Source organism: Mesoplodon bidens (genome assembly GCF_964165515.1).
Source record: "Mesoplodon bidens genome assembly, chromosome: 19".
Taxonomy (NCBI): Eukaryota; Metazoa; Chordata; class Mammalia; order Artiodactyla; family Ziphiidae; genus Mesoplodon; species Mesoplodon bidens.
This window is the reverse complement of record NC_138179.1, coordinates 16,153,459-16,669,616: the sequence shown is the minus strand read 5'-3', so window position 1 is coordinate 16,669,616 and position 516,158 is coordinate 16,153,459. Positions and strand designations below refer to the sequence as shown.

Here is a 516,158-nt window from a genome sequence, read left to right as displayed (position 1 = left end):
TTAAAAACACCAGCTTGGGCAAAACTATCTGTAAACCTTGTTTTGGAGCTGATTATACCATTCCCAGAGATGGGAAAGTAGTAACTAATGGTTTAAAATTACTAGCTGCCCTGTGCAGAGGTAAACTTTTGTATTGCTTGATAAAAGGCCAAAGTGGTGCAGTAAATGGTTTTAGGATGAATAAAATATTAAAGACTGCAACAAAGGAAAAATGACAGGCAATGAGAGAAATAAAAGGAGGCTGATATCATGAAGCTAAAATGTCCCAGGTAGATAAACAGCACTCAGTTCTCTCATGCATAGCTGTACATTTAAGAGAAAAAATTGGGGGTATGTTACAACATAAGATAAACAAAGAAGAATCTGGCATGTGTTTAGTACTTACATAAACCACTTATTTTACTATAACAAACTTAGAAGGCCACATCAGGGACTTCCCTGGCAGTCCAGTGGTTAAGACTCCACCTTGCAATGCAGGGGGTGCATTTCGATCCCCGGTCAGGGAACTAAGATCCAACATGCTGTGCAGCGCAGCCAAAAAAAAAGAAAGGCCACATCACAACAGCCTAATACACTGGGAGAAGTATAGTTTCTTTTCAGGAGAACAGTATTACCAGAGATAAACATCAAGAATTAATAATCTAATTATTAATTAATTAGAAAATCTGAGAATTAACAAATCATAGTCTAAAGAAGACAGAGGCATTTACTTGATTATTCAAAATTCATATAATAATTTCCCCATGCATAGAAAAAAATAGTGAACCAACTGTCGACAGGAGGAACATAGCTTGATTTGCTTTGAAACTCACAATCGCTTCCCTAAGATAGAGAATTTAAGTGGAATGAAAAGTACTGTGGAGCTGGGAAATAATTTCTTCCTCTCAGTGAAGGTAAGATAGCCCTATCAGAAGGTGAGCTGAAACTCACTCTGAAATTTCCATACCCTACCCTGCAAGCAAGGGAGAACAGCAGTGGCTATGATTTACAAGTAATTTCATGTACATTGTACAGGAACTGGTATCTTCTGAGTCAATCCTTTCCAATCTCATCAGTTTCTTCCCTATAGTGTGAACCTGGCAACCACTTTAATGAGTCTTACAGGTTGGTTGTAACAGCTTGATTTCAGAAGCATAATTTCAAAAAACATTTCATAATAACTATGCCCAACTTAATTCTATTTCCAGTGATTAAAATTGATTTGTTCTGCAGAATCAAATAGAAAACAAGAAAATATTTTTTAAAAAGTTTTTCATGCTGAGGAAATCATCTAATCCATCATTAAGAAATCTAACGTGGTCTCTTCTTACGAGGATTAAAAGAAAAAAATATATATAGAGAGAGAGAGGGAGAGAGAGAAACTAGCACAAAGCCAGGCGTGTAGCAACATAACACGTAGATCCTTTTGTCTGTTTTCTCTGGCTACTCAAAAATTTAAAGCAAAGAATGTGGGAACGTTAACCAAGTCTTTTGGTTCAAGGCACAAAATTTCTTTAAAAGTTTTTATCGGTCAAGGCCTGCCAGAGTAAGACATTAGAACAGCATACTGTCACCAGGTACTGGAAGTACTCCTGCTGTAAGCAATTGATTTGGGTTTATTTGTTCTCATTAAATCTACATACTTATCAAAATTCCCTCCATTCCCAACCAAAGGTCCTGTTCAATACAGCTGTCCCAGGCTGCAGAAGAATTTATTACTAATCTAATACAGTTACACAAAAAATGTACCCTTCCAGGGATGGCACAGATGATAGCAAGAGTTCTCCTCTAAATGGACTGATGATAGGATTTTCTCTCTAAAATATATCAGAGCTCTCAAAGATAAAAATACACAAATCTTCACCACCCAGCCTCTCTGCCTATACAGGAAACCAAGTTGTGAGAACATCTGTCACATAATGCACACATCAGACCTCACAGGTGTTCAACAGGAATCACTAATGCTTGTTCCATGTGATGTCTTCGGTTAACCTGAAGCCTTTGGTTTATTTTGTGCAGCAAACCATTCATCACTTTTATCTTTTGCCATTGCCTATAAAAACAGAATTGGAATATTTATTTATTCGCAGTCCATAAAATAAAACACATAGTCTACTTCATACCTCACTGCACTGCCCACAATCAAGAAATTAACAATTAAAAGATGTTCAGGGACTTCTATGGTGGCACAGTGGTTAAGAATCTGCCTGCTACCGCAGGGAACATGGGTTCGAGCCCTGGCCCGGGAAGATCCCACATGCCGTGGAGCAAATAAGCCCATGCACTACAACTACTGAGCCTGCCCTCTAGAGCCTACGTGCCACAACTACTGAAGCCTGCGTGCCTAGAGTCTGTGCTCTGCAACAAGAGAAGCCACTGCAATGAGAAGCCCATGCACTGCAACGAAGAGTAGCCCCCGCTCAATGCAACTAGAGAAAGCCCGTGCACAGCAACGAAGACTCAACGCAGCCAAAAAATAAATTAATTAATTAACTAAAAAAAGAAAAAGGGCTTCCCTGGTAGCGCAGTGGTTGAGAGTCCGCCTGCCGATGCAGGGGACACGGGTTCGTGCCCCGGTTCGGGAGGATCCCACATGCTGTGGAGCGGCTGGGCCCGTGAGCCATGGCCGCTGAGCCTGGCGTCCGGAGCCTGTGCTCCACAAGGGGAGAGGCCACAACAGTGAGAGGCCCACATACAGCCAAAAAAAAAAAAAAAAAAAAAAAAAAAAGAAAAAGAAATGTTCACTCAGTATAGAGTCTTGTGTTTACTTTGACAGAAGATGCTGATGGGTATCGAGCAATCGCTTGTTAGTTCTCATTTTGCAGAGTAAAGGGCAGAGCCTGCAGCCGGAAAGTGTGGCTGACGCTGCCTGGAGAGCAGGCCAAGCACACCCGGCTGTGGGCTCTTTGAAACAGAAAGTGCTGTCATTCTCAGAGTCTGGGTGGGCTCTCAAGAATCTTTAGTGCTCAGGAGACTCAGTCTAATGATGAGACCAAATGTGAAAAGCTATTTTGACGTCTTAGCAATGAGCCAGGAATGATTTCCTTTTTCCACGCCTCCTCCCACACCATTCCACTGATGTTGGTACTGTTTGGTTTGGAACCTCTTAATTAAAAAAGAAGCCTTGTTAATAACAATATGTTTTGGTTCCACCAGAGTCCTTTTATCCTATCATTCCATGAGGTTGAGGTCATAGAAAGGGGCTTGTGGGCAGGGAGGGCGGGGGAGCCCAGCTTAACAATGAATTCTCTTTTTAAAAATTTTTATTTATTTATTTACTTATTTAGGCTGCTCTGGGTCTTCATTGCTGCGCAGGGGCTTTCTCTAGTTGTGGTGAGCGGGGGCTACTCTTCGTGGCGGTGCGCAGCCTTCTCATTGCGGTAGCTTCTCTTGTTGCGGAGCATGAGCTCTAGGCGCACGGGCTTCAGTAGTTGTGGCTTCAGTAGTTGTGGCGCACGGGCTTAGTTGCTCCGCGGCATGTGGGATCTTCCCGGACCAGGGCTCAAACCCGTGTCCCCTGCACTGGCAGGTGGATTCTTAACCACTGAGCCACAAGGGAAACCCCTAAACTGTTTTTTAAATTACTGGATTGATGCTTTAGAGAACTAGTGCTGGCAACAGGAATTGACTGGAAGGTGGGAGGAGGCTTTTGCAGTATTGCAGGTGAAAATGAGAGCCTTTTCAAAAGGGAAGTAGATGGACAAAAGATTTCAGAGGTAGAACTCACAGTTCTTGGTGACAAATTGCTAATAGAATGTAGGGGTGAGGAGAAACAATATTCAAAAATGGCTCTGTTTGTAAATCTAAAACTATTCTAAAATAAAAAGCATATTAAATGTTAAAAGAAAAACTGGCTCTGAGGATTCTAGCTTAAACAACTGTGATAACAGATATATAGTGCTATTCAGGGGCAGGAGCAGAGTACAGAAGAGGAAAAAAGAACTGGCTTTGAAACCTGAAAGACCTCAGTTTGAGCCCTTGCCTGCCACTTACTGAATGTATAATATTGAGTGACTTACTCTTTTGAGCCTCAGTTTCTTCATCTGAAAAGGGAATGCTATCCACCTTGTAGATTATGGTAAGAGTTGCAGAATATACATAAGTCACTTAAGAACATGTCAATATAGGAGATGCTTAATAAATAGTAATTTTTCTTTTTCTATTATTCTAATGAAGACTGGATTTGAAGTAAGATAAATTAAGTTATAGGCATGTGGAGTTGAAATGTCCATGGTCTATCCAGGTAAAAAGTTTCTCTGGCTATAACACTAGTCTGACAAAAAAAGCATTAAGCATAAAAAGAAAAAGTTGATAAACTGGACTTAGAGAAATGTCTGTTCTTCAAAAGCCTATATTAAGAAAATAAATAGTCAAGTCATTGAATGGGGAAAGTACTTGCATTTGCAGATTATCTAACAAATGACTTGTATCCAGAACTCCAACACAACAACAAGAAAGAGAAAAACAGTCAAAAAATTTTAAAACAGGAATTTAAATGGGCCTTGAAAAATAAGCAAATATTCAAATGAGAGAAGGGACATTCTAGGAGAATAAAATAATGTGAGCAAAGACACAGAGAGTGAAAATAAATTTATATTTAGAGGTTAGAGAATGGCTAAAATGTGAAATAGATCACTGGTGTGTCTTCCAATTAGTTTGTCATGAAACTCAATGGATCAGATAAATTATTCTGTATTGATATAGTCCAATTATATTAAAGCTAAATAAAAAACACATAGGGCAGTAAAGAAACAAAAAAAAATACACAGGGCAAACCAACTGTATAAAACCATTTTTTAGGTGGTCAGGGAAATTTTAATAAGAACTGGATTTTAGGTGACATTAAGGATATACTGTTGGGAGTTCCCTGGTGGTGCAGTGGTTAAGAATCCACCTGCTAACAAAAAGAATAAAATACCTAGGAATAGATCTACCTAAGGAGACAAAAGACCTGTATGCAGAAAACTATAATACACTGATGAAAGAAATTAAAGATGATAACAAACAGATGGAGATATACCATGTTCTTGGATTGGAAGAATCAACATTGTGAAAATAGACTATGCTACTCAAAGCAAACTACAGATTCAATGCAATCCCTATCAAACTACCAATGGCATTTTGCACAGAGGTAGAACAAAAAATTTCACAATTTCTATGGAAACACAAAAGACCCTGAATAGCCAAAGCAATCTTGAGAAAGAAAAACAGAGCTGGAGGAATCAGGCTCCCTGACTTCAGACTATACTACAAAGCTACAGTAATCAAGACAGTATGGTACTCGCACAAAAACAGAAATACAGATCAATGGAACAGGACAGAAAGCCCAGAGATAAACCCATGCACATATGGTCACCTTATCTTTGATAAAGGAGGCAAGAATATACAATGGAGAAAAGACAGCCTCTTCAATTAGTGATGCTGGGAAAACTGGACAGCTACATGTAAAAGAATGAAATTAGAATACTCCCTAACACCATACACAAAAATAAACTCAAAATGGATTAAAGGCCTAAATGTAAGGCCAGACACTATAAAACTCTTAGAAGAAAACACAGGCAGGACACTCTATGACATAAATCACAGCAAGATCCTTTTTGACCCACCTCCTAGAGAAATGGAAATAAAAACAAAAATAAACAAACGGGACCTAATGAAATTTAAAAGGTTTTGCAAGGCAAAGGAAACCATAAACAAGATGAAAAGACAACCCTCAGAATGGGAGAAAATATTTGCAAACTAAGCAAGGGACAAAGTATTAATCTCCAAAATATACAAGCAACTCATGCAGCTCAATATCAAAAAAACAAACAACCCAATCCAAAAATGGGCAGAAGACCTAAATAGACATTTCTCCAAAGAAGATATACAGATTGCAACAAACACATGAAGGGATGCTCAACATCACTAATCATTAGAGAAATGCAAATCAAAACTACAATGAGGTATCACCTCACACCAGTCAGAATGGTCATCATCAAAAAAATCTACAAACAATAAATGCTGGAGAGGGTGTGGAGAAAAGGGAACCCTCTTGCACTGTTGGTGGGAATATAAATTGATACAGCCACTAGGGAGAACAGTATGGAGTTTTCTCAAAAAACTAAAAATAGAACTACTATACAACCCAGTAATCCCACTACTGGGCATATACCCTGAGAAAACCATAATTCAAAAAGAGTCATGTACCACAAAGTTCACTGTAGCTCTATTTACAATAGCCAGGACATGGAAGCAACCTAAGTGTCCATCGACAGATGAATGGATAAAGAAGATGTGGCACATATATACAATGGAATATTACTCAGCCATAAAAAGAAACGAAATTGAGTTATCTGTAGTGAGGTGGATGGACCTAGAGACTGTCATACAGAGTGAAGTAAGTCAGAAAGAGAAAAACAAATACTGTATGCTAACACATATATATGGATTCTAAAAAAAAGGGTTCTGAAGAACCTAGGGGCAGGACAGGAATAAAGATGCAGACATAGAGAATTGACTTGAGGACATGGGGAGGGGGAAGGGTAAGCTGGGACAAAGTGAGAGAGTGGCATGGCATATATACACTACCAAATGTAAAATAGATAGCTAGTGGGAAGCAGCCACATAGCACAGGAAGATCAGCTTGGTGCTTTGTGTCCACCTAGAGGGGTGGGAGGGAGACACAAGAGGGAGGAGATATGGGGATATATGTAAAGCAATTATACTCCAATAAAGATGTTAAAAAAAAAAAAAAAAAAAGAATCCACCTGCCAATGCAGGGGACACAGGTTGGATCCCTGGTCTGGGAAGATCCCACATGCCGTGGAGCAATTAAACCCGTGCACCACAACTACTGAGCCTGCACTCTAGAGCCTGTGAGCCACAACTACTGAGCCCATGTGACTAGAGCCCGTGCTCCGCAGCAAGAGAAGCCACGGCAATGAGAAGCCTAAGCAGAGCCCACGAGCCACAACTACTGAGCCCGCGCGCCTAGAGCCCATGCTCCGCAATAAGAGAAGCCACTGTGATGAGAAGCCCACGCACCACAATAAAGACCCAACGCAGATAGATAGATAGATAGATAGATAAATAAATAAATAAATAAGAGGTTGATATAAGGAGGCAATATAACGTTGTGTTAGCTGTAAAAAAAAAAAAGGATACATTGTTGATTTTTAAGTGTGATTATGTCAATATTGTATATATGAAAATTCCTTAATTTTTGCTTTTTTAAAAAATTTATTTTTATTGCAGTATAGTTCCTTTACAATGTTGTAATTTTTACTTTTTTTTTGTTTTTTTTGCTGTACGCGGGCCTCTCACTGCCGCAGCCCCTCCCATCACGGAGCACAGGCTCCGGACGCACAGGCCCAGCGGCCATGGCTCACGGGCCCAGCCGCTCCGCAGCATGTGGGATCCTCCCAGACCGGGGCACGAACCCACGTCCCCTGCATCGGCAGGCGGACTCCCAACCACTGCGCCACCAGGGAAGCCCTAATTTTTACTTTTTAAATCATCTTAAAATGTGTAAAATACTTAAGTATTTAGGGTTGAAATGACATGGTGTCTGAAATTTGCCTTAAAATTCTCCAACAAATATCCCCACTGCCAAAAAAACAAGTGGGGTGGAAAGGAATGATGAAAAATTATGGCAGAGTTGACTGGTGATAGTCACATAGGGATTCTGTCCTCTTTTGTGTATATATGGAATTTTTAATCATGAAATATTAAAAATAAAATCTGTTACAGAAAGAAACGGACAAAAGACAACACACAGGGCCTCCCTGGTGGCGCAGTGGTTGAGAGTCCGCCTGCTGATGCAGGGGATACGGGTTCGTGCCCCGGTCTGGGAGGATCCCATATGCCGCGGAGCGGCTGGGCCCGTGAGCCATGGCCGCTGGGCCTGCGCGTCCGGAGCCTGTGCTCCGCGACGGGAGAGGCCACAGCAGTGAGAGGCCTGCGTACCGCAAAAAGAAAAAAAAAAAAAAAAAGACAACACACAAATGTTGGTGAGGACGCAGAGCAGCCGGAACTCTTCTACACATACATGGCCAATAGTGTAAAGCAGTTCAATCACTTTGGACAACTGTTTGGCAGTTTCTTAGAAAGTAAAAGCAATTTCTCTCCCAAGTATTTACCCAAGAGAAATGAAACACACGTCCACAAGAAGAGTTACATGAGAATGTTCAGAGCAGTCTTCCTTATAATAGATAAAAATCTGGAAAAAACTCCAATGTCCACCATTGGAAGAATGGATAAGCAAATTGTTATAGTCATAAAATTGAATACCACTCAGCAAAGAAAAAAGAATTCTGATATGTACAATTACATTGAGGAATCTCAAAAATATTACGTTGACTGAAAGAAGCCATACCATTTATATGAGGTCCAAGGACAGACAAAATTCATATGACAGAATTCAGAACAGTAGTTGCTGCTGGGAGGAGGGGTTGGGAACTAGAAATGGGCACAACAGAACTTTCTATAACAATGAAAATACTCTATATTTTGAGTAGTGGTTATACGAGTATATGTAACTGTCAAAACTCATCAAACTGGACACTAAAATTTCTGTACACTTAAATTCCATGTATATTTTACCTCAGTAACAACAATGAAAAATGCTCATTTAGAGCTTAGTGGAGAGTGGGAACTAGAAGTTAGGAAGTTGAGAATGGATGATGGCTGAAGCTCTGCGCAGAGATGACCAGAGTAACAGGTAACTTCTACTCAGAGAAGAGAAAGAATGTATAATGAGAGAGTAAAAGACAGCCAAAGTGGGACCGTGGGCAAAATCATTTCAGGATCAGTCACAGAAAAAGATGTCTGTGGCTGAGGGGAAGCTGTCAGAGAGATAGGAAGATGGCAGGATCCCCAACATCAAGGGAGAAGAGAGCTCAAAAGAGGAGGAAGTTGGGGACTTCCCTGGTGACGCAGTGGGTAAGACTCCGCGCTCCCAATGCAGGGGGCCCAGGTTTGATTCCTGGTCAGGGAACTAGATCCCACACGCGTGCCACAACTAAGGAGCCCGCGTACTGCAACTAAGTAGCCCACAGGCCACAACGCAACTAAAGAGCCTGCGAGCCACAACTAAGGATACTGCCTGCTGCAACCAAGACCCGCACAACCAAATAAATAAGTAAGTAAGTAAATAAATAAATATTAAAAAAAAAAAGAGGAGGAAGTTGGTCAGTGACATGAAAGAGCAAGAAGAACAATCTAGCCAATTTGTCAACTAAGAGGTTGCCTGAGATTCTATTTTCCTTTATGGTAAAATTTGTAAACGCTATATTTTTTGTACATTTCCAGCTTTAATGAACAATTGAGTGTCCGTTATTATGTCAGCAGTTTGCCAAGCTCTATAAACACCACAACAATCCTATGAGGTGGATAATCTTATTTCCTCAAATTTTTGGATAAAAAACTGCAGTTTACAGACTTGAATTTCTTAAGGTCAGTCACATAGATCCTAAGCGACAGAAACAGGACAGATCGATTCATTCCTTTCAGCAGCAGCAGCAGAGTGTTCACTGAGTTCCAGCTACATACGAGGTATGTGCTAGAAGCCGGGGTACAACACTGCAGCTGCTGAAAGATCGTGTTTGATGAGGACAAAAAAACAGTCACTGGACTTGGCAAGAGGAGGTCACCGATGACGTCAATGCGAGCGTCTCACTGCGTGACAGGAGCTAACGCGGAACAGAGTGAAGTGTGAATGGGAGGTAAGAAGTAGAAACGGTGTGTAGGGAGATTTTTAAAACAAATCTGCAGAAGGGATATGGGGTAAATAAAAGATTTTTAGAAGATACTAGAGTTAGTTTGTATGCTTATGAGAACAATTTGCTAGGAAGGAAGAGAACGATGCTGTGGAATGGAGAAGAGATGACCAAGGGGCTAAGGCAGTGAGAGGGGGTGGCGTCAGGGCACTTCCGATCACCGAGCAGAGAACAGTGATGTATTTAGCGGCAGTGGTTCTCCAAGGCAGCCCGAGGTGGAGGGAAGGCACACATACTGCACCCAGATAAGAGTCACATAGGTGGCAATGAAGTTGACACAAGCCTCTGGCTCAAAAGTCACCTCAAAAGGACACGGTTCTGGAAGTAAGAACTGGCCCCTGATGCTTGGGTCCTTCTTCATACACACTTAACAGCACCCCCTTGAGCTGAAGGTGAGATAAATTTAGAAATGAGACTCACGTCATCCAATAATTTGCTTCCCTCTGGATCCATCTTAGAGAGTTCTCGAAATGCTTCATCCCCCACAAAGCAAATTTCATGTCCATCCTACATCAAAAGAGAGAAAAGAAATTTGGCAAAAAGACACCTCAGAAGAAAGCCCTGGCGCAGCCTGTCCTGTTCCTGGGTAATACTTACAGGGTCAGCCAAAATGATAACTTGCACTGTTGCTTTCCCTGGAGTGTCCAGACTCACCAGGGGAGTCAGAATCTTCTGGTTCTCCCTTTTCATCAAATCTTCTAAGTCTGACAACTTAAGGAAAGCAAAAAAGCAAAGTGAGCAAGGGGTCCCACACCACTCTTGGGCTGTGGTCCTCGAAAGCCCCAGAGGCATCTCAGATCAACCAGAAAACTCTGGCGCCACTTGTTTGATTTTATATCTCAGCTGCTCTTGAGACAACTGTTGAACTTGATACCAAAGCCACAATCAACATGAACCTAGAGAAGGGAGGGTCAAGTTTCCTAGCTGTTTGAACTAGCTAGTCACAGAGTTTAAACAAAAGACCTGGTACCAAACATTACCTCTTTCTGGGGGCAAGAAAAGGCAATTCGTCCAAAAGCTGTTGCATGATCAACTGCCCCTTGGATGCCCTGTAGCTCCAGCTTACACTGAAAAGACATGAGAAAGCGGGTTTATTTTTCGGAACAGGTTACGTGGTAAAAGAAAAAAATTCAAACAGGGCTAAAGGAATAAAGTAAATTCTAAGTCTCCCTCTTACTCTCATCCCAGAGCCAACCAGTCAGCAGGCATCCACAGGCATATATCCTTTTTTCTTTTTTACACAAATGGTAGCATAATTTATGCACTATTCTGTCCCTTGTTTTTCCCCAGTTAATGTTACCATCTCAGCACATAGAGACTCGCCTCGTTCTTTTTGATGGCTGCTTACTAATCCATTCTATGGAGGAACCATAAATGGTTGAACTATTGCTTGAATCCACAGGGCATTCAGGTTATTTCTTACATTTTGCTATTACAAACAATGCCACAGCAGATAACCTTGTACATACTTCTTTGTGCACGTGTAGGATAAGTACGTTTGTAAAATAAATTCCTAGGAGTAGACCTTCTGGCTCAAAGCAAAAGGACTAAATCATGCTCAAAAGCTAAGTTATTAAGAGAAAAAAAAATTATCATTACAGCATGAAATCTTGCCTCTTCTGACTCAGCAAATCCACTCCTGAAAGGACATATTCCCCAAATATAAACAAAGGTAATATCTGGGTGGTGAGCTTACCGGCACTTTTAATTTTCTTCTTTCTGTTCTAAATATTGAATTACTATGAAGAAACTATGAGAATAACCTTCATGTTAACCTCATTTATAAGCCAAACTCATAGTAACAGATTATTTCTCTCCAAGATTGCTCACCTGGTTGTCAGCATAGCCCAGCAAAGCCCTCTGCTTCTTTTCATCTTTTTCATAAATTTTCATTCCCAGTAGATTAGACCAGTAGTTCAAGGACTTCTGAAGATCAGACACTGCTAGAGTCACTTTTAATACAGGACCTGTAGGGTAACGAAACAGCAGGAATGAACAGGGCAGTGCAAAGGAATGGAACAGAAGGACCCAAACAGGCTCAAGTATATATAAGAATTTAGTTTATAAGAAAGGGATTTTAAGTCAGTGTGAAAGGGCAGATTATTCAATGAAGATAAATGGCATTAAGATAACTGTCTTCCACGGAGCAACTAAGCCCGTGCACCACAACTACTGAGCCTACGTGCCACAACTACTGAAGCCTGCATGCCTAAAGCCCGTGCCCCGCAACAAGAGAAGCCACCGCAATGAGAAGCCCGCGCACCGCAATGAAGAGTAGCCCCCGCTCGCCGCAACTAGAGAGAGCCCGCACACAGCAACAAAGACCCAACGCAGACAAAAATAATAAAAAAAAAGATAACTGGCTTCTTATTTGGTGGGAAGAAGCTACACCTTTAAACTAAATGGCAAAATATAATCCTGATGAGTTAAAGGATTAAGTTTAAAGACTGAAACCATGAAAATACTAGAAATGGGTGATTATTTATTTAAACAATTTTGGGGTGGAGAAAGACTTTTTTTTTAATAAATAAGATTTTTTAAATATTTATTTTATTTATCATTAATTTATTTTGGCTGCGTTGGGTGTTCGTTGCTGCGTGCAGGCTTTCTCTAGCTGTGGTGAGCGGGGGCTACTCTTTGTTGTGGTGCACGGGCTTCTCACTGTGGTTGTTTCTCCTGTTGTGGAGCACGGGGCCCCAAGTGTGAGGGCTTCAGTAGTTGTGGCGCACAGGCTCAGTAGCTGTGGCTCGCGGGCTCTAGAGTGCAGGCTCAGTAGTTGTGGCGCACGGGCTTAGTTGCTCCGCGGCATGTGGGATCTTCCCGGACCAGGACTCGAACCCGTGTCCCCTGCATTGGCAGGTGGATTCTTAACCACTGTGCCACCAGGGAAGCCCAGAAAGATCGTTTTTAATCTGACACTAAAGATAGAAAAACCATGAAGAAAAAAATGTGCTAGGTTAATTACACGAAATGGAAAACCCCTAGAAAACAATCAAAAAAAGAATTACTATCAAAATTAAAGAATAAACTACAAAGTAGGAAACATTTTTTTAACAACAGATATGACAAAAAGTCCTTAATATTTAAATCACCTATAAACATCATCGGAAAAAGATGCATGTCCTAGAAAAATAAGCAAAAGGAACGAAGCGGTAATCCACAAAAGGAGGAACTGGAACAGTCAATGAACAAATGAAAGCATGTTTGACCTCACAAAGAAATTAGAATTCAAATAAGGGGCTTCCCTGGTGGCGCAGTGGTTGAGAATCTGCCTGCCAATGCAGGGAACACGGGTTCGAGCTCTGGTCTGGGAAGACCCCACATGCCACGGAGCAACTAGGCCCGTGAGCCACAACTACTGAGCCTGAGCGTGTGGGGCCTGTGCTCTGCAATAAGAGAGGCCACGACAGTAAGAGGCCCGCGCACCGCGATGAAGAGTGGCCCCCACTCGCTGCAACTAGAGAAAGCCCTCACACAGAAACGAAGACCCAACACAGCCATAAATAAATAAATAAATAGAATTCAAATAAAACATTTTGTTATCATTAGCAAAATAAATAAATAAATAGAATTCAAATAAAACATTTTGTTATCTAATTAACGAATAATTTTAAAAGTTCACAGTGTTAACTGTTATAGTACAGGGGGAAAACCCACAATCATGTAATAATGGCAGAGTGTAAATTAGTACGTTTCTGAGCAACAATTTGACAAAATGTATCTAAAAACCATCCACTGCTTTTGAAAGAGGAATCCCATTTTCAGCAATTAAAGAAGTGACTGTGGATGTATGAAGGCCTTTCGTCACAAAGACATTCATCACAGTGTTGCTCATAACAATGAAACACCAGAGACAACATGAATATCTAACAACAGACAACTGTTTCTCTTCCTACAATGTCACACAATGGAATCCCACATATATTTAATTATATATTGTTAAAGGTTGGAAAGATATACTCTAAAATGTTAACAGGGACTACCCTGATGGTGCAGTGAATAAGACTCCATGCTCCCAATGCAGGGGGCCCGGGTTCGATCCCTGGTCAGGGAACTAGATCCCACATGCATGCTGCAACTAAGACCCAGTGTAACCAAATAAATAAAATAAGTAAAATGTTAACAGTGGTTATCTGTTTTCTTTTTCCTTATTTTTGCATATCTGTGTGCCTAGGGGAAAAAAATATATTTTTTTGTAAAAAGAATAAGTTATATTAAAACACTTATCATTATTGGAAACTTTTATATTGTAAAGTGACTTTTTTAAAATTTACATATTAATTCATTTAAAAATAATAAGAATATTACAACTTTTTTTGTGAAAAATAACTGTTTTCCAAAACAAGCAATGACAAGAACAGCATCGTTTTACATTTTTGTGAATCTCTTTTAAGGTCTGGATTAGTGGAAGATAGCTGGATTCTTACATCTGCTTCTGTATCCAGTCTGTTGCAAATATTGTTTAGTTGAAGCATATGAAGAAACTCCAGCTTCGGAGACATAAGTTGTTTGAAGAGTATCTTAAAAGTCTTTTTGGATAGTCTTTTTAGACATTATACTAAAATTTTTCTTTAAGGAGTTTGTAAAGTGACTTTTTGAAGAGCTGTTCCAAGTCTGTATCTGACTAGGATAAATTCAATGCATTTTTCTTCAGTTTTCACTGCGTTAGTCCCGTTTGCTAGACAAGCAATATCATGGCTAAAGCAAGGTGTTTCTCACAGGTGCCTCTACCTGGCAGACTGTTTTAGTTTTCCCTATTCACTGAGAAATCAACAAATTCCAGCTGATTCAGACCCTGAAGGGAGGTAGGGGCAGGAACAGTCATAGTGGGTGAAACTACACAGGAGTGATTCATTCAAAGAAGTATGGACACCAGCTAGACTGACAGATTTGACTATATCACCAACCAGAAATTAATGCCCCAAAGGTATTATCATTCCAAAGAACAAAAACATCTTATGATGAATCTAGAGACTGTCATACAGAGTGAAGTAAGTCAGAAAGAGAAAAACAAATATCGTTTATTAACGCATATATGTGGAACCTAGAAAAATGGTACCGGTTTGCAGGGCAGAAATTGAGACACAGATGTAGAGAACAAACGTATGGACTCCAAGGGGGTAAAGTGGCGGGAGGTGGTGGTGGTGTCATGAATTGGGAGATTGGGATTGACATATATACACTAATATGTATAAAATGGATAACTAAAAAGAACCTGCTGTATAAAAAATAAAATAAAATTCAAAAAAAAGAATAGTGACCAGGGCTTCCCTGGTGGTGCAGTGGTTGATAGTCCGCCTGCCGATGCAGGGGACGTGGGTTCGTGCCCCGGTCCGGGAAGATCCCAGATGCCGCGGAGCAGCTGGGCCCGTGAGCCATGGCCGCTGAGCCTGCGCGTCCGGAGCCTGTGCTCCACAGCGGGAGAGGCCACAACAGTGAGAGGCCCGCGTACAACCAAAAAAAAAAAAACAAAAAAACAAAAAAGATTCTGTGGAAAACTTTTCAAGTTACTTGGAGGTAATCAAGATGATGTCATTAGAAAATATTTGAATTTTAATGTCAATACCCTAAATTGATATCTTTGGAATATAAAAACCAAATCTAGAAAGCAAAGAAAAAAAATCTTATGATTGTGAGGCCCTCCATTATTGTATGTACTGAAACATCATTAAGACTAGGGAAAAAATGTATAATGGAATGAGTGGCAGGAGTTAAGTTTCAAAGTTAGTATATAAAACACCTATCACCTATCAATAAAAATACTCGTAGAAATCCCTTACATTACCAGTGAAGTTCAGAAATACCATCTCTCAGTAAGTCCCACAGTACCAGCCTAACCTCCCACACTGGAACATCGCTCTTTCTTTTGCTGAGCTCCAGATGAAAAGCAAGTAGCAGTAGGGACTTCCCTACTGCCTTCCAATGCAGGGGATGAGTGTTCGACCCCTGGTCAAGGAACTAAGATCTCACTTGCTGCGGGGCAACTACAGAGCCCGTCGCGCCCTACAGCCCACGTGCCACAACTAGAGAGAAGCCTGCATGCCGCAACTAAGACCCAATGCAGCCAAATAAATAATAAATAAATAAACATTAAAAAAAAAAGAAAAGCAAGTAGCAGTAAACACAACAGTCAGGCTCAGTATGAGGGGCCTTGGGGACTTGAGGCAGACCAGCAGGGAAAGAGAATGTCTTCACCTCAGGTCCACTTAGGGGCCTGTGTTCACTGACTGAATGGCAGGCAGAAGTGCCCTTGCTATTCACCAGTATTTTTTTTCCCCTTTTCTTGCTTTTGTTTTTCTCTTGGCAGAGCAGGTAGCAGAATTTGCAGGAATTAAGTACATGTGTGACGAGGATGCCTTGTACGTGAAACGTCATGCAGTTTCTCTCCCACTCGCTGTGGCGGTCAGGGCAGTGGGCTCCTCACTTCATTCACCCACAATGACCAAGAGCCGGCACTGTAGTCTGGGAAACTGACCTTAGCTGGAGGATACGACTAACTGGTCTAAGGATAATCCTCTTTCTCTTGCCTGCCAGCGATTGGTTCAGGAGCAGGCATGGGAATCAATTCTGACCAGGAAGTTGCTGGAAGATTCTAGGAAAGTTTCGCTGTGCTCTTAAAAAAGAGCCACAGGAAGTCAGTTTCTCTTCCTCCTACCAGATGAGAATGTGGAGGCAGGTAGCCCCAACGGCTACTGGCAGCCACATTACAACCCTGAGGGGGAGAAGCAGATCCTTGAGGACAAGAGGATGCAGAGAGATAAGATTTGGGTTCTTGATGCCATTGCTGAGCTGCTGAAACAACTAACCCTGAAGGCTTTCCCACCCAGAGAATGCCTGCTCTGTGAACTAAAACATTTTCTTACGGTTCAAGCTACAGTTGGGTACCTAATATCTGCAGCTGAAAGTATCCTAAACAGATACATTACCAGTAGAATAGATAGAACCAGTCCAGAACTCCTACAGTGATGCACTCAAATTCTGATATGAGAATATAATTTCTTAGAGGACAAATAACAACACTGGCTTGGGAAAGATGTGTCAAGTCAATATAGAAAGACTCCACAGGAGATAGAAATCAAGCCACCTCTCTCCTTCCATCAGAAGCCTTTAGACAGAGGGCTCTTGTCAGTGTGGGGATAATTACCTGACTGAGGTGGACTGCGGTTCTGCAAATAGAACTTATATCCTCCTGGGGCTTTGGTTTCAAAAACACCTTCTGCCACTTCACTGAGTGGCCACTCCAGCTTCCTGGCGTTGCTGACAGCCTGGCTAGAGGCGAGCGTGATACCCTATGGCAGACAACAGTATCACCCAAGTGCGTAATCACAACAGATCTTTTATAGAAGATAATGAAGCAAAACCCCACTGCCTTTACATCAAATCACCTAAGATTTAATTGGCATTCAAATTTTTCTGCTAGTAATTTTGAAGTAGGTTTTGGAAATTTTTCTCCCACAAAGATTCCAAACTTTGTGAATTGTAGGACAGAAACACAAATGCCAGAGAAAGTTGATTCATTTAATACCAAAGATAATCTCTCCTCACTTTCAAGATCTGGTCAGAGAAATCTTGATCTTACCCTTGGCTCGCCAGCTACTTATTTAAAATGTTCTCTTTTTAATTTTGCTTTTTAAACCAAAAAACATAAACCAACTATCGAGGCATTCTTTATTTAAATTAATCAAAATGCCTAAGAATGCGCACTACGCCTTCCGACGTGCCTGGCCTCGTTTCTAGCCTGGACTGCAGATCAGCCTCTCTCTGCCTCCAGTCCTGTCAATCCATCATCCACTCTGCAGCCGGAGTAAACTTTCTGAAACCCACCCTACAGTCTATTCTCAAGATGGCAACCCCATGCTGTTGTTCCTCTGCTTAAAACCCTTGATGGCTCTTCATTTCATTCAGGGATGGCTTACGATGGCCTGAAAGGGCCAAGACAATCCGACCCATGTCATTTCTGAGCCCCTCCCCTCCCCCTCTCCCCTGGCTCTATTCCAGCCATGCTGGCCTCCTCACGTTTTCTAAAACGTGCCAGGCGTTGTCTGAGGGCTTTTGCACTGGCTGTTTCCTAGCTGAAATGCTCTTCCCCGAGATATCCACACGGCTAACTCCCTTATCTCCTTCGAGACTTTGCTCAGATGTCACCTCCTCATGGAAACCTGCTCTCAACGCCTCACTTAAAATTAAAACTGGTCATTTGTCCCATACTCCCAACCCCACTTACCCTGCTCTGTTCTTCCCCCATTACAATAAACACCTTTAAAATATTCAATAACATATATTACATTACATTATATTATATTATTTATTTATTTATTCATTCGTTCATTGAAATTTATTATTTGTTGTCTGTCGGGCCCTGGGCCCCCTCCCCTACCAGGCACAGATTTCTGTCTGTTTTGTTCACCGCTTATCCGAAGTTCATGGAACAGTGCCTGGCACATAGCAGGTACTCAATAATAAATAATTTAATACATAGGTCATTTCGCATATTTGTTAACATATACGTAAACTAAACTCCTAGAAGTGAAACTGCAAGGTCAAAGGGTAAAGGCACTAATTATTTTGACACTGCCCAACTTGAGGCTGCACCACTTCACACTCTTATTAGTAATGCATGAGTGTGGCAGTTTTCCCACACCCTTCCTCACAGTGTGTTATCACACCTTTTGATTTTTGCCAGTCTGATAGGTGACGAATGGCAGCTCGGAAGTTGAACATCTTTTTCACTGTTTAAGAGACTTCCTCTTCTTTTCACTATACAGGGGTTCTTTATACATATGGGAGTTCTATTTAACCTGTTTTTCTTTGTGTCCCATGAACTGAGGAGCAGCACAGAAGGCACCTTTCATCAGGGCTCTCTTACTACCAAAGTCTCCTGGGAAGACCCACAGGGGAGCCACCAAGCTGTTCTCCACCTACATGGCTTCTAGTACCCGCAGGCCCACTGATCAACATTTGACCTCAGCCGATTAAATGTTTATGGCACCAAGATGGTTTTGCTGTTTTTTTTTCTCCCTGATTTAAATTTGGAGAGTAAAGAAAAGAAAGATAAGGAGAAACAGAGAGACCCTCATAGACACTCAATCACCAAATCCTATGAACTCTACCTCTGACATCTCTCAAGTCCATCCTCTCTCTCCCTCCCCCACTACTGCCGCGTTTGTTAGTTACGGAGCTGCAGGTCGCTGTGGATCCTCTGTGCTGGTGGCCTCACTTCCAGTCCTGCTCCCTGCCAACCCAACCTCCCTGCTCTAGCCAGGGATTCTTGTACGTGGCAAATACTGTGTCATTCCCCTGCTTAAAAGCGGCTCCACTCTGCTTTCACAATAAAGTCTGAATGTCCTGATACGATGTGGCCCCTGCTCACTCCTCCAGCCTCAACTCTACCCGCTCCCTTCTTCACACACTAAGCTCCAGCCAGAGTGAGTCACTCACAGTTCTCTGAGCGCCATGCTCCCTCTCACCTCCAGGCCTGTGCACATGCTGAGGACAGCCATCTCACCCTCCCACCCTGCCCCCTCACCTTGCTCAGACGTCACTTCTGGGAAGCCTCCCCTGAACTCTCATCTGTCTGAGCATAGGCTGGAAATTCCTCCTGTGTGTTCCCACATTCCCCTGTTCTTATCCCTATCTTAGCAGTTATCACACGGTATTCTTGTTGTCTCTTTACCTGTTTCCCCCATCAGACAGGAAACTGCTTAGGCCAGGGAACATGCTCTAAATGGTATCCCCAGGACCTAACAAGGTACATGGCATACAGCAAGTCACAATAAATATCTGTTAAATGAATAAATTAGTGAGAGGCATGGAGAGTGAGAAAGAGAAATTTCTTAATATGTTATATCTGAGCAGTCCTTTCCATTTACAAAACACTTTTATATATATCTGGTCCTACAAACTTCCATCTAGGTACCATTATTTTAACATGAGTTAACAGGAATAGCAAGATCAAATGAGCAAAATAACATCTAGCATGAGGTAGAGTTGCTCAGTAGATTCTGGGTGAGAATCAGTTACTCCTCTCTTGCTATGTATTTGGGCCCCGTGACATTCCCTCTCGCACACAGTAACCGCTCAGCAAATGACAGATACTATTACTATAACAGGTGCACAATAACTTGAATTCTTGAATGCATTAATGAATGCAGTGCATGCAATGACACCTTCTTTCTATCCTTAAAACCTTCTCAGATTTTTCTCTGACTAGGATTGACTGCAATCGCTCACCCCAATCACAACTGTCCACTAGAGAGAAAATATTTCTCTGGATGGTGATGAGGACCTGACGAACCACTGACTCTGGCCCTTCCACCTCCCGAGATTCAGTCATTCCCCCAGGGGGTCTCCTTCAAACCTGTCTCTAAGTCTTGAGCTTGATTCCTAAATGGTGGGAGAACACATTTCATCCTGAGCCAGCTTGGAGACAGGGGCCCAAGCAGGTTTCTTGGTTTTGTTCTTTTTTAAATAGAAAATATCAAAAAACTAATCACTAAACTGCACCCCAAAGCCATCAATCAGTAGTCATCGTTATCTACAGCCGTATCAGTGGCCTCTCTAAAAGGTACAGCCAAAAATCTGCTAGAACAAAATGATATTTACCATGAAGTCATTGCCAAGCTTGTAGTTGCCAATGCCGTAATTGTAAGTCAGTTCTGCAACAAAATGATCATCCTCAGGTCCAAATCCCACCATTGTTTTACTCCATTTTCCATCATAAGGCCTAGAAAAATGAAAAAAAAAAATGAACCCAGTGACCACAGACAAAATCTGCTTCAGGCTGCCCCCAAAGAGCTATTGGGACAAAGAGGTGGGCAGTCCCTTCTGGTCCTCCAAGTACCCATAAGGATGAGATGACCTCAGACGGTGCTAAGAGCAGCTGTGCACAGCGCTCATGGGCCCCATCACCAAAGGCTCAAAAGACCATTTGTCTGGCACTTACTTGAGGGAAAGATTCATTTACCTTTTCTTTAAAGTAGGGACCTGAATCCTATAGGGACAGTTGTCCCACCTGACCTTAACTCATTTTTTCCCTACTCGTCAAGCATGCAATTCCCCTGAGGCCTTGGAATTTCTCAGCTTGCCATGGTTACTAAGCTTAAGAGATATTCCATAAGACATTGCTTCATCCACAGCATATACTTATTTGTGACCCTGAAGCTGCCTCCCTAATTTATTGCCTCCTTAATTTATTCTGCTTTCTACTCGCTTTGAGAAACTGCCTTCTGTTCTTCATGGGTATTCAGAGACTAAAGAAGATTTTAAGAAACAAGGGGTCATACCCATTACAGGCAGCTCTGCAGCCTTCCTCAAATTCCTCATGCCGAAGAATCTGGTAAGGGAATGAGAATAAATGCCAAAGTTGTCCTAGTAGTACACACAGCATATTTACCACAAACTAAAATGTCAAAACACAGACATTATTATTTGTAAGCTTTCCGTGTAAAACAAACAAAAGATAATGAGCTGGCTGGAAGTAGTAGAGGTAAGAAAGATCGGCTTGATACCAAGGGTCAGGCAACCAACCAAAGTTGTAAAATCTATTATATTTAGATCGGGAAGCAGTACTGTGTAGTGAAAAAAGTGTGGCCTTCACTTAGTAGCTGTGTAACTCTGAGAACGACATATTAGGATCTGAGTCTCCTAATATGTTATGAAAATAGATAATTTATTAAAGCATTTGACACAACCTACTACACAGTAGGCTCTCAGTGTGTCACACCCTTTTCTCCCCTCCCTCGGCCATGTGGAGCTCAGCCTCCCGCGACTCCCTCGCGCGCCAACCCCTCTCCGCCCCGTCTCCACCTTCATTCCCAGGACATCACGATAGAAACACGTCGTCTGGAAGCGGTTTCCCACTTTGAACACGAAGTGCAGAGCCCGACGAGTCGCCATGACCAACCGTCACTCGTACAGCGCCGCACCGCCCACAGAGGACGCCGGCGCGGTAGTGACGTCACTGATCGCCGCCGGCGCGCCTTCGTGACGCAGCCCACGGCGCAGGGGAACATGGCGGTGCTGGGGGAGTGTGTGTGTTGGGCCACGCGACCGTTGCTGCCGGTGGTGCGGACTTGGGAACTCGACGCGCGGCGCTGGGTCCGGGCGCTGCGGCGCAGCCCCGTGAAAGTGGTGTTTCCATCAGATCAGGTCGTGGAACGGAAGCCCGGTCCCGGGAAGCAGCCTCGGAAGGCGGCGGCAGAGGCCAGTCCCCGCGAGCAGCGACTGAAGCAGTCGCGTCAGGTGCCCCCATCCCAGACCCCCAGCACCTGGGAAGAGTCGGGGCTTCGCTATGATAAGGCTTTCCCTGGAGACAAAAGGCTGAGGTGATGTGTTCCTGAGGCTTGTGGAGTTTTCTCGTTTCTCTTTCCTCCTCACAACGAGACCTTGACCTCTTTCCTCCCGTTGGAGGACTTCTTGCAGCACAACTCGCTGGTTTTTATTATGCACGGAGGGCAGGATAAGTGTCTAACAGTTTGTTTTTTTCTCTGCGAAGCTCTTCATGTCTGTTAGAACTAGATGTGTCTCCGTAACGAGGATGTTGGTAATTACCCGTCTTTTTGTTTCCACCCACAGCAGTGTGATGACAGTAGTTAAGTCCAGGCCATTTCGGGAAAAGCAAGGGAAGATCCTGTTGGAAGGTCGTAGGCTGATTGCAGATGCTCTCAAGGCTGGTGCTGTGCCCAAAGTTTTCTTCTTTAGCCGTCTGGAATACATAAAGGAGCTGCCCATTGAGAAGCTGAAAGGTGTTAGCCTCATTAAGGTGAAATTTGAGGATATCAAGGATTGGTCCGACCTAGTAACACCACAAGGAATAATGGGTCAGTGGTTATCCAGTGTGTCTCTAGAAGTAGAGACTTGGGATTATTTGTTCATATTTGTCTCAGGGCAACAAATTTTATTTAAACCAAATTCAGAATATTACTGTGCCTAACCTTTTCTTAAGACACCCAGAAAAATACAGTTCTCAAATCTGTGCATCTTGTATTTTCAGTGGAGACTCAAGCCATTTTTTTGTCATTTGTATTGTGGGTTTTTTATAGTCTCTAGGGAATAATCAGTCTTCCTCAGACCTTATTTTTTGGGGGTCACTTCTTCAACCTTAAGTGTTCAATTAAAAATTAAGAAAATGTTGGGAATTCCCTGGTGGTCCAGTTGTTAGGACTCGGTGCTTTCACTGCTGCGGGCCCAGGTTCGATGCCTGGTCGAGGAATTAAGATCCCGAAAGCCACGAGGCACGGCCAAAAACAAAAAAATTAAAATGTTTACCAAAAGATTTACCCTCCATTTCCACAAAACCTCTGCCAGTGTGGTAATACCTATATATTGTTGACCCCCTTATTCTAGATGCAGGTCTGAGCAGTAAGCTGCAATTTATCGCACTGTTTAGCCTGTTGAACAGGAAACCTTGTCTTCATTTGATTGAATCCAACTCAAGATTCTAATAGACTGTCTGTTAGCACTTAGAAAGTCTTTTTTCTAAATATGGAAAGACTAAACTCTTTATACTTTTTTGACATTCAAGATACGAGAATCAAATGTGTGAGTGTAGAGATTTCTCTTGGATAGTAAGGGATAGTAAGGGATAGTTGGGACAGGGAAGGCGTTTTCTTCAAGATTCTAATGTTTAGGCCAGGGCCTCTCACACCAGTTGTGCGTGCATATTCCCTGTAGTGGGCTCACTGTACAGCTATTAATTGGGAGCCGAAATTCTGGGGACCGTCTCTTGTTTCTGAAACCCAGCAAATCCTAGGAATCTGTGCCCCCGTGCCCAGAACTCTCCCATAGGGTGGGGACTTGGACTACTTAAGTCCTCCACTCAGTCTAAGTAACTGTGCTCTTATTAGCTGTAGTTGTCCTTGGTAAGGATCCGGGTTTGATCTCTGGTCGGGGAACTAAGATACCACAAGCCATGCAGTGAGGCCCAAAAAGTAAAAAAGAATAACTAGGTTACAGGATAATTTCATAGAGTGTGATTTTTTTTTTTTTTTAGGTAAAAGAAAAAGCACTTATATATGGGTAGATGGACATACATGTAGGGAGATGCATGGAACAAGTTCTGAAAGGATACACTCCAAGGTTGAAAGCAGTTATGAGGGAGAGGAGGGCACTGAATTTCTCGATCAGAATGTCTCCACCTAGTGTGTAATTAAGAATACACAAAGAATGATAAATAAAAGTCAAATTACTCCCCATGCCCACATCAGACAAACGAACCACCTTTTTTGTTTCTTTAGGGATTTTTGCCAAACCTGACCACGTTAAGATGACATACCCAGAGACTCAACTTCTCCACACACTGCCCATATTGTTGATTTGTGACAATCTCCGTGACCCTGGGAACCTGGGGACAATTCTGCGATCTGCTGCTGGCGTAGGCTGCAGCAAAGTGTTACTCACCAAAGGTAAGAGCACCTGTTACTAGGTGGATTAGGTGGCCGTTTGGACGTGGGCTGGCTCTGTGGGCAGACGTGTATGTATTTGAATCTTGGATCTGTCCCTTGGTAGCTATGTGTAAGTAAGCAGTATTCTGAATGTCAGTTTCCTCATCTGTAAAGTGGGCATAACAATCTACCTGGTAAGGTTGTTCTAAGGATTAAGTGAGATGATGAATATCAAGTACTTAGCACTGTGCCTGGCACACTCATTCATGTTGATTATCTTTAAAGTTATTTTGACACCTGCTACGTTATTAAAGAACTTATAATTAATCAGGGAAGAAACAGATGCTGGTTTGAACACTTGGTTGTCTCCTCTCGTCAGAAACGGGAATTAGTAGCCTTGGTTCCAAACAGACTTGCCTAACAGTTGGGACATGCCTGAAAGGGCTATTACAACCCGGGGGGTTGCGGGGAGGGAGAAGATCATTCATCAGAAACAGTCAAGCTACCATTTGGTGTAAACCGAAGTGGTCCCATTGCTGAGACTCGCCTGAATTGCTCCTGCCAGCTCCTCCTCCCAGTCACGCCTCGCTGGGATGCATCTCTCCGCTGGGATGAGTGAGGTGCGGGGTTCCATCATCAGTACCCCACTCACCTGCCTCCCTGTTGAGACCTCTGAGAGCAGGTGTGGTCTGGGAATGCACCTGTATAATCCAGGCAGTGTGGTTTCCACATCGATGCTGGCGGATGGTGTGTGAGAGGTAGGGAAAGAGTAGGAACACTTGGTGTGGTGGCCAGTGCTGAGGACAGCAGGATGAGGGGGAGTCTCATCTTGTCCCTTGCTCCCACCGGTGGAGGGGTCAGACTAGATGGCGCCCCTCCAGTCTGGGCCCCTCTTCTGCCCACCCCTCCTGCCACCTCTTGGCACACAGCCCACTTCCCATGCCTTGTCCCTGTGGTTGGGGATCCACGTGAACAGTGTACATTCTGCATGTCTTTTTTTCCCTTTTTAAACTTAGTTTGCCTACTTAACCTATCCTGAAGTTTGACAGGCTAACTTCTAAGATAACTTATAATGAGGAGACTCGTGCTAACAAGTCGGGGAGGATAGCGGATATGTGGTGCCCTGGTCCTGCTGTCTTCCGACCTGTGGGAAAGGCCAAGTGTCTGCTGATGCATAGAGGTGGTTGGGTTTAGCATGACTGCACGGAAGGGAGAAGTGTGTATGGAAGAAAGGGCTGTGGCCTTGGTTCTCCCTGGATTACTGTAATTGCCTCCGATCTAATTTCCCCATTTCTAGCATCTTCCTTGCTCCAATCCAGATTCAACATGGAAGCCAAATGGGTCTTTCTAAAACATAAACCAGATTTTGTCACTACTTTGCTTAAAATCCTTCAGGGTTATTATATTGTCTTCTGGATAAAATCCTAAACTCCTCAGCCTGGCATACACAGCCTCCTTTAAATTGGTCCTTTCCTGCCTCCAGTCTCATCTCCCACCTCACCGCCATCCCACCCCCACTCAGTCATTGGCCCAATTACCTTAGTTTTTCTTCCCACTTCTGTAACTTTGTCCTCTGACCCGGTCATTCTCTGACAAAACCCTCCTAACCTTCAAGATCCCGCTCAGTGTTGTGTTCTCGGGTGGTTTTTCCTGATAGCCCTGCTTTGTACGAGGGTTTTCTATTACCTTGTTCATGCTTCTTTTACATCAGTTATTACTGGTAGTGTAGTCACCTGCTGAAATGTCATCCCGACGCCATTGCCCACTCCATCATGAGCTCCTTGAGTTTGGGGACTTCAAGGCTCTCGCATCTCCCGTCCAATGTCTGGCACGTGGTGGTAAATGTTTCTTTTGTTTCTTTTGTTTTTTGTTTTTGACCTCACCACATGGCTCGTGGGATCTTAGTTCCCCGACCAGGGGTGGAAGCACTGAGTCCTAACCACTGGTCCACCAGGGAATTCCCTGTGTGTGGTAAATGTTGAAGGGATGAATAAAATCTGTTTCAGCACTAGCAGGAATGAATCCTCCAGTCCCTTGGCTGGACAGCACCATAGCTGGGGAGGCAGAGGTCCCAGCCACCAAGAAGGCCGGCCACGCTAGGACATTTTTTGTTTTATCTCCTGATCCAGAATTAATCTGATTTACTTCGAAGTCCCCATGTCTGGGAAGGTTTGTAATGTTAATTGGCTCCTTTTATTTTCTAGGTTGTGTGGATGCCTGGGAACCCAAAGTGCTGCGGGCAGGTATGGGCGCACATTTCCAAGTGCCCATCATCAACAACCTGGACTGGGAAGCAGTGCCCAACTACCTGCCCACCGACACCCGCGTCTACGTGGCTGACAACTGTGGCCTTTACACGCAGGCCCAGGCCCAGATGTCTAATAAGGCCAGTGACTACGGCTGGGTATGTGACCAACGACCCCTAAAGTTTCACAAGTATGAGGAGGAGGAAGAGAATCTAGAAAGTGCAGCCAGTAAAGGCTGGCTCCCTGAACTTGAGGTCCAGAGTTACGACTCAGACTGGACAGAGGCACCTGCAGCTGTGGTGATAGGTGGGGAGACCAGCGGCGTGAGCCTGGAGTCCCTGCAGTTGGCTGAGAGCACGGGGGGCGGGAGGCTGCTGATCCCCATCGTGCCTGGTGTGGACAGCCTGAACTCCGCCATGGCTGCGAGCATCCTGCTCTTTGAAGGGAAAAGACAACTGCGGGTGAGGGCGGAACACTTGAGCAGGGACGGGAGTTACCACTGAGAGGGGACGTGGAAGCCAGTCCTCAGTTCTGGGTTGTCTCTGTAGTTATTGGAAAAATAAGAACTTCCCTGACTTTCTGCTTAGCCTCAAAAATAACAAAGGTCAAAATTCCTCCTGAGATCTCCGTCTTCCCACCGACTTTTATATATGTGTGTGTATGTACATGTGTGTGTGGGTAAGAGAGAGACAACATAAGTAAATGCTCCTCGTGGCTGTATGTTTTTAAAAATTGTCCACCAGGGAGCATCCTTGTGCCCAGAAAGTTGCTGAGGGCATCACCTTGGGTAGGGAGGACCCCTCCCTCCACAGCTCTGCAGTCGTGGGGCGCTGGTTAGAGGCCGGCCTTGGTCGCTCACTCCTGTGATCATTGGTCAATGGAAATTAAACCCCTGTGAAGTGTAGACCAGCAGATTACATTAAAAAGTTTTATTTCAGTGTGGTCAGTGGGTCTCAGTGCCTGTCTTTTCATCTTTGGCCTAGTGATGAGGACATTGCTAAGACACTAATGACCCGGGAAGCTGCGGGCTGCAGGTGATGGCATTCAGTAACCGGCTCTTCTTCGGGCTTGGCTGTGTAATCTCTGTGATTGTTAATTCAGGCCAGGACTTAAACACTGTTTATGTATGACACAATTTTTTCCCCCCATTTCTGGTGAAAGAGCTGAATTCATCAGGTGGTATTACACCTTCTTAGCACCTCTGCAGATATCTTTTTGAGAACTTGGTTCAGAAAAGGAGGAAACAGTTCTTAAATCGTCAGCTTAATCCTGCATCTGTCAGCAAAGCTGTACCCTTTTTACTAGCTTCCTGTTGTTAGTCCTACTTTGTATAACACTTTTGGTTAAATGTAATGACTTGTTTACATTAACCCCCCCATCCTGCATAAACAGAACTGTTAGGAAAATGCCACTGTTCCTGGAGACTGTGTAAACAGAGGCTTCTGTGAGGGGAGAGGCTGCGGTTCTGAGGATGAGAGCTTGGGGCCCTTGAGCCCACAACTCTGCAGCAAGACCCTGCTGTTCTTCTCTCTCTCAAACCCCCAGGGGACCAGGGCAAGCTGGACCTTTACTTACCAAGTGCCAGCGGGATGTAGCCAGGGACACGAGGGCAAAGGCAGATGGTAATCGCTGTGTGTGTAAGTCACTGTGCGTGGGTAAGGTGGGATGGCGGGGACTAGAGGAGGGGACCTAGTTCAAGCAGTGCTTTTACCACCACAGCGAATATGGTTGGAGTTGAGGACAAAGATACTAGCAGTGTAGTGTCACCACGTCCCTTCCATACAGTGGCCCCTGTCATGGTTGGGGTTCCTTGGGAGCCCTTCAGCTGCTCATCACAGGGAGGTCCAGTGAGTTGCAGCATGCCCAAGATGAACCGTGGACCCCTCCCTCCTCCCTTGGCTCGCCCAGCTCCCTGGTAAGACCAAAAGGTCACGCATGACCGTGCCCCAGGTGGTGCCCCAGGGGGATTGCTTTGTTATGTTTGAGGGGAGGGGTTTTTAAAGGAACAATCTCTTCGGTTGGCTGTGCTCTCTCAGGCTGACTGGCCAGAAGCTGCTCTGGTGTCCCACTCTGGTCTGGGGCTGCCCAGGGCCCCAACAGATGTTGGGTGACAGGGGCCCCCAGAATGTTCTTGAGACTCTCCATCCCCCATCAGCTTTTAAAAAGTAGAAAAGCCCACAGCCTTTATGCTGTGTTGAGCCCACAAAGGCTGGAGCCCTCTGCCAGCTTCACAGCTATAATGCCCGTCACACCAGCAGGCGAAATTGGGGGCGGTGGACACCGGAGAACGATACCACTCTGTTGACAGTCTCCCAACACCTTGGAAAAGTGCTAAAGAAACACGTCACTAAAAAGAGGCTCGCAGAAACTAACAAACACACCATTGTAAAGCAATTATACTCCAATAAAGATTTAAAAAAATAAAAAGAGGCTCATGCCTTTTCAGCATGAAACCAGTCTCCTGCAACTTTTGTCCCTGGGTTATTGTTCCTGCTGACTTGTATTGCAAAATAAAAACCAATGAAAGAACAACAAACCCTATACCTTGTCTTTGTTCAGGAAAACAAAGCACCGCAGAAGAGCACACCTAGCAAGTCATTCTGTCATCCTGGGTGTAAGAAGGAAAAGACATTTACATCCCATTCACTTTATAGTCCATGACTTGTATACCATGCCTTGTGAGTTCTTTTTGTATATTTGTGGGTATAACTTAGCAGAGGGGAGGGCAAATTTTCCTTTCTTTAAAATGATTACAGGGGAAGCAAATGGTGGTGAAGTTGTTTGCCTAGTGATGGAAATTAGCCATCTGGAATTCTTCCCAGTTTTGAGGCCAATATTTATGTCACCATTTCCCCAGGAGACAGGAATGAAAACTGAGCAGTATATGACAAGTAAAACACATTGCTTGGCTGAAAGAGAAGCCTTCAGAAGGTTGGCCAAGCTGCCCCTTGCTTTTGTGTTGCATGTGGCTGTAATGGTGATTTCTGCCACAAGGGGGCAGTCACGCCTCAATCACTCCCAACCCTGAAGGGAAGGGTGGGGATTTTTCCTGGTTACAACTTGTGAAAGAGGACAGAGTCAAGTCTCCCTCCACCACAGTGGGCCTTTTGCAAGCTGTTTGTGCGCTGTTTGTGCTCAGAGGTGCTAAAGTTGAAGACCCACCCACACTGTCATTCATTCTCGGCAGAATCTGAAGTATAGAACATGGAACCAAAAACTAGGGAGGAAATGGACAGAAATGGGAAGTAGCTGCCTCAGAAGAAACGAGCACATCTTTTCCCCTTGAGTGGAGCCTCTGGGAAAGCAGCTCTGGACTAATGCTGATGTCCCCAGGTGCCTGGAACTCACACTGAGAACCCACTGCCTCGCCCCGCTTAGAGTTTCAGGGCAGGGGAGGCAGAGAGGTCCTTTTCCCTCCCCCAGCCGTGGCTACTAGCTCATGTTAGAATCTCAGTCATTAAGGCCCAGAGGATAAACAGACCTGGGGGACTGGTTTCCACTGGGGCCTTCTACCACCTGCCCCAGGGTTATCAGCAACACCCGGTGTCACCAAAAGCTGAACTGCTCCACTTCTGTTGTTCCACCACACGAAGACCAGGATCAGCACCTCGCCCAGGGTTCCCCGACTGGTGCTGAAAACCACGGCTGTGCTGTGGGCCCCTCTTGGCCAAGCCGCCTCCACCCGCTGTGGGAGCAGAACTGACTGGCCCACCTGAAAAACGTGTTTTAAAGGACACACTCATGTAGACACCTTTAAACTCCAAGATCTCACGTCCTCTTCATCAGTGAACACTCAAAAGAAAGAAGCTAGAAGCCAGATGTGCTGCTGTGGGTGACTGACAGTCCCTGAACCAGGGTCCCGCGTTACCTTGCAGCAGCTGCAGGCGCTCATAGCCTCAGGAAGCCAGGCCGCTGCTCAAAGGCCAGGTACTGAAAATGGCCATACATCACGCATGGTAGCAGCTCTGTTCTTCACATCTGTCTTGTAGGGAGGAGCAAGTTTTTTCAACTAAAGCCTCATAGTTGGAGAAGACCATCACCAAAGCTGATCCTTCCTCAAAATGCAAGAAGAGAACTAAGGTTGGGAGAGACGTGGCTGTAGCCTCCCAGTCTGGCCTCCCAGCCGCCCTTGCACCTCTGTGACCCCAGGCCGGCAGAGTGGCTTGACTGGCTGGGGACTTCATATCCCCTGATACCAAGGAGATCTGTTTTGGGGGACTGGGTCCTAATCATGCCTCCTCCCATATCCCACTTCTAGCCCGTGTGGGTGACTTACTTGTGTGAGGCAAGAGCGCCCAGGAGTCAGACCTGAGACCGGCTGCCTTCCTGGGGCTGCACACTGGCCTACAGGCCTGGGGACAGAGGCTTTCATGAGGTGGCACATTATCGCATGGAAACCCTACAGCCCCTCAGAACAAGTCCTACCCAAACCTAGTCACACGTTTCCTGACTCGGGAAGTATTCCAGAAGGCCAAGATGGTGAGAGATACTTAGGCTGAAAAATGCAGCAGAGTTACTTCTCTTCGTGCTTTCACACTCAGGCATACCTAGAATGTCCTGATTTCAGATCTACCCTCGTAGAAGGAGAAATCCCGGCCGTAGAGTAGAGCCAATATAAGATTTTCCTACATCCGAGCTTTTTGTTTCCTGGAAAATATTCTACCCTTCACACATGCACCACTTGCTAATAATGAACAATCAATAATGAGGCGAGGGGCTTCCCTGGTGGCGCAGTGGTTGAGAGTCCGCCTGCCGATGCAGGGGACACGGGTTCGTGCCCCGGTCCGGGAAGATCCCACATGCCACGGAGCGGCTGGGCCCGTGAGCCATGGCCACTGAGCCTGCGCGTCTGGAGCCTGTGCTCCGCAATGGGAGAGGCCACAACAGTCAGAGGCCCGTGTACCGCAAAAAAATGATGATGATAATAATAATAATAATAATAATAATAATAATAATAATAATAATAATAATAATAATGAGGCGAATAGACAACAGCCGTTTGTCCCCAAAGCATTTTCCCTTGAGCAGCCTGCTTGGAGGAAAGCAGTGGGCGCTCTTGTCCCAGTTGGTGTCAGCAAAGAGGGACTTAGGTTTGAGTGCTCACTGAACACAGCTGCTTCAGGGTAAATGGAAGATCCTGAGCTCCGGGTTGTCCTCCGTTCATGCCGCAGCACCGGAGAGAAGCTGCAGGGGCACTGCCGGACCTCCCACGATCCACACGGCTCGCCGCCGCCGCGCTCAGCTCCTGCTCCCAGCGGGCAAGCGGGCCTGGCTGAGGGGCAGGCGACAGTGAACAGAATGCTTGCGTGACTGGAGGGGCTGGACCAGCTCCTCGCTCGGGCCCCTCCCAGGGCTGCCACTCCAAGCCCGCAGGCCTCTCCACGTGTACACGCACACGCGTGTGTAGTTCTCCTTCTCCGATGACCTCATTGGGTCCAGCTGCTCCGTTCCTGGACCACATTCTACTATGTCTATCACTGCAGAATTCCGTTTGCTGCCCTGGAACAAGGCCGCAGGAGGAGAGAACAGCTTTTCAGTGGCTTTAATTAGGCAACAGGAAAAAACACAGTCTGGCTGAAAATTACCACTTGAAGCTTGGCTGATGCCAGAAAAGCAGAACAGGCTCCCTGCGCTTGGATGAGCAAGAGTCATTGATTGCGAGGACACACTTCGGGCGGGGGTAGCAGGCAGCCCCCTCACTTCTGGAAAAGAAGCTGATTCTCAGTCACCCTGTGGCCTTTACACCTGCCCGCTGTACATGCCAACCCCACACACATACTTTTTTTCTTAAGCAGATCTTTATTGTTGGGGACAGGTAAAAAAAAAAAAAAAAAATCTCAACTCTGTTGTGAAAATGGGTAGAATCGGATCTGGAAGTCATTGTGGTGAACACAGATCTGGAACCCCAGGGCGGCATTTTTACAGCCACCATCCTGCCTCAACCTGCAGGGCATGGTTTCCCTTGCTGCTGGCGGAAGACCTTGAGTATGTCTCAGCTGGTGTTTTAACCTGCTTCCGATTAGCGACAAGAATTTTAAGATATTTTGGAGCTGCTTAGTGGGAATTAAGATGCTACCCACTTCGTCTGCATCAATAACCTTTAAGATCTCTCGCACTATAGAGAATGGGATTTTTCACTGGTGAGGTGATCCTCCCCCAGCATTTTTCCCCCAAAGTCGGCCCCGTATAACCAAAAGCACCTTATGGTAAACCTTCCCATTGATCTTAACCTCCACACCCGCCTCGAGAAGGGGAATTCTGGTGTCAAGGGTCCAGTTGACATTAGTGGCAAGTAGTTTAGTCGGCCCTGTATGGACCGTAGAAGGATCAAAAATGACCTAATTTTTCTGCTGCAGTGACTTGCGAGGACTCCTCAACTGGACTTTGTTTCTTTTGCCCCAGAAGGTTAAGTAGTTGCTAAGAGAGACCACCTTTGCTCCAAGGCCATCACGGTACAGGGCACAGACAGAAATCCCGACCATCCTCCAAGTGAGGGTGACCTCACCTCGTCTCCACACCCCCCGCCCCCCAGGGAGACACTGGCAGGGCTCCCAGAGCAGCCCCTAGCCCTAGGACAGAGCTAGGTTTGAGAGTCTCCAACTACTGCCCCGCTCTTCACAGGGGAACCCGTGCTCGACTCCTTGTGTTTCTCCAACTGGCCTTCTCGGGCTTCTGAGCACGTGTTCCCGTGAAGGGGGGGGAATGAACACGTGTCCACAAGGATGTCTGTAATCTGAGACTCCACCCCCTGCAATAGCAAGTCAAACCCGGAGAGGTGGCGGCCAGAGCTCCAGCGGGGGATCTGCCTCTGGCGCTCTAATCCAAACGAGCATCCCGGCTTCCAGAGGATTCGACAGATGACCACGTTAGGGCTTGGTTCTCAAAAATTCTGAAACATAGCTGCCAAATATCCGGTGAAAGACAAGAGGATCTTGTGTGTCCCCCCCGCCCACTGCCCACCCCATGGAGCACAGCACAAGCCAGAAGATTTTTGTTATGAAGGACAGGAATGGCCAGGTGGTTGATAACGTCCAGAGATGCCTGTTTTATTTCTTACTAGGTGACTGCATTTCAGGCTGGTAACAGTAACAGTCTAATTACCAACTAAATTTGTACCTCTGAACTACAAATCAACAATCCCACTCAGCAAGGAGCGACATGTCAACAGCTAATTGGAGGGGGCTGGGTTTTCCAAAGAAATGGTCTTGATTGGCTGTGAGTGGAGCCAGGGGTGAGGCCTGAGATTATTTTAAAGGCCCTGACTTCTGACTGAGATAGGCGGAAACCCTGTGAGGCCCTAGGCAAAGCCTTCCATCCCAAATCCTAAGAGCACAGCTGTTAGCTTCCTTTCTGTGGTCAGTTCAGCCCAAACAAGGAGCTGAGCTGGGCCCGGCAGAGCGGACCCAGGGCCTACTCTTAGCTGACCTGTCTTTGGCCTGCACTCCCACCTCAGGGCACAGCCCTTTCTGCAGGTTCTTAGGAAAAAGCTAGGCTTCTGGTAATTTTTTTGTCTCTTTTAAGTTCTGCTTTGAGAAGAAAAGGGAATGCAGGGGTAACCAAGGGTGGGCAAGGGCACCTCAGCAGAGCTCCAGCGGCCCCAGGCCCAGAGCCGGGCTGAGTCAGGTCTGCGCTGGTGAGCGGTGCTCCTCCGGGAACACAGGACCACCGCGTCTTCTTGGGAAGATGTCCAAGGGGGAGGACTTAGCAACAACATTCCAAGATTTAGGGGCTGTTCATCTGAGAAGGTAGAAGCTGGGAGAAGGTCAAGATCAAGGAAGAAAGAGCTAGAAGGAAGGAATGAGCAGCCCCTTCTTATCACATGGCAGGCGCTCCATCAAAGTAAGCAATTAGTACGTGAATCATTACGGTAGCTACTCTCTTCCTCACCAGAAAAGAACACAAACTTCCTTTGAGGGCTGGAGAGCCCCTGCCCAAGAACCGGCTGACAGGCTGGTGTTTTTCCCTCAGACCAAGACAGACCAAGTCACTTAGGAAAGGACGTCCTCGCCAGCAGCTCTGCACGGGGCCTCCGCGGCCGCCGCCCTCGCCCTGCTCCACCCGCCGCGCATGCGCCTCGGAACCCTCGGGCTCTGCACGTACGCGCTGGCACCTAAGGCAGAGCCAGAGCACCGATGCTCTGTCCCTTGGCACCCACCTGACAGAAGAACACCCTGGCAAATACCTCACCAAGAGCTAGGGACCAAGAGAACGCTGCAGTCCCACTTCGGGCCGGGTTATGCCAGCCCTGCGAATCCCAAGCAGAGTCTCCAAACACGGAGGTTCTTCTGCTGCTGGAGAGGATGCGCACCCTAGGGTGCTAGCTGAGGAGTTAATGCAGAAAACAAGGCACCACAGAGAGGTTGGACACTTGGGTTGTGTGATTCGGGACACCCTGGAAAAGTCCAAGGGTGGAAGGAAGGGTGGGGGAGGGGGAGGAGAAGAATGCGTTTTAAATAACATCCCGGGAAACGGGAGCCCGACTAGATGGGCTCCGGTTTGAGCTTTTCTGCTAGGAAGTCATTCACAAAGGCCTCCACAATGGCAGGGGTGATCTCCTCCACGTCCATCACGTACTTGGCCCGGGCTGACATGTCCAGAATGGTGAGCAAAGGGGCAGCCTCGGGCAGGTTGGTGTAATCTCGCAGGGAATCGGTCATGTCATCCTGGAAGTCACCGGAGGGAAAGAAAACCAGTAAGTTTCCAAGAAAGAGGGTAGAGGGTCCCCTGGGCCCGGACTCCCCAGACAGCCTAGGGATGGAACCACCACGTCATCCTGGAGCGCGGCCGGCCTCCAGGAAAGACGGGCTCTCAGAACGGGGAGCAGGGCGCCCTGCCCTGCCAGGTGGAGGGGGAGCCTGGTTCATAAAATTCTCTCTCTGCACCACCCCAAACCCCAGGCAAGTCATCTTTTCTTATTAGCACAAAAGCAGCTCTAACTTGTGAAAATGGGATGCCGTTTGATTACTTACTTTTGCAACCAACTCTCAATTATCTGCAGCCCCACTGTGGGCCCAGGCCCATCTGGACTTCAACTGCAGAATGTTTTTAAGAAAACAGCCCACTGCCCCCAGCCCCACAGCTGCAGCGGGGGCAGGAGTTACACCGCCAGTTCAGAAGCCGGGGCCCCTGAAGTGCTACTGAAGTTTACACGGGTTGCTGTATTTATCATTTATAAATGATAAATGATAAGTTTATCATTTACAAATGATAAATTTATCATTTATCATACGTTCCCAGTGACTGCCCTGAGGAATTTCCCTAGCATCAGATGTAGCTTTATTAAGTATAAAGGCAAAGAGAAATCCAAAGACAAGGAGAAAGATTTGTAAGGGAGCAACCATCTGAGATTACCTTTCACGCTGCTGATACAGGAAATGGACTCTCTATACCCATCCCCAGGTTGTCTTACCATAAAGTGTGCAAAACTCTCCACTGAATGAAAAGACCTGAGTCGCCCTGCCAAAAAAGGGCTCGGAGTATTCCTGGCCTTAAATGCTGGTGAGCAGGAGGCTCACCGGTTTCTGAGACAAAAACCATTTCTTTCTGAAAGGGCAGTTCTTTAGGAAAGATGATTAGTTATTGTCTTTCTTGCCCCCACCCTATAAAGAGCACGCACTTCCCAGCAATGCCGGGTGATTCAGCATCTCTGGCAGCGTTCACCCAACTCACAGCCTCCATCTGGGTTAATAAACAATCTTCACGATAAACAGAGGGGAGACACCTGGACAAATACCATACATCCAATTCCCGTTAGGAGGCCAGGCCAGAGCCCGCTGCCTCCCCTCCACTTTCCCTGGAGCAAACACGGGGAGATGAATTTTAACGGCTGTTAAGGCTTCAGAAGGGGCAACTTCTGCCTGCGGGAGAGGACAGGATCAAGACAAAGCCGCAGCCCGCTCAGCCTTGGGGGAATGTGAAGGGCCTAAGTCTAGGGCTCAGAAGCCCCCAGTTGGTGCCTGACGTTCCAGCGCCCTGTGCTTGCTGGCTGCCTTGCTTCCGAGGTCAGAGAACTGGACCAAGAGAGCTGCCAAGGCCAGGAGCCCAGGTGCAGAGCAGGGGAAGGCCTGGCGGTGGGTGGGAGAGCTGGAGCAGCGGATGCCCCCGGGCCTCTGCCCAACCTCCTGGTCCAGGCTGGGCGGCCCGTCTGCCAGACCCGCTCGGACAGAGGGAGGGAGAGCACTGCTTCTGGAGTCACTCCTCATCTCACGTTCACTCCTCTCTGCCACCCACTCAATGCAGGCCTTTGGCAAGAAACTTCTCGGAGCCCAGGTCTCCTAAAACCTGTGAAACGGATTCAATAATGGCTCACGTGGGGTTCCGCGAGCATGAGAGCCAGCCCGCACGCACAGCCCGCCCGGGCCGGACTCGGAGCGGTCTCACCCTCTCTCAGCCGCACCCTCCTCATCTGTGGGACGGTAAGGAGGGTGTTCCCTGCCCACGAGGTGAGGCACCTCGCTCGGGGCCTGGCCTATGGGAAACCTGCCATTGCTCCTTTTCAGCCACGTTTGTAACGCGGCCACCGGAGCCCTCCAGCCCTGCCCCCGCGCTGGCTCCGCCCTTTTCTCCTCTGCGCCCATCTTTTCTCTCCGAGAACCGTTCGAAAGGGCTTAGAGTTTAATACATTCAGAGCGGCTCCCATTTGTGCTTTGTGTGGAACGGGCTGGGGACCCCCAAGGCAGGGCCCTGTGAACCTGCTTTGTTCCCTCCACCCCACGGCTGGGCAGGGTGACTTCAGCTGCCTTCCAGGGGCCCGCGGAGCAGGGGCGGCTACTGAGGTGATGAATGGGTGGTTCCCGGTGTCGCGCCGCCGCGGCCTCCCCTGGGATCCAAACACAGCGTGAAATGAGCAGGGGCTCGGACCAATTGGAGGTACAGATGGGAGCAGGGAGGGCAGGGGGGCTTCAAAACGTGTATCTGTCAGGAACTGGCTTAGGCCGGTGCCCGGGTTGGGGGAGGCAGCGGCGCCTGTGCGGGAGGTGGCTCCGGGGTGGGGACCGGGGGGACGCGGCTGCGGCCATCTTGCAGATTCCACGTGTGCGGGACCCAGGCTCCCAGACCTCCGGGGAGGCGGCCCAGCTTAAGGGCCCGCCCTTCGTCCCTCCCCCTCCCCCTCCCCCGGTGGAGGGCCTTCTGCTAGGTCCAGCCCAGCTGAAGGCCCTCCAGGGACAGGCCTGGGGTGGGAGAGACAGGGATGCCAGGAACGTCAGCACTCTCCCTGGGCTGGAGGGGTAATTGCAGGTCGGAGTGGTGGTCGGATCCCCGCCGGCATCGCGTGATGGGAAAAGGCCCCCTTGCGGGCCGGGGGAGGGGACTAACCAAGAAGACACTCTGTAAAGCATCAAGAGCTTGGTTTGGACCCAGCCCAGAGGAAATAAATGTTGATCGCGATCTTTGTGGCTCCCCAGCAAACGGGGTGGGCGTAGCCTGGGTGCAAGGTGGGGCGGCTCTGTCGTGGGTGGGCCTCCTGCGGCCCTGAGGCTGTGTGTAAGAGATGGCAAGGAGGCGGCAGGGGCCAGAATTGGTTTTCCTTGACATCTTTTTATGCTACGTTTGTTTGTGGAGTCTTCTGGAAGCACAGTCACCCCAGACCCCCTTCAGACATCCCCAAGGGCTGTTATCACTGGTGTTCTAAAAGCGGGCCAGCTGAGCCAGCCCCGGGGGCCAGGCCACAGCAGCACTCACCTCCCCCGCCACAAAGAACAGAAGCGGCGCCTCCTCCTCTTTGGCTTTGTATTTGGCGATGATCTTCTCAGCTATGGGCTGGATCAGCTGCTTGGCCGCCTCGGACTCCCCGTCATCCTCAGAATCTGTGACAGGAGAAAGACACAAAGACGCACTGGTTTGTCAATCAAGATGGAGTGGTGCCTGGGTCCAGGGCCTGACTTGCCCATCTGAGCAGCCCCTGAAGGGAAGAGAAGCCTCCTCTGGGACACCGGCCTCGCCTCCTGGGTGCTGAAGCGTGTGTCCCCAGGCATAGGCCAGCTTGCTCGCTGCTCTCACACACAGGCTGTCCTGAACCACGCCCCCAGGAAGAACTCGCTTCACCAAGTAGCGCTAATGCCCAGGCAAATGCAATCCTGTTCACTGAGCTCTTCACAAACCCACCTTGGAAGCTGAGCCTCCCCTAAGCCAGGACCTGAGGTCCCGGCAGTTTTTCTCACAATCACAGAATGAGATGCCGTGACCGCGGAGCTCTGATTTCCTAATGGAAATGGCAGAACTGGCGGTGGTGGGTCAGGACTGTGGTCTGATCAGCAGCTTTGGTGGCGGTTGGCAGGCACCAGGGCACTGGCAGCTTCACAGCTGGCAGCGGGACTTGGCTGGGAAGGGACAGGCTGACTGCAGAGGAGAACGCGCAGCCGGGTTCCCAGAGCCCCCTCTGGGCATCTCTTGCCTCCAGGGAAACAGCAGCATGGGAGCAGCTCACTCCTGCTGAATCCTGAAACCGAGAGCAGGCGCAGACCGGGGGTGGGTGGAAACAGGTGCCCACACAGGACCTTCACGCATTAGTGCCACACCACCCGGGAGGCCCAGTGCGCAGGCTCGGCACCACACACTCTAGATCCACAGTTAATTAGCTCCGTGATGCTGGGAACTCGCTTTGCCTCCCTGGGACCCTATTTCCACATCTGCAAATGGCCAGTGAGGTTCCCTACGGTCCCTCAGTTCAGAATTGCTTCCCAGGCCCCAGGATGTGGGCGTGTGAGCCTGCCTAGGAAAGCCCCAAGGTGAATGGTCCCCCAAGGCCATCCCCTTCCAGGGCCTCTATCCCCCAAGCACAGGGCCAGCCTGCAAGTCAGTTTGCTTCAGGATTCCCTCAAGTCCGCATGTTGGGTCCCCGCCTGGGGGCCCCCAAACCAGACTTCCAGAGAATGGGGGTCGGATGCTGCCTGCATTCTCCAGCCCCCTCACTGTGGTGCATATGGCAGCAGCTCGGCCATGATTCCGGTGCCCATATTTACTTTAAGTTGGAACCAAGCAACGAGTCCCAAGGCAGAGGGCAAGGTGGCCCTTGGCCAGCAGTGGCTCTGTTTGCAGAAGGAACCAGGGTCACCCCATGGGCCTGCAGGGAGCCTGGAGTGGGTGTTCTGTGTCCTCCTGCTGTCACCCAGTGAAAGAGTGGGAGAGGCGGGGAGACTGAGGGGCTCTCAGCCCCGGAGATGCCGCCCGAGGCCGGGCCCTGCTCCAGCCACCCTGGGGCAGCTCCTCAGAGCACAGGCGAGCGGCAGCGGCAGCAGCAGCTGGGGATGAGCCTTGGCCTATGGGGCCCAGCCCCCTACAGCTGCTGTGCTGCAGCCCGGCCCCCAACAATGGGTCTGTTCATCACAGGGCCGAGGGCTTCCTCCCGGGCTGACCTCTTCTTCCCAGCTGGCAGCCGGGAGCAGCTAGGAAGGAAAGCGCAGCAGCAGCTCCCAGAACACCACCACCCACAGGGGAGAACCACGAATAAATCACTGGGGTCAGAAGCGCGGCAACCGCGGAGACAAAGGCCCAGGCCCTGCGTTGCTGGCGACAGAAAGAAGGTGCGGGGACAGACTTCCCCGCCCCCCTCCCAGTGAGCTCTGCCCATCCCGGCCCACCCTGGGGCTCCCGCTGAGCTTCATACCTACAAAAAGGACGAGGCAGGGGCCCTCGTTGAGCTGCACGGCGTTGGAGTCGGAGAGCTCCAGCACGGGCTTGGGGTGCCACGGGAAGCCCCTGCAGTCCTCGTCGTTCAGCACCTCCACCCGCCCCTGCCGCGTGATCACCTCCCCCTGTGGGTCCAGCACAATGAGGGTGGGGATGCCTGCAAGAGAGGGCGCGAGATTGGCCACGGACCCACAGTCCACGGGACGGCCCCCTAGGACACGATTCATCCCCTGGGATGGAAGCTGGGCTCAGCCTCTCAAGAGCCAGGGAGCCCCCCTGGGTTGGCAGGTAACATCTCCACGGGAGCCTAAGCAAGTCACTCCCCCGCCCCCCGGCGAATGCACTGCAGCTCCCACCTTATCCTACCGCCACGTAAAGATCAACGAGGCTGTGCATTTCAGAACTCAGCACGGGGGCTTGGCACATAGAAGCAGAGAAGTCCTAGAGAGATCCCCAAGAAGCAGGAGCTGCTCCCATACCTGCAGGGAGCCTAAACCTCATGAGGTGGTGTGAACACCCACTCCCCTGCAATGCAGACCAGCACAGGTCAAGGGCAGGAGGGCCCCCACCCGTGCGAGCACAGGGGGCCTGTTGGGGGGAGGAGCCTGGGACAGGGGCTGCCAGGAGCAGAAGGACAGGAGGAGGACAGCTGGCCACCATCTCCAGCCCTGCTGCTTGGGGAGGTTCCAGTCCCTGGAGGGAACATGCTGACGGCAGTGCTGTCGCCCTCATGTTAGAATCCTGGGCTGGGGTAAGAAATGCAACACAAAGCGCCCCGCAAACCACAGCCCGCTTCTAACCATAAAGCCTCCAGTGGAAAGTCAGAGGAGATCCCTCCCGGGTTTTCCACCTCCCTGTTCTTTGTACCCCATTCCCCGCTGCTTCTCCTCCAGCCACCACCCACAGAGGCAGACTCGGCCCTGCCCTTTGGGGACACTTGTCTCTCCACTGGCAGCTGGTCCCCTCCCCCCTTGCACTAACCGGCTGCCTCCCCTCTGGAGCTGACTGGAGCTTTAATTTTATATGGGCCAGGGAAAGCCAGAGCAATTTAATATTTATAGATTCCACAGCATTCAGTCGGTAATTTGCTCCACTGACATTTTACTTCGCCACGGGGGGCGATGCTGAGATACCAGAAATACAGCCCTGGTGTTAGGACCTGCATGGTGGCTGGGGCAGCGGGCATGCAGTGGTGAGCCTATCTGCAAAAGGAAAAACGAGTCTATTATGTTCACACCTATTAGAAGGAGTGGCTTGGCATGTTGGGGAACAGGACTAGAGAGAAACAGGCTCTGGAGACTGCCTTTCCCAAAACACACATCACATACAAACACACGTGGCCGCAGCCGGCACACTCGGGCTTTCAGGATGCGCCCAGAGCTGTCCGGGCCTCCTGAGTTGTGTGTCAGAGTACAAGGGACTCGGGACATTTCCAGCCTCATCCTCACAATGGCATGTCATCCCCCGGAGGCCTGGGGCTCACATCAGGTGTGTCCCCAACCTGGATCAGGCTGGGCTTGAGTCAGAAGCCTGAAGGGAGCCTGGGGCTGGGGCCCACGACACGACAGGCTGGCCAGCTGCAGACAGATGCCTCCCCGGCACCACGCCTCATCTCAAAAATGCCTTGGCAAAGTTCTTTCACCAGTTTCTGAAACTGGGCAATTTCAAGTGTTGGGTTAAACCAGGGCCTGCCCACTGCTATGATTAGACACTGCAGCAGGCCTGTCTGTAGCCCAGACGTGGGATGCTGAGTTGGTCTGTGGAGGGCAAGCAGGCACAGAGGACGGACAGAGAAGGCAGGAGAAGTAAAATCCAAGGGCAAAGAAGCTCACTTCCTGGTTTGGTGCCTCGGTTTCTCCAAGTGGCTACTCTAAGGGGCTTCTTTGTTACCACGGCTGCAGCCTCTCTCCAGTCATGGCTGGTGGGGACCAGGACGGCAGGGCAGGGACACAGGCCCCCAGCTGGCTGCTGTGGAGTCCTCGCCAAGTCAACAGAGGAACAGCTCCCCTGGGCCCCCGGGTCTCCCCACTCCTCCCCCACGGCTACGTGAAAGCGAAGTCCCCCTTGTATTTGGTGCTTTGAGCCCAAGATGATGAGGTGCGTGTGCCTGTGGAGTGTAAACAGAAAGTGACTCGGTACAATGACCACAGACTTCAACCAAGAGAAGCCCGTTTCCGGCACACGGACAGAGAAAAAGAATCAACAAGCATTGGGCCAGGCCGCCTTCCCATCCCCGGATCTTGGGTTAGCTTGGCCCCGGAGCCCTAAGTGTGTATGTTCCTCCAGAGATGAACCAGCGGGTGAGAAAAGGAAGCTTGCTCTCAGGGCGTCTGCTCTGCGCTCCGCACAGGGCGTGGGACCTCGCTCACTCCTGGAAGTACGATTATCCTCCTTCTGCAGATGTTCAAGCCGCCTACCCAAGGTCGTCTGGCCGGTAAGTGGCCACTGTGGGACAGGAAGCCTGGTCTGCCTGCTGGAAAAGCTGCTGCTCTTTCTACCAGGCCGGCCACTGGCGGGAGCTCTCACAGCCCCGGGCTGGGGACTCTCATCCCCAAGGAGGAGCTGGGCAGGGCAGGCCCTGCAGCCACACTTTCTGCACCACCCACCTCCCTCTTCTCTGAGGCTTTGGGGAAGGAGGCTGAGATACCATCACCTCTCCCCTTTCTCCCCCGGCCCCCGCCCCATCAGGCCTTTCCTGCTCCCCGCTCCCTTGAAGCAGGTTCCCTGAAGCAGAGACTTCTAAGGAGAAAATAGGGAAACTTAAAGGGAATGGAAAATTTCTAATCAATGCCTTTGTACAAAATAACTGCCACCCCAGCAAGGGGCTTCACTGAAGGGAATGAAAAGGGAGGAGTTCCGTCTCTGCTTCTCTTGAACTTGTCGTTTCCCAGCTGGGATGGCTGGAACGGTTGGAGGAAGAGTACAGTATGAATTCTAAGGAAGATCCAGGAAAGTCACTTAACTGCTCAGAGCCTCATTTCCACACCGTCAAATGGGGGTAGTGATAGTTTCCTGTCTTACTTGGGGGCTGGAAGTAAAATGACAAGTAGAAAATGCTTTCGAGCAGACCATCTGGCACACAGTAAGTACTCCGTAAATATTAGCTCTTATTATAAATAAGTTCATCATTATTTTTTTTAATCATCCCTAAGTTGATCCTTTGGCTCGCGAGAAGGGACAGAAAACTGGTGCCTTGCTCTCGTGAGATAAACAGAAACCTCCACGCTGGCCGGAGGGAGTTCGCTAAAGAAACAGAACACCGAGGCGACGTCAACACCACAGGGAGGGGTCCAGGGACGGTATAGTGCTGCCACGCGTACGGTTGGTGTTCTCTCGCTTGCACCACCCCAAACTTAACCTCTGCGAGTAGAACACACACTCTATTGCTCCTAGAGAGGGCTCCAGCCCCAGGCCCCCGCCCAGGGGAGCTTGGGTGGACCACAGCAGTGTCTTAGAATCCCCTTCAGCATCTCCCCGAAAACCTAGAGAAAAAGGAACAAGGCCTAAGAAGCCGGCTCCATACTGTTTCCTCCTGGGAGGAGCCGATTTGTGAGTATTTAAAACCATCTCAAAGCCACGTGCAGGATTTCCCTGGTGGCGCAGTGCTTAAGTATCCACCTGCCAACAAAGGGGACACGGGTTTGAGCCCTGGTCCGGGAAGATCCCACATGCCGCGGACCAACTAAGCCCATGTGCCACAACTACTGAGCCTGCGCTCTAGAGCTCGCGGGCCACAACTACTGAGCCCATGAGCCACAACTACTGAAGCCCACATGCCTAGAGCCCGTGCTCTGCAACAAGAGAAGCCACCGCAATGAGAAGCCCGCGCACAGAGTAGCCCCCGCTCGCCGCAACTAGAGAAAGCCTGCACACAGCAACGAAGACCCAATGCGGCCGGAAAAAAAAAAAAAAAAGCCACGTGCACAGAGACTGTCCCACAGTTGCGTTTGGTTGCTCTCCTATCGCCAAGGAAAGAGGGAGTTTCAAAGGAGGTGGTGGGTCTGGGGCAGCACCTGGGGGTGGGAGAGGACCTGGTCAGGGCCGTAACCCAACTTTGTTTCTCTGCTTCTAGATGGCAGTGTGATCGCAAAGATTGCTGGCAGTGGAGAAGAGAAAGGGGAGGAAAAGCAGACCCCAAGACAGGAAGAGTGGGTTAGGGCACGTGGCAGGGCAAGTGGTTACGTGATCACGGAAATAAATGGTCATCATGAATGCTGTAGCAGTATGGAAATGTTTGTAATACATGGATGAGTTGAAAATGCAGAATACACAGTGCTATGTGTACAATTACAACTCTGTAGAAATATGCTTGAAGACAGAGACCAAAAGGACTCAGAAAAGTGAAAACAGTTGTGCTAGGAAGGCAGGAATGTGGGTGAAATAGATACATATTTGAGTTTTGTTAAATGGTATTATGATGGATGCACTAACATTAAATAAAAATCAAGCAGGAACCATAGGGCAGCAGGGGTGGGATGACAAATACAGACCACGCCTTGGCAACATCAACCCCAGTTCCGTTCATCACATCCCTCTTTTCCTCCCCCTCCAACTCCCCCAAACCTTACCCTACTGGGTGAGTTAAGGAAAGGAAGAAGGCAGCTGGTGTGAGTGGTGAAGCTCAGGGAAACCCAAAGAAAGTCAAAGGGATGAGTCTGGGCTCACTTGAACTCGGCCAGAAGGCCCGCGTCAGGAGGCACAAAGAAGACTTTTTTTTTTTGGACCATGCCACGTGGCACGCGGGAATCTTAGTTCCCGGACCAGGGATTGAACCCGCGCTCCCTGCAGTGGCAGCTCAGAGTCTGAACCACTGGACCGCCAGGAAGTCCCAAAGAAGACATTTAAAATGGCAGCGTTCTTGTAATACAGAAAAGCCGGAAATGACCAAGTATCCACTGACGGTGGAACTGATAAACAGGCTGTGGTACAACAAAGCACTTCACGGCACTGAAATAAACCAGATGTAAATATCAACAGGGATAAATCTCAAAAACATAATGTTTAGTGAGAAAAGCAAGCTGCATTATGATATTACAGCATGTCAGCACTTAAGTACACTTCTAAAAACACACCCATCACGACTATACATTACTCATGGATTCAGAGACGCAGTGAGCATCTGAAAACAGATGAGGAATATTCACAATGAATGGATGATAGTGTCACTGCTCTCCCCCACTGGGGAGAAAGAAGGGGCCATGCTCCACGGAGGAGTAAAGGGAACCCCACTTGGTCTGTGTTTAATGCTCCCATTCGCTGATAAATACCTCAGGCAAAGATGTCAGTTCTAGGTGGTGACCACATGGGTGTTTGTTCCATTGTTCTTTGTCCCTTCCTGTTTTTCCTTTTTTTATGTTTTCAGAATGAAACAAGACGAGCAGAGAAGACCACTGAGGCTGCTCTGTAGGCCCCAAGACAGCCCCCAGCCGCCCTCCCCGGGCCCAGGGGGCCAGCTCCACAGAGCCTGCGCCAGCCCTTTAAATACTGAGATCTGCCTACAAAAAACCAGCAGCGTGGGCCCCTCGCCCTCTACTCACTGAAAAACACAATGGCTGAATGTTTCGTTTCTACAGAAAATAAAGAGACTCCGCCTCAAGTCCATTTTGTGAAAGGGGCAGGGAAGAGGGCAAAGGAAGGGAAAGAGAGGAGGAGGGCGGGAAATGGATGAGAAAGGCAGGGAAAAAGGAAAAGGAGAAGAAAAAGCCAGAGGGTAAGGCTAAGGAATAAGAGGGCAACAGAGAAACAGAAGATAAATAGATCCCGGGAGAGCGACGGGCCTCACACAACTGCCTCCCGGTGTTCCCTGCTGTGTTCCTGGTGGCAGGGCCTCCACCCACCCCGGGCCCTGTCTGCTGGCCCCAAGGGCGGGGGCGGGGGTGGGGGGGAGAGGAACAAAGCCAGCGGGGGCCTCTAACCCAGGAGAGAAGGGGCTCGGAGCCTCCCTGCACAGAACATGGTATTCTCCAACAGCCAGCATTAGAGAATTGCTAATGGGATCTGCCTTTTGCCAAGTGCGTCTAAACCCTTTCCTTAGAAAGGCATTTGTCAGCAGCTTACAGGGCTACAAATTCCCCAGTCTGCACAAAGCGCTGGGAGGAGGGAGGCCAACCCAGCTACTCCCCAAGGCAAAGGAAGTGGATGGAGGCCACATGCCAGGCTTTGGTGAACTCAAGCGGCCCCATGAAGACTGCTAGCTAACACGGCCCGGCCTCCGGCCAGAGCACCCGAGGGACCGGCAACCAGCCTGGGAGCAGATGCCTCCTCAAGGCCTGCAGCAGGTCCTGCCATCTCTGAAAGGGGTGACTGGAGGGCACAGCCTCAAGACCTGGACTCTCCCACCACCACCTGGATGGACACCTGAACAAAGTGGCAGCATCCTATGCACGGCCTCCTCGGGACGCTGGAAGATACTCAGAACCCGGGGGCGCTCTGAGCCCAGCTCCCAAGATGCTCAGAGGATTCCAGGTTCTTCTGCATTGCCCATTTTCACCCAAGCCTGTCCAGGTGACACAGAGGGGCTCTGCCCTCGTGGGCCTCAATATGGTCTGATGAAGTCATTTGCGCGCTCTAAGGCCCAAAGACAGGCCAGGTGGTGGTGGCTCAGCTTGGGTGTGGGAAGGGGAAGGAAGGTACCTCATACTGCTCTGTGAAAGCACCCTCATCAAAACGTTCAGGAGGAGACAGAAAGTGGGGTGAGAGACCGGGACACAGAGTCTAGCAGGGAGCATGAGCTCTCCCAGATAGAGCCCTGCGGGATCTGCAGAAGACCAGACAGTCGGTGGAGCCCTCCACCGACTCTGCCTATGTATGGAGTGTATGTACGTGCACGTCGTGATACTGTAACATAATGAGGCGTATATATTTGGCCTTCATCCCCAGCTCCTGGCACAGAGCTCCTAAAACCCCTATAATTTCCTGAATGATTGGGGTGATAGGAACATCTTTTGTTATAATATTTGGTCTTAGTCCCAGATCCTAACACAAGAGCTTCCAAGACTGTTGGAATGGAAGTGGTAAGAGTGAGTGTCTTTTTGGATGCTCACGAGATGACGGGTCTAGGTCGCCAGAGAGACGCAGTTAGAAGGTTGGAACATTCAGCTCCACACCCTTGACCTCAAGAGCTGGGGAAGGGACAAGGGCTGGAGGTTGAGTTAATCACCAATGGCCAGTGACTTAACCACTCATGCCTACATAGTGATACCTCCATAAAGGCCCCAAAATGATGGGGTTCAGAGAGCTTCCAGGTTGGTGAACATGTGGAGGTGCTGGGAGGGCGGTGCACCTGGAGAGGACATGGGAGCTCTATTTGAGTAAGAAAGAAGAAAGGGGATGGGGAGACACACAGACATTCTGAGTTACGGACGTGATGCTGTAAAAGATGCTTCATGGTGGAGAGGAGGGAGACCGAGGGAATTCAGGAGAGCCGGCCATACCGCCACTAAAGCAGGTCTGCTGAGGAGAGAGACACTCACCCAGGGGAGGAGTCTGGGCCATGGGAGATGCCGACAGGGAGGAAAGTGATGGCCCCGGGACCTCGGGTCCCCAGCCAGCCCCTGTTCCACATCCCCATCACTCTGCTCCCGGTCCGGCCTGTGCAAGGCTGCAAAGGCGTCTTCTCAGCAACCCTGCCCCCTAGAACAGGCTGTGGATTTTCTCTACCTTATATTTTGGTAGTCAAACGCAGTGGCATGCTGACTGGTAAAATCAATGGAAAATGCTGCCTAAGAACTTTCCAACAACTAATGCACCGGGGACCCCAAAAAATGCCATGAAGCTGAAGTACCCTGTGAGGCTGGAAGGAGGCAGAGGCCGCCTGGGCCACCTGCCCTAGAGCCCAAGGGAGCAGCCTCTCTCTCCCCACAGGTAGGTCTGTTGTGAGCCACAGCCTGAGGTCTGGCTACAGTGGGAGCTCAGTGAGTCCATCAGAGATATCAGAGGATAACATGCCTCTGGGATTTCTCTTCCAGTCTAGCTTACATGTCACTACTGCACTGATCTTCCCTTTATCAAATTTTTCAAAAAGCTCCAAAGCCCAAAGCGCCAAGTTCAAGGACCACAGCCTGGTGCTCAAGGCCTTCTGTGATGTGGCATCACCAGCCTTATTACCCAGCCTGCCCTATAGTACACCATGGACATCCTACTCTGGCCTTTGCCCTGGAATGTCTCAAACCCTCTACCTAAATCCCATCCATTCTGTAAGGCCCTGCTCTAGAGTCACCTCCTCCAGGAAGCCTTCTGGGCTCAAGAGCTCCAAGCCAGAGTCTCGTGTGAATTCAGACTATTCCATTGTGTGCCCTTCATTAAATGCTGCCTTGAAAAGGATCCTGTGTGGCTCTTCCACACTCTCGTTTCACCGTGCTTTAGTGCATCTCTGGCTTCACAGGGCCAGAGGTGGACAGACAGATCAGGGTCAGCCGGCAATGTCTGACAGGCTGCTTGCAGGAATGACTCCTAAGGCTTAGCCAAAGAGGTCAGTGATCAAGTGAGCAGCTGGCAGAAAACACTGTGCCAGGGAGAGAACCCAAGAGTGAGGAAGCAGGAGGCAGAGAGCTGGATAAGCAGGGTGGTCCAAGCTGAGGAGGGGCTAGTACAGAGGGCAGGGAGTGTACACCGTGGAGCCAGCAGACAAGGAGCAGCGGGACAGGCCAGGTGCAGGGATGGGCTGCAGAGGACACTTGCTGGCCAGAGCTGGGTTCTTTTGTGTGGCTGCCCAGCCGCTGCTTGCCTGGGCACAGGGCCTCTCCAGATCAGCTTTCTGATTCTCAGCTGAGGGCTCCTTGAAGTCTGGGAACCACATATGTACTCATCCTCACACTGCCAGGCCTTAAGAGACTGAGCCAAATGAATGCATCTCTGAAAACTCTTCATTCTCTTCCTGCTCATTTGTGGTCACCCGCATCCTGGCTGTCTGGGCCACACCTAGCAACCAGGGCTCCTACTGCTGTAATATTTACATGTTGATAGCTGGAGAATCCAAAAGGAGAGTTCCCTTCTCCGCTCTCTGAAGGCAGACAGAAAACCATCAGTTTAATTTTTTTTCCTTTTTTGTTTTTTTGGCCACACCATACGGCATGCGGGATCTTAAGTTCCCCGACCAGGGATCGAACCCACACCGCCTAAAGTGGAAGCGCAGAGTCTTAACCACTGGACCGCCAGGGAAGTCCCACGATCAATTTAATTTTTTCGTGCCCTGCCAATGTCTGACAGAAGGGTACCTTCTAGCCTCAGCTGTGTGTCCAAAACTTGTGTGGAATCTTGCAGGGTTTGTGATTTCTCCTTAGGAGATTGCTATTCTGTGCCTACCCCGCCAACAAGGGCCCCAAGAAGCATCTCACAGAGCACAGGGAGGGTAGAAACCCCCACCCTCAAACTGGCTACGCATGATATAGACAGTCCTTTGGTAATGTATTACTTTCAGGTGACCTCAGGGCCTTAGCATCGACCACTAGAATATGACCTGCACCTCACTGGCCTCCACCTCCAAGAAAGGGCAACTCCCTTCCTCAGAGAGGAAAAGGCTGTGCTTCACTGAGGACGTGTGTTTGGAAAGAAGATGCCTCCATATAGAGAGGCTGCCTGACTGAGCAGAGTGGCCGAGTGAAGGCCAGCACCTGCTCTGCTCTCTGGGACAAGTTCAGTCTTCTGAGCCCTTGTACAAAGTGACACCTCTTTGACCAACACTTTTTAGTTCTTCAAAAGATATCATCCTACTGTAGTTATTTCCCAATGTAAATCCCATCTTGCCCACTCAAGGGCAGCACCGGGACACCCTTCTGGTTTCTTATTCCCCACCAAGCTCAGTGTACAGTATTGGTGGTTAGTTGGAGCCCAAGAAATAGAATCCTATGCATTTAAATCTACTCCAGCTTTTTTCCAAAAAGGATTTGAGGCTGCTTAAAAAAGTGCATGATATAATCCAATAAAAAATTGATGAAAACATCCCACTGAAAGGAAAACAAGGAAGGAAGAGAAAACCAAGCTAGGGGTCAAGGGCACGCAGAGAAATGGTCAGCTTTGTAAAACTGCTAAAGGTGGCTACAAATTCAGCTCTGAGTTTTCTAGGGGCTAAAGCAAGGAAAGAACTGTGGTCTGTGATGAAATCCAAAGCATAGGAAAGATGAAAGAAAAAACAAAAAACAAAAATGCACCTCCAACTGCACAACAAGTTCAGTTTTTGCTGGGTGCTAGAGGGTAATTTCCTGAACATAAATTCCTACAAATGGAATTCTGAAATTAAAGGTTTTATAGATTTTTAAGGCCTCTGGGGTACGTTGCCAACTTCTCTCCCTGAAACGTTGCCCTGATTTAGATTCCTACTAGCAGCCTGCTCTCTTTCCTATACTGGGGATTATCTTTTTTTGGAAAGTAGAGTTCTTTTCAAATGTGATAGACACAAATTCAGTGTTTTCATCTGTAAATCATGAATGAAAATTATTCTGAATATTCTTCTTATCCATTCTGACAATATGCATCAGGTGAATTGCCCACCTCATATCTTGTACATATTTTCAACTAAATTGTTTGTCTATCTCTCTTTTTGGACTGGTATCTGGAAAGAGCTCTTTTTCTATGAAGGATACAGATTCTTTGCCACATGTGTTATTAATACTGTTAGTTGCCTTTCTGTTAGTAAGCTTTTTGACATCTAAAAGTTTATCTTTTTTAGGTTGTAAAATCAAATATTTCCCTTTTTTCCCCTAAGCCAGTCAGTTAAATATTAAGTGCCTACTCTGTATCCAACAGTGAAACTGCCCAATTTTACTGAAAAATGTTAGGTTAAGTAACTTGCTCAAGGTCAGTCAGCAGTAGGGGGGTAAACCCTCAGTAAATACTTGTTGAATGAATGAATAAGTGAATTGAGAGACATGAAGTTTTACTTATCCCCACCAAGTTGCAATTCAACCCTCTGTTTAGTATGACTGGCCTAGGATCATCACTTTTCTCAAGCAATACTGCTCCTACCCCAAGGCACACATGTTTTAAGGCTCTCTGCAAGCAGAGTGCTGGAAGGAAATACTCCTGGGCCATCTCCTTTAAATTAACCAACTTGGTACCCGTCCTTCTGGACCAGTAAACCATGTCATGTCTCTCCACTTCTGCTTGGAAAGAAAACTGCTTTCATCTTTTTTATTAGTAGGAGGCGTAAGGCTCCAAAATTCTCAAAGGATTAATAGACCTAGACTTAATGCCCAAAGTGTGGTCCCTGGACAAGCAGCACTGGCATCGCCTGGGGGCTTGCTAGAAATGCAGGATCTCAGCCACACCCCAGAACCACTGAATCCGAATCTGCATTTTCGCAAGATCCCCAGGGAATTCCTATGCACATTTGAAATTGAGAATCACCAATTTTAAATGAAATATTAATTTTTTGAAACTAGCTCCTAACAAAGCCAAATGCTTATTCTAAATGGTGAAGAGGCTTCCCTGGTGGCGCAGTGGTTGAGAGTCCGCTTGCCGATGCAGGGGACACGGGTTCGTGCCCTGGTCCGGGAAGATCCCACATGCCGCGGAGCGGCTGGGCCCGTGAGCCATGGCCGCTGAGCCTGCGCGTCCGGGGCCTGTGCTCCGCAATGGGAGAGGCCACAACAATGAGAGGCCACCGTACCGCAAAAAAAAAACAAAAAAAACCCCCACAAATAAATGGTGAAGAAAAAAGGTTAAAGAACCTGATGTGTTCCCCCACAAGCTGTGGAGTTGGTGGGTAGATCTTGATTTGTCTTTTTTTTCCCACTTCCTATAAACCGAGACACTGAGAACTCAAATATTAGCTGTTATCTGTCTAGGGTAGACCAGGATCTGGTACCACTGATACAAAGAGAATGAATTTAACTCTTAATAGGCCACCAGGAAAAAACCTGGCTGGGTGACGTCTAGGAAGGAGGTATTCACATAATAAAGAATAAAAACACAGATTGTCTCACTAGTAATCATTATTTCTGAAAAACACCATGATTAGTACTTCAAGTCCAAGTTTTCAACACTCTCAGGAAATCAATTTTCTTGCCTAAAAGGCAATACCCCCTCAGCCGTCACTATGACACTTCAGGAACGTGCGAAGTATGGGATTTGCATTATCCTATTAACGCTCCCAGCAACTCTTTGTGGCAAATTTATCATCCACATTTTACAGATGAGGAAACCGAGGCTCAAGGAGCCTGAGTAACAGAACCAAAGGTCACCCTCAGGTCTGTTTGACAGAAAGAACCTCGGGATAGGGTTTTGGCCGAGTCATTGGGCAGGTGTTCTCCATAGCCCAACCACATTAGAACCCACTAGGCCTGGTGGTGAGAAGTAGCTGTCTCACCGGGACAAGCACTTAAAAAAAAAAAAAAAAGGCATTAATGAGGGATAATCTACATACCTTAAAATCCACCGCATACTTTTAAGATGCTAAAGAATGTGAACATTCATGGAAATAAAGATGTTCTTTTCCCTCTAGAAGGAAAGCCAAAGAGGTGGTGAGCCCAGACAAGCAGTATTCCAAGGAGCCTGCGCGTCGGGCACGCCTACCTTGGATTCCATACAGCCGGTTGAGGCGCGACCGCCGGGCCTCGTCGGTGTAGGGGACTGCGAGCCACGGCATCTCACTGAAGTACTGTTTGAATGAGTCCTCTGACCTACAGAGACACACACACGGACACAAGGCCCTATTACCCCCCAAGGCACCACCACTGGGTCCTCCCCAACCTTCCACCAAGTCGTGCCCAGGGCCCTACAGATGCCGGGGCTTCCAATCATCGTGCTCCTCGGACACCAGGCCGTTGGAGGACACTGTCCTGCTCATTCCAGTGCACACCCCAAAGCAAAGCTCCACACGACAGGTGGACGCCAAACTGAAATGCCAGGCCACGTCAACATCCCACTCCTCTGCATCCTACACATTCAGCTCAGCTTAACGTCTCCTTTTCCAACACTGACAGGTCTTACTTTTATGAGGAGCCTAGATGTTCAGATACCACATGCCCCGCAATGTTTTTAATCTGTGCACATAACAGTGATGCGTACAGGACACTTAACCAAGCATATACCTACGACTCCATGTCTAAGAAACTCTAGGAGTGATAAGTCTAATCAAGTGATAGAAAGCAGATCCGGGGATCCGTGGGGCTGGGATTTGGGGGTGAGGATTAACTGAGAAGAGGCACGAGGGATTCTTTTAATTGATGGGAATGTTCTATGCCTTCACACTGTGATGGTGACACAGGTACATACATTAGTGAAAATACATTGAACTGTACACCCAGAATGTATGAATTTCATTGTATGTAAATTGTACTTCAATAAAGTTGACGTTTTTATTATTTATTTATTTATTTTGGCTTCGCCACGGGGCTTGCAGGATCTTGGTTCCCTGACCAGGGATCAAACCCACACCCTCAGTAGTGAAAGCGCGGAGTCCTAACCACTGGACCGCCAGGAAATTCCCAAGTTGATGTTTTTTTTTTTTTTTTTTTTTTTTTGTGGTACGCGGGCCTCTCACTGCTGTGGCCTCCCCCGTTGCAGAGCACAGGCTCCGGAAGCGCAGGCCCAGCAGCCATGGCTCACGGGCCCAGCCGCTCCGCGGCATGCGGGATCCTCCCAGACCGGGGCACGAACCCGTGTCCCCTGCATCGGCAGGCGGACTCTCAACCACTGCGCCACCAGGGAAGCCCAAGTTGATGTTTTTTAAAGCTTTAACAAAGTGACTCCTCCCTGTGGCATGCCTTCAGGTTTGCCCCACTCCATGGGGTGGGGGGGGCCCCCCCGCAGCATAGTGGGGCGGGGCCCAAGGGCCAATAAACTGAGGACAGCGTCATGCAGACATCCAGGGTACGACAGTGGACACAAGGCCCTCCGTGTGTTGCCATCTCAGAGACCCTTCTGTGAACAGAACACCTGGTGGCTCGGTCTGAACTGGGGCTGGAGCTTTGAGATGAAGGAAGGTCACTGATGAGTAAAGCCGGCAAGAGGGCAAGAAACAGAGGAGACTGAGGCTAAAAGGCCCTGACGTACTCCAGGAAGAATGTCTGTTCTTGTTTTGAGGAGAGCCCCTAGAAAAAGCACGTGGCCAGAGCTAAGAGAAATGACTGCAGAGCCCGCTAGGATAGGTGCCACATTCCATTAGTCTCCGGCTCTTTTCTTTCCATCCTCCCCCCTCCACATCCTTTCACCACCATCCACAAAGCTGAACTAATCAGAAAAAAAATGCATGCTAATCTCAAATGCCCCAGGCCAGAACTGGGATGTCCCTTAATATTGACAGCAAGGATGGGTTTTTCTTGGCTCCCCTTCAGACAATTACGTGAGTAAATATGAAATGTATCTGTCCCTCCGACAATCATCCCAGATATGTCTCCCCTGATCCCCATCCCCCAAGCTCTAAGCTAAAGAGGCGAGATGTGTACGGCAAGAGACATCCACCTAGAGAAAAGGGGAGATGCACCGCCACGCTCCCCAGCACGCGTTACCTGTCTGCACTGACAAAGATGATCTCGAATTTCTGGCCTGCCTCCTTGATCTTCCGGTAGGATTCCACCAGGACCCGGGTGAGGCTTCGGCAGGGCGGACACTGGAAGACATGAGTGGGAACCTGCAGCCGCACGTCGTGCCTTCTCCTTCCCAATTCCCAGCCACCTGCCCGTAGAGGCCAGGTCAGCAACACCCAAGCAGGATTCGGATCGCGTTTCCAGTTTACGGAAGAGGCAGAAACAAATGTGCCTCTCGTGATGGCGCGTATCCAGCACAGGCCCTGCCCCATCCACTTGGGTGCCAGCAGGCAGCAGTTAAAACGAGCTCCCGCGGGGCCCATGAGGAGCCTCGTCAGAATGGGTTAGGAGGACTCCTCTTTTTATTTATTTATTTTTTAGGGGGAAGGACTACCCTTTTAGGCCAGTCCAAAGAAGTCGTTTGCTTGCTGCTAATGTCATTCATCACAATAAGCACTTGCAGCATGACAGCCATGCTTCGGGCACGGGAGAAGGCAAGAATGCAGGGAAATGACACCTGAGCAGTCACACCTCCAGAAGCCAACCCCAGCTGGTCTTGGTGGTGACATCACTGCTCCCTTCTGTCTGGACTAAAGAGGGACCAAACACTCACCCAGTGTGCAGAGAAATAGACTCCCACGTGAGACCCCTCCAGGCTGCTGCTCTCCAGGGACTGCCCATTATTTCTAAGCAAGGGCCCTGCAATGACTTCCCTGAAGGGTTTAGGCCCCCAAGGGAACTCCAAACCTGAAACAGGCAACAGACAGCAAGAATGTTAAGACTCTTCCTCGTGGCCTCTGACCCAAAAGGCCTCAGGGCCGCAGAGCATGACAACTTTATCACCAAACAGTATTTTTTAACATATCCATAGAATCCACAGCTAAACCAGGAATAAAAGCAGGACTCGTCCACGGCAGAGCCCTACCTACCTTCAAGGCAATGGTTCCTGAACCTGGATGACCACAGGACCCATCTCCTGGGGGACTTTTGAAAAGTACAGAAGCCCAGGTCACCCCCCACCCCCAGTCTCAGGATTCAGGGGCAAGGCTGAAGATGCATGTCCAAAACAAAGCAAAACGACTCCCCGAGTAATTGTGATGATGGGACAGTTGGGAAATCACTGCCTCGGGTATTAACTGTGAGTTTCTTCAATTCCAACCCTGGACTCTCAGTGGCTCTCAACTCTGCATTTTAGAATCAGCTGGGGAATTGTAAAATTCCCCACCCCCAGAGATTCTGATTCAGCGGGTCTGGGTTGGGGCCCAGGGAACGCAGCGAGATGAGAATTTCAGTCTACTGAAAGGAAAGCGTAAAACCACTCAACCCAGATGGTCGACATTCTGGTGACACGTAAGCCCCAGGCAGGAAGAGCAAATGATATGCTCCCCCACTCAACAGAACAGTATTTTCTCACAGGGTGGTCCAGGGACCACTGCCTCAAAATCGCCTGGGGTGGGTGGAGGATGGGAGGGAGAAAGAAGCACAGCCTGGCTGAAAAAGCAGGTGGCCGAGCCCACCCTGAAACAAATGGATCCAAAAATCTCTGGGGGTGGAGGCGGGGAAGCTGGGTTTTTAACAAGCTTCAGAGTGGGGGGTGTGTGTGCGTGTGTGTTTACATTTCAGAAGGTAAAGACTTGGTTCTACCTGCCCTGGCTTTTACTGAGGACAATTCTTTGAAGCAGGTGAAATTTTTACTGGGAAAATTTGTGACCCGGGTTGAATCCTCCAGTTGGATCAGTAAGTGAGGGAAAGAAGATCTTGTAATACTTTTATGACGTTTATGACTCCAGTGCACAGGGTTGGGGGGCGGGGGTTGAGAGAAGGAGAGAAACAGGCCCTGGACAGCCTCTGAGCAGGGTGATGAGAGCCACCCAGGCACAGCCAGCTACCCGGCCAGTCAGCAAGACCAAGGCTTAGGACTTGAGCAGCCCCAGGAACTGAGGGGCCCTCACCGCCAGGCCAGCAGAGCAATGCAGAGATTGCGACTTTGCTACGGTAAAATTTTAATGAGAAAAAACCCCCGAAACCACACAGCCTGCCTCTGATTGTGAAGGTGAGAGCTGCCGTTGAAACAGCACTAGGAGTCGGAATCTGGGCTCAAGCCGCTTCTCAATGGCCTCCTCAGCCCTCAAAGCTAAACTTCCTTTTTCAGATTCCATCTCCGCTGGCCCATGAACTAAAGCCCCCACGAGGGACATTCTGATCTCCGTAAAAATCTTAACCATGACCTGGAGAATACTGTAATTTCATCAAGACAATATTCTCTAGCCAAGTAAACCCACACTCATGTATTTCCTTTATACCCTCTGTACCAACAGGGGAGGGCAGGGCAGGGGGCAGAGCAGGGGGTACGGGTGGACAAAGCAAGGCCTTACCCTCTGGGTCATCACGGATCACCAGCAGCCCATTCCTGCACACGACCTTCCCGCTGCTGGCGTCTAAGAATATTAGTGATGGAATGTTGGAAATTCGATATTTGTTCCAAAGTTTAAGCTATAAGAAGAAAAGTACAAGAAGGTGGTTAAATCCAAACCAGATTAATTGCAGAGTTCTTCGGAGCCTCCTGGGCCTCAGGGGTAGACAGGCTGGAAAACACGAAAGTACAGATTAAATGAATTACTGATTGAAAGCAGGGCTGGCTGGGCAAAAGGGATAAGAGAAGCTACAATCCCACTTGTCCCTGTGGCCTGAGACAGTGGAGCGGACCCCAAGTCAGAGCCACACCCAGGCTCAAGTCGCAGCAGAGGCCGACGGAGAACCACACTCGCCCTGGGTGAGCTTTTCTCTCCTACCTCTCCCGTGGGCACTGTCTCTAAGAAGCACGAACGTGAAGATGGATCAGGCATCTTTCAAATACAGTCAGACCTCCACCAGGTGGTTAAGGCAGGAAGGGAGGTTTTTTATTGGTGCCTCTCCACCCTATCATCAGGCAGGTGTTCGGCTGTGTCCCCTTGGCCCCAAGGGAGAAGGAACAAGGGCATTCAACAGATGACCAAGAGTTAAAACCAGCCCCTCTCCCCACTTCACCAGGTCCATGCACCGAAATATCAGTAGTCGCTCTAAGTGTGTGCCACTCAGCCTGCAAACACTTGGGAAGCACGAGCCTCAGCCAGCCCCAACCCTCATTTCCCTGTGCCACTTAAAACAATCCCCAGTCCTTGGCAGGTTCCTGCAGTCAGCTGCGCCAGCTGTCAGAGGGCCAGGGTCTGAGAGCCGAGGCTGAGAAAGTGTGAAGGCGACGGCCCAGGGCTAGGAGCCGAGTGTGTGCTGGCTCCTTTGTAAGCTCCTGGCCGTCTGGGTGGTGCTGCTCAGGTGGGCCGCTGAGAGCTCTGGAACTGAACTGCCAAGGCCAGAAAGTGACGTAAAGAAATGAAATGTTGAATTACCGATGCACCTCCAGAAAAGAAAGAAACAAGGGGAGATTGCAGGATGGCCCACTGGTGATTCAGCTGTGAGCCTCCCTTCAGGGGGCCTGGGGCCCAGACAGGAGGGGCTGGCTGGCCCTGTGGGCACTGGCACAATAGGGTATGGAGGTGTCGAGGGAAACAGGCATCAGAAATCCAGCTGCATAAAGCAGAGGAAAAGGCATGGGTGGCTGTGATCATTGTTTTTAACTCAGTCCCAAGCAGCCAGGGAGTTGGGCAGGGTATCTGCCAAGAAATGTGAGGCCTACCCAGCCTATGGAGACCCGGGTCTTGGCAGGAAGGGTTGTGGGACCCCATCTCTAACTGGGTTGGGCCCCCCTTAGTGCTGCATGTTTTTCCCAGCCTCCCGGTTCCACTGGGCTCTCCAGACCGGCCAGGACCTCAGATCAAGGGTGACTCTGCCCATAAAGTTTCCAGTGACCGATTTTGCACTATTGCCGAGAAACCCGATACAGGATTCAGATTAAACATTCTTAAGAGGTTCAACAACACAACAAGACCATCCTACCAGTGGGATTAGCTTTACAAGTTTGCTGGTACCAGGATCCAGCCAGGTATTAAAAAAAAAAAAAAAAAGGTGGTGGGGGTGGGGGATTAAGGTTATCAGATTTTTCTGATTTGAAAAGTAACTACTGGGGGGAAAAGTAACTATTGGGAAAAATGGGAAACATAGCAAACCACAAAAACTGAGATAAAAATAAGCCATGACTCATCACTTGTGAAAGCTTAGACAATTTTATATTCCACCAATGGCAAATGAGAGCACCCGTTTCCTGGTACTCTCACCAACATTATCACTACCATTAGTTTTCCCAGTTTGATAGGAAAAAATGATGCTCATTTTCGTTGCTTATCTTTCTTTTCCTTACTGATGTTTAGGAGATACACATCTATCTCACTGTTATAAATACACTGTTTTTCCCCAAGATGTTTTTTTACAAGTGGTAAGTGCTGCAATTCATTCAACAGATATTAACTGAGCACCTACTATGTGCCAGCCCAAGGGACAAGAAAGAACAAGGCAGATGACGTGGCTGCCTTTGCAGAGCTTCTATTCTAGTGGGAGAGACAGACAATATAAGCAAGAATATATAGAAAAAAATAATTTCAGGCACTTGTAAGCAATAAAAAGAAGCCAGAGCAGGGTAAGAGCGAAGGCCCACTGGGGGAGTGGTGCACGTTTTAGCGAGTGCTCTGGAAGGCATCTTTGAAGAAATGGCATTTGAGCACAGATAATGACATGAAACACGTCACGTGCACATGGGGGGAGGCTGAATGGGGAAGGTGAGAGTGGACGCGGCCAGACAGTCAGGGAGGGGAGCCACGATGAGGTCAGAAGGGCAGTCGTGGACCAGATCTTCAAGGCCCTGTAGACGTGTAAAAATAACAGAACTTTATTCTAAGCATATAGTCAGACCTCCATATCCACAGGTCCCGCATCTGCAGATTCAACCAAGAGCAGATCAAAAATATTCGGGGGAAAATAAAATCAAGAAAGTTCTAAAAAGCAAAGCTTGAATTTGCCAAGCACAGGCAACTATTTACATAGCGTTTACATTGTAGGTATAACTATTTACGTTATAGGTACACTGTATTAGGTATTGTAAGCAATCTAGAGAAGATCTGAAGTGTACAGGAGGATGTGTATAGGTTATATGCAAATACCATGCGATTTTATATAAGGGACTTGAGCATCCGCAGATTTGGGTATCTGCGAGGATCCTAGAGCCTTGGATGAGACCAGGTGAGGTCATCCAAGGAGAAGACACGGCTACAGAGGAAAAGGGACCCCAGGGGAGAGCCGGGTACCACCTACAGCAGGCTGAGGAGTGAAGAGTGACACAGGAAAACAGGGAGACTCCAGTGTCCCAATAGGCAGGTGAGCAAAGTGTTTTGGAGAGGAGAGTGTAGGCCACTGTGTCAAATGCCCTGAGATGTTGAATAAGATGAGGACAGAGGACTGACCGGTGGATGTGGCACCAATGGTCACATGTGACCTTGCTGGGGTCGGGGAGGAGTCAGTGCAGGGGTGAAGCTGACAGACACACTGGAATGAAGAGGGAAGGACGGGGCACAGCTCTGTCCAGCACACATGCCTACAATGGGCCTGGGACCCAGACAAGTCCGAGTCGTCCCGACAACACGTGAAACATCAAGAGGAGAATAACAGAAAGAAGAAAGGTTATAAAAAGAGGAGAAAATAGCAGATAAGGGGCTGAGGTAGTGACTACAGGCAACTCTCTTTAAGAGTGTTGCTGTAAAGGAAGCAAAGAAATGGGATTGTAGCTGGAAAAATACATGATGAGGTCAGAGGGAGGATATTTTAAAGATGGGAGATACTGTAATATATGCAACGGGGAATAATACAGAAAAGAAAGAAGAAAACTGATGAAAAGGAAAAGTGTAGAAGCAAAGTCCTTGAATAGGCAAAAAGGTGGGATCCAGGTCACAAATGGAAAGATGGAATTGTAAAAACAGCTAATTTTTAAATATACAGTCATTCCTCGGTATCCACAGGGGACTGGTTCCAAGACCTGCCGCAGATACCAAAATCCTGGAATGCTCAAGGTGGCCCGCCATATTCTCGGTTCCACATCTGCAGATTCAACCATCCACAGATAGCGCAGTACTATAGTATTTACTATGGGAAAAAAACACCAAAACTGTGTATAAGTGACCCACACAGTTAAAACCCATGTTGTTCAAGGGTCAACTATACACATTTCAAAGTACTTTTTTAGTCTGAATAAAAAATCATGCCATTTGCAAATAAAAACAACTTCATCTTCTTTTTTCAATATTTGTATTACTTCTTTTCTTTTCTTTTCTTTTCTTTTTTTTTTTGCAGTACGCGGGCCTCTCACTGTTGTGGCCTCTCCCATTGCGGAGCACAGGCTCCGGGCGCGCAGGCTCAGCGGCCATGGCTCACGGGCCCAGCCTCTCCACGGCATGTGGGATCCTCCCGGACCGGGGCACGAACCCGTGTCCCCTGCATCGGCAGGCAGACTCTCAACCACTGCGCCACCAGGGAAGCCCTTATTTCCTTTTCTTGTAGAACCATTCTGGCTGGAATTTCCAGAACAATATTAAGTAGCCAGCATCCTTATCTTCTACCTGACTGTAATGGATATATCTTTAATATTTTACTATCTTATGTAATATTAGCCATTGCGTTGAGACAGATATCCTTTAACATGTTAAACAAAACAGTCTTGAATGTTATCCAGCCTGAAAAAGGAAGGGTATGCTACAATAAGGATGAACATTGTGGACATATGCTAAGTGAAATAAGCCGGTCACTGAAAGACAAATACTGGATGATTCCACTTAAATGAGGTACTTAGAGTAGTCAAAATCATAAAGACAGAAATTGTAATGGTAGTTGTCAGGGGTAGGGGGGATGGGAGAAAGAGTTACTATTAAATGGGTGTAGAGCTTCAGTTTTACAAAGATGAAAAAGGTTATGGGGATAGATGGTGGTGATGGTTGCACAACAACATGCATGAATATATTTAATACCACTGCAATGTACACTTAAAAATAGTTAAGATGGTGAATTTTATGTTATGTCTATTTTACCATAATTTAAAAAAAATAGCCTTCCTTAACTCTTTGAACAAAAGTTTTATCAGGAAAAGGGCTTTCCCGGTGGCACAGCGGTTGGGAGTCTGCCTGTCAATGCGAGGGTCCCGGGTTCGAGTCCTGGTCCAGGAGGATCCCGCATGCCACAGAGCAACCAGGCCTGTGCGCCACGGCTGCTGAGCCTGCGCTCTGGAGCCTGCGAGCCACAACGACTGAGCCCGCGTGCCACAGCTACTGAGGCCCGTGCGCCTGGAGCCCGTGCTCCGCAACAAGAGTGGCCCCCGCTCACTGCGACTGGAGAGGGCCTGCGCACAGCAGCGAAGACCCAGCGCAGACAATGGTAAATAAATAAATAAAACAATGGATCTATTAAAAAAAATAAAAGTTTTATCAGGAATGGATGGTTACTTTAAGGTTACTCCTTTGACTTGCTGTGGTAGATTTCATTAGTAACCACTCTACAGTTAAACCATCCTTGCCTTCATAGAAGAAATCTTCCCTGGTCACATGTGTTGTTAAGGGATCACTATAATCATATCTCCCCAGGGACTTGGGACTCCCACAAGCAAATGGCATCTTGTAACAACAAGCTTTTTGGTAGCTAGTCTTTTTCCTAAAGGAAACTGCAGCCTGTGAGCTTTAAATATAAAGATGGCAGATGTAATGGGATTGTAATACAGCGGTTTAAATGTAGGCACCCATATTATACTTGAAACATAAGCATGTGATTGGCTCTTGGTTAGATATTTTTCGAGGAATGGTGGCTTATGGTACCTGGGCAACATAGCCCCTAAATGCTGGGCCACTCAGTGCGAGTCAGGACCATTCCCCCAGCTGATGTCATAAAAGGAGGACCTGAGGATGAGGCCTGCTTAGTGTAGTACCTTTTAAGACTCTAAAAATAGAGGTGTTGTCCCCTCCCCCATAACAGATAAGGAAGAATTCAATTTTTTCTGGGTCCCTCATGTAGGCAGAAGGACTATAACACCCTCCCCTTGTCCTACCTCAGATCATCACAGATATTTCTTTTCTCCCAATATCCTCCTTAGAGAGGGAAGAAACTGTAACCCCTATGACCTTTATCTTCCTCCCTCCCTAGAGAGCCTCCCCTTTCTTTCCCACTGGATCTCAAGGAAGACAGGAGGTCATGGCTGCGTTTTGTCCATTGTTGTTTCCAAGTAAAGGCCCACTGGGTTAATGGGAAAAAATTATGTTTCTAGACTCACATCTGACGCTGAAAAGTTGATCCTTTCGTAGACTAACATATCATGGCCTAATTTTATATGATAGTGATTTATTTAGGAACTTATGTCATTCATCAGTGATTTATAGGTTTGCTTGGGACTATCTGTCTCAGGTTTTAGCATCCCGATTACTCTGCTCTGAAACTGTGCAGAAGGCATAAGAATGATCATTCCAACCATGTCAATTTATGTTAGAAAAGTCACACAGGTCCGCTTTGATGATTCTTTTATGCCAACTGGAAATGAGCTTCAAGAAATGATCACCAAGATTCACCTCTGTGCCTTTAAGTGTGGCTGACATCTCAAGTCCACTAAAGGTTTTCAAAAAGGCCTCTTAAAACATTGGTTTCATAACCATTTTGGGGTCACAGACACTTTTGATGATAAAAGCTACATATAGATCCTTTCCCCAGAGGAAAATACACATGCACAAAAAAGTCTGTGTGTAATTTCATAGAGTTCGTGATTTCTTTGAAGCCAGATTATTGAACCTGTCTGATTCCAAGAGGTCTATAGACCCCAGAAAAAGACCCCCTTCTTTTAAGAGTTCACTTTAGTACATGGCTTAACCCTGATTCAACTGGGAGAACTAGGATATTGCCCCATCTTTACTCTTGTCATGAAAATTTCCTCTAATAAAAATCAGCATTTACCTAAACTCGAAGATGACGCAATGGTGAAGAGTGGGAGGTTAAAATCTCACTATATGCAGCTGCCATCTTCCCAAACTTATTCAGAGCTGGGTGCCGCCAGTGGTCTCCAATTCATCCCTTTGCCTTCGGGATGGTGAAGATCAGAACCACCTGGGACAGAGCCCTAATGTTGCTTATTTTTTAAGGATCCCTAGGAAATGAGCTCATAGTCTTTCCTGGTATGATATTAGAGCATTTAAGCAGAGTCAGGAGCATAAGTGCTTCTACATTATCTCAAAGCTCTTCTTGGGAGGAAATAACGGTGGTGGAGGAACCAAATGGGCTTGGGAGGGCCTGGGTTTCCATCCTGGCCCTGACATCTCAGTAGATGTCAGTAGGTGACACGGTACCAGACCTTGGGCAGGTCACACCTGCTGGCCTAGCACGGTCATACCCACATCGCAGGATGAATACGGAACTTAAACAACGTAACGTGTGTGGAGACACTCTGAAAACTAAAGCATTACACACATGAGACACATTATTAATATCTGAATCAAATTTATGCTTATTTCCCCCTTGTCTTGTCAGCATCCTTTTCAAAAAATGTTTTCCTGTCAACTCTATTTTAAAGTTAATCAATCAACTGCCTAGGCTGCATATAAAACTCAGAAAACAGGGATTTCCTTCTGTAGCAAGTGGTCTCTTTGCCATAAGCACCTTCTGCAAAACACGTACATATTTGGGGCCCAGTTTAATGTGGTCCGTTTGCCTTCCTCCCTCCCTTTCTTCCTCCCACCTCCCATTTTGGCTTTCCAGGTTTTAAAGGGGCAACTGGATTTTTTTTCTTAAACTGACCCTGGATTTTGCCTTTCTCTCTTTTTAAGAGAACTCTGACCTCACGTCTGATTCTGCCTTGGAAGTGTGAAATACCATACAGTCTGCTACCAAGGAGCGTAGGAGGGAGAGGAGCCATGCCAGGCGGTTCCCATCCCAGCACCTGAAACTGGGAGGTGGACTGAGGGCAGGAGCCCCTTCCAGGTCACCAGGACAAAGAAGGCCAATGGCTACTGAACAGGTTCATTAGAAGGGCCACGCTGACCGGCACTGCTGCAGGTGAGAGAGACCCAGTGACTTTCACATCCAATGCCTGCTCTCGCTCCAGTGACCGTCCTGGCACAACATCCACCCAGAGTTCATTTTGATGCCACATCCCACCTCCTTTCATAACTACCCAGAGGCCAGGCAACTCCGAGAGAATGCGTCCCAGCAAACGCCCAAAGCCTAGAATACAGAAGGCAAGGCAGCAAAGATGAAATAGACAAAAAGAAAGAGGAGACGATATTAGCTAGACTTGGCCAAAAGCAAAAAGGATGACAAACCAGGCTATCAGGTTACTTAAAAGTTCCCATTCCTCAGCCTGGTGGCAGGTTCTCGTTAGCGATCCCAAGGCTGCGGTAGGAGCTATCATCCCAGGAGTGCGGACCAGAAATGCTTTTACAGTGACCGAACAGTGAAGCAAATATCAAAAGGGATGGGATTGGGGACTGGTAAACTGTAAAAATGCAGACTCTAAAGCTGAGCTAATCGGAAACCCTGGTGGGATTAGTCAGCACCCACACATGCCACAGGGAAATTCAACCTGGTAATTTCTGAGAAGCCCCAGCTCCTGAGGGTGACACAGAATCTGCCTCTCATTCTGAGGACTGGGTCTTGCACTTGACTGGGGGTCTAAGTTTTTAATTTCTCAACAGCTGCTGAAAATCTGTGGGATCAAGCCAAAGCTAACATAGATGTAGGATTAATCAGCCAGCTCCTTGGCAAGGTCAGCTGGAACCTTCTCAGGCAGACCTTACCCCAGCCCTTCCACCAAAGGCTGACCATGGTCAACACCATCCTTTCTGGAAGCAGCATGTGAAAACAGATCTTCAAACAGAAGAAAACAGATCTTCAAACAGAAGAAAACAGATCTTCCTACCCTTTCTAACCAAACATGACCAAAGCCCATTATATATGCAGTGTGAGAGGGAAATCCCCCCTGTCCCACTGTCCAATGTCAAGGCGGTATATACATACACTAGAGGTTACTCAGCACAGGTTCTGGAGCCCAGGTCTAACTCTGCTCCGACCACTTGTTAGTTGGTGACCTCAGGCAAGCTACCTAACTCCTCTCTTAGTTTTCTCACTTGCAAAACAGAGATAACAGTACCTACACCTCACTGGGCTGTTGTAAAGATTAGATGTGTCATATAATGTGCTTAGAATAGGGCCTGACCCAGGTTAGGTCCTATATAAGTGTTAGCTGCTATTATTATTGTTGTTGTTGTTATCCCAGAACCATTCTAAATGCTCCAGCAGGGCCTTGTCCTCATATCCCCAGAGTTAAGACCAAGCCTTGCTTCTGAGGCAGGATTCCCAGTGTGTGATTTGGCCTGAGACTCCAATTTCCCAGCCTGGTACAGCGGTTGGCCAAGTACAGTGCTTTTGGCACGTTATGCGTTCAGTAAATGACGGTGAGCAAATGGAGGAATGACAATGGAAGGAAGGAAGGGAGAGAGGAAACACTGTCGACGGGTCAGCCAGACTAGATGCCCAGCTACACAATCAAGTTCAGCCATTTAAAGGGCTTCTTTTTTTTTTTTTTTTTTGCAGTACGCAGGCCTCTCACTGTTGTGGCCTCTCCCATTGTGGAGCACAGACTCCGGATGCGCAGGCTCAGCGGCCATGGCTCATGGGCCCAGCTGCTCCGCAGCATGTGGGATCCTCCTGGACCAGGGCACGAACCCACGTCCCCTGCATCGGCAGGTGGACTCTCAACCACTGTGCCACCAGGGAAGCCCTAAAGGGCTTCTTGATGACCAAGACTCTTCCTTGTTCCTTGGGAGACTTGGGGGCCCAGAAAGCTCTTTAAACTGCAGAATAAATTACCCAAAACAAGTGCTGGTGGAATTAAAGCTCTTATCCCTTTATCTAACAGTGTCTCTGATCCCTTCCCTTCCCCAGTTCCCCTCTGTCTGGAGGCAACACAGAGAATGGACCAGTGAGATCAAGGAAGAGGTGCAGGTGGACTGGGCCGGGCTGATCGGAACCTGCACCAGCTTATGAGAAATCAAAGCCCTCCCAGGGGACGCAGCTCTGAAACTAGATTAACAATCAATTTCCCCTTCACTACAGCTGGTTTAGAAAGAGGACCTGTGCCCTAAGGGTCGCAGAGCATGAGGTTTACAAAATAACATGTCCTCGCTGCTTCCTGCAGACAAAGGCACCAGGCCTGAAGTACACCACACGCTCTCCTTCTGGGTCCATCTCTGCTACTCCAGGCTGCAGTAAAAGAAAAAGACAAGACTAGGTAGGAGGGACGTTATAAATTTACTCTTCATTTCCCCAAATCTCAGAATAGTAAGTTTTCTAGCTGATTTACAGCTGACCTAGCTGGGCTGTGCAATCCAGCAGAGATTCACCCGGTGTGATTCACTTACAACGATAATCAAAGTGCCACAGGGGACATGAAGGGTGTGAGACACCAGGCCTGCCTTCAGGATCCTTGCGGTTTAGAAGTGGAAAATGGTAAAAATGGTCAATGTTATATCTATTTTACCACACGCACAAAAGTGGAGCTATAACTACTTCTCTGCAGGCATAACACGCAGTAACTGCCAGGAAAAGTGAGCAAAAAGGGCCAGAAGGAAGCCTGGCTCCATCTTAGTTTAATGAACGTGCCAGGAATGGCTCGGTGTGTTCAATCAAACACGCTTACTGTTTCAAACATCCTCCATAAAACCACTGTGATTCCATGCAGGGGTAGCCCCAAGAAGCAACAGCTCAGGGCTGAGTTTGGTCCTTGTTGGTCACTCAAATCTTTAGTCAGTAGTTCTATCAGAAGGCAGTATGGTGTAGGTAAAATGGTTACGAACATGGTTCTGGAGCAGACTGCCTGGGTTCAAATCCCAACTCTGCTACATCCCTGCTGGGTGACCTGGGGCAAGTTACTTCACCTCTCTGAGCCTCTATTTCCTCATGAGTAAAGTGAGGATAATAGCAATACCTGCTCCATATTGTTGTTGTTAGAATGAACTGGATTAATGTATGTATAAGGCTTAGAACACTGCCTGGTACACAGTAAGTGTTCGATAAATGCCAGAAATGATGATGAGGCCTAAAGAGGACACTGCCATTTCTCCTTGACCCTAAGTGGAAAAATGTGCTGACCCCTCTAACCCCCATCAAGCCTCCATGTCAGCTGTAGGTTACATTCTGGCAGAGGCGGGGATGTGGGAAATGACTTCTTAGGCCTTGTGCAACGTGGGACACCTGCAGACACAGGAACCAGGCCAGGAGACAACCCTACAGAGTAAGAGCTGGGTACTCCCAGCCTGGTGCTGTGGGGACTTGTTAAGTTCCTAAGAGCCTCATTTTGCTCTGCAAGATATTCTTTTACAACAGGAACCACTCTGCCGCTAGTATGAGGTGGAGGATCTGATACGCTGCTTCTTCCTTTTGTCTCTTTATCCAAGAGACGTCTGTCCTTGTCAGCAGCCAGCCTTCCACCACACACCTCACTGGCTGACAGCAAGCTCTGCTTCTGTCTTAACTGGTGGCTCCAAAGTGCCGTCAAAGCCCTGCCGGTTCCCAGCATGAGGGGCGCCTACTGTGCTTCTATTAGGTCCAACACAGAACCACCACTGCCCCTTCATCCTTCCTCCAAGCAGACTGCTGTGCTCTGGGGGCCTCCAAACCCTCACTGCATGAACACGGGAGGGAAGCACACGCAGCAGCTGAGAGCACAGGCTCTGGGGGCAGATGGCCTGGAATCCTGGCTCTGCCCCTCAGGCAAATGACACAGCAGCCCCCCAGCCTCACTTTCGTCAATGGCAAAATGGTCCCACGGTACCTACTGGGTTGGCCAAGAAGTTCGGGTTTTTCCATAAGATGTTACGGAAAAAGCCGAATGAACTTTTTGGCCAGGCCAATACTTCCTAAGGTTACCATGAGGATAAATAAGACATATGATGTGCTTAGTAAACACTCACATGAGAACGCTTCTAACATGTGTCCTTCCAGAGTCTATTGGTAGAGAATATGATGAAATCTTTCTGATGAAAGCCCATCTAGGGCAGTGGGCCCTGTACATAATCAAACTGCAAGGGCACTTACTAAGCAGTGTTTGAAAAATGGTGATCAGGACCTCACAGGGCCACTGGCCCCTGCCAGGGCTGGGACCCAGAATAATCCACACAAATAAATACAGAATAGATTACAAGAGGCCTCCTGCCAGAAGGTAAGCAGATGGGCTCTGACGAAGGAAGGGAGAGCAGGGGAGGATCTGCTTCCCCAGCAGCGGCTCTGGGAGGGGCAAAAGCTCCACTTCTTTGTGGAAATGCAGGTACTTTCCAGACCGGCATTCAGTCCATGGATGCTCCTTCCTGCTAACAGGGGTGCGGCAGAACAACTAAGAAATGGCCACTAATTCTAACTATGACCACCTGAGACGAAAGGGACTGATGGTGTCCATGCTAGTGGACATGAGAAGCTTAAACATTTAAATAGTGGTGTTTCATGTGGCTAGGAGGCCTGGGCCTGGCTGCCAGCACTGGCAGTGGGCTGCAGCTTTGTGACTTTGGTGGCGAAGCCAAAGTGGGTTCCTATGAGTGAAGCTGCATCCCGTCTGCAACCAGCAGTCCAGAAGGAGCCGACACGTTCTAAGACACGGAGGCCACAGCCTCCGTCCGCTTTCCCTCCTGCCTTCCTGGGAGTCACTCACCAGGCAACTTTGCTACTAAAGGTCCTTTCAGAAAACTGCACCTTCGGACTGGCTTCAATCAACAACAAGAAAAAATTCATGAGATAAGAAATGATGGGGCTTCCCTGGTGGCGCGGTGGTTGAGAGTCCGCCTGCCGATGCGGGGCACGCGGGTTCGTGCCCCGGTCCAGGAGGATCCCGCGTGCCGCGGAGCGGCTGGGCCCGTGAGCCGTGGCCGTTGGGCCTGTGCGTCTGGAGCCTGTGCTCCGCAACGGGGGAGGCCACGACAGTGAGAGGCCCACATACCGCAAAAAAAAAAAAAAAGAAAGAAATGATGCCCACAAATATAAAGACAAAAAACGTAAATGTTTTCTTCTTACCCTTTCAAAAGTGCTAAAATGCCAAATATTTCTTAATCCCTCACCTCGGGCTTGGAGAGTCCTGTTCTCGAACATTTGGAACCTGGTCCCATTTGCAACTCCCATTAAAGAGGTTCATTGACTGTGCCACACAACTTTCTGTCCTAATGAGTCAACAGGCCAGGAGATGAGCAGTTGCTGGGATCACAAAGGGACATATGGCTGCCAAGTTCTTTCTGGCCGTCACCAAAGACGGAGGACAGGCTGCTCTGTTTCCCTGTGCTGCAGTTTTCACAAGCTGACAGAGGGATTTCCTAGAGCCCCATCTGGTATAAAAGCCTCTACTGGGCAAAGTGGTTTGGAACAGTAAGGGGGTGGCTAGTAATAACATATGCCATCAAGAAAGAAGAACTAAAGATGGGGTTGGGAGTTTTCAGAGGAGAGAGGACAAGGAGCCAGAACCACTCTGGAATTGCAGAGACCAGGTCGCGGCTCCCAAGGCACTCACTCCTGGGGGGGACAGGGTTTCTGTGGCTTGTGCCATTGTGGATCCCTCTGCTGATATTATCGGGAAAGTTTGCCCACATTCACCCTGAGCAGTGTGTTTTTACTGGAACACTGGGATCTTGGGTCTGCCACCTCCTTTGTGAGACGTGTCACCATACAAGTTCAACCCAGAATGTTTAAGTTCATACCAAAGAGAAATAAATTCTGAGGGTCTGCACACCAGGTTTCTATAGGGCCCATAAGGTTAAAACAAAACAAAAAGGGAAGACAGGAACCCAAGGAATAAGGACTGTGGGGAAGGAAGACTGCCGTTCCTTGCAGAGTCGGGGATTCTGCTGGAGGAAGTTGCTTGTCAAAGTAGTGGTATCTCCCACGTTCCCCCCTCCCGAGCCAGAAAATGGTGGATGCCATCAATTCATACCCACTCCCCCGCTGCCCGCCCCTGCCCCGGCCCCAACCAATCCATCCCTCACAGTTCAATACAAAATGTAAGGCCATCAAATTTGGGAACTGGCTATAGCTGATAAAGGGACTTCTGCAAAAAAAAAAAAAAAAAAAAAAAGTGCCAGCAAGGTTTTGTTTTCATTTAAATTTTTAAAAATAAAAACCCAGGGACTTCCCTGGCGGTCCAGTGGTTAGGACTCTGAGCTTCCACTGCAAGGGGCAAGGGTTCGATCCCTGGTCGGGGAACTAAGACACTGCAAACCGCGCATGGTGTGGCTAAATAAAATACAATCAAAATCCATACTAAGAAAACTTCTTCATCTGAAAACAGACCTTCCCAGGGGAGACGGTGTTAGTGTAGGCTCCTGAGGGAGGACAATAGAGCTCCCCCAGCCTCCTCAGTTCTCCATGACCTTGGAGCTCCAAGCTCTGATTTTCCACTAACTCTCAGACTCAGCACTTGAATGACATGTCCAGCATGGACTTACTGCACACGATAGAACCCCTAGGGCCAGAAACCACAGTGAAAAGATCCAAAGAGAAAGAGAGGGAGATTTCACAAACTATGGGAACAAGGGAATTTAAGGATGTGACGTGATCCAGAAAGTGAATAGCAAAAGAGAATTCCACCCTTCTAGAATCCTACTGTGTTCATCCTTCCAGGGCTCAAAACCATCTTGTGTTTCCTCCATCTGACGAGTCCCTCCAGGTGACTAAATCTTAAGCTGCTTTTGCATCTTCAGCGCTGTGCACCTGGTAGGTATTCAATACGTCATGATGACATGATGATGACAATGACGACCATGGTGATGTTCAGGCCGAGAAAGTATGTTTACTAGCTTCTCACATTTGACTCTACAGATGCGGCATGAAAAATAAGCAAGCTGGTATTTCGTTCTCACACATTCATCATGGTTCCTAAACAGCTACTAAATAAGTTCTTATCCAAAAAACAAATCAGGCAAATAGGCTCAAAACTTTCCGCAGCTTCCAGTAGATTAGGAATGCAATTGCGTAACACCTCCTAACCCAAATGCTGTAAATTACAAGTCAGCGGGGTGAGCATTTCCATGTCCTCTCTCCAAATGAAAATAGGGGCCGGAAGTATGGTTTGTGAGAATTTCAGCTATGTTTATCATTTCAGCACCATCCATACCTGCTCCACCGAGAAGCCATCAGCAGAGTACTTCTTTCAATTTCCTACTTGATTGTTATTTCATCAGGGGTTTTTTTTCTTTCTTTCTTTCTTTCTTTTTTTTTTTTTTTTTTCCCTGGCTGCACAGAAAGCTCTGTTTCTTGGCAGAAGTTTCTGAGTACCCAGTTAAACCCCTTGTTACCACTTTCCTGCTTCAGGAAGTCCCCACGGAGCCCCAGCCAAATGACAAGGGGAGGAAAGGAAACATTTACAATGATGTGAGAAATTCTCAGTCTGGAAAAAAAGATCAAAGAGGATAGTCATAAGGGCCCTTTCTGCACGGAGCCGGGCACATGAAGGTCAGCCATAAATTGGACTGGATTGGTCCATGATGGGAACAACATTACCTCACTGGGAACCCAGCAAGCCAGGCTCCTCCAGGGCTCTGAAACCAGGGTCAGCCGCGCTGCTATGTGCTCTGGACCAGCAGTGTCCCCAGCAAAAGGAATCGTATCCTATACGAAGAAGCTATGCCCGCCATGCTCCAAGATGCCTTTATATAGAAATGGATTGTGTGGCCTGCATTGTTCCCCTCCGCCAGCTCTTGAAAATCCACGGCACAATGAAATAAATAACAGCAGGGAGAGAGAAAGAGGGAGGTAAATTGTTTGGAAAGTAGAAGACGGGGTGGAAAAGATGAAATTCAAGACAGATGTGTGAGAGTTGCAAGCATATGTCCTTGAATTTATGCATCCAAGTGATTCATGTAGAATAAGTAAGAAAGAGCTACATACTCAATATAGAAATAAATATGGGAGTCAATACAGAACAAAGTATTACATCCCCCCATTCTTACAAAGAAAGATCCGTTTACATCTCTCTTTCTGCTAAATAAAGCTGTTATAAAACAGAGCAAGTGAAGGAACTGAGATGAAATTATTAATTAAGCCAAGGGTCTCTGTCACTCTCAGCAGGATGTCAACCGCTACCAATTTATTTCCAATGACTGAATGTTGATTTCTTACCCCCGAAAGGTACTGCTGCTGCTTGCTTTAACATCAGCAGCATTTTAAAAAACAGCAGTATTTGCTAAGTTAATGTCTGACCATTAAGAAAAAAAATCAAGCAGGAAATTTAGATGGGTGTTTCCACAGAAACACAGAAGTCCAAGACATTGGCCGGAAAGACATTTTTACAATGCAGTATTAGTGTGTGTTGTTTAACTTCTAAACAGCTAACTCTAAGGGGCCACCACACAATTGGTTCCAAATGCCTCATTCTGAGAAAAAACACAGGCGGCCTGCCCCGTTGGTTAAAGGCTCTCGGTTTGAGACTTCAGAGGGTAACAAGAAAGAGGAAAACGGCATGAAGGCCCCGGTTGGTTGCGAGATGTCCTGGAGAAATGGGGGCGAAGCAGCGTCACACGATGTGACACAGGGGGTGGGGAGGTGGCTGAGTTTCCAGAGATGTCAAGTGTCACGCTCGGCAGAACATTAGGCCTCCACCCCTCACGGGCCTAGGCACTCATTCAACAATAGACATTAATTGAGCGCCCAAAACCTACCAAGTATTTGTGCCAGATGTTGTGGGACCATAGAGATTGAGGACAAAGGTCCCCACCTTCAAGGGAGGACAGGAGCTTGCTTGCTAAGCACCTGAGCCTGCCCGCTATTTGGATGCTCCACCTGGGAGGCCAGTCCCTGCCCCCCACACACCCCCATCGTCGCCATCGTGAGGACCCTGAGGACATGTCTGTTCCCCGGGTGCCGGCCTCAGGCCACAGGTGACTGCAGCAAGCGTGGACGCTTGATCTGAGACCAATTCTACTCTCTCCTGGGAATTTAGAAATTGAATAATTCATGTAGAATTACTGAACTGAACAGTTCAGTAAGGGCAGAGCTCCCCAACCAGTGATCTATAAAGAGGTTAGAGGAGGGTGCCATACTGATCCTCTCAGCCTTTGGGGCAGCTGGGTCTCCACCCCCCACCCCCCAAGTCCTAGGCCTCTGGTGACAACCTGCCCTGTCCCTTTATCCCAGAAGACACACAACGATCATTTTCTAAGTGTGGCAGGGATGTGAAAAAGGTGAAGTACTGATTAGGCGACAGTGGAGGTGGGGACGAAATCTCATGTAAAATGGAGACAGGAGTAGCCTTGCTGGACCAGGGACAAGAAGGAAATGACACAGTCCTACAGCCCCCTATCCTCCCAAACAAACAGATGGGACAGCGAGGAAGACAGACGCTAGAGAGTCAGGGACCGAGAAGCAAATGAGAGAAACTGCACAGCAGGGAGAGACAGCCGTTTCTGAAATCCCATTCTGGTCCCACCGCATCCCAGCTGAACCCTATTTCCTGAGTCTGGATGCCCGTGTGATTAACAACTGTATTCTGAGAGCCTGCCCCGATCTACTGATGCCAGCTTGAGCAAATTTCTGTTCTTTGTAAACAATTCCTAACTAAGACGGATGTGGGGATATGCGTGCTCAGAGGGCCCCTGTGCACCACGGAGTCCTCACTGCTCCAAACCCCCGAGAAAGAAAAGCAAAATTACATTATGCCCTTAACCCTTTCCAATCTCTTTTTCATCTAAACTTCTTCTGTTGCCCCCACAGGATCCTGGGACCCTGGGGAGGAAACTCCTCCCTGTGCTAGGGATGCAGAGATGGGAGCAAGATGACTCACCTACGGTGACACAGCAAACCAGTACCAGGGCCTCTGCTCTCTGCCAGCCACCACCTTAAAATACAGTACTCCTTACACAGGGGCCTAAAATACTACATGCAGATGGGGGAGAAACTGGCCTGCCTCTCTGACGTGTGGGTCTAAGGGAAGGTGGCCGTGGTGGTCAAACTGTCACAAACTTGCAGAGAAGAGGCCTTTTTTGTTTTTTTTTTAAATATCTTTGCAGATCTCTTTATTTTTATCTTTAAAAATTTTATTTTATTATTTTTAATTGAAGTATATAATATATATTTATTTTTCCTTTGGGAAAAGCAACAAGTTACATACAATGAAGTATGTTTTTAATTGAAAATATTTATTTATTTATTTATTTATATTTTTTTAGTTCTCAAGGAGAGGGTGGCTCTCCCGCCAGGAAGGGTCTTCATTCTCTTTGGCTCCAGGAGACACTGCCCTGAGATAAGTCAGGAGGTTGAAGGAAGCCTGAGGGTTTCCTCTACAGATAAGATGAGTGGCTACTTTTAAAAAACCCCGTGTCTTCTACATTCCGCAGGTATAACAGCACGTGTGGCATTCAGGAGCAGACACAGCAAGTCTTTACCAAATTTCATTCTCCAAATCCAGCTCAGTGAGGGGCGGCCCTCTGTGGACACTCCCAGGCCGAGTACCTTCTTGTGGGCCAATTCCAGAAGCCACCGGTGCCGCAGAACCAAAATGGACAGAGTGTGTTAAGTTTCTGAGGTTGTGACTGGACGGACTTTCTCCTCCAGGACGTAAATGTCCCAGTGAATCAGACCTTGAATATGCCACTAATCACTTGCTTAGGAAACGTAAACTGCTGAGGCCTTCTGAACAGAAACCACACACAAATTGATTCCCCAGGAGTGCGGACTTTCTGGGACATGCAGACCACTTTCAAGAGCACAATAATCCTGTCAACCTTTAGCAGAACCGAACTGTTAAATGTCAACAAGTTTCAGACGGGGCTCCAGACCACCCAGAGAATTGTCTGCGTCCAAGAGCAGGCAAATTCAGTCAAGAGACCGGGTTCCCGTGCCCCCGAGCTCCGTTCTTTGCTAGCAACAGTGAAGACCCCATGCTCCCCGGGCTGAAGCGAAGGAGGCCAGGACAAAGGGTGAGGTCCAGCTCCTCTGAGAGCAGCTCTGGCTACAGACAGCAGGAAAAGGCCCAGAGAGCAGGGGACGGCGCAAGCGGGGGAGCTGAGGGTCACAGAAGAGTGTGTAGCTCCCCGTGTCCCCCAGTCACCACGAAGGGCAGGCTGAGAGAGCAGAGGGAAGTCGGCCAGGCCGGCCAGGTTAGCTCACTTCTCTGACTCTTCCTGCCTCACAGGGCTGCTATGAGGATTAAACGAGATGGAAAATCCAGATGGCTCCTTCCAGGCCCCTACTTCCCCAATTCAGTTGTTCACATATATCATTTACAGTCTGTATCCCTAACTCTCTTATTTACTTATTTTGCTTTAAATAAGCCTTTTATGTAAGAAAAAAAATTTTTTTTTATTTTGAAAGGAAATTCGATATTGCTGCTGTAAACAGAAAACCAGTACCGCTACCATAAATACAGGGTAAGCGTCAAAATAAAAAGAACAAAGCCCGAACGATTATTAAATTGGATCTAGCCCCTGTTGCCTGCAAGAGGCTCTGAGGTCTGCTTTCTCTGTTGAAAAGGAGACGTGCAATTGTTCCAGAGCTTTAAAGAAGGGGTGCCCGTCAAGACTTCCTCCTGATATAACCAGAGACTTGAAACAGAGAATGGAAAAAACATGATATAGTTTAACCAACAGCTCCGATCCCGGTAAGAGCCTTGCCACCTCAAATGCCTCAGGTCCAGTGCCAGCGGAGGTAGCAGCGAGAAGGAGGATGAGAATCCGGTGGGCTCGGCGTACCCCTGCATGCCAGCCGAGGCCCCAGAGTCTCCAGAAAGCTCTTCGTCAGGAGAAAACCCTGCTGGCTCGGTTTGAGGTTTCCTGCCATCTGGGAGCATCACGATGACTTCTCCCCACAGGCCCTAGCAGGCAGAACCCGCCTCGGCCATGGCCAGTGACGTCTCCGTCAAGGAGCCTCATAAAACTCACCCTGACCGGGAAGCTGGCAAGGTTCCCCTGAACACTTGGGGTTACACTCATGCCAAACCTAAGTGCATCCGCCCTTATGAAGGAGGGCTGGAGTTCAGCAAACATTGCACATCGGAGGGAAAGAGCGTCCTCCAACGTTTAATACGGTATTTCCCCAGATGACCTGCATCAGAATCCCCTGGGGTGATATAGGTTTGGGGGCCCCACCTCTGAACCACTGCGTCTGACTCTCTGGGGATGAGATGCAAACATGTAACTTTTTTTTTTTAATATTTTAATATTAACTTTCATTTAGTATTTAAATTTCAAATTTACTATTACATTTTTTAAATTAGTTTCTGCTTTATAACAAAGTGAATCAGTCATACATATACATCTGTTCCCACATCCCTTCCCTCATGCATCTCCCTCCCTCCCACCCTCCCCATCCCACCCCTCCAGGCAGTCACAAAGCACCGAGCTGATCTCCCTGTGCTCTGCGGCTGCTTCCCACTATCTATCTACCCCACCAAACATGTAACTTTTAAGGACGCTCCCAGGTAACACTTATGCCCACTGAAGTTTGAGTCCCTCTGCCTGTACTGCCCTCCAACTTCCCCGGTTATTTCTTATTCATCCTGGAGACCTTGGATCAAACATCACTTCCTCAGGGGAGCCCAGTGCCCCCTCTCTCCCCGCCCCAAGTCTAGACCAGGTTCCCCATGATACGTCCAAGCCCTGGTGCACTTCCTTCATAGTCCCGATTTTCATTATCTATTCTGTGTCACTTGTCAAATCATGTCTGTCTTCCCCGCTGGCCTGCAGAGCTCTGTGAGGGCAGGGTTGACCATGGAGCCCCCAGGGTCCAGCACGGTGCCTGGCACAGAGTAGGCACACGCTAAAAATATTTGTTGATTAAATGAACGAATCTGGAATCCCTGTTTCCAATTCTCACTTCCCACCCTACCTCACTCTTCTCACTAAGGCTTTTCAGATCCTTGAAAGTCATAGCAGGTCCTGGGAAGTGGGGGGGGACCTGTTGCTGAGATCTTTTAAATGATTCCATCTGCTCGCCCGAGTAGAGTTTTAAAAGTTAAAAAATTTTCATACACTGACATATAGTAATAGGAGCGGCTGAAAGCCTTCACAGTGGCCCCTGCTCTTCTCAGCCCTTGCATCTACTGGGTCCTACCATGTCCTAACAAGACAGCTATGCCCAAGGTTACAGGCAGAGGAAGGGTATCGCTTTCTACGCAATCCAAAATACCTTCCCTGAGGCTAACAAAAAATTGACTGCTCCCCTAGAATCAATTTATCCCGTAAGTTCTATTCATGAATAAGTTTGCTGAAAAGTTTTGTTTGAATTAGCACAACTCGCTCTGAAAATATGCCCCAGAAGGAAGCAACCCTCTCATTCTTCAACAAGTATAGACACGGCCCCATCGGATCCACCTCCAGTTCTGGCAGCCAAATACCCACACGTGTTTAGTTCTGCCATGGGATATACAGAATAAATTAAGTTTAGGGGGGAGAAACCATAAAACAAGCCTCTAAGTCTAAAGACGCTGTGTACCTTGGCAAGGGGAATGAATGTGCTACAACAAATCCTATCCACTGTGCCAGAGAACTCAATCAAAACCAGCAGAAAACGATTCCTGTCTTATGAGACAGACAACTAGACAGCAGTCCCTGAGGGGAGATGGAGATAAGGGGGTCCAATCTAGCCTTGCATCTGCCAAAACTCTTTTCCATGATGGCTGAAGAAAGAAAAGGCCTAAAACCCTAAATAAGACCAGGCAGACATTTTAAAGTCAAGGCATTTGTAAGCACAAAACAAACACGAAACCCCTCAGGAAAGCTTTCTCATCACTGTGGTCTTCACCTCTGGGATTCTAACTGGATGTGCTCCAGTAAGAGAAGAATCTTAAGTCGTTGTGGAGTGTGCTCTAGGCTGGGATCCTACTAGGCCTTAAAGTATGGCTTCACCGGTAGTGCTAAGCACTTGTCTTTCACTAGAAACTCCAATTTCCATGGCTGAGCTTGTCCTGCCATCTGGATGGCCAAGTTCACCTGGACCAAGGTAAACCTGAGCTAATTAGTCTAGAAGGCCCAGCCATATCATCCACAGTAAAGTGAGACTGACTCATCCCTGGCAAACAAGAGCACAGAGAGTACCGATTAGTTTACTCTGCTTAATAAGTCAGGGTTTCTCAGGCCGATATTTTATACGAGGGGCAGGCTACCTCACACCCCTGTTATACCTTTTACCATTCTGTGGAGAAATCTACCAGAAACATCAGATTATCTGTGGCTTTGAGGGGTCTCTGCTTCTTCAGACAGGAAAAAGGTCATAGGCCAAGGGCATGAACTCAACTCTGGGCTATGGAGGCTCATTTAGAACCTGTACTGTAATAGTTCAAGAGTCACTATCAGAAATGTTTCCTGGGGGAGCAGTTTCAACAGATTAGAAGAGGTTTCCATTCATTCTGGCTTCTTTCTCTTCTTTGCAACTTGTTCTTTTTTGGCCGCACCACAGCTTGCGGGATCTTAGTTCCCTGACCAGGGATGGAACCCACGCTTTAGGCAGTGAAAGCTCAGAGTCGTAACCACTGGACCATCAGAGAATTCCCTGCAATTTGTTCTTAATGATCTAATAAGTGATAGCACTTTTGGATGAGCCGGGTACATGCCATCTCCAGAACAAAAACCACAGAAGCCTTCTTTTACCATCTGTAATGCCAGTTCCTCATGTCCAATGGACAAATGACTTTGCTAATTCACTGTTGCCAGAACTATTGAAAAGTTAAAGTTGTTATTTTTGAAGACACTTGCCAGCTTTTAGTTGATTTGTAAATAAAGTAATAGTCCCACGTGACAAGCAGCTTCCTTTGGGTACCATCACCAAGACTTCACCAGGAACCAGGATCAAAGCTAGGTCGTCTGTGAGGTATCCGTGGAGAGTTTTCCTTCTTGGCCAAGGTGATTGAATGGTTTTACACATTTTAAACTTTGTTCAGTCTCAAAACACCATATTGGGTGGAACGTGGGAATTCAATCACTCCCCCCACCCCACCGTCTATCTGGGTCCTAGAGCAGATTCACATGAATTTCCAAGAGGAGTTCTTTCCCTACCCCACCCTCACCAGTCATCTTCCCTCGGTGAAGCCCAGTGTGGGATGGCCTTCCAGCCTGTTCTTACTGGGCTCCTTGGCTTTCTCAAGAGGGCACCAACCTAACCTCAGCTCACCCATGGTCCAGGCTTGTCCGGGAAGTACAATATTAAACTCATCGCCATTTTCCTGAGTTCATTCTCTCCACATTCAGGGAAGAATGCTTGCAGAATACACTTGCAGATGACCTAAAGTATGTGTCTACTTCACAGCAAAGTGGCAGGGAGCTGAACTTCATACTGACTGCTCTCAGAAGCAGTTTTACTAAACTTCTCTTGGTAGAAGACACTATCTTCTTCATTTCTTTGGCCATCAGAGTCTATCTATCAACAGTTATCTTATGAAAACTATACACTTATAATAAGATATCGTTGAAGGCAAAAGACCACACAAATTCCTCTCTATGAGGTTCCTAGAAGAAATGCTCATGTTTTTCTTAAGCAGTTGGTTTTATTTTTATCTTACAGATATCGGGGATTGTGGAATAGACATAATTTCCCTTTCCTCACTGGCCATTAGGAAGTTCATGCAAAATTTTATGTTTCTATGTGGCAGGTGTACAGGTCACCATGATATGAATTTTTAGTCTTACTGCTAATTCTATTTTGTCCTCTACTTCCTTCTTTCTCCTATTTTATTTCTACCTTATTTCCACGTTTATCTTATTTTGCTTCAACTTTATTTTATCCTGCCACAGTTTATGCTTCCTTATAAGTCAACTTTTTTGGAACATGCATGTATTCTGTTTCTAGAGGAAACCTCAGTGCCTTGATCTGAAATAAGGGTTTTTTGTTTGTTTGTCTTTTTAAGACATATGCCAAACTACTGTGAGACACTTAGTTTTAAAGGACATTTTTAAACGTTGAGCATAGAAGCTATCTGTATCAATGGTTGCCACCTTCCCAAATACAACCAGAGCAGTCAAAATATGGCATTGGGCAATGTGAAATTCCTTACCTATACCTAATGGAGATCTTTTCTTAGGTGACACAAGTATTCCCCAATAAATAATACTGAATCAAAATGTTATTCCTTTTTTCAATTTTCTTTCAGTACTGGCAATTACTTTAGGGGAAAGTCTTAGTTTGATGTCAATAAGTGATTAACATTTTTCCAGCACTGGCTCATCTCCCTTTTTAATAATGATATAAATCTAAAATTTTAAAGTGAGTATACTTAAAGAAAAATATGAAGCAAATGGTAATACAACTGGTATCCTGACATGACAAAACCACAGTGGTGGTGCTGGAATGACTGAGATTTGGAGAATATCAGTGAAAACCTCATACTCCCCTTTCTATCCCACTCTAGCCAAGAACAGGCACTGGTCACTTTTCAGAGTTTATTTACTGTACTCTGAGCACCCTGACATGATCAAAATGGGCTTCATCATCCAAGGGAGAACTGACAAAAAACGATTTAATATTGGAAGGATCTGGTTCAAAGGCCATCCCACCTCCACCGTCTCAGACAGTTTCTTTACCAAGAACATTCACCGTTTGAGAAAAGGACCGAATCATTCCAGGAAATGCTTTCAGATCCAGTTTCCTGTCCAGCTCTAGTTTTCAGATTAACTCTTCTAAGTCTGCTCCCCAAACCATGTTTAACGGAATCTATTAGAAGTGTTTATCCACGTTTACCCATAGTTCACAGTTGTCATGTGGAAGTGGGACAAAGAATCACTCCCTAAACTTACTGAGGAGCTAAGACCAGATATACTGGAAGAGATTCCTACTGAGGTTATTTGGAGTTTAGGGGAATTTTTGGTTTGGGTTTTCTCCTAGTTTTAATTGCTTATAAAAGCTCCTTAATGTCAAGTAAGGAACAACAACAACAAATGTGAAAAGTTAACTTCCCCAAAATGTTTATTCTAAAGAAAAAATTTGTTCCCAGCAACTATTATGCAGGAGGGGATTAAAACTAGATAATATTATATGAAAAGGAAAGGGAAGCCCAAATTACTCAAGTGAAAAAACAACAGCTGCACTAAAAGGCCCGCCAGAGAAGCAACTTTATCTGCTTAGTCAGAATCTGTTTCACGGATCCCAGATCTGCTCCGGGGATACAGAGTCAGTTCCACCCCTGTCAAAGGCGATTAAACTGACCATCAAAACCAAACTCAGACATCTTCATTCTACTTGAAAGGCTTGCACCTCAGGGCCTCCCAGTCACCCGTTAATTATCCTCCCACGGAGAGCTTTGCCTTTTGCACAGATTACCAAGCAATAGACAAAACTAAGCAAATTAACAGAGCGATGTAAGATAGGGAATGCCACACTTCACTGTTTCTAACTTGTTTTCTCTGGTTATGGCTGGCCCTGAGAACCAGCACCTCAGACCATTCCTGTGTGTGTATAAAGAACAGGTCCTAATACAGACAGGTGTTGGTTGCTTTCACAATAAGGAAAACAGAAACTAATGAAAATGGTTACTTCTGGAGGTAGAAATGAGACTTTTCTTAGTATATTGTTTTATACGTTTTGGCTTTTGCACCATCAAATATTTTACGTACTAAAACAATAAAATTTAAAAAATGTATGAGGGAAAAAGCAAATCCTAAAGTTGAATATGAACAGAAATATATGTGCCTAACTGTTATGATAATTATATTATCTGCACAAAAAAGTGAAGTCATGCAAGTGACTTTTAGATACAGTTTTCTGCCTGTTCACCCTTATTTGGATGTAGCCAAAGGACAAAAAGAACTGAAAAGATCTACATCAGCAGCTGAATTCATTTAATAAATGGTGCTAAACTTAAAAAGAAAAAGAGGGACTTCCCTGGCAGTCCAGTGGTTAAGACTCCACGATTCCAATGCAGGGGGCGCAGGTTCAATCCCTGGTCAGGGAATTAACCCACATGCCATGTGGTGTGGGCAAACAAAAAAAGAAAAAGAAATCCTGAACTTTACTTAATAGGTTTATTGTTGGCCATGATATCAGTGTTGTCAATCTGTAAACAAGGATCTCACTGTGTGACAAGAGGGATGTAAATATGCAATGGGGACAGTAAGGAAGTACCCTGTGATACTGGTTCTAAATTGAACATATCACTATGAGCTCAAGATGAAAAAAAAAAAATTAAATTTCTTAATTCTTTCTACTGAAAGTATCTGGAAGCAATGACAACCCTAGCAATAAGCACAATTTATGCCCAGAGTTTGGTTTCTAAATACCATTTCTGCACTACATGGAAACAGGGCTTCTTAGAGAAACAGCTGATTCCCAGACTGGGCCAAGGAAAGGACAATTTGAGCTTGAGCACTTTGCTGTGTCAAAAAGCAAGCAGATACTCATAGAACGTTGGGGGCATGTTAAAAGGACCCAAGAGCCATCTTGAAAAGGATCTCATTTACCGAGTTTGGCATAATTAGAGTACTAAAAACAATTATGCAGTTAATGAACTACAGCATTTTTGAAAAATCCATGAGTCTAAAGTGATACTAAAAGGGGGCGTGGCCACAAAGGTCTCTTCTTTATAAAAGAATGAGGGGGGGGTAGGACTTCCCTGGTGGCGCAGTGGTTGAGAATCTGCCTGCCAATGCAGGGGACATGGGTTCGATCCCTGGTCCGGGAAGATCCCACATGCCACGGAGCAACTAAGCCCGTGCACCACAACTCCTGAGCCTGTGCTCTAGAGCCCATGAGCCACAACTACTGAGCCCATGTGCCACAACTACTGAAGCCCGTGTGCCTAGAGCCCGTGCTCTGCAACAAGAGAAGCCATGACAATAAGCCCGTGCACCGCAACGAAGAGTAAGTAGCTCCTGCTCGCGGCAACTAGAGAAAGCCCGCGTGCAGCAACAAAGACCCAGTGCAGCCAAAAATACAATAAAGAAAGAAAGAAAGAAAGAAAGAAAGAAATTTATTAAAAAAATAAAGAATGAGGGGTAGATGATGGGCATTCATTGTACTATTGGGAATGGAGAGAATAAGTCTTAACCCATTTCCTCGTCAGGGAATCTAAACTACGGTTCTTCAGATTGTTGGTTTTTGAATGTGCAAAAGCGCTGGGGAGTGTGCTAAATTAGATAGAGCCGTGTTATTGTTCCAAGGTGACAACGTACACATACTCTGGCCTAGCAATCCCAATTCTACAAGTTTATCCTACAGATACACACACGAGTGTGCAAAAATGTATGTGTAAGAATGTTTATCATAGTGTTATTTGAAATATCAAAAGACTAGGGGAGAGGAGAAACATTCTTTATAGAGGCCTGGGCAAGTAAATCATGCTATATTCATTCAATGGAATACAATGCTAGGATTTCAAAGATTGAAGCAAGTCAGCATGTGCTGAAAGGAAAAGATTGTCAAGATACAGAATTAAGTTTTTTACAAATCAAGGTTTTTTCTGTAAATAAGATAGACATTATGCATACATATATGTGTGTTTAGAAAAGCATTGAGAAGGATGTATTATACATATATATTCATATTTTAGGGGGATGTGTGGTTATCAAATTATACCTCTGTTTTATCCTTCAGTACAGCTTAGAAGGTTTAATCATGTGCATACAGAAGTTTTACTTCTATAATTTAAGAAAAAGGGAGGGGTTTCCCTGGTGGCGCAGTGGTTAAGAATCTGCCTGCCAACGCTGGGGACACGGGTTCGAGCCCTGGTCTGGGAAGATCCCACATGCCGCAGAGCAACTAACCCCATGCGCCACAACTACTGAGCCTGCACTCTACAGCCCGCGAGCCACAACTACTGAGCCCACGTGCCACAACTACTGAAGCCCACGCACCGAGAGTCTGTGCTCTCAACAGAAGTCACCGCAATGAGAAGCCTGTGCACCACAATGAAGAGTAGCCCCTGCTCGCCGCAACTAGAGGAAGCCCGTGCACAGCAACAAAGACCCAAAACAGACAAAAATAAATAAATTAATTAATTTTTTTTAAGAAAAAGGGAGAAGGCCTCTTCTTTTAGAAAAGTCCTGGCAGCCTCAGAGGTTACTCTATCTCAGGCCAGGCCCCATCAAGTAAAGACTTTTTAACTGAATCAGCAATTAAACTGCTGGATATGAGCTAATCTAGTTTACTATCTCAAAATACATACTCTTGGTGAGACAAATGATTTGAACACGGGTCAGGGTAAGGCCAACATTCAAATACTTCTTTGCTGCAAACACTCAGCTGGTGCCAGCCTCAGGCTGGAGTCAGAACACTTGAGTGGAAACATTTTACAGGGAAGAAAAATGATGCCAGCTTGGTCAGCAAGTTCCCTGGCTTCTCCAGGGGATTCTTTCCAGTCCCTTAAACTGTGCTCAGGGTAGGGCATGCACAGCTTCAAAAATATACCCTCCCTTTGTTGAAAGAAAAATTCAATAAAACTACGTAGCTAAGACACTAATGGCTTTTTCTCAAAGCCTGGGAGAACAGCAGTTTGGTCCTCTTGATAAACCCAAATTCGTGATTAAGAGAAAAATAGCTGGGACTTCCCTGGTGGTCCAGTGGTAAAGAATCTGCCTTCCAATGCAGGGGATGCAGGTTCAATCCGCAGTCGGGGAAGTAAGATCCCACATGCCGCAGGGCAACTAAGCCCATGCGCCACAACTACTGAGCTCACACGCCTCAACTAGAGAGCCGGCGTACCCTGGAGCCTGTGCACCACAACTACAGAGCCCATGCGCCCTGGAGCCTGCACGCCACAACTAGAGAAGAGAAAACCTGCACGCCACAACTAGAGAAGAGAAAACCTGCACGCCACAACTAGAGAGAAGCCCGCGCACCACAGCCAAAGATCCTGCATGCCTCAACAAAGATCTCGCGTGCCAGCAACTAAGCCCGACGCAGCCAAAAAATAAATAAAATAAATAAATAAATCTTTTTAAAAAAGAGAGAGAAAAATAGCTTAATGCGGGAGATTCAAGTTTAAACAGATGTATTAGCAGTCAATTAACTTGCAAAGGATACGCAGAATATGTCAAAATGTTAGGTGAACATCCTGGATGAGGATTCTGCCTAGTTTTGAAAGACCCTCAGAGTTCCAGGAGCCGGAGCTATTTTGAGGGGCGCCGTGGGAGACGTGCGTTTTGTCCTGAGCCAGACTGTGGGGCTTGCTGTGTACCGTTTCCTGGCTGAGCCTCTGCAGTAGCCCCAAGTCTCTGCCTCCATCTTGAGAACCCTTACCTCCATCTCCTACACTGCGGCCACCTGCAGCCTGTGTCACCTTACTAAAACACCTGTTTAAAACCATTTTGTATTGAAAACCCTTCTGACACCTTCAAGATGAAGTCTGCACTCTTTGCCATGTAGGACTTTTGCTCCCATCGCTCTTTCCAGCCGTCTACTTGGACCCGATACGTCAATACTTGCAACTGTACCTCGGACTTCCCTGAACTCACCCCACCCTCTGTCCTCTGCATATGCCGTTCCCTCTATCTGAATTGCCCTTCCCTGTCCCGTTTATCTGACTGCTATTCGTTCATCAGACTTGATAAAAATCTCTGAAATCGCCCTGACCTCATCTCTCTCACACTCACGTCCAGCCAGCAGAGGGAGGAGGACTGAGCGCACCCTCGCTCTCACCCTTGTACTCCGTGCCACCGCATCACACGTACAATTCTCTCCTGTCCCCACTGACACCGAGACTCCCCCAGGAGCAGACACCGTGGTAGCCCCAGTGCCACACAGGCCCTGTGCCGGGTTCACCATCCAGCACGTGTTTGTGGAAGGAGTAAGTGAGCAGAGAGGAAGATCCAGGAAGGACGGAGAGGACAGATACTTCCCTTTCATCTCAGAAATCACTGCACGAGTGAAAGGTGCAGAGTACGCAGAAGCCAGGCCGTTCGGCTCTTCGTGGGGTTGGTCGGTCTTTGCAAGGCTGTCCAATCCTTCCAGAAGTGAGCAGGCAGCCAGATGGCACGCCACCCGCACGCGGGGGCCCTTATCAGGTCTGGCCCTTCTCACAGATGAACCTCAAGACTTGGATGAACCCTGTCCACCAAGCAGTCCCGTTTCTCACATCTCTTTTTCCGTTTCATTATTGGTTAATTTCCCATCTCCAATCTGTTCCTCTTTGAAGTGCAAAAGCAGTCATAACACACACGGGGCTACATCAAAGGCCAGAGTGCCTTGAGGAGGCATCCAGAAGAGACAGGGGTCCTGCAGCTCCTGACACTGACTCAGGAGCGTCCCAGCTTCTGACTCACCAGGCACCTGCTCAGCCTCTCTGATCAGGAGGCTCTGGGCAGGCGACTTTAGGTTCCAGGGGGCAGCCTGTCACGTCTCTATTATGATCCAACAAGGGTTTCAGATCTACACAGGTTACAAAGTGGAGGAAGGTTTCTAAAGCACCAGAAATGGCCCTGAGCTGTAAACGGGATCATCTTCTCAAAGCATTTTGGCAAAAGTTCCTATCCCTGTTCACTTACGCATATTTTATACTCTGAGTAATATTTCTGCAGCATTTAAACTTAATACGTTAGAAAGAGCCTGTAAGAATAATTGTTGTACGTAAGTTTCAATTGAAACACAGCTCTCAAGCTCTACCCACTAGGAAAAGACTTCTCATTTCAAATACCTGGGTCTGTAAATTACCTGGAGAAATAAGTGAAAAGGAAAGAGAAAGTGTGAAATAGGTAAAATCTTGATGGTTTTTATTTCCTCTACTCTTTTGTATTCTGTGGACAAAATTAAGTGCTAAGTTCTGCCGATTCTCCCACCAAGTGTCTCTGGGAACTAGTGACCTCGGTGAAGCATTGCCCCAGTGTCAAAGGTGGCGTGTCGGATGCCTCTGGGAAGGCCAGCTGTCCAGGAAGAGGGGGATGGTACCAGGCAGAGTGCTTGCTTTAAGCCAGTCGTTCTCAACCAAGGGTGATTTCATTTTGGTTGTCACAGCTGGGGAGAAAGGTTGCTACTAGCATGTAGTGGGCAGAAGGCAGGGATACTGTTATATATTCTACAATGCACAGGACACACACACACAAAATTATCTGGCTCAAAACGTCAGTAGTGCCAGGGTTGAGAAGCCCTGCTCTAAGCCTCTGCTGGAATTCCTCTGGCTTCCATCTGCTCCTGAATCACTTCCTAACTCCAATTCTCCAACACGGGTATACAGGTAACAGATTAGAGAAAGAAAGGGAAAGTTAACTCAGCAAGTGTCTGGCTCTGCCATGTGTTAGCAATATGGAAAGCACCTTGAATTTATTGTGTAATTTGGGAGACTCACAGGCAAGCCTTAACAGTCTCATTTTTATAATCTGGTAAGAGATAGGTGGCCTAAAGGAACATCATGGAATAGGAAGGGCCAGGTTGAATGGGGAATCCTAGCCCCATAGTCCTTCCTTCTGAGCAAAGAGCTTGGAATCACCCACACTTCCGGAGCTTTGATATAGGCTTTGATTTTAAGCACAGTGATCTTCACGGCTCTAATTCTGGAGCCAGGTTTGCAACCAGCATTAATCAAAAGAATATACACCTCTCAGGCCACTTCCCTCAGCAACAGTGCTGAAGACTAGTCTGGTATCATCGCCTCAGTGATGAGATAAACAACAAAATCTATTACTGCTGCCAGCCCAAGGCAAGGTTCTAAATCATATCTTTTTCAAATGTAAATCATAGCACATGCATTTTTTTTTTTTAAGTTTTGTTTTGTTTTGTTTTGGCCACACAGTGTGGCATGTGGGATCTTAGTTGCCAGACCAGGGATCGAACCTGCGTCCCCTGCACTGGAAGCGTGAAGCCTTAACCACTGGACCACCAGGGAAGTCCCATGCATGTTTTTGATAAGCTTCCTCGAGCAGAAAAACTTCAAGTACCCTAGCTAACTGGGAATTACATGTTTTAGCCATGCCCAATCTAGCCATGCTACATTACTGATGAATTCTTAAGAGTTACTCCCAAGCTTGTAAAATGCTTTTGTGAACAACATGTCACAAGGCATCTGTGGTGCTATTTGCTTTATTTCTTGGGAAACCTGAGGGTGGGAGTATGGGGGAGGAATTGTCAAAATTCGGACATGCCCATGGAAGTATGTTATGCATGGAATTTCATACACCATGTGTGCTGCAGCCAAACAGTAAAGAAAAAAGTTGAGGGGCTGTGGTTCTAATACAGAACAAAGGAGGCCTGAAATAATACCAGCTGTAAATGGAAGAGCCTGGGACGGCACGGAGAGTTCCAGTATCAAGTCCTGATCTCTCAGCTAAGCTGCCAAACACTCAAGGCCAGGACACAGAACCACATCATTAAAAGACAGAAAGACAGACAGAGAGGCAAGCCAGCCAGCATGTGTGAGCACTGCACCTATGATGGTACATTTTCTGTATCAACTGGACCAGGCTACAGGGTACCCAGATACTTGGTGAAACATTATTCTGGGTGTGTCTGTGTTTCTGGATGAGATTAACATTTGAATCAGCAGACTGAGTAAGCAGATTGCCCTCCCCAATGTGGGTGGGCCTCATCCAACCCACTGAAGGCCTGAATTGAACAAAAGGCTGCGTAAGGGAGAGTTCACTCTCTGTCTGCCTTCCAGCTGGGATATAGGTCTTGTCCTGCTTTTGCACTTGGACTCAGACTAGAACTTTACATCACTGGCTCTCCTCGGTCTCCAGCTTGCCAGGTGCAGATCTTGAGACCTCTCAGCCTCCAGAACTCCATGAGCCAATTCCTCATAATAAATCTCTTCATTTAGAAACATATATGCATATTTTTATATATCCTAAATATTTTAAATATATTAAATATATAGAGATAGATCCTATTGGTTCTGTTTCTCTGGAGAACCCAGAGTAACAGAAAGCCCAAATCAATGACGTTTGCAGACCACAGAGAGAGTCTGTCACCTTCAAAATTATACACCAGACAACATCATACTCTTATTGGAAACTTCTTCCAGCTTCTGCTTATCTGAGACCTCCTGAGCCCTTGTGCTCGACAGTCTGGGGGAAGTGAAGTTATACAAGCTTTGCTCACGTTAATAATGACAATGATAATATCCAAATGAGTTTGTGAAATTGCCTCCCTCCATCAAAGAAAAAGCAAATCCTCCCACAGTTGATTAAGGAAAAATGTTTAAACCTGCACTTAAACCATTTCCCTGGGGAAAAACAGGAGGCGGTCATTTATTACATAAGACAATGAAAGGGCAGGGGTGGGGGGAGACAATGGGGGTCTCATGAGAATGAACACTTCTCAGTTTCTTTTAATTCTCCAACACTCACTCCTAACACAGAATCATATTCTTCTGCATAAGTTCTCTCCTCTCAAGCACAAGCCCTTTTTCACAGACAAAGGCAACCTGTCATCACTGCAGAGACAGTCCTGCATGAGAACCAGAATCTGCTCTAGATGAATAAATAAATAAATTAGCTGGGACAAACGACAAAGATGACAAGAGGAAAGCATAATTCTGAAGAAACACATTAACAATGCAATTAACATAATGCAATGTATTGTTAAAAAGCTAAATAACATTAGTTATCATTGGTTGAGCACTTTGTGTCAAGAACCATGTGCTTATTTAGAACAGTGTCTGGGGCTCAGAGTTAGTGCCATGTAAGTATTAGCTATTTTTATTATTTAATCTTGTTACAAGTTAGAGCAAGTGAACGGGAAAGAAGAGACATTTGAGCTGCTTTTTGAAGAATGAACTGGATTTTATTAGGCAGGTTGTGAGAAGGATGGGGTAAAGCATCCAAGACAGAGGAGAGGCAGGGTAAATCTTAGCACGTTCTGGGGGAACTGCAAGTTTTTAGGACTGTGGAATACAAACTTTTGGAGGCTAGTAAGGAGGGTGGAGAGCAGTGGGAGACTGAGTCATATGGGCTGACGAGTGTGACTCTAATTGACGTCATCACTGAAACAAACTACTGGAAATGAGGCCAGACCTAGAAAACCTGGGCTGCACTCTGGGGACATAGTCTGAAGGGGGAGATAGAGAAGAACTAACTAGAACATGGATGACGGATGCCATAACAGAGATCTGTAGAGCCAAGTGATAAACACAGTGGAGGGAAGGTTTCTTAAGAGTCAGTGACAGCTGAAGGGACAATGGATACAGCTTACTTTGAGCACAACTTCACCAGACAGAGAACAAGGGAAAGGCATCCCTGGTGGAGGAATCAGCATGCACAAAGGTGCAAAGGTGTAACAGTAGGTGGTGGTTTGAGGATCTTGGGTGCAGATCAGTGTGGTAGAGGGGAGTGGCAAGGTGAGAGGGCAAGGAAGCAAGGTGGGGCTTGGTGGTAGGAGGCATTGGAGTCCATGCCAAGTTCTGGACTTAGTCCATCAACAATGAAGGTTTGTATGTAGGGCAGTGACATGAACAACTGATGTTGTAGAAAGGTCATCCTGGGAGTTGTGTAGAGGGGGTGAGACTGGAGGTCAGTGGACTAGTTAAGGGATTACTGAAACAATGGCACTGGGATCTAATTAGATTCAGAGAATGGGGGGAGTTGAGAAATGCCAAGGTTTGTAGCTTGGGTAAATGGTCAATATAACCTTGTTATCAGAGTTAACTAGAGCCTTAAAAAGCAGGTAGAGGGCTTCCCTGGTGGCGGAGTGGTTGAGAGTCTGCCTGCCGATGCAGGGGACGCGGGTTCGTGCCCGCCCCCACCCCGGTCAGGGAAGATCCCACATGCCGCGGAGCAGCTGGGCCCGTGAGCCATGGCCGCTGAGCCTGCGCATCCGGAGCCTGTGCCCCGCAACGGGAGAGGCCACAGCAGTGAGAGGCCCGCGTACCGCAAAAAAAACCAAAACAAAAAAAACAGCAGGTAGAGCCAAGTTAAAGCTCAACTATTTGTTGAATGAATGAGTGAAAGAATGGGTGGGTAGAGAGAGAAGGAGAGAACAAAGTGGAGGAAAAACTGGTGGAGGCTGGGGAATGAGCTTGGTTTTGGACCAGGGAACCGGAGGCCTGTCCAGCAACCAGGTAAGGACACCAGTGGCTGAGTGATGAGTGGGAGATGTCGCCCTTCCCCATCCTGGGAGGCTACGTCTTACATGCAGAGGAGCTAGAGGGGAAGGGCCTCTCGCAACTGCCTCTTTTGGGCCTCCAGTGAGGGGGGTCAGCAAAAAGGATGATTCAGAAGAAAGAACTTGGCTAGGTATGTGCCTTTCAAGCCAAAGGGCTCTAGAAGCTTCTCTCACAGGTATGGAATTCAACCACAGTGCCCACTGTGGGAAGCACTGTTTTGGTCCAAGAAGACAAGGACGAACAAAATGACATTAAGACCAATCAATCCATCTTTCAAATAGAATCTCTGAGCTGTATTTTGTTTGGTTAAGAATGGAAATTCCACTTTTATTCCAAGCAAATCTTCTGACGCACCAAACTCAAGGATGAGGTTTCATTCAAGAAAAAAAATTTTTTTTAATTTATTTTATTTATTTATTTTTGGCTGCATTGGGTCTTTGTTGCTGCGCGTGGGCTTTCTCTAGTTGTGGCGAGTGGGGGCTACTCTTCGTTGTGGCGCACGGGCTTCTCACTGCGGTGGCTTCTCTTGTTGCGGAGCACGGGTTCTAGGTGCACGGGCTTCAGTAGTTGTGGCTCGTGGGCTCTAGAGTGTAGGCTCAGTAGTTGTGGCACACAGGCTTAGCTGCTCCACAGCATGTGGGATCTTCCCAACCAGGACTTGAACCCGTGTCCCCTACATTGGCAGGCGGATTCTTAACCATTGCGCCACCAGGGAAGCACTAAGAAATTTTTTAAACAATGAGATCACAGTGATTTTTAAAAAATCATTATTGGGGGGGATGGTCTTATCATTCAGGGCATAATTCCTAATCCTGGTCTCTGAAGACAACACACAGCCTTGAGCGAATCATTCTCTCTTTTTTTTGTGGGGGGGGGGCAGGGAGGTGTTTATTTCCTCATACGTAAAATTAAAGAATTTAATTAAATAACTTTGGATTAACTACCAGGGCTGAGGTTTATGATAAGATTGTGATTAGGGGCACATAAAAGGAGAAAAATTTCTTAATATCTGCTTCTTTATTGCCTGTTGGAGCCTTTCTCAGTAAACTAATAAATTGCACTTTTCCTGGAGAGAAAAATCTTGGAAATGACCCATTTCCCCAATAGGAGATCATTTCCTGTAATTCACATGTGGTAGAGTTAAAAAGGATCATTTGAACTTAGCTCAGATAGGTCAGGGAGAAAATTCAAAATAAGTGTTTATTTTTCTGATTAAAACCAAACAATCAGACTCAAAATAGGGAGCCCATAGAAAAGCCACAGAATCTTCCAAGCGGCTGTGAGCTGCACACACAAAGACCTCTACTAATGGCAAGAAGAAGCAGGGAAAAGAGGGAAAGGTGCTTCCCCTGCTCCCCCAAGGGGGCAGAGCTGGGGTCTGTTGGTCAAATTCCTTTACACATACTAAGAAGCAGAGCATCCTTTTGGCCAAAAGAGTAAGTTGACTGTGAAAGACAGATACTTCCAACTGGAAACTAACTAGGGCATTTGGTCTGAAACTAGGATAAGGCTATCTGAAATGTGGCCCTTCTCCAATGAGGCTGATCAGACCCGGGTCCACTGGCTCAAACACGTGGAAATTTCTCCCTCCCTTTCTGCTCCCTCTATGCCAGGTGGCATGAGCCCCACCTCTGCTCACACTCAAAACAATCAGAAAGTGTTAGGTATTGGAGTGAGGGACAGAACAAAGGACAGAACATCAGCTGGAGTCTGAATGGTTGTGGAATGTCTTCCTGGGAAAAGTGAGATTGAAAATAGGTCTGAAAGTGAAAAAGAGTCCTAAACGTGAAAGGCAGAACAATGAAGCTTGTCCAAAATAACAGGAGGTGAAAGAAAACACTTAGGATGAAAGCCTCAGGGTGCTGAAAGATTTCTTATGACACAAAAGCACCCATCCTTAATGAGAAGTCTGACAAATACGACTTCATTTTAAGATTAATACCTAATTCTATTTATATAAAGCTCCCAAACAGCCAAAACTAAACCACAGTGTTTAGGAAAGCACACTTAGGTTGAGAATTCTGGACAGAGGCAAGGAAATGACTGCCATTCAGGGGGATGGCTCCCTTTGAAAGCGAGGAAGGCCTTGTGCCAGGAGAGGGGCACATGGGAGGCTTTGAGGGTCTGACAAAGGTCTATTTCTTGATTTAGATGCAGTCATATGGGAGTTCACTTCATAGTAACGCATTAACTCACTCATTTATGTCTTTTGCACTTTTCTGTATGCGTGTTATACTGGACATAAAGGTTTTAAGAAAAAAAAAAAAAAGTGAAGGGGAATCAGACAGCTGAACTACAGAACATATGACCCCAAAGAGCCTCTACACAAGTTCAAGTACAGCCAGTAAGCACAAATGAACCTATCTACAAAACAGAAACAGACTCACAGACATAGAGAACAGACTTGCGGTTGCCAAGGGGGAGGGGAGAGGGGGAGGGATGGAGTGGGAGTTTGGGGTTAGTAGGTGCAAACTATTACATATAGGATGGATAAACAACAAGGTCCTACTGTATAGCACAGGGAACTATATCCAGTCTCCTGGGATAAACCATAATGGAAAAGAATACCAAAAAACAATGTATATATATGTATAACTGAGTCACTTTGCTGTATAGCAGAAATTAGCACAACACTGTAAATCAACAATACTTCAATTAAAAAAATTTTTTTTGAAAAAAAAAAGAAAAGAAAAAGAGCCAGTAAGGATAAAAGGGAGCTAGCTTGTCTTCTGTCAGTGATGATCAAAATTCAGACAAAGGTCATTCAAACAAACCATAAGAAAAGTATTACTATGGAATTATTAATTTTTAAGGTGTGATAATGATATTTTGGTTGTGTGTGTGTGTGTTTTGAAGAAGTCCTTATCTTTTAGAAATAGCAAAACGTTCATGATGGAAATGATAGGACGTCTGGGATTTGCTTTAAAATAAGCTGGGGAGGAGGTGTTAGTGCAGGTGAATATGGAACAAACAGTACTGGCTGTGAACAGCTGAGGCTGGGTGATGAGGGTTCCTTATAATATCCTCTCCACTGTGAAAACGTGAAGTTTGGAACTTAACATCGTTTTTTAAAAAAGAAGGCAAGGGAATACTATCTTGGAAAGATTCTAATACTGGTTGTTCAATAACTGGGAAGAACTCTCCCTGGTACCACAAATAAACATATTTCTTAACATACAGAGGGGGTCATGTGCCTACGTGGGCACCACTCAGCTCCAATCCCTGCCTAGAACAAGAGTCAGCAACAGTGCCTCTCACACACATAGTCGTATTTAATCCTCAAAATAGCCTGGAAAGGTGGGCATCATCATCATCCCCATGTTTATATATAAGAAAACTGAGGTTAAGAGAGGCTAAGTGACATTTTTTATGGAGCCAGAGCCACTGATAAAGCTAGAACAGAAAGCAAAACCTCCATTCTGTTGTTATTTCGACAGCAGAAATAAGTGATTATAATAACTAAAGCCTGTTACATCTTATAACTTCCTGACAAGAATCTGAAAATGCCTCTAACGCTTAGTGCCTCCAGATGGGTAGAACCAAGTGCTATTAAAACCAAAAACTTATGCAAATGTGTATTTGACAAAGGATTCCTACCCGGACTACATAAAGAACTCTTACAAGTCAACAATAAAAAGATGAACAGCCCAATAAAAAACGGGCAACAGATTTGAACAGACACTTCAAAAAAGAAATAGGTGGATGGCCAAAATAAGCATATGGAAAGGTGTTCCACATCTTTAGCCATCAGGGAAATGAAAATTAAACCCACTTCACACACACAAGAATAGCATAAGTAAAGACCGGCAACACCAAAGACTGGTGAGGAGTGGGAACAAAGGGAACTCTCACACACTGCTGGTGGGAGTAAAGATGGTACAACCACTTCGGAGAATTGTCATAAACGTAAATATACTATATATAAATATAGAGTAAATATACATTTACTCTATAACCCTACAATACTACTCACAGGTATTCACCCAGAGAAAATGAAACATATATCCATAAAGAGAATTATACAAGAATGTTTATAGCAGCCCTCCCCCACCCCAAACTGGAAACCATTCACACCTCCATCCACAGAAGAATGGAGCAATTGTGACATGAGTGTTCATTCAATGGGATACTTCTCAGCAATAACAAAGAGCACACTATTGATACACGCAACAACATGGACTATCCTTATGAACATTAAATGCATATGTATGATTCCATTTATGACAGTCTAGAACAGGAAAAACTAAATTATAGTGACAAAAGACCAAAAGTGATGGGGGGTGGGGAGGACCAGTTGACTGGAAAGGAGCATAAGAGAACTTTCTAGAGAGACAGAAATGTTCTATGTCTTGTTTTGAATGATATTTACATAACAGTTATCCAAACACATTGAACTAAATACTTAAGATCTGTGCATTTTATTGTATTAAATTACACCAAAACAAAACAAAGCAAAAAGACACATGCCAAAAAGAAAAAGAAAAACCAAACATTTGCCCCTCCATCGAAGGGTAAGTAATTGAGAACTCCAGAGTAAACACGTAGGGCCTGCCAGCTGGGCGTGTTCGCTTTCCCATGTGCGAACACCTCCCCTCCCTATCTTTCTCTGTGATTATTCCCTGTCTCGGTGAATGGCACCAACTACCCTCCACCCAGTTTCGCAAGCCAGAAGACTGGGAGTCCAGCCATACTCATCCCTCTTCTTCACTTCTACTCAGTCACATCCGCGCCTGAATCCAACCGCCCCTAACTACTGCCTGCCCTCCATCCCAGCTGCCTCCTGACAATTTCCAGGCTGGCTTTCCAATCTGTCCTCATCCCCAAACAAAATCCTCTACCTAACATCCTTTTGTTGCTCCTGGTCACCCTGAGGATAAGGACCAAACTCCTCAGCAAGATAAGCAAAGGCAGTCAGTACCCTTCGTGCATCAAACAACTCTTTGCTTCAGATGTTACAGCTGCCTGGAGCACCGTCCTGCCCCTTAATGCTCCCCTCCCTCCCCTATCTTCACACCTGTCCACCTGGTGAGTCCCTGTTCTTCCTTAAGACTTAGATCAAGCAACACCTATTCCCACAAGCCCCTCTCCTAAGCACCCCTCCTCGGCCCTCTGCCTCAGACATCCTCTTACACTGGCGCGTGGCTTATATGCTTACAAAACGGCTTGCATGACGGGGCCAGGCACCGGGTGTGAGCACATTACATATGTTAGCTCATTTAATAGCAATTATCACTCTGCACAGTGATGATTGGTTTTCTTTTGTCTAAACGGACTCAACTGTAAATAGGGGTTATCCTGTTCAACTAGGACCTTTTCAAGCACTAAGAAAATATAGGTACTACCTTAACTCTTTGCTGAATAAATGAAGGTGACACAGTGAAGGCCTGAAACAGTTTGCGTGTCATTTTACTTCGACAAGCAAAGTGAACACAGAGGACATCTAGGCAAGACGCCAAGGCTGCTACCTGGCTTGCTGGGGCAAAACCCAAGTGTACCCGAACGATTTTTTAGGCATAAGTCACTCGCCACACCTAACCGTCTGGTGTCTCTAGGGCTCTACCAACCAAGCTCCTACAACCACCTTGTACAAAGTACCTACTGTATACCTTGCACTGTCCTGGTCTCTCACGTAATTTAACCCCTGCCACAGCTGGAAAGGTGGGCATCACCATCATCCCCATGTTTATGTACAAGAAAACTGAGGTTCAGAGAGGTTAAGTAACTTCGTTTAAGGGATCAGAGCCACAGAATGGTAAAGCCTAGAACAAAAAGCAGTTCTAAGGCCAAAAACCTACCTTGCTCCCACTCACCACTCTGCTTCCCAGGAAGACAAATATGGGAAACCTTGAGAAATGGTTTCTCAATGGCTGCCTTGAGACAATGTTTTTTTGAGTCACTGTTATATGGATGTATATCCACTTTTTGTAGAATGGGAAACCAAAACTCACTGTGACTCTGTGACCTTGCTGAGGCCACTCAAAGAGCAACGACAGGAGCGAGGCAGGAGTGGGGTCTGTTCTGCACCGCCAGGCAGCTGCCATTTCTTACCTGCTCAAACCCACCCTATAGCTGCGAGTTACAGTGACCAACTGGGCTTGGGCTTAAGGTATAGAATTTCTAGAGAACTAGGGATATGATCACAATATGTTTATAGTCTCCAGTGGCTCTGGATTAAAATAGCAAAAATCTTTAAAGCCAAAAGCCTAGTAGGTAAAGACCGCAGAACTAAGCAGAGAATGTTTTGCATGAGTATTGCCTTAAGGGACAGGGGATGTGCTGGAGGTCATTCTGGGAGGAGAAGCTTCAAGGCTTTGAGGATCCAGAAGACACCTGTGGGAAGCTGTCTGTTTAAGGCAAGGCTGACTCTATTGGCCACGGAGGATGTGAGGAGGCCATCAGTTCGCACCCTCCCAAGAGGTGATAGGAAGCGGAGAGCTGGGCTGTTGGAACTGTGATCCCATGCAGCATGGAGCCTGCAGAACCCAGAGCATGTGGGGAAAGTGAGCTGGACTCTGCTTCGCCATGAGTAACCATGAGATGCAAGCCAGCGCAGGCCCCCAGAGCCAGGCCCTGGAGCACCAGGAGGAAGCTGGCGGGTAGGTGGTCCCCCTCTCTCCCGAGGAAGGGCGGGTGGGTGAGAGAAAGATCTCTAAGAAATCGATCCAGCCTCTTCCTCCTCCATTGTGTCTTGGACATCAATTCATAGAATACGAAATTCCCTTTTTTTTTTTTTTGTTTGTTTTTTTGCGGTACGCGGGCCTCTCACTGTTGTGGCCTCTCCCGTTGCGGAGCACAGGCTCCGGACGCGCAGGCTCAGCGGCCATGGCTCACGGGCCCAGCCGCTCTGCGGCACATGGGATCCTCTTGGACCGGGGCACGAACCCACGTCCCCTGCATTGGCAGGTGGACTCTCAACCACTGTGCCACCAGGGAAGCCCCAAAATTCCCGTTTTTAAATGAAAAAAAAAAAAAAGGACTATTTGCTAACCTTTCCTTCCCATTCCTTCGTCCTTCATACCAACGTGTGCAGGAACTGGGCCAATGAGGACAGGAAGGTAAAGCCTGGGAGTGAGAAGAGAGCTGATCTGGATAAAGGAGCCTGACCCTCTGTTACTGAATCTTAGTTTCTCAGATGTAGAAACACCCCGTTCACAGCTGAGGCCTCTCCTTCTCTCCCTTTTTCTCCACTTTTTTCCCTGAGCTCCCTGGGCAGAAGTTGCTCCCTGGCTGTTGTAAAAGTAGTCTTTGTTTTTGGAGTTCAACCAGCATGGGCCTTGAATTTCCATTACATCCACAGCTCCAAACTCCTCCTACAGCACCTTCCCGACCTCAGGCTAAAGAAAGAAAAAAGCCGGCCAAAAACAACCTGGGCTAAGACACTAAAACCTCCTCTCCAGAGAGATCACCTATGAGGAGACCCTCCGGAATCCTCTCCCAAAAGTAGGCACCACCCTGGGAGAACCAGAAATTCCCGTACAGACAAGCATGGAAGAAAGTTCACTTAGTAAAGAGTTCGGGGGTGACTGAACCCCAGAGGTTAGGGTACAAAAATGGGGTCAGCAAGGCCACAGGACCTCGGCCTGGTGAGTGGGATGAGTACATCTAAAGAAAGACTCGGGGCACCGTGGGTGGTGGTGTAGGGGTGTGGTCAGCAAAGAGCGGAGAAAATCAGGGTTCACAAAAGCAAGTTCTGGAAGTATGCCTGGCACTGCCTGGGGGACAGAAATTCAGTGGTCACAGGAGCTGGGGACAGGTCGGGGGAAATGTCCCTCCACCTCTCCATCCACCTGCCTAAAAATCCCCCTGGTTCCTAATTTGGTTTCTAGTCCCCTAGATAACGGGGAAATGCATGGTCCTGGGTGGGGATATAGATGTTCAGATACCAGAAAAGGGATGGATGGCCCCTCGTGAATCAATAAACTAGCCTGAGCTGATGTCTCATCACCTCTGTTTCTCATCACCTCTGGAGGTCCTGCTAAAACATGTTTCTAGAATGTGAACAAATAGTTCTCAAGCAGCTGTATCCCAAACACCAATCTAGAACCTAGGGAACCAGAGATCAAAAACATGGTTTCCATAGTCTCATATCTGATTAATCTACCCCAAGTCACCCAGTGAATTAATGATCCCAGTAGAGAGCTGGCTGACCTCAGCTTGCTAACAGCCATACACTGCTTGCCCGGGCTGCCCACTGTCCTGTACACAATGAAAATGAAGTATTAAAACCTGTTATTTATTATTATTATTAACTTGTGGGGTTTTCCCCTCAGATGTATAGCTGAGGACAAGGAAGAAAGACTGAGGTATGTATGAAAGAGGAGTCTGGCAAGTGCCATCTCAGTTAGGGGTGAGAGAGACAGCTAAGATGAAGCAGTCTGCGTGAGATGAGCTGGTATAAGGGAGAATCCCAAGGAAAGGGTCTTGTCACAATGACGGGTCCCATACAGATCAGGTGAGGCTTGGATGGTGACTGTATGTGCAGGTCTGAGCAGGAGGCAGACACTAAGAAGGGTTAAGGATTCCAGTCTTCCATTTCTCGGCCATGAATAGTCTCTGGAATTAAATGACTTTTTCCTTTTCTTTTTGCAGCTGCTCCATTCTGAAGACAGGCTCTATGCCCACCTGGGGACTACGATGCATGCTTTTCATGCCCCTTAGGAAATCCTAAACAAAAGCTAAAACACAGCTCAAAACCCTGGCTGGGAACCACACAAAAGACGGAAAGAGGCTGACACGAGGTGGGGTCCATCAGAAGTTAAAGGCTCTGCATTCAGATCCTTCACATTCTGATTGCAGTGCAGGATTTCTCAACCAAAGCTTTCGGGTCCCAAGCGTAAGGCAGACTGGACTGCTGCCAGGAAACTATGCAAGGCTATGTTCTTGTACAGAATCTTTCCAGCATTATTCTTGGCTCTGCTAACATTGCTTTGGCTTTAAAAAATCAATAAATAAAGCAAGCAGAAGGTCCCCTCACAACCACGCTGGACCAAAGATACTCCTTTCCAAGCCAAAGGAGTATCTAGTCCAAGGAGATATAGTCTGCTGGATACCTGATACCTTCACATGATTTTTCCTTGGGAGGGCCAGCAGTACCCAGGTGACTTTGCTACATGAGATCAGTGTTGCTAGGCTACCAGAAATCACTGTGGTAAGGGAACAGCCAAGGATTCCAGGGCCAGGGGGTGGGGGGATCGGCAGGAGAAAGGGATGCGAGGACAGGAAATAAAGTCCCAATGACACAATGACTTTTAAGGCTCTGAAGGGAAATTGCTGGACCCTGAAAGTTTCAGTTCTAGAAAGTGGATCAAAATCCTTTCCAGTGATCTTGAAAGATACGACATAAAGAAAGTGTACAAATAACAGCTCTTACTCCTCTGGATGCTTTGAATCCTGACCTAAATCAAAAGGAAGAATGCCTTGATCTCATTCTAGTATTTATTCTAACATTTTTGCTTGACAGTCTGGGTACAACAAACAAACTTTTATCTAGTAGGAGCTCAATAAATACTGGTTAGTGGACTGGCCAGGACCCTCACAGGGAAGAGACCACAGCAGTAAAGGATCAACAGGAGAAAGAGAGGATGTGTGCAAGTTCTGCAGCAACAGGGCAGTGTGTGATTCGTGGGTGTGATGCAGGAAGCTCTTGTCACCAAGTCAACAAGGATACCTTCTCCTCCTGCACCACGTATTTGGAGATTTTCCAACTCCCAGGCATTTTCAGTCCTTTACTCCTTCCACTAACATCCCACAGCTTACTTCTGAGTGACGAGGCCAAGAGAAGAATCTACTTTGTCAGAACCAGACATAGGTAAACCAATACAAAGAAAGTGTGTGCTAGCCAATTATATAAACAGAAATGCAGGCTCGTGGCAGCTACGTGACCCAGTGTTTCCATCCACTTGATGTAGGTGAACCTCCATTACTGAGATGCCTTCTGGCTTCTGGCGAGGGTGAAAAGAAGAAGGTTTTCCATGTGTTTCTATGAGCCTTCTCTACCTCCTTTTTCCTAAGGAAAAGCAAAATGCCATTAAACCCAATTCACATTCAGCGGGAAGAAGTACAGTCAAGTAGAAAGAACTTAGGCTGCTGTCATAGAGGCCTGGGTCTGAACCCTTGTTCTGTTATACCCCACTGGCCATGAGGTCCAGAGCTAGTATACTGAACCCCTCCAAGCTTCAGTTCCCTTGTTCCTAAGACAGAGATGTCTACAGCTATCACACAGGTTGCTGAGACAACTAGGGCAGATAATCCACATTCAGAAAGCACCCAGGACATAGCATGTGCTCGGTAAGTGTTCCTTTCCCTTCAGCTTGGGTTTATACCACACCTAAGGGATGTGGTGCAGATATCATCGTAGGTGTAGAAAAGGGCAGAAGACTAGGCTTAAGGAGCTTCTAAGGCAAAAGAAAGAGAGCGTGGGAGAGAGAATGCACATCTTAGAACAAGGCTGGAGAAAGTTCAGCAGAGAGAAAAAAAAATAGAGTGCTCCAAGGTCTTCAGACAATTGCTATTATCAATCAAAATGAAAAAATACAGATGGGATATCAGAGGACTTTCTGATACATTGGAACATACCCAAACTTTGACTGATCCACTCAAAATTCCAGACTCAAGAAAACAAGAGGGGGCTCCCCTGGTGGCGCAGTGGTTAAGAATCCGCCTGCCAGTGCAGGGGACACGGGTTCGAGCCCTGGTCCAGGAAGATCCCACATGCCACGGAGCAACTAAGCCCATGCGCCACAACTACTGAGCCTGCGCTCTAGAGCCCACAAGCCACAACTACTGAAGCCCACGCGCCTAGAGCCCGTGCTCTGCAATGAGAAGACACTGCAATGAGGAGCCTGCACACTGCAATGAACAGTAGCCCCTGCTCGCCGCAACTAGAGAAAGCTCACGTGCAGCAACGAACACCCAATGCAGCCAAAAATTTTTTTAAAATGATCAATTAAAAAAAAAAAAACAAGAACCAGAAGTGGGGAGTTTTTCTAAGTCTTAGAGCAGTGGTCCTCAACCTTTTTTGGCACCGGGGACAGGTTTTGTGGAAGGCAATTTTTCCATGGACAGGGTGGGGGTGGGGTGGGGAGAGAAGTGGTTCAGGCAGTAACGCGAGCGACCAGGAGCGGCAGATGAAGCTGCGCTCCTGCTCTGCAGCCCGGTTCCTAACAGGCCTTGGACCGTCACCGGTCCACGGCCCGAGGGCTGGGGACCCCTGTCATAGAGCACAGAGAGAAAGCATGACAGCCTTCTGGCTAAAGGCTTGATTCTGGTCAGGAAACAGGTTCAAATCTCAGCTCCTCCACCCATCAGCTGTATGACCCTTGGCTTCTTGGAGAATCCAGTAATAAGGCAGAGCATTAAGCCCAGTCCCTGCATATGTTAAATGCTTAAGAGGTGGTGAAGATACTGTTCTTGCAACACACTGAAAAGCTCTGAGCCCTGATACCTGGAGTGGTTCTGCAATTCAAGTCGAAGAGCAGACTGTGGGAAGGTAGGGATAAATGAGAAATGCAGACAGGTTAATCCTTCGGGGCTGCAGGATGCAAAATAAGGGTGGAGCTCAGGGTTTCAAGTTTAGGGCCAGGGATACTTCTTGTACTTCAGAGTGAGGGACAAAGCACCGGAATGTTTTGTCCTTGCTCCCCCGGACTTGCCACACAAAATGTACCCTCACCCCCTCCCCACAAAGAGGGTGCACAAGCATGGCCAGTTCATGAGCCCTTATCATTAGTCTAAAGAAAAATGCCCCAAACCCAAGGTCCAAACTTGCCAAGACATTACATTTGAAACAACCGAAGTCGAAACCTCATGTGCGAAGGATCTTAATTAAACCATATCAAAATTACAAACACGAACTCAGTGTCTGGACCTACTTATTATGAAATAAACTTGATTAAGAGCAAATCCCTTTTAAGAAGAGGAAAGAGCCCAGCAACTCTCATGCACATCAAATGCTGTTCTCAGTTAGCCCTTTTCCTCTGAACTTCACAAGGTACCAGCAGGTGGGAGATAATTAACATTTTAATAAGACTCGTTTTACATGCCTCAGTTGAACCTTTTTGTTCTGCAAAGTTTTTCCCTCTCCAGCCCAAAGACACACCCACAAAGGAGGATTTTTTTTTTCAAAAGATCATTTTTCTGGTTACATTTGGGGTTTTATGACTTCAGGAAGATGAGGGTGGAGGAGGTAATGTATGAAAAGGACTATTTCTCTTTATCCATATTTACATTCTCTAAGGGAGTGAGTTTGGTTTTTGGATTCTCCTCCCAGCCCTATCAGGGGAATAAAGTCCTTGCTCCCACTTGACAAGACTTAAGGGGCCATGAGAGGTCTGCGGGACCAATGCAAGCCACACCACCCAATTCTTGAGCACAAGCCCTCCCTCCATTTGCAAGAATTGCTGACTTTTACAAAGCTTGCATTTTTCCCTTATAAATCTCGTCTTGAAAAGCAGTCATCTTACAGCTTACCACCCTTGCCCGCAAACCTCAGCATCCACGTAAGCCCTTTCCAGTCTAAAAATGCTACTTCGTGGGCAGTTTCTAATTAATTAGGTCTTCAACAGTATTATTCCCTGCTGCCCATAACACAACGCAGGCATCACAAAAGCTAACGGTAGTGCATGGCAGAGAGTAACTCATGAAGTCGAGACAAGGAAGACAACTGTTTTCCTTAGAAAAGGAAACCGAGGCAGCGAGAAAACACTGACGTTGCTTAAATACAGGGAATCTGAACCCGAGACTTAGCATTTTAGTTCTGGATGGCTCCGACTGCATTTAATTTGAGAGTAACCTAAGCTAACCCCACCATGCACAATCCAGTAATTATAATTTGGGGCATTTTAATCGGACTCAGACCTCAGGGTTTGAATTTAAGAGGGTGAGAGTTAAAGCAATATGTGTAGGAATTACGGCTGAAATGCTGCCTGCAACTTACAGCTCATTTACTCCTCAGGCCTTTACAAATCTTCCCGGGTGCCTCTTTGCTGCCCATGCACAGCCAGGCCTCCCACCATCCAAATGCCAGGTTCCTCTGCAGCCCTGGAGCCTCACGACCACCCCCCATCCCCCCCATGCACACAACCACAGCTGCGTGAGAGTGTACAGCAGGGTTTCACAATCTTGGCACTACTGACTTTTCATTAGGGCATTGACTTCCGCACTGCAGAATATCTGGCAGCATCCCTGGCCTCTACCCACTGGATGCCAGCAACACCTGCCCAGTTGCGACAATCAAAAATGTCTCCAGAAGACACAGGAGACTTGAGAACAGTGAAACTATTCTGTGTGACACTGTGATGGTGGATACATGTCATCACGCATCGGTCAAAACCCACAGAATGGGGCTTCCCTGGTGGTGCAGTGGTTGAGAGTCCGCCTGCCGATGCAGGGGACACGGGTTCGTGCCCCGGTCCGGGAAGATCCCACATGCCGCGGAGTGGCTGGGCCCGTGAGCCATGGCCGCTGGGCCTGCGTGTCCGGAGCCTGTGCTCTGCAGCGGGAGAGGCCACAACAGTTAGAGGCCCGCTTACCGCCAAAAAAAAAAAAAAAAAACAACAACCCACACAATGTACAACACAAAGAGTGAACTTTAGTAAGCCATGGACTTTAGTTAATAAGGTATCAGTATCGGCTCATCAGTTGTAACAAATATACCACATAAATGCAAGATGTTAGTAATAGGAGACACTGGGGTAAAAGAAGGTGTATATGGGAACTCTCTGTACTTCTGCTCAATTTTTCTATAAACCTAAAACTGCTCTAAATAAATAAAGTTTACTGTTTTAAAAAGTCTCCAGACATTGCCGTATGTCCCTACAGGGCAAAAATGTCTGGTTGAGAACCCTGCTGCAGAGGGCAGGCCGAGCCCTTCTCACTGCTTTACTGAGTGCATCAGCCCAGTTGTATCAGGTCACACTTCCAGAGGGAGGGTGGAAAAGGTGAGTTTTCTGAGTGTACCTGGATTGTGGAGACTCCTCTAGAGGATAATCTTATTAGGGGAGAAAGTGAGGAAATCTCTTAGGAAAATCCAGGCAGAGGCTGGACGGAGGGCCTCAATCCTCCATCCTGGCCTCAGAGACAGTACCTCGACCACTGTATTCAGTCTGTGGTAAGAACGCCCTCCTTGGTGTTCACTTTGTCAAGAATTCTCCCTACAGCCCAGTAGCCTGAGACAAGGAATGAAAGCATTAGGCTTCCAGGAGGCCAAACGAAATATCTGCCCCTCCCTGACCCAGGGTCCTCCTGGTGGTGGCTTTCTTGGCTCTGGCAGAGATGATGGAGAGAGGGGAACATGTCCACTCTCCCCTGCTTTGTATGACCTGTGCTAACATGCTCCCTCCTGGCAGGGTGCGTAACTGGGATTGACAAATGTGAAGGTTAAATCCACCTGGCAGAGAGCGACACCACACCTGAAATGTGGGCAAACACAGGTCCTCCTGCAACCCATTCCGCCAGTCACTCCAGAGCTTTCCCAGGAGTCCCAGCTCTTCTTCTTTTCTTTTTTTTTAAATTTTTATTGGGGTATAGTTCATTTACAATGTTGTGTTAGTTTTAGGTGTACAGCAAAGTGAATCAGTTATACATATACATATATACACTCTTTTTTAGATTCTTTTCCCGTATAGGTCATTACAGAGTATTGAGTAGAGTTCCCTGTGATATGCAGTAGGTCCTTATTAGTTGTCTATTTTATGACCTGGGAAACTGGGATTGACTATACACTACTAAATAAAAACAGATAATTAATGAGGACCAGCTCTCCCTTTTCACCTCTGTCCTGATTTCCCTTTTCTCTCCTACTTTCCTTTCACTCCTTCCCTTTATAGTTCATCTTCTTTAAAAGAAAAAGGAAAAAGGGACTTCCTTGGTGGTGCAGTGGTTAGGACTCTGCGCTCCCAATTCCGGGGGCCTGGGTTCGATCCCTGGGCAGGGAACTAAACCCCACATGTGTGCCACAACTAAAAGTCCACATGCCACAACTAAGGAGCCCACAAGCTGCAACTAAGGAGCCCGCATGCCACAACTAAGACCCAGCACAACCAAATAAATAAAATAAATATTTTTTAAAAAAGAAAGAAAAAGGAAGAAAAGAGGCTCCCCAAAGAAGTGCAAGAGTGAAAGAAGATAACACACAAACCAGGAGAAGGGGTCTGGGGTGCACTGCCGTGACAAAGCTCGGTGTGGGGACAAAATGGAATTAAATACCACTCGAAAGCTGATATAATAATACTTCCCAGCTCAACGAGACCTCATCTTTCCCAACATCATTCATTTTTCTCTACATGGTTGATATCTTCCAAGGTTAAATCTTTTGGTAAAATGGGCCTCATGAATTGTTCCTACACCTTCCAGGGTTGGTGGGGAAGGATTAAGTGTGTCTCTACTACTGAACACAGTGCCTGGTACGGTGGCCATGCTCACTAGATGGTTTCACCTATTCTCTTTATTTTTACTTCAACTTCATTTTTTTTTTTTGGTTTTTTTTTTTGTGTGTGTGTTTTTTGCGGTACGTGGGCCTCTCACTGCTGTGGCCTCTCCCGTTGCGGAGCACAGGCTCCGGACGCGCAGGCTCAGCAGCCATGACTCACGGGCCCAGCCGCTCCGCAGCATGTGGGATCTTCCCCGGACTGGGGCACGAACCCGTGTCCCCTGCATCGGCAGGCAGACTCTCAACCACTGCGCCACCAGGGAAGCCCCAACTTCATTTTTAACTGAATCTAAACATTTATTAATGAGACTTCCCTGGTGGTCCAGTGGTTAAGAATCTGCCTGCCAATGCAGGGGACACGGGTTCGAGCCCTGGTCCGGGAGGATCCCACATGCCACGGAGCAACTAAGCCCATGCACCACAAGTACTGAGCCTGCGCTCTAGAGCCTGCGAGCCACAACTACTGAGCCCACGTGCCACAACTACTGAAGCCCGTGTGCCTAGAGCCCGTGCTCCGCAACAAGAGAAGCCATTGCAATGAGAAGCCTGCACACCACAATGAAAAGTAGCCCTTGCTCACCACAACTAGAGAAAGCCCTGCGCAGCAACGATGACCCAATGCAGCCAAAAATAAATAAATAAATAAAATAAAAATAAATTTAAAAAAACAAAAAATAAACATTTATTAAACCCAGTCCCCCCACATCTCATCTCATCCACCGTAGCCCAGGGGAGTTTCTCTGGAACTGACATTTGTTTTTATAGGAAGAGCTGTTCCTGGCAATAGGACTTTCTCATCTAGGTCAAAACTCCTAAAGGATCAAGCTGCCTCAGCCACTGAAACTGACCCAGGCTCAACCACTTGCATGTGGCCACTCGATAACAACTCACCCACTTCTCAGTTGCCAGATATCAGAGACTATTCTCTCTTTTTTCAAATCGGTCCCTTCTTATGCCTTACTGTTTAAATTATGCCTCTCAGAGAAAAATCCCTGCAGCAGATAAACACAGGACCTGGAACGGAAACTCCAGCATGCCCAACAATAGTGCCACTGTCACACACACGTGAGCTTTCGTGAAACCAAGGTATTGGCAACCCAGGGCTGCCGTGCCCAGGAAAATTATTTCCTGTGGGAGAAAGAAAACAACCTTCAGCTCCTGGCAGGTCCCGGGCAAGCCCAAGCCAGGCTCACTGGAGAACTTGAATGCTCTGTCTTTGGGAAGGGAGGCTGGAGGTAAGGGCCATTCCCACCCTCACTTGCCGTGGTCGAAAAGGCAGCAGTTGGGTGAGCATCAAGGCTGCAGCAACGACGCCTGGCTTTTCCTAGGAAAGTGGAAACAAAGCCACCATGGGCTGCTCAACACTGCTTAGGGGACAATCAATTAGCAAGATGGGTCATGTGGTCCAGAGAGAAGAAAGAAACTCCATTCCTGTTTGAAAGCACCTTCCAGGGTCGGATGCCTTTTTCTCCCATCAGTCAGATGCAGAAAGGCAATCACTTCAATTTAATAAGAGAAGGAAAATGCTGAGCTGCCTTATTGACATCCTGCATGTTCCGCTATTATTGAAAGGAAATAAAGAAATTACAGGCTGCATAAGCTATTAGCTTCATAATGCCCTGTCCCAGGGTAATTAGCAAAGACTTCTTCAATACAGGGTACTCTGCAACTCGGTGGTAAACGAATCCTTGCTTCAGGATTGTTTAAGGATGACTGGACATTGTGCATCTAGAAGTTCTCCACGTACTGAGCCGCCACACAAAATTCAATTCTCAAATAACTACCCGCCCGTGGCTGCCCCTTTCTTTCCTCCTGCTGTTCATCTTTGTTCCCACCTCAGCACCTGCCCCTCCTCGCTGGGCCGTTCCTCCTCTAACTCAGTGTTTCTCAACCTGGGCTCTAGGGGGCCAGATAGTTTCTCTGTGGTGGGGGCCGTCCAGTGCACTGCAGGACGCTCTCCCAGTCATGTCAAATTTCCCTGAGGGCAATAATCTCCGCCCCCCAACCCCGGCCGCCCCTGCCCCGTTGAGAACCATTGTCCTAATCGCTTACTTTGCACTCTTTGGGGGTAAAACTTACCACTGCCTGGAATACTTTTGGTTCCGTTTTGCTGTCAAGAACCAGTTTGGACATCACCTCCTCTGGAAAACTACTCTAACGCCCCTCCCCTAAAAAAGGAGCAGGGCTGGGACTCCTCCCCTGTGTGCCCTCCCCGCCCTGTACATGTTTTTCTGATAGCACCTATGTTACAGGATAATTGTCTCCTTGCTTCATTTAATAATTCATCCATCCATTCATTAATTCAACCAATACTGAAGTGCTGGGTATAGGAAACAGGACCACAAATAAGACACTGGGTTCCTGCTCTCATGGGCTTATATTCTAGTGATGGAAGACAGGTAATAAACAAGAACAAGAAAATGGCAGATATTAATAGGAGCTACAAAAAAAATATAGCGGGTGTCTCCCCCCAAGGGAGGCTTAGCTCCTTAAGAGCAAAAACCGTGTTATTCATTATTTTATCTACAGGAATTAGCAGTGAGCCTTAAAAAACAACAACAACAACAGCAACAAAAAACCTAGCCTTTTCCTCCTTTCTCTCAGGCATATGTCATTTTCTGCTCTCTGTTATAGGGATCTGGGAGGGGTTCTCTCCTGGGGGACAGTAAACTTCTTGAAGGGAGGAACTGCCCAATCTATAAATTTTACAGAGAGAAAATCACAGGGTTTTTGTTCAATTAAATGATTTTCCTCAAGCTATAGTTCAAATTTTACTAAAGATGTAGCTAAAAAGCTTAAGAGGAGAGACACGCATTTAATAGATGGGGAAACAGAAGCAGCAACTTGCCCAAGGTCACACAGCCAGTAAACTGGATGAGGCATCTGCCTCAAAAACCAAGCTTTCTTCCCCACCACCTATCACTGCATCTTGTAGAAACAGACAGGCACAGATTAGGTAAAAATGTCAGGAGAAAATCTCTTTCCTGACAGAAGGCTGTTGGCAAACCGTGGCTAGCATCGGGGATCCTCCCTGGGTGGGAACGGGGAGGTGGTGAGTTTATTTACAGGCAAAAGGGAGCTGCCAGTTCAAGGAGAAGAAAAATGAATGACGTTAATTTTTCAGATTCTTACCACTGGGACTGAGCCTCTACTTCAGCACTTTACTAGCAGGGCCAAAAATCACTCCAAAACTGACGCCTACAAAGAAGAGGGCCAAAAATGTTTGCCTTTTTTCTTTTCAAGGAAAGAAAGGTTTGTAATATATAAAAGCCGGGATCGTTCTGCACAGATGTTAAAAATGACCCAATCTGTTGGGTTGGAAGCATCTTCTGAGAGGCAGGATGGCTCTGAGGGACGGACGAGCATGGACTTTAGGAAGACAGGTCTGTATTCTAATCTGCATCACTTTAGCCTCTCCAAATTCAGGGGTTTGGAGGGAGGGGGTATGATATCTAAGTTAAGGGGGATAACAGTACCTGGCACAGAAGTGGACACTGACCTCTCCTGCAGTTTACACCAGGTAAGAACCTTGGCCTGGGAAACAAGAGACCTGGTTTCACCTCGCAGCTCTGCCCTGACTCAGTGTGACTCAAATACTTCAAATGCCCTGACCTCAGTTTCCTTTCTGGTCCCTACTTCAGATCATGGTCACAGGATCAAATGACACTTCATCAGTTAAAACCAGAACAATGCCTGGCAAACTGTAGGCACCCAATAAATGTTAGCTAAATCTGACATCAACTGGATTTTGTCCTATAAATGCTCACCATGCAAGTTTCCCTCGACTTGCTGTTTACACATGGTTCCATCTGTCTGACAGCAATACCAGTCAGCCCTCCATGGTCATCTCCCAAAAATACCCCTGCAGTGTTTGCTCCAGCTGATGAGTCAAGAATGAACCTGAAACCAAGGGCAAGTGTTATTGCTAACCACCTACGTCTCACCAATGTTATTTATTATTCACTGCTTCCATACATTCAAAGAACAAATATCTATAATCCATCCCAGACATAAGTCAACATTAGCTCTATCATGCTTAGAAACTATAAAGGGAATAGAAAAAAAATTTTTTTTAATTTTGAGGATCAACATCTGATATCCACGACCTTCAGGCAGAAGGTATCAGAAAGTCTTTCTGAACCCTGAAAATCATGGTGAAGGTCTTAAGCATTCCTCCATAGAGACTGGCGCAGATTGATTAGGGGGACAACAGTGATGACAAAACACACACAAAAACATGCTGCCTCACTGGACTCTTACCCTGCCCTGCCCCCCGCAAAAGGGTGAGCAGAGAAGGCTATTCAAAGTCAACAGTCATTGGGTGGCAATGCCACAGGCTTTCCAGGACTTGTTTTCTTTCCCCTAAAACCTGTTTACAAAGAAGTGAAGAAAGGAGAGCATAGCCTACATTGGTGCCTGTCTCCACTTAGCATTTTAATTTAATTTTTTCTGGGGGGGGCGCCGCGCTGCACGGCTTGCAGGATCTTAGTTCCCCAACCAGGGATCGAACCCACGCCCCCTACAGTGGAAGCACAGAGTTTTAACCACTGGACCGCCAGGAAAGTCCCACCACTTAGCATTTTAACGCTGCCCCCAGAACAGCTCACCACAATGAATGAGGAGGAACACCACAGCAACAAAAGCGCTAACAGCTATCAGGTGCTTACCTCTTCCATTCCGCCATGAGCTTTATGTGCATTAGCTCACTTAGTATCCAGACAAATCTCTAGGTGTTATCATCCCCATTTTCCAGATGGAACACTAAGGTTCAGAGAGGCTAAGGAACCGGCCCGAAACCACACTACCCATAAGTGGCTTGGCCGGATGTGAACCCAGGTTGTCTAACTCCACAGCCTGAGGACCAAACACCTGCCTTAATTCGAAGATCAGAATAACTCCCTTCAGAGCCCTCCCCCACCCTTCCAGGTTCTTAAGAAAATTCATGTGCTTTGTTGGTGGGGAAAAAAGTCACTAGGCCTGTGGACAAGGAGGAGTTAAGGCCACACTTGTGGACTTAGAACTCGGAGTAGTTTTCTCAGTTTTGTGGGCTGGAGCCAGACTTGTAGCATTAATTTTAATGTAAATTTTTTTGGAGGTGATTCATACAGAACTCCTGCCAAGAATTTTAATAATTAGACTGAGTTAGACCAAACTCTGTCTGTACATGCCTAACAATATCTGCTGATTTAACAGTTATCCTGGAAGCCCCACAGAGCCTGGGGAAGGCCTGGCCACGCAGGCTGCAAACGGGGATGGTCAGTGGAGAAAGACACCTGTGAGCCCCCCAACTTTGGCCCCCCATCCTACGAACAACTGGCTCCACTTCCCTAATATCCCATTACCACCAGGGACCAGAGGAAGGGATGAAACCAATCAGAAAATGCTCATAAAAGAAAACCTTTCCCAACGGTCCTTTCTACCACGAGCTGAGGGCTATAAAGTGTTCCTCTCTAATGTGCTGATTTTCAGCCTTTTTCCCTGCTGTGGCTCAGTGCATTCCCATTGGCAACGGGGACTCATCCGCAGGGTGGGATTTCTTTAAGGAGAGGGGGAGCCAGGGGGAGAATCCAAATCTTTACTCCCCACCCGCCTCACCTTGTTCCTTTTCCTCCAGCCTTCTGACTCTTTTAAGAGTTTTCCCAAATTATGTGTGAATTTGAGTGGTTAGAAACAATCAATATTTTAAGATTGAGAAGAGAGCTGCTGTCTAAATATTTCTTGATGGTTGAACAAAGGACCTTCTAGATGCCCCTCCCCACCCCAATCTGTTATGATAATGGAGGCAGTAACGCAAGCCCTGAGGAGAGATGAAATGAATAAGTGAGTAGTACGTAACTATTTTATTTTATTTTTTTTTTAATTTTTGCGGTACGTGGGCCTCTCACTGTTGTGGCCTCTCCCGTTGCGGAGCACAGGCTCCGGACGCGCAGGCTCAGCGGCCATGGCTCACGGGCCCAGCCACTCCGCGGCATGTGGGATCCTCCCGGACCGGGGCACGAACCCGTGTCCCCTGCATCGGCAGGCGGACTCTCAACCACTGCGCCACCAGGGAAGCCCAGTACGTAACTATTTTATGAAGAGTGACTTATACAAAGAGAAACCAGAGAAAGCTTTCGTCTTTGAGAATTCGCTGAAGGCAGAGAACAAATTCTTGTTCCCAAAGGCCATCTGAGGCACCTGGCATTAGCACCCTTCCCTGCAGACACAGACCCCTAACCCAGGAGACAGACGTGAAGACCACGAGGGACAGCATCCTCACTGTACAGCTCAGCCATACTCAGAGCTCCTGAGGTTCGTAAAGTCCAGATTACAACTACGGTCAGCCTTTCCCAAAATGTGCTCTGCACAATGTTTCCAGGCATTTCGCATTTGGGGCTGGGTGGGTGGACAAGCAGGAGTTCCATGGCCAAATGAGTTTTGGGAAATCCTGGACCACACGAAATTCAGCAGTTATTCTACCGCTCAGAGCCTTTAACATGACAGTGTCCTGCCGGAGAGAGGGATCTGGCCATGCACTGGACCTTTCTTCAGACGTCAGATCTGCAGCCTCCTCAAGTTGACATGATCACGTCTTCAGACACTTCCGCTTTCATAGATGGTTACAGAATATACTGGGTGGCAGAAAAAAAAGAAACGTCCTCTCCTGAAACCAGCTGAATCTCTGTTTTGTTGTTTTCACATTTGTAGAACTAACTGCACCTCAAAGCTGACCCTCAGAAGCGCCAAACTCAGCACCCACTGATATAACAACAGTAGCTTCACTCACCTACTTGTGATTTCTCTGTTCTACCTCCCAGGCTACCCCCAGGCCTCCCTCCCTATAGACACCTGCGGCCCCTAATCAAAGGCATTCCTGCTTTTGCACCTATAGGTATTGACATAAAAGGTGTAAACATCCTGATATAAAAGGTATAAACATCCTGGAACAAAATATAATCATAATAACTTTTACTGTCTTAACCTCGTGTTCCACAGAGCTTGCTCAGAGTAGGAACAACAAAGAAACATTTCAGTTCTGACCTCTGACTTTTCTCCTCTAGACTCAATTGGGCTGTTTCAAAAACCACGTTCTGGGCTTCCTTGGTGGCGCAGTGGTTGAGAGTCCGCCTGCCGATGCAGGGGGCCACAGGTTCGTGCCCCGGTCCGGGAAGATCCCACATGCTGCGGAGCGGCTGGGCCCGTGAGCCATGGCCGCTGAGCCTGCGCGTCCGGAGCCTGTGCCCCGCAATGGGAGAGGCCACAACAGAGAGAGGCCCACATACCGCAAAAAAACAAAACAAAACTAAGCAAAAAAACCTGGAAGCCAAAACTAGCGCTTTTAATAAATACACCCCTTGCCAGTAATCTATCCTATTAGCAAGAGAATAACACAACTCAATATCTTCTTTCAAGTTACAGATTAATTAAATGATTTAAAAAACTCTTTGATTTTGTTTCTCAGTTTTAATCTCATAAGACATGGCAAAATTTGAAATGACAAATGTTCATAAACCCAAACATCACTCAACTGTCCTCCTTGAAATTCTACAATTTTCTATTCTTCGGCAAGGAACAGATTAGATTGTGTTTATTTTTCAGTGACACCAAATAGAGGGTGTGTCTTTAGAATAAAGCCTCAATGTAACATTTTGACAAGACCTGCACTAATTAGAAAAACAATATAGCCACCAAAACCATGATGACCTCTGACGATTCACAAAAGACAGCATTTCTTTATTTCTGGGGAGTTTCTCAAGCAATGAAAAATGGAGGTATATAAACTTGTGTTCCAAAGGAAACGAAAGTTAAAGAACTACTGTGAGTGATGCTTATAAACTAGACTAATGGGAAATGGCATACAACAGATAACATATCTTAAGAAATGTTAGCAAGTAAGATCTCCTTTAATATCTATTTCTATCCCCTATGGACATTATAGAATCATCATGAAATACTCTCAACACAAAGGCAAGTTATTTGCCAGGAGAAAAATCTTAAAAGCCATTTCTCCTATTCACAGTGAAGATTTCATGAAGACCTACAAAAGCAATCATTTTTCTACTAAAAGTTCTATCCAGTTCTCAGTTGGAGCAACATGTCACATCTTCTATATCAATCTGTGGCTTAAATTCTAATCCTTATAACTGGCATAGAGAGATAATAAAATGTTTTCCAAATGCTGTGGGAATTTTTTAAAGCTCCCAATGCATAATAGTGTGGGGTTTTTTTTTTTAAGAATTTATCATCAGTTCCAAGTTAGAGTTCAGTTGCAACAAATACTCAGAACTGATGACTTAAAAAAAAAACCCATATTTTCTCTATACAGCATTATTGCTTCGATGAATTAATGCCAACAAATGTGGTCAGTATTGTTTCCAGATTCTTCAAGCAATTGTACTCCTTGTATGGTCGACCCAATCCCGTCTGTACTTGATTACTTAATTTTCAGTCATTTGCAAACTCAAAAGTGAAAATGTAGAGGCATTTGCGCCACTTTACTCATCAGTAGAACGCGAAATGTGGGCACAGTTCATAGACTTTCTCACATAGGTCTTCTCAACACAAAATATACTGTAGAAAGAACTCCTTCCCTACATTGAAAAGCCTTTGGGAGGGCAGTTTCCATTTTTTGAGAGAATATGGACTTTAAGAAAGATTCCTTCTTGTTATAGCTTATCATTTGTTAGCTTTTTTTTAAGTATCCTTTGCTGATTAACTCCATTCTGTCTATTCTCTCAAAGGACTCCAAGTTCCCACAATACATATGTATTCAATTTTATTGCTTTGCACTTGATATATTGCATTGTAACTGCTCAAGGCATTTTTTGTGAACAATGTTTCTGTCTCCCAAACTATACTCTAAGCTTCTTAACAATAAAAACCATGCCCTGCCTCCACCTTGGGAATTTTTTTCTTTACCATGACTGCATTTAACCTATAAATTTATTCTGATTAAATGACATCTTTACAATATTTTGTATTTCCAGCTAGTCTCTTTCTCCATTTATGCGAGTTTCTTTTCCTTTAATGTCTAACCAAAGTTTTGTCATTTTCTCTACAAAAACAAAACATGCACATGGTAAAAAAAAAAAAAAAAAAAAAACTTCCAGTGAGTCTCTCTCTCCCCCCAGATTCCACTCTCACCCTGAGAGGTAACCCCCTCATGAAGCTTCCAGAACGTGTTCACGCATATGCATATTTATATAAGCATAAATATCTTTTCCCCACCCCTTGTTTTTTATAAAGCTGGGCCAGTTATCAATATACTACACCTCTCAGCTGGCAAAGAAAAATTATTTAAAAGGATCAGAACCATCTTCATAGATTAGGCAAGAAGAGTGAATTTGGAGCCAAGAGACAATAAACTGATACTGGGCACAGAAACTAAATATAAGCACACTCCATGTGACACCAAGTACAAATCTTTTCTTTTTTTTAAAATAAATTTATTTATTTATATATTTATTTTTGGCTGCATTGGGTCTTCGTTGCCGCACCTGGGCTTTCTCTAGTTATGGCAAGCGGGGGCTACTCTTCATTGTGGCGCACAGGCTTCTTACTGCAGTAGCTTCTCTTGTTGTGGACCACGGGTTCTAGGTACATGGGCTTCAGTAGTTGCAGCACATGGGGCTCAGCAGTTGTGGCTTGCGGGCTCTAGAGCACAGGCTCAGTAGTTGCGGCACATGGGCTTAGTTGCTCCATGGCATGTGGGATCTTCCCGGACCAGGGATCAAACCTGTGTCCCCTGCATTGGCAGGCGGATTCTTAACCACTTCACCACCAGGGAAGTCCCTACAAATCTTTTCAATGGCTGAACAGTATTACATTGTAGAGATACATCATGATTTACTTAACCAGTCTTTTATTCACAGGCACTTACACTGTTTCACATTTTAGCTAATATTGCTACAATGAAGACATCTTTGTTTATATTTGTAAATTCTATTGGATAAATTCCTAGAAATTGAATTGGGAGGTCAAAGGTTACATACATTTTGAGTGACAGTGCCAAAGAAACTGCATCAGTTTACACGTGTGCCTGCTTCTCCACGACTTTCCAACACCCTGTCATCAAATGTTCTTTTTGCCAATCTAATAGCGACGTATCGCATTCTATCAGTTGCACTTCTTGCATTGTAAGTGGAACCGGGCATCTTTTCATATTTACAAACATGTTTATATTTCTTTCTCTGTTTAAACTCTTAACTCAAATTGATTTTAAGAGCTCATTATGCGTTAAGGGAAAAAATGGCCCTTTTCTCAGTTGTATGTGTTGGAAATACTCTTTCTCAATCTATGGTTTGTCATTTGATCTCGTTTCTGGTATTTTGAATCAAACAGAAGTTTTACATGAGATTCATCTCTTTTATACTCACCAACAAAATCTAGCTTAATTTTCTGAACACAAGTATATGTTAACTTCCTTCCAAGAGATGAGAAGTCAGACAGAAAAATTAACAGTCACAAAAAATCCTTCCCCTGAATTTGTGAGAATTTGGAGGAGCAAATAGCTGTTAACTAAACCACTGCCAGCACCCAATGACGTAATTCATGGAAAGGGGATCTGAAGATCCCTGGAGAGGCACATTTTCTCCTTTTGTTTGCAAAGTCCATATGCTTGTCAGCTTCCCAGAGGCCAGCAACCCGCTTTGCCTCCAGTAAAAGATGCCTTGGCTTAGCCATTTCAGAACAGAAGTGGTTACAGATGGAAGATTTTGGCCCTTGCCCTGCCCCAGCAGAGACTCTTCCACGCAACACCCAGGTCGATAAGCAAAGAAAGGAGATTTGGTCAATTTCTCAGAGAGACTATGGCCCAACACAAGACCAAAGGAAAAAAATGATAATGAGTCAGGTTCTTCAACTACCCACGAAGTCCTCAGGCAATGAACAGATGACAGATGTGCTCAGATAGCTATTTCTCTCCTGGCACTTTCTTCTTCTTCTTCTTTCCAGTAAAAGAACAGAGGAAAATGAAGTAGAAAAAAATACTAAAAATGATTTCTCTCTTCACCTACACTGCCTCAAAGTCACTTACGTTACGGCAAGGACATTAACCCTAATAAGAATGGTGTGTCCCCCCGAATTCAGGGAAGGTTTTAACTTCATTCAATTTGTTCTTGGTATTTGAATATGATGGTACCACAATAATGTCCATACAAGTGGGACAGTTCAAAAATAACCAATGATTATTGATGATAAGTTCATGACATCAAGAGTAGAGATAGAGGAAAGAAAGAAAACAGGATGAGTACCAATACCAAAGGGGGATGAGGTGGCAGAAAGGAACTTGTATTGGAAAAATGGGATTTTATAGTTGAGAATAAATAAGTGGGATTATGATTAGAACCTTCGGAGTATAAAAAAGTGAAATTCTGATGACCTCTAGGAATTGTTTCTAAGAAAGGAATAAAAGTGAGAATTAATTAGTACACAGTATAATGCTCATCAGCTTTGGTACAGGAACAAAGAAAGTACCTGACCAACAAGGATACGGTGGTGCTGGAAACTTGGCAGGGTGGCAGACCCAACAAAGCAAGGGCGACAGTTCTCAGAGACTATGACACACAATACTAAAATGGGCAACCATATACAGGGGGCAGAACTGGAACTTTCAGGGTTTCCCCCCTAGGTCTCTTCCCCTCCCTAGAGTTTTGGTCTCCAAGCAATCAGTCCTATGCTTTTGTTTCTATGCTCAGTTTTAAACCACATTTTGAAAAGGTACTTCTTGAAAGGCAAAGATTGGGAGAAAAATAATGAAGCTCCTAAGAGCTCCTGTCTAGCTGCCAAAGCATTGTTTTAGTCAAATGTCAAATGAAAAGGGAGAAACAATGATGATTTTATTTGAATTGCTTCCAAGGAAAAGTAACCTCCAGCAAAACACTGGGCCCACTTTGCTAGAGATCCTGGCATGTCGACAACAGAGATGGAAGAAGGAAACTGCATCTTCCAGAAAGCACGGTATCAAACAGGAAAAACCACAAGGAGTGACGTGCTTTCAGGTTCCTGTGGCTCAGGGTCCCTTTTATTCTTTTCTATTTCTTTCTGCTATAAATAAAATTATTTTTAATTTTCCCTAGAAGGGGGCTTTAAAAATGCTTAAAGGTCAAATCTCTTGTTTTAAGTAAAATTAATATATTCCAAATTTACTGACCTAAATAAGGAGAGAGTGAAAGTCAATATATATATATTCCAAATCTTTAAAATCAAGATTTCAGAACATGGTTAAACGATGGTCCCTCCTGGTAGAATGTGAAAATACATCCCACTAGATGAGCTACTGTAAATATCTGAGGAATCAAGGTTCTTAAGTGTTCATGGATTCTAGGGATCCCTGTGGTCCAGAAGTGAATGTTACGAGCAAATGAGGGAAGGAAAAGAAGAAAAGATGGGGCAGTGATCTTGGAGAGGTGAAACTATTGCAAAGTACCTAGAGCCTTTATATATTACACTCAGTTCATTTGTAAGTTACAGCAGCCAACAGGCCTTTAGGTTAATCACCATCTTAACCTCTTCCTTAGAAATGTCCTTTCTTCTTTTTTTTTTTTTTTTTTTGGTGTTTCACTGTTCTTTTCTTTCTCCAACTTCACTGAGGTATAACTGACAAATTAAAGCTGTATATATTTAAGGTATATAATGTAACGATTTTATACACATATATATTGTGAACTGATTACCACAATCAAGCTAATTAACACATCCATCACCCCACACAGTTACCACTTTTTATGCATGTATGGTGAGAATACTTAATATCTACTCTCTTACTAAATTTCAAGCAAGCAGCCCACTATTATTAACTATAGTCATCAGGCTGTATATTAGATCCCCTCCTTAGAAATTTTCCAAGGAAGGCAGAGATTTTCTGGAGGTCTTTATTTTCATTCATTACTCAAATTTATTTGACACTGTGTCCTGCTCCATTACACATACTGGAGATACAAATCAAATAGACTTGGCCTCCGGTGAGATGGCTTATTCTTACACGAACAAAAGAATGAAGTGTTCTGGGTCTGTGACTCTCTTACTCATGAAACGAAAGCCAAGCCACAGGTGCCACCTTGTCATCTGTGGCAACTGTCCCAGATCCTCCTTGTTCTTTCTCAACCTGCTCCCACTCTCTGGTCATGCTGCCACCTCCTTCCTGACCCTTGTCTTCATGCCCCATTTTTTAACTTCTCGCCTACTCCTTGAACTTAGCGCCAGCACCTTTGGGCGCCTTGGCTTGGCAGTCAGGACTCCCTCAAGGACATGGCTCAGACCCACTTCACCATCTCAGCCCAGTTCCGACTACCCACCCCGACATTCCTACCTGGTTCAATCTCCTGGAGGTAAACCCTGGCTCCCAGCTTGACAGGAGGCAGGTACAAAGTACATCATGGGAGCAATGGGAAGGCGCAGCTAACTCTTTCCAGCAAAGCTTTGCAGAGGAGGTGACGGCTAAACGGAGTCTTAGAGGACGAGCAGAGTGGAAAAGGGTGGGAAGCGCATCCCAAACAAAGCGGAGAGCATGTTAGTGAAGAAAAATAAAGTGTTTTGCAGTCAGTTTTGTGGACAAGAACCCCTAACGGATAATAAAATGTTTACTGATCTCCTACATTATGGAAGGCACATGGCCCAGGACAGGGCACAAAACAGAAACTCATTAAGTATATGGACTAAATGAAATAACAGTTTCATTTAAAAAGTAATCTCATGCGTCTAAGTCAGAAAATAACCTATAACATTATCTGACTAGGAGTACCCAAAACAAAAACAACCCAGAAAATTCAATATCACCTCTCCCAAGACAACAGAGCCTTTTTTCCTTCTGTAATCAAGCACACGGTGACAAATGAGGCTGTACAAGGCCTGTCCTTTGTGTCAGAAACAGAGCCACAGAACCCTGGGCCCAAAGGGGTCTGGCCTTGATTAAGGTTAGTTTCCTTTGTAACATTCATATTGCAGAGGAAAGGAAGGAGGATCGAAAAGGAAACTGGAGGAGCCCAAGATGCATCAGCGAGTTTCATCACAGCATTTTATTTCCTCTGTGAACTGACTCAGGGAGCTCATAATGCCCATCTTCATTTGGCTACTGAGTCAATAATTCACTTCAGTTCTAACAGCCGACGGTCTTAGTTTCTTGCCTTTAAAAGGGTCTGGTTGAACCCTTGGTGAATTTAAGGACTCAGATAACAAAATAAATTAAATCGAGTTTGCACAGCCCCTTACGAAAAATGTTTCTGGGGTAATTATTCCAACTAAGCAGCCTTTGTTACAGGGTCTGTCAATGGAGTGTGATTAACTCCTTAAGTCCATGATGCTGTCAAATGGGACCACTGTTGTAACAACAGTGAGAAACCTCTACAATCTCAGCATGACTGGAAGTTAAGTTACTGCCGCCAGTTTTGTGAAGACTGAGTCAAATCCCTTTCCATACACCTACTCTTACTGGGGGTTACGGAATCTATATCCCCCAGGCTTCACTCACTGAACCCCCTGCATTCATCTCATTTAGTCCTCCGATGGGAGAGAGAACAGCACCAACCAACATTTATCAGGTAGTGAGTGCATAGCTCTGGAGGCAAGCAACAACTGGGAAAATAATGTTGAAAAAGAATTCAGAAAATCCAACTAGATGCAAATGGTCTTCAGAGGAAACAGCGGGACATACCTGCCCTTCGATCTTAGCAGACTACAGTGGCGTGCGAGCTCACCTGTCTCTACCTCCCTCTGCTCACCCTACAAACTGATATTCACTGACCTCCAGGCTTCAACTCCCATGGGCATCCTGTGTTTCTCCATCACCCATCTAGACTGCCACCCAGTTCCATCACGTCCTCCATGCTAAGGACATTCACGTCCACTCACTTTAGGATAGCAACATCCTGAATTTTTAACACCCAAATACTCCCAAATCCAAAATTGCAAACTTAGAAATCCTGCTTCCCATTCTTTCATCTCTCCCAGGGAGCTACCTCTTTGGACTCGGGGAATCTGACAACGTCTTCCGATTGTTCAGATTCAGCCTCGTGTGCCAACATGCCCAGGCGGCTGCCCTCTCACTCAGGGGCAGCTGAGGACACCTAGGCCCCACTGGAGTTTGACTTCACAACCCAGCGGTGTGCCTGCACAGATCCCTTGGCCTTGCTGCACACCAGGCCTGCCCGGGCTTGGCACAGTCTCTTACCCCATTCTTCCAATATTCTCAGCCCCAGGGTCCAGCTCCCCACACCTCTGCCCACGAGTGACCGGCCCTCACCAGCTCCCTCCGGAACTGCAGTGCTCTCCCAGGCTCTCCACCCTTACCCAGATTGACTAGCCTATTCCCCGGGGTCAGTCTCATCAATCCCATTCTCATTGGCAGCATCTACTACATCCTCGACTAGCTCTTCATTTACACCACATTGCTAATCCATCCTCCAGTTCCTCCTCTTCCACGGTATCAGGAGGATTCTACATCCCAGAAGTGCTTTCAGTGATTCTCCTCCAGCTCCTTTCCTGGGGCCCACAGCAGCTGTTCAAAGGTTTACCAGGTCTTCTGCTCTCAACAATCTTGTCTCGTCTTCACCATGAAAGCAGAGGGCGTCCAGTAAAGACTCTTCCAGCCTCTCCTCAGCTCCCTCCCCCAGTCTCGGACGATGGTACCCCACTTCCCACAGCCAGCTCTCCCACCCGTGCTCTTGTTCTGTTATCCCAAGCCTGCCACTCTAATGCTATGTGACCTTTAAAAGTTACCTCACCTCTTTGTGACTCAGTTTTCCCATCTGTAAGACACAGAGAAGAGCACCCATCACAGACGTGTACTGAAGACTGAGCAGGACACACGTGTAAAGCACTGAGAACACCGACTGGCTCGTACACGGGAGTCATTTCCTTTACTGCTCCCTCTTCTTCTCCTCAACCCACCAATAGAGTCGGGGCTTTGTCACCCAAAAGACTAGCTGTTCATGGGGTTTCCCTGGTAGCGCAGTGGTTGAGAGTCCGCCTGCCGATGCAGGGGATACAGGTTCGTGCCCGGTCCGGGAAGATCCCACATGTCGCGGAGCGGCTGGGCCCGTGAGCCACGGTCGCTGAGCCTGCGCGTCCGGAGCCTGTGCTCCGCAACGGGAGAGGCCACAACAGTGAGAGGCCCGCGTACCGCAAAAAAAAAAAAAAAAAAAAAAAAAAAAAACTAGCTGTTTATCCTCAAGCAACCGCTCTCCTTCTCTTGCTCAGCACCAAGCTTCCTGACTCACCACTGCCTCTTTCTCACCCCGGCTCACTCCTTGGCTCCTTGTAGGTGCCCTGGGAACTCTACAGGATCGGCTCTCAGGGAGGTCACTGATGACTTCTAATGGCAAATGCATTGTCAACTTTTCAGTCCACTCTGCCATCTGAAACCACTGCTCTCCAACTCTTCCTTGAAACGCTTCACTTGCCTCTCGTAGCCGTTTTGACGGTTTGTCTTTCTTGGTCTCCTACACCAGCCCCTCTGCCTGCCCCTAAATGCCAGGGCTGTTGTTTCCACCCTTGGCTTTCTCCTACCCTTGCGTCCCCGCCCCCGCCTGCCCCAAAGATGAGCTCATCTGCTCGCACAAGCTGGACCATGCCTGGAGTGCCAATGACTGCTCATTCATTCCTCACCCGGCCTCCCTTCGGGTTCTACCTGCCTGCCGTCTCCATCTGGTTATCCCAAGTGAGCCTCAAACTCAACAGGTCTAAACTGAGGTCACTGCTTTCCCCAAACCTGCTTCTTCCTCTGTATTTTTTTTTAAATAAATTTATTTATTTATTTTTGGCTGCGTTGGGCCTTCATTGCTGTGCGCGGTCTTTCTCTAGTTGCAAGCGAGGGCTACTCTTCATTGTAGCGTGCAGGCTTCTCATTGCGGTGGCTTCTCTTGTTGCGGAGCATGGGCTCTAGGCGTGAGGGCTTCAGTAGTTGAGGCTCACGGGCTCTAGAGAGCAGGCTCAGTAGTTGTGGCACATGGGCTTAGTTGCTCAGCGGCATGTGGGATCTTCCCGGACCAGGGCTCGAACCGGTGCCCCCTGCATTGGCAGGCGGATTCTTAACTGCTGGCCACCAGGGAAGCCCTCCTCTATATTTCTCTCTCTTTTTTTTTTTTTTTTGCGGTACGCGGGCCTCTCACTGTTGTGGCCTCTCCCGTTGCGGAGCACAGGCTCCGGACGCACAGGCTCAGCGGCCATGGCTCACGGGCCTAGCCGCTCCACAGCATGTGGGATCTTCCCGGACCGGGGCACGAACCCGTGTCCCGTGCATCGGCAGGCGGACTCTCAACCACTGTGCCACCAGGGAAGCCCCTCTCTGTATTTCTTATATCAGCTGATGACATCATTATCAACCCAGCTCCTGCTTCAAACCTTTGGTAGTGTGCTGGGCAAAGGACTTAATTCTCATAAACCCACTTTAACGGGTCCCTGTGACCATGCTGGTAAAGAGAAACGGGTTAACCCTGTATTCATGGATGTAGATTCCAAGTGTAAGAATCATTAGTCAGAAATGGAATAGGGCAACAAATAAAATCAAAGGGGTACATTCCCAAAGCAAGAGCTTAACATAAGACCTAGTTAGCTCAAGGGATGGGGAGGGGGTTAATTTGGGGGCTAAGAGCAAGAGAGATGGAAGAAGTCTCAGCTCTTACAAGGTGCTGTGTGTGACCTCCCACGGCCTGAGCTATGCTCACCTCCTCTCTACTCCTCTCTGCAACTGTGATACCAGGGACTTCCCTGGCAGTCTACTGGTTAGGACTCCATACTCTCACTGCCAAGGGCCTGGGTTCGATCCCTGGTCGGGGAACGAAAAATCCCACAAGCTGTGCGGCGTGGCCAAAGAAACAAACAAAAACCCTGATCTCCACTCTGTTCCCAAATTCCTCCAGATTTCTCCTGTTTTACCTTCCTTACCACAACTATCCCACCAGCTCAGCTCTTCTCTGTTTCTCACCTTACAAACCACGACCACCTACTAAGGTGGTCCAAGAGACCACCTGGGTCCGAGAGAGAGACCCAGCCTCGAGTCTCTCTCTTGTGGTCAATCTTTCTAAGCCATGACTGTGGTCATACCATTTCTCTGCTTGAAAACTCTCCATGGCTCCCAGTTGCTACTGGGAACAAGCACAAGCTCTTTGGCCTTCACAATCCAGCCCTGACCTGCCTTTCCTGCTCCCATGTGGCATCACTATAGCTGCCACCAATGGCGTGCCCTGTGCCGCCATGGAACACACCACGCTGAGCCCTTCACCCACCACTCAGGCACTTCATGCCCCTCCTACAGCCACCTGCTGGCGCTTCTGTTTAGCCTGCAGTTAGCTGCAAACGTCTCATCAGCACTGAGGTTTCCTCCTCAGGCAGAGAGCTGCTCCTTTCTCCATCTGCCAGTCTTCCCTACACACAATGGGCCCCTCAAGGGCAGAGCCCTAGTCTTATTCAGCCAGGTGATATCCCCCGAGGTGCTTTTACAGTGTCTGAGAAGGAGCCATTAGTAAGCGCTAACCCTTTTACAGGCACCATCTCATTTAATCCTCACAAGAACTAGGTAAGCACTAATTATCATCATTTCCGGGTGAGTGAGGGAGGCTGGCCAGCAGCTCAATAATGTTCCTGAAGGACCAACTGACTTTACCTGGTGAATGGTTACAGCTATTCAGCCTTAAAGAGACCCTCAATCAGGCCAGGGTCATTAAGGAGACAAAGCTCCGGGCCATTCCTGCACACAACAGAAAATTTTCAAACGCTGTCTGGCAACTCCTTCCAAGAGATTCTCAGGTTCCTGTACAGAGTATGCTTAATACCTACTGCCCCTCCCCCAGAAATGGGGTTTCTTCATCACTGGAGGCCTTTGTTTTACCTGATGACTGCAATCCTAGTTATTTCTTCCCAGATTGGTATCGGTGAGAACTTTGCTTACAGAATATCCCCTCAGGGCTTCCCTGGTGGCGCAGTGGTTGAGAGTCCGCCTGCCGATGCAGGGAACACGGGTTCGTGCCCCGGTCCGGGAAGATCCCACATGCCGCGGAGCGGCTAGGCCCCTGAGCCATGGCCGCTGAGCCTGCGCGTCCGGAGCCTGTGCTCCGCAACGGGAGAGGCCACAACAGTGAGAGGCCCGCATACAGCAAAAAAAAAAAAAAAAAAAAGGATATCTCCGCAGAGGACTTCCCTGGTGGTCCGGTGGGTAAGACTCCGTGCTCCCAGCGCAAGGGGCCCGGGTTCGATCCCTAGTCAGGGAACTAGATCCCACATGTATGCCATAATTAAGAAGCCCGCATACCCAACTAAACATGCGGCAGTGAAGAGCCCGCATGCCACAACAAAGACAGGCACGCCAAAATAAATAAATAAATAAATATTTAAAAACAAACAAACAAAATATCTCCTCAGAATTCCACCAATTAATAGCTCATTTGGGGAGATTGGGACTGACATATATACATTAATATGTATCAAATGGATAACTAATAAGAACCTGCCATATAAAAAAATAGTAAATAAAATTCAAACATTCAATTTTTTTTAAATGAGAACTTACATCTATACTCTGGATATAGAGCTATTAGTTTTTGAAAAAATTTTTTGAATTTTTAGTTATTTTTTTATACGGCAGATTCTTATTAGTTATCCATTTGATACATATTAGTGTATATATGTCAGTCCCAATCTCCCAATTCATCACACCAAAAAAAAGCTCATTTGGATGAAATACTCTGGGAGGAAAACATAAAAGACCAAAACTCACTGAAGAAGTAAAAAACTTGAATATAGTAATAATCACAGAATATCTACATACTCTTGTCAAATTACCACCTGGCCAAAAAGGCACTGGGCTCAGACAGGTTCACAGGCAATTCCAAACCTGTTAGGAATAGACAATGATCATTGCTACTTAAACAATTCCAGAGCCCAGAAAAAGGACTGTGGTGAGCTTTATTTTTTTTCTATTCTTTTCTATGTTTTCTGAAACTCCACACAGAGCATATATTACTATATTAGAAAGAAACACTTAACCTATTCAAATTATAGGAATTTTTCATAAGGAAATAATTATGGATTTGTTCAAAGTTTTATCTGTAAGTGAAGGAATTATGCTTTTATGTATAATCCATGAGCAAAAATCAGAAAATGAAAAGTCCAACAATGTATTCACTTTTAGTTTGCAGACCTACTACCAGCCAGGCACTGGGGATAAAACGGTCAGTTGAATAAGAGTTTATACTCTTGTAAGGAGACAGACATCAAATAATCTCCAAAACATATATTATAAACTCTGAAAAGTGATACAAAGTAAATACCTAGGTTACAGTGAGAGTGCATACTGTTAGGGAACCGGTGACCGAAATCGCCCACCTTGGCTGGGCACTTGCACGGGTTATCTTGCAACAAGAGGTCCCAATAAGGAACACGGTGCTGCCACCGAAAACTAAATTCGGGAGGAAAATCCTGGAGGGGCCAAAAGGAGGGAGGAGACGCCAGCCTATGATATGCCCTACCAACCTCCCAGAACCCTCCTCACTGGAATCCAAGTTGGCTGAGAGATGCGCGCGCCACCAGGAAGGATGCTGAGTCAGACCAGATATGGGCCAAGCAAGATGAGTGGCCAGAGACAACCTGGAAACTAATCCCATCGCCATAAAACCTGAGACTGCGAGCCACATGGCAGAGCAGTTCTCCTGGGTTCCCTGACCCTACTGCTCTCTGCCCAGGTGCCCCTTCCCAACAAGAGTTTTGCTTTGTCAGCATGTGTGTCTCCTCAAACAATTCATTTCCAAATGTTAGACAAGAGCCCACTCTCAGGCTCTGGAAGGGGTCCCCCTTCCCGCAACAATATGATACTGGGAAGGGGGCCTTATCTGAGGATCAGGAATGATGGAATATCAAGAAACTGTTCAAACTAATGATATGTTGATGAATATTTGATGACAGCATATTCATGACATAGTAAGTGAAAACTACAAAGCAATATGTACAGTTTAGTTTCACTCTTGTATAAAAATTATATTTACACAGAAAAAAGGTTGGAAAGATATACAAATCCAGTAAAAGGCAAAAATGTTAGCCATAGAGAGATTTATGGTTCCTGTTTTCTTGTGTTTCTCTGTATTTTCCAAATTTTCTTAAAGATCTCCTATTACTTACATAACAGTCTTTGTGAAAGCCTCATTTGATTTTTCAAATTCTTTTTTTTTTATCCTGGTAAGGTATACATACCATCAAATTCACCATTTTACCGTGTACAATTCTGTGGCATTAAGTACATTCACATTGCTCTGCAACCGTCACCACCATCCATCTCCAGAACTTTTTCACCTTCCCAAACTGAAACTCTGTGCCCATTAAACACCAGCACACCCATCCCACCATACCCAGACCGCCCCCCAGCCCCGCTCCCCCAGCAACCACCTCCCAGCAACCATAAAGCATCATTTAATTTTAAAATTCAAACATTTAGAGACCAAGCCTCATTCAACCTTTAAATGTCAATTACCTTCATCTGCTAAACTCCCATCACTAGAAAAGACAGCCCATGAAGGCAGGAGCTAGAGTTTTACAGAGCTGGGAGACAGGTCTAGGTGGCAATTTGGGACAATCAGAGGATGGGAGGTGAGGGGTGTGGTAGTGGGAGGAGATTCTAAAGCGAGGTGGGAAGGCAAAGGAACTGCAGGCTTTGAAGTTTGCTCCAGGGCCCTGGGAGCAGCCAGCGTATTCAGGTGCAAGGACTAACCAACCATAAACCTGTTTCTTTCAGTTTTCAGCTCAACACTGATTGCCTCTGGCTGCTAAGACACACACACACACACACGCACGCACGCACGCACACACACGCGCGCGCGCGCGCGCGCGCAGAAAGATGGAGAAGAAAAGAGACAGAAACTTAAACGTCAAAGAATCAAGCCATCCAGGAACCAAATGCAGGAATTTCCTTCACAATACCCTTGACAGCTGGCCTTGTAGCACCTGCCGGAACACATCCAAGGAGAGGGGTCCAACAGAGCCCTGACATTCCAGAGAACATCCAGACAGCTTCATAAATCCCCAAACCCATAAATACAGAAAAGGTTGTAGAGGCTTCTGGCTTTTCCTTGCTTTTTTTTTTTTTTCCTTCCGAATGTCTCACCTCCCACTGCAAGTTAACCCCCTTTTCAACCTTCACCAAAACGATCTCACCAGAAAAAATGTTGTCTTGGCTCAGGCCCCTGCGAAAATGTTCCTTATTTCCCTATGAAGTACAGTAGGCGGTGGACCTAGTCCCCGTACAGCAAAATTTATCATTCTACTTTTCATTTATCCAAAACTCCTTTTTTTTCCTGGCTAAGACCTATCCCTTCTTTGGACATCTTCGCTTTTTCTTTCCTAACATCATCCATATGAGCAGCTGATATTCTTTTCAAAAGAGCCATTTTTCACAAAGTTCTAATTAGTTAAGAGTTACAACTGAGTTGCAATTCAAATCTGTATCTCAGCAAAATTACAAATTACTACCTGTCAGGAACCTTTGGGATTGCTTAAAGCTCTCGAAAAATCAGGGCACTGCTAGATCTGCAAATTCTAAATCTATACTGAACAGTACTGTCTGTGTGGTCACCCCACCCCACCTTCCTCTCTTTATTAACAGCAGCATCCCACATTTCTCGGGATTTGTAGAACATGGTTCTAGGTAACAAAAGCATCTGCTGTTAAATACATTTATCCGTCTTCCCACGCAGTGCAGCCAGGAAAACTGTTTATAATAACCTCACCCCGCCTCCACTGTCCTGCCGAAGATGAATGGCTGATATGATGGAGAGCTAGAAGAGGTACAGGAACAGGACGTAAAAGTAACAAAGGTAGCCGGAGAGTTTGGGCTGATCTGGCGGAAGGGCAGGGGCAGGGCTACTTATATGGGAAGCTTTGCTCCCAGTCAGAGGGCACTGGGCTCCTGGGGGCAGAGAACAGAGGGAGGTACTTTTTGGAGACAGGCTGGAAGTTAGAGGGGTGAAGCTAATTTCAAAATATCGCCTAGAGATAGCCCTGCCCACCTCCTCATCAGCTGTCCTTCGATTCCTCAAGTCTGCACTTAATGTTCCTTCTACCTAGAATCTCACCAGCTGGAGAGGCTTGTGTTAACAAAGGCAACTCCTCTGAGAAGCTGAGCTGGTGGTAATTAAAAAAGAGAGGAGAGGATACTCAGAGATAAAGGAAAACCACAGCCTGTAAGCTTGAAGCAGACCGTGGCCAAAAATCTGGATGCTTTATTTATTTCACAGGATTGTTGTAAGGAGCTAACGAGGATGCAGATGAAGATGTCCTGCAAATACAGTGCTATCCAAAGGCACAGAGTGCAGAAGTGGGGATCTTAATGGCTCAGCTTTAAAAAGGGACATCTAACTTCCTATTTTACTTCAAAAGTAAAAGTGGCGGGCTTCCCTGGTGGCGCAGTGGTTGAGAGTCCACCTGCCGATGCAGGGAACACGGGTTCTTGCCCTGGTCCGGGAAGATCCCACATGCTGCTCCGGGCCCGTGAGCCATGGCTGCTGAGCCTGTGCGTCCGGAGCCTGTGCTCCGTGGCGGGAGAGGCCACAGCAGTGAGAGGCCCGCATACCGCAAAAAAAAAAAAAAAAAAAAAAAAGTAAATGTGGCAATATGGGAAAAGGTGGGCATGCCTGGCATATCTGACTTCATAAGGAAAGCATTCGATGAGATTTTCTCCATGGAATTCTGTGGACAAGACAGAGACCTGAAGGCTGGATGAGGTGAACTGGTAACTGGCCAAACCAAGACGCCCCCAAAGTGCAGATTATTAGATGACTATTAACCTAGAGGGAAGTTTCTCACTGGGTTCTAAACGACTCCCTCCTGACCATGTCCAGCTCTACATTATTCTTTTTAATTTTATTTATTTTATTTTTGGCTATGTTGGGTCTTCGCTGCTGTTGCAGGGGCTTTCTCTAGTTGCGGTGAGCGGGGGCTGCTCTTCATTGCCATGCGTGGGCTTCTCATTGCATGGCTTCTCTTGCTTGCAGAGCACGGGCTCTAGGTGCACAGGCTTCAGTAGTTGTGGCTCGTGGGCTCTAGAGTACAGGCTCAGTAGTTGTGGCGCACGGGCTTAGTTACTCCGCGGCATGTGGGATCTTCCTGGACCAGGGCTCGAACCCATGTCCCCTGCATTGGCAGACAGATTCTTAACCACTATGCCACCAGGGAAGCCCTCTACATTATTCTTAATTCCCTTGAAAAAAGGCGTCGGGGAATATTGTAAACTCATACAGATATCACGAAACTAGCAGAAGACAAACACTATAATCAGCTGTCTAAATGCGGTATTCCAAATATTTTTTATGCCTGCAATTTACATTTAATCCCCATGCAGTAAAGCAGAGGCCTTAAATTGATGAACTGCATATGTGCTTTGTTTAGCTTGCCCAATGTTAAGAAAAAATCTAAACTGGCTAATAGCATGTAAAACTTAGCTGGTTTCACGTAAAAATCCAGACTTTAAGCTTGGAAAAACAATAGACCTCATTCCTGCAGGGCAGCATCAGCTGGAGGTGTTGCCATCTGAACCCTTGGATGAGCTGTGCCCCATCCATTCTGGGTACCTAACATGGCCCAATTCATCCCATTTCACCTGCCAGGCCCCTACTGGCATTTGACTTGGTGACTCTTGCAGAAAACACTGGTTCATATTAAATGTATCCAATTTGATTGTGCATTAAACTCTAATTCAATCTTCTCCCACTTTCAGCCTTTGCAGGGTTTCGCTCCTGCACCAAGATCCAACATCTGATCACAACTTCATGGTGAAAACCTGTGCACACAGAACATCCCAGTTTTCTGGTGTGCCTTCCTATTCTTTGGTGTATTTAACCTCCCCAGTATTCCAGGAAGTCTGAGCTTATTGTCTATGTTATGAGGGAGATCAACTAGCTAACAGGGGCCAAAGGCAAGATTTCAGCTGAGGGCTTGGGTCAAATCTTAATCTACTATCTCCCACCATACCATGTACCCCTCAATCCCTGGAGACAGCCCTGATTCCAGGCTGACCCAACCAGAGGAGATTTAAGTCCAGATTGCAAAACTGCCGGGCTGCTCTGAAAGGGGCCAGTATGTGGAATCCTTGCTTTACTTCCGTTTTTAATCTTCTTTTAAAAAAAACTGTAGTGTTTAATCCAAAGACAGCTGATTCTCATTTACACTTAACCTGTGTTGAACTCACATACTAAATTTTAAAGCTCTGCTCTCAAAAATGCTTTTTTCTCTTTAAGATCTCCTTGGTAACACTCATAATTGGTATCTGGGCTACAGAGAAAAAAAGAAGCTTGGACCCAATCAGTGACTGGGGTTAAAATAAAATCCAACTGGAAATCCAACTAAGTAAAGTTCCAGAATGACAGCTGTACAGCAGACTCAGAGAATAACCTGTCCAAATTGGAGGAGGACTGCAAAGTCCCAGGAAAGGGGGACTCTCCGAGATAAAAGGGGAAATTCAAGGGAATTCCCTGACGGTCCAGTGGTTAGGACTCACCGCTTTCACTGCCGACGGCCCGGGTTCAATTCCTGGTTGGGGAACTAAGAGTAGGACAATACCAACATTCTCAAATCATAAAAAGTTAATTTAGAGCTATGGATATAATTACCAGAATTTAAAAAAAGAAAAAAGCCACAACACTTAAAAGTGGTAACTCTTGGGAAGAAACAGAGAAAGAACGCTTTTTATTATAAGCCTATGTATACTGTTTGATTTATTTTGGACCATAAGCATATAGTGTATAAGTCTAAAAATATTTTTACCTATTTAGAAACCCAGGAAAAAAAAGGTCAGGCAAAGATCATCTAAAAAGTCTGCCTCGGGACTTCCCTGGTGGTCCAGTGGTTAAGAATCTGCCTTCCAATGCAGGTGGACGCCAGTTCAATCCCTGGTCGGGGAACTAAGATCCCACATGCCGCGGGGCTACTGAGCCCGCACGCCCCAACTGATGAGCCTGAGCGCTCTGGAGCCCCTGTGCCACAACTAGAGAGAAGTCCACGTACCACAACGAAGAGCCCGCATGCCACAACTAAGACCAGACGCCGCCAAAAATAAATAAACAATTAATTAATTTAAAAAAAAATGTCTGCCTCCCTATCTAGCTACCGGTGTTGCCAAGTTTTACCTTGAGTAGCGGTTCTTAAAGTGTGATCCCTGGGCCAGCAGCATCGGCAGTATCACCTGAGAACTATTAAGCAATGCAGATTGGGGGGCCCTACCCTAGACCTAACTAGTCAGAAACTCTGGGATCGGGCCCAGCAATCTGTAGTTTAACAAGCCCTCCAGGTGATTCTGATGCAGGCTCCGGTTTGAAAATCATAGGCCTTGAGCAAAACAAAACTCTATGGCAGTTTTTGGTGCTAAAAGCTCCTCAGCTGAAGTGTTAACTATCCAGTCAGGCCACCTCAGGTCAAGGCCTGAGCCCCTTCTAAGAAAATATGCATTTTAAAGGAATCTCTAGAGTTAGTTTCCCCAGGGCCAGGGCCACAAAGAGGTGACCTCTGCCCTCTGTGAGTTCTGGTGGGAGCCGGCAGCAAGGACCCATCTAGGAAGAGCCTTCTGAGAGGTCCCCATTTGCCACACCATCACTGGGCAATACGTGGGCTGGGTGACCCCCCCGCTGAGCAGCTGAGTGAGCTGGGAGTGCTCTGTGGCTGGCTTTGCATAAGTCCCCTGCTATTATAAGGAAGCAAGCGGCACTTCACTTCTGACTCCTGACATTCTGAACAGAGCTCTCGGATATCCTCTGGCTATTTCTGACTTAAAACAGACCAAAGTGGGAGGGGGAAGCAAGATCTTGCATCCTATATACACTCTGATGATGGGCTCCAGGGTATACATGTTTTGCCAGCTCCTTTCTTCTGCTTCTATTTCGAAGGAGTCAGAGTTCCGGGAAGGTAGAGAGCATTTCATGACTCTGCAGAGCCCTTGACAGACACAGCAATCAGACAAAGCCTCAGAATCCTTCTTAACACTCAGTTCACAAAGCTACAACTAATCAGTGTTGGCAGGCAAGATGCAATTTATCATATACCCGGTTCAGTACACCCAAGAATTCTATCATTAAAGAAGCCCCAAAGAGGGCTTACCTGGGCGCAGTGGTTGAGAGTCCGCCTGCCGATGCAGGGGACGCGGGTTCGTGCCCCGGTCTGGGAAGATCCCACGTGCCGCGGAGCGGCTGGGCCCGTGAGCCATGGCCACTAAGCCTGCCCGTCCGGAGCCTGTGCTCCGCAATGGGAGAGGCCACAGCAGTGAGAGGTCCGCGTACAGCAAAAAAAAAAAAAAAAAAAAAAAAAAAAAAGAAGCCCCAAAGAATTACAGTTACCCTAGCATCTCTTAGTAGAAACAGGTGAGTGTCATTAATGATTTATAATTTTCCACATATTTTCCTTCTTAGGGTAATGAATTTCATGAGTTTATTACCGGCTACATGAAATGGGACTCATTCTCCTTTTCCCTAAACAGCTTTGCTAGAACTTAGGTCTGGGGGTTGATGGGCTGATCTGTGGGCCTACCTATCCTCAATAAGGGAAATTGAAAGTTCCAGAAACCAATTTAGAACTGGTTGGAGTCCCACCTGACCATAAACAGACCGATCTACATTTTCAGTCCTGTTTCCTTCCTTCAAAGTGCTTCTAGTACAGTTTGGAAAGCAAAACGCAAATTACAAATCAACAAAGTAAGTGCCCAATTGCTGATGAGAAAATAACACCAAGCTTCCAAGAAGGGAATATCCGAGAGTGGGAGCAGGCTTTGTGGAGGGCATAACTGGGTTTGGACAGGCAGAGTGTAGAAGGGAAGACATTCCAGGCAGGAGGAACAACCAGCGCAAAGAGAGGGGAGTGGGAATGAGCAGGGGGGTGGGGTCTGTGAGGAGACAGGCTTGCTTGCGGGGGATGCTCTGGGTCTTAGTGAAGATTAAAACTGAACTGAGCAGGGGAGGAGCAGCGCCTGGCACTAAGGGATGGGCCCAGTAGGCAATTGGGAACTACTGCTCAAGTGAGTCACTGAGTGAAAGTGGCATTTGAGAAAGATTAGTGCCTCAGCATAAGGGATGAACTGAAGCTTGGGAAGGTACAACAGAAGATACGGATCTATGGTCTACTTTCTTAGGTCTCTTCTGGGTACCACACTGAGTGGTCTGTTGTCTCTCCCTGCCTGCCATCCATCCATAAGACAAGGAATTCAGAACAACCTCCTGCCACGTCCTCCCACTGCCATGGAAGAGGCCCCAAAGCTCCTGGAAGTTACCTGAGGGCTGGTAAATCTCTCCGGGGGCCTTATGGACACAGTCATAATGAATGAATTACAGTGGCAGCAGGGTATAATGGTGAAGAGCTTGGGTTTGGAGTCAGCCTGTCTGAGCCTGTTTGGATTTGAATCCCAGCTGCAATTTGTGATCTTTTTTTTTTTTTAATTTTTGGCCAGGCCGCGCGGCTTGTGGGATCTTAGTTGCCCAAACAGGGATTGAACCCAGGCCCTCTGCAGTGAAAGCGCCTAGTCCTAACCACTGGACCACCAGGGAATTCCCACCAGTTTGTGAGCTTATGAAAGTTACCTAACTCCCTGCACCTCAGTTTCTGCATCAATAAAATGGGTCTAATAATAGCACTTCCCTCATATGGTTGTTAGGTAAATTAAATAAATAAATACATGTAAAAATTAAACCAATGTCTTGCACATAGTAAGTGTTCCTTAAATGTGGCTATTATCAGTAGTAGTAGTAATATCCAACACATTAACTATACTTGTTCTAAGATTCTTTTTATGGATTATTTATTTCGAGTCAACCAGTACACTGGTTTTTCTTAGGAAGTCTACACATCCCTCAACGGCATCTGAATCCACATAATCACTTGATATTCACATACAATTTTAGAACTGGAGAGAACTTAGAATTATTCAGTCCAACTAACTCCCTCTTTCAAGCATGAGGAAACTAAGACACAGAAATGCTGCGTCAGTGCTCAGTAAAAATATTCTTTCCATTGAGTTTAATTGTCCACGATCACAAAGGAAATTAGAGGTGAAGCAGCCAAGCCCCCTCTTTAAACTGCTCTGTCTCAGTCTTCACGACCCTTTGTAATGGCCCCTTCCCACCAACTTCAATATTTGCAACTTGACTCTCCCAGGAGGACTTAAAATTCACTCATTTCCAAATCCTCAAACGTTCCAAAAGGCAAGATAACTTAGTATCTCATTCCGGGTGCTGCTGGGCCCAAGACACAATGTAGTCACAATCGCGTAAAAGGTATTCAGTTTTCCTGTTATGATTTTGTCCTCCAGATTGAGGTTCCTACTGATGGAAGCCAACATCTGCATCTAAAACACAGAACGAGGAATTCCCTGGTGGTGCAGTGGTTAGGACTCTGCGCTCTCACTGCTGAGGGGCCCGGGTTCAATCCCTGGTCAGGGAACTAAGATCCTGCAAGCTGCACAGCGTGGCCCAAAAAAACAAAACAGAACCATTCTAACTGGCGAGTGTGCATCACAAGACCAAGGCAAGGCCTTTGGTTGAAGAGCTTGGCCAAGGGAGAAAATCTGATTAACAAAAAGATAAGCAGGGCTTCCCTGGTGGCGCAGTGGTTGAGAGTTCGCCTGCCAATGCAGGGGACACGGGTTCGTGCCCCGGTCCCGGAAGATCCCACATGCCGTGGAGCGGCTGGGCCCGTGAGCCATGGCCACTGAGCCTGCGCATCCAGAGCCTGTGCTCTGCAATGGGGGAGGCCACAGCAGTGAGAGGCCCGCGTACCACAAAAAATAATAATAATAATAAGCAGCCAAAAAATAAATTAAATGACTGCTTACAGAGAAGGCACAAGAGAAAGGAGGTGTGGAGACGTGGTGCACACAAAGAGGGACAGAAGAGCTTGATGGATAGGGATGGGGGAAGGGTAAGAACGGATTTTCTAATATTAGACTCACCACATGCTTAATTCCCAAATCTGAGCCAAAACGGGGTCCCCTGTCCTGCCGATGAGTTCCAGGCAGCTTTCTGTTCTGGGATACTGTCTGCAGCAGGACTGGGCATGAATGCCAAAGCAAATCCCCTCCATCTCAACCCCTCACTGCAACATAAAATTACTCACAGGGCTTATCTTGAAATGTCCTTTCATCTTTGCCTCCCCCGACTTAAAACAATGCCTGTAAAAAATACTCAAGACCCCTACAGTAAATCCATATCCCTATTATGCACTTACTATAAAGCTGTTTATCCTGAACAATACGTGGTCAGTTTGAGAAATATGCCTTCATTTAAGCTGCTTTTTATAAAGTAAATAAATAAAAGTCTTCAGGAATACCAGAACACTATCAATTTGGACTAAATTCACAGATTCCAGTGCAAGCAGCCAAGGTCCTCGAGCCTCGAGCACAAACAGTCCTAACCCTGCATTAATTGAAAAATAAAGAGATGGGGGAAGACGTGGGTACGTGCCATGTTATGTGACTCAACAAATGACGTGATGTTCTCGCTTCCATCTAAGTGGCATTTTATTTTTAACTTTATGATTATAAAAGTAATAAATGCTGACTGCAGGAAACTCAGGCAGTACAATAAGAAGAAAACCAGCAGATCACTTCTGAAAACGTTCTTGCATTGATAACTGATGTTCAATAAAATCCCAAGTCTGGCCAAATTCCAACCCAAGGAAGAACACTGTCCTAACCCGTTTCCAAGCTGACTTCCTAGCTGGGCAGAGTATTCATTTGCTGCCACTCGCGATTGCATCATTTTGCTGTGCTCTTTAAAGGAACCGCAGGTCTCCACCCCAGTTGCTAAGTTTCATCTCTGGCAAGAAGTCACCACCTCTCCTATATCATGTGGTCTATCTGACAGCCAAAAACCCCCTCGGCTTAACAACAGTGAGAAGTGGGGGGCTACCACGGGATGAGGGTGCCAGCAAGACAAGGAGAAACCAGAGGCAATCTTGTGGGTAGCCGAGCAGGCAATGAGATTTGGGAAAGGGCAATTCTTGGGAACTGAGAGCTGTGAAATCGATCGGGGTGAAAGCCCGGAAAGCCCTTGAACCTTCTGGTCAAGGCAGAATAAGGAGGAGCCTAGGTGATAATGTTTGGAGAAGATCTGGTAAGGTCGTGTGAAAGGAACCAGACACCAGCTTTGGGGTCCACGGAGGGCTGCAGTAAACAAACATTCTGATCAATGAGCTATGTGCACGTACATTCAGTGTGTATATACTGAGCACCTGTATAAGGCCCTGAGCTGTGCAGAACATGACCAGGAATAACAGAAGGCGCTGACTCTGACAGATAGAGCCCTGGGAGAGAAGGCTATCAATGTGGGTGTTGACGGTTGTGGTCCTTCAGAGAACACACCTTTCCTACCACTCCAACCACACGAGGGTCTGCTTAGCATCCTTCAAACATCCCCCAATAAAATCTGCATCTCTGCTGCCACGAGGTTACGCTGTCCTCAGACCCCCCCGCCCTTACATTAGTTGTCCTCCCAAAGATGGACGCGCTCACATAATCAGGCTTCAACACAGAGAGCTTGGCTAAAGCACTCTTCTCTCATTAGACCAAAAATATTCTCGTGACAAAGACTTCCGGTTCTGTTTTACCTTTTTCCTCCCACTAGAGTGGGAGAGATGCCCTTTAAGCACGGCAGCGGTGCATGCTCAGGGTGGCGGTGGGGCAGGTGCAGCCCTCACTCTGCTGGCTGCTGTGCGCCGTGCGAGGCCACGGCCAGCAGTCGCCCCAGGAAAGCCCTTTCTGTGAATGAACACACTCAGCCAGTGAGTCCTTCCTTCTGTGCCTTCCAGTCCCCCAAGGCGACCTGAAGACTGGACGCTGCTGTGGAACAGAACAGACCTGGATGGAAAGCGCTAAGCTGGAGAGAAGCAGGGAGAGAACAGCAAGGTGTGTTGGCTTGCCTCCTTTCTGGGATGCCAAATCCTGGCCTCACGTGCAACCAGTGAGGAAAGATGGATGCTGCTGACACCCGACTTAAGAGGTGTAGGCAATGTCGGTCAGGTGTCAGAGCTGTCAGTTGAACCAATTTTCAGAATATGTGGCCTTATGATAATAGAGTTTCTTCCTAACTTCCAGGTACGTATGGAATATTTTATAACGGCATTACAGTTCACACTTACACATAGAAACTCACTTTTTCTGAAAAAGTTAAAATGATATAAAACTGGGAGCGTCCCAGAAAATGCAGGACATGTGTATCACCTACTGACGTAAAAGAAACAGATAATCACCCTCTCCCTCTGGTCCATATAAGCTAATCTTTAGGGTTATATGAGAATTAGAGAGCTAATATGCATAAGCGCTTAGAAGAGTGTTAGGTACAGTGAGTGCTATGCAAGTCTGTTAAATAACAAAAAAGGAATGACATTTTTAAATACTATAGTTTGGTACTAAAATCTGAAGTGACCCCAGAGACTCAAAGTTTATGAGGCAACTGTCTATACCCTCCAGGAGCTCCAAGACCAAAGGGGAGAAAAAGCCCAGGGCTCCAGCCACAGGGCCTGTCTGGCTAGGAAGGTCTGAAGCACGGGGCCACCCCCCTTCTGGTTAAGTGCCTGGCCACACATCCCAGATGAAGTGCCTTTCACTGAATTTCCCTTGCTAGCTTGGGGTGGGAGGGAGTTTAACTGGAGCACCTTAGGCTTTGGCTGGGTAAACACTTAAGTGAAAGAAAACTTGAGACTGAATCAAGATATACATGTAATTTTAAAAGGTGACATATATCAATATATGATATTTTGATATATGAAATATTTGAACCCTGATTAGATACGTGATGTTATTTAGGAATTATTAATTTGGATGGTACAGTCATAGTATTGGTTATTTTTCAAACCCTTACCTTCTAGCGGTCACATTTCAATATTTATGGCTGGAATGATACAATGCCTGAGATTTTTCCTCAAAATAATAGGGTGAGAAAGGGTAGAGATGAAACAAGATTAGCTATGAATTGATTATTGCTGCCGCTGGATGATGGGTGTATGGGGTTCATGAGATTATTCTAATTCTGTATAATTTTAAATTCTCTGTAAGAAGAAATAATTTCTGGTTGTGCTTTTTTTTTAAGGAAAAAAAAAAAAAGGGAGAGGCATGTCTAAAAAGAAGATCCCAGGCCTTGGCCAGAGGAGAGAGAGACTGCTTTAGAGAATTCGGGAAACAACAAATACCGCAAGAAAACCACCAGGCGATGGATGATTATTGCACCATGAATACCGAAGTAGAGGTTGAAGGGAAAACTTGGGGCTGGGGTGGTGAAAAGGAAAGAAAAACTGAATATTCTCCATAATCGAGAAGAACATATGTTCTTCCAGGGTTATTGCCAGTTAAACCTCATTTCCTTCCGAACACGTACACGAAGTTGCTGGGGCTTCTCCCTACCTCCCCGCTCAACACACTCGGACTAGACAATTTCACTCTTTTCTGCCCAGATTCCAGGGAGGTATCCTGGAGACAGACATCAAAGGAATTAGAGCTGGCAGCCCAGAACAGGTCATGCTGTCAGAGGGAGGCTAGGAACCACATGAAAAGCAAGAGAATTCACAGGGCGTTTTATTATTATTATTATTTTTTAAAGGGCTCAGAAATGTCTTTCGTTTGAGTTTTAGTTTAAGGACAGCTACCTCTGGGGGGATGGCTTTGAAGTCATATAGCCCAGAGCAGCACTCAGCAGCAGGCCAGCAACGGAAGGAAAATGCTGTACCCAGCGGAAAAAAAAGAGGGATCCACGCCGGCTGAGGGGTTAGTCTCGCTTCCCTAAATAATAACCTGGAAGATTTATGCTTGGTATAAGGACAGGAAGGGAGGGAGGGAGGGAGGAAAAGGAATCACTGCTAGATAGAAACACTGTAGCTGGGACCAGATTTGAAAAGGCAACCAAGGCTAGACTTGCAATCGCCCTTCTAAGCATCAGCAGCAGGTTATAGAGATTAAGTGAAAGAGACCCTGGTGAAACCCAACTGAATACAGGGGCCAGCACTGGAGGATCAGAGTGGCCTGAGAGCTAGAATACAGCTCTTGAAACAGTCACTTGGACTGTTTCAAGGCTCTAGAAAGCAGTATCTGAAAAGCACGAGATAGGAGTCCAAGGGCAGAGGTGTGGTATCTACATCAGGGCAGCAAGAGCTTACCTGGATGTGACAAACCGGTGGGCTGGCCACAGTCAGAACTTAAAACTGTGGGGAAGAAAAAAGAAAAAAGCCCCGAGCATAAAGTTGACCCCATCTCAGCAGCTCCAACAAACACAGAAGAAAGAGAAAAGAGAGGTTCCCTACTAGCACTGCCCATGGGTATCACATCTTCACCACACCCATTGGGTGACTGGAGAGCCAAAAGAGAGAGATAAATTTATACTAACAAACTCAAGATCCGAAAAGAGGTTCTGTCGGCAACAAAGCAGTCAGAGGGGAGCCAAGTTGAAATGACATGCCCTGTCTGTGGGGGACTACAGTACCCGACAAAACTTTCTTCATTCCAGGACAGGCAAACAAACAATACAAACTGTGAAGCTTCCAGAAATATTCTGTAACACAACAGCAATATGTAAAATGTTGCATTGAAGATACAAAGAGTAGACCAGTGGAAACAGAAGAAAAATGTGGAAAATGTATGCTTGTTTTCAGACCAAAATGTTTTTTTTTTAAAAGCTGAATAAAATGAGAAAATACTGTAAGGAAACCCAAAATGCAATGGCATTTTTAAAATTTCCATTTAAAGACAACTTTAAAAACCCAACAGAACCAATCCTACAGAATTGAGAAGAAGAATTTTAAAAAAAGCAGGGAAAGAGAACAGGAAAAGAAATTAAATTAATGAAAAAAAGAGACGAAATTGAGGCTAGAACAAATGAAAGGGAAATAATCACTAAAATATAACAGAATCTTTGACCCAGTTAATCTTCTTAGGCATTTATCCTACGCAAACGACCAAAGACATGCACAAAGATGTATATAAAAGCAAGTTTAGGGACTTCCCTGGTGGTCCAGCAGTTAAGACTCTGTGCTCCCAGTGCAGGGGGCCTAGTTCGATTCCTGGTCAGGGAACTAGATCCTGCATGCCACAACTAAGAGCCTGCAGGCCGCAACTAAGACCCAGCACAGCCAAATAAATATTTTTTAAGAAAAAAAAAAAAAAGCAAGTTTATAACAGCACTGATGATTACAGCAAAATTTGGAACTGGCCTAAGTTTGCCATAACTGGAAATTGTTAAATGTTAAATTATAAATTGTTATTTATAAATTATAAATGGTTCATTTATATAGTGGAATATCATGTAGCTGTCAGAGATCCCCTTTTAGAAGAATTTATTCTGGACTTCCCTGGTGGTGCAGTGGTTAAGATTCCGCCTGCCAATGCAAGGGACACGGGTTCGATCCCTGGTCCAGGAAGATGCCACAGAGCAACTAAGCCCACGAGCCACAACTACTGAGCCCGCGTGCCACAACTACTGAAGCCCACGCGCCTAGAGCCCGTGCTTGGCAACAAGAGAAGCCACCTCAATGAGAAGCCCACGCACCGCAACGAAGAGTAGCCCCTGCTTGCCCGCGCGTAGCAATGAAGACCCGACGGGACCAAAAATAAATCAATCAACAAATAAATTAAAAAAAAAAAGAATTTATTCTTACATGGAAATATGCACACATAGAAAAAGATAAGGCTAACCTGTGACACAAGAACATCAGTTACTTCTGGTAGGAGGCCTATAGGTGATTTTTCCCTCTACACACTTTTCTGTATTTTCCAATTTTCTACAATGATCCTGTATTACTTCTCAAAGAGTAAAAATTCCCAATAGATGTTTTGGTAAAAGAAGAAAAAAAAGCCTTGAGCAACTTTAAAATGCAACAATACGGCTACCACAAATCAGTTCCTCTGAGGTCAAAGGCAGCTCCCCTCATGAAGCTATCGCCTGGACAAGTCTCCCCACGAGTACTCAGGATTGGCACCTCACCACCTGCCTTATTTTACAACAAAAACCCAGTGAGCTTTCCAGAACACTTAAAAACAGGATTCCACTGCACAGCCATAAATTCACTACATGTGTTTGCCTCCTTGAATTTACTACGGGGTAGGCAGGCACTAGACTCCATCCTCCCTTCCCTGTGCCAACATACTTCACTGTTTTTAAATAAGCTGTCAATTGCTAAAGGTAAATATTAGGGTTAGCTCCTTCCCAGGCGTCATAATTCTCTCTCAACTCAAATGTTTGTGAATTTTAAATCTCTCAGCGGAGGAGGTACTTGTCCTGCACGAGGTTACCCTGTGAGCTACGCTCCATATTAATTGTTCCAGTGCACGGACCTCCAGAGAAAAGTCACAGGCAGGGAAATGGAAGCTCCAAGGAGATCTACTGACAGAAGGGTTCTGAGATCACAATGGAAAGGCAGAGATTCCCTGGCCAGGTCCCCCGCTCTCACCCCCAGGTGGATCTACTCTCTACAACTTATATACTTTGACCACGTCACTTCTCCCAGCCTTCAGTTGTTGAACATAAGTAACACCTTGTCATTAAATCATATATTTTTCTTTTTTTTTAAATATTATTTTATTTATTTATTTATTTGGTTGTGCTGGGTCTTCGTTGTGGCAGGCGGGCTCCTTAGTTGCAGCTCCAGGGCTCCTTAGTTGCGGCACGTGGGCTCCTTAGTTGTGGCATGTGAACTCTTAGTTGCGGTATGCATGTGGGATCTAGTTCCCTGACCAGGGATCGAACCCGGGCCCCCTGCGTTGGGAGCACAGAGTGTTATCCACTGCGCTGCCATGGAAGTCCCCACATATCCTTCTTTAAAAGAACATTACTAACAAATTTGAAATTAATCCTCTCCCAAAGACTCCATAATTGCCAGTCCTGTTTTACGAACAGGAAAAAAAAATGAGGTTACAAAAGGAAAATCAGAGATTCATAAAATCAGAACACTGGAAAACACCTTAAAATTTAGTTCAATGACTCCTGACAGATGAATGGATAAGCGAAATATGGTAAAAACAAAGGAAATCCGACACAGGCTACAAGATGGATGAACGTGACTGATAATGCTAAGTGAAATTAGCCAGACACAAAAGGACAAATACCGCACGGCTCCACTTAGATGAGGCTAAGAGACAGAAAGTAGTCAAATTCAGAGACAGGAAGTAGAATGCTGATTCTTAGGGTCTGGAAGGAGAGGCCATGAGGAGTTATTGTTTAACAGGTATAGAGTTTTAGGTACAGAGTTTCAGTTGGGGAAGATGAGAAAGTTCTGGAGATGGACAGTGGTAATGGTTGCACAGCAATGTGAAAGTACCTAATGCCACTGCACGACACACTTAAAAATATCTAAAATGGGGCCTCCCTGGTGGCGCAGTGGTTGAGAGTCCGCCTGCCGATGCAGGGGACATGGGTTCGTGCCCCGGTCCGGGAAGATCCCACATGCCGCGGAGCGGCTGGGCCCGTGAGCCATGGCCGCTGAGCCTGTGCGTCCGGAGCCTGTGCTCCGCAACGGGAGAGGCCACAACAGTGAGAGGCCCGCGTACCGCAAAAAAAAAAAAAAAATCTAAAATGGTAAATTGTTATGTACATTCTACCACAATAGGAAATATAACCTTTTTTTAAAAAGTCATTTAGCTCAACAGCTCTTCCACTAAAAAAATTACCTGCTGGACTTCCCTGGTGACGCAGTGGTTAAGAATCCGCCTGCTAATGCAGGGGACACGGGTTCGAGCCCTGGTCCGGGAAGATCCCACATGCCGCGGAGCAACTAAGCCCGTGCGCCACACCTACTGGGCCTGCGCTCTAGAGCCCGCGAGCCACAACTACTGAAGCCCGCATGCGTAGAGCCCGTGCTCCGCAACAAGAGAAGCCACCGCAATGAGAAGCCCGCGCACCGCAACAAAGACCCAACGCAGCCAAAATTAAATAAATAAATAATAAATAAAAGATATAATGAAATAAAATGTTAAAAAAAAATTACCTGCTACATAACTTGCTTGGAATCTAGGTGACTGTTGTTCCAATCTTGCCCATATTAGACCCAAACTCCAAGGAGATCAAATATACTTCTGACTTTGAAGTTTAATGTTTATACCGACCCTCCCTATAAAAGGACTGCCTCCTAAAGAAGTGATTTTTCTGGGAATTCCCTGGTGGTCCAGTGGTTAGAACTCGGCGCTTTCACTGCCAAGGGCCCAGGTTCAAGCGTAAGTAAGTAAATAAGTAAATAAATAAGTAAGTAAATAAAGGAGTGATTTTCCCATCAGCTGCAAAGGCCATGCTTTGTGCTCCTGTGAGGTGAGGTGCCTTCTCTAACCTGTTCACTTCGCTTCAGCCAGCAGTTACGCTGTGAACTGTGGGAGGGCTTTTCCAGTTAAACAGATGGCAAAGGGCCAAGTTTGGTGGATCTTTGTGTATTTATTTGTTTCAAGTAGCTAAAAGAGACCAGTGCTTTCTTCTTTTATCTAAAGAGTTGCCCTGCAAGTCTGCCAGTTGTTGGGGTGAAGGTGGTGAGAGATGTAGAGAGAGAAGGAAACCCTCTCCCTCGTTCCCACCTCGAAAACATCACCCTTTGTTTTGGGCTTCCCAGCGAGTTTGTATTCCTCCCTCTTAGAAACTAAACAAATAGAAAAACCAGAAATGCTTGGGCAGAGGTCAAAACGTTTTAAATTGTGGCCGGCGGGGTCAGTGTTTTCTTCCAGGCGAGGGCCGCACAGGGGAAACTTTAAAAACCTATGATAACAAACCTCCTACCAACTGTGAAACACAGTAAGAAGAGAAAATTGGGTGCAAAATAGAAATGGATTTTTCTAAAATGAAGGCAGATGCCCCCAGGGCTCACCAGAAAGCTCTAGGAATGGTTGCCTCAGTAATCAACAACATACTATTTTGTAACAGCATTTCTCTCTAAAGTACTCGTGGAATTGCCAAAAGTAGCTGAAAACCATTTTCTCCAGGCTTTGGGCCTGTCCCTGTGACAAGCCACGCTCTCTGTCACCACCTTGGCCTGCGTCCTCTCGTTAGCCTCCCAGGCCAGTGTTTCCCCTCTAGTTCCTCCAGCAAAACTGTACCATAATAATTCTGCTCACACACCACAATCATCTCATGCCTCTGCTCAAAACCCTTTAATAGCTGCTTAAGTCATTATATATTCAGTGTAAACTTTCTGCTTCTCCAGCCCCACCCCCAGTGCAGACTTCTTCACCTCTATTCCCAACAAGCACTTCCGTCCCAGGCCCTCTGTGGCCCTGGGTTCGAGTCCCCAGTCTGACTTTTCCAGCTGCGTGGTCCAGAACTCTTATGTGACAGAAGGAGGCTGGGTCTGGGGGACAGGTCTGAGCTTCAATCCCCCCCTCTGTCACTTGCTACTTTGCATGGCTTGGGTAATTCACTTTACTTCTCTGAGCCTCAACTTCCTCACTTGAAGAAAGGGGAGTCACAGCACCTACCTCACAGGGTTGTTTGGTGGATAACATGGAAAAGAGCAGGCAAAGCATTGGCACGGTGCTCAGTCCCTGGCACGTTTTTCCTCAGTCTCTACAAATGTGAGTTCTGCCAACTCCCAGTACTGTTGTCAGGAATACATACCGGGGAAAGCGCTTTGAAAACAGTCCAGTGCTATTCACAATAGCCAAGACATGGAAGGAACCTAAATGTTCATCGACAGATGAATGGATAAAGAAGATATTATATATATAAAATATTATATATATAATACATTTATTACTCAGCCATTGAAAAGAATGAAATAATGCCATTTGCGGCAACATGGATGGACCTAGAGATTATCATACTAAGTGAAGTAAGTCAGAAGGAGAAAGACAAATACCATATGATATCACTTATATGTGGAATCTAAAATACGACACAAATGAACATACCTACGAAACAGAAACAGACGCACAGACATAGAGAACAGACTTGTGGTTGCGAAGGTCGGGGTGTTGACGGAGAGGGATGGATTGGGAGTTTGGGACTAGGAGACGCAAACTATTATGTATAGAATGGATAAACGACAAGGTCCTACTGTACAGCACAGGGAACTATACTCAATATCCTGCGATAAACCATAATGGAAAAGAATATATATATGTGTGTGTATAACTGAATCACTCTGCTGTACAGAAGAAATTAACACAACATTGTAAATCAACTGTGCTTCAATAAAATTTTTTTAAAAGTCAAGTGCTATGTGGAGAGTATGTGTTACGACCACTTTTGAGCCACACTGGGAAATCTCCCTAAATATTCCTTCTCCCTGCCCTTCCAGGCCAAGGCAAGTCCTGCCCTTCTTGGGGGAGCTTCTCTGACCAGTCCAAGGGGTCCCGGGCTTGCCTTCTGACTCCTATACTGTTCTACACGGCTGAACGCCGTCTTCTCTTGTTTACTGCTTCTCTGACCCAAGTAGGGCTTTTTCACTGTAAGAAGGCTATAAACTCCCTGGAAACCATGCATCCATACTCCTGAGTGCTCCTGGGGCCTCCCTGTGCAAAACTCCCCGCAGGTGCCCCACAGATTGCCATGTACATACGGAGCACAGTGTTGGGAGTTGCTGCCCCAGTGGTAACCCCTAAAGCCAAAATCACCAAGAGGCCACCAAGGGCCAAACCGAGCCTTTAGATGTGTTGTTTGACACACACACAATGTTTTAAATTTTAATTAGTTAACAATACTTAGAAATCAGAAGAGTCCACAGTTTGTAAACATTTTGCTGGATGTGACCATCCACGTCTGCGTTCCAGCAAGGCTGCTCCTTTGAGACGAGGATGCTCTCCCCCATCTGCCCCAGGCTTGCCACTCTCCCTATCACCTCCTGACCCACACTTAACCAGTTTACGCGGGATGGAGCTGAGACAAAAGGAAATTACTTTTCCCTCCTAAGTCTCTATCAAAGGTTAGAAAATAGAAGATACACTAAAAAGGTTCTACGTTTCCAGAAAAACAGGCAAGAAGCATATTTCTTTGTAGAAAAGAAAATTATTGCTATATGTTTCCTGCGCACAGAAAGTCTATGTGGAAATTCCCCACGTGCAATCAGGTGGCAGTTAGTATCTGAGCTTGCTGCCCAATGGCATGTCCTAGAATGCCAAGTGGGTCTTCAAGGAACCTCGGGGAATAGATGAGCATTTTCCAGATTATAGAGTTAGAAGATAGACCCTGAAAAGTCAGTGGCTACTAAAATCGCAGAGTTTGAAGTTAGATACTGAAATGTCAGTGGCTACTAAGGGTTTGGATGTTTCTCCCAAGATAACGAATAGAGGGGTCCAGTGAAAGTACCTAAAAGCAGATCACAGGGGCCATGGGGCACACAAGTGACCCAACACCACTTCCCACTTTCAGGGTGTCTGGGGCAGCCCTCTCCCATGTGCTATTTGCTTGCTTATCTCTTGGATTATTTTTTACCTTCTCTCTCTAGAATGTTGTCAATTCTGCCCTTGCACAGAAATGCTAATCTTTCAGAAATGACCAACCAATCAGGAGGTCCTTTGGGTTAGGTCAGCAAACCACAGGCTGGAAATGTCCCTGGGGTCCTGGGACCTTGGCTGTTCTCACCCTGTTGGCTACTCAAAGGGCTCTTTCTTTGCTGCCACAGACATTCTTCCCTAGGGTAGGAGAGACTCTGTGTGTGTGTGTGTGTGTGTGTGTGTTGAGGGAGCTGGGTTAGCTAAAAAAAAGACAAAAGGTTGAAGGATTCTACATGCTTAAAAACCTCAGAAGGCCATCTCTGAGAAATGAAGGTTTGCTATCACTCTCCTGAATTCTCTCTTTTACAATTCTCTGTGTTTGGGGTGCTCAAGACCTTAGCCTGCCTTATCTCCAGCAACACCTTGGCTGAGAAATTCCTGTCAAAAGACAGAGGCCATATTTGCTTCCCAAATGTGCTGTACACCATGTTCCCCATAAGACACAGTAGGGCACAGAGAAAAAGAATAGGCTTTGGAGGGAAAGCCAACTGACCAGGTGATTTTGCCACTTACTAGCTCGGTGGGCACATCTCGTATCTCTCTGGGCCTCAGTTTCCTCATCTATACAATGGGAGTAATGATGCCTACCTCACAGAGTTCTTGTGAAAATTAAATAAGGCAGCATATGGGAAGTCCTTTCCAACTCTATGCTTGACACCTGGAAGACACCTCCTTAAGTGACAGCCTGGGCCTGTTATTAGGCAGTTCAGCACATCTCCAGGGGCAGGTGGTAGAGGCAGAGTTCAGATACTGGCTCCACCACCATTATGAAAACTACTCGGTCCAGTAGTGCCTCACTCAAAGGGTCATGTGAGGATTAAATAAATAATACAAAGCATTTAGGGACTTCCCTGGCAGTCCAGTGGTTAAGACTCTGCACTTCCAAGGCAGGGGGTGAGGGTTCGATCCCTGGTCAGGGAACTAAGATCTCACATGTGGCACGGTGTGTCCAAAAAAATAAAAATAAAAATAAAAATAAATAAATAAACAGCCTTCTCAAAAAATAATAATAATACAAAGCATTTAGATAGGGCCTGGCAAAGTCGGCACACCCAATATGTAAATGAAAGCTGTAATTTTTATTCTTGTTATGATTGTTTATTCCCTCTTTATGTGTCTCATCCCAGATCATGAAGCACTAGATACCTGAGTAGAGTACTAACCTAAAAGCACATTAACCCTAATAATCATCGGGACATTATCTGAGATGGACCAGAGCTGCATGACTGCTAGGGAGTTGATATAGGAAGGAAGGACACATCTTCCAGCTGACCCTTGACTCTGTGCGTATGGATGACGGGCTGAGAGGCGGTACCTACTCACTTTCCTAGACATCATGGGCAGACAGAATGGGTTTCCCATGCATGTAACTCATTTTACATAGTGCACATCCTATGTACCAGGCATGTGCTCTATGTTGCGGGACATAACAGTGAACAAGCCCTGGGAATCTGTATTTTTTCTGGCCGCACCATGCGGTTTGTGGGATCTTAGTTCCCCAACCAGGGATTGAACCCTCACCCTCAGCAATGAAAGCGTGGAGTCTTAACCACTGGACTGCCGGGGAATTCCCGGAAATCTGTACTTTTAAAAGCTCCCCAGGTGACTCTGAATTACCAGCCAGGGTTGAAAATCACCACCTGATGTTTCACTTGGAACAAGCACTTGAAGGAAACCTAACAGAACTGGGATCCCAACACCATTCCCTGTCTCTCCCCGCTGCACATTGAGATTGAGACCTGTATTCCCTACAATAATGTGGAATCCACACATCAGAACAGGAAGAGCAGAGACGGAGCCTCCTCTTCCCTCCATTGGCCTCCTTTGCTATAGCCCCACCTCCCTTCTGGAAAGAGCAGCAAAGTGAGGTCCCTCTATCCCCCGGGAGCCTCAGGACTCATCCTGAGCTCCAGCCTGGGAGAAGCAGCTGGGGCTGGTGCAGGCAGACATTATCCATTCTTCGGCCCTGTTTGTAGGTCCGACACCCTGTGATAACAGCCATTTGGTCAGAAGCTTCTGGGAGGGTAATGATGAGGCCAAACAACTCTACAGCCAGAAGTAATTTGCCCCAAGTACTGGTCCTGCCTGGAGGCAAAACAATTAGTGGGTTGATGACAGCCTGGTGCTTGAGAAACCATTTTTTTAAACAGAAGGGGGAGGAAAACGTTGCTAAAGAAGCCCTTTAACTCAGAAGGCAGTCCCATCCACCTTACAAATTCAATGCCCTCTGAATACACATCCATCAGTCACAGCAGGGAATCTTTCAACTCGAAAAAGAGCAAGAGAAGGAATTCAGATAAACATCACGGACTGTAGCCTGTAGCAATAAAGCGGGTGTCGATTCACCCCTTCCCCTCAAGGCAGGAGAGAATCAAGGAAGAATTTCAAAATCTTTTTATACAATTAAAGAAAGGGATCCAGTGGGGGAAGGGAGTGAGGACAGAGATCAAGAAGCTTAACGTTTGCTATTTTAAGCTCAAAATAAATCATAAGAAAGAACTGGAAGGTTTTTTTTTTATTTTTAAGATCTTATCTAAGGCCGGAACAGCATCTAGTGTTTGGCCGGAGGGTGGGGTGAGCAAGCCGTCAGGCCAGGATCAGTCTTTTCACTCCCTCGTCTAGTCCCCCAAAACAAAAGCAGAGTCTGTCACGTGCTTCCAGAATTTTACAATCTTGAATTACAGCTTTCAAATAATTCAGATTCCACTATAACGAATCTCAGAAAGGGGAGGCAGACTACAAAGGAAGTCCAGCAAAATATACCCAAAGAACTGTACCCAAAATGGGAGCAGGGCAAAGAACCAGATGATATGGTAAATTTGGCCACCAGAGGACCAGCAAATAACACGACAAACCAGTAAAGACAGCTCCGTAAGAAATGCACATTCATTATTTCCCCAAACTACTTTAGGATCCACTGTCGTCAACCATTACTTTCTAGAAGTCTAACTTTTACGTGGTCCAATCTTTGATCATTTACAAAACAAAAGCAAACCATCCAGGACCCTAGCATCATGCGTATAAAAAGCATTTCCTTTAAGAGAACCAAAGTTCTTTAAAATTGATAGATATAGGGCTTCCCTGGTAGCGCAGTGGTTGAGAGTCTGCCTGCCGATGCAGGGGACACCGGTTCGTGCCCCGGTCCGGGAAGATCCCACATGCCGCGGAGCGGCTGAGCCCGTGAGCCATGGCCGCGGAGCCTGCGCGTCCGGAGCCTGTGCTCCGCAACGGGAGAGGCCACAACAGCGAGAGGCCCGCGTACCGCAAAAAAAAAAAAAAAAAAAATGATAGATATCAGTTGGCTGCTTGGCCATGTCAAGGTCTACACCTGTTAGGATCGACAGCTCAGGTTTGGGTTGTTTTTGCCACTTCGTTCCATCAGAGCACTACTCCGTTTTGGTTTGGTCCCCTCAGATTTTCTTTCCTTTTCCTCAAATCGGTGAGAAAAGTGTATGTACGCTCATATGTTAACAAATACACACATATCTATGTTTATAAAATGGATCTCTTCTCCCCCACTCCAAAAGCTTCTTTACCTATTTGAAGATTTAAAAGCTTATCACTCCCATCCTTAGAATGTTCTAACCATCACAGGGTTGGAGATAAGTGTTGTAACCACAGCACTCTGGAACTAGGCTGCAATTTCTACTGCTTATTCTCTCTGTGGAGATGCCCAAGTTCTCTTTTGGCAGACACGTGTGGTTAAATCCAGGGTCTTTTTCAATAAATACATTTTTTACATGTGAGCCAGGGGGCTGTCAGCTGTGAAGAAGCAAACCTCCTGCTACGGGCGTGCTCCCAGCAGAGGCTGGCAACCCCGCTTCCATGTATGGAAGTGAACGAAAGCAGTAAAACCTCAGGCATGAGTCTGGGCAGGGCTGGGGGTGGGGGCAGCATTCCTCACCATGAAGCAAATCCTGGCGCAGAGGGATGGACTCTGCCCGGGGCCTGGGGTCCCGTGGATTCTTCAGTGGATTCTTTAGTGGAACAGCCATAGCGCAGAAATGATGGGAAGCAGGAAAGCAACGGGGCACCCGTTGAGTGGAGGATCGTCCGCTCAGAGAGCGTGGACAGAAGGGCCCAGGCTGTCCCGGGAGCAAAGCCCGAGCCCTGGAAATCAGTGCCACCGGGAGCCCACATGTGCTGACCTCAGCACACTGGAATGCAGAATTCTCCCCCACTCGCCGACCACAGCCATCGTCCCCACAAGGCCAGCACCAAAGGAAGGGGAAAGCTTATGTGTGGCCTAAGAGACTCATGACTGAGGCAGAAGGCACGGTTGGTTACCCACTTCTTGGGCGGGCAAGTCTGGGAGTTGCAGAACAGTTTAGGTGGCATTGTGGGGGAAGAGTCAGATCAAGGCTGGAGCCCTGCAGGCACCGTTGACCATATATGCCTCTGTGCCTCAGTATCTCCATCTGTACAATGGAGATAATAACTTAGGTGCCCCACAGGGCTGTGGTATGAAGCCTGCAGTGCTTTGTGCTGTGCCTGGCACAAAGTAAATGCTGTCAAATGTGAAGTATTGTCACTAACAATAATAAAGAATAGAAATGACTTAATGAAGACTTATGGTACCCTTCCTAAATTGATAAATCCAAGCGGTACTTTTCAAACTTTTCTGACATTTCAAGTTCCCACCGTTGCTCACGCTCTCTGATACACCTTCCTTCGGCCTCTGTGGCCGCCCCTCCGATTTGTGTCCCTCTACCTGTTCCTTTGTTGTCCTGTCCCCAGGTCTCAGCTGTGTCTCCCCAGCACCTCCTCTCAGGCCACCTCCTTCTCTCCCCACACGCTCTCTGGGACTCTCAATTCTTCTCACAGCTCTCTATTTGTTGCTGACTCACAGATCTTTCCCAGGCAGAGACCTACCTCTCCACAGAGCTGGAATCAAGCAGTCAGACAGTTGAACATCTCTACTGCTTTTACTCGCCCAGCCTCCACTTTCCCTAGCTCAGCTGGTGACATTAACTCCTTCCTGTCTCACCCCCTGTCTTAGCTCAGGCTGCTGTAACAAAACCAAGAGACTGGGCAGCTTAGATAACAGACATTCATTTCTCACAGTTTGGGAGGCTAGAAGTTCAAAATCAAGGGGCTGGCAGATTCAGTGTCTGATGAGGGCTCTCTTTCTGGTTTGCAGACAGATGCCTTCTTGCTGTGTCCTCACGTTGGGGGGTTAGGGAGCAAGCTCTGAACCCCTCCTCTTTTTTTTTTTTTTTTTTTTTTTTTTTTTTTTTTTTTTTTTTTTTTTTTTTTGCGATACGCGGGCCTCTCACTGCTGTGGCCTCTCCCGTTGCGGAGCACAGGCTCCGGACGCGCAGGCTCAGCGGCCATAGCTCAGGGGCCCAGCCGCTCCGCGGCATGTGGGATCCTCCCGGACCGGGGCACGAACCCGCGTCCCCTGCATCGGCAGGCGGACTCTCAACCACTGCGCCACCAGGGAAGCCCTGAACCCCTCCTCTTATCAGGGCACTAATTCCATGATGGGGGCTCCATCCTCATGACCCCATCTAAACCTAATTACCTCTCAAAGGTCCCACCCCCCCCCCCCCCTTGGGGGCCTCCCTGGTGGCGCAGTGGTTGAGAGTCCGCCTGCCGATGCAGGGGATACGGGTTCGTGCCCCGGTCTGGGAGGATCCCATATGCCGCGGAGCGGCTGGGCCCGTGAGCCATGGCCGCTGAGCCTGCGCATCCGGAGCCTGTGCCCCGCAACGGGAGAGGCCACAACAGTGAGAGGCCCGCGTACCGCAAAAAAAGAAAAAAAAAAAAAAGAAAAAAAAAAAAAAAAAAAAAAAAAAAAAAAGGTCCCACCCCCAAATACCATCCCTTTGGGGGTTAGGGCTTCAACACATGAAATTGGGAGAGACATAAATACTCAGTCCATAGCATCCTCCAAAGGCAAGACACAACCATCGATTATATTTCCTAATGCTTCTCAAACCCACTCCCTCCTTCCCACCTACGTCACCATGACCCCAGGGCTAGGCCCTCATCATCTTTCCCCCTCCAGTCCAGTGCTGTCCAATACAAATAAACACAATTTTAAAAATTTTAGTAGCCACGTTAAAAAGTAGGAAAAAAAAGTGAAATTAGGGAATTGCCTAGCAGTCCAGAGGTTAGGACTCAGCGCTTTCACTGCCGAGGGCCTGGGTTCACGCCCTGGTTGGGGAACTAAGATCCCGCAAGCTGCGTGGTATGGCCAAAAAAAAAAAAAGAACCAAGTGAAATTAGTTTGTTCTTTTTTAAAACTAATTATTTATTTTATTTTTGGCTGCATTGGGTCTTCATTACTGCACGTGGGCTTTCCCTAGTTGCAGCAAGTGGGGGCTACTCTTCATTGTGGTGCGTGGGCTTCTCATTGCGGTGGCTTCTCTTGTTGCAGAGCATGGGCTCTAGGCGCGCGGGCTTCAGTATTTGTGGCATGCAGCCTCAGTAGTTGTGGCTCGCAGGCTCTAGAGAGCAGGCTCAGTAGTTGTGGCGCACGGGCTCAGTTGCTCCGCGGCATGTGGGATCTTACTGGACCAGGGCTCGAACCCATGTCCCCTGCATTGCAAGCGGATTCTTAATGACTGCCCCACCAGGGAAGTCCCTGAAATTAGTTTTAATTGTATAATTTATTTAACCCAATATATCCAAAAGATGATCATTTCAACATGTCATTGGCATAAAAAATTATTGAGATATTTTACATTCTTCTTTTCTGGTACCACATTTTTTATATCCAGTGTATATTTAACACAGCCCATCTCAACTAGCCCACCCACATTCAAAGTGCTAACAGCCACACATGGCTAGTAGCTACCATACCGGACAGCATGGCTCTCGCTTCTGTCCCTCAAGTCTACTGTCTACACAGCTACCATGGTTATATATCTCATCTGTTTATGAAATGTCCCTGCTTAGAACCCATCAGTGGTCCCCATCAGAACACAGTCCACACCCTGATGACCCTTCATTTCCTGCCCCACTTTACCCATCTAGCTTTGTCCCTCACCCTCCACTCTGCCTCTCATTTTAGACCTTTTTAAAAATATTTATTTATTTATTTGGTTGCACTGTGTCTTAGTTGTGGCAGATGGGCTCCTTAGTTGCAGCTCAACGGCTCCTTAGTTGCAGCATGCATGTGGAATCTAGTTCCCTGACTAGGGATTGAACCCGGGCCCCCTGCATTGGGAGCACATAGTCTTAACCACTGCGCCACCAGGGAAGTCCCTGCCTCTCATTTTAGACTACAGCAACGAGGAACTGTAAAATGCAGATTATATAACAATAAGCATTGTTTGATACTAACTTTGTTTTTCTTTTTTTTTTTATTAGTTTCTGCTTTATAACAAAGTGAATCAGTTATACATATACATCCCTTCCCTCTTGCATCTCCCTCCCTCCACTAACTTTGTTTTAACCACACACATTTATGTTGTGTGTATGTGTATATATATATATATATATATATACACACACACACACACACACACACACACACGCATAAATATATATATATTGGGTTGGCCAAAAAATTCGTTTGTATTTTTCCATAAGATGTTAAATGAGTGAGAGTACAGATGATGGGTAAATAGTTGCAAAGAAAAAAATGCTGGAAAGACATGCACTAAAATGTAAATAATGGTGATCTCTGGTTGGTGGAATTTAGATGATGTTAAGTATTTTTCCTTTTGCAAGTTTGTATTTTCTAATTTTTTAAAATAACAAAAAATTTAAAAGGTGGGAGGGATAAAGTAACTTGCTGGAGGAGTGAACCCTAAAGCCAAGCAGTATTAAATAGAAGCCATTCTGCACGTTTAGCATAATATTTGGGAAAAATGGGTACATTCAATCCTCATGATTCATGAATTCCATATTTGTGAATTTGCCCATTTGCTAAAATCTCTTTGTAACCCCCAAATCAGTCTGGTGACACCTTCGTGGTCATTCTCAGACGTGCACAGGGTGGTGAAAAATCAGAGTCACCCACCACATGAGTTCCCAGCTGAGGTCAAGGAAAGCCATGCTCTGCTTCTTGAGCTTCTTGAACTCATACTATATAAACAAGTGTCCTTTTCGCAGTCTGTTCAGTGCTACATTTTTTGCATTTTTGTGCTTCTTTTGGCGATTTCACTGTTTGAAATGGCCCCTAAGCATCGTGCTAAAGTGCTGTCTAATGCTCCCAAGCACAAGAAGGCTATGATGTGTCTTAAGGGGAAAATGTGTGTTAGATAAGCTTCATTCTGACAAGAGCCATAGGGCGGTAAGTTCAGCATTACTGAACCAACAACATATATTGAATAAGATGTCTTCAAACAGAGACACACATAAAACCAGCTCTGCACACAGTCACTGTGGAGGGCGTGACCACGTGCACAGGTACACCACAGCCCCAATGCCTCATTTCCTCCCTGTACATAGCACACTGCAAACCACAGCTTCAAGGGAACCTGTCCTGGGTTTCCAACAGTATTTTAACATTTTTTTTTCTTTTTGGCCATGCCACGCAACATGCAGGATCTTGTTCTCCAACCAGAGATCGAACCCACACCCCCTTCACTGGAAGCGCAGAGTCTTTAACCACTGGACTGCCAGGGAAGTCCCTCTGACAGTATTTTAAAGCACACCAAGATGAAGCATCAGTAAGAATTGACTTGGGCTTCCCTGGTGGCACAGTGGTTAAGAACCCACCTGCCAATGCAGGGGACACGGGTTCGAGCCCTAGTCAGGGAAGATCTCACATGCCGCGGAGCAACTAAGTCCGTGCGCCACAACTACTGAGCCTGCGCTCTACAGTCCGCGAGCCACAACTACAGAGCCCGTGTGCTGCAACTACTGAAGCCCGCACGCCTAGAGCCCATGCTCTGCAACAAGAGAAGCCACCGCAATAAGTAGCCCACACACCGCAACGAAGAGTAGCCCCGGCGCACTGCAACTAGAGAAAGCCCGTGCACAGCAACAAAGACCCAATGCAACCAAAAATAATTAATTGATTGATTGATTGATTAATTTAAAAAAAGAACTGACTTGAGAAACAACTCCCACTCCTAATTTTCTGAACATCTCCCTCTAGGAAAACAGTCAAATACCTGGTCTGACCCAGCAGCCTCCTTTCCAATCGCTCAAGGCCGAAGCCAAGTATGTGTCCAGGGCTGTGCCTGTCTCCACTGTGGCTTCCATCTTCCTGCTCAGGTTGGAATGACCTCCTGGGAGCACATGGTGAATTCCCGTGACCCGGGCCCCAGGCCGGGTGCCAAGGGTTCAGATCCCGGCTATCCCTCAACACGGGAAGGGCCCTAACTGCCTGGACAGGCCCCAGGGAACTGCCTCCCCTCCCTTCCCTACTGGCCCAGCAGGAACAAATACTGTGGCGGCCAAGTCATCCGAATGGAATTTCTCTTTAACACTTTTGAGCCTCATCAGCCCAGACACAGGACTTGAAGCACCTGGCTCTTTTTAAATCCTTTCTTTACATTTTACATTTCAGCCCTGGTAATCCCCTCGTTAAGTGCTGTTGTTCAGTGGGGTAACATGCTTGTTTTTTCAGCCACTTGAGGCTTTCCACAAAGGAGGTCTGGCCGGCACCCCGGGCCTGACCCCAGCCCTCCCACAGGAAAACAGCTCTGCTCTCAGGAACAAGCTCTTGGGACCCGGAAAATCATCCTGTGTCCTAGAGGCCAAGATACACAAAATTACTCAGGAAAAATAGGACTGTGGCATTTCCCTCTTTTCAGGATGCTTACCTCTCTGTTCTCTGAGCAAAGTTTGGCAACGGCTTACAGGCACGGGTTGGCCTTTTTTTTTAGGGCCACCAGGAAGAATGCCAAGGAACACCACTGACCCAGCAACGAGGACCCTAGAGGCTGGAGCCTAAGAGGCTGGTCAGCCACGTGGCTGCCTCCTTTCTGGGCCTCAGTTTCCTCATCTGTAAAGGAAGGGGGTTGCTACCCAATCCCCAGCATCATTTCCTGTTTAACATTCAATGATCACATTGGCCAATGTTATGTAACAAGAGCTTTTGTTTCATTGCGATTGCAGTACAAATATATGAAGGAATGTATGCCTTTAACTTTGAGACTCACCTTTATGCTTGGAATTTCATTCCTCTTTCTACTGGAATTCTGCCAACCGTTCATTCATTCATTCTTTCAATAAATGTTTGTGCCAAATATGTATTAATCAGATCTATCAAATGTACTAAGTATGAACGACACAGTGATGAAGAGCACAAGAAACTGCCCTCAGAAACGTTCTGGTCTGGCAGAACAGAACAGTCACCCCCTCCTGACCGATGACCGTGTGCCTCGCGCTAGGCTGAGGGCTTTTTACTGCGTGGGCCAACAGGTTCATTCAGTTTGTTCCGTAAGATGACTCTAGTAGCACTTAGTTGTCTTTAACTTCATGCGAAACAATTTTGTTAGATTGTATGTGACAGCTGTTATATCGGTGTGCATTTTTTTTTTAAGTTATCAAAAGTGGTGAATTTCTGGACTTCCCTGGTGGCGCAGTGGTTAAGAATCCGCCCGCCAATGCAGGGGATACGGGTTCGAGCCCTGGTCCCGGATACGGGTTCAAGCTCTGGTCCCGAAAGATCCCACATGCCACGGAGCAACTAAGCCCGTGTGCCACAACTACTGAGCCCGCGCTCTAGAGCCTGCGAGCCACAACTACTGAGCCCATGTGCCACAACTGCTGAAGCCCGTGCGCCTAGAGCCCGTGCTCTGCAACAAGAGAAGCCACCGCAATAAGAAGACTGTGCACCGCAGTGAAGAGTGGCCCTCGCTCACCGCCACTAGAGAAAGCCTGCACGCGGCAGACAGGACCCAACACATCCAAAAATAAATAAATTATTTTTAAAAAAGGCACCTGGAACAGTTCTTTGCTCAAAAAGACAAAAAGTTTTGGGAAGACGGAATTATGAAGTTGTGTGAAAAATGGCACAAGGTAGTGGAACGAAAGGGTGAATACGTTGTTCAATAAAGTTCTTGGTGAAAATGAAAAATGTGTCTCTTATTTTTACTTAAAAAACCGAAGGCACTTTTTGGCCTGCCCAATACGAGTTATCTCAAACCTCCAGGGCAACCCTACAAGTAGGTACTACTATCATTCCCATTTTACATATGGGGAAACTGAGGCACGGAAAGAGTAAAGGAACATGCCCGAGGCCTCAAAGGTAGAGAGCAAGGAGAGATGAATCTGAACCAGGTCATCCACAAGAGGGGTCAGTCTCTCTGGCTGCTGTCTGATCAGGTCGTGGGATTTTCCGTTCGCAAAGCTCCTGCTGGCAACCCCAGCCCTATTAGAACCAACCCACCAGACATCATTCTATAGGCTCTAAATTTGTACATATCATATATATCATTCACATACATATATGTATGTCTCATATATTATGTGGTATCTCCCCAGCTAAACCATAAATGCCTTTGAGAGCAGGAACTTTGTCATTAACTTCTCAGCATCCTGAGTACACTGCCTGAGGCAAATGAGATAGTCAAAATACATGACGTGGAATTCCCTGGTGGTTCAGTGGTTAAAACTCAGCGCTTTCTCTGCCGTGGGCCTGGGTTCAATCCCTAGTCGGGGAACTAAGATCCTACAAGCCACGTGGTGTGGCCAAAAAAATAATAATAAAAATTAATATTTAAAGAAAAACATGTGACTGGCCGAGACTGTGCAGTGTCAATACAAAGCAAAGAAAAGTGCAAACTTGATTTCTGTAATATAAGCACATACGAAGAGGGAAATCCAGTTTGGGAACGTCTAGTCCCTGTCATCGCTCCCTGTCTCAACACTGTACAGGAGTGGAAAATCACCAGAGGACTTTCCTTCCTGTTATTTAACAAACAGAAGCCCTTAACCCAGAGTTTCTTCTTTATGATCTAAGGAAGCGTATAGAAAATGCATTTCTGCAACCTGGCCCAGGATGACGTTCTTTAGTTCGACGTTGGCCTCTTTGGTACAAAAAGCATCTGTTTCTTACTATATGGCACGTCTGGAATCCAGACCTTCTTTCTCATCCCAAGCCCAAGCCCCTGAGAGAGGACACCATCACCTTGCAAACAGGCCACTGCAGGCGGCTTCCCAGAGTCTTCACACACAAAATTGCAACTCCAAATCAGCATCACCTGTGGTGTATTTTCCTGACCATCTGCCGATGGAACTTTTGTTTTCCTTAGAAAAGGTTCAACTGTTCCCCACTGAGCATGGCAAGCCTCTGTCACTCACCAGTTTTCCAACATGCATCATCTCTCTCCATCCCGTACTCACTTCCGAGCTGGATCAAATGAACTTTCTCCTTCTCAGCTTTCCCCCTTCATTCCCACATGGTTATTTATATCCAGAATATCTTTCTTTCTTAATCCACTGGACTATCCTCCCCCTCATTAGAAAAGGTCACTTTCAAGTTATTCTTTCCAGAAAGCTTTCTTGAAGTAGGTGGCTGCAAGCTGATTCTTCCCCGCCCACCCCACGTTTCTTTGCTAGATAAGAAACGATGAGCAAGTTGCCCATCCTTCTGAAGATGCCTCTAACTGCTAACTAGATCCAAAGGAGGGGAAGAAAAACCCTGCACTAAAACGAAGCATTCAAAAACTGGATGCACGCTCTTTCAGGCAAGAGTCCCATTATTTTCTTCACATATACTTAAGTTTTCATTACAGAAGTGATTACATCACTTGGAAATCAGTGACCCACCACCCATAGGCGTCACCATCCCAACATAACAATAAGCAACTTGGGGTATTTATTTCGATCTTTCTTCTTATATAACTGTTTAAGCAGTGTTGCAGTCATGGTATCTGTGTAATTTGGGATCTTGCTTTTTTGAATACAATATCTGAAGTATAGCTCTGTGTGCCAGCAAAGGCATTAAATCATGTTCAACAAGATTCTGAGCACTGTAATTTACTTCACCACCCTGTGATGAACATTTAGGACATTTCCAAAGTCTTACTATGTTATATACAGCTTTAAAGAATACCTTCATGAAGGTAAGTAAGATGAGGCAAGATCATTGGTTTTGTTGACACATTTAGTCTGCATTTACGACGAACTGTTCAGAAAATATTCTAAATTGACACTAATTCCCTTTCCATTCTTAAATCAAGCCCCCTTTAAAGGTTCACCAGATCTTTGTAAAGTTTGCTTTTCATAATTTCTATTATCTATCTAATAAATCTATTTAATTCCCATAGCAACCCTTCGATTTTCCATAAGCAGCCTGCCTACATGAATCTACCATCGGATGAGTAATAAGTATTCTCAGCTGCCTCATACAGAAAAGAATAAGGAATATTCAGGGGAAAGGGAAAGTGTGTGCGTGATCTGGGTAATCACAGACTTTTGGTGTAATATTTGTATGTTTTTCTCAAAGCAACAGACGCATTCCTATGGTGCTGTAGGAGAGTTTTTCTAAGTGGCGGAAATCACATTTCAAACACCTCTTAGGAGCTCACAATCTAAAACAATCCGGCCTAATAAAATGGAGATCCTTCCATAATGAAAATAGTAGTCACAGCCCCTTACTTTTCCTATTTCATAACTTTGGATTCTGGAAGTGATGGATTTTCTGAAAGTGCAGCATGTTTTAGTAAACAAAAACTTACACTAAATACAAGTTGCCTAACACTAGTCACTACAAAAGGCACAGCATAATACAAATGGCTGGCCCGGGGAAGCCTTTTGTCCCCATATAAATCTGAATACTCTTAGAAGGGGAGACTGACAGCCTCAGAGAACAACCTCTTAATTTATCCAAATGGCAGGGCACAGAAGTGGGAATTTCACAGACGCTGTCTTCTCATTGCTTTATGTCAGTCCTAGAGGAGGCCCCTCTCAGAGGACAGAGAAAATGCTTTCAAGGTCTCCTTAGCCCACCATACTCTGAGTGTGTCAGGCTAAGTCACTTTTCTTCTGGGGACAGCAGTAGTTTGGGGGGATCCTGTTTCTTGTCTCCATCTTTGTTGGGCTCATTACCAAGGGAAGCATGATACCAAGTTATCATAGGGCTATGAAACTACATTTCTATCTAGTCTTTGCCCACCTGAGACAGAAACACTAGCACCTGTCAGGGAGCCAATGAGCAAGATATGCAAAAGGCTTGGTTAAAAAAAAAAAAAAAAAAAGTCTGTCAGGGCCACACACACACATACATGCTTATACACATACAAAATACCTTTGTTTTCTTTCACTGAAGTATAGCTGCTGTATAATATTATATAAGTTATAGGTATATAACAGTGATTCACAATTTTTAAAGGTTATACTCCATTTATAGTTATTATAAAATATTGGCTATATTCCCCATGTTGTGCAATATACCCTTGTAGCTTATTTTATACCTAATAGTTTGTACCTCTTAATCCCCTGCACCTAAATTGCCCCTCCCCCTCCCCTTTCTCCACTGGTAACCACTAGTTTGTTCTCTGTATCTGTGAGTCTGCTTCTTCTGTTATATTTACTAGTTTGTTGTATTTTTTTAGATTCCACATATAAATGTGGAATCTAAATGTATGTATAAATATCATACAGTATTTGTCTTTCTCTGTCTGACTTATTTCACTTAGCAGAATGCGCTCCAAGTCTATCCATGTTGCTGCAAATGGCAAAATTTCGTTCTTCTTTATGGCTGAGTAGTATTTTGTTGTGTGTGGGGGTGTGGGGGTGTGTGTGGGGGTGTGTGTATCATACCTTCTCTATCCATTTATTTGTTGATGGAAGCTTAGGATGCTTCCATATCTTGGCTATTGTGAACAATGCTGCTATGAACCCTGGGGTGCATGTATCTTTTTGAATTAGTGTTTTTGTTTTTTGCGGATATATACCCAGGAGAGAATTGCTGGGTCATAAGGTAGTTCCATTTTTAGCTTCTTGAGCAACCTCAATACTGTTTTCCCAAAATACCTCTGAAGAGACACACAAGAAACTGAAAATGGTGGCTGCTAAGGGAAAGGCAAACTATGGCCCACAATGGAAGTGACACTTACTTTTCCCTGCATGCCTTTTGTTTTCTTTGAAATTTCTTCTAACATGTGAAGGCACTATCTTTTCAGAAAATAGAAATTAATTTCAAATACTAAAATTTGTTTGTGTAAAACAATATTTAAGCATCGACGTTTATATATACAGTATATACTTATTTTTTTTTGGAAGAATATACAAGACACTATTAACAGTGGTTATCTTTGGAAAGAGAATTATTTTTACAACTAACCAGTGAAACGCTGGCTTTCTCTTGGAAATGGGAAAAGTTAATAAGTGGAAAAACAGTGCTTAAGTGTATGCTGAATGAAGGAATACAAATGGCTTTTTAATGTAAATAGCAGTAAAGCCATAATCTGTGCTGTGTACGCACACAGACAGACAAATCCCATTCTCCTCGTGAAGGAGCACCATGTCTTGTTCCAAGGACCCGGATGTACCCCGTAACTGCTGCCTCTGTGGCCCTATCAACTGAAGAACAGACTCAGATGATCTCAGGGAAAATGTCATTACTTGAGCCTTCACAGGAAAGCAGTGCTTCAAAAAGTGCTTCAAATCTAGAGTGTTCCACACCACAGCCCCTGCAAATGAATACTTTCCACAAATCCAAATGAAAGAGAATACGTTCAAGTGGTATTAAGTAGTATTTTACTCTTAAGAACATTTGTAAAAGCTTAAAACAATGCATCCAAGGGCTGAAGCCAGCGACCTTCTGCAAATTTAGGCAAGTGATTTCCACCAGGAAAGTGTTTTAGGCATTTAATTCCAATTCATCTTCGTGCCTAACATTTGAAATGTCAGAATTCTTAGGTGCCAAGTTGTAAAGCACATTACAGATTCATGTGTAATCGTAAATGGGCAAATACACTCGGGCAAGAAAGCAAATGCATTTTAAAACAAGGTAAATTGTTCAAAATAAATGGGTTAATTCATCCTAAAAAGCCAAATATTAAGAAAAATCTATCCGCACAAGTACGCTGGGTTGCTTTGTTGCTAGTTACTGTCTCTTGCTCATTTTGAAACAAAATACCACACTTAATTAATTAGCCAGCCGAGTCTCATCCTGCCTGCGCCTGATGGGGAGAAGTGGCATTACAGAAAAGACTCCCTCAGGCTCTGTTAGTGCCCTAATGAGACGGTGGGGGGTGAAGGGTGTTGGGATGGGGACAAGGCAGCCACTATTGCCAGGCAGCCTTCAGAAAGCGCAGGATCTGGGCCTCCTGGACAAATCAAGAGCTCTCAACTACACACCAGCTGTTGGAGGTGTCTGGCCACGGCTATTCCTACAGGATCTACCACAGGAAACAAATGTACCATCGCTCCACGGGTACTCAGATGATCTAGCAACTCTTCCTATAAGGTATGAATTACATCAGAGGGGGAGAAAATGTGCGCATTATATCAGCTAACTGCAACCAACAGATGGAATATGCATTTTCAAAAGGGCAGAAAGAGGTAGATTCTGCAAACTACAGGTTGGTGAAGTTCACATCGGCCCTGAAGTAAAACCTTGCAGGTTATCACAGTTACTAAACACTTCAGAAAAGAAGTGATCAATTTAGAAGCAAGCATGGGCTCACCAAACACAAAGCATTGCAGACTATCTTCCCTCGAAAGGGAAACAACAAATATCTAAGTTATAGCAAGCTACCTGTTAAGGTCTCCTAGGATAAACATGTTAACCAGATGAGAAACATGGGCTGGAATAATGATACAATTAGGCAGATTTAGACCTGGCTGGATTTGAAGTTAGTTGAACAGCTAACCAACAGACCACTATTAGCCCAGAGGAAGCCCCTAGCCATGTGTCCTGGGACTCCATCACCAGACATAGACAAGGTCTGGAAGGGATCACATAGTTCAAGGTCCAGAAGGGGCTATGATCATAGTGGATGAGCACACAGGCATAAAAAATATTTCAACAGACTGCAAAAACTCATCAAATCTCAATAAACTGATTCTTAAAGGTGACAGACAATATTTGGGACTCTGTTCTCATTTGTTCAGGTATTAAGATTGGTGAAAAAGACTTTGGAGTTTTGTTGACCAAAAGGTCTGTGAATCAACACCGTGCAATGTGACTGTCAGCCTCAGAGCCACCTGTGCCCACAAGGGCCCCCCACCCCGGACTTCTCAGATACAGGAGGCTAGGACCCTTTTGAATCTAGAACTCAATATTCCACAGACCTAGATAAAGAGGGAAATACAGCTAAGAAAAGGTTGGGAATGTGGCAAGTAGACAGACCCAGAGACAAAGACAATTTAAATGAAAGGGAACAACAAATAAACGGTCAGGAGAGGGGGGAAAGATTTGGGATATAGGTACCAAATGCAAAGTGGAGGGCTTATTTGGATTCAAACAAACGAACTGTAACAAAAAAAAAAAATCATGAGACAATCAAGGAAACTGAAATACTGGCTGGATATATGCTGATATGAAGGAATTATTAGACTTTTAAGGTATGATATGATGTTGTGGTTATTTTTTTTAAAAGAGTTACTTAGTGAAATGTTTAAGAAGGAAGTGATATGATGTCTGGGAGTGACTTCAAAGTAATCCAGTGAGGGGTGGGGGCAGTGGGTGTCCCTGAGTTGATGTTGTATCTGGGCGCTGGGTGCATGGGGGTTCCCTATATTATTTTCCCCACCTGTGTGGTGTTTGAAGTTTTCCATAATAAAAAGGTAAAAAAAAAAAAAAATGGCGGAGGAATAGGCACAGACCAGTATCTCTCCCCTCTCCTCTCCCAGCTCAAAAGTGAAAATAGAAGCCACTTAGTAAAAGTGAGCATTCAATTAGTCAAAGAGATAGTCTAGAATCATACCCACATTCAAAGACATGGATATGTCATCACGTCAACAACTGACAAAGAATGATTATAGTCCTAGTAGGAAACTGAAGAGACACCAGATTACATGATAGGCCATTAGAAGCAAAGAGTCAGGTGTTGAAGGTAAAGGGGATACACAGGAAGAAAAAACCTGAGAATTCTTCTCTCCTATAATCTGAATAACCATTTAAAAAAATGGAATGGGGACTTCCCTGGTGGTCCAGCAGTTAAGATTCCACGCTGACAATGCAGCGGAGACCCCGTGTTCCATCCCTGGTCAGGGAACTAGATCCTGTATGCCGCAACTAAAGATCCCACACACAGCAACGAAGATCCCACGGGCCACAACTAAAACCCGGTGCAGCCAAATAAATTCAATAAAATAAATCTTTTTTTTTTTTTAATGGAAGGACTTCCCTAGTGGCACAGTGGATAAGAATCCGCCTGCCAATGCAGGGGACACAGGTTTGATCTCTGGGCCAGGAAGATCCCACATGCCACATAGCAACTAAGCCTGTGCACCACAACTACTGAAGCCCATGTGCCTAGAGCCCGTGCTCCGAAACAAGGGAAGCCACCGCAATGAGAAGCCCGCGCACTGCAACAACTAGCCCCCACTCGCCGCAACTAGAGAAAGCCCACGCGCAGCAACGAAGACCCAATGCAGCCAAAAATAAATAAAAATTAAAGCTTTAAAAAAAATGGAGGGCTTCCCTGGTGGCGCAGTGGTTGGGAGTCCGCCTGCCGATGCAGGGGATACGGGTTCGTGCCCCGGTCTGGGAAGATCCCACATGCCGCGGAGCGGCTGGGCCCGTGAGCCATGGCCGCTGGGCCTGTGCGTCCGGAGCCTGTGCTCCGCAACGGGAGAGGCCACAACAGTGAGAGGCCCACATACCACAAAAAAAAAAAAAAAAAAAAAAAAAAAAAAAAAAAATGGAATGGCACAACCAAGCACCTGGGTACACATTCCAGTGACACTATGTACCAGGCACTGTTCTAAACAATTTTCAAATATTAACTCATTTAATCCTTAACAATACAACCCTATGAGATAGATACTATTATCTCCATTTTACTGACCAGAAACTTAGAGACACACAAGTTAGGTAATTTGCGTCACTGTCACATTGCTAGAGAGTGACAGAGACAGAATTCAAATCCAGGAAACTTGATCCAGAGTCCATACTCTTATGCACTGTGCAACAGGTTTTAAATACCACTTATAATGGGGCATTTTTGAAGGTCTGTGGGTTTAAACACTTTTCTAAGTTGCAGTCAAGCATGTGCCCAAAGGTGAAAAAAGGCTGCTCTCAGACGCACATCCACTGCCATTCAGAGCTCAGAGGGCAACACTGTGATTTTGCCTATTGCACCTTGTTCTGCCCAGTCTTTATATTTCACATCAAACCCTAAAAATGAGTAACAGATGAGGCAGCTGTGCTGTGAGCCACCACGATCAAAAGAAAACTGTCTTGACCTGATCACGTACAAGGGGGAAGAAAGGCAGCATCTTCTGATTTTAAGCACACTCAATCCATTCAGATTTTCATCCCAGGGATATTGACCAAAAAAGACAAACAAAAAACTGTAAAAAACCGATTCATGTGGATAAAATTCCCCTAGGAAAACAAAGAGGGAAATTCTATCCCTAGAACAGCAAAACTTACCACACCCTATTTTATGACTACTCAACAATGATCCAAGATAAAAAGCATTATTAACTGTAGAAATATTACTTGAATTTACCTGTAACTGGGGTCTCAAAATAATCTGAAGGGGAGTGGGTGATAGATGTACTAGAAAGGAATGCTGAACTTTAAGCTTAAATTGTTTTTTAAAAAGGGTTTTCTGAGGTGTAGTTCATACAAAAATCCATTGTATATCTGGTCCAAGAGTTATATGACCAGCAAGCAGCAGAAAATTTATGTTTGCATTTAATCACAGATGCCACAGAACAAAAGTTTCCATTACAGGCTTTCACTACAGAATAACAGCACTCAAGCAACTTTCAATTACTATACTTCTTACTTGTCATAAAGCAGAAAGCACATGTTTGAGATTTCACTGGAAGTTAGAACAGCAGTTTCTGAAAACCTCATAAAAGGGAGGACTGATTTAGTCCTAGGATCTCGGCAGGATACCTGAAGTTCAATTTTGTCTCTGAACAAAAGCACGAAAGCAGCCCCAAGGCTTTGCATAGGATGAAGGGGAGCTGGGGACACTTCACCGGCTGATCTAAAAAAAGGCAAATGATTAAAAGGCCCTTAGAAACCACCACCACGGAAAGGCAGCAACAGAAGACGTTCTGGCTCTCCTGTCTTCCCAGCAACAGCAAATCTTTTAAGCGGTTAAACTACCTCTGTCTTATTTCAGTCTATCTAGAGTGAATCCACTCAGAAAGTGATTTGTTGAAAAGAGAAGTTTCGGCTCCCTCCTCTTCCCTGGAGAAGGTTTGATGTGCACTTTTTTTTTTTTTTTTTTTTTTTTTTTTTTTGCGGTACGCGGGCCTCTCACTGTTGTGGCCTCTCCCGTTGCGGAGCACAGGCTCCAGACGCGCAGGCTCAGCGGCCATGGCTCACGGGCCCAGCCGCTCCGCGGCACGTGGGATCTTCCCGGACCGCGGCAAGAACCCGTGTCCCCTGCATCGGCAGGCGGACTCTCAACCACTGCGCCACCAGGGAAGCCCTGGGGTGCACATTTTTTAAGATCCAATTTCTTTAACAGAAAGGACCGAGCTGAATTTAAGAGAGTTTAGCTGAGCCCTTTCTTCCAACACCGAGACCCTGATCTAATAATTGGTTCTCTTTGAATCAATTCTCCAACTCAAATATACTTTGAAAAACTAAAATGCTTAATAGCTACTGCTGACTAGTTGCTGGAAGACATAATATGCATGCAGTTTGAGTTCCTTGGAAGAAAGATGCTAGAGAAACACAAACTATTTAGGAAATATAAAAGCATGGAATGATAGGCCTGCAGCTTTTAACTGACCAAGATTTTTGACGTTTCAAAAATGGAGAGGCGAGTCTTTTTCTATTTTTGAGCACAGAATTACAGGGCAACGGAGTTACACATTCACTTGCTCATGGAAGTACTCTTGAAAGCACTCATTAAGAAACAAAAACAGCCACATACTGTGGGTATATACAGTTATACAATTCAATTAGGGCCCAACTCTAATATTAAATGTTAAAATCGAGCTAAGTACCAGTGAAAGTGCACATTCCAACTCACACGATGTGGAAACTACCGTGCTTTCAAGTTACCAATCTAAAAGTCACACGCCTGCTTTCTGTGACCACATTATCCGATTGTCAGCACCAAAACACTGATCATCTTCCCCTCCCTTTGGCTGGTTTCTGTCCTCAAGGAGCTTAAAGTCAAATGAAAAATACAAAAAAAAAAATCACACAAGGCTAAGTGCTAAGGCATCTATGTACTCCATCTATGGACGTTCACAAAAGCATCCCACCTAGAGAGGAAAGAGGAAAGCTTCTTAGAGCAGGGAAACCAGGACTGATTTTAGAAAGATCCAAACTAGCCAGGTAGGAGGAGAGAGGACACTGCCCAGGTGGGAGAAGAGGCAGGAGAATAGTCGGGGACCACGCTTTAGAGTTTGGACTTGACCCCAGAGGCTATGAAGAAGTACTGAAAAATTCTTAAGCAGGAGAATGACAAGATCAAAGTTGTGTTTTTGAACTTGTCATTCCATTCCGGAAACAGTCCAGAGCAGTACTGCTCAAGGTGGGTCTGTAGCCCAGTAGTTATCCATCAGTTCTTTGTTACTGGTCCATGACAGGGCAGGTACAGAAATGGAGAGTGAGCACCTAGAATTGCTTACAGCAGCTCAACATTCCAGCAACATCCAAGCTTGTGACCAATGGTCTCATCTTGTTGAACAGGACAGAGACCAGTCTGTGTGTTGTCAACCCAGTGGGGAGTTGTATGTGGTTCAATCTGTACAGTAGTCCTGTATAATAGGGCCACTTATGGGTGTGTGACTGATTGGAAATTAACACAACAAAAGCAAATTGATCCTTGATTATAGACAGTTTGAGAAGCTCTAGTCTTGAGAATCAGGGGTCAGCATTGGAAGCAAAGAGCCCATGGAGGAGGCTGCTGTGGTCCAGATGAAATATGAACTCAAGCAGTGATGGTAGGAATGGAGAGAAGGGGTCAGAGTTGAGAACTGTTAAGGAGATCAACAGGGCTCAGTGCCTTTTATTTTTCTATTTTTTAATTTAGTTTATTTATTTATTTATTTATTTTTTGCTGCGTTGGGTCTTCATTGCTGCACACGGGCTTTCTCTAGTTGGGGCGAGTGGGGGCTACTCTTCGTTGTGGTGCGCGGGCTTCTCATTGCAGTGGCTTCTCTTGTTGCGGAGCACAGGCTCTAGGCGCACGGGCTTCAGGAGTTGTGGCTCGTGGGCTCCAGAGCGCAGGCTCAGTAGTTGTGGCCCACGGGCTTAGTTGCTCCGCGGCGTGTGGGATCTTCCTGGACCGGGGCACGAACCCGTGTCCCCTGCATTGGCAGGCGGATTCTTAACCACTGCGCCACCAGGGAAGTCCCTCAGTGCCTTTTAGATGTGAGGGGTGGGAGAGAATCAAGGGTGACTCCTGAGACTCAAGAACTCTTAGTCACTTTTTAAATAACGGCAAGATGTAAAGCAACAGTATGCAAGAGCTTCGTAAAAGTCAGGATCAGCAAAAAGATTCTAAATTCATAGTCATTTTCTTTGAGTGCCTTTGAATAAGTATAATGATAAATTAATGAAATACAGAAACCTAAGCACCCCGGTGGTTAACACTGAGCACCACTGGGGATTCAAAACATGAAAAAAGAACACATCCTATGCCAAGCTTACACTCTCCCCCTGAAACAAAATTGTGCAGTAAGGAGCCCAGACTAGTTCAGAATGGGGCAAGCTGGAACCCTGGGGTCCCAGGTCCTAACAGTAAATAAAGAAGAACCCCCGCCCCGGGCCATCCCCCCAACTGAGGGACTTGTTCACCCCCCACCCCAGCTGTATACAACACAAAGCCTTCTTTCTCCAATTTGCGCAGATATTAAAACAAGGCCTCAAACCACAAGGAACAGTGATAAAAAGGGGGTAGGGGCGGAGGAAACGGGTAAATGAAATCAATGACCCTAACCTCAAAACCCACTGCTTTCCTCTGTGCTCTGGTTCATATCCCAACCCATATCAGGAGACAAATGGATCAGCAAAAGCTGTGGACAGCTGGTCCGTCAGGCCTGAGCCGCTAACTAGAAGACAAGTATTAAATCTGCAAATGGCAACAGGTCTGAACAAACCTATCCTACAACATTCCAGAGCTGGGAAGGGAGGCGGCTCCGTCTTAGGGGGGTGAGGCTTCTAACAGCTCCAGAGACCAGAGCAGGCACCAGAGCAGGCACCGTCCATTTCCCAGGCGAAAGAGCAGCCATCCTGCAACCCCCAAGCTGCCCAGATTTGAGCAGCTAGGATCAGCAGAAGACATGCCTAATGGCTTTGGCAAACCACAAAAACGATCACCCAAGTACGTAATTAACCTCTCTCAAGAAGAGTACCCCATCATCTGAAAGCTGTTCTCCTTTATCATGCCTGGCTTCCCCGACTTGCTGTCTCAAGTTTCACTGGCAAATATAAGTACGAAGCTCGGTAAATATCAGTACTATCAGTACTTCAAGGAATGATGTTTGTTATATTCATTTGCTTTTGTTTCAGTTTTCTAGATCTTTCTCCTCGATTGTAAGCTCTTCTAGGGCAATTCTTTCAACTCCTTGCTCAAATCCCCTTGTATGCTTATAAAAGTCATTTGTTCGAAAAGTTAAAAATATGCCTCATTGGGCTTCCCTGGTGGCGCAGTGGTTGAGAATCTGCCTGACAATGCAGGGGATACGGGTTCGAGCCCTGGTCTGGGAAGATCCCACATGCCGCGGAGCAACTAGGCCCGTGAGCCACAACTACTGAGCCTGTGCGTCTGGAGCCTGTGCTCCACAACAAGAGAGGCCGCGACAGTGAGAGGCCCGCGCACCGCGATGAAGAGTAGCCCCCGCTCGCCACAACTAGAGAAAGCCCTGGCACAGAAACAAAGACCCGACAAACCCAAAAATAAATAAATAAATTAAAAAATATATATATATATGCCTCATAACAGTTTTGCAATTCTGTAATGTGATAGATTCCAAAGGCTCACACTGTAAAACGAATTACTGAAGTTCATGGTCATTTATGAACTAGCACGTACTGAACATGTACTCTATGCCAGGCACGTGTATATTAACTTGTGTAGCCTTTACAACAATGCTGTAAGGCAGGTGCTGTTGTCATCTCCATTTTAGAGGTTAGGGACCTGAGACACAGAGAGGCAGGATAACTTGCACAAGGTCACACAGCTAATAAACGGCAGAGCTAGGATCTAAAGGACAAGAGTCTGTATTTTCAGCCACTACACCAGACAGCTTCATTATGCAGAGAAGAAAAATGAGATTAAAAAATATAGTACAAATAATGGAATGAGAAAAAAGCCTCTCAAGGAAAATGGCTCTTATTACTTTAATCAGACTGTTGTCTTTTCTTAGATGGATCCAAGTCCTGGAAACACAGTCAACAGAGGGAGCCTGTCCTGGCTGGTCCAGCCTCCTTATGTGGAAGGCAGAAAACGTCAATATTCAAAGCGGTGCCTTTCTGCCATCTTTTACCACCTTGAAAGTCATTTGTCGGTGTTGTAGAAATCATTCTCTTAGTGGCTAGGGTATTTGGACTGAGGGAGAAAGCAATGGGAGAGATAGAGCTGTAAGACTGTCAGGGTTGGTACCAAATCTCACACCATCCAAAGAGCCAAAGTGATTCAGGTGAATTCTAGGCCAAACCTCTGATTTAGTCTGAACCAGAATCACCGAGAGCAAACAACCCTGGCGGGGAACAGGAAGATACCACTTCCCCTGGCCGAAGCAGGTGGACCAGAGATGCTAGACCAGAGCCCCTAACTCTGCTGCTCTCCTGCTCTGACTTTCTCTTCCCCTTTCTATGGGGCAGGAAGTTCTGGGACCAAGCCAGAGCCCACCAAATCTGTCCAGATCAACACCAGCAATACTGGACTTCCCTGGTGGCACAGTGGTTAAGAATCCACCTGCCAGTGCAGGGGACACGGGTTCGAGCCCTGGTCCAGGAAGATCCCACATGTCGCAGAGCAACTAAGCCCGTGAGCCACAACTACTGAGCCTGTGCTCTAGAGCCCGCGAGCCACAACTACTGAAGCCCTCACGCCTAGAACCCGTGCTCTGCAACGAGAAGCCACTGCAATGAGAAGCCCTAGCACCGCAATGAAGAGTAGCCTCCGCTCACCACAACTAGAGAAAGCCCACATGTAGCAACGAAGACCCAACACAGCCAAAAATAAATAAATAAATAAATAAATAAATATATATATATATATATATATAAAGACCAGTGGTACTGTGTCCTTTGATGTCAGGGCACGCACACTGACCAAATGTTTTCCGTCAGGCATCCAGCCCAGGCAAAGCTGAGCCCTGTGTCTCTAAGACCAAAACCAGTGCTTTCCTCTGTGATGCTGAAGCAGATCCCAAAGATCAACTCTCCAGTTTTGACAACTAAGTAACCCATATTAGTCTAAAGGGATAAATCAAATCCCAAAAGTTCGAATCTTCACCACTTTCCAACTATTCATCACATTTTCTCTCCAGAACTCTGAAAAATGTCTATCAACAAAACAAAAAACAAACCTTCTTATTAAAGCAAATCTAACTGCCTTAACTTCAGGATTATATGTTTCCTGACAACACGGCTCTTATAAAAGCACTCAAAGTTCTGTTATCATCTAATTACAATTTCTATACAGCTCTTTATGTGTGTGTGCTTAGAAGCCAAAAAGTGAAGCTTCAATTACTTTTGCACCAACCACTAAAGCAAGTAGAAACTGGACAACCTTCCACAAAGAATTTTTTTTTTAAAAGATACTGGAATCCTGTTATTTGGTGTTCTCTCACAGTTCCAAGCAAGGTTAGAGGAGCCATGCAAAACACAGTTTTAAAGTCTCGGCCATCCCGAGACTTTCTTACTATATAAAGGGGAAATTAATAAAGGAAGAAAAAGAGAAATAACACACTGAATTTTCTTTCCCTACCATAATTTTTCAATTTTCTTTAGAGAAATGCCAGCCAATAACTAATTAGAACCATATCCTTTGTTATCCCAGTGGGAAGTATACCAATGGATTTAAGAACAAATGTTAATGAGAACTTAAAAAAATTAGTAATCTGGAACTTTGGTTTCCCTTCAGTGTAAAAACAAAATTCTCTCCTTCAATGCTATTTTTATAGTTGGTGAAACAACATGGACAGAATCCATCAACAAGAAGCTAAGTTGTCTAGCCAGTGAGCACCCTGAACCACGGGTGCCCTGGGTTTTTCACTGTTGTTATCACAGAATTGGCATCCCAAGATCACAGATTTCTAAGCACCCCAATTTCAAATAAGAGAGACAAAAACTCAAAGTTACAGAAAAGGAATTTGTTTCACATCTCTTTGGTTTCAAGGGGGAAAATAATTTCTTCCAAAGTTGTAATTTCTAAGAGTATATTTTCCATAAGAAACACAGCTGGAGTCCTTTTATCTGGTATATCACCACAAATAAGAATATTTCTAGACCAAATCTTGAATTGCCTATTCATGAACATCAAGGAGCAGAAACTACCGCCTCGAAAACTGGACTTGTTTTAGTTTTTTAATAAACTTATTTATTTTATTTATTTATTTTTGGCTGCACTGGGTCTTCCTTGCTGCGTGTGGGCTTTCTCTAGTTGTGGTGGGTGAGCAGGAGCTACTCTTCTTTGAGGTACGCGGGCTTCTCACTGCAGTGGCTTTTCTTGTTGCAGAGCACGGACCCTAAGCGTGCAGGCTTCAGTAGTTGTGGCTCCAGGGCTCTAGAGCACAGGCTCAGTAGTTGTGGTGCACGGACTCCTCGGCATGTGGGATCTTCCCCCACCAGGGCTCAAACCCGTGTTCCCTGAATTGGCAGGCGGATTCTTAACCACTGCGCTACCAGGGACGCCCTGGACTTGTTTTAGACAACAAAATGAACTATAGAATGTGAGTCAGAAAAGCTCTGAGCAAAAATAAATTTTTAAGATGCTAACGCACCATGGTTTGGGCACGGACCAGCGATGTGAACTGTATTTTCAAATGAGGTTCTGTCCTGTGTCATCCAGACTCTCATCCTGGTGGAATTAGCAAGTCCAGGCTGGAGCCACAGACCACTTTTTTTTCATGTAAAAGGACTGGCCAGAGCACAATGAACTAGGCACGGCCTATGTCATATCAGATATTCTCCTTTTTGGAAAAAAAAGCTTTAAGCATTTGCAAAACATCTCAATATTTTTTTTTAAAACATCTCAATTTGCCCCATATTTTTACTATCCAGCAAATTTATTTCCCCCACTTGTGGAGAAAAGCACAACAATAGGCCTCAGGTCTGTAACATTTTACCATCACTGTGTATTTGCAAAAGCTAGAATTCATTTGTATTGCCCAATAAGGACATTATTTTACATGGACTTTGGTCTACAACAGAAAATGGACATAACAATGAAAATATTTCTTGATAAATCACTTTCTGGACATTACTCCTCCCCAAAACGATCATAAAAACCACCACCAAGGAAAACAAAGGATTCCCACGTTTTAAAGCAAAAAAGGACTGGCTATTCATATTCGGGCACCATATAAATCAAATATGGGCAAGATCACCTAAAAAGTGTTTAAAACGCCAAGTTTTGCCTCTGTGTGGTTAGTGAGCCCATGTTTCTCCAATGTTAAATTTACAAACTGTATTTGTTAAACTGTATTTCATACTTGAAATACCAAGCCTGTACCTTACACTGCTTCCATGGATGATTTACTCGAGACATATGGGGTCACAGTCTAAGCCTTTTACTCTACTAAGTTTAAATCATGCTCCTCAACAAGATTCTGTACACATTAAAGCAGCACATGGCGGCCCTGAACGCCCCCAGAAGAGCCCTTCTCCTGTCCACTCCATAAAATGAGAGTTTCCTCCGGAAAGGAAGGGGCTGGATTCACACGTTGCATCAGGCATACTAATTAAGCAAAAGCGCTCCAAAACTTTTTCTGTTTCGATTCACGGCAAAATTTCCTGAATTCGTTTTATTAAAACAGACATCTTCATCCAACAGACATACTCAAAAATCCAAGCTAATTTCAGCAGCAAACGGGGTGGGGGGGCGGGAGATGATAAGTTGACAGCAAGGTATAAATTTCCCCCAATCCTCGTTCTTCCGGTCAATCTGCACCTATGGGATCAGTTCAGCATTTAATTCTATGTCAAGGCAACACTGGCCCACCAACCAAGCAACTAAGAGCTGCACGGACGGGTCTGGTCCGGTGCCCGAGAGGCATCTGGTGAGGATGGCTGGACAGCCAGACAATGAAAGGCTCCCCCGGGGGCCACTAGTTCAGCCCGGAGTAGGGGTGGGGGGCGGAGGGAAGGCGAAGGCAGACGAGCGAGCTCCTTCTCGCCCGAAGCCACGGTCAGCGGCCGACCCCCCCCTTCAAGGGCGCCTGGCGGCCTAGCCTCGGCCTCCGGGTCCCCGGCCACAGCCGGAGGGAGCCCCAGGAAAGCCGATTTCTCTCGGAAAGAGAGGAAACTTCCTGGTTTAGGCATTATGGGTAGGGGGCTAGCGCCCTCCCCCACCACCACAGGTATCCGCGGGGAGTCTAGTGCTGAGGGAAGGAAGCGGCCCCTCCCCGCGCCTCTGCCTGGGGGTGGGGGTCACCGAGTCACGAACCCCGAGCGCAGCCACCCCCTACTCGAAGCTTCCCACCATGGGGGAACCGGGTTCTCGACTCCCCAGGACGCGAGTGGGGGTCCCGGGGGTTTCAAACTTCCCCAGCGGGCGCGGCCTGGCACCGGCACAGAGGAGTTGCCGCGGGAGCCTCTAGCCGGCGAGGTCCCGGGACGGGGAGGCGGGCAGAGGCAGGGGACGCTGAGGGGCAGGAGGGGAAGCTCGTGCACGACGGAGGAGGGGGCGGAGGAGACGGAGGAGTGGGCGGAGGGGGCGCCCGGGGTGGGGTGTGTGACGGCGAGGACCCGGCTCCCGGGAACTCGCTGGCTGCGCACCCAGGCCGGGGACGCGGACGAGGCCGGCGCCGCTCACCTTCCTGTGCTTCTCCTTGTAGGGCAGCGCCAACCACGGCATGTCCCGCACGAAGTCCTGCCACTGCCGCTGGTCCTGGTCCGAGGACACGAAAACGATTTCCAGGCGGCGCCGCGACTCGGGTTCCGCCGCCGCCCCGGCCCCCGGCCCCGGGCCGGCCCCAGCCCCTGGCCCGGCCGCCGCGTCCCCCCGCAGGCGGCCGTAGAAGGCGGCCAGGCTGGCGCTGAGCTGCGCGCAGGGGGCGCTCAGGCTACAGCCGAAGTAGAGCCCGAGCAGCGAGATGCCGCGGGCAGCCAGCGAGTGCACGTCCACCTCCTCGCCGCCGCCCGTCACCAGTTTCTCGCCCAGCAGCTCCTCCAGGAAACCCGACATCCTGGCCCACCGCTGCCCGGGCACGCGAGCACCCGGGCAGGCAGGCGGCGGCGACCGCGCTCCCTCGGTCCGCGCGGCGGGCAGAGGCGGCAGCAGCGGCGGCGGCGGCGGCGGCGGCTGCGGCGGCGGGCACTGGGGAAAAGAAAGCCCCGCCCTTGGGGCCCGCCCACGCCACGCCCCCTTTGTAGCAGTGCTAGCCGCCTAGGCACTGGCTGCTGCAGAGGGCGTAGTGGGCGCGGGCTCCCGCCGCGTGGCCTAAGTGCTCGGGAGACAACCCTGGCGGAGGACTTCCCATCTTCACACAATGTTACCTTCATCAAGGCTAGGTCTTGCTCGGCACTTACTTCTCTGTGTGTATGTTTCGTGTTCTCTACTATAAGAGGACTGGAGAACGCCACCTCTTATTTCTTGTGTAGCTTCTGATCTAGTGCTAGGCACATGGGAGGGAATCCATAAGTACTTGTGGGTTGATCGCAGGTCTCACTGTGGGATTTCAGTCCCCAGGTCGCCGCGGCCATTCCTCACCAGCGATTGGCTCTCTTCCATCTCCACAAATATAGGGACCAGATGCCACAGCATCTCTAAATCGAAGCTGGCTGCTTTCCTGAACCGGTTCCGTGGCTTCTATTAAGTCTGTTGGTAGTTGAGAAAAATTCTAGGGATTTTTCCCCCCAGCTGGCAAGACGCTACCCTACGGTTAGAGAGAACCTGGATTAAACAGGTGGTCTGTGGCAAGTCTTCCGGTCTCCCCACCCCGACACACACACAGTCGAAAAAATAAAATGTACACAATGCCCACCCGCAACAGAGGAACAACAGTGTGTCAGCTCAGCTACCAACAGCCCAGTGAAAGGATGGGATGCCCCTCTCACAGCTCTCCACCAGCCCTTTGCAAGTTATTTCTTGGACATCTACCGCCATCTAGTGGAAAGGGTGAAAAAGAAAACGAGATACTGGCAGCCAAGCAGAATGTCTATATTTTATAGCGGCTTTCCACACACGCAAACACACACACACAAATCATAGCCTGCTTTACAAGAGTTCATTTAAACCTCAGAATATAACTGCAAGCTTTTGGCACAAACATAAGTCTTCACGCTTAAGGTTCCCAATTTTCTGGGATAGAACATGGAATTGTACTAGTTTTCAGTTCAGTGAAATGTTACCACATAAAGCGGTGAAAGAGGTGGAGGTGGAGGCGGGCGCCACGAGTGGACTGGCAATCTCTTGAAACGATGTCCACTTTCTCAGCATCCACCTAACACTGCTGCTCATTTCACAAGTAGGATCTTTGGACTGAGGATTGCCTTTAGGCAGGCAAGAAACCTATGATAAAGGCGAATTCCAAGCTCATTTTTAGTGTCATGCCAAAATTCTGTGCGACTGCAGGGACAGTGTTATTATCCAACACATGGAAAGCATCGCTTTTTAGTGAAAACATGTAAAAGCTATTAACATAGCAGACATTAAGTTGTTAGATATCTTTTAAAATACTGAAAGTGGGTTAAAGTGTTTTATTTTCTCATCCAAATCATATTTGAAACACCCGTGGGTGGGTTACATCAGGCCCCATCCAAAGCATGTGAGACAGATAGATTCCTACACCCTGACGTTTTCAAGTGAACACTGAAGATATGGACGAGGACCATAAGCATCCTATGGAAGACGAGGGACAAAGTATTTGGTGTGGAGGTAGGTGAGGAGGGAATTAGGGGGGATTGCAAATTGGGGAAAATAGTGAAGTCATTATTAGACTACTTAACTTTGGTATACTATATGCAAGTCTGTATAAAGAGGTGGTATGTTCAGCATTTTCCTTTTATTATTTGAGAGGAAAGCACTTTCTACTGGAGTGTGTCCAAACCAGCATCTGGCACCTGGGAAAGTGAGAGTTTGAACATACTGCACATGAAATATAAATAAAATTTAGAGAATTGTTGGTGCAGCAGGCCTTGGTTAGATGCCAAATACTGCAGCTGCCTTTTAAAGGGGTGTGGAAAGAGGGGATTTGCAATGGAAATGATTCCAAAATCATAGTTCTAGTGGGTGTTTGTTACAAGAAGAAGCCTGAGGAGACTCACTGGGCTTCCTGTAAAGAATAGCCAACATCCTTTGGCTTATGGAAAGCACTCTCTCTGAGTATACAGTTCAAGAGACCCACTTAAAGAAAATGTCCCAACTGGTATTTAGCTAGTTACGTTACATGAATTGACCCGCTATTCTGCAAATTATTATTGTCTTAAAATATGTGTTAAGGAGCCACAACATACCTGACATTTATAACACTTACACATTACAGTTTTTCTTTGGGGAAACTGCATTCTAAGGCACATGATGTCATACAAAACATGCACAGAACAAATACGTATCTGTCACCTTTAAGTTTCATAAATCACATTCCTTGGTCTTCAGTTATAGTAGCATAAGTGCACAAAGATGTATGTGTACAGATAGTTATTGATACACTGGTGAAATCAGAAAGAGACTGGAAAGCTGGAAAGAGCCTAACTATGTATCAATGAGGAGGGTTAAAGGATGGCGCATTCATCATTTGGGATACAATCTAGTCATTGAAAAGAATTAAGGAGGTTTCTATGTACACTGTATCAGTCTGTGCTCTCCAGAGAAAGAGAACCAATAGAGAGAGAGATTTGCTCTAAGGAATTGGTTCACATGATTATGGAGGCTGAGAAGTCCCAACGTCTGCAGTCAGCAAGCTGGAGACTCAGAAGAACTGATGGTATAGTTAGTTCCAGTCTGAGTCCAAAGACCGGAAAATCAGGGGAGCTGATGGTGTAAGTTCTAGTCTGTATTGAGTCCAAAGGCAGGGGAAGACCCATGTCCCAGCTCTAAGACAGGCAGAGAGAGTGAATTCTCCCTTACTTTTTATTCTATCCAGGCCTTCAACTGATTGGATGAGGCCCACCCACACTGGGAAGGCAACCTGCTTTACTCAGTCTACTGTTTTACATGTTAATCTCATCCAGAAACACCCTCACAGACACACCCAGAATAATGTTTAACCAAATATCTGGGTACTCGGGACTTCCCTGGTGGCACAGTGGTTAAGACTCCGTGTTCCCAATGCAGGGGGCCTGGGTTCGATCCCTGGTCAGGGAACGAGATCCCGCCTGCATGCCATAACTAAGAGTTCACGTGCCACAACTAAGAGTTCGCATGCCACAACTAAGGAGCCTGTGTGCCGCAACTAAGGAGCCAGGTGAGCCACAACTAAGGAGTCTGCAAGCCACAACTAAGGAGCCTGCCTGCCGCAACTAAGAGCTGGCACAACCAAATAAATAAATAAATATTTTAAAAAATATCTGGGTACTCCGCGCCCCAGTCAATTTGACACACAAAATTAAACATCACATGTCTACCCCTTGTCAACTTGGCACCCATATGCATCTCCTTAAACCATACTTAGTCTCCAAATAAAGACAATAACAAGATCATAATCCTGCCTAAAATGATACAAGTATCATGTATACAAGCAAAAATGCACTGACTCCATCCCCATAAGAGATGGTAAAGTCGTTGAGGATGTTTACTCACCTTGATATCCCGTAACTTAAGTATGATGATGTAAAATTAACAATACTTGAATACTATAATATAAAGTCAATACATTTTATGTTACATTATAAGGAAATAAGAGATAAAAGGAACAAAGATGTTTGCCAAATACAAACACACACACATATATTCATAACAAGGAAGAAATACTCATGACAATATAGCCCTCATTTCTACAACTGATCATGTGATCATAGCTGGTATTTATAACCACCTTCTTCTACTACCTTTTTTTTTATGCCTTTTGACTTCAGCAAGCACCTCAGCTGGTCGTGGTTCTTTACCTGGTGGAGTGACTCAAACCCTCATTCCTGAAGGATCTAGGCCATTAGTAGTCCTGCCAGGACTAGGTTATTGTAGTTTTCCTTTGACCTTAATCACAGGGTATGATAACTAAGAGATGCCCTAAGGGGTCTCCCATATTGCAGATACGCTCTTCCTTACCTCCACTGTTGACTAGTGGTCCAATTTCCCCTTGGTGGTCAGGATCAATCATTCCACCCAAAAGAGTAACTCCTTTCTTTGCCTGTTAACTCAGAGGCATGAGATGCCCAAAGTGGCCAGGTGGCAGTCTTAACTTCCTGTGCAATGGAATCACTGTTGTTTCTCCTGGTGGAGGCACTCCTCCCTTTGGAACTAAGACCTGTAGGCCAGCAGAGTATGACTCTGTGGGAACAAGAAGCAAAAATTTTGCTAGTGGGTCACTAGGGGTAATAGTGATCGGGGCCCCTCCCATCTCCACCTCTCGATTCCTGGCCCCGTGACTCCTGGCTATGGGAGAAATAGCACCTCGTACTGAATGCTAATTCAGAGCACACGCAGTCTTCTGGAGAACCTTGCCCTGGCCCTGCAAAGTGCTACCACCTAACTAGTGCTGTAAACTGAATGTTCAAAAGGCCATTCTACTGTTCCACCAAACCAGCTACTTCAGAATGGTGAGGAACATGGTAACCAGTGAATTCCATGAGCATGTAACTTACTTGTGCCTTCAGGGCCTGCTTGGGCCCAATCGCATATATTCCACATCCATCTGATGATGAAGTGTCCCTGTGTACACCCGACCTTATGGCTTGGTGGGGCAGATAACACCCAGTTCATGATGGACGGCTCAGGTAGCATGGTAACTGATGCATGGTGGCCCGAGTGTTCAGCCTCTATGAAGATCCAGTAGCAGGCCACGTACTGTTTCTCCAAAGGAGAGTAGTTACCACAGAGAATGGCAGGCCTCACCTATAGGAGCTGCCAAAGTCTCCAAATAGCATCCCTATCTGCCAGTGACCTACCTCAAGCACCATCGGATCTGATGGGTCATATGGCCCAAGGGACAGGGCAGCTTGTACAGCAGCCTGGACCTTCTGCAGAGTCTTCCCGTGTTCGGGGACCCCCTCAAAACCAGCAACTTTTGTGGTCACTCAGTAAACAGGCCAGAGTAACACATCCAAATGAGGAATATACTGCCTCCAAATACCTGGGCACACTGTGGCCTAGTCAAGTTGACACATAAAATTAACCATCTCTTGCACTGATATGAAATATCTCTAAGATGTAGCACAAGAGAAAGTAAGGTGCAGAATAGGTAGGAAAGACTAAGCTACCACTTGTAAATTTTTTTTTTTTTTTTTCCAGTACGCGGGCCTCTCACTGTTGTGGCCTCTCCCGTTGCGGAGCACAGGCTCTGGACATGCAGGCTCAGCGGCCATGGCTCACAGGCCCAGCCGCTCCGCGGCATGTGGGATCTTCCCGGACCGGGGCACGAACCTATGTCCCCTGCATTGGCAGGCAGACTCTCAACCCCTGTGCTACCAGGGAAGCCCCCATTTGTAAATTTTTAAGTGGAGAAAAAAACATATATATGTATACACAAATATAATGCTCATGTATGGAGGAAATATATCTGGAAAGACATTTAAGAAATAGTAACAGGGGACTTCCCTGGCGGTCCGGTGGTTAAGACTCTGCGCTTCCAATGCCGGGGTGCGGGTTTGATCCCTGATAGGGGAACTAAGATCCCACATGCCACACGGTGCGGCCAAAAAAAAAAGGAAAAAGAAAAAGAAATAGTAACAGGTTGCTTAGGCAAGGGAATTGAAGAACTGGGAATAAATGTGAGAAAAATATGGAAGGTATTATCTAGTCCAAAAAGAAAGTACTTTTTGCATTTTCAAATAAGAACTTATTCAAGGATAAGATGCTATAAATGGAGAAAGAAATATTTAAAGTATATCAGGACATCTCAGACTAAAAGAGACAGAATGTCTCACACACACAAATTCAAATGCCATTAAAACAAAGCTGTTAGCACAAAATGAACACTTTGATTATAAAAGTTTTCCAAGTCCACTTAGTTCAAGAAATAATTGAGTCAACAAAATGTGAATCAAAATTGATTCAAACAAAAAATGTATTCCATTTAATTGGGAGTTCCCTGTAAAAAGATTTTACCTGTAGATTAACGCCCTAGTACAGTTTTTGCATCTGTTTTATCGTTTCCTTTTTTAAAAGCTGGGCTTTGGTGGCAGATCCACTGATAAGGGAAAGTGCTTGATAGAGAGGTAAGTGAAACAAAATATGGAGTGAGATTTGACAAAGATCAAGATGAGGGAAGGGCAAGAGGGACATGGTCCTCACTGGTTACAGCAGAAGTGTGCTGCTTCTCTTTCTGGCACCAACTTGATATGTGACCTTGGGAATTCACCATCATAGTTCTTTCTATATTTCATTTTATCCCTCAGCAAAGCAGGGGTCCGGTCTCTAGTTTTTGAAGCCTCTTAACTCTTTTCTGAGTCAGAAGTGTGAGGTGCTAGAAAGACATTATGCATATTCCTATTTGCCTCCAATACTTTTCAGAGTAAATCTCAGGATCACAACTTGTCATCAATATGACCCTAATGCAGATATAGCCAGAGTGTATGATTCATTACCTGAGTCTAAAATAGGTCCTAAACATCCACCAGACTGCCAGACTATAGGCCAAATCTCCAATATAGCTTTTCATAAGCAAAGTCAAAGCAACAGCAGAAGAGATAGTAAGCAAATCTGGATTGTTGGGTCCGGGTGAGTAAATAAAACCTCCAAACAATTAAGCTGTGGAAGAAATCTGCTCTGGAACATTAAGACCACCCATCAGAATCAGAGTCTAAGGATCTGTCACTGGAAACAGTACAGGATACCTCTCTTGTCACCATGGCTATCATAGGTTAAAGGCAAAAAGAATTAAGAAATAATAATAATAAATATTTTGTAACAATTTACACTTGACTGAGGACAAGGTACAAATCAAAGAAATGACACTGAGTCCAAAAGTCCAAACTCACCTCTGAAACACTAAAGACCACACATTATTGCGAATGATTCTGAGCCACCACTTTCAGATCCAAAAGAGATTATCAAAAGCAGAGAACTGGGCTTCCCTGGTGGCGCAGTGGTTGAGAGTTCCGCCTGCCGATGCAGGGGACACGGGTTCGTGCCCCGGTCTGGGAAGATCCCACGTGCCGCAGAGCGGCTGGGCCCGTGAGCCATGGCCGCTGAACCTGTGCGTCCGGAGCCTGTGCTCCGCAACGGGAGAGGCCACAACAGTGAGAGGCCCGCGTACCGCAAAAAGAAAAAAAAAAAAAAAGCAGAGAACTGAGAGACTTCGCTGGTGGTCCAGTGGTTAAGACTCCGTGTTTCCACTGCAGGGGGCATGGGTTCGATCACTGGTTGGGGAAATAAGATCCCGCTTGCCGCATGGCATGGCCAAAAATTTTTTTTAAAGAAAAAAAAATTTTAATGGTTAAAATAGCAAATTAAAAAAAAAAAGCAGACAACTAGGAATGGAAATATTCGAGGAAGCACTAAACTTGGGCAGAAGCATATGTGTCTTCCTGGGCACAAGTTGTAGAAGCAACACACCAAGTTTAGGCTTTATCCTGGCACAGAGAAGAATTCTGAGCAGGGCACATGATCACGCTTCAGTGCTGAAAGACCATTCTGTGGATGGTTTGAAGAAGAGCAAGATAGGAGGCATGCAGACCAATTAAGAGTCTATTAAGTGAGTGCTCCCCCAGTGGTGCAGTGGTTTAGAATCCACCTGCCAATGCAGGGGACACAGGTTCAAGCCCTGGTCCGGGAAGATCCCACATGCCGGGGAGCAACTAAGCCCGTGTGCCACAACTACTGAGCCTGTGAGCCACAACTACTGAAGCCCACGTGCCACAACTACTGAAGCCCGTGTGCCTAGAGCCTGTGCTCTGCAACAGGAGAAGCCACCACAATGAGAAGCCCGCTCATCACAACTAGAGAAAGCCCGTGCACAGCAACAAAGACCCGACACAGCCAAAAATAAATAAAATAAGTAAATTTTTTTTAAAAAGCTTTAATACAAAGTCACTTGTCCAGTACCCACCACACATGGTGACTCAGTTGGCTACTCAGAGTACCTATGTGGCCAGACCTCCTGCCAACGACGGGACTATTCAGACTACTCACTGTTACCAAATTCACAGCCAACTCAAATCCACATAGGACACACTGCACTTCTCAACTTGGACCTCCTCATTCCATCCCACTCCTGCTATTTCTTTTACTTCTGCACTCCTGACATGCTGAGAGAAATAGAGGCCAGCCAGGCTCTCCCGGACACCTGGGGCGAGAGACGATCAGGCTCTCCTCCAGTTCAGCACCTCCCCATCTGTGCCCTGACCTGGAGTCCTTCAAGTGATGGGTCATCAACTCAGAGTATTCTGACTTCCTACGACCCTGCCTGTGAATCTCATTCATCCTGAAGTGTCTCCTATTCTTTCTGACCCACTGAGATATCACCCCACCTCTGTAACCTTGCGGCCAGAACAGACAACCTGTAACATGAGAGCAGCTGGACTTTTAGTGAAGCTGTGGTCAGATAAAGTCCCTAGGGTGCTGGCAAAGATTCAGGCCAGGGAAACAGACATGGGAAACCACTTCTCACTTTCGGAATATGCTTGAAGAGGTTCAAGTTTTCCATCAGGTGAAACGCATTCCGCCTATGGAAGGAGATGGGTGGGGGAAGAGAGATACCAGATCAGTGTATCTGTGTCTCCATCTGTGATTCGGGCCATTATGTTCCATAAAAGTCTCCCTCCCTCCCTCACCATGGTTACAGTGGATCTCGTCACATGCTGACTTGGCTCGTACCTGAAATCTGGGGCAGACCCTTCATTTAGGGATTAATTATTGCTCTCTAACTAGTCCCAGGGATTAATTGTTTAGATCGTTCCTTGCTTTCCAAGGCCACCTTGCCTGGGACTTGCCTAGGGCCCTGTCCCAACTTCTCTCAGATCCAGCTTCGGCTCTTAAGACCTCAGCATGAATCAGAGCCCTGGGCCCCTCACTCATCTGGAAGGAATGGGTGGTTGGCAGGGTGTGTTGAGTTAGAGGTGCCTACAGGAAATGACTGGTTCTTGTGTTGATGAGAAGGGTCGAAGCTGGAGATGAAGATTTGGGAGTCATTCCTGCATTAGAGGTGGTAGTAGAAGCTACGAGTGCGGGTGAGTTGCTCAGGTAGAGTGAGCTGCGTGAGAAAATAAAGGATGAAGCCCTGAGAGGACCAACAGGAAAAGGTCAGGCAGCGGTGCCTGCACCGAAGACGGAGAAACCGGAGAGGCTGTAGCATAGCGAGGGGAGAGGGGCTTTGAAGTTTCTTCACAGAAGGAGGAGGAGTCAACAGCGTGAAATGCAGCTGAGCAGTAAAGTGAAATGAGGTCTGAATTAGACTCAACAGCTGGGGAGTCACCAGGGACCTTAGGACACGCTGGTTCAGTGGTCTGGTGGGAGCAGAAGCAGAGTGAACCACAGGCTCTGCTCTGCGGCACAGAGAACTCTGGCTACCAAAGAGGTATCTCTGTCTCTGTTGACTGGCTACCTCACCACCTTCTGTTTCCACTGATGTTTCTCTTAGCTGATACACCCAGATACACTGCTAGTCTGGATCAATACAACAGCTGGGGATCTATTTTAGTACCACAGAAACTACTGCAGAAGGTTTTCTGGGTTCATACACGGTGCCGTCTCACAGTTAACCTTCAGGTCCTCAGTTTGCAAGCTAGTAAGCACTTTAATTGATTCAGCATAATATAAATTCGGCTTTTCATGGCAATGCTCGTCCCACATCATTAATTCCATTGACAACAGCTGGCTGGCGTGAGTAGCAGCCTCAGCTTCCCTTGCTCTCCGTCCGGCCATAGCCACCTCCACTTCCTATCATTGTCTCATATTAAGCTTGGTTAGCATCCCTATTTTTGTTTGTTTGTTTGTTTTTTGGCCACACTGCGAGGCTTGCGGAGGCTTAGTTTCTCAACCAGGGATCGAACCAGGGCCCTCAGCAGTGAAAGTGTGGAGTCCTAACCACGGGACGGCCAGGGAATTTTTTTTTTTTTTTTAATAGCTTCACTCATTTTTTGGCTCCTTCTCTCTCCCCTCAACGGTTTAATTATTGAATAAAACATTTATTCCATACCTTTATACCACGCTTTTACGTTGATTTACAAAGCACCTTCCCCTATGGACATCTCACAACACACACTAGGAATTATTAGGCTGGAAGGGCCGTGGCGGGGCGCGCGCACTCCCTGCTGGCGTCCCGGCGCGCTGCAGCCTCCCTTTCCTCCCGCCCGTCAGGAGCTCGAGAGAAGGCGGAGACGCTAGTGCCCGCGCAAGGCTTCCTGGGAAATGTCTGGGGTGTACGTGTTAAACTACAAATCCCGACACCCACCGCGCTGCAGCCCCGAAGAAGGGGCTTTCTGGTGACTCTGAATCTTTGTCAGTGTCGTTGGGACTGCTGCACAAGCCTGATTCAGTATTCACAGGAGGTTTTGGGAGAACATGATAGCTCTTCCGCCAGGTGTGCACTAACGGACTTGGCTTCCGCTGCTTCCTCAGGCTCGCTCGGTGTGGAGAATCTGCCGTTGCGACACGGTGGCTGGGAGCGCAAGGCCCCACGGGAAGTTTGTGGAATCTGCTGTGGGAAGAAGGAAGCCAGGTTTCTTGGGCAGCCACAGTCATGGCGGAGGCGTCCCATGGTGCCGGGGACTCCGCGCCTGGGGCGGCGGCTTCCGCCGAAGCCCCGCTGCAGTACAGCCTTCTTCTGCAGTACCTGGTGGGTGACAAGCGTCAGCCCCGGCTCCTGGAGCCTGGGAGCCTGGGCGGGATCCCGAGTCCGGCCAAGAGTGAGGAGCAGAAGATGATCGAGAGGGCGATGGAAAGCTGCGCCTTCAAGGCGGCGCTGGCCTGCTTGGGAGGTGAGGCGAGGAGGGGGACCTTTGGGAGGCTTAGGGCTTGGGCGGCATAGGGGTCCCCTGCCAAGAAGACCACGCGCCTGGGAGGCGAGGAGTCCATGGGCTTCGACCTTGACCCACTCCCGCCTGGTTCAGTGAGCTCGAGCAGCGCCTCCCTAGACCCCGAGGTTGGCTTTCGCCTCTGGAAATTGGATCAGAGAATCGATCCTGGGTCGGGACCTGGGGGTTCTAAGATGGTTGATTTCATTCATTCATTCGCTTTTAAATAATCATTTTTCAACAACTTGTTACTTTGCAACTATCACGTGTCAGGCGGTGGAAAGACAGGGTGAGAACAAGATCCTTGTTCTAATGAAGCTAACATTTTAATATACATAGAAAATGGTTGAGAAGGAGCCTGGAGGAGAGCTCTGCAGACGTAGGGCCCAGCACCTGCAAAGGTCTGGCTGGAAGTGGCTTGAGGTTAGAAAAAGAGAAAGGCCAGTGAGGCCAGTGTGACTAGACAACAGGGAAAGGGGGAAAGAAGTCTGGACTGGCGCCTTTTTTTTTTTTTTTTAACGTTTTGAGGATTTGAGAATGTAGGTGTCCATCCTGTATGCAGAGTAAAGAGGGTGGCCACATTTGCAGGTGATTTGAACTCTCATTGAGAATGAAAGGCAATTAAAGGAGTGTAGTGAGAGTGCACATGTGAAGTAGAGCAGAGAGAAAAATAGATCCTTTTTGGTTGGGGGAAGGCGACAGGAGGTGAGACTAGAGCGTGTCTTGGAGGATTGAGAGAATGGGGTTAGACAAAGAGGAGGAGAAACGGCATTTCAAGTTGGGGGTGGGGTGGGGGATTTGGGCTTTTTGCCTGCAGGCATTAGGGCAGTCATTGATGGTTTTTTAATTATTTTTTTAATGTTTATGTATGTATGTATTTATTTTGGCTGCGCTGGGTCTTAGTTGCGGCATGCGGGATCTTTAGTTGCAGCATGCGAACTCTTAGTTGCAGCATGCATGTGGGATCTAGTTCCCCGACCAGAAATCGAACCCAGCCCCCTGCATTGGGAGCGTGGAGTCTTACCCACTGGACCACCAGGGAAGTCCCCACTAATGGTTTTTTAGAGGGTAACAAGTGGTAATGAGCATGATGACTCAAGGTGGAGTGTGATGAAGGAAAGGAAAGTCTGTAGATAGGGAGACCATATAGGGAATTTGCTAGACTGAAGCTCCATGAGACATGGGCTGGGTCTTTGTTCACCATTGTGCCTGACCCTAATAAATACATATCTGTTGAAATGATGAATGAGTCTTTGTAGTGCTCCAGGGGCGAAGTGATAAAGGCCTTAGACTAGGATGATAATTGTGGATATAGGGTTACAGGGGGAAGCAAAGAAACAGTCAGAAATGCCCCTGAAGTTTGGAGCAGGAGTGACTGGAAAGAAGGAGCCATAAGCAGGGAAGTCTGGAGGGGAGGTGCCCATGGTTTCATTGAACGTATACCGACCTTGAGGTGGCAAGAGGACATCCATGTTGAAATGTCCAGCAGGCTCAGGAAGGTCAGCTGTGGACAGCAGTGTGGGGTTTGCCATTTGGTAGCTTCGTGACCTTAGGGAAATTAGTTAACCTCTCTGAGCCTCAGTTTCTTCAGCTACAGAAAGGAGAGGATAATAATATCTATCTCACAGGACTATTGTGAAGAATAAATGAGGCTCTGACTATAAAGCGTCAGAGTAATTGGCACATGGTATTTACCAAATGACTATTATGGATGTCACCATCGTCAAGGGAGTGACTTGCAAAGTTGATACCTGAACTTGAGGGTGACTGGTTTACATGTGAGAGTGTAGAGAGAGAAAGGGGGTTAAAGACTGAATTTTGAAAATGTTAGAAAATGAAAGGAAAAAAGGAAGAAATCCAAGAAGAGTCAGAGAAGAAGCTGCCAACAAGATAGATCCTGGAGTTTGTAATGTGGAAACCAGACAAGTAGAGAGTGTTCCAGGCAAGAGGGGGCGTCCTCTTCGCTGGTGGCCATCCAAAAGGTGCTATTTGAGTATGACCCCATTACAGTAATCCAGAAAACATACCAAAGAAATCTTCATCTCTGTGTTTGTTTTTAGGATTTGTCTTGGGAGGTGCATTTGGGGTGTTCACTGCCGGCATTGATACCAATGTGGGCTTTGACCCTAAGGATCCTTACCGCACACCTACAGCAAAAGAAGTTCTTAAAGACATGGGGCAGAGAGGAATGTCCTATGCCAAAAATTTTGCCATCGTGGGCGCCATGTTTTCTTGCACTGAGTGTTTGGTAGAATCTGTAAGTGTCCCTGCCTTCTGAGAAAGCCTTGCCTGTTTCCATCTTAGGACCTCTCAAGAGAAATACTCTTAATGCTACTAGAAAGCAGGTCAGAAATGTCCAATACTTGCTAGATTAAATTTCCATTAAATAGTCCCTAATGTAAACTTTTTGTGCGTTTATGATTTGGGCTTGCATTATTTTTTACTTGTTTTTGTAGGCTAGAAGTTGGTTAATGAGTTTATTTTATGTATTTATTTTTTGGCTGCACCACGCTACTTGCAGGATCTTGGTTCCCCAACCAGGGATTGAACCTGGGCACCCTGCAGTGGAAGCACGGAGTCCTCACCACTGGACTGCCAGGGAATTCCCAGTTAATGATTTTAAACAGAATACTTACTGGGGAACTGAGAAGAGATTTTGATTACTTCCCAAATGTTACACTTGGCTTCAGCGCTCTGGTACCACCTGCAGGAAGCATTTATGAACACATTCAAATTTTAGGAACTATACTTTTGAAAGAGAAAAAGATAGGTTTCCTTTGGGGAGGGACTCAATTAGCCAGCCAGAAACCCTGTCTTTTTTTTCCTCAATCATCTTGTCTGGCTTGTTTCTTTGGCTCTGAACTGCTCTTCTCCCCCCACAGTACCGGGGAAAATCAGATTGGAAGAACAGTGTCATTAGTGGCTGCATCACTGGAGGAGCCATTGGCTTCAGAGGTTAGTAAACAGTTCTCAGATGGTTTTCTTTGTGGCCTTGGACAGCGTGCTGAAGTCGACATTTCTAAACATATGAGCATTCCAAGGACAGCCCAAGGTATAGGTGGACACTTGATATTCTTCCCTTCTGACAAGTAAATCACGTTTGCTTCTGTGTTAACTCAGTTTTGGAAACTTCTAGTATCTAGATCAGGGTTTCCGATCTTTGGCATTGTTGACATTTTAGACCAGATAAATGTTTGCTAGGGGGAGGGGGGCGCTGTCCTGTGCATGGTAGGATGTATAGCAGCATCCCTGGCCTCCACCCCCTAGATGCTAGTAGCATCCTCTAGTGGTGACAAGTAAAAGTGTGTCCAGACATTGCCAAATGTCCCCTGGGGAACAGAGTCACCCCCCCCCCCCAGGCGAGAACCACAGAGAGATCTAGATCTATCTTAGAAAAAAGAACTGCCCCCATCTTGAACATACGGGAAGAACTTCCTTATAATCTGCAGGTGTGTGTTGCTATGCAGGAAAGTACAGAAGCATAGCTGGGCCCCATTTGTCCAAATAGCAGGTTCTGCTGAAATTTCAGTTCCATGCATTGCAAACAGTCAGACATCTTTCTTCATACTATACAACTGTCATTTTAATTTTGTGAATAAGTTATCACGGTAATGTCTTTCTGCACCTTAGGGTTCTTAGATTTCTACCCCTTGAAAGCCAAATATAGGCATTCTAGAAATGTTGGGTTATCATCTATAAACAACAAAGAAAAAAACCGGTTCCCTGCCACTTCTCCCTGTTGGTGTGTCCATCAAGAGGGTGGTGCAGGGTGTCGGTGACAGGGTGTTCTTAACAGTGTACATTGCTGGGCTGCTCTCCATCTGCTGTGCCCAGACTTATCCAAAGGAAAAAGCCTTTTTTCTCATTTTCTGAGAGGCAGGATGATTTGCTATCATTAAAACCTGATTTTCCTCCTCAAACAGCCATTTGTGATTTATGGAGTAACTTCCCCTTTGGTCTTCCCATGTCTCAGCTTTGTCAGGGCCTTTGAGAGGCTCAGCTCCCTCTAGGATTGCTTTGATCACCTTCCCAGGAATTTATTCCATAAACAAATCAGGGTAACAGGCCATATGCTTTCACTTGATTCCAAGGGCTGGTTCTCTTAACCAGTTTCCTGCCTGTGAGGGGCTATTTTCATGAGGCTGGAAATAGTAATTCTTTAGGACGAGAAAAGTTAAATGAACGTACAGTTAGATAAAAGCACACTGGATCAGATCGTGTGCACAGCTTCGCTGAAGTCTTCCAGCTCTCTGCTAGGTTGAATGATTTAGAACATGTACACGCCAGTTTCTTTGCATCTGCGGGTACCCAGACTTTTCCTGAGTGCAGCCTGACCTAGCATCTGTCACCACAGGTAATGCCATTTGTGTTTGCTTTACAGCTGGCTTAAAGGCTGGGGTCATTGGTTGTGGAGGTTTTGCTGCTTTCTCTGCTGCGATCGATTATTACCTACGGTGAGAGCAGTTGCCTCCGGGGAAGGATGATGCCAGCCCAGGATCAGAGCTGTTCTGTGTAGGGCAGTTTCTGCACCATTCCGGGGCACTTGCTTCAGAGACTGAAGACATTTGTTTTCCCTCACATAGTTGGTGTCGTGAGGGAGGCGCCTGGCTGCAATCTGCCACCTCTGAGCAGCCACGCTCTCTGCTCCTGGACTCCAGCCAGGCTGTGGGGGGCTGTGCCACGCCAGCCTCTCTCTTTCGGGCAGATCAGGAGTCAGCGTGTTGACCTGTAGGAATTGAGTTCCGCAGAGGTTCGGTCCTGATCACAGTTGGCCCTCTGGTTGTTTGGTGCCGTGGGAACGAAGGGGACTTTACATATACCCAGGAAGCTGTTCTACCTTGGACCTCCATGCCGTCATCCATCTCACATTGGGGCAGGGCAAAGTGAATTTATGCCATCCGACCAATTATGTCATTTTGTTTAGTGTTCTGCTATCCTTGTTAAAAAACATATATATATATATATATATATATATGTATTTATATTACAGTTTAAAAGGTTGGCTTATTTTTGTTTTCAAATTCCACAATTCCCAAAAATGGTTCCAGGTGCCCAGAGATTGAAGATGCATAGGGAGAGCGTGAGCGAACTCCTGAAAGTTTGGGGATGTTAGGTTCCCAGGGTCCGCAGGGTAGTGTTATCCTCACTGAGACTGTCGCACTGGCCAGGGCCTTCCCCTACAGAAGCCCGGCCTAGCCATGTCCTAGGATGCGTTGCAATTCCACGCATAACCCCTGCTGGCCTCTTCTAAAAAACCCTCCCATGGGCTGGCCAGTGGGAACGCCTGCGGTCTAAACCGCACACTGGTGTTCTGCTCTGACCACCAGACCAGGCCCGGCTCAAGGACACAGTGTGTGAAGGGTCCTGCTCTGGTCATCCTGGTGACTAAGTCGCAGCAGCCACTGGTCATGATCGGACCGTGTTGAGGAGCTGTTCACCACCGTTTTTCTCTGGTGTCAGTTTCTTTTTCTTCCTTAAACATATTAGTGTTTTTGACTTGACCTGGTAGCCTTTTTTCTGACAGTAGCAGCTCAGCCTAATTCTGTGCCATATGCAAAGAAACAGCCTTTTACAATTGGGATCTGCCACAGATGCTGCTTTACTCGGGTGCTTTGGTGGGTGGGGGGAGATGAACTCAGGACAGGCAGGTAGCTTGGTGGGGGCCATGTAATTCCAGCCACCTTAAGCCAGTGGTAACGTCTCCTTTATTCAACCTTTGCCTTTGACTTTTTTTGGCTTTCTGCCCCCCTTGTCTGCTGTCTTCCAGCTCACCCACCCTTAACCAGAATTCAGACTCAGCTGAACCATCCAGACATCCTGAGTGAGTGTGTGTGTGAGATAATGTCAAACCCAGCTGGTAACACCTTCCTCTGGCCATGTCTGCTGTTGCCTTTGTAATGAGTGAGCTAGTACATAAGACTCATGTCCTTCTATGGGGAATTCTATAGAATGCCTGTCCCAGTCTCAGTCACGAGGCTTCACTGCTGCTAGGCTGGCTGGAGTATCCTCACAGGTCAGAGAACAAATAAATGTAGGAGTGTTTCCTCTACCGTCCGTAAATAAGTCACCCATAAGCACTTAGAGCAAGAGTAGATACTCCTACCCTGGCACCTGTTACAGTGCTAGAAGCCCAGCATCTTCTACCATCCAGTCTAGTGCGTGGGGTCAAATACATTGACTGAGTACAGGAAACTGCCCTCACGACTGCCTTGAAAAAGATGAGCCCCGGGCTGTCAGTAGCCATCAGTTCAATAAGCCAAGCATTGTCCACGTTGACTATTCAATCAAGAGAGGAGATGAATAGTTTCCTGTTTTAGATGGCTAAGGAGGCGGTATGAGCTCATAAACCAAACACCAATTTTCAGAGACATCTGTTCCTGATCTCCAGAATAAACACAGTGTCCAATGGCTTAGGCTGGTGGGAGCCTACATTAACCCCACTAGCTCTCTTACAGGGAGGATGGGCCCTCTAGGGGATCCAGCCTCTCCAACAAGCAGATGAGGACAAAAGGCTGCCCCAAAGACCTGCTACTTCCAAGGAAAATGTAGAGAAAAGTTTACATAAGCCTCCACTTGAATGGACAACTTCCTGCCATCTCTCTGAGGCATACTGATGGCCACGTCCCTGGTGGGGCAGTTGTATTTCATGAAAAGAACCGGCTGGTGACTGAGCTGGAGGCGTTGGTGAAAGAGCAAGGAGGGGCATGGGCTCACCGCCCCCCAAAACTGCCACAGTCCCCACAGGCCGAAGGGAAGCTCAAGGGGGAGTTCACTAGGTAAACAGATTCTTGGAAGCACATCTGGATGCAGCCGGAAGAGTTAAATATTTAGATTGGTGGTCTTCCCTGGACTCCTGAGAACACAAACGTCCACACCACAGGGCTGAGTTGTGTGCAAATGTTGGGGCTTTGCATTTTTTTTATTAACATTTTCCTCTCACGTGGTTTACATCAATTTATAATCTACGTAAGTTGAAACAGAACATAGACCAAAGAAAAATATATCCTTACCAACTTATTAAAGTCAAATATTAATGAAGTGTCCCATCCTACCTGTATCAGCAAACACTGGCAGCCCACAGCCGTTGCCAGCGAGGACAGGCATGCAGGATTCCTGTAGCCTGTCTGATGGGCCTCTGTTGGCACAGCCTGCCCTGCTGGGCACAGTAGCTGGGGCTTCTGGGCTGCACAGTCCCTGTCTCGTAGGAGAACCCATGGGCTATTTCCTTGGTGCAGCTCAGTCCAGGTCTGGTACCCGCCCCTCCCCACTCTTGGGGGTGGAATTTATAAATATTCTGAGCCTTTTGCATTTCTCAGCCCTTCCGGCCTTCCTCCCATTCTCATTGCCTAAGTAAGGTTGGGGGCCTGCAGTAGCTACCTGATGCTGAGAAGCAAACCTCCCTTGTTTTGGGGAGGTGGGAGGCACCCATTTGGGGCCGTAAATAGCTCTAGCTGGGCCTCCAGTTCATTCCAGTCAATGGCTGTGGAAGCAAGAGCCTTCCATGCCACATACCAGCTCCTGAGTGCCGAGCAGACTCCAGGAACGATCAGACACTGGGGATCTTTAGACCCAAGCGGCCTTCTTTCTCTACGCCGTCTCAGGGAGCAGGGCTCCTTGCTAAGCTGCTAGCAGGCAGCTAGGGGGTCAGTATTTCCCTCCTCTTAGGCATCTCTTTCCTCCGAGGTGCACAGGATGTGTACCGTTCTGCCCATGATTGGGCAACAGGTGTAAACAAGGTGAGAAAGGGCCCTTCCTCTCACTGAGCAAGTGCTACGGCTTTAGGGCCCTAAACCCTTCTTTAAAACAGCTCTGAGCTCAAGCTAGGGGAGCTCTTCTCTCCAATCCTGAGGGCCTAGAATCTAGCCTATGCCACACAGGAGAGCCAGGGAGCTGTGTACTGCAGCTCCAATCTGCAGCCCTGGAGTGTCTGCCCTCCCAGGCTAACTGCCAGAGGCTGGCGGCCGCTGCTCAGGTGGGAAGAAATTGCACTTTGGGGGTACTTCTCACTCCTTTCCAGTGCCGAGCAGCGGGCCTCGGTGTTGGGATCGGAACCTGCTGATCCCCTACCCTGGAGCACAGCGTCCACAGCGAGGGTCCCCTGCAAAACCCAGTCCCGAGAGAGGCAGGTACCTGTGACTCATTTTTCCCCAGCTCCTGGAGTTTCCCCGCGTTCACCCGCAAGGCTGCGTCTAGAAGCCGGGGGTGGAAGGCAGCACCATGACGGCTGGCTAGCTGGACCGTGCCTGCCTTTCCCAGGGCCTGGAGCACACGTGGCCATGGGGGCTGCCCCTGGCAGTGCTTGGCTGTGGAGAAAGTGTAAACCCTAAGGCAAAGGTGCCACGAGGTACGGGAGGCACCGGGAAGGACTAGCCCTCCTGGACAGAACCTGCCTGTTTCTGGACACCTGCTTCAGCCGTAGTAGCTGCCCTCCCAGAAGCCCAGCTCCACGAGAAAAGCCACCACAACTGCTTGCTGCCGAGAGCCTCTTTCCCCCCAGCCCAGGACACCCAGCGCTCCCTGGCGCTCCTCTCAACGTCCCACCTGTCCTTTTTCCTCGGCGGCCTGACCCTCCCACCTCCCCCAATTCTTTCCTGACCTTCTGGCTACCTTGATAGCAGGTCACTTGTGAGTCTTTATACTCAAAGGAAATAGAACACCAAGGGAAAAGGAACTGAAAAGCAGAAGAAACAGTCAAAGATGCCTCACTGGTACTGGAGACAGAACAGATAAACCCAGAAATGGAGATTCTCAGGTGGAAAAATCCCAGAAATCCGCTCTCCAGCCTGTGCTAAGCTGAGGATTAGTGTGAGTCTGTCTCCTTGTCCAACATTTGCACAGGCGGCAAGGCAAGCAGGTGCGCTTCCGCAGGCAGAGGGCAAGGAGAGGCCGGGGGCAGCAGGCGGCAGCACGGCACGGGCCACCACTGCCACCGCCGCCGAGGGCCTCCTCAGAGCTTTCGAGGCGCTGGATCAAAAACCAAGGCTGCACATGCATGCAGGCAGGCTGGGAGGGAGGAGAGGGCGGAGGAAGACCGAGGGGAGGCTGCCAGGAGACTGCAATCTGGGGGCGGGGCCAAGAGAGGAGAAGCTGGCAGCAGCCACAGAGCGCAAAATAAAAGCCCTTGGACTGGACTCAGGAGGAAAGAAAGTGTTGGAGGAAATGAAAGAACAAAGCAGGCTGTCTGTGTGCCCGCACCGGGTCGGTCACTACCTTTCCTGCATGACAAGTAGACGTAAAACAATTCCCAAACAGCACGGAGCATTAGACACAACTAGAGGAACAGAGGGCAGAGCCCGGGGTGCGCAGCAAGGCTGGGGCCGGGTCAGCTGGCTTTGTACAAGGTGGCACAAAAGATGCACGTCTTCCAGTTCTTGGAAATCTGTGTCCCTTGGAGTCTGGAGCGCTGGGTTTGGGAGTTCTCTATTGTAGTCCTTCAAGTCTGGGTTGGGTCCCCGGCTGGAGAGGTTGGCTCGGGCCACCCGCCCCCAGACGCTCCCACCTCGGGCTACACATCGGTGGAGAAGTACAGTGTGTTCCGCTTCAGTTCTGCGAAGGAAATGGGGGGGTGCTGCAGGTAGTAGAGGAGGACCTGGACCTGCGGGAAGACAGGGGGGACTGAGGCTGGGGTCCTCGCCCTGGAGGCCCTCCTCCGACCCGCTGAGAAGACGTGGTCTCCAGGCTGGGCCCCTGTGGCTGGCTCCCCGCTTCGCCTTCCTCGGAAGCCCAGGTGTGGCTGCCCATTTGCAGCAGTAGAGGGCGCTGCAGGGCAGAGGGTGGGGAGCCTGGGACCACTTGCCCAACCTCAGTCATAAACTTCCAACATGCTCCAGAGCTTGGTTTTGGCTCGGCAGCCCTGCTTCAGACCAGACCCTGCCCTGGGTCTTGTAGGGCTCCCAGGGGAGCTTCCTGACCCCGGAAGCGATGCTAGAGCTTCCATGCATGGGGACAAGGCCCACGCCTTGTCCTTTTTTTTTTTTTCTGATACCCCTAGGCTTGCTTCCTGAGGCCCAGGCACTCCCAGGATTGCAGCCAGCACTTGAGACAGACAACCTCTGGGCCCCTGGTCTAGGTTCCTACTTTTCAGCAGGACTCTCCAGAGCCCTGCCTCCTGGTGACATCCTACAGACCATCATCCCCGCTGTCAGGAGGGGAGGGGGTCAGGAGTCCTAGCTGTTCTCTCTCCACCCCTCAGGGAGGCTTGTCCCTCCCCTCCAGCAGCCGCAGGCCTGGGCAGTGCGTAGGTACCTGTGCCATGACATCGTGGGACCAGATGTCGGCAGCCGACGTGAGGTGTGCTTTGCTCTCCACTTCTGAGGGTCTCAGTAACGTGGGGCCAAACACAGTAGCCAGGTTGTGAAGGGACATCTTGTTGACGGGCTCCTTCTCAGCAACCCTGGGAGGGAGGGGAGGGGAGGGGAGAAAAAAGTCATTCCTGGCAGCCGCATGGGGCTCCAGACCCTTGGCTGTTAGCACTCCTGGAAGGATTCCCACAGGTGGTCACTAGCCTCCCTCTCCTGAGGGTAGAGACTGCTTGGCAGGGAGGGGACTCGGCCAAGGGACCAAGTTCCGAGCTATGTTCCAGTACGTTCCAATAACATATTCCCAGCTCCTGGGCCACCCCTTGAACTGATGGTAAACCGTCAGAGCCAGAAGGACCCACTCCAACCCCCTTGCCTTAGAGATACTATTACTGGTTCAAGAACTTTCCCTATAATAATTCATGCTCATCACAAACCTTTGGGTAGGTAATATTATCATCTCCACTGTACAGATAAAGAAACCAGAGTACAGAGAGGGTAAGTGACTTGCCCGAGGTTACACAGCTAGCAAGTGGCAGAGCTGGGATCTGAACCCAGGCCGTCTGCCTCCAGAGCCCACGCTCTTGCCCACCGTGCGTGTTCCCCACAATCAGCCCAGCCATGGAGGGGGGCCCTGAGGAAGAGTCGGAGCAGGCGGGGCTGGGCAGGGGGCAAAGGCCTGAGGTCTGCCTGCTGCACTGTGGCAGGAACAACCCTCATCCCAGATGGAGCCCAGGGGCTGTTCTACCAAGCTTCTCCAGAAGGGTCTGCCTCATGGGGCTCCAGAGCTGCCTCCCTTTGGATCTTCCTCTGCTTCTCTTGCATAATAAGCCAGATGCTCTGTAGATATTTCCCGAGTGACAGCAGGGGCTGCCATCTGTGGCTGGTGTCCAGCAGGCTCAGTACCAGCCAACTCCTCAGAGAGGCCCTGTGCCTCCCCCAGTCCCAAGCAATGTTTCTGGGGCTGAGACCCAGCCACCCTGAACAGCGCCCCTCGCCCCACTCCCACTACACCGTCACTCCACCCTCCAGGCCGGAGCCATGGATGCGCCTGCTGACTGCTTTGGAAACAGGCAGAAAAACACTGCCATGCCAGGAGGCAGCTGTGCAGCTGGCCCAGCCCCTCATCCCCCCGCCCCCAACACACACACACCCCGGCCAGCGCCCAGATGTGGGAACAGAGTGTGCCCGGTTCCGAGGGTGGAAAACCTAATGAATTTTCCTTCCCATTCCTCCTCTGTGTCCTCCCCACAGTGCTCGCCAAACTATTTGGGAATTGGTTGGGACTTCGGTCCTGGCCAAACCAGAGGGAAAATGTCTCATAATGGGAAAAACAAGACAGCAGCCCAGGCGTTCCCAGGTCTCTGGCCCTCCAGAGCCTGGCCTGGCCTGGTGGCCGAGCCGCCACTGGGAGCCTGGGCCTGAGGGCTCACGGCCCCTTACCAGGGGCTCCCGGGTCCCGGGTGGCAAATGGACTTAAGGGACGCCTGGGGACTTTTCCTCCCCACTCACACCTGGGACCGGTCCTGGACTCAAAAGTGAGTGACAAGGTCACCGTCAGGGCTAGCTTCCAGTATGAACTTTGCTGCAGGCGTAACTTGAGCAGCTGTTGGTTTGACCTGACTGTGGCGGGGGCAGAGGAGAAGGTCGGAAGGACTGTAGTTGAGGATCTGGGAGATGTGGCTTCTAAGGGCAGAGCTGCTGCTGACCCCAGGCAAGTCCCTGCTCAGATTCCCTATCTGTTCGATGAGCTGTGGGTCAAGACCAGCGGGCTTCAGATTTTTTTGACTGTGACCCACAAACACACACACACACACACACACACACACACAGTTTGACCCGATCATCCAGCACATGCAACGTGCGTAACTGAACAGAACAATAGGCACACTTGCTGCTCGCACTGCACCCCGAGGCTGTCTGCTAAGTGGACCGAATGACCTACTGACTGTAAAATCCACCTACAGTCCTTGGCTCTAGCCCTGCCTTTCTAAGCATTCTGTGGCCAGTATTTGAGGTCGCCATTAGAACCCAAATATTTCTCCAAAGAGAAGAATGTGAACACAAGAATTTGAAGAGCAAACTCTCACCCTGCTATGGTGTCCCAGCAGACGCCAGCACCCACTTGGAGGCACGGAGGATGTGGGTTCCCCAGTGGATGTGTCCTCCCCGCAGCTGAAGCCTGTCCTGGCTCCCTGCCCCCTCCCCTGGACTGGGCCCCTCCCCATTACCTTTTCAAGTGTTCCAGCAGGAAGAGGAAGGTGATGAGGTTGGGGTCTGGCAGGGAGCGGAGCAGGTGCATCATGCAGTTTTCCTTGGCAGCAGGGTCTGACAGGGCTGTGGGGAGAGAAGGGGCTGGGGCGGGGCTTGGCTCTGGGCGGGGAGGCCTTAGCCAGTGCCCTGTGGTCAGGAGGCTACAGGATGCTGCGGGAAAGCCCAGGCTGCAGGGGGTCAGGGGAGCAGACCCTGCAGGGAAGGGCCTGGTATTTCCCCAACGGTGGGCTATTGGAGGTTCCTACAGGAGGCCCCACCACAACCTGTAACTCAGCCAGGCGGCAGGCTGGTGGGCAGCAGACACCGTTCTTCCCCTCCCTGCAGAGGCCTTTGGGGCTGGAGCCATTCCCCATACCTGGACTGTAAGGCTGAGTTTAAGACAGTGATGTCATGGCATGAATGTTCTCTCTTTTTTTGGCCATACCACACGGCTTGTGGAATCTTAGTTCCCTGACCAGGGATTGAAACCAGTCCCTCTGCAGTGAGAGCACGGAGTCCTAACCACTGGACCACCAGGGAATTCCCTGAATGTTCTTCAAGCACCTCCGCTGCAGGAGCCCAGCAGTGAGCTGCCTTCCATGGGCTCCTCACTCCTGTGATCCAACCCAGGAGAAGACAAGGCAGGAGGGATGCGCCCAGGCCAGGATTTGGCCCAGGTGGGTAGAGGCCGGAGCCCTGCCAGCCAGGGCTCCCAGCTTCCTCCCCACCCTGGGCATAGGTCCGAGATGAGACAGTGCTCCTTCTGGAAGGCTCAGTACAGGCCACGTCAAGTGTACGCCAGCTCACTTCTTCTTGGCCCCAGGGCACCAGCCCGACCACCCACCTCAGGGCAGATTTCCCTGGATGCCTGGGTTTCTAGGCAAGGAGGTCAGTGTCCAAAGAGGAAGCACAGAGGGCAGCCCAGAGGGATGAGACGGGAGAGAGGGTCCAGCCTCCAGATGAGGCCCCAGCAGGCCACACCTTGCCTTCCAGGCCACTCAGCCACACGGCCCTATGCAGTGGGCAGATCAACAAGCAAGGGAAGCCACAGATCTCCTCTCTCACTCTTCACTGGTCAGGGAGGCCTGGCTCAGCTCAGCCCTCAGGCCCCCACTGGAGGCTCACCGATGCCCTCCATGAAGGCTGGGTAAAGTCGGTCTGTGAGGAGGGGCTCGGGCAGCTCCCGGAAGTATAGCTTGAGGGTGCCAGCGATGGCGTTGATGTCCATGTCACTCAGCATGAGCAGGATGTCCTTGTTATCTGTAGGGGAGACGGGAGGTCAGGGGCTGTGCTGGCTGAGCCACCTCCGTCCCCCACGCAGCCCTCAGCTGGGCAGGTAGCCCTGTTCCGTCCCTCTATCCATCCTGAGACAGCTTGCCTAGGACACCCCCCACACTGTCTCCGGTCTGCTCTCCCCAGGAATGGCAGGATGTAGGTAGTGCCTACAGGTGGCCTGTGACTCAGCTCCGTGGGAGGAGGGGAGCATAGATCATCATCCAGAGTCCTGGAGTCACACTCACACCACGTGTCACATGCCCTCCTTCCAACTGGAATCTCCCCACTGCTAAGCCCCTCTCTGGAAAGCGCTGCACATTTTTTATACCTAAAATCATGTTCCAACAAAGCCTCAGCTTCCAGGTGGCACAGAGGAGCCGTGTGCCAGCACGTCCCCAGCTCCCCACCCCAGGCTCCCCGAACACGTCTGCCGGGCAGCTGCCCAGGGACACCCACCGGGCCCCCTCTCAGCTCCCATGAATCAGCACTGCCCGGCCGTTCAGGTGTCCTGACTACTGGGTGTGCTGTTGCTGCAGCCTGAACGAGATAGGGGAAAGAACCAGAAAGGTCAGGCGCCACCACCAAGGAGCCTACAGCCAAAGCGAGAGGCAGCAATGCCCCTCCCAGAGGGCACTGGGGGCCCGGGAGAAGGTGGAGGTGCCCGTGCCAGCCAACCCAGGCTCAAAGCCCTTTAGTTTCCCTGCAGCCCACCGGGCACCAGGGAGCCAGCAAGAAAGCCAGGAACACAGACTCTGGAACCCGAAAGATCTGAGTTTAAATCAGGCTCAAAGCCTATATACGGAGTAATCCTGGGCAAGTGACTTGGCCTCTCTGAGGCTCAGCTTCCTAATCTGTAGCAATGGAGAAGAGACTGGAGGGCAGGGGATCACCCCATGCCTTGCTGGGCTGTAGTTCACAGACTGAGGCTCCTCTGCCATCGGCTCGTCGAGGCCTCTCCGTGGAGAAGCCTCCCGCTTCCGCTGCACTCTCCTCCCAGCCCCACGAGCCTGCGGGAGCGCCCCCTCCCCGCTGCTGCCCAGCTGGGCCTCCCCGACTCACTGGCATCAAAGACGGCCTTCAGCGCCTGGATGTCCGTGGCCACGCCTGATATCCGGTAGATGCCAACCTCCTCGATGCCCCTCTTCTCCACCTCCTCCACGCACTGCCGGACGATGTAGGGCACCTTGGAGCGCTCCCGCCTGGGGGGGAGGGGATGTGAGGGGAGGGAGGGTGGAGGGAGGCCCCCCAGTGATAGCTATATGTACCCCTTCTCTGCAAGCCTTGGCCTTGGAGAGCTCTGGCTTCTGGGATCAGGAGGTGGGGGGCAAGGAGAGGGCTGAGAAAGAGGCCACGCCACCCCACCCCCCAACAGCCTGCCTGCACGCTGGGGTCAGCAGGGGACAAAGGTGGGAGGGAGGAAGTTTTAGGAGATCAACCCAAAGACTAAAGGAAGAGTGTTCCTCAGAACACAGGGCTCAGATTCAAATGCTATGGGGGCCCCCAGCAGGTCACCTACAGAGGGGGGTGGGCCAGGTCCTGGAGACAAGGGGAGGGCAGGGGGGCTGAAGGGTGCCCTCTCCCAAGGAGCAGCCACTCCTGGATTCCAGCCTGCCACCGTCACACCAAGACCCGGGCCTACAGTTGTCACATCTTCCCACCTATTACAAGAAGCTGACCATCTGGGAACTTCATGTGCAGTCTCCCAGTGCTTAAGTGCTGGCTCATTTATTTCTAAAGCATCATGTGAGGCAGAGAACACACCTCTGCAGGCCACTTTTGCCCTCCAAACTGGCCGTTGTGACTGTTGAACTGGAAAGTGATTGTTGAGGGGCCAGATGAGGGTGGGGGGCCTGGAGGGCAGGGCTGGCAGGGACCCTGGGCGCAGCACCTACTTGGTCACCACGCTGATCTTCACACCGAAGACGCCGGTCTGCTTTTTGGACGGGGTCCTCTTCAGGCTCATGTCTCGGCTGGTGAATTTCATGGAGAATTCCACTTTGATCTGGTTGGGGGCAAGGCAGGCACAATCCCCCAGGGCATGAGTGCCCAAGGAGTGCCCCCCAGGACTGCAAACAAGGGCTACCTCTCCCACCCAGGGCTCCCTGAAACACCTACAGGGTGGGAGCGAGAGGGGTGGAGGCAGAGGAGAGGGGGGAGGGGCTGGGCTAAGGAGGCAGGGGTCCGACAGCCCCCCCGGGGCACCAGCAGAGGCCAGGCTGCCCACCCACTGTGCAGACACTTCCTATCTCTCTGGGCTCACCCCATTCATCTCAATCACATCTGTGTGCCAGTTCTTCGTTTCTACAGTTTGTGGATCCAGCTGCAGAGAAAGAAAGAAAGAGAACGTGAGAGAGAGAGAGAGATGACAGCTGAGACCAAGCCAGAGCTCCCCCTGCTGTTCAGCCACAGCTCAGAAGTTGGCTAAAAGGTCAGGAAGATGGAACTGGGGGCTGATGCTTATCTCGACATCAGTCCTTCAGGGGCTCCAGCCCCCAGGCCCCTCCTGCCCTGGCTAGTGCAGGAGTGCCCCCACTCTGGGAAGGAGGTGGGGTGCGCTCTTAGGCACATTCACCCATCACCTCTCATTCACTCCTGACCCCACCCTGTGAGATGGGTATTATCACCCCATTTCACAGATGCAGAAACCGAGGCTCACAAACCATCAGCAACTTGCTCAACTTCCTGAACTGGAGTTGACAGCAGGGGATGTAGCCCGTGTACCTGGAGGTGGTGAACGGGAGGCGGTGCCACACAGAGGTGAAGAGCCCTGGGTCTGAATCCCAGCTCTGCCACTGCCGACTGTGTGACCTTGCAAAGTGTTCACCTTGCTAAACCTCATTTGTTTCATCTGTTCACTGCAGCCAGTAAAGAACCTGCCTTGCTGGACTGTCCTGAAGACTCAGTAAGATAACGGGTAAATGGCTGGTCTCCCAGAAAGCAAACACTCTGTAGAGGAGGCCCCCAAACTGGGCAGGAGCCCCAGGGAAGTGGAGATGGCAGGGGGAAGCGCAGAGACATCCCTCACAGGTGACCAAATGGGACTCCGTTTCTCTGGCTCAGTGGCCTTCAAACTGTTTTTCCCTGTGCATCCATAAAGTAATTTGGAAAAACAATGCACACCCTGGCACATTTTTAAGTCAACATGTAAATATTTCCAGAGCAAGTTTAAATAGCTGCAAAGAATATAATTTCCAGAATAATGTAAATATTTATATCTTAAAATAAAACTGTTACATCATTCTTTTAAATGTATTCAGTGGAATCCAAATTCCATAGTGATTTGATATCCACCATCATCCATTAAAAAAACACATAAACAAGTTCTTCTTTCCCTTGTAGAAACCCTGCAACGTTCCTTTTTCTCTTTGATTTTGTGTTTCTAGTCTATTTCTCCCAAAGAATTATGCCCTAGTTTGCATTTTTCTTTTTTAAAGTCTTTTTTTACTCCTCACCCTATTATATTTTGCTTCAACAAAAATATCTGTATAAACGGAAATGAAAGATCTCCTGAGACCACTAGGCTCCAAATGTTCGAAACATATTCTGGATTAGTTATTACAATGATTAGCAGTACATAATAAAAAATTTGACCAACACATTACAAATTTTAATAAATATTCAGCAGCAAAGTACCATTTTGGTGGAATTGCATCACTTAATGAGATGGGTAGAGCATTTTTTCTGTTTTAGTTCATGTATGCACACGAATATTTGCTAGGGTGAAATGGGGTTTTAGCATCAATACTGTTTTAATTTTAATTTTTTTTTTTTTTTTTTTTTTTTTGGTACGTGAGCCTCTCACTGCCGCAGTCTCTCCCGTCGCGGAGCACAGGCTCCGGACGCGCAGGCTCAGCGGCCATGGCTCACGGGCCCAGCCGCTCCGCGGCATGTGGGATCCTCCCAGACCGGGGCACGAACCCGTGTCCCCCGCATCGGCAGGCGGACTCTCAACCACTGCGCCACCAGGGAAGCCCCTAATTTTATTTTTTTAATTAAAGTTTTATTCTAATGAGACTCCACCAAGATTTTTACCCAGGGAGTGGCATGATTTAATTAGCATTTAGTATTGCTTAAAGATCTTGGTTTTTTTTTTTTTTTTTTTTTACCCTGGCCGCACAGTGCAGCTTGTGGGATTTTATTTCCCCGACCAGGGATAGAACCCGTGCCCCCTGCAGAGGAAGCGTGGAATCTTAACCACTGGACCGCCAGGGAAGTCCCTTGGTTTGGTTTTTAAAGATGTAAAGGATGAAACATCTTGTTCACATACAGTAGATGGGGCTGTAAATAGTTTTATTATTGCAATGTTTGCAATTCTTTAACCTCTTTCCTCGGTATTTGCCTTAAATTGTATAGATACCTATTATCAATATTTACTTTAAATGATCTCAGCTGACCATTTCCATCCCTTTTGTGGAAAGAAAGAACTGGAAACCACGTGACTTGTGAAAGGGTCGGAAACCCAGCTTTCAGAGTCTTTTACTTTCTCAGCTCCTATATCAGCACTTAAGTGGCCCCTCTGTTGCCACCCAGGAGGCCTGGGAGCCCTGAGCCGAGTCCCCCAGGAAGCCTCGGGCTCCGCTGCAGAGCGAGGTGGTGGTGCAAGGCCCTTCTCTGGCGGGTCGCTTTTTGGCAATAGCTCTGACGGGAGCTGAGGATCTGCAAGCTGAATGCTTTAAAACTCTTCTGCCCTCGTACCCCTGGACCATCTCTGCACCCCCAGGGCATGTGCACCATAGTCTGAACACTGCTGGTCTAACAGGCCCCTCGCCACAAAGGAAAGCTGGACCCGAGTCAGTCCAGGGTGGGCTGGGCCCCGGTGCTTCTTACAGCTCAAGATAAGACCCCCGCATCTTCTATCACCCACACACCCGCTGGGGACGGGGCACCCAAGCCTCCGACAGGGTCTGGGCCCTGCATCTGGGCCCAGGCCCAGCCTGGAGAACAGGACCGAGGGAGAGTGGTGTGGAGAGCACTGAGCACCTCCTCAAACGTGCTAGGGAAGCGTGTGGGACTCACAGCCTGGCTGCTGCCCCGGCTCTCTATTCTACAAGGCTCAGGGCCAAGTCCTACTGGGCCCCTGAAACCTTCCTCCCCTCAACTTTTTGTCCCAACCCTCACCGGGCCTGTGGCACAGGCTGCTCCTTCCACTTCCTTCATCCCGTCCTGAATCCTGGGTCTTGGACACAGGGCCTTGGTCTGTCCCGAGCCCTGACCTCAAGCAGTGGCCACCCGGAGGAGAGAGATCTCCACTGCTCGTCGTCAACTGGGGCAGATACTACCCTTGGGACACACATTCTGGAATGACCACCTGCTTCTCATGCAGGTCTCTCCAGTCGTCAGCATAAGCCTCAGGCCAATTCTGTGGTCCTGGCCCCTAGTGCCCCTCCCCTGCCCTAGCCTCCCATGACCTGGCACCTCCTGGCAGCTGCTGTGGACTGAGCCAGTGGTCCCTCCCTGGGTCCTTGAGTGGTATGTGGACATAGCTCAAGTGGGGAAAGTGCAGGGAATGAGAGTCAGACCGACCTGGGTCCAAATGTTCACTCTTCCACTCAACTGTGTGAATGTGGGTAAGTCACTTAACCTCCTGGAACCTCAGTTTCCCTACAGGGGTGTCCATACCTGCCTCAGAGCGTTGCCATGGAAAATAGTAACAGCGACTGATGTGCTGTGAGCATTTCCTGTAAGTCTGGCTCTATGACAAACCCCTTACATACGGCATCTCAATCAATGATCATAACAAGCCCATGAGGTTTAAGCCTTTCTAGCTGCTCCCCTTCTACAGATGAGACACCAAGGCTTAAAGAGAATGAGGAGTTGGCCCAGTGCTACACATCTAGGAAGTGAGAGCTGGGGTACAAAATCAAGTATCCCTGACTCGCCTCAGCTAAACCTGCAAGATCCTACCCAGCCCAGCTAGGTGTACTGCACCTAGCCTGGCATCCTTGCCTCTTGGCAAGGCAGCTGCTGTGATCAGTATTTATCTAGAAAGCAGACATCGGTCCTCCACGGCCTGGCACCACAGGCTGACCTGGGTACTGGAAGGCCAACCCCAGTACAATTCTTTCATTCCTTCCCTCCCCATCACTTCTATTCCAGCAGCCAAGTAGCAACCCTACATTTTCCTGGGAACATCTGAGACAGGGCCTTAGCAAGCCCTGATGCTAAGGCCTAATCCCAGCCCTGCTTCTTCCAGAAAGCCTTCCCAGATAACTCCAGGCCTCAGGAACCTTCAGTTCCCCTCTGCCTCCCTGCCACGCTAGGACCCCGTCCCCTGCACAGTTTGCTCTTGTTTCAGCCTGTCTGAGGCCAGGTCTGGGTAAGGTGGCACTGTCGTGTTTTACTGTGAGTCCCGCCACCGCCCTATTCCAAATGCCGTCTGCAGGTGCGGCCCTGCTACCCGCGTGGGGAGGCCTGCCCAGCCCCTCGGTGCCCTGACAATGAAGCCCTGTCTCCCAGGAGGCCAGCAGCCTCCAGAAACCAAGTCTATTTCAGGATGTCATTTAAATACAGAGAAGGGAGGGTGCAGAGTAGAGGGGGACATGGCACATTTTCCAGAGAAATAATGCTGTCTGAACTGCTGTGGTTATTTATAACCCCTGGGAAATGTGGACTTTGCTATTTCCTGATTAGATTAGCGCTGGGGGTGGAGGAACCAGCTCCCTGGATGTCAGTGGACAGGAACACCTGACCGCTCACCCTCCAGTCCCAGCCGATAAGTGCTGTGACCCCCCCGCCTGGGGACCAGGTACCAGGGGGACATCAGATCACCTGAGGCAGTGACACAGATGGGGCTGCGAAGGGCCAGGCTGGGGAAACCCCCCAAGAGGGGCCCCTCCTTCACCACACAGGTAACAAAAACGCAGTGGGGCTCCCCGCAAGGAGCACAGGCAGGAGACAGAAGCAGGCCATAGAACATCCCGGAGGAAGTTATAAACGAGGGGCTGCACACAGCCTCTGGGAGCAGCTCGATTATGTCCTCTTTGCCTTTGCATTTAGACCTGGTCAGGTCACGGCTGCACATTCAGACCTCTCCCGTGGAGAAGCTGCTGCCCTCTGGGACTGATGTCCCCGCGAGAACCCCCCAGGTCCCCTGCAGCAACATCCTGGGCCCCTGCTGGGAATCCTGCATCCCAGGCAAGGAGTCCACAGAGTCTGAGAGAGAATCTGGCAGGTGGCTGGGATGGTGCCTCACCTTCCTGGGCCTCAGCAGCCTCACGTTTAGGACAGGAAATGGGCTCCCCAGCCTTGCAGGGGGCTGAGAGGATTTGAGGCCCTGAGGCCAGGGGAGGGTGCTCTATGTGCACCCAAACACCCCCCAGGTGGTGGGTGCGGCCTTCGTTTCAGGAATGTCCTCAGGGGTCCCTTCTGAGGGGTCTAAGCCCTTCCTCCCACCCGTTTCTCCCCAGCCTGGGGCAGGAGACCCTACTGTTCTCCTTCTCTCAGAGCTGTTCAAGGCTACTTCCTAGTGCTTGGGATTTCGGAGACACCAGCGAGTTTGGGGGCCCCCTTCCTGCTCCCCCTAGTAGATGACAGAGTCCTCTGGACGGTGGGCACGGTCCTCCCGCCACCCCACACTCCCACGCAGCTCGCCCCTCCCTGCGGGCCCTCATGGGGGCTCAGTCCACAAGGAGGGGTCAGTGCGGGATAACCTGTCGCAACTGGCAGCTACAGTCCCAGCACAGAACACAGAGCAGCGACAGAGTTACTTTGGGAGGTAACACGGGGGCTTGCGGGTGACAGGGACCCGTGAAAACAGTATTCACCTGGGCTCCCAAGGGCTCCCAAGACCCCACTTTCCCACCCTGTGGCCCCTTGGCGCTGAGCCTCTTCCCTCAAAACCTCACACTGTCGTTTCCACAGCACAGGCCCTGAGGAAGCCCACCTCCTTGTGCACGACCCCTGACCTCCTGTCCCTCCTGGGCCCGGCCCCACTCTTTCTTTCGTTGAGCACTGCTCTACCCTCTGCCCTCTGGGCCTAGGGCCTGGCATCCTGGGCCTGTCCTGGGTGGGTGGCATGGACTTCACTCGAAGCCCAGAGTTGTTTTGGGGGCTGATAAAAACTAAGTGCAGTAAACCATAGTATAGCTGAAGTTGTCACCCTCACAGGTGAACAGGACACCGAATGGAAGGCAGAGGTGTGGCTGTATTTTGGGGACCCGGCGGAGGCTGAGCGCTGGGCCGTGGAGACCGGGCCCTGAGCCGGGTGTTTTGTCTGACAGGGGGACACTTCCTGTGGCTCCCAGGTCAGTGGCCACGGTGGCGGCCCCGGCTGGCCTTCTCCTGCCCTCCCCCAAGTGCATGCACATGCTCTGGGCTGGTCCCCCTTGGGACACCAAAGCCAGCCTGTCATTGGGGCAGACCACAGGCGTGAGAGGCACGGTAGGGCTGGCAACAGGGGGAACAAACAGGGCACTGCCAAGAGCCTGCCTCCCCTCCCACCGCCCCGGGAAGGGTACTGGAGGGTTCCGTCAATGTGACCACCTGAGAGAAACTCAAGAGAAGCAGGGTGGAGTGGGAGGGGGCGCTGGGGCCTGTATCCTGGCTTCTAGCTCAGCAGCTGGTTTAGGGGAGATCAAGGTCAGCCTCAGTAAACTGACCCCATTTTCCCAGGGGCCGGGCCCCCCCACCATAAGGCCAAGCAGGCTCTGGCCCTCCAGCCCTGGCCCTGCAGGGTCAGGCACCCTCTCCAGGACAGCCACACGAGAGGCCTGTGCAGACTGTCCTGCCAGGCACCGGGATGAGGCCACTTCGCCTCAGCTTGCCTCCCCTGACCCCCGGAACTGTGAAGTTCCCTGAGGCCCACATATGGGAAGGGTTTAGCAGCCCTGTAGAACCCACTGTGACCTGCCCCCCCAGCGCCCTGCATTCCAGGGCTCAGCCTCCTCTGTGCCGCCACGCTTTTAGCCCTCAGGCCTGCACAGCTGCAGACAGAACTCAGAGAGGGCCCGTCTTGCCCCGAGCCCCGGGGCCCCGTCTTCCTCAGAGCTGGCCTGCCCTCCACTGCCTGCCCTGCCTGGAGACTTCACCCCAGAACCGGGCCTCAAACCAACAGCCAGGAAGCTGTCCCGCCCAGCTCAGGGCCACCAGCTGACAAGCACAGGGTCACTCTTGGGAAAGAAACTGGTCAGGGCTAAAGCAACAGAGGGGCAGCCCCCAGCAGCCCTGTCCCCAAAGGGAAGGGGCCACCTTAGAGGTCAAAGTCCCAAGCAAGGGGCTCCCCGAGGTATGACCGGGAAGTCTCATGCTGTTGCCATGGAAAGAAAGGCCAAGGGCCTTTAGGACTGCCATGGGCTCAGCGGCCTCCCTCCAGGCTCAGAGTGGTTTGGTACGAATTATGAAAGTCCTTCTCTGAAGCTGACTTCATCCTCCCTGCCCAGGCCAGGAACACTGTCTGGGCACAGAGCCTGCTGGTGAGAATGAGGCTCGGCAAGCCCACTGCCTGTACCCGCTCTGAGGGGCCTCTTGGTGGGCTCTTCCCAGGCCCCACGTGCAGGCCCATTTCTGTGCACAGCTTGCTAGGCTGGGTTCTACACCCCCGGAAGCTCCCCATCGAAGGCACGCAGCCTTGACCCCAGTGGGGCCCTATGACCACCCAGACAACCAAGAAACAGCCGCAAACCCGAGTGGGCCCTGGGCCTCCTCCTTGGCAGGGGGGCATGATGGCTAAAAGCACTTCCTGCACTAAGCCACTCAGTGGGACCTCATCGTGTCACTCTCTGAGCCTAAAAGCACCTCGTGGGTTATCACCTAACTCACATCATGAGCTAAGAATGATGCCTGGTACTCAGCACCCGATCAAAACATGTCAGCATCACTAAAACTGGGCTTAAACTCCCCAGTGGCTTCCCGCTGCACTCAGATTAAAAGCCCATCTCCTTGTCAAGGCCTGCAAGGCTGCTGCCCCCTCTGTCCGAGGTCACTTCCTATCCTCCACACAGCCTCTGAACACACCATGCCCCCCCCGCCCCCCGGCTGCAGGGTTTTCACCTCTGCCTGGAAGGCATTGTCCCCGGATCTTTCAAGAATCCTTTTTGTCATCTAAATCTTAGTTCAAAATTATCTCTTGAAGCAAGGCCTCTCCCCTCTGCTTTATTATCTAATCTGCTACCCAATTTTATCTTCCTGCAGTACTTGTGCAGCATAAAATGATCTCATTTATTGCCTGACTCTCCTATGGACAGCAAGTTCCCTGAGAGCAAGGCCTCTGCCTGGGCTGCCTCTGGAGTGCCCAGCACATGAAGATGCCCCATCAATATTCAGAGACCAAATGAACAAACTGGGCTACGCAGGCTGGAGAAAGCCATGCCCTTTGTTCGGGACAGGGGTCGAGAAGCCCCACATTCCTGCTCGCCTCTCTCCTCCCGTGCTCAGTGAATGGCTGGCCATGGCCCAGGGGCAGCCCTGTGACCTCTTCCACCCAGACTTTCCCAGCATGTTGAGAGTTTAAGGCTTAGGCGTAGGAATCTTGAGACGTGGCCAAAATCATCATATGAACTGGATCTAGGAGATCATCCTGTTCAGCTTCTTCATTATACTGATGCCAGAGAACCAGAGAGGTAAAGCGATCTGCCCAAGGTCGCACAGCAAGTTAAGACCGTAGACTCAGGATTAGAAAAACGAGGCCTCTTGACTCCTACCAGCCCGGTGCCCTTCCTTCTCTGGCCTCCTAGGCTACACCAGCCTGAGAGGAGGCGGGGCGCTCCAAGGAGGAGGCCAGAGCACAGAGGGGGCATTCAGGTGTCTGATGGGAAGGGGAACCGTGGCTGTCGCTGCTCTGGCTGTGCCCATCTGAAGCACCCACCCTGGCTGGGGTCACTGTCCAGGAGAAAGACGGTTCCAGCTTCTGGCTCAGGCATGAGTTCCACTCTCTCTCAACCAAAGCAGAATTGGTGAAATCACCGTGGGGCTACAGGGCCCTCCCAGCCTCTCTGCAGTAGACTCCCACCGGCAGCTCCCACGGTCACTTCCCACCTCTCTAGGCCCACCTTGGGGGACCAAGAACAATGGGGCATTAGTCTAAGCCTCACTGGGATCCAGGACTCTGGCTTTCTCCCGGGGATTGGGCAGGCAAGTTCCAGGCACGGGGATGTGTGTTCCTTTGGGTGCAAGGGAGCTGTCAGAACACGAACACCCTTCCAACTCCCAGCACGATTTGATGGGGAAAAGGAAGCCAAAATAGCACCTGCGGACCAGCTCCTGACAATCTGGGCATCCAGCAAGGCCACTCAGCAGAGGGCTGGGCCTTTCCAGACTTGGGCGCCCTGACCAGTGCCTGGTAACTCCCCCACACCGGCACCTGCAGAAGTTTCTGGGCTCTTTCCAAAATGTCTGCCCTCCTGGGCCTTCACGGCCTCTGGATAGTCCTGCACCACTGGGCTTGGGCAGCACTGGCAGGCTCAGCTCTCCCTGGTCCAAGGCCATCCAAAAGCTGGGGCACCAAGCCCAGCGTGGCTGCCTGGCCAAGCCACCTGTGGACCACAGAGATGCTGGAGAGGGCCGATGCCCCTTCTAACCTCCCCAGGTGCCAAGAAACAGCAGCTTGCCAAGTGCACTCAGAGCACGGGTTCCTACCTGGGAATCCGTGACCCTCTCGGAAACAGCACAGAGTTTGTGCATATGCGTGGCTCTGGGTCTGGGTGGAGCTCCATAACTGTCATCAGATTCTCAGAGTTGAGGACTCCTGCTCTGTGGAATCAAACAGGCCTCTTGGGAGCCAGCTTAGTGGAGAAGTGCGAGCAGTGGGGGTCAGGAGGCCACCCATGTGGCTCCAGGAGTAAGATCCTCTCCCTCTAGGGAGTATGTATGCTGGATGCAGGGAGGTCTCACTACTCCCCCTTCCAAGCCCCCAGCCAGCCAGCCTGGTCACAATCCTGGCCCACACAGAGGCCGGGGAGGAAATGGGCTGGCCGCAGGGGTCTCCAGGGACCCGCGGAGAGGCACTACTGTCGGCTTCCGACAGCTGAGGGATCGCTATAGGGGTGTGAATGGGCATGTGAATGGTGAAGACAGGATGCAGGTCCCTTCCCTCCGGTAAATAAGGTGGAGGGGGGCAGGGTGGAAGAAAGGGGGTAGGGCAGAGAGGTGGGCAGCCGGGGCAGGAGAGGTATCTATTGGTGTCTAATAAAGTTTCAAGACCTTTCTTGATGCCCAGAGCCAGATGATGAAGTAAAAGTAAATGAGCCCAAGACATCTCTCTATACCCCAGCACCTTTCTACCCTCAATGCCTGGAACAGCCAGTGAATGGCTGACTGAGCCCTGGGGACATGGCACATGGTTTGCATACCTGATGCTACCTGTTAGGAAACTGTCAGGTTATATTAGACTCTGGGAGGGGTCTGGAGCTGTCCTGCAGTTGCAATCAAGATGACAAAGAAAGGGACCCTCCTGAGTCCTAGGTTCCCCAGACTAGTGGCCCAAAGAGGGCTCCCCATCCTGTCTTTCTTTGGGTTACACCTCTGACCTTCCCTAGAAGTAGAGGGGAGCAAACCCCACCTCAGAGCAGGTGGACTCGTCCTGGAGCTCAGCAGGAAACATCTCAGTTCACCTTGCTGGCCTCTGGCTTCCTGAGAGAAGCTCTTTGGTGGTGGGGAATTCCCAGACCCATGTGGCAACCCCTTGAAGCAGAGGCAAGGTCATCAGGAACCATCCTCAACTCTCCCCCACTCCCCTGAACCCTGCCAGTTCAGCCTGAGTCCCTGCCAGTTCAGCCTGAGTCCCTACCTCCAGCCAATATTTGGCCTGGTCTGGGTCTGGATGTCTTCACCTTGGCTGCAGGGCAACAGTAGGGGCATGGATTCCTGTCCCTCCCCACCCCCGCTGCCCAGAGACAAAAACTTCTGGCCTGGCCGCTGCTTCCCTGGGGCACTCCTAGCCTCTCTGGCTCCCACAAGTGACCCCATTAAAACCTTTGGACACTCTGTGGGGTAGGGATGGGATTCCTCATTCAGTCCTTCTCCCTCCCAAGTGCAACCTAAGGATCCAGAAACAGGCAGGATGGGAGGAAGACCAGGCACTGAGCCTGGTCGCCTTGAGTGTGATTTAAAGCCAAAAAAAAAAGGAAAAGGAAAGCAGAAATGTGAAGTTAAAACGCTGAGAGCACTGGCAGAACCCACAAACTCAAATGCCACGTGTCTCCTCTGCTCAATGCTTGCACAACAAGCCAACTGCCAAGTCAGAGTCTGGAGTGAGGCTTCAGCCCCAGGACTCTCCTCGGGGACAAGCACAACCCCAAACAGAGCCCCCCACTGAGGACCCAAAGGAGAGTCTGCAAGTGGTCCCTACGGCCCCTCTTCCAGCAAGCGCAGACTCCTGGGGCCAGAGGCTCCACAGGCTAACACTGGGCTTTCTCCATTCAAACAGATTCTTCAGCCCCAGCATGGGGTCTCCAGATGACTCACATACACCCCCTTCCAGGCTTCATGAATCTTTAGTTAAGTGGCAGCAGGAGGGCCACAGGTGTCTCAGGCATCCACAGCATCACATCCTTGTGGCAAAGTTAAATGAGGAGTTAATGAGGTGACCCCTCCTGTCAGGCTGGGCAGTACCTGGCACCCTTCCCCCACCCACCTAAGCTGCTGCCTGATCCCAGCCCCCTCGTCTGGCAGTGAGCCTGCTGCACTGAAAAAAAAATAGGTTAACGCAGCTGGGAAAAGAAGGGAGGTGGGCAGGGGGTCTGGCTCCACAAGCCTGCCTGCTCACCCACCAACCCCGGGCACAGCAAGGCAGGCACAGCAGGGTGAATGAATGTCCCTCTGTCACCCACGGTACAGACCCTTGTGTCTGCGACACCAACATACTTTGTCACACAGCAGGAACTAGGGGACTGGATCACCCGGCGCACACAGCATCCCAGCGCCAGAGCCACCCTGCAGTTGCATTGATGCCAATCAACTCAGCAGCCCAGAGCCTGGCTGGCCTGCCACCCTTGCCCAGAGGGCACCATCAGACACAGAACTGTCAGATACCACCAGAGGTGAAGCTAGCTAAAGGATTCCTGAAGCGGCTTCTTGGTTTTGCTAGTCACTAATGCCCAGGGAAAGAACTGAAAGTCTGGAGTTTCAAGGTTTGGAAACTGCCCCCTACCTGCCACCCCCACCCCCCACCCCGGCAAAGGGGCAGGTAAACCGGAAGGACTCTGTTTGGCTGGGACGGGGCCAGGAACATGCTGGGTCACTTTCTTGCCAACCTCTAGGTCTGGAAATGGACAATGAGCTTTGGGCTGGTGTCTGCTGGCCTCAGCAGGGGTTGGGAAGGGGGTACAGGCAGGGGACGGCTCCGGGCTGCCGGGCACAGACAGCTGCCTCAGCACAGAGGGGCTCTGGTAGCAGCTGAGGCCAGCAAGGCTCTGCTAGCCTCGTCCCTAGAGAAGCTGAAGGTGACACAGGGGCCAATGCAGGACAGCTCAAGTTGCTGCCCTGCCCAGCACTTTCCAGGACTGATGTCCCCTCTGGGAGGTCACGTATGCCCCGATGGAAGAGGATAAAAGTAGATAAGGAGCCAACGGGCCCAAGATCACATCCTCTTGCAGGTGCCAGGAGCCTCTATGCTGGCTGGCAGTGAGGACCTGCGCAGAGGGACCCCCTCGGACCCCCACAGGAGGGCTTGTAAATCCCCACCAGCAACACAGACTAGCCAAGCCTCTGTTATCACTACCTGGAAGGACAGGCATGGCCCTGGCCAGCCGGGACAGGCACCCTGTGACATATGCTTAGGTGGTTAATTTGGTCTACAGTTATCAAGCGCTCACTGTGTGCTAGGCGATGGTCTGGCTCTTCCTCAGACGCCCAATGCCAGGGCCCAAAGCCAGCCCTGCGGCAGCCTGCCCAGCTGCAGGACAGTCAGCTTCTATCTCAGACTTTCATCCCCGCCCAGGTCTGGGGCGGCAGGCAGGATGGGCAGTCTGCCCTGGCTCAGCTTGGTCTGAGCTGCCTGCTGGGTCAGGAAACCCCTGGCACACTGACTGAGTTGCCTGGTGCCTGACTGGCACTGGGCCAACAGGCCTCTGGGTGGTCCCTGAAGAGGCAGCCTATAGCCCCCAGACCCGGCAGCACCGCCAGCTCCCCACAACCCCAAAGAAACCTCACACGGCCGGTGGTACTGAGGTGCTTCCGCCGGTGCCCCTCTGCAGAAGGGGCGGCCACTGGACGCAGGGGGTCGGGTCTGGGCTGGGCGCTGTAGGGGAAACTGAGACCCAGGAGCCCCTCGCCCCATCTGTTCATATTTCTACCCGCAGAGGCGCAGAAAGGAGGCAGGCAGTCCTCTCCCACAGGAGACAGCCCCCCTCTTCCTGAGACAGGGACAGAGGCAGAGAGAGCAGGGCTCGGAGGCTGGGGTAGCAACAGCGTTAATCATCACGTTAAGGCCACTTAGAGCCAACCCACAGCTTACCCCAGCCTCTGTCCCAGGGTCCCTCAGTCAAGTAGGAGGCGCAGTGAGCTCCGAAAAGCGGCTGCCCAGAGCCCCAGCAGGCCCCCCGCCCACCTCAGTCTCTCTCGTCCACCCCCGCCGACCCGCTCGAGCCCCTCGGGCACCTTTTGGCGGAGGAGCTTGCTGCGCACGCGGCCCCAGAGCCGCGCGCCGGTGTTGGGGGGCCGCTTGCTCCCCGGCTCCTCCAGCGGGTCCAGGCAGCAGCGCTCCAGGGGCTCGCACACCGCCTTCAAGCTGCAGTCGGGCTGAGGCAGGACGTCGGTCATGCCGGCGGCAGCGGCAAAGCCCGGCCCGACGGCGAGCCTGCCTACGGGGCCAGCTCAGCTCCGGGGACGGCGAGGCGGGGAGGCGGGGAAGCGGGGAGCCGGGGGGCGCGGGCCGCCGGGGCTCCGGAGCCGCTGGAGGGAGGGTGGGAGCGGGCGCAGCCTCAGCCGAGCCGCCGGGACTGTTACTCGAGCCGGGCAGGGAAGCGCATGGTGCGGGGCTCCTCTTTCTCCTCCCTCTGCGTCCTCCCTCCCCGGAGACACCGCTGGAGCAGCAGCGGCTCTTCGCTGGTCCCGGCCAGGCTAGCGGGAGGCCAGCCCCGAGCGCGCGGCGCAGCGCCCGAGGCTGCCGGGGAGCCCCCGCCCCCAGCCCCCCCCCAGCGGAGGAAGTGACTCAAAAGAGGCGCGGGAGGCTGCCCCCTCCAAAACACCCAACCTCCCGGTTTTAACTCTTGGCAGGCTGGGCCTCCTCCTCACCCACCCTTCGTCCCTCCCTCCAGCCCCTACTAAAGTAAGTTTGACGAGCAGCACCACCAGCCAGTCCCTTCCCCTCCAGAGCCCTGGTTAACCCCTTCCCCACCAGGCGGCGCCTTGGGACTGGGGTGCCTGCGGGAGGCTGGTTAACCCCTTCCCCACCAGGCGGCGCCTTGGGGCTGGGGTGTCTGCGGGAGGCTGGGGGAAGCCAGAGGGGGTCTGCAGAGCCCAGGGCTCAGGGCCAGGAGCCATCAACAGCTGCCCTTGTCCCGGGCAGAGGACCAGTCCTGCCCTGGGGTTCTACTCCTGCCCCAGATGCCTCCCTCAGTGCCAACTCAGTGACAGGGCCCGACCCGCGTGGACTCCTGTGTAAAGAATAAAGAAGATCCCTAGCTGGGCAACCTCCTGGGCTTTAGCAGCCCCAGAGGGAGTCAGCTACTATGGACCTTCTCTGGGGACATGAGCAAAAAAAATCCAAGGATGACACGGGTTACAGATGCCCAGCAAGAGGTGCTCCTCTCACGGGCCACTTCTAACCATCACTGGTGCCCTTCACCAGAAAAGCCAAAAAAAGGGCTGTGCTGCTGGGGGCAGAGGACGTCCACTGACAAAACGGCAATAAGCCACTCTGTGCTGGGTGCCTTGGGATAGAGAACTAAGAACTTGTTCTTGACTCTCAAGTTGATGAATGTTCATTTCACAAGGTAACAAGTCAGTGTCCGGTGTTTGGAGAACAGAGAAAGGCCTGAACCCCAGATGATTAGGGTCCACACACCCCAGAGGCGTCCAGGCGTCACACCCTGTAGAGCTTGGCATGGGGGAGGAAGGAAACCAGTATTTTTGCAGTGCCAACCGTGAGCCGGGTCCCATGCAAAGGGCGTTCAAATATCTGCTGGCGTTGAAGCCTCACGACTTCTGTGCCATTGGTGGTACTGTTTAGAGTTGTGAGGACTGGGGCTCAGGGAGATGAAGTTCTCGCCTGATGTCACGGAACTGCAGCTGGCTAGTGACAGGTCTCCTCCAAAGGCCCTGGCGCTCACAACCACTGAAGTGTGGCTGGTTCTCTGGATTCGGGGAAAAGAGCTGGGTCAGGCCACCAGGGCAGGTGGGCCTGGGCCCAGAAGCAGCCCCTGGCATCTGGAATGCACCTGCTGAATCTGAGCCAGCACACACGTCTTGGGGTTTATCATCAGAGCCCGCGGTGCTTTCGCAGAAAGGGGTGGCTTCACCACAGAGGGAGCCAAGACTTGATCATGACAAGAGACGCCTTTCACCGAGCTTACTAGGCGACAGGCACCACGCTAACCCTCCACTGCTCCCCCAACATTAGGAAGTATGTCCTCACATCCCCATTTTTCCATTTGAGGAAACTAAGGGTACAGAGAAGGTAAGCCACTTGCCCAGACCAGCCTGGGCCAGGCCACGAACAGAGGTCTGGCTAGGCCCTCACCACTGTGATATCCCAGTGTGGCAGGGTCTCGTCCTGTGCTGCCTTCTGCCCGGAGGTGAACGTGGAGTCCTGGAACTCTGCTGGACTCTGGTGGTCCCTGCAGGGTGGCTGGGCCAGCCCCATCTCTTCTAGGGCTCCATGCTCCACACCTGCTTCTGCACAGTGCAGACAGGGCTGGGCCGCCAAGGCTGCACAGAACCTCCTGCTCCCTGAGCTAAAGTTGCCCGAAGCCAGTGCAGCTAAGCGGGGCAGAGCCACAACCGTTTTCCCAGTAACCCCTGAGTGGGAGGGGAAGAGACCCACCAAGGCAGGGACATACCTGTGTCCCCTGCCCAGCTGGGGCCTGAGCCACCCTTCTTGACCCACCCCTGACCTGCTCTCCCAGGGCACCTGGGGGCCACCTCTGAAGAGAATCTCCCTGCAGCCCCATGAGGGGCCAGCAGCTGCCCCCACCAGCTGCACAAAACCCACCTCCTCCAAGGCTTCACCCATTCCTGTGGTCCTCACCTCTTCATCCCAGTGATTTCATTCGAGAGGTACTGACTGAGGGCCTGGCTATATGCCCAACCCTGGATAGGGGCTGGGAAATCACAAAGGTGAATCAAAAGGCTGTGCTTGACAAAGCTGACAACCCAAGAGAGGAGAGGAGACAAAGGCTTAAACACCTCTTAACAGGAGGCAGAAAGGCATTCATGCATCTGGCATTTACCAATCGTGCACCTACCACACGTCACACCCAGATGGACAAAGCATCGTTTTTGCCCTCAAGAAACCCAGTCTTATGCCGCAAGAACAGCACAGATCAAGTGCCACGAAAGCTGAGAGAAAGGAGAGGAAAATTCTAGCCAGAGAATCAGGGAAGGCTTCCTCGAGGAGGGGTTGGCGTGGGCCAGAAGAGAAAAAAGGCCACCCTCCCTGGCTTTGCTCTGCATCCCTCAGCTAATGGGCAAGTGCTGGTTGTATAACTGGCCGGTAAGATGCCATTATAATTGCTGACCACATTCACCTGCTGCAGACACATGGTCCGCGCTGGGCACTGCCAACTGTTAACTTCAAAACTGGCCCCTCACTGGCTTTCTAAGGTTCTCTGTCCTCTATCTGGGTCACATGCCACAGGATGCAGTTTGGGGGATGTTGAGTAAGGTGCGTCCCCCGCCAGGTGTGTGGGAGAAGCGGGGCAGTGCAGATCCTCTTCCCAAAGCTTTATACTTGTCTGTCTTAGGAACCCCAGGCTCAACACTTGTCTGGGTAAAGCAAGCTCTGATTGGATGAAAGATGGCCAACTGGTCTCCATGGTGACATAAGTGCCTTAGCAGATGGATAGCTGTTGGGAGGCTCTTCCCTTGAGATGCTCATCTTTCCTTCCTCCCTGTGGGCTGGGGGTTCTCTCTAGGGACAGCACAGATTTGCCTTCTCTTCCCCAAGCCTGACTCACTGCTTCCTGGAAGCAATGGTCTAGGAGCAGGCTGCAGCAGCGGGGTTGGGCAAGACAAATGATCCTAGTGAGTTCCTCAAAAGCAGCCGTCTGAGTTCTGGTCCCTCCAGCCCACCACAGACCCTTCCTCAGCTTCACTGGGTGGGCTAGGCTCAGGCTGTCCCGGCCACTCTGCAAGTGACGGCACCCCTCTCCCCTCTGTCCATCCTGGCAGAACCGGCCTCTGAGGATGAGCAAGGGCCCCCTGTCTGGATAAACAGAGCCTGGGTGGGAAGGCCCACATGAACAGATGTCGCTGCCTTTGGAATTAAAAACATTCCTAGTAGACTGTCCCATCCTCCCTCACCCCCTCCCCAGACTCTCTGCCAAAGGCATGAGAGGGGCTGTCCCCAGGGAGGTGCGGGGCAGGACCCTGGGTTACACCGAGGGAGGGGTATATACCTGGGGTGGCTGGGACCGGCCACCCAGCACAGCTATGACTGAGGCAAAATCAGGCTAAAGTGATCAGCAGAGGCATCACTGAAGAAAAAAAAGGTCAACAGGGAATATATGCAGCCTGAGCTGTGTGGGCAGGAGAGGCAGGGACTGCCACCAGTGCTGCCTTGGTGACAGCTGGGGATGGGGACGGCTTCCAGGCAAATCCTCCAGCCTGTGAACACGAGGAGGAAGTTTCTTTCTCAGAACCTTGGGATGCTGCTGCTACTTCTCTGGAGTGACCTCCTTTTCCCCACTGGAACGACTTTCATCTTCCCTTCAGCCCAGACTGGAATCCCGATTCCCTGTCCCTGTCCTCCAGCCAAGTGACTTGAAGGCAGGAAAGGGGGTTTCTGAGCAGCCAGCTAGACCAAGGCCACAGGCACCCCGGGGAGGACAGCCTGGGAGTGAGGGGGAGGGGAGAGCCCCAAAGGGCCAACCGGAGAGGCTGGGTGCAGGAGCTGGAGCCGGAGAGGAGCCTGGGATGGCGCTGAGGAGGACCGGGAGGGGTGTGGTCCGGGGTCAGCCAGGTGCGCTCCTTCAGCCCCAGGGCAGCAGAGCTGGGAGGCAGGGTGTGGGTGGAGAGCAGGTGGTGTGTGAGGCTGGGAGGGTTGCAGAAAGGAAGCCCATGGTGGTTCCTGCCCAGAGACAGGCACCGGAGTCCAGCCCGAGAGAGAACCAGCAGGGCGGGCAGTGCACGGGAGCCTGGGGCCCACGCAGAGGGTGTATGAGTTGGCAGGGAGGGTGGCACATCGCAGGGAAACTGTGAGAAAGGGGGGCGGGAGAGTCCCTTTAAAATGAATGGCCCTGGGGTCCCTGCATTCCTAACGTGTGTTCTCACCTTGTTCTGTACCGATCCTAACCCAAACTGTGGATCGGAAGGGCAGAGATCTTCAGAGAATGAGAAAGTGAGACCCGTTTATGTTTTTCCATCCACACTTTTTGAGCATCTGCTATGTTCCAGGCCTGAATTAGGCCTGGGGACAGGAACACTTTGCTCAAAGTCACTGAGTAGCCAATGGCAGAGCTGAGCCTAGAAGCTACTTTTCCACTCATTTACCCATTCATTCATCACTGACTAGATAGCTACCACATGCCAGGTGGGGAGGACACTGAACAGGTCACAGCTCACTTGGAGCTGTGAAACTCCAAACCGAGCCCTAGCCAACCCACCGCTGACCCGTCATCCAAGGAGATAAGTGCCAGCAACTGGGGACTCTTTCAGGCATCCAGGCCAGGACTCTGGGGTCTGGGCCCTGCCTGCTAACAGCTGTGCATGGGGTTGCAGGTCTCTAAGGTCTGGAGCCTCAACTCTGTAGATTAGTGGTTACTGGTAGCTTTAGATGGCCACCTGAGAGGGAGATGGGGAGCGGCTTCCAGGATGTTGGGACAGGGGGCAGCCAGGATTCAAAGGTAGTTGCTCCGCAGCCCAACCTCAAGGTGTACCATGACCCTCCCGTCTCCCAAGGCCTGGCCGAGTCATAGGACAGTGCAAAGCACGGGCTGTTCTGCACACAGCCTCACCCTCCACTCTGCCTGGCCACCCCAGGCTGGTGTCTCAAGGGTGCTTGGTGGCTCTAGGAGAGGTGGAGACAGCCACAGAGCTTGCCTGCTTCAGGACTGTCCTAATGTCCTAACGGGCCCTGGCAACTCCTAGTAATTCTCACAGCATATTTGGTCACGGAAAAAGGGTGGAAAATCCACTTGAGCCTTTGGGAACATCTTGTATACCTAAAACAAAACCCACCAGGGTTTTGAGTGGGTAGGGCACACCCACACACATCCATCCATTCCTTCCCACACAACTCATGGATGTAACTCACAGCCAGACTGACACCCAGACCCCCTTGGCCACTTGCCTGCTCCCAGGACGGAGGCAGTATGGCCGGGGTCTCCCAGCACAGCCAGGGGTCAGAGCACTCCAGGGGGCCTCCCAGGCCACAGACTGAAAACACAACAGCCTCAGGCAGGGGGGGTTGAAAGTAGGTCAGGGTCCGCTGAGCCTCCATGCTTTTTTTCTCTTTTGCTAATATTAAGCAACTCTTTTCCACCCAACTCTGAGCTCCAAATGAACAGAAGAAAGCTCCTGGGAGCCACGGAACCGGGGTGTGAGTCCTGCCTGGTCACTGTGGCAGCCACTCCCTCCCTCTCTCTCTCTGGGCTTAGTTTCCACACCTGTCAAACAGGATCTTGGACCAGACAAGTGGTCCGCGGTGAACTTTTTTTAAGCAGAGGATACACCCCGCTTTCTTTCTAAATGAAACCTTATGCCAATGTCTCCCTGCCCCCAATCAGCTAACGGCAGAAGCAGGGAGCAGAGACCCCTGGCTGAAGTGGGGTTCTAGACCCCACCCCACTCACACTGCCTTTGTCCAGCACTGCCTGCCTTGGGGGCGCCTCCTTGGGTTGCCCCAGTAATCCCCAAGCCCCGCAGACTCTGAAGCCTCCGGTCTTCCTTTAAGGACAGAGGCTTAAAGGAGGACAGTTCCCCTGAGAGCGGCTATTCCTCTACCACAGCCATCGGTCCTCGCTCCCCTCCAGGGTGGGTAGATGTGGAAGTCGGGAGATTAGGGGCTTTTTAAGGAAACTTTTGGGTCAGAGTCCTGGATCCGAAGCTCATGTTTTATCTCTACTTTTCTCTCTGCTTTGGGAAAACTCTGGGCCTCTGCTTTGCTGGTGTGGGTTCCCTTCGGTGGCCTTACAATAGGATAACGCTTATCGCATGGAGTCAGTCTGGTCGGTGTTTTCTGGGTCACCTGCGGCCTGAAGCCAGTGCAGCTCAGCTCTTGCCTCCAAGGCTGTGAGCAGGCTATGCCTCGCTTTCCCTGTGCCAGCCCATGGGGAGTGGGGGGCACCTGGGGGTCAGACCTTCACCAAGAGCCACCACTGCCCCCACGGCTCGTGCCACGGCCAGGCCGGGCTGGGTGAAGCGCTGAGGTGAGCTGTGCAGCGCCCACAGTGGGGGAGAGCCGCGTGAGGCGCCCCCGATCAGCATTCACGTACATCCTCGGCCCTCACTCAGGGAGTCCCTGGCAATTCCCCTACTAAGTCCTTTGCTCAAAGGTTTTGAATAAAATCAAAGGCAGGACCATCCTAGGAGGCTGAAGTCGCAGCCTCCGCCAGCAGGGAGGTGGGCGGTTACTGGGAGCGTGCAGTAAGCCAGGTACTGTTACCTCCGAGGACTCACCTGGTCCTTGCACAGGTCTGAGGGGGAGCACTCAGAGAGGTCACCTCGCTGTTAGATGGTGGAGCTGCGATCAAACCTGGGTCTTCTGCTTCTGAGTCTAGGAGCCCCCGGGCCCAGAGCTGGGAGAGAGGCGGGATTGTTCTCAGGGCCTAAAGGAGTCAGTTCCCAAGGTCCTCTCCAGATCAGCTTCTCTGCTGCCTCTCACCTCTCCTAGGTGAGCAGGGGGCACTCCCACGCAGGGCAGGAGGCAGAGGAGACCCGTGCCTCCGTCTGCTTCCTGCCCAATGCTTCCTGTCTCCAGAACCCCCTGGGCGGAGCCCAGGCTCCCCAGATCAGGAACACCCGGGAGACGGAGGTAGCTGAGCACGGGCCGGAAGAGAGAGGTTGTCCTACAAGTTCGGGGAGGCCTTTGGACAGCAGGGCGGGCTCTCTCGTAGGATCCTGCCCCTGGCTCTCCCGCATCCCGCTGCCCACTCTGCTCTCCAAGTACAACCGAGCCATCCAGACCTGCCTTGAAGAGGGACAGCAGGTGAGGCACTGGACAGTGAACGGGTCTGAAACAGCTCTAGTCACCTGGGCCCTGGGAGGAGGTGGTGTCAGAGGCAGGGAGAGGAACAGTCCCGGTGCCCCTGTCCCTCCCCGTCCGTGTGCTTCTGGGCTGGCACAGTGGTGATGACGGCGGCGAAGGGAAGAGCCCCCCGTGGACCTGCTGAGAGCAGCAGGCAGCACGGATATAAAACACGGACTCTCGAGGCAGACGCTTCCCCTGGACGTGCACACCCAGCCCAGGCTGAAGGCAGGGGAGGGGTCCATCTTCCAGCGGAGAGGCTGGAAAGCCACACCCTGCATGGCCACTGCAGGGACGGGGAGCTGCCTAGCTGCCTCCCTGCAGGCAAGGTTTTCTCACAGCGGCCCTTCCCCCAATCCGAGTCAAAACCGGCCACTCTCAGGGGACAGGGCCTGGCTGTGGTCAGTGTGGCCTGAAGGATGCATGGGAGAAGGTGTTAAGGACACCCAGTAATGTCCCCTGTCGTTCCACCCAGGGAGGGACCCAGGCACTCCTGGTACCAGCTGTGAGGAACCCGAGTGGAAGGGGTTCTGGGTCAACCAGGCCAACGCCTCAGAGCCCAGCTCCAGGGCAGTAAAGCTGGGATGCTTGACCCTTGGGCAGAGTCAAACGGGGACAACAGACACCTCGGGGGCCAGAGGGAGGGACGTGGGGGTGGGGGAGCCCTCGACTCCTGCCCTAGCAGCCTCCTGACCTGCGCTCACTCCGAATTTCCTCATGCCCTGCAGAATAATTGAAACCAGAAGTAGTTCCTGCTGACAATGACCCCTTGTTTCCAGCTCATCACTCACTCTGGGCCTGACCGTACCACGCCGCCGAGCTGAACGCGGCTCTGAGGGGGATGAGCCCAGAGCTGCTCAGCCCGGGGTGGGGGCACAGCAGGAAACCTCAGGCTGGGAGGTGGTGAGGCCCCAACCTTGACCTCCTGCCCACTCCGAGGTTGGTTCATCAAAGCTGGTCTGACTCCAACAGCATAAGAAAACAGACGTGGCCTGAGCCAGCCTAAGGCCCAAACACAGGGGCCACTTGCAGGTGACAGCCTTTGGGAAGGGGGTTTGCTTGACAAGCTACACCCAGAATCCCTGCAGGAAGGCGGAGGACAGTGCACCTGGACCTGCCGGCTTGGGCAAAGGGCTGTCATCACTAGACAAGGACAGGCCTTGTGCCAGGTCCTGTGCCAAGGCCCTCACAGACTTTCCCCTTCTGTTCTCTTTACAGCCCATTTTACAGATGAGGAAACTGAGGCTCAGAGAGGTAAAGTAACCTGTTCTCCCAACTAATGAATGGAGAAAGCTAGACTGAAGCCCAGATCTGTCTGGCCTCAAAACCTCTTCAACATTGACTGAACGATCGCAATTCTCCTCTGTTCTCTTCACTACACGGGGAGGTCCTGTTCATTCTTTGCATCCACCACACAGTGCCTGCCACGTAGAGGGAGTTCAACAAACAGAAATGTGGGAATAACCTAGTGAAAGCGTGGATATGCACTGACCAGCTCTTTCAGGGACATTCCATCCTTTGAGCCTCACAACAAGCCTGTGATAGAGGCAGAGTGGGGATAACTGTCCCCATTTAATAGATGAAGAAACTGAGGCCTCCAAAGATCAAGGGACCTGGATGCATTTTCCCACCCTCAGCCCAGTGTTCTTCCTACACTATCAGGGTAATGCACTCTACACTCAATCTATCTAAACCACTGACCGAGGGGAAGACAAACAAGTTAGCAAAGGAGGGCCAAGGAGACAGGGATGCCTAACCCGGGGGAGAGAAAGCCAGCGGGGGGCAGCTGTTTTCTTCAACTAGAAGAGGCTAATGGTGACAGATGTTAAGCTTTTATATGTAGAATGGATAAACAACAAGGTCCTACTGTATAACACAGAGAACGATACTCAATATCCTGTGATAAACCACAATGGAAAAAAATATTTAAAAAAGAATGTGTATATATGTATAACTGAATCAATTTGCTGTATAGCAGAAATTAACACAACATTGTAAATCAACTATACTTCAATAAAAAAATATTGATTAAAAAAAGAAGAGGCTAGGGCCTCCCTGGTGGCGCAGTGGTTAAGAATCCACCTGCCATGGCAGGGGACACGGGTTGGAGCCCTGGTCCGGGAAGATCCCACATGCTGTGAAACAACTAAGCCTGTGCGCTACAACTACTGAGCCTGTGCTCTGGAGCCCATGAGCCACAACTGCTGAAGCCCGTGCGCCTAGAGCCCGTGCTCTGCAACAAGAGAAGCCACCGCAATGAGAAGCCCACGCACCTCAATGAAGAGTAGGCCCCGCTTGCCACAACTAGAGAAAGCCCGCGCATAGCAACAAAGACCCAACTCAGCCCAAAACAAACAAACAAACAAACAAACAAATAAATAAATAAAATGAAGTCTTAAAAAGAGGCCAATGGTGTCCATTTGTGTCCTGGGGGTTTGGGGAGCCTGATCTCCTTTTACAGCTGGAGAGACATGAGCAACCAGGGGTGGGGGAGGCGGCGCGGTAACCCTGGGTCTGGAGGGAAGGAGGCTAAAGAAATCTTCATCCTCAGAGACCATGCTTTTCTCCTCACTTAAAAGTAAGAAAGTCTGGGGGCTTCCCTGGTGGCACAGTGGTTGAGAGTCCGCCTGCCGATGCAGGGGACACGGGTTCGTGCCCTGGTCCAGGAAGATCCCACATGCCGTAGAGCGGCTGGGCCCGTGAGCCATGGCCGCTGAGCCTGCGCGTCTGGAGCCTGTGCTCCGCAACGGGAGAGGCCACAACAGTGACAGGCCCGCGTACCGCAAAAAAAAAAAAAAAAAAAAAAGTAAGAAAGTCTGAAAGTCTAAGGCGGAAACAACCCAAATGTCCATTGATGGATGAATGGATAAACAAAATGTGGTCTATACATATAATGTTATGCAGCCTTAAAAAGGAAGGAAATTCTGACACACGCTGCCATACAACATAGATGAACCTTAAGACACTGTGCTAAGTGAAGTAAGCTAATCACAAAAGGATAAGTATTGCAGGATTCCACTTACACGAGGTACCCAGAAATCGTCAAATTCATAGAAAGTAGAATGCTGGTTGCCAGGGGCTGGGGGAGGAGGAATGGAAAGTTACTGTTTCATGGGTATGGAGGCTCCGCTTGGGAAGATGAAAGGTTCTGGAGATGGATGGTGGCGACAGTTGCACAACAATGTGAATGTCCTTAATTAATACCTCTGAATTGCAAACCTAAAAATCATGAAAATGGTAAATTTCATGGTATATATATTTTACCACAGTTGAACAAAAAAATAAGAAGGTCTAGATTTTGTCAGATGTACCAATCTGGGCTCTCAGAACACACCCAACTCCTGAAGGCAGGGGACTGGCCTTCATGACCTCCTTCTGAGTGTCATTTCTAATAGCTCTGACCTCTCACAAGCTTCCAAGTGGCCACGTCAAGAATGTCAAAGAAATCACCCTCCTTTCCCCTTCAGACACAGGCTCCAGGCTCCAGGCTCCAGATGGGAAGAGGACAAAGGGCGAGGCTCCCAAAGGCCCTAAATGTTGCAATGGGGGAATGGGGTGGAGGGAGTCACCACTCCAGGCATTAGGACAGCTAGAGCTTCCTTCTTGGCCTGGAACCCTGCCCCAGCTCACCCCAGGGTCTTGAGCTCTCTTATGCCCCAGGGGACCACCCCTAGCAAGCTCACAGGAAAGTGTAGCTGTGTCCCACCAGGGGAAACAGGGCTGAAGGTTGGGGGCCCGTCCCCAGGCTTGTGGCTGAGCTGGGAAGTGGGGGAGCAGGGGCATGAAGCGGACCCTAGGTCTCAGACCCCTCTCTGGTCTGAAGTCAGTGGCAGGAACTGAGCTGTGAAGTCCTCAGGGAGAACTCTCTCCCCTCTGGCCCAGCCAGTCAACAAGGGCTGGATCCTGGGAATATGCTAATCAGCCAGGGAGTAGGTCCCAGTTGGGGACAGCACATCTGGGCCTGGAGCAGCATGGTTGGAAATAGACTGGGATAAACATACAGGAGTCTCCTAGGGCCAGGGAGCCAAGGCAGAGGAAGGGGGGGCCTCCTGGCTGAGGGGTTCCTGGGCTGGGCAGGGGCGGGGTAGCAAGGAGGAAGCAGACGGTGGGGGTGGCCTGCATGGAGAAGCTGGAGGTCTGGGGAGGGAAGGGAGGGCTCAGAAATGCACCAAGCTGGTGGGATCTTCTACTAACTTTGCAGTGACAAAGGGCTGAGCTCTAAGAGTCATAGGCTGACATCCAGGTCTCCCCCTGCCCCGTTCACTCATTTGCCCAGCAGCTGACCAAGCACCACCAAACTGGGATCAAGATCCTGAATCTGGAGACTTTGCTCAACCACTAATGAGCTGTGTGACTGTGGCTATGTCACTCACCCTTTCTGGTCTGTTTCCTTCTCCCCTCAAAACAGGATTGGATGAAATGCCCTCCAGGATTCCTTCTGGCTATAACCTTACTGATCCCTCTTCTTTCATTCATTCCTTCAACCTCCCTCTTACTTGCACTGCTCACAACCCCTCCAGCTCACGGCAGGCAGGCGGGCTCCTTAATTTCCTGGGACACTCCCTGTGCATTCCTGCCTCCCTCCCTGCTCTGGGTCACGTGGGCCCTTCCCCCAGAATGCTCACCCCACTGCTTTCTGCTGATCCAGAGCCTGCCCAACTTGCTAGAATAGCAAAGCCTTAAAATGGCAATTAATGTGCTGGCCATTATGTAAATGATTTTTATAAAGTACTTTTGACAATGTAACAAAAAAGGTAATTATAAAGACTACATTCAGACCTAGAAAAAAGGGGGTTTATGGTAATGCTACTTGAAAATAGAAAAAAAAGACAAAATACGCACCATCATTAAAACCATATAAAAATCTGTATACCTGAGGAAGGGAAAAGGCACAAAATAAGATGGCTGTTTCAGAGGAGTGGGAGTAGGGATGGTCAGTGATTATGTTTCAAGTCTCATTATTATTATTGCAATTCTCTTTCTAATATAAACACTGCTTTTGGAATTTAAAAAACCCAGTGCTCTCAAATCCCTCACTCCACCTCCTCCTGGAAGCCTCCCTAACTCCAGCCCACAATGATCTCTCCTCCTTTGAATTCCTGCAGCACAAGTTTCCATCTCATTATGCAGGGAACCATGGGAGGCTTGCCCTGGAGAGGGCAAGGCAGGGGCTCTGGAGACACCTGGCTCTCCTACCCGATGCCTGGCCTTGGGCAGGTTCCTTAACCCTTTCGTGCTGGAGAGGGTGTGGAGAAAAGGGAACACTCTTGCACTGCTGGTGGGAATGTGAATTGGTACAGCCACTATGGAGAACAGTATGGAGGTTCCTTAACAAACTACAAATAGAACTACCATATGACCCAGCAATCCCACTACTGGGCATATACCCTGAAAAAACCATAATTCAAAAAGAGTCATGTACCAAAATGTTCATTGCAGCCCTATTTACAATAGCCCGGAGATGGAAACAACCTAAGTGTCCATCATCGGATGAATGGATAAAGAAGATGTGGCACATATATACAATGGAATATTACTCAGCCATAAAAAGAAATGAAATTGAGCTATTTGTAATGAGGTGGATAGACCTAGAGTCTGTCATACAGAGTGAAGTAAGTCAGAAAGAGAAAGGCAAATACTGTATGCTAACACATATATATGGAATTTAAGAAAAAAAATGTCATGAAGAACATAGGGGTAAAACAGGAATAAAGGCACAGACCTACTTGAGAATGGACTTGAGGATATGGGGAGGGGGAAGGGTAAGCTGTGACAAAGTGAGAGAGAGGCATGGACATATATACACTACCAAATGTAAGGTAGATAGCTAGTGGGAAGCAGCCGCATAGCACAGGGAGATCAGCTTGGTGCTTTGTGACCACCTGGAGGGGTGGGAGGGAGGGAGACGCAGGAGGGAAGGGATATGGGAACAGATGTATATGTATAACTGATTCACTTTGTTATAAAGCAGAAACTAATACACCATTGTGAAGCAATTATACTCCAATAAAGTTGTAAAAAAAAAAAAAACTGTGATAACTTTCCTACCCCGCAGGGTACTGTGAAGATCCCCTGGGGTAACAGCTGTGAGCATTAGCACGGAAAGCTCTCTGATGTGACCACCCCCACCCCACCCCCACCCCCACCATCAGCAGCCACAGCATCACCACCATCTCCAGCATCGTTATTGGCACCTTGCCTTGTTCCCTAGTGGCGTGGCATATATCGATACTCCTGTCTTTCCAATCTGGCAGTAGATTCCTTGAGGCCAGGCCCCTGCACCTCAGAGCAGCCAGTCTGTAAGGGGCACACTGTAGAAGCAGAGGAAGTCCCCCTCCCCTGACTCTTTGCCACGCACACTCATTCTGCTTCCTTCCAGGTAGCCAGGCAGAAACATCCCCTGCCGGGAGCTAAGAGGACTCCAGACAAAGGCTGGAGAGGGATGCAGGGCTGGGAAATCACCCCAGCTCCTTCTCCAGGCCACTAGCCATGTGGTGCCCTTCACCCAGGCTGGGGCATTCCCCGATGAAGGCCTGGGCCATGGAGACACAGCACAGAGGAGAGAGCAGGGCCTTCCTTGCTCACCGTCAGCGGAGGCACCAGGGCCTCAGTGTCCTCATCTATAAAATAGGGTGGATACGACCATCCTTTTCCTCACAGAGCTGTTGCAAGGATCTCATGAGAACATTTGGGAACGGGCCTCCAAGAGCACAAGCGCTGGACACACATGTTGGCGATTAGCGCTGCCATCTGTCTGTCACTAAATGCTGCCCCTTCCTCACCCCCCCGGCCTGTCGCTCCAGGGTCCCTGCCCCCATTGCCACATGAGGCCAACCCAGAGAGGGAGGCTCATTTTGGAGCAAATGCCTGGAGCTTAGGAGATGGGATCCCTCGCTGTTCTCTAGATGAGCTGAGGGAGGATCGGCTTAGACATGGGAGCAGCAGGAGTGGCCTTCTCCCCTTGCCTTTCTTTCAGGCCACCTGAACATCCCCAAGGACTGGGCCCTACTGTGAGGCCACCTTTAGCTCCATCCTCGGCGCCTGCTGAAGGGGAGCAGGACCGAGGGCCAGAGGCTGGTGCCAATTCCCTTCCTTGGACACGAGGTGCTCGGGGAGGTGGGAGTGAGCTGTGGGAACAGACCGATCTGTGGCTCCGTGGGCGTCAGTGCAGTCTCTCCAACCCAGCCCAGTCATCCTGGGTGGCTCCGAGGGTAGCCCCAGGGTGAGAGGACTTTACAAGGCATGGCACACCCCTGGTGGGGACAGCCCGCCCTCTGATCCACAGGAAGGAGGGCAAGACAGCTCCACATCTGAGGACAAGGCCTGGGCCTTAGGGAGTTGAGGGCTGGGAAACTTCACAGCCCTCCAGAGGACGCTGTCTCTGAACTGGAGGCTCACAGGCCCAGGTCAGCTGGCGGCAGGAAGGTTTGTGTTTCTTTTAATATCAACTCCCAGGCATTTAACATTCCTCGAAGCTTAAACACAGAAACATTTTCCTTACCAGACTGTGCTTTCTGCTTTGCCAAACATAACCTGGCTTCCTCCCCTCCCCCCACCGCCTCCATCTGCTCCTGTCTCCAAGATGTAATGATTTATGGTGTGTTTCCCCTGGGGCCCGTGCAGCTGACAGCGGTGAGAAGGAGGGAAGCAACAGGGCTGCGAGTCCAGGTGGGGACAATGCCTTCGAGCCCTGGAATCCGGGTTCCTGGGGGGTTGGCGCCCACGGTGCTTACTGAGCTGGCTGCCCAGGACACCCTTTTAAACTCTTCCATTCTGCAGCCGCTAAATGACCCGGGGGCGTGGCCACCGGTCATGCTTCTTGGCTGGGCATCTCCCGAGGCTGGACAGGCCGGCCCAGGGATGTGGAGGTGGGGCTCCCAGTCCTCATCCCCGCAGGAAGTAGCTTCCCGGGACTGAATCTAGAGCTCGCTCCCTTCAGCTCCCATTTCCTAAACAATGAAGGACCAGCTCGTGGTTGCCTGGCAGCACTATCTCCCTGGCGACGGTGCTGAAGAGTGAGGTGCAGGTCCCCAGCATTAAGAAGGGATGTGCTCAGGAACATGCGGTGACATGAGGCAGATGGCTGGGCCCCTGCTGAATGGTGCCATCTCCCTTGTTCAAACACAGGAGCCTGAGACAGGGTCGGGGTGGGGGGCGCACGCAAGTCCCCCAGGGGGACACTGCCACCAAGGACACCCAGCCAAGAGTCAGGTACCAAACTCTGCAGCCTCAACAGTGCATCAGAGAACAAATGCTTCCTGCGAAAAAGCATCATTCTGCTCTCCGCACCCAGATCACACCTGGGGCAATTGTTAAGAAGCCTATATGTATATGTATAGCTGATTCACTTTGTTATAAAGCAGAAACTAACACACCATTGTGAAGCAATTATACTCCAGCAAAGACGTTTTAAAAAATAATTAATTAATTTAAAAAAAAAAAAGAAAAAGAAAAAAGAAACCTAGAGTACCCAAGGCCCACGGCTTAACGCCAGGGTGTCAGTTACCATTTCCTTTGATTGCACGGTCAGAGAATCCACACCCAAAGCAGGCTACTTGTGTCAAAAGCACGAGGCCATACAAGGTGCCAGGTGGAATGTGGATAGCTCCACACTGAACGGCACCCCCCCCAAGCCTACATCCCCTTGACAGGTAAGTGAATAGCAGCCATCTTCAAAACTGGCAGAACTTCCAAAGACACAGGCTGCAAACAAAGCCCTCTTCCCTCTGTACATTTGTAAGGTACCGAAAAACGTAGCTGAGGCATATATACTCTTACCCTGACTCAGGACCTGCCCCTGCTCATACCACAGGACCCACCCTAAGCCAGTGAACTCCTGGCACAGGTGAGTAAAGCCCAGCAACCCTAGCAACAGGTCAGAGACCAGCCCCCAGCAACTCAGTTGGATCCTAAGCCCTTCCAGTCCAGTGGCAAATGCCTGGGGTCTCACTCCTCCCATGGCAGACAGGGCTAAGCCAACACAGCTCTCATGGATACAGCCTCAGAATCCTTCTTAACACAGTGTTCCTGGAAAAAGCCACTAGTAGGCTAAAGATGGGATGTGAAAACAAAGGTAATGTCATCCTTGTAGTCCGTCCTGCAGGAGTGTGGATGATCCACTGGCACCAGATGTGGAAGCCCAAGGAACCAGGCACACGTAGGCTTCTGGGGCTAGAATAAGACACCATCTCCAGCAGGGGAGAAAAACCACCTCGGGGAACGCTTCTCAGAACAGCTTTGAACCCAAGTCACAAAAGGCCAATCACCCTGACCAAGAAGGTGGAGGAGAAGGACGCCTTCCCCACTGGCACCACCTCCTGACAGCTCCCCGAGGCTTGCCTTGGTGCCCTGGCTGTGCCTGCCTCTCACCTGGATCTGCCCTTTGCCCATGATCTTGTCCACGATCTCGTTGTTGTCCTTGTTGACCTTGGTCTTGTCATAGCACTTCTCGTAGCACAGGATCCTCAGGGACTGAGACCCCTCCAGCTCAATCTCGAACTCCTGGGGAAAGATGGGACAGGGTCCTGAACCTCCAAAGCTGACCTGGCTTCCCAGTGGCTTCCCACCCCACCATTGCAAGGGTGAGAGGGGGTGAGGTGGGCCTGTGAGGATCACATCGTGAGGGCTGGAGCAGCGTCCTCATTCTCTAGAGATCCAGAGGCCTCCAGATCACTGAGGAAGTGGAGTTTAGGGCTTGAGCTGTAATGCCGTGTCTAGATACAAACCCAAGATCAGAGCCAGATGAGCAGGGAGGGGAAGGCAGAGGGGTCAGAGGGTTAGAGCTGGCCCAACAGCAGGCTTGGCTGTCCTGGACCAGCCAATAGAACATGAGCACCAGGAGTGGGATGGGCACGGTGGGGGACCAGCCCAGGGGTCCCCATGGGGACACCAGCCCCTCCACTCACCTCGTCCCACTTGGGCTCTGTTGTGTCCCGGAACACCCTGGTTTTGGCTTTGCTCACAAAGTAGCCAAAGGAATCCACCTCCAGGGTACAGTACAGGTCTGCGGGGGGACAGGCAGAGACACATCAAGTGAGGCCAGAGGCTCAGGAACCCGGGAGGGAAAGGGGGATCGGTCCCCCCAGCATCCCCATGGGCGGTCTTCAAATCCACACACTCCCTCCCGGGCTCAGGCCCTGGCAGTCTTCCCCTCCATGGGTGGTGCCAAGGTTGTTTCCCAGGGTAATGGTGTGTGTTGGAGGGTGGCTTTGGGGTACTACAGCCAATCCTCTGCAGTGTGAATCATGAAGCCAGGGGCAGAGGTCAGCGGATGGACATAAATGCCCCTCCCAGGCCCAAGGAGCTGCCCAGCTGGGCCATCCTCCATCAGAAGGGCTTTCCTACAGAGGGGAGAGCGGGTATAGCCATCCCTGAGTCGTCTCTAACTGGGTGTGACAGAGACTAGATGTAACTGGGTTTCCGAGCACAACAGGCTGTGGGCGCAGGTAAACAGGCGAATAATGCAGAAGGCCTAACGCACCCTGGCCTCCATCAGAGCAGAGACGTGTCTGGGCGGCTGAGAGATGGAGGGGCGTGAAGTGCCCCTTAATTGATTCTGCTATGAGTGAACCCTTTGTCAGGGGCCAGGGGATAGTTCCTGGGATAAAAGGAAGGGCTTTGCAGTCAGACTGTCCAGGTCAAATCCCACACCCACAAACCACCTACCCGCTGTGCCTTACTGCTCTCATCTGTAAGTCAGGAATGATGATGGTGCCTGCACCCTAGGCCTAACGTAACGAGTTTACTGTGACAAGAAGCCAGGCTGAAGATTCACAAGGCTTAACTCCCCGAGTCAGAATGAATGTCTGAGTGGGTCAGGGGGCCGGTGGAAGGAGAAGGTGAGGACTGTCTGGAGGTGAGGGGAGACCCTGTAGCAGCACCTCACCCCATGTCTGAGCACCCTGACCCAGTTTGAGAGGTAAAACCCCTGCTCGGGGGGAGTGGGATGCCCCACCCCAATGGGCCTGCTCCCTGAGGCCCATCCCAGCCAAAAGGACGCAGAGAGACAGTAAGCATGAGACATCTGGGCACCAGGAGATGGGAGGGCCCTGGTCCAGCTCAGTGGGCTCAGTGGGCTGCAGACTTGGGTGTGTGTCACAGCCCCAAGGAGCTGACTGACCAGGAATATTCTTGGGCCACTCCCTCGCCAGGGGATTCTGTGGGTGTGGGGAGGGTCCTGGAAGCTGTCGCATGTACCACCAGCACAGCCTGGAGTGATGAGTGTAGTGGTCCTGGCCATACTGAGAGAAGGGCTGCTCTAGAGGCAAAAACGCGGGCTTCAGTGTCAGAAGACATGGATTGGATGCCACCACCTGTGTGCCCTACTGGGCCACCTGGGAAAGTCCCTGGAGCCTGCTGGGCCTCAGCCTCTTTGTGTGCCAAGTGGGAATGGCATCAGTGACGTCAGAGGGATGCCAGGAGAATCAGAGCAGATAACACACCTGAAAATGCTTTGAACGTGTCAAGCACTATCCACTCGCTGGCCACGTTTGCATTTTCTCCAGCATCGAGTAAGGGACCGAGGCACACAGTAGGTGTCTGGAAATAAACTATTTTGTTCAGCATTTCTGAGCTCCTGTTCATCCAAGGATGAAGGAGATGTGGTTTCTGCTCTCTACGAACTCACAGCAGGAGAGGCAAATTTTAAGTGACAAAACAGTATGACAGGTGCTGCCCTGGGGTGATGGGAACACAGAGAGGGGAGGCAGATTTACTGCAGGAATTCAGGCTTCACAGTGAATGTTTATTAAATGACTATTTGCGAGCCAATGGCATAACCTCTCCGTGGTGCACTGCAGGGAGAGAGGCAGAGGGCAGATCTCATCCGCCAGAGGGGAAAAGAGGGAGTGAGAGGAGTCAGGAGCCCTGCGTTTCTGATCCTACGTGATGTTAAGTCCTTTTATGTCTCTGTGACTCAGTTTTCTCATCTGGCAAATGGGGAGAAACTATTAGCTGTCTAACTGACTCACAAATTCCTACAGGGAGAAAAATTAGATTAAAATGGAACTGTATTTTGTGAAATACTAAGAACTGCACTGATGTAGTAGATGGTGATTTAGAAGGAAAAAGAAGTGTGTGTGGCAGTGTGCTGGCACTACACATACAGGTCATATTTAAGCCTGCTCTTAGGTCCGTATTAACAAGCACAATTGCTTTTTATGGAGAAAAAAGCTGAGGCTCAGAGAGGTTAAGAGACTTGCCCAAGGTCACACAGCTTGTAATCGGCAGATGTGGGATTGGAGCCCCGTATTTCTGATACCTGGGGGTGGGGAAGGGCTTGGGGAAGAGCAGACCATGGAGACCAAGGGCAGGGATGATCCCCTGCCAAGAGGAGCTGGTTCCTGGCCTTTGGGGGAATGCCCCACATCTCAAAGGAGCTGGCAGGGCCCCAGCCTGGGCAGACAAGAGCAGAGCAGGTGAGCAGTGGGAGGCCCTATGCAGTGGGTCCACAGAGACTTTCTGTGAAAGGATAAACAATGGCCCACCCAGCCTCTTCCTGGGGCTGGTGGTCAGGGGTACTTACTGGCTGACTGTTTAAACCCCTTGGCAGAGTGGACGATGACATGGAGGAAGCCATAGAGTCCTGGAGACTCGTCGTCTGCAAGAGAGAAAAGCCCCCAGGGAAGGGGGTGATGAGAGAGACCTGCTTCTTGCCCTCCTCACCCCAGGCTGGTTGGATGCAGAAAGGGCGTGAGACAGTCTGTGCCTTGGTCCGACAGCACCACCTGGTGGCCAGATGAAGAAGCGTCCACAGTCCACTGCTTCCGGGAATGTGAGCCAATGCTCCTTTCTCCCTCCACTCCGCCTGGGTGGCCAGTCCACACCTTCCTCCTGGGCCGGGGACTTCGTCCCATTTCCCGCGGGGCACTTTCCCTCCCCCATGAATCCTGCCTATCCCCTGGCTGCCCGACTCAGCTTAGCCTTCCAAATTTGAAATTAACCAATATTAAGTCACTCTGTGCCAAGCAAAGAGAAGGTCCAGCTCTGCCTCCTCTTTGTGACATACGGGGCAGATGACCCCCACTGTGGAGGACAACTTGCCTTCAAACCCCTCCCCTGCTCCAGAACCTCCCACAGGCTCCTCAGCTTGAACAATATACTTCCTTGCTTGGCATTCAAGGCCTTCTAAGATCTGATCCCCGGAAACTTTCAGCCGTATTTCTCGTACACTCCTCTCATCCACCTACACTTCCCCTCCACCACCACCCTGCTCCACGAACTGGTGACGACCTCAGGAACATATTAACAACACAATCCCAGTGCACCAGGGCGCCAGATCTTCTCTCCAGCCAGAGGTGGCCAGGGAGTAGTTGGGGCTGTCTGGAGACTCAGCAGAGAACAACCCCTATTCAAACTCTCTGTGTACCTGGCAACTGAGTCTTCCCAGCCCAGCAGAGCAGAGATCAGCCATTTGTAGCTGAGTGTCTGGCTAGGTCTTTGTGCAAGGCCCCAGCAATGCCCTGGGGGCTTGGACCTGCTGATTTGAGTAACCTCGGGTTCCAGATCTTACCGTCTTTATTGCTGGTGACAGGAATGTTATGTACAGTCCTAAGTTTGAAACAGGATCCCGTGAGCACCTGGAGCTCCACTGAGCTCAGGACAAAGGCCTGGAGATCTGTAGGAGGAGACGAGAGAGGGGAATGTCACCACAGGTCCACTAGGACCTACTGCTCTTCCTTGGGGGCTACTGCAGGAAAAAAGCTGAGCTCTAGGGGCAGAGTGGGTCACTGGCAGGGAGGGAGAGTAGACATTCAGCTGGGGATAGTCATGGGTGCTGCCGGAGGGGTAAGAATTGGAGGGTCTAACTAGAGAGGTTCATGAATGTGTGTGCAAGACAACAAGAGCAAGAGACAGAGAGCTGGACAACCCTGGGCTGTGGGTCAGTCCTACTGCTAATTCACCGTATGCCTTAAGCAAATCACCTAAATTCTTTGGGTCTCAATTGATCAGTAACGTCAATTAAGTGCCACCAGCCCTGGCACTTTACAGAGTGACTGTGAGGGCTAAACGAGACTTTGGACATGAATGTGCTTGGAAATGCAGAAGGCCCATTGTTGCCATGGACACCATCAGGGTAGCGTAGTTGGGGCAGGGCTTTACCTTTCTTCTGTAGTTTCTGAATTGCTTCTCTCCACTCTGACCTCTCATAGTCTGAGGACAGTAGGAACAGGTAGCTCTGTAGAAAGGAGAAGAGAATTCAGTAGGATGACCAGAGTCAGGCCCAGGACATTTCTGGATCCTGGGGCCCACAGTGAAGCTCCTTTGCACCCAGGTACCCCTAGGCTTGGAGAAGGGCAGCTGGGAGGAAGGCTTTCCTCCTAGGAAGCCTGGTGACAGGAGTGGCAGTGCCAGTGATGGCCATCAGAGGGCACTGGCTCCCCACCAGCAGGGAGAGGGAGTCCAGGGCTGGAGCCACAGCAGCCTCCTTGGGAATTGGGGGCCTGAGTCCCTGATTCCCACGGGTCAGGGCCAGGAGCTATAGAGAGTGGGCAGCCCCGGACCGAGGAAGGGAACTGTCTCTGTTCCATCCCCACCCTTCTGACCTTTCCATTCCGATTGTGGATCCGAAATGGGATTGTGGGGGAATTGAGCAGCAGCAAGAACTCATTCTCAAACATCTTCTTTTTCAGGCGCTCAATGGCCCGGCTCTGTCCTTTGTTGGCTTTCTGCAGGGGACAGAGGGCACAGACGGTTCTCTTCACACTCAGATTCCACTTCTCACCCAGTAGCTCTATGTACAACATTCCCCTGTGTATTCATCATTTTTTCCCCTTTTCTATATTTTATGATGATTTGATGTCTTGGGGGCCTAGCCAGCCACAGAGAAAACTGCTCCTCCCAGGACATGCTAAATCCTAAGCTAGTAAATGACTCCACTGTGAGTGCGTCTCTCGTGTGCAGACCAATCAATCTTGAGTCCACACCTCCAACCATCTCCTGTAACGAACTCACACACAATGCAATATTTCCTCTGCCCTAGATAACCCAGGGCGACTAGACACCACTACTCTAGCCCGGAGCCTGCTGCCTTATTCAAACTAGCCAGTCCTAAGTTGTTTCCTGTGGAAACCACAATCCAGGCTCTGGGCCACGCACTCCCCATACTCCTTCTGCCTCTTGACCGAACCTCGTGCTCTCCCACGTGGCACGCCCTCTTCTCTTGGAAAGTATAAGTAATAAAATAAATATAAGTAATAAAAATCTTCCAGTGGCATCAGCATCTCTGAGGTGTCACTCAGTCATCTCCATAAATTAAATCCAGGGTACCACTGAGACACCCTGCTTAAAAACTGCAGACACCTTTCAGCATAAAGACCCCACCTCTGGCCCGGCACATAGGGCCTCCCCTGGCTGGGTTCCAGCTTCCACATCCAGCCGATGTCCCGTCACACGCCCCCTGCACCCTCCACCCCAGCAGCACGCTATTATCATCCCTGTTCTCTAACAAGCTGTTCCCCTCTCAGCCAGTGTTCCCTTCTCCTCCAGTTTTTCAAGCTTGTATTTTATAAAGGATCCCTTCTCTTTTATTAACTGCTATCATGTTTCATATCTCTGTTCCAATGCCATCCTCAAGCTCCACAGTTAGCATGCCTCTCTGCAGCATTTTTTTTTTTTTACCCACTAGACTGGCAAAATTGTGACAACTGCTCACAGCTGGTGCTGTGACATTGTGGGGGAACAGTGACTGTGACACAATGCTGGGGAGAACATGATCGGATGCAAACTTTTCAGAGGCAAGTCTGGTAATGAAATGCACAAGCCCTCTGCCCCAGACATCCCACTTGTAGGGAATCTATCGGGGGGAAATACGAGCGCAGATTAAAGAACGAGAAACAAGCTAAAGACTCAAATACGTTGTCATGTAGTCGAGCAACAGAAGAGGATGCAGCTGTTAAAAAGGATCTGATGGATTAAATTGCACAACAGCACGTGTAGTCTAATCTCGTTCAAAAATACATATGTACACACACGTCTAAGCATAGAAGAGTCTAGAAGAATACACCTCAAACTGGTGATAATGGGGGGGTGATGATCAGTCCTACTCTATACACTTTGATATTGTGAGCATTTCTTGTTATAATAAGCTAATATTACATTGGTGATTAGAAAAAAATTGTGTGTAAAAAATATTATTAAAGAATAAGTTGCTGCTTCTTTTGTGACTCAGAGAGAACAACACTGTGCCTCTCCAGTGACTCTTATCATGTTGTGTCACATGCTGTGGTCACACACAGGAAGGTCTCCATTCTCCACTGGATAAGGAGGTCTGTGAGGCATCTGGCACACCCCTGCAGCCAGCAGCCAGTAGAGGTGTGTAAGCATGGATTCAACTAAGCAGAAGGCCATGTCTGCACACCTGGGGAAGGACGGAGGGCACAAAGCCTGCTGCTCCCAGGACCGGGTGAGAAACATGCATGCAGGATGCCCCCTGAAGTGGGGATGCTGGACAGAGCCTGATGGAGAAACAGGCTCCAAAGAGGCAGGGTGAGCCTGGCTGTTCAGGAGGAGGACACCTGTGCTTGTCAGGGGGCTCCCTCTGGGCAGATGCACCCGCAGTCTGACCCTCAGCCCTAGGACATTCCCCTGAACCAAACATCCCTGGGGTTATTACTATGGCTTTCCTCTCCCCTGTTCAAAGAGAGATATCTGGGTTTAAAGAATCCTTAAAGGCCATTTGGTCGTGTATTTCTCAACAATTGTTCCCAAAGCACCTATTTATTACGTGCTAAGTACTAGGGCATAGGACTGAAGAAAACAGCCCCCTCACTAGAGCTGAAATTCTAGTGGGGAAAAGAGAAAGCAGAGCGTGCAATTTTAATTCAGTACCAAAAAGCCAAGCAAAGAGGTAAACGCCTGGAACCAGGAAGCTGGGCACCCAACCCAGACTGTAGCAGGGAGACATCAGGGAAGGGTCATCAGGTGAGGTTAGGCCTAAGGCCGAGCCTGGATGGGTGAAGAGGAGAGACCAGGCCAACCAACCAAGCCCCTCCACGCTCTTCCTTCCATTCATGCGTAAGGCTCTGCCTGTAAGGTGCTTTCCTCTAGCCACTGTTTTCAAATACATGAATTTAAGGCTATCCATTGTCCTCTAAAGAGCACTTTGGTTACATCCCATGGGTTTTGATATGGAGTGCTCTCATTTTCATGCAGGTCTAAACAGTTTGCAGTTTCCATTTTGATTTCCTCTTTATCTTGAAAGTTTTAACTTCCCAGGCATATATTTAACTATATTCTAGTTGTTAATTTCTAATTTTACTGCACTGTAGTTTGTGAACATGACCAGTGCACTATCGTTTTTTCGTTTCAATTTGAGATTTCCTATGCAGCCTAATACATGATAAATGTCTGTGAATGTTCCATGTGTGTTTGACAGAATCTCCGTTCTCTGTCAGGACACAAGCTTCTGTGCATTTTTAGATCAAGTGATATTCAAGGCCCCCTCTGTTATTTATTTGCTGACTTGATCTGTGCATTTCTGAGGGGCCTCCCAGGTCCTTTCTCTTGCATACACCTTGCTTTCCCTTAAGAAGGACTTTTTCTTCTCTTGCTTTCCTATTCTGCAGTGTTTGGCATACACTGTTCCCCAGGAAACATTCCACAATTCACCCCACTGAATTCTGAGCACTGACTCCTTGGTCCGCCCTCCATATGCTCTGTGCTAATCTTCTATGGTTAGAGTCTTCCCCTGGGCACATAAATGTATCTTGAAGACTATAAAGAAAGGCCTCCCACTCTTACATCCTGCCTCCCTTGTCAGACTCCCAAACCTTACCACTTCCCCTCCCTCCACCTCCCTGGCACACCCAGTTCAAAGGGCCCCAATAAAAATGGCCAACTTCCCTGTCCCAGCTGATGCCAGGCTCTGCTTACCTCCTTCTGGATTTCACTCTTAAGGGCAGAGATCTTCATTTTCATGTCCTCCAGCTCATGGTCTGGGAAGGGGTGCACCTGGGGACTGGCCTCAGACTCCTCAGGGGATGGAAACACTAGGTCAGCCAGGGGGATGTACCATTTGCAGTCATATTGCTGGTGCTTCCTGCAAACAAGTCAGAGGGAGATGTGAGCCAGAGAGGAATTTGGATCTTCAGGCCTGAATTGCTGGAACCAAACACCACCTGAAAGGGATTTACTAAGAACTCATCACAGGCAAGAATGATCCCCCTCCTTGAGGAGCCTAATCAGGAAACACTCGTGGAATAATGAGAGTTGGGTTCTAGGGTCAGGCAGTAGTAAGGGCTCTGGACCTTGGGCCTGTCATTCTTCGGGCCCAGAACAACTGATGTTCTTAAATAGCCCAAACCTCTAGGGTATGAGCAAGAGTGGTCTCATGCTTTCCTGTTCCCCATCCCACACTCTTCCTTTCCTTCTAGCCTATCTATACTTAGCTTATGTTCATTACCTTCTAGGCTAGAGATAGACTACAGATGCTATTTTGAATGCCAACTTTTATCAATAGAGGTTACATGGGATACTGAGTTGAGGATTATAAAGCCACAGCCAAGGGACTTCCCTGGTGGTGCAGTGGTTAAGAATCCGCCTGCCAATGCAGGGGACACGGGTTCGAGCCCTGGTCCGGAAAGATCCCACATGCCGTGGAGCAACTAAGCCTGTGAGCCACAACTACCGAGCCTGCTCTCTAGAGCCCGCGAGCCACAACTACTGAAGCCCATGTGCCTAGAGCCCGTGTTCCGCAACAAGAGAAGCCACCGCAATGAGAAGCCACCGCAATGAGAAGCCCACGCACCACAACAAAGAGTAGCCCCCACTCGCTGCAACTAGTGAGAGCCCGCACACAGCAATGAAGACCCAACACAGCCAAAAATAAATAAATAAATTTATTTTTTTTTTTTTAAAAAGGAGTAAAAAAGAAGTAATCTCTGAGGATGTACCTTAAAAAAAAAAAAAGCCACATCCAAGTCTAACGAGAAACGGTGCCATGGTCCACTAGTAATGTCTGCCTTGGGCAAAGGACTTAAGGCAGAGGTATGTATACTTATGACTGTCACCTCCGCTTTAGAATCAACTCAAATGTCATCTAGTTCCAGGGAGTCATCCCCTCTCTTGAAACTCATAATAACCTCTCCTTCTCTCACTTCCCCCAGGACTTGGTTTGCACCTCCCTGCAACACTGAGCCTATGGCCTGTCTTCCCTGGCACACCGTAGATGATAAGGAAATACAGGTGGAAGAATGTGGGAGTGAATACTGAATAAGCTTTTCTGCTCATGACACAGAGACACCCATATCACTGGGTACAGTGATGGAGCTGGAAAGAAGCTTTCAAGTCAGATTAAGGTTCAAATCCCATCTCCTCCACTTCAGTTGTGCGACCTTGGGCAACTTATTTAACTTGATTCTAAGCCTTTTCTCTCATCTGTGAGATGGGGATAATAATACCTACTTTGAGGAGTCACTGGGGAGATTAGAAATAATATATTCAAAGCACTTGTCGTGGCACCTGGCATGGCATAACCACTCAATAAATGATACCAGCAGATTTAATGAATATTCACTGAATTGCAGTTAGCAAAAATTTAGAGATGTCTAATAAAAGGAGAATGCTTAAGTAAATTATGGCATATCCACTTGTAACATCACGCAGGAAAGTAAAATGATGATTATGAAGATTAGGCAGCAACACGGAAAATGCTTATGACGTGAAATGGAAAAAGCAGAGCCCCAGATTGGGTATTCACTCTGATTACAAGTATACGGAAAAACATAAGAACATTTTTAAAAACTGGAAGGAAATACGGCAGCAGGAGACGGATGCTTATGTTCAGGTGGGTGATGGTTTTTTTTTTTTTTTTCTGTAATCTGGTTGCATTATCTTTACAATTAAAACCATGATTTATTTTTAGAAAAAAGCTATGAAGTAAAATAAAATTAATTAATATGTTTTTAAAAAGGGGAAAAAGTGCAGACTGCCCCAGGTTGCTGAGGGGCTCCACAGCGGGCAGGGTCTAGCTGCACTCCCGCCCCCCATCCTGCACACTCACCCCGCTGATGTCTTCTTTAGCTTGGCACACAGTAGGACGTCTGTGAAGAGGAAGACATGCCGCAGCTTCCGGGAGCCCTCCGACACTTCCACCAGGAAGCCGTCCTTCACCAGCTGCCGCGTCTGAGGGAGATGGTACCCCCACCCCCGCCTGGGAGTCAGCCCAGGGCCCAGCCTGCACCCATGCAGCTGTGGGGGTGAGGGTGGGGCTCCAGGGAGGGACCGTAGTGTCTGGTGGTTAAGAGCACTGGCTTTGGGGTCAGGGACATGGGCTTAAATCCAGACTCTGCCACTTCCTGGCTGTGATCTTGAGGGCAATTTCCCGGATTTCTCTAAGCCTCAGTCTTAGCAACTGTCAAATGGGGATAATGATATTTGCCCCACAAGGTAGGAGTCATGGTGCATGTAGAACAGTTAGCACAGTGCCTGGCATGTAAGATGTGATCAACAAGCGGTAGCTTTCCACCTCCCTGCAGCTCTCAACAGCTCACACCTGGATGGACCCACCCTGGGTCATGAACACTCCCTCCCACCCCCACCATAAAACCCCGCTAACCCTGCCTAAGATGTTGATCTAGTTTCAGCTAAACCTTGACCGCAGAACCACTCAGGCCCATTTACACTGTCTCTGACCCTGGACTTCCCTCCGTGGGGCCATCACAGTGTCCTGGGGAACCTGCAGCCATCTCTAACCTGGGCTCTGGCTGATCCAGAGCATTTTGCTCCACGCATAACTTCCAGAGCCTCCTCCCTGCCACCCTCAGAGTCAGCAGGCTGCTGTGGGGCTGTCACTATCTGTCCCAGCCTTCCCCGTATTATGTGCCGCGTGACCTATATACGTTGCAATATGTAGGTGAGCATGTAGAAAGTATACAATTAAAATGATCTGAAACTGGTGATGTTCCAGGGCCTCTGGAGCTCTTTCAGACATCCGCAGAGTCCAACAAACTGGTGACATTCCAGGGTTTGCAAACCAGGGCTGGGAGCTGCACCAGGATCAGCTCTCTGTACCCTATTAGTCACTCTCCAGAATGTGTCCCTCATTACTTCCCTCCCCAGGAGACACTGGAGGCTCGTAAATGTCACAAAAGGAGCATAAACCCAGCCAGCCTTCACTCCTAAACGCCACTTAATTACCTCTCTTGGACAGGAAACCCCGTATGTGGTCCAGGCTGCTGACCCATGCAGGTAACTGTCCCTTTGATTCTTCACATTGCTTCCCCTCACTGAGGTGCCCCCACCCTTCCACCAAAAAGGGCCCCCAGGGAACTGGAGCTGCTAGCCACACCTAGGCGCCCACCTGGGACAGCCCAGCCACCTGGCAGCCTCAGTCATCTCTCCCTGACTCCACAAGCTCCCTCAGCCTGAGCCATTATCTTCTAGGGGACTCTGAGGACATCATACTGCCAAGAGGGGGGTGTCTGCATTCAAGAACGAGATAGCCAGAGCCCTGGTCTGGGGGTCAGCGCATGAGGCTTGCAGACAGATAACCCCAGCTAAAGAATCCAGTTCCGACACTTATAGCCGAGAGACCTCATGCAGGAGACCTGGAGAGACTCTCCGGGGCCCTGTTTCCTCTTCTGCTCCTGTGGACTAGTATGAAGATTAATGAGATGCTGGACTTTAAGCTGTCAGTCCAGGACCTGAAGGCCTCTCCTTGGCTGGGAATGAGAGATCAGGGTTGGAGAGCCATAGAGCATCGGGCAGTGGTGCCCGAGCGGGCAGGAGAGCAGGGACGGGCAATCTGGGTGCCAGGCTATGCTGGGTCCTGAGCTCACCTCCCCCTTGGGGGTTGTGACTGCAGTCCGGCGGGGGTCAATGTCCTCATTGATGCTGGACAGGAAGTTCTGGGAGATGCGGAGGGCATCCTGTAGCAGCGGGTAGTCTGGGTGGTCCACAGGTGTGTGTTTCAGCAGGTCCTGGGAAGGATGGGGTGGTGAGTTGCGGGGAGCGGTTCTGGGGCTTAGTGAGAAGACAGTGGGGAGAACTCTATCCTCACTAAAAGAATTCCGAGGGAGATACTAGGGACCCACACTCTAACCTGGTCATGCTGCAAAATCTGAAATAAAAATTAGGGTCAGAGCAGCAGGGGTGAGGGCAGTGGTGCCCCTTTATTCCTGCTGCAGTCATTACTCTTCCCCCGGGCAGCACAGGCCAGGTGGAGTCTCATGTCACCAAGCAGCTGGGAGAGACACCCCACTACTCGCCCCACAGCTGCTCCAAGGACACTGGAGACCATCAGTCAAGGGATCGGGAGGCAGGAAGTGCCTGCCTCCTAGGGAGAATTTGGCCCAAAATCAAGCTTAGTAGCCAAGCTATTTTTAGGCCCTGGACCCATCAGCATGGTCACCACAGGCCAGGCAGGTGCAGTCAGGGCCCAGTGACCCTCTGCCCAACTCCCCAGATGGGCTGTTCTCGGCGACTCCAGTGCCCGCCCACCCTGAGTTCAGTCTCCCATCCAACTCTTAAGCCCTCTCAGGCCACTCAGGGAGGTACACACTCACGTGTAGGACAAGGGTGCTCCTGGTTACTCGGTCAATGGGCTTGTAGAGCAGAGCTGTTGGGGGCAGGGAGAAAGGAGACAGGTCAGATGAAATACAGGGAGCAGCTTGAGACCTTAGGGGGCAGCCTCATGCCCCCACCCGCCTCCCTCCCTTGCATGGACACCCGCTTACAGGACGCCAAAGTGGGCTCCATGGTAACCCACACCTCCATTTTCACCCCAGGCAGGCCAGACAACACCAAAAGGGGGACACACAGCTCTGGTGGCCCAGGCCCCCTCCCACCTGCCTCCTCATCTCATCTCCCACCAGACGTGATCTCTTCGAGGGCTGTGCGTCCCCCAGGCCCGTCCTGGCCTGACCAGGCTCAGAGCAGACACAGATACTCCTCTGTGCCCTCCACGATGAATCACACAGCCTTACCCCCCAGAGCTCCAGGACTCTGGGGGTCACACCCGGGACCCCAGAATGCAGGAAGGAGACACTGTTCTTCCAGGGAGGGCGGTGTCCCCGTGCCCCATCCTTCTCATATCCCTCTGGTCCAAGGCCTGGCACCGCCAGCTGGGAACAGCATGCTTCGTTCTGACCCACACGGTTGACCTCACCTCCATGAGGAAGACCCCTCTCCATGCCCTCAACCCCCTCCTGGCTGAGGGCCAAGCAGGCATGCCCAACCTCCACAGGAAGGCTCTGCTCTCGAGCTAGTGGCAGCTGGGGGGCAAAGATTTCCTAAAGGAATTCAGGTGGGGCTTCGAGTATGAGAGCCCCTGAAGAGGCTGGGAAAATGCAAGCTCATCAGGGCCCCCACTGGCCACACCCCTTGGTGACCAGGACACCAAATGAGGATTGCTGGGATTCAGCAGGGACAGGTGGCGGCGGCAGCTGGCCCACTGACACTTCCAAACAAAGCTCCTGCAAGCAGCTGTGCCCTGCCCCTCCCAGCCTGGGTGGTTCAGCTCCGGTCCTGCACCTGGACACCTCTGTCCATGGGGTCATGACCTTTGTCCTCCTGCCGTGGGAGCAGTAAGAGGCAGGATGCTGGTCTGGGGAGGAGGACCCTAGAGTGGGTGTCCCATGGGACCAGGCTGTGACAGGTCCCAGAGCTGACATTCATGTCCCAGCCAGCCCCCAAACCAGAGAGTTCCCCAAAGCCCTAGATATAAATACCCTGCGCATTGCTAAATGGACACTTTGGGGAATAATCTGCTGGCTACGGAGAAGATGCAGTCTCAGTGGTGTGCCCCGAGCCTCATCTGTTGGCTTTGCCTGGCTGCCCATTAGAATCACTAGGGAACTCTTAAAAGATTCAGATGCCTGTTTCCCACTCTCCCGTCAACTAAACAGCAGGCTCTGATGGGCAGATCCCAGGCATCACCATTTTAAAAAATCTCCTGTGCTGATTCTGATATGTCATGATGGTTGAAAACCACTGCTTTATGCAAACACATCTCCCATGATTTATTTGCAGGCCTTTCTTAATTTAGCAATTTCTAAAGCCCCTCCCCATGGGCTATGGGAGCTAGAATGGACAGGACCAGGCTTGGGATATCTTGGGACAGTGAGGGTACAGCCCAGTTACCAGCCCAGGAGGGGGCCAGTTCTGAGGCTGTCTAGGGTACCCACCTGTGGCTCAGCCCATCTGCAGGGGGAAAAAAAATCACTCCCTGAGAACCCCAGAGACCCAGAGAAAGTGCAAGCTCAGCAGACACCTGCCAGGGTGGGCCCTCGAGTTCCCGCCCAGGGAAAGCTGATACTACAGTGTCAGCTCCCTCTGCCCCTGTCAGGTCCCAGGAGGAAGAGGTTTCTGACTAAGCTCAGAGGTCTGCACAAATGGTGGATTGGGTTTCAGACGGGTTATTAATATGCCTATAGTCACCTCAAGAGTCCACTTGATTGTGGCCATGGAATGAGTCCTAATGCATCAGCCCTAGGTGGTGGAGGGGCAGGTGGGAGGAAGGGTGGGGAGAGAGGCAAGTGCAGGGAGAGGGCCCTGGGGCCACAGTCAGATATGGAAGGAACCAGTGCGGCCCTGATGCTCGTGCTCTCCACGGCACCTGCACACCTGCTATCCCTGAGAATGCAGGGTGAAGAGCCCACCTTTCCCCCCTCACCTGCTCCATGGCTCCAGCAGGCTGGCCTGCTTCCTGCCTCTGCTTCACCCACTCTCACCCCTCCTCACCATGGGTTTCCTGTTTCTGGGACAGACACCATTCACCAAGTTGCAATGCCTGTCTCTCCCCCTCCTCCAGAAAGTCTTCCCCAACCAGGATTTTTACAAGCAACACTCACAGCGCCTAAACCATGACATGTGCGAGCTGGCCTCTCTCTAGTTTGCTGAGTACTTACTCTGTGTCCAATGGCACTGTTTTACAATGCATTATTTCCTTTAATTAAAAAGGGAAGCAATTATCACTAGCCCCATTTTACAGATGCAGAAACTTCTCGAAAGCACAGAGAAATTATGTAACTTGCTCACAATCACAAAGCTGTAAGGGACAGCTGGGTTTTGAATCTACCCATGGTCTACCCGTGCTCCTGTCTTTGAGACGTCTCCTTCCGTAGGGGAGGCAGCACCTGCAAAAGCTCAGTGGCCCTCGGGAGGATTCTGGGAAAGATTCACCGGGAAGGAGTGGTTGAGCGGGCCTCTCTTGTTGCCAAGGTGAGCCCCCTTCTTAGGGGCCTGGGTCACATGCGACTTTCCTTGCACCTCCACTGCGTGTGGCCTGGAGCCCTGCAGACTGGGCGCTCGGCACACGACCGCTAAGGCAGACAACTGCAGAGTGAGCCCCAAGTCGCACAGCCTCCCTGATACCCCACAACCAGCGCCCCTTGGTGGGGCTGAGAAGATTCAAACAGCGTGGTTAGCAAGGGCTCCTTCACTCCTGACCCCTCACTTTAAAGCTGACTTTGCTGCAGGGACCAAAGAAACCCTGAACTCCAGGTCCCAGGCCTATTTCACTAAAACTAAGCTTCTTTTGGAGGAAGAAAGAGGAAGCAAAGGGCCGACCGTTTCCTCTTCAGGGAGACTGACTGGAGGCTTGACCAACTCCTAGGCCAGACCAAAAAGGGCATTTTCCCCTCAGATCTAGGACGAGGCCAGTTTCAAGCCTGTCAGAATCTGAGCCGAGGGGCGGGGACCCAGGTCAGCTTCTGCCTGTGACTACAGCTGTCCTGCTGGGACAGCTGGAGAGGGGCTACCTCAGGGGCTATCTCCATCACGAGCAGTCTTCAATGCAGGACAGCCCGAGAAGGTGAGGGGACAGCTGATCGTGCACAGCGGCCTCCGGGAAGAGCCCGAGAAACCTCAGCATCGCTCCTCCAGCAAGCTGCCACCCCCCTCTGTTCAGCCTTCGACAAGGAGCTCCGGGTTACCACGGAGATAGGAGAGCCAAGTGACTGAGAGGGGTGCGGAGACAAAACGCCTGGTGGGAGAGAAGGAGGTCCTGAAACCAGCTGCCTGCCACAGGAGCCCAGAGCAGCTGGCCTGGGGCAACATTTGACCCTTATGCCCCTGCCAGAGGCAGCCTGGCTCATCCCTAAGGCACCTCTGGCCTCGGAAGGCGGGGCCCACTAGCTTCCGGACGCTTCCTTGCCTAGATCTGTGCCAGCCTCCTCTGAGCAAGAGCCTGGCTGACTGCACACACCTGTCTCAGGACCCCCTCCCTGAGGGAGCTGCAAAGATGATGCTCTGTCCGTCCCCCCTATTGTATGGTGGGTGTGTGACCTTCACAAAGCAGCAGCCGGCCACGCCCCCCTCTCCCACCAGCATTCACGGCCAAGACCTCAGCTCAAGGGTCTCCAGTGGCTAGAAACGAACCCCCTGGGAGCAACCCAATTCCTTCCTGCTCCCCTGCCATTCAGAGAGGAGACAGCGAAGGCAGCGTGTGCACTCCAGGCACACAATACCCTGGTCTCACGAAACAAAGAGACTCCCAACTTCTCCCTCCAGCTGGGGCTGGCGCCCTCCCGCTCCAAGGCACTGCCATCCAGACCATCTGTCACTCTCTGATTGGCCCCTGCTGACCCCTCTCCAGCCCCAGGGTGGCCACCCCTGCAGGCCCAGCCTTGTCACTTTCTCTCTGTAACAGCCTCTCCAGGCAGTTGCCCCCAGCCTCTCAAGCTGAGCCACTAACTCCCCACAGATCCTCCGGGGTACCTGGATCCTTCTAGCCTGGTCCTCCCATTTCCAAGCCACCCTGCCCCGAGCGGCCCCCAGACTTCAACTCCCGGCTGGAAGCTGGCCGACACGGGGTTAAAACATAGGTCCAGCCACTTGTCCCCCCTCCCTGCCTTGCTGCCCCCCAAACCTTGATGGCCACATTTCAGCCCACTCCAGCCAGCCCCCAGAGGTGGGAGGACACACCACCTCTCGGGAGAGGGGGCCTGGGTTACCATAGGTGCAGTTACAGCAGAAGCGAATGATGAGGAGAATTTCCATGGCAGCCTCCGTCCCCGCGGCAGGAGCGGGCGGCCATCGCTCCCGACTCCCCAGCTCCCATCAGCGGCCCGGCCACTCAACCACCTTCCCGGCTGCTGCTGCACAGCCTCCAGAATCAAGCAGCCGCTTCTGAGTGCTCCTCTAGCAAGGGGGAGGGGAGGGGAGGGCTGCGTGCGTGGAGAGGGGAGGAGGAGGGGGGGAGTGAGCCGCCTGCTGGCATCCTAGGGAGAAGCACGTTTGTAGCTGGCCAGCTGCCTGGGGACAGAGGCTGGATTCCTCACATGCACACGCTCACACACACACAAGCACGCACGTACACACACACAAGCACGCACGCACGCACGCTCACACACACACACACACGCACGCACGCGCACGCACACACACAAGCAGGGCACCGTAGTCCACAAAGCCAGACAAAGGAAGGTGACTGTTATCCAAGCCATTCCCCAAAGTACCTTCCATAGTGACTGATGTGTGGCTGTCCTTGGAGTCCTTGGGACCTTTCACTTTCAGTTCCTGCCAAACAGAGGAGAGGAATCACTATCTGGCCTGTCCCCCGAGCCTCCCCATCCCCCATCGTGAGCATGGCAGGAAGCAGGGCTCTGAAACCCAGGGGTGCAAGTAGGAGGAGAGAGACAAAGACTAACACGTGCAGGCCTCCCTCTGCCTCTCTGCTTTCTGAGCCCCTGGGCCACACCCATCATCTCCTGGAGCCTCGGGGGTCCAGCAGCTGATACAGGCAGGAAGGAGGGCTTCCAGGGACCAGAGAGGACTGCGATCATGGTGCTCCTTAGACTGGTCCCCTGAAGCCCCTCCCCAGCAGCTCAGAGGGCCTTCCAGAGGAGGCCCACACCCTCCTCCACCCCACAGCAGCGGGCCACTACTTGGAGGTCTGTACACGTCAGCCCAGGGCCAACAGGCTTTTAGTGGACAAGCACCAGCACACCAGCTGGTCCTTGGGCATGAGCAGCCCCTGAGATAAGGAGCGAAGGGTCCCACACACCTGCACAGGGGGAAGCAGGGAGGTGCAGGGCAGTCCGAGCTGTATCTTACCCATATTGAAAGGGACTCACCCAGCCACCGGCCCCACCCAAACTCCCCACCCACCACCTCTGGGCTGGGCCTCAGAGAGGAAACTTCAAGGAAGGAAGAGGCAACACCCCTCCTGGATCCCGTGCAAGGTGACAGGGAGTGAGTGCCGGAAGCAGACCCCAGGGATGGCTTATCTGATCCTAACCTCTTTCATCTGCCTTTAGAGTCAGAGGTTCCAGCTCTAGCCCTTGCCACTGGACCAGTGTGGCCTGTAATTGGAGCTGTAATGCAATCCCCACTTGGAAGACTGAGTGCATGGTTGGCGGAGGGGGGGTGGTTTCCCAGTGGACGTGTCAGCAGGAAGGCGGGGACGAGGTGAGGCCAAGGTCAGGTACCAGGTGATGTTGCCTGCTCTGCCTGGGAGGAAATGCCCAGGCAGTGGGAGCTCCACACTTCCTACTCCTGTCTCAAGCTGTTTCTAGACAGAGAAAACCCCCAGGGACTGAGCCTGGGGTGTGGGGCTGGGGAAAAGGGAGGTTACTCAGCTTCTCAAGGCCGTGTCTGGATTCCCAGATTTAGGGAATTTTTCTCCGTGTCCCCTTCCAGTGCAGCCTAGAGGTATGAAATCGCTCTGCTGCAGAGGAGGAGGGCCTCATTGCAGTAATTAAGTGGCAGCAACAGTGGGAAGTGACGGCGTCTGCGCAGGAGTCAGGGTGAGAAGCCACTGGCAGCAGGCCACGGGCCCCGCTCTGCCCTGGGGGCCAGCTGGCTATGAGAGGGGCTTGGGGAAGAGCGCAGGGGTTTCTGCCAACCATAGAGAACAGGCAGTCAGCCCAGGCTAAGAGGAGAACCCCCCGACCACACTCTGGGCCACACATGACCCGGGCACCTGGGCAGCCTTGGCAGGGTCACTCTGAACACAGATGGGAAACCCAGTTTGTACCCAGGGAGGGCGGGGAGCCGTGAGAGGAACACCCTTTCTCCAGCCTCATTGCTCCACTTAGAGGGACCTTCCCACCCCTCACTCCACTCCGTCCTCCCAGGCAGAGGGTGACTCACCTGACCCCTGGGTTTGGGAGAAGAAACAGAGCTCAGCCCTCCTCTCTCTGCCCCCAATAGATGTGTTTGAACGTGGAGGGGAAGCGTTAGCAAATCCAGTGTGGTTACAGATCCACGTCCACATTTTTCCAATCCGGCTTTGACTAGTAATCAAGCTGACATTTTCATCTCCATCTGCCCTACTCTTGTCCTGCCTCCCAGCTGATTCCAAACTTGGGTATAACCCTTATAACCCCAGTAATTTCTCGAAAACTATCCTGCACCTCACCAACTTTTCCAGCATCAGAGCTGAGAGAGAAAGCAAAGGATTCAGAGGGGCCTATAAGGCAGGACTTCCAAAACTGCAGAAGGAGCTCCCTTTCCTTGGAACCAGAGGTTCTCCTGCCCCAAGATTGGAGCTGGGTGTTGTGATTGTAAAGCCAGTGGCCTGGTTGGGAGGGGGGGTGGGGGGTATCCCTGAGATCTTTTTGGCTTAAGGGGTGAGCTGGGCTGTGCTCCTGAGGAATCCTAGAGCCCTTCCCTGCCACTTCCTGGATAGAAGTGTCGGCGGCAGACAATGCCACATCTTTGCCCTGCGGAGGAGGGTGGTGGGAAGGCTGGGCTGCAGCCGCAGGGACAGGCATATTCCCAGCCAGGTCTAGGGCTTCTTATCCACGTGGCCTTTGTCCACTCTCTATGGGACTGCAAGGATCTTAGAAGATCACCTAGTCCAGACTCCCTCAAATCTTCCTGATTATAACCACCTGGGGAAGTTTGTTAAAAATACAGACTCCTGGGCCCCACCCCAAACTTTCTGAATTGAAACTCCAGGGAAGGTGCCTGAAGATCTGCATTTTAAACAGTGCCCCTGGTGGTTCTTGTCAAGCAAGCTTGGGAGGAGCTGGATCAATCCAGACACCTCATTCTACAGCAGAGGAAATAAGCCCAAGAGCAGGGAAGTGACTTGCTTAAGGTCACCACAGTGTGGGAGAATGCTGCCTTTTTAATTTCCTTTTTTGCTTCCCCTGTTCTAATGCAGAATAACCTAAAACAGAATAACAAAATCATACATAAAGCGATATTCTTATGTTAAGAGGGAAAATGTCAAGTGCAAGAAAGCAAATCAGGCTAAGTGCTACTCATCAGGGGAACCATTTTCCTCACTGGCAAGCAGGGGAGGAGAGGCCCTAAGGCTAGAAGGCTCTGAGCAGCCCCCCAAACCCCGAGTCGTAAGGGTGGCTGTGCAGGGAGCCGCCCACCTCGGAGATCTTCTGGAATTGGTTGTTGGACTGGCTGCACTTCTCAGCTGTCTCCAGAGCGACTTTATAGTTATCCACAAACGCTTTGTACACGCCAAGCTGGCTGGCCTGCAGGGAGAAGAGAGAGAAGGGCAGGAGAGGGATGGGGAGAGAGGATTAATGAATGGATGAAAGCATAACCAGAGCACCTGGAGCTCCCTTAGCACTCAGAACCTCTAACTCAGTCCAAGTGGCTAGCTGGGAGCAGAAGGAAAAGGCAGGATGAACATACTACAGTATCCCTTTGAACTTGGTAGTTTCCATGGAAACTGGCTCAGCCAATAAGGTTAACAAGGGGGTACTGGGGGTTGGGGGGAGCAGGGCACGGCCTTTGTTGGCATGCCAAAATTCAGTTCATTGCAGCATTTGGCTTTATTTAGCATCATCAAAGTCTCACACGGTTTGAAGCCCCTTAATGCCTCACGCATCTTTCACATCTTGGAATTAGCTGAAGCAGGGGGAGACAGGGAGAGGGGTGGGCACATGTGGCCTGCTCAGTGCCCCACTCCCCACGCTCAGGGTGGGGAACTGTATTTAAAGGCACAGTCCCCACTTCCCTCGGCCTCCCTCGAGGTCCCTGTCCCCACCTCCTCAGCCTTCAGGGAGCCAGAGGTCCTTCCTCTCTACACATTTGCATGTCACTTTGAACCTAACACAAAGCTTTCCACAGCTTCGGACCACATAGAGCCTCGTCGCCTCCTTGGGGAGGCAGAACAGATGCCATCAGCCCTTTCTGCAAAAGGGGAAACCAAGGCTCGTTAATTCAATTCCGCAAATATTTATGGAACGCCTTCTCTGTGCTCTGCATATACATTCCCTCTCACCAGAGCAAAGGGTGAAAATTCTAATTAAATCACAATGAGATACTACTTCATACCCATCAACCTGGTCAATATGTAAAAGTCTAATGATATGAAGGGTTGGAAAGAATGTAGGAAAATAGGAACTTTTCCAGACTGCTTGTGGGGGTATAAATTAGTATAATTATTTGGAGAGTAAGTTGTCAATAACTAATAAAGTTGAAAATATGCACAGCTTAGCTTACTACTTAGCAAATCCTCTTCTACAAACAGACCCCAGGGCTACGCTGTCCCGTACAGGAGCTACTTGCTACACATGGTTATTGAGCGCCTAAAATGTGACTAGTCCAAACTGAGATGTGCTGAGTGTAAAATACACACTGGGTTTCAAAGGCTTAGTATGAGAAAGAGAATGTGAATTATCTCATTCGTTTCTTAATCTTGTTTACATGTTGAAATGATAATATTTTGACTCTATTGGGCTAAATAAAATATATTCTGAACATTCATTTCACCTGTTTATTTTTACTCAATGTGACTACTAGAAAAATTTAAGTTATATACGTGGCTCGCACTACATTTCTACTGGAAAGCACTGCTCTAGAGAAACTTGCATAGGTGTGTGCACAAGGAAATGTGAACAAGGGTATTCACCTGCTTCACTCTTTCTTTTGTAAAAAGACTGGAAACAAATGCTCACAAGAGGAACCCATACACACAGTGCAGTTAAAATGGATGAACCAGAACTTTGTGTAGCAACACTGACAAGTTTCAAAATGAATGCTGATTGAACTGCAAAATATCTGATACATATAGACACACTTATATACACTTTAAAAGTACATGCAATGCCATAAAAAGATATATATGCATAGCAAAAACACGAACTGCAGCCTAGAGGGCTACACACCAAATTCATATCAGTAGCTGCCTCTAGGTTGAGAGGAAGGGCGAGAGGAAAGGGAGAGAGAGAGAGAGATTGAAAAGTCTTTCCATGTATCTTCAGAGCTTGACATCTGTTCCTTCTGGGAGGTGGCTGCACCACTGTTTGCTACATTATTCTCTAGAGTTTCCGGTTAAAATTTTTTTCAATGAAGTAGCAAGGACGTCCAGCTGCTGCGAGGCTTCTACCCGCCAAGGTACGAGGGGGGAAGTGGGCTGCCCCTGAGCCCTGCCCCGATCGACTCTGCTTTCTGCAGAATCCCTGTGCTCCTCAAGGATCCAAAGAGGTGGGTGGGGGACCTGGAGCCACCCAGGGCAGAGACAGAACTCGAGGAAGCTGGCAGGTGGGGCGCAGGAAAGCCAGAGGGGAAAGTGAGAACTGGGATGCTTGTGAAGAAGCCAGGGCCAGAGCCGTGCAGGTCTCAGCCCCAGATGGGCCAGACTTTTCAGAAAGGAAAATCCCAGATGGGGAGGGGCGGGAAGGGATGGAGTTCGTTTCCTCTTCCAGAGGGAGTCCTGGCCCACTGGTGTCCTGAGCTACAGGGGATGTGCTATAGCCAGTCACTTCCTAAACCAAAGTATCATTGCTACTCTTCTAAGTATGCACATTCTTTGTCCCCCTTACCACAGAAGGATAAAGGCTGGGTGCTCAGGGTGGAACGCTACCCTCCTATCCCACTACAGAAGGGAGTAGCCGGAGGTGAGCCAGAAGCAGGAGCCACCTGGGCAGAAGGCCTGTGTGCAGGGGTCACCGGCCATCCCAGGCACTGCCATCTCCATGGAGCACCCTAGCCTGCAGGGTCCAAGGCCTGGCCTGCCAGGGCCATTAACTGGGAAGTGGAGGTTGCTTGGAAACAGCAGCTTGGCACTGGGGTGATCCCATAAAACAAATAACAGAGATGCTAATTCCCTTCTCTCAGTAATGGATAATCAAATACCCGGAGACCAGCTGAAAATAAACTGTCTCCAGATGCCTGGCCTGCCCAGCCTCCTCCCAAGCCTGTAGCCCCAGGGGGCTTCAGACACCAGTTCATGATGCAGGGGGAGGAGAAGAGGTGGGTAGCAAATTCATAGCCAGGCCAGTGAAGCTCAGACCAGAATGGGGAAACCTGGTGACAGCGGGGTCCAAGTGACACAGATAAACTGGGACAGCCTTTCCACTATGCTCCAGGCTACTCACTCCTACCACCCCCCCACCCCCCAAACCCGCCCCGGGGTTTGCTCTCTTCTGCCCTCCTGAGGGCTGAGGAGAGGCTGCCCACCAAGCCAATGAGCTCAGGCTCCTGGACCAGGCGGGCAGTGATGACCGGGTGTTCATCATCCCTGAACTGGGGCCAGCACCCTGGGGCTGCCAGAACCAGAAGTGTGGAGTTCCCCCGCAACAACGCCCTTCAGGCATGCTTCGTCCTAATAATAATAATAATAGCAGTAATAATAGTAATAACAGGAATGATAATGGCTAACTACTGAGTATTTACTAATTTACTAGATTCCAAGTCCTGTTCCAAGAACTTTTCAGGTATTAACTCACTCAGTCCTCACAACCATCCAATAAAGTAAATACTATTATTATCCCAATTTTTACAGATGAGGAAGCTGAGTCAGGAGAAGTTGGGTAAGTTGCCCAGTGTCACAGGTTTAACCTGTGGCAGAACCCGGATTCAAACCCAGCTGCGACCTGGCTCTAGAAGCTGTGCTCATCTCTGTAACACTGCTGTCCCTCAGGACACAGACCTCAGGTCCTGTGATGTCTCCTCAATGCCTTTCCAACTTCTCCCTGGTCCCAGGGGTCAAGGACACGGTGCACTCATTCACCCATTCATGTACTGATCACTGGGCTGGTTCTGGGGGTCCAAATGGAAGAAAATACAGTCTGTCCTCCTGGAGCGTATGGCTCTGGGGAGTCAGGCAGTTTAGTGTTCACGGAGGGGGTAAGCATAGGGGCTGCATTTCAGAGGCTGTGGACGGCTTCTCCACGGAGGTCATTTCTAAATTGGAAGCTGACCAGAGAAGCCAGACAAGACAGAGAAGGACATTTCAGGCTAGAGCGCAAGTACAGAGAGGTCAAGCGTGCATTCAGTGTGAACTGAGACCAGAAGGTTCAGCGTCGGGGGCGCAGAGGGTGGGGCGGCAGCAGCCAGAGGCCAGGGGTGGACTGAGGCCAGCAGCAGAGGGTCTCATAAGCCACTCCTCGGAGCCTGGCCTTTATCCAAATCCCTGAGCAGGGGGGACTTGACGTCCGGTCAGGAGTTTAGAAAACGCTCTCCTGCTTTTTAGGTAGAGGCCAGAGGCTGCCTGGGAGGCAGGTCTGGGGCAGAAGCCACTCATGAGGCCACAGCAGTGGTCCAGGTGAGGGCGCCAGAGGGCTGGAGAGAAGCAGGTGGCTGTGAGCTTTAAAGAAGTGGACTCCATGGGATGCAGGGAGGTGGAAGGGGGTGGGGGAGGGGAGGTGCCAAGGATGAGCCCCACCCCCGGGAGTCATGGATGGATGGGGGTTGGGACATGGCCGCACCCACTGAGACAGAGGCAAGGAAAAGAGCAAAGAACTTCAGAGCCAATGAGTTCAGTTTTGAGCATGCTGAGCTTGTGGCCTAGGAGCATCCAAGAAAGAGTCTTCTCCATGTAAGAAAAGCAGAGCCCTGTCCACTCAACAGGTCCCACCACTGCAGGGGAGGAAAAGGAGAAGCACTGCTCCCTGCCCTCCCCCACAATTCATACCCAGAGGATAGGGCCACAGACTCCTGAGCTCCATCCTGCCTGCTGGACTGGCAGAAGTTACGTGGTGGAAAGCCGGGTGGGGGCCCTGTGGGTGTGACTGGGGGTCCTCAGGGGACGCGGCCAGAGACGGACACTGAGCTAGAGGAGAGGGTTGTTCCCGACCAAGGCCGCATGCTCCTCCCACCTCCTCTGTCCTTCTCCCTGCCCTGCCACGCGGGTGGGCTGGGCTTTTAGCGCTTCCTGCTCCAGGGTCCTCAGGAGAGGATCGTTAGCTGGCATGGTCTCCCTCCCGACTCTTCACTTCAGAGGCAGTGCGAAAGCGAGGCGAACATCTGAAGTCTCAGGTGAGCAGTCCCTGCCCGTCCACCTGGCACTTGCCCCTCTGCCGGCTGAGGTACAGGACCCTGCAGCCCAGCAGGGGAGCCTTCGGTCCAGCCCTGGAGCCCCCAGGTGAGAGAAACAGTGCCCTGCCAAGGGCACCTACCCATGTGGTCTGTCTCTGGCAGCCCTAGAAGCAGTCTAGGGCTTCACTGGGGGAGGCCGGGAGTCGGGGCACCAGGCCCAGGTTCCCCATAAGGCAGAAGCCCAGGCTTTCCTCCAGGACTCAGAAATGACCCAGGCCTTCAAGGAGGCCAGGAGGTCTGGGGCTGACCAGTCCTCTCTCAACACCGGCAACTCCACTGAGGCCCCGGGTAAGGGCCCTCCATCAACGGGAGACTCACCAGCTTCTGGAAGAGGTGGCCCATGGTGACCTGGCTGTCCCACTGCTGCACCTTGGGGCAGAGGTTGTCATAGAACTCCTTGTGGATCTCGTAAATGTCCTGGATCTTGTAGAAGATGGTCTCGATCTGTTGGATGGTGAGCACGGGCTGGGAGGTGGTGGCAGTGGCCTTCAGGGGTTTCATGGGCTGGGAGAGAAGAGGAAGAAAGAGCAGAGGTGAGAGGCAAATCAACCGGAGGGTCAGCAGGCCCAGGGCCCAGATTAGGCCCTGCTGCTGCTCGGGTTCTGCCCAGATAAGGCCACTGAGGCCAGGGCACCTGAAGCGTGGTTTGAATGGAGCAGCTGCTGTCACAGGCCCCAACAAGCCACCCATTACTGTGAGAAGAGGGAGCCTGGTCCAGCAGTCCCAGCAGGTCCGAGGGGTGGTGCCAGGACACATTTCTCCCACCCCGTGTCCCCTGAGGGACCTCTGGTTCTCAGCCTGTACTGGGTTTGCGCTTGATGGTTTAACAGGGTCCATAGCTTTCTTCCACAATGGCCTCATGCTCTGAGTCATAAACTCCCTTGTCATGCTTCAGTGGGAAGGAGGGTTGACTGGGAACTCAACCCCTTAGCTATTTCCTTCCAAGAAACAGAACATGATTCTAGGACTTGGGGAATAGAGTTTCTAAGGGACCCAAACCAATCTCACCTGCATTGGTATCTTAAGTTCCCATCACTTAGTATAGAGGGAGTGAGCACGGTGGCATGCATGCCACCGTGCTCCCTCCTGTACCCATGGCAGACATTGCTAAGCAATCACAATGATCTTTCTCACTGAGCCTTGTCGTAGCCTCAGACTCTTTCTCAATGCCGAGGTTGACATGCAAGATGACATGCAATAGCCCTATCTGTCATCTCTGCTTATCTACGCCAAGATGCTCCAAGGCCTGCTGGTGGAGAGGGTGAGGTGGACAGACAGAAGCTCAGGACCATCCCCAACACCTGCTGGGAGCCTAAGTCATCACCTTAAAGCCCAACATTAAGGGAAAATGAGGCTTGGATACATTTTCTTCAGTGTGATTTCTGTATTTTCTAAATCACCTCCAGTGAGTAAATATTAATTTTATAATCAGGAAAAAAAGCTATTAAAATTCATCACTGAAACAAACAATAAATGATACTGAAGGATAAAGAGCTCCTCCATGGTTGACCTTCCTTCAGCCCTAAAGCCCCCAAAGATGCCCAGACTGCACATCAAAGGCCCTTTGATGGGGAGAGGGTCTGGGAACCTGCCCCATAGAGAAGGCATGGGGGTGGGGAGGTGGCGGGGAGGGGTACGTTTACTTGAGAGAGAGAAGCCTGAGTCAGACATGGTTGGTCTTCTTCATCTACTGTGAAGATAAAGGGCTGTGTGGAAAGAGGCCTTTGACTCAGTCTGGGTCATTCTGGAGACCCAGAGGGTAGAAAGAAGTTGCAGGCACAGGTATGGGCTCACTAGAGCCGCCCCCCACTATCTCACAGGATTAGGTAGCGAGCTTTCGACAAGGCAAGCACTCTAGCAGAGAATGGGTGACTCAGTGCTGGACTGCAGGGAACACCTCCACTGAGGGAAGCCGAAGTTATCGCTGGCTCACCCTGAGAGAAGACCCCCAAGCTCAAGCCAGCCACAGCAGCCAGATGTCCAGCCAGGCTTCACTCTATCCTCCCATCTGTCTGTCCACAAGGGGAAGTCCCATCTACTTAAAAACCTAGACAATGCTCTGACTTCTGGCTCCCCTGTTCTCCCAGCTCTAAAAAATCCAGACGTGATGATGAAGGCAAGAAAAAGCAGAAGTCCTCCTCTGACCCTCTCAGTGCTGGAACCAATGAGGCCTTAACGTCCAGCCCTTTGCTAGGAAAGCAGGCTGGGGTTCGACCTGGTGCAGGCCAGGCAGTGTGGGCCAGAGTCCCAATTCTGCTGCTTAATAGCTGTGGGCAAGTCGCTTAGCATCTCTGGGCCTCAGCAGCCTTACTTGTGAAACCGGGATAATATTACCTTCTCAAGAACACTGATGGGAAGATCAAAGGCCATAGCTTATCTAAAAGATTGAGTATGTGCCTGGCACATAGAGGGCAATCAATAAATGTTAGCTGCTACTGTTATTACTATTTACGCCACAAATAATGGACCAAGTGCCCATGTAAGGCCAGACCAGGGGGTGTAGGGGGTATTCAGTGATTCACTAATCACTGCCCCCATGGAGCCTCCCATCTAGTAGGGGAGACAAACAAAACACAAGGAAACAATCAAACACAAAATCACACATAAGTGCAATGAAGGAAATAAGAAGGGGATGTCCTGCTGAGGGACAAGAAGGAGACACTGACCTGAAATGGAAGTGTGGGGGCAAAGGGGACAGTATTTCAGGCAGAGCTCCTCAACGCCTGGTCCCAAGGTGGGAATAGCTTGGGCAGAGAGAGAAGCTAGAAGCAAGCCCGTGAGCCTGTGTGCTGCAAGCAAGGGGGTTGGCGAGCAGGGCCCTCAAGGAGGGCTGGAGGGGTGAGCAGAGGCCAGATCACACAGGGGGAAGGAATGCGGCTTGTAAGCCCATGTAATGACCTGGCTTTCCCTGGAGGGATTGAAACAGGGGAGTGACGGGGTCCAATTTTCCCTTTAGGAGATTATTTTTATGACTCATGCTGCTTGCTCCGGACAACATTATAATCTATTTGGGTAAACTGGACCAACGCAAATGAAACATTTTCGTGGACAAAGCAAGATACACTTATTACTCGACTTGGACTGTAAATACCAACCAACTGGCACTGCTCGGAGAGGGCTTCACAGAGGTGGTGATGGGAAAGGGCCTCAGAGGGAATATCAGAGTAAGTGGAGGGGTGGGGCCTGGGGAAGCATGCCAGGCAGGGACACAGAGGGAACCGGGGCCAGGAGAAAGGAAGAATGTTTTCCCCACCCCAGGTGGGCAGCGACATTGAGCTCATGGCTCCTGATGTCCCGTGAAGGACACAGAGCTGGCCCTTGGGATCAGTCAGAGTTTACCCTTTTTACCTCTATCTACCCAGGTCCAGAGGAGGGTCCAAGTCACCGCGGAGTCCCTGTCCCAGCCAGGGTGCAATCCCCAGCCGGGGGGAATAAAGGAAATAGGAGAGAACAGTCTGGGGAAGAAGAGGGGGTCAGGATTTCTCCGAAGCTGCTGGGGAAGCGCTCAGGCCTACGCAGGGACAAGACACAACTGCTCTGCTTGCTCCTAAACTCCCACTCTGTCTGCAAAAGGGGAAGCGCCGGTGCTCGCCAGGGGCAGGTCACACGGACAGGGACTGCGCTTGGGGAATCAGGCCGTTGGTTCTCAGGACAAGGTCGGGGGCCTTTGGGGGAAGGGAAAGTGCTGGGTGCGTGCCCCCAGCTGGCTTGAGACCCTTGGAGGCAGTTATTTTTTTCTGGTGAAGCCCTGAAAATAGGCCTCGGGCGGGGAGGACAACAGAAGGGCACAGGCAGCCCTGCTCTCCTGACAGAGCACACCAGCTACCCCTCCCTCTCCCCAGAATCCTGCCACAGAGGACAGGGCGCCAGTTCCCCATTTTATTAGAGTTAACTCAGGCTCTGGGCATCCCATGAAGTGCTCCTCAGGAAGGCGGGCCAGGCGGGTTTGAACTCCTTTCATGACTTCACACTGTCATTTGTCTCTTCCGTCCCCCAGCAAGTTGCCTTTTGACTTTCGAAACCAGGGGAAGAAATCGGCCCACTTCCTCTACCTCCTATCCCAAGAGGCCTGGAGGCTGCCACATGCACCTTTGTTAACTATCACCCCAGGCTGGGGGCAGGGGTGGAGGGGTCGGGGGAGCGTCCTGAACCTATCTTACAGATAAGGAGCAAAGCAAACTCCAGAAGGAGAGTCGAAGAGAGGAAGGCCAGGTGGGACCCAGGGCTGGAAGGTGCTGAAGGCAAAGGCAGGCCAGAGGCAGCACCCAGCTCACTTGCAGCCTGCGGAGACTTGCAGAATGACGTGCATTTGGTCTGCCCCCCCTCCTCCACTCCCCACCTCAGCCCCAGCTCCCAGACCCTCTTCCCTTGTCCTCTGAGCCCAGCAGGAACCTGGAGGGTTCTGGAAGGTTACCAAACCTTGCCCAGCCAGCAACCCAGGCGGCGGGAACAGAGCCTCCTGTGTGGCCTCCCTGTCTGCGTCTGTGTGTCCACAGTCCAGGCTACACACGCCCAGCTGTTTGCGTATCAGGAAGCGTGAAACTGAGAACAAACACTCAGGGGAAGAGCAGCGGGAATGGGGGTAGGGTGGTAAGAAGGAGAGCTGGGCGTGGGAGGCGGAGGGAGCTGGGGAAGACAGGTTTTCTTCTCTAAATGCCTTTGTCAGATCACCACAAAGAGCAAAGGGCTTAGCTCCTGGGTAGCTGGGAAGGGCCCCCAGCTCCAGCAGAGAGAGGAGGGCTTCATTCCTCATCTCTGAGGCTTATCATCTGAGACTGTGGCCGTGGAGGGTCCTGTCCCCTCTTCCGGAGGGGCCTCCAGGTACAGAGCAGGCCTCCTGGCTCGTCCCTCCCTAGCTCTTGCCTCTGCTCCAGAAAGAACCAAGCCAGGATGAACAAGCTGGGGGGAAGAGGAAGGACCTACCCTGGGTCACACCCCAGGACGGGGAGCCTCAGCCTCACAGTTTTTGCCTTGAGAGCATGAGCTGTTAGAAAGGCAGGCAGGTAGGGAGTGTCTTGGCCCCTATATCTGTTATCTTTACCCAGACAAATGGAACTCAAATTAGGCCCAGTGACAGGTGAGAACCGAGCTGGAACCTAAGAGGGGCGTGCTTCTGATGGGAACATGTACCTCCCTTTCCTTCAGGGAACTGGTGGGTTGATAGAAACAAACAGGCTCTAACCTGCGCTCTTTCCCAGAACAGGAGAAAATAATAGAATCCGCTCACACTCAGGCTCTAAGAGCTTTCCCTGCACACTCACTTAACCCTCACAACAACCCCATGAAGAGAGTACTAATATTAGTATACCCAGTTTGCGGGTGGACAAAATGAGGCACAAAGGTTCATTAATCTGCTGAAGGTCTACAGCTAGTAAGCAGTCGAGCAGGGATTCAAAGCCGGGCAGTCTGGTTCCTTTGAACTTCTTTCAAATATGCATCCTTTAAGTAATGACAACTATGCCCCTTTGTTTGGGCACAGCAATTCATAGTTTATAAGGTGTATTTCGTCTGTCTGTCCTCCTTCCTTTGGATAATATTTCAGTGTCTAAGTACCTGGCACTGTACTAGGTCCCCAAAAGGATCACCTGATTTTCTCAACCCCATGAAGAGAGAGAAGGTAATGGCATTGTTTTCATCTTCAGATGAGGAAACTGAGGCTCAAGAAGGTTATCCATGGCTTGCCCAAAGCCGTTTTTTAAATTAATTAATTAATTAATTAATTAATTAATTATTGGCTGTGCCGCGCAGCATGTGGGATCATAGTTTCCCAACCAGGGATTGAATCCTTGTTCCTTGCATTGGAAGTGTGAAGTCTTGGCCGCTGGACCGCCAGGGAAGTGCCACCAGTGGTTTTTAAAACCGACAATGCATGTAAGAAAGCATGTGGCCCAGTACATACACACACATATACACATATCCACACAAGCCAGAAGTTGCATGAAATAGTACTTATTCTTACTACATGGGATGCATGCCGACATTTTCTTTCTCATTTGTTGTAAAATGCTGGTTCACCCCACTACACTGATTACACTACCCACTAATGGTTAAGCTGCACAGTTTGAAAGACAGGGCAATACGTCTACTATTAATGGCAGCGTCAAGTCTTGCCCTAGTTCTGGCCCCAGACCCGAGTCCTTATGGACCTGCCAAACTGTTCCTCCCTTGAACAAATGACTGTGCAGACCAACAAACTCCCAGTGAGATCGACCACCAACTCATCCCAGTGTATTACAAAGCAGCTACACATCTCAATAGTTACTCCTGGGGTAATAAATGCCAAGTCCCCTGGGACACCGGGTGACAATACCTCATATCGCAGCAAGTACATAAATGCGTATCTTACAATTCTTGTAAGAATGACTTTCTACTGATTTACATCTACGTTTCTTATCCCTCCTTTTCTTGATATCAGCTGATGTCTCAGACTGCGCAACACCCAGGGAAGAGAACTTTACATGCCACAATCACTCTGCATAGTAAGTATCCAGATGCATCTAATACGCACTTTCTTCAGAGGCAAAAACATCTTATATCTGTGTGGTTACTTTTACCTTTTGAAAACATTGTATTATTCCCCTCTCAGTCCGATTCTCAAAACAACGCCTCCGTCTTGGAGAGGAAACTAAGGCACATTCACAGAGGGCGGCAGCCTGTCTAATGCCTCAGAGCTTCTCAGAACACACACTGACAGCGCTTCAACTCACATTTCCTGCCAGAGGGCCTCAGGATGGTGCGAATGGTTAACTAGTCCAGGGAGAAGGAAGGAACGGGACTAGGGATGACAAAGAGGTCTCAGCGTGATTGACTGGTTGAGATTGCCCAGAGTACCAGCTGGAGTCGGAGGCTAAGACCCCACCTGGACAGAGAACTGTGATCCATTAGTAATGCCTGCACTATAGTCAGGGATGATGGAGTATCTGCCACCCCCAAACCAGGTGGTGCTTCTTCTTCTACCTTTCCCCGGGGCAGGTAATGGAGAACCGGGGCTGAGAGGCCTTTTCAGTGACGTTGGCTGCCAAGCCATAGGCAGAGTAGTACCACAGACCCCGCCCCTGGGAAGGACTGGTCCAGGTCCCCCTCCCTCTCCAACTCCAAAAGCAGTTTTAGAGCACAAAGGCCCCAGAGTATATACTCACCAGCAACAGAGCTTCCAGCTGGTTGATATAGATCTCTTCGCTGGCCAGGAACCCTGAGAGAACCAGCTTCCTCATCTCCAGGCCTTTCCCTGCTTCCACCTGTAAAAGCAGATCAAAAGCCAACAGCTCATGAGAAAGGAGACCAAAATCCTGAGCAGCCTGTTTTCTTGCCTTTTTTCTCTTCTTTAACACTTTTGCAGGGGATAAAAGCCAAATACTTATTATAGAAAATTTGTAAAATATAGAAATATAAAAGGAAAAACAATCACCCTTACTCCTACTGCTAACGTCTTGCTTTAATTCTCTCCCATCCTTTTTTTCCCCACATTTCCTTATTTGTATCCATCCTCCTATTCAACCTTATAATAGTGAGCAAGATAAAAAAGAACCTGACCCCATGTGTGGGAGAAGTTTAATGGGGGTGGGGGGTGGGATACAGACAGTTAAGAAGGGGAGTCAGAGTCATGACTGAGGCAAGGCATGGTCACATGGAGGGCACAGCAGGGGCCAGAGGAGGTGCCGAGCGGAAGTGATGTATAAACAGAGAGGAGTAGGGACAGAGAGGATGGGATGGAAGTGGGCATGGGAACCCCGGCCGAGTGGCCTTCCAGCTACACCTCTGACTATATCTTCCTGTCTCTAGGGGTTCAATCCCACAGTGGAAGGTGCTGACTGTGGGCCATCAACTTTACCCCTTGTACCCACCGACCCCCGCCAGCATTTCCTGACTGCCTGACTGCGTAAGGCACAGACGCCAACAGGCCTCCTCCTCCCTCCAGAATTCCTTCTCCTCTATGGTGGAGATCATACCCCATTTAGCCTTGAGTGGCCACCAACTAGCACAGTGCCTGGCACAGAGAAAGTGCTTGAAAACTTTCCCTGAGTGAAAAGACGTAAAATTCTTCTTGTCACCTAAGATCCCCAAGTCATTCCTGGCCCCCTCTTCCTCCTCTGTCCCCCTCCTCTGCCACACTGAGTCCCCAAGCTCTTCAAAGTGTCCTTGCTCATCTCTTGCAAGGATTCTTCCCTCTGCTCCACCCTCTCCTCTGCTGTGGTAGAGACCCACAGCATCCCACTCCCCACCGGATTTCAAGTGCCGCTCTCTCCTGCCTCCGCTCCACTCGCCAGAGCCAGATCAACCTTCCCAGAACGCCACCCTACACCTGAGGCTTGTCAAAGACTTAATACTGCAAAATGTGATTACTGGGGGACTCAAGTAGGTTCTTCACTCATTTATTTATTCATTCAACAAATGCCCACCGGACCCTGTAGATACAATGGGAAACAAGCATTCAATAGCCCCTATGCTCACGTGGCTTATAATCTAGTGGGAAAGAAAGACGTTAAAAAACAAAAGTGGAAGCCGCATAGCGCAGGGAGATCAGCTCGGTGCTTTGTGACCACCTAGAAGGGTGGGATAGGGAGGGTGGGAGGGAGACGCAAGAGGGAGGAGATATGGAGATATATGTATATGTATAGCTGATTCACTTTGTTATACAGCAGAAACTAATGCACCATTGTAAAGCAATTATACTCCAATAAAGATGTTAAAAAACAAACAAAAAAACCACAAAAGCCGGGTAAATATAAATATACGACTATAAAGTGTGATGGGGGTTCAGCATATTCTCTCCTTAAACACCTGCAGTGGCTCCTAGGGCCTCTCCCTACTTGTCCAATCTCCCCATCAGCCGTCAGATCTCTGCCTTCCCAACATGCCAGGAATGTTCCAGCCTCTGAACTCTGGTTCTCGCCGTCCCTGCTGCCTAAAATGCCTTCTCCCACATGGGGTCTTCTCTTCTGAAGACACAGTGTCTGGCCTGCAGTGTCAGCTCTCGTGTCAGAATCTGTGGCACCGCCACAGCACCTGACGCGTGCCCTATCTTGTTACCTGCCCGGTGATTCTGTAGGGTCTTTGAAGCACCTGCATCACGCTCCTCTGGACACCCCTAAAGCCCAGCACCACGTGATGCCCCTAACATGTGGGCACCTGCCATTTATTAAGCCTTTTAAGTCCTTTCCACTCTCTCATTTAGCTTCATCCCTCTCTCAAATACCTCCCTGAGGGAGGTACTATATTTTTCCATTATACGAATGGAAACAAACAAATAAGACTTAAAAGAGGGAGGGGATTAGCCCAGAATCACACAGCAAGAAAGTGGCAGAGCTGGGATTCCCCTGCAGGTCCTTGAACACCAAATTCTGGTCTCATCCACTGCTCTGATGATTTTCCTTACTCTCCTGTTCCTTTTTCAAGCTTCGGATGCTTAACTGGAATCTCAGACAGATACCTCTCTGGGCATCAAATGCACACCCTTAGCATAAGCTGGGAGAGTGTCTGAAGCTACCAGAAATCTCCTAAGTCCGAAGGAGAGCTGCTTTCCCCCTGCTGCATGGCCACCCCAGCATGTTCTCACAGGCTTTCCTGCCCTTTCCCCAGGTGAAGGACTTAACCCTTGACCTTCCATCAGCAAACCAGTTAGCAATTTGTGCTGGAGGCTGCCTCTCCCGGTCTCTGAAATGTAATCTGATCCTGTGACAGAAGAACAAGGTCCTAAAAAAAAAAAGAAAGAAAAGAAGAACAAAGTCCTGACAAAGCTGTCCACCTCCTAATCCACAAAACCTGTGACTATGTCACCTTATGCGGCAAAAGGAACTTTGCAAATGTGATTAAGTTAAGGATTTTTAGGTGGGGAGATTATCCTGGGAATTATCAGGTGGACCTATGTAATTACAAGGGTCCCTGTGAGAGGCAGGAAGAGAAAAGGCTATGAGCCCACAGAAGGAGAGGGAGAGGTGGAAGGGGACAGGGAGAGATTGAGTGCAAGACTGAAAGATGCTACACTGCTGGCTTTGAAGACAAAGGATGGGGCCATGAGCCAAGGAATGCAGGGGACCTCTAGAAGCTGGAAAAGGCAAGGAAACAGGTTCTCTTCCCTAGAGCTTCCAGAAGGAATGCAGCCCTGCTGACCCTTGAGACTTGTAAGAGAATAAATCTGTGTTGTTTTAAGCCACTAAATGTGTGGTAATTTGTTTCCGGCAGCATTAGGAGACCAGTATGGATGCCAAGCTTTAGGGAAAGACAATGGTTATTTATTGATGGTTTCACAAGTACCAGGCACTGTTCTAAGCACTTTCCGTGGATTAACTCACTGGAATCCCACAGTCTAGAAGGTGTTATCATGATCCCTCTGAGGCACAGAGAGTGGAAAATGCCAGCTGCCCAGAGCTGTGGGCATCGCAGGCAGGCAGCACCCCCTGCAAGGAATGAGACTGGAGCTTGGAGCAGGGCTCGCAGCCCTGGAGGTGGAAGTAGAGGTCAAGGTCAGACCTGCTGCTTCCCCAGCCTGACAGATGGGAACTCGCCCTCCACGTTGGGGGCCAGCGCTCCCCTCCTGTGCCCCATTCCCTTCCCGTTCCCTGCCAACTGGGGGTTTGCCTGAGGGCCTGGCAAACACCCTCTCAAGGAAGTCACTTGGGGGCACAATGTGAGCTTAACTGTAGAGCTGGCTGGACCAGGACCAGGGTGAAGACGCGGTGACTCACAGCCCCACCAAGCCTTCACCCGCCCTGGCATATGAGCACAGACCCTTGTGTCAGGCCCCGTGATAGCCCATTGCAGCAGGACCCGCTCCTCATGAGACTCCAACCTCAGAGTCCAATCTTGAAAGAACCCCCCAAAAGGCACTAAGTAGTCAGCTGCAAGAGTCCCCACTCTGGGCCACATTCACCCTGACATTTTGGCTGGCATGGGGGTGGAGATGATGGGAAAGGAGGTGAAATTAAATTCTGTGCATTTTACCAACAGGTGGCCTGTTGTCAGTTACCACCCAAAACCTCGTCCATCTTCACTTTCCTCAGACCCCACCTGTTTCTGGCTTGGAATTATCTGGAAATTCACAATTGTTTCTTCAATCCTCCTGGAGCTATTCTTATCCCATAAAACACCAGGGCTCAACATCCATTCACTCATTCCCCACCATGTGCCCGGCACTGGGAAGACAAGTGAAGGCGACAGTCTCTGCCCCCAAAGAGCCCTCCAGAGGTGCCCACACACCCAGAATCCCCAGGGAGGGGAGTTTTCTGGAGTTCAGGGCCCCCAGAGCCCGTGCCACGCTGCTTGCCAGTCCTGCAGCACAAGGAAGCTGCCATCTGAGTGACACTGTCCCCACTTCCTCCCCAAGTGGAGCTTACGAAACACAGCAGCCACGGGGGGCTCCTTCATGCCCAGCATTTTACATAATCTGCTGGGCTGAAAGTGTCAGCCTGAGGCCCCAAATCCAAGAGGTCAAGTCACTCTGGTAGGGACAGTATCTGCAAGTAAGGCTTAGCTGGCTCTGGCCTGGCCTGGTCTTCTACAGCCGGGGCTAAATAAAGTCTCCAAAGGTTTGGTTCCAGGCCAAGTCAAGACTCTCTCCAGGAGCCTTGATCTCCTCCAAGACAACAATGTGGGCTGAACAGGCAGGGCCACTTGCAATTCAGAGCCTTAGGCCAAGCAGCTCCAAAGACAGTAGAATTCAGTCCATGGGCCACACCAAGTTTGCAAGGAGCACCCCGTGGGTGGGGGGGTCTGGTCAGAGCGGATGCCACTGGGTCTAGGCGCTATGTCCATGCCAAGTATCAGCCTCAGCCTCAGGACAGCTGGCCCCTCCCTGAGTTGAGTCGATGCAGGGACTCAACTCCAGCCATTCTCTCCTCTCCCCAGCCCTAGGCACCAGGGAGGTCTCTTTCAGCTAATTCCTCAGCAGAACAGAGAGTGGGGGTGGGGTGGGCACTGCTGGGAGACCCTCCTAAAGGGTAGATCTCCATATTCTGGGCTCCCTGCTGTCTGAAGCTGCAGGCAGGTCCCATGGGGTCCAGCAGTGTTTTCAGAGTTCAGCTGTTCACATCCCACACCTTGGCGGTTCTGTCATACACACCACCGGCACTACTGTTTACTTAATCCTGTTCTTTACAACAACTGGCTTCTTAAAAGCACAGCCTTATCCCAAGCATTATATGTGAAATCACAGGAAAGATGTGCAAGTCGTTTTCTTATGTTTATTTTTGGTTGCATCACGCAGCCTGTGGGATCTTAGCTCCCTGAACGGGGATGGAACCTGTGCCCCCTGCAGTGGAAGTGCGGAGTCTTAACCACTGAACCACCAGTGGAGTCCCTATTTTTTTTCTAAGATACATTAAAATGTACGCCTAACTATTAAAGTGCAAAATATATATCCAGGTGCCACCTAAAATCATCTCTCAAATCATCTCATATGTGGCCCACACTTCGGGAAAAAAACCTAAGTGGGGGACACAGGCATGGCCATCACTGCACATGGAGGGAGAGGAGACCTGGACAAGTGAAAAAAAGAAACACAGGTGGTTCAGATAATCCATTAAAAATTGGCACAGAGGGCTTCCCTGGTGGCGCAGTGGTTGAGAGTCCGCCTGCCGATGCAGGGGACGCAGGTTCGTGCCCCGGTCCGGGAAGACCCCGCATGCCGCGGAGTGGCTGGGCCCGTGAGCCATGGCCGCTGGGCCTGCACGTCTGGAGCCTGTGCTCTGCAACGGGAGAGGCCACAGCGGTGAGAGGCCCGCGTACCACAAAAAAATAAATAAATAAAATTAAAAATAAATTAAAAAAAAAAAAAAATTGGCACAGAATTAACCTGAAGGGTTAATCTGCATTACAAAAGGATTTTAAAATTCCTGACAAATGAGTTCCTTTAAATAGCAGCCTTTATATAGCAAGGCCCCTATCAGCCCTAGGTACCTTTAAATAGAATCATATGAAAGATTTGGGGGACGTACACAACACTTTACAGAGGGGAGGTGATGCTGCTATCAGTATTCACATTATTAGTAGTTTATAGACCATTAACTCCTCAAAGGGGAGTGTGGGTTGAAACACATGGCAAGCTCCAGCTCCAGCTCCGGAGAAAACCACTGCCATCTTCACATCTGTCCCCCAGGAAGATGAAGCATCTCGGAAATTACACTGAAAACAGGATTGATTTATAGGACTGGCATTTGGACATGTGCTCAGGAACACGACTACTGTTTAAGGTAAGTACTCCTGAAGTAAAGTAACAGCAAAGAGAGAACTGCCTTGGATTTCTACCAGCCGCCAAGAAGAGTCTACCATGCAGGAGTGCGCCCAGTCCACAGCCCAGGACAGGAGCACACCCTCCAGAAATGAGCCCTGACCTCACACATGTACACGTGTGCACGCACACACACACGTGCACACACACACGTGCACACACATGCGCCCAGTCCAGCCCTGACTCAACGAGAAGTGGTCCCTCCTCCTCTGAACTTAGTACCCTTTTATCAGAACCCTTCTCATGGCCCTGCCTAGTTTCTCATTATATTCCTATTATCTGGGCACTTGGCCCCCTTACCCTGAACTATGAACTCTTTTTGAGAAAGGACTAAGCTTTGTTCACCTGTCTCCTCCCCCAGGCAGACTGCTCTGAATAGAACACAACCTGACAGTGTTTGTTGAATGAATCAATGAGCTTTCTGTTTGTCTTCTCCCTCTATAGATGGCCAAGCCTGGTAGAGGAGAAGGGCATCCTAGACGTGTTCAGGCTGGGACAGGGGGCTTGGAATCCCCCAACACTCAGGAAAGGGGCCCTCCCCCCAGTGCTGGAGACAGGTCCGGGAACACTGAGGTGGCGAGGTAGAGAGGAAGACTCCATCTTGGTGCTCACAGGGCTCTGGGAGGAACAGCATTTTCAGGTGTGATGTGCACCCAAGGCCCTTTGGTATCTGTGTGCTTCCTCCTTAGAACACCTCTGAGATGGAATAAGGCCAGGGACATGGTACGCCCTGTGTGGGCCCCATGGAGCCTCACTCATTCCACCAATCCACTGGACACCAGCCACACACCAAGCACCGTGCAGCGCCCACAATGAAAACAAGAGGGCCCTGCCCTGGAGGAGAGAGGCACACGTCTAGAGTTCCAAGCAGAATGAAACAGGGGCTAGCCCGATATAAGCCAGACTAGAGGTCCAGAGTAAGGGAGGACCCATAAGGCAGCATATGAGTGGAACCCCATCTGTGCTGGGGAGGGTGTCTCAGAGAGGGGCTGTTAGGAACCCACAGAGGTCCCATCCTACACACTACTACTACTAAGCTCCCAGCAGGTGCTCTTGGTTCATAACCAGACTTTTCCCCATCTGTTCCTAGGATGGCTGGGCAGACCCTAAGGGCAAGGCCTTGGGGGCCCAGTGAGAGATGTGACTTACCCCAGTGTGCCGAGCTAGCACCAGATCTGAAAACCAGGGATGGGGCGCCAGCCACTGCCAGCCTCCCGTTACGGCTCCTCTCTGCCCCACACCCAGGCCTACAGCGACTGCTCCACCCCTTCCACACATCAGCCATCTACCCGCGGGTCTGCAGTCTATTTTTACCTCCATTAGCTCCTCCTCTGATCCACACTGTAGCACGGGTGGAGCAGGGCAGTGATCCCCATCTTACAGGAGGGACAAAGAGGCCCAGAGAGACTCAGCGACAGCCTCCTGCCCAGAGCAAGGCTCCGTGCACCATGCCCTCTGGGGTGCAGTGCTGCCAGGGCAGACAGGCTTGGGCCCCACAAGACGGGCGCTCTCTGTTAGGCAGCCTGGCTTGCAGTCTGTGAACTCCCTGCCATACGTTCTCACTGGCCCTCCCTTCGAGCCACAGAACAGAGAGGAGGTGAGCAAAACACTGAGGTTAGAGGTGAAAGAAAGGAAGGACAGTGTGGTGCACATGCCTTAGGCAGCACTGGTGCGCTTTCAAGTGGAATCCCGGCCCCTGGGGCGGGCGGTGGGGGGGGCGTGAAGAGAAGGGGATTGAGGCAACCACTCCCCTCCTGCTCTACCTTCGAGGCAACTTCTCTGATTAAACAGAGGCACTGCTGCCGAGAATGCCCACAGCCCCAGAGTCGGTGGGCTGGGGTCCAGCAGATGCTTCCTGCCTATGCCCACCTTGGGTAGAGTGCCTAGCCACCTGGCTCCTGCCTCCAAGCCAGCTGTTACCGCCCCTCTTCGGCTGATCCAATTCTTTCCCTTCAAGGAAGTTCAGGGACCTCTGGCTCTCGATCTCTCCAAATGCTCTCGTGCCCTAGCCCAGATTCACCAGATTCCACTTGCTTGGAAGAGAGTGGCTCCCTTGGCCTGAACTTCACAAGTGCACTTATCCCACTGCTGCCACGGAAACAAGGAATTACGGCCTCCTAGTTTCACGTTGGCCAGCTCCTCTGGGGCAGCAGGCTGACACCACTGGCGTGCCCACCAGGGGACTCATGTCACTGCCAGAGAAAGCCCTCCGCATAACTGGCCTGGGGAAAGCCAGCAGCCACTCCCCCTGAGGACAACTGGTCCAGGGGGAGGCGGCAGGCACTGCGCCTCTCCCCCAGGAACAGCTGTGCCCAGAGCACAGCCCCTTGCATCCCCTGGCAGGCAGGCGCCAGCCCCTCTCAGGCTGAGGTGCTTCCACTCGGCCACAAGGTTTGTGCACAAATCAGCCATTTCTGCCGCACAGACTTCGGCAGTCAGAGCTGCGAGCCCTGCCCCCTGCCCCCTCCCCCGACAAGCATCCAGGGCGTGTCACATTCCCACCTTCACAGCCACCAAGAATGGGGACCCTGAGCCAGGGCTGGTCGGGGTTCCCAGCTCGCACTCCTCCAGGAGAAACACATCTTCATCCTCCAGGACCTTGTCCAAAAAGCCTATCGCCTCCTCTTCCTCTTCCATGGCAGCGGGAGCCGCAGAGGGCAAACAGGAAGCAGGGTCCCAGCAGCAGCGGCAGCGGCAGCGGCAGCCGTGGCCGCCGGCGCCCGGGAGCGAGGCCGGCAGGCGGGGACGGGAAGAGCGTGCAGGGCAGGCCTAAACCAGCACGCGGGCCTCCCCGGAGTCCGTCCTGGCGCCCGGCCACCGGCTGCCGATGAAAGGCTCCATTATGAGCCTTCTCCCGCCCGCCGGCTCCGGGCCCTCCCGGAGAAAGGGGAAGCGGGGCGTCCGTGCGGCCCCGGCCGCCTCTCGCGGGGAGCTCCGCCGCCGCTGCCGCCGCCGCGATTCCAGGGCTGTCACCGGAGCCCGCGCGCCCCTGCCGGCCGCCGCGGCCCTTCCTGCCGTGCGCGCCGGCTCTCCAGGCAGGCGGGGCCCCGCTCCCTGCCGCCGCTCCCAGCCCGGCCGGGCGCCCCGCCGCCGCCGCCGCCGCCGCCGGCCCCACAGATCCCGCCCTCCTGGACGCGGAGGTTCGCGTTCGCCCTCAAGACACAGGAAATGCACGACTCGACGGGTGAGGTGGAGCCGTTCCCTCTCTGCGGTCGCCGGGCCAGCCGGCTGGCGGAGGCTTCGGGAGCGCGGAGGAGGGGCGACGAGGCCGCAGCCGGGCCGGGCGCAGGGGGAGGTCCGCTTCCCAGAGACAGGCTTTATTTACAGCCCCTCACCGGCCCCGCGGGCAGGCGGGGGCGGAGCAGACGAGCAGCTGCCCGCACAGCCTCGCGGGCCCCCGGGCCAACCTCGGTGTCACCTTGGGATGCCGACAAGCCCCTTCTCACTTCCGCCTCAGGCTCTGACACCTCTGAGGAAGGGAGGCCAAGCCCTGGTGAGAAACCATAGTTTCTTTCTATCTCCACCGTGGCTGAGGGAACAAGGCTTTGTGCAAAGGAGGCCTGACCTGCCTCGCCACGAAAGAAGCACAAGTGCCAGCCAGGGGCTGCAGCGGGGCCGCCTCGGGCAGCCGGAGGTGCCACACCTACTCACAGATGCTGCTGATAAGCAGCACCACACCTCCTCGGAGCTCTTTTCCCTCAAGAGGGGGCTGGGCCCAGTAGAACCAGCCCCACAGGGGAGGGTACACTTAACCCAGGACCAGGAGCACGCCAGCCCTGCCCACCCCCAGCCTGCTTCCCCTGGCTTCTTCCATGGTTACAGAAGCTAAATCCATCCAGAGGGTGAAGTGCACACTCTGGTCCCCTAGCCCCATCCAGAGATGTAATCCACCTACTCTCATGGGGGTGGGGTTTAAGGGCAGCAGCTGGGAAAAGCTCTTTCACAACACCAAGGGCAAAGGTTGCCAACTCCAGCACCCAAGAGGGTGCAGGTAAGATTAGTTAGTGAAATGAGCCAGGTAGGGACCAGGTGAACTGAAGAAACTGTCACTCAGCTCCAGCTGCTGGCTGCCAGGGGCAGTGCAGGCTCAAGGTTGCCCCATCTTGGATTGTTCAAGAGAAGCTGGAATCCGGATTTTTAGGTGATAGCTCTCAACTTAAAAATGATGGCAGATAAATTATATTTGAAAAACAAAACATGATGCAGTCTCAATGAAACACATCTGTGCACTGAATCAGGCCCACAGACAAGGTTGCTGCCTTCTTGCAGTTGGTTGTGTTTCTCTGAGGGAAGGTTGGGAGGTGGGGGGGGGCGGGGGGGTTGTTCCTTGAATATCACCTCTGTCCCATTTCATCACTGGACCTGGCATCCTGGAATCAAATTCAGCTTCACACATGACCAGCCCACTACTTATCTTTGTAAACCTGTATAATAGCTGCCACCAGCCAGACAGATCAAGTGAAAACTCCGGATTCTGAGTAATGAGCCCTGAAGCTCCAGCTCCACTCACGCCAATCCCCCCAATCTCCCACCAGCCCCCAAACCATGTCTCTCTAGTCAGGGATTTCCTCAAAATCTTCCTGATGCTTCTAGCTCACAATTGTCTCTCCCAGTACACAGTTGCCAGACCAGCCAGTGTGGTCCTTAATGATACAGTGTCTGAGTTGTCCATTAATGCCTCGTGTGTCTACCACCGGCCTCCTTATGCACAGGGCACATCCCCTGTCAGGTGGCAACTGTATGGCCACAGGGGGAAGAGTCCAACTCTTTGGAGCTCATTTGGAAATGCATTCCAAAGGGGGGGTTAAAGGCGCGCCATCCTAGGCCCACCTGGGGTCATCACCTCTCCTTCCCACTAGGCATCTCAGCTGAGAACAGGGCCCTTGGCTGAGCCTCCAAGCTGGGTGGAGGGTTGAGGAAGAGCCAGGAGGGAAAAAGGAGAGGAATGGACGTGGTTCCTTATCCCAGCTCCCCAGAAAAGTCTGTGGAAGTTCTGAGCTCTAGGTGGGGCTCCTGCCATTCTATTAGAGCTGTCCTCACCAGTAAAAGGTTTCTCCCTGTCACCATAGCTGAAATGCAGACCAAGGGATTTGGGGTAGGTTCTCTGGGGCCTCAGGGCTGATGGGGTTCCCCAGAGGCACAACCCACCCCACACCCGCCCTCTCCCTCATCCCTGGTTCTTCCCTGTCCCCGCCCTGGCTGGGTTATAAATAGCCAGGGTAGATCTGAAGGGCCCTCTCAGCCCAATTCCTCATTTGGTTTGGGCGGGTGAGGCTGTTCCCAGAGCTTGGGAACAACCAGGCCTGGCATTCCCCAGGGCACAAGTGTGCCAGCCCGGGGCTCTGTGCCAGTCTGTCTCCCATCCTGCAGGCTCCGAGTGCACGGCATGGGCTGCCCCCTCCGGCTGGACAAGCAGGTGTAATGGGAGAAGGGCCTAACAGTCCAAGGCACCCCCCCGCACGGTGTCCCTTGCCCCGCCCAAAGGAACATGAGGGGCCCTCAGGAGTCTCCGAGAGTACCCCTGTCTCCATTCCCCATGCCCCTACTAGCATGGCAGTGTCGACACCCACATCTTCCAAACCCTGAAACCTCTCAGAAGCTGCTCCCTGAACATCCAAGGCATCTCCACTCCACCCCACCCGGGTTGGCTGGAAATTCCAGTGAGTAATTTGAATGCCCTTCCATCTCCACTGGGCACACGGACTCCACTCAGAGGCCCTCAGTTCTGCCCCTGGAGGGAAGTGACTCACAAGTCCCAATGGTGTTCCCTCCCTTTCCCCTACCAATGCCCTGGACACGAGCTTCCTCCCTGCGTCCTCTACAACTCTGCCTGCTTTGGCCTGGCTCCTGACCCTCCTCTCCAGAGAAGCAGCTGCTCCAAAGGCCTCTAAACGGCCTTATTCCAAAGTCAGAGGTCTCCTTCTCTACTCCTCAGCCTCTGCAGTCTGGAAGCTTTTAAATCCCTCAGCTTCTGTGGCCATGCTGATGCTGCCCCTGATGGCTCTGGTTCTGGCTGGCCCTTCCTTTTCCTGCCTCCTATAAGTGTGGAGTCACCCATTCGGACCAGGCCACAGCCCTCTGCTCTCTATCCTTGGAGAACTCATCCCTGCTCACTGCTAGGCCAATGGCAGCCCATCACCAGCTGCAGCTCCAACATCTTGCTCTGCTGGAGTGTGACATCTGTGCTGTCAGCTGGTTCTCCTCACTTGGAAGTCCCATCAGCAGCCCCTCAGCTCCACATCTCCAGACCAAACGACCCTTCCCCCTCCCTAAACCAGCTTCCCCTTCTGGCTTCTCCACTTCTGTTGGCGGGGCCGCCATCTTGGGACTCTTCCTTTCCTCAGGCCCCACATCCCTTTTACCAAGTCCCCTTGGTTCTTCCTTCTCCTCCTTTTCCAAAGCCACCACCCAACCAAGGTTTGTAGAATCTCACACCTACATAACCACAATAATATTCCACTTGGACTTCCAATCTTGCCTGTCCATCTATCTGTTCATTCATACCCAGAGAAGGCCTGGCATTACAAATACACAGACCTGGGAGACACAGCCCTTGCCATTAGAATGCTCTCAACCCACAGGGGGTGAAGGACATATAAACAAATGAGGCAGTGTTCTCACTGGTCGACACAGTGGGAACACAGGACAAAAGCACTCACCCTGCCTGAGAGGTAAAGCTCCACAGAAGCGTGGCTTCTGAGCAGCATCTTAAAAAGGGGAAGGGTTTCCAGGCAAAGGGAGGAAAATGTTTGGTACGGAACCCCAGGAAGCACAGCTGGAGGACAGAAAAGGGGCAGGTGATGAACTTGGAGGAGTGGAAACCACTCCCCCATGAACAAGGGGCACGGACTGAGATTTCAGACACCCACCAAATCCACGCTTTCCAAGCCACCAACAGTTTACTCTCCCCAAACCCAACAGCCTTCTCTCACGCTCATTCTCCATCCCCTCATTCCCTTACCCACTCAATCAACAAGTATCTATTCATTGCCCACCATGCACCAGGTGCTGTGGTAGCAGCCACAAGTGGGACGCTTTGTCTACCTCCATGGGGGCTGATGGTCTCAGGGACAGACTGACCTCTGCGAGCCAAGGCAGGGCCAGGGGAAGGGCACAATCTCAGAACTCTGGGGCTAAGGTACAACTCTTCCAGAAAGAATAACGTGGAAATATCTATTGTGATTTAATACGTTCTCACCCTCTGACTCAGCACCTCCACTTTAAGGAATTTGTCTGCAAAAACATTTCTACAAGGACTCAAAGATCTTTGTACAAAGATGTTCACTGTAATGATGGTTATACCAGTGAAAGACTGGAAACAGCCCAAATGTCTAACAGAAGAGGACTGGCTAAGTGAATTATGGTACAACCATTAAAAGAAACACTGCATACAGTCATGAAGGAGAATGAGGTAGGTCTTTAATTACTGATATGCAAGATGTCCAAGACTTATTAAATAACCAGAGCAAATTGCATAACAGTATTAATAGTATGACCCCACTTTTTAAAAAAGTGTATATATATAATATATACACAGAGAAAAATGTATTTTTTACATATATGTGTATATATATGTAATATCTCACATGGAAAAAGAAGATGTCTCTTAACAGACATTCTCTCTGTAGGATGAGACTTAAGGAGACTTTCACTTTCCATATTATATGTTTCTGCAAAGTTAGAATTTTCAGTGATGTAATCAGGAAAAATAAAGAAATTAAAAAAAGAAGTGCGGTAAGTGCTATAATTGGGCAAGAAGAGAGTCACAGAAGGTTCTCCAGAGGAGGTGACATTAAAACTCCTACCTGGGGCTTCCCTGGTGGCGCAGTGGTTGAGAGCCCACCTGCCAATGCAGGGGACACGGGTCTGTGCCCCGGTCCGGGAGGATACCACGTGCCGCGGAGCGGCTGGACCCGTGAGCCATGGCCGCTGAGCCTGCGCATCCGGAGCCTGTGCTCCGCAACGGGAGAGGCCACAACAGTGAGAGGCCCGCGTACCGCAAAAAACAAAAACAAAAACAAAAACAAAACAAAACAAAACTCCTACCTGAAAATGAGCAGGGATTAGCTATCCCAGGGGGACTCAGGGGCAGACAGGACAGCATGAGGCATAATGAAATGAGTTCAGTCTGGGTGGCAAGTCTTCATCCATTCAACCAATACTTACTAGGCATCTCTTATGTGCCAGGCGCAGTTCTAGGCACTACAGTTTGCAGTGAGCAAACATTTTGGTACAAAACTGACAAAGCTCCATGGAAGAGCTCACATTCTAGCTGGGGGGTTGTAATGAGCCTGCAGAGGTAGGCAGAGGTCAAGTGGTCAGGTCAGGCACGGCCTTGACAGCATTGCTACGGGCAGGCATTGAAGAATTTTACAGGGAGTGACCAGACAGTGTTTCAGTGCATCCCTTCTGCTGACATCAGATTACTCTTTCTAAAACACTGCGCACTCTGTACCCAGCAGGAAGCCACCAAGTCAGCCCTAACAAGGGCAGTGGGGCCCTTGCTGATGACTCAACTGATCAAACTGTTGACAACAACTTCTGCTGTTTGCTGTCCCATGAAAGGGCCAGGTGCATTCTCACCTCCAGGCCTTGACCTGGCTTGGAGCCCCTCTCCGTCCTCTCTGCCTATCCCTGGCCCTTCCAACTTCCTTGGCAGGAGCTCAAGCCCCACCTCCAGACTTTCTGGAGCTCAGCAGACCCTGGGCCAATGAGAACTGACCCCAGGGGCCAGTGCCGAGGGCACTGTGTCACTCGGTCCTCCCAGCAGCCCTTCCAGATAGGAGGTATTTATCCTTATTTACAGCTGAGAGGACCAAGATTCTGCAGGTTATCCAAAGTCACAGAGCCAGAAAGACGTCAGGCGAGGACACTGAGGTTCCTGTTTTGGAGAGGTGGCAGAGAACAGCAGTGGTGAGCACCCACCACTGACCAGCTGTGGGACCTCAGGTGGGTTATGTCACCTCTTTGCACCTTAGTTTTCACATCTGTAAAATGGGGCAGTAACGGTGCCTACTTCCCAAGGTGTGGTGAGGACTAAATGAGTTAGTATTTATAAAGTGCTACAACAGTGTCTGGCATTTAGTAAGTGCTATGGAAGCGTTTCTCTTCTTTCTGCCACACAGGCAGGAGGGTTGGGGGGGGGGGTCTGTGTGGCTTTCCAGATAGAAGCAACCAGCCCATAACCCTGTGGGAGGAAGGTCCACAAGAGCATCATCAGAGCATCATCGTGGAAAGCAAGTGCTAGCACCCACTAGTGGAGGAACTAGGTGAGGAGGATGGAAAAGAGAGTCCGTGGGTAAGAGCCAGCCTGCTGCTGGGATGCTCCCTGCCCTTCTGCACCCTGGCAGAACCCAGAGCCCAGGGGGACATCCAGCCTCTGCCCCCTGGCCGCTCACCTGTGTGGCCAAACGTCTCAAACTGAAGGCGTTCTCAGGGGCAATTTCACACCTCTTGGTGTGATTAGGTGGGTCGATTGGCCTCCCTGCCCCACCCCCAAAGACTCCCGAGCCTCAAGGACAGAGAATGGGTCTGGTTCACTCTCCTATCCACTGTCCCTGGGACCTGCAGGAGATGAGCAAACCTTCACCGAATACATGTTGCTTTGGAAGTCGCCTTACTGGCTGATGTGAAACACACAGCACAGTAGCAGGGAGAGGGAGATCCCAGACAGGCTGTGAGCACTACGGGATGCTCCAGGTCGGCTGCGTGTGGTCAGTCAGGGAAGCCCAGATCCCAGCCACGTGTGGAAGGGGGGCGATGAGCCAGAGAGGCCAGGGAGCACCAGCCATGGAGGGGCTGAGGACCACAACCAGGGCACTGTCTCCCTACTTCCTATTTACATCCCCCTCAACTCACACAAGCCAAGGAACCCCCTGAGCCATAGCTTCTTCATCTACAAAATGGGGGGCTCTCCCAGTGGTTGCAGGGATAGGTGGCGATGAAGCCCATGGGCACCTGGCACAGCACCTGGCACATAGGGGGAGCCAGGCAAGCTCCTCCTCTTTGGAGTGGGGACCAAAGATCCAGAAAGGGGGCAATGGAGAGCAAGGCTGCTGAGGCAGGAGGTCGGCAACCTGAGGAGAGATGTCTCTGGTTTTACCTGCATCTGGAAACTCCTGAGAGGCGTAAAGATAAAGAGCAGCCGTCAACCCACCCAACCCAGGCCTCGAACGCCGTCCAAAGAGAGCAGACTGGGACACCATCTCAGCTGTTCCCGGCTTGCCACGTGGCTTCTCCTTTCACCTAGAAGCGACCCCCTTGTCCTGCACCCTCAGATCCCAGACCCCAAGGCTTCAGAAGGGACCAGGAAGGGAAGAGGGGGCAGCAATTCATCCTAGCTTCATCCCCTGAGACTGTATCTGCCCTCCCTCCCTGCTCCCTGGCCAACCCAGTGCTACTTGATTCAATTCCATAAACACCGGGTGAATACCCCTAGGTGCCCGGGAGCTGCTGATGGGGGTCCCGGAGATGATCGGGGATCAGGGCTCCGGATCTCGCAGGGCAGACGTGCCCCACAAGTAACTGTGCACGGTCCCCAGACAGCGGAGGGCTCAGCCATGGGCTGGAAAACCATCACAAGGGAGGTGGTATCTGAGGGGACCTGGGAGCACCACACAGACTCCAGCGTCAGAAAGACCCAAGTTTAGGGATTTCCTGGCAGTCCAGTGGTTAAGACTCTGCTCTTCCAGTGCAAGGGGCATGGGTTCAATCCCTGGTCAGGGAACTAAGATCCCACATGCAGGTGCGGCCAAAAAAAGAGAAAAGAATAAAAGAAAGACCAAGTTTAAGTATATCTCTGGCTCCCCACGTAAAAGGCTCAAGGCGAGTCTAAGTAGCTGTGAGGAAGGGGGGGGGCGCGGGGGAAGGGGGGAAGACGAGAAGGTTGACAATGGTGATCATCTCAACTCTCCCCCACCTATCTTTAAATCATCCTGCCGTCTGGAGTCTAAACTCCTCAATTCAGCAGTTAGTGCAGTACTAACATGTACAGACCTTACAATTTATAAAGCACCTGCCTGGCACCATCTCATAGAAGCCTCCCGACAGCTGTGTGAGGTCAGGAGGGAGGAAATTCTCAGTATCTTCACTTTACAGATGAGCAAACTGGAGCTCAGATGAGTGAAATCCCTCAGGTCACACAGCTAGAAAGTGGTGGCACTGAGACAACAACCAGATCTTCTCTCTGCCTTGTGGCCCCTTTTCATGGTGCCTCCCGAGAGGGGAGTCAGAGGAGTCCATGGCTTGTGGGGCACACGCTTTTCTCAATGACCACGGTCCTGGCAGGGGAGCATGTGCCCCACTTGTCAGGGAGATGGAGCATCCGGCCGGTCCTTCCCAGGGTGAAAGCAGGCCCTCTCTGCTGAACTGAGCCACCGGAGGGGGCTGTACTCAGCCCGGGCTTGGGGAGAGTGAGGGTCTGCAGGGCGGGGCTTCAGCTTTCACCCTGATACCTCGCTGGGCTGCACACTGGGGCACATCTAAGGCGAGAGCAGAGCGAGGCTGCAGAGCTTTCTGGGGAGTGAAGAGCATTTGTCCTGCAACACCGGAGACCCGGTTTCATCCGGACCACCACACCTGGGAGGACAGATCTGACCCCAGAAAGGAGCTTGCAAAAGCAGATTCAGTTGTTGTCCAGCAAATATTCATTAGACCGGGTCCTCGCAGTGCTCTGGGCTCCCCACCCCTCTAATGGTTGGTGAGGAGAGTCTCGTGGGCCCTGGGTGCCAAGCTCTGAGGACCCACAGTGAGCCAGGCCCAGCGCTGCAGGCCTCACCTGAGCTGTCCCAGTCCGTCCTCTCAACAACCCTTCAGGTGGTTAGTCCTATTTAGAGATGAGGAAACTGAGGCTCAGAGGGGTTATGACACTGATCCAGAGTCCCACAGCTAGAGAGCAGAACATGTCATCTATGCGAAGCTCATGTCCCTGCCATTCTCTGAGCTGCTGGGAGAGTAAGACCGTGAGGGCTAGTTTTATGCATCAACCTGACGGGGCCACAGATGCCTAGACGTTTGGCCAGACATTATTCTGGGTGTGTCTGTGAGGGTGTTTCTGGATGAGATGAACACTTGAATCAGTTGACTGAGTAAAGCAGGTTGCCTTCCCAATGTGGGTGGGCCTCATCTAATCAGTTGAAGGTCTGGCTAGAACAAAAAGGTGAAATAAGGGGGAATTCACTCTCTCTGCCTGTCTTAGAGCTGGGACATGGGTCTTCTCCTGCCCTTGGACTCAATACGGACTAGAACTTACACCATCAGCTCCCCTGATTCTCCAGCCTTTGGACTCAGACTGGAACTAACTATACCATCAGTTCTCCCGGGTCTCCAGCTTGCTGACTGCAGCTCTTGGGACCTTTCAGCCTCCATAATCTAGTGAGACAATTCCTTATAATAAATCAGTCCTTCTCTCTCTGTATCCTAATGGTTCTGTTTCTCTGGAGAACCCTAATATAAAGACCAAACCTTGGGCTTCCAGGAACAAGTTGGATGCACATTTGGGTGTGGAATGTCGGGCTGCCAGAGGCTAGGTATCTGAATATCTAGAACAATCATCTGATTTGGTCCAAAAGTCCCCTTGGTTCCCAACGCCCCAACAGGAAGCCTGGCAGGGAGGGGACCTGCCTGGTCAAATGAGCAGAGCCAAGTAGCAGAAACCTTGGCTTTCTTTTTCTTTCCTTTTTTTTTTTTTTTTTTTCTTTTTGGCGGTATGCGGGCCTCTCACTGTTGTGGCCTCTCCCGTTGCGGAGCACAGGCTCCGGATGCGCAGGCCCAGTGGCCATGGCTCACGGGCCCAGCCGCTCCGCAGCATATGGGATCCTCCCAGACCGGGGCACGAACCCGTATCCCCTGCATCGGCAGGCGGACTCTCAACCACTGCGCCACCAGGGAGGCCCTCCTTTTTTTTTTTAAAAAAAAAAAAAAAAAAAAAAACTGAAACAGCCCTCAAGTACTCCGGAAGAGGTGTGTCAACTCTCTCCAGCACCCCAATGTACACAGCAATACTTGCTGAGTCCACTAGATGGGGCCAGTGACACAGCAGAGAGGGCAGAAATGCAACTCAGGAGGGAAGGCAGGCAGGCAGGGGGTACACTGGGCTGGAATCTTTGTTAGGATCCCCAAGTTGGATTAATGTTCCCCACCTCTACCTTGTATAATTTCTAGCCAATGGTGCAAAAATTAATCCTGGGGTTCCCAAGCACTTTGGCCAGTTGTCACTGTAGCACCTCTTGGATTTCAAAGTCCTCAAACCAAGCTCTTCCCTTGTGAGTCACCAAGCAAAATGGGCGGCATCGTAGTAAAGGAAGTCCCTGCCCCGAAGCCTCAGAGCTCCAGGTGGGGGCATCTCCCTGTTACGCCTGTGACCCGTTTCACTAGAGAAAGCACCTGAGTACCTTTCACCAGGGAATCTAAAAGTCGATGGACAAGCACTCCAGCAAGGTGGTCATGTGATGAGGGAAGGAGACAGGACAGGAAGCAAGGAGGAAGTCAGAGGAGAAAGGGAAATAAATGGCTTTTCTCGTCAGCAAGTGGCTCTAATCTGGCCACACGTTCTCAACTCTCAGCCAGGATTCCTGGTGCTGTGTTGAGTCCTACAGTGACTCTTTCTGCACCAGCTCACAGGGGTAATAGCTGAGGCTCCGGGATGGGAGGGGCATGTCTCTAAGCCCTGCTGTGGTCAGAGACCTAAAGGCAGAGACGGGAAGCAAGAGCTGCCACTTTGCTTCCCCTGGTTAGAGTCAGTTCAGGTCCCAGAGCACCCTCTCCTCCATCAGTAGCAAGAATCCCGCCCCGCAGGTCCAAGATGGCTGTCTCTCACCTGCCACCTTTCCTTAGGACGACAGGACAATACCCCAGAATGTCAGCTGTGGGGGGCCTGAACCTGATCAACGCCCTTGCCCATCACTTCCACCTCCCACCTGCCCCCACCATCCCTTCCCAAACTTGCACTGCCTGGCAGCTGATAAGCTCTGCCTAGGCCTCTGTTGCCATGGCAACAATGTGGCTTCCCCCAAGTGGGAAGCCGGTTGCCAAGGCCCTTGTTGCCAAAGGCTATAACAGCCACCCCGCTGTGTGAAGAGGGGGTGAGAGCTCTACTCGGGGGTGGAGGGTGGCCGAGGAGGCTGGGAGGGAAAGAAGCAGGGGGTTCGCCAGAAATGGTAGGGTCCAGGCAGCCCCCTGGCTGGAGTGGGGGTGTGCTGGGCCCTGCAGGAGGGAAACAAGTATCTCGCAGCAACTCAGTGACTGCTCCTCGAGGGTATTAGAGGGAAGAAAGGGGACCCCCCCCTACAAAACACACCTGGACAAGCCCCCTACCAAGCAGGACCAAGCAATCCAAGCCCCCCCCGCCCCCCTCCCAAGAAGAAATTTGATTCTTTGATTCTTCCCAATTTCTGAAAAATAGCCCCCAGGAATCCCTCTGTCTCACTTGCTCTTGTGTCTCAGACACACTCGCACAAGCTGAGCACAGACAGAGCTGGTCTCTGGGCCCAGGAACAGCAATAACTACAAGGATTGCAAACCTGCCCGCATCTCTATCCCTCCGCCTGTCTCAGAGCACATCCTCAATATTGCTTGTAAAATGCTTCCCTTCAGAGCAGAGCTCTCCTCGGTGGACAAGAGGAGAGGTGGACACCATTACGGCCCATTCCCTTCCAGAGTCAACAGAGGAGGGCTGGACGGGGCCCTTGGTCCTCAGGGAACGCTACAGAAGCTGCTCACTCCCCCCACCGCCGAGGCCAGCCTTGGTTTGCTGAGCCGGCACCTGTGCATTTATAGCCCACAACTCACATATGCAGCCACTGCCCAGCCCGGGCCCAGAGAGGAGAGCCTGTTCCCTCCCCAAGGTCCCATCCTGCTAGAGAAGAACTGAGAGAGAAAGGTGAAAGAGGAAGTGAGGTGTCCAGGAGGCAGGGGGAGCCAATAGCTGGTAGAAGAGGCAGGGGTAGGTGCAGCAGTGGCAGAGAGCAGCAGGCGGGGGGCGGGGGCTAGTCTGAGAGGCCCAGGGCCGGAATGAGAGGATGAGGGCCCCGAGAGCAAGCCCACATTTCCCGAGTCCTGCACCCCAGTAGTGCTCCAAGCAGAGCCTGGCCCACGGCACCCATGCCTGCCTACCCCCCTCCCCAAAAGCCCCCTCTTCCCAAACCCGGAAGGAAAAGCAGGTGTACCTACCCCAGGTGCCAGCCCCTCAGGTGGGGTGGGGGAGATGCTGTCCCCGCCGCCCTGGTTCCGGGCACTGAGCTGGGGCGACATGGTGGGCGACTCATCGATGTACGGCATGGTCTCCGAGCCCTCCGGGGGCCCCTTCTGCTCTTCATTCCCCTCTCCGTCGTAGTCGTCTGCCCCGTAGCTGAAGTCTGAGACAAGGAACAAGAAAGGCCACTGAGAGTCCTCCACGAGGGCTGCCAGGGACTGGTAGCGCAGTGGGCGCCAGCGGCGGTCCCCAGCTGCCATGCCCCGGGCCGCACCATCCATGCCCAGCCCGGGCAGGGCTGCGCGGCCCGGAGCGCCAGCAGGCACCAGATGCTGCGGTTCAGGGGCCGCTGGGAGTCGACGGGGAGCGGCTCCGCTGTTGCCACCTGCTTAATAGCATGTCAGTCGCGTATTTCGAGCTGCTGTTTCCTTTGCCTCCTGCCTAATTCCAAGTCTAAAAATTAACAGTGGGAGCAGGCGGCTGGACGCTTCCAACTCTCCTCTCTGAGTCACCATTTTGCTTTTTATAGGGAATAAGGTGGTGCGGGCGGGCCGAGCGATGTCACTTCCTGAGCCCCTCCTCTTTGGGTACCATTTGTACACTGAGCCCCATCCCTGGATGGGAGGGCAGAGCAGGGTTCGGCGTGGGGGCTGAGGAACGGCACCCGAGGGAGCCCTCACCCTTCGAACAAGGCTCCGCAAAGGCCAGAGCCCAAGGCTGGCAGAGCATGGGCGAGAAGACGGCCCGGGCCTGGCAGGGACGCGGTTGCACAGCAGACTTCTCAAAAGCCGGTACTTACTTCTGTAATTTCAATGTAGGATGCCTTGGGAAAAGGAGGGAAGAAACAGCCACAGGGAAGTCAAGCTGCCGTTAACCCCATCGGCGCTGCCAGCACCACTGAGCCGGCACCTGTGCATTTACAGCCCACAACTCACATATGCAGCCACTGCCCAGCCCGGACACCCCCTCCCTGGACAGCAGGCCGGGTCCATGGGGGCGCAAGGCAGCACCTCAGAAAGGCCCCCATCACACCCCACCGGTGGGGGTCTCTCCTACAGCTGTGTGAGGGACCCTCCCCCACCTCCACCCCTAGCTGGGTCTGTCCCATTATCTGCTCAGATATCACTTCCTCCACAGTGTCCCCACCCCGGCCCCCGGCCCCCGGCGTCCCAGCTCAGAACTCCTAGAGTGCATGGCCCTCTAGTGCCCCCAGTGATCCTGCCCATTCATCCCTGAGCGCCTGGCGCGGGACCTGGCTGACAGCCATCGCTGTGTGCCCAGCAGCCACGGCCCACACGGGTCAGGATCTTGGGAACGTGTGTGGAGTGAGTGAATGGGCAGAGGAATGCACTGTCCCTCTCAGGTCTGAGGCTGGAGCCAAGTTCTCAGCGGGGCCCTGGCTCCTCCTCCTGTCACAACACACCAGCCCCCGGGCAGCCGGCAGCCTGAGAATGGTGTCAACGGGTCACCAGGGCGCCCGGCCATGGCCACACTCAGTCCAATCTGCCCCTTTGGCAGCCGAGAGCACCCCCCAGCCTCGCTGCACCTGTTCCTGCCGACTTCCTCTCCAGTCCTGTGCTGACGGCCCATTAAGCTGTCAGGGACGTGAGCTATTATTTTTTTCCCCAGGACAGGCGTGCACGTGAAGAACCACAGGACCTAGCCATCCAGACACTGGGACGTGTGTGTGCCAGGCACCCGGCAAACAGGACCCACTGCCGGGAGAACACAGGGCTTCTGTCTCAGGAGCAGGTGGGGGTAAGCCGACTCTGCACAATTTCCACCCCACCAGTGGGGGTCTCTCCTACAGCTGTGTGAGGGACCCTCCCCCACCTCCACCCCTGGCTGGGTCCGTCCCATCATCTGCTCAGATATCACTTCCTCCACAGTGTCCTCCCTGGCGTCCCAGCTCAGAACTCCTACAGTGCGTGGCCCTCTAGTGCCCCCAGTGATCCTGGGAGGGAGGAAGAGGAACCACAGCATCCGGGCTGCCCGAGTCCGGCACTGTGAGGGAGCCTGGCTGTTTGGTGAGAGCTACTCACTTTGGAGAAGCACAAGGAGGGAATGAAACACCACGTTAACCTGCGGTCTCTCCTCCAGGAGGCTCCAGGCTGCTCTGTTAGTGCCTGGAGTCAAGCGGGGGATGTGAACTGTGATGAACACTGGCCTGGCCATCCGTTCAGATTCCAGCAGGCCCCGCTGATTCTCCCGTACACTGACCAATTCCCAGGGGTCACAGGACCAGAGCTTTCACTCTCCAGATAGTTCCCAAGGGCAAGGGTAGAAGGGACCACAGGGAAAGTGGTGAGGCTTGACTACCACACAGTCTGCAGCTGCCTGGGTCACAGCAGGGTGGGAAGGTCTCTGCCAGCCTTCCGCCATGTGTGCCCAATTCATCCTGATCAGAGTGGTGCCCCTGGACCCACATCTCAACCTAGCCACATCGGAGAGGCTGCTCTTATGATCCCCAGTTCACAGGCAGAGTCACTGAGTCTCAGAGAGATTTGCACAGAAAGGATCTGAATCCAAGTCTGTCTCCAAATGCCATCTTTCCCCCTCTGAATCTCACTAATCTTCTAGGGAAATCTCCTTCTACAGCCCTCATCAGGGAAGGCTGACCAAGGAGGGGAGAGAGGGGTGCCAGCCACAACAGTGGGGTGCCCGGGCGTGGAGGAGAGTGCCCTCAGAGCTCTCTGCAAATGTTCCTGGATACTGTCCCTTTCATTCCAACCTCCAGGAGACCCTGACAGCCCAGGAAGCCAGCCAGAGACCCTGGAGAATCCTACCAGGAAAAGGGATACAGAAAAGACAGAGAAACCAACCCTTTGAGAAAGCAGGAGCCCTGGGGACTCAGGAGGGTGGAAATCTGCCAAGCACAGCCTTCAGTCTGTGCAGGTCCACAGACAGGAAGGCTGAGTGGACCATGGCTTGGCCAGCAGGTGTCAAAAGAGAAAAGGCAGAGGAGGCTGCTGACAGCCAATATCCATGTCCCCTCCTAGTAACAGAAATCTCACTATCTTTGGAGTGGCAGTGTGCTCCGTGGCTAGCTAAAAGGCTACTTTTCCTAGTGGTGTGGGCCATGTGATGAAGTTCTGGCCAATGAGATGTTGAGTGGATATGTGTGGAACTTTGAAGAAAGTTGCTGAAACTTCCAGTGAAAGTTGTTTTCACTGGAAGGTATTTTCCCCCTCTCTCCATGCTTCCTCCTTCTGTTGCCAGTTTGGAAAGCAGATAGGAGAGCTGGAGCTCCAGCAGCCATACTGAGCCATGAGGGGACCTTGAGGATAGAAGCCAGTGCTGAATATAGCTGAGCTCAAAGCTAGGAGCCTGGGCCCGTGATGGCACAGTGAGCCAACATACCACCCCAGGAACGTCTACCTCTGGACTTCTTTTACATGAGAGAAGAAAAATGCCTATGTTATTTAAGTCTCTGTGATTGAGTTTTTATGTTATATGCAGTCAAACCTAATTATAACTGATCCAGATGGTTTTCCTTGACATTCTATCTGGGTGCTTTTCCTACGGTCTTCACTGTTCCTTCGAGTCTCCTTGGTGGAATCCTCTTTCCCTGCCCACCCCTTAAAAATTGGTATTCCCTATACATCCTTACAATAGACTACTGCTCAGCAATAAAAGGGACAAAATACTGAGACACACAGAAATGACTCTTACAGGCATTATGCTAAGTGAAAGAAGCCAGACACAAAAGAACACATCCTGTATGGCTCCACTTATATGAAGTTCTAGAACAGACAAATTTAATTTACGCTTGGAAAAAAAATGAAAAGCGTGGTTGCTTCTGGGGGTCAGGTAGGGACAGGAATTGACTGTAAGGGGCACAGGGAATTTTCTAGGGTGATGGAAATGTTCTGTATCTTGACAGGGATTTGGGGTACACAGGCGGATGTGTTCATTGACTTCATCAAATAGTACACTGCATCAAAGATTTGTGCATTTCACTAAATATTTAACTCTAGTTAATGACATGCATGTTTAAGTGTCGAAGTGAAATGTACTGATGTCTGCAACTTACTCTGACATACATAAAAAACAAGATGGGTTGATGATGTCCAGAGGGACGGCCAGATGTGTGATAAAGCAAGTGGAGAAAAATGATAATTATAGACTCCAGATGGTGGGTACATGGGTGTTTACTATACAATTCTTTAAACTTTTAGGTATGCTTGAAATTTTTCATAATAAAATGATGGGGAAAAATTGGTGTTCTCCGGGCTTCTGTCACCTCTACTTTACTCCCTCTCCCAAATTTTATTTATATTCTAGGGAGAGGTCTGGGCTGCAGACCCATCTCTTTGATTGTTTCCTGGACGTCTCCACCCCCAGGAACTTCAAACCCAAGCTTTTCCTGAAGTTAATCTGCCAGATCACTCAAGTTGGAAACCTAGGAGTCGTGCCAGATTCCTTCCTCTTCCTCCTCATCTCCTACACCCTGAAATATCCCCACTCCCCATCCGCCTTCCCACCCTCACCAACTCTTACAAGGACAATTCCAACACTCTCTCCCCATGACTGCCAGACTGCAAATCTGATCGTGTTTCCCCACTGTTCAAAATTCAACAGTTCCCCATTCACTTCAAACTCCCTGGCTCAAGGCCTTTCATAGTCAGCACCTGACTCTTCCTTTACAGAGTCATATTCTGCTGCCCTGTAATATCAGACATCTTCTAGGTAGGTCCCTGAAAGGGTCTGAATAGTAGCCCCCAAATATATATGTCTAAATCCTAACCTTGGTACCCATAAATGTGACCTTATTTAGGAAAAAGGTCCTTGTAGATATAATTAAGTTGAGGATCTCTAGATGAGATGATCCTACTTTAGTTGAGTGGGACCCAAATCTGATGACATGTCTTTATAGGAAACAGAAGGGGAGAAGACACAGACACACAGAAGAAGGCCATGTGAAGATGGAGGCAGAGATCTGAGTTATCTGGCCAAAAGCAAGGAATGCCTGGAGCCACCAGAAGTTGGAAGAGGCAAGCAAGGATTCTCCCCCTAGTGCCTTGGTAGGGAGCATGGCCCTGCCAGCACCTTGATTTTGGACTGTGGACTCCAGACTGTGAGAAAATAAATTTTGGGGTTTTTTTTTTTGGCCACGCAGCTTCTGGGATCTTAGTTCCCTGACCAGGGATCAAACCCATGCCCTCTGCAGTGGAAGCATGGAGTCTTAACCACCGGACCACCAGAGAAGTCCCTGTGATGATTTTTTATTTTTACTTTAATTTTTAAAAATATCTTTATTGGAGTATATAATTGCTTTACAATGTTGTGTTAGTTCTGCTGTACAACAAAGTGAATCAGCTGTATGTATACATATATCCCCATATCCCTTCCCTCTTGAGCCTCCCTGTGATTATTTGTTTAATGGCAGCCCTATGAAATTAACACAGTCCCCAAACACACAGTTTCCCACCTCTGGACCTTTGCACATGCTGTTCCTACACCTAGAACACCCTCCTTACCCTTTGACCACCCAGTGAAGTCCTATTTAGCCTTCAAATCCAGCTCAGTTCCACCCTTCTCCTATGAACCTCCTTGCCTCCTGAATATATAAAGCACTTTTGCAATCCAATGAGAAAAAGATGAATACCTCAACTTTCTAAATGAGTTAGAGAAATGAATAGAAAATTAAAAAGAGAATTACAAATGCCCAATGTGTGTGTGTGTGTATATATATATATATATACATACATACATATAATATATATATAACATATATATGTTAAATGTTAACCTCACCTGTAATCAAAGAAAATGCAAACTTCTATTTTTTGCAATTTTCCTATCAAATCAGCAAGGAAAATACCCAAGCTTGTAAGAGAACAGGCACTCTCAGAATCTCTTGGAGGATATGGAGAACTGGCACAACTTTTCTGGAGTCAACTTGGTATCAAAAGCTTTAACAGTTGGTACAGCTTTTAACCCAGCATAATCTAAGACTGTGTCCTAAGAAATTAATGATAAATGTCCATAAAAATAAAGTTACAAGGTTATTAATCACAGAGCTGTTTATGATTGTGAAATATTAAAAACAAGCTGAATGATTAATTATAGGGACTTGGGTAAATTATGGTATTTCTCCAAGATGGACTACTATGTAGTCATTAAAAATTATCTGGATGATTTACATCATCTTATTAAGTGAAAAAGAAATTAATAATCGTATGTACAGTATATTATGTTTGAAAAAAATGTCTGTACGTGTTGCCTGCAAGGCAACAATACAAAATAATTATAAAGCATTCAGATTCTGAGAATTTGGGAGCAATTAATACATGGTCTCTGCTCTCTAGGTTACTAGCAGACACTGCTTGTCTCAATATCTATCTTCTCTCCTTCCCTGTTTACCTTATGCTGGTTTTATATGAGGTGGCAATGAACCCAGTCCCTGGCAAAATACCCACTTTCTCTGCCTCTCTTACAACTAGGAGTGGCCATTTGACATAGTTTTTGGTCAATGAGACGCAAGTGTAGGCCTCTGGCAAGGCCTTTGCTTTGATAATTAAAAAGGGACTTGATACCTTGAACTCAGTTGTGATGACCAGAGCTACAGTGGCCATACTGCTGCCGTGAGGAAATGATCAAGAAAGATCGCAGACATTTCCCTGATGCTACTGAGCTACTGAGCCACACTAGAAACAGCCTACCTCATTTCTTGCTAAATGGGAACTATAAGCCCCTATATGTTGGATTTCCTGCCACATAAAATGAATACATTCCTAACTGAAATCCTTACAGCCCAGTAGAGGAAGGCAGTCCAACAAGCATGAAAACATCCTAGATGCTATGACAGAAGTACCTCACAGGCAAGGCAAAGAGGAGGGAGCAGGAAACAGTGTGGGTGAGAGGATGGCTGGATGGGCTTGGGTGATACTCCAAGGAAGGTGGTTTATCACTGTGGCTAAGAGCAAGGACCTGGGGGTCACACAGTTTAGGTTCCAATCCAGGCTGAATCACATTCCCACTCCTCTGTGCTCAGAAGAGTGGCTGGCACAAGGCAGCCACTTATAAATGGATATTGGTTAAACCAATGACCGTGAAAGAGGATGACAAAGAGATGGAGTGCACAGGGCTACTGCAAGGATTAAGCTGGATAACGCACACAAGGCACTTAGCACATAGTAAGCACCCAATAAATCTTAGCTGCTATTATTAATATAATTAATCGAATCTTGAGAGATGTGTGGGTGCTTGCCAGGCAGATGGGGGACAGGAGCAGAGTTCCAGGCAATGAGATGAGGCTTGGCAAAGGCACAAAGTGCCTTAGGGGACTATAAATAGCCCAGCCTGGCTGGAACACTGAGTGAGCAGGGGGGTGAGGGGCAGATTGCACTGGAGAAGTGGGCACAGACCAGCACACCAAGGGCCTTGTGAGCTGAGCTAAGAGTTAGGTAGGACCCAGGGAAGATGGTTGATCTGGACCATTTCTTGCAGTGGGGTCTTGCCAGCCACATCGTTGCCGAGCATCTCTAACTTTAGATAATTTCTCCCAATGGATGCGTATGTTCCTCTGTCGAGTTACAATGCAGGCAGAATCCTGTGACCTCCAGATCACCTAGGAATCGCCCAGATTGGGACCACACGTGAATGTAGGGTCACCTAGTCTAAGCCTGTGATGGCGTCTGTGCCAGATGAAAGGATATGAACCTACCAGTGACAGACCATGGAGACCTCAAACATGCTCTTTCGGGGCAATGTGGAGAGTTGGCCAGTGTGGGTAAGTTCAAACCCAAATGACCAGCTCTCGTTTCTACCACCTTCAGCTCTGGGAGGCGCAAGGTGGGGGAGAAGGGGCGCCCGGGTGGCTGGAGGCACACAGGTGTCAAGCTGTTTACAACCCTCCCCTGAGACTGTCCATCGCCAATAACTGACGGACACAGCCAAGAATCCATCCTGTATCCCAACCCCCAAAAACAGATGCTGAGGGAAGTTTGAGGGTTCTTTCCAACCTCCTCTTGGACACTCTAAGAACCTGTGGGTACAGGATAAAGATAAGTTCCAGGTGTGGAACGGTCCTGCCCTCCCAGCAGGGGAGGTACAAAGGCTGATATTAGGTGATAAACCCATTTTCTGCCCTAGAACTGACAATGGGAGTGCGGGTGGAGGGAACCTTAGGAGAACAGCGGAGGGAAGTCAGGCCTGACCATCCTTCCCACCAAAGCAGCATCAAACTTCCTCAGAGAGCATCAAAAGTCTCTGTATGCCACACGCTGCGTCAGGTGGTGACAGAGCCACAGGGCACAGACTCTGTCCTCCCCTCCAGGACCTCACAGTGTGGTCCAAGCATGCTCACTGTCATCTGTGACTGGGCCGGGCCATGGGCTGTACACTACCTCATTTCACCATCAGAGCAACCCTGTGATGGATGAATCTTACAATGTGTTGAGCAAAAGAAACCAGACCCGGGACTTCCCTGGTGGCGCAGTGGTTAAGAACCCGCCTGCCAATGCAGGGGACACGGGTTCGAGCCCTGGTCCCGGAGGATCCCACATGCCGCGGAGCAACTAAGCCCGTGTGCCACAACTACTGAGACTGCGCTCTGAGAAGCCCACGCACCGCAACGAAGAGTAGCACCCGCTCTCCACAACTAGAGAAAGCCCACACGCAGCAATGAAGACCCAACATAGCCAATAAATAAATCAATAAATAATTAAAAAAAAAAAAAAAAGAAACCAGACCCAAAGGAGCACATATGGTAGGATTCCATTTCTATGAAGTTCAAGAACAGGCAAAACTAACAGACAGCGATGGAAGTTCAGAGTGGCTACCTGGGGGTGGGCTGCAGGAGGCAGTGGGTATTGACTGGGAAGGGGCATGAGGGAACTTTCTGGGTTACTGGAAATGTTCTACATCTTGATCTGGGTGGGTACATGAGCAGACGTACGTAAGAGTTCATTAAGCTGTATGCTTAACATTGGTGCACTCAAAAAATTTTTTAAATTTAAAAACCAAGTTTAAGTACCACCATTGTGATTCTCATTTACAGTTGAGGAAGTGAAGGTATGGGGGTTAAGTCACTTGCCCAAGGTTTAAAGGCTGTTAAGTGCACTTAACAGACTAGCCAGCTAGTCTGACTCCGGGACCTGTGTTTCAACCATTGTAATGTGTAGGACCTGTACAAATAGAAAAAAACCACCTGGGCAGGTTGCTCTCAGGGCCGATGAGTGGAAGAAACAACCTGCATCAAAGTCTGGAGGAGGAAGAGCGCCGTTTGGCGAAGGGTCTGAGTGTGCCTTGACAGAAGTGAGAGAAGAGGGGCGGGAAGAGGCCATTCCCACTGAGGCGGACAGAGCTGCAAAGACCCGGGGCAGGACCACGCCCTTCTTTTCAGGGCACTGATGAACAGACTGGTGTCGCTGAAGCTGAGGTCCCTCCTGCATGGGTAGAGTCCTTCCAACTTGTCACTCCTGTCACTAACTCCCAGCAGATGATTCTGTCCCCTGCTCAGACCTCCCCTGGATGCCGGGCACTGGATTGAGGCCTGCACCGACCCTGCTGTGAAACCGTGCACATGTGGTTTCCCGATGTCAGCCCCTCCCCTGGGAGGTGCACAGAGCTGCCCATTTCCCCCCAGATCCTCTAACTTCCCCCCACATTCCCAGCGGGCCAGGACGCTGGCTATTCTCAACAGGTGAGTCCGTTCTGAGGCTGATAAACAGCACAGTGACCCTCATCTCCTTCACACAGCTCGAGGCACACAGGGCTACAGAACTTGGCCTCTTCTCCCCCAGCAACCTGGGGAAAGCCGAGATCCCCAAGGCAGACTCAGAGTCCAGAGCCTTGGAGCCACAGAACCGGGAGGACTGCTCTGCGGATTGTCAGCTGGTTGGCTCTGGCCGCCCCAAACTTCAGTTTCTCATCTTTGAAACAGAATAACAATGCCCGTGTCACAGGCTGGTTGTGAGACATTAAACATTATGGGGGTTAAAGAACTTGGACAGCATCTGGGCACAATAGTCCTCAGTAGAGGTTGCTGAAGGAAGAGGAGAAAGGGCTGGACACTTTCAGGGCCCTGTGACCCCAGCTGACCCCGGAGATCCCATTGGGAGCCCCTCAGTGGTGGCATGGCACCAAGGTGAGGCATCCTGGGACCAGCATCTTTCCCATGGGACAAGCTGCCTCCTTCTCAGCACCTCCTGCTCTACAACTGATGGAAGAGGGAGCTGGGAGCCAGGGCAGTGGTTGAGGGCACGGGCTTTGAGTTAGACTCAGGTTCCAATCCCAGTATTATCACTTAAGAGCCATGGGACCTTGGGCAAGCTATTTAACCTTCCAGAGCCTCAGTTTCCTCATCTGTAAGATGGGGATAATACACAATGCCTATACCTCATGAGGGTTTTTTTGTTGTTTTTTGTTTTGTTTTGTTTTTGCGGTACGCGGGCCTTTCACTGTTGTGGCCTCTCCCGTTGCAGAGCACAGGCTCCGGACGCGTAGGCTCAGCGGCCATGGCTCACAGGCCCAGCTGCTCCACGGCATGTGGGCTCTTCCTGGACCAGGGCACGAACCCGTGTCCCCTGCATCGGCAGGTGGACTCTCAACCACTGCGCCACCAGGGAAGCCCTCTCATGAGGTTTTTGTGGGGTCCCCATCAAAAAATAAATGCAATGCAAGGCACCTGGTCCAGGGCAGGTGCTAAATAAACAAGTAGCTATTATCATTACCACCCCAGTCCTCTTCCTGAGCAGTAAGTGCCCTCAGAGATCTCCTAGTCCTTGAAAAACAAAACAACAACAACAACAAAAAACCAAACCAGAGCTTTGGAAACATACAACTGGGCTAGGCTCTAGCAGGCTTTCCTTCATCAGTGGACCCAACTGTTCATCGATCAGCCTACGTTCAGTAGGCTTAGCATCAAGCAAGGCATCACAGGCCATGGGAGTGTTTAAAATTTGAAATTGGGAATTCCCTGGTAGTCCAGTGGTTAGGACTCGGCGCTTTCACTGCTGTGGGCCCAGGTTCAATCTCTGGTCCGGGAACTAAGATCCCACAAGCCCCATGGTGCAGCCAAAACAAAAACAAGCAAACAAATAAATAAATAACTGAACTTCAAGACACCAGTTCCAACCTTCCCTGCACACTGGAATCCCCTGGGGAGACTGGTGTCTGGCTCCCAACCCAGAGATCCATATTGAGTTGGTGTGGGTTAGCCGGGGCAGCACGGCTGCTAAACGCTCCCCAGGTGATTCTAATGTATTGTAAGGCCGAGAACCACCAGTTTCAGACAAGGACCCTGAGGTCACAGCCCCTAAAGTCAAATGAAACTAAACTCTGAAAGAGCCTCAGGAAGCCATCAGCCAGGCTGCATGAGAAGCACAGGAAAGGTTACTTGTAAGAGGCAGGGTTTGACTCAAGCCTTGAAGGACTGGGAGGTGCGCTGGTGAAGAGGTGAAGGAGGCGCACAGACAGGGCTTTACCGTGGGCAGGCAGGGAGGGCAGCCCCTGTCCCATTCACACAGAGCCCTCAGACTCGGCCTGCAGCAGTCGCCTGGACCGCAGGATGGCTTACTCCTCACCCCCAGCTCTTCCGGCAGGCCTGGAGCAGGGGCACTAGCCCCGCAAAGGAGCAACTGAAAGAGCCGGCAGAGGCGACCCGGTAGCTGGTTCCCGGAGGTGCTACCGCGTAGCTGGAACGCTCAGTTCTGGCTCCGCCCCCGCTGCTTGGAACAGACTCAGGCCCCCCGCGGGGGTGCGGCTCGGACTCTCTGGTTGCCATGGAGATGCGATCCGATCCTCCACCTCCAGGCTCCCGGGGGAAGGAGGCAGAGGCCGTGGACGCCAGGAAAAGCCAGGACTCCAAAGCCTGAAGCAAAGGAGTCGTAGGTTTTGGGCATCAGTAGCTGGGGAAGACGAGACAGGCGAGGGATGAGGGGCCTGCCCACCGGCCCTGGGCAGAGAAGGGAGAGAGGCTTCACCATGTCCAGGCTCAGAAAGATGGACGAGGAACGCTATTATCTGCACCGTGTTTTGCAGTGTACAAATCAAGGCCACAGCCAGGATCTCATTTCATTCTCAAAACCCGGGGAGGTTGTCAGAGTAGATATTACTCCCCCATTTTACACAGGGGAAAACTGAGGCTCAGAGAGGTTCTGGGTCTCATCCACAGCCACCTGGCTAATAAACAAATGAGCCACAACTTAAAGCCTGCTCTTTGGATCAAGTCTATTGCTTGTTGTACTTTGACATAATTCCCCACCTGGGCAGAGGGGCCTAAAATTCCTAATTGATCTGTAGGAAATGCAGTTATATGTGCACCAAACATATGGGAATAATGGTGCAGAATGACCAGATGACCTTACCATAATGGAGGAAAACTTACTTCATGTGTAAATGAGCAATAGTCATTCAACAAACATCTCCTAAATTATTACGTACCAGACAGTGACAGGAACAGACCCTAAGCAGCACTCAGCACTCCCACCTCGGCTAGCCAATGATTGGCAGCCCGGACCAGAAGTCAGACGGAACTGGGTTCTGGTCCCAGCTCTACACAGCCTCTCCTTCCTCACTGGAAAATGGGATGATGCAGCTGCCATGCCCAGTCCACGGGGCTGCTCTGAAGACCAATGAGAGACACCAGACAAGAAGAGTATTTCACAAACAGTACGGTGGTCAATCAATCAGACCAAAAAAATAAAAAATAAAATAAAATAAAAATCCTCTACAAAGAAACTCAAGTGCATAGTCATTTGGTCTTCGGTATATTCTGGCTTCCCCACTAGGTGGCAGGAGTCTGGAAGGCAAAGATGGCCCTCTTCTTTTTTTTTTTTTTGGTTGCACCAGGTCTTAGTTGTGGCATGCACGTGGGATCTAGTTCCCTGACCAGGGATCGAACCCGGGCCCCCTGCATTGGGAGCACAAAGTCCAAACCACTGCGCCACAAGGGAAGTTCCAGGATGGCCCACTTCTATTTTCTTCATATTATTCGTGGCACTCAGCACAGTGTTCACACACAGTGGACGCTGGATAACTGCCGACTGGCTGATACAATCGCTTAAAAATCCTCTAATCTCTTCCCATTATAGTCAATTCAATTACTTAGGGTCTGGGGCCAGGAGGTCACTCACAAATCCTATAGGAGTTCTAACCTTTGATAGAGTTAACAGCTTTAACTTGCTTCCTGCTTCCCCTCCAAACTGTCATGAATTGATAACAAGTAATGATCCTGGACTGATTTGATTTAAGGCTCTGTTCTTCCTCCCCTCTCCCCGCTTGCTGGTGGGAAATGCAGCTGGGCCCCCAAGGGGGAGAAGGGGGAGCAGCCAGGAGGCAATGGAGGAGGAGGAATCAAAGGACCATTATGACAATGACCTTTGGATCCAATCCCACTTATCACTGGCCTCAGAGCCCCTCTCCCATATATGGTTTCATGAGTCCTTGGGGTATTTGTGAAAAATTAAATGACTCTCAATCTAGTGCTGAGAAAAGGCAGGGACAGTTCAGAGAACATGTAATACAAGGTCCAGAGAGGCCAGTAAGACTCTCAAAGGGCCTTGCACGTTTGTGGCAGCCAGGATGAGAATCTATGACCCCCCCCCGTTACATCAGGGGCTCCCTTCAATCCCAGAGCCTGGTGGCTCCAGGCTCCCCACCCCCACCTGCAGGATCAGCCAAGACATTCCCAACCTGCACATGCTTATACACCCTCACCCATACACCCACAGAAACACCCTGCACCTCTGTCCGTTGCTGCCAGGAGGCCAGGCTCGCTGGCATTCAGCTCAACTGCTGGCCATCCACTCAGAGTCTCCCTAGACCTTAAAAAGTTTCTACGACTGTCCAGGGCCATAAGAGGGTGCCTCCAAAACTCACGTCCTTCTCCCTTCCCCTCAGCTCCAGAGTGCCAGTGGTTTCACCTGCTCCAGCTTTGTCCCCCACTGAGGGGATATGAGAGGAACTCCCCAAGTCAATGGCCTCTTCCTTAAACACCAAAGTCACCTTTCCTCTGCGTGGTGCAAAGCCAGGTGAGGGCTAAGCTGGGGAAGGGCAATGGGGTTCCCCACGCCAGCTCGTTTCTTCTCTTTGCCGACACGCACGCGCGTGCACACACACACACACAGAGGAGCACACATATGCACAAATACACACACACATATACAGACACTCTCACGCCCCTGACTCCCACTGTTCTGGTCAGCCCTCATGCACAATTCTCCCTCTCTTCCCCTGCGGCAGTGACCTTGCAGGCCTTGGGTTCCAGATGGTGCAGCCTCCATTAGGCTGGGTCCCTGAGTGACCACGTGGAGCAGAGACCGCACCTCACTTGCCACGGACCAGGTGAGCAAGCAGCAAAGCTTGCTTGTGCTCAGTCATGGGGATTTCAGGACTAAGCTGCTTCCCTGGCATTACCAGCCTGCCCTCCAGCTCCTCCATGTGGGGTCACCTGGCCACCCCACTCTCAGAGAGGCTCCACGTGCCCTTCCCAACACCTGACAGTCACTTTCTCCTAACGCCACCCATGCCGGGCTCATGGTGAACCACCGCTGCCCTCCTCCTGTCCATGAGAGAACCAGGAATCCAGCACCCTCTTCTGAAGGCAGAGGGGAAGGAAATCCGGAATGTCCTCAAGAAGGTAGGTTGGTGCCAGGAGCACTGACATCTTAGTGTTTGGTAGAAGCAGACACCAGAGGGCCGAGCCTTCCCCGTCAACTTGGTGAGCCACCCACTCTCCTGGGGCCAAGTCAGTGGGCCCATCCCTGACCAAGCCCCAAGGATGGCCTATTGCTGATGTGTGAAGTAAGCCCAAAAGTAGACAGGGAACACCCATGTTCATTGCAGCATTATGCACAACAGCCAAAAGGTGGAAGCAACCCCAGTGTCCATTGATAGATGAATGGATAAACAAAATGTGGCATATACATACTATGGAATATTATTCAGTCTAAAAACAAAGGAAATTCTAGCATGTGCTACAATGTGGATGAACCTTGAGGACATTACACTAAGTGAAATAAGCAGTCACAAAAAGACTGTTATGACTCCACTTATGCGACGTTCTTAGAGTAGTCAAATTCACAAAGACAGGAAGTAGAATGATGGCTGCCAGGGGCTGGGGGTGGGGAGAGAAGGGGGAGTTAGTGTTTAATGGGTGCAGAGTTTCAGTTTTTCAAGATGAAAAGAGTTCTGGTGCTAGATGGTGGTGATGGTTGCCCAAAAATGTGAACGTACTCAATGCCACTGAACTGCCTACTTGAAAATGATTACGATGGTAAATGTTATGTTATATGTATTTTACTGCAACTTTAAAAATAGAATAAAATATAACTTCAAAAAAAGCACATAGGGAAGGAGAAATACCAGAGAAACTCTTTCATGGGAATTAGCAGGGGGCACAGGGACTAAACTAGGCCTGGAACCCATCAGTTTCCAAAGACAGCTTTCGAGTCACCTTCTGAGTAACAAAGCCAGGTTCCACCTCCATAGCTCATTTCTGTTTTGCTGCCAACTTCCTGGCACAAGACAAGCCTGGCTCTGCCCTAGGCAGGGGCTGCCAGGCATCCGTCAGCTTCAATTCCAATACTCCTTCCCCCATCAGGCAGCACCTGGGCACCCACTACAAGTTCAGCCTTCCAATGGCAAAGGCAATGCCTTGGGGAGCATGCAGAACCCCAGGGGTCATGGCTGGATATGAAACCTCCCCCAGGTCACCCCTTTTCCCTGGCTCTGCCCCTATCCCTCTGTCAGCTCCCAAGTCCTCTACTCAGATCCACACAGCTCCATCCTCCCACCTGGCAGCAAGAGATGCCAGCCTTCTCCCACAGGAAGGCAGCCTCCTCCAAGAATCAAGCTCAGGACCAGACATGGCCCAGGGACTGACAGGAGACGGGGGGTTGGGGGTCACAGCGGTGGAAAGGAAAAAGAGATGTTTCAACTCGGCTGTCATAACAAGGGTGGCTGTAGACCACAGGTCAGAGAGGACAGGAGAGAGACAGGCAGCAGGGCCTCCAGGGCTGGCAGGACCTGCCCTGCCCCAGGTGTTTACACTGGAACCACCTGTGTGCAGGCAGACTGGCAGGATGAGGCCAGAGCAGCAATGGCCAAAGTTAATTACCTCTGCTCCCAGGAGAGCTCCTGGAAACGTCCCTTCCATGCCTGAGCACCTGAGCATGAGAGGAGAGAAAGGGCACAAGTCCCACAAAAACTGGCTGATGTCAGAGGCCACATCTCATACACAGGACCTGTGGGCAGGCAAGTGAGCACAACCCAGTCTCTCAGGAAAATAAAAACAAGATTCTAAACTGGGGGCAGAAAAGGGTTACAAGGTCTGGAGGCTTCCCCTAGGAGGCATGAAAGGGCATAGTCGTGTACTGTGCTTTCATATGCTCTGCAGCCTGGCTACCAGAATTCAAATCCCAGTTTTAGCTGTGTGACCTTGGGCAACTTGCTTAACCTCTCTGTGCCTTAGTGTCCTCCTTTGTAAAATGAAGCTACTACTAATAAAACTATTTCATAGAGCTTTTGTGACAGTTAAATGAGTTAGTTCAAGTAGAGGCACTAAGAACAGTGCCTGCCATGTAGTAAATAAGGTTAGTTGCTGTTATTGTTGATTTCGTTATTTTTATTATTATCTTAATTATTTCTCCCTACAACCCTGGCCCTGGGGAAGATAGGAAGCCCAATTTGTCTGGAAGCAGCTGCATGTTGTGTGGGTAGCAGACAGGTGACCCAAGCACCAAAAGAGGCACAAGAGAATGCCCCCCCACACACACACGGCAACTGTGCTCCCACGTTCCCTGCCTGCTCTTCCTGGGGCCCCTGTCCACTCTCAGCGCTAGATCTGAGCTCCTTCCTGGGAGCCCGGGGCCCTTCAACACAGTTAGGCAAGCAATCCAGGCACAAGGTCTGCAGCAATATCCTCCACAGCTCTACACCAGAGAGGGCAGAACACCCAGCCTCCTGGGAAACACGAAGGGAGGGAGGGAGGGAAGAAGGGAGGAGCATCACACGCAGGTACAGGTCCCCCTGGGCCCCCGCAAATGCACAGGGCACAGCCATCAATACACAGAAGCTCACAAACGCAGCCACGAGCCTTCCTTCCCACTGCCAGTATATTAGGGTGTATGTGTGTGTGTGCATGTATGTGCACACACATACGCACTCCTCAGGGTGGGCCATACAAGCTAACTCGCTATCAGCTTTCCAGAGGTACGAGCAGAGACAGTAGAACATTTTGGTCAAGAGCTCATGCTCTGGAGTCAGACTGCCTGGGCTTGAATCCCCAGCTTTACCTCTTACCAGCCGTGTTACCTTGAGCAAGTCACTCAACCTCTCTGTGCCTCTGTTTCATCTTCAAAATGGAATAATAGCAACCAAACTCCCAGGGATTCTGTGAAAATGAAATGAGTAATTATATCTAAAGTGCACTTCGAAGAGTGACGGCGCCATCTGAGAATTAACTGCCGTTACTATGCCTCGTAAGCTCAGCAAGTCAGATCTTATGACTGCCAGGCTCTCGCTGAGGCCCTAGTTCTCTTCTGGTTCTATGTCTTACCTTGGACCAGTTCACCAGACACCTCTTTGTTGAGAACTCATCTGACAATTGATCCGCACCCGTAGAGGGCCCCAGGCAGAAATCTCAGGCTGTCTCTGTACCAAGTCTGGGCTTTGTCAACGCCCTGCCCTGACCTCACCAGCTGCATCCCAGGTTTTCCTCTGTCTGCAGGCAACACCCACATCTCTCATTCTTCCCGTTCAGAAATCAAAAATAGCTCCAGTCAACCATTCGCCACATAGAAACTGTGTTTCTCTGGGGAGAGACACTGCCAAGATTTTTCCACTAGAAGATGTACAGTGAATTCCTAAGAATTCCTGTTTCTAAGGACATCTGGAATCCAAAAAAACACCAGTCATAAAGCCCAAAGATTTAGGTTTCAGTCTTTGGGCAAGTCACTTAAACTCTCTGGGTCCCAGGGCTTGCTCCCCTGCAGAACCGGGCAGCATCACCTGCTCCCGAGTGCAGAGGTAAGGAGATGATAAAACGATGAGGCGGTGTCTAGTGCAGTGCCCAGCACACAGAAGGTGCTCAATGTGGCTGGAATGTAGACTTTTTTACCTCCTTTCCCACTGCAGGCAAAATGTGAGAGGAGAGATCTGAACTAATAAGTACGGTGCTGGCTTGGCCAAGCAGCCATTATCTTTAGCAAGATGATGAGCTCTGTCAGGTGGTTTTGAAAAAAAATCATGATGCAGCCTGGGCAGGTTTCATTGGCTGGGATTCAGAGCAGCCTTCCGTTCTGGGTGACAGGTTGCATCCTGGTCCCCTCCCTTCCCCCAGAATCTGGTTTACTTGGTCAAATCACCTACTGCCGCCAGAATGAGGCAGAAGGGAGCCAACTGTGTCCTCTGTCACACCTAACCAACCTGGTCAATGCCCACACAGTTTCTGGAGCAGCTGTCCATCATGCCCACCGGAGCAGATGACACATCTCCCCATGGAAGGGCTGGGAATACAGACCCTGTGTGCCTAACACAAGACATCATCACAAGACGAGAAAACCACACCCTGCGACTAACTAACTCATCCTTCTCACTGGTTTGAAGCCGAGTGGTCACCATAGCAACAGGCTCCCGCTCCAGCCTGCCAGGCGGGGCTGATGCAATTCTAAGGCAGTGAGCAACTCCAACCCAGCTCGCACCGCTCCGCTCCCACTCGGGCGAGCGAGTGGGGAGAACAACTGAAGAGGGAGGAGATGGGCACACACACTACAGAAATCTCTGCTTCTAGGGATCTAAGGAAGGAAGAAGTGGATTCCCCTCCCGGGTCCCTAACAAATATAATGTCACTGCAGTGGCTGCCGCTTGAGGAAGATTCATCTCCAAAGCCTTAGGAGATCTGGAGGGGCAGGGGACACACTGTACCATGGGCCTCTCTACTATAATGTGGCCCCTTCCTCCTTCTGAGCCAGCACCCCACCAGCTAAGCACCCCCGCTTCTCTCAGCTCACAGGCAGCCCTGCCCTGTAGAATTCAACAAGTTGTATAGTGCAGCTTTACAATTCTCTGCTCAATTGTGTTCTCTGCCTGAGCTGTACTAAAGCACCCATAAATCCGGAACTCCCTGCAAGCTAGAATGTCCCCGTGGTATCACAGAGCGCCATCCTCCCAGCTCTCCATCCCGCTCCGCAAGGGTCTCTGGCCGCCCTGGGGAGTCTTATTCACTGGCTGGAGTCAATGTGAGATAACAGTCCTGCACCAAGGACATACCGGCCAAGAGCCACTCGACCTCTTAGAGCACACAAGTCCCCCAGCCAGAAGGAACAAGCCCTCAGCAAGGAGGGGGATCAAGCCACACACACACACACACACACACACAAAGGAAACAGGGACAGAAGCCACCTTAGGATGAGAGCCTGGCGATGCTAGTGGCCCTCTCTAGCCTCCTAGCGCCTACCCATTGATGCAGGCTCTCCCTCCCAAGGCCGCTGTCCTGGTGAAGATGCCTCTAGTGCCAGGAATGCACCCCTCCTGCAGGCCCCACTCCCTTCCATCCCAGTGGCCACTTCCCGCCCTTTGCTCCCTCCTACCTGGTCCGCATCAATGGCATCCACCCAGTTAGGAGCTGGGCCTCGGCACAAACAGGCCCTGCTCTGGGAGGAGACGTGCCAGCGTGCAGGTGAGGGGAGAGACAGCACGTCTCCATGGCATCCTCCCCCACGTGCCCTCCAGGGCGGGTCACACTGGGTCCTCCCAGTGGTCACCCTGACAGATGCGGAAAGTGATTAACTCCGGGGGGCCACTCGGGAGATGGTGCTCGGCTGTGGGATGTCCCATCAACGCTTCTTGTGGGAGTTTCCAGGACTGCTGAGTGCAGATGGGCAGAGACGGTAAACTGTTAGAGATGGAGGTGGCTCTCCAGATATATAGATCAATGCAGTAGACTTGGGAGTCCAGAAGTAAACACATCTATGTATGGTTGAGTGATTTTTGACAAGGGCGCCAAGACCATGCAATAGTTTTTTCAACAAATAGTGCTGAGACAACTGGATATCCAACTACAAAAGAATGAAGCTGGGCGCTTACTTCACACCACATACAAAAATTAACTCAAGATGGATAGAAGATCTGTAAAACTCTTAGAGGAAAACAGGGGTAAAGCTCATGACCTTGGATTTGGCTAAGGATTCTGAGATATGACATCAAAAGCACAAACAGCAAAAGAAAACATAGATAAACTGACGTCATCAAAATTAAAAACTTTTGTGCTTCAAAGGACACCATCAAGAAAGTGAAAAGAGGGGCTTCCCTGGTGGCACAGTGGTTAAGAATCCGCCTGCCAACGCAGGGGACACGGGTTTGAGCCCTGGTCCGGGAAGATCCCACATGCCATGGAGCAACTAAGCCTGTGCACCACAACTACTGAGCCTGTGCTCTAGAGCCCTGAGCCACCGCTACTGAACCGGCAAGCCACAACTACTGAAGCCCACACGCCTAGAGCCTGTGCTCTGCAAGAAGAGAAGCCACCACAATGAGAAGCCCACACACCACAACGAAGAGGAGCCCCCAGTTGCCACAACTAGAGAAAGCCCGCGCGCAGCAACGAAGACCCAATGCAGCCAAAAATAAATAAAATAAATAAATAAAGTTATTTAAAAAAAAAAGAAAGTGAAAAGACACCCATAGAATGGGGGAAATCTGCATATCATATATCTGATAAGGGACTTGTAGCTAGACTATATAAAGAAATCTTACAACTTAACAATAAAAAGACACATAACCCAACTTAACCAAAAAATAGACAAAGGATCTGAATGGACTTTTCTCCAAGGAAGGTAAACACAGCTTCCCTTCATTTGATTGACAGATATCTAATGTGCACCTACTACGTGCCAGGCAATAGGGACACAACTTGGAGGCAAAGCAGATTCAGCCTCGGCCCTCAGGAGACTTACACCCAGTGGAGAGATAGTACACATTTGCCACGTGCCGGTACATGTAGTAACGCACTCAATCCCCACAGTGAAGTAGGTACTCTGAGAGCCCCCAATTTATGGATGAGAAAATTTAGGCACAGAGAGGTTAGGTAACTAGCTCAAGATCACACAGCTAGTAAATGGTGGGGCTGAGATTCACACCCAGGGTAGTTTTCTCCAGGGTCCATGTTCTCAACAATTACATGATATTGAGTATTATTAGAAGTGATTCATTCTATTGGGAGTGAGAGACGGCTGCTTGAGGGAGGAGACATGAACTGGGTTTGAAGGTCTTCATCAGGCAAGCAAATAGGGAAGAAGGCTTGCAGAGGCACAGAGGGAAGAATCCACACAGAGTTTGGGAAACACTCGGGTGGGGGAGGGCCGGCAGTACTAAAGTAGAAGGTTTAAGTGCAAGGTGAGGGGTGGGGAGAGTGATGCGGCTGGAGAAGCCAGCGGCCCGCCACACAGGCCCAGAGGCTATGCGGGGCAGCGGGACCCCTCTCTCCCACGGGGCACTTGGGGGCCCCGGAAGGGTTTTCAGCAGGAGGGGGACCTGATCTGATTTTGGTTTGGGGACACCCTAAGGTGTCTGGGAGGCGGTTCCAAGGGAAGGCAGGTGGTCTGGCTGACCAGCTGTGGAGGGCTGGGGAGAAACGATGACTCAGGTGCATGTGGTAGACAGCGGTGTGCTGGGAACATCCCACACCATCCTCCACCTCACTGCATCCACGTCTATAACAAGAATACGGGGCGATGGGTAGGGGGGCATCTGCTGGCTATCAAGGGACAGAAGGAAAAGTGCTCATTGGGGGGTATTACATGCCTAGGCCCAGATGACCCCCAGGCTGGACTCCAACGTGATTCTCATTGAAACAACGGGAGTCCTGTGGGGACCCGAATGAAGACACCCAACCCAGAGCCCACACCAGAGGGAAGGTGAGTATTTTAAGGAGCACACACTTTGTGGGGGGCCAGGGGGGTGGGCAGGCCTCTGGCTGCAGTGGGCTTGTGAGTGGAGCAGTGCCAAAAAATGAGCCTTTGCTGAGAGGGAACCTGGGGCCAGGTGGCTCCTCCCTCCACAAGGGGTCACAGTGAGAAAGTAAACCTCTTTTCATGTTAAAAAAAGAAAAAAAAAAAGAAAAGGGATTTCCCTGACAGTCCAGAGGTTGAGATTCCACACTTCCACTGCAGGGGCCATGGGTTCGATCCCTGGTCAGGGAACTAAGATCCCACATGGAGCATGGCGCAGGAAAAAAAACAAAACAAAACAAAACAAAAACCCCCAAAACCCCAGCTGTCTCTTGAGTATCAGGCTGGAAACCAGGTAGAAGGCGAAGCCAGATGCTGTACTGAAAGCTTTATGAGCATCATCTCATTCAATCCTATTAACAAGCATGTGGTGAGTTCTATTATTGCCCCCATTTTGTAGATGAGTAAGAGGAGGCACAGGAAGGTCAAATAACTCGCTCATGGCTACCTGTCTAGTTAATAATGGAGCTGAGATCTGAACGCAGGCAGCCTGAGTGCAGAACCAGCTCTTCTTCTTTTTTTTTTTTTTGGCCATGCTGCCAGGCATGCAGGATCTTACTTCCCAGCCCCTGCACCCCTGCAGTGGAAGCACAGAGTCTTAACCATTGGACCGCCAGGGAAGTCCTAGAACCAGCTCTTCTATCCACCTCCAGCTTCCTTTTAACTGGGTGTTTTGACCTCTTCCTAGTATAGCCACTGTGCCCAGAGATATTAACAAAGAATTAGATAGATTTCAGCCCTGAGGCACAGGTGGGCTCAGTAGCACCCCAACTGAGCCCAACACACAGGTACTGAGTGGCTAAGCTTGGAATCCAGACAGTCTGATTCCAGACACTACCCTCTCTCTTGCTACCTTACTAAATCAGTAACACTACAGCGCACACATTACTAACACGCCCCAGGGTCTGGTCCCTCAGGTCACGGCCCATGAGATGCAGCAACTACAAGGGCAAGGCCAGAGCTAGAACATGCCCAGCCAGAGCAGGGAGAAGACAACAGCCAAGACAGATGGAAGGACAAGAACCAGCAGGCACCGTGGTCTGGTGCCAAGGGGTGTGCAGGCAGACAGCGCTGTGGGGAGCAGCAAGGCCATGCCGTGGGCCTGCCTGCTGGGCACGGAACCACAGGGCCACCACGCTGGATACATGAGGGGGAGCATCCAGCCACTGCAGGTTGACCCGTTAGTGGATCATGCAATCAGTTTGGCAGGTCACCTTTGAAATGGATTGAAAAGGAGCAACTCACATACTAAGGGAGGATAGTTTTATGAAGCTAATTCAGATACACACACACACACACACACACACACACATAAGGTGTGTGAGCTGTGTTGCAGTATAAAATGATTTCCCTACTAAGGATTTTGTCCAAAAATGTAGGAGTACCATTGTTACCACTAAATAAGCTGTAGTTTATTCCTATAATAGAATTCTATGCAGCTTTGACAATGAATAATCTAGAACTATAGGCAAAAACAAAGACAAATCCCAAAAAACATAATTTTAAGCAGAAAAAGGCAAGTCACAGAAAAATACTTCTACTATTAGTCTATTTATATAAATTGCGGGCAAAACTACATTTATATTATTTAGGGACACATACCTATGTAGTAAACCTCTAAAGAAAAGGAGGGATTGATTAACACAAAATTCAGGATGGCGGTGGGGGGCAGTGAGGTTGATGGGTTGAATTGTGTCCCTCGCAAAATTTGTTGGAGTCTTAACCCCCAGTACCTCAGAATGTGACATTTTTGGAAACATGGTCTTTATAGAGCTAATCAAGGCAGAGATCGGGTGATGCATCTACAGATCAATCAAGGAGCATGAAAGCTTGCTAGCAATCCACCAGAAGCCAGGAGAGAGGCATGGCCCTCAGAGCCTCAGAGGAACCAACCCTGCTGACACCTTGATTTCAGACTTCTGGTCTCCAGAACTGAGAGACAATCAACCACTGCGGTTTAAGCCCCCCTACTCAGAGGTGCTTTGTATTAGCAAATAAATACAGTGAGGCACACAGCAGTTTCTCAGGACTGTCAATGGTCTCTTGAAGTTTAATGGAGGGCAAATGGATGTTTGTCTTGTAAGTCTTTATTAAACCAAACCCAGACATTTTATATGCTCTTTCGTATATATGATACATTTCCTATATAAAATAGAAATAAAAAACCAGGTAGGGGTAGTCCAACCATTACATTTTGCAGTGGAGGGCACACAGGACCTGCCTAAGGTCACCAGGGAGTAGCTAAGCTAGGGGAAGATCCCCGGTCTCCTGCCTCCCAGTTCAGTGAAGGCCACCATCACAGCCATGGCCCAGAGGTACTCAGAAAAGGCTGAATTCTGTTCAGAGTACAGGGAACCTGGAACTTGCAGTCCTCTGGGAGTGAGCAGGGACCCTTCACTCTTTTTTTTTTTTTTTTTGCGGTACACGGGCCTCTCACTGTTGTGGCCTCTTCCGTTGCGGAGCACAGGCTCCGGACGCGCAGGCTCAGTGGCCATGGCTCACGGGCCCAGCCACTCCGCGGCATGTGGGATCTTCCCGGACCGGGGCACAAACCCGTGTCCCCTGCATCGGCAGGTGGACTCTCAACCACTGCGCCACCAGGGAAGCCCGGACCCTTCACTCTTTCATGCCTTGATCTATCCATGGTAGTCTGGTGAAGCCAATGGTCCCTCTTCCTAAGAATGTTTTGAAATGCATTAAATACATAGGATTATAAAGGAAATCAATTATATTAAAATGCTATTCTAGCCATGGGGACTCTAGTGAGTCCAAGAGAATGAACTGATCAGTGCCTGTGTACAGTAAGCAATCAATAAAATCAGTGGTGCAGGGCTTCCCTGGTGGCGCAGTGGTTGAGCGTCTGCTTGCCGATGCAGAGGACACAGGTTCGCGCCCCGGTCCGGGAAGATCCCACATGCCGCGGAATGGCTGGGCTCTTGAGTTATGGCCGCTGAGCCTGAGTCATGGCCGCTGAGCCTGCGCGTCCGGAGCCTGTGCTCCGCAACGGGAGAGGCCACAGCAGTGAGAGGCCCGCGTACCGCAAAAAAATTAAAAAATAAATAAATAAATAAAATCAGTGGTGGTTTATTACTGTTAACATTAGGAGCTGCTTCCATGTCCTTGGGCCTGGGTCAATGATACTGAGAAGAGAGAGACCCAGGGATCCACAGCCGAGAGCCTGGGCACCACTGCAGGGCCTGGACTCAGCTGAGGGATGAGGGATGCTGCTAGGTCCTCCGAGCACCCCCTACGCGGCTGGCTGAAAGTAATGATGGCAACCATTCTCCTCTGAACTCCAATGAGGTACATTTCACCGCAGGGAGGCTCATTAAATGACTTGCTTGATGCCATATGAACATTAAGCAGGGGCTCTGGGATTCAAATCCAGGCTTTTGCAATTCTGCAATTTCTTGCTCCTTTACCCATATGTCCTTTGGAGATGAGAGGCTCCCCAGCAGAAGTGAGAACGTGTAAGACTCATTCTGTCAGGGGTACCTGGTGAGTGTTTATCAATAATAACAATTATCCCTTACTCTGGTATTAAATGATGAACACACACCGTCACCATTCATCATCTTAGCTGATTTTTACAAACCCCAGGACATACACGGGGCAGGTATTTCTAACCCTCCCTTTGCAAATGGGGAAAGATGCAGAGAGAATGATTTGACCTGGAGTGCACCCCTCCAGGTCTTCTCCCTGCCTCTCCACCCTGTTTTCTGCCCCAGCAGGAGATCACAGGAAGGGAGGGGTGGGAGGGAAGCTGGAATATTTCTCCCCGCAGCTCCTCCCTGTGGGCCACCCAGGCTGTGTTGCAGCTCCTGCCAGGAAGCCGCCCACATGGCCTCTGTGTCTCCAGGTATGGGAACCAGACCCTCCCCTCCCCCTGCCCACATTTTGGTTGTAGTCTTGTTACAAGCTCTCCCCAATCCCCCCCAAGCTGGGTGTGTCATCTGTTTCCTGCTGGACCCTGACAGATGTAGCATTTAAGTTGGGGACTCTGGTTGGGGACTCTGGTCTCCTGATGAATGAACCAGGGCCTCTTTGAACCTGCCAACAAGCATCTATTGAAAAGTCCCTTGGGGACATGGGGGGAAGGGACAGGGAGAAAAGGAAGATGGCAGAGACACGGACGGAGGTGGGAGCAGAGGCAACAGGCCAAGCTCTTAGTCTCAGATTTCTCTTTGAATTAACTGGAGTTAACCTTCAGAACATGGGGAAAGACCACAACACTGAGAAGCTGGGCCTGGGGGAGGCCTGTGGTGGGAAAAGAGGTGGCAAGACTTGGAATCTGGGCTTCGGGCCAGCAGAGCCTCTAGTGCTACCTACAAAGTGTTCAGGAAACTGATCTCTGGTCATAAGCTGAGACAGGACGGGGCAGCCCCTTCCAACAACGGGCACTTCTGCACTGCTACTCATGGGGTGGGTGGGGGTGAGGACAGGTGGGCACGTGAAGCCCCTGAGAGAAGGGAGCTGCGGGCACCTGATCCTCACCTTGTCTCAAAGAGCCAGCCAGGACTCTAGAGAAGGCGAGATGGCACCTACTGGTTTCCAGACCCTGTTTCCAACTCATCCCCTTTGGCACAAGCATCCAGGGGTGGTGCTGGGACATGGGGCCATCTGAGTTTTCTATCGTGCTCTGGCCTGTAGCCTGGCCTCTGCCGAGAGCGCACAGTCGGGCTGCACGACCAGACCCTGGGCCACAGAGAAGAGCAAGGAGGAAGACTCACCTTAGGGGGTGGGTCAGTGGCACATGGATTGCCTTCCTTCTGCTTTTAGGTATTTTTCTAGTCCTCAATAACTATATGCATTCTTTTTTTTTTTTTTTTTTTTTTGCGGTACGTGGGCCTCTCACTGTTGTGGCCTCTCCTGCTGCGGAGCACAGGCTCCGGACACGCAGACTCAGCGACCATGGCTCACGGGCCCAACTGCTCCGTGGCATGTGGGATCTTCCCAGACCAGGGCTCGAACCCGTGTCCCCTGCATCGGCAGGCGGACTCTCAACCACTGCGCCACCAGGGAAGCCCTATGCATTCATTTTATAAAAGGAAAAACATTCTATCCTGGAGAACCATGAAGAATCTCAAGAAGAAGAGGACATCACATTGTGGCACAGTTATTTGTGAATTAATAAGATTGAAAAGGACCTGGACTAGGGTTTGCAGGACCTCAGGGATGAGCTGGAGGCTCTTTCGCCTGGTGACAGGCTGGCACATGGCCAGTACCTCCGTGACATTCAGGGGTGGTGGGCAGGAAGAGATAAACCGCAGTGTGAGCTCCTCAGGCCTGGCTGAACCCTCTCTCCATGCAAGGATCTCGGGGGGAACACGGGAAGTCACGCCTCCCTCTGGGAGCGTGCTGTGTTATCACCTGCTTTGTGAAACCATCCCTGTAGGTTTCCATGTCCCTGACCTTAAAGAAACTTTACATCTTTAACTGTGGCAGTTGGTAGGCAAGATGCAGCAATATGTCCTATTTAACACCAAGAACACAGGGGCCAGATTGCTTGGGTTCATATCCAGCTCATCACTTACTAGCTATGTGTCCTTGAGCAACTTATTTACCTAACCTGTGCCTCTGCGTTCTCATCTGCAAAGTGGAGATAAGCATCTTCTTCATAGGATTATTGTGAAGAGTAAGGGGATTAATATACAGAAAGTGTTTGGAACAGCGTGGGACACATAGCCAGTGCTAGGTAAGTGACAGCTATTATTATTGGCACTTTCCCATTAATCACTCATTTTTTGTGTCAATTTTATAAAAACAGGGCTTCCCTGGTGGCGCAGTGGTTGAGAATCTGCCTGCTAATGCAGGGGACACGGGTTCGAGCCCTGGTCTGGGAAGATCCCACGTGCCGCGGAGCAACTAGGCCCGTGAGCCACAACTACTGAGCCTGCGCATCTGGAGCCTGTGCTCCACAACAAGAGAGGCTGCGATAGGGAGAGGCCCGCGCACCGCGATGAAGAGTGGCCCCCGCTTGCCACAACTAGACAGGGCCCTTGCACAGAAACGAAGACCCAACACAGCCAAAAATAAAAATAAATAAATTAAAAGAAGGCTCAACATTAAAAAAAAATTTATAAAAACAATCTCAATATTTCTGTGACTGCTCCACAGAAATGTCTCATCAGCTTGGCCTCTAGGGGTCAGAGGGTGGCACAGAGAAGAGAAGAGAGTAATGAAACGAGCAAGGAACATTTAGATGGGGCCCTTGCTAAGTGTTACATACAATACATACCATTTAATCCAGCAATAGGGACACCATATCAAATGCAAGACGCCCAGTACAATTTGAACTTTGGACGAGTAACAAGTTTTTGGTATAAGTAGGTCCCAAATATTGCATAGGATATACTTATGCTTAAACCAGTATTCATTGTTTAACTAAACCTCAAATTTAACCGGGCATCCTGTATTTTTATTTGCTAAAAAATTTGGCAACCCCCGGGGCTTCCCTGGTGGCGCAGTGGTTGAGAGTCCGCCTGCCGATGCAGGGGACACAGGTTCATGTCCTGGTCCAGGAAGATCCCACATGCCGCGGAGCGGCTAGGCCCGTGAGCCATGGCCGCTGAGCCTGCGTGTCTGGAACCTGTGCTCTGCAACGGGAGAGGCCACAACAGTGAGAGGCCCGCGTACCGCAAAAAAAAAAAAAAAAAAAAAAAATTTGGCAACCCTCTTGGTGGGGGTGGTAAGCTTCTTCCCATTTTACAGGTGAGGAAAATGAAGCTCAAAGAGGTGAATCTCAGCAAGTATTCAAAGGCTCTGCTTCCCCCTCAGCAGCAGGCCGCTTCCCTCCAGCTGCTCTGCTCTCAGAAGGGGGACAGGCCTATAGCCAGAGACACAGCCCTCATCACCTGCCTGCAGCCCCCAGGCGGGAGCCTGAATGCAGGAAGAGATTTTTTTTTTCCCAGAGAGGCGGGGCTAGTGCTCCCCCAAACCAGTGCACGGGGAGCCTTCCTGCAGGGGAGGGAGGTTGGGAGGCGACGAGGAGGAGGTCCTGTGAGGGCTGCACTCAGCCAGGGTGGCACCCGCAGCTCTTCCGGGAGCTGCCCCTGCCTGGGGCTGAAATCTGGAGGCAAAAAATCACAGGAGAAAACTCAGGAAGCACCAAAGGAAACTTCTCCGGAAGTCCTGAAATATCTCCACAGCTAGGAGAGAGAAGTTTAAAGTGAAAGCAGCTATGGGCTGGCCTCTCAGAGCCCAGGGCATGACCACAGCATCCTGGTAGCCCCGGCCCAGGTCACAGGGCCCCCTCCCCAGAGCTACCGCAGATGGCCTGACCTCCCAGGCTCCACAGAATGCCCCACAGGCTCCACTCTGCTCTCCAGACTCCAAGCTGGGGCTTCACTTGAGTCATTCTCAGCTCTATTTTTACTCGAAGGTGACAAGAAACAACAAATGTTCAAAGCAGGACAATTAAGTCGCCTGATTCCACGCCTCTGCAGGGCCAGGGACCATGGCTGGCCTTTGCTGGGAGCAGGGACAGGGAAGGGGGTCCAGGAACCTCTGGAGGGTTTCTCTCCAGACCCAGGAGTCTAGAGCCCATTCCCCAGTCTGTAACTTCCCAGGAAGGCGACATTCAGCTTCCTTCTCACCTGGCCAAGAAAGGCCAAAGCACATTCCTCCAGGCAAAGTAATGGCTTGTGCAAAAAGCACCAAACTCTGGCTGGGGATGGTGTGTCTGGGGAACAGCAAAGGATTCAGTGCAGCTGCAGGGTGGGGTGTGTGGTTAAGAGAGCCAGGAGGTGAGGCTGGAGATGGTGTCTGAAAAGGCTCCCGTGCTGTGCTAGGAGTTTAGATTTGATCCTCTAGGAAGGAGGGAGGCGGGAAGGTGCTAGACTAGTGAGGGAAGGAATCAGATCCTCCAGGACGGCTTGAGGACCCCAGGGCCCTCCTACTGAATGGGCATCACCTGGGGGCTTGTTAGAAACGCCAAACAGGAGACCCTGCCCCAGACCTGCTGGACCGGAATCCGCATCCTCACAAGATGCCCCAGCTGATTCGTAGGTCTAGGTGAGGCCCTGAGTTACGGCTGCGGTGGAGAGAGGGTCACTGGTTTGACCTCTCCAATAGCCTTTTCTGATTGCCCTTCTCCCTCCCTCATGCTCATCTCTACTGCCTCCTTGCATCCTCCCTGCTCTGTGATTCTCTCAGGTGGCCCTTGTGCTAGAACGCAACCCCCTAGAACATCCTTCTCTTCATACCCCCTCACCAACCACAAAGCATTTCCAAGCTCCCACGTGCTCAGGGCAAAGGGAGATAGATGCACGCAGTGGTTAAGAGTCAGTCCCCAAATAGAACTGGGTGTTCAGAAGAGCTTTGCAAACGCACAGATGCTGGGCCCAACCCCAGGTTCTCATGCCGAGGGCCCCAGCACTTGAGCACCTTTGGTGAGAAGCACAAGCTCCGGCATCACACAGACCTGGGTTTAGAGCCCAGCTCAGCTTCTCCTAGGCTGTGTGACCTTAGGAAAACTGTTTACCCTCTCTAGGATCATAAACAAAAAAAAAGTCTCCTCATCCATAGAAGTGGATAAAAATAGTTGAGACCTCTGCGGGGGGGCGGGGGTGAAGATTAAACGGGACTTTGTCAAGTGCTTAAGGACGGTGTCTGGCACCCTATAAATGTCAGCTTTTGTTACTCTTCTTTGTGCCTCTAAGGAGTTTAGAGTCTGGCAGAGAAGAAATGACAATGGGCACAAAGTCTACATAGGTAAACACTACAAAACCATAAATAAGAGAGAACTCAATGTTGTGGCCCAGCAAGCAGTGCTGGGTTCTGAACTGGGGTGCTCACCAAGGCCGGTGCTATAATCACGCACAGGGGCTTCCTGGAGGTGGTGGTAGCTTGAGCTGAGGCTTGAGCACAGAGGTTGGCTGTGGAATGGTGAGGGCCTCACTGGCTAGAGCAGGGGGCACGTGCTGGAACGCTGGCAGGTCTTAATGGATGGGTCAGGCGAGGTGTCCCCCAGCATAGGGGATCTTGAAGGCAGTTAGGATTGGATGTGGAAAGAAAATGCCTCACTGAAGGTTTCTGGGCAAAGGAGAGGTGGATGGAAGCAGGTTTAGTGTAGTCACAGGCAACTGGATGGGGAGTAGCGTCTCAGGTCAGGGAGGGGGCCTGAGGATGCTCAGGTGTCCGCAGCAAGGGCCTGGCTGTGGTGGCAGCCACCGTGGGTCCCTAGGCAAGAAATAGCTCTTCATCCAATTTGCATCCCATCCTTCCTTTCCAGGGAGCAGGAGACAGAACAAGATCCTGCTTCGGGTGTCTAAAGTTTCTGCACCCAAAGATGGCACATGATGCCTGCTGACCCATCCAGGTCAGGAGCTGCCACAGGGTCTGGAAAATGTCTGCAGACCAAATGCAAGGGAAAATGGCCCTTCCATATGGCTGGGTGGCACACCAGCTGGTCTCTCATTAACCCTCTCAATGATGCACTAGAAAAATGAACAACTAAGGCTTTCTGCTCCATTAATACCGAAGTTGGCCCTTGGCAGGGGGTGGGGGTGGGGGGGTGGAGCAGGACGGGTTTTGTCTAGACAGAGGAACTCATAAAGGCCAGATGCCTGGGCTTCTGCCACTCAGGAAGGGGGTGGGCAGAGGAAACCTGGTATGTCTCCCATGGTGGGTGCCTCCCACGGTGAAGTCCCCAGCAGAGACCAATCACAATAGCCACTCCCTCTTCTCATCCTTCAGATGAGGTTAACAACCTTTCACAGCTTTACTGTGAGAATTAAATGAGACTGTGGACGTGAGAACACTAGCTCAGGTGTGGTACCCACTAGGCGTCCCATCAATTGCTTTGTTATTTTTATTTTTATTGCGAAACAGAAGGGTCTGACTTGGTTCAGGGTCCACAGTCAGTCAGTCCCCTAGGAGAGGGTATAAAGGACCCTGGAGCCCTGCTACCCAAATCGTGGTCCCTAGACCGTCGACAGTAGCATTGGCATCACCTGGGAGCTTGCTAGAAGACAGAACCTCAGGCCTCAGTCCAGTTCTACTGAATGAGAATCTGCACCTTAACAAGATCCCCAGGCCATTAAAATGCACAGTAGAGTTTGAGACTCTGCTCTAGTATATTTGGTCCTAGGAAAAAAACATCTTCTCCCCTCTCCTCTCCCATCTCAGGAAACACGGGGCCCAGGACTCCGGGTGGATAGAAGTAGAGGATGCTGATGCCGCAGGGCCGTTTGATTAGCACCTGCTTGCTTGCCACGCTGCATTAAGGCACATGAGAGCACATGTTGAGAAAATTACTCCCTTCTTGATTCCTTTCAATCTTTCCCACTACCGTTGGGTAGTAGATGTCTTTAACATCGATTCTGTTTCCTTCCCTTAAATAGAGACATAGGAGGCTCAGACCTAGAGCTTTCCAGGGGCAACAGTGTATAACTAGAATTAATAACACTGTTGAGTGTTTAGTGCATTTATTGGTAAGGAAACTTTTTATGTATTGCAAGAGATACAGATCTTCCATTCGTTTCCTTTCTAAGTAAATGACATTTAAAACAATGAGTCAAACCGAAGAACAACAGTTAGGTCCATGATAACAGAGGTGTGTGAATCTGGCAAAAATCACAACACGTATATAAATCATGGCAGTTTGGTAAATTACTATTCCTTACAGTTCATAAGAGCCCTCTGAGATCAGCTCATCCACTTTTTTTTCACATTGCAGGTCATGAAATCAATGTAGTAGGTCATGACCAGCACTTCCTGGGTTTGTTTTTAATGGAGTGGAATGGAATGGAATAGACTAGAAGAGCATAAAATTATGAGGACATTGCAAATGTGATAAAACAGTAAGTACTATCCCATAAACTTTTGTTTCAGTTTGTGTGTGTCCTGGCTTACAATGTAAAATGTCTGTATTCTGTATGGGCTGTGGTCCAAAGAGTTAGCAAGCCACTCATGTAGTCCACTCTCCCTTTGGTAGGTGCCCCTGGCTTCTGCTAACTTAATCCCAATGGGGAGGACTTGACTCCTTTGGCCAGACCACCCATGAGCACGTGTCGAGGTCCCACCACAGGTCTCTGTCTCCTCTCTCACGACAGAACTGACAATAGTAGCCCCTGCCACAAGTTATTAAATGGATGCTTCCCAGCCCCGCTGAGGTGAGGAAAGACTCAGGCACCTGCACAGAAAGAAGTGTGGAGATGCACTAGCATGAAGACGTGTCATTTTTGGAGGGGCAGGATCCCCATCACCAGGATCTGCTCTCCTGGCCCTCTGAACCCTCCCAGGCTCAGGCAGCTCTGTTTCATTGGTCTTCCCTGAAAGATATCTCTTCCCTTGAAGAGCAGTGATGGAGAGGGGGAAGGAGGCTGGGGGAAGGGCAGGAAGAACAGGAGAAAGCTCTGGGTGGGGGAGGGGATAGAGTTCATCACAGGGTGGCACTTGAAGGATGGACTTGTCAAGGCTGAGCCTCTGGCCGGCTGCGTCCTGGACCCACAGGGAGGGCAGGAGCACGGCAGGGCAGCAGGAGGAAGAAGGCTGGGGCAGCAAGTTCAAGGTGGGGGGAGGAAGGGGTCAGGAGCACGTAAGGCCCCAGCACCAGCTGAAATTTCACATTAGCCCCCCTACAAACGGACGAGCGAGCCAAGGGAAAGGTTCATGGGTCCCTACACTCTACCAAGCAGGAATTCCTAAAAATGCCCGCAGACTCAGAGAAGGAAGTAAGCTGCCAGTGACATCTTGAGCAGCAAAGCGAAAGGACGAGAATGGAGTTGTGGGACCCTTTCCCCTCCCCCACGTCCCCACTTTTACCTTCCTGCTTCGCTTGTCAGCTCAAGGCAGTCTTTCACCCCCTTTATCATACCCCAAAAACTCTCCACACGCAAACCCTTTGTGCAATAAGCCCTCCTATCTTGTTTTAGCCTTTCTGGCTCCAGCCAAAGAGGGGTCTGCTAAGGAGGAAGGCCCCAGGCTTCCTCCAGAGGCCTGAACTCTCGGCAGGGGACTCTGGGTCTGCACTGGAGCCGCCCCATCATTAGCATGCTTTGTGTGGGTGAGTTCAAATGCAGAAGCTGGATCTGTGGCCCAACTGGCCCTGGGCCTCAGCAAAGGACCTTGGTGCGCAGTGGCCTGATTTATGGCCGAGAGCTCTCTTTATTTTCCTTTGTAAACTATGGGGGTGAATTTTAAAAGGCCTGAGATCAGAGCCAGCGTGCCTGGGCTCTGCCAAGTCCTCTCTTCCTCTAGTCCCCACTTACTTGTCCCTTGCCCTGCTCTGCTCTGGAAACTGGGCCTTCGCTGTACCCCATCCCTACCCCCAGAGTCTATTTTCTCTCCTTCCTCTTTATTTATTTTGGGGTTAACAAACAGTGCCTCTTGCCAATAATCCAGGGACGAGGTAACTCTGGGATATGGGTTCCAAGTACCCATGGGAGAGCTCCTTGGGAATCATCCTTAGGAAGAGGCAGCCCAGCTGGTAGGCACTTACAGGGAACCCAGAGGCTGAGAGCTGCCCGAATACCATGGGGGCAGCCAAGACAGTCTCCACAGTTGTCATTCTAGCTAGAGAGATGAACAGATCAATCAAACTCCACGAAATACCAGCTGCCATGAAAGGCAAGGGCATGTGGGAGGAAGAGTGGTTTCGAGTCAGGCCAACCCTGTGCTCAATTCCTGGATTGTACTCTAGCGCTAGGACCTTGAATTAATTACTTAACTTCCCTGAGTCCCAGTTTCCTCCCTATAAAATAGAGATAATGCCTTCCTACCTCATAAGGTAGGGGCTGTTGAGAAGATTAGTGATAACACATGGGCAGTGCCCAGGACCGTGCTGACACATAGTAGGTCCTCATCGATGTTGGTTAAGATCATTATTGCTGTTGGCAGCTGAGTGGGCTATATACAGGGTTGGAGCCATCTGAGATCTGATGCGGCTCACACTGGGAGACCTTTGGCAATAAGTTGAACCTCTCAGGGCTTCAGATTCCTCATCCATAGACCAGGGGGATGATAAAAGGTACCTTGGTGGGTTGTTAGGATAATGTAAGGAAGTACCTACCACAGCATCTGGCACATAGTACGACTGGTTAAACTTTATGTTTTCTGCCATTCTTCCTAGACCAAATGGAAAAATCTAATTTCTATGAACTTGGTCGGACTAACGGGCTTTCTTTTTCTTGGGCTCAGGGTTGTGAGAGCCCCAAGGAGGAGGTTTCTATGTACCTTTGCAGAGCTCAGACACATTTCCCTAAAAGGTCCCCATTGCACAACTCCAGGGGTGCCATCACATAGAGCACACAGCCACCCAGACCCCAAACCTCTCAGAAAGGGATCTTTCTCATAAAGCTGTACCTTCAAGGGAGAAATTCACTCAAAAAGATGGACTATATGCTGCTTAGGCCCAGGGTAACTTGCACCTGAACAGTGACCACAAGTGAGGAAATCAATTGCTGTTGTCGGTGGTAGCTATCCCCCAGCGAGGGAAATAACTAGGCTTAATTGTACAACATCTTCAGTCTCCATAATCTTGATCCATTAAACCCTTGCTGCTGGCCAGGAGGCAATGCCCAGGAGGAAGGGGTTAGCCCAACACACTAATAGGATCAGCCCTTCAATCCCATGAAGGTAATTATGGCCACATCCTTCCCCAACAGTCCTGAGTAAACCCACAGATTCCCTAGCCAATTTGGGGCTTTTCTAGGTAGTACCAGCCCCACTGACACCACAGGAAAGCCAAGAGCTATGCTGCCTGGAGTGACGAGGACTCTGAGCTCCATCGACATGGGTCCACCTGAGTCCTCCCAGCTGCCTAACTCCTTCTGGAGACGTTGCTCACCTTTGACAAAATGCCTGACCACATCTGCTACGTCTACCTGTGGTCTAGAGGGACATGGAAGCCTCAAAGGTGAAGGTGGAGGAAAGAGGGGAAGGGCACCTGACCAATTAGGTCACCACAGAGCCCGCCCTGTGTCCCGAAGACCACACTGACCCTGTCAGTTTCCATAGGGCCAGTAAATCCATATTCGTCTTTCGTCCCGCAGTGTGGTAGGGAAGGAAAGGCAGGAAGAGAAGACAGAAATAAAGCCCAGGGGTGGAAAACCGAGTGAGAGGCCCAGATGAGGTCTGAACCTGGGGGAAGAGAACTGGCTGTCCCATCTGCAGTGGGTCATGGTTGCAGCCGGCCCCACCTCAAAGGGCTCTTTGCCAAATGCCTTGGGCAGGGAGTAGGCTTGGGCGTCTATCCCCAACCCTCTTTTGGGGGTGCATCCTCTAGTTTGCCTGTTGCCCTGATTTCCTTCTTCTTCCCCATTTACAGGATCAGGTCCTCCCCAAGCTTCAGAGACAAGCAGAACACTCCCACTGCCAATCAGGGCCATCCATGGCTCCATCAGACCATATCTTGCCCAAAGGAATGCAAGCTAGGGCAGACCAAGGTCACAAGTCAAAACGATCAGCCTCTCCTATCCAGCCCTGGAGACAGGTAAGCCTGCAGGCCTCTCCCCCTGGTACTCAGTGGAAAGTGCCAAGCCCCTGTAGGTAGAATGTGGTGGGAACTCCAAGCCCCATGGATTCCCCTCAGCCTACCAGAGCCAGGGGCCTGGCTAAGGCAGACGTCGTGGAGATGACGTGCAGTTGTCCTGAAGCTGCCTTCCTCCTGGTTTGCCCCAAAGGGCTCAAGCTGAGCTAAACAGCTGCAGCACCAACATTGGTGGGAAGGCTTCCAATCACATAATCACAAGCCCTAGCAATGCGTGGGACTCCCTTGGGGGGTCTACAATTACCAAATCCACACAGCCAGAAACTTGTGAATGGAGCAGCTAATGGGTTTCTGGGGTTTGCTGGTGGAGTAAGGAGTTAAAGGAACCAAGAACCCAAAAGTTTTCTTTTCCCTCTCATACTCACACACACAACCGGAAATTACTGTGGGCTTATTATGGCACAAGGCCCTGGGCTAGGCACCCGCTGAGAACCTGGTCCAACACCCTGACCCTGCCTGTCCCCTCACACACTTCCCAGCCCCTTCCAAACTCCTCTGCAAGCCTTTCGTGGATCCCTGTTCAGTGACAAAGGCCGTGAAGAGCTGGACAGTTGATCAGTTCAATAGCACCTCCTCATCTTCAAAGCACTTGAGAAACATTAACCAGTTAATCCCCGTGGCACCCACGTGAGACATCGTAGCCTCACTTTACAGAGGAGTGTGAGTAAGGAAGGTACCAGAATCGCCCCTGGACCCAGAGAACAGCCCGAGTCTTCCATCCTACCGGCTCTCCCCCCTTCTTCTACCCACCTAGCTATTTCTTCCCAAATGTTCCTGTCATTCCTTCCTTTTTCCAAAGAACAATAACAGCAGCAATCACAACAGCAACAAAAAATCCCATTTCTCTGAGTAGGAGACTTAATTCTTCTGCCAGGCCCACCTCTGGGACTCCAGCAGCCACATCAAATATGGGCTGGTGTTGACAAGCAGGAATACATGACTGAGGCTTTGTCACAGGACAAGAAAGCACCCATTTGCAGGTGTTCACTGGCACATCAGAGTGGTCTGATGCCGCCTGGGTAGGAGAGTTGTCCTGATCAAATCCACACCGACTGTCAGGCCAGTGGCCTGGTCCTTGGTGCAGCTAATATAGGAATAAGGTGGGAAACTGAGGCAGGTTCATGATCATCTGGAGATGGGTTTGTATCCCCACAGCCCCAGATGCTTTCCTGGCCACTGGACAGGGCACTGAGTCTGTAAGGGGCATAAAAATATCACCAGAGATTGGAAGTGTCGCTTGGGGTAACAGAAGTGAGCTCCAAAGGCAGGTTCTAATAACTACACATGATCATGTTCTGCCTTCTATGAGGTCCAAATAACTAGAGGTTTTGCTTGGCTCCATAGTCGGCATGTTTGAGGCCAGAGCTAAACTGCCTGGGACAAAAAAGAGGCTGGAATGGCAAAGGAAGAGACCTTAAATGTAGCCCTCAGTTCTCTTTTACACAGATCCTGAAAGATTTCGTCTCTACTCAGAGGCACAGAGAAAGTTTCAGAGCACCGCCCATTTTTGTTATTCCATAGAACTTAGTATGATCCAACCTGATCCCGTGGTATAGAAGAAAACCAAGAGAAAGTGGTGTCTAGTGGAAACAGTGGTGAGAAAAAGACAGAGAGAAGATAAAATGAAGAACACAGGCAGAAAAGACGTGCAGGGAGAAACACACCAGCTCCAGGGAAAGAATCTAGGCAAGGCACTGAGGGGCAAAGCTGACACTATTACATTAATGTAGGAAAATGAATGGTCCAGAGACAGGAGGTGGGGTGGCTGGAACTCTCATCCACCACACTAGTTTACCAGGGGCAAAGACCGTGCTCCAATCAGTCCCAGGTCACGCGGGTCACTGGGAGCCAGCCCATCTCCTTGAGTCAGACAGATCACCATCACTACAGACCTTCAGGACTTCTACTGTAGGGGAAAGAGGGGGTCTGAGGTTCACCCCTTATCAAGTGACCATGAGCCTGCAGTGGAAGTATGCACATATGCTAAAGCCAGAAAGATTGAGCCAACAACTCCAAAGGTAAGACGTGTGAGGGGAGGGGCTGGTTGTTAGCCTGGCATCTTAGGTGTAGAGAATCACCAGCATCAGTGAAATTAGACAGAGCCTCAGCCACCCCTGCCCTGGCTCCAGGGCCAGCCCCCAGTTCCCCCAAGAGACACAGAGTCAAGTTAGGCTCAGTCGTTCAGACCACTTACCCTGCTGGACCATTTTGGGGAGAACTCTGACAGAGGTCCCCCATTCCATGACATTCCAAGACCTTGAATAAGTTCAGGCATATCTAGGTGACACTCAGGGTCTTCCTCACCATCCTAGGGTGTGATCTAAATCCGAGCTTTGTCACTTACCAGTCACGTGACCTTGGGTAATGATTTTAGCCTATTCAGCCTCTCTTCCTGTAAAAGGGAGATAAGACTACCTATCTTGCAGAGTTGTGAGGTATGGAGAGACCGGGTGGAGTGCCTAGCACAGTGCTGGCATATGGTAGGTCCTCAGGAGACGCTACTATCACTGCCACCTGGAGCAGTGCTTAGAAGGAGCCTCTATCACTGGGTCATTCACATCCCTAAGAAGTACACTGGCTACCCTGTGCCCTGGGTACATCCCCTTAACAATTCCTGATGGATTTGGCGTTTGTGGGGACTTGACACCCTGTGAGCCTTGTAAGCAGAAAGCTTCCTGAGAGGCAGAGGAACTTCCTCTGGGAGGCACAAAACCATGCTGCCAGGCAAATGACAGCTCGGGTATTTGTTTTAATTTAGGCTCTTGTCAAGAGGAAAATTCATGGCTAACAGCCCAAACATGACTGCACAGCACCTCCCCAGGAAGGCTCATTCTATGGCTCTCCAATCAGCTGTTTGCAAGAAGGGGGCAAGGGCTCCTCCTCACATTGCTGCCAAGTTGGTGTCCCCCTCCCCTCCATCCAGGCTGCCCCAGGAGCCCAGAGGCCAGGGCAGCAGCATAAGGGTAGACAGCTCAGATGCCAGCCTGCCTGAGTCAGGGCTGATAAACAGGCACCCCCAAAGAAGGCCTCGGTCTAATTCCCTTTTCCAATCCCACCTTCCTCCAGTCGGAAATTTTCAAAGCACCCTCAGGCAATTTTGCTCCTTTGCTCCAGGTTGTGTATGTGTGTGGGGTTAGGTGTTGGGGTGGGTTGGGGGTGGTAGGAAAACTTGGAAATGATCAGATGATCCGGTGGGGGAGTCTTCTTTAAGGCAATGAAGAGAAAGCCAGAGACGGGTTTCCATAGGATTCTATGCTCTGGGAAATAGGGAAAGCAGTACTGGGTTTTGCAAAGAGTCAGAAATATTCAGGAACATAAGCTGCATGTGAATATGAGGCATTGTTATGACTGTTATTTGCAAGAGCACAGCTAAGAGAAGGTCACTAATCCTTCCTTCGGGTCAGGAGCTGATCTGCAGCAGGGCTCTGAACAGATGTGTGCCCCATTCAGGCAAACACACGTGCACACACACCACACAGCAACCGTGGGCCCTGACCTTCACCCAACGATGCTGGCCTCTGCAGGGGAAGGAGCAGATGGAGTGGCTGGGCTTGGCGCGGGACTGACACCCAGGGGATCCAGCTTTGTCCCTTTGATGTTGAAAAACCAAAGCAGAATGAACCATCACAAGGAGAGCTCCTGGGGGGAGGAAAGGAAAGGGAAAAGGATGGGGATGAGGGGGAGGAGGAAAGGAAAGGAAAAAAGGATGGAGGGAGAAGAAAAATGTATGGGGAATGATGGGGACCCAAGGGGATACAGAGGTCAGAGGTTGGGTACTGAGTACTGAGGAGCCTCCAGGGCAAGCCTTTGGGGTTCAAGGCATCACCTTGTCCACTCCGTCCACCATAAGACTGTTACCAAGGGATTCGAGCCAGGTTAACCCTTAAAAATGTCCTTGTCCCATGGCATCCAGCGTCCAGAACCAGAACCTGGCTCCACCTATCTCCCCCAGCCCCTGCCCCTGCCTCAGGACTCTGGGCTAGGAGACCTAGCAAGAGAGAGTGGGAGGGTCCCACTGAACCGATCCGGGAGGGTGAAATCCACTCACTATCTTCTTTAGGGGCTATCAGGACCCTCTTTCCTGTACCACTGAAAGCTAGGGGAAGGTGTCTCAAGGGAGGGGTGGGAGAAATGCAGTGCTTTAGCCACCTAAGCAAGTCGGAGTCGGAGTCGGGGTCGGGGTCGGGACGCTGAAGGCTGGGCGCAAGCCCCCAGAGGTACCAGTGATCAGTTACACATCCCCAGCGGCAGTGCAAGAGCAATCACGTGATCACGGCAGATTTGGGAGAGAGGGGGTGGAGACGCCGCCGAGGTTAGTGTTTTTTCTTTTTTGGGGGGTGTGGAAGGAGGGGAGAGGGGGAGGGAGGGGGAAAGTGCGGGTGATGCTGAGCCTGGCAGGAAGTACTGCTGAGCTGGGGGTTTTCAGGTCCTGAATCCAAATGGCCCCCACGGAGATGTGCACCTACAGTCTCCCTTACCACACGACCCCACCTCCACCCCGAAACACACTGGCCTCAGGATGTCCCTGAGGTGGCAAACTCAGGCGCCAAGGACTTTACCAAAAATGGCCTTTCTGCTTCAACGTGGACAGAAGGACAAGCCAGTCGAGGAGCGGACACAGCACCCTACAAGGGCTCTCCCCTCTTCCCCAGGGTTGGGGAGTGCTCGGTTACACAACAGGTGGGAGAGGGGTGACACAGCTCTCCTGGCCCCGTCGGTCTACTGCGCAACCCCTCTGGCTTGAAGTCCACTCTGGGGACCCCATCCGCGGCCGATCGCGGGACCCTACGCCGCTCGCCCGCCTGCCGGCCCGCCGGGCACCTGGGCGGCCGTGCCCGCAGCTCCCAGTCCGCGCGGGGCTCCCCAGAGAGGCCCGGCATCGCGGGCCCCGGGGCCGTCCAGGCGCAGCGCGGGGCGCCGGGGCCCCTTCCCGCCTGGCCTCCCCTGCCCGAGCGCACACGTACTGCTGTAGAGGGTGTCGATCCAGGAGAGGCGCGGCAGGCCCCGGTGGCTGAGCGGCTCCATGCCCGCGGCTCCGCGCGGCGGCGGCGGCTCCGTCAGATCGGAAACCCGACCCTCATCGCACAACAAAGGAGGGAGGGCGCGGGCGGCGGGCGGGCGGCCAGCCCCAGAGGCCGAAGTTGCCGAGCGCGGGGTGGAAGCCGGCGGAGGCGGGGAAACAGGTAGCAGGGAGGACCGAGCCGGAGCTGCCCGGGAGGAGGAGAGGCGGGCGAGGGCCGGCGAGCGCCCCCGGGAGCCCTTCCGGCCCCTGCGACTGCCGCGAGCCCCGCTGCGGATCCCGGAGCGGCGGCCCCGCAGCCCGCCCGCCAACTAGCAACTTCTCCGGGCTGCACGGCGCCCAGGGGCGGGGGGCGGGGGCCGCGACCAATCGGCGTGAGGCTCCCGCGCCCCCTCCCCGCAGCACGCCTCCAGACCCGGGTAGGGGTGTGGGGAGCAGCCGGGGTCCCCACGCGAGAGGCGCTCCAGCCGGTGACGGAGGAGTGGCCCGCGGGGGGTCTCCGGGCTGCGGCGCAGGCCCCAGGCTCCTCTTCCTCCCCTCGCTGGGCTCGGCCAAATTCTGGAAGCCCGCTGACTAGGTGCCGCGGGGAGACCTACGAGCCCGCAGGGGTGACATCACCTGCCACCCCAGGATCTCTAAGCGCAGTTTCAGGGGCCAGTGAGGCTCCCAGGCCCCTCCCCGAGGCAAGCCTGGGGAGCGGCGCTGACGGGGTTAACGTCCTGCCCGCCCGCGGGAAGCCTTGGCTGCCCTAGGACTCTTTCCGTCCAAACCTTAACAGTGCCTCATCTATTTAAACACCCTTGACCTAAAGGCCGGGCGGTTCCTGCCCTACACACCAGCGGGCGGCGGCTGGAGAAAGGCGGGAGGCCGGGGCTCGTCGAGGGGCTGTGGAGGATAAACTGGGTTACAGGAGAGACCCCAGGGTCTCCGCTGGGTTCCCTCCAGGAGCCTTCTCTGGGGATCCCAGCCACAGCCCATGTAAGGAGGGACACCATGTATGCCTAATCACAAGCTGAGGGAAGGCTGGGGTCAAGATGCCTTTGAGAACAGACCTTTAGAAACAAAATTCCTTCTAAGACCCGCCCCCCCCCAAAAGCTGTGAAGAGGTTGGAGTGGGGGAGTTTTATACCTGTGCCCTGGGTGCAGGTTCTAAGTGACCCAAGGCAACTTGGCTGCAGATTTGGTCCTACAGGCCTCCTTGGAACAAAGGACCCTGGAGAAGGGACTGGAGAGGAGGGAGGGTCAGGCTGGGGTGGTCCAGGGCAGTGGGGCTAAAGCTCCTTTCCTGAACCCAAGGGAAGGGAGGCAGCGGGCCCACAAGGGAACCCTGCCCTGGACCGTTTACCCTGCTTTTACCTCAGATAGTGAGGTTTCTGATAACGGACCAGACCCTCCCACCCCTCATCTCCAAGCAGCTTTAAGGGCAAAGACTTCATGGGACCCAGGTCAATGGACAGGGCAACAAGGCAAAGCTCACCCTGGCCTCTATAGGGGGCAGTGTTGTCAGCATCTCCAGAGCATTTGGGGTGTGTGTGTGTGTGTGTGTGTGTGTGTGTGTGTGTGATCATCTCAAACAACCACAGATCTAGTTCTTCTTAAAAAAAAAAAATTAATCGAAGTATAGTTGACATGCAATATTATATTAGTTTCACACCTTGTTCTTAAGAGGAGAAGCAGACCCTCACCCATGATGCTGAAAGGAAGCCTGCACCCAGCCCCTGCAGCTGCTTAGGTAGCGGCCTCCAGAACTGCCCAAGGGGAGGTGGTGGCCACTAGGCTCACAGCAGGCCGGGTGAGCCCCTGGGAGTTGCAGGGGAAGATGCTCTGGGGAGTGAAAAGCCTCCATAGGTGGCTGCGTGGGTGTTTTTCCACCTAGAGGTGACACTGTCCCCTCATTGCATCCACTTGGCTCTCCCCCACCCCAGGCCTCCTGGCTCAGGCTCTGGATCTTGTGGGTCTCCGTGCTCAGCTGTCACCCTCCCACCATTTCTGACTTGCACACAAGACTGGGAGGACCAAGCAAGCAGGCACCTGGAGCTTGGCAGAGAGGGGGGCGTGCATCTCCAATGAGATGCTCCAGAAATAGAGCCGGGATGGGAGAGGAAGCAAATGGGCTCCTGGAGGAACCAGAGGGAGGACGGTGAGATGGAGGAGCAGAGAGGGGCCCAGGGCCTCTTTTCTTGCCACACGGGAGGCACAGAACCCAGAAGAAAGGTGCAAGCAGGAGCCCAGCCCAGGGAAGCAGCAGCACTGCCCCCTCCCCAAGAACCCCCATCCCCACCAAGGCAGCCTGGGCCCTCTCTGCACACTGCCTGATGGCCACATCTGGGCACTGACGGCGAGGAGGCCATGGATGTATGTTTCTGCGTGAGTCACATACATTTGCATACATTTTACATTTTTATCTACAAAGTCTGGAACAAGCTATTTTCAGGCTAAAATGTTACAGTTGCTCTCCTTAACACTGCCATAGTTTGCTTTTTTCTACCTTCTGTCCAAGCCTGTCCTGGACCTCCCAATCCAGAACACAATATAGGGGAGAGGGGAGAGGGATCTTGGAGGAAAATAAGGAGGAACACCTCTAATACTTAACAGAGAATGCCTGCAGTGGGCCTGGCTTGGATCTTAGAGCTTTGTTTACATGACAACCTCACTGTTATCTCAGCTCCTTCCATTTTCCAGATGAGCAAACTGGGGCACTGGTCAGCTAAGTAACCTGTCCAGACAGTAAGTGAAGGGCTGAGACTTGAACGCTGGCAGTCTATTCGTGCAGCTAAAATGCCCTGCATGCTGCCTCCACTGGCAGGGTTGAAAGCAGGATGGCGAAGGTCCCTGTAAATCTTCGCGGGTCCGTGGGTTAGAGACCACCTTCTAGAAAACTCTCCCAATCCTCTTCCATCTCCATACAACTGTCTCACACATGTGTCCCAGGCAAGGGCAGTTACTTCAAGATCCCTTGATGCCTATATGGGATGGCTTCCAATAGACATTAACGTCACACATGTTAGACATGAACATCTAACCTTGGCTATAGGGACGAGTGTGTGGAAGCACCAGGGTGATATGAGACCAGGACCGAAACCTCCAGATTCCTGGCACTGAGGGTGGAGAGGAGGTGGGGGGGAGACCCAATACCGCATCCTAGGAAGGAAGGAGTTACAAGAGTCATTCTCATTCACCTTGTGAGCAACCCCCATCTGTCAGAGCAGCAGGGGGACGTTCCGTGGACAGGCCACCCTGATTCAGCTAAGTGTGGACCTGCCCATGCACCCCAAGGCACTGAATCGGCAGCCATCACACCTCGTCCTCCAAGCCTGCACTAACCATTTGCTGTCTAGCCCTTTGGGTGAACACGTTCCTCCTTCCCCTCTGGCCTGTGCACTCAGTCTGTCCTGGCTCCCTGCTTCCCATAGCAACGGGCCTGCTCCTGCCTCACCACCAGATTTAAGGGGGATTTAAGGGTAGGTTGCTGGGAGCACTGGGCTGATGATGAGGGGCCGAGTGGGAAGAAGATATATCCCATCCTGAAGGTCAGCGGCCTTGCCCTTAATCCCCAGGCCTGTGCTACTCACTCCCTCTCCGATGGGAAAAGGGTGGCCATGCTTAGAAACAAAACTGGGTATCTCCATTTTTCTTCCCTCCTTGCCGTTAGCAACTCAGCTCCACTGTGCACAATAGGAAGGCCCCTGGGAGTCCCTGCAGGGGTCACTGTTGATGAAGAGGATGTCCATTCACCTCTTCCCACTCTGAGTCCCGCAGGGAGCACCAGTGTGAGCAGGCTGGAGGTACAGGTGGTCAGGGGTGGGGTGGTGGTGGGCTCCGCATTCAAATGAACAAAAACAAGGGACTTCCCTGGTGGTCCAGTGGTTAGGACTCCTGGCTTCCACTGCAGGGGGCATGGGTTCGATCCCTGGTCAGGGAACTAAGATCCTGCATGCCGTACGGTACAGCCAAAAAAACAAAAACAAAATCAGACTGTGATAGTCAAAAACCCTTTGGTACCCTTTCTGGCAGATCAGCTCTTTAAAAGCTGGGACTGCATCTTTTTTCACTGTACTCAGCCCAGTGGATGAATGAAGCTCAAGTAGACCTCCAAGGCAGCTGTTACTACACTGCGCCCCCAGATCAGCTTTCTGCCAAAAGCCCAATAGACTGGCTTTCAATAATACATGCTGAATAAATAAAACTAATGACAGCTAACTTTGATTGAGTGCTTCTTAAGTGCCAGGCACTGCTTCACATAGACTACCTTTCTTAGTCCTCATAATAAACCAATGAGGTGGGCACTACTAGTCTCTCCATTCCTTCCTGCAGAAGCAGGAAGGCGATGCTATTGGCCAGCTAGCAGGTGGTGATACTTGGAAATGAACCGAGATTCTGAATCCAGAGTCTACATGTGTAATCTCTGTACTGGGCTGCAGTGAGTGAATAAATGAATAAACAGAATGAAGTTAAACTCAGGGAGGATGAGATTGGAGCTACAGGAGGAATGTAATTCCAGAACCCCCCAGAGCCACCAATGATTAAGCAGAAAGAGAACTGGTTCCCAAAGAAAACCACATCTACCACAACAGGGCAGATGACCCTGGAGGCAAGCTAGCTGCAATCAATCCGATGACCATTTCCTGAACTCTAGTCCCCGCCAAACCCCACTTTCCAGCCTCAGTTTTCACATCTCTAGGTGGGCACCCAGGTGGAGCAGGGAGACGACCTCAAGGCTTCCTATCTGCCCTGGCAGACCCCGGATTGGCCTGTTTCTGGCTCCTTGCTTCATTTCCTTTAACCTCTGTACAGTAAATCAGCATTTAGTCTTCTAAGATTCACCCTCACCCCTTGGGCCTGGAAAGAAGAAAATTCCCCAGGCCTCTCCTGGGTCACCTCTAAGTGGGACGTTCCGGCCTAACAGTCTGTCCTTTGCCCTCTTCCTCCCCATCTCTTCCGAGGCTCCTCACTTTTCCAGCAGACAGTGAGATCTACAGGCAGCACAGGCTTACTGGAAGCCCTCCTCGCTATTCATTTCTCTTCCAAAGTTTTGTGTCAGCTTGAGTCACGGGAGAGATGTAAGAGTCATGGCAAGATGTAAACCAAAGGATTACATTCACCTTCTTGTTGCCTCCCTTGGCACCATGGTCGGGAGAAGCACAGTGACATCCAGGTCCCTGTAGCTGTGAAGCTCCCCACAGACACCCACATATTTCTCGGGGGCTGTGTTGAAGCCCCACTCCCATGGCTAGGGCCACAGTGAGTCCAGCATGCCCGGAAGAGTAGCTGCCTTAGAGTATACTAAGCAAGCTGCAATTTCAGGAGGGTCTCGGGCCAAGCCCCAGCTAAAGTGGCCCTCACCCGACATGGCTTGGATCGTTCCACCGAGAGGTCAACATGCGAGGTTTCCGAGAGCAGATTAGAGGGCTCAACAGTAGGGTCTGGAGCCCCCTTCCTGATTTACTTACCACAGCATCCCCATCAGCATTTGGAAACAGGCAAGCAGAAGAGACAGAAGGATTCTACAAGTCCCCAAAACCCACAGACAAAGTTCAGTGGCTCCAACCTGATCAGCTCCAAGTGAAGTAAAGGCATGTCTATCTGGGGCCAGAGCTCACAGGCTGGCCCTCTGCCCTCCCGTGGTCACCATTCCCCTGAAGCTGGCTGTGCTTCTTGCTCTCTCAGCCAGAGTTCTGCAGGGGCCTCCCAGCCCTGCGCTGCTCTGCCACGAGCTCTGACGCCACCCACCAGGCTGGCCCTGTCCCTGTCAGGCCCAGGAGTGGCTGCAGGGGCTGAGGGCTGGCTGTCAAGGAGACCGGCTCCAAGAGGTGGTGGCTCAACATTCAAGAAGGTGAGGACAAAGGAGCATCGGAGCCTAGCCAGTGGTGCTTGTCATCAGTGGAGTCTCGCTCTGGGGTTACTGTTCAAGTTCATGGTGTGTGGCCCTGTCTCTTTAAGGACCAGGCCTCTTTAAGAGGAGTTCCCTCTGCAGTCACTCCAGCCACCAGTGGTCCTGCGGCAGACAACGGGGACTCCCAAGCGCCATCTGGTGGTCCAACAGAGCAGCACCTCAGCCACCCTGGACACAGTCCTGCCACCCTGGACACAGTCCAGCCAAGAGGCCTGGAAATACCTGCACCAAAATCTCAGCTTCGTCCACCAGATTTTGCTCTGGGCTTTTGGGTTACCACTGTGAGCAATGAGGCTAGAGAAGTCAGGAGGAACTCCCTTTGGGGTCAGGAGACAGCAGGAGCCCCCATGAGTGGCCTGGGAAGAATAACCATCCCACTGGACCAAAGCTTCCCTAAGATATTCTGAAATTGGGGGACTTATCCAGTCTCCCTGCTGGCCATCTACAGGACATAAGGCCTGTATGTATCCTGTTCCCATAAACACTGGAACAGTAGCTCTCAATTAGGGGAGGGCTAGTTTGTATTGCCTCACCAGGAAGTATATTTGAAAATGTGTAGGAGCATTTTAAAGCCAGAGATGTTAAAATGTCCTGCAGTATGCAGAACTATCCCAAAGAATGTCTGTCCCCAAATGCCAACAGGCTTAAGAACACTACTTGGTTAGGAGGAACAGAGGCTTTTTCCTTAGCAAGCTCATACACACACACACACACACACACGCACGCACACACACACCACCGTTCTTCTTTTCCCCATCATTCTGCCTTTGGCGTCCTCCCTAAATTTTACCTTTATAACCTTAGAGGTGGAGAGAGGGAGTGATCTGGCCAAGGCCCCCTTCACAAGGAATGCCAGTGCCCCTGGCTGCCCCTCCCCCAAAGCCAGGCACACACTTGCACCAGTGTGTGTTGGGTCGTTATGACCCTTAGATGGGAAAGGCAGACAGGCTGGCAGCCTAACTCAGACCGTTAGGAAGCAGCAGATGGTCTCTGAGAAGAAATCACAGAAGACTGGCCCCTCCTTCCCCCAAGGGACCACCCTGCCTTCCTTCCCACATGGATGACTCAACCTAGCTTTGCTCTCTGTCTCCAAACTGTCCTGTGACACCCATCTTTCACATAAGGCACTTTCAGGTACTGATCGTGAAACGCGGTGAGTCCTAATTTCTCCTTCCCCAAGCTCACCACATCCTGATCTGGGCTGGTCAGCTCAGTTTCATGAACACTGTCTGGTACCAGTGACTGACATGAGAAACCAACACACGTGACATATGTTCTAATGAAGGGAGAGTGGAAAAAAATGAAACACCGTCTGCAGTGGTCAGTGGAAGCCACACAGTGGTCACATCTGAGCTGGGCCTGTTGGTCTGAGAAGTCGCAGGCTCATGAGGCTGACATCATAGCTAGAATGATCAGTTGGAGGAAGAAGTTTTCCAGCATCAAACAGCAACTAGAGAACACTTCCCATTGCTGTCAGAATAAAGACCACATCCTTTTAGTGGCACACAAGGCCCTGTGGCCTGGCCCCTCACCTCCTCTCAGCTTCATCTGGCACATTCTTCTCCTGGTTCTCTCTTGCTTTTTCAGAACTTTTGAACAGGACGACATCTCTGGCTAAAATGCTCTATCCAACTCCGCCCAGATACCTCCTATCTTCCCTCTAATCTTAAATATCACTTCTGCTAGGAAGCTGTCCCTAACCACCAGACTGGGGAGGCCTGCATTTCAGATTACTCAGTGCTCTAGTAAATCACCTAATGCCTGTCCCTTCTGCTAGACTGAGAGCTCCGAGAAGGTATGAACCTCATCTCTCTTGTTCACCACTGTACCCCTGGCACCTTGGAATAGTGGTTTCAATGAAGGAATAAGTAAATGAATGAATGAATGACCAAATATGCTCCTGGTCAAAAAGACCTTAGAACGCGTGAGTACAGAAGTTTCAGCCGACCCAGCTCCAACTGGAAAGAACTGTTGGGGGGAATTCCCTGGCGGTCCAGTGGTTAGGACTCTGCGCTCTCACTGCTGAGGGCCGGGGTTCAATCCCTGGCTGGGGAACTAACATCCCACAAGCTGAGCAGTGCAGGAAAAAAAAAAAAAAAAAAAAGACAATGGTCAAGGCCAGTTGGAATGTCATGTCGAGAATGGTCTCACTCTCCGAAAGATGCAGAAAAACAACAGGATTCTAGAGTCAGATCTGGAGCAGAAGAATTGCTGTTCCAATTAATTCTCTAGCTGCTCACACGAAATCCCAACTAAAAACTCCCCAGTGCCCAGGGCTCCCTTGCTAAACAGCAGCATTTGATGCGGCACTCTTTTTCACCCAATCAGACTCCAACGTGGAAATGGAATAGAAACTAAGAAATGGTTCAGCCCACTAAGGGAACTTTGGTCTCAATTTTCAGAGTCCTTCTCCTAGGCCTGTCCCAAATTTGCAATTAATTTTGTTTTTAGAGGAGGGAGGCAAATTGTAGCTCTCCTCTGGGAAAAACCAGTCTCTGGGTACGTTCCTGTCCTGTCCCGCCTCCTGGTAGGGTGCGGACACTGGGAGTCCAAGAAAGAAGATGCCAGTGGCCTGCAGCTACGCTGAACTCCCCTGTCCCAGGGGGCTGTAGGCTGAAGCTGTCACTCACCAGCTTCCAGTGATAACTTTGATGTCCCTTCAACCAGACAGATGGGAAATCTTGCTTTCAGCTCAGTGATGGGAGAAGGAGGATGGAAACTGATTCTGGGCACCCTGTCCTCCTGAGGACCCAGCTTGAGAGGTTCTACAGACTGCCTGACCGATGGACAGACCGACGGACAGGGCTTGGGCAGACCCTCTGTGGCTGCTGCTTGCACTGAGCTATGGTGACCACTGGGCAGACCTGAGAGCCCCGGAGGGCACTACACCAGACTTACCCGGTCTGCTGGGCACCTGAGAAAAGGGAAGCAGGTTTCTTTTCATTTTCCCCTTCACCAAAACAGAGACAAATACAATGCCCAATTATTCGTCCAGGTCTGATTTGTTGGGCCTTGGGTCTTGATGCTCCAGGAAATCACCCTAGGCCACTGGGGTCAGTAACCCAGATGGTTAGTCCCCTACGCTACCTGCCAACTTCTCACCTACAGCTTAGTAAAGAAGTTCTGGCGTAGTTAATACCCTTGGTGTACTCCTCTTCCCTGAAATGAAGGGACCTGCCGGGAGGAGGTAGTGGTGACAACAAAGGGCAGAGGAAGAGTAATATAGGTGACAGCAACAAACACATGGTGCTTACCGTGCCAGGGCTGATCTAAGGGCTGCATGTATTAAATCACTGAATTATCACAGTAACCCCCAACTACCCCAGAATCCACATTTTTGCCCTTCAACACTCTACTTCCTCTCCCCAGAGAAGCACACTAAACTGAGCACACGCTGAATCCAGGTCCTGGCTCTGCCCCTAACCTGCTGTGTGACCTTGAGGAACTCTCTTTCCATCTCTGGGCCTCTGCTTCCTCACCATGACATGCATGGATGAAGGCGGCCCAGTCTATCATTCCTTGAGAGATGACCAGGAAACAGCTGATAAGGGAGAGGAAAGCTTTCTTCTTTCCTATGTCTCAGTTGCCCAAGATTTCAGGAAGTTCCATGGGTTATGAGGGCTAGAAAAGTTACTCATTACCTCATCGAATAGTCCCTGAACCCTATATAAATAAGACTGTGTTCCTTTGCTCAGGATGCTTATGACAGTGGATCTGAGCCGTGCCCAGAAGTCACTAAGAGGCAAGGCAGCCCCTGCTGTGCCCAGAGAGTGGTCTAGACAGTACGTTATGGAGGGAGTGGGGAGGGTCGCCACTTGGAACTGAGTTGATGACTAAACGCTTCTTGGAGGAAGTGCCATTTGAACCAGGGCCTGGAAGGACATCTCATATTTCATTGGCAAAAATGGTGGGGTGGGGAGGCAGGCATTCTGGCGGGGGGTGGGGGGGAAGCATAAGCAATTACACAGAGGCAAAGAGTGGATGAGGAGGGGGACCAGAATGGATGACTGGGGAGAAGGTTCTTTTGGGAACTGGGGGAGAATGTAGACTTGCTAATCTGATGTGCAACCTCAGCATGAATCAGGGACACAACAGAATCTGCAGCTTTTCTTAGGCCTGTCTTTATAAAGAAGCCTTTCTGGGGCACCTCCTCTCCCTGCAAGGCCCACAAAGGTTCAGGACCACCTCCCCCCACTGTGAGTTTGTGGGGCAGAGGCACTAATTCCTGAAAGCCCTTCCTTCAATGTGTCCCCGGCTTCACCAATATTTATGTTCTGGGCACTGTGCTAAGCACATGACTTTCACTTTTCTTCCCCAGCTTTATTGAGATATAATTGACAAATAACATTTTGTAAGTTTAGGGTATACAGTGTGATGACTGGATATAAGAATGTATTGTGAAATGATTACCACAATGAGGTTAGTTAACTCATTTATTATCTCACATAGTTACTTTGTGTGTATGTGGGTGGTGAGAACATCTAAGATCTACTCTCTGAGAACATTTCAAGTATTCGATACGGTATCGCTAACTAGAGTCACCGTGTTACACATTAGAACCCCAGAACTCATTCATCTTATAACTGAAAGTTCGTACCCTTTGACCAACATCTCCCCATTTCTGCCGTCCTCCAGCCCCTGCTCACCACCATTCTACTTTTTGTTTTTATGTAACTCTAACCTTTAATACATGACACTTCTACGTGGAAGACACAATCATTATCCCTACTTTATAGAAGAGACTCAAAGTCACACCTCTAGTAAATGGTAGAGCCAACTTCACAGTCAGATCCGACTGGGTCCAGTGCCCAAGCCCTCAACAGCTTTTTTTTTTTTTCCCAGTTGACTTTTTTTTAAAACATCTTTATTGGAGTATAATTGCTTTACAGTGGTGAGTTAGGTCCTCAACAGCTTTTATGGACTGAATGCTTGTGTCCCCCCGCCCCCCCATTCATAGGTTGAAGCCCTAATCCTCAATGTGAAGGTATTTGAAGGTGAGGTCTTTGAGAGCAATTAGGTTTTGATGAGGTCATGAGGGTGGGGTCTCCATGATGGGACTGGTGCCCTTATAAGAAGAAGGACCAGAGCTCTCTCTCTGCCATGTGGACACACAGCAAGAAGGCAATGACCACAAGCCAGGAAGAGAGCCCTCACCAAGAACTCGATCATGCTGGCACCCTGATCTTGGACTTCCCAGCCTCCAGAACTGTGAGAAAGTAATACCTGTTGTTTAAGCCACTCAGTCTATGGTATTTTGTTATAGCAGCCTGAGCTAATCAAGATACCCACCATGGACTGTGCCTGTCCACCAGTCATGATGCTGCATAAGGCATCCTAGCTTTTGACATCACAAGATTCTTCACTGGCAAGGGAGCCAAGTTCCCGGGCATTCCAGGCAGCTTTGGCATCTGACACTAACATGAATTTATCAGCAGAGCTCTTAAAGCTATTCTCCAGACAAAAAAGGACACAGAGTGAATTCCCTGGCAGTCCAGTGGTTAGGACTCCACACTTCCACTGCAGGGGGCACGGGTTCAACCCCTGGTTGGGGAAATAAGATCCTGCAAGCCGCTGGTGCAGCCAAAACCAAAAAAAAGACCCAAAGAAGGCACAAAGGTACATTTCCATCCTCTTTCTCCTCAACTGAAGTCTGACAAGCTCTGGGATCTTTCAACTACTCCTTGGGCATGAGGCATGTAGCTGGAGTGTCCCTCGTGGTGAAGGTGTTTTGCAATGCAATAGGAAGCCTCTGGGGTACGTCTCTCACAAAAGCAGCCCCCAGCCTTCCCTGGCTCAGGTTCAGCCAAGTATTGTAAGGAGCATTTTAAGGAAAATCATCCCTTAGCGAACCTGTCAGGGGAATGCAGGAGAAAATTGGGGTATCAGCTCTACATCCTGCCTTATCCAAATTTTCATGCCTCCACTGCCCTGGCCCTAAAAAAGAAGACCAGTACACTCAGAACTTTCTCAAAAATTCTTTGTTCTCTGAACAGAGCTAGAGGCCTTGGGGGAAGGTAACACCTCATGGTGAGGGATAAGAGATTCACTTTCCTAAAGAAGGACGCTGTGCTTCTGAGAAACCTTCCCACAGAATCTCAAAAGGCAAAGGCTCTGAGGAATTTCAGTCCCCCGACCCCGCCCCTGCAGTGCCACCTGGGCGGAAGCAGTTTTCAGTGCTGCAGGGGTTGGCTAATCTCTGAGGCATCTCTCCCACAAAGGCAGCCCCCAGCCTGCCTGGCCCAGGCTCAGCTGAGAATTATTATTATTATTATTATTATTATTATTATTATTTTTTAATTTTTTTTTTGGTGGTACGCGGGCCTCTCACTGTTGTGGCCTCTCCCGTTGCGGAGCACAGGCTCCAGACGCGCAGGCTCAGCAGCCATGGCTCACGGGCCTAGCCGCTCCGCGGCATGTGGGATCTTCCCGGACTGGGGCATGAACTCGTGTCCCCTGCATCGGCAGGCAGACTCTCAACCACTGCGCCACCAGGGAAGCCCTATTATTTTTTTTTTTTATGTTCAAAAAAAATTTTTTTACATCTTTATTGGAGTATAATTGCTTTACAATGGTGTGTTCATTTCTGCTTTATAACAAAGTGAACCAGTTATACATATACATATGTTCCCATATCTCTTCCCTCTTGCGTCTCCCTCCCTCCCACCCTCCCTATCCCACCCCTCTAGGTGGTCATTTCTCCAAAGAAGATATACAGACTGCCAACAAACACATGAAAGAATGCTCAACATCATGAATCATTAGAGAAATGCAAATCAAAACTACAATGAGGGCTTCCCTGGTGGCGCAGTGGTTGGGAGTCTGCCTGCCGATGCAGGGGATACGGGTTCGAGCCCTGGTCCGGGAGGGTCCCACATGCCGCGGAGCGACTAGGCCCGTGAGCCACAACTACTGAGCCTGCGCGTCTGGAGCCTGTGCTCCACAAGAGAGGCCACCGCAGTGAGAAGCCCGCACACCACAACGAAGAGTGGCCCCCGCTCACCGTAACTAGAGAAAGCCCACATGCAGCAACAAAGGCCCAGTGCGGCCAGAAATAAATAAGTAAATAAATTTAAAAAAAAAAAAAAACTACAATGAGATATCATCTCACACCAGTCAGAATGGCCATCATCAAAAAATCTAGAAACAATAAATGCTGGAGAGGGTGTGGAGAAAAGGGAACCCTCTTGCACTGCTGGTGGGAATGTAAATTGGTACAGCCACTATGGAGAACAGTATGGAGGTTCCTTAAAAAACTACAAACAGAACTACCATATGACCCAGCAATCCCACTACTGGGCATATACCCTGAGAAAACCATAATTCAAAAAGAGTCATGTAACACAATATTAATTGCAGCTCTATTTACAATAGCCTGGAGATGGAAACAACCTAAGTGTCCATCATCGGATGAATGGATAAAGAAGATGTGGCACATATATACAATGGAATATTACTCAGCCATAAAAAGAAACGAAATTGAGCTATTTGTAATGAGGTGGATAGACCTAGAGTCTGTCATTCAGCTGAGAATTATTAAGGAGCACTTAGAGTCCTTCCTATTCCAGAGCCACCTGGGAAACAGGGCCTGATCTCAAGCTCTGCGTGGAGAGGGTGAGGGCTGGGAAGTGGGAGCTGCAGCAGCCTCAGCTTCCTCTGAATGATTTCAAACATCTGCCCCTGCACATCCCTTCCAGGGTGGGCCCCACGTCCAATGTCGAGTCTGACAGGTGGCAAACAGGAAGACCCTGTCCCTCTGCCCCCTGACCCCTCCAAAGTCTCAAGCTCTGGAGACTTCCTTAGATCTTAGCCATGACTCGGATGAAACATGGTTCCTCACCCTAACCCCCCTCTCACGGCCCAAAGTCTTCTAGACAACTCATTGCCCAATCCCTTACACGCCCCACTGAGTTATTTTCCAGGTTCCTATTTCTATCTGATTGCTCAAGTTTCTTTCCTCCAGGAAGCCACATGCTCGTTACGTGGGGGGTAGCCATAGGTCACCGGTGGCGGGGAGAGGGTGCTGGGAAGAGTCCCCTTTCTGGACCCCAGAGCCTTGGGTAGTGGCTCCCCACTCCGAGCAACCAGCATCCCAGGGAGCCCGGGACCAGCCGGGGGAGACAGTGCAGCCCCAAATGAGATCTTGACTTGGTTTCCAGTTTCCCCAGAGAACAGTCTCTTTTGCAGGAGGCCCCTGAACATGGGCTCTGTGTCAGGCAGCCCAAAGCAGAAGGCAGTAGCAACCACTCCAGACAGGCCCAGAAGGACATGGTGCCTCCTCTTAGCACCAGCTGGCCCTGGCCCCGGGCCCGCTCTGCCCCTCAGATCCCTGGCTGTGGGGGCAAATGCAGTGTTGGAGCAAAGCTGCTGAGACAGGAGGTTAGTTCTCTGGGGGCACTCAGGGACGCTGGGCTGGTTTTTTTCTGGAGGTAAGCGGGCCGCTTTTGTAAAAAGAGACTCTGTGCCTCCCACCACAGCGGACCACAGACGAGGAAGCAGCCACAGAGGAGCTCTGGCGGGGGTCCTTGTTCCCGAGGCCACACGCGGAACTGCACACGCAGGCAGGCCACGTTTCTTTCCAGGCCCAGCCACAAGGAGCTCTCTGACTTCCTACAAGACCACGAACCCCAACAGCAGGACACGTGGGCAGCACTTCTGCTGATTTCTAACGTGGCTTTAGGACCAAAAACGAAGAGGTTCCGCCTTGTCCAGGAGAACATGGCCCGAGCCACTAACAGCAGCTGACTTTCCACCTGGCCTGCCCGATCCTGCTGGCAAAGTTGCTTGGTTCCAAGGACAAGACACTCTCTCCCATGCAGCTGGTGAAGGTGTGGAAGCTTCTGTCGGGAGTGGTCAGGGTCACAGACACCTCGTGTTGGAAAACAAGTTCTCTCTCGCTCTGCAGGTGGCAGGAAAGAACGGGGAAACAGGAGCCGTGCTGAGGTCCTGCTGTGAAGAACACCTAAGCTGTCGGCTCAGAAGCCACACTGCAATTAGCACCCTGCCATTTGCTCATTTGTATGCATTTTCACATGTCACCAGAGGCCTCAAAGAAGGTGTGAGGCATATAGGCTGTTGGGTTTTTTTTTTTTTTTTTGCTGTATGCGGGCCTCTCACTGTTGCGGCCTCTCCCGTTGCGGAGCACAGGCTCCGGACGCGCAGGCCCAACGGCCATGGCTCACGGGCCCAACCGCTCCGCGGCACGTGGGATCTTCCCAGACCGGGGCACGAACCCGCGTCCCCTGCATCGGCAGGCGGACCCTCAACCACTGCGCCACCAGGGAAGCCCCTGTTGGGTTTTTTTAACTATAAGTTTATGCAATTTGTTTTTCCTGTTGTGAAGCTAATAAAGCCAGAATTTAAAAAAATTTAGACAGTAAAAGAGTAAAATGCGATCTGCTAATGCACCACCGCATTAGCATTTTTCAGCCCTTTCTGGTACGTGCACCAGGGCTCTCCGGAGTGTGCTCAGGACCTTCTCGGCTACTGATCCTCGGCTGGTCCAGCCTTCGTTCTCTGCCCCTGTCCCGTTATGTCCAGCAGGGCAAGTGCTACCTAGACAAGCTATGACCTCACTCTGCTCAGGGTCTCCTTGGCCCCAGACACAAAGATGAGCCCCTGTGTGGAAACTCTAGTTCGCCATCCAAGACTGTTCACAGTGCAAGTGAGATGTCTCTGGTTCCTTAGGGGAGGGAGGAATATCACCCGCTTGTTAGCGCCACCAGGGACACCAGAGATAAAGTCTCATCTGCAGAGTCCTTGGTAGGAAGCGAGAGGTGCTCCTGATGGGGCCCCAGGCCTCTTACTCCCTCGGGGCTGGGTGTCAGCTTGGAGATGAGAAGGGAGTCCTGGGGTTGGCCAGGGCTACCCACCTGCCTCAGAGGGGCTGTCCTAGGGATGTCAGCCCTTCAGCAAAGGAAACTGAGGAGGAGGAGGGGAGGGAGGAACAGGGAGAATGGTAAAGACAAAGTTAGGTGGGAGTTTACTGCCTAAACCCTAAGCCCCAACAGGGACGGAATGAGTGGAGGGCTGGGTTTGCCGTTCCCATCTCAGGAGAGCAGGACAGAGAAGTGCTGGCCAAACTTTTTCACACGGTGGCGTGTGCAGGAAATGCCAGTGTTTGCACAGCATGCTGCCATAAGCAGACAAAGCTGCCAGCTGTCAGAGGTGAGGGGGGCCATTCCACTGCCCCATGGCTTGCCCTGAAGCTGACATGTCAGTATTTCCCCACACCTTCAGCCTGTTCTAGGCACACGGATCGGGAAGCCCTGGGAGAGGGAGTGGGGAGAGATGGTCTTCTGCTTGCAACAAACCCTCCCAAGTGGCCGCAGGCTTCGTAAGCATTTCAGAGTTTAGAAGCCCCCACAATGCCAAGAAAAAGCCAGTGAAACTCCCTCTAAGGCAGCAATGCCAGCCCCCATAGCAGGTGAAACGAGGCAATGTCCGGGTGAATTCACCCTCACACCCAGACAACGGGGCTGAGGGCACACTTCCCAGGAGGACATCCTATCTGCTGCGCATGGCTGCTGATAAGGCAGAACTGACAGCCTGAAGGAGAATGCCACGGCTTGGGCCAGACGTTGGTTGTGCCGATCTTGTCAAAAAGTTCCTGTTTCCTGGCCAAGGTGGAGACTGATACTTACTTTTACAAAAGCAGAAATGCCAACACAGTAGCAGCTCTTCTCTGATGCTCCCGGCCTGGGTTAGCCCATCCTCCCATTCCAGGTGCCTGGGGGCGGGGACACCTGCTAATTCCCTTGGGCACTGCTACCAGGAGCTTTGGTCCCCTGCAAGCAGCTGCATCACCCAAAGCAGCTCACATCAGCAACAGCTTCAAGAGGCCAGCTTCTGGGCTGCTGCTGTTCCGGATGCAGAGCTTAATGGTATAGGTCAGGATGTGGGTTCTGGAGATAGAACGGACCTGGGTTCAAGATCTGATGTCCTTAAGCAATTCAACCTCTCTGAGCCTCAGTTTCTTTCATGGTAATATGATAGTTATGGTAGCTGCCTCAACTTCATGGTTGAAAGTATCAAATGAGATTAACAGATGTTAGACCCCTCAGGGCAGTGCCTGCCCCATTATATCCACCCAAGCAAAGTTAGCTATTATCATTATGTTGGTTGAACTCCGCATGCACACACACACAGACACACACACATAGACACACACACACACATTTCACACCTCTCTCCTGAGGGCCAAACAAGGCAAAAAGTGAAACAGCCTGGCTGAAAAGATTACCGAAAACCTAAAGAGATACTGAGACTTATACTGAACCCACCAAAGCCAAACCACACACTTTGTTTCCTGTAGATGTCTCACTGTCACTGCAGAGTTAATTTTTTAGCATTTTTAAGAGACAAAGCAACCCTATTCTTCTTAAGTGTGCCCCCTCCATACTTTGCTATTCAATAGCAGCTGGAATAAGAAAAAGAAGATCCCACCTAGAAAAACATAATCTCCTTGCCTTCAAGTCAGGGCTGTCATATTTGAGAGAGGCAGGAACTTCTACATTGCTAAAGGTCACTGTCCTTGAAAGATTTCAAGGACAATGGAAGCTGAAAAGTTGAGTACAGTATATAAGCTCTCCTGACAAACAATTTTCTCCAGGGCACCTAGGTAGAGTACCCTCTTTGAGTAAAAGGAAAACTGAGGTCTGGAGTGTTTAAATGTGTTCAAATAAAAAAAAAAAGATATATGAATAATTTTATGTTAAAATTATAAACCTTGGTTTACCCAAAGCAAACAATCAAAATCCTGGACCAAAAAATTTTTTTTCTTAAAATCAGAAATTAGTGTACTCCCTCCCCACTATACACAATTCTACACAAATAAATTATAAATTTTAGGGCACGTCAGTATTATTATAGAGACATGTGATCCAGAAGGACCTCTTATAATAACAGATTCAGCTATGCTAGAGCCCCACAGCTCACATTAAAGAGAAAATCTTGGGCTTCCCTGGTGGCGCAGTGGTTGAGAATCTGCCTGCTAATGCAGGGGACATGGGTTCGAGCCCTGGTCTGCGAGGACCCCACATGCCACGGAGCAACTAGGCCCGTGAGCCACAGCAGGAGCATGTGCTCTGCAACAAGAGAGGCCGCCATAGTGAGAGGCCCGCGCGATGAAGAGTGGCCCCCGCTTGCCACAACCGGAGAAAGCCCTCGCACAGAAACAAAGACGCAACACAGCAAAAATAAATTAATTAATTAATAAACTCCTACCCCCAACATCTTCTTTAAAAAAAAAAAAAGAGAGAAAATCTCTAGTCTATATCTATTACTCATCTTGAACTTCAGTGTGATGGCTCATTCTAAGTTGCAAATTGAAAGGGTATCCTTCCTGCCTTTTCATATACTCTTCAGCAAACAGTCTCCAAACACAGATGTGCCAGGAAAACACACACACACACACACACACACACACACACACACATTTAAGGGCATTTAAGGGTATTTCCCCTGTGGACAAGAGGCACAACTTCCCAACTCTCTTCTTAAGGTATCATACCCCCCTCCCCCATGGTGTGCCCACTAAAGTGTAATATCGCCTTCTCATGCTTCCACATATTAGCCCTTGGTAAATGTTGCATGAAATTTGATGATCCTGTTAGGGAAGGGAAGATGATTCATAATCATCTATTCCTGATCCGCAGACGCTTGATGAAAGCCTGCCTAGGTTTAGGGCTTGTTTAGAAACACTGCAGCTGGAAACAGCTGGCTTGAAGACAAACGGCCCTCTTATTTAAACGAGGAGCCCCCAGACGCCTGCAGCAACGGTAAATTCAACTCTCGCCGCCCCCTGCTAGCTTCTCCATTAGTTCACGTGAGCATCGGATCGATGGGGCTTCGCAGCCGGGCTCCTGGCCAGCTCCCCGCCAGCTCCCACGGGGTGGGGCCGCAGGCTCGCCGTCACGTGACGGGGGCTGCGGCATTTAAATGTGAAATCGAGCAACGGCAGCTAAACCTCGCGGGCCGCCGGCGCTGCCACCGTCTGCACGCATGATTAATCCGACATCAAATCAGAAACCCCGTGGTGGCTTGCAGCTCATGGAGCCGGGTAGGCGAGGCAGCCTGGGTTTGTGAGGTTTACGCAGTTATTGCAATGCACGTGAATTCCGGGTCTTGGGCCTGCTTTCTGTGACTCTCGCAGGAAGGCAGATGCCACAACGCTCTGGGGGCCTCTCTACACACTCGGCACTTGGGGTGGTGGTGAAGGGAGGCCCAGGCTCTCCCTAATACGTGGGTGTGGCATTTATGTGGGAGCTGACACGCCTCGGACAACACCAGCCGGAAGCGGCAGACGCGGGATGTGAAACCACCTCCGACGTTTATTCTGTCTTTAAAAATAAACAGATCAAACAGCTTTCATTTTCTGGCCTCGGTGCTGTGTCCACTGCGGAAGTCCCTGGAGCAGAGCCGGAAGGAGGGAGACAGCACAGGCCCACCGGCCCAAGGCGCCGGGCCGGCCCATTTCCTCTTGGCTTCAACTCCAGCTCTTCCCAGGTGAAGCCACTGCCAGGGGCTCCCGGATTTCCCCCAGGGCACTTGGGGGAAGAACTGTTAGGGTCCCCAGCACCCGAAAACTTTTCCTGGCGGCACTTCAAGGATGTCTTTTCAACACGCCCTAGGAAAAGGGAAGATCTGAAATCCAGATGAGCGTCGCCTGAAATTCAAATTATAAATCAAGGGCTTGCCCACTCAGGTCTCCCAAAGGACAGCTGCTAGAGGAGAGTATAGCTGAGCTGAAAGACCCCAGTGTCCCTTGGGACTCCCTCAGACCGGTTTGGGTTTGTTAGAAATACACCACTGAACAAGAGTCATTCCTTTTTGCCCGCAAAGAGTAGTGCCTCCATCTCCTGAAAAAGAGGCATTGGCTCTTTTCAAAATGAGAAACATGGGTTCAAACTAACTAGCTGTGTGCTCCTTGGCACATTACCCAATCTTCTTAGGCCTCAGTTTTCTTATCCATAAAATGGGGTTAATACTAACCTCTTATGGCTGTTGTGAGAATAAATGAAGCAATGCAAAGATTAGAAAAATACTTGTACATGTGCCAAAAAAGGACTAGAAGGATATAAAATCTACAACAAACTGTTAACTGCAGGTTCCTTCTGGAGAGAGGATTGAAAGTGGTGGGGAAGAAATGACAAGAGCTTTCATGTTCTACTCCAAAGACTTCAGTACTGTTCGCATCTTTTATATTGAAAATACATTTATGTTTCACGCAGGGACTGCTTCATGGTAGATACTCAGTTGTTAATTTTTAAAACTGAGATCTTAGTTCTAACTTAATTTTCCTTTGGAACTTCTGGTTCAAGGTGGAAGACTGAATGCATGTAGTTTTTTTGTTTGTTTTACACCATTATGATAAATTTGTCATAGCAAATTTATCCCTCTTAACCCAAATCTCTAGACATGATATGTCATATAGTAACCCCAAACCTATAACAGCTCAGGAAAATAACACAGGGTACTCGCAAGGATGAGGAATTCTGAGGAATCCCTGAAAGGAGACGATGTGGGTATTAGACTGAAAGAGGAAGCCACAGGTCACAGCATGCCTAGGACAGGACTGCTGCCAACACGTGGGGTGGGGTAGGGCGCAGGGAAGAAGCAGATCCTGGAGCAGGAAAGCTTCCAGGGCCAGCTATCTGGGAGACAAGTGGAGAGGAAGCAGGAGGGGCCCAACAGGCTCTGGCTCTAGCTCTCTTTTTCACACTTGGCTTTTATTCCATTTCTGGTTCATGGAGATATATATCTTATGTTTTAGCCCACCTATACCTTTTAAATGTTAAAAAATGTTTATTTATCATGGCTTTGTTTAGAGCAGAGGGATAAACTTAAAGCATGAATTCACAGCATGAACTTGATCAAAAGTTTGAGAGGATCAGTTTTCCAGGAAAATATACAGATAATGGTTTGAGAGGAAAATCCTGCAAGAGCTTCCAAACCTTTACCAACAGAAAATGCCCATGTTATAAAAACTGTTTCAGGACATAGAAACAGCTGGGAGCTACCTAACTAACCACTATGCATGGTTGTGCAGGTTGTGCACTGCACAACTTGATGCCATGTGAGTGAGTTGTATAGTGTACAACTGAGCTGCCCCAATCCCTGTATATCAGACCAAATAGGGTTTATCCCAGGAATATAAACCTAGTTCAACATTAGAAATCTATTTGTGTAATTCACCACATTCATAGATTAAGGAAGAAAAAACATATTTCTCATATCTTAACATATTTGATAAAAACATTGTTAAAAGTTAACACCGGGCTTCCCTGGTGGCGCAGTGGTTGAGTCCACCTGCCGACGCAGGGGACATGGGTTCGTGCCCCGGTTGGGGAAGATCCTACATGCCGTGGAGCGGCTGGGCCCGTGAGCCATGGCCGCTGAGCCTGAGCGTCCGTGCTCCACGACGGGAGAGGCCACAACAGTGAGAGGCCCGCGTACCGCAAAAAAAAAAAAAAAAAGTTAACACCTATTTCTGCTTAAAAAGAACAGGAAAAAAAAAAAAACCTGGAAACTAGAAATAAAAATTACAACAAATTTCCTTAACTTAGGGAAATCTAGAATTAGCATACTATTCAAGGTGAAGTGTTAAATGTATTCACATTAAACCTAAAAAGTGGGCAAAGAATATCACAAAGAAGAGGAAATACGAATAGCCAAAGAATATAAGAAAGGATACTGTACCTTATTAGTAATCAGGGTCATATGTACATTGAGATGCCATTTTTTTGTCCATTAGATTGGCACGAGTGAAATATGATAACAAATATTGGTGAGGGACTAAACTGGTTCTCTCAAAAAGTATGGCGAGAGTATAAACTGGAACAACATGTTTGGAGGACGATTTGACAATATCTATTAATAGTTTAAATGCATATATTTTTCAGCTTTGCAATTCCATGTCTAGATACTCTCTAGAGAAATATTCACGCAGGTGCACACATGGGTTGTGTACCATACATGATTTTTCACTGTGGCGTTGTTTGGAAAAGCAGAAATTGGGATACCTTGCTAAGGATTAGATTTGTCCCCGTTGCCTTTTCTCTAACAAGAGAAGCGCTGGGAAAAAAGTACTCTTGGAATCACAGACCTTATAACCTTATAATTCCTTGGACAGCTTCTCTTAGAAGATTAACCACTTTGGAGCCACTGACATGAAAGAGGGTTTAAGAGGCCCCCCTGTGTTCTGAGGGTTTGAAAAGTAGTCTGACCCCCCCCCAGATGGGGCCCCAGCGATGGAAAGGATATAGTGGTGGATTCTAGAACTTGTCCTGCCTGACCTTCCTGGGCAGATGGACACATGGGAAGCAGCTCTGCCTGTGACCTGAAGGATGTGGGTGTAAGGAGTAGGTGTCCCCAGCTGAGCTCAGCACTGAGGAATGGACATTGTCTTCTCTCTGAGAATAGCAGTAGCCTGTGCTAGGTCTTGATCAGTGCATTCCCACTGCCTCTGTGTACCAGGGACATCTGTTGGCCTGTGAAATGAGAGGTCCCTCCTGTTAAGGAGACTCGGGTGTAGTGGCACCAAGCACTGCTCCTTCTTTGACTCTGTGAGGGAGAGCTTCAGGAACTGCTGGACTTTCTGCTGGGAGGCACGTGGGCACTGGAGCTGAAGAAATAAGGAAAAGTGCCAAATGATGTGCCCTCAAGATCGTGGAGCCGGTGCTATCACTTTCGTAACTACTGGTCATCCAGCAAAGATGTGGTTGGTATTTGAACAGCAGTGGCTGCCAACAGTTTATAAAGACCTACCTTGGGTCTTATGAGACAGTTGAAGACGGCAAGCCCTTAGCCTGGGTCTCTATTGTCTATACACTTAGGTGGTGAAAACCTGCTTACCAGCCTAGTCCCACAGCGAGACTGAAGGCTCTTGAAGCAGAGATTTGAACCCTTTCCCCTGGCTTACTGCTTGGCACAATTCAGGTGTCAATAAAGGTTGCTTTAATGGTGCCTGCATCCCTTTTTCACAGATAGAAGGAGTTTATGGTAGCCCAGAATTGGTCTCTCATGGCCATAAAATCAGACATGCAATGCTTTACTCTCAGGAACCTGCTTTGAAGTAGGTTTTATTGTCCAAATCCTTCTCTTTTAACCCTCTAAAACTTGGTGATTTAGATACCCCATAAACATTGAGAATTAAAGGTATTTTGTTGACCTTTTTATTGGTGGGTTTGGAGGTTTTAAGTACTCCATGCTCTCACAGTGACTTTTAAAAAATACCACAAAAAGTTCCATTTATCAAAGTCCGCCACGTTTGCCTATTTATAAACTCAGCAAATTTACAAATTGCAGCAAAACTGTCGTCTTAATATCACATTGATCTCTGCTGCCGAAGAAAACACACACACACACACACGTATTTCATGCCACCTAAATCTGTTGATAAATCAGTGAAGGCTGATCTCTTTGAGAGAGGCAGAAAGTAATGGAATTCGGAGAGGCAGAAACTCACCCTGCTTATTGGGACTTAGGGGCTGTCACTTGTCACCTGGTTGGAAAGAAGTGACCCTACCCCAGTGACCTCCTTCCCCAGAGCTCAGCAGGGAGAATGAATGTGGGTGAGCATTCACACCTGGAACCTGACACCTTCAAACACCATGATCGCTATCTAGGGGCAGCAAGAGGGTTACCTACATAATTCAAATCACAGCTGGCCAGATGGTTTGAAATAGCAGATCTCAATGGATTTCTCTGTACCACCATCCAAATGTCACTCAGCTTTCTGCTGCTGTGTTTGCTCTCGGGCCAAAGGTCACCTTGGGCTGCTTCCTCCCTCTAACTGCTTGCTGGCTCCTAACACAAATGGATTATTTAATCAACTGTCTGGCAACTCCTTATCTAATCACACAAACTCAAAAGGACTTTTCCTTCCACATTTTGCTTAGAAGCATCTAAAGTTCTTAAGTAAACTGGAGATTTCTTTTTTTTTTTTTTTGGCTTCCTTTTTTTTTTTTGCGGTACGCGGGCCTCTCACTGTTGTGGCCTCTCCCGTTGCGGAGCACGGGCTCTGGACGCGCAGGCTCAGCGGCCATGGCTCACGGGCCTAGCCGCTCCGCGGCATGTGGGATCTTCCCGGACCGCGGCATGAACCTGTGTCCCCTGCATCGGCAGGCGGACTCTCAACCACTGCACCACCAGGGAAGCCCTGGCTTCCTTTTTAATGTCAACCTTTAGGCTGTATGGACAGAAAGGGCCTCACCAGACATGAACCAGCAATTCTAATTCCGGGTATACATACAAAAGAATTGAAAGCAGGGTCTCAAAAAGATATTTGTATGCCAATTTCATAGCAGCATTATTCACAATAGCTAAAACATGGAAGCAACCCAAGTGTCCATCGATAGGTGAATGGATAAGCAAAACGTGGCGTATACATACAATGGAATATCATTCAGCCATAAAAAGGAAGGAAATCCTGACATCTGCTACAGCATGGATGAACCCTGAGGACATTATGCTAAGTGAAATAAGCCAGTCACAAAAAGACAAATACTGTATGATTCCACTTACATGAGGTACTTACAGAGTAGACAAATTTCTAGAGACAGAAAGTAGAATAGTGGCTGCTAGAGCCAGTGGGAAGTGAAGGGTGGGGTATAATGGGTATAGAGTTTCAGTTTTACAAGATGAAAAGAATTATGGAGATAGAAGTGGTGATGGTTACAAAATATTATGAGTGTATTTAATACCATTGAGCTGTACACTTAAAATGGTTTAAAATGATAAATTTTATATTATGTGTATTTTAACACAATAACATTTTTTGAAAAAAAAAAAAAAAAAAACAGAGAGATAATGTACATAGCCTAACTCTGTTTTCCACATTTGTTGGTGACTGTAATACAATTTCTTTTTCAGTGAAACAAACTATAAAAGTGCACATCAAAAAACAACAAGAGGGCTTCCCTGGTGGTGTAGTGGTTGAGAGTCTGCCTGCCGATGCAGGGGACGCGGGTTCGTGCCCCGGTCTGGGAGGATCCCACGTGCCGCGGAGCGGCTGGGCCCGTGAGCCATGGCCTATGAGCCTGTGCATCCGGAGCCTGTGCTCCACAACGGGAGAGGCCACAGCAGTGAGAGGCCCGCGTACCGCAAAAAAAAAAAAAAAAAAAAAAAAAAAAAAAACACAAGAAAAACACCAGACACTGCACTTAGACACCATATCAAGCGCTTAGCAAAGCCTGCCGAACTCTGGGGAGCTGGGCTGGCTGCTGAGAATCCCCTTGGACCTGTTAAAATATAGATTCTAGGTTTTGCCCATATCCACTGGGATTCCACTTCAGTGGGCTGTGGTAACAGGAATCTGTGTTTTTACAGTGTCCCTAAAGAGAATTCTGACTTGCAGTCAGTACTTCATCTCGATTATTCCAAAAGTAGAAGAATGATAGTTAAGTTCCTCAATTATTCTTTGAGGTTAACCAGCAAACATTTGTCAAGTAGGCAAGACACAAAAGATACTGTGGCAGATGCTAGGAAAATAGAGGGTAAATAATAATGAGTTATGACTTATTGAGTGCTCACTAGGTACAGAGAGGTGAAATAACTTTTAAAAACTAGTAAATCTGATGCCAGAGCCTGCACTGTTTACCGCCATAAGCCAGTTCCTACCTTCAGCAAGCCTGGTGAGGTGGGGGAATCCCTGAAATGACCATAATAAGGGGCAGAATGATACAAGTGTTAAATTAAGATGTAAAGACAAGTCCTGGGGGAGGAGCCATGTTTGGGACCACAGTTTGGACTCCAGAGGTTTTTCACCTTTTCATCAGTGAAAGGACTGTAAAATTCCCTAGCAAATTCTGGAATGGAGTCACAGAGAATCAACCCATCTGACCATGAGACAGATCCACAGAGGGTTTTTTTCCTAACAGAGATCTTTCTTCAAGACGTGGCACCAAACAAGCTGCAGCCTGGGACCAAGGGAGAAACCTGGCTATTTCCACTTTTCACTTTCTAAAACCTCTTGATTTTGTAATGTGCTTGGGGTGGGAGTTGGGTCAGGCTGGGAAGTGGTCAGACGTGAAACTGAAGATTCTGGATTTTCCTTCCACGTGGTGCCGGCAATTGATTCACCCGAAGACTGTGATTCAGGGTACAGAGAGAGGTATCAGTCAGTTTGGGACCCAAATAGCAAATTCAGGGGCAACTAAAATCAGGAAGATGACCCTGTTTTAGGTGACTAAGCAGATATTACTTCATCTGAATTAAGGCCACAGAGGTTGAAGGTCATTCCTAACTCAGAAGAAGTTCTTCTGTGCTGGCTTCTCAGAGATTGTGTGTGAACTGCAGCAGAGACACTGTCTTAACCCCACAGTGATCGCATGTCTTCAAAGATGACAGGCTCTGTGGTTCCAAAGAAACAAACTGGTAAAAAAGAGGCAGTGCAAGACTTTTTATTTTGAGGAGACGTGAAATGCTCTATGAGGCCCCTTTTCCTTTTTTTTGTCTTAATCCTAAAGATTAGCTATTAGAGAGCTCCTCCAACCTAAAAATTTATTTTGGCTTTCATCAATATTTAGAATTTATCTAGTATATTTTATTGTTCTCTCTCTCTCTCTTCCTATTTCCCCATGAGTAACTGCCTTAATTTTTAAATTACCTACCTTAACAAGGCCAAATGCTAAATGTCTACAATTAACCCAATATAAAGGAAGAAAGACGGAGATTTGAATACAAAAATTCTGATTGTAAATGTCATTTTTCCATTAATTTGGCAGCTATTTCAATGTACATGTAAGCACCATGGCTAAGTTGTATTTCCCTCCAAGTAAGTAACCCAGACGAAATACTATTGCTCCAGTCTAATTCTGATATCCTAAATCAATGTTCTGATGGTATATATGAATTTGAAGCATGAAATGAAAAAATAAAATGGTTCTTTCTCTCCTTCCTCCCCCCCAAAACCAAACAAAAACAAGGCAGTCACCCTTGGAGACATTTCACAGGCGAAAAGGAACAAGAAAATAGGTCCAGGGAAATGCTGATTCGGCGCTTATTTAATATGACCGTGGTGGCAAAGACAGTTGAGGGTTCACCAAATATTCCTGCCCCAGCCCCCTCCCCAGAGTGGGGCCATTGCTGGGAACCAGCTGTTCAGTCAGGGGCTACACTTGCCAGGACCCCCACCTCTAAGAGGGGACATGTGCCTTGTGTTTGCCAATGGAATATGAGCAGAAGAAATGGATATCAGTTCTGGGCTAAGAGAGTTAAGAAGCAAGTGTGTCTTCACTCTCTGGTTCTCCAATGCTCCCTGATAACTGAGAACCACAGAGATCTAGAGGAGGGCAGATCCACAAGAGTGCAGGAGCCTGGATTCTGAGCGACCATGGGAAGCAAACCTGCCCATCAGGAACATGTGCATATACTACACTTAGCCTGTTAAGCCACTGACACTTTGTTACGGTGGGTAGCACTACTCTGTTACATTCCAAGGTGCTGAGATTAGGAGCTGGAGGAGGGAGTAAACACTTATTAGTGAGTTCAGACACACACTAGGAAATAAATACATTTTTTTTTCCTTCTATGGGAAACTGTGTAACACAAGGATTATCATCTCAAATGCCTAAAACACTAGGCAGGTATGTAGTGTAATACTAGTACATATTAACACCTAAGCAGTACTTATTATGTGACAGGCACACTATTCTAAGCACTTATTCTAACTCATTTAGCTCTCACAGATTTATGAGGTAAACGGTTATAATCCCCATTTAGCAGATGCGGAAACTGAGGCCCACAGAGGTTAAGTAATTTGCCTAAGGTCACATAACTAGTAAGTGGCAGAGGCAGGATGCAAGGCCAGGCAGCTCTGTTCACCACAATATACACACAGCTCTCACAATGTGAGTGAATAAAGGGGCCAGATGAAGCTGAAGCAATCAGCGAAATCATGTCCAGTCTCAAGGGGTCAGCTACTCAGCATTACCCGTAATTTCCACACGTATTGTAGACCTTCCCATCTTTCAAGAAAACTCAGAAATCCAGATTTTATGTAAAAATCTCCCAATTTTAAATTGTTTCAATTTTGGTTTAACCCCCTGAAGCCCAAACAAAGCACATCAGCAGAGTGCATGTAGCCCGGGGCCAGCCACTTGCCATCTCTGCTTTCAGAGCAGCTGTCTCCAAGGATCACACTACCTTCTGCTTGTCCAGAGGCCCTGGGGAATTCTGGGTTTGGTAGCCAGGAGAAGACTCAACTCTGCAAACAACAGCTCCTTCAGGCCCACTGATATGAATAATTAATTTCTGTTTTCTCACTGCTAGCCCACAAAGGTTACCAACAAGCCCGGTATTCAGGAAGAATGCCATGCCCTTCTGAGACAATGAGGACAGGCATGGGAGACCCTGGGGGTGCACAGGGAGCCCCATAATGAAGTCCAGCGTGGTGGCCTGTGCTCAAAGGAGCCTGTGGATGTAGGCACAAGCCTGTGTTGCACGCTCCCTGCCTGGCTGCCTCAGTGGGGCCATCAGAGTGTCCACAAGGCTCATTAGAGATGTGACACTCAGTGGCTTTCTCTGCTGGCTGTCAGCGGGAGAGGGCTCTGAATTCCTCAAGATGCTTTAAAATAAAACAAAAAGGCGCCATTATGCAGCCAAACCGAAGGCAAGGCAGCTGCATACAAAGCAGGGCTTTCTTCCTAAAAGGACCACAACCTCAGCTAGACAATGGTGAGACCTCACCTTCCTCCCCAGGGTTCCAGCTGTGAGGCATCCGTAATTGGATGCTCCACTGCTTCAGCTCTTGGATTATTCAAACTGCAGGATTTCCAGAAGCCTCGGGTTTCAATTAAGGATATGACCAGGCAACAAGATGAGCAAGATACCGTTTTTTTTCACCCTTATTGTCTATTTGAGCAATGCAAATGGCCAACAACAGTAATGTTTGTGATAATAAAATTAGTCAACACGCTCTGTTTACTAAGTGTCAGGTACTGAGTGCTTTATATATCAAGTTATTTAATCTTCACACAGACTTAATTAGGTATTGATATCATATTATTATCACTCAGTCTAAGATAAGGAAACTGAGGCACAAAAAATTTAAGCTAGCTTAAAGTCACATAGCAGTTAAGTGGCAGAGCTGGGATTCAAACCCAAGCAATGTGGTCCTAGACAGTATGCTCTTGAGCACCATACCAGCGGCTGTTTGCATTTATACAGAGCTTATTGTATGCCAGGCCCTGTGCTACATGTTTTCTGTCCATTATTTCATTTAGTCTTTACAACATCAGGTGAGATATAATCATCTCCGTTGTACAGAAAAGGAAATAGGTTTATAGAAAAGTGATGTAACTTGGTTAAGGGCACAAAATAACAAGCAGCCTGCAGCCTGGATCCAAACCAGTTTCCTCTGATTCAAAGCCAAGTTCTTAACCATTACTTAGTACAGAGTCCCAGCTCATCCAATTTACTGGTGTTCGTAAAAGTAGGCCTGGAAAATCAACTAGTCCAATCACCTTATTTTAGAGATGAGGAGCCGTAGCCTGGAGAAATTAAGTTAGTGGTGAGATGGAGTAACTTTGGCCCCAGAAAGAGCTGGGCTCTATTCCTAGCCCTGTTCTTTATTAGCTAAGGGACTCAATGTTTCTAGACTTATTATTACTATAGAATAAGAAGAATAATACTTGGTCTTATGGAACTATACTGATTAAAGTATGTGTGTAATATATACTTGTACTAAACACTCGGCATGGCAAAACCATATCATTATAGTCAGGTATCCCCAAATCACAGATGGATAGTTTCAAACTTTTGTTTACAAGTGTGTTCTTTATGATTTGAAATAACAGTGTAAGTGGTGAGTAGGTTGTGAGGAAGCCCCCCACCCCCGATCTAATCAACAGACAAAAGACCTTGGAAAATTGCATTGTACTTCTGCAACTTTTCTGAGTGTCATGCTCATTCCAAATGTGCAAAATCCCTGAGGAAATCACATTTCTCAGAGGTCTGGGCAATCAGACATTTAGGCATTCCATCATCACAAATGAAGTTAATATACTACCATCATAAATCGATGTTGAATTCTGTCAAAAGCTTTTTCTGCATCTACTGAGACGATCATATAATTTTTATTTTTTAATTTGTTACTGTGGTGCATCATATTGACTGATTTGCAGGGATTAAACCATCCTTGTATCCCTGGGATAAATCCCACTTGATCATGGTGTATGATTCTTTTAATATACTGTTGAATTCAGTTTGTTAATATTTTGTTGAGGATTTTTGCATCTATGCTCATCAGTGATACTGGCCTGTAATTTTCTTTTTCTTGTGGTATCTCTGGTTTTAGTATCAGGGTGATGCTGGCCTTGTAGAATGCGTTCAGAAGTGTTACTTCCTCTTCAATTTTTTTGAATAGTTTGATAAGGATAGATGTCAATTCTTTAAATGTTTGGTAGAATTCAGCTGTGAAATCTTCTGGTTCTGGACTTTTGTTTGTTGCGAGTTGTTGTTGTTGTTGCTTTTACTAATTCAATTTCTTTACAGGTAATGGTCTGTTCATATTTTGTATTTCTTCCTGATTCAGTCATGGGAGATTGTACATTTCTAGGAATTCATCCATTTCTTCTAGGTTTTCCATTTTATTGGCACATAATTGTTCACAGTAATCTCTTATGACCCTTTGTATTCCTGTGGTACTGGTTGTAACTTCTCTTTCTTCATTTTTGATTATATTTATTTGGGTCCTCTCTCTTTTTTCTTTGATGAGTCTGGCTAAAGGTTTATTAATTTTGTTTATCTCTTCAAAGAATCAGCTCTTAGTTTCATTGATCTTTCCTATTTTTTTAAATTCTTGATTTCATTTATTTCTGTTCTGATCTTTATTATTTCTTTCCTTCTACTAACTTTGCGTTTTGTTTGTTCTTCTTTTCCTAGTTCCTTTAGGTGTAAGGTTAGGTTGTTTATTTGCATAAATACTAGGATAAAATATTATCCTAAAGTGTGTGTGGTTTTTTAAAAATTAAATAATTTATTTATTTTTTGGCTGTGTTGGGTCTTCGTTTCTGTGCGAGGGCTTTCTCTAGTTGCGGCAAGCGGGGGCCACTCTTCATCTCGGTGCGCGGGCCTCTCACTATCGTGGCCTCTCTTGTTGCGGAGCACAGGCTCCAGACGCGCAGGCTCAGTAGTTGTGGCTCACGGGCCTAGTTGCTCCGCGGCATGTGGGATCTTCCCAGACCAGGGCTCGAACCCGTGTCCCCTGCATTGGCAGGCAGATTCCCAACCACTGTGCCACCAGGGAAGCCCCTAAAGTGTGTTTTATTCTGTCAATCAAATAAACAAAGGTGCATAGGTATAATCTATTCTTTATGGTAAAAAAAAGTCTCAAACCTCGAGACTGAAACAGACTTCCTTAGGGGAAGATATTCCATATATGTCTCCGTGTTTGCTGTTAGAGAGAGAGCATTCCAATATTCCAATATGGCCTAAGACAAGGAAGGACATCAAAAGCCTGTGCTGGACCTCTCTGGAGTCTGTTGATACATATATTTTTTCTTGCTTTTGCTCTGTATCCTCTGTAAAAAAAAAAACTTAGCCATGAATACAATCTGCTATTGAGTCTTATAAATCCCTCCAGCATATCACTGAATGAAACAATGGTGAAACTGTTTAGCCATTTCTAACATTGTTTTTCACATTTTTGAGACCTACCCCTCTCATATACACATACAAACAGCTATGGTTACCACTTGGCCTTAGTGAGAAGGGAACTTAGAGGTTTTCAGGAAATTACTTTGATTTTTGAGGCTCAGAGAGCCATTCTTCTGTATCAAGATAAGTCAGGTGTTTGTGTCAGTCAAGATAAATGAGGTAATGCTGCAGTAACTAACAGCACCAAACATTTCAGTGGCTTCAAATAACAATGATTTATTTCTCACTCTAGGACATGTCCACTGAAGGTTGAATAGGAGCTCTGCTCTGTGTTGCCCTCCCTCTAGGACCCAGGCTGACAAAATTGCCACCGTTTGGAACAGTATACATTGCAATAGCAAAGGGAAAAAAGTGCTCTGAAGGGTCTCATACCAGCATGAAATGCTCTGGTCTGGAAGTTGCACAATCACTTCCGTTCAAATTCATTGGTTAGAACTAGGCAAATAGTCCTACTCAATTTCAAGGGAACCAGGAACATAATCCTACCTACCATGTTCCTGGAAAGCAAAGGGGAACCAAAATGTTTAGTTTATGGTCCTAATGACTAGCACAGCTCTTCATTGGTTGGGGAGGGCCTAGCTGGGCAGGTTGGAATATCGGCCTTTCTGTGCATTGACCACCTTCAGGAAACAGCACACTCCTCTCAGGAAGAGGGGCACAACATGGCAAATTCTCAACTGGCGGGCAGGTGGATGTGGTAGTAAGCCAGAAGGGCAGACATCAAAATCTCCTTGGGGCATGTAATGTTTGAAAATAGCTTCAGGAAGGAAACGCCACCATATCCCTTGAGAATCACAGCTCTAGAATACGTCTTATCCTACTGGTCCAAAAAAACAAGAGGAGAAGGGAGAAGAAGAGATGAAGATAAAGGGAAAGAAGAGGAAGAGGAAGGGGAAGAGAAAATGAAAAAGGTTTTAAATGCTTAAAGACCCCAACAGTCTGCCCAGGTAGTCCCGATCCCACAAAATTCTTACTTGAAAATGTACAATCTTTCTTTTATTGTTCAATAAACACAGTATGCCAGCATGGTGTTAGGGGCAGGGATACTAGAATTTTAAAAAATGGTCATCCTCTAACACACACAATTTAGGGGCTTGGAATCCAGTGGGGAAAACAGAGAGGCAAACCAGTTTAAATCATTTTATAATTGCTCAAATGAATGTGCAAGTTCAGGGGAGGATTGTGGAGCCAACACTGGGCTGGTTTTCCAAAAGCCATTCACAGTCCCCTTCTCCCTTAACACTCTTTACTATAGAGGCTGAAGAGTGAAAATTCCTGATTGCCCAGCCCTCTTTGCAGCTAAGGGCAATATGACCCAGTGTTGGCCAATAGCATGGAAGTAACAGTTGCTAGGTAGGACTTGGGGGAAAGTCTTTTTTTTTTTTAATGTGGTACGCGGGCCTCTCGCTGTTGTGGCCTCTCCCATTGCGGAGCACAGGCTCCGGACGCGCAGGCTCAGCGGCCATGGCTCACGGGCCCAGCCGCTCCGTGGCATGTGGGATCCCCCCGGACCAGGGCACGAACCTGTGTCCCCTGCATTGGCAGGCAGACTCTCAACCACTGCGCCACCAGGGAAGCCCGGGGGAAAGTCTTTTAAAGGGACAGACAGCCAGTATGATCATTGCAGTCTCATCTCATGAGATTTAGGGGCTAGAGCAATCGCTTTGTCTTTAATGTGGAAGATAACTGGGGCTGGAGGAGAAAGGCTAAGGGCAGAACAATAAGTTATAGCAGTGATTTACATTCGAGGTAATGGAATAAACCTCTGGGTATTCATCAACATTTATTGAGCATCTCCCATTATGTCAGGCACTACGACATTCTGGGGCTACAGAGACAAATAAGATACAGGTCAGAATAAGGGTGCCTCTCACCATGTCAATCACAACCCCAGGGCAGGAATGAGGGGTGCTCATGGAACCTCAAGTTTGGGATACTCTGCCCCCTGCCCCAAGTTCAGAAGACACAAATGGGGTAGGATGGGGCCCAGAGAAATTAAAGCCAGCCCCATTCTGCAGCAATTCAAGGGGAATCAGGACTGTTGCAGTAATGGGAAGGAAGTGACTTAAGAGATGATGCTCCTTTTATGTATATATCTCACCCAAACAAGCCCTGATGTTCCTCCAAATCCAGCCTAGTTATTTTAAATCACTGCATGTGGCAAATTAGAAAAGGAAATGGCACAGTTGTAGGAGAAACCCAGGCTTGAAACAGTCCTACCTGACCTGATGAAAATGGTCTGGAATTGGAGAGTGACAATGACTGCACAACTTTGTGAATATAGTAAAAACCATGCCTATCCATTTTAAACAGGTGAATTTTATGGTATGTGAATTATCTCTCAATAAAATTAATTAATTATTTTAATGGGAGAAAAAATAATTCCACCACTTAGCCCTAAGCAAACTTGGGCTTGTTAGTTAACAGGTCAGAGCCTCCGTTTCCTCATCTGCAAAATGAGAATAGTATTATTTTCTTTACAGTAAGAACAGAACAGTAGACTGTTCTGAATATTAAATGTGACCATGGAGGTTAAGCATGTAACACAGTGCCTTGCAGGTAGTAGAAGCAAAATATCTTCTAGTTCCTTTCTTCCTAAGTGCCAATAAAAATTTTAAAACAATCATTTTCTCAGCCGTAAGATATGACATAAGCTCTAGGTAACCTCCCTTCAGACAGTCTTATCTCAGGCAGACAAGAGCAGGGAACAAATGGGAAGACAGGAACACGGACAGAAGCTGACGCTCACTGCGGAAAGACTGAAGATTTACTCTGCAGCTATGCAGTACGGAAACAGCAGGAGCGATTCATGCAGTGTGAAAACAGCTACACAGACAGAGCGGTGCTAAGGAAAGCCAGGCGGGTGCAGACATTTCTGCTTATCATTTTAGTTTAGTATCCAAACAGAATCCAGTTTGCAAAATAGCCAAATCCACCCCAACACCTGGACAAGTCCGTGTGGCCACAACACAGCCCTGATGTTTAGAGATGACCCAGGCCCCACTCTCCTTGCTATGGTTCCTCAAAACCAGACTGAACCCAAAACAAACCTTACACAACCAGAACTGTTGGGCACGGTACCACATTAGGGAATTTAAGTCTTCACTGAGCTTCTCTTTTTTGACTATTAGAAAATCAACCAGGTACTTTTCAAGTACCTGCTGTGTGCCCAGCCTTGTGAAAGATACTGTTGTGAGGGAGAAAAAGAAGCATAAGCCCTGATCCCTGCTTTCAAGGAGCCAGCTAACCTCTTAGTTTGAGAGCAACACTTAACAGTAAACATATAAAAGGCATCGTGCCTTGCACAGAGCAGTGGTTCAGTTGTTATTTGTTCATTGGGTCAATGAATTAATAGATGGCACAATAATAAAACAATTGTGTACATGTGGGGCTCACTCTAAGAACCACAAGATGGGTTGGAGTACTTGGAAAAGGCTTGTGCCAGAGGCTGCTAGTTGCCTACTCAATATCAATTCTTCCATTTTTCCTTGAAACAGAGCCCCTATTTTATTTGAGGTGGCCATATGCCCAGATAAAATACTACATTTCCCAGCCTCCCTTGTAGCTAGAGATGGCTAATGAGATCTAAACAGAAATTGTCATGAGAGGCTTCTAGGAAAGTGCCTTAAAAGGCAGACCAACAGCTGCTACTCACTCTTATGTCCTTTCTCCCTTTCTTCTAATTCTTGTCTGAAACATGAATGTGATGGCTGGATTTCCAGCAGCTATTTTGGACCATGAGGCAACCTTGAGACAGAAAAGCAAAAAGAAGCCTAAAGTTTTAGCCACAGCAATCAGAGAAGAAAAAGAAATAAAAGGAATCCAAATTGGAAAAGAAGTAAAGCTGTCACTGTTTGCAGATGACATGATACTATACATAGAGAATCCTAAAGATGCTACCAGGAAACTACTAGAGCTAATCAATGAATTTGATAAAGTAGCAGGATACAAAATTAATGCACAGAAATCTCTTGCATCCCTATACACTAATAATGAAAAATCTGAAAGTGAAATTAAGAAAACACTCCCATTTACCATTGCAACAAAAAGAAAGAATAAAATATCTAGGAATAAACCTACCTAAGGAGACAAAAGACCTGTATGCAGAAAATTATAAGACACTGATGAAAGAAATTAAAGATGATACAAATAGATGGAGAGATATACCATGTTCCTGGATTGGAAGAATCAGTATTGTGAAAATGACTCTACTATGCAAAGCAATCTACAGATTCAATGCAATCCCTATCAAACTACCACTGGCATTTTTCACAGAACTAGAACAAAAAATTTCACAATTTGTATGGAAACACAAAAGACCCCAAATAGCCAAAGAAATCTTGAGAAAGAAAAACGGAGCTGGAGGAATCAGGCTCCCTGACTTCAGACTATACTACAAAGCTACAGTAATCAAGACAGTATGGTACTGGCACAAAAACAGAAATATAGATCAATGGAACAGGATAGAAAGCCCAGAGATAAACCCACGCACATATGGTCGCCTTATCTTTGATAAAGGAGGCAAGAATATACAGGGGAGAAAAGACAGCCTCTTCAATAAGTGGTGCTGGGAAAACTGGACAGCTACATGTAAAAGAATGGAATTAGAACACTCCCTAACACCATACACAAAAATAAACTCAAAATGGACTAAAGATCTAAATGTAAGGCCAGACACCATCAAACTCTTAGAGGAAAACATAGGCAGAGCAATCTATGACATAAATCACAGCAAGATCCTTTTTGACCCACCTCCTAAAGAAATGGAAATAAAAACAAAAGTAAACAAATGGGACCTAATGAAACTTAAAAGCTTTTGCACAGCAAAGGAAACCATAAACAAGACGAAAAGACAACCCTCAGAATGGGAGAAAATATTTGCAAATGAAGCAACTGACAAAGGATTAATCTCCAAAACATACAAGGAGCTCATGCAGCTCAATATCAAAAAAACAAACAACCCAATCCAAAAATGGGCAGAAGACCTAAAAAGACATTTATCCAAAGAAGATATACAGATGGCCAACAAACACATGAAAGGATGCTCAACATCACTAATCATTAGAGAAATGCAAATCAAAACTACAATGAGATATCATCTCACACCGGTCAGAATGGCCATCATCAAAAAATCTACAAACAATAAATGCTGGAAAGGGTGTGGAGAAAAGGGAACACTCTTGCACTGTTGGTGGGAATGTAAATTGATACAGCCACTATGGAGAACAGTATGGAGGTTCCTTAAAAAACTACAAATAGAACTACCATATGACCCAGCAATCCCACTACTGGGCATATACCCTGAGAAAACCATAATTCAAAAAGAGTCATGTACCAAAATGTTCATTGCAGCTCTATTTACAATAGCCAGGATATGGAAGCAACCTAAGTGTCCATCAACAGATGAATGGATAAAGAAGATGTGGCACATATATACAATGGAATATTACTCAGCCATAAAAAGGAACGAAACTGAGTTATTTGTAGTGAGGTGGATGGACCTAGAGACTGTCATACAGAGTGAAGTAAGTCAGAAAGAGAAAAACAAATACCATATGCTAACACATATATATGGAATCTAAAAAAAGAAAAAAAAAGGTCAGAAAAACCTAGGGGTAAGACGGGAATAAAGACACAGACCTACTTGAGAATGGACTTGAGGATACGGGGAGGGGGAAGGGTAAGCTGGGACAAAGTGAGAGAGTGGCATGGACATATATACACTACCAAACATAAAATAGATAGCTAGTGTGAAGCAGCTGCATAGCACAGGGAGATCAGCTCGGTGCTTTGTGACCACCTAGAGGGGTGGGATAGGGAGGGTGGGAGGGAGGGAGATGCAAGAGGGAAGAGATATGGTGACATATGTATATGTATAACTGATTCACTTTGTTATAAAGCAGAAACTAACACACCATTGTAAAGCAATTATACTCTAATAAAGATGTTAAAAAAAAAAGAAAAAAAAAAGAAGCCTAAATTCCTGATGATCATAGAGTCACCATTCTCTCCCTGGACTGCTTATCTCTAGTATTCTTTTACATGAGAGATAAGTAAACCTCTATCTTGCTTCCTTGGGTTTTGTTGAATGCAGCAAACCCATATCTTAACCAATACAAGGTTCCACAGAAAAGCCAGGCCTTAAAGGAAGGGTTGGCTTTCCAATTGGGGAAGTGAAGGGGGGAGGGTATCTCAAATGCCAGAAAGGGCACTGGAAAAGACACTGGCAAGAAGGAGCACTGGCCGAAGCCAAGTGAGTAGAGAGTAGGAAATAAGGAGAAGACAGATGATGGTTTTTCAGGGGAGACAGGGCTTGACTGAGGAAGGACCAGGGACCACAGAGGGCTAAGAAAGCTTGTTTCCCTCTGAAGGAGCAAAATATCTCTGGAGCTGGAGGTGGGTAAGAAAGGAAACAAAGAGGCAGATGAAGAGGCTTGGGGACTTTATTCCATGAAGAATTGTGAGTATGAGCTGTGGCCTGGTTCAGCCAGCTGAAAGTTCCTGGGCTGAAGACAGTAACAATAACACCATCTAAGATTTATTAAACACTTATGTGCTCTGCTGTGTGCTATGCACACTATACACATCATCTCACTGAAGCTTCACAACAAATCTATGACACAGTCCTATCATTATCACCCCTATTTGGCAGACACGGAACTGGGGCTTAGAGAGAGTCAGTAACTTGTCCAAGGTAAGCCTCACAACCCTGCAAGCTGGGTAACATCCAGCCCGTTTTTCAGATGCAGAAAGTGTTTGTACCATTCTTTGAAAGCTAAGAAAAGGTATGGGGGACCTCCCTGGTGGTGCAGTGGGTAAGAATCTGCCTGCCAATGCAGGGGACATGGGTTCGATCCCTGGTCCAGGAAGATCCCACATGTGGTAAAGCAACTAAGCCCGTGCATCACAACTACTGAACCTGCACTCTAGAGTCTGCGAGCCACAATTACTGAGCCTGCGTGCTGCAACTACTGAAGCCCATGCGCCTAGAGCCCATGCTCCGCAGCAAGAGCAGCCACTGCTATGAGAAGCCTGCGCGCTGCAATGAAGAGTAGCCCCGGCTTGCTGCAACGAGAGAAACCCTGTGCACAACGATGAAGACCCAACACAGCCAAAAAAAAAAGAAAAGGTATGAAGATCCTGACTTTAAAACACAAAGAGAGCTTCCCTGGTGGTGCAGTGGTTAAGAATCCGCCTGCCAATGCAGGGGACACGGGTTGGAGCCCTGGTCCGGGAAGATCCCACATGCCACAGAGCAACTAAGCCCATGCACCATAACTACTGAGCCTGCGCTCTAGAGCCCGCGAGCCACAACTACTGAAGCCCGTGTGCCACAACTGCTGAAGCCTGCGTGCCTAGATCCTGTGCTCCGCAACAAGAGAAGCCACTGCAACGAGAAGCGTGCACACCACAACGAAGAGCAGCCCCCACTCGCCGCAACTAGAGAAAGCCCGCGCGCAGCAACGATGACCCAACACAGCCAAAAATAAATAAATAAACAAAATGTATAAAAAAAAACAACACAAAGATTCAGGATCAAACACAGGGCCAATTGCTTTGTGAATAGTCTCTTCACCAGAAGAAAAACAGATGAGAGGAATAGAAAAGTTTTCAGGCTTCGTTACATTTACCTCTTGTAGAGGAGGAAGACATTGTTAACAAACCCACCCACACTCCCTGGCTGAATGATGTCCACGACGTGTAGACGTTGCTAAGGTGGGTGGGGGGAGGAGTGGAGGGGTAGCACGCATTAAAGAACCAAGCAAACAGTGAGGCCACGTCAGCTCTGGCTACAGATGAATCGTAGCCAACCACCAGCTCACGTGTCTCAAGTAGTTTTTTAATATCTCTCCACAACAGGGAATGGGAAAAAAATTACTCCCTCACAGCTAAGGCTGAAAATTCAATACTTTGACTTAAGATATTCAGACACATCCAATGAACACGAGGAATTCTTCCTGGAGCAAAAATCTCATTAGTCACTAATGGGAAGAGGAAAAAAACCCATCAGGTTCCAAATGAACTAGGTAACATGAGTGCCTAGTAGGAAATGCATTTCCCATCAAGATTAAAAAGTCTCCATTGGCAGCCTGGGAGAATCTGATGCCAGGGCCTCCCAAGTAGTAGAGAAATCTGGAATTCTACAGCTGGTCCAGGACAGCCTTACATGTTGGAAGTTAAAGAGTGTCAGCTTTGTAAGCCTGACCCAAGTTCCAGTGCTGACTCCACCACGAGCTGTTTGATGCTGGGTAAATGTCCTCACCTCTCCCAGTCTCGGCATATTCACCTATAGAGTGGGACAAATACCTTCCACCCACTAAATGAGGCTAAATGAGACAGTCTGCTGCTCCTGTTACCATGATTTTGACAGCAGGGGTCCCCAACCCCCGGGATCTAATGCCTGATGATCTGAGGTAGATCTGATGTAATAATAATAGAAATAAAGTGCATGATAAATGTAATGTGCTTGAATCATCCCGAAACCATCCCCCCGCGCTGGTCCTTGGAAAAATTGTCTTCCATGAAAACAGTCCCCTGGTGCCAAAAAGGTTGGGGACTGCTGTTTGACAGGACTCACATCTTAAGTTTTCTCTGATTAAAATTCCAAGAAAGAAAAGGCCATAGGGTGCAATGGAAAGCGCCTAGATCTGGCTCCTAGACCCTGCCCTGAGGGTCATGAGCATGTGACCCTGAGGTTACTTTGAGGGCTCCAGGGTCCTCATCTGTCTGGAGAGGGCCAGAAAGATCCTTAGCCCAAATCTAAGATCCTTTCTTCTTCTGGCTCTTGCATGTCACTGAGGCTCTAAATGGCAGTCCTTACTTAGTCACTCATTTCAGGATTTAACAAGTTACCTGCTGGAAAGCTGTTTTTCTAAAAACCTTTGGTTTCTACCCCGGAAGCCAAAAAGCCAGTGAGAACCTTGAGGGCAGGTCACCGACTTTTCCCATCTTGACCCTTAACACAGACCTGGCACAAAGTAAGACCTGCATAAATCCTTGTCGAGTGGAATGGACAAGTGAATGAATGAAGGATGTCCAAGGGCTGGCAAAAATGACTGTTCATCCTCCACTAAGCAAAGTTTAATGCAAGGAGAAAATGCTACCAATTTAAAATATTAATGATATTTACTTTGTCATCTGAACTACATCAGAATACCAGATGAATAGCTGCTGCCAGTCAAAAGGATGCCTGACTTGGGCTTTTGCTGGACGAGTGCACTTTGGTCCACGTGTGGCAAAGGGGATGCCACAGGCTACAGGAGGGATATGTAAACTCCTAGAAGGACATGTTACCCAACCTCTTTGGCAGGGTTGGCACAGAAGCATGCCAACATGAAAGCAAAAATACCAAGACCTCCACATGTGGGTGTGCAGTTGTGTCTGCCCAAGAGCTCCCAGCTGAGGAGGGGAGATCTAAAATCCAGCAGGTGGTCTGCTCACCTGTGAGGCCAAGTCCACGCAGGAGCCCCATGGGCAGGTGGCAGCCCTCATGGTTCACCTCAGCAGCAGATGAACTGGGGTCTGCCGGGGACTTTAGTGATAAAGAAAATAATAATAATGCATACACATACACACATATGCACTTAATGGTCACTGTGTGAAAAAAGTAAACTCTTTAAGTATTTTATTTTAGGTAATTTTCATAACTACCCTGGGAAGTAGGTGCTATTGTTTGAGGCAGTATAGTTTGCTGTTTAAAAGCACGGACTTGGGAGTCAGACTGCCTAGATTCAAATCCCAAGTGCCACTTACAAGCTGGGTAACCTCGGGCAGGGTTATTTAAGCTCTCTGAGCCTCATGCTTATCATATGTAAAATGGAAGTAATAATAGTGCCTGTCTTATGAAGCTGTTGTGGTATAAATGAGTTAATATGTGTAAAATGCTTAGAACAGGAGTGGGCACAAAGTAAGCCCCCAGGAGGATTAGCTATTCTTGTTATTTCTGTTAATAGAGACTGAGGTGCAGAAAGGCCAGTGGCTTGTCCATGGCCTCACACCTGCTGTGGGGCAGAGCCTGGGAACACACACATGTCTGTCTTCAAAGCACATATGACCCAACACGGCTGATTCTAGCTCTGCGACCCCCACCCCACCCCACTCACATTACCACCCGCATCCATGCCAACGTGGCCTAGTCTTTCTTGGTACCAACCAACGCTGCAAGGTGCTAAAGGGAAGATACTAAAAGAACTGGCATTCTAACCGACTTAAACCCTGATTTGCCTACCACGTGTAGAACAAACCCAAGTGTGTCCTGGTATGGGGATCTACCCCTTAGCTAAGAGAAAACGGGCCTTTTCCAAGGAGGGGAGAACCTCTGCCTTTGGGCCTTTTTATGTGAGGCCTCACATGCTCTCCTTGAAACGCTGAGAGGAAGGCAAAGCCTGAATTGTGCAATAAAACACCATCAGGTGAGGTTCTCTGAGTAGAGATAATGGGCCTGATTGCTGGTGGAGAGGGAGAAACAATTTGAGGGCCAATCCAGCAAGAGAGCCTCATGAGCCAAGATTACCACTCTGCCCTTGGTCCTGCCCTGCTCCTGGAAGGTTCTAGAAAGAGCCAGAGCCTTGATAGAAAAAACACGTGCATCATAGAAAACCAAACCATCTGTTGTGGTGCATATATACAATGGAATCTTAGCCATAAAAGGGAATGAAATGGGGTCATTTGTAGAGATGTGGATGGAACTAGAGACTGTCATACAGAGGGAAGTAAGTCAGAAAGAGAAAAACAAATATTATATATTAACTCATATATGTGGAATCTAGAAAAATGGTACAGATGAACTTGTTTGCAAGGCAGAAATAGAGACACAGACATAGAGAACAAACATATGCACACCAAGGGGGGAAGGGGGGGTGGGATGAATTGGGAGATTGGATTTAACATACATATACTAATATGTATAAAATAGATAACTAATGAGAACCTGCTGTATAGCACAGGGAACTCCACTTCGCTGTATAGTAGAAACTTACACAACATTGTAAAACAACTATACCCCAATAAAAAAAGCAAAGCAAAGCAAACTGAACCATCTGTGATCCAAAATGATCTGGGGGAGGGATGCTTTGAAGCATTAACTCAAAGAAAATGACCCACAGTTGTAGTTAGTTAATACTATGGGTGCATACTATGTGCCAGGGCCTGTTCAAAGTCCTTTAGAAATAATATCCCATTTACTCTTCATATCAATGGTATGATGTAACCTGTATTTATTAGTCCCATTTTGCAGATGAGAAAACTGAAACACAGAAAATTCAAATAACTTCTCCCAAGGTCACATAAGCAGTCTGGCTTCAGAGCCCACGGTCTTTATCAGCATTTTCAAACCTTTTGGCCCAATCCACGGCATGAAATACATTCTACATCAGGACCCAGTATACACTCACACAGTTATATAGAACTGAAACAAAGTTTTAAAACAGAATACTACTCACCATTACCATGTGCAATGCACTCTGGTGTTTTCTATTCTATTCCATTAAAAAAATATATCATTCAACAAATATTTATGGAACACCTATTATGTGCTAGACACTGTTCTAGGCTTTGGGGCTATGTCAGTGGATGAAAGAGATATGGGGCTTCCCTGGTGGCGCAGTGGTTGAGAGTCCGCCTGCCGATGCAGGGGACACGGGTTCGTGCCCCGGTCCAGGAAGATCCCACATGCCACGGGGCGGCTGGGCCCGTGAGCCATGGCTGCTGAGCCTGCGCATCCGGAGCCTATGCTCCGCAACGGGAGAGGCCACAACAGTGAGAGGCCCGCGTATCGCCAAAAAAAAAAAAAAAAAAAAAAAAAAAGAGATAAAAATCCTTGACCTCTTGGAGCTTGCATTTTCCCAGAGAGAGAGAGTGAATAAGATCCACATGCACAATCGTAGCATCTGAGGTGGTAATTTGGTGAGTGCTATGGAGAAAAGTAAAGCAGGGAAGGCCAAGCGTGGCCAGAGAAGGCCTGATGATGCTTTCACCCCCCACTATGCTGCTTTCAGTGGGCTGTCACCCACAACGGGAAAACCCTGGCCCTTAATCTCTCCACTCCAGCGCCTCCTATACGTCTGGGGGCTCTTCCTCCTAGATTGTGCACACGTGCACACTTGTATGTGACTACGTGCACATGTGTATACATGTATAGGCATGCATGGATGTGCTGCATGCATGTATGCATACACATGTCCACCCCATTCGCTTCCTCACTGGGGACGTTTGGGAGACAGGAGGCAAGGCTCCCACGTTCAGCTTTCCAGGGGTTCCCTACACAAGCCTGCCCTGCAGAAGGGGTCCTGGAATGGGGCCTAAAAAACAGCCCAGACACTGTGAGCCAATGCCACAAGTGCCAGACATATGCCCCGGCTGGAGTCTTAAGTCAGAGGAAGGAAAATCTTTTTATCACTGGTCCACCCAGAGGGAGCACCTCTTGTAAACTGTTAGGCCAGAGGGAATGCTAGTTCCTAATCTGAATCAAGGTGCTCTATGTGCTAGAGTGCCCTTAAGGATAGAGGAGACAAGGCACAGAAATAAAAATCACTCCCCGGGGAAAATCCAGTGCATCAAGCACACCTGGCAGGGTGACTGAAGTCGGTCTGGGAGGGGAGACGCAATTGGGGCCAGCTCTAAAGCAACTCTGGGGGACTTCCCTGGTGGCAGAGTGGTTAAGAATCCGCCTGCCAATGCAGGGGACACAGGTTCGAGCCCTGGTCCAGGAAGATCCCACATGCTGCGGAGCAACTAAGCCCGTGTGCCACAGCTACTGAGCCTGTGCTCTAGAGCCCGCGAGCCACAACTGCTGAAGCCCACGCACCTAGAGCCGTTCTCCGCAACAAGAGAAGCCACTGCAATGAGAAGCCCACACACTGCAAGGAAGAGTAGCCCCCGCTCGCCACAACTAGAGAAAGCCCACGTACAGCAACAAAGACCCAACGCGACCAAAAATAAATTAATAAATTAATTAAAAAAATAATAAAGCAGCTCTGGGCCACTTGGGTAGCCTCCATTGAGGGCATTTGGAACTTGGCACTAGAGTGAAATCTTCAGACTCCAAGTTAAAGGGGCACATAAAAATGTTACTAGCATGGGCAGCAAAAGCATTACCTATGGGAAAAGCAGCCAGTCTCTGCTAATGAGTAAATGTAATTGATCACAACAGATGACTTGATGGCCATTCCAAATGCGCTTTTAGCAAAGTGGACAGTTTTTTTCATTCAAATGCAAGCTCACCTAGATAAGATCTAATAACAGAGATTTTGGAAGAATCCCAGTATCAGTGATTTCTTTTTTTTTCCTCCTTCACTGAGCAGGAAGGCATCTTAAGTTCCTGGTCACAGCTTGACCCAATCAGATGACAATTTATTCTTTCCCTATGGCTGAGGAGACCGTGACAGTCCCTGGGGCAGCAAAGGATCAGTCACAGGACAGCCCACATCCTTATCTGTCCTTTCCTCCTTAGCCCTTTTCCCACTCCCGACCTATGGGGAGCTGGGTGGCTGGAAGACACATTCAATTCCATGCAATCGGGCTTCCCTGGTGGCACAGTGGTTAAGAATCTGCTTGCCAATGCAGGGGACACGGGTTTGAGCCCTGGTCCGGGAAGATCCCACATGCTGCAGAGCAACTAAGCCCATGCGCCACAACTACGGAAGCCTGCGCGTCTAGAGCCTGTGCTCTGCAACAAGAGAAGCCACTGCAATGAGAAGCCGGCACACCACAACGAAGAGCAGCCCCCGCCCACCGCAACTAAAAAAAAAAGCCTGCACGCAGCAACGAAGACCCAACACAGCCAAAAATAAATAAATAAAATTAAAAGAAAAATTCAATGTAATTATCCACTTATTCAATAAATATTTATTGAGCACTTACTGTATGCAAGGCACTGTGCTGACCACCGAAAGGGGATTCCACCACAAAATGGCTAAGACCAGGTCCTGTCCTCAGGAGAGAGGGCAGATGTGAGGAGAAGCAAGAAAATGACAGGAGGGCCGAGTGGAGGTCCCAGCTCACTCCAACAAGCACTTAATCCTTCTGTGCTTCAGTTTCCTCCTTTATCAAATGAAGGCACTGCTCTAGACATGATCTCTGGGCACTAGGCCAGCTCAAAAACTCTATGATTCCAAGCCCTCCCCTTCCCACTCAGGCTCCTAGGCGCCAAGGAAGCTGACACATCAGGTGGTGCCTCCTAGGAAGGGGACAGTCAGCAAAGGAAGGGGGTGGTAAGGATTATTATGTACCTTTCCCACAGTGAGGGGTTCTTTCATTTTGGCCAGAACACAAGGTACAGGCTGGAGAAGCTGAGCGATAAGTTCAGAACATTAGGTGGAAGATTTAGACTTCCACATCCAGGAATCTGGAGGAAATGGGAACCATTGAAGTTTGTGCAGAGAAGGATACTATCAGTGTGGCTGGTGCAAGGGAATCTCACCGACTTGCAGAGGATGAGTTGTGTGTGGGGGGAGGGCGCTGATGTTGCAATACAGATGAAAGGCTGAGGCCTGAAGTGAAAAGATTCCTCCCTTGGTCTGGTCGAGCGCATGCATCATCCCCTCATCCCCTACCATCGCCATAATGCTTATTTTCTTAAACTCGCCCAAGCCGAAATCACTTTGCACCCTCTTTTTTTTTTTTAAGTTCCACAAGTGCCTTCAAGGTAAACAGGTAAATGTTATCTCCCTTCTGCCCAGGCGCCTGAGGTTAAACAGGACCAGCGAGGTGTGCCAGGGAGGGATGGGGAAGCGGCCAGCAGGCGAGGCCCAGGATACAAGAGGCGGGGATCTAGAGAGGGGTGAGCCTACCTGCAAAGGAGCCATCCTCGTGGTCGGAGCTGTTGTGGCTGCAGTCACTGCCCCTCTCGGGAGAGCTGTGACTGGGCGAGTCCCGCTCGGGCAGCCCCAGGAACCTCTTGCGCCGCCACGGGGGGAGGGGCTCGCGAGCCCTACGCTGGGGGAGCTCCTCTGCCGCCGGGGGCGAGCCCCGCCCGTCCTTGGCCTCTGCCTCTAGCTGCTCCAAGTCGCGGCTCCCGCGCGGCTGCCGCCGGCTCCCGAGGATCAGGTGCATCCAACGATGGGAACTGTACGCCCGCGCTGGCTTTTCCGCCTCATCGCAGGTCCCGGGCCGGCAAGGGGTCACGAGCAACTGGCTGAGGGTGAGTTTCTCGTTCAAATCCACCATCTCGAAGTCGTGGTCACTGTTGTCGCCCCCATCGTCCGCGCCCGAGGCGTCCGGCTCGTCCTCCTCCGAGCCCCGCCCCGCGCGGGTCCGGGCGGACCGCTCCTCTCCCGGGGCGCTGGGAACTGTGCCATCGTGGCCGGGGGGCGTGCAGTCCTCCCGCGGCCTGAAGAGGAGGCGAGGATGCAGTAGCTGCTGGTGGATGGCGGCGGTCAAGCTGCGAACCGCGCCCCCAGCCCCCGCCGCCCTGGGCCAGGTGGGAAGGTCCCGGCACAGGTAGGGGGGACTCTCGGCCTTCGCGGCCACCTCCGTGGAGGGGAGCGAGGGGCCCGGGGGGTCTCCGCCGCCGCCCGCTGCGCCCTCCTCCTCGAGCGGCGCCGGCTCCCTCTCCGGCCCGGCCGGCTCCTCAGCCGAGGCCCCCCTGCTGTCCCCGTCTCCGCCCTCCAGGCGTCCGCAGCCGAGGTCCCGCTTCTCCAGGGCCGCCTGCAGGTAGACGACTTTGAAATTTTCCTCAGCCAGCACCTGTTGCAGCCACTTCAGGTTGAGTTTGCTGCGCTCCAGCTCGCGCTCCATGTCCAGCACCGAGTCCAGCCGCATGACGGGCGCCTCCTCCCCAGGGAACTCGGCCTGCCAGTGGCGCTCAAAGTCCTGGGGGTCCCACATGCCGGGAGCCCCTTCGGGCCTCCGGGGCCCAGCTCCTCCGCGCGCAGCGGGCTGGTGTCGCGCTCGGCTCTCTCCGCGCTGGCGCAGCGGCCTGCCCTTCACTTCAGTCCCAGAAGAGAATAAGAAAAAAATAATAAAGTTTTACCCCTTCCGCCCTCGTGCCTTTCTTCTTCTTCTTCTTCTTCTTCTGGGTTTCGCCTCCCTGACGTCAGCGGCCACCGGCGGCGGCGGAGGCGGGCGCCTGGGCGCCCAGGGCCCGCCCCGGGCAGGACGCGCTAAGCCGGCAATCTTTAGTCCCCGCGCCTTGCTCTGCGCCCAGCGGGCTCCGGTGTCTGAAGAGCCGCGGCGGGGGCGGAGCCTCGCGGGCGAGTTCTGGGTTGCACCGGCGGCCGAGAGGCTGCGAGAGGGCCTGGCACGGCGGGCCTGCGGTGCTGCCCACTCCAGAGGCGCCGGCGATACTCGAAGCTGGCCGCCGTAGGCCCGGCTCGCACCTTCTTGGCCTGTCGGGCTGCGCCGCTCCCGCCGCCGCCGGCGCAATGCGCGCCGGCTCCCCGCAGCCGAGCGCGGGGCCGCGCGGCCGGGGAGGCGGGAGCGGCAGGGAGGGAGCGCGCAGGGTCGCCCTGGGCCGCAGCCAACCTCCGGTTGCCCGGCCCTCCACAGCCTCGCCTGTCCAGGGTCCGGGAGGCGCCTGGGGCCGAGAAGGAAAAGGTGGGGGAAAGGCGATGTGGCGCGGCGGCGAGGGCAGGTGCTGAAGGGCTGACCGGCGGGGTTGTCCTCCGCTGGGATTTATTGAGCGCCTTGAACTAACTTGTCCAAAATCACGGAGCTGCTTAATCCAAAGCTGGGGATAAACCTGTTTTGTTTTGTTTTGTTTTGGTTTGTTTGTGGGTTTTTTTTTTTTTTTGAGACCCTTTAAAGCTTTCTCTCCACTGCTCACTAGAGCTTTTCGGGTGAGAAACAGGCAAGGGTGACAGCTCCAAGTGGCTCTGCTTAGAGGCCCCTGTGACTTCAAAGCTGAGGATCCGGGCTTCCCTAGTGGCGCAGTGGTTGGGAGTCCGCCTGCCGATGCGGGGGACATGGGTTCGTGCCCTGGTCCGGGAGGATCCCACATGCCGCGGAGCGGCTGGGCCTGTGAGCCATGGCCGCTGAGCCTGCGCGTCCGGAGCCTGTGGTCCGCAAAGGGAGAGGCCACAACAGTGAGAGGCCCGCGTACCGCAAAAAAAAAAAAAAAAAAAAAGCTGAGGATCCTCGCATGTGACTTGGTGTGATGGAATCAAACCATGACTGGCAGGGGCCTTAGACACCTGGGCGTCTAAGAGGACCCTCCACTCCGCTTCCTCTTTGTGGCCTCAACAATTCCCCTGGGTTGGAGCTGGGTACCGGCGCCTGGCCTGACACTCTGGGTGGGGCGGATGGAGGGCTCCCGCCTCGCCTCCTCTTCACACCTGGCTGCACCACTTTTCTAGGGTCTTCGGTGAGGTCCCACTGTCTGCAGAGAGAGGGCCTGATAAACCGTCTCGTGCTCTCCGCAAGGGAGGACCTTGTCGGTGATTCACATTTTCTTCGTTTTAAGGATGTTGGAAATTGATCCTGTAAGAGACTAAGTGACTTGGCAGCTGGAAATTCTTCCTGGCCACAATGCCCTTTGGGGCCTGGAGCTAAACTCAGTGACCTCTTCTCTCCAGATCCCTGCCACTAGCCGCTCACCCGAACCATGTGAACAGGCCATCCCTCTCCCACCTTCCAATCCCTTTCAGCCTATCCCTCAAGACTGGATACTGGAAAGATACCAGACAGTATTTCTTAACCACAAATGAGATAGTGTCATGCTTCTGTTCAAAACCCTCCGGTGGCAGGGACTTCCCTGGCGGTCCAGTGTTTGGGGCTTCGCCTTCCGATGCAGGGGGTGCGGGTTCGATCCCTGGTGGGGGGGCTGGGATCCCACATGCCTCGCGGCCAAAAAAAAAAACACCAAAAACATAGAGCAGAAGCAGTATTGTGGCAAGTTCAATGGAGACGTTAAAGATGGCCCACATCGGGCTTCCCTGGTGGCGCAGTGGTTGAGAGTCCGCCTACCGATGCAGGGGACGCGGGTTCATGCCCCGGTCTGGGAAGATCCCACATGCCGCGGAGCGGCTGGGCCCGTGAGCCATGGCCACTGAGCCTGCGCGTCCGGAGCCTGTGCTCCGCAAAGGGAGAGGACACAGCAGTGAGAGGCCCGCGTATTGCAAAAAAAAAGAAAAGATGGTCCACATCAAAAAACAAACAACAAGGGCTTCCCTGGTGGCGCAGTGGTTGAGAGTCCGCCTGCCGATGCAGGGGACACGGGTTCGTGCCCCGGTCCGGGAAGATTCCACATGCCGCGGAGCGGCTGGGCCCGTGAGCCATGGCCGTTGAGCCTGAGCGTCCGGAGCCTGTGCTCTGCAACGGGAGAGGCCACAACAGTGAGAGGCCCGCGTACCGCAAAAAAAAAAAAAAAAAAAAAAAAAAAAAAAAAAAACAAACAACAAAATCTTCAAACAAACAAAACCCTCCAGCGGCTCCTCATAACGCACACCTCCAGTCTGGAGTCCAGACTCCACTGACAAAGGAGGTCCTCCCACATTTGGTCCCTGCCCACCTCTCTGCCTTTCTCCTAGGCTTTAGCCTTACCAACTCCCTGCTGCCTGGGGGACTCCAACCCTCCTTTAAGACCCAGCTCCACCTATGAGAAAACTTTTCTGGCCCCTCTCCCTCCTCTTTGTGTCACACTCCATCTTGTACTGTCTTTATCTTTGCCCTTGTTCCACTTTATGGCAATTATTAGTGACATCTTTTGTTTCCCTTTCTCATAGCTGTTCTCAAGGTCAGGGATTGTGTCTTTTCCAGTTTTGTATTCTTGCTGCTTCTTGGAGAGTGTGACTGACAGATAGCTGATAATTGTTGAATGAAATGAATGCATGAATGAACAGGCAGATGACCGAATCCTCACCTTGCAGTTCCTGCTTGGCTGCTCCAGTTGTGAATCACTCTGGGCTGGGAGCAGATGTGCTTCCCACAGACACTTCTCAACTCTGGAATTTCCTTCCTTGAGAAAGTCTGTGTTTACTCACTTTCCCAATATCCCTTCTTCCTTTTTCTTTCTCTTTTCTTTTTCTTCCTTTCTTTCTTTCCTTCCTTCCTTCCTGCTTTTCTTTTTAAATTTGGTGTGCCACTGGTATGACTCATCTCTGTGTTTGTCTTTGTGCCCGATGGCTATGGAGAAATGGATATGTTTTAAAAAACATTAGTTGCGTATTCCCCAGCTTGTGTGATTTCTCAGTCCTTCACCTAGCCCCTTAAGCTGCTTTCTCTTCCACCTTTGCTTCAGATTTTGAAGAGACTGCCCTTACCTCCCTAGAGGCCACCACCATCTTTGTCTACTGGGAGGGACTGAGGTGCTCCCAATGCCTACAGCCAGCCAGTGCAGGGGTATTCCATCCAGCGGAGTCCACAAGCATCTTGGCCTCTGTTAGATTTCAGAATGGGGGAGAAATGCAGCACAGCAGACATGGATAACCCCAGTCAACAGCGTATTGATTGGAAGATGTTTCCATATGTATATTTAAATACACAAAGGAAAAAACCCTGTAAGTTACTATAAGCATCCATTTCTGAATTTGTAATTTCCCTGGGAGGATAGTTTCAACTCTGTCCTTTAATTAAAACAGCAGTATGATTCCCTTTTGGTCCAAGGAAGCTGTTACCAATACCACAAATTTTTTCCACGAGGACCAATATAGCCAGAAATGCCAGCATTCATCATCTGTAAACAGATCCCAGGAGCAACCTTCATTGTCTCTAGCTGGTGGTTAGTTCAGCTTTATTACTTGGCTTTGGGTCATCATGGGGGCAGGGATAGAGTGGCTGACATTTATTGAGTCCACACTTCTAGTGGCCATGCATCTTTGATCTCATCTAATTTTGACAACAACCCTGTAAAGAAGGTATTATTGTCAAGATAGTGAGAGAGAGAGAAATGGAAGATCAAAGAGGTTAGAGGTCACACAGCTAATTTTCTGGAGTCTAAAGCTCAGTAGTTTTGCAAGGGCTTGGCCCAGGTGCATCTGGTCATTAGCATTTATTCATTCAATAAATATTTGTTGAGCACCTATTAAGCTCCAGATCCTGGCAAATAAAGTTTAAACTTTGTAACCTGGCATATCAGACTCTTCACAACGGATCCTCTGACCCCAGCCTACTTGTCCAACCCCATTTCTTGAATTTCTTCTGCTTGCTGCACCCATTCAGGCCCCCAATCTGAGTCACCCACAGAGAAGATGCCTTTTCTGTTCTGTGCCACCTCCCTTTGGCCCATCTTGGATTTCTGTGGCAGCTGCAGTGGACAGTTCCCAAGGGCTGCTGGGGTCTCACCTCAAACACCCACCCCTACTACTCTCCACTTTTCTGTCCTAGGGTTTTTCTCAAGCATCCCAGATGAAAGCTTCTATGGGGGGAAGTTATTCCGGGGCATCCCATGGCCAGTGGAAATGGGAGTTGGTTAATAAATGCCGCAGGCTCCTGTCTTTGGAGGGCCTGAGGCATATTCTGCATGGTTGCTCAGTGGTCTCCAAGAGGAATGAGCCCCCATTGTTCACAGTGGTAATCGATCCATAATGAGCTCTCTATTGGCTTTCCCTTCTTGTCTGTCTCCCTCTCCCTCAATCCTGCTTCCTGGAATAATCTCCTGACTAAAATACTTGTACCGGGTCCTTGTGTCAGTCCCTGCTTTGCCGCTCTGGTCCCCCAACTAAGACACCCTCCAGCCTCCCCACACCCTCGCTGATAGCCACACAAGGCGCTTCACCGTTCCCCCAGTTACTCCCCCATCTCTCATCTTCCTCTGCCATGTTGCTTCCTCCCGTGTGAAAGGATGAGATCCCTTTTCACCTGTCCAAGCCCAGCTCACCTGTGACATTCTCTCTGAAGCCTTCCCTTCCCCAGGTCCAGTTAGGCGTGCTTGTCTACAGAGGGATTTAACTTAGTCACGCCACATTGTAATTAGTTCCATGGCTCCTTGAGGAAATCCTGGCTCCAGCCAGCTGGTACCTCTTATTCCTCCTACTTCCACAGCCCCTGACACGGTGCCAGAGTCAGTGTCTACTACATGTCTGCTAAGGGAATAAATGAATGATGAATGAGTGAGTGGACTCTTTACACCATAACCTCACGCTATCTTACATCAGGACCACCCTTACCCAAAGGAAAAGTGGGAAGACACCTCTGAGCTCATGCTGTCAGGAACTCTGCTTTTTACAAATTTCCTTTAGATTAACAAGCAGCCTCTATGGAAATATAAAATGTGACTGTCAGTCACTCACACTTCAGTGTGAACTGCTTCTCCCTTGCTTTTTCCAGAGTTATCTGAGGTTCGTATTAGAGGGCTGGGAGTTTGGACTAGGAAGAATAGAAGCAGAGTGCAGCCGGAAGGAGAAGGGTAACCTGGAGAGGACTGGGCTAGGATGAGGCCTGCATCTTTGAGTGCTAAAGGTGTGAACACAGAAAAAAGGCTCCTCTTTTTGGGGACCCTCTCTACCAGGCTTGCTTCCTGTAATGCAGGAGTTCTCCTGAGTACAAATTAGAATAAGCTGGGGGAGCGATTAAGACTATTCAGCCTTGGACTTGCTTCAATGCCAATTCATCCAGAATCTCAGGAATGGGACCCCACATCGGTATTTTCTTTTCTTTTTTTTAACCTTTATTGAGGTATAATACAATAGATTCATTTATTTTAAGTATGCAGTTTGATGAATTTTGGTAATTGCAAACCATCATTTGTGTAATCCCCACATTAAACAACATACAGAATAGCTCCATCACCCTCAAGAGTTCCCTCCTGCTTTCTTGCAGTCAACCCCTTTTTCTGACTCCCAGTACCAAGCAATAATTGGTTTCTATAACTTCTGTCACTATAGTTTTGCCTTTTCTAGATTTTTGTATGAATGAATGTATCTTTGGTGTTTGAGTGCTTAAGTTCAGTGTCCTATTTTTTTTTTTTTTTTTTCGGTACGCAGGCCTCTCACCGCTGCGGCCTCTCCCGTTGCGGAACACAGGCCCCAGATGCGCAGGCTCAACGGCCATGGCTCACGGGCCCAGCCGCTCCGCGGCATGTGGGATCTTCCCAGACCGGGGCACGAACCCGCGTCCCCTGAATCGGCAGGCGGCCTCCCAACCACTGCGCCACCAGGGAAGCCCCAGTGTCCTATTTTTGAGTTTCATCCGTTATGTGTATTTATATTTCATTCCTTCCCTCTCTCTCCCCCCAGGGTCAAGTGAATAGGCATTTTAATGTACTTTGTTATTTTTTTTTCTTTTTTTGCGGTACGCGGGCCTCTCACTGTTGTGGCCTCTCCCGTTGCGGAGCACAGGCTCCAGATGCGCAGGCTCAGCGGCCATGGCTCATAGGCCCAGCCGCTCCGCGGCATGTGGGATCTTCCCGGACCGGGGCACGAACCCATGTCCCCTGCATTGGCAGGCGGACTCTCAACCACTGCGCCACCAGGGAAGCCCAATGTACTTTGTCACGTTCAACCCCCATCATAGTGCTGTGACAGAAGTATTATCACCACCTTGCAGATAAATAAATTATGGTTTGATGAGATTGAGAGACTTGGTATAAATTACCTCCTTTTTATTGTTGAGCAGTATTCCATACTATGAATATACCCCTATTTGTTTATCCATTCTCCAGTTGCTGGCCATTTGGCTGTCTTTTTGTGGACATAGTTTCATTTCTGTTAAAAAATACTAATACATAGGAATGGCATTATTGGGTCGATGACAAATATATGTTTAACTTAATAACATCCTGCTAGGGACTTCCCTGGTAGTCCAGTGGTTAAGACTCTGCCCTTCCAATGCAGGGGGCACCAGTTTGGGGAACTAAGATCCTGCATGCAGCTCAGCCAAAAAAAAAAAAAAGAAGATACTGCTATGTAATATTTTCCAAAGTGGCTGTACCAGTACCATTTTCCATTACCATCAGCAATGTCTGAGAGCTGCATTGCTCTACATCCTTGTCAACACTTAGTGATGTCAGTCTTTTCATTTTAGCCATTTTAGACAGTGTGTAATGGTATCTCATCATGGTTTTAATTTGTATTTCCCTGATGACTGGTGATGTACAGCATCTTTTCGTGTGCTTTATGGCCATATGTATATCTTCTTTGTGAAGAATCTATACAAATCTTTTGTTAATTTTTTATTGGATGTTTGTCTTCTTATAATTGGGTGGTAATAGTTCATATATTCTTTATTCAGACCTTTTGTCATATATGTTTTGCAAATAATTTTCTCCTAGTCTGTGGCTTGCCTTTTCATTTTCTTATCTGTAACCTTTGAACAGTGAACATTTTAATTTTGATGAAGTACATTTTATCAATTTTTTAATAGTTTGCACTTTTTGTGTCCTGTTTAAGAAATCTTTACCTAACCCAATGTCACAAAGATTTCTCCAATCTTTGGAGTTTTCCTCTAGAAGTTTAATGGTTTTAGATCTTATGCTTCAGTTTCTAAGCCACTTTTAATTTTAGGGTATGATATAGGATAAGGGTAGAGGTTATTTTTTTCCATGTGGATATCCAGCTGTTGCAGCACCATTTAGTAAAAGGACTCTTTTCCCTATCAAATTACTTTGGAAGCTTTGTAAAAAAAAAAAAATCGGTTGACCATAAAAGTATGGATCTATTTTTAGACCCTGTTCTGTTCCATTGATGTATATATCTATCTTCATGGCAATACCTTACTGTCTTGATTACTGTAGTTTTATAGTAGCTTTTAAATCAGATAGTGTAAGTCCTCTCACAGTCCTTCTTTTTAAAAATTTGTTTTGGCTATTTCTAGGTCCTTTGCCTTTTGATATACATTTTAAAATCAGCTTGTCAATTTTTCAGAAAAGTCTGTTTGGGTTTTGGTTGGGATTTCATTGAATGTGTAGATAAATTTGAAGAGAACTGCCATCTTAACCATATTAAGTCTTCCAAACTATGAACACAGTGTATCTCCCCATTCATTAATATCTTCTTTAATTTCCCTTAGCAATAGTTCAAGTTTCAGTGTGTAGGTTTGCACATCTTTTGCTCAGTTTCAAACTATTTTATTTTTCTTGATGCTATTTTAAATGGAGTTGTTTTTTATTTCATTTTCTAATTGTTGATTGCTGGTATATAAAATTACAATTGGTTTTTGTACATTGATCTTATATCCTGAGACCTCACTAAAATTATTCATTAGTTTTAGTAACTTTATTGTAGATTCATTATGGGTTTTTACATTTTTGTTTTGCTTTATTGAGATACAGTTCACATGCCATAAGTCTTGTCATTTTAAAGTGTACAGTTCAGTGGTTTTTTGTATATTCTCTCACTTGTATAACTATCACTATTATTTATTTTCAGAATACTTTCATCACCCCAAAAGAAATTTTTGCATCTGACCTCTTTCACTAAACATAACGTTTTCTAGGTTCATCCATGTTGTAGCATGTTTCAGTACTTCATTCCTTTGTATAACTGAATAGTATTCCATCGTATAAATGTACTACATTTTGTTCATCCATTCATCAATTGATGGCTATTGGGTTGTTTACACTTTTGGCCTATTATAAATAATGCTGTTATGAATATTCATGTACAAGTTTTAGCGTAGACATATGTTTTCATTTCTCATTTCTCTCATATGAAAGACATATTCTTTCCGTTCTTTCATTTTCATATAAACATATGTCTATATCTAGGAGTGAATCATATGGTAACTTTATGTTTAACTTATTGAGGAACTGCCAAACAGTTTCCCGAAGTGGCTGCCCCATTTTAATTCCAGCCAGGAATGTATGAGGGTTCCAAAATTTTCCACATGTTCATCAATACTTATTATTTTCTGTTTTTTAAAAATCATAGCCATCCTAGTGGATATGAAGTGATATTTCATTGCGGCTTTGGTTTATTTACACTTCCCTAATGATTAATGATATTGAATGTCTTTTCATATGCTATTGGTCATTTGTATATCTTCTTTGGAGAAATATCTATTCAAATCCTTTACCCATTTTTCAATTGGGGTTGTCTTTTTATTGTTGAGTTGTAAGAGTTTTTTTTTTTTTTTTAGTATATTCTGGATACTAGACCCTTATCAGATATATAACTTGCAAATATTTTCTCACATCCTGTAGATTGTCTTTTTACTTTCTTTATAGTGTTCTTTGATGCACAGAAATTTAAAATTTTGATGGAGTGCAGTTTATCTATTTTTTCATTGGTTGGTTGTGCTTTTGGTGTCATATCTAAGAAACCATTGCCTAACCCAAAATAATGAAGATTCACCCTGATGTTTTCTTCTAAGAATTTTGTAGTTTTAGCTCTTCTATTTAGGTCTTTGATTCATTTCAATATATGGCTTGAGATAGGGGTCCAACTTTATTCTTTTTTTCTCCCCAGCTTTATTGATATATAATTGACATTTGAGTTTAAGGTATTCAGTATGATGATTTGATACACATACATATTGTGAAATGATTATCACAATAGGGTTAGCTAACACCTCCATCCCCTCACATAATTGCCATTTCTTTCCCCATAGTGAGAACATTTAAGATCTACTACTCTCTTAGCAACTTTCAAATATATAATACAGTGTTGTTAACTATAGTCACCATGCTGTACATTAGATCCCCAGAACTTATTCATCTTATAATTAGAAATTTGTACCCTTTGAGCAACATCTACTCATTTCTCTCACTCCCCAGCCCCTGGCAACCACCATTCTACTCTGTTTCTATGAGTTCAGCTTTTTTAGAATCCACATATAAATGAGATCATATAGTATTTGTCTTTCTCTGGCTGACTTATTTCACTTAGCATAATACCCTGAAGGTCTATCCATGGCAGGATGTCCTTTTTCCCATTGTGTATATATGCACAATGGAATATTATATATATATATATAATAATAGAATTATTATTCCATTATTATTATTAATAATGGAATATTATAATATATATAATTATATATATATATTACATCTTCTTTATCCTTTCATCTGAAGATGGACATAATGTTGTTTCCATATCTTGGCTATTGCGAATAATGCAACAATGAAAATGGGAGTGCAGATAGCTCTTCAATGCAGTGATTTCATTTCCTTTGGTTATATAGCCAAAAGTGGGCTGCTGGATCATATGGTAATTCTATTTTTAATTTTTTGAGGAGCATCCATACTGTTCTCCATAGTGGTTATACAAATTTACATTCTTAAATAGTGCACAAGGGTTCTCTGTTCTCCACATCTTACAACACTTGTTATCTTTTGTCTTTTTGATAATAGACAGTCTAAGAGGTGTGAGGTAGTATCTTACTGTGGTTTTGATTTGCATTTCTCTGATGCTTAGTGATGTTGAGCACCTTTTCATGTACCTATTGGCCATCGGAATATCTTCTTTGGAAAAATGTCTATTCAGGTCCTTTGCACATTCTTTAATTGGATTATTTGGGGTTTTTTTTTCCTATTGAGTTGTAAGAGTTCCTTATCTTTTTTGGATATTAACCCCTTATCAGGTATGCGGCTTGCAAATATTTTCTCTCCATTCATTTTGTTGATTTTTTTTTCTGTGCAGCTGATTTTTAGTTTGATGTAGTCCTACTTATTTATATTTGCTTTTGATGCTTGTGCTTTGGTGTCACATCCAAAAAACTGTTACCAAGACCAATGTCTAGGAGCTTTATCCCTATGTTTTCTCCTAGGAAACATAGTTTTATAGTTTCAGGTCTGATGTTTAAGTTTTAAATCCATTTAATCCATTTAATTTTTGTGAGTGGTGTAAGAAGGGGTCCAGTTTCAGTCTTCTGCATGTGATGATCCAGTTTTCCCAACACCATTTATTGAAGAGACTTCCTTTCCCCATTGAGCATTCTTGGCTCCCTTGTCAAATATAGTTGACCGTAGATGCAAGGGTTTATTTCTGGGCTCTCAATTCTGTTTCATTAGTCCATGTGTCTCTTTTTATGCCAGCATCATACTGTTTTGATTACTATAGCTTTTTAATATAGTTTGAAATCAGTAAGTGTAATGCCTCCAGTTTTGTTCTTCTTTCTCAAGATTGCTTTGGCTAACTGGGGCCGGCTGTGTTTCTATAAACTAACAAAAAAAATCTGATCCTTTTTCATTCCATAAATCAGTTATATGGCATTTACTTTTGAAGGAAATTTCTGCCCAGCCAGTGTCTGCAGTTGTATTTTGTTCTCTTCCCCCAGCTTTATAACTAGAACAGCCAGATGGAAGAGATGCATAGGGTAAGTGTGTTGAGAAGCTGGAGCTGGTATATTGAATTAGGAATATGCAGATTATAACCTGCTGAATGAGGGGGCCCAAGCCACCAACATGGGGTCAGCAGGTAGCTCCCTCAACATTCGAGCTTCCACTTTGGGGAAATGAAACCCATGGGGTCATTTTGATTGAAAGTGCACTTTCAAAACATCCACACAAAGGAAGTAGTCACAAGATTTATTACTTACAGATCCCAGAAGAGGGTGGGGTGGGGCACAATGAGCTGGGGGAAGGCAATCCTTCATCCCAGTTCAGGAGCGAGTAGGAGACAGAGAACACAGTAGCAAGCATCTATTACTTATAAGGTGATTGGGGCGGAGGTCACTAACTTCTCACAGGCTCAACACTACGTGATATTTTTTTTAAAGGTGCCTTAGGAGAAGCAAAGTGGGAACTTGGGGTGGGAATACTAAGCTCAGGTCTTTATCTAAATGTTCAGACTCTGGGTGTGTGCAAGGTTGTCATACTGTAAAATGCTTAGGTAGCAACTCAAAATAGCTGTTTTCTCATCACACAAGGTATGGGAAAAAGGCAAGGAGCTTCCATGCCCTCTCTGAGCACACCACTCTCCCCAAATTTCCATGTGTTCACCAACCCGGAAGCTCCCCAACTTCACTTTTTTTTCCTTTTTGTTTCTGTTTTTTTTGAATTTTATTTTATTTTATTATTATTATTTTTTATACAGCCCCAACTTCACTTTTTTTGTAGATGGGTATCCAGCTCTTCCAACACCATTTGCTGAAGAGAATATTCTTTCCCCATTGAATGATATTGGCACCCTTGTTGAAAATCTTCAAAAATTGAAAATCAAAATAGAACTACCATATGATTCTGCAATTCCACTCCTGGATATATATCCAAAGAAAACGAAAACTCTAATTCGAAAAGATACATGCACCCCAATATTCATAGCAGCATTATTTACAATAGCCAAGATATGGAAGCAACCTATGTGTCCACCAACAGATGCATGGATAAAAAAGATATGGTGTATATATACAATGGGATATTACTCAGCCATAAAAAATGAAAAATTTCCATTTGTGACAACATGGATGGATGTGGAGGGTATTATGCTTAGTGAGATAAGTCAGACAGAAAAGACAATTACTGTATGATTTCACTTATATGTGGAATCTAAAATATAAAACAAATAAAAGAATATAACAAAACAAAAACAGACTCAAAGATACAGAAAACAAACTAGTGGTTACCAGTAAGGAGAGGGGTGAGAGGAGGGGCAAGATAGGTTAAGGGGATAAAGAGGTACAAACTACTAGGTATAAAATAAAGAAGTTACATGGATGTAATGTACAGCACAGGGAATATAACCAATATTTTATAATAACTTTATATGGAGTATAATCTATAAAAATATTGAATTACTATGTTGTACACCTGAAACTAATATAGTAAGTCAACTATACTTTAAGAGAAATAGAAAATCAATTGACCATAAACATAAGGGTTTATTTCTGGACTCACAATTCTATTTCATTTATCTATACCATTTATCTTTGTGTTATTATCACATTGTTTTGATTACTGTAACTTTGTAGTAAGCTTTGTAATCAAAAAGTGTGAGTCCTCCAAATTTTTTCTTCTTTTTCAAGATTGTTTTGTCTATTCTGGGCCTTTTGCATATTCGTATGAATTTTAGGATCAGCTTGTCAATTTCTGCAAAAGAAAATCAGAGGAGATTTTGACAGGGATTGCACTGAACCTGGAGATCAATTTGGGGAGTATTACCATCCTACCAATACTAAGTCTTCCAATCCATGACCATGGGATATCCTTCCATTTATTTAGGTCTTAATTAATTTCTTTCAATGATGTTTTATAGCTTTTAATGTACAGGTCTTGCACTTTTTTGGTTAAATTTTTCTTAAGTATTTTATTATATTTAAAAATTGTAATAAAAACACATAATATAAAATTACCTTCTTTACCATTTTTAAGTGTACAGTTAAATAAACTTAACTATATTCACACTGCTGTGTAACGGATCTCTAGAACTTTTCATTTTGCAAAATTGAAACTCTATATCCACAGAACAACTCTCCACTTGCCCTTCCCTTACTCCTTGCAACAACCATTCTATTTTCTGTGCCCATAATTTTGACTACTCTAGATATCTCATATAAGTGGAACCATACAGTATTCGCCCTTTTGTGATCGACTTATTTCATTCAGCCTAATGGCTTCAAGGTTTATTCATGTTGTAGCATGTGACAGGATTTCCTAGTTTTTAAGGCTAAATAATATTCCATTGCATGTACATACATTTTCTTTATTCATTCATCTGTCAATGGACATTTGGGCTGCTTTTACCTCTTGGTTATTGTGAAAAATGCTTCAATGAACATGGGTGTGCAAATACTCTTTGAGATCCTGCTTTCAATTCTTTTCAATATACAACCAGGAATATATAACCAGGAATTGTTGGATCATATAATACTTCTATTTTTAGTTTTCTGAGGAACCTCTATACTGCTTTACATAGTGGCTGCACCATGTTACATTCCCACCAGCAGTGCAGAAATGTTTCAATTTTGCCACATCCTCACCAACAACTGTTATTTGTTTTGTTTTGTTTTTATAGTGGTCATCCTAAAGGGTGTGAGGTAATACCTCAATGACATTTTGATTTGCATTTCTCTAATGATTAGTGATGTTGAGAATCTTTTCACATGCTTGTTGACCATTTGTATGTCTACTCTGGAGAAATGTCTCTCTGGTCCTTTGTCCATTTTTTTCATTGGGTTATTTCTGTTGTTGTTGTTGTTGTTGAGTTGTAGGAGTTCTTCATATATTCTTGATATTAGGTCCTTATCAGGTATATGACTTGCAATTATTTTCTCCCATTCCATGTTACCTTTTCACTCTGTTGACTATTTCTTTTGATGCACAAAAGTTTTTAAGTTTGATATAGTCCCATCTGTCTATTTTTGCTTTTGTTGCTTTTGGTGTCATACCCAAGAAATCATTGCCAAGTCCAGTGTCATGAAGATTTCCCTTTACGTTTACTTTCTAGGAGTATTGTAGGTTTATGTCTTACATTTAGGTCTGGTTTTTGTTTTTGTTTTTTTGTGGGGTTTTTTTTTTTTTGAGTTAATTTTTGCATATGGTATAAGGTAAGAGTCCAACTTCATTTTTTTTGCATATGTATATCCAGTTTTCCCAGCACCATTTGTTGAAAAGACTGTTCCTTCCCCCATGGTGTGGTCTTAGAACTCTTGTGAAAGATCATTTGACCATAATATGTAGGTTTATTTCTGGGCCCTCTATTCTGTTCCATTGGACTATGTGTCTGTCTTTATGCCAGCACCACAGTTTTTATTACTGAGACTTTGTAAATGTTTTGTTTTACAACAAGAGAATTTTCACTCTTCCCAATGAACCAAAAATTGCTATTAAAAAAATTAATCTCAAATAGGTCTTGGAGATCCTTCTATGACAATACATGTTGTGTGATTTTTTCTTTCTGACACCAATCAATTCTACAATTCTCTGACACTAACAATTTAATTCAATTCTGACACCAACTTCCTGAAGTAAGTCAGATCCCACAGGTTAAGGGCTCAGTCCCACAAGACTGCCCCTACTTCAGATGCCAGCCACAAATGGGGGCCCAGGCTACCCACACTTCTGCCCAGTGAACTACAAGTTTGAGGATTCCCATACCCTACCCTCAGGTTTGATAATTTGCTAGAACAACCCACAGAACTCAAGAAAACATTATACATACTACTACAGCTTATTATAAAGGCTACAAATGAACAGCCAGGTGAAGAGGTACACCGGGAGAGGTCTGGAAGGTCCTCAGCGTAGCAGGGGTTGGGTTTCACCACCCTCCCAGGATACGGATGTGTTTGCCAACACAGAAGCTCTCTGCATTGTGCTGTTTAGGGGGTTTAATGGAAATTTCATTATGTAGGCATGATTGTTTAAATTATTGGCCATTGGTGATTGAACTCAACTTCCCCTCTCCTCCCTAGAGAGGGAGGCAGTTCTAAGCCTCTAATTTTGTGGTTGGTTTGTCTGGCCACCAGTCCCCATCCTGAAGATATCTAGCCCCATACCATGAGTCATCTCATTAACTTACAATAGACAGTAAATTCCAAGGGTTTAGGAGCTCTGAGCCAGGAACTAGGGACAAAGACTAACATTTCATTTTTTATTTTACCACAGGTGTGGATCTTCCTCATTATTTTTAATAGCTTCATGGCAGTCCACTGTATAGATGTACCAAAATTTATTTAAACATCTGCTATTGACAGACATTGCAGGTGTTTGCCTACTCCTGCTATTGCTAACAGTGGTTTATTGAAATATCCACCATTGATAGATGTTGTCAGTATTTGCAGTTTTCTTGCAAACACTAACAAAGTTGCAGGAAACATCCTTGTTGAGTATTCCTTTAGGTTAGATTCCCAGAAGTGGAATTCCTGGGTCAGAGTATATGTACCCTTGACATATGGATAGACACTGTTAAATTGCCCTTAAAAATCCTGTACCAATTTGTACTCACAACAGTAGTGTATGAAAGAGACCATTTCTCCAGACACTTATCAAAAGTGGATGTTTCAGGGCTTCCCTGGTGGTGCAGCGGTCGAGAGTCTGCCTGCCAATGCAGGGGACACGGGTTCGTGCCCCGGTCCGGGAGGATACCACATGCCGTGGAGCGGCTGGGCCCGTGAGCCATGGCTGCTGAGCCTGTGCGTCTGGAGCCCGTGCTCCGCAACGGGAGAGGCCACAACAGTGAGAGGCCCGCGTACCGCAAAAAAAAAAACAAAAAAAACCAGTGGATGTTTCAACTTTTTTTTCTTTTATTTTTGGCCGCATTGCGGGGCATGTGGGATCCTAGTTCCTGGACCAGGTATGGAACCCGCACCTCCTGCAGTGGAAGCGCAGAGTCTTTACCACTGGACCGCTGGGGAAGTCCCTGGATGTTTCAACTTTTATTTTTTATTATTTATTTAATAAATTTATTTATTTATTTTTGGCCGCATTGGGTCCTCGTTGCTGCACACGGGCCTTCTCTAGTTGCGGTGAGTGGGCTTCTCATTGCAGTGGCTTCTCTTGTTGCGTAGCACGGGCTCTAGACGCGCGGCCTTTAGTAGTTGTGGCTCACGGGCTCAGTAGTTGTGGCTTGCAGGCTCTAGAGCGCAGGCTCAGTAGTGGTGGTGCACAGGCTTAGTTGCTCCACAGCATGTGGCATCTTCCCGGACCAGGGCTTGAACCCGTGTCCCCGGCATTGGCAGGTGGATTCTTAACCACTGTGCCACCAGGGAAGCCCCTTCAACTTTTAAAAAATGTTGTTGTGAAAATTTCATGTATTGTACAAAAGAAAGGGAATGATTATAAAGATTTCTCATGTGCCCATCGCCTAGCTTGAACTCATGGCCAATCTTGTTTCATCTAAACTCCATCATCTTCCCTACTGTCACTGGAGTATTTTGAAGGAAATCACAGACACAAAACACTTCATCTGTAAATAATTCAGTATGTATTTCTAATACAGGAATTTTTAAAAAACATAACCACAATCTCCTGATGACAACTTAATAAATTAACAATAGTTCCTTAACAACCTAAATGCCCATTGACAGATGAATGGATAAAGAAGATGTGGTACATACATACAATGCAATATTACTTAGCCATAAAAAAGAATGAAATAATGCCAACTGCAGCAACATGGATGGACCTAGAGATTATCATACTAAGTGAAGTAAGTCAGGAAGAGAAAGACAAATACCATGTGATATCACTTATATGTGGAATCTAAAATACGACACAAATGAACCTATCTATGAAACAGAACCAGACTCACAGACATAGAGCACAGACTTGTAGTTGCCAAGGGCGAGAGGGGGTGGGGAAGGGATGGATTGGGAGTTTGGGATTGGCAGATTCAGACTATTATATATAGGATGGATAAACAACAAGGTCCTACTGTATAGCACAGGGAATATATTCAATATCCTGTGATAAACCAGAATGGAAAAGAATATGCAAAAAAATGTATATACATGTATAACTGAATCACTTTGCTATACAGCAGAAATTAACACAACATTGTAAATCAACTATACTTCAATAAAATAAAAAAAGATTTCCTTAACATCATCAAATATCAGCCTTCAATTTCCCTATTGTCTCATAATTTTATTGGTAGTTTGTTTGAATCAGGATTCAAAACATCCCATAGATTACAGTCTGTAAGTCTCTTTTTTTTTTTTTTTTTTTTTTTTTTTTTCTTTTTGCGGTATGCGGGCCTCTCACTGTTGCGGCCTCTCCCGTTGCGGAGCACAGGCTCCGGACGCGCAGGCCCAGTGGCCATGGCTCACGGGCCCAGCCGCTCCGCGGCACATGGGATCCTCCCAGACCGGGGCACGAACCCGTATCCCCTGCATCGGCAGGCGGGCTCTCAACCACTGCGCCACCAGGGAGGCCCTGTAAGTCTCTTTTAACTGATAGGTTCTCCTTCCATGTCCCCTCAACCCCTGCCTTCATCTGTCCTTGTAACTTATTTGTTAAAGACATTAGTTTATCCTGTAGAGTTTCCCACAGTCTGTATTTTGCTGATGGGAACCTCATGGAATCCTTTAATATGTCCCTCCTGTGAATTGGTAGTTAGATCTAGAGCCTTGATCAGATTTAATATGGGGGAGAGGGTAGGACTGCTTTACAGGTGGAGTTGTGTTTTTCCCTCGGATGGCAATCATGTCATCATGTCTCTTCTTGTGATGTTAGCAGCCATTCATGATGAGTGCAAATGGTGTTATGCCATCATTCCTTCTCCATGCAGCAGCAGGAAAATGCCTATAAAGAGCAACTTCTGGGCTTCCCTGGTGGCGCAGTGGTTAAGAATCCGCCTGCCAATGCAGGGGACAGGGGTTCGAGCCCTGGTCTGGGAAGATCCCACATGCCACGGAGCAACTAAGCCTGTGCGCCACAACTACTGTGACCGTGTGCCACAACTACTGAAGCCCACACGCCTAGAGCCTGTGCTCCGCAACAAGAGGAGCCCGTGCACCACAATGAAGAGTAGCGCCCACTCGCCACAACTAGAGAAAGCCCACACACAGCAATGGAGACCCAATGCAGCCAAAAAATAAATTAATTAAATAAATTAAAAAAAAATTTTAATAAAAGAGAATAAAATATGACACAAATGAACCTATCTATGAAACAGGAACAGACTCACAGACATAGAGAACAGTCTGGTGGTTGCCAAAGGGGAGGGGTTAAGGGAGGGCTGGTGTGGGAGGTTGGGATTAGCAGATGTAAGCTTTTATATATAGAATGGATAAACAACAAGGTCCTACTGTATAGCACAGAGAATTATATTCAGTAGCCTATGATAAATCATAATGGAAAAGAATATTTAAAAAAAGAATGTATATATATGTATAACTGAATCACTTTGCTGTACAGCAGTAATTAACACAACATTGTAAATCAACTATACTTCAATAAAAAATGGTTAAAATGGTTAATTCTATATTATGTATATTTTACCACAATTAAAAAATTGTTTCTTAAGTCAAAGTTAGAGGTAAAATCGAAGTAGGGCCCTGTTAGCTCCATTCTGTCTCATAAACCACATCAGCTGCCAAGCCCAGCTGGTGATTAGAAATCAGTGCCTTTGGCCAGAACAGAGTTCATCTCAGGGCAATCTCTTCTGGTTGCTGGGAAATAGAGTCCATCTGCTACTTTAATAGTGGGTTAGGAGGTTGGCCATGACACTGAAGGTTACACCTCAGAGGTGTAAATAAATAAGGCATCCACATTGTTCAAACATCCAATAAAACAAAACACAGGTAGTAAAAAGTCTCCCTCCTACCCTTTTCCCATCCATTCAGTGCCCATGTCCCTCAATAGGTGACTCTTGATTTTAGTTTTTTGTTTATCCTTCTAGAAAAATTATGTGTATACCAACTACTATGGGTATATGTTATTTTTCTCTTTCTTTTTTTACCCAAATGGTAGCACACTGCTCCAGACTTTGCCTTTTTTTGTTAGAATGTATCTTGCTGAACTTTCCATAAAATACATAAGGAGTTTCCTTACTCTCTTTTTACAGCTGTATAATATCCCAACATATGGAGGGACCATAATTTATTTAACCAATCCTTTATTGTTGAACATTTAGCTGTTTCCATTCTTTTGCCATTACATAATTATGAATATCATTTTGCACATGTGTAAGGATATCTGCAGGAAAAAATTCTGGGACTGCTAGGTCAGAGGGTATAAACATTTGTAATTTTGATAAATACTGACAAACTGCCCTTGATAGGGAGTGTCAATTTACCTTCTTACTGGTAATGTGTGCGAATGCTTGTTTTCTGACCCATGCAGTCTGATTTCAAATTTTTGGATTTTTACCAGTATAATGGGTGAAAAATGATACCTCAGTGTGGTTTTCATTTGCATTTCTCATATGCCTAGGGTTGAGCATCTTTTTATAATAAGAGTCATTTCCCTTTTCTTTTTTTGTGGACCATCTGTTATATCTTTTGCCCACTTTTCTCTTGGGCTAGTAATTTTTTCCTCTTTAGATATTATGGAAATTAACTCTTTGCCTGTGATTTGAGTTGAACATATTTTTCCAAGTTTATCATTTGCCTTTGTTTATATTTTGCATTGCAACATTTTTTATGTAGCCAAATCTATCCATTTCTTTTTAGTGGCTTTTGGATTTTGTGATATAATGAGAAAGGCCTTGCTCCCTTTGGAGTTCGAATCCTCTCATATTTTCTTCTATTCTTTCCATGATTTCATTTTTCTTCCACTTCAAACTTTGATTCAATTGGAATTTATCCTCATATGTAGTGTGAAGTCTGAATCCAACTTTGTTTTTCAAGTGGCTACCCAGTTGTTCCAATACTACCTATGGAGACATCAAGCTATTCCCCCACTGCTTCTAGATTCTATCTGACTTGAGCACTATGGGATGGAAACATATTCCCTACCCGAGGTGGATTCCATCTTGTGTCCCCCATCCCTATGGCACTGCGCAAAGCACACCTTAGACTCTCAGCACATTTTCTGGAAAAAGTGGCCCCAAGTGCTCTGCTCACCAACCCTCTTTCCCAACCTCTCCCCGACCTCATTCGGTAATTGATCCCTATCTTATTCACTTTTTTTTTTTTCAGTCTTTTTTTTTTTATTAGATTTTTTTTTTGCTTTATAACAAATTTAATCAGTTATACATATACATATGTTCCCATACCTATCTTATTCACTCTCATTAAAATATGTTTGTTATACTTTGTCTAACTTAAAGATGTTTCTTTGTGGAAAGTATTCTTCTAAATTACCTAGTCCACGACTACCAGAAGAGGACGTTCTGGGTTTTGATAGTAGAGGTCCATATGTTGAACCACCCTTGAATTCCTGGAACAAACTCCATATGATATATTAATTTTAATACGCTATATTCTTTTTATTAATATTGTAATTGAACTTTTTGCATTAATAGTAAGTAATGACCTGCACCTATGTTTTTATATTTAGTGAAGTCTTCACTGGATTGGTATCAGTCTTGTGCTCATATTTCTAAAAGATTTTGGAAAAGTTCCTCTTTTTTCTATATAGCATGTTTAAACAGCCCTGGGATTATCTTCTCTTTAAAGGTTTGTTAGAATTCCCTTGCGAAACCATGTAGTACAGTGGTTTTAATTGTAGTCATTGGGACCCTTGCTGGGGGGTTACGGAGGGGAGAAGTGTAATCTAAATGACAGACAGTATTTGATTCACACCAGTGCACACAGCTGGAGCTGGAGCAATTGTGTGATTTAAAACAATTTAATTCTAGTAAAATTTCAATACCATGAAATTATAAAGATTAAATTTTTGTGGGTTTTTTTTTTTTTTTGCTCCAAGAGTCAAAAAGCGTTAAAGTCTTTTCATTTACTTATTTCATGCTCTAGCCTTTTTCAGAGATCAAAATATTAAAACACTTCCCAAACATTTATTCCACCTTTCTTGGCCATCAGATCTCTAGAGGTACGTATAGTTGCTTCAGGCCATAATGATAACCCTCCCTCCAATACCCAAAGCTAATCTCCTATAAAATTTGACATTTTCTCATCAGAAAACAGTTCCTATTTCTGGGCTTCTTATCCGTGCTGTTCTCCCCCACAGGCAGAGGGTTTTACCTCTTTGATTACTCCTATAAGTGGAATAAATGCAATCATTAAGAATAAGGATGAAAGCAAGATGGGGAGGTGGAACATCAAATCTATACTCTAAAGCAAAATCAAAACAAACAAAACCTCAATAACAGCATAAGCCCAAAAGTCCTTTAGGACAAAGTGTTATTTATTAATGGGCTATTTTCACATCTCCCCTCCTGAGGGAAAAATCACTCACAGAGACCCTGACGCACAGCGAAAGGGCTTTGGGTCAAAAGTGACCTCGGCAAGGTGGCCTGGTTCCATAGGAGATATGGGATGTAGAGTGTAATTTAGAGCTTCAGAGTAATAGGAGACTAAGGGCATCTGAACTGGAACCTCCCCTGCCCCACAATCCTGGGAAAGAGGGTGGGAGTCAAGTTCACTGCCAAGGTAAGAGATGGTTGAATTTCAGAAGGATGTTGTCGTGTCCAGCCAGTATGTACCCTTACTATGACTGGTGTGATTTTGCTGGCTAAATGAAGTTAGTTAACCACTAACTAGGGGAAGCTAGACATTCTAGTTGCCCAGATTCATGTCTGTCTCTGTCTCCAGGCTATAATCTCCTTGAAGACTGGGATTATATTTTAATCTCTGACTCCTCAGTGCCTGGCACAGAGTGCTTGCTCAATACATGAAAGAATGAAATGATTAAAAGTAAGGTTTATATGAATTCATTCATTCATTCATTATGTATCATGTATCCGTGGTAGCCCTGTGTCGGTAATAGATCAGAGGACAACCCTGATCTTTGCTCTAATGGGATTTGTGGCCCAATGGTACAAGATGCCCAAGCACCACAGGAGATCGGATGAGGGATGATGGATGTGGGCTCACCCCGTGCTCTAGAGACGCTTCCCACCTGCTGTCGGTGGGACCTGCAGAGCACAAAGCAAAGGAGTCTTGAGGGAAATGGCTCAGACACCGGGGGGGGGGGGGGGGGGTCCTCTCTCTGCCTTAGCCCCCATGCGGTGGGCGGCGATGTTCTCTTTGGGTGTGAAAAGATGAAGAAAACCAAGGCGCTTGCCTTGACAGCCGCTCCCAGCCCGAGGCCCAACGTGCAGAGATTGTAATCTACAGCCTTGCTGTTACCAGAGAAGGAAAACCAACAGAGACGGGAAGAAAAGCACACTTTCTGTGCAGATGGTGGGGGTGTGGTTTCGCAAGGGAGGGAGGCCCGAGCTCTAAATCAGGCAGTGGCGCGCCCCCTGCTGGATCTAAGATTGTTCTGCAACTAGCGGAACAAGGGCTAAACCAGGTGGGAGGACGGCCGCAAAGTTGGAGCAAGGAATAAGGAATGTTCCTCGTTCCTCCCAAATGCAGAAACCAAATTGCCAAGGGGAAGAAATCTACCAAGGCTGATCAAGCCGCCCCCCCATCTTCCCAGCCTTCTGGGGGAATCAGGAATGGGTAAGCGGTGAACAAAACTCCATCTGTTGTGGCACATATACACAATGGAATATACTCAGCCATAAAAAGAAACGAAATTGAGTTATTTGTAGGGAGGTGGATGGACCTAGAGTGTGTCATACAGAGTGAAGTAAGTCAGAAAGAGAAAGACAAATACCGTATGCTAACACATATATATGGAATCTAAGAAAAAAAATGTCATGAAGAACCTAGGGGTAAGAAAGGAATAAAGACACAGACCTACCAGAGAATGGACTTGAGGATATGGGGAGGGGGAAGGGTAAGCTGTGACAAAGTGAGAGAGTGGCATGGACATATACACACTACCAAACGTAAGGTAGATAGCTAGTGGGAAGCAGCTGCATAGCACAGGGAGATCAGCTTGTGACCACCTAGAGAGGTGGGATAGGGAGGGTCGGAGGGAGGGAGACACAAGAGGGAAGAGATATGGGAACATATGTATATGTATAACTGATTCACTTTGTTATAAAGCAGAAACTAACACACCATTGTAAAGCAATTATACTCCAATAAAGATGTAAAAACAAAACAACAAAAACTCCATCTGTAACCAGGGCCTTGGCTAACCACTCTTCTGGCAAATGCACTACCCCTTAATGCCTCAGTTCCCATCTTGGGCTCAACCTGGGGGAAAATGTATGAATTATTATAAAACATCTGTCCCCCCTCTTTTTCTGCAAATATAAGAACACTGGGCATGGATAATAATACAGATAGCATTCTTGTAAGGTCTTTGTATCTAGCTTACTGGCATCCCCCAATACTCCCTCCCCAACAGCATATAATTTGAGGATTTTCTTTAAAACGAACAAACAAACAAACTTTAACGCCCCCAACTAATCTTTTCCAAATAGCAACAATTATAAATTCCAAACAAAAACTTAGAGACATGTGAGCCTCTCTTAGGCTTTTCATTTTAATCGAGCTGCTAATTAAAAGCTATAATTTAACAAATAATGACCTAACCATCTCACTTTGAAATCAAACAAAAACCTACCACTAAAATGTTGGACTAGATAATGAATCCAGGCACAATTCAGACTCCTGCTGGGCCCGGGCTGGCTCCCTTCCAGCAAAGGGCCTGACGCCTTTGATTAGCGGCAATAGTTTTCCAAACCATTTGGAGCAAACTCACTATGGGGAGGATAAGTGAGCAATTTGTGAGGCTAAGTGTTTTTTTGGACCCACTCCCACTGCTGATGAAGCAGGATGAATATTTATCCCTTCTTTGCCCTCACTCATCGTCACTTGGTCAATTTCATTTTCTCCCTGGCCCCTCTTTGGCCCCTGGGGAAGAGTGTTGTTCTTGAGGTAAAAAGCAGGAAGGAATCGCAAACAGGAAAACTAGAGATGAAACCAGGTGATGCTTACTGCATACAGTATCCCAAGTGGTTAATAAAATAATAAACGATGGAAGCACGATTGCTCCCCATCTACCACGCCCCCTCTCTCAGCTGGGAAGTGGGCATCTGTGCCAGGCTATAAATAGTCTCCTGTTCTGGAACCTCCCCCGCAGCCCAAGCTCGCACCAGTTGCCAGTACGTGCCATCCAGTGGCTCTGCAGGAGCACTCATTCTCTGAGGCCGGAGGACCTCAAACACTGGCCCCTTTCTGAAGTCCTAGGAGGGGAGAGAATTGGGTACCTCTGAAAAGGCATCAGGTAGTGGGAGAGCACTTCCCGTGGATCCGAGGCAGGAGGAGTGGGCACTGGGTGAGACCCTAGGAGAACACAGATCTTGGACACTCAAGTCTATCTGTAGGTGCAGGGAGGAAGGAGCTGCCAGGTGTATGCATGTCACACTGCCACTTTTAGGACCTCGGCTTGGGCTGTTACAGCCCCAGGAGCTACTCCTGCTTTGAAACCTTAAACCCTAATGGCCCTTCTCTTGAGTACAATCTGTCCTTTATCTCCCTCTCCCCATCATTCTACCTGAACCTGTTCTTCCGCCTCAAATAGACCTGATAACAGTCATAATTGTCATCACTACCATCATTGCCATCCTCAAGGCTACCACATACTGGGTGCTTACAATTCACCCAGCACTTCGAGAAATACTGTATGTGGATGGATTCCATTAATCCTCCCAACAACCCTAAACCAATAATAATAGCGTTTTTAATACCTTGTTCCCTCATTTAAAATATTTATTTATTTATTTATTTGGCTGTGCCAGGTCTTAGTTGTGGCACGCAGGATCTTTAGTTGTGGCATGTGGGACCTAGTTCCCTGACCAGGGATCGAACCCCGGGCCCCCTGCACTGGGAGCACAGAGTCTTAGCCACTGGACCGCCAGGGAAGTCCCCCCTCATTTTCTTCCAGGCTCTTTCTGGATTCTTTTCCTTTCCTAACCAACTGTACTGCACAAGCCAAAGAGTTCTGAGTGCCTGTTACCCCCAGAGCCCTCCTCTGAGGAAAGTGGTTACATTGGTGGGGGCAATGTTCTATTCTGTCTTGTGTCATATCACTGGACTATGCTTCTGGTGCCAGTGGTTTAGTCTGGGGGTGGGGCCCAAGCCCATAGTGGCTATGGATAGGCTGGATGTCAAAATGACCAACCACCCATGATATGGGTCTGTGAGAGTCTGTCTAACAGAGATGCTCCATAGTGGATAATGACACCGTCACCCAATCAGATTTTCTCTGAAGGGGTGAATGTGAGACACACACTGGGACAATGAAAGGCAGCCTCCACAGAGATGACAAGACAACAAATGATAACCATGATAACTATTCGTACCTGGATTTGTGTTTACTAAGTGCCAGGTGCCTGGCTGAACGCTTCTTAAATTTGAGATTATCTTTCAGCAGTCTTACAACATAGATACTATTAGCACCTCCACTTTACAGATAAGAAAACAGAGGCTTAAACAAGTTAATCCATTTGCCATAGGTTACACAGCCATGGTAGGGAGGAGATCCAAACCCAGGCAGCAGGCCTGAAGATATTAGTCTATTTCTTTAAATAATAAACATTTTTAAGTTTTAAAAAGATTAACAGGGCTTCCCTGGTGGCGCAGTGGTTAAGAGTCTGCCTGCTGATGTAGGGGACACGGGTTCGTGCCCCGGTCCAGGAAGATTCCCACATGCCGTGGAGTGGCTAGGCCCGTGAGCCATGGCCTCTGAGCCTGCGCGTCCGGAGCCTGTGCTCCGCAACAGGAGAGGCCACAACAGTGAGAGGCCCGCATACCGCAAAAAAAAAAAAAAAAAAAAGCATAAAAGAGTATTCAGTAAAATGTTTATCTCCCACCTCTGTTCTCCATCCTTCCAGTCCTACCCCACCCCGGTCTCTGAAACCACTATTATTTCTCATTTATCCTTCAAGAATTTTTTCATGCAAAAAAAAAAAAAGAGGAGGGTGGGAGGGAGACGCAAGAGGGAGGGGATATGGGAACATATGTATATGTATAACTGATTCATTTTGTTATAAAGCAGAAACTAACACACCATTGTTAAGCAATTATACTCCAGTAAAGATGTAAAAAAAAAAAAAATTTCTGGGCTTCCCTGGTGGCACAGTGGTTGAGAGTCCGCTTGCCGATGCAGGGGACGTGGGTTCATGCCCAGGTCCGGGAGGATCCCACATGCCACAGAGCGGCTGGGCCCGTGAGTCATGGCCGCTGAGTCTGCGCGTCCGGAGCCTGTGCTCCGCAATGGGAGAGGCCCCAACAGCGAGAGGCCCGCGTACAGCAAAAAAAAAAAAAAGAATTTCTTTATGCAATTGCAAGTATGTACATATATTTATATATAAACATTTATATTCTTATTTCACACAAAAGTAAGACTGCTGGGTCAAAGGGAATATACAAGTGCTATGTTGATAGCTATTAAGTTGCCCTTCGTAAGGGTGATGCCCTCTCAGGTATGGCTGCTGGGAGGGAAACTGGCCTCACTCTGTGCAGAGGGGGCCTGTCTTCTCAACCCTCTGTTAGACCAGAACCTCCTCCATGACTGGAATTCCAACGAGCCAGTGTCCTAGTTCTCCTTGTGTCCCTGGGTCACTGTGTGGCTGCCATGAAGGTGTCCCTGCTACCCTCACTTCCCTGAGGATGGTAACGCTGAAGGCGGTCTCAGCTTCCACAGGTTAAGGGCTCAGTCCTAGAAGGCTGCACCCCCCGCCCCGCCCCTTCAGATGCCAATCAAAAGTCTAGGTTGGGGCTTCCCTGGTGGCGCAGTGGTTGAGAGTCCGCCTGCTGATGCCGGGGATGCGGGTTCGTGCCCCGGTCCGGGAGGATCCCACATGCTGCGGAGCGGCTGGGTCTGTGAGCCAGGGCCGCTGGGCCTGTGCGTCCGGAGCCTGTGCTCCGCAATGGGAGAGGCCACAACAGTGAGAGGCCCACGTAAAAAAAAAAAAAATTAATTAAAAGTCTAGGTTGTCACCTGTGCTTCTGACTGACTGGCTATAGATTGGAGGTTCCAATGACCCTCCTAAGGTTCAATTAATTTGCTAGAACTGTTCACAGAACTCTGAAACATTTTACTTACTATAGTACCGGCTTATTACCTACAACTCAGGAACAGCCAGGAAGAAGAGATGCGTAGGGAAAGGTATGGGCAAAGGGCACGGTGTGCCACTGTCTCCAAATCTCCATGTGTTCACCATCCTGGAAGCTCTCTGGAACCAACCATTTGGGGTTTGATGGAGGCTTCATTACAGAGTTATGATTGATTAAATCACTGGCCATCAGCAATGCGTTCAACTTCCAGCCCCTCTCCCCTCCCCAGAGGAACTGGGGACTGAAAGTTCCAATACTCGAATCACATGGTTGGTTCTCCTGGCAACCAGCCCCCATCCTAAGATACAGTCTAATAGTCACCTCATTAATACAACAGTAGACATGTTTATAACTCTCATCACTTAGGAAATTCCAAGGGTTTTAGGGGCTTAGTGCCAGGAATGGGGATGAACACCAACTATATACTTATTATATATCACAATATCACAATTTCCTATTGGTTCTGTCTCTCTGGGGTGCCTGACTACAAGGCACCTCCCTGGGTCTGGCCTATTTTCCTACTCAGGTTCTTATTTGATCCCAGATAACAGGCTGCCTTAAAGAAAGAAAAAAAAAAAAAAAAAAGCAACATATTCGTTTTTTCACTGCTGTGAATTCACCAGAAACAGGAGCAAAACTTTGTAATGCTTAGGGATTCCAGCAACTACTTTACACTATTTTGTGTCTTCCAGTGAAAGGAAGGTTATCTTGATAGCATTTTGTTTGGTTGTTTGCTTGGTTGTTTTTATGATGATGACTCTTTGTTTTCTTTCTTTATAAATTTTATTCAATAAATAAAAATTGGGGCCTCCCTGGTGGCGCAGTGGTTGAGAGTCCGCCTGCCGATGCAGGGGATACGGGTTCGTGCCCCGGTCCGGGAGGATCCCATATGCCGCGGAGCGGCTGGGCCCGTGAGCCATGGCCGCTGAGCCTGCGCGTCCGGAGCCTGTGCTCCGCGGGGGGAGAGGCCACAGCAGTGAGAGGCCCGCGTACCAAAAAAAAAAAAAAAAAAAAAAAAAATAAATAAATAAATAAATAAATAAAAATTGTATGTATTTAAGGGGTCCAACATGGTGATTTGATGTACATAGTGAAATGACTACAGTCAAGTTAATTAACATACATTTCCTCACATAGTCACTGTTTTGTGTGTGTGATGAGTGCACCTGAAAAATATGAGATGCTTCAGGAATTTGGGTCTCATCCTTGCACAGGGGCCCTGTTCATCTCCTCTGTATTTTTCCAATTTTAGCATATGTGCTGCCAAAGGGAGCATTTGATAGCATTCGTTTTGTGTCGTATCTCTTCATTCTTTAGGATGTTTCTAGGATACAGAAACATCTGGGCTTGCAGAGCTGGAATTTTTCTTGAAAACTTTGATTTTTTAAAAACATCAAGCCTGAGGACTTCCCTGGTGGTCCAGTGGTTAAGACCGCACTTCCAATGCAGGGAACGCACGTTCGATCCCTGGTCGGGGAACTAAGATCCCACATGGCCCATGGCACAGCCAAGAAAATTAAAAAATAAAAAGACCAAGCTGGGTTCATCTGTAATGAGTTTGTCTTGTAACCTAACTGCCTTTATTTTATCAGTTGTGGAAGAATGCTCTTCATTTTGCTGTTTAGCAAGGTCAAATTGGGCAGCTTTTAGGTGCAAAATTGGCACCTCGTTCTTTAAAATCAAAAGTAAAGCCTTGCTAAACCACATTGAATGATGTGGGATTTGGGTTTTCATCGGCTGCTATTTCCTTGATGGACACATTGACTTACTCAATCCCAAATCCTTAGAGCAAAACTATCAGATGTTAATTCTCTCCAGCAGCGTCTCCAGCAATATCCAGAGATGGGCTTTCATAGCTGGGCTGCTTAGGGTGAGTCTATTAATTGATTATAGGAGCTGTGTGAACTCCTCGGAGAAATATTTGCATTTCAGAGGCAGGGTTCAAGTTCAAGCCATCCTTCTCTTCCCTCTTCCTCTTCTCCAGACTGAAAAGGGGCTCTTTAAGGAAGGACCCCCTCTTGTTTATCTTTGCATTTCCCCAGCCCCTCATGAAAAGCCTGATGATCAAGAAATACCCATTAAATAGAATCAATGGAATCTGACCATCTGTATTCATTAGGACTCTACGTTACAAACAACAATTCCATCTAAAGGCACTACTTAAATAATAAAGAGACTATTTTGGCTCAGGTAACTGAACAGTGTGGGTAGATTTTTTTTTTTTTTTTTTTGCGGTACACGGGCCTCTCAGTGTTGTGGCCTCTCCCGTTGCGGAGCACAGGCTCCGGACGTGCAGGCCCAGCGGCCATGGCTCACGGGCCCAGCCGCTCCGCGGCATGTGGGATCTTCCCGGACCGGGGCACGAACCCGTGTCCCCGGCATCGGCAGGCGGACTCTCAACCACTGCGCCACCAGGGAAGCCCCGTGGGTAGATTTTTAAGTCTGGCTTGATCTAGTCTTCAGATAACGTGACCAGGAACCCGGGTTTTCTCTTACCAACCTTCCTGGCTCTCCTTCCTTGGTGCTAGCTCCATTCTCAGGCCTGCTCTCCCCCATGGTTGCCAGATGGAAATAATCATCCCCCAGAGCTGCAGTCAGGCTCTTGCCTATCCAGCAGGTGAGTCTACTCAGGCAATTTCCACACAGGATGATGGAGGCTTGAGATTCTTGGAAGCTCCAGCAAACGTCTCTGGGTACCTTATTGGCTTTGGCTGGCAACTGCCCACACCTGAACCACATACTACAGCCAAGAGGATGAGACCTCCTGACGGGATCCCACCCAGTGTGCTGAGAATGAAAGAGCAGTGAACCTCTGACAGAAAATGAAGATCATTCTGGTGGGAGAAGAGGGAATGGGTGTCAGGAACCAGAAACCCCCACCAGCTCCTCTGTGGGTGAAGGTGGTGGTTTGGAGCAGCAATTCCTTTGTGGATGCTGTTCACACCTCTCTCGAAGGCTCTTTGGCCCCTTCACGCTGGAACAGCTTCAGGCAAGAGAGTCAGAGACCACATAGCCTTGGAGGGGATGAGGAAAGGCTTGACTCTCCACCTCCCACAGGTGCCCCCAATGCTTGCCAGGTTTCAGCAGCCTGTCAAGACTTCTCTTTGCCTTTCCCTCAACCACTAGACCCCTAATTCTGAGGCAGTTTGCATACCTTTGATAATATCTGCTTGCCTCAACTTCATGCACAGGGGGGAGTTTTTCTGTTCTTAGGAAAAGACCCATCAGTCTGATTCTTGTAGACCTGGGACTCAATTTTATTTGCATAAGTGAGATAGTCATTGCTTTGAAAATTTCTGTAGCACTTCCCGAATAAACAAAGGTGCTATTCCTGCTCTGCTAAGCTTCACCCCTGTGACATGGAGATTGAGAGTGAGGCCTCTGACAGGGAAAGGCTGCCCCCAGTTAAAGGAGGCTAAAAAGACATGACAACCAAAGGCAATGCATGGACCAGGGGGAAAAAATACAGAGCTCAAAAGGACATTAATGAGGCAATTAACAAATCTGCATATGGACTGTGGATAAGATAACAGTATTGATTATTTTGACAATCGTACTCAGGTTATGTAAGAGAATGTCTTTGTTCGTAGGAATTACACATGGAAGTCTTTAGGGGTAAAAGGAGCAGGATAGGATGTCTGTAACTTTCAAATTGTTCAGGAGGAAAAAAACATAAATATATACATATATAAAGAGCAAATGAATAATAATGCAAATGGGACAAAATGCTAAAAATTGGGGAATCTAGGTAAAGGATTATGGAAGGTCTAACTGCCTGGGTTTGAATCCTGGCTCCACTGCTTGCCAGCTAGCTCTAAACCTCTCTAAGCCTCACTTTCCCCATCTGTAAAATGGAGGTAATAGTAGCAACTACTGCATAGGCTTTTTGGGAGAAATAAATGAAAGAATCCATAAAATGAGCTTAGCACAGAGTCTGGCTCATGGCAAGAGCCAAGAGTAATAAATGTTAGCTGTTTTTATTACTATTACTGTCCCACAGTTCTCCCAGTCGCTGGGATAGAGATATAAATAGAAACTATTCCCTCTAGGAGCACACATGGCAGGAGATGCCAGCCAGAGGGAGATTTTCCCCCTCATATGGAATAGACTTGATCTAGTGTCACATTTTGTATGCATATGGTGTTACCTATTATTATGTATTATGTAATGCATACGTATACCATATGGTAATATGCTTTAAGTATTTTTCTTCAACTTGCCCCTTTTACTCAACACAATGTCTTGGAGATCTTTCCATAATAATACCAATAATAATTAACATTTATTGAAGCTTACCATGTGCCAGGCATAGTTCTGGGCACTTTCCATGTATTATTTAATTCTCACAACAATCCCATGAAATAGATTCTCTTGTAATTACCATTTTTTTGTAATCACCATTTTATGGATTAAAAAAGCTGATGCTCAGAGAGTTTAAGTAACTTGCCCAAGGCCACAGTACCAAAATTTGAACTCAGCCTGTCTCCAGAGCCCGTGGCCTTAATCACTATACTTTTCCATGCAGGTGTATACAAAGATCTATTTCACTGAAAGAAAGTGACAGGGAGTTGGGGGGAGCTACTTAGTATTTCATAAAATGGTTATACCCAAAACTCATTTAATCATTCTAGCCCAACTGATAGACATTTAGGTTATTTCCAATATTTGCTATTTGAAATAGTGCTGCGATAAATATCATGGAACAGGCCTTGATAATATCACTATGTGTCTGACACCAAAGAAGGAAGAAGTTAAAAATATTTGAGAGAGGGCTTCCCTGGTGGCGCAGTGGTTGAGAGTCTGCCTGCCGATGCGGGGGACATGGGTTCGTGCCCCAGTACAGGAAGATCCCACGTGCCACGGAGCGGCTGGGCCCGTGAGCCATGGCCGCTGAGCCTGCGCGTCCGGAGCCTGTGCTCCGCAACGGGAGAGGCCACAACAGTGAGAGGCCTGCGTACCGCAAAAAAAAAAAAAAAAAATTTGAGAGAAAAATTTAAGCAACAAAATAAAGTAGTATTAAACCAAAGTTATATTAAATTAGACAAGATAAATATTGATGAGCCCACAATGAAATGAATGAATGAATGAATGAATGAATAGGAGAGAAGAGACAAATCTCCAGTGCAGAAGAATTCCAAATAATTTGAAATTCCACCAAATAAATGTGATGTGGTATCCAGGATGGGATCCTGGAACAGATAAGGAACATCAGGAAATTAAGGAAATATGAGTAACCTATGGACTTTAGTTAATAATAATAATGTATCAATATGGGTTCATTAATTGTAACAAATGTACCAGGTAAGAGGTTAATAATAAAGAAAACTGGGTGCAGAGCATATGGGAATTCTCTGTACTATCCTCTCAATTTTTCTGTAAATCTAGAATTATTTTTAAAAGATAGTCTATTTCAAAATTTTTTTTAAAAATACAGAAGAGCAAGGGACAAAGTGTAGGTTTTGTAAGAGATGGGAGGGGAGGGGCTTCCCAGCCCAGCAGGGAATTATTTTATTTTTTACTTTTTAATTAATTTTTATTGGGGTATAATTGCTTTACAATGCTGTGTTAGTTTCCACTGTACAGAAAAGTCAGTCAGCTATACGTATGCATATAGCCCCTCTTTTTTTGGATTTCCTTCCCATTTAGGTCACCACAGAGCACTGAGTAAAGTTCCCTGAGCTATACAGTAGGTGCTCATCAGTTATCTAATTTATCTATTCCCCAGGAGGGGAATTAGCTTCAGACGGCAGGAGGAAAGGAGGCGCAGGTGGGTGCAGACAGATATTTTTGTAGGCCTTCGGCAGGAAGTTAAGGGTTCCCACCTGATGGCCTCAGTTTTTCCTTTATGACACAAGAGGTGAGGGTGGGCTATCTGCTGAGAGAGGGCCTGTGGAAAAATTGTGGGTTGCAAGTGGCAAAAGTCTGGAAAGCCCCTGAGAGGAGTGCAAGAGGAAGCTGACCAGGGGCAGAAAAGAGCAATTTCCTCTCACGTCACAGATTTGTGTTGCCACAAAAGGCAGAGCCTTGGGCCGCAGGCCTAGAGGCCTAGCTGGACCGTCTCCTTGGAGTTCCACTACTTGACCAGCAGAGGGCGCGAAGACACCGCCCAACTTTTTCACACCCGGTCCTACATCTCCCAATTTTCTCTCTGATTCCAAGAGTAAAACGTTCTTTTTTGAGCCAGCCATATTTGAAGGACGATAAACTCTTTGGACTAGGCCAAAGGAACACCTTTGAAGAGCAAGAATTTAGCTATGTGTCTCAGAGCTAATGTCTTTTACTTGCCTCCTCCCTCCAGGAAGTGCCGGCAAAGCAGAGTGCACGACCGCCATTACTGAGGACCTACTGTGTGTCATGTGATGTTCCAAGCGTGTCTCATTTAATCCTCACAAATCACCTCTGAGGTAGTGGTTATTATTACCCCATCTACAGAGGAATAAATGGAGTCTCAGAGAGGTAAAGAAGGTTATCTGAAGATCCTTCCTATTGAGCGTAGCTCTACTCCTACTTGGTTTCAGTTAACAATCAACCAATTAACAATTTTTCAACAGGTGTGTGTGTTGGAAAGCTTGCCCTGGGAGATGCTCTGTGAGAAAAGGATCCTGTGTCAATAAATTTGGCAAAGCTGCAAACTCCTTCCATTTCTGTGAACTGGGCATAAAAATGGTCACGGCAAAGGGCTGTCCTGAAGCTAAGCTAGGCCTCTGCAGTGCCTGGAGAATGTCTGCTCCCTCTCCCCGCTTCCCTGACCCACCCCAAGCAGGTGGCTCTTTCCTTTATGGGGGAATGATACAGCTAAATTGGAGGAAAATTTTCATATCGACCCCCGAGAAGTAATTGAGGATGGAACAATAGACAGAACTGAAGCTTTGGAGTCAGGGCAAAGGAAGTCTCTGAGATTTCGTTTTCTCATCTGAAAAACAGGGCGACAGATACCAGAACCTGCAGGATGTCGTCAAGAAATCAGTAAGCACGTGGAACCCCCAGCTCAGAGCCTGGCCCTGGGAGACCCTGGTGAGGGAGGCACCAGGACCTGGGGGCCATGAATTGTGGCAGGACGCGCACGGCCACCCTGCAGGGTTTAGGCGGGTGACCACCTGCCTCCTCGCCTAGCCGCTGGATCCCCCCGTCGCCGCCCCCTCCACCCCTTCCTCACAGTACCTGCTCCCGGTCTCGTAGCTCGTAAATCTCCTTCACACAGAGGGCGATAAATTAGAGGGGTGTGAGAGACCCCCCCACCCCACCTTCCTGCGCCCTCCCTCCCCTTTCTGGGGAGGACTGCGGGAGCAGGAAGCCCCTGGGACGGGGTGGGCGGGGTCACCCAGACCCGCCCACTTCGGCTTGTTAATTACAGACCCAGGGTCGGCAGGGCCTGATTTATGGCGGGGCGGGCTGCGTCCTGTGGCTGGGCAAGTCTAGGGGAGCCTGGAGGGGCGGGGCTGACAGGGGTGGGAGGGGTGGGAGGACAGAAGACCAGAAAGGATCCTGAATTCTGAGGGCCTTGTTGAAATGACAACGGTACTAAACTAATACATTTACATATAAATAAAATTTAAGCATAATAGCAGTAGCTAACATTGATTGAGAGACTGCGCGCCAAGCTGGCTAAACACTTTATTAATTCATCGATCAAATATTTATTGAGTGCCTATTCGGTGCCAGGAATCTTGCAGCTATTTTCTAATGAACTTCCCCAAACAGCCCTGCCAGTTAGTCATTATGGTTCCCATTTTGCAGATGGAGAAATCCAAGCAAGAAGCAATTAAGTGACTTGTCCAAGGTTACTAGGCTACTGAGTAGTGGGTCCAGGACTCATATCCCTGGCTATCTGTCCCTGGAGCTTAAACTTTTTTGACTAGATTATCCTGCTTCTTTGCTACCACTTGCCTCACTGTCTTCCTGCCCTGCAACCAGCTGTGTGGCCTTGGGCAAACACCTTTGCCTTGCTGACAAAATAATTCTTTTGGCGAAAGAGGCACTCTGCCCTACCTATGTCACAAGGGGTTAGGAGGATCAAATTAAACTGAAGCTTATGGAAATGCCTTTAAAAAGTATCTGTAGACTAAAGCAAAAGTGAGAATAGATGTGAAGGAGATGGTGAGAAAGTCTATCCTATGTGATTGAAGAACCATAAGAAAAAAGAACGTGCAACAGAAGCAATATTTGAAAAGACAAAGTGTGAGGAAATTTACCAATCTGAGAAGTATCAAACCACAAATTCAAGAAGCCCAACAAATCCTAGAAGATATATATTTTTTCAACCCACACAGTTAAATGTGTCATAGTGAAATATCAGGAACCAAAAACAATGAAAAGATTTCAAAACCAATCTGGAAAAAAAATTACTGTCAAAGGAGCAACAGTTACTCTGAAGCTGACATCTCATCCATAGTAATGAAAGTAAGAAGACAACATATAGTTTCAAAGTGACATTAAAAAGCAGAACCGACTTGTATAGGAGAAATAAAGGCAAGTCATCACCAGTGGGCTTTCACTGGAGGAAATTCTGAAGGACATAATTCAGGCAGGGAAAAAAAAAAAGATTCCACATGGAATGTCTGAGATGCAGGAAGTAATGAAGAGCAAAGAAATTAGTAAATATATGAGCACATTTAAATGAACATTGATTGTATTAAAAAATCTGTAAAATGCTATATGAAAAGTGTATTAATTAAGATGATATTAGCGGGACTTCCCTGGTGGCGCAGTGGTTAAGAATCCACCTGCCAACGCAGGGGACATGGGTTCGATCCCTAGTCTGGGAAGATCCCACATGCCATAGAGCACCTAAGCCCATGCACCACAACTACTGAGCCTGTGCTCTAGAGCCCACGAGCCACAACTACTGAAGCCCACACGCCTAGAGCCGGCGCTCCGCAACAAGAGAAGCCACCGCAGTGAGAAGCCCACGCACCGCAACGAAGAGTAGCCTCTGCTCGCCACAACTAGAGAAAGCCCATACACAGCAACAAAGACCCTACGCAGCCAAAAACAAGAAATTTTTTTTAAAAAGAAGACATTAGGGACTTCCCTGGTGGTCCAGTGGTTAAGACTTTGCCTTCCAATGCAGGGGGTGTGGGTTCGATCCCTGGTCAGGGAGCTAAGATCCCACATGCCTCATGGCCAAAAAACCAAAACATAAAACAGAGGCAATATTTTAACAAATTCAACAAAGACTTTAAAAATGGTCCACATCAAAAAAAAAAAACCTTAAAAAAAAGATGATATTAAATGCTGTAGGAGATAAATCCCCAAATCTCAAAGGCTTTAACATAAAAGTTTATTTCTCACTTGTGTAGTCATTCACTGTGGGTGTTCCCGGTCAGGCAGTTTTCCTGGGCAGCTCTCCTCCAGGCGATGAAGGGCCTGGCTCCTCCTACCTTTTGGCTCTATCATCTTTAGCTTGTGGCTCCCATGTCTGCCCTAGGTCTCTGATCCAGGAGGAAGGGGAAGGAGTGTGGAGGCTGCATGTGGGAAGTTATCATGGACAGGCCTGGGAGTGACACACATCACTTCCACTCATATTAAGAGGAGAACTCAGTCAACTGCAGGAAAGGCTGGGAAATGGTATAACTGCTGTATTCATTATCTATTGCTATGTAACAAATTACCTCAAAACATATTGGCTTAAAACAACAATGAGCGTTTATTACTTCACAGTTTCTATGGGTCAGGATTTGAGAAGCGGCCTACCTGGGTAAGTCTCTTCCCCTTTTGTGCATGATGGAGTATGTATGTGATTCCTAGAACTCCTGCAGCCATTTTGCCACCATGAGGGAAGCCACCTTGAGAGAGAAATATACATAGAAAAGATATGAAACGAATCACAGAAGAATAATCGTATGGATGATTAAATTAAACAAAGGGGTTCTAAAATTCCCATGGAAGTGTAAAGAGCCAAGAATACTCAAGAAAATTATGAAAATGAGCAATGAGGCCAAGGGATTGCCAGATTAGACAGGCATTAAACAGAGATGGCTGGAGGTGGCATTATAGAGATGTGGCATTATGAATCATTGGAGACAGAATAAACTATTCACCAAATGGAGGTGGAAAAATTGGCACTTGGGTTCCAATAAAAATAAAAATCCAATAATAATGAAAGCAATCACAACAACAATGATAATGGCTACCATTTGTTGACCTACAAAGTTTTAGAAATTTACATTTGATTTATTTATGTCTATTTTCACACCAACCCCACCAGGTAGGTATTATCATTTATTATTCCCACTTGACAGATGAGAAAATTGCATCTCAGGAAGGCAGACCACACATGGCTCTCAGTCTCCTGGGCACTGAGTAGGAGCCCTGTTTCTCTTCCCCACAATAGCAGGACCCTGTCCCGAGAATTCCAGTTCAGGGCAGTGGTTGCCTCTCCCAGGAGACAGGAAGACAGAGCCCTCCATCAACGCCAAGCCAGGCCCCAGGAACCAGAATTCCTCCTTCACCCCTGACTGACCCTGGGGCAGATCTATGGCTGATTAGACCCCAGCTAAAAGCACAGAGGCCTCTTTGTCCTTGCTTTAATGAGAAGCCAATCACCAGGTCATTAGTGGGTGGAGGTGATGAGGAGTTTGGTACTGGGGTGGGAGGGAGGAGGGTGCTCTTGGCTTCTGGATGATTTACAGCTGCAGTGCCAGGTTGCCTGGGGAAGGCAGCAGAGCCGCAGGAGGATGAGACAGTTAGGGCACCTCAGAGGAGCCAGGACCTCTTATGAGAGCATAGCATGCTGCTTTATTTAATCCTTGCAACTAATCTGATGAAGCAGTATTATTGCATATCCCCATTTTACAGATAAGGAAACTGAGGCTCAGAGAGGTTAATCAAGCATTTTACCCAAGGTTATACAGTTAATAAATGATGGTCTTATTCCAGAGCCCAAACTTCCACTCTGTTGTTCACTGTTATAGGCACAGCAGAGGTGAGTGTAGGTGAAGGTCCAAGAAATATTCTAGCTTTAGACCAAGAAGGAACAAGCAGTCAGGAGGTGCTTGACTGAGCGATGTTACTTTGTGGGCTGGGAGTAGGGGCAGGGGAAAGGGATATTACATAAGCTTGGAAGAAAGTACCCCTGGGATGCTGAGTAAGTCTGCCAGAACCAGGATAAAAATAACACAATAACTAAATATTATGAAGTGCCAACTATGTGCCAGGCATTGCACCAAGGGCCTTCCAGTTATGAGGCAGTTACCAATCCATTTTATAGCTGAGGAAACTGAGGCTCAGAGAAGTTAAGTTACCTGCCCCAGGTCTCAAAGCTGGTAAATGGTAGGTACAGGGATTGATTTGGGAGTAAGAGAGGAGCAACAGGGCAGTTACTTACTCTCTGCTCTAGATTGTCAGGATTTTGGTCATAAACAACAAAACCCAACTTGGTTCACTTAAGAGGAAGAGGAAGTTGCTGGGCAGCTCTGAGATAGCTCACAGGATCAGTAGAAAATTTAATGGGATTAAGTTTGGGAAACTCATTAGAATTATAGGAAACTGGATGGCTGGAACCTCAGCTCAGCCAGTAACTTCCTGAGGATGCCCCCACAGGACACTGGAGGCTACTGGCCCAGTACAGGCAATTTCTCCCCAAGAGCCTGTTTCTCTGGGACACCTGCTCCATATTCAAGTCAAGGAGTCAAGTACCTAGACTCCTGTCTGTCCTAGCTGCCAGGAGTCTTTCCCACCCAGAGCCCCACCATGGAGGCGTCCCTCCCCTAGATAGACAGACTATTAAAATGCTGCAGAGCAAACAACAATGACAACAAAAAAAAATTCACTGCAAGCCCCACGTGCCCCAGGTCTCCCAGCCCCTGGGAAGAAGTGACCAGAATGCCATCAACTCTCTGGCCTTCCTGAGCCTCCTCCCACATCCAGAGTTGGACTCTACATTTCAGAGAGCCCATCACTAGGGGCTGCCCAGAAATCTCAGGCCTCAGATTCTTTTTTTTTTTTTTTTTTTTTTTTTTTTTTGCGGTACGCGGGCCTCTCACTGCTGTGGCCTCTCCCGTCGCGGAGCACAGGCTCCGGACGCGCAGGCTCAGCGGCCATGGCTCACAGGCCCAGCCGCTCCGCGGCATGTGGGATCCTCCCGGACCGGGGCACGAACCCGTGTCCCCTGCATCGGCAGGCGGACTCTCAACCACTGCACCACCAGGGAAGCCCCAGGCCTCAGATTCTTGAAGGAGGATATGGAGATGGTAACACTCTCCTTTTCATCATCTGCTACCTCCAGCTGGCCACCCCCATGTGCCAATTCTACTTTCCAAACAGGTGTGGACTCCAGCCCACCTCTCTCACAACCACTTGCATAACTCAGGCCCCTCCTCTCTCGCCTGGATCTTTACAGTATCTTAACTGGAGTCTGCCTTAGATCCCTTCTCCACACTGTTCGAAGGAGCTCTAGCTACCATCCAAACATGACTGTGTCATTCCTCACCTTAATATCCTTTTGTGGTACCCAGTTATCTACAGGATGAAATCCAAGCTTTGGGGCATGATGCCTAGTAAACCCCCAGCTTCATCTCCCATCACCCCCTGCTTTCTCATGTCATGGTTTGGCCAATTTACTGTATTTTCCTCATCATACTATGATGGCTTATGGAATACTCATCCAGCAGTCAGAGAAAGAGAAAGCTAATGGGTTTTCTTTTGTATTTAAGACTCATGAAGTGAGGGGATGGAATAAATATTTAATGGCTTCCCATCTCTTGCCAAGTAAAAGCGCAAGATATTGCAGTAGACTGTGCAACCATGTCACCACCAGCTGGAGCTCACCTCTTGCTCTGCCCCGGCCCCACTGGCCACCTTGTTGCCCCTGGAACTTTAAGACACGCTCCTGCCTCAGGGCCTTTGCACGTGCTGTTCCTGCTGCCTGGAAGCTCTTCCTCAAGATAGCCACAAAAATACCTTGTCTCATTCAAGTCCTTACTCAGATGTCACCTTCTCAGGTGGGCTTTCCCTGACCCCTCCCACCCCACATTCTCCACTTTCTATCTTTTCTGATCTTATCTTTTCTGTACCATTTATCACTTTCTAATATACTTCTAATAGTACTTATTTACTACATAAATTACTTATTTTCCTTATTATTTGCTCTCTGCACTTGAATGTGACTTCCGTGAGGCCAGCTTTTTGCCTGTTTAATTCACTACTCTGCACCAGTAACTAGAACAGGAAGCAGTCACCACATTTTTGTTGAATGAAGGCACAGAGCCTGAAACTGAGCCCAGATCTGCCAGATTCCAAATTTCCCCCACGCCAAGTCTCTCTCTATGTTGAACGCCGAGGATCCCGGTCTGGGAGAGAGGGAGGCTGAGGGCCTTTCTGGAGGCCAGCTCTCCGGAGATGACGGGGTTCTCAGGACGCCCTGGACTCGGTTTCTCCGGAAAGCCCGTCCCTGGATCCCGGCTTTCTCTCCAGGGTGGGAGTTCTGTCTTCCCTCGGGGGAGCGACGCCGGAACTTCCCGGGGAAGAGCCGGAATTTCTGAAATCCAAGCCCCGCCGAGAGGTAATAGGCACCTTCGCGGCCGTCAGCGGAATCTCCCGGCCCTAAATCACGAGCGCGGCCCCTCCTCCCTGCGCCCGCCTCCTGGCGGCCCGGCCGGGAGAAGCGGCGCTCCCCGCGGGGGCGGATTCCAGCCGCGCGGCGGGAGGGACGGGCCGCCGCTGCAGATGCCGCGGAAATGCCTGCCCCGCCGCCGGCCTTTGAAGTCGGCTCAACCCCGCTCGAGGCCCCCGCGAGCTGCACGCCCCGGGGGTCGCAGCCGGGGATCACAGGGGTCCCCTCGGATTCCAGGGATTCGTGGGAAGGGGGCCGAGTGGGGCGGGGGCGCTTCTCTCTGGGAGCCCCGGCCATTTGTCAGGAGAGTGTGGCCTCAGAATTATTAACTTGGAGCCGAGGGTCATTTCCTGACGTGTGTGGGGAAGGGCGGAGGAGCCGGCCTGGAGAAGTAGGACACACGGGAAGGAAAAGCCAGAATTGTTTTAGGGAAGGGATGGGAGGGCAGGCCCGCTCCCAGCATCGGGGAACTTGTGCCCTTGGGATATTTTCTTTACTTTCACTGACCTCCTTTTCATATCGATTTGAGGGTTCATGGTAGGGGGCCAGCAGAGAAATCTGTGGTTCAATCTCATTTTTTTTCCTTGCTGATATTCTACAACTATTGTGTTACGTTTGAGCCCCCGAGTTGTCTATTGCCATGAGTTCTTTTTCCTCCATCCAAGTATAGGTGGGGATGTTCTCAAGTTAATGTGCAAGAAGAAAATTGTGTGTACTCAAAATTATCTTTGAATAAGACTTAAATTATCCTTAAATAAGTCATTATGTGTACAATCCTGAACAGTCATTCTTAAGCAAGGTAAAATTTAGATTGGGCTAGATTCTGGAAGAACAAATATATATATATGTATTTCTGAACATTTGAACCACTTTGCCGTTAACTCAGAAGTTTGAATTCAGTAGATCTGGGGGTCTGAGAAGTTATAATGTACAGCTGCTGCCACTACAACCACACTGGTGAATACAGCTTTGGCAATTATCAAATTCCCCCCAGGTGACTGGGGGGGTGGGGAATACTATGGCATTTCTTTTTGGCTGCAAGGTTTACTTCCTTCTATTTTAATATGGAGCTATATACTTTTTTTTTCTTTTTGCCACACCGCATGGCATGTGGGATCTTAGTTCCCCGACCAGGGATTGAACCCATGCCCCCTGCAGTAGAAGCACAGAGTCCTAACCACTGGACTGCCAGGGAAGTCCCATGGAACTTCTATATACTTAATATACGTGTTCATGGCTGTCAACACACGTGACAGCCTATAGCACTGGGCCTGGTATTTAGTACATGTTCAATAACTGTTTACCAGATTTGAATATAGAGCTTGTTTGATCAGACCAGTGTGGAGTTTCCAGAGTTTCGTGAATATCTTTTTTCTTTTTTCTTTGGCTGCGTTGGGTCTTCGTTGCTGCATGCGGGCTTTCTCTAGTAGTGGCGAACAGGGGCTACTCTTCATTGCGGTGGCGGGCTTCTCATTGTGGTGGCTTATCTTGTTGCAGAGCACAGACTCTAGGAGGGTGGGCTTCCGTAGCTGTGGCACATGGGCTCAGTAGTTGTGGCTCACGGGCTCTAGAGTGCAGGCTCAGTAGTTGTGGCGCGTGGGCTTAGTTGCTCCATGGCATGTGGGATCTTCCCGGACCAGGGCTCAAACCCGTGTCCCCTGCATTGGCAGGTAGATTCTTAACCACTGCGCTACCAGGGAAGTCCTCGTGAATATCTTAATATCAGGGATGGCACCATTTATTCAGTATTCAGCAAATATTTCCTTGCATCTACTATGTACCAGGCACTGTGCTAGGTACTGGGAATATAGAAGCGACCTGGATGTGGATCCAGCATGAACATAAAAGTATTGAATACGATATGTAGATAACCAACAAGGACCTACTGTATAGCACAGGGAACTGTACTCAATATTTTGTAATAACCTATAAGAGAAAAGAATCTGAAAAGAATATATATATATTCTTATATATATATATATATTCATACATGTGCTAAGGTGGGGTAAAGCACAGAAGGGGAGGGTTCAGGGCTGGTTTCACAGAGTAAATGCTGGCAAGCAGCCGAGGCTGGTGACCCACTGCAGGCCACTGAACTCAATCCAGAACTCCAGCAGGCAGAGGCCTAAGGCCTTTCCAACACGTGCATGCAGGTTGCTGCAGGCTGATCCTGAGTCCCCTCAGGCTACTCCTGGCTTACAGGGCCCTGGCTTACCTGCAGTGGAGGGTCAGGTTGGCAAGTGGGCACTGGCCTGTCACTTCTGCTCTCTGATGCTCCCCCTGGGGTCCAGCAGCCGTCAGTTCAGCTGGGGACAGAGTTAGAATTAGCCAAGGAAATCCCAGGTAGCAAATCTCAGTCCCAGGAGGCAGGCAGTTGGGCTGCTTCGGACTGCTCCTAGCTTCCAGCCCAGATCCTCTATATTTTTCCTGCTTGTCTGTCTTCATTTGGAGGACCCTCCTTCCCCCACCCCCACCCCCACCCCCTTCCCAGTCTTCTCTACAGCAGCCAAGCTCTTTTTATTTTCACACACAGTTGAAACTATTTGACTATCTCAATGACTGTTGTTTCAAAGGGCAGATGCAAGGCCTCTATTACCTACAGGTGGTCGGTGGAGGCTGTCCGCATTGGGGGTGGAGAAGTGCTCACTGAGCCCAGAACGCAGGCCCAGCACAGAGGGGTTAGGAGCTCTGTGCTGTGTTAGGGGTTAGGTCTTCAAATAGGAGCCACGCTACCTGATTTGAAATCCTGGCTCAGCAACAGCTCAGCCCTCTGACTTGGGGCAGATTACTTAACTCTCTCAGTCTCAGGTTTCCAGTCTGTAAAATGGGTATTATAATAATAGAGCCTTCCCTATAGGATTGCTGTGAGGCTCAGGCTCAGGGTAGAATCCTGCTTGAGGCCTGCATTTCTGTATGACTGTGTATCTGTGGTTTCTAGGGACAGTGGGAAACAGCTTGAGAGGTGAAAACATCCAGCTGTAGCTGCTTTCATTCACTTTTAAATTTCACAGACATTGCAGATTTGGGGAATAGAGCCCTAGAAATACAATGTCCTTAGGGTGCTTACAGTCTAGTAGGCAAGGCAGAAAGTAAAACAAAAGAACAGCCCTATTCTTTTTCTCCATAGAGCAATTCATAGTTTGAAATAATGGGGTTGTTAGTCTGCTCTTTGGCGAGATGGATGTGAACTCCATATCCATCCCAGCTGATCACACAGTCGGCATTTTGGAGGCATTTGGATTGTGGCTGGGAATGATATTGACCTTGGTGCTCCATACGGCTTACTTGTGGATGCCTGAAATTCCATTGCGGGGGGAGTCTTTCTCTAGGACTAAGCATTATTCTTTTTCTGATACCCTGTGTAAAATTAAAAATCCCTGGGGTGGGGGGTGGTGAGTGGGCTCACTGAGATCACAACATGGCAGTGCTGTGTCTTTTTGTTTTAACATCTTTATTGGAGTATAACTGCTTTACAATGGTGTGTTAGTTTCTGCTAACACAGAATCAGCTATACATATATATATGTCCCCATATCTCTTCCCTCTTGCGTCTCCCTCCTTCCCACCCTCCCTATCCCACCCCTCTAGGTGGTCACAAAGCACCGAGCTGATCTTCCTGTGCTATGCGGCTGCTTCCCACTAGCTATCTGTTTTACGTTTGGTAGTGTATATATGTCCATGCCACTCTCTCACTTCGTCCCAGCTTACCCTTCCACCTTCCCACAGTGCTGTGTCTTGAGCTGCTCAAGGACCTTGGACTCCAAAAGATGCCCTGATGGGTACCACAAGGGGAGCCAGGGGGCCACCAGACAATCGCCATCACCCTCTGAGTCAGCACTCAGCCCAGCTCTGCCTGTGGAAGAGGAAGCTAAAGAGAGATAGGAGGTGAGTTAAGGCCCAAGCAAAATCCAAACTCAGAACAGCCAGCCTCACTCTGGTAGCTGAGAAAGCCAGAAGTTCCAGGTCCATCTTATCTGCAGTGCGCTGCTGTATCTGGTCTGCCCCTCCCTTATCGGTCCCGCTGGAATAGTCACGCTTTCCTCTGTGACAGCCCTGTGGTTGCCCACAGGACTTGACAAAACTTTCAAGGTCCTTTAAACACACTCAACTACAACTGGGGCCCTTCTGTGCACGTATCAGCTCTCCTGTCCGGAGGCCAAATGTAGCACTCTTTTTGGGGTCGGGAGGAAGAAGGTGGAACCCAGCCACCCCAGAGAGGCCCTGGAGTGAAGCAGGGCAAGCTCTCCCCGCGGCTGGAGCACTGCCCTGGGCGTGGCCCGGCTGCCCATCTGGTCCCTTCCTACAAGAATCTGCATGCGTCCTCCCTTCCTTGCTTCCTTCCTCTGGGTTCCTCCCTCACCAACCTACCTGGAGGCAGGTAATAAAGCAGGAGGAGGGAGATGGATGGATGGGGAGGGCGGAGAGCCACGTGGTGCCATAAAGCCCAGCCAGAGAGGGCCTGTCCCGGGAGTGTCCAGACTGCAGGAGTCAACGCTCGGAAGGTGGACTGTCAGGCTTGTGAGCCGGAGCCGGAGCCAGCCGGGGCGCCAAGGCCCGGGAGAAGGCCATGCACCGAGGTGCGCCGGGACCAGGCCTCAGGGGCTTGAAGGGGGACGAAGGCTCTGCCCAGGACTTGGGGAGCTCTTACCTGGAGGCCGGGAGGGATTTTGGGGTGCTGAGAGAGAACGGAAGTCCCCGCGACCTGGGCGAGGCAGAGGAGGTGGTGGGCAGCAGAAAGCGCAGCCGGCCCGTGCGGTCGAAAGCGCGGCGCATGGCGGCCAACGTGAGGGAGCGCAAGCGCATCCTGGACTACAACGAGGCCTTCAACGCGCTGCGCCGCGCGCTGCGTCACGACCTGGGCGGCAAGAGGCTCTCCAAGATCGCCACGCTGCGGAGGGCCATCCACCGCATCACGGCGCTCTCCCTAGTGCTGCGCGCCAGCCCCGCGCCCCGCTGGCCCTGCGGGCACCTGGAGTGCTACGGCCAGGCCGCGCGCGCGGGGGACGCGGGGGACGCGGGGGACGCGGGGGACGCGGGCTCCAGCCCGCCGCAGCCTGCGCCGCCGCCCGCCGGGCCCTTCGCGCCGCGCTGCGCCTCGTGCTTTCTGCACACGCCCCTGGGACAGGCCAGGGCGGTGGCCGAGGCGCGGGGCGTGGCCCAGGCCTCCGCGGGAAGCTGGCGCCGAAGTCTCGGGGCTCCCTCTGCCTGGCCGCGGGGCCACCTGCGAGCGGGCCCCGGGCTGGGCTACCAACACTCCTGACCCGGCACCGAGAGCACCCGCGGGCCTGGAGGAAGGCCGGCCTGGAAGGAGCCAATGACTACAGAAGGGAAGATTATAAAATCATCCTGGGCATAGCTGAATGGGCTGAGGCCAGAGGGGGAAAGGAGGCGCTTTGCCAGTGGGAAGGAACTCTGGAGCCTGGGGCTGCACCGCTTAACCCGCCCCCCAAACCCAGCCAGGGTTGGCAGCTCCAAAAGGAGCAGGATCCTGCTGGGTTCTTACCTTTGGACTTGATGATCTCTTCTTGGAAAGTGACTTTTGCATCCCTGTGCCTCTAAGTCCTGCTGTTTGTTAGGAGAATGGGGACTTTTGGACAGGGGGGTGATGGTATGTGGGAGCGTGGGTGGCAGCTGGTGTGGTCTGACGGCACAGTGTGGGGTCCCCTCCCCCTGGCTGTGCTGATGCCCCAAGTTCCTGATCTGGGAGAGGCCACCAGGAGCAGCTAAATAAAAAGGAGAAGCTATCGTCTCTGTCTGCTGCCAGGACTCTATTGGGCCCAGTAGCCCAGGGTGGCAAGAAGGCCTGAGGGGCTTGAGCCCTGGAGGCTCAGCCTGGAATGTTGGGCCCTGGCCTGAGTGAGGCCCACAGGTAGGTACTTGAAGACATTGGTTCCTGGTGAGACCCCAGGTGTGACGGAGCACTGTCGGGGGCACTGTGGGAGAAGACATTATCTGGAGACAGGAGGCGGGACTGGGAGGCTAAGGATGTGGTCAGCCTCCTCTCTGGCCCCCTGGCAGAGCTGCTGTCTGCAGTGAGCCACAGAGATGGTGGCATGAGGGCGGAGTCTGGGCCAGTCTCAGGGAAGGAAGCTGAGGCCAGAGCCAAGGATTGGGGGGTAAGTCCTGCCTGTACCCCAAGCTATGGGCGGATGGAGCTCCCAGGGAAGAGTGGGCCAGTGCAGCCAGGGCCTCTGTGATGAGGGGCAGACTTGGAATCCAGGAAAGTGGGCCTCGGACCAAGGCTGCTGAGGAAGTGGGAGGGACAGCCAGCCCCCCAGAGAAGTCTGGAGAGCTGCTCTGCATCTAAGATGAGCACTCTGAGCTCGTGTCCGGTCTCACCTGGGCTGACGTGGCTGATGTTGCAGGTGCTGCTTGCTGGGGTGAGGACCCAGGTGTGCCAGGGGAGGCCTGAGGGCTTTCTGGTCTCCTTGGAGAGCTGGGCTCTTGGCAGCTTGGGGTGGGGGGAGTTATACAGCTCAGAATGGGGGACCCCACAGAAGCTGGAGAGATGCCTATAGTCACCCAGGGAGGAGTGAAGGGTCCCCAGAACAGCTGAGATGAGGCTCACCGTCCTGATTACAGGTGTCTTTACTTTCTGCAAGTGAGACACTGGCACACTTGGCATCTGGTCCACAGGCCTCAGGGCTCCAAATTTCACAGGGCAGGTAGATGTGTCACAGACCACGGGAAGGCTTTGACTCTGGGGCAGAGGGGTCTTGGGGCCTAGCTAGGAGCAAAATGTGGGACTGGCCCCAGGCCTGCCCGCTGAGCCTGCCCTATAAGGGAGAGGCAGTGTCACAGTCTAAGAGCGGAAAGGAAAGAGCCAGACAGGCCTGGGATCCAATCTCTGTTCTGCCACTTACGACATGTGTGACCACTTAACCTCTCTAAGCCTCTAGTGCCTCACCTCTGACACAGATGATTCCACCTCAGGGTGGCTGTGAGCATTAACATTCGTTCTAAGGTACAGTTTCTGGCAATTAGAAGGTGTTCCACAACTTAGTACTGTTTGCATATTATAATTTTATGACAGATCAGCCTGGACAATGCTTCCACCTTGCTTCAGCCTCAGGTTTCTATTCTCTGGAAACATAATAAAATGACCATCAAGTCCTGCTTTCCAAAGTTCCAGGATGGAAAGAAATGACGTTCTTCCCGGGTTGCACTCTCAGCCCTGGAAGGGCGAGGGCGCCCCCAGGGCTTTGAGCCTAGGTACTTCCATCCGTACAATGGGCTGAAATAAGTACTTACATCATAGACTGTTGTGCAGACTAAAGGAGAGAATGCATTTAAGGCACTTAGCACAGTGCCTGGCCCACAAAGCACTCACTGTGTGGAAGCTATTAAGACAAATTCTATTCACAGGGTTGTTATGAGGAGAGAATGCATGGGAAGGTGTTTTATAAACTAAAGCCCCCAACACGTTAGTTATTAACATTGTTTCATCAGGGCTATTTGTTTGAGTGCACACATCTGCATATTTACAAGATGATAAGTATTTGCCTGGCATTCTGAGGTTTTTTAACATGTACACATTTTGTGCATGCTTACAGAGATGTGTAGATCTGTGAATGTGTGTGTGTGCATATGTGTATGTATTGACCTAACAGGTACCCCCTCCTCTCCCTGATTCTTTAGGGGATGCTAGACCAGAATACCTTTAATTGTGTGCCTTCCAGGTTTTCTGGAACTCTTGCTTGAGTTTTTTAATCTGCTTCCTAAGACCCTATCCGTTCTCCAAGATAACTGGTTTGCTGTGGAAAGAAGATAAATCTGTGATTGTTAAAGAAATGGAAGTTATCAACCAAGACCACATAGGTTTATCCAAATATAGAGAAAAATAATGCAAGGAGAGGCACTGAATGAATATAAAAAGGAAAGTTCTGCAAAGAGAAAACACACATATAAGAGAGAGCTGCTAAAATTTATGGCTGAAAGATATGAACGACTGATACCTAAAGACAGAAATTATGTATCTATAAGGTTAATCCCAACAGATCCCTCAAATAGTGTTCAGAGGAGAGAGAGGGTTCACTCTGAAAGGGCAGAAAATAATAACAATTTACAGCACTTTTAGCAGCTTTACAGCATAATGAATGAGACATGCCAGCAAAGTAAGTAATTGTAGGACTCAGTGTTGTCAGGGATATGGAGAAAAGGTCACATTTACAGATTTCTACTTGTACTGTGTGTCTGTTCCCTTTTTGGTAGAGAACAATTTGGCAAAATCGCAGTAAAAATACCCCAAGGGAGTAATCCAAAAGGAAAAACAAATTTGCAAAAAGGCAGTCCCATCGGCACTGTAGCTATCGATGAAAGATTTTGAAACAACACAGATGCCCAACCATAGAGGCACGGGCAAAGCATTCTCTAGTGTTGTAACGGGATGCCAGTTATGGTGAGTTCGGGGAGCAGATCACAAACTGGTCTGTGCCCGCTGATTGTAAGTGTGGACAAGCAGGTAGGTGAGGTGCAGGAACAGACCTTGAGAGAATTTGGGAGGATGTAACAGGCTATATCCATTAGGGTGTTTTTTTTTTTTTTTTGTAAAGATTTTTTTTTTTATGTGAACCATTTTTAAAGTCTTTATTGAATTTGTTACAATACTGCTTCCGTTTTATGTTTTGGTTGTTTTGGCCACCAGGCATGTGGGATCTTAGCTCCCCATCCAGGGATCGAACCCTCACCTGCATTGGAAGGCAAGGTCTTTTTTTTTTTATCTTTATTTTGTTTGTAATTTAATTTTTTTATACATTAGGTTCTTACTAGTTATCCATTTTATACATATCAGTGTATATATGTCAATCCCAATCTCCCAATTCATCCCACCACCACCACACACACTTTCCCCTCTTGGCGTCCATACGTTTGTTCTCTGCATCTGTGTCTCTATTTCTGGGAAGGCGAAATCTTAACCACTGGACAGCCTGGGAAGTCCCTCCATTAGGTTCTTGATAATTGTTTTTTAAAGGTGAAAGTTTTGTTTCCTTAGGGCACCTTCCAAAGAGGAGTAGGGAAATGTTTTGAGCACAGACAGCAAGGATTCCTTTGGAGGGACCCCACCTCACTGGATGTGAAACTGGGGTGCTTGCTGATGGGTGCATGAGCACATCAAGTTTTGCTCACACTTTGCACGTATGTGCGTATGTGTGTGCAGACACCAGAAGGCTGCCTGGAGCAGTGGAGTTGGGCCCAGGCAGGCCTCAGTGAGAAGTGGAGTTTTCTTAATTACTCCTGCCTTGTCAGCCCCATATGGTTTCCTGACACCCAAGGCAATGCTGGGGATGAAAAGGGCCTTGCAGGGAATTCCCTGGCGGTCCAGTAGTTAGGACTCCACGCTTCCACTGCAGGGGGCACGGGTTCGATCCCTGGTCGGGGAATTAAACTCCACACGGCTGAAAAAAAAGCCATGGGATATAGGGGGGGCTTTTTACCTCTTCTCCTTGGATTAAGCTCGAACTTACCTGCCCTTCTGAGGTTTGCTTCCCTGTCCACCCTGTCCAGTTTCCACTCCACTGTTTACACCTCAGCATCCTTCACACCAGGGGTGTACCAAGGGTGGGACAGGCAGAGGTGGACTTAGCATCGGTGTGGACACACCCTGGGCACTTTATTGGCGTCTTCATCTTCCTCTGGTTCATCCAGCCGGCCATCACTGCAAGTCAGGCCCTGGGCGAGGGAGCTGGGGTCACACACCTGCCCGCTCCAAGACCTCACAGCCCATCAGGGAGGGGGCACAGAGAGGGGAGTGACTTTCTTCAGTTCCCTACATCCACACTAGGGAGCAGCGAGGCCAGCCCGCAGCAGAACAGAAAGGCCGATACACCTATGTAGCTTCAGGCGCTCACAGCGCAGGCCGCCCCCTGAGGCCCACGGGTGGTGTGAGGGCGGAGTCGGAGCCGGAGCTCAGCGCCCTCCCTTCTAAAGGTTGCAGCGGGCCCAGCTGCTTGCTGCTCTGCAGAAAATGGGCCCAGGGTTCCCAGATCTTCATGTTAAAAGTCTGAAACCCCCATTTTTATGTGAAATGGATTTTTTAAAAACACTGTTGAGCCAACACTGGGCAGGCCAAACCCACTTTGCATGATGAACGTGGCCCGTGGGCCTCCATTGAAGACCTCGGTTGCGGGGGAGTGGGGAGGCCGCACCTGCAGGCGGGGGCAGGACCGGGCCAGAGGAGGAGCAGGTGGCTGGGTTGGGCTCACCAGCCCCGGAGCCCAACCCCGGTGCTCCTGGTCCTCGCCTCTGCCCCTGCCCCTGGTTTCCACTCCCACTTCTGGTCCTTTCCCTCACCACCACTCGGCCGCTAGATGGCACCACAAGCCGAGGATCTCACAGCAGACAGAGCAAACCCTGCTCCCAAGTCCCTGAACCCCAGCCTACCTGGTAACCTCGCTGCCGTGGGCCACCCTGGGGACTTCTTGGCTTTTTCTTTTCTCTTCGAGTTTTTATTAAGTCAAAAAATCCCTTTATGTCAGGTTCCTTCTGTCCTCCGGGCCAGTGCTGCCCAATAGAAATATAATGCAAGCCACGTTTTAAATTTCCTAGTAGCCATATTAAAAACAGAAAAGAGACACGGGTGACATTAATTTTAATAATGATTTATGTAGCCCAATATATCCAAAACATTATCATTTCAATATGCGACCTATATACAGTGTATTAATGAGATATTTTACATTCTTTTTTCTTGTACTAAGTGTTTGAAATCTAGTATATGTTTATACTTACAGCACATCTCAGTGTGGATGAGCCACATTTCAGGCGATTAGTAGTCACATTTGGCTGGAGGCTATGGAACTGGGCTGGGCAGCGGTAGGTCCACAGGGCCTGAGTCCTTCCCCCCCAAGAATCAGCTCCCAGGTTGTAACACGGAATTCTGTCCAAGCTGGACACAGACTTAGAGTCTAGGGGTCTCAGGCACCCAACCTGCCACCCTCTGCAGGAGGTCTCTTATTTAAAATGGCATTAGCCGCTCTCTCGAAGTGAGAGAGTGGCAATGGACATATATACACTACCAAATGTAAAATAGATAGCTAGTGGGAAGCAGCCGCATAGCACAGGGAGATCAGCTCGGTGCTTTGTGACCACCTAGAGGGGTGGGATAGGGAGGGTGGGAGGGAGACGCAAGAGGGAGGAGATATGGGGATGTATGTATATGTATAGCTGATTCACTTTGTTATACAGCAGAAACTAACACACTATTGTAAAGCAATTATACTCCAATAAAGATGTTAAAAGAAATAAATAAAATGGTATTAGCACGTTTCTGGAAGTTCCTGGGCACAAGAGCCCAGCTCACTCCCTCTGCCCCAGCCCTGGCCTGGGGGAGCCCTCCTCCCATCCCTTTGTGACCAGCTCTCCACTCCCTGCCCCTCACACTCTCTGCCTCCTTTGCCTTGTCACGGCCCTTGTTGGAAGCAGCATTTCTGAAGCCAGCTTGATACACAACCCAAAGATATTTCTTTCCACTAAAATGGCTCATCTTGCTCCAAACCAGCCCCTGGACTTGGACCAGGGATTGATATCTGATCGGGATACAGCTTGAGATGACTCTGGGCCTCGCTTTTCTAATCTGTGATATCAAAGGATTTGAACGCCACAACCTCTGAGACCCCTTCTCACCTCTAACTTCCCACCCCCAACCCCCATGACCTATGCCCTCCTCCAAACCACACACAGACACACCCACACACACATCCTGGTGGTTCGAGGTCACCTTATAAAACAATGTAAGGAGAGAGATCGGGGACATAGAAAGACATTGCAGAGAATAGAGAAGGTGGCAGGAACGGAGGGAGGAGACATGAGAGAACAAAGAGACAGAGGACAAGCAGCCAGAACCGGGGCCCTTCAGAGCCGGCATCTGCGCTAAGGAGCTCCTGAAACAGGATCTTTGCTGGCTTTTTAAAAGCACCTTAGGAAAGCTCTAATGGCCATGAGATGGGGCCAACACTCCTCCCTAATAGCCCCTCTGCCCTACCCCTTGGTGAGCTGCTCATACACCCATTCAGAGGGTCCAGGCAGAATCCAGGGGCCACACTAGTAGTAGACCCCCCCAGAGCTAGGAGCCAGGCTCTGGCCTGGACGCCTCTGGGCGTTGGAGGTCAGGGTCGAGGTGGGATGCAGTAGGTCCAGGGGCCAGCGTTTCCCAACAGATAGGAGAAGCAGGAGCCTGCTCCAGTAGGGGAGCGGCAGGGGGCTCAGTCTCCCCTGACAGTTGAAGACACACCCATTTTGACCCACTCTGTCTTTCTTCCCCATCCAGAGCCCCCACCCAGAAGAGCAGGCCCTGGGTCAGTAGTGGAAGCCAGAGGCTGGCCCAAGTCCCCCTGGGCTGGGCTGGGCTGGGCAGGGCTGAGCTGGGCTGGGCTGGAGCAGAGGCAGGATGCTGCTGGGCGGTTCTCTGGGGAGAGGGGAATTGAAAAGCATCTCTGAGGAGGGCAGGGAGGGAGGGCGGCTGGGTGATGTACACACACACACCCCCTCCCTGACTTAGCCTAAGCCTCACTCGGGAGAAGAGCAGTCCTCTCTCTGCTCTTGGAGCTGCTTTCTGTTGCTTCCCCACCCATCTGTGCTGTCAGCAGCATCAGCAAAGTTGGCCTCAAACTTGAATGGAACCGAAGGCTCCAGCTTCCTGGAGCTCCATGGGGAAGTAGGCCGGCCTGAGCCTCTGAACTCAGCTGGCCCGGAGAAGCTGACCCTCCCAGCCCCCAGCTGGCCCTTGCTCTCCTGGGTGACACGTCTGCCCCTGACCCTGTAGGCCCTGAGTCTGGGCTGAGGAATGGTGCACTGAGGTCCCTCTGGAGCCCCTCATCCCAGCCTGAAGCTGGAGCAGCCCAAGGCCCAGGCCAGCATGGCCCACCCCGGGCAGCCTCAGTTTTCCCCGGCGCAGGAGCCAGGCACCGTCTCACCCCTGGACCTGCCGGAGATGGAGAAACTCCTCACCGAGGTCGGGGGCCAGGATGACAAGCCCCTGAAGCTGTCCAAGTCCCCCTCGGGGGCTCTGGACCTGGAGCAGGACTGCCACAGTCTGCCCTTCAAGGCGGTATCCGAGGGGCCCCGGGAGGCCTCGCTCCCCCAGGCATCCTCCCGGGCCAGCTCGAGGCGGGCGTCCTCCATTGCCACCACCTCCTACACGCAGGACAGAGAAGCTCCCAAAGATTACCTCGTCCTTGCCATCACCTCCTGCTTCTGCCCCATCTGGCCCCTCAACCTCATCCCCCTCATCTTTTCCATCATGGTAAGTGCTGCTCTTTGTTCCAGGGCAGGGGCTGGGCCTGGGGTCAGCAGCCATGCTTCCCTGCAGGCACCAGTCTCCCTGCCTGGGAGGAAGAGAAAAGAGCTGGGTGCCGGGGGCTTGGGGGAAGATTCCCCTTCTCAGCCGGTCTATTACTCCCCCTTGGAGAGGGGTCCAGGGGCCTGGAGGGCTTCTGTTTGCTGTCCTCCTTCAGCTCTGCTCCTGGACATCACAGCTCGACTTTGCACACATCCCTGCGGGGAAGGGGATTCCAGAGAGCCACGTGGAGCTAAATTCTGCACAGAAATACAGCCAAGTTGGGGGCCTTGCCTTTGCGGGGGTCGGGGGCATTGTCCCAAGGAGTCATTCCTGAGTGGCGCTGTGAATCAGCAGAGGTTGCAGCTGGCATGGGGTCCCAGGGCCCTGTGTTCTCAGGAGGGGAGCCAGGCACCCCCCCCTGGTGTTCCGTCAGCCTCTGGCAGCTCTGGTTTCCAAGAGCAGGCAGTGGCTTCCCTGCCATGGACTGAGGGCTCCGGGGCCCGGCTCCCCCAGGGCTGCTCCTCTGGGGGGAACTTCTCACTGGGGCCCTCTAGGCCTCACCTTTGCACCGATTTCAGCATCTGTCTTCAGGGTGTGGGGGGGGCCTGGGCCAAGGGTGGGAACACACGTGTGTCAGAGGGCATGGCTGGCCTGGCCAGGGAGGGGCATGGGGGCTAGTCCTTGCTTCCCACACACTCGTGCTCTAGGGTTTTGAGTAAATTACCTTAGATCATCTCCAATCCAAGTCATCTGGATAGAGCTACTTACAGAGGAGCCACAGAAAATGCTGGTAGATGTTGGCAAGTGACTTCTGTGGTCCAGGAGATTGTGAGAGAGACACAGGGAGAGGCTGGCAGGGAGTGACTTTCAGAATGAGGCTAGGAGCAGGGGACAGTACACTGAGAGGGGAGACACTGTCTGCTTCCCTCTGGAGTGACTCCCCTGCTGAGTCACCCGTCATCGAGCCCCCAGGAGCTGTGGTCATTCCTGCTGCCCCGCTCTCCTCTGAGAAACCCCTTATTTCCTCATATGTCTCTATCCACTTCACCGAGGCCCAGTCTCCAGCCAGGGGGGCCTTCCCCAACCCCCATCAAATCCAGCACCACCTGCCAGGGCTTTAGGGGACACTGGCAGGGACTTGGTGTGGGCAGAAGAGCCAGGGCTGGGCCAGGCCTTTGAGGAACTTCCTGTGCTGCCTGCTGCTCTTGGAGGCAGCTGGGGGCAGAGCTGGGCCACAGGGGTGCAGCCAGTGGCTGTGGGCAGGGCCAACCTCTTGGTTACAGGGAGAAGCCCCAGGAGGAGAGACAGGCTTTGCGGAGGGAATCCACACAAGGACCCAGGAGAAAACGTTCGCTAGAATCCATCTCCTGCTGGGGGTGGCAGGGTGTGATCTGGGTAGGAGCTGCCTTTGTCAAGGGAAACCTGGGCCCAAGGCTGTGAGACCACCGAACCCACCCCCAGTGCACTTCTACATCCTCCTCAGGTTCTTGAGTCAGGTCTGATGGTCACCGGGCCTGGGGCAGGGAATACAGTGCTACACCAGATGCCATCACCAATCCCCACGAGCCTCCTGTCCAGTGGGGAGAAACTTGTAAACAGATCCTTACAACACATTGCAAGAAACACCCACACTAGACAAAACCACAAGGTATTCTGTGGCCTCGGGCAAGTCACTCAAACATCTCTTCTCCTCAGTGTTCCCATCTGCAAAATGGGTGTCAGCATAACACCTAAATTATAGAGTTGTGTGAGGGTGAAATGAGATGAGCCATACAAAGTGCTAAAGCACCCAGCACATAGTAAGTGCTATTATGTGATGGTAGTAATTAGGCGAGTGTCTCCCTGGCGGGGATGGGAAGCCATCACCAGTTTGTTGGGGGTTTTTTTGGCCATGCCACACAACATATGGGATCTTAGTTCCCTGACCAGGGATCGAACTTGTGCCCCCTGCATTGGAAGCACGAAGTCTTAACCACTGGACCACCAGGGAAGTCCTGTTTGTTGTTTTTCTTAGAGCTTTAAAATATAATTCACATATTATACAATTCACCCATCTAAAGTGTACAATTCAATGATTTTTAGTATATTCACAGACAAGCGCAACTATAACCACAGTCAACTTTAGGACATTTTCCTCACCTCCAAAAGAAACCCAGTGCCTTTTTTCTTCCCCATCTCTCCCAAACCTGAGCAATCATTCATCTTCTTTCTGTCTCCATGGTTTTGCCTCTTCTGGACATTTTATAAGCAGACATACCTCGTTTTATTGTGCTTTGCCGCTATTGCATTTTTTGCAAATTGAAGGTTTGTGGCAACCCTGCATCGAGCAAGTCTATCGGCGCCTTTTGTTTTTCCAACAGCATTTGCTCACTTTGTGTCTCTGGGTCACATTTTGTTAATTCTCGAAATATGTCAAACGTTTTCATTATTATTATATTTGTCATGGTGACCTGTGATCAGTGATCTTTGATGTTACTAATGCAAAAAGATCACAACTTGCTGAGCAATGATGATTAGCATTTTTTAGCAATATTTTAAAATTAAGGTATGTACATTGCTTTTTTAGATACAGTGTTATTGCACACTTACTAGACTACAGAAAGGTATAAACGTAACTTTTATATATACTGGGAATCCAAAACATTTGTGTGAGTCGCTTTTTTGTGATATTCACTTTTCTAGCTCACAGGACACTCTCATGCCCTGGGGAGGGAGGGGTCAGTTATTTATCTAGAGCTGAAATACTTGGTGCCACTCAAACAGCAGCAGCGGTGAAGGAGAGACAGAGAGTGTGGAAAGAGAGTTAAGTCTCCATGATGGTGTCTCCAGGTCCTGGCAACAGACTTCAGAGCTCCTCATCTGAAGTCTTCCCACTGGTTACCAAGTGAAGGATCAAGCCCTTGACCCCAGGGGAGAAGGAGACCCACAGCCCTGACAGCCTGGCTAGAGCTCACTGTCTGCAGAGCATGTCCTAGTATGAGGTTGACAGAGTCTAGTTAATTGTTCCCATTTACCAGATGAGGCAACTGAGGCATGTAAAACAGTGCCGTGCCCATGGTCACACAATTGGCAAGAGGCGTATCAGCTGGATACTGAATCCACTATTCTCTTCATGGCCCCACCCTGCATCTACCTCTGGGACAAGGATGGTGTGTCCCTCCCAGGAAAGGCAAACCTTTTAGGCATTTATGCAGGGAGGGAATAATTCTACTTCCTTCCCTCTTTTTCTCCCCCACCTCCCGGTAGCCTCCTCTCCACCACCCACTCACTCCATCAGTGGAAGACTAATGGACCAGCAGTGTCCTTCCCACTGTAGCTCTGACAGGGGCCTGCTGGGACCAGGGCTGGGATCAGGGGCTCTACCTCAGGAGCTGTGATCACAGGTGTCCAGGCCCAGGCCTGCTCAGCACCGCAGTTTCCTGTGAGCTCCCTGGGGTGGCCAGGGCAAGGTTGGCTTCATCCATTTTACCTCTGGGTCAGGATGAGAAATGGCCATGCTCCCCGATCCAGCAAGATCTCCTGTCAATGAGGGATGCTGGGGCCCAGGCAGTGGGCCTTCAGTTGTTGATAAAAGAAGCATCAGATAGACTTGGGTGTGTATCCCATCTCTATCCCTTTTAAGTCACATGACCATGTCCAAATTATTCAACCTCCTTCCTTAGCTCCAGTCTCCTCATCTATAAAATGTATAATAAAACCACCTACCTCATAGGGCTGTTGGGAGGATTAAATGAACTAATGTGTGTGCCAAAGCCTGGAACATAGTAAATGCTTAATAAATGGAAGTGGTTGCTATTTTTAATACTAAATGAAACTGCAATGTCAGAGGACAGGGCAAACCCCCAGTGAACAGGCATTTCTGGCTTTTAGCAATTTGGATATAATGGAGTCTCACCCCTCATTACAGCCTTGGGAAAGGTAGGCAGCCCTGTCTGTGGTTTTGGTTGCAGCCTCTGAGCAGTCCCTTCTCTGTAGGTTGTTCCTACAGGCCCTTGGTCTCCACTATACCACCCTGCCCGTCACTGTCCTGAGATAATGCCCTGCATTGCTTGGTCATGATTCCAGCTGTCCCCAGCCAGCAAGGGGCAGGCTTAGTTACGGGTCTCCTCAAGAGGTCTGGCCACTTGAGTCCAGGCCACTTCTCCTGAAGGAGCCCCCTGCCTCTCCCCTATGGGGGCTGCTGGAGTGTGGGCCGCAGTGGGGACCGGGTGTGTTCCGGAGGCTCAGTAAGGGGCCCCCTCCAAGGCTCCCAAGGACAGCCTTCCTGAGGTCTCTGCCACCTTCTCTCTGCAGTCTCGAAGTAGCATGCAACAGGGAGACCTGGACGGGGCCCGGAGGCTGGGCCGCCTAGCCGGGATGCTCAGCGTCACCTTCATCATCATGGGGTTCGTCATCATCATCGTGGCCGTGACTGTCAACTTTGCAGGTGAGGCCCAGCCGCACTCCAACTTACTCAGTGTGAGGACTGTGGAAGGCTGTGGCCCAGCCCCCTGGGACAGGGGTGCTGGTGGGGAGAAGGGTAAGGGCATGTGTGGGCCACAGCCTTTTCCTCTCACTCAAGGAAAGCAACCCAGTCCCCTGCAGGGACTGGCTGAGTGGGGTTGGCTTTCTGACTTTCTAATGCCTGGAGAATAGATCACTAGGAAAGGGCGTGGGAAGAGCACGTGCCCAGGAGTCAGAGGCCACGAGCTCTAGTCTCAGCTCTGATGGTCCCGGGTCCTGCACCAGGGTCTGCCTGGGTTGAGTCTCGGGGTTTTCACGTCAAAAGTGGTAGGAAGCAGCCTCCAGCACAGAGGCTTTTGTGAGCATCACCTGAGATAATGCATGAGACTCTGCTTTGTAAACTGGGGGCCTGCCAGACAGCATCCCTGATGAGACAGCCAGGACCTACTGGAAGTAAACCATGCACGTGCTGGAAGTAAACCATGCACGTGCTGGAAGTCAGGAAGCAACACTTTTGTGAGTGCCCAAAGGTGGCCCAGGGAAGTTATCCAAGCAGGACGACCGTTTTCAAAGGTGACACTCAGCTGCTCACAGAGCCCAGGCAGCTTTGAGAATTTCTGGGTTATGCAGGTCAGTGTTGTCCATTTCCCTCTCGCCACACACTCACATTGGGAGCCTCCAAGTATCTCTGCCCCTTTGGTGATCAACATAAGCTGTTCCCCTAAAGACCCTGCCCCTCCATTTGTGCTCCATGGGCCAGCAGCCATGGCTGCTGACACCAGAAAAGGCTAGGAGATACAGAATCTCAGGCCCCACCCAGACCCACTGAATCAGAATCTGCATTTTAATAAGATTCCCAGCCCAATCGTTATAGTTTGGGAGGCACTGATCTGGAATACAGAGTTTTCAACTTGGGGCCCGAAAGCCTGGGATTCAGCCATGGGGTCATGGGGAACCTTGGCCTCGTAGGAGAGGGAAGAGTTCAGGTTTGTAATCAGTCTGCCTGGGTTCAAAATGCAGGTCCTCCACTGCATCTGTCTGAGCGGAAGCATGTTCCATAATCTCTGAGTCTGACAGGTGTGCAGGTGCCTGAGAAGCAGGGACCCACTAGCCCAGGGTATGAGCCTCAGCATCACCTTCTGATGTCGCAGTCTCTTTGTTCTGCCGATGCTTGTCACCTTAGCCATGACTCTTTCAATGGCAAGTGACAACCACTGAACTCAAACTGGCAAAGGGGACTGCTTAGTTTTCACTAAAATATTCAAGCGGCGATGGTTCTAGCCTCAGGGGTCCACGTGCCTACCTCCGAACCAACCACCGAGGCCCCGGTCCTGTCCTTGGCAGGAGCTCACTTCCACCGGGAGCCCCCAGCCAACTCACCCCGTTACCATTTCCCGCTAGGAAACAAAGACTCAAATCCTCAAAAAAGGGCCCGGAAGATCCTATGTTCTGAGCTCTGTTCTGCCATACCTGTTCTTTTCTTTACAGTTCAGAAGAAATAAAACTAACTAGGGGGCTGTGCTAACAGAAGCAGGCCCCGCCCGCTGGAAAGCTCCACACCCACATGCCCCATGTACCTCGGAGGACAGGATGGTGACTGCCAAGTGCCCACCTGTCCCCCAGCTCCAAAAGCACAAAGTTGAAGGGAAACCCCCAAGTCACCCCATTGCCAGCCCACATCAAATGGGAAAGCAAGAGGAAGAAAGGAAGGGAGGAAATGAAATTGACTGTGAAACCAGGGAATACTGTGGTTTAATCTCAGGGGCACGTCCCGGCATTTTAACCCCAGGGTTCTGGCTGGTTTCTCATCCCCACGATTTCCTGGGACCTGCCAAGCAGCACATACTGCCAGAGTGAGAAGAAACCAGCCCCACAAGCAAGACTACAGTGGGGAGAGAGGTAGCACAGTCCCTGCGTGTCTGATGACCAGGAGAAAAGACGCGGGCCTTATTATCTTTTGTATTTTTCTTGAGGCAGGATAAAAAAGACTGTTTGCATGCCTTGTGCCACATGCCTGCTGCGATCCCAGCCAGTACCCTGAGCTCAGAGGCCAAGCTTCTGCTCAGCACATGCCCTGGAACGCCTCGGACACACAGGATATGCAGCTGCTCTGGAAAGAGGCAACAGCCATACTTCAATCCTACATCCATCGCAGGGTGGAGGCACCGAGAGGAATGTTGGTGGAGACAGAAAGGGGGACGGCATGACCCATAGACCTCTTCCCAGACATTTCAGCCTCAGGAGCGTCTCGGCTGAGAAGTCTAGTGTCAGAGCATCTGCCAGGCTGACGCAGTCTGCCTCTAGTCCCTACCTGGGCTGTAGCCTGGGGCACCAACCAAGAACTCCCTGGGCCTGACCTTGCCTCCAGGACAGCCAGGGAAAATGAACCCAGGCCTGAGCTCTCATCCTGACAGGCCCTGCCTGGCTGTCTGGGGCACAAACTTGGAGTTTCATGCAGAGGGGCTCAGGGTCCCCATGCAGAGTGGCTCAGGTGGGGTCTGGGCTCCCAGCTCCCAGCCCAGCTGCATCTGATGCTCTGTGCCTCACGCTGTGCCCCTGGCCAACCACAAACAGCAAAGGCTTTCCCTGGAGCAGGCTTTGGGACCACCCCTGGGGGAAATTCCCATGGGCTGCCAGGTCATTAGGGGTGTTTGTGCCTTCTACCGGGGCGTGGGCCAGAGTTTTTATGAAGGTTTGTTGTTCATGGGGTCTAGAGAGTTTCAAGATAGAGGGAAGAGCTTGGCTGAAGGGTCCCATCTTTGGGGACCCGGGCTTAGGTACACATCCACATGCTCAGAATCAGGGGCCCGGACACCATGGCCTTTGTCTCAGGACCTAATGGGACACCTGGAAGGAGTTAAGCAGGGCCCCTCAGATTTCTCCCTGGTCTTTCTTGCTCCCACATCCCCTGTTGGCTTCAGCCCCCAAACCCTTGGAGAAGGATGCTCCGGGCCTTCCCACCCTGTGAGGCCCTGCCTAGCAGCTAGGGTTCCAGGAGGTTGGGAGGGCAGGTCCTCAGGGCCCCAAGTTGGCCACGAAGGATTCCTCTGTGCCTGTTCAGGACCCTCATGCCTCCTTTCAGGGTCCCTGCCCGTCTCTCCCACCCTTCTCAGAGGCTCCTGAGGAGGGAGCATGTCAGCATAGAGGCTCTGTCTGCCGGGAGGGGCTCTGGGTCCTGGGTGCAGCCCCAAGCCTTCTAGGAGGGTCTGTGTGAACGAGGGGAGGGTTCAGGGCCCAGGGGCGTGGGCAGATCCCTCTAGGGCTGGCATTCCTGTGTCAGTCACCCACCCAGGGAATAAACTCCAACCTCTCCCGACCCTAAAGGAGGGACCAGCTGGATTTGCTTTATGGGACCTTTGAGGTCAAAATAGAAATGCCTGTGTTTGTCGGGGGAAGAAGGGGATAAGCCCAGAGTATCTGTGTCACTTTCAAGGTCAGGTCAGGCCAGGGGAGTCATGATGAGGTCTATGAATCTGACATTCACCGGCCCCCACCCTGGAAGGAGGGGTCATGAGTCAGCTGTCTTCCGGCAGGCCCCAGGGGTCCCCAGCTTCAGCACCCCAGGGAGAAGAGAGCAGTGAACCAGACTGTTCAGGCGCGGTCTCGTGGGAAAATGATGGCAGAGGCGGGACCGCGGCCTCTGTGTGCCCTAGGACTGTCACGCACACCCAGACCTGGCTCCCCATCTACAGTCTCACCCACAAAAGCAGGCCCGCCACGCACGCACTCCCACAGACACACACACTGGTTCCTACTCCAAACCCAGGATAGTGGAGAAAGAGAGAAGCCGCAGCAGACCGCTGCAAAAGCCTGCACGGCAGGAGCATCCTTCCGTTCAGGCCAGAACGACTTGAGAGTTTTCTAGTCATACTAAGGATGGGGCTCAGAGGCCTCAGGAGACCGGCCCTTCCGGCAGAGAGGAGCCCAGGGCCAGAGGATGGGAACCTTCGGAGGTAAGGCTGGGACCCCGCTGCCTCCCACCCACAGGCCTCCTGACACCCCCGGGCCTTGCTGAACGTGAAGGGACAGTGGCCCTGCCACCCCAGCGCCTTCGTGGGTCCAGTACTGGCTGCATGAACACAGTGGTCCCCTGGCTTGGGGCACTGACCCAGCCCCCCGCCCAGGTTCCCTAGGGAACAGCAAGCACCACGCCCCTGACCACCACCGGCCCCCACTCACCAGTTCTCTCCTCTGTATTTCTCGGCGTGGAAAGAAATAAAGCTGACCGTCCACGTCCACCGGGGGTCTGTTTGTGCTGCTGGGTTCAAAGGGTTCCAAACAACTTGGGGGGCACTGGGGAGCCTGGCCATCCAGGGGCTCCATGGCCACCATGAAGCATTCCCCTGGGCAAGCCATTTGTTCTCACCCAGCCTCAGTTTCTCTGGGGAGCGATGCTGGTCTTCCCTTGGTCGTTCCTTCTGCCTCTGAACAAAGACCTCAGGCATTGAAGAGGAGGGCAGGAGGCTGTGCTGGGCCTCTTACAAACCTTGGTAAATCCACACGGCCATCCGAGGGGGTCGCTAGTGTTATCCCGGGGTTCCGATTAGTAAACCGAGGCTCAGAGAGGTTCAGACACTGGGCCCAGGTCACACCGTGCCTGGCATGCAGAAGGTACTGAAGAAGTGTTGGTGAACTGACCGTATCCCTAGGTCTGACCCCAAAGTTGGCTTCTTGTTGCCGTGCTTTGCTGCCTGGAGAGCAAAGCCCTATGTAAGGAAGGTGAGAGTTAGTTGTGTGTATGTGGGGTGGGGAAAGGGTGGGAGGAGGGAATCTATTTCCAAGGCTGTAGGATGAAGCAGGCAGGGATGACTTGATTGCTTGATGGTGGAAGGTGGCAAGGGCTTGAGGAGGGGGACATGGGCAGAGCCACTGGGCTGGGCAGCCAGAAGGAAGGGAAGGAATTGCCATGTGGCCACAATGAGCTGCCCACACCAAGGGCAAGAGGCTGGGGGAAGGTGGGGGGAAGGGCATAGGACTGGGGTGGGGCAGGAAAGCAGGGAGAGTCCCAGGACCCAAGAGGCAGCCCAGCAGAGTAGATCAGGGGGTGGGAGTTCAGGCCAGCCACTTATTAGCTGCATCTCCTTGGGGAAATTCCTTCCAGCCAGACTAGGGGTCAGGGGAGTGCTTCCCATGTGCCATGTGCTGTGCTCCATGTTTTGTGCAAATTATCTCACTTAATCCTCACATCACCCCCATGAGGTGTGTCATCCCATTTTCCTAAGAAGAAAATGAAACTGAGAGAGGCCCAGTGACTTGCCCAAGGTCACAGAGTCAGGAACCCGTGAAGCAGGACAGTCCCGGAAGCTTTGGTGACAGGACTCTCCTCCCTCACCTTAAGAAGTTTGCAAGCTATTCCAAGGGAGTTGGCCATTTTGACGCCCTTTTCCTGCACTGCCCGGCATGTGATGGTCACATTTCTCTGGAGCTTCTTGTTTCAGTGCTGCATGTGACCTTTTCGAAGGTATTTTGAGCACCACCTGGGGAGTCCAAATTAAGATGAAATGCCACCAGTGAAATGCTACCAACTTAATAACACTCAGGTGTCTGGACACCTTCTCTACACGTGGGCACTGCCAGTAACAGTCACATCACTTTACTGCCTGGCTTGGTGATTTGAAAGTTTTTCTGGCATCATCTTTCAGACACAACCCAGTTTTAGAAACTTTAAAACAGGGCGTAGGGGGACATGTGTCTGAGATTCAGCAAGGGAGAAGCTGCAGCTTCCACAATGCAGAAAGCCTGAAATCACAGATGGCTGCGCCCTCTCTCTACCTGGACTACTCCCCACCTGTGAATGGTGTGGTGATCCTCTCTGCACACCCTCTGCACACAGCCCTCTGCACACAGGGCTGGCGGAGACCCAGTGGCGTGTCCTGGTGAACCGTGAGGGCTGGATACACGTGGGGAATGCCAATAACAATTTCCCAAGGCACAGCCAGGAGAGCTCCCCAGAAGCTGGGAGGTGCTGGGCATCCCAGGCTGGCCCTTGAGACTCCCCTCCATCCCCAGCCCTACCTGCCTGTCCCTGACCCATGACAGGAGACCACCCCGCGTGCCCAGGAGAGGTCTCTGGCCCAGGCCTCAAACCTTCACTCCTTGGCTGTGTCAACTTGAGCAGCCCTGGCCTCTCTCTGGGCCTCAGTCTCCAGGTAAAGGAGTGAGCTGTGCGGGTCTGGAGTGGGCTTCTCAATCCCCCCCGGCAGCACGCTGGAATCACCTGGGAGCTTGGGCCACGCTGGTGCCTGCTGCCACTCCTAGTGAATCAGGTTTAAGTGGTCTGGGGTGTGGCCTAAGCTTCCAGATTTTTTAACGATTTCCAGGTGATCCCAATGGTCATTTGAAGTTGGGAGCTAGGGGGCTGGGCCCTCGAGACTTACTACTCAGCATTAATGGGAGTCGCCAGGAGCAGTCAGAAATGCAGAAGCTCAGGCCACACCCCGATCCAGAATCTCTGCCCTTTCACAAGATCACCAGTGGTCCCTGTGCACTGAAGTTGGGGACGCTCTGGGCTAGACGCCTGAAGCCGAGTCAAGTGGGCCAACTTGCTGCAGTCTCCCCTTAGGCCGTACCTTCTGCGGGGGCAGGTCTTTTATCTTCCCTCTAAAAATAATAATTGTTTTCCTTTCTTTTTCGGCCACTCTGCGCGGCTTGTGGGATCTTAGTTCCCCAACCAGGGATTGGACCCGGGCCCTCGGCAGTGAGAGCACGGAGTCCTAACCACTGGACCGCCAGGGAAGTCCCATTTTCCTTTCTTTCTTACAACAAGGGTCTACTGAAACAAATGGAGAAAATCTAGGCAATACCGAGAAGCAAAGAGAAGGACATTAAGAGAAACCTCAAATAAGTTGGGGGGTCTCATAGCAGAAAAATTCTTCACCCTGTTTCCCAGAGTGTTTGTGAAACTGAGTTCCCCTTTAACAGAGTTCCCTTAACGAGTTTATGATTGATCTCTCTCTCCAAAACTTTATTCCCTTTCTTGTTCCCTCTGACCCCAACCCTGAGCGAACTGAACATTTATCAACCAGAATCAGATGACTCAGACTGCTGTTGTGGATATCAACACCAATGTACTAGAACTGTTGTTACAGATCTCGTCATTAACCTGCAAATTCAGGTCATTTCTCTAGGGCAAGATGAGCTAACAGACCCCCGAGCCACAGACCACCTGGCCTGGGAATTGTAAACCAGAGACATCCTGACTCATGAAACTATGATTAAGAAATGTCACAAGACTGCTGGGTAGGGAAGATGTTGCGTCCAGGTTGGCGGTGGCTTTGCCTCGGACTGTGCAGCCTCCTGCCGGGACAGGCGGAGGCCCCGAGCCCCGTGTAGCCGCCAGAGCAGAGCCGGCCATATGTGGTGCTGCGTGGGCAGAACCTGGTGTTGATGGGAACTATTTTCAGCATCCTGCTGGTGACCGTGATCCTTATGGCATTTTGCGTCTACAAGCCCATTCAGCGCCGGTGATGGCCAAGCCGGCCCTCCCACGAGCCTTTGGGAGCAGAATAAGTCGTGTTGCACATGGGTCAGTGGAGAAGGTGGAATCAGAACGTAACTGCTTGGAAACGATCATTGGTCTGGACAGTTGGTAAATGCTGAATGATTTAGAAAAAACATCTAGCCATTATCTTATCCTAACACTATAATGCAAGTATTTGGCCACTTGAGCCTGTTTCTCAGTGTTTCTTTTTATATCTGGCTGTACCTGTTGAAAGTAAGACCTGAAGCTCCAAGGTTCAGGGTAAAGTTGGAGTGTTCACGAGAAAGGAAACATGACTTTGTGAGTGATGTAAAATCCACACTGGAAAGGAATAATCATTAATACTTGAAAATATTAAGAAGAGTAAGACTTAACATGTAGACATTCCCTGCTTAAGAACCATTTGGTCACAACGGGTTAAGAATCCCAAATGTTTTTAATTATCCTAGTTGGCCTAGATTCCCCGTTTGCAAAGCAGTGTCAGCTGTGGGGAACATAGGCTGCCACTCCTCACTCTGCAGGGAGCTCTGCACTCAGACGCCCCCACTGAAGTCGGGGTCACACCAGCTAGGCCTGTGACCACGGGCACCCTTGGGCTGGGAGGTACTGGGGGTGGCTGGAAGTGTTAGCACTTGGCCCATCTGAAAAAGAATTGGTCCCATTCAAACACGTTGGTCTCCTTGTCCTGCACTTGTCTTCCCAGCCCTTGGCCTAGAAATCAGGGCAGCTTTTCTGAGTCGGAATCTAAAAGAGACTCAGCAGGACCTCTTTTCCGCCCTGGGTGGGGAGGGGCTACAGAAGTGCGTGTTCATTGTGGCGGGTGGGTGTGTGTGGGTGTGTGTTTACACAATTTAAACTTTGAAAATGCTGCTATTCATTTGCGCTGTTGGTGAACTGGAATTTTCCCCCATGGAAATACTTTCGTACATACAGTATTTTATTTTAAGGGTGCTAGGTTTAACTTTGTTGTTAAATTAAAATGCTTATCTTGTTTGTGCTCCATTCAAGCACAGCACTGATTTTTTTTTTTTAACAACCGGCACTTAATGTGAAATAACTGATGTGGGATACAGTAACTGACTTAAGGATTTTGTTTGTGACCCTAACACTGAGCCACTGAAACGTGCTTTTGAGCAAAATGTCCATTAAAACTAAAGTAAAATCTTAAAAAAAAAAAGTCACAAGACAATGATTAATCCCAGCCAGTTTGTTATTCCCTTTAAAAGGAACAAACAAACTGCTCCCTCAAAGGCCACGATGGAGCGGATCTGAGGCCCGTCTCCCACCCCCTTGCCGGGTGCTCCGTAATAAACCTTTACTCTGCGGCAAACTCCCGCTGTCAGCGTCTGGCTTTCTCTGCTGTGGGCACACTAGCCCTTCGCTCCGTTACATTTGCCTGTGAGGCTGCAGCATGCAGAAGGTGGCCTGTGTGCGTGTGGTTGGTATGTGTGGGTGGTGAGTGTGCCCCCAAAGCACCAATCCCTAGGAAGCCAGGACCTTCTCCCCTCTCCCAGCCTGTCACCCCTCACCCCCACCCCGTGCGCCGGCTAGAACCTGCATGGGGCTGGCGGAGGCAAGCAGGTGTTTTAAAGCTGCTTGGTTGGAAAGTTCTACTCGCAGTCAAAATTAACACCCTGGTTCTCTTGGGTCTCCATCCCCCAGCGCCTAGGCCCTGGAGGAAGTGTGAGGAAGGGACCTTGAGAAGCTGTGATGCCTCTTGCACCCCTGTCCTCTGGCATTAATTCCTATCCCCAGGGTTGGCCCAGGTACACACGGTTCCCCTGTACTGATGGCCCAGCGGGCCCACTGCAGGCAGAGGAGGTACGGAGATTGTAAAAGGCCTCCCCTTTTTGGTTGTGTTTGTAGCCCTCTCCCAGCCTGGAGCCCTGAGGACAGCTGGATTGCAGAGGCCCGGGCACAGCTGACTGCCCCCACTGGCCTGCCCACACCGCCCCACTGCGACAGGGCTGCCGAGGGTCCCTCCCCGGAGCCGGGGGACAGAGCTGGTCAGCTAGAAGCTGGGCCCTGCCAGGGTTTCTGCCTCCTGCATTATTGATCTGCTGCCTGGCCGTGGACGTGAATAATTCATCAGAGCAGGAAGCCTGAGGATCGCAAACTCTAGGCATCTGGGCCCCTCCCCACCTCGAGCTCTGGGTTGACTCCGCTCTGCTTGATGCGCTTCTAGGAAGGCCCCTGCTGATTCTCCAGTTTCTCCTCCTGCCAACAGGGCAGGCTTAGAAAGACCTCGAAGGTTTGGGGTTGCAACGAACCCAGCTGCCCACAGCTCCAGGAGCAGAGCATCCATCCCCACCACGCTCTGGTCACCGGGGACTCGAGGCACACAGCCTGAGCCCTTTAGCCCCTCTGATTAGGAGGATGAGTCCTGTGTGAGAAGCCTAACACCATCCCGACCCGCAGCACCTGCTTAGTAAACACGAGTCATTATTGCTGTTGAGGCCATTTGTCATAAATGCTGGATTCTTTGCGGCCGAGGTCTTGGTGAAAGGCTGAGGGCCCCAGCTGGGAAGGAGGTGAGCATTGGATGGTGGATGAGTATGCTTGGGGTGGGGGGCGCTCAGTGCACAGGGGTGTGGGGCCCCAGGATGTGGGTGCCCGGGAGCGGGGCTGGCCGTGTGGGGCAGGGTGGTGGTGGTGGTAGTGGGCAGTATTGAAAGAATGACTCAGAATCCCTCCAGTGATTTTCCTTCTGACCGAACTTTTCCAAACCACAGTGTCGGGGGCTTCAAATCCCCCAGGGAGAGGCAGGGGGGACTGCACGTGTTGGAGTCTGCCCGTTCCCTGATGCTGGGGCTTCTGCGCTGAGTTCTGTTTGACGGTTCCACTTAACACGTATTTAGTAAGGGTGATGTCAGTGTACACTCTCAGGCCAAACTCAGGTGTGCAAGAAATGTTTGCTTTTTTCTTTATAATTGTTTAATCTCTCTTTTGTCTCCATTCTGCCTAGTTGCAGAAAATATAAGCCCAGTCATTTCAGAGTTCCTTCCCCTTTCCCTGGGGACGACAGCAGGCCGGGGTGTCCAGGACACAGGTGGCAACAATCTGGTCCTCGGTGTTGTCTAGAGGCATCCCCATTCTGTCACCCTCAGTCCCTGCAGATGGCTGCTGAGTCAACCTTCAATGTGCTGAAAATATTTACTATCTGGCCTCTTACAGAAAAAGTTTGCCTATCTCTGATTCAGAAGGATTTCTCCAAATGTTCTATTTATGATTTCTCCACCCTGGGCTATAAGGAAAAGTGTCAAGTTTGACAGTAGATGGCAAATACTCTTTCAAAGCAAGAAAAAAGCAATTTCATACTCTGCAGCAACTGCTACTAAAAACGAACTGCAAACAGTAAGCATGATAATAATAATGCTGGTTTCCATGTTGGTCATGTCAGCTCTTTGCAGGCCACATGGTCTCTGTTGCAACTCCTCAACTCTGCTGTTGTAGCACAAAGGAGCCATAGACAATACACAAAGGAGTATGGCTGTGCTCCAATAAACCTTTGTTTATAAAAACATGGGGTGCACGGGAATTGGCCCATCAGTTGTAGCTTGCTAACCCTGCTCTAAACCCACTCAATATATTATATTAGTTTCTGTGGCAAGAACAGGCTAGCTTTTCACTAAACCCATTTTCCTTTGAATCTTGGGCACCTAGCTACATTTCCCAGCTTCCCTTCCTGTTAGATGTGGCCATGGGACTAGGTTTTGGCCAAGTGAATGTGAATGGATGTGATGTGTTTCGTTTCCAGGCCTGGCCCTTAAAACCCCCCCCCAGAATCCTCCATCTCTCCCATCTGCCAGCTGATACCAACTCCCAGGGAAGCCTCGGAAGCCGCTCATTGAAGACAGCAGAGATGCAGTCACCCTGGGTCCCTGGATGACTACGTGGAACAGAGCCTCCCCCCAATCCCAAGCTACTCATTGGACTTATACGTGTTATGCCAGCTAAGATTTCAGGGTTTATCTGTATCTAATTCAATTTCCTTCCTTTTTTCTACCCATTTTACAGATGGGAAAATAAGGTGAGCTAATTTGAGACGTGAAATATCAAGGTACTGGCTAAGTAATTTAAGTAAAGTAATATCAAGTTATAGTTCATTCGCTGAACAAATATTTGTTGGCCTACTATGTGCCAGACACTGTGCTGAGTGTTGGGTATACTATGCTGAACAAAACCAACTGGGTGCCTACCCTCAAGGATTTTACAGCCTAGTGTCTAGAGAGATTAAACAAATGAATACATAATCACAATCTGTGATGGGTGGTAGAAAGCGTCTATGAAAGTACGTGATGGAGGGAACTAACACAGATGATGGAATCGGGGAAGCACTCCCTAATGAAATGACATTTACACCGAGTCCCGAAGGAGCTGCCCAGGTGTGGAAGTGGGGAGGGTATTGAGGCAGAGCCAGGCCAAACGGCTGGCACGGGCCAAGGTCCAGGTGGGAAAGTGCTGGGCTCATCACATGGCAATATTAGGAAGGCCAGTTAGTGCACCTGCCTCCTGGCCCATCGGTGATTAATCCCTTATTGTAGGTAGATTAATAGTGCTGGGGCTGACTGATTGTTCATTTCCCACGATAAACACCATTTAAAGAAGAACAAACGAAAAGTCAGATCATCAGTATCTAAACTGGAAGCACACATGGACTGTAATTCAGTCCAATCCAAAAGCTCTAACTGCAAACTCCCAAGTACCAGGCCATGGGTGGGAATCAGGGGCGGAGAGAGGAGATAGGAAATGCAGTCCCCATGTCCAGGAGATCTGGGGGCCTCCAGGGAGGTGTGGGAAGCCCGCCAGGTGCTGGAGACACAGTGACCACCCAACAGGGAGACAGGGAGGCTGAGGGCAACATGCCTCGGCCCTGTGGTCGAGAAGGGGTCTCCACAGAAAAGGGCTCTGTCGTCAAATAGATCCGGAAAACACTGAGTTAAATAAAGCTAAATACAGTCGCTTGACTGTGACACTCCTCAGAGCCTTGAACACATCGACGTGCAACATGAATCTGGGAGAGAGGGTAGGGACATGGTATTTCCTAAATTTAATGCACCACCAAGCCCTTTCTTTGAGGTGCATTTTCTTGCAAACCTACTGTAGATTTGCTAAGCCAAGCACTTCCGTTTTTTTTTTTTTTTTTTTTTGGCGGTACACGGGCCTCTCACTGCTGTGGCCTCTCCCGTTGCGGAGCACAGGCTCCGGATGCGCAGGCCCAGCGGCCATGGCTCACGGGCCCAGCCGCTCCGTGGCATGTGGGATCTTCCCGGACCGGGGCACGAACCCGTGTCCCCTGCATCGGCAGGCGGACTCTCAACCACTGCGCCACCAGGGAAGCCCCCTTCCCTATGTTTTTAAAGACTCTTTGTAAACATCTTTTTTAGTGGCTGTATAATAGGTATAAACCATCACTCATGTATTTACCTATCTTTTCTCACATTGCGGGGCATGTAGGTATTCAGTTTTTCTCTCTCCATTTTTTTTTTCCTGCCTATAATTTAAAAACAGGGCTTAAGCACTAGGGGAGGAAATTCTGAAAGTGCTCCAGGAGCATCTCTTGTTACTCGGGCCTCACTGGGTTCTGCTGCTCTCAGGAACCAGGGAGAAGAGCAATGCCTGGGGCTGACTCGTCGCCACGGCAACCACAGGGTCAGGAAGAGGGAAGATGCTGGCAGGTGGGACTACACAAGGAAGCTCCCAGGGTCTGGTGGCTGGGACCCTGAGCCCTGAGGCTGACCAGATCTGACTGTTGGGGGACCCCCCTGGGAATGATGGATGGGTCTCTAAACTGCTTTTACTTTCTTCATGGCTACTGGCAGTGCCGGGCTACCAGCCAGAAGCCTCCTTCTCCACATGAATTTGACTACTGGGGCAAAGTGGGAGGCAGAGGTCAGGAGCTGGGAAAGTGGGTGGCTGGGAGTAGATTAGCCCACATTCCTGCCTTCTCACTGGATGGAGAATTTTCCTGTACATATTTCTTAACCGGGTTTGAATTCTAGGATCCTCAAGGAAGTTTTAACAAGGATCCCCTTGTGCACAGTTGCCTGTCAGGGGAAGAGGTTTCTGGGTGAGAGGAGACTTGGTCTCCTTGGGACTGTCCCAGTAATGCAGTGGGCAGGAGGGCAGTGGTGCAAGCACCAGTGTCCCAGAGGCCTCTCTGTCTGCTGCTGCAATGCTTGCCTGACTCTCAGGCCCCTCAGATGTGGTCAACAACCCTCCTCCATGAGAACTTTCTATGCTCCCCAGCCCATGCAATATGCATTCTTTAAACTTTCTTTTAAACATAAAAACTATACAAGTAATAGACACCACACTGATATCAGCAGTCACACATGGGGTGGGGGAGTGGCACTGGGGCAGTGATCAAGTTTTCATTCCATATACCTCGTATCCATGGAATCTTACAGCAAGCGTTTATATCTGTATTACTTGGACAATTTATAATTTAATTTAAAAAATCTTCCCCATAATCCATTAGCTGAAGCAATCAATGTGAATATCTGAGTGTATTTCTTCTAGGCTTTTAAAAAGGAATTTTTTAATATACAGCGAGTTGCTTTATAATAAAAGGGCTCATCTAAGTGCTCTTAGCATTGTAGCTGGACTTTGCAGCACATTTAATTAACAGGCCCCTTCCATTCCCTCAAGCCCACCTCCTTACACGTGCCAGTCTCAGCACTACAAAACGGGCGTCACGGGGGCAGGATGGAGTGGGTGCTGTCAAGAGGGCCTGGAAGCCCCCAGAAGCTCTTCCCCTCCTTGGACTGACCGACTGGCCAGATGGGTCTCCAGACAAGCTCTGTCCATCATCCGTCAGCATGGCCTCCAGGACCTCCCCAGGGCTCACTTCTGACCTTTGCTTTGGAGTCAGTGCTTGCCCTTGGTCCCTGCCCTAGAACTGGATGCTTCTGTCTGGCTCTTGTCTGGAGTTTCCTCTCAGCCCCAGCCCCAGGCCTCCTGGCTGGAACCCTGCCCTCCCATGACCCCAACTGGAGGCAGATGCCCCCAGTACCTCCTTCCCCTCCTGAAGTCGGAGCTCCTTTCTCTTTGCTCACCTTTCTGAGGGGCTGTAGTTGTAGCACTCCGTCCATTTAAAGGACAACTCGGATGCTGGGAAGTCTACTGTTGTGGGATTAAACCCGGATGGAAAAATGGGCCTGTGTGATTTTTCTCTTTTACCCCTCAAACCAGACCTCACAGGCCTCCCCAAACCCATCCATCTGTTGGGAAGCTGAGGGAGGTCCCAGGTCTGGCGTCCTCTGGCTGGTTGGCCAGGAGAGACACTCTAGAGCCTCAGGACATTCCCCAGAGAGGGAGACCCACAGTTCCAGGCAGGGCCAGGCTGCCCTCCCAGGAGAACCAAGCGTGATGAACTCATGTTTTGATCGCGGCCCATGGGAGCTGCTCTGGTGCTGGTTGAACAGGCAGGAGGTAAACAGGCACCGAGGAGGCCGGCGCCTGCTCCCTGTGCAGCGGGTCGCGTTGCAAACGCAACATAATGACGACAGGGTACAAAGTGGGGGACACAGAGGGAAAATCTCTCACCAGCCACCTCCCCCCACTTTTCCACTGTCCGGTGTGTACACTCTCCCTCCTGGGTGACTTCCACCAGAGTGTGGAGTGGGTTTTTCCTTCCTTAATTTCATTCTGATTACAAAATTAATACTTCATGTGGCAAACTTGGAAAATGCAAAAAGCATAACAAACAAAAATGTCTCCAGATTGTGTCCGTCGGTTCCTCTCTTTCACACTAAGCAGCCTTATTTTTAGCATCTCACTTGCCACCATCACCTGAATTCATCTTATTGACTTCTTTGTTTGCTTGTTTACTATTTCTCTCCCACCACAACCTTAACTTTATCCTTTTTTCTTTTTTTTTTGGCCACGCCATGCAGCTTGTGGGATCTTAGCTCCCCGACCAGGGATTGAACCCAGGCCCTTGGCAGCGCCGAGTCCTAACCACTGGACCACCAGGGAATCCCCAATGCCCCTTTTTTTTAAAAATAAATTTATTTTATTTAGTTTTATTTTTGGCTTCATTGCTGTGCACGGGCTTTCTCTAGTTGCGGCGAGCAGGGGCTACTCTTTGTTGCGGGGTGTGGGGTTCTCATCGCGGTGGCTTCTCTTGTTGCAGAGCATGGGCTCTAGGTGCACGGGCTTCAGTAGTTGCAACATGCGGGCTCAGTAGTTGTGGCTCGTGGGCTCTAGAGCTCAGGCTTAGTAGTTGTGGCACATGGGCTTAGTTGTTCCGCGGCATGTGGGATCTTCCCTGACCAGGGCTCAAACCTGTGTCCCCTGCATTGGCAGGTGGATTCTTGACCACTGCGCCACCAGGGAAGCCCCCCCACTTTTTTTTTAAGTGTCTGCTGTTGGGTTTTCTCTTGGTTGGTTGTGTGTACACAGTGTATACAAGTTGAGTTATACAGAAGCCCAAGAAAGAGTCTGTCTTAAGTCTGCCTTGTACACAGTTAATGCCCAGGAAAGGGCCAGGCACATAGTAGGTGCTTTATTGCATGTCTGATGAATGAATGAATTCAGAGTGATGTGTATGTTTTCACTCAGTTGTGATGACCCAGTTCATGCTATTTTGTATACTGATCTCTTCATGTTCTTCATGCCAGTTGGGGTGGCACTGGGGAGGGAGGGCTGGTGGCTCTGGGCCCAGGCTTAGGCACAGGCAGGAGAGGGAAAGGCACAGAGAAGGTGGTCTAATGACGTTGATGTCAGAGTCCCATGTCTGCCCCGTGTGGGGACTATATCTCATAACTCTTTGGGGTTGTTTGTACAGAAATCTGAGAACTTAACTGAACTTGCTCAAGGCTTCAGAGCTGGTCAGCAGTGGAGTTAGACTTGGAACTCCAGATACAATAATAAAAGCTTCATCTTTTAGAAAAAAAAATCAAATCAGAAATATGGGTTACATATAAAAGAGGCTTTTAATAAAAAGAAGCTCTGAAGCCCTCTCAGGGACCCAGATGTCCTTTTAATCTGGACACTGTTATATCAAAAACCTTAGTCTTTGCTGATAAGAAAATGTGTTTCACAAGATTGAATTTGACAAAGAGGTTTGGTTAGCTGATTAATTAACTGAGGCAAAGTTCTCACAGGAATTTAAATTGGGCGACCCTGGTCTTGTTCAATACAGGAAGATAAAGATTCTCTTGCTGTCAGATTGGTTTAATGTATGAGTTTGCCTTTATCCATCTGAAATGTAAAGCTCTATGTTTGTAAAATATATTTTAGGTAATTGTGAAAAAATTGTGGTTCAGGCAGGAGACAGTAATAGTTCAACTGTTATATATTCATATATATTTACAGTTGAATATATACCAATTGTATATATTCATCACTTCAAATGAAATACATCAATTGCACTTGCTAATTAAAAATAAATCAGGGGAACTTCCCTGGTGGCACAGTGGTTAAGAATCCGCCTGCCAATGCAGGGGACATGGGTTCGATCCCTGCTCTGGGAAGATCCCACATGCCACGGAGCAACTAAGCCCGTGAGCCACAATTACTGAAGCCCATGCACTCTAGGGCCTGCCTGCTGCAACTACTGAGACCGTGTGCTGCAAGTACTGAAGCCCACGTGCCTAGAGCCCACGCTCCACAACAAGAGAAGCCACCGCAATGAGAAGCCTGCGCACCACAATGAAGAGTAGCCCCCACTCGCCGCAACTAGAGAAAAGCCCGCACACAGCAGCGAAGACCCAACGCAGCCAAAAATAAATAAATAAAATGAATTTATTAAAAAAAAAAAAAAAGAAAGTGAAAAGACAAGCCACAGAATGGGAGGGTATGTTTGCAATATATTTATCCAATAATGGCAAATTTAATTGGAAAAAGATAATTCAATGAATACATGTGCAAAAACTTGACGGACACTATACAAAGGATATCTCCTCAATAGTGACTGAGCATATAAAAATGTTCAACCTCATCAGGCATCAGGGAATGCAAGTTCAGACTAGCAACACCAAGGTGAGGATGTGGAGGAACTGGAATATTCATACGTGGCTGGTGGGAATGGAAACTGGCACATTCACCTTGGAACACTGTTTGACGGTGTATCATAAAACCGAGTGTATGCACAACCTAGAATCCAACAATACTACTCCTAGGGATATAGAAACAACAGAAAAGTGCACATATGTGTCCCCAAACCCACATTCAAGAATGTTCAGAGCAGCACAATTTGTGATAGTTCCAAACTTAAAATAAAAATTACCCACCTACAATAGAACAGCTAAATAGAATGTAGATATTCATACAATGGAATACTCTAGAGCAGTGGTAGACATTTGTGTGCATCAGAATCACCTGGAGGGCTTGTTAAACTACTGGTTGCTGGGCTCCACCTGCCTGTCCTCTGGCACCACAGAGAACACAGCTCACATTTCTTCTTCCCCTTAGCTGTCCTTATCAGAGTTGAAGATGGCTCCCAGCCCCACCTTGAATGTTCTCTCCTTCCCTGTATCAGCAAAAGAGGGGACTCAGGAGGCATAAGAGGCCTGGTTTCTGACCGTTGGTGCATACACATAAATCTCTCTTCTGTCAGGTCAGCTCTGAGCCCCTGCCTTTGTTGATATACTTGTGAGCATTTCCTCACATAATCCTGACAACATACTTAGAGCATAATTTTGACATAATTATGGCAGCCATCTTTACCTCCATTTTATAGAGAAGGAATTGATCATTAGCTGGATTAACTGCAAGGTCATGCTGCTAGGCAAAAGTAGACATGAGATTCAAACCCGTATCCCCTGACTCTGGATTAATGCTCCCTCCTCCATTGCTGGCTGCATCCCCAGGATCCCAGGCACGCTTCTCCCTCTTCTCCATCCACCTGGGTACCATCAAGTTCCAGGTCTAAGGCGAGGCCCTCTTTCTCCAGGAAACAAATACTGTGACTTAAAGCAAGATGCTTTTGCCTGATATGAATATAGTATTGTTTAGCTACATAATGTGCTTCTGGGCATTAAAAGTTCATCCCCGAAAGAGCTCGTTTAGGCAGTGTCTGCTGAGTCTGTGGCTAATTGGCTGTCTGGGGAGGTGGATGCAGCTGCAGTGAAATGCTGATCTTCCAGCCTAATCACTTGGAGTGAGCTGGGAGACCATTTCCTCCATGCATCAGCATTTTTCAAACAGCTGCTTATGACTTTGGCAGAGCCCAATGGGAAGTAGGAACTCCTCAAGAGCAGCCTGTGACCTGAAGAGATTCAGCACCCAGGCCAGTGATTCCAGCCCCACTGGAAGACAAGAAGCCATAAAGCAGAGGTTCTCAGCCCTGGCTGCAAGTTGAAATCACCTAGAGAGCTTATAAAAAATTCCGATGTCTGGGCTCCACCCAGTGCAATCAGATTGAAACTTCTTGGGGGTAGGACTGGAATATATATCTATATTTAAACCACTCTTTCCCAGGTGATTCTAATATGCAGCAAGGATTGAGAATGATCATAGTACTGAATCAACAAATAGGAGGTGGAGTGTTCCAAAGCATGGACCATGAGACAGGGTTTTAAAAGGAACCTTTCAGGGATTTCCCTGGCTGTCCAGTGGTTAAGACTTCGCCTTCCAATGCAGAGGGTGCAGGTTCGATCCCTGGTTGGGGAGATAATATCCCACATGCCTCGTGGCCACAAGAACAAAACATAAAACAGAAGCAATATTGTAACAAATTCAATAAAGACTCTAAAAACGGTCCACATCGAAAAAAAAATTTTTTTTTAAATAAAAAGGAACCTTTCAGGGGAGGTCATTTAGTACCCCTCCCTCACCAACCCTGCTTCCATAAAACCATTCCTGGTCCACTCTAAGTGGGTGAGTGCTACTCTCTCCACTCTGGCACTGTCCTCCTTGGGCTCCCTTCTTCTTATATCGACAATAGCCTAGACCTTTCTTCATGGCAAACTGGAGAGCTCAACTGGGTCCAATTAAAAAAAAATGCAAACAAATACACAGACACACACACCCAGAAAGAAACGATGAGGCCGCAGACATAACAGTAGTCTGGGAGTTGGCAGAATGTATGCTGCTTTTAAGATTTTTAATAAGAAAAACCAAGTGTTGCTCAGTTATTTATAATGGGATAAAAATGGGAAACCACTATATAGTTTAAAAAAATAGTGTTATAGCCGTACAATTAAACAATCAGAAGTTGGGCATCTGCATAATGAAATTCAGTGCAGCCATTGCATAGAATGCTGCATATGAAAATTTAATGACACGGGAGGCTGTGTATACTGTATTACATGAAAAAAACCTGTTTGCAAGATAATATGTACCAGAGGATCCCAATTTAAAAATATATGCATGTTTAAGTGTTTAGATATTTAAAAAATGAAAAACATTCCAAGGGTTAACAGCCATTATCACAGAATGTTGGGGAGATAGGTAGTTTTTATTTCTATTTTTCTATTTGATCCTTATTTCTATAATAAACACACATCAATTTTGTCAGAAAAAAAGTAATAAAAAAGCTTAGATGCTGAGCCTGTGAACTGATCCATAAAATTTTGCTATTTTCAACAGAGGGATGCACAGAGTTTTAGGCTGAAACAGAGTTTCACAGCATAATCAATGACATTCAAATAATGACAACAATATAGATCCTTCCCTGGAATAAAGAACTTCTTTAAGGCAAATGTCCACATTTCCTTGGAGTCAAATGTTAATCTGATAGAATGCAGCCCCGACTAGGAGATAGAATTTAATTTATGTGAAATGTTTATGACATAATTAGTGGGTTGGATCAAAGAGCAGGACCAGAATAGTCACAAAGAGGTCTTAGAAAACAAAGTATTTCTTGTCAATTCACTACTGCTTTCTTAAAAGGACATGAACTTGGATGAGGCACTTACTTACCCAGGGTCTGCAAAACAACGCCTACAAGCCTAAGTCACGTCCCAAGGTGGGAAGGAGGGCTGGAAGCAGAAAGCAGGCTGTGAAAAGGAAAATTTTACCAAATCATTTACCACAGACAGGCTGGGAAAGCCACTCTTGGCTTCTCTTTCCATATGTCACCTTCTGCAGGGAAGAGGGAGGAAATTAAAAAGCTGGAACAGTATTCACTTAAATATAAATACCAAGTCGGCTTGATGGGGGCTTAGAGGAGCCATAGCCCAGACATCACCACCGTAAATGATTAAATACAAAACACTGTAAAATGCTCAATGTCTCACTAATAGTTCAGAGCTCCAGTTTCCTACCAGTGTGGAGTTTCTGAAGTGCTCTTGGCTAAACAGAACAGTCTCCGTCCATCCATTAAAAAACATGCTTTCAATACTGCTCTTTTTCAGAGCAACCTACTTCTCTTTTTAAAATATAATTTAGGGACTTCCCTGGTGGCGCAGTGGTTAAGAATCCATGTGCCAATGCAGGGGACACAGATTCGATCCCTGGTCCGGGAAGATCCCACAGGCCATGGAGCAACTAAGCCCGTGCGCCACAACTACTGAGCCTGCGCTCTAGAGCCCGCGAGCCACAACTACTGAGCCTGAGCCACAACTACTGAAGCCCACACGCCTAGAGCCCATGCTCTGCAACAAGAGAAGCCACCGCAATGAGAAGCCCATGCACCGCAATGAAGAGTAGCCCCTGCTCGCCACAACTAGAGAAAGCCTGTGCACAGCAACGAAGACCCAAGACAGCCAAACAAACAAATAAATAAAATATAATTTAAACAAAAAATGAGGTATATGGAGGGTGAGACATTGAGTCCTTCTCATCTGTGCCTTCCAGTCTGCTCATTCTGTTTCCCAGAGGCAACTGCTCATACCATCTTCTTGAATATCTTCCCTCAAATTCTGCACATAAAATAAACAACCCATAAAAACAGGGAAAAATTTGAACAGACATTTCACCAAAAAAGATACACAGGTGACAGATAAAGACCTGAAAGATGCTCAACATCATTAGTTATTAGGGAAGTGCAAGTTCAAACCACAATGAGATATCACTACACACTTATGAGAACGGCTAAAACATAAAGGCATTGTACCAAGTGTTGGTGAGGATGTGGATGAACTGGAACTCTAAGACTGAATTGTAAAATGGTATACTTTGTTTGGAAAACCATTTGACAGTTACTTAAAAAAAGAATGATCTATTGGTACACTCACCAACATGGATAAATCTCAAAATAATTATGCTAAGTGAAAGACGCCAGACCCATACCAAAAGAGTACATATTGTATGATGCCACTTACGTAAAACTTTAGAAAGTACAAACTAATTGATAGTGACAGAAAGCAGAGCAGTGGTTGCTTGGGGAACCACCCAGGGAAGGGGTTGGAGGAAGGGATTTACAAAGGGGCACAGGAAACTACTGGGGATGATGGATACATTCATTGTCTCGATTAGGGTGATCAAATTGTTTAAACATATGGAGTTTATTATATGGCAGTTATACCCAATAAATCTGTTTTAAAAAAACCCATATGTATGTGTCTGTGACATATGCATATCATTTCCCCACTTAACATATCCTGGAGATCATTCCATGTCAGTACATAGCAAGTTACCTTTTCTTTTTAACAGCTGAAGAGTAGTATTCCATGGTATAGATTTACAGAATTTATTTAGCCATCCTTCTTCTGATGGACATTTAGGTTACTTACTATGTTTCTTTTACAGTCAATGCTGCCATGAACATCTTTATATATACATCTTTTTACACCTGTAGGATAAATTCTTAGAAGTGGACTTGCTTATTAGTCAAAGGTTTAATGTACTATTTTGAAAGACAGTATGAAATGGCCCCATTTCTCTCACAGGCTCAAGTCCTGCCTTGTTCTGAAATGGAAGGGATGGTCCTCACATGGATTAAAGAAACTGCCATGCAGCTTTCTGAGATCCACAAAGTGGGATTTCCTTGGCAATGACGCTCCTATGAGCTGATAGGGCAGTCCTGACTTGCAGTCACTCTGATTCCAAGCTTTCTTTGGCAACAGGATTGTCTTGGAACAGTTGTGGGAAATCAGGTACCCCGTGCCAAGGTGCCTAATTTATCTGATGGAACCCAGGGAAAGGAACCTAAAGGGCTGGGCTGCTGTAAAGCAGTGAGGTGGCAGTTAGTGGGGAAGCCATAGCATTTCTAGCGTTACAGCCACTGCACTTTAATGCAGGGCCACCAGATCCTTCCATTTATCTTTCTTTCTCTCTTTCTCAATAATTACTGAGCACCTACTATGTTGATTGATAGGGATTGTGGGATCACAGAGGAAAACAGGAGGCACAGAGGAGGGGAAGGTCAGAAAGTCTTCCCAGAGAAAAGACCATTTAAGCGGAAAATCGAGGTGAAATTCACACAACATAAAATTAATCATTTTAAAGTGTACAGTTCAGTGGCATTTAGTACATTCACAACACTGTGCAGACATCACCTCTATGTAGTTTCCATTTTGTCACCCCAAAAGGAAACACCATACCCGTTAAGCAGTTGCTCCCCATAAACAGGGTTTAGAAACAAGGAGGAAGCATTGCACAGGCAGGCTTGGAAAGGAGGCCATTCCAAAAGAGGAACTTTACAAAGGCCTTGGGATATCAAGTCACTTGGGATGGTACAAACGTGTGTGTTGGGGGGTGAAGAAGTGATGAGATGAGGCAGGAGGGAAAGGCTAGAGGGTCAGGGAAGATCACATGTGCCACCTTTGTCCCGGAAGCAGCTCACCGGAGGAATCGGTGGTTCCGGAACCCATTTGAGTAATCTTCATGCCTGGGGGGATACTGTCAACTTTAATACGAATTCAGTTTGAGCCAGGGTTTCTCAACCTTGGCACCACTGACATTTTGGGGCCTGATAATTCTTTGCTGTCCTTTGCACTGTACATTTTTTTAGCAGCACCTCTGGCCTCTATCCACTACCGGTAGCATCTGCCCTACTCCACCCCAGCCCAGTTAAGACAACCAAAGATGTCTCCAGACATTGCTAAATGCCCCCTGAGGGAGGGGCATTATCATTTCCCCACTTAACATATCCTGGATGTCATTCCGTATCAGTACATAGCAAGTTACCTTTCTTTTTAACAGCTGATTAGTATTCCAGGGTATAGATTTACACAATTTATTTAGCCATCCTTCTTCTGATGGACATTTAGGTTACTTACCATCTTTCTTTTACAGTCCATGCTGCCATGAACATCTTTATATATACATCTCCCAAATATATATAAAGAAAAAATGTTTTTTCTTTATGTGTAAATCTCTCCAAGTTGAGACCACTGGAAGAACTCTGACCCCATACTCCACCATTCTAAGGAGTGGGCAAACCACATGGTGCTATGAGAGGCACCCTTCCCGGCTGTATGGAGAGCAGGACACAACACAACACAGAGCAGGACCATCTCTGGGAACTGGTCAAACACAAGCAAATTAGCGTTAAAACTTTGTGGCATTTAAAAAATTCCTTCCTCCATTTATTCAACAACCACTTAATGCCTACTATGTACCAGGGAGGCTGAAACCCCTGGCCCAGGAGCTCCTTGGCAAAGATCCCTGTGTCCAAGGGTGACACAGAAGCAGAGCAGCTGGTGGCTTCAAGGAGGACTACATGGACTCAGATGGTAAGCGTTATCAGTGGGGTCCGGTGCGGATTAGAGTACCTGCCCCAAGTGTTCCGGACTGTGAAAGACTCTTGGGAGCTTTGCATAGCCCAAGAGGCAAAGGGAAGGAGATTCAATTATGAGCAGGATTATTTTTTTTTTTGCTAAGCCCAGTAGCATGGGGGCTCTGAGTCAGACTTAATTGAACTTAGTTCTGTGACAGTTTCTGCATAAGGTTCATAAACATGATATTAAGGTGGACAGACCACTGCCCTGGCTCTCCAGGGACTTGCAGCCTCATGGGAAACTCTCTGCCTCCACATTAGTTCTTGAGAACATTCTGAGGAATTCTGTCCCACTGTTATCCTTGATCTCTACAACTGCATAAAGTTACTGGAGTCCATTCTGCAGATAGGAAAACTGAACTTAAGAGTGGTTTAGTGAGTTGCCCTTGGCCGAAAAGGATCAGACCCAGCGCCAGGATATAGCCAGAAACTCCAAGCCTCGTTCTTTCCATTGCACCGGGCGGCTCTGCTCATTCACGAGAAATGAGGGAACTCTGGTTAGGCAAAGGGGAGCAGATGGCTATCAGGAGTACTCTGATCTCTTGGGCTTGTTTCTTTATCTGTAAAAGGAGAATACTGCCTCACTAAGTGAACAGGATTTTTTATGTGTGATGTATGTAGGCACGCAAGTATGTACGTACAAAGCAAAGTGCTGGGTGTACATTCCACGTGTGAATGTGCTATAACACACTGGCAGAGATAGAAGGAAGCTGCCGAATATTCTTTTTTCTTTTAATTAATTAATTAATTAGGCTGTGTTGCGTTGTAGTTGCAGCACGAGGGATCTTTGTGGCGGCATGTGGGATCTTTTTGTTGCAGTGTACGGCTGTTCGTTGCAGCGCGCGGGCTTCTCTCTGGTTGTGGTGCACGGGCTCCTCTCTGGTTGTGGTGCACGGGCTCCAGGGCGCACGGGCTCCAGAGTGCGCAGGCTCACTAGCTGCAGCATGTGGGATCTTAGTTCCCAACCAGGGATCGAACCTCCATCTCCTGCATTGGAAGGTGGATTCTTTACCACTGGACCACCAGGGAAGGCCATGCCAAATATTCTTGAACAGAGTGATGAGAGATTAGAAGTTGTTTAGGAAGATAAACTAGGCAGCTAAGTGCAGAGCGGGTAGAGGGGTTATATGGGAGACAGTGCAGCCAGCCCAGAGGGCGGCTGTTGTGTGCAATTTGCTACAGGGAGAACTGATTGAGAACTGATTCCAGGGCAAACTCCCCCCAAATGCCATATTCTCGGCATGTTATCCTTAATGAGAGGGAGAACTGTAAAAAAAAAAAAGCAAGTGCCACATTCGTTTAGGGATAACTTGTCACTTTGGGGGAAATAATTATGGTTAAACTATACTTTTTTGGCAGTGAGTTAAAAGTAGTTACCAACCATATTTGCCTGCTCTCTCTCAAGCTGTAAGCAATTTCATCAGTAAAAGACTAATTGAATGTTTGAGAGTATCTAAGAGAAATGTACTAATTAAGACAAAGTGACTGTTTCCTAAGAGCTTTATATCTCAAAGGAGAGAAAATGAATACCACAGATCGGGATAACAAATTAGAAGGCAATTTTACAAGGGTGAGGAGAACATTGTCAATGATCTCTGGGATTCCTCTAAGCAAAAAGTTACAACAGACTTTCAGCTTCCTATCTTCTTAGCTTTTAAGTGTCTTCGGAGAGTTAGTAATAAAGAGCTTTGCAAGCTGATCAGCTCTGCCAAGGTGAGAAATCTTAGTTGAGTGGAGCTGAAGGCATCAGGCTGAAGTGCATTCCTCTTTGGTCCAACTCGGCCAGCAAATCTTTATCTTAGGAAGGAGGAATACACTTGTTTTTCTCATGACTCTTGCTTTATAGAAACAAGAGAAAATGTCCTGATGGCAAACACCTTCAGTGAGATTCCCCGGCTGCCTTTTTTTTTTTTTTTTTTTTTAACTTCTAGGCGTCTCTGGTAGCAGACAAGCCATGTTGGGGCAGAGCCTCGGATCCTAAGGAAAGGCCAGGTTAGGTAGGAGCTGGCAGCCCTTCAAAGCCATGCCACCTGAAGGGAAATGTACCACGACACTGTCTGGGTGGCACTGACTGAGGATCTGTGCTGAGGTGCTTTGTCAGGCTTGGCCTCAGCCATCTCTAGGAAGACCTCCAAGGTTCTAAACTAGAAGAAATGGGCACGAAGTTTGGTCCAAATTAAACCCATTTAAAAAAAAAATTTCCTACAACTTCAATGCATTATTTCTCGTAAAGGAATAGTGATTTACAAATGAGAACTCTTTATTAAGCCCTTGGCTAGTAGCTAGCATTCCTTGAAAATAATCAAGCCACAGAGCTTTAAATATTCTAAATGTATGGCCTCTAAAATCAGGCAAAATTGGTGGTTCTTCTATAGCTTCTTTCCTAATCATGCAGCATGAGTTACAATATATTCTGTGGAACTAGGACAAGGTTTGGCACCAAAGAGCCCTCAAGATTCAAATCCTTAAACTATTCACTCTGATTTCGAGCAAATTAGTCCTCTGCACTAGTTTGTTGATCTGTAAAAAGGTCAAGATCCCAAGGAAGAGGTGGCTCTAGAGGCCATGTGAGTGGATGGGAGGGAAAAGCTGGGGGTGGCCCACAAAGGAAGAACAGCGTGGTCAGATAAAAAGGATGAACGGGGGGTGGGGAATCATCACCAATGGGGACAGGGTTTCCTTTTGGGATGACGAAAATGTTCTAAAGTTAGACAGTGGTGCTGGTTGCACAACTAACATACTAAAATCCATCGGTACACTTTGAAAGGGTGAATTTTGTGACTTGAATTATATCTCAATTATACTGTTATTTTAAAAAATACTTATTATTAATTATTTATTTCAGTTGCACAGGGTCTTAGTTGCGGAACGTGGAATCTTCGTTGCGGCATGCGGACTCTTAGTTGTGCCATGCATGCATGTGGGATCTAGTTCCCCAACCAGGGATCGAACCCAGGCCCCCTGCATTGGGAGCACAGAGTCTTACCCACTTGACAACCAGGGCAAGTCCCTATGCTGTTATTTTTTAAAAAGGATGCAGAATACATGAATGAGAACATTTGGAGAGGTAATGGGAAGTGAGGGATTTTCAAACTCTTTTGGGGGGCGGGGGTCCTCAGATCTATACAATTAAATGTCATTATTTAGGGAGGGCACGAACTTGTTTTTATTGCTAAATTCTACAATTTTACATTTCCATCATACTTCCTGAAGTTTCATTTTGCTAAGAGATTCTCCTTCACTTCTTGGGCTAAATTATTAGTGGAATATTCCCTATGATGTTTTTGAATGATAGGTGATAGCTTTTCAGTGCCTGTACTGTTTCACCCTGGGTTTTAGGACACCATGAAAAATACTTATTAATACCAAAGATTTCATAATACTACCCCAAACTGCCTTGATGGCACTATTCCAATATAAACAACAGACATACCATTCATATTTCTAATTTATTATTAAATTACATAACAAAGCTTCTTCTATACAGTCAGAAAATGCACATTTAGATGAGAACAAAAAATTAAGTACAAATACAATAAACCTGGTTCCAAGAAGCCATTTTAAAAGCAAAAAATTAGAAAGTGCATTTGGAATAGATTTTTTAAAACTTGTATTGGCATTTTTCATGAGGAAACATCTTCCATCATGGTAAAGTGTGATTGGAATTGATTTCCCTCCCTAAGAGCTAATAGGATAGGAATAGATGCAAATACTTTGATACTAAAGTAATACTTCTGATACTTTGTACTAGGCACAAAGAAAATGAGAAAGATCCCTTAGGACATGGCTCAGCTGTCTCAGCTTCTTATTCAATAAACATCCTCAAGAGTCACTTGTTCCTCATTTTCTTTTGCCCTATAAAACTTACGGGTATGCAGATTTATAAAGGAATAACAAGATTAGTTTATAAAGATCATGATGAAAAGCTCTATATCTTTTTGGAGACCAGGCTAAACAACTCCTACCCCAAAAAGAGAATAGAACACAATCATTTTAATTCCCAGTAGAATCCATTTACTCTTTACATTTGCCACAAAATTCAGTGTAACAATGGACATGGCCATTTACCCTCAATAGCTTAATATTGCAAGTTAGAAAATGCAGTCAATTTCCAAGAAATCATATCTGGCTAGTGATCAAACATGAGGTATTAGAAAACCAAAAAGGCTAGTCCAGTTCTTTAAAGTCCTTTTCCTCAGGTTCAGATCATTAACAATGAAATAGAAAATTAATGGTGGGAATGCAAGTCCAAGGTGCCTCAATTCCATAGAGGCCAAAAATCATTGCATCAAAAAGCTCCATAAGTACATTTTTCTATTCAGATGCATTCAGTGTCCAACAGGAAAGAACTAAAATCAATATTAATTGGTTCCAGATACAAAAAGTGCCCGCATGATGACTCCTCTCACTACTCATCTCCACTCTCAGGATTGTACTCCCATGTCTGATCTGAGTACTAGGCAGTATGGAAAAAGGCATTCTCTATAAAAGTGAATTTTGGTAAGCAGGAGAAAGGAATAATGGAGAAGAAAAGCCCATATTTTTCTAACATTAGAAAAATATGGGTAAGCAATGCTGCAAATTACAGGGACTCCTTCAGCATCGTTATTAATAACAGTAAGAAGAATACAGAAATGGCCAGGAGAGATCAACTGAAGCACTTGAATATCCGGGCTTGAACTTGAGTAATAGATTCATTAAGCATTTTAAACTAAAGTTATCAGCACACAGTAAAACAAACTCTCAGAAGTATACCTTTTGGAATTTTCTGCCCTTTTTGTTGCCATGGTTTTTCATACTTTTAAGTGAAATGGAAAGTTTTGAGTGGTTATTAAAAAGATCCCAAAAGGAAAGATCCATCATATAAGACAATGGCTGAGAGAGAATTACTTCCTCTAAGAGATAACCTTTGGGACAAGGAATAGAAAATTCCTTGGACCCGGCTCTGACTGGCTCTAACAAGCAATTTACTGTTGGCCCCTGAGCCTAGTAACTGGTTTGTAAGGACAGCAAAAAAGTTAAGAAAACCAAGCTGCTTAAAAAAAAAAAAAAAAAAGCTAAATGGCATGAAACTGAAAGAGTTCAGATCAGCTATCATGGGATCCAAAATAAGCCTCTACTTGTAAATGGCACATTTCTATCCTTGCTCTAGGACCTCCTTCTGCAAAAGAAGGAACCATAAAGGATAGAGGAGCACAACCCTAGCACTCTACGTTTGGCCCTGGGTTACCTCACTATGGGCTACAGCACTGGGAGGTTAGTCAGACCTACCTGACACCAACATCTACACCACGCTTTTTCAACTTCCTCAGAAGAACTAGTTTCTTTATTTTCATAACGAAAATAATCAACATAATTCTATTACTTCATTTAAGCACAACTCTAATAGAAAGGCTTCCCAGCCATCAAAAGTGTTTGTTTGCTCAGCTGCAGCAAAAGCTAGATTAGCTTGGGTCCTAGTTTTAGTCTCACACCACCACCCGTTAATGAACACACCAAACAGACCAGTAAAAAAGACTGGTAGTATAATTAAATAAATAACTTTATTTATGATACTTCAGATTTTCTAAATGCCGACTATATAGCAACCAAAGTCCCATAAATTCTAGCTGAGGCACAACCACCGATCAAGACCCTTTGAAAAATCAAAGATAATAAAGTGTCAGGGGAGAGGAGTTTTGTTCTCCCAACAGAGAATTCAATAAATGAACTTATTTCTCTGATCTTTTAAGGTTCACACTGGGAAAACTTAAACTTTCTTTTAAGGGCATCCCCAATCAACTGACTGATCAATCAACCCATATTTAGAAAAATAAACCCCATAGTTTAAAAAAATGTATCAAACACTCTTCTTACCCAGAACATAATGAAACTTTGACACCAGCACGAAAAACCTCTCGGTTTCTGCACCAGACCAGAGGTTAGTCTACCCATCAGCCTGTAATCAAATTCATCTGAATATCACCATCAACACTCTGTGATGTAGTTAAGAACTACATGCTAATATCCTTTTATTCCCCATGGCACGGTCTTAAGCCAGGACTATAAATACCATAGTAAATTCCAAAGGTGAAGAGTAGCCTTCTTTCTTGGTGAGGAATACAGCTGTTGGAAGTCTTCGGCCTATTTGTGGTAGTTCAGTTAGAGAAGTAATAGATTTACAGAAACTGAGAAATGGTTAAACTTGAAAAGAATTCTGGTGGGTGGTTTAAAATTTTGTCACTGTCCAGGGTGGTAATAGAAGACAGGTGCAGATAGAGAGAGATTCTGTTATATGCACCTTCAATAATAAAGCCATTCTCTGGATGTTTGAAAAAGTTTAAGAGATTTGGAATGAATAGGTTTTCACAGAACACAGAATTCCTGGTACATCAGACAGTGGTTCTTAAACTTTTGCTCATAAATGTGGAACACTTACAAATGGAATTATCTGATGATGACCCCTCACTCAGTGTCTTTTTACATGTGGCCTGTTAAAGAGATCTCACTAAAAACCAAGCATTCCCCTCACTCAGTTGCCGGTGTTAATCCTGACATGATGAAGAATAGTTGCAATGACAGACATTGGCTTTTTGTCACGGTAGAACTGAGATTTCATTTTCTTACAGTAGTAAATATTAACCCAATGGAAGAGATTAACAAAAAACAGTGACTGACCAAAAAACAAGCCTGTCATTCTTGATGTTTTTCCAGGAATACAGTTAACCCCAGAGTGTGCACGATTAAAAAATAAAATAAAGAAAAAAGCTTTTTTGCAGTACTTGTCTTCTATTTCAGACAACCTCAACTGTGTTGAAGTTGGTCTGTGAGCATCTCAAAGATTCTGTGAAAAATGTAATTTTTCTTCAATACCGGAAGAGTTGGGGACAAAGAGTAGAAATTTATAGCACAGATTATCAAGAAATGACTTGTGATTTCTCATCATGAGTGTAAAATAAAAGGACAAAAACTATTTTTTCACAACCCCATCTGGTGTCTGAAAGGAAAGCAGTCTTTGGATGTAGAGAAACCTGGTTTTCTGAAGAATCCAGCTGTAAGACTGGGCTTGTCATCAGCCTTCAACACTTTCACAGAGGCACGGAAACTCTGTTTCTGATGGGTTTACTTACCTCTTCGGGAGACAAAAGCAACTGAAAACATTTATTATTATTTTTAAACTAAAAACAGAAGGAGACGTGTGTTAGAAAAGATAGCACAGAAAACCTGTGACTTCAGCTCAACCTGACCACGTCACAGAGTCCGTCACTATCAGTCTTGAATTAATCCTGCCGGTCAGGCTAATTATCAGGTCAGTCAACTTCTCCTTCCTACTTTTTCTTATTCCGATCAGGGTGTGAAAGTGGTGGCTGTCAAGAGTCCCTGGAGATGTCTCATCAATGGAAAGCATACAGCAGCAATAGGATGGTACAGACACCAATAACACCACCCAGGATGAGTGAGTCTCGCCGCTTCCTAAGGTTGATCCTCTGGATAAGGCTGTTCACAGCAGGAAAACGATCTTTGGGAAATCTTTATTAAGGTCATATTTGGAAGAAGCCTCTTTGGTGAAAACTCACAGGAATCACAAAAACAGAGATCAGTGGAGTCCAGAAACGATAAATGATGAGAAGAAATAGAGGGGAAGAAAGTCACACTGAGGGAGCTACAGCAAACACAAATGCCCTACTGCTCAAGGGCAAATTCAAGTCTCCTAGTAAACTGCAGTACACAAGAACCATGAAAAGAAAAAAATTAATAGTGAGAGAAGAAACAATGATGACTGCTACCATGTACTGAGGGATTGCTATCAGGGTGGGAGCCCGTGTGGTCGGGAGAGAGGAACCCTGCAGGGCACGGAGGTACAGGTGCAGCCAGCTACCACCACCACTATCCTGAGGTTCCTGTCTTTCCTTTTTTTCCTTCTCTCTCTCTCTCTCTCTTTCTCTCTTTTTCTTAAACCCCTTTTCTCAGGAGACTGGGAAGTTCTGCCAGAAAGGTTTTGAGGAATATGTGACCTTCTCCCCAAGGTAATAAGCCCCCTTGGATTCAGGTAATTAGTGGAAACAAACTCTTAAGTGTCTCTATAATCAAGCACTAGTTAATTATTAAAAATTTTTAATTTACTTTGCAGCAGTAGGCAGGATACCGTAAGAAAGTGGGTTAAACTGCTCTGGCTGTCTTATTTGGGGAACATAAAAAAAGGAAAGAAAATTTTCAATTTTAGGAGTTTTATAGCAGTCACAACTGCATTTTACTTAGTATTGTAAAATATCTTCATATTTTACTTGTTGGTATGTTGCAATCAAAGCACAAGCTTCTGCATCCTACATTGTTTTGCATTTCTAGCACTGGTTTCTGCTACACACCTGCAGGTGCATCCTCTTTGTTAATAGAGGTATTGTATCAAGGTCAAGAAAAGCAACAACAAAATCACCTAGGTTACTAGAGAGCTGGAATAATCCCTACTCCCGGTGAATCCTCACTGCATTTTCCTGTAAATAAATGACTCTCAGCAGGGACTGTATTGTGTATTTATATACTCTACATATTGTATGCAGAGGTTATGTTTTTTTCTAATCTTGAATTTTCCTGTGCCTACTGAAGAGAACTTTACACACTGTAGGCATTAATGTGTTTTTCAAATTAATCAACAAAAAAAGGGGACAATTTGCAGAAACAACTTTTAAAATGCAGAACAGAAAGCATGAAGTAATGTGCAAAAACTTATACAGTGTAAGGTACAAATCTCATTTAAAGCAAATGCTTAATCTTTTCTTGCTTTGTAAAAGAAGGGTCAACAATCCTGTGAGAGAAAGTAAGACATTAGGAAACCCTGTCTATAGTGGACATATTTCTATCTAGTTTATTACCTTTAGGGGAACCACCCCCCTCCTTCTATAATAATCCAGTTCAGTTCATGTAACAGGGTGAGGCTGACCTTGTCCTCTGAAATCAGGTGTACATACACACTCAGGATTGGCCAGAGAGAATATTCCCTCCCCTTGGCCAATGGCTGGGTTAGGAATAGCTTGAGGTAACTCAAGCTAGGCAACCTCAGTCCTCTTGGGACATGCGCCAGAGCTGTCAGAAAAGACACCCTTTTTCCATGAGAATTTTTGAACTGGTAGGAGGTGACTCTTGTAGCCATCTCTATCAGCACGAGGAGGAATCTGCCTGAGAATGAGGCCAACACACAAGAAAACAGAAATAAGAGATGGAGTAGGGGAACAGAGAGAAAAGGCAGATTCTTGATAATAAAATCTGAGCCCCTGCATCCAGCCATACCTTAAGCCAAATTCTACCCCTGAATTTTACAGATATATGAACAAATGAATTCCCTCCTTAAGTCAGTATGAATTAGGTTTCTATTACTATCTCTCTATGGAGTCCTGACTAACTCACACCCATTTTATTTGATTTTTTTAAACATAATTTTGGGAATGATTCTAATTTATGGTACTGATAAAATGAGATAATGTATATAACAGTACTCTGTTAACTGTAGAGCCCTATATAAAATATAAATGATTTTGGAGGTGTGGTTTTATACTTAGGGTGACAAAGCAAAAACAAAATTCACCAAAAACTGGAAAATACCAACAGGCTTCACGATATTCCTTTCCTTAGGCAAATAAGGTATCAAACTAAAAGTGACCTTAAATTATCTAGAACCAGAAGATACTCAACTTTTGAAAATTAAAGGTCCTTTCCCCCTTAGTAATTGGGGGAGGAAACTTTTTTCTCTAAAAAGGCTTGACTTCTCAGAGTAAACAAAATGTTTTAGCTTAGCAGGCTTATCATTTTCCCTGCTGGGTTTCTCAGAAGTAGCAGTAATACTACTTTAAATTGGGAAACTGAAGAATTAAAAAGGTAGAGGTCACAATAAACAAGCAGCAAATCTACCCTAGAGTTTAGCTTGTGCAAAATGAAACTACGCCACCAGCAGTGACAACTCATTTACATGTATGGCTGTCTACTTCCCTCCCTTTCTAAGCATGTACCACTGACTTATTCTCCAAACTGAATAAAGAAAGAAGAAAAAGCACATAATTTATGATGTTTAGGTAAAAATTGTGTACACTGTGGAGTTCTAACATGGATTCAAAAGCTTTTAAAACGTAAAATAATTCTGTGAATTTGAAAATTCACAAAATTATTTTCTAGATCTACTAGTATTAACCCTTTGGTGTGCAATCTTTTAGATATGGCATTAAACAGCATGATCTTTCAGGAGTGCAGGGCACATCATAATACAGAATTACTGATGGCCTCTACTGTTACTGATGACGGCAACCTGTCCAGAAGAGGGGGAGAGTGGTGAAGCACATACACAGATTTCCCCCCCCCCCCCAAACCACCAGATTTCAAGCTTTCAAAAAGGATACTGGCCAAAGTGTTCATTTTGCTCTGAATTGACTTCAACATTCCTCTCTGTGAAGTCATATTTTCTTTTGTTGCCATAGCAATGCTGCAAGGGAGGAAAAGAGAAGCTCAATAAACTGATGTTTCAAAATGATCCTACATGCATCCATCATACCCTTAAAAGTGAACAGAAAACTAAGGTGAGCACATCACCTTTGAAAAGCACTGGGCAGGAACATGGGAAAAAAAAAAAATCACCTCCTAAGTCATCTTCCCATTGTCCTTTTTCTGAATGACCACTTCATCCCCAATGCTATCCTCTGATATTCTTTTGGACAAGGCAGTGGACTGTTTCCTGTGGGTTGCTTTTTTTCCCCCAAAGTAACAAATGAAATAAGACAACTGACAAATCACACATTACAAAGCTTCTTAAAATGGTTTTAAAAGGGGCCAGGTACTAAAATATCCTTAATCAGGAAAAACCCTTGAGAGGGAAGTAGGGAATTACAATTATAAAAATAGAACCAAAGGTGCAACATATCACAAAATATTTATATACAACCAGCCCTTAACTTATGGAAAGATTATGTTCTAGGGGCTTCCCTGGTGGTGCAGTGGTTGAGAATCTGCCTGCCAATGCAGAGGACACGGGTTTGATCCCTGGTCCAGGAAGATCCCACATGCCGCGGAGCAACTAAGCCCGTGAGCCACAACTACTGAGCCTGAGCTCTAGAGCCCGTGAGCCACACTACTGAGCTTGCGTACCGCAACTACTGAAGCCCGCGCGTTTAGAGCCCGCGATCCGCAAAAGAAGCCACCGCAATGAGAAGCCCACGCACTACAACGAAGAGCAGCCCCCGCTCACCGCAACTAGAGAAAGCCCACGCACAGCAACGAAGACCCAACTCAGCCAAAAAATAAATAAATAAAATAAATAAATTTATTTAAAAAAAGAAATTATGTTCCAAAACTCTATTTGAGAACCAACCAAGTAGATTATAGGACACACATGCAACATTAAGCTGGTTTCCAAGCCAGGTGACAAAGGTCACAGATTCATTAAGCAAATGAGAAAGAAGGGAAGTCACTTTTTCACTCTTTGTAGAGTACAGTTGCTTTCATGTAACTACTTTGATGTGCTTTTTAAAGAAATCTCAGTTAATATCTTTTTGCTATCGCTGCCAGGATTATTAACTTTCAATAGTCTTATCTTCTTGGACATTAGTATCCTAGAGAGCAGGGTCAGTATACATTTTGATACACGTAACACACAGGGGAGCGTTTTAGATACTGACATTATAAAAAGCAGTAGGAAATAGGAAGTTCTTCAGTAATTCTGAAAATATGTGAAACATTAAAAAAACCGAAAAGCAACAGAAATGAAGATATTCTGGGAAGATGGTAGAGCACAAATTCTTGACCTTATCTCTGGCCCAATTTCCTCTATGGAAGAACACAAGACAAAGGCAGACATGCCGGGGAGGGTCCATCTGAGGTCCCAAGTTCTCCTGAGATCTCAAGGGAAGAAAGCCAGGGAGGGCTACACTCTCTCAAGCAAGGGAAGAACCAAAGAACTGATGGCAGGAAAGACTATATTTTTCTTCAAGCCTGGGGCAAAGATGTAGGTTTCACTGCATCTTGAGAAGCCCAGACAGTGGAAGGTAAGGGTCTGCATGCAAAGGGGCTGCAGTGATGAACTGAACTGCTCTCAGTCCCTACAGCTGGGAAAGGCCTGCTACACACAGCCAGAGAGACCTATAAGCAGAGAGCTGACATCTACAAGCTGGTGTGACAATGAGCCCCTAAGAGGGAAAACTGCTGGGCCATCTACTGCCACCTGTATGTACCTGCTTTAGGGTCTCTAACAGCCTGACCTACCAGAGGGCTAACTGAACACATTTTTGGACAGGCCAAGACCAGGTATGCTACTGGAGGAAAATGCTAGAGGGAGTACTTGGAGCAAATGACAAATGAATCAACTGAAATTTCAAGATCTGAGAAGGCAAAGAAGAAACAAAGTGTGTAGGGAGATATATAAAAGGATAAGCATTGTTTGGGATAGTGAAAGACAAATGAAAAAATACTCCCCACCACCACCCCCTCCCCGCAAAACCTGGTAACAACATTGGAATGGTTTAGTAGATTATGGTATACCTGTACTATGAAATAATATTTGCTTATTAAAAGAATGAGTCAGAATTATTTCCATTAACCTGGAGGGATGTTTATGATATACTGAATGATTTAAGTGAGTCGCAGAATGTGTATAGTATTAGTCCTTTTTTATTTTAAGAAACACTCAAAACATCTTTGTGTATGTTTGTATGACAGTGAGAAAGGTATCAGAAAGATACATAACTGTCAGTTAATACAAGTTACTCCAGGGGGTAGGAACGGCGGGGCACCACCAGGAGACAAACTTTTTCTTTATACATTTTAGAATTATTTAAATTGTTATAGTAAGAACATTGTACTTTTATAATACATAAACATCTAATAAAGAAAATCAAAAAGAAAATTAGAGGAATTCCACCTGAGTGATTAAGAAATGTTAATAACATTATTAGCACCAAATTCCCTACTGTTATTCACCTCAGTACCACTATAAGTCAAGTAATGATTTATAAAGGTTCTCCCAGATCCTAGAAAATCTAAAGAGTTGAAGGGATCAGGTATATTGGAAGACAGAATGAAAATTTGTGGAAATTTGTAAAAGGAGTTGTCAGACCCCTAAATTACCTGCTCCAAACTATGCAGGCAGGTGACTGCCCTCAGTTCAGCAGAAAATCTAACCAAGAAGAGACCTACAGATACTGACATTTTAAAGCCCCCAATGAAACAGCCAGGCCCCTTCCTGATCACCCACGGTGAAGCCTCCCACTCAACAAATCCTACCACCCACGCACACGGAATGAGCATCCAATCACTAGATTTGGAGCCTCACCCTTAAATATGAACAAAGAGCCAAGGTTCACCAGACATTTGAGGAGAGCCTCTAACATAAAAGGCAGAGATCCAAACAAACCAACCAACAAACAGAAGAGTGATTCTGAGGAAACAGAGGCAATAAAGGAGGCTCATGAAACTCTAAAATCAAATTATATTTAATGCCCTCCGAGAGATAAAATATCACATCCATGAAACATACAAACATAAACGTGTGTGTGTGTGTGTGTGTGTGTGTGTGTGTCTCTCTCTATCCCTTTAGAGAGCTCGTGTAAATTACAAAAAGGAGAGTGGAAATAAAAACATAACAGAAGCGTCAGAAGGAAAAATTGAGTAAACTTCCCAGAAAGTAGGAAAAAAAAAAAAAAAGCAAGACAGAGAAAAGGTAAGAAAGGATCAAGAAAAGAGAGGGAAGTAAGAGGTAAAAACTATTAGGTATAAAATAAGCTACAAGGATATACTGCCCAACACAGGAAATATAGCCAATATTTTATAATAACTAATAAATGGAGTAAAACCTTTAAAAATTGTGAATCACTATATTGTACATGCATATTTTATATAGTATTATATAGCAACTATACTTCAATAAAGAGTAAGTTAAAAAAAAGGTGGGGGACACTTCCCTGGCGGTCCAGTGGTTAAGACTCCGCGCTGCCACTGCAGGAGGCGCAGGTTCGGTCCCTTGTTAGGGAGGTAAGATCCCACATGCCACATGGTGCGGCCTTACAAAAATAAAAAGGAGCTAGGAAAAATGCATGTTGTGGTTCCACCATTCAGGAGTTGGTTACAGTAGGGCAGCTCCCTAGACCATCATGGACTTCCACTGCCCAAGATTATCCTTGGTCAAGAATAGGAACCCCATTTCTAATGTCCATAACCAGTGTTCTACAAGCAACCACCCTTCCCTTTACAGGGATTAACACTTACCCATATGGGCCTCTCACAACTTACTGATTTAAGTCATGGACAAGTTAGGTGATGGCACATACTAACCTGCTATGGTTAATATCATTCCACTTTTTCTAAATGCCCAATTACACATGTGTCTGCCTATATCTATGAATATGTTCGTATTTTTTTATTATTTTTATACAGATACAGAGAGGCATAGAGAAAAATATGGAAGAATACACACCAGATTATTAACCAATCTAGTGGTTGTATTTTAGGTGAATTCTTTTTTTTCCCGTTCTATTTAGGTATATTTGACAAATATAAAGTGTATATTAAAAAAGAAAAAGGATCAAGAAGAAGGAGGGAAGAAAATGATAAACATAAGAAAATTTCTCAGATCTGAAGATAAGTTTCCAGACTGTAAGAGCCCACCAAATGCCTAATTCGATGGACTAAAAAAGGTGCATGTCAAGCTCATATGGTGAGATTAAAAACAAACAAAAACATAAGGGAAAAGGGATGATCTTAAAAGCTTCCAGAGGAAAAAAAATGCTTAACAAATATAAAGGACCAGAAATTTTAATTGGCATTGGACTTAAAAAGCAGCACTGGAAACAATGCTTTCAAAAATTTCAAAATTATTTTTAACCTAGAATTCTATATCTTAGCTAAACAATGAATCAAGAATACGGGTAGAATAAAGACTTTTTTCCATGTGTAAAGTCCAAAAAATTTACCTCCTATTCTTTCTGAGGAAGCTACTAAAGAACATGGTCCAACATAATGAGGGAATAAATTAAGAAAGTTGAAGACTTTTTTTTTTAGAAATAAGTGATCCAATAGAGGATGTCATTTTAGGATAATGGTGAAATGACATCCCAGGACCAGTACAGTGAATGCACCAGGTCTAGAGCAAAACCAGTCAAGATTAGAGCAGAAAGAGGCGGGCAATGTCAACTTTATAGCACACTGAATTTTAGATCCAAAAAGTAAAAAGATCACAAGAATAAGAGTCAAACTAACAAAATCCTTTGCACCATTAGTTCTTATTCATAATTTTTCAGGTTAAGTGTATATCTATGATAGAATATGATACATTTAAAATGTGGTTGTTTTATAATAAATTTACTTCACCAGGTATTTTTAAATAGCTATTATGGCCTTGTAAAAAGTTACAATTCAAACCTGGGCTGAGGTATCTGAGGCCAATCTCTGAATCATATATACCTCTGTTTTCTTAAACTGGGACTATCACCATCTCCAATACACTCTGACTCAGAAGTAGATTGGGAAAATTAAAAAATAATTTCCGCAAAGCACTTTGTGCTCCTTGGAGAATGGATATTATCATCATACATTATGTTATTATCTTGTTGAATATGCATGATTTCCAGTACCACACAAAGTATATCTAGACATATTTTTCCCATCTTATTCCATCATCTGGAGTCAAGCTGAGTGAATCTAGGCTGTTGTTATTTCAACGGTCAAATATGCAGAGGCAAAACATAAGCTCCAAATAATATATAATGCTTTTAAAATGATAAACTATTGATGTGTTTACTGGAACTTCAACTTTCTCACCCGTTCTGTGAACTAAACTCAGACACCTATTTTTTCAACAACAGATAATACTAGTTATACATTTAAAGCTTAAGAATACATTTACAAATATTAAAAATATTAGTTCTTTTCAATAAACTGGTGCCAGCTTATATTCATTTGTGTACATATTCTAAAAATATAGCTCTAAAAGGAAAAGGTAAAATTTTACATGTAGAATATGTAAAAATAATTATTTGACACTTAAATTTTATATTACCCATAAGTAATCATAACTAGCTTTATATTCAATAAAATTTCACTTGTGATACCTATCATATTTTGAAACAAAGTGAAATAGTGAAATAAAAGGCCTTCTAAGTACGTGTTTTTTTGCTTTTTAACTAGCAAAATAATAATATCAGTGACTTGATAGTTATCAAATGTTCCTATCTTATGAGGTACTCCAGATTTTTATACTCATGTCACCTGCCCTTAAAAAGGCCAGCTTGGAATCGAAAAGCTTAAGGCAGCCTGGTGCTAGAAGATAAGGTATAGAGGAAGAAATAAAAGGGAGAAAAAAAAGGAAAAGGGTTATAAGGAAACCTTAAGTAAAGAATCCTCTGCAAAATGTTACCCAACTTTATGTGCTGATGAAAGGGAAGGAGTCACAAGGGAGCTATTTCAGTTGATAATTAGGCAATTTTGTGAAAACGTTGGTCAGATGGAAGATCCAGTGCATGCAATTCAAACAAAATTCCAAGATGTGATAACTGTGTATTATTATAAAAGATAATTTATTAAGATTATTAAATAATGATAGGATCCATTTAATAAAATAAGAATCCATGAGTCCATTTCAACATAAATATTTAGGATATGAACACTGAAATATTTAGAGGTAAAGAGGCAACATGTCCGCAACTTATTTTCAAGTAGTTCAGAAAAAAAATTGCAAAAAAGCAAATGTGGCAAAATGATAACATTTGGGGCATCTAGGTAAAAGGTATAAGGAAATTCTTTGTACCATTGGAACTTTTCTGAAATCCGAAATGAAATCAAAATAAAAAGTTTAAAAAAAAGTATAATTAATAGAGCTGCCATTTTCAAATTACCTAGTATCAGCCAGCCATTGTATTAGGCATTTTACTCATATTATCTTTAATTTTCAAAACAATCTTCTAGGGTAGGTATTATCATCAATCCCATGTTTTTAAACACATAAGAAAATGAAGATTCCAAGAAACTTATCCAAGACACAGATCTAATTAAGTAGCACAGCCAGGTTTCAAACCAAGTAACACTCCAAAGCTTGTCCTCTTTCTATAAGGTAGTAAATATAGTAGTGGTTTAGATAGAGCTCTTATTCTACAGTTAGAGACTCAGATTTGAGGATGTGAATCCTCAATACTATTTGTTAGTCATGTGACCGTGGGCAAATTACTTACCTTAACTTCTTTTTTGTTTTGGAGATAGTATCTAGTGATCAGTGCCTATCTCATGAGTTATTGCGGAGATTAAATAACATACAGCATGTAAAACACTTGAACACAATACCAAAGCCTATGGTAAGAATACAAATGTTTGTTGTTTTTCCCATGTACTTCGTTCTACCCTTCCTGAAAAACAGTGCTGTAGACACTGCTGAATTTTAAAGAACGGAGACCGTTCCTAGTTAACTTACTTTTTTACTGTCTTAAAATAGGTACTTAAAAATTCACCAAACCTAGAGAATTAAGCAGTTCAAACCAACATATTTCCCTTACCTTAAGCAAGAAACTAATGTTATTACAGATAATACTAATTACTACAGTTTTCTATAGCTGCTGTAACAGAAACCAAGTCTACATAAATGGTATACATAAGACATTTAACAAATCACATGTTCAAGACTGTTTTCATTAAAAAGTAAGAATAAAAAGACAGAGGCTGAAAATACTGAGTATGAATTAATCAGAAAAATTAACCAAGGTAAAACAGCTCAATTCTACTAATTCTGGAAACAAATGTTTTAGGCTTCAAATGTATTTTACAAGGGAAAGTCACAGTAAAAATACATTACCATGTAATGAAATTCTCATCTTTAAGGAGGATGAACTGATTTTAACTCTAGTTATAGAAATAACTTTATCTGTTCATTTATATGCAAACAAACAAAAACAAAACATTTTTCCTACCTTATTGTCTCTTCTATTAGACGATCTGAGCTGCAAATAAAAAGAAAATGCAAATTCTGGAATTATTAAACACACATTTAAAATTTGCACTTAATTTTTCTACATTTTACAGCTAGATTACTGTTCCAACCATTTATGTAAAAAGAGCACCCAGACTTTTAAAAGCGTCTGGAGAAAATTCTGGACTCTGAAATTAATTAATCCACATATACAGTTTTCATCTTACTTTTATTTGTTGGCTTAAATCTATTTCTTCCACAGAGATACTTGATTATTAAAGTCAGAACAGTTTTAATGACAGCACAAATAAATAGAACTTCTTTAGTTTAGATAGCTCCAAGTTGTCTATTCACAACTTAAGAATTACAACCAACTTGCTGAGAGACAGGATAGGCAAATATAGTTCTAATGCCTATAAGTAGTAATTATTCATATCTTGAAGTTCCTCCCTTTTTTGAAAAACAAAATCATATCTCAGCTTGCCACACTTTGGAATTTAAGAATCTGAATAGGGACTCCCCTGTGGCACAGTGGTTAAGAATCCGCCTGCCAATGCAGGGGACACGGGTTTGATCCCTGGTCCGGGAAGATCTCACATGCCGCGGAGCAACTAATCCCTGAGCCACAACTACTGAGCCCGTGTGCCACAACTACTGAAGCCCGCGCGCCTAGAGCCTGTGCTCCGCAACAAGAGATGCCCCACAAACAGAAGCCTGCTCACTGCAATGAAGAGTAGCCCCCGTGTGCCGCAACTAGAGAAAGCCCGTGCACAGCAACAATGACCCAATGCAGCCAAAAATAAATAAATAAATAAATGACCCCTCACTTATTTTTTTTAAAAAAAAGGAACCTGAATAAAGACACCAATGCACCTTTGATCTGTAAAATATTTGCCTTTATGCATCACACACTGGAAACAAAGAAACCCACCAAAAATCCATTTTAGGGAGGAATTTACAGGTAGCTAAATTTGGTAAAGGGGCAGCTTTATAGCAGAAAGTAGGAAAACAAACTCCCAGACATCTGTATCCATTTGGTACAGTGCATGGAACACAGCAGGGACTCAGATACTTGTATATTTGTTCCAACTACCTCTTTCCAAAAGGATTTCTAAGTTCATTCTATAAATTAATAAATTGAGGTTTTATTATAAAGTAGTGGACCAGGAAATCTAAGTTACTGTATGAATTAGGGAACAAAGATGAATTTTAAAAATGTCATAAATATCTTATATAAATGCTATGATTAAGAATTTCAAAAATTACAAAGACGGTGGAGGGATTAAGAGCCAGACTATGTGGCTTTCTGAATGTTGACTGTATCACCTATTAGCTGAATAAACTCCATTCATTAAAAGCATCCTGGGGCTTCCCTGGTGGCGCAGTGGTTGAGAGTCTGCCTGCTGATGCAGGGGACGTGGGTTCGTGCCCCAGTCCGGGAAGATCCCACATGCCACGGAGCGGCTAGGTCCGTGAGCCATGGCCGCTGAACCTGCGCCTCCAGAGCCTGTACTCCGTAACAGGAGAGGCCACAACAGTGAGAGGCCCGAGTACTGCAAAAACAAAAACAAAAACAAAAACAACAAAAAAGCATCCTGGATAGTGTGGATACAATTCAGCAACAAAGTGGCTCCATAAAGACAGCATAATCTAGTTAAAATTGAATTTAAAATTACTCTCCTTTGGGGTATATAATATATAATCAAGTGGAATTATCTTTCTTAAACAAGTACTTCATAATAGCCCAGAGGCATTCCAAAGAGCCATCTACAGTCTATATTAAGCAACAAGTTTCTGTTTCTTTCAAGACCAATTTAAACTAGCTGAAAACAATGAGCTAAATTTCATCACCAATTATTGTACCAAGGAATCACTAAAGCCACACTTAGATAATAATTCTGTTTAAAAAATAACTCATTTCCCTAAATACACAAACTGCAAATGACACAAATTTCAAGCACATACTTTAAAGTAGTTTTAACCAACAAAATGTAAGAACTTGGGAAAACCACTTAGGTAACAACTAATTAGAATCTTCTTTTAAAAGAGTAGGTGAATAAGTAAATAATAAACAAGAAAGTAAATAATAAACAAGCAAGAAAACAATCAAGTGCATAACAAATAAAAATTTAAAACTGATCCCTTTGTAAACTGCAAAAAAATCTGATGAGGTTGTCACCAACCAATGAGATAATTTACATCAAGCACTGTGGTGAAGCAGTCTTTCACTCACAGTTAACCAGAGACCTGTGTCTTATTTATTTCTAAATAATATCTTCTAAGACATGTTAACAATACAGTTAAGCTGCAGTAGGATACAAAAAGCTGTTTAAGCGCTATCAAAGTATTATTTTACAGATAATATTTGGAAAATACCGAAAAACAAAGATGAATGTAGAAATCATTTGTAACCACTCTTCCATTAACACGCATATTGTGGCATATTTGTTTTTTGTCTGGGTAGACCAAGGAGTATCTCTACTTGCTTTTTTCATGGTTTATTTAGCAGAGAAATTTTGTTTTATAATCCCATGAAGTTACCTAGAGACAAAAAAGTTAAGCACCTGACAGACTCTGCCCATTTCAGTCAGGGAGAGAAAAAAGAGAAAGATAAAAGCTAAATTATTAGCAGTGAAATCAGAAAGCCACATTTTCTATTTTAAAAAAATCAGTAGACTTTTTAGAACAGTTTTAGGTTTGCAGAAATATTCAGCAAGAAGTACAGGGAGCGCATATACCCATTCTCCCCCACCTATTAACATCTTTAGTGTGGTACATGTGTTACAACTGATGAACCAATATTGATACATTATTAACTAAAGTTCATAGTTTATATTAGGGTTTACTCTTTGCAGTTGTACAGGTCTATGGGGTTTACAAATGCATAATGTCATATATCCACCATTATAGTATCATACAGAGTAGTTTCACAGCCCTAAATATCCCCTATTCTCCACTTATTCTTCTTCCTCCTCCCACCCTGAACCCCTGACAACAGCTGATCTTTCTACTGTCTATAGTTTTGACCTTTCCTGAATGTCATGTAGCTGGAATTATACAGTATGAAGTCTTTCTAGACTGGCTTCTTTTATACATGTAAGGTTCCTCCATATCTTTTGGGGGCTTGATAGCATGTTTCTTGTATCACTGAATAATATTCCATTGAATGGATGTATCTACAGGTTGCTTATCCATTCACTTATTGAAGGACATCTTGGTTGCTTCCAACTTCTGGCAATTATGAGTAAAGCTGCTATAAACATTCATGTGCAGGTTTTTATTTAGACCTATTTTCAATTCGTTTAGGTAAATACCTAGGACTGGGACTGCTAGATCATATGGTAAGACTATTTAGCTTTTTAAGAAAAACTGCCAAACTGGCTTCCAAAGTGGCTGTATCACGTTATATTCCCGCCAGCAATGAGAATTCCTGTTGCTCCACATCCTTCCTAGCATTTGGTGGTGTCAATGTTTTGGATTTTAGCCATTCTAGTAGGTACATGGTGGTATCCAGTTGTTTTTGTTTTGTTTTGGTTTTTTGCGGTACGCGGGCCTCTCACTGTTGTGGTCTCTCCCGTTGCGGAGCACAGGCTCCGGACACACAGGCTCAGCAGCCATGGCTCACGGGCCCAGCCGCTCCACGGCATGTGGGATCTTCCCAGACTGGGGCACGAACCCGTGTCCCCTGCATCGGCAGGCGGACTCTCAACCACTGCGCCACCAGGGAAGCCCACACTGTTTTGATTACAAACGATATACAACAGGAAGTCAAGTTTAAATGAGGAGACAGTTTTTATTTCTCTTTTTCTCCCTCAAGTATTTTAATAAACATTTTTGTGCAAAAAAAAATTTTTTTTAATGTCAGCAAACTTGTTTAACTATAGCAGAAACAAAAAGCCTACGAGAAAATGTGAGGAATCACAGTTTCCATTTGTTGTTCTTTAGATAAATGGTATACAAGGATTGAAACCCTAAAAACCTACCTGAATTATAAAGAATATGAAATATTAAGGAAGCATTTTCTAATTTGTTTCTGAAACCTCTAAAAATTTCACTTGTATATCAATATAAACTAATCTGCTTATGTAAATAAAAATGGAAATATACTTTTCATCGTATGTGTATGTTTTTCTCTCTCACATATAACTCAGAAAACAGTTCTTTCATAAATATAATCATAGAAATTCAATAGTATAAGCAATCATGACATTCATGAAACTATAAAGAATAAAATGGCTAGTTGCTTTCTCTTACACCCTAGAACCTGAGTTTTATTAGTCAAGGCTCAAGCACTTGACTATATGAACTCAGCTCATGGAGTTGTCATGAGGCTCAAAAGCAATAGTGTAAACAAAAGTATTGTGTAAACTGTATAAGCCTACAGATACATGGCTCATGTAGATCAAGGCACTTTCATGCCTCATAGTCTCTCTCTTGTTCTGCATCCCCTTTCCTGATTTTCAACATAAATTGCTTTCATTTCAAAGTCCAGTTCAGAAGTCATATCCTTTGGGAAGCCTTTCCCATTCTATCTATACATCGGGCAGAACTAATACTTCTTTATACTATAATGTGTTTTCATAGCTCCTTGCTCTTCATCAATTCCTTCAAGATTATAACAAGCATTTAAGATATATCAGACATCATACTATGCACTGGAGGAAAAATATTTTAAATTTGTAAAGCTTACGAAGTTTTTCACATGTTATCTCATATATATATATATATATATATATATATTTTTTTTTTTTGCAGTACGTGGGCCTCTCACTGCTGTGGCCTCTCCCATTGTGGAGCACAGGCTCCGGATGCACAGGCTCAGCGGCCATGGCTCACGGGCCCAGCTGCTCCGCAGAATGTGGGGTCTTCCCAGACCGGGGCATGAACCCGTGTCCCCTGCAACAGCAGGCAGACTCTCAACCACTGTGCCACCAGGGAAGCCCTATCTCATATATTTTAAAAAATATAATAGTTTGGGGACTTCCCTGGCGGTCCAGTGGTTAAGACTTCACCTTCCAATGCAGGGGCTGTGGGTTCGATCCCTGGTCAGGGAGCTAAGATCCCACAGGGCTCGTGGCCAAAAAACCAAAACAGAAGCAATTCTGTAACAAATTCAATAAAGACTTTAAAAATGGTCCACATCAAAAAAAATCTTTAAAGAAAAATAATAATATTTTTTAAAGTATATGAGATACTTTTAAAAATATAATATTTCACAGGATATCCTAATTACATGTTTATTATTTATCTAACTAGAATGAGTTCCCACAGGGTAGAGACGGAGTCTAATTTATCTTAAATTCCCTAGAGTCTAGTACAGTATCTAGCATACAGAAGACATTCATTAAATGCTTGATAAATGAATGAACAAGTAAGTAAATGAGACACTTGTTGGATCAATAAAATATCAATCAGAGTTAACACTGAAATAATCCTTATAAATTTCCACAGAGGACAAGGATAAATGTTATATTATACAAACATATTAGGGTAGAGAAAATTCCTCACTATTGCAGAGCACCTCCAACTTAAGTTTTACTGTTTAACAAAGCCACAGACCAACTGAAGGTGAATTTGATTTCACTAGAGCTCCAAGTGAAAAGGAGTTCTATATAAAAGCTCCTAACAAGAACATTCTGCTTTGTTAAACTAGACATTTATCAAATGAATATAAAAATAAACAAAATGTTGCTCAGGGTACTGTTAATTTGCTTTGTCATCTATTTCAATATGGCAGACAAGTGTACCACCTGAGACAATGGAGCTTTGATATGTAATTTAAAAATACCCCAGGAGGGCTTCCCTGGTGGCACAGTGGTTGAGAGTCCGCCTGCTGATGCAGGGGACACGGGTTCGTGCCCCGGTCTGGGAAGATCACACATGCCGCGGAGCGGCTGGGCCCGTGAGCCATGGCTGCTGAGCCTGCGCGCCTGGAGCCTGTGCTCCGCAATGCAAGAAGCCACAATCGTGAGAGGCCCGCGTACCGGGAAAAAAAAAAAAGAATGCTAATGTTAATCTTGAATGCCAAGAGTCTACTATATTGTTCCATTCACAGATGTTATAATCTGACCATTATTTAATTGACTTGTATGGTATTTATTAAATAATATATATTAACTATGTATACCAAAAACTTTTGGGAGAAAACCACTCCATCAAAAGGTCACTAAATTACGGTGATCATATATCTCATATTTTTCAAATATGGTCATGGTCTGTTAATACATTAGAAATGCATTTCATCAAGACTATTCTGGCATCAAAAGTATTTCAAATTTTATTTAAGAAAGGTAACTTGACAGTGCATACAAAAGGTTTCCTCCTTCAGTATTTTCTTTTCTTACTCTTATAACCCCCGTTATGTTCTGCCTTATACAGAAGTGCCTCACAGTTTACAAAGCCTTTTTACATGCATTAGCTCAGCAACTCTGTGAAGTAGATACCGTAAGAATCATCTTGGAGAGGTGGTGCAGTATAGCAGAAACAACACAATCAGAGGACGTAGGTTTAAATCTCAGCTTTTACGAGGCATGTGACCTCAGGGAATTTTAACTAAAATCATGAAACAAACAAAAAGTGAAAAAAGGCTAGTGAATTTAAAAATTCAAAACATCAAGTCTAGGCATAGCCTAAGACATAAGAAAAGTTGTCAGCAGATAAAACTAAGTCTCCACCTGAGAATATTCTTTACTCATTCATGGACATATTTATACTGAAGTGTACAATTATAATACAAATATGCGTGCCATCTCAGATAACTCAATCATATCTGCTAAACAGTTAATGGATTGAAAACAAAACAAATTCTCAACTAAATAATGTAACTGATCCTGTTTAAGTGTAATTTGCTTTGTACAACAGTCCCATATTTGAAAAGTTATATGAAACAAATTCTTTAGATTTTTAGAGTGCTTTTAATTTTGTAAAATGCCTTAAATCTTAAGTCATTCTTCCTCAAAATCATCTAACATAAGGGAACAACTACTATCCCATTTTAAAGATGGAAAAAACAGAGAAAGGCCAGGTCACTTGCTTTTCAGAGAAGTGAAAAGTCACTGGTCTTTCAATTCTCATTAGCATTACACCATGCTGGCTCCCTAATACAAGAAAAAATAAAGATTTAAAGAAGTAAATCACAGAGAAGGCAGTGTGATGTGGGACAATATGGAAATAGGTTAGGAAATGTGGGTTTAGTAAGAGCTATACTATTAAATAGTTATGAGACCTTGTCCTCTCTGAATCTTGTTTCCTCATCTGTAAATAAGAGAGGTGCTTGCCAGACTTTTATTATATACCACGTAAAAATTTGATTTTTAAAAGGTATTTCATGGAGAATTCATTTTGCAAAGCAAAAAAAATCACATCAATAATATCCCTTTCAGTTCTCAAAATCAGATTTCATATATACATAGCATTGGAACCAATACCTTGTACATAGTATGTATTCAATAAATATTTGAGGAATAAGTATATGAATGAAACAGATTTTCTGCATTGGGGCACACATGTATATACACATATGTATATGAAACCAAAATTAATACATCTTCTACTTATATCCATTTATTCAAACAAGTAAATATTAAGTGTTCATGATATAACAGGAACTGGGGACCCAACACACTGCCAAGAACTAGAGGAACTAGGTCCTACCCTCATGAAGCCTAAGAAGAGTCAGATAATTTAAAAAATAAACAAAAAGAACAAATTATTACAGATTCTCATAAATGCTATGAAGGAAACAAAAAAAGTACTTTGTTAAATAACAATCAGGGAGAGTCTAATTCAGACAAGATAGTTAGAAAAGGCCTCTTTGAAGAGGTGACAAGTGAGCTTAGACCATAAAGATGTCAAGGAATAAGGTATATGAAAAGCTAAGAGAAGAGTATTTTGAGCAGATAAAACAAAATATAAAAACAAAGAAGAAAGGAAAAGCCTTGATATCTTTGGGAAAGGAATGAATAAAAACCAGTCAGGCTGGTACCTAATAAGTAGAGGCAGAGAGTGATACAGATGAAGGGATGGAAAGAGATAAAACAGGTAGTATGTTGGTCATGTAGGGCCTTATAGACCCATAAAAAGTTCATAATTCTTTGGTAGGGGATGGAGGGAGGAATGAATTATTAAAGTGAAAGTCCACTTCAATCACTATCACTAGAAAAAAGGATTTGCTTAACTATACTATTTCTACGTCTATGGCTTAGAGTGTAGAAGAGAGTGTAGTAAACCCAAATTGAAGTGACTAAGTTGGCTGATAACTTCCCTGGAGCCCTGTATATGCCGCATTCTCTTTCTTCTGATAACAAACTTTCCAGTCCATTGGCCACAAGGATGGATGTGTGACAGGCTGGGCCAATCACAATCACCTATCACCCTCTGGCCCAGGAATAAATGAAACAGAGCCATCGTCTTACATCTACAAAAGAAACTGAATTTGTAATTTAAATATCTTGCCACAAAGAAAACTCTAGGCTAAGATGGATTCAATAGTAAATTCTATCAAATATTTAAGGAAGAAACAACACCAAGCCTGCACAAACTCTTTCAGCAAACAGAAAGAACTCATTTTAATGGTGCCAGTCTTACCCTTCCACTAAAACCAGGCAAAAACACTTCAAAGAAAAGAAAACTAAAGATATTCTTCATAAGCATAATGTAAAGATCCTTAAAATAAATCCAGCAATATATAAAAGGGATAATAAATATATAATAAAGGGGGGTTATTCTAGGAATCAAGATTGGTTTAATGTTTGAAAATAATCAATGTAATTCACTATACTACAAAAAAGGAAAAAACTCTGATCAGTTCAACAGATTAAAAGATATGAAAAAATTCAACCCCATTCAAGATAAAAACTTTTAGCAAGAGAGAGACTAGAAGGAATGACACTTCGATAGCAATAAGCATATCTAGCACCCAGATCTTAGTTTCTGAACCACTCTCCAATAAGAGGAACCAAGGCTGCTTGGAGAAGTGGTTGGTTCTAGAGCCAAGGCAGGGAAAATATAAGATGAGCCACAAACACTGTTGTGCCAGATAGTACAGGAAGTGCTCAAAAAAAGGATGGGGCATGTCAAATGACAGAAGCTAGTCTGCAGGAGCTCCCAATGGCCAAAGGTGAAACAGTTTGAAGAATAAAATAATGATAGTGCTGGATTATAACCCAGAGTATAAAACAAGACTATGAGTCTACCTGGTAATAAACAGTACCGTAAAGTACACAAAAGCACAACCACTTGTAGAGGATGCACGCACGTGACAATGTACATCAGACATGTGAACTAACTTACGTGATTGGACATGCGAACGCAGGTTCGCGTCTTTGAAAGTTCACAACTTGAAGGTTCGTATGTAGGGGACTTACTTATTGTTTCAGCACCATTTGTTGGAAATATTCTCCTTTCCCCCATTGAATTATGCTGGCACCTTTTGTTGGGAATTAATTGACCATATGTTAGTTGGTTTATTTCTGAACCCTGTTCTGTTCCATTAACCTATATAGGTCCATCTTATGCCAGCAGCTTACTGTTTTGATTATTATAGCTTTATAGTAAGTCCTGAATTGACATAGTGCAAGTACTCTAACTTTGTTTGTATTTTCTGAATTTTTTGGCTCTTCCAGGTCCTTTGCATTTCCATATAAATTTTACAGTCAGATTGTAAAAAAATATGCTGGGAATTTAAATAAGATTACATTGAATCTATAGAACAATTTGGGGAGAATTGCCATCTTAACAGTAGCAAATCTTCCAATCCAGAAACATGGTATGTTTTCCATTTATTTAGGTCTCCTTTAATTTCTCTAAGCATTTTATGGTTTTCAACATAAAGGTCTTGCACAAATTATATTCAGTTTACTTTAAAATATTTCCTATTTGGGGATGTGTTGTAAATGGAATTTAAAAATTTTAATTTTCTAATTGTTTTTGCTAGTATAGCAATAGAATTTATAATTATATATAACCTTTCATCCCGTGACCTTGCTAAATTTACTTACTAATTTAATAGCTTCTAGGTAAATCCTTTGGGATTTTCTATTTACATAATCTTGCTATCTGACAAAAATAGTTTTATTTCTTCCTTTCCAATCTGTATTCCTTTTATCCCTTTCCTCCCTTATTGCACTTGCTACGACCTCCAATACAATGCTGTAAAATGTGGTTAGTGCAAACATTCTTGCCTTGTTTTATATTTTAGAGAGAAAGCATTCATCCTTAAGTTTGATATTAACAGTTTTTGTACATGCCTTTAATCAGGTTGAGGAAGAACCTTTCTGTTGGTTGGGTTTTTTTAGCTTTTTAGCTTGAAATAATTTTAGACTTACAGAAAAATTGCAAAAAATAGTACGGAGGATTCTCGTATACCCTTCACTCTGCTTTCCTAATGTTAATGTCTTACATAACCTAGTACAATTATCAAAATCAGTGAATTTAACATTAGTACAATAATGTACTAAACTAAACTACAGACTTTATTGACCAATTTTTCTACTAACGTCCTTTTTTTTAAAACATCTTTATTGGAGTATAATTGCTTTACAATGGTGTGTTAGTTTCTGCTTTATAACAAAGTGAATCAGCTATACATATACATATATCCCCATATCTCTTCCCTCTTGCGTCTCCCTCCCTCCCATCCTCCTTATCCCACCCCTCTAGGTGGTCACAAAGCACCGAGCTGATCTCCCTGTGCTATGCGGCTGCTTCCCACTAGCTACCTATTTTACATTTGGTAGTGTATATATGTCCATGCCACTCTCTCATTTTGTCCCAGCTTACCCTTCCCCCTCCCCGTATCCTCAGGTCCATTCTCTAGTAGGTCTGCATCTTTATTCCTGTCTTGCCCCTAGGTTCTTCTGACCATTTTTTTTCTTTTTTTTTTTTTACTTTTTAGATTCCATATATATGTGTCAGCATAACGTCCCTTTTTATGATCCAATTCAAGATCCTATATTGCATTTGGTTGTCATGTCTCCTAAGTCTCCTTCAGTCTGTGACAAAATGGCCTAACCTTAATTTGTCATGAGAAATATCAGACAAACCCAAGTTGAGGGACATTCTACAAAAATAACTGACTAGTATTTTAAAGTGTTATGGGGCTTCCCTGATGGCACAGTGGTTGGGAGTCCGCCTGCCGATGCAGGGGATGCAGGTTCGTGCCCCGGTCTGGGAGGATCCCACATGCCGCGGAGCGGCTGGGCCCATGAGCCATGGCTGCTGAGCCTGCGCGTCCGGAGCCTGTGCTCCGCAACGGGAGAGGCCACAACAGTGAGAGGCCCGCGTACCACAAAAAAAAAAAAAAAAAAAAAAAGTGTTACGGTCATGACCTTATGCAGTTTTAGCAAGAATACCATACAGTGATGTCAGGCCCTTGAAGCATCATATCAGGCTGTATATCATGTCAATATGTCTTATTATTGATGTTAACCTAGACTGCTTAGTTAAGGTGGTGTCTGCCAGGTTTCTCCACTGTAAAATTACTATATTTCCTATTGTAATTAATTAACGTAGGGGAAGATGCTTTGAGAGTATGCAGGTACCCTGTTTCTCCTCAAAATTCCCACTAATTTTAGCATCCATTTAGTGAATCTTTCTTTCCCATTATTACTGTGCTGTTTACCTACTGATTTTTCTGTTTCTATCAGTCCTTGTACATTTATTAATTGGAATTCTATAAGAAAGAATATTGGAGCTTTAATATTCATATTCATAGCAGCTTTATTTGTAACAGCCCCAAAGTGAAAACAACCCAAATATCCATCAATGGGTTAATGGATAAACAAATTGTGGTATAGCATCATAAAATGGAAAGTACTCAGTTATAGAAAGGAACTGACTACTGATATAAAAAACATATAGATGAATCTCAGAAACACTATGAACTCTCAGTTCATCCCTCCACTGTTTTCTCTTGCTCCCTATGAGGCTGCCCTTTCAGGGGCATGAGTAAGGCCTGTAATCTGGGAGAGGGTTTGTAAACAGGCAATAAATGAATGATATTTCTAATATATCTACATTGATCATTTATCAGGAATGATACAGATTTTTTTTAAAAAAGATATGATCATAAGGTTCAAGTTTCATCTTTTCCCAAAACCTTTTCTTATGTCTACTTTAGTGAATACCTACTCATCCTTCAAGACTCAAATCAAATGCTTTATTTCTATAAAGCCCTTTCAGAAGCTTTAGAGTTAATCATTCCCTTTAATGTGATACTATAGTGGTATGCACAAACGTCTCCATACATTAAACTTAATTATGATGCACTGTAATTACCTGTTAACATTTCTCTTCTGCCCCCCGACTCCCATCCTAGTGGAGCTCATTAAAAACAGGGCAGAACGTCACTAGGCTTTATCTCTTCTCTATTTCCAACACCCAGTACAATGCTTTCCACATTGTAGATGCTCAACAAATGCTTGGTAAAACAATGGAAATTGAATATATATATATCACATCTTCTTTAACCATTCATCTCTTGATGGGCACTTAGGTTGTTTCTGTATCTGAGCTATTGTAAATAATGCTGCAATAAACAGAGGGGTGCATCTATCTTTTTGAATTAGTGTTTTCATATTCTTTGGATAAATACCCAGAAATGGAATAGCAGGATCATAGGGTAGTTCTACTCTTAATTTTTTGAGGAATCTCCATTCTGTTTTCCATAGCGGCTGTACCAATTTACATTCCCACCAACAGTGTATGAGGGTTCCCTCTTCTACATACTCTTTACCAACATTTGTTATTTCTTGCCTTTTTTATAGTAACGATTCTAATAGGTATGAGGTAATATCTCAATGGATAAAGAAGATGTGTTTTATATATATATATATATATATATATATATATATATATAATGGAATACTATTCAGCCATAAAAAGATGAAATATTGCCATTTGTGACAACATGGGTGGACTTTGAGGGTATTATGCTAAGTGAAATAAGTCAGATGGAGAAAGACAAATACCATACGATTTCACTCATATGTGGAATATAAAAAATGCAAACAACAACAAAAAACCAAAATAAATGAACAAACCAAACAAAACCAAATACATAGATACAGAGAACAGAGTAGAGGTTACCATAAGGGAAGGGAAGGGGAAGGTAAAATTGGTAAAGGGGATCAACTGTGTGGTGGCAAATGCGAACTAGACTTTTGGTGGTAAGCAAGCTGTAGCGTATACAGAAGTAGAAATATAATGCTGTACACACAAAACTTCATTATATAATGTTATAGACCAATGTTATCTCAATAAACAACAAAAACTGATATAAAAAATTATATGTGAAACAGATGAAATGCAACTGGAATTTGAAAACTCCCATTTAAAAATGAAGCTTAGGAATAAATAAACCACTTATTATACTAATGAAAATCTAATGAGCAATAAATGAAGAGAATGATTTAAAAACACACTCTGAGCTTTAATAGATAATCAGGGTTAGCTGATAGTTATTTATTCCTACATACCATTTTGGCATTGAAGGGCCCCAGAGGGCTGGAGTCTCTGTCACCTAGCTCTAAGTACACAATTCTAGTTACTAGTCTACTTTTCTGTTCTAATGTTGCTACGGGCAAGAATGGCTCAATGTAATTTGAGAACTGGTTTACTACATGTCAGGCACTGTACTAGGCAAAAACTTTACACATTATCTCTAATTTTAAGTGTTTTAACACTGTGCAAAGTAAGATTCAATTTTCCCCATTTAAGACAGTAGAGAGTCAGAGGGTTTAAGGCCCTTGCCCCCATATATACAGTTCACACCAGGATTTAAACTCAGATCTGTTTGGCTTCAAAACCCATTCCCTATCTATTATACCAATTTAAGGAATAAATCCATCAAGGTATCTTAGTCAAGATAAAAGTGGCAAGTTAATAAGAAGAAAAACTAAAATGTCTATTTATATGTTCTTATGATGTGATCCAACTGAATGAAATGATAATTTAGGAACCGACATATTATGTAATATTTTAAATATTTTGACTACTTTGAAATACTGCCAAAGGTCTGATTTAAATGTCAAGAAAGTTTAAGGTGATGTGCTTAATATAACCAGTTTGCAATTCCAGTTGTAATCATGCCATTCCCACAAATCAGAGTACTTCCATGAAAACAAACAGAGCCTCTAAGTATGGATGAAATTCCTCAGCTTACCTTCTTAGCTGGGTCTATATAATTTCAGAATTTGTTCCTCTTTCTTCAACTCTCTCAATAATTTTATTATTCTTGGCAGTATAAAAATCTCACCAGTTGGGCTTCCCTGGTGGCACAGTGGTTGAGAGTCCGCCTGCCGATGCAGGGGACACGGATTCGTACCCCGGTCTGGGAGGACCCCACATGCCGCCGAGTGGCTGGGCCCGTGAGCCGTGGCCACTGGGCCTGCACGTCCGGAGCCTGTGCTCCGCAACGGGAGAGGCCACAACAGTGAGAGGCCCGTGTACCGCCAAAAAAAATATATATATATATCACCAGTTGCTTTTCCTATAAATTTTTGAATGAAAATTTCAATTTCTTTCAATTTCTCTTTGCTAGGTCTTTTTTATAGCTGCCATCTCTGGGGAGGAGGAATTGTTGTTATGATGTGTGTCAAGGACAAATAACTGGGCTAATGTGAGAGGGTAGATGACAAATAAGTTTTATCTGGTGAATTAGCTCTAATTAATTTCTGCCTGGAGAACACTATGTAAAGAATTCTGAGGCTACATCAGAAGGCAGCCAGGAAGGAAACAAAGAGTAGTAAGAAAGGCTAGTGGAGAACCAGTAAATTTCAGTGTTACAGTGGCCTAGGTTTTCAAGGAGGGAAGAGATTAAGAGTATCAAGTGCGGCAGAGCAGTCAAACAATATTAGATTTGGCCTTCAGGAGCTCATTGATGTCTCCAGTGACAACATGCTCAGTAGGCTGTGAGGGAAGAAGTCAATAGGCTAAGGAGGAAATGAGTACTGACACAGAGACAGCAAGTGTATTCATAAACTAGAGAGACAGAGCCAGTATAGAAGATGACTGAAGAGTAAAATGGCTGAGGTAGCAGGTAAGGACAGAGACAGAAGCCAGATGGATGTATTAGCCTTCCCAGGAAAAAAACTAGTCCTCTAAAAACTACAGGAAAGGGGTAAAGAAGGGTATTCCTGTATGTGAATTTGTGCTAAGGAGAAAGAGCCTTAAAAATTCAATGAAGTAGGAGTTAAGGACCTCTCTTTTAGGTGGAGGGACCAGAAAGTCAAGGAGGGGAATGAGACGTTTTGGTAAAGTTCTTTTTTTTTTTTTTTTTTGGCCGCTCTGTGGCATGTGGGATCTTAGTTCTCCAACCAGGGATCGAACCCGTGCCCCCTGTATTGGAAGTGCAGAGTCCTAACCACTGGACCACCAGGGAAGTCCTGGTAAATTTCTTGAAAAGAATGAGAGAGACAACTAAACTGGGTCAAGCAAGCAAAAGGTACTGGGCAATGCTGAATACTCAGACGAGGTTGGAAATAATGAATCTAAAACAAAGTTAATCTGTATATTGGGTGCTTTCTCTTTAACCCTTAAATAGAGGAGTAGAACAGTAGACTGTGGATTGGGTTGGCATTTTACTAGGGTACAGAAAAAGACAGGAGCACAGAAAAGGCCAAATGTTGGGAATATTTCAGTTGATCAACTATGAGAGCCAAGCTAGTGAGGGTAGGAGAGGTTAAAGGTGAGAAGAAAAATATAAGAGAAGCTAGTGACGCTGCAGATAGGCTTGGAAGAATAAACTGTGTTGGTCAGAGTGAAATGTTAGAGTTGAAGATTTTTGAAGTGGTACAATCACAGATGAGAAAATGGAGGCAGCAGCCTTGGTAAAAGGTGGCTAATTTTCACGTGGAGGTGATGATCACTGGCAGTAAAGAAGTCCAGCAAGAGGCCAGGCTCATTCTATTTGTGTAGACTTATCTCCTAATCCAAGTTTCTCACCAGTACTCTGAAATTTGTCAACTTCATTAAGGTAAATGTGGAAGACATGTTTTATTCAAATGACAAAATTCTTCTAAAGAAAAAGGTGTAAAAACAGCAATAATACAATCAGCCCCACACCCTTTAAAAATAAATATGAAGAGAGATAAGATCATACAGGCAAAAGTTCTTTAGAGGGGAAAAAAAAAGAACTTTGAAATACAAAACTAACTCAAATACTCCTTTCAAAAAGGAAAATATAAGGAAGCAACGAAAGAGAACAAACATATAAAGGAAATTAATCTAAACAGCAACCAAAGAGCTCGCAGGAATGCATCCACAGTACAGCAAAAAACAAACAGCTACAAGCTTGACACTCATTCAAAGCCAGCATTTTCTTCTGACATACTGAGACTCAGGGAAAGACAAGTTAAAAAAAAAAGCTAGGGACTTCCCTGGTGGCACAGTGGATAAGAATCTGCCTGCCAGTGCAGGGGACACGGGTTCGATCCCTGGTCAGGGAAGATCCCACATGCCGCGGAGCAACTAAACCCGTGTGCCACAACTACTGAGCCTGCGCTCTAAAGCCCACGAGCCAGAACTACTGAGCCTGCGAGCCCCAACTACTGAGCCCGCATGCCCCAACTACTGAAGCCTGAGCATGTAGAGCCCGTGCTCTCCAACAAAAGAAGCCACTGCAATAAGAAGCTGGCGCACTGCAATGAAAAGTAGCCCTCACTCGCTGCCAACTAGAGAAAGCCCACGCACAGCAACGAAGACCCAACGCAGCCAAAAATAAATTAAATTAAATCTTAAAAAAAAAAAACCAATGAAAGCTAGCTTATCTACCAAATAGGAAGAGAAATTACTATCTTCTGTAAGATAAACTGCTACAAGCTAACAACATTTACTTTTAGACAAAAAGAACATCAAGAAGAGATTTAAGGGCTTCCCTGGTGGCGCAGTGGTTGAGAGTCCGCCTGCCGATGCAGGGGACACGGGTTCGTGCCCCTATCCCGGAAGATCCCACATGCCGCGCAGCGGCTGGGCCCGCGAGCCATGGCCGCGGAGCCTGTGTGTCCGGAGCCTGTGCTCCGCAACGGGAGAGGCCACAGCAGTGAGAGGCCCGCGTACAGCAAAAAAAAAAAAAAAAAAGAAGAGATTTAAAAGCAATTCATTACAAAGTCAGTTTTTTTAAAATAAAGGTTACCATTCATTTATAAAAATTGCTTTACTCTTTTTCAAGGCAAAAATGTGGACTTTTTTTTTTTTTTTTTGCATTACGCGGGCCTCTCACTGTTGTGGCCTCTCCCGTTGCAGAGCACAGGCTCCGGACGCGCAGGCTCAGCGGCCATGGCTCACAGGCCTAGCCGCTCCGCGGCATGTGGGATTTTCCCGGACCAGGGCATGAACCCGTGTCCCCTGCATTGGCAGGCAGACTCTCAACCACTGCGCCACCAGAGAAGCCCAAAAACATGGACTTTTGAAGTAAGTTGTAGAAATTTACATTAACATGAAAAAATATTTTATGAAGAATCAAATAAAAATGTAAATATGCTTTTTGCCATAAAAAGTATGACCGTACTGCACAAAATCAAATGAGTTACTTGAGTTACTGAGTAGTTTAAAAAAAACCACCTTTATTCATGAAAGATCAAACTAAAAAGTACCCTAACAGCAAATCTGGCCTCTTCATTACAAATGGTCTTGCTGCAATACATAATCTCTTGCTGTCCATTTCACTTTTAGGTTAATTTAACTATTACTTCTTTTTAAAAAAAAATTTTTTGGCCACTCCACGTGGCTTGTGGGATCTTAGTTCCTGGACCAGGGATCGAACCTGGGCCCACGGCAGTGAAAGCTCACGTCTTAACCACTGGACCACCTATGCTTCTTCTGCTTGGCTGTTTAACCTATGTTTCCTCTAATGAAAATATATTTCTTATTTAAAAAAAAAATCTATTGCCTGAGAGTTTTCGCCTATCTTCATGGCATGAGTTAGAAAAAAATCAAGTAACTGTTCCTGAGAGCACCGGTAGAATATGCTACTAATGGGACTCTAAAGTAACAAAACTTTAGAGGGAATTTTGACAATACTATATCAAAAGCTTTAAAAATGAATATATTTTTTAATCCTGCAATGCCAATTCTAGGAATTTATCATAAGGAAATAATTACGGATACATGCAAAGACTTCAGTATGTACAATAATAAAAACTAGAAATAATCCAAAAGGCCAACACTCATTAGGTTACATGAATTATGGTTTATCTGTATTATAGGATATGTACACTATTAAAAGTTAAAAGAACTATTCAAAAACAAACAAAAAAATTATCAAATAACATGGGAAAAGGCTCACAATCTACTGATGAGTAAAAAATGGTATAGCATCTGTACTGATAAGTGTTTCAAACTGTCTTTTCTGTGTTGCTGAATTATTATTCATACTTTCTAAAATGAGTACTATAAAAAGTACGTATAGCTTTTTTTTTTTTCGTATAGCTTTTATATTAAAAAGTTATTCTAAAAAAATTCTTCCTCAAAGCACTTAGCAAATGAAAGAGAGACAACATTGAAAAAGAGAAACTTATTCATATCATTATTACTTTGTATATATGTTAGTCCGTAATTTTATATTATTTTATTACTTAACAAGTATTTGTAATTTACACAAAATATTGATTTTTCTAAAACATATTTGGAAGCTCTGTGTCTTAATACTGAAAGCAATGACTAAACTCTTGTTATTAAGATTAAGCCTTAGTGTTAACAATTCCCCTCATTTATCAGCTCATGTTCTACTCAACTTCATCCTGCCTCAGTTTCTCTCTGTATGGAGTGAGCACATACTAACTTCTCACAAGAATGCTGAAAGGAATATATGTAAAGTATATCATACATAAAATCACCTGAGAAACAAAATGGTAAATACCTTTTGATTGCCAATCTTCTTATCATTTTTATAACCTTAAACAAATTATTTAAGTTGTGTGCCCCTGAACTATTATATTTATTTTCCTGTAAAATGGACAATATTAAACTCCTAAAGGGTTTTCTTTGAATTACTAAAATTAATGCAAAACTAAAATTTTTCATATAAAATTTTTAATAAACAATGTGTTCTGAAATAATGAAATGAAGAATATCAATTTAGATAATAACTCTGGTATATTCTTTTCAGCATCTAAACATCCTTAAGGTAATTAAACTATTGCATTTCTGTTTAACTTCTTTTGGGGTTGATAAATATAAAAACATTAATGCAAGCTAATGTTTATTTTTATGCTACTTGAGTATCTTATTCCTTAAATTACTCTGTACCCCAAGAATACATTAATATAGTTTTGGATATAACGCAAAATTCTTTTTATGGTGGTCTCTATCAAATACAAAAAGAACTACCAAAGCTGTAAATAACTATAAACTAAACATACTCTAGGAAAGGCTGCCCCCTTGTGCCAATTAATAATATTTAACATATTAAGAAATAACAACTTTCTGACACTAGAAGCACTCAGACTTCTACTAAAAAGATCTTGATCTTTCCATGTTCTGATTTCAACAGCTCATATTTAAAGTGGTAATCTTTAAAGAAAAACAAATTGAACAGTACATTAAGCTCATATGGACATGACTAATTTATGACATTCAGCAGCAAATATCAACATAATTCATATCATTTAACTATCATGGATATTAGCTGCTCAAGTGCTTACAGGCTGAGCTCAGAGAGAGAAGTAATTTTCTGATCCTTAAGTTCTATAACAAAATACAAAGAAAATAATTAAAGAAACCAGTGTATTTCAGAAGAAAAATAGATAAAGCAGGGATAGAGTATGGTGGCTTGTTTTTATATGTGTGTGTGTGTGTGTGTGTGTGTGTGTGTATCTCATTCATCCAAGTTTTTAGGGATTTTCTTCTGAGTTCTTGGAAGATAAGATATTTTCTTTGAATTTGATGTATGGCCAATTACCCTTTGTAAAGCTTCCTGACATATATAAGTGGTATCAGGCCATTCAAACGTAAGTCAATATCAATATTATTACTATTATTATTATCAGTAATCTATAGTAGTGGACAAAGTATTAGAGCAATAGACTTGCTAAAGAAAACAAATATTGAGGCAATAAAAGACACATTACAGGTAACAAATAAGTAATGAATGCATATTTTGTATATCTGATAGCATCATATCATTCCTAATTATGGTCAGAACAGTTGCAATTCTATTTCTACCCAATAGGATCATTAGAAAAATTAAATGAATTAGCATTGATAAAGCACTTACTATAATAAACACCATAAAATGTTTGCTATATATGTAAATAAATAAGTAGGTACTATATAGTATGCATTTTTTCAATAATACTTACTTTCGAAGGTGGTCATGTTCTTTCAAAAATAGTTCAGTTCTTCTGTTGTTTACTCCAGACCCACTTTTATATGACCTAGAACAAAAATAAAGAAAAGTTAAGAACATTTTTGGTACATGTTATAAAAAAGGATTAAATGATTGACTCAAGTAATATCCAAAGTGGACAAACTGAGCCTCTCCATAGTTTTGAATAAACAATTAAAATGTATAATCCTTTTCATTTCCTTCTAAAAATAGCATCTATCATAAATAGATAAATATGAATGGCTAACTTAGGCCTAAGAATTTATTATTTTTCACCAAAATAATCTAACATTCTTAAACAAAAATCTTACTTTTTCCTTTTTTTGATTTTATATACATTTATTAACTCTTCTAAAAGTGTTTTTGTATCAGTTGCCAAAAATTCCAACTCACTAAAAGTACATGAAAAGAGAATATACATTCATTTGTTTATTCATTAACTCAGCAAGGGCTTCCCTGGTGGCGCAGTGGTTGAGAGTCCGCCTGCCGATGCAGGGGACGCGGGTTCGTGCCCCGGTCTGGGAAGATCCCACATGCCGCGGAGCGGCTGGGCCCGTGAGCCATGGCCGCTGAGCCTGTGCGTCCGGAGCCTGTGCTCCGCAAGGGGAGAGGCCACAACAGTGAGAGGCCCGCCTACCGCAAAAAAAAAAAAAAAAAAAAAAAAAAAAAAAAAAAAAAAAAAAAAAAAAAAAAACTCAGCAAATATTTATTCAACATTTGTGAGGTACCAGACATTATAATAGTAAAACATGCTACCTAGCTACAAGTTGGTCATAGACAGTTTAGAGAGGTACATAAATTATATAATTGTAATTCAGTGTAATAGGAACTATTATGATAATAGTTACATACAAAAGAAGAGAGTAGTCATTTCTATAGGGCAGGAGGTAGACTAGATTGTGAGAAATACAGAAACATTCTTAAAGAGAGAAAATCCTTAAAGGGTACCCTATAGAATGAGTGATAATTTAGTTATAAAAAGTGGAAGATTATTCCAGGAAGGAAGGAGAGTGTATGCAGCATCATGAGGTGTGGAAGAACAGAGTGTCTTCAGAAAACTTTGCATTGTCCATCTTGAAGAGTAAGGTTTGGGAGGATACTGTAAAAGATGAGGAAAGCAGAGGCCTTTAAAGCCATTACTTTTCCTTTCTTTGTCTATTATCTCCTATATCTTTATTTTCCCCAAGTGGGAATCATACTTTGTTGGGAGTTTTTTTTTTTTTTTTTTTTTTTTTAAATTTTTGGCCTCATTGGGTCTTCGTTGCTGTGCACGGGCTTTCTCTAGCTGCAGTGAGCAGGGGCTACTCTTCGTTACGGTGCTCGGGCTCTAGATGCACGGGCTTCAGTAGTTGTGGCACGCAGGCTCAGTAGTTGTGGCTCTTGGGCTTGGCTGCTCCACTGCATGTGGGATCTTCCCGGACCAGGGCTCGAACCCGTGTCCCCTGCATCGGCAGGCAGATTCTTAACCACTGCGCCACCAGGGAAGTCCAGGAATACTACTTTGGATGGATTACTACACAGAACATGGGGTGGGGAAGCTATTGAAATGGAATGTTTCCCTTCACAACGACACACGCAGTCCATCAACTGAAGCCTAAGGAACACAAAAAGGAAGCTAAAGATCTGCCAGTTGTGGCATACTTAAGGATTTCTATCCTGGTCTTAAGTTCATTACAATTTACTAGAAAACGTTTTGTATCATTACTATCAACACTTACACATTTCAGTTCCTTACTTACAAAGTATCAAGAACAAAATAAAAAATTTAAGTAACCGCACATACACTGCAGTAAGACAAAAGAGGGTCATGCTGCTAAAACTGAACTACTGGCTGAGAGTAGGGCTGATGTGCAAAGTGCAGTGGGAAAGAAAACACCAGGAAAAGCAGCATGATATAACCAAGAACACACTGGACTTGGAAGACTGATGACTAGCCAGTTAACCTTAGATAACTCTTAATACCTAGTTTTATAAAATGGGACTAATAATTTATATCTATACCAAAAGATTACATGAAGTCAAAAAAGAGAGAATATATGAAAAAGCAGTGTGTAACTGTAGAAAAAATTCTTAAATGTCAGTTATTACTACTATATCTCATTTCACTAATCATATTCTGCCATGTATTATATTAATTTGAGTATGTGCCTTACTCCCCTCTAGCATCTAGAGGGCCATGTTGATCTTTTCATTTCTACCTTCTACTGTGACTGACATATTATCTTACTCATGGTTGGTAATCAGGAATAGTTTAGTAAATGGATGAACACGTTTCTTTTACGATCATCTTTTAGAAAACAAGTTATTACATTGGAATGCAGTCTAGCAATTCCCACAAATTACATGGTAGTTAAAAGCCTACACATCAAAGGCTGTCCGCTACACTGATTCTCAACGCATTCTTTAAAATACCTATGTAAACAGACTATACAGAAATTAGACACAAGACTTATATGTGCCAAAGAACTAAAAATATTCCAAAATTCCTAATATGGCAAAAATGTTTCATTTTTTTCACTCCTATATGTTATACAAAGTACATATGACTAAATATAAGAAACATAGATAAAACAGAGACAAACAATAAAAATTAATTTTCCAAGATAATTTCTGGAGGAAGAAATACAACTTGTGACTGGATAATCCTGGTTTAGAGTTTTGGACAAAAATTTTGCATGGGATGAATATTAAATGATCTCTCCTGCAAAACTGTCTTACTGTTACAACAAAATAAAGGAACTCTAAGAAAATGTTTATCAGAGTACACATGATATATATCAGTTCATGATATGGTAGTACACATCATAGTTCATGAAACATAAGTATCATACTTATGAAACTTAAGTACCATAAGCTTATCACAAGTGAGACAACGATAGGCATCAACAGATGGTCCAAAAGTGGAAAGTCTGCAGCTTTAATTAGATGCCCAATGGATTTAACCCTGTCAGTCATGTACAGCTGCGAAAAACATTTTGAAAATGTGTATAAAATGCTAGAATATATTACTAAAGGTGAGGTAAAGGAATGGAAGAAAAGAATACATTTTTAAAATTATGAGTTAAGAGCAGCATAAAAATGTTGGGAGTCTTTAAATAATTTGACTAAAGTTATGAGTCTGCATAAAATCTGGAAAAAAAAAGATTTCAGATTCCAGGGAAGTAAAGGCTACTTTGACAGCTACCTAAGTATTGATATGTAATTGTTGGGGCAAGGGAGAGGGTAGGGGGATAGACGGCAATCAGGAAGGGAAACGGACAGCTTCGTTTATTGGTAACGTTATAATGCTTAAAGTGGGTGGTAGGAGGTCAGAGAAAAACTCACGAAGACATCACCTAAACTGGACTTTGAATTAAGACAGGAAAGTCAAGGTTGGCAGGAGCCAATGATAAAACTAGGGGAAACTGGAGATAAGACCAGCAAAGTAGACTAGGACTATATTGGAGCAGCAATGTTTAAAGAACAGTGAAATGGGAATTAGAAACCTTGAAATCTAAACCATGGTTCTGCTACTCAATTTGCTGTTAATCGTGGATATACTCTAAATCTGATTCTGAATAAACATCCTACAAAAAATATAAAAGGTAACTTACTCAATATCCTTTCGTACTGATCCCATGAGATTCTCCCTTTCCCGTATTGCCACAAAGTTTGCTTTGGTTTTATGGAATTCATGTGTATAATCCTGCAATCAATCAACATCTAGAATCAACACCAGCTAACTAAAAATTTTCATCTTATTGAGCCAGTTATGTATTGTTATATTAGAAATTTCTGCCCAGAAAACTGCTATTTAAGAAATCAAATTGCTAAGAGGTAAAAATAACATTATAATCACTTTCCTGAAGAGTGACCAACTTCTTTCAAATGAAAACAATTTGGAGCTAGGGTAACAGTGCCACTAAATCACTATCCTTTGTATCCCCTAGTACCTTGTCTTATGGGGCAGCATTGTAAAGAAAAAATAATTCTCAGATAACATGACTTCAAATAGCCTAGGATAAAACTTAAGAGGCTCCTTCTACTCATCAGTGCACCCAATGGGGCTTATTTTCAAATTTCACCTTTTTGGAACTCCTGCATAAATTTAATTCCTAAACTAATCAAAGGAAGAACAGAAGAGAGTTGTAAAGAATAAAATAATTTTTAAATATTTTCCTTTCTTTTTCTACCATATTTTTAAGTTGTTAAGGAGTATTCATTACTTTTAAAAATTCATATCAGTATATAAAAAAGATAAAAAACATAATGCCACCTCCCAGAGAGCCCTTTAAAAACAAAAGTAATACATGAACATGGGGTACCATGAACTAAAAGAGCACCAAAAAGAACAGAAGTAAAAACCATCTTGTTCCACAGTTCTTAATATTATGATCACTTTCTTTCAGTTTCTTTCAGGAAATATGTTTTTGCATATATGAGTTTATTATTTCTTTCATTTATGATAAAGAAATCATACTATATTCTGCAGCAACCTTGTTTTTTGTAGTTCATAAAGTAGCAAGTAATCCTTCCATATCAGCAAATTGAAATCTACATTCTTTTTAATATTTAAATTATAACTACAGTAATTTAATAAATTCTCTACTGATAAACATTTTAGTTGCCTTTTTTTTGCTGTTAAAAAAATGCTTTAATAAACATTCTTGTGTATATATTTTATTGAACTAAATGTATTTAAAGGGTAAATGCCTAGCAGAATAACTGGGTCAGAGAATCTTACATGAATTTCATAGTGTTAAAATGCCTTCTAGAAAGACTACACCAACTTACATGACCAGCAAATGGATGAGTGCCCATTTTTCTACACTCTTGCCAACAATGGGTTAAAAATGCTTCAATATTTGCTAACATGACAGGTGAAAAATCATATCTCATTTTTTTCCATATCTCGATTTATATATTTTCATTTGGTAATGTGGCTGACCATATTTTTATGATTTTGGCCACTCATTTTCTGTAAAGAAGTTCATATCCTTTGTCCATTTTTCTACTGGGTTGCTTTTTTCTTATTTCTATTATCTCTGTATATTAAGCAAACTAGTCATTTATTATAGTTTCTGGTATCAGGTCTCGCTTAGGAAAGTCCCTTACTACCCCAAAATGTACAATTTCACCCATGCTTTATTCTGAAATTTTACTGTTTCTTTTTCTACATATAAATCTTTGATCCAGTTGGAATTTACTCTGGATAGGAGGAATGAGATAGAAATTGAGGGTTTTTTCCCCTCAAATAATTAGCGAATTGTTACAACTTTATTTATTTTATAATCCCTCTTTTCTCCATTGATTCAAAATAGCACCTTTATCAGAAAGTAAATTTTCATGCATGTTTGAGTCTATATATGAACTCTACTCTATTGGTCTACTTTTTCTCCAGAATCAAACTGTTTTAATTATTCTAGCTTCTTAACAGGTTTTAACAGGTGGCAGAATTAGGCATCCTTTACTACTTATCTTCATTTTCACATGGGTTTTTTTCTTGGTTATTCTTATATGACTATAATTCCAAATAAACTTTGGCGTCATTTTGCTGTTTTTAAAAAATGAAACAAACAAAAACCCCTGTTATTTCCACTGGGATAACATTCAAAATACAGGCTGATTTAGAGAGAAATCTTCCCATCCAAAAGCAGAGTAAACCTTCTTTTATGTTCCTCAGTAGAGTTCTATACATTCTTATTAAATTATACATAAAACTTTTATAGTTTCTTCCACTGTACTTTCTAACAGATTATTGTTTGTGTGTAGGAAAACTACTTGCTTTTATATATTAATTTTATAAGTTATCAACTTACTGAATGTTTCCAATTTTTTTTTTTAGTTAGTTTTCTTGGTTTGTATTAGCTATATAATCTTATCATTACCACAGAATACAGATTTTGTCTCCCTTTTCAGTATTTATATCTTATTCTTTTTATTGTGTAACTGAACAACCAAGAACTTCTAAACAATGTTAAACATCTATGGGTATTGTGGGTATTCCCGTCTTGCTTTTTTTTTTTTTCAAATAAATTTATTTATTTACTTTTGGCTGCGTTAGGTCTTCGTCGCTGCGCATGGGCTTTCTCCAGTTGCCGCGAGCAGGGGCTACTCTTTGTTGCAGTGTGCAGGCTTCTCATTGCGGTGGCTTCTCTTGTTGCAGAGCACAGGCTCTAGGCGCACGGGCTTCAGTAGTTGTGGCATGCAGGCTCAGCAATTGTGGCTCGCGGGCTCTAGAGCGCAGGCTCAGTAGTTGTGGCACGTGGGCTTAGTTGCTCCACAGCATGCGGGATCTTCCTGGACCAGGGATTGAACCCATGTCCCCTGCATTGGCACACGGATCCTTAACCACTGAGCCGCCAGGGAAGTCCCTCCTTGTCTTGTTTTTTTTTTTAGTGGGAAAGCTTTTAGTGCTTTATTATTAAGCATTATGACAGATTTTAATCTGATGTACACATCTTTGCATTAGGTAAATAAAGTATCCTTCTAGTCCTATTTTTAACAAGTTTTAAAAATTAGAAATGGTTGAATTTTTCAATATTAAAAAATTTGGGGGGCCTCCCTGGTGGCGCAGTGGTTGAGAGTCCGCCTGCCGATGCAGGGGATACGGGTTCGTGCCCCGGTCTGGGAGGATCCCATATGCCGCGGAGCGGCTGGGCCCGTGAGCCATGGCCGCTGGGCCTGCGCGTCCGGAGCCTGTGCTCCGCAACGGGAGAGGCCACAGCAGTGAGAGGCCCGCATACCGCAAAAAGAAAAAAAAAAAAAAAAAAAAAAAAATTTGGGGACTTCCCTGTTGGCACAGTGGTTAAGAATCCACCTGCCAATGCAGGGGACACAGGTTTGAGCCCTGGTCCAGGAAAATCCCACATGCCGCGGAGCAACTAAGCCCGTGCGCCACAGCTACTGAGGCTGCACTGTAGAGCCTGCGAGCCACAACTACTGAGCCTACGTGCCACAACTACTGAAGCCCGTGTGCCTAGAGCCCGTGTTCCGCAACAAGAGAAGCCACTGCAATGAGAAGCCCGCACACTGCAACAAAGAGTAGCCCCTGATTGCCGCAACTAGAGAAAGCCCGCGCGCAGCGACGAAGACCCAACGCAGCCAAAAAAAAAACAAAACAAATTTGCCTTCCTATTTGTACCACTATATTTTTAACACCTCCCATGTAAGTCTTTAAGTTTTTTCATTTTATTGGTATACTTTTAATATTTTTCTCAAACAATACACTAAATATAGCAAATTACTTCTCTTCCATGTTATCTTCAAAGCCTGATGAAAGTATACTCTAAACCACCATATGACTGCTTATGCATGACCTCTGGCTATTTCACTGTCTCAGCTAGCTAGCAAGATCTTCCACAGTAGAAGTATACTTACCTACTGATGAATATTATTCAATTTTACCAGGCAAAAGCAAGAGCTACTAACCATTTTCAGAATTTTATAATATCAAGGAGAAAAAAAGTAAAACCAGACAAACTTCTATAGCATGGCATTTATCCTCTTACAAGATTTTTCCCTTTGTTCCCCTACATACACGTGAACACATTCTATTCATAGAGTAAAAAAACCCCTAAAACTTCCTATAATAACATAAAAATCTCAAGCCCAATGTACTACCTGCAATATGTCTCTATGTCGCTGTAATGTATGCATCAATGCCGCATTCAAGGAGGGGACACCGGCACTGTTGGTATATTCTGCCATTTTATCATTTACTCCTGTAAGCTAAAACAGAAAAAAGAAAGAAAGAAAAAGAAAACCAATAAAAATATTTTAGAAAGCACTGTAAAGAGATAAAAGTAAATTATATGCCTATATGCCTTTCTGGCTAACAGCAAAAAAACAAAAACAAAACCAAGAAGACAGCAGGCAAGGATTCAGTATTTCCCCAAAATAATCCATAAAGACTAAAATAACATCCATAGGACCTGGGAACGGCTGTCATCAAAATTCAAGTGGCCTGGGGAGGCACACATCTTGAATGAAAGGGTGATTTCAATAAATATGTCTGCATTAATATAATCTAGTACCATATCTAACAGGTACACAGTTATTAGCAAAACAGCCATTTAACAGAAGGTACTTACCCTTGCCAAAAGCTGTTCAATCTCAATTGCCATAGTTTCAAACATTCTGTCTTGGCTTGATCCATTTAAAAGGGGTGTTGTGTCAGAGCTGAAGAGAAGTTCAAATAAAGAGTATCCATTACTTAAACCTAATCCTTTAAAATATACTTAAAATAATAAGGTAATTATTCTTAAAGAGGTCAAGTGGAACCCCGGAGTCATTCTTTTTGTTTCATAAGAAGTTATAATTTTTATCGAAGTTTTTCTATAAAGATCACACATCCTAAATATTAAATTCAGTATAAAATATAATTGAATGTAAGACTGTCCCAAGCTTTAATACATCCAGTCTTAATAATGCAAAGAAATTCTAAATGCTTGTTTACTGTTTCCCAAATAAAAGTAACTTAAGCTATGGCAGTGCCCAATTAAATGCTGTATCTAAAGGAACAAGTTATGTGAAATAAAACTGCAGACCTATGTAGTACAGCATCTAAGAAGAGCCATAAAATATATTACAAATTATGTTAGCTCTGTGAGGAATAACCTTTAAAATTTTTACCTCAATTATGGTTCCTGAGACCTTAATTTAAGTTCTCTCTTCCTTCTATGACTCTTTCCAAGAAGAAATAAAATTGAGATTTAAACAATCCACAGATTGGATAAATAGTTATTAAATAATCAGGAACTGGCTTTAAGTCTAATACAGATAGCCACGTCCAGCAGGGAAGTTTTAATACCAATCCTTTACATTTCCACTTATATTATATAATTGTTTCTGTTTTGCTTTGCAAAAATGTATTTAATTGTCTTCTGAAATCTTAATAGTCAATCCTAACTTTTTACAAGTGAAACTGTGTTTGACAAATTCAAATTCTAAAACCACATGTCTTGAAAGTTTCATTTGTCTCTTCTGAAAAACCATTAACCTTCATTAGGTCCCAAATGGTATATACTATCATATGAGCAGCTGCAGCTCAATACTGATCTTAGTTATACTGAACACAGATAAATACCAGGAAATGACTATGCTCTCCAACCTTACTGAAGACTTTTTCTTGCCCTGTGACAGTTGCTTGGGTGCAGTAAATGAAAAGATTAAATAACCAGTTTAATGGTAAATTTACCTTGGCTCTTTCCCTTTTCCACATACACATCTACAGCAATAGTAACAAGCAGTGAAACAGCCAACAAGGAGGATTTTTATTTTAGTATGTTTAACTTGGTCCAAATTTTTATTTCTTTAAAAATTTTAATTTATTTGCCTTAAAATATCTCATTCTTGATCATGTGTCAGAGCCAACCCAAGGTTCTGTGCTTATCTCTTAGAACATGCCCATGTGAAATGCTCTATATACTACTAATACAGATCCTCCCCTACCAGAAATAAGAAAAAGAACAATGGGCCAATAACATAAGCTCCGTCAGGAGGAAACCTGCCTATGCCTTGCTCACAGATATATGCCTATCACTGAGAATAGTGCTTGGCACACAGTAAATGCTCTTTAGATACTTGTTGAATGAATGAGGAGACAATCTCTACACTCACCATTCTCAGGGAGGTATGAGTCCAGGGAAAAGGTCAAAAACATACTCTCCACAATACTAAGATTCAGTTAAATTTAATTCATTTTATAAGTACATGGTGATTCATAGACCATAAAGTTCTCAAAATACAAAAAGTAAAAAAATTACTCCTAAAAGAAACTTCTGGTCATCACTGAGTTTATTCATTATGATGTGCTTTCAACCTGGGCAACAAACAAAACACTTTAGAATGCACATTGGATCTTGGTCCTCATGGCTCTAGGTTTCTCATTAAAAGGGACAGTGAGGCTGAAGTAATTCCACAAACTCATTTCCAATTTGTTGTAGAATTTCTGAGGGAATGTTTTTGAATAGCTTCCCCTTTAAAGGAGTCATAAAAGTACAGGCACACCTTAGAGATATTGTGGGTTTATTTCCAGACCACCACAATAAAGCAAGTATCTCGATAAAGTGAGTCACACTAATTTTCTGGTTTCCCAGTGCATATAAAAGTTATGTTTACAACTTACTGTAATCTATTAAGTCTGCAATAGTATTATTCTAAAAAACCAATGTACATATCTTAATTTAAAAATACTTTATAGCTAAAAAATGCTAACCATCATCTGAGCCTTCAGTGAGTAATCTTTTTGCTGGTGGAGGGTCCTGCCCTGATGTTGATGGCTGCTGACTGATCAGAGTCTTAAAGGCTGGGACAATTTTAAAAAACAAGACAACACTGAAGTTGCTGAATTGATGGACTCTTCCTTTCGTGAACGATTTCTCTGTGGCAGGCAATGCTGTTTGCCTTTACATTTTACCCACAGTAGAACTTCTTTCAAAATTGGAGTCAATCCTCTCAAACCCTGCTGCTGCTTTATCAACTAAGTTAATGTAATATTCTAAATCCTTTGTTGTCATTTCAACGATCTTCATAGCATCTTCCCCGGAAGTAGATTCCATCTCAAGAAACCATTCACCTTTAAGAAATTTATATATCTACAGGAAACAACTCCTCATCTGTGCAAGTTTTATCATGAGACTGCAGCAATTCAGTCACATCTTCAGGTTTCACTTCTAATTCTAGTTCTCTTGCTATTTCCACAACATTTGTAGTTATTTCCTCCACTTAAGTCTTGAACCCCTCAAAGTCACCCATGAGGTTTGGAATCAACTTCTTCCAAATTCCTGTTAAGGTAGTTATTTTGACCTTGTCCCATGAATCATGAATGTTCTTAATGGCATCTAGAATGGTGAATCCTTTCTAGAAGGTTTTCAACTGACTTTGCCCAGATCCATCAGAAGAATCACTATCTACGGAAGTCATAGAAATGTATTTCTTAAATAATAAGACTTGAAAGTTGAAATTACTCCTTGATCCAAGGGCTACAGAATGGACATTGTGTTAGCAGTCATGAAAATAACATTAATCTCATTGTACATCTCCATCAGGGCTCTTGGGTGCATTGTCAATGTGCAGTCATACTTTGAAAGGAATCTTTTTTCCTGAGAGTAGGTCTCATCAATGGGCTGAAGATATTTAGTAAACCATGTTGTAAACAGATGCGCTGACATCCAGGCTTTGTTGTTCCATTTATAGAACACAGGCAGAGTAGATTTAGCATAATTCTTAAGGCCCCTAGGATTTTTGGAATGGTAAATGAGCACTGGCTTCAACTTAAAGTCACCAGCTGCATTAGCCCCTAACAAGAGAGTCAGCCTGTCCTTTGAAGCTCTGAGGCATCAACTTCTAACTATGAAAGTCCTACATGGCATCTTCTTCCAATAGAAGGCTGTTCTGTCTACACTGAAAATGTGCTATTTGGTGTAGCCACCTTCATTAATCACCTTAGCTGGATCTCCTGGATTACTTGCTGCAGCTTCTGCATCAGCACTTGCTGCTTCACCTTGCTCTTTTACGTTATGGAGATGGCTTCTTTCCATAAATCTCTTGGATCAACCTCAACTAGCTTCACACTCTTCTTCTGTAGCTTCCTCACCTCTCTCAGCCTTCACAGAATTGCAGAGTTAGGGCCTTGCTCAGGATTAGGCCCTGGCTTAAGGGAATGTTGTGGCTGGTTTGACCTTTTATTCAGACTCAAACTTTCTCCATATCAGCAATAAGGCTTTTCACCCTCTTATCATTCATATGTTCACTGGAGTAGCACTTTTTAATTTCTTTCAAGAACTCTTCCTTTGCATTCAGAACTCGGTTGTTTAGCGCAACAGGCCTAGCTTTCAACTTATCTCGACTTGCAATATACCTTTCTTACCAAGCTTAATCATTTCCAGCTTTTAATTTAAAGTGAGAGACATGCAACTCTTCCTTTCACTTGAACACTCAGAGGTCACTGTAGTTATTAATTGGTCTAATATCAATATTGTTGTGTCTCAGGGAATAGGGAGGCCTGAGCAGAGGGAAAGAGATGGGGGAAGGACCTGTCCATGGAGGAATCAGAACACACACAACATTTATCAATTAACTTTGTCATCTTACATGGGTGCAGTTTGTGGTGCCCCAAAACAATTACAAAGTAACATCAAAGGTCACTGATCACAGATCACCATAAGAAATATATCCTAATAATGAAAAAGTTTGAAATGTTGCGAGAATTACCAAATGTGACACAGATACACGAAGTGAGCAAATGCTGTTGGAAAAATGGCACCAACAGACTTCTAAACACAGGGCTGAAACCTTCAATTTGTAAAAAAATGCAATATCTGTGAAGCACAATAGAGCAAAGCGCAATAAAACTAGGTGTGTCTGAATTAAGATCATGATACACAGAGAACACAGGAAAAGCATCATGTAATCATATCTCTTAACAGTTTGGAGTTTTAAAATTGTATACTCACTGGCATAGTCAAATGGGAGACATAAATTCAGGAAAAATGCTTTCTAGTGATAAAATAAGTTTACTCATAGAAAAGAACATTCCTCATTCTCTTTACCCGCTAAATAAAGGCAAGCCGAAAGCAATGCATTGCAATCAAAGCTATGTGACATGCCAATAGCTTACTTTTAGCTCCTAAAGTCAATATGTTGGCCCTGCTATCTTTAATTCTTTAATCATGTGACCTTGTAAAAAGAAGCAACACTGCCTACAGTACTGAAATAAGACTTTTGTTGGAATGTACATAGAAAGGTTTGGAGCATGGGCTCAGGATATAGAAAGATCTGGTTTCAAATCCAAGCTCAGTTTTTATTGTTTTTATTATTACTACCTGAAAAAATATCCCACCCACCACCAATCCTCAAGAAGGTATGTAAAATAAGTAAAAATGTTCCCAGCAGCCTTTATATAAAGCTCTTAAAAACAGTACCTGAGGCATGATGAATACTCTTGTGTTTAAAATTATTAAAATAAGCAAAAATTAGAAACAACATTCATCTACAGAATAAACTGATACAAGCATACAATGTAATACTATATGCAGCAAATGAATATACTAGAGTTAAATGTATCCATAGCTTAATCTCAAAAATAATGTTACACAAAAAAGCAAGCTGCAAAGTAACTATTATGAATTGTTCAGGAACACAAATATATATGTAGTAAAAATATATGGAGATTACCCAGAGGGAGAAAATGGGATGCCATCAGGGGCTTCAACTGAATTGGTAATGATTATTTCTTAAAGTGGGAGATAGGCACATGGGGATCCATTATATTATTCTTTATATCTTCCTAAGTGTCTTAAATATTTCCTAATATTTTTCAAAACAAAGTGGATGGACTAAAGTGAGTTTCAAAGATAAGAATACATTTAAATATGTTCAAAATAGTAGTATACCAGTTTCTCAAAAAAGAACCAAAATTTAAAAGAGCTTCGATCATTAACAGTGAGGATACACACTGCATTAGATTAACTCTAAAACCCCAGAATAGCAGTAGGTATACTGTGCATTTGAGTAGTCTCTCAGATGCATTTAGCAATCAGAAAATATAAGAAATACAATGTGGGCAAAGCAACATTTCCTTATACAGGCTTATTTCTGATGCAAACTCACTCTTAAGCCTTAGCATTTTCCTCCTGACAACAATACAGTCTTTGCCTAAGGATCCCAAATAAATGTTCGTCTCAAGAATTAAGAAGAATTTTTATAAATCACTTAAAAAAAAGGCAAAAACAAAAAATAAAAAAATACCAAAAATTTACCAATAGACCAAGTTACAGTGTTATATATTTTACTTTATTTTTTTTAATGCTTTAAAAACATTATATAGTTTAAGGCATAATAGAGAGAATCTGGTAGTACCTATACCTGTCGCGTCTTCCATCTCGGGCACTGCTGTGACTGTAACTTGTACATAGTTTACTGAAGGAAACTAGTTTCAGGTCAAGCTCATTTTCCAGCTGTCGAGCCTGTTTCCTGAGATCTTTAACAAAATTACAAAAGCAAATAATTAGACACAAAAAAATCCATCAGTAGATATAAAAATCACAAAACTTTTCTGAAGAAAACAAACTATGAAAATGATCATATATCTAGAGTCTCCCTTAAAAAAAATATTAAAAGAAGCAAACCAAACACTTACCCAGGAAAGCAAACTGTCACTTACTTAAACTTCAGATGAGGCAAAAAGGGGAGAAACAGTGGGAAATGCAAATTTTCAGCTTTATCCCAAAAATAGCTAGACAACAAATGCTGTTCTAACATCCCTGAAATTATTTATATAGCAATAGTTAAAATTTTTAATTTTAATTCAGGGGAAAACAGAAGAGAATACAAATCACAAAGGAACTGAGTATGGTTTATGACAAGCATTATATCAATTTACCAGCTAACTTTATAAGAAAGAAACCATCACTGTTTTTGACAAGGATTTTCCTATCTCTTTATGTTCCAAAGCTTTATTAAGCTTATGAAATTCTTAACAGTACAGTGAGTAAGTGCTTGAGTGTAAAGAAGAAAATCACTGACAAAGATTTAAAAAACTGTCTTTCAATAAGCTTACTGAAAGATATTTGGAGAGGATGAGTTTGACAGTAAACAATGTGCTACTGACAAGGTCAAATATAAGTAAAACAGAAATAAGAGTAAGTTTTTTAAAGAACAGAAGCAAACAAGCATGCAGAGAAATTGGTATAACGGTTTGGCATCTAAGGTGGCTGAGTGAGAGGAAGCCCATATCTAGATGTGAATACGCTCATTCATGGTGAAGTAGAGGTCAAAATAAAAGGGCTGAAATACAGAAGGCATAGTATAAAGATCTCATCTTTCAGGAATAAGAATATGAAACATTATTTCAATTTACTTATCAGCAACCAAAAGTAGGAAGCAGCATGCAGGTAATACAGGGGAGCACATTTTCCCAGAGACCAAATCTCAGTTAGCATCTCAGCTCAGCCTAAAGTTCTGAAGTTCTGAAAACTGGCTCTGATTTATTCACAATCTACTTAACCTATGAATCTCTGCTTTTTGTTTTTTAAACCCCTACCTTCAGGGTTTTCCTATGCATTACTAATCATGTGTTTAAGGCCTGGCACAGAGTAGGCTGTCAATAATAAGCTGCTATAATTATTATAGCATGACGCTTCAAGAAAGTATAGCCTAATGACTAATGTTCAAGATACCAATAGCCACGTCTACATAATTTTAAAATATTTTCTAGCTAGCACACACATTTCAAGTAACCATTTTAATACATGTTTTAAACTATAAGCATGCTTCTCTGTAATTAGTAACTGTCTTCTATAGTAGAAAACATCAAGTAAAAGCATTCTGAAAGTATGACAAGCAAGTATGGATGACCTTAGAATTAAGTATTTTAGACCAAGTGGCTGATAGTGACAATACTGCTATTTGTGGTGGGTTCCAGAGGCTTCGGTGGGTAGCAAGAGGAAATAGGTTAAAAGGGAAAAGGGATTCGGAGAGTAGTTTCTATTTTGCAGTAAAGCAAAGAGACAACTGAAGGAAAAAGGTCAGGCTTCTCTGATCTATGCTTATCATCATGGTCCAGGAATGAGTTTTACATGAGCCCATTTTATCAAACCATATTTTCAGGAATTAAATAAACTTACTTGTCAAGTCACAAGATGTTTTTTTGGTAGAAGAGGTAAAGCAAATGCAATAATTACAATTCACACTGGTTCTCTCAACTTTCTCTTAACAAAACCAATTTCCAGAGCAGAGGGTAAAGTTATTTCCTCTGCCTTCAAACGCGACTCCACACCCAATCCTCGAAGTCCCAGCCTGAAGGTGCCAAGGGGACCCAACAGGAGGGAGACATTCCGCTCACACAACTTTCCTCGATGGGCCGGACTGACAAGTTTTTCCTTCCTCTTTTCCTACTCAGTTGCCCAACAGTGACCTCAACTCTAAGGCGCTGACACCTCCAGTCTCCTGGACTCGGCATATTCTCGCTCAACACTCGTTTCCTCCCGGAGTTCACACCCAACCCCCTTCGTCCGAGTTCCGCTCCCCCTTCAACCCAGCTCTCCTCCGGCGACTCAAACCCTCTTCCTCTCGGTCCCGGCTCAGTCCTCTCTGCCCAAGCCCTGCCCCAGGTTCCGCTGCCGCCTCAGGTCATTCCCCTCCTCAGACCGCAAGGTCTCTACAGCCCCCAGGCCCGGCGGCTCGCACTAGACCAGCCCTGCCCGTCAACTCGGCCGCTCCGGAAGCCAGGCTCTTGCCCCTGCTGCCTCCGCCAAGACCCGTCCTCGCTCAGCCCTCCTGCCCCTCAGCGAGACGCACACGGAAGTTTCCCCTCACCTTCCCAGTAATTGCTGGTCCCTGCCGCCATCTTTGTTGTCCAACGTCAGTCGGGATAGGAGAGTAGAGGCGATGCGAGCCAGAGAGTCATTTCCGCCTTCTTCCGCTTGGCGCCAGGGCCGATGGGATACGTGGGCTTCCACCGACACCGCCACCTGGCGGTCAATTCATCATTTTACACCTTTTGAGCAGCGAGACTGACAACTTCAGGTTCAGCACCTGACACTCCTTGAACATCTGCCTTTCTGGTGTTGGTATCCGCTCTCCGCGCCCTAAACCTACATCATCGCCCTCAGCTGGGCTTATCCCCTCTCCAACAGGGACCTCCCAGGCTGAGAAGAAAGTTATCCTTAGACGCAACTACCTGTTTCCTTCACCTCTTCTCAAATGTGCATCTTCAGCTAGCCTCTTTCTCTTCTCCAAGCCAGAGGCTCTTTTCTTCCCAAGACCAACCTCTTCATGCTACCTCCGCCTGTGTTCCATTATCCCACATCTCTGATATATGTGCTCTTCTCCACTGGCCGCCTTTTCCTCTGTCTACGGTAGAATCCCAGCCCGCTGTCCTTCCCAGCCGCCAAATCTAAAAAGTGTGTACTAACTGCTTCCATGTGCCTCATCCTGACCCCTCAACCTGTTAAAATCAGCTGTCCAAACTCACTCTTTATAGATACATAAATTATCAGTTTGCTTGTGTCCACATTTTACCAGTTCTTGTGAAATGCAGAAATCTTACCTCTTGTAAAGGTTTTAAAATCACACCTGGGGCTTCCCTGGTGGCGCAGTGGTTAAGAATCTGCCTGCCAATGCAGGGGAAGCGGGTTCGAGCCCTGGCCTGGGAAGATCCCACGTGCCGCGGAGCAACTAAGCCCGTGTGCCCATGA

General features: G+C 47.6%; 8 protein-coding genes and 1 pseudogene across 18 annotated transcripts; 5 read left to right on the top strand and 4 right to left on the bottom strand.

Annotated features, from left to right (window-relative positions):
* Nucleotides 1–688: 688 nt before the first annotated feature.
* Nucleotides 689–21,678, bottom strand: GLOD4 (glyoxalase domain containing 4). The gene is made up of 9 exons (XM_081220338.1): nucleotides 21,543–21,678; nucleotides 21,020–21,069; nucleotides 20,340–20,460; nucleotides 16,882–17,026; nucleotides 11,568–11,704; nucleotides 10,718–10,804; nucleotides 10,335–10,448; nucleotides 10,158–10,244; nucleotides 689–2,032 (listed from the first exon to the last, which is right to left on the bottom strand). The coding sequence occupies exons 1-9, from the start codon at nucleotides 21,630–21,632 to the stop codon at nucleotides 1,967–1,969; spliced, it is 897 nt and encodes a 298-aa protein (XP_081076464.1). The 5' UTR covers nucleotides 21,633–21,678; the 3' UTR covers nucleotides 689–1,966.
* A 25-nt stretch (nucleotides 21,679–21,703) lies between these two features.
* On the top strand, nucleotides 21,704–30,156 carry MRM3 (mitochondrial rRNA methyltransferase 3). 4 transcript variants are annotated; one of them, XR_014014061.1, is made up of 5 exons: nucleotides 21,707–22,060; nucleotides 22,311–22,555; nucleotides 23,972–24,139; nucleotides 26,323–28,279; nucleotides 28,620–30,148. XR_014014061.1 is itself a non-coding variant. In XM_081220335.1 (4 exons), the coding sequence occupies exons 1-4, from the start codon at nucleotides 21,747–21,749 to the stop codon at nucleotides 26,865–26,867; spliced, it is 1,272 nt and encodes a 423-aa protein (XP_081076461.1). In that variant the 5' UTR covers nucleotides 21,704–21,746; the 3' UTR covers nucleotides 26,868–30,149. The 4 variants fall into 4 exon arrangements, 3 of the variants coding, with proteins under 3 accessions (XP_081076461.1, XP_081076462.1, XP_081076463.1); XM_081220335.1 differs by having other exon boundaries at nucleotides 21,704–22,060; nucleotides 26,323–30,149; XM_081220336.1 differs by lacking the exons at nucleotides 21,707–22,060; nucleotides 22,311–22,555 and adding an exon at nucleotides 22,076–22,278 and having other exon boundaries at nucleotides 26,323–30,156.
* Nucleotides 30,157–33,382: 3,226 nt separating this feature from the next.
* On the bottom strand, nucleotides 33,383–177,661 carry NXN (nucleoredoxin). 2 transcript variants are annotated; one of them, XM_081218472.1, is made up of 8 exons: nucleotides 177,173–177,659; nucleotides 56,834–56,951; nucleotides 55,072–55,205; nucleotides 54,441–54,541; nucleotides 52,504–52,610; nucleotides 39,971–40,150; nucleotides 38,047–38,171; nucleotides 33,383–35,027 (listed from the first exon to the last, which is right to left on the bottom strand). In XM_081218472.1, the coding sequence occupies exons 1-8, from the start codon at nucleotides 177,542–177,544 to the stop codon at nucleotides 34,845–34,847; spliced, it is 1,320 nt and encodes a 439-aa protein (XP_081074598.1). In that variant the 5' UTR covers nucleotides 177,545–177,659; the 3' UTR covers nucleotides 33,383–34,844. The 2 variants fall into 2 exon arrangements, with proteins under 2 accessions (XP_081074598.1, XP_081074599.1); XM_081218473.1 differs by lacking the exon at nucleotides 39,971–40,150 and having other exon boundaries at nucleotides 177,173–177,661.
* Nucleotides 177,662–187,878: 10,217 nt separating this feature from the next.
* On the top strand, nucleotides 187,879–193,406 carry TIMM22 (translocase of inner mitochondrial membrane 22). The gene is made up of 4 exons (XM_081220040.1): nucleotides 187,879–188,373; nucleotides 190,470–190,666; nucleotides 191,292–191,364; nucleotides 192,791–193,406. The coding sequence occupies exons 1-4, from the start codon at nucleotides 188,136–188,138 to the stop codon at nucleotides 192,865–192,867; spliced, it is 585 nt and encodes a 194-aa protein (XP_081076166.1). The 5' UTR covers nucleotides 187,879–188,135; the 3' UTR covers nucleotides 192,868–193,406.
* A 1,890-nt stretch (nucleotides 193,407–195,296) lies between these two features.
* Nucleotides 195,297–378,115, bottom strand: ABR (ABR activator of RhoGEF and GTPase). Of its 4 annotated transcripts, none has more exons than XM_081220034.1 (23): nucleotides 376,906–378,115; nucleotides 289,079–289,263; nucleotides 267,825–267,923; nucleotides 261,004–261,189; nucleotides 255,783–255,890; nucleotides 252,909–252,969; nucleotides 248,016–248,068; nucleotides 247,290–247,430; nucleotides 245,513–245,634; nucleotides 243,385–243,550; nucleotides 240,057–240,179; nucleotides 239,614–239,689; nucleotides 239,024–239,128; nucleotides 238,037–238,111; nucleotides 235,419–235,516; nucleotides 234,883–235,014; nucleotides 204,496–204,555; nucleotides 204,128–204,237; nucleotides 203,295–203,434; nucleotides 202,086–202,220; nucleotides 200,939–201,044; nucleotides 198,655–198,802; nucleotides 195,297–198,004 (listed from the first exon to the last, which is right to left on the bottom strand). In XM_081220034.1, exons 1-23 carry the CDS (start codon nucleotides 377,939–377,941, stop codon nucleotides 197,915–197,917), a joined length of 3,555 nt encoding a protein of 1,184 aa, XP_081076160.1. In that variant the 5' UTR covers nucleotides 377,942–378,115; the 3' UTR covers nucleotides 195,297–197,914. The 4 variants fall into 4 exon arrangements, with proteins under 4 accessions (XP_081076160.1, XP_081076161.1, XP_081076159.1 ...); XM_081220035.1 differs by lacking the exon at nucleotides 376,906–378,115 and adding an exon at nucleotides 330,512–330,580; XM_081220033.1 differs by lacking the exons at nucleotides 289,079–289,263; nucleotides 376,906–378,115 and adding an exon at nucleotides 276,413–276,982.
* A 40,420-nt stretch (nucleotides 378,116–418,535) lies between these two features.
* Nucleotides 418,536–424,678, top strand: BHLHA9 (basic helix-loop-helix family member a9). Its single transcript, XM_081218376.1, has 2 exons — nucleotides 418,536–418,892; nucleotides 422,669–424,678. The coding sequence occupies exon 2, from the start codon at nucleotides 423,510–423,512 to the stop codon at nucleotides 424,200–424,202; it is 693 nt and encodes a 230-aa protein (XP_081074502.1). The 5' UTR covers nucleotides 418,536–418,892; nucleotides 422,669–423,509; the 3' UTR covers nucleotides 424,203–424,678.
* A 7,117-nt stretch (nucleotides 424,679–431,795) lies between these two features.
* TRARG1 (trafficking regulator of GLUT4 (SLC2A4) 1) lies at nucleotides 431,796–443,223 on the top strand (the record flags this gene model as incomplete). The annotated part of the gene is made up of 4 exons (XM_081219823.1): nucleotides 431,796–432,182; nucleotides 436,512–436,737; nucleotides 440,649–440,723; nucleotides 442,982–443,223. 4 exons carry the CDS (start codon nucleotides 431,796–431,798, stop codon nucleotides 443,221–443,223), a joined length of 930 nt encoding a protein of 309 aa, XP_081075949.1.
* Nucleotides 443,224–443,909: 686 nt separating this feature from the next.
* On the top strand, nucleotides 443,910–444,142 carry LOC308607347 (annotated as a pseudogene). The gene has a single exon. The product of its transcript is annotated as an uncharacterized misc_RNA (transcript).
* A 20,046-nt stretch (nucleotides 444,143–464,188) lies between these two features.
* On the bottom strand, nucleotides 464,189–515,338 carry GOSR1 (golgi SNAP receptor complex member 1). Of its 3 annotated transcripts, none has more exons than XM_081220038.1 (9): nucleotides 515,278–515,338; nucleotides 512,821–512,941; nucleotides 507,051–507,138; nucleotides 506,581–506,688; nucleotides 502,572–502,663; nucleotides 498,953–499,027; nucleotides 478,657–478,686; nucleotides 471,118–471,200; nucleotides 464,189–468,251 (listed from the first exon to the last, which is right to left on the bottom strand). In XM_081220038.1, the coding sequence occupies exons 1-9, from the start codon at nucleotides 515,306–515,308 to the stop codon at nucleotides 468,127–468,129; spliced, it is 753 nt and encodes a 250-aa protein (XP_081076164.1). In that variant the 5' UTR covers nucleotides 515,309–515,338; the 3' UTR covers nucleotides 464,189–468,126. The 3 variants fall into 3 exon arrangements, with proteins under 3 accessions (XP_081076164.1, XP_081076165.1, XP_081076163.1); XM_081220039.1 differs by having other exon boundaries at nucleotides 512,827–512,941; XM_081220037.1 differs by lacking the exon at nucleotides 464,189–468,251 and having other exon boundaries at nucleotides 470,963–471,200.
* Nucleotides 515,339–516,158: the final 820 nt, after the last annotated feature.

Excerpts from the sequence above, each read along its gene's own strand:
- BHLHA9 (XM_081218376.1), top strand. The coding sequence starts at position 423,510 with ATGCACCGAGGTGCGCCGGGACCAGGCCTCAGGGGCTTGAAGGGGGAC.
- GOSR1 (XM_081220037.1), bottom strand. The coding sequence starts at position 515,308 with ATGGCGGCAGGGACCAGCAATTACTGGGAAG. Across the intron at positions 506,689-507,050 it reads TTGAACAGCTTTTGGCAAGG|CTTACAGGAGTAAATGATAA; the intron begins GTAAGTACCTTC and ends TTTCTGTTTTAG. Across the intron at positions 499,028-502,571 it reads TCAGTACGAAAGGATATTGA|GTCATATAAAAGTGGGTCTG; the intron begins GTAAGTTACCTT and ends TTTTTGTTCTAG.
- MRM3 (XM_081220335.1), top strand. The coding sequence starts at position 21,747 with ATGGCGGTGCTGGGGGAGTGTGTGTGTTGGGCCACGCGACCGTTGCTG. Across the intron at positions 22,061-22,310 it reads CCTGGAGACAAAAGGCTGAG|CAGTGTGATGACAGTAGTTA; the intron begins GTGATGTGTTCC and ends TTCCACCCACAG. Across the intron at positions 22,556-23,971 it reads AACACCACAAGGAATAATGG|GGATTTTTGCCAAACCTGAC; the intron begins GTCAGTGGTTAT and ends TTGTTTCTTTAG.
- ABR (XM_081220034.1), bottom strand. The coding sequence starts at position 377,941 with ATGTGGGACCCCCAGGACTTTGAGCGCCACTGGCAGGCCGAGTTCCCT. Across the intron at positions 235,015-235,418 it reads CAGAGCCCAAGTGGGACGAG|GAGTTCGAGATTGAGCTGGA; the intron begins GTGAGTGGAGGG and ends ATCTTTCCCCAG. Across the intron at positions 202,221-203,294 it reads GAAGGCCGTCTTTGATGCCA|ATAACAAGGACATCCTGCTC; the intron begins GTGAGTCGGGGA and ends TCTCCCCTACAG.
- GLOD4 (XM_081220338.1), bottom strand. The coding sequence starts at position 21,632 with ATGGCGACTCGTCGGGCTCTGCACTTCGTGTTCAAAGTGGGAAACCGC. Across the intron at positions 10,805-11,567 it reads TGGGCTATGCTGACAACCAG|TGTAAGCTGGAGCTACAGGG; the intron begins GTGAGCAATCTT and ends ATGTCTTTTCAG. Across the intron at positions 10,449-10,717 it reads TTTCTTGCCCCCAGAAAGAG|TTGTCAGACTTAGAAGATTT; the intron begins GTAATGTTTGGT and ends GCTTTCCTTAAG.
- TIMM22 (XM_081220040.1), top strand. The coding sequence starts at position 188,136 with ATGGCGGAGGCGTCCCATGGTGCCGGGGACTCCGCGCCTGGGGCGGCG. Across the intron at positions 188,374-190,469 it reads GGCGCTGGCCTGCTTGGGAG|GATTTGTCTTGGGAGGTGCA; the intron begins GTGAGGCGAGGA and ends GTTTGTTTTTAG. Across the intron at positions 191,365-192,790 it reads AGGAGCCATTGGCTTCAGAG|CTGGCTTAAAGGCTGGGGTC; the intron begins GTTAGTAAACAG and ends TTTGCTTTACAG.
- NXN (XM_081218472.1), bottom strand. The coding sequence starts at position 177,544 with ATGTCGGGTTTCCTGGAGGAGCTGCTGGGCGAGAAACTGGTGACGGGC. Across the intron at positions 54,542-55,071 it reads TCTATTTCTCTGCACACTGG|TGTCCGCCCTGCCGAAGCCT; the intron begins GTGAGTGTTTGG and ends CATGTCTTCCAG. Across the intron at positions 38,172-39,970 it reads CTGCCTCGTCCTTTTTGTAG|ATTCTGAGGATGACGGGGAG; the intron begins GTATGAAGCTCA and ends CTCCTGTCACAG.